The sequence below is a fragment of the Eucyclogobius newberryi genome, unplaced genomic scaffold (assembly GCF_026437365.1).
Source record: "Eucyclogobius newberryi isolate DKJ021-1_F unplaced genomic scaffold, fEucNew1.0.hap1 SCAF_16, whole genome shotgun sequence".
Taxonomy (NCBI): Eukaryota; Metazoa; Chordata; class Actinopteri; order Gobiiformes; family Gobiidae; genus Eucyclogobius; species Eucyclogobius newberryi.
Window position 1 is genome coordinate 13,206,728 of NW_027315790.1, and position 576,716 is coordinate 13,783,443.

Here is a 576,716-nt window from a genome sequence, read left to right on the forward strand (position 1 = left end):
ATTAACATCCATTTGCCATTCTTGGGTAAAAATATGCAGCTTTAGCAGGCCATTAGAGCATGTTCCTCTGTCTGCCCCTGTCTCTCCAAATAACAACTCCAACTCCTTAAGCACAAGTCCATTCTGAGATTAATCTTCAAAATAGATGTTGCTTGTTTTGGGAACAGTTTGGAAAATGTACTTGCTAATTACTAAACTGTAAATTGGTACGAGTAAGGATTTTAGTTTGTATATTAGTTAACTAGAAATGCTGACACTTTATTTTAAGCAATAATATGACTATAGTGAGCCCTTTATGGAACTTGAGTGAAATTTAAAGATGGAGTATTTTCTCGAGCTCAAAGAAAACAAAGTAACTAAAGTTAGTAAGACATGTGCTTTATGTAGGAACTCATGCACAAGGACAAGTTGAGATAATTGTAGAGTTCTCAGACTGAGAATGACTTATGGATGAAAATCGAAACGCCTTGCTTTTAAAAAAACAGTGTCCTGATGACTGCAACTAAACATTTTCTACAATGGAACACTCCTGGGTGAATGAGGGATTACACAGACAAATTGGTTGGCCAATATTTGCCATTTATAATTTAACCGCTATCGCCCTGAATTTGCCATTCTTCTGTTTGAACAGACCACCAAATACATGGACATAATACAATGACATGCATGGAAGCTTTGTTTGCAATATTAGCTTCAGTCCACATAAAGCGGCGCAACACTAATGGCCATACTGCTCTCTTATAGTTTTGTGCAGGGCCATGATTGTCTAAACTTTTTCCTTATTATACATGTAATGCAGAGCAGTTCAGGAATTGGACAGTGACTTTATTCATACCATATCATTAGGATAAAATTATAAATACTGGTCCTACATATCGGCCAGAGAATCTCGGCAGAGGTAGCCGGCTGCTCTGGAAGAACGTGTTTTGGTATTCTGTAGGGCTGTGTTCAAAATATTGATATATCGTCACGGGCTCCGTATCGATACGGAGTCGCCATATCGATACTTTTCAATAACGTTAATTTATTAAAAATTGTCCGGGCGGCCGTTTAGAAGCTCCATCCTGTAGAGGGCGGTAAACAGCGTGGAACTACTGAGACAGACACACAGCGTGCACCAGCGTGTACACAGGCCTGAAGAAGAGCTTTTGGCTCGAAACGTCGCTACTGTTACACGCCTCCCCTTTCCATTCTATTTGATTTCCTTTTTCATTGATTTCATTCCTTTCACCCCTTCATTTTATACAAATTCAATGCAGCCCCAGAGCTAACTTAGCCCCGAGACCGCCATTTTAGCCCCGGAGCTAACACAGCCCCGACGCCACCACAACAGCCGAACCGGAGGCAAAAAACCGGACACAAACCTGACACCAACATCACACACATCGTCCCTACTCTACACTACATAAACCGAACGGTTAAACAATAAAACCGAGGGGTTAAACAATACAACTATCCAACAGGGCCCCGCTGAGTGTCTGTTAGCTTAGCGTTAGCCGCGGCCACTTCCGCGCTAGCGCTACTTAGCTTAGTGCTGAGCCCGATCCGACCCGAAGAAACGGGATTTTAAGACCAAAACAACAACAAAAAGACACAAACAGAGTTTGTGTCTTTTTGTTTCAACTTTTTGTATCAACTTTGTTTGGCAACTTTACTTGAATGTGTTCTTTGCATAAGCTTTGTGGATAAACATGAAAATTCATGCATTTTCTTATCCGGAATAAAACAAATGCCCATTAGGTAAACTTTAAGACCCTTTTTTCAAAAAAGTATCGGGATACATATCGTAATGAGGGAATTGTATCGGGACATACAAGTATCGGGATACATATCGTATCGCGAGGGGCAATACCCAGCCCTAGTATTCTGGGAAATCAATGCAGTCAGGATCTATTATTAAAGGCGGTATGGACGATTTTTCGGAGTTTTGAGAACGCAGGTGGAAGTGCGCATGCGCACTCCCCCGTGCGGACCGATACAACACACACGTGCGTTTGTTTATTAGCGCAACGGAGCGCATCGCATCTCTCGTCTCCCGTAGATTTCTGTCCACTTCTGCGTCAGCTCGAACTGTCTTTCTCCGTCTTCATTTTGCCCCGTACACTAAGGGAACTATATTATGATAGATCCATGCGCTTAGGCACGCGGAAACGTGGGAACGAGCCTGACGCAGCTGCAGATGAGCGATAGGTGCGTTTTATAATTGATACGTGGCAGGACAAATGATTTATCCACGCCACGAGGAAATATGATAAAAAATTTGCTGAAAAAAATCGTCCATACCACCTTTAAGTTGTAAGTTGTGCACACATGTTAATAAGTTGTGCGCACATGTTAAGTGGTTGTGAGCACATCTGGGGAAAGGGCACGTGCATCACTGCCACTGTGTCAGGAGCGTCTGCTTTGAAGTGTGGCTAACTTTCTTCTCATCTACCTTAGTCAGAAATGGGCTGTATCCACTGTCATCATTGTTATAAAGGAATATGCAATGATTACTCCCACTGCCATTGGCCTCCTCCTCATTGTGTCATGTTGTCCCGGCTCACAATGGGCTGGAATAACTATTAAATTACATATAATAGGTACCGTATGCAGAATATTGTACAATCAAGTAATTATCTGCTTTTTGATCACTTTTCAAAATAATCAAAATGAACCATAACCTGAGAGACTTATCTTTCCTTCGGTAGTGGAGGGCACACTTAACAGCATTTCTCTTCACCGTGGCGACCACTGGCTCTGGAAAGTCCCAGGGGATGGCCAAATCCGCTAGAGTAAACAGCAACACTCGACACGAATTGCCTCTGCCCACAACTGACAGGTCCAACACAGCTCCCCGGTAAGGTCGCTATCATTAACAAGACCATGTGGGTGTGCTCAACCAAGAACTTAACACATACGCAAAGAATAGAAAACACATTTTATTTGACTCTACGCTGTAAAGTTTAAGGCTTTCCAGAACATTTGCAGACTATGCTGTAGTCCAATGTCTGGATACAAGGAAAGGTTTATGACACAAAGAACTTACGAAGCTACAATATACGGGGAGGAATTAGGGATCACTGCACTGCACGAATACCATTTTCAACACGAAATAGAAGTAGTTTCTTTGATATTTTCATGTTGTCTCGTACTAGTTCTGACAGAAAAAAAGATAAAGATAAAAGCATAAACAATTAATAAAAAATCCAATCAAGCTACTCATAAGGAGAAGAGAATATTAGCACCTTTGCACCTTGTCACACACCTGAAAGTTCACAATCGACTTTGTAAAAGCAATATGTAGCAGGCCCCCTGGTATGTGCCCCCTGGTATTGTGTCACAAGTCAGACAGAGGAATACCGCTCCTTCACTGCACTCCCTTAAGGTACAAGGTCCTCACCTAACACTTCTGAACACTATTTATGTATTAGTTATGAGCACGTTAACAAGCTGGGTCTTTAAGCTGGACACAGACCAGGGCTATTTATAAGATCATTGGTAACTCTATGCATCAACAACACAAAGGATATAATTACAAAACACATTTTGAAAGGATATTATTAAAAAAAATAACTAAATCATAAACGAGTTATGACCTGTTGTGCCTGGAAAGTCTGTAGCCGAAAGTCGTGAGCCATACTGTGCTAATCTGCGGCAGCAACCGCAGAATAGCACAGACAATTTACATTGTTTGTGTGAATTTCACCCACGAGGAAAACGCTACTAACTGGAAAGGACAGGGGGGCAATGGAGAGGGCATTCCCTGACCTTCTAACCCACTCAACTCCACAACAGCCACTGCCAGACAATGACACACAAACAGACTTCTGCAGTAATGGACGAATCAGGCTCAACTTTTAGGTTTTGTAGCAGAGCATGAAAGAAAATAATGAGACGAGATCCATATCTGAAAAAGGAACTGACAAGAGGATAATCAAAACTAGTGATAAAACACTATCATCATCTTTTATAGCTGATATTTGATTATTTGAGTGACAGTTTCAATTAGAACAGGGTTGCATAGAGAAATGTACAGCTAAAAAAACATTACAAATGTTTTTGAATCATTTAATGGTGGTGATTACATTTGCTTACTGATTAAATGAAGAAAATAAAGAAAGTAGGCATTAACAGTAATAGTACCAGTTGGATAGGTAATAAGAGCAGAAATAGACGCTTGAAGTGCAAACAGTAAAAGACGTACTGGCAATACAAAAAGCAATATAGTGGAAATATTCTTAGAAGCAGTACTTATAGTAAATAATACATAATAATAATAATAATAATAATAATAATAATAATAATAATAATATTAATTAAAAGAATAGACATTGTTATTTATTCCATGAACACTCTTTTTCTGTAGCCTTATCTGACTGTAGCCTTCACGCTGAGGGCTTCAGTTGCACAGCTGGCTGAAGCAGCAGTCTCAACCGGAAGGACACTCTATTCAGCACCAAGGACAGAGACTACGGCCGGTGTATGTGCGGATGTGCTCAAGTGGCTACTGGAAATGAGCATTTTCATCAATCTGAAACATGTTAAAGAAACCATATTATGTAGTAGTAATTTGATGGATTCATGAATGTTTGAATAATTCCACATTGTTCTGGATTGAAGGCTTGACATGTTGATAAAGTGTAAATACAAATCTGCTGCTTGCTTCTGTGAAATGCCAGTGTGAAAATATGGAGCAGAGAACAGGCTGGGACAGGAACAGGTTATTTCTAAATTCCAGAAGAAAACACAATCAAATTAAAACATAAAAGTACAAAATTAAAGCTGATTTATCAAAGCCATTTTGTTGTAGTTTTCATTTGCGTGAGCTTACTAGCCCATACAGTTTGCAGGTTGGTGGTTTTAAGTGTGTGGCTCCATTTACTACGCTAGCTCTTCAAGTGTCATGTGTACAATGTGTACAATGAAATCAAATGGTATTATTGGAAAAGTCTAATTTGAATTTTCTAAAATGGAGAAATCCTTTAACACATTTGCGAAGTTATACGTATGTGACAGCTAAACTAGCATTGAGGTATTTCAATTTAATAGTTTGTATGGCCATGTTGCTGTTTTTATTTCTTTGTTATACTGTTATGTTAAACCGTGTTATACCCAATAGCACACAAAATTCAGCAAATAATGAGTGCATATCCCTTCTTATGGGTACCTTTTTCTAATTATTTGATGCCCATTAGCGGATTGTTTGTATATTGTTTTTTACATTACTGGTAATGGAGACAGGCTTGCACCAATGCTCCAATGAGTCATCTAATAACATGGACACCTGTAGTGGATGGACAACAATGGCCTAGATTTGGTCAAGCACTGGGGACACTTGAAACGGTTAGAGGTTCCACATTTAGAAGCTAATTGACATACTACACCACATACTGTGGTCAGAGCACAAAACCAGCTCTCCATCTCTGCCTTGTGACTGATCTAATTGTGTGTATGGAAAAAGAAGTAAGCTAATTTAATTCTAAAATAGATATAGCAGATACGAAAATAGTTGTGTTGAATGATATAGAAGCCAATATGCGAGAGTTGTTTACCAAGTAAAATGTATTAGCTGTAGTAATTGTAAAAGAAAATAGAATTCTGTCAACTGGACAAACGTTTTTAAGAGTCAACATTTTGCCAATCATCCAAGTAGTTCATTCAGTTTGACAGGGTTCTGCTAAGACACTGCCTTAATTATCTCTCTGAAAGGAGGAACTAACTCAATAGACTTAACCCTAATGTGTGAACCTTCACCCGAGGCATATTTGCATATTGTTCATGCCCTAATGGCTTATGTATCTCCATTCTGATTAGCTGTCTGAGGATAGAGTTGTATATGGGCGACAGATTGTACCTTCGACCTCGATGGCAAAATGTATGTATAAATTCTATTAAAAAAAACTGTCCAGTTGGAAGGATTACAGACCGTTTTAATAATAATAGAAAATGAAAACCTGACATAGAGTTGATAATGAAGAAAATTGCAGTAATTGCAGTAATCGCAACAAATGAAGAAGTTTCTATTTTCATACAAGCAACAGTAGAAGTCACAGATACGTTAATTACTTAATGCACATCACAATAGCCCACATTCCAGGTAAAAACACCCACTCAGACAAAGAGAGTTAGTAAATGGATGCAGTGGTTGCTGTTGCTAAACAAGTTTAATATGACCTCCGCCATTCGACAGGTGATAGATCACACTGGGGCAGGCCACGGGTGAATCCATCAAAGGCGCTTTAATAAAGACCACTTGACTTGGCCTGCTGGCTGCACTGACGATGTGTTGAGGTCCACTGAAGAAGACCTCAGTCACCAGCACAGCCCTTTTTATTTAACAGCTTGTTTGTGTGTATGGAGGAAAGAAGAGAAGGGACTTTCAGTTTAAAGTTAATAGAGTAAATAAACTAGCATCACAATCAAATACACATAAGTCCTAAAGTTGGCACATTGGTCAATGTGATTGCTAAAATATAAATTAAATAATTGTATTAAAACGTATGTGGGGTGGTGATTGGGTAATAGGAAAGTCTGAATCTCGAGACAAAACCCAGGACAGCAACCACCTAACTATGAGGTGAATGGAGCTAATTAACGGTAAAAATCAACAAATTAAAACAACGGAAGAACGCTATTGCTGGATTCACCTTACAGTGTAGTGCAACTTACAGATTTCAAGGTATTTCAAGGCGAGTTACAGCCAAGTGGCCATGCGCACTCTCTCTGCTGTTCCAGTCTGTTTGATTCATAATAGCCTTGATGGCAGTTGGAGGCAGGGGCCAGGAGGGGCGTTGTTGGCAGGGATTGAAAAGAGGGAGTGAATAGCACTGATTTGTAATGCCCCTTATGCAGTGCAGGTTACTGTGTCAGCACTGGGTCAGTTTGACAATGGTCATCGACAAAACTATCAGCCTCTAGATCAGTCTGCCTCAAACCATATTTCAGCTATAATGTGACTATAGGTGTTCTGTGAAGAAAAAGAACAAGTTGGCGCCAGGTATTATGTCAGGTTTCAAAAGAGGCAAAAAGACATGTGTTTGACCACCACTTGGGGGCACTAGTGTTCTTAAGAATGACTTCTCTTTCTCATAGACTGCTATTTGGAGCTGGAAATGAATGTCTATAATGCTGCAGATTATACAATGGTATCCTTCTTTTTCATGCTACTTGTCGTTCTTTATTGTTTTGTCAGCATCACCACCTGGACAACACTAATAGAGAATCAGACACGAGGAAAAACGACATACTGAAGACCCTTACCAGTAGTTTGTTTGGGAGAAATTAAAAGACAAATACCAAGGTTTTGTTGCCATATGTTCTGCTGCTCTACCACTGAGCCACGAGATTTCTTAGAAACATGCTCTTTTCAGGTTCTGGCAGCTGTCACATAGAAGCATTCCCCTCAACAACACAGCCTCATCAAAAAGATGGATGTATACATTAAAAAGTCAGGTGTGTGCATAATTCAACACATCAAGAGAAGCAAGTGCTAAAAAGTAACACTTGCAATTCTCTTTCTTTTTTCTCCGAAACTCCCAAATCTGATGCTAAAATATTATTTTTTTTTTAATCCAATTTGACAATAAAACAATTCCTAAACTAGTAAATGCGTTCAAAGTTTGGGTCAAGCACTTGGTGGTTTTGTTCAAAGAATTGCATTTATTGTTTGCAATCAGGAAATGTATTAATGGTTTTAGTATTTACTCCATATGCATTAAGGAATACAGATTGTATATATTTCAGTTCAACCAAAAATAGTCAACTACTTTACAGTCAAAAGACAATCTTAAATTAAACAGCCAAAAATGTCAGCACTGTCCTGACCAGAATGTGTGTGGAGAATGTCATCAGTTCAGACAGCACCCAAAACTACTAATTAAGTTACATTTTAGTCAGATATTGCATAAATTATGCTTAAAATGTCAGGGCTCAGATGTGAACAGGTCAGAATTAGGTAAGTTCATGGTCACAGGTATATTCAGACATTATTCCAGAAACAGTAACACTTGACAACATGTTTATATAAAGAAAAAAAAGAATACATCTGAGTAAATGAAAAGCCATAACAACTTGGCAAGATGAATCACCATGGAAACTTTGCAGAAGGATATTTATAGAAAGATCTTATACAAAAAGGTTATATTCAGATTCAGATTCATCTATTTACCCCTCCAGGAGCAAATCCTTCAAGCAACATCAGTAAAAACAGCTTAACAAACAACGCAACCAAAAACATGGTAGAGCCCATTCATTAATACACAGTAAGATATAACTTGTAATAGCACACAATATAGAGAACGTCAAGAGTTACAACGAATTTAACAGCCTAATAGCTGTCAGAATTAAAGATTTTTAGTGACGGTACAGAATGATAAAGCCAGACCTCACAAGGAGAATTTATCTTTCAGAATATGGTCTGATGAGGCGAATATGACACTGACTTTCCTTATGATCTGCTGGTTACTGAACCAAGTTCCTTTGTCGAACTCCAATCATTTTAGAGTGAATTCTTACGATGTTTGTCTATAAGTGAAAGGTTGGGGAACACAGCAGATGAAGGAAACACACAAAAGATTCTCAATAAAGGCCTGATAGAACTGAGAGATAATGGTGGGACTGAATTATGTATTTTGTTTATTTATATTGTCACTACTTTATTTTAGACTAATTATTTTAGCATAAGAGCTGTATTAGGAAAAAGTTCAAACCTTCGTTTTCTACTATGGACCACTCCTGGACGAAGATTACACAGACTTGTAAGAGCTATATCTTTGGTAAATAGAAACTCCGCCTTAACTGCTTGACGTGCATGTGAAAGTGGCATAATAGCAGGCACAAATGCTGTTCAACTGTACAGACAAAACAATCACTTTTATTATAAAGCATGATGCACCCTAATGAATTCTCATTAAGGCATCACCTAATAGACCATCCTATAGCCACATCCAATTATCCAATGTATTGTAATTTACAGTACAAATTATGATGTAAAAGTATTTACTGTTCACATAAGTACCAGGCATGGATAGATAGACAGGGCTGTGCCAGGAAAAAAGATTTTGCCAATCACCAAATTGTTAGAAACAAAAGAGAATTTAGGAGTGGTAAACCTCCACTATGACATCGCAACAAAGTAACTTTTCCATTTGTGATAATAGCAGTTGACTGTTGTACAGACACTGTAGAAATGTTTCAAAAAAAGCCCGGATCACTGTTCTTAATAACTACAGACCTGTGAGCGCTGATGTCTGTAGTCATGAAGTCATTTGAGCGCTTGGTCCTGCCCTAGCTCAAGTCCTTCACCTCCCCCCTGCTGGACCCCCTGCAGTTCGCCTAGAGAGCCAGTCTGTAGACAATGCCATCAACCTGGCTCTCCACTTCATCAGCATCTGGATTCCCCGGGGAACATATGCCAGGATCCTGTTTGTGGACTTCAGCTCTGCATTCAACACCATCCTCCCCGCTCTGCTCCAGGACAAGCTCTCCCAGCTCAACGTGCATGACTCCACCTGCAGGGGGAGCACTGACTTCCTGACGGAGGCAGTGCGTGCGGCTGGGGAAGAATGTCTCAGACACTCGGACTATCAGCACAGGAACTCCACAGGGCTGTATACTTTCTCCTCTGTTCTTCTCCTGCACACAAACTGTTGCACCTCCAGACACGCCTCTGTAAAACTGATCAAGTTTGCGGACGACACCACCCTCATTGGGCTCATCTCGGACGGGGATGAGTTTGTCTACAGGAGGGAGGTGGACCGGCTGGTGTCCTGGTGCAACAGTAAAAACCTGGAGTTCAACGCCCAGAAGACAGTGGAGATGATTGTGGACTTCAGGAAAGCCATGGCCCCCCAGCCTCCCATCACAGACTCCCCCATCACCACCGTAGACTCCTTCCGCTTCCTCGGCACCACCATCACCCAGGACCTCAAGTGGGAGCCCACCATCAGCTCCCTCATCAAGAAGGTCCAGCAGAGGTTGTACTTCCTGCAGCAGCTGAGGAAAGCCGAGCTGCCAGCGCAGATGATGGTGCAGTTTTACATGGCCATCTTTGAGTCCATCCTCACCTCCTCCATCTCTGTGTGGCCACAGCCTGGGACAAACAGAGACTACAGCGCATTGTACGCTCTGTTGAGAAGGTGATCGGCTGCAGACTTCCATCTCTGCAGGACCTGGATGTCTCCAGGACTCTGGGACGACCAGGTTGGATCACTGCTGACCCTTTTCACCCAGGACACGGACTGTTTGAGCCACAGGCAGGAGGCTACGGACCATCGGGACCAGAAACTCCTGCCACAAGAACAATTACTTTCCCTCTGCCGTTGGACTCATGAACACTTAACACCTGCCACTTTAACAATTATTCAACCAACACTATTCATGCACTGTTCACTTTGTGTACTTTTTCCGACCATCTATACATGTTTGTGTACATATCTGTGTACATACTGAGACCAAGTTTATTTTCTACCTTATTTTATTTGCAAATTCTTAATTTATGCATGCCATATTTCACTCTATAGACATTGCTATTATTATTATTATTATTATTATTATTATTATTATTATTATTATTATTATTATTATTAATTGTTTTATGTTGCACCTAACGCAGAGACAAGTTCCAATGTTTGTGTTCAATGACAATGGCAAAAAACCTTTTCCGATTCTGGTTCTGATTCTGATTTGAAAATTGTTGAAGTAAAGCATGTATTCAACAGACAGAGCATAAACACAACATTGTCATCAAATTTCCCTAGAGTGGATTGTTTTGTACGATGCAGCCTTCAAGTGTGTTTTAGAAACATTATTATTTTATTTTTTAGGAATTTGCATGTCTTCCATACATCACAAGTACAACTATAAAATAAATTGCTTCAGAAAGACTAATAATGTAATAAGAATAATTCATGTTGTCAAGTGCTTTGCAAGTGCAGAATACCTGTATATTTTTAAAGAGAAAAGGAAGTTTAGGAAGTTGGCGGATCTGAAAATAAATCAATCAATAAAAATATCTGAAAAACATAGCCAACATGGGACAATGAAGCGCTTTGTGTATTTGAGAAAAGGGAAGAAGGATTTAACAACAGTTACATTTCTGCCACTGTTGTGACACTTTGACCAATCAGATTCAAATATTCATCATGACGTTACGCCTTTTCCCAACTGCTTTTGCCTGCCAGATTGATATTATGTAGAACTCATCTTGGAAATTAATGCCCTACTGTAGAACCTTCTAGGCAAAACAATAACATCTAGCTATGCAATGCATTCACACTTATTTATCTGCCTAAAATAATAGCACCACTAACATGTGTATTGTTGTTGGCTTTCCGATTCCTACGTCTCTCTCACATTCCACAAACCACACTGCACACAAATCCAGTAACTTTTTTTCACAGGACTTTGTAATGGCTTTGATCAATAATTGATCAAGGGAATCTTCTAACTGTTCAAAGCGTGCAAGGAGTCTGCGGAGGCAACCACTTTCTCCATTTCATGCACAGAGGCATCCCATAAACCCATTGCAGCTCTAACCACTTCTGAACAACCACCAAACAAACCATAGAAACTATTTGGTTGCAAAGACCAGCTTACTCCCACATTCATTCACAAGGGGCAATTTCTTATTAGATTATTTTAGTAGTCGACTGGTCAACAAATTTCAAATATGGCGAAAGGGAAGGGTTCCAGATTGAGAATAAAAAAAGTGTATTCTCATAGTTTTATATTATTCTATTATTATTTGGATTTAATAATGTAGCCATAGTTGTTAGAAAGGGTATTTTGTTTTAGTCTGTACAGTCAGACTGGTCATGATAACAATGATCAAAATGTGATTACAATTGTTTTTATAGTGGACTATTATTCAGATCCATTGTTGTAGCTCCATAAACAACAAACCCATCTCTAATCCACTTCTGATCCACTGTTGGTAATGCTTCAAAACAAAGCCATAACAACAATATCTTGACATTAACTAAAGCTCTAGGACCTGCCAAGTCGCATACGTCCGATGGCAGACAGCCCCGGCCAAGGTAACATGTCACCTACTGGGCTCTCAAATGTCTAGAGAGCTGAGATCTGAAAATGTCACGGCCTCCGGGTTCAAGCGCTTCCTGATGGGCAATTTTGCTTGAGAAATGTGTCCTGAGTCCAATGGCTTCGGCCCCAGTTGACGGCTTATTTTCTGGCCCATGAAAAGGACATGTCAGCCTGTCTTGTGTGGTGATTGTTTCTCTGTTGGATGTGCACAGATGCAGAAGTGATGCGTTGGTGGAAGAATAAGTGAAATGCCTATGATGATATATGACATGGCTGTTCTACCATACCCTCTTGATTGAAAAGCATTTGAGATATTTAATGGTGCATTCAAGCGCAGAAATGAACAGTGGAATTAGTTTTGGTGTCTTGATTCCAGACTGACAGTGGGTGCAATTTTTGGTCAAAGTACATTTGAATTTATTTTAATACTAAGTGGCCTATTTACAGAATATCTTAAAGCATATCTAAACAAAATTAGTGCAAACTATTGGCCAACTATTTAACCAAAATTTGAAAATTTGCATGGAAATGATCAGAAGTCTATGTGAATTGATGGAAATGTATGGTTATTAACAGGAATGATCACTGAAGATCATCTTCTAACAAGGACTGATGTACAGAACGTAACCAACTGAACCAACTAAACAGCAGAAAAAAAAAGAAAAAAAAAAGCAATCATTGCAAGATTTAATATCTAGGGCTCGATGAGAAAGACGTTTTAGGTATCCAGGCCAAAGTTTATCCCAGGCATTAAAGGGGATACACTTAAATATAATAATAATAATAATATAATATAAATAACCAACAAGTTAAGCAATTACCCTAAAGAGGAGTAAGATACTTGGGACTTAAGTCACTGTGAGTCACTGTACAGTGTTATATCAAGGCAAAGCAAGTTCATTTGTAGAGCACAATTAGTGCACAAGGCAATTCAAAGTGCTTCACACAACAGGGAAAAAATGCATTAAAATCACCAAACAGTATAAGACATAAAAGAGAAGAGTGCAAAGAATATAATAAACTCCCCATGTTTTGTCCTGACTCTGGCACCAGCAGGAGGCCGGTCCATGTTTAGTCCTGACTCTGGCACCAGCAGGAGGCCGGTCCATGTTTAGTCCTAACTCTGGCACCAGCAGGAGGCCGGTCCATGTTTAGTCCTAACTCTGGCACCAGCAGGAGGCCGGTCCATGTTTAGTCCTGACTCTGGCACCAGCAGGAGGCCGGTCCATGTTTAGTCCTGACTCTGGCACCAGCAGGAGGCCGGTCCATGTTTTGTCCTGACTCTGGCACCAGCAGGAGGCCGGTAATAATAATAATAATAATAATAATAATAACTTTTATTTATATAGCGCTTTTCAGTGACCCAAAGACGCTGAACATAATAAAAAAGGGGGGGGGTATTTACAGACAGGGGGGACAACACGTACAGAACACATTAATATACAGATAAAATGAACAAGACAGAAGAAGTAGAGAGAAAAAGATGGGGATGTAACAGGGGGTAGAAGAGTAGGCAATGGGGTAGAGGAGGCTAGGGGTAGGGGAGGTCATAGGCTTGGGTGAAGAGGTATGTTTTTAGGCGGGATTTGAATGTTGTGAGTGAGGGAGAGTGGCGGACAGGTTGGGGGAGGGAGTTCCAGAGTCGGGGTGCTGTTCGGGAGAATGCTCTGTCGCCAAAAGTTTTGAGTCGGGATGTTGGTGCAGTCAGGGTGAGAGAGGAGGAGGATCGGAGAGCTCGGGTGGGGCGGTGGGGGATGAGGAGGTCAGACAGGTAGGGGGGGGCAAGGTGGTGAAGAGCTTTGAAGGTGAGGAGGAGTATTTTAAAGTTTATGCGCTGCTTGATGGGGAGCCAGTGGAGAGAGCGGAGAACGGGAGTGATGTGATCACGGGACCGGGTGTGGGTGAGGAGGCGGGCAGCGGAATCTTGGACCATTTGGAGTCTGTGGAGGGAATGGGAGGAGATGCCAGTGAGGAGGGAGTTGCAGTAGTCGAGGCGGGAGGAGAGTAAGGCATGGATGAGGGATTCAGCAGCGGGGAGGGTGAGGCAGTGTCGGATTTTGGCGATGCGGCGGAGGTGGAAGTATGAGGTCTTGACAATGTGGCTGACATGGGGAGTGAAGGAGAGGGTGGGGTCCATGATGACACCGAGATTGCGTACCAGGGTAGAGGGGGTGATGGTCGAGGTGTCGATGCTGAGTGAAAAGGGACCAGTTTTATTGAGAGTGGATTTGGTGCCAATGAGGAGGAGCTCTGTTTTGTCACTGTTCAGTTTGAGGAAGTTGAGAGTGAGCCATGATTTTATTGTAGAGATGCAGGTTTCAATGTGGCTGAGGGGAGGGTTGTGGGTGGATTTGGTGGTGAGGTATATCTGGGTGTCGTCAGCGTAGCAGTGAAAGTCCAGGTTGAGTTGGCGGAGGATGTGACCAAGGGGGAAGATGTAGCAGATGAAGAGGAGGGGGCCGAGGACTGAGCCCTGGGGGACCCCCTGCGTTACTGGGGAGAGGGTGGATGAGTGACCGGAGAGGGAAATGAACTCTTGCCTGTTGGTGAGGTAGGATGTGAGCCAGTCAAGTGCAGAGCCCTCAACACCCAGTTGGCGCAGCCTTTGTAGGAGGATGGAATGGTTTATAGTGTCAAAGGCTGCGCTGAGGTCTAGTAGTAACAGGATGTTGAGGGCCCCGGAGTCTGCAGAGGTGAGGAGATCGTTGAGTACTTTGACCAGGGCTGTTTCAGTGCTGTGAAGTGGGCGGAAGCCAGATTGGAGGGGTTCATAGAGGTTGTTTGACTGGAGGTGGGTGTGAAGTTGGGCGGCGACGATGCGTTCCAGCGTTTTTGAGAGGAACGGCAGGTTGGAGATGGGGCGGTAGTTGGAGAGGTTGGCGGAGTCTAGGGTGGGTTTTTTGAGGATGGGGGTGATGGAGGCCAGTTTGTAGATGGAAGGAACATGGCCGAGGGATAAAGACTGGTTGAAGAGGGTGGTGAGATGGGGGATGAGAGCAGGGAGGCAGGCCTTGGTTAGATTCGTTGGGAGGGGGTCGAGAGAGCAGGTGGTGGTTTTGGAAGCGGTGATGAGGTCTATGATATGAGAGGAGTTAACAGAGGAGAAGGTGGTGAGGGCAGGGAAGGGTGGGTGGTCAGGGAGAGGAGGGGGGGCAGGGGTGGGGGTGGTGATGGAGTTAATGGAGACGGCAGTCATGGAGCTGTTGATTTTGGAAATTTTGTCATTGAAGGCAAGGAGGAAAGAGTTGCAGAGGTCAGGGGAGGAGGGTGGAGTGATGTCCGGTGGCTGGAGCAGCTTGTTGACGGTGGAGAACAGGGTGCGAGGGCTCCGGTGGGAGCTGTTGATGAGGGTGGAGAGGTGAGCAGATTTGGCGGCTTGGAGAGCGTCACGGTAGGAGGAGATGTGTAATTTGAAAGCTTCGGCGTGGACGGTGAGGCGGGTTCTTTTGAGGAGTCGTTCGAGTTGGCGGCCAGTCTGCTTCATGGTGCGGAGTTCAGGGGTGTACCAGGGGGCGGGGTTGATGTATGAGACGGAGGAGGTTTTCCAGGGGGCTAGGGAGTCAAGGGAGTCGGAGAGGGTGGTGTTGAGCATGACAGCATAGTCGTCGGGGGAAGAGGGGGGGGAGTCAGGGGGGAAAGCAGAGGATATGAGCTGGGAGAGCGTGAGGGGGTTGACTGACTTGATATTGCGGTAGGTGATGGTGCGTTTTTTGGGGTTGTGGGGCGAGGGTAGGGGGGCGGAGAAAAGGATGCAGAGATGATCAGAGAGTGGGAAGGGGAGGGGGTGGGGCTTAGATATGGGTAGGAGAGAGGAACAGACTAAGTCCAGAGTGTGGCCTTTGGTATGGGTGGGGAAGTCAATATGTTGGGTGAGATGGAAGCAGTCCAGGAGAGAGAGGAAGTCGGATGTCAGTGGGGCGTTGGGGCAGTCAATGTGGATGTTGAAGTCACCAGTGAGTAGGAGGCGGGCAGAGAGAGAGGATGCGATGGTGAGGAGTTCAGACAATTCAGTGAGGAAAGAGGGGTGGGGCTTTGGGGGACGATAGATCAGGATAGCGGTGATAGAGTTGGGGAGGGAGAAGGCGAGGTATTCAAATGATGAGATGGATGGAAGGTTGAGGTTCAGTTCAGTGATGGATGTAGATTTTTTATGAATAACAGCAAGACCCCCCCCCACGCCCGGAGAGGCGGGGTTTGGCAGTGTAAGTGTAGTTGGAGGGAGTGGCTTGGTTGAGAGCATAGAAGTCCAGGGGCTGTTGCCATGTTTCACAGAGGAGAAGCAGATCAATGTTATTGTCCAGTAGCAGTTCAGATATAACAGGTGATTTGTTGGCGAGGGAGCGGCAGTTCAGCAGTGCAAGGGAGATGGATGGGGGCGCGGAGATGGATGGGGGCGCAGGGGTGGGGGGGCGGAGGTTGCTGAGGTTGGCAGTGCGGCAGGTGGGGGTGACAGGGGGGCGAAAACTAGTCCAGAGTGAGGGGATAGGTGAGCCGTCGTTGGAGTGTTGGTTATGGGAGAGACCAGAGCCCCTGTGGATGTAGCGGGGCCGGCGAAGGATCCCAGCTGAGCTAGCTGCAGAGGCAGCAGCAGCTGGGAGACGGTGGTTATGGTTGAGGAGGTGAAGGTCAGCAGCGGTGTAGGTGAGTAGGCGAGAAGTTGGTGGAGCGGTGGCCTGGAGGCGTGGGAGTGATAGTCCGAGGAGGAGATGGAACGTAGCAGCAGATGAGAGTAATCCAGTTAGAATGTTGGCTAGAGGCTGGTTAACTAGAAGCTGGTGGGCAGAGAGTTGTGAAAAAGCAGCAGTGGACCGGGTGTTGAAGCTGGTGGAGTGAGTGGCGTTGGTGCCCCAGACCTTGTCTGCACGGCAGGGAGGCCCCGCGATACCATGACGGACCTCCGCAGGTGTTAAGCCAGCTGTTAGCTGGCGGCTAGGGCAGTAGATAGTCCAGGAGTGAGGGAAGAGATGAGCGATGGACGGTGCAGTAATGTCCGATGAAGTTAAGGAACAGGGATGTAGACAGAAGACAACACAGAGACGCGGGAACAAAACAAAACAATGGAAACGACTAACAAAACAAAACAAAGACGTTGGGACAGAAGCGGCAGTCCACATACCAGACGCCGGCGTTGCTCTAGCCCAATCAAGACGCATTTGAGTCCAGTTTTGTGACCAGATCGCCCCCGTCTGTGGAGCGGGGAAAGCAGAGAAACGGGGCTGTACCTTGGTTGTATGGGGCTGCTTTTCTCCTGGTGGAGCCGGTGCCCCGCTCTCCGTGTCTGCTCCTGTGGCGGGCTGGGGCCACACCTTCGCCCAGGTACAGACCTCCGGGGCGGCGGGTGCGGGAGCGCGGAGCCGGTGTTCGGGCGTGGAAACGCCGGTGCAGCGGAGGAGAAGCGGCGCCGCTCGCTCGTGGTGCGTGCGGCTCGTGGCGGTGCGTGCCGCTCGTGGTGGAGCCGGTGATCGGACACGGAAACGCCGGTGCAGCGGAGGAGAAGCGGCGCCGCTCGCTCGTGGTGCGTGCGGCTCGTGGTGGTGCGTGCCGCTCGTGGTGGAGCCATGTTTAGTCCTGACTCTGGGCACCAGCAGGAGGCCGGTACATGTTTAGTCCTGACTCTGGCACCAGCAGGAGGCCGGTCCATGTTTAGTCCTGACTCTGGCACCAGCAGGAGGCCGGTCCATGTTTAGTCCTGACTCTGGCACCAGCAGGTGGCCGGTCCATGTTTAGTCCTGACTCTGGCACCAGCAGAAGGCCGGTCCCTGAGAACAGGACTAATGTGATCATACTTCCTGGTTCTAGTCAGGACCCGAGCAGCAGCGTTCTGGATGTACTGCAGCTGTTTTACAGCTCGTTTGGAGAGGCCAGTGAGCAGGCCGTTAAAGTAGTCTAATCTACTCGATAAGTCTCTCCAAGTCTGGTTTAGACAATATACTTTTGATTTTGGCAATGTTTTGAGATGGTAAAAAGCTGTTGTTATTGATTTGATGTTAAAATTCAAGTTTACCTCCAGATTTCTAAATTGATTTGTAGGTTTTGGAGCGAGACTCTGGAGGTGAATGCTAACACTTTCTCTTTGTTTCTGTTGGGCAAAGATAATGATTTCAGTCTTGTCTGAGTTCAGCTGGAGAGAGTTGTTTTGCATCACCACACTGATTTGTTGGATCAAATAAATTATAATTAACTACTGGTAACTTAACTCCACACTGTCCATTAAGAAGGGCTGTTGGGAGCAGCTAATCTAGTGACAAATGTTAGCAATATAAAAGCATTTCTGATGCATTTTTGAATCACACATAGCCATTTTTGTATATTTAGCATAGACACGGATGTAGATACATCGCTTCGGACCATTCAGGCTTATTTTGGCCAGATGCAAGAAAGCCCAACTGAAATGTGGACTGAAATGTCCACATGTTTTCAAATAAACTGAATCATGTCATGCGTAAAAGGCAAAACCACTCTGCCAAAATACATTGAATTCCCCACTAAAGTGAGTTATATTTAGAGCCCGTTAAACCGTAATTGTGAATTTCTTCCTACTGTAAAGCAGGTGCCGGACGCACGCACCCGTGTCGGGATGTCCACATTTATTGTGTCAACTCCATGTAAACTCCATGTGTCAATCTTCATCAGGAATTAAATTCAATAAATACATAGAACAATAAACTAAATCATTAATGTGTAACCCTGAGTAAAAGTATACCTCAAAAAGAATGTGTTCAAAATGGTCCACTCACATGACCCTGCCACTATAGTCCTAGAACAGTTTGAGGGACTGAGCCACCAAGAAAGAAAAAAATAATACTTGGGTTAGTGAATAGCCAGTGAATAGAAATAAATATCTGAAAGCCACACAGGTCACTTTCTAACCTTCAACAGCTCTCTCAGTATTTCTCTGTCCTTCCTCTATTCTGGCTAAAACGCCATAAAACAAGTGAAAAAGTGAATGAGAAAAAAAGATTAGGAAGAAAAATAGAAAAGAAGAATAGTAAAGCTTCACAGTCTATGAGCAGTGTATTTTGTCTGCAGGCGACTGTGTGTTTGAACAAGTGTGAGTGTGTGGGCTTGTTAGTGTGGGGGGGTCATGCTTTTGTGTTTACTGCTGAGGCTTGTACGGGTCCAGGTGTGCTATCGCAACCAGAGCAAGAGACAATAGTTGAGTGAGTGGGACCTGAGAGAACAGCAGGGACTGAAGGAGAGAGGACGAGAGAGAGCGAGCGGGCCGAGGAGAGTGAATGAAAAATTCATATGGCTACAGATCCCAAAAGACCTTCTGTCTTTGCCAAGAGTCTTCAAGCTTCAAACCGCTGGGCAGTGGTGAGAGGGTTGTGCCAAGGAACGCAGCACAAACACAAGACATACAAGAAGCACAGAAATAGAGGAGGCTCTGTGATAGCTAGGAATCAGGACTGAGCTTAAAAAGTGTTACATAAAACAAAATGTTTTCACAAAGCTCTTGCTCAGATCAATCCATGCAACATGTATGTTACTGAGAAACATTTGTTTGGTATTGGCCCTCAATAAATGTTCCTGAAATCTTGATAATTATGTTAAAACATGTCAATAAACATATTAGTTGAGGTTTAATTACCGGACATATATGAAATGTTGGAAAGATTTATCACAATAGTACAGAAATATCACCTTATGCCCTTATTTGAAAGTTTACAACATAACTGTTTTTATTTTTAATCAGGTCTTTTTGTCTTTTACTATAAATGATATATTCAAATTGTGCATAGCTTCTAAACAACATTCACAAAATTATCTCAATTTCAACATATTGTCCATTTGTAATATATGCACAATATGTTTCCATAGAGAAGCCATTTGTGTCACATCCAGCTCTGTAAATCAACAAGTTTAGTTGCTGGTTTTCCTGTTTTATTTTAACACTCACCACCTTGTTTTTCAAGTCTCTTCTTTTGTCTGGTTTCCCGCCTATTTGATCATCTGACCTTCTTTGATGATTTCACCTGTGATCAATTGTCTCCACCCCTCCCTTAGTATTTAAACTCTCCTTCCCTTTGTTCGGAGCCAGTTCGTCTTTTCCCAACTGATGTCTTACCAGAAGAAGTATATTGCCGTTATTTGGAGACTACTTTCTGTTGCCTTTGAGTCCATTTCTACGTGTTTGTCAAACTTGTCAGAACCTATGAATGATGTTTATTTCGTTAACTGCGGTGAAATTTGATCTGTTTAACTGCATAAATATCCTACTTGGCACAAAACAATCATGTACCCGAGGTATATTCTATATCCAGTTATAAACAGTGTTGAAAAGTGATTTGATGCAAATGAGCCCAAACAAGAAGCCACTGACAAATGTACAAATGCAGCCTAAATAAATAAATGAAATGATAAGGATCTTTGTAATTAAAAGACAACATCTCAATGCATAACCACAACCTAGCTGACAGAATAAAGAGTCAATAAGAAGATGCCTTGTGTTACTCAGTACTGCAGTGTTGCCATAGCCACCGCTGCATCCTCTAGATCTTCAGAATGCGCACAGATACGGGGGAAGAAGTTTAACCACTCTACCTCTGCCTCCTCTCTGTGAAAGTGGGTCAGCCAAAAACACACACACAAACACACGCACACACGACTCGTCACACAAACGAGCATCACTTTCAGGGCTGGCTCCGGCTCTTCTGTGAACCGCGATCAAGGATTTGGTGAGACAGGGTCCTGAAATGGAGCTGCCTCCCGGGGACACCTGAGAAAGAGCACAAAGCCTAATATGGTGTGTTTGACATGGATTGCCTAATGCCTCAGAGCAGTACATCAGCAGCATTTAATCAGGCGAGTCAACACAGGCCGCAGAATATTCATTTGGAGGCAATAGATGACAGTAGATGGAAGAAGGCAAAGGATATTGTCAATAGGGTTTAAGAAAGTGTGTGTGTGTGTGTGTCACACATTTTCTTAAACATATGGGTTAGGGTTATAATTTTTATATATATTTTATATAATATTTATGACAGAACAGTGCAGCATGACATGGGGATAAGATTGGGGAAGGACATGCAGTACATTGCCGAGAGGATTCGAACACATGATGCTGTGGCCCGCTCCACATGACAATCATGTATGCTATCCACTCAACCAAGAGCACACAATTTAATCTATTTCATAATAGACAAGGTTTAGTCATGGTTCAAGGCCCTTCATTGCAGCTTGCGGGTGTAACTGGCTTTTATGATGACTGACAGATGTAAGCTGCTCCGGTTAGTCCAGTGTTTACCAGTGTCCTGGAATAGTTTGGTGGAATATTTGGCCCATATTGCTCATTTTAGCGCACACACACAAGCTTTATTTTACTCACCGTGTGCTCGGCGTTCAACTTGACATCTCTGCAGCGTCTCTGGTTTTTCTGCGGCGCAGAACAAAGCCATACCACTCTCCTTTTGCTCTGTGCTCATAAATATCAGGTGACGAGTGAACTGCTCACATCCATGTGAGGATGTGTTTATGTAACTGCATGATATCAGATCTGCCTCTGCTCCTGAACCTTCCTCCCTCTGTCAGGTAAGCCTCATGATATAAAAGAGCGTGTTTGGTCAGAACAGACTTTGTGATTAATCTGCTTCAATTCTCTATGATTAATCGTGTTAACAACCTCCTCCTATGACCGCAACAGTGACTTCCTAACCCCCATTTTAACTGCTGGTGTGGATGGCATGCAGTCACTTCATCACCAAAAGTGCACACATCCATCTGGTGTACCTAGCACTGGTTTATTGTCATGGTCAGAATGGTCATTTCCACCTGGGATAAGAATCAGGCCTTGGAGAGTGGAGAGAGTTAAAGGCGATTGTAAAACATATGGAACATAAACACATAACGACTGACTTGTGCACACACAAACACTCCAACCATTTACCTACATGCCAACATGAGTAATGGCAGGGGATCCAGATGTCATGGAATATTACCTATATATCATAGTAACTGGTTGGTTGTAGATGTAGTTTGCATGAATGTTAATCCAATTGTTCCACCCATACACACCCACCCAGCCAAAGACCGGTATGTTCTGTGTGTTCTTCCGGCGGTGTCCATGTGTCTCTGGTGATATGACGATCGTGTGACACGAGCAAAGGAGCGCCGATCTGAGTCATGTTCTCTTGAGAGCAAGCGCCATGATCAAGAGGCCCTCTGGGAGAGCAGCCGAGGCCTTAACTAAAAAGCCTCCCTCTAATTCTCACAGTCATCTTCTTTACCGCTCACTAACCGGGCGCAATAAATTCATGGACCTGTTCCCTATAGACCCATACTACTGAAGCATGTCAAAGAGTAAAAGTTATCAGGGACTGTTAGCCCATGCCACTGTGGAATATATGAGTGGATTTAGCACATGGTTATATACTGCACACAAGAAAAGGTTATCTGGATCATTTAGGGCAAGGCATTTTGTCTATCATGTGCAAACTGCAAATTTGAACCAGTCATTTTCTTTTAGCAGGATTTAGATTGCCCTTTTTGGTGTATGAACCTACACAAATGTAAAATATTGTAGGAGTAGCAGCATACTTCCCAACTTATCCAGCATCCCAGGGGGGAGATAACGCATAAAAAAGCGGGAGATTGCCCCCCTAAGAGGGAGATTTCAAATTTCATCAGAATTAAGAGATAACGAGCCACATGACTTGCAGAATGCATATCCGTCTCCCTTTTCACTCCTCAATATGTTTCTGTATTGAACAGACCATGCAGTGTTGAACCTACACCTGTATTTCTTTTTTTTCGTCGGTTTGTCATTGTTGGCACTAGTTTCGGCACCAATGTGATGAGGAGTGTAAGTACAGGTACACAACGCTATAAACAAACCTAAAATAGTTTAAAAGAATGCCTGCTACATGGAAAATGTAAAAAGTTCTTATCATCCTTCAATGTGTTTATTAGACCGGCATTTCCATAATAAAGTCCATAAAAACAAGTGAATTACTGACTTATCCCAGGTAAAACTAATCCCTTTCAAATAGGTCTTTAGTGTCACTAACTTGTGTCATGCCCAATTAAAATGTGAAAAAATGAATGTTAATTAGTGCTTAATACAATAAGTTAGACTATTCCACATTAGGATTGGGGAAGGACAATATTTGTTTCCATTCTAAGGGACTGAAATATGTTCTTCTTTCTTATTTTCTGTATCCCTGTGGCTATACTGATGGCCTTATAGCTTATGTGCTCTACCTTTTCTTCTTTTCTTCCCAAACTTTGCCCTTGTTTCCTCAGCTCACATCCCTCTCTTGACCCCCTTTGGACCACAGTGGTCATAATCAGTTCCAAAAGCCTGCAGCATCACTAGCTAGCACTGCCACAGCAGCTGGCCATGACACATGTTCACCCAAAACCCTCCTTGGTTCATTTCCTCGTCCTCAGCCTTTACCTGACTTTTGTCATTGCATTCACCACACTCCTTGGGCACATATTGTCCACTCCGAATAGGTGGTCCCCCATGGGCTCAGTTTTACACCCTTCACTTACTTTTCATGTGGTTTTCTCCTCCACCTCTGCAAAACCCTGTGGTGAAAGATAAGCCTTGACAGCTGTGGTGCCACAAAGATTTTCAAGATTTTAGAGGATAAAGTAAAATCTTAGGATGATACATAATGTGGTCATCATCACTATTGTATAACATTTATCAATCACTTGATAAGAACTTACATACGACACATTTGATCATTTCCCCCAGCAAATCCCGCCGGTACGTACTTGTGTAGTGATAGTGTCAGGTATTTTCTGACAAACAATAAAAATTATGTTATTCTCATAAGGTTTGTTTTGGTTGGAATAGGGTTATTCTTTGTGCTGACTATGACACTGTGTTTTGATTATTGTATAGTTTTACAAATCAGTCTACTTTACTGCATATTTTAGCAGCGAGACCTTTCCAACGTTCTCCACTTAAGTGAACGATGAAGTTCCCGCTCGACCAAAAGTGCAATTACAACTGAAGTGCTGATCTGTAGCAAAGAGATACAACTACAATACTACAATTTGTAGTATTGTATAACTGAATGTTTAATTGAGCATTTTAAGAAAGCATATATTTTATAAAACAAGATAAGATGATCCTTTAATGTCCACACAAGGGGAAATTTCGTTGTTACAACGCAGTAGAAACAGGAGGAAAGGACAGATTATAGGAAGTTTCAAAAAAACGCACTCTTAATAGAACTCTTAAAAAACTCTTATTAACAAAACAAAAAACTCTTATTAACAAAAACTCCTCACCTATCTTAATAGGGAATGGAGGGGGGGAATTAAAACAAAATGGATAAATAAAAAATAAAAAGATAAAGATAAAAAATAAGATAATAATGATAATAGAATAAAATAAAATAAAATAAAGTAAAAATAGCTAGCACAAGACTAGGTAATACTATTAGCAGGTTAGTAAACAGAATAAGAACAAAATAGAACACTCTTATTTACAGATATTGCACATGGTTACATCAGTATTGCACATGGTTAGGTCAGTATTGTGAGTGTTCAGTACTAACAGTGTTTGTTATAAAGTCTGACAGCAGCAGGAAGGAAAGACCTACGGAACCTTTCCTTCACACAGCGAGGGTGGATCAGTCTCTCACTGAAGCTGCTCTCCAGAGCGGACAGAGTGTCCTGCAGGGGGCGACACTCATGGTCCAGCATAGATGTCAATCTAGCCAGGACCCTCCTGTCCCCCACCTCCTGCACCGAGTCCAGAGCGCAGCCCAGGACGGAGCTGGACTTCTTGATGACTTTGTCCAGCTTATCCGAGAGATTGACCTGTCTGTGTTTTTATACCTTTTGATAAGTGCTGTTCATCGAGGGGGATAAAACAAAAACTTGTATCTTCAGGTTTTGAACTCAGGATCTCCTTCACATGAGTCTGTTAAAGAAGAGTCCAACGCCTGAAAATTCACACAAATTGTCCATCTGTGTTTGTAATTTATTGTTAGGGACCACATGCAGAAACTTTGAAACTCTGCATATACTAATCTTGAGACCAGTTATCTGATCATGAACAGGATACAGCAAATCAGTGACAGCCACGTTGGAGGGACATAACATAAGATTTCGAAACCTGGATTGGGATAAATGGGTACCCCCGTATACCCAAGAAAAAAAAACACACATGTTTTAAAAATTTAAAACATGTTTTAGTCTTTGTCCTTCTGCAACTATGTTTGGACTTAATATGTATTCCAAAAGCACAATCCAGAGCTGAGTCTCCAAATATCAATAGCTAAAACACCCTGAGGTGTGAAGAAATTAAATTCATCAAGCCTAAACCTCGCATCAATATCTCACAATGTATGTCCCAGACTCCAGCAGTTTGTTCCATTACTATTGCAGCGGCTTTGTCACTAATATGCCTTTTCCAGCACATTATGCCCACTTTAGAGTGGACACTAGGTCATTAATCCCAATCACAGTGTTCATTTTCACACATGCCAGACCACTATTCTACACGTGGCATATCTTTTTACCCCTACTATAATGCAATCTCAAGCGCAAACAAACTCTTCTACTTAGTCATTCTTTTTGTGTCTCCCTGTGTGCATTCAGACAAAAAATAGACAATAATAATCAGAAGACATTTCACCAAATATAGACTTATGCACTTGAAATCTATCCTTGATGACAGCCGACATCATTCGAGTGCTTCCAAGTAGGGTGAACATTTATTATTGTCGTTTTCTGGATGCAATCTACAATGGTGTTAGGTTTGGGCACATTTTAACCCTTTTGTTTGTATCCATATTTTTCTTTTTCTTAGATTAGCCTTTTTATATATTCCTAGTTTTGATAGGTATTGTGTGACGATCTTTTCAGTTTTTTCATAGATTGGCTCCGGTTCCGTTTTGCACACCCTGGAGCCTTTAAATGGAGCGCCCGGATGTGCGCTCCCTCTCTGCTCTCTCCTCTGCTCTCTCGCGTGTGGTCCTGTTTTTGTTTCCTTTAGCTAGGATTTTACTTTTTCCAACTAGAGGTTAGACAAACGTACCGACAAGTGACGAACAACAAGTGAAGACGATGACTGACGATGACAAGTGACAATGATGAATGACAATGTCCTAAAATGTACACCGTACTTACGGCCCTGTACGGGGCTGACCCGGTGTCGCTCCTGTTTTTTTCTGTTTGGCTGACCCACCAGGTCCCTCTTTCTGATGTCACTTTGTTTATATTTTTGGTGAAGTTGTTTATTTGTTTTACTCCTGAAATACACCTGAAATACTCAATAACATCTTTGAACTTGCATTTTTTTGTCTCCTGTGTCCTTTTTAGAAATATGTTTATCTATATGTCTATCTTTTTTGGGTCATAACAAATTGATACATGGTTTAATTAGGTAGCCTTACTATACTGTGTGTACTGAATTGAGTTCAACAAACCATAACATAGCAATACAAGTCCAGTGCAGGATAATGATTGTGCATTTTGTGGAGTGGTCCCAGGCAAAGCATGCTACTGCCAAGACAAAGGCACTGGTGATTGACCTCAGGAAGAGGAGGACGGAGGCGGAGGCTTCTCCAGGGCAAAGGAGTGGAAGGTGTGGATTGGTACAAGTAGCCTACTTGGGAGGCCACGTGAACAGCAGGCAGGATTGGAAAATAGCAACGCTGTGTAGAAGGGCAAACTTACTTAAAAGCTCAGAGCTTTCAAGTCTGTCGTTGCCAAGTCACTATACTTTGTTGTGGTCTGTGGGAGTTTGTGAAGAAGTACAAATCACAAACTGCTCTCCATCATGGGCACTCTATCAACCACCCATAATACTGGCTAATACTACTGTATTGGCTTCTAGTCAATATTAGCTGAAAAAAAAAAGAAAACTAGAGCACAACAGAGGAGAGAGCGGCGTATTTTAAACTCAAGAGTGTTGTGTGAAAGAAGAGAGAGGACGGCGTGTATGAAACAGAAAGTCCGCGATGATGGGGCGAAGACACGGAGCTAATGCAAACCCAGTCTTGTGACAAGCTCATTAGTCCTTTATTTTTTCTAACAAATCAATATGACTTGTATACAGTAAAAAGTTGCTGTTTTGTGGACATGTGAAAACCTTTATTTCAACCTCAACCTTTATTTATAGAGCCCTTTACGACACTCAAAGTGACCAAAGTGCTTCACAATAAAATCAGGCAATGCAAAACATAAAACTAAGTAAAACAAATTGTACAAAATAAATTGTCATTACATTACAGCAAGTTAAAATCCAGTTTGAATAAATATGTTTTAAGCCTGGATTTAAAAAGGTTAAAGTCTGTGATGTGATGCATGTCGAGGGGGCCAGTCTGGGACCAGCGACATAGAAGGCTCGATCCCCCCCAGTGTTTAAGTCTGGCTCTGGGGACGTCCAGTAGAAACTGTTTTGTTGACCTTAAAGTCCTGCTTGGGTTTCGAGCAGACAGAAGCTCGGCCAGATAAGGAGGTGCAGGGCCATTTAGAGCTTTAAAAACAAAAAGTAAAAATATATTAACCGATTACTCCAATTATTGATTATTATTATTGATAATGATAATTAATCAATACGTATTGATTAATAGCATTGACGATTATTATTTATTAATAATCATGAGAATCAGAAAAGGTTTATCAATTAAAGGTTTGTCAATTAACAAAATTCACAAACTTGTTATGGTGACTCGGTGCAACATGCAATGATGAACAATAAAAAAAAACATGTTGTAACAAGAGATGTTTACATGGTCTACTGTAGTGATGCACATGTGTCTTTTGCCCCGTGAGTCAGGTCTGGCCAACAAAGTCTCATTTCACTGCAGCAGGATCTAAACTGCAGACCGCCATATATCGCATGTCTGCGCTCTGCCTTTGCTGTTCCTTACAGTGACTGGAAGGAGATGTCTGACCTTTTAACCTAGGATCGGCTGTAGCCACTCCGCCAAAATGTGTTGAACAAATACGTAAACAGCAGGTTGTAGTAAGGGACTTGTTATGTACGTGTTAGAACACAGAAATGGTTCAACTTTACTTTGACAAAGAAGAAATTAACTTTTATGAAGCGATAACTTTTGCAGTTGTGTCAACTTATGTTTTGCTATGTTACTTTTAGTTGCAGTTGGCAGCCAACTGGAAATGTGCATTTACCGCCACCTATTGTACTTGTACGTCTTCAAAGTACCAACTTATGCCCACAGGCATCAGAAAGTTAATCAGGGAAATTCTGATGCCTGATGATATCAGAATGTTCCTGATGAAGTAGAGGACTCACTCTACTTTATGAGACAAAAACAAAATAAATTGGAACCTTTTAGGCAGTTACAGGTGTCACAGTGGGTTCATATGAATATGTATCAAATCAAAAGCTATCGTAAATATCAAAAGAAAAATATTCTTAATGCAACTGTGTGCAATGTGTGGTTCTTAGCAAGAGACACAATGAACCAGCAAACCTTTGGTCAGAGAGCAAATACTAGCAAAGATGTAGTGAGAAGCATAAGAGAGACGCATAATTAAATAGTCTTTATGTCAAATTAGACTCAAAGATCATGATCCTGTTTTTACCAAACACTCCCTGGTGTGTTCTCCAAAGCCTCAGTCAGGGGAATACTGCCTCTACGTCCACCTGGGGTCTTAACCTCCTTTTCTTTCTGCACCACGTGTTTCTGACTTCTGAGTTTTTAACAGGCTCCAGTTTAGCCCATTTTCTTTCATTTTGCCGAGGTCAGACAGGAAGAACACCTTTGGGATTCACCTTTTGTGGTAGTTTCTAATTCTTTACTTCCTTTTGTTCGCTTTCATCTCCTCGGCCAAGGACAAAGATCTTTTAGGCACCAATTTGTTCCCTTTACAGTATTCCTTCTGTGTCTTCAGGTCTCAAACTGAATTGACAAGCAGTAATTGACAGTATGGATATTCTGCACAAGTCCATTAGGATCCATTACTGCATTTGGGATGTGCCATACCTCGGCACTTCCTTCTGTTTCCCAAATGTCAGGTGGGACGTTGAATAAAACATCATCTGTCCCTCAGTCACGGAAGATTTACCTTAGCGTGAACTCTGCAACGTGAATTTCCGTTGACACATCAGCCTGAAGAGTGACTGACCCATCCACTGTCTTATGAATTACATTTAAACATGGTGGCACAGAAGGTGCTGAGCAACAATGCGGCAGAATATGTTTTTGAATTATTATGTGGCATTTTAGGTGATGCTCGGGGGCAGTTCAATGGTTCTTTATATTGTGGATCGTAATACCAATGATTAGGAACATGTGCATTACAGCCAACTTACCTTAGCGTCATGAGTTAATGACATTACCTTCCCAAGAGATTGTGAACTACTACTTCAGTATTAACCCTACCATTGAATAGGCCCCATCAGCACTAATCATTGATCATCAAAACAAGTGTCTTTACTAAATTCAATCTGCTACTTAAACTGCTGTTGTCATTCCAGTCCGTGACTCCCACTGACCCGGTCCGTGTTTTGCATCTCTGTGGCTCCGAAATCTTTCACAAGCAGCAGCAGTAGCACTGCTTCTCACAAATACAAGAGGAAGGTACAAACTGTCCCAGCTCAAGAGTAAGTCAAACTAGAGTGAATGGATGATGTTAAAATCAATAGTAATGCTTACTGGAAATTTGTGGTTGACAAAATGCAAGTGAAACCAAGCCGTTTATATTATTTATAAATGTCTTTGGGAGTACAACAAATATTTACTTTTTCATTTTTTGCTGATGACACTTAAGGAAAAAAACAGGAAGTGATTTAGATAAACTTATTTCAAATATGGAAAATGAAATGACCATTCTGAAAGAAAGAAAAAAAAATGTTTGATTAAAAAATATTATTTTTAAACTGGGAAAAAACTAAATACATGATTTTTGGAACAAGAAAATTAGGAGAATATAAAAAAAAAAATCACTGGGATAGGCTCCATTCACCAGTCAAGTGGTAGAGAATGAATAAGAAATGTAGACAATAGACAAGGTTTCAGAAATACTCACTGGAAAGTCACACATTGATTATATTAATCACATCATTTACAGAGTAAATGATGTGTTGGATGGAGACTGCACTATTTCAGGTTCAGGTTTCAGGAGCCGACACTAATGAATTCTTTGTTAAGAGGAAGATCCTAAAATCGGAGATCTCGTTGAGTTAAACATTGTTTTGATCATGTGGAAGATCAAGAATAAGTTGGTGCCAGAGCACATTTCTAACAAATTCACATTGATCAACGATGATGAAAGCAGGAGGAAGGGGAATTTTTGTGAAGCTTTTGTGCGGTTGTGTTGTTACATATGCAATTCCAATACATATGTGGAATTCCTTAGACAATTAATTATAAACATCACACACTTTTGAAAAGTATAAAACAATGATGACTGAAAATCATAAAAATGTAAATATGTAACCTTAATGGACATGTACACCAGCAATTAAATATCATTTTTGTAAGCAATATATCTTGAGATGTGGCAGATGTCCAATTGTTGCTCTTTTTCAGTCATGTGTCTCATGTAGTGGTTTTGTTCAGATTTTTGTTTTGTAACATTGTAATGACACATGGAAAAACTAAATATTGACTGAGTTTAAATAAAGCTGTCTCGGATGTTAGTTTCACGGATGAATTGAGTTGTGCATGGGTTAATGTAAAGCAGTGGATGAAAAGTGCATTTCATTCAGTGTTTAAGAAGATAATTTGTGCAGAAAATAATTAATCCATTAATTAATTTTCATTGAGTACTTGAGTTTCATTCATGTTTGGATATGAAATTATAATGACATTTGAAATTATAGAATTATAAGTACTTACAAATGCCCAGACCTCTAGTATATGTTTATAAGTTTGTTTATAAGACTTTTTAACAATGCAATTAATATTATCAACAACTATAAAGCAATAATCCTTTATATTTCCCCTACATCGCGTGTGAGGGTAAGTCCCTGTGATGGTTAAATATGTATTTAAGAGGTGTTTGATTCTCTTTTTATTAAAGTTTGTGATAAAGGGAAAATAAAGCAAAACCTTTTACATCCATGTAATGTCAACATGGAGTTGGAGCGGGAGCTTTTTCGCCAAAGTTACTTAATTCTGCTTTAACATTGAATGTGAAAAAACTGCAACAATGTTTTTTCTAATCAAAACAAAATCATAAAACCCACCCCTCAGTTAAGGTTAAGGGGGGAACACTGGCAATGTCAATGAGTTAAGATAGTAACATAATTTTTAATTCAACACTAACTTTTTAGAACCATTTAAAACATGTTTGTTATACACAATTATGCCAAATTGCAGGTTCATACAAAACATCTTTTGCAGATGCCAACAGGTTTTCTTGCAAGATAATAACCCTGCATTTGGCCCCATCAACTCTGAGCAGCTTCCCAGTCTCTGCTGAATTAGATTAGATTAGTGGTTGCATCTCTGATCATCGTATTAAGGCCTTGTTCGGCCTGTACACGATTTTGGTGGACAGACATGTCTTGGTAGGTTTGTAGGTGTGCCACACTCTTTCCATTTCCGGATGATGGACTGAAAAGTGCTCCATGAGATGTTCAGCTGTTTTTGTATATACAGTGTGGAAAATAAGTATTTGAACAAACACAATTTTGCAAGTTCTCCCATCGTAGGTGCATTTCCATGGGATAGAGAGCTTGTTTGTTATAATAATTTTTTATAATTATTATTTGGGTATAAAATGAAATAACATACTCTTAATATAGGTCTCTGTAAATTAGGCAAAATAAACTAGACCAAAACATGTATTGTATAATAATATGTATGCATCAGTAGCAATCTCTCATCTCTCACAAACTCCTCACCTAACTGGTCCGACTGACCTAATCATTAGGTTGAGTATAGATTGGATTTTTATATCTGGAGCTTGCAATTCAACAGTTAGTCAATGAGACTGGTTGATGCAGTTTCATACTGTTTTGCATCCTTGACACAATCTTTGATCCCCATTTTAATAGAAAATTGTATCGACAAGTCACAGTTTATGGACTTAATCAAGGAATAGAGCGTCATACCAATGAAAGGTAACTTAAGACTTGGGTAAAACCTAAGGCCAGTTGTGTTCCTAAAGCCCTGGGAGTCATGAGGCACCAACAAATATTAAATACAGCAACCCCCTTCAATTCTCCTCCCCCAAATCTCATTCCGAGTGCCTACACAGAGATGGCTCAAGCCTAAACTGATAAGACCAGACCTGGAGTGTCTTTTAGAAGGTGTTTCAGGGGAATTGAATTTCAATTGTGCAGGCAATAAATGAGGAGATTTATGTGGCTGTGCGTGGGAAAAGTGCATAAGAAGCCAGCAGCTGCAGCTGTTCACACCCGCATAAAGAAGGCATTAGAGCTTTGACCCACATCTAGACGGACTACAATATTTCCCTCATACTAATGCTAGTATAATGAGCATTGTCAACTTTATTCTCTGTCACACTCATTCCATTCACTCTTCTTAAGACCTCTTCCAGTGGATGTGTGCCTTTGTTGTCTTTAATTAATTTGACTGAACTACAGGAGAAGGTAATTATTTAGCTCTCCTTGTTTTATCCCCCTTGTCCATCTCTGCAACTCCTGCTCTAGCCTCTGATGCAGGGCCGGCCCAAGCCTTCAGGGGGCCCTAAGCGAAAAAAAATTTGGGGGCCCCTCACCACGTCATCAGAATCAGTTTTATTGCCATTGTCAGTAAACAATTCACATATGGGAACTTTCTTCAACGCAAACAAAGTTCACCAAAACTCCAGGGCATCCGTTTGCCAGTTAGTTTATTCTCAACACCTCAACAGCTCAAATATTGCTAACTTAAATCCCACAATGCAACTTGGTATTCCGCTGACATCACCTCTACTCCCTGTACAAATAACACACATCCCAGATATGTTTTTGGGCGTATTTGTGGGCGTTAAGGGTCGACAGCCACATTAGCACATTAGCAGTTTAAACTAATGAACAGGGGGGTCTGGGGGCCCTCCCCCAGAGATTTTCAGACCTTTTTCGTGTATTCTGTTGCATTTTAATGTGGTCCAGCCGGCTAAAGTAAGAGTAAAATGTTGAGGTTGTAATGCTATAAAATGATGATGTGATGAAACTGTGCCAGGAGAAAATGACTAAAGCCAGTTATTAATACATTAGTGTACTTAATTACTCAATACAATATTGGCTATGAAAATAATTATGATCAAATTGATTAATTTTAACTGAAAATGTAAAATTAATAGTTATCCTTACTAATTTATCTTTTACAGCTCCCAACTGTTCCTTCTTGCCAAAGTGACAAAACAAGTTATATTAAATTAAACAAATGGCATAAGCATTGCTTGATTAACAATTGACACTGATAAAACAGTGCAAACATGTTATTCCCAGAGAATGAACAGAACGAGAAGTGAAGGTCCAAACCTAGCTATAGTGAAGAGACTGCATTTCTGCAGCTTTGCCACTTTTGTATAAAAATATATAGTATTATTCTATAACAGACGTAATTATAATATGTCTGGTTATTTTTCACTATCAGTTTATTATAATTTATAACAAATAGTCTAATGATGCTTTTTAAATAAATTGAAATGTTTTATTGCTCTATTAAAAGTGAATTACAATATAAATGTTTGTTCTGATCAGAACATCACACACTGGACTCCTGCATGAAACAATGCTGCGATGTGATTGGCTGATGGACCTTACACGCATAAACCTTTACGTTCCTCTTATTGCACTTTAAGAAGTAAAACAGACATCACGAGTCACGATTGATCTCACACATGGTGATGTGAGAGAGAGGGACGCAAACTCAAACCGCTCATCTCTGACTGAGGCTGCACAGGGGCCCGGGACAGGGGCCCGGGACAGGGGCCGCACACTGTTCACTCCAAAGTCTCACGTCAGAGGTTCTGGACGAGACGGCGCTCGTCCGGACCGGATCTCCGCCTCTTAGTGACCGGGGCATAGACGCCCCTCCCCGGCCTCACCTGCAGCCAACACTACTGGGCTGGTGTCAATGTTAAGCTTATTATCTTTCATTCAGACATATTATTAAGCGCGGGGCAGAGCTCTCGTCGCCTCCAGCCTGAGCGAACTAACGTGACAGAATCGTGTTGTTTCAAACAGCAGCATTAACCGTCTCTTTGTAAGAGAAGTTCAATACCTGGAGAGTGTTGTTGAGTTTGCAGTTTCTTTACATCGTCAAGAAGTTTCTTCTTTCGTTTTTCGGCACCAGGAGATATATTCCTCTGGACATGAGGACCACGCAGGGACCACGTTCTGTTGTGTTTATGTTTTGCTCTCGTTCTGCTCGCGACCAATCAGCGCAGGTTTGGTGTCTCGGTTGCCAGATTGTCATTACAAATAAATGCAGTTTGTGTGTTATGTTACCGCAGTGTGCGCTGCCACGCCAGCAGCGCTACTACACTAGTGGCGCACGCTGCGCTTGCACTTCGCATAAAACGGGTTGCCAGATTGGGGGCCCTATTAACGCCTCGGGGCCCTACACGGCTGCTTAGTTCGCTTATAGGCTGGGCCGGCCCTGCTCTGATGTCAGACTGATAGAGCTTAGAGCACAGCCACTCACTGTCAAGACGTCGCTAATGGAATCAACATTATTGACGGATAAACCCAAAGAAAATAAGTTGTCAAAGAGCCGGGGGCCCTTCATCAAGCTCTGTCACGTGTACTCCAGCCTTAACCCTTCCACTCTGAGCATTGCAAGTCCTTTATTGTGCAATTGAATTATCAAACTTAAACTTACATTACGTTTCTATTTTTTACCTCATACAGGAAGACATCCATGTTGCAATATTGAAGTCCTCGGGCAGGGGAACAACACCTTACAGTGGTAGAAATATAAAAAAAAAAAAACACTTAAATCTAGGAAGGTATGTTGCATAATATTGTATATCAATAATAATGTATTATCAATGAGTAATGACTAATTTCTGAAAAAAGGTTTTTTTTTTGCCAGCATGGAAGGATAACAAAACTGATGTATTGTTGGTAAATTTGCCTCATTTGAGCCAAACAGAGAAAACATCGAGAAACATCGTCAAGATCGGAAAACATGGTCAGGGCACAAAGATGTAATATTAATAATAATACAAAATTAAAAAGCAATAATAATAATAATAATTTAAAAAAAAAATCATTCTCTGTTTCCCGATGGGGCCGGTCTGTGTGGAGTTTGCATGTTCTCCTCGTGTCTGCCTAGGTTTCTTCCAGTTACTCCATACCAATAAAAGCATGTACAATAGACTCCTCCCTTCAGTGGGACTTAATAATATCAGCCTGCCCAATGACTACAGAACTTGAGCTACAACCTGGTACAATGCATTTCCCCTGTTAATGTTAATGTATATTGTGCACTGTCCCTGTCTCTTAACTACTTTCAAGGGGAATAATATATCAATTATGTGCATGTTTGATGATTTAGGAGCTAACGCTACTAAATACATTAAAAATGAATGGGAAAGAGAGGGAAACTTTATTTTGACTGACAAAGAATGGGAAAAATGGGATGTACTTCTCAGTTGAGAACCACAAAATCACCATTATTCACAGGGAGGGGCTGAATGTTGGAGAAATTGTGTTTGCCCTGAGGTGAACCATTACCACGAATTTTGGGACTGTCCTGTTGCACTAAATATTGGACAGAAATTAACAAGGCAATGCAGACTATTTTCAACATCACCATCCCACTGAATTTTGAAACAATGTATTTGGAAACTCTAAATTGCCCCTAGTGAATGGCTCAGAGATTGAATGCTCTGTGTGTCTATGTCTCTGTGTTAACCCTACGATGAGCTTGCCCATCTCTAGGGTGTACTCGCCTAAGGCCCAAAGTCACTGGGATCAGATCCAGTCACCCACCACAGTGAGCGCTGGATGAATGAATTAATCCATTTTTGAATAAGGCTGTAACATAACGACATGTGGAAAAAGTGCACTGTATTTGAAATTAGAGTTGAGACTGTGATATATCCACTATAGCGTGTACATTTTCAATGCAGGTTAGTGTGTATTGTGAGTAATTATGGCACTAAAATGTGCATGTGTTGAATATAACATTTTCTATAATATGCAGGTGAAAGCTGCTTAAGTGTTTCCCAAACTGTGGATGCAGTATGGTATGGTATGTATGTATGTATGTATGTACTTTATTTATTTAGCTTATTTGACCATCTACACGAGCATTCATCAAATAAATCCTTAAATTGAACAATGAATGCATGCATACTATAAGGTGTTAGACAAGTCAACCATTCAGTCTGGAAACCAGTAGAAAATGTTGCATTGTGTGTTTTTTTCCAAAATATCCAACAACAACCAACATTAACTTTAACAGTCCTCTGGCCTCCATTTCTGTCCTGGTTGTGACTAGCATAGCTGTTACAGTAAAGATTAATGTGATTTAAAGGCACTTGGCAATTGAATTGTGAATGATCTCAGTTTAAGAATAAAACCAATGTTAACAAAAAAATGCATGTGACAGGTGTTAGTTCTTGTGCGAGTGTGCGGCGTCTCACTGAAACAGTGGGAAACACTGCACGAGTGTTTTAGATTAGTACTGTTAAGAAAAATGTCATGCCACCCTTGCGTTTCAAAATCCCAATGCCCACTTCCCGTTGTCATATGACAGGATGTGCTAAGATGCACATAGGGATACCTAATCTGTTATGAACCTAATCTATCGAGGCATTGTCTCCATTTACTAGTGTTACCTGGTTTCTTTAGTGTAAACTGGTTTCGTAAAAAATGTGTTTCCTGTTTGGACTGCACTTAGGGACAGATTGGACTCTGGGAGGGACAGACTTGTTTTTACTTGTGTGCACCTGCAAACTAAATACATTACAATCATGATTGGTCTAAAGACAACTCTGCTCAAGTTAACCTTTTTATTCTTAGATTCTTTCAATAGAAAATCCACCTCAGTACTAATTAGCAGACAGAAGCACAATATGTCTTGTTTAATGCCTATGGAAAGGGTATACTATGCAACACAGGGAGACATTTATTTCTTGAGAGCTTAAAAAGCATTCTACCAGAATTCACGACTCAGCATGTAAATTCACACACAGTGGTCAAAAGACATGCTCACATTTCTGCTGTAAATTGATTAACCCATTTATTAAGGCCATTTCATCAAACTTTGGTCAATTTCATCAAACTTTAAAGCCAACATATTTATTCATCAACTACTTAGGTGATTTTATAGACATGTGATTTCCAGCTTTTGTGGCACACACACAAAACAAAATCTAGGTCAAGGATTCCACATATAATAATGATACTCCCCTTACGCAGTACTTCAGAGGTTCACTAGGAGCCAGTGGTGATCCGTGCAGAAAGTGTGAAAAATAGTGTTTGGGGGGCATGCAAAGAAGTAAAACATGCTCAGTGTATTAGAGCAGCCACCCTATTGCTTTTGTACACCAACAACCGTGCTCTGTAACCTACTTGACAAGATTAAAACCCCAAGCGCATAAAGAAATACACAATATTTTGGGCTAGCTAGGGCCATTCGGTGCATAACCAGGTTTTAAGGTTTCCTTATTGTCAGCTGTGTGACCCATTTCGACTGCATCATCCAAATAATATTTACAGCATGTACTTGGAGTTAAGCGGTGGACAAAATAATCTTTTTTTGCTGGTGTTTACGGAGAGGAAAAAGGGGATGACTAGAGATGACTGATGACAGGTGCACAATACGAGGCAGCACATCTCTCACAGCCACAAAGCAAAGTTCTACATCCAAGTTCCAGCGCCTATTCATCCATGGCTGGGTCTTTTTGTTTGGTTTGTTTGTTCTGACATGTTAATAGGACAACTGATGGACGGGCAGGTGGATGCAGCGAGAGGGCCACCGGCTACTGGCTTGTTTTATTTTCTGACTCCGAGCAGGAAGGTCATCACGGCCATACCTCATCTGGCTGTACTCTGGCACTGTTAACGCAACACCCCAGCTCACTCTTTGGTCTCCACTTTCAGGGTGCATCATCGGAGGTAATGTCCATTCTGTCATGTCCTCAATGATTGAATTGTAAGTTAAACAGAATTGCCTTGTGATGGATACGCCAAAGTGTAACACAAAGTATGCTAGAACTAGTCTCGATTGGTCTACACCTTTACCAAAGCACTATCTCTGTCTTTCTATGTGACTAAGCAGTGACTGGACAATAACTTTAAGTAATCATTTTCTGGTTTTAAGAATTACTAAGCATTGCGTTGAACCATAACCATGTTCAGAACGGCAAAGTAATAATAGATAAAGTAGACCTTGAATTAAAGGGGAACTATGTAATTTTTTCGAATGGATGCTCCGACACCTTATTGTCTCCATTGTCATTGCCTTGTCTGGAATGTTCCACAGTATTAATGTTAAGGTAAGGTACACAGTATAGCCTTAAACCTTTTTCAGACCTGTAACTGAATAATGATATAAATAGGAGGACATAAAAAAGACAATAACAAGCCACAACCCAAAGTTAAATACTACCTTAACCTAAGAAAATCCTCAAAATCATCCAAACTTTGCACCAAAGTATATCAAAACTTTTAAAATATTAAAGGTAGTATCTGTAGCCTGAAGACAGCCAGAAGGAATGTTCTTTCAAAAGCCATCAGGATAAGAAAAAAGATAAGCATTGTATTTTTTTCTGCCATGACAGCCCGCAAAACAGAAACGTTGTGTCAAAGGGAATTCCAGATTGAGCCACCTGATTACCGGTAATCAGCAATGACAAATGAGCCAATGGTGTGATGGAGAGATAAAGTATTTTTTAAATGCTTTTTATGGCTTGTGCAGAAAGCGATGGAGCTCTGTTGACATTCAGACTTAAATACCATGTAAATAAGTGTATTTTTTTTCTAAATACAATTATGCTAAATAGTTGAAACTTAAAACAAACATCGATCTTTGACACTCAAAACAATTCCAGGCTTTCTTTTTTAAGAGCTTTTTTAGACGCAGCATCACCTTGTGCAGCGACAGATGTTTTATTTTCTTCATAACCACTACACAAAAGCAACGGCACACCAAATTGGATGAATCAGACTTAATTTGCCTATGGTTATGTCTCAATATTTGCATTTACTCTGCATCCATCCTATGCTACAGGCCGTTTACTCTCCTCACAAGCTCTTCAACCGGGTTTCTACTACATACTTCCTCGCCTACGTAATTGACTCTTCATGTTTGAGTGGCTATAAAAGTTTATAACTATTAACTGTAACAAGTGAGCCGTCTTCTTTTTTACCCAACTATTAGCTCGAGGAGGCCTGTTGTGAGCCCCCAATTAATTGCTTACTCTGGGATAGCTAATTGCCAATTGTTGCGGTTATTAGCTGATTAGAGGGTGGAATTGACAACCCTGAAAGGCTGAGCGAGGAGGGGACATGCTTTAGTTGATATAATTGGTTGGAGTGTGCAGTTTTGCACGCGGCTGTCAGGGTAGAGATTGGAAGCATGATGACATCCACAACCTTTTGCTGACTTGATATGAAACGGAATGAGAATAAACGGTTTAAGGTAACGTATACTGTAGCATTGGGTATTCCAATGAATTAAATGATGCAACCCATACTGTCATTTTATATTTGTCCATATTCTTCCTGACATTTTGCACTTTTGAGGAAAAAAGGAAATGTTTTGTCCCCCATTTGGCATAACTAAAATAATGTTTAAAGATTGGGATGGAATTGATATGGGAGGCAGGGCTGCTGCTTGGTGATCCATCCACTGGGGCCAGCCTTGATGGTTGAAGTGACAAATTTAGACATAGACTGTTCCCGTCCAACAAATTAGATCAAGCCAATGGGCCATGAAAAACTTGTCTCCATTGTCCCTGGAAACAAGTGGGAACCAAACGGCTGTAAGAACTGAACTTTAAAAGGTAAAGTTAGAGAAACTGTCAAGACCTTCACAGGCACAAGTTTAAACATATTACAATATAAATTCTACAATTGACATTATACAAACAATTATGAAACTCAATAAGGGAGTATACTTGTATATATTTGTATACAACTTTCTTAACAAGACATTACAAATTATATCACATTTATATAATATAAAAGTTTTTTTATTTCCCCCCTTTTTTTTTTTTCTTTTTCTTTTTAACAGACCCAACACAATCTGTTTGACCATAAACCTTTAGTGATGACTAAAAGAGAAAAATATTTGCTAACTAAGAGATATAACCGGTTTGAATTAATTGCAACAAAAGCCAGAAATATGTTTTTAAATATCATGTGTAGAATATTGAGACTATTCAAATGAATTTCCAAGCGAGGGGATTGTGCAAAAAAAACTGATTAATCTCATATTTATTTAGAAGATTAATACCATTTAAACCACACAAATGCATTTGCCCCCAAGATGCACCAATTTACATTCAATACCATATTAGATAACAGCAGACATGGAAGCTGCTGGGAAGAAAGAATTCAAGTGAACCTTTATGACTTGGTGATGATGGTGCTGCCTGAAGCAAACCCTTGAGGCAGAAAACAGAAAGGAACCAGCAAATAAAACTTTATTCCACAAGCATGCAAGATTCAATGATTCTTTCATAAATATTTTGTTGCCACAATAATAGGCCAGGGTAATGTGACCAGCACCCCCAATGAGCCAAAATACAGTAGGCGTATGGTAAAAAAAACAAGTCAATGTACCTGTCAAACTTTAAATATCAAATATTATTAATTAAATCAGAAAATCACTGAAAGCACCTTGATGGATAGGTACAAGTTCTTTATGTTGCTTTATGATAATAAGACTAGCGTTTTACAAGATGAAAGTTTGGATTTTCAGCTTTGCATTTACTTCCTTTGAAGGTCCTTTGAAGGTTGTCGGTTTAAAAAAAGATGCCACAGTATGCAGATTATCACAGATCAAAGATTTTAGTGGAAGGCGCAAGGGCCGCCTCCATCTCCGCATTTTCTTTGCCTGCACAACAGGTGGTCAAATAATTAGTGTGTTTAAGCATGGCCAGTTTAAAGACTCCATCATCAAGGTGAACCAGTCTGAAAAAAAATGTTTTCTTTGAATGCTACAGCTCTAGCCTGTAGGCAGGGTTAAAGACTTCAAAATACAGGTTGCTACATATCAGGGGCAAACGGGAGAAAAATATGCTTTAGGAGTTGATTGAGGCAAATGCTGAATAATTGTCATAACTCTTTAGCCGAAAATAATAGACTCCTGGGGTCATGTCTCTTCTTAACAACACTGAAATTACTTGTTCGATTACTGTTAACTTCCAATCAGTACATTGACCTACATCACATGAATGAAACTTGGCCACCTCCATTTTGAGAAAAAAGAAAATCCTCTTGCGCTATAGATTGTTCCCTTTGTCCTAAGGCTGGTTAATTACATCAATAACCCTCAACAACCCAAGAAAATAAGAGGAAGTAACTCCTCGCTGTGGAGGTTGTATTCTAGCTTTTTTCCTGATCCTATCAAAATCTTCATGCAATTTTGCAGCCGTCAGGAGCTCAGTTTTGCGGTTCACAGTGCGTCTCTCATCACAAGATGGAATCTGTGCCTAAAGTTTGGCAGCAGAGAGACTAAGCCTGTATGCTAATGGCGGCACGGGGGAACTCTACCACGAAGAGGAGCTGTAGTGCCAAGCCTGCAATGTCAGTATGAGTTACACGAAATACGTCTGCAGCCAAAGGTGGGAGGCCTCTGTGTAATCACCTGACTTTGTATTCAACAGACTTACTCCACAAACTTGTGCAAAATGTGAATTTTTAAGCAAGGGAAATTACTAATCCACCCAATGAAGGTTTATGTTCGTCTCCTCTTGAGCAATAAACAAATCCAAACAAGACATTAACATGCAATGTTTTAGTATTACATAAACATTGAGAATAGATCGTAGCCACATATTCAGTTGTAGACATCTTCAAAGTTTTTTGAAAATCAAGACACAAAAAAAACTGTGTCCATATGAACTGAATCTTTGTCTACAATGGAGCACCCCTGGAGGGATTACACCAAATTGAGAATTGATACGTTATGGTATGGTGGAATAGTTTTTGTTTAGTTTTTTGCTGCAGAAAAAATAAAAAAGGGCAACCTCAAAATCAAACATTAAAATGCCAGTTCATCATAGTATTGAAATGGTCCTGTTAGGTTTTAATATACTGAGAATAACAAGACAAGATATGGTCGTTAAAATAAACATAATTTATTCCCTACAACTACAAAACTAACGCACGCGCACTGGGGGCTTCTCACACACAGGACAAGGAATATGAATATTCATAAGGCAAGGCATGTTTATTTGTAGAGCACATTTCATACACAAGGCAATTCAAAGTGCTTCACACAGCAGGAAAAATGCATTCAAATCACAAAGAAATTACAGAAAAAGAAACTAAATTAAAAATTATCAATCCAACTGATTGTCTAAACTAATACAATCACAAACAAAAGAGAAGAGTGCAAAGAAAAAATCCTTTCAGTCATATGCGCAGCTAAACAAAACTGTTTTTAGCTTAGATTTGAACATTGTCAGAGTAGAAGCCTGTCTCACATCTTCAGATTTTAGCTGCATAAAACTGAAACGCAGATTCCCCATGTTTTGTCCTGACTCTGGGCACCAGCAGGAGGCCGGTCCCTGAGGTCCTCAGAGTCTGAGATGGTTCATATGGCACTAACATATCCAAGATGTACTTTGTGCTAGGCCATGGAGAGACTTGTACACAAGCAGAGCTGCTTTAAAGTCTATTCTCTGAGCCACAGGGAGCCAGTGCAGAGATCTGAGAACAGGACTAATGTGATCGTACTTCCTGGTTCTAGTCAGGACCCGAGCAGCAGCGTTCTGGATGAACTGCAGCTGTTTTACAACTTGTTTGGAGAGACCAGTGAGCAGGCCGTTACAGTAGTCTAATCTACTAGAGACAAACGCATGGATAAGTCTCTCTAAATCTGGTTTTGACAGTATATTTTTGATTTTGGCAATGTTTTTTAGATGGTAAAAAGCTGCTGATGTTATTGATTTGACGTGGCTATTAAAGTTCAAGTCTGAGTCCATTATTACCCCCAGATTTCTAATTTGGTTTGTAGGTTTTAGAGCGAGACTCTGGAGGTGACCGCTAACACTTTCTCTTTGTTTCTGTGGGCCAAAAACAATGATTTCAGTCTTGTCTGAGTTCAGCTGGAGAAAGTTGTTTTGCATCTACACACTGATCTGTTGGATGCAGTGACAGAGTGAATCCACTGGTCCATATTCACCTGCCGATAGTGAAACATAGATCTGAATGTCGTCTGCATAATTGTGATAGGACACATTTTCACTGCGTATCAACTGACCTAACGGCAGCATGTAGAGGTTGAACAGAAGGGGACCCAGGACTGACCCTTGGGGCACTCCACAGGTCAGGGTCATGTGGTCTGAGACACAGCTACCAATTTCAACAAAGTACTTCCTGTCTTCCAGATATGACCTTAGCCAGTTTAGGGCAGTGCCAGTGATGCCCACCCAGTCCTCTAGTCTCTGTAAGAGGATCCCATGATCGACAGTGTCAAAAGCAGCACTCAGATCTAACAGAATTAAGACTGAGGCTTTGCCCGTGTCAGTGTTCAGGCGGATGTCATTTGTCACCTTGACAAGAGCAGTCTCAGTGCTGTGCTGAAAAACATCAAATGAGTTGTTTATTAAGAGGAAATCTGTGAGCTGTTGGTAAACAACCTTTTCAAGGACTTTGCCCCAAAATGGCAGATTAGAGATGGGCCGGTAATGACTCAGTACTGTGGCATCAAGACTGCTCTTCTTTAGGAGAGGCTTTATGACCGCAGTTTTCAAAGACATTGGGAATGTTCCAGATTGAAGCTACATGTTAACTATGTGAGTGAATGGTGCTAACAAACTGTTCAGCACAGACTTTAGAAATCTGGTGGGTAACACATTGAGGCAGCATGTAGATGAACTCAGACTGGTGATAAAAAGGTGTATCTTCTAGGACCACCTCTCGGAGAAATCGCAGACATGCTCTTTCCTAATATGGTCGTGAGGTGCAACTCTTGACCCAGACGGAGAAGTTTGTTGGGGGAAGAAAAAACAGACACAAGCAGACAGAGCAAGAATTTGGAGTGTGTGTGTCCACTATGCAATAACAATGAAAGGTTTATTAATGCATTACAATATTAAATGTTTATTAATTGCAGTCCTGACCTTGAATTGACATAGCAATGCTTTCATTTTCTGTTTCAAATGTATTTCTGTGATACTGTACACATTAACATTAATGAAATACATGCAAGTAGATGTCACCAAGCACAATGAGAGGTTCCATTGCTATTACCCACATTTTAGGAATCCTTCAAACCATACCTCACTATTTGAATCAAACTCCTAAAATAGAAGCATTCTTATTCATCCTGTTCATTATCTCACCTGTGTGGCACATTTGGGGTGATTTGTGGTAAGCCTTCATGGAGGATCAGATTTGAAAAAAGGTTCTGTCGCGGGAGAAGTGCAGGCATACAAAAGAAATAAACAGAATGGAGCTGGATAAAAGGGACCGTTCTGGTCGTTTTACTACTCTTCAGAATCTTCAGAAGCCCAGGGACCCTCACTCCTCAGGGGTATTTGATGACGCAAGACCTTGAAACATACAGTTGTTGTTCTACAATAATATAATACTATAATATGTAATTTGAAGATGTCCATCATGAGCCTGTTCAACAGTTCCTTGCAATAGACAAGCTGCTCAGCTAGTGTTGGACAGCCAGTGTGGAGTGTGTAAATAAATGGGCATGCAAACCTAATTTTAAAGTTTAGGGACCTGCAGAATTCAGTCTCTCAAGTTTATTTCAAAATCCATACTATTTCTGATTTCAGATAACCCTGCGCAAAAATTTGTCATATAATCAGCATTAATGTTTCTTCCCCTAAACAGTGATCTACCAACCATAGAACAAAGACTGCTAGAAACACAAACATTTTTTATTAATAGTGAGAAGAGGACTTTGGCTTTACTGTAGATTGGGGCCCCTCGCGCCACAACTATGGATCTCTAACAAGAACTTGACACGCCATGTTGGGAAGTAACTGAATACATACACGGAAAATACATATCAGAATACAAATTTTCAGTAACTGAATTCCAGTATAGTTACTCCTTCATTTGGTGATGTTTTGAATTACAGCAGAGTACAGAGGAATACATTGTGGTAGGGAGGCAGCTTTTGATTATTTTAGTAATTGTGCAATCTATCGATTATTTACTTTGTTTGATTAATCGAGTAATCGTATGAGTACTGTATAGCTTTATTGGCCATTTCTTGAAAATATACTTTACTCAAATCACTTATCACATTTATTAAGAATTGCACAACTATCAACATTGCACTGGAACTTCCCATGAGGAGTTTTCAAATTATGACATATAACAAAAATATGAATAATAAAATATATCAGTATGATAAACTGACCATGAAACACTTTTCCCAAATGTCAAAGAAAAATCAGGTTCATCCAAAGATAAATGTTAAGGCTACAAGCAACAGCAGTCTTTGAAAGTGCATGTTGTGTTGTGAGTAAACATTTAAGAACAATTAAATTCTACTTTTCTGTTTTAATACAATCATGAGTTTAAGTGAGCATGTCAACATGCTTTGAACTCAAACCTGCCCTGTGCTTTGTCGCTATGTTACCTGCAGCAGAAAATAAGCGCTCTGATGGTGTGGACGTGGCTGGAATGCATAGAAAAGACTGCCAGTGTTGACAGAGTTGGACATCACGTTTCATTAGTTTTCCTCCATGCGAGTGGATTCTCCTTCTTGGATAGTGTGCTCACCAAAATACATTAGTGTTTCTCTTTGCAGTAAACTGAGTAACATGTTTGTCTGCATCTTCATCACTTACACTGGATTCAGAGGATGATCCCAGTACCTTGTCCAAGAGCATGTTTATTTCCATCTTTTTGTATTTCCTCAGTCATCTGAGTTTGAGAAGCTTGTAATAATGAACCCTCTATCTGCTCTTCCGCAAAAAAAACACAGAGTGACATTGTTGGCCACTTAGAAAAACAGTTGCACTCTCATATGGGGCAAGGGCATTGTTCAGCTCCTCCATCAAATTCCATTGTTGAGGCTTGGGGTCCAGGCGGTGTTTGTCTCTTGGGTCGGAGAGGGCAGCAGTTGCAGGAGCCTGGACAGCATGTAGAAGATACTGCTCCATCCAGTACTGACATCTTGGAACAGCATGTGTTGTGGTGTACCCATCTGAAACTGCTTCTGCTTGAGCTTGATGCAGGCAAGTTCACTTTTCATGAAGTAGGGATGTAAAGATTATAAATTAATCGATAATCGTAAGAACCAAAAATAAAAATTGTGAATTGCCGAGCTCGGGTCTAACTCTGTCAGACTTCGGTCCTATCGGGATTCAGGTCTGACCACCTGCACTTGCTCAAGACCATGTCAATCCCGCAAGATTCCGTAACATTTAGATCCGTGGGACTTGCTTGAAATCCCGCCCAGGTCTCTAGTCAAGGCCAACATGGCCAAGGCAGGGCCCATGGGCAGCACTGCTCCCCTCCTCTGTATGTTTTTATGTTTTTAAACTAAAAACGTTTGCACAGCCTTTCTTTGAATAAGATTGCACTGCCTTTTCCTCTAGTATATGCTAAAGCCAATGAAATAAAAAAGGGATATTAGCTGAGAAGAGGATGCAGGCTAGCTCACATCTGACACAATGGAATTATGTAGATGGCTGGCACGAGTAAAGAAAGAGTGTCAGATCTGTGTGCCAAATGATTGATGGTTATCCTCCAACACAGCAGTACACCAGTCTTCATTTGTATTATAAACAGCTGAAATGTAATCCAAAGCACTTGTCTTCAGTGCCTTTGTCATCCCTGCCAATTCAGCCCAGTTGTCACATTCTATACTATTCTAATCTGGCTCTCTCCTTACAGTGCCATGCCATCCACTTTATATAAGTGGGCTGACAAATTAACATAACTAACAGTAAATCATATATGTATCAGTCACAACAAAGGAAAACAATATTAGGAAGAGTCAAGAAACCTATCCTAACGAGGCCCCCTGATTACAGTGAGAAAAGAGTAACATGCTATTTTGTTCCCACAATATAGTATTTGCACCCATGATTTAGCCTAATTGCTCCCACAAATTAGCCAAAACTTTCCCACAAATTAGCTGATTTGTTCCCATAATACAGAAAAGCTACTCTTCATTTTGGGTCAATCCACCTGATAGAATTAATAGAATTATGAGCACAAACAGCTGATGATCGAATAGGTCTCTAGATTTAATATTGCAAATTACCGCAGCATATTTCTCTCCACATTTCTGTTGCATTATTTTAGAAGCAACATAGAACATTTCCTGAAAAAATGTCAGGCTTTTGTTTTTCTTCCCACACAGTCCAATGTCAGAATTGAAAGGACAGAGAGGCAGCAGAGGTGTGCGGTGTGAGGTGTGAGGGTGAGTGACCCAGACAGTTGGAAACTAGGTGTTAAAACTGTCGACAAGTAGGATCATATTTATTAGCAAAGCCACGCAATAATGTGTAAACTAGCCTTAGCCAGCTGCTAATTACATGACACAAGCAGCTCACCACTAAGTATGGAGTCCAGACCCTTCTGATTACAGGAGGGGACGTTACAGAAGATGAAAGTAGCAACGAGTGTGTGACGTTACTTCAGATCCATGGCTTTTCCGTCGCATTTTAACTTCGCAGGTGGTGCTGGAGAGTCATTTTTGAAGATAGAAGTATTTTCCAACATTTTGTTGAAAAATCCCCATGACCATGCCCAATGTTCTATTCAAAATGGAATTGATTATCTTTTATTGCACCATGGGTTTTCCCCGTTTTGACTATGTTTGAAGTATTTTTAATGAACACCGTTGTCAAAGATGATGATGTTTGACTTTTCAATTCCCACGTTTGATCCAATATGGTCGAATTCCTGTAGGATCTAGGGTGAGGCCATAATACACTTTTTTACGTGTCTTTTCATCGGCTGTTTGTTTACCAATTTTAATTTTTCTATGTTGAAATAATTTGTGTCCGACTCCCATAGGCGTGGTGCATTTTGATATTAAAGGGGTCGCAGTAAAGCCATTTCACAGCAAAACCCACATCATTGGATTCAGGTCATCATTGTGAACCCGTGGGAGGGCCCAAACATTGTATTTATATAGGGCTTTTAAGGACATTCAAAGACGCTTATAAAGTGTTGTGTCCCTCTTTGAGCTGCCACTCATGTCTCAATACGTTCTCAGCTATTACATGATGCCAGACATTTAGAACACCAAGAAATAACAGCCCTCATATTCACCACCGCAAATTAAGCAATTATTAAAATAATTAAAGAAAAACTATTCAATTTCTCTGGCAATTATGGGCACATTTTTCTTTTTATTCATTTCCGCTGACCTTTTATAGGCTCATATTTGTCTCAGCGATTGCAAATTGTTTTCTCCTGGCTTTCAAACAAGGAAGAAAAATGTGTCCCCAGCCACAGACTAAGCACAGCTAATGAATCACGACACTGACGTGGCAAGAAAAGTCACAAGAAACGTGAAGAAAGCTCCAGCTATGTTTAAAAGGAGCTTATATGGGTCGAAACGCATCAGACAAAATAAATGGTAAAAAAGTTGAATTTTGCATTTTGTGTTTATGTTTATGTTCATACCTTTTCACCCAAGCCTATGACCTCCCCCTCCCCTAGCCTCCTCTACCCCATTGCCTACTCTTCTACCCCCTGTTACATCCCCATCTTTTTCTCTCTACTTCTTCTGTCTTGTTCATTTTATCTGTATATTAATGTGTATTGTACGTGTTGTCCCCCCTGTCTGTAAATACCCCCCCCCCCCCTTTTTTATTATGTTCAACGTCTTTGGGTCACTGAAAAGCGCTATATAAATAAAAGTTATTATTATTATTATTATTATTACATTGTGTGCATACATGCTGCACTCGCTGTGGCTGGTGTTGACCGGTGAAATAATGAGGAACTTTCTTCTTGCATAACACCTTTGATATGATAAAGCAGTCACACACACCAACTGGAAAGAAGCACACAAATCGTTGTGCGTTTACCTTCTGGATAATAAAGGGGGTTGAAAAGAGAGAGATCAACAGAGATTGTAGGTTTGATAGTAGTCGGCTTGTCCTTTAGTGAATTTTCCGCCACAAGGAGTTTAGCAGAATATATTGAGTGAAGGATTTCTTGGCCCGTAGGCTTTATTAGACAGGAGAGTGCAGCGTGAAATGGGAATGAAAGAGGGAAGGACATGGGGCAAATTGTCAGAGCAGGAATCAAACTCACAATGCTGCGGCCGGCTGCTCGTGGAGGCTGGCATGCGTCCTATCTGCTCGGCTACAGAGAAGTTTTTGATACTAAGAAAAAGGCTTGATACTCAATACTGAATTGATACTGCAATGTTAATGAAAAACACAATTGCATGATGTTTTCAACATTATCATATGGTCTTAGCTTCCTGGGTTATGCAACACTTAAATATTTTCATTTAAAAGATGTATTATTTGATTTTAAACTATTAGTCACTATGGCAACAGTCCTAATTTTTCATCGTTCTGAAACCCATGGATAGGTCAAGACTAAAACTATTCAGTATTTTTTTTTCTCTCCACTAATGATGCCGGCTTTATTCCCACTAGTATGTGGGTGTCCATTTTGACAACCTTTACCCATGCCACCTAATCTAAACCATATCTGAACTTGAAACCATGTTGATGCTGATCTAATAATTAAGGATTTACATCATTTTTTTTTACATCTTTTTTTGTGCAATTGTTAATCCCCACAATGTGATAAATATGACAATAAAATAATGAATATGAGGCAGAGTACAGATGAACCAGTTGATAAAACACTAAAACCAGGAGCAGAAAGCCACTCGCAGCATCCACGGTGCGGAAAAATCCAATAATGTCACCATAATTATAAGCACAAACAGCTGAAACGCTGCCGACAGTATCGATTGACATTGGGATTAAAGCCGAGTAAGTATTTGAAGGACTACTTAAGCTTGAATGGTTTTCTCAGTGAATGAAGTCAAAAAGATGGTTTTCTGGTTGGTAAAATAGTTGATAGTTTTTAGTCGAACCATTAACGTACATTTTCTTTCATAAAAAGGTATGATTTCATGTGTCCTCTGCATTTGACCAATCCTTCAACTGCTCGTGGGCAACCTGTCAGTGTCAGATCTTAAACATAAATCCTGGTTAACCAACTGCATAATGGTGACCAGTATAGTAAGTGCGGTAATCACATCAAACTTTACATTTCGCTTCATTTTATTTTTAGGTCATGTTTATTGCTTACAAAAAGCCTCGTTGAAGTTAAATTTGCTGATTGAATGTACATTCATACGGTCATAGAGCTAGATAATTCCACTTCCACCAAACTTTTGGGCTCAAGAACAGAGACGACAGTGCACGACCCTGTGAAGAATAGACCTGAGTACCACATTGTGCATCTCTGTCACGCTGCCCAGCTTGTCTCCCTCTCTCACCTTTGTTTTCTAACACCTTGGAAGAGGAAATGATGAGGAAAGGCAACACATTATAGTGGGGACACCTATCTAGCTGCTAGCTGATTCAATATTCATCCCTGTAGCAATATCAGTATGTACTATTTAGATCCATGTACACTTGACCTTTGGAACTGCTTTATTTTTGGCAACATCTCCCAATAGAATACTATAGTCATGATGTTGAACATGAAATCAGGGGTTAATGCTCTCAACTTTTGTCAGGATTTTGGTTGATAGTCCTTTACAAGTTTTCAGGTAAAAAAATTTCATAATGCCCCAAATTTACTTTCTGGGTATATCTCTATCAGACAACGCAAAGGAATAAAGAAAAAAAAAATAGCTTGTAATGCCAAATAAATTCTTAAGCGGACGTGAGTGAAAGCTGTAAACAGCAGCCAGTTTTATCACAGAGAGAAGCCGTACCAGATGACGGCATTTGCCAGTCTTGCCCAGGGCAAATTAGAAGCTATATTAATTATAGTGAATACGTATCCACTCGACACTCAGAATGTGCACATCAGCCTGTCTGCTGCTAACAGATAACTTCATAAATACAAAATGGAGGACACACTCTCTCCTCAGGAAAAAAAAACTTTCAATATGTAGAGGCACAGTATGTGAGTGGCCTGTGTTAAAAGGCATGTGTTATGTCGCTGCTTATAAATTAACAGAAAGAGACGGAACAAGTTATGTCCTGTCATTTTCACAATTCAATATAAAAATTGTAATTTGTGTTGTAAAAGAATGCTTAGCAAAACTTTCTGCAATCCACAGAGCGGGTCAGCCCATGCACTCTGTGTGGGGGCCCTATCCACAGAGCGGGTCAGCCCATGCACTCTGTGTGGGGGCCCTATCCACAGAGCGGGTCAGCCCATGCACTCTGTGTGGGGGCCCTATCCACAGAGCGGGTCAGCCCATGCACTCTGTGTGGGGGCCCTATCCACAGAGCGGGTCAGCCCATGCACTCTGTGTGGGGGCCCTATCCACATAGCGGGTCAGCCCATGCACTCTGTGTGGGGGCCCTATCCACATAGCAGGTCAGCCCATGCACTCTGTGTGGGGGCCCTATCCACAGAGCGGGTCAGCCCATGCACTCTGTGTGGGGGCCCTATCCACATAGCAGGTCAGCCCATGCACTCTGTGTGGGGGCCCTATCCACATAGCAGGTCAGCCCATGCACTCTGTGTGGGGGCCCTATCCACATAGCAGGTCAGCCCATGCACTCTGTGTGGGGGCCCTATCCACAGAGCGGGTCAGCCCATGCACTCTGTGTGGGGGCCCTATCCACATAGCAGGTCAGCCCATGCACTCTGTGTGGGGGCCCTATCCACAGAGCGGGTCAGCCCCTACGCTGTGTGTGAATCGTGTCCACTGAGCTGTGCTCTGTATCAAGAACTTGCACCGTGGATAACCCACAACCCCCAAAGCATGCCACGCACATTTAAAAGAAGCGATGTACATGTATAAGCAACAGTCTTTTATTGGCAGAGTGGAACCGTCACTAGAGTTGGCACTGTAGCTTGCCTCATGACTCAGTTTTTAGAATAAGTACCGGTAGGTGTTTAATGTGTATGTGGAGGTACTGGATTACAGCAGGAGTCCTGCCCTGCGCTGCATGACTGGTCCACCAGCGTCACTTGACAACTTCAAGCAATCCATCAAACATCTCCAGCGCCCCTGTCCCTAAATTAGTGAACCAATGCTAGGTGCAGTCATGATTCCATCAGGTGTGCAGAAGTCGTTAGCTCTTGTCTAATTCTCTTGACTCACCTTTCTGGGAAATAGTAGTATGGAGGTTTACACCACCCCAGCCATTCAATTACACAGCTGAACACGATTCCCTGTGAATTGCAAACACACTTATAGAAACACAATCTCTCCCCTCCTCTTATAGATGTAATAGAACTCTGTAAATAGGGCCATTTTGAGTTGAACAAGCTTCAGGATAAATTACACCATAGGCTCTGTGTAGCATAATGGATTTTTCCCTTTCTTTCCAATTTTTCTCTTGTCCTGTCTCTCTGCAGCATTATGTGTCCTGCCAGTCCAGTACATGTAGTGGATAGTCGCAACGCAAAGATTAGATTTAGAAAAAAAAGAAAAAAAGAAATATGTGGGGGTTCTTCTATTGCCCCGAAGGCTAATAAACTCTGTGTTTCTGTTGAGCAGAGGAGAGATAACTTTGTCCTTGGCTTGCTCATAACCTCATCAGAATCACTCAATGATTCACGGAGGGCCATAACTCACGGTATAGGGGCAGCTGGGATACAGTTAAGAAATACCCTTGGTGGAGAAGAGGATTGGAGCTGCATTGTGGGAAAAGCAAACATGTCATGAGTTGCACATAAAACAAAAATGACCAGCAGCATTTGTATCTTTAATAAATAGTGCTTCTATCTCTTTGTGTCGGATTCAAACACAGTCACTTTACATGGCAATCGTTCCATACACGGTGGAATAGTAGACAAGATGGGCAATTAAGCGGGAGGCATTTCATCTGAGGTCAAACATGCTGCACAATAGTATTATTTTCTTATCAATTTAGATAAAAGCAACTTGACTACAAAACTGGCAATAACATTTTCATATAGAATTGTGGGTCCCAGATTTTCAAAACGTGAAAAATATGTATTCAGAACAATCCAACAAAAATCATAGCTCTCACAACACAATCTCCAAGGCACAATGTTAAATGAATAACAATTATTTATTTATTTATATATATATATATATATATATATATATAGAGAGAGAGAGAGAGAGAGAGAGAGAGAGAGAAACACCTGCAAGTGAATTTGTCGCACTTTTACTTACTTACTTTTACTCTACCATATTTTACTTTTCTAGAGCGTTTAAAAGTCTGTAACTGTCATTTCTGGGTTTACTGTTTGGAATATAGCAGCCTTACAAAAATAAATTGATTTGATTTAGGAGTTCACCACTAGAATGATGTCCCTATGCTAGAAATGCTTGCATCCGGTACAGCACATGCACACTTGCAGGATATTTTTTATTTTGTGACTACAAACTACTTGTAGCTTAACCCGTCTGACACAAACTCGAAGCGGCTGAGCTGCAGCAAACAGACTTACATTGTGAATTAACCGGATTATGTGTTTTAAGAGGCTTGTCAGGTAAACCTCCACCTGGCTGCCTAAAAAGACCGGAGCTGTCTGAGCGTCTCTTTGCACTTTGAAGTCCTGACTATCTGCTGCATGACTGGCATATCTGAGAACATGCTGCAGTGGTACAAAACAGGGCTTTTGGGGAGACACAGCTGAAAGGGTTGTCATGCACTGAGAGAAAAACACACAACATTAGAAGGGTTTTTGCATACTGAAAAACAAATCTAAGTTCCATATAATTAAATATGAACAGTTACACACATGAATGCATGGCCGACAACATGTAATGTACTCATTATGCAGCAGAAACGCTAAGGAAAACATTTAAATGTAGTAAAAGTGCCACTCAGTGGTTGAGTGAATAGCACTGTGCAGATGACCAAATCATCAAGAGTTTCATGCCAAGTCCAACAATTTGCTGAACGTCTTTCCCTCTCTCATCCCATCTATGCTACAGTGGTCTGTCAGATTTTTAACTGAAAATGTGTTAAACTTGAAGAAAAGCTAATGACTCTTTGGTGACACGTGAGGAAGCCCCAGGCTCCAATGAAGAATAAAACGCTAATATTTATATTTTAATATTTATTATGATGCAAACATTTGTATTCATTATCTTCATCATCACCGCCATCTTTATTATTATTATTACACAACAAAATGTCAAACTAAAATAATTGTTTTGTTTCATTATTATGTGGTCTTATACTCGTTTTGTAGATCAAAATTTGTGCTGCTTCCTGTCCTGTGTCTTCACCTTGGTTCATCTCTTCTTTTTGAACTAGCTAGCACCTTGCTCTCCGGTGACACCTGCACCACCATATAGTGGGTGTTGCACTGCACATCGCCCCAATGTTCTCAGAGTGACACATTTGTGTCATCACCACTTGGATTATATTTTGTATTATTAATACTCTAGAGAGGGAGATGCCTTCAGCTGCTTTCAGAAGACTTGTGCAGCAAACGCAGCTCATCCTGGTTTATTAACAAAACACGCCTCAGATCAAGAGTGCAAATGACTAAGAGAGTGCCAAGACCTTAGTCAGGATCAAAACTCTTTGACAGGAGCAGAATGTCTCGGTACCAAAACCAAAGTCAAAAACCTCTCTTCAGAAGAGAAGTTCAAAGCTAAAATGTGCATCCTCATCCGGCATTGAAAAAATACCCACACTTTAGGCCCAACTGGGATAAGCTCCAGTCACTCGAGGTCCCGAACGGGAACAAGTAGTAGAAAATTAATTAATACATTTAGGTTTCTTTCCATAAAATGTTTGTACTTTTTTAACAGACAATAATTTGGACAATCAGTGACTAACGATGCATTGGTTGGCGGGTTGATTGTTTCTATTGACAACCAGGAAGCTTCGCATTCATAGTTCCGAGTCCTTGTGATCTAACAGATCCAATCAACACACAAAACAAATGTCATTTATTCTCAAACTGACCTGTTTCTGCTGCCATTACCATACAAAATGTATCCAGTTCACAAGAATCCATCAATAAAGCTCTGACCATGCTGCAGAGGAAAAAGAGACTCTAAAATGACTGACTCTCAGATAATATTCAATTTTAGGAGATTATAAATTAGCAGTGCAATATGAAAGCACTTTGCAAAGTGACATAAAGAGTTTGAAGTGAGATAAAAGCAGGCTTGAAAGTGTGAATGCGCCAACTGATCCATCCACTGCATTTAACTTGATTAAGCTTGCAGTTACCTATTTAAGGTCAATGACAGCTTTTGGAACTATAAAAAAAATAAATAATGTATACTATTAAAATCTGCCTATTTATTAGCCTGGAATTTGTGAATACTAAATATAAATCACCACCACAAGCATTACGTACTGCCTATGTGTGTTTGTCATGAATATAATGTATACAGAAAACAATGCATTTCATCTTTATAGTTCCACTCTCTCAAACTTTTTTAGAGGTTAGAGCTTTGACTTTTTCAGCTTCCAGGCATGTTTAACTTTGACCTGTAACTTCAACAACTCAAGATCTGAAAACAGCAAAAGATCCTGGTCAGTTTGATGAAAAGCAGTCACTTGACGTTACTATCCCAAGACTTTTCTCCAAGTGCTACCATCTTGAACTTTGTAATGTTTCGCCCTGGGAGTAGCTGTTTCAAACAATTGGATAAAAAAAAAAAAAGTGATTTCCCCAGGACCTCCTGTCTGGCTTCTAAAACAGGACAAGAAAGAGAAAAAAATAAAAAAATAGCATCTGACCTACTAAAAACTGGACAAGGTGGGAAAGTCCAATTCTAAAATAATGATAGGATGTTTTATTGCTTATTGCTAAATGATTATGATGAGTTGGAAAAATAAATGGCAAATAAAATGTTAAAATAGAGAAACCAGCTCTTCACGATTGGTTTCAGAGCTCATATTCTACAATCACTGCTGTACAATCATAACTATACAGTCTTGATGGCTGTCAAGTGTACTACTTGTATATTGCACGCTATATTTTATGGTGTCTAAAAGTAGCACCCTCAAGTATCCTTATTACATTGCACGGCTCAAAGGAAGGTATAGAAGTAATTCCACTCTTCCACAGTCAAAAATTGATGCCTCTCGCTAGTCACAATAGAATATATTAAGTATTTTTTATTCCGGTGTAGGGAGCTTTTGTCAGGGAAATTCACTGTCAGTTCCCACGTCTGTCAAGAGATCAGCTACAGGCTAATGTACTTCTTGAAGACAGAACAAGCTTGCAGCAATCGAGAGCACACTATTTTACTGTTCTATCTTTGCAGTCAAGTACTTCTTATACCGCCATCTTAACCAAAGGAATTGTCACTGATGAGTTCTGGTCCCTTGATGTTGTAAGAGGTCAAGAGGAAGGGGCTGAGGGCTGCTATTAGAGAGAAGCTGCCGCACAAAACCTCTGACAGATGACATTATTGATCACTTCACATTTTATGGCATGTTGACAGAGTTGAAATGTGCTTTTATGAGTCCGGCTGCCGAGGAAATACTACCTCGTAAAGCAGCAGGAATACAATATGCCACCAGCGCAGGGACATAGTTGTATAAGAATGAACAAAGGATTAGGACCCGACTGATATGGATTTTGGGGCTCCAATATGATATCGATACAAAAGGAGGTTGGTGGTGCTGATAGCCGATATAATTACCGATACAAAATAAATATTTTATAGGCAGCTGATAATACAAAGTGTGTCAGGCAATATTCATTACAAATTGGGTTTATTAGGGTGAAATTTATTCTGACTCTTCAAAGTAAATTTTAGAGACTGAAAGTTGGTTTGCTCAACCTTCTTTTTGATAGACTTAAAACTATTGAAGTGAATTCATGAGCCTAAAGATGTGGTCATTAATATGTGTAAAGTCTGACCATTAATGCCCCATTTCCCTGCTCATTTACATGTCAGTGTGAGTCCAGTAAACACAAATACAGCCATGATAACTTTACAATGAGAGAACAGACAATGTTTACAATGTTGTGAAAGCATTTCTCGAGCAAGGCACAAACTAAAATGAACAAAAGAAACTCACCACTCAAAAAGGCAACCTCGGATCCCAACTATTCACAAATAAGATGTATTTTAATCCTGACACCAAACGATTGTCCGTAGTGAATATAATACAGCAGTAGCAGCGTGTGTGTGCCAATGTTAGCTGACCGGAATCTTCTCTACACTGACACTTTGACCAAAAATAAGTCCTATGTTGTCACTGGTGTGATCTGTGCTGAAGTTAATATAATACAGCAGTAGCAGCGTGTGTGTGCCAATGTTAGCTGACCGGAATCTTCTCTACACTGACACTTTGACCAAAAATAAGTCCTATGTTGTCACTGGTGTGATCTGTGCTGAAGTTAACTTTTATTCTGGAGTTAGTAGCTGAGTATTTAACTCCAGCGCTGCCTCAGTCTGAGCGCACACAGGCGCGTCCAGCATTGCCAGATCCTCAAAATCCTCTGTACAATAACATGGATCCTCAAACAATCCATGTTATTGTACAGAGAGCCACAAATGATTGGGGTTTTTTTTGGACCAAATTATCGTACAATGCCAAAACATTCACAATAATGCACTAAAATGTTTGCAATAATATAATAACATTTGGAGTCCCACACACCCCAGAATGAGTATGTGCCTGATAAGGGGAGGTTGTGACGTCTCTTAGCATCACACACACGTGTAGCCAAACTCAGACGCATGTTCTATCGGACAAAGACATTTTTCCAATACATTTTCTTAACAACATGGTCCCAAACATGCCAGACATACACTGAAAAATTAAGTGTCTGGGCCTGTGAGAGCTGCATCAGATACAACACAAGAGCACCAGAGTCTGCCCTGTCCCTGAACAACAACAGCCACATGTGGCACTGAGATCACACCATTTCCAAAAAACAGCATGAAATGAGTAACGTTCTTTGATAAATGGCTCACACCGCTAACATAATTAAACCATGGCACTTGTCAGAACACATAGGCAAGGCAAGTTTATTTGTAGAGCAGAATTAGTACACAAGGCTTCAAAGTGCTTCAAACAACAGGAAAAAAAATGCATTAAAATCACAAAGACACGACAGAAATCACAAAACCTTGATTTCTGTTCATTAAATTTAACAATTTTGCTGACATGAATCATGCATTTTGTCCGTGCTTAGTGATCCGATAGTCAGCAGCAGCAGCAGAGAGGATGTTAAGCAATAATGAACAAATTAGCCGGCGTTTTGAAATTATTGAACATTATATGGAGATTTATGGAGTTTTGAAATTATTGATAGTACAGGTCTAATTACAGTACAAGTACGATAATTATCGTATGTCTGGGAACGCTGGGAGCGTCATTCTGGAGCTGCATTCAGCTGCACTACGGTATCTCTGACATACTGCACAGAGCTGAGCTAAATATGCTTAATATTGGGCATTAATCTGTCAGTAAATTGTATACAATGGTTGTGTCCTTAGAGTCTAAGCTTTAAAACAAAGTATAACATGCCCAGGTGGAGTTTGGCTGATAGCCGAAAGTTCTCTCAAGTGCCAACTGCCCAAATTGGCCGATATATCAGTCGGGCCCTACAAAGTATTAACGTTTTGTCAGTGGGTCAATCCTTTAAAATAAATAATATTGATGCTACAATTGGGCTGGGCGATAAATCAAATTGAATTAAGTCTTTAATAATCAACAATGAGAAAAATGGCTAAATCGTGAAATCGAGGACACCTACTCTGCTCTTGGGACTTTTTTACACAATTTTGTACACAGTAACCTTTAACCAACATAAACAAATATGTGTTGAGAACAAGCCCTCTCACAATTATGAAGCCTGCATAAATTCACCTAGAAGACCTAACTTAAATCTGCGTCGGCCACCATGTAAGGACCCCTCTCCCCAGCTCCATCATCGCACTCAAGCGGGCGTGGCCTGTCCGTCTGTGAGAGTCAGATCCCTCACTTCACCATGGACTCTTCCAGGTTTCTGCGCTTATCCCAAAGAGGTCATGCAGTTTTTCCCGGCCAAGAAGGAGGGTGAAAGGACAGGGGACGTCTGCATCATGGCCCCGCACCCACTCCTCATCCCTAATCAACGCTCTCAAGTGACTCCTCCCCGCTCCCAATCAGCGCCCAGGCGGTCGCATTTAAGCCCTCAGGTAGATGGCTCGGCCGCTCAAACCGTACTGCGACCCACCACCTCCCCTGCTCCTCCTCTGCATTCCCCTCATCCTCTACCTTCTCTTCACATCTACCACCACCAGTCTCCAGGCTCCGGGGGGAGACATCTAATTCAATTAGATTATGGAGTGCCCATGATCACTATGTCTTCCGCCGGGTTCTGAGCGCCAAATAACCTCCGTAATAAAGCTTTATAATCAATCTTTTCTGTGTCCCGTGTCTGAGTCTCTCCAGGGTGAAATGGCATGTAGTAAGGGATCATCTCAAAATGGGTTGAAACTGAAAAGGCCTGTGCGCACGGTGCGTTGTGATCACGGTGCACAATGGCCCGTGCGCGGCCCGTGCGCACGGTGCGTTGTGATCACGGCGCGCAGTGGCCCGTGAGAGGGAGCACCCGCCAACAGGTGACATTATTTGGAGAATTCATAACTTCTACTGATAAACATACCAAAGGATGTTCAGGGACTAGAGGTGAGCAGGGTCTATCAAGCTACTATCGTTTTATCAACGCGTTAACATTTTATGTGAAGCCAGTCTTTCGTCTTTTGAGGGGGGGAGGGGGTTCGGAGAGAGACAAAACAAATTACGTCTTTTCAGCTTGAACCCATTTTGAGAAGATCCCCAAGAGCTAATGAACTCTCTGTATGAGCTAAAAAACAAAGTTTGCAAATGCTGTACTTTCTGGGCTCGTTCGCAAAGGGAATTTGAACACATGAATGCAGTTCAAGCAATGTTTTTATGAGGATCCAGTTACATAATCATAATGGCTAAAAGCTAAACACAAATAAATATGCATAAATTATCACTTAATTCAGGTTGTTGTTAGCTTACTTAAATTAAATGTGCCTTTATATAAAATTGTGGTTGCTGGCATAGAATCTAACATCTATGTTATCAACCTGGGGATTCATATTTTCCAATATTGTACGAACAGCCTCTCCCAATGGCTATGGTCGCATTTGTGTTCCGTTAACAATCAGTGTTTTGTTCATGCAGTAGGTGTGGTGAGTAATAGATGCAAATGTGATAAATTTGGGACTTGAAAAAATTTGAGCTTGACAAAACACGTTCCATTTAGCCTTTTATTTTACTACTCTTTGGGCAGTGTGTTTTTCATCTCTCTGTGTTTTTGAATCACAGGTAAACACAGCGAGTGCCAAAGAAAGAACAAATAGGTGGGAGATTATATTCCCATTAAAATCTTGGCTGCTTCCATTGTTATTGACATGGTAGAGATTGCTGCTGTGTCGAGGGCACAAAAGAGTAAACATGGCTCAAAGGGCTCTACTGGTCTCAGTGACTAATTTAAACAACCTTATATTCACCGTGTAAGTCGGTCGGCTGCTGGCTTTGGTTGAGTCTCCTGACAAGTTCACTCTCCCCCGTGTTGCAGCGAAAGCATATCAAAGCCACAGAGCTCCCCTGGATCAAACAGGGTTGGTCTGTGTTAAACAGGCACATATACATAGAGACATGGAGCTGGTAGTAATTTGCAGCAGGTGCACTGCAAGGACAACAGCACAAACTGTACATAAAGTACAAGTGCAGCCCCCACACGACAATGTGGCCGCTGTGGCCAGTGGAATACACCATGAAATGGATAACCTGCTGTTCTCCCTGATCACACAACTGAGTAACCGTACTGTCATGTTATTTTGTGCAGTTCTTAAAAAGTCTTAACAGAATTGCAAAACTGCAACTTTCACATTCCATCCATCCATCCATCTTCTGCCGCTTTATCCGGGGCCGGGTCGCGGGGGCAGCAGTCTGAGCAGGGACTCCCAGACTTCCTTCTCCCCAGACACTTCCTCTAACTCCTCCGGGGGGATCCCGAGGCGTTCCCAGGCCAGCCGAGAGACATAGTCTCTCCAGCGTGTCCTGGGTCTTCCCCGGGGCCTCTTCCCGGTGGGACATGCCTGAAACACCTCCCGAGGGAGGCGCCCAGGAGGCATCCGGAACAGATGCCCGAGCCACCTCAGCTGGCTCCTCTCGACGTGGAGGAGCAGCGGCTCTACTCCGAGCTCCCCCCGTGTGGCCGAGCTCCTCACCTTATCTCTAAGGGAGCGCCCAGCCACCCGGCGGAGGAAACTCATTTCGACCGCTTGTATCCGCGATCTTGTTCTTTCGGTCACTACCCAAAGCTCATGACCATAGGTGAGGGTAGGAACGTAGACCGACCGGTAAATAGAGAGCTTTGCCTTTCGGCTCAGCTCCCTCTTTACCACAACGGTCCGATGCAGCGACTGCATCACTGCAGCCGCTGCACCGATCCGCCTGTCGATCTCACGCTCCATCCTTCCCTCACTCGTGAACAAGACCCCGAGATACTTGAACTCCTCCACTTGGGGCAACTTTCACATTGTAAAATATAATTTATTTTTCACTGGTATTGAAGATTGATCCTGTGGATTTACCTACACCTGAATTTTTAATTTGGTCATAAGTTTATTTGCATTTCCACTGCTGCTCAAGCTCATAAGTGTTGGATTGGTCTACTGAATATACAAAATGCTTTTAAAGGACAAATATTAAAGGTGCAATGGACAATTTTTCGGCGATTTGAGAACGCAGGCGGAAGTGCGCATGCGCACTCCCCCGTGCGGACTGATACAACACACACGTGCGTTTTTTATTAGCGCGACGGATCGCATCGCATCTCTCGTCTCCAGTAGATTTCCGTCTTTTTCTGAGTCAGCTCGAACAGTCTTTCTCCGTCTTCATTTTGTCCCGTACACTGAGGGAACTATATTATGATAGATCAATGCTCTTTGACACGCGAAAACGTGGGGACGAACCGCACACGGCTGCAGGTGAGCGGTAGGTGCGTTTTATGATTGATACGTGGCAGGACTAACCACAAGGAAATAAAACTCAGATTTGGGCCAAAAAAATCGTCCATTCAACCCTTAAGCATTATTTGTATTGAAATGCAAAATGTCACTTTGACGTTTCTAACACAAGGAAATAACCTTTGGCTCCATCTACAGACAGCAGATGGGATTGGGAGATAGCTATCCTCCGACATGCTAATGGACCGCACTGTTGTAATGATGGTGATTTGATGGCAGAAATCTGGCGAAGATTTATGGACTTAAAAACAGCACAGAATATCTCAGAGCCTGACCTGGGACAGTACAGATACAGAATTGTTTCACTCTAAACAGGATTCATCAAACTAACGTGAATGAAACTAAATACAACTTGAGGTATGTTTTGGCGGAAACAATGTTATAAAATCTCTAAAATCTCAAAAAAGGTGATTTTACATAATGTGTAGTGGTGCACCTATATGGAAATTATTGATACTGATGTGATGGGAGTTGATGTTAAGTGATGTTAAGTTATTTTAAACATTACCCACTAGAAATAATGTATTTTTTACTTTTCCTTCGCCTCCAAAGTCACATTCTTTGCATGTTAAGTTGTGTGTGAAAATTAGATTATGAGGGCGTTAATTTAGATGCAACTAGATCAAAAGTGAACGTCCTGGGATGAGACCGAAGTCCACCTCTCGTAACCCAACCCATGGGACAACCCACGCATCATGCACAGCTGTCTGTCCTGCAGTGCACTCACGCAGGCCTTTCAATTCAACGACAAAGCCTGGGTATGAAGTCCTCCGATACCATGACACTTAATGTTCCTCTTTAACAAGAAGACCTCCAAACACTCGGAGCACACGGTCCTTACGCATGTTACATTTATGTTACACCAAATCTGTCTGCAGCATCACCCGTTTGTGCTTTGAGATGAACCGGGGCTCTCTGACCGGCCGTGACCAGCGGAGGAGCTGCCGCTAAGCATTATACACAGTATATATTTTTTTAATAATGGAAAACTGGGCCGCGGGCCAGACCAAATTGCTTGGGGGTGCGGACTTGGCCTGCGAGCTGCCTATTGGAGACCCGGGGTATAGGCAATAATATGGTTATTCTTTAGGAGTAAAATTATCCCACACACTTTTCCATTCAGTGAGTTTTGTTTTATTTAGATTTTTCTCAGACATGTCTCTCTGAACCTCTCCAGCCGTGTGTCATCATCGTGTCTGTGTCGCCTCCTCATGTAACAGCGGCAACAGTCTCTCCTCCTCAGACTCTGAAAACCACTCACACTGAAGTTAGAAGTTAAAACTAGTCAAATGATGTCTGAAAAAAACATTGTGTTTATGGTGGGTCGCACTTATGTTTAATGATAGGTTTTGTCTAAAAAAAAATCCAGAGCTTTTTAAAGTCTTTAACATTTCTGGGTCTTTTGCCTCAGAATAAAGACTGAATTAAAGTTTAACAGCCTGTTCTGATAGAATATAGCAGCAGAAAGACTCCATCTGTTCACAGAGCTGAGTTAGCAGAGTTAACTCTCAATACCGGAGCATAACCCTTGTGGACTGATATCAGTGTTTTTGGCTGAAACTGATATTACTCAATGACCTGATTATTGGCCAATACCAATACTGGGCCGATGCACCTGTAATAATATGTGTCCTTTAAGTTAAATGGTAAGATAAGATAAACTTTATTAGTCCCACAATGGGGAAATTCCAGTGTTATAACACAGATTAGGCACAGAAACAGTGTGAAAAGTGTAAAAATAGAAATTTTGAAATAACTTACACATTCTTATTTACAGTAAGTGGCAGAGGTAACTAAAGACAATTAGGTAACTAAAGATAATTATTTACAGCCATTAGCTGTAGTCTGCATAATGAATTGTATCAATGCAAAAACAACACTGGTCTATTATTGGGCTAATTGTTGTATGAATGTTTCATGCATATTTCAAAGCAAAAAAAATATTTGTATCATGTGAACAAAAACATGAATATATTAATGTTTGTCCTAAGATGTTTCTACATATACATGGCTGTCTTAAGGTAATTGTAATCTTCACAAATTGTGTTGGCAACTTTGGCAACTAAAGTACATCTGCACCATAAGGAAACAACATGATGACTATAATGCTTGATTTATGCATGTACGCCAAATAAAAAGGGTCATCTGTTGCCTGTTTTCCCCTGCAACTTTTATAATTACAATTAAGGCAGAATCACCATCTGCTGCTCATTATGGCTGTCTCAGTAAGCACTGACATTAAAAGGTTTATGATTTGAGGTTTTTTTCCCTGACTTCCGTTACATCAAGGATGAACTGGCAATTTGTTTTGTTTTGTTTTATTCAAGGGAAGCCATCAGATAAGACTTTCATATTGCTGTGTGTTTGTGTGCGACTAATCAGTAATACCCAGGCCAGACAGAGTGATATATTGATCGGAGGAGTTCCACGCTGAGGCACATTGGGAGTGTCCTGCCAGGCGGCCAGCTCACACGGAAAAGCAAAAAAACAGTGCATATCGCTCTTGTATCCCAGTCTCATTTAGCAGGTCCTCAAAGGGCCCATCAGCGCAGAGCTTTATCTGCCTTATCACACTGGCCTGGCTGCACACCCATTTGAGACAGGGACACTGCACAGTCTGGCTACCGCACCCTGTGTCTGGGCAAAGTAACTGAGTAATGCTGTGTGTTTTAATTCCTTTATAAATCAGAACATCAATGTGATTATATCAAACAACATGAGTGTGAATGTTTGTTAGAGCTTGTCTGTCTGGTTTCTCAAACAATTGTACATATACTACTGGAACTACACTACAACTACACTAGTTATTAATTATTTAGACCTTATTTTTACACTAAAAACAGTGCTGTTTAAGACCTTGTTTAAGACCTCATTTAGATCTGGTGGTGCTCTGAAAGCAAAATAGTTTGGCTGGTACTTTGTGTGAAAAGTTTGAGAACCACTGGTTTAGAATTTCAAATGAAACCTGCACAGTGATTAGTTGGCGTAATCCCTCGTTCAGTGGTCTGTTGTAGAAAACATTTCTGATTTAGTTCAGTCTCATCAGATTGAAAATGGTTGTCTCAATCTTTGAGGCGGAATTTGATTTCAGCGCTGATCATTTGTTGAATGTCCTTCCCTCGCTCATTCCCATGTCACACTAAATTCTCTTGTTCAATAAAGCCTGTAGGCCAAAAAGACGACTACCTTCAAAACAATTTCCACCAGAAATAGAACATGCAAATGTATTAAGCAGGACAAGTTTGCACAGTAGTCCAAGTGAAACATGGCGGAAGGTTTCACGTCTTGCACCTTCTTGGCTCTGACAGACTTCAAAGCGAGGAGAGTGTCCATCTGGCTGGGTGTACACTGGCTTCTAGCCTTGCAGAAAGATAAGCAGACGCAGCTCTAAACACCCCAGACAGACCCTTATCCCACTGGCTTAATGTCCTTGCGGCTAAGGGTAATGCAGAGAGATGGATGGCCCCAACCTATCCTCCACGCCGGGGTCCCTGGCTGTGAGATTGCATGCCTGATACTATCCTCCATCTCTCTGTCTGTGACAACCACCCCCCCCTTCCCTCCCCTCTGACATACCTCCCACCAAACCTCCCAGATCGATGTGACTCGCTGATGTGCCGTCCGTCAAATGCGTTGGGTAAGCAATCCACTGCCTCCCTGTGAGGAGTGATGACTGCGAGACAGTGCATGAAATGAAGTTTAGGGGGTGGCGCTCATACATTCATATATGTGCTGAACCACTTCCTGAAACGGATCATTCAATCTACTCCAAATGGCATGCATTTTTTCTGAATGTTGTGCCATCTTTCTCCGTAGAGCTCACAATCTCGCTCTACTCACATCCTTGACACTCCGTGATCAACTGGGTGCTTTTAGAGTTCAGCAGTTGACCTGGACTCCGTTAAGCCCACCATTTCATCAAGTCTACAACCTGCATTCCTCCATCACAATACATCTCTCCATCACTCCTTCGTCACACCATGCTTTTTTTTTCCTTCATCAACAAATTCAGCCATTTTTCTTCCACTTGAGCCAAACTCTTTCCAGATCGGTCACCTTCATATGGATAACCACTACCTCCTCTAAACCTTTAGGTGTGTCAGTGACTGGTTTGGATCTTAATGGTGGCATGGCAAGGCAATGTGCCAAACCAAAGAGGTATCTGAAAAAGCGAAGACTGCAATTTGGAACAAGAAAAAAAAAATATTATCAAAATAAGCACCATTATAGTCATGTGTTAATATAACCAGGGACCTACAATGCTGTTGAGAAAAATATAGAATAAGGGTTATTTTTTTGTAGACTATTCTTGAATACACTGGGTCATAGATGATTCCAGAGTGTTCCACCAAGATTCTAATTGCAAAATCATAATTATTTTAAGAATGTAGCTAGTTGCAGTGAGCATTACTACACTGTTATACAACATAGAAAATAAGGATGCAGACAGCATTTACAGGAGGGATGACATAACCATGTTGTAGTTGTTATTACTGTTCAATAATGCAAAACATTTAGGGATTATTCCTCATTATAAGAACAAAAACCTTTCAGATTATTATTAGATGTACCAACTAATTACTGTACATAACTGATATCAGCAGAATCATGTGTGGCCTCTATGAATACCATCTACTCACTGCTTGTGCAGATCTGTGGCATTTGTTTCTGGGACATTGGATTCTGCTGAGCACATGAGTAAAAAACAGGGCCAGTGGGAAAGAGGTCACAAATAGGTTACCTTGTTTGAATGCTGCTCCATATAAGAAAAGAGAGGTCATACTTACTCATGCCTAAACTGTATGAACTGTTGTAGGTGGAGGGTAAGGTGTGTATCGGGCACTGGAAGAACATCATTTTTTAAAATTGTGAATATTTAAATATCAAAAATGAAACCAACAGCGTTTCTTCTAGGGTTGTGTTCAAAATATCGATACGGCAAAATGTCCTCACGGACTCCGTATCGATACGCGCATTGATACTGAGTCACAGTATTAATATTTTTTCTTTATTTCTAAAAAAAAAGATTTTTGTGGCCCGTAGGCTTTAAACGTGGAATAGTACTTTTCCACCTTGGCCGAGGTGAGAAGGAGCTGTGGACCTGATCAGAAGCTCCTCTTGGCCGAGGTGAGAAGGAGCTTTGGACCTGATCAGAAGCTCCTCTTGGCCGAGGTGAGAAGGAGCTTTGGACCTGATCAGAAGCTCCTCTTGGCCGAGGTGAGAACGAGCTGTGGACCTGATCAGAAGCTCCTCTCGGCCGAGGTGAGAAGGAGCTGTGGACCTGATCAGAAGCTCGTCTTGGCCGAGGTGAGAAGGAGCTGTGGACCTGATCAGAAGCTCGTCTTGGCCGAGGTGAGAAGGAGCTTTGGACCTGATCAGAAGCTCCTCTTGGCCGAGGTGAGAAGGAGCTTTGGACCTGATCAGAAGCTCCTCTTGGCCGAGGTGAGAAGGAGCTTTGGACCTGATCAGAAGCTCCTCTTGGCCGAGGTGAGAAGGAGCTGTGGACCTGATCAGAAGCTCCTCTCGGCCGAGGTGAGAAGGAGCTGTGGACCTGATCAGAAGCTCGTCTTGGCCGAGGTGAGAAGGAGCTTTGGACCTGATCAGAAGCTCGTCTTGGCCGAGGTGAGAAGGAGCTGTGGACCTGATCAGAAGCTCCTCTTGGCCGAGGTGAGAAGGAGCTTTGGACCTGATCAGAAGCTCCTCTTGGCCGAGGTGAGAAGGAGCTTTGGACCTGATCAGAAGCTCCTCTTGGCCGAGGTGAGAAGGAGCTTTGGACCTGATCAGAAGCTCCTCTTGGCCGAGGTGAGAAGGAGCTTTGGACCTGATCAGAAGCTCCTCTTGGCCGAGGTGAGAAGGAGCTGTGGACCTGATCAGAAGCTGATCTGTGCAGAAGATGCTGCTGCAGCATGTTCAGACCATGAAACATGCAACACTTTACTAGAATGTGTTCCTTATGTTTCTATTTGGATCAGTTGGATGTATGAAGTTATTAGAGCAGAATGGATTTATAAATAAGTGCTTTGTGGATAAACATGACATTTCATACATTTTCTTATCCAGAGTAAAAACATTAGCCATTTGGTAAATTTTCAAAAACCTTTTTTCAAAAATTATTGGGATATGTATCGTAATAAGGGAATCGTTTCAAAATATACAAGTATTGGGATACGTATCGTATCGAGAGGGTCTTGGCAATACCCAGCCCTAGTTTCTTCATTGCTAAACAATAAGGCAATTCATATTCAGGAAATATGAATTTTGGAAAAAGAACAGCACTATTTTGCTGAACTTCCAGAATCACTGCATAGTTATACTCATGTTAGTCAGAATCTAATTACAGCAAGAACATTGGATACAGAACCACCACGTCTGCAGACAATTATGAAACTGACATTCACCGCCAAAGATGTGGGAGAAAAAATATTGTCATTGTCAGTGGTGGAACGCACAATCCATTGTACACTTTAGGCCCATAATTAATGATTATGCTAATATGAAGTTAGTGAATTTGTCAATCTAAAGTAATATATTATTATCAATACAGAAAATGAGTAAATAGGGCAATATTTCACCTTTCCAGAATAGTTTAAAGGCGTAATGGACAATTTTTTGGGCCCAAATCTGAGTCTCATTTCTTTTTGGCGTGGACTGCCGATTATTCTTGCCACGTATCAATCATAAAACGCACCTACTGCTCACCTGCAGCCTCGTCCGGCTCGTCCTCAGGAGAGCAGCACATTTCCCTGTCTCTAAGCGCATGGATCTATCATAATATAGTTCTCTCAGTGTACGGGACAAAATTAAGATGGAGAAAGACTGTTCGAGCTGCTCAGAAGAGACAGAAATCTACGGGAGACAAGAGATGCGATGCAATCCGTCGCGCTAGTAAACAAACGCACGTGTGTGTTGTATCAGTCCGCACGGGGGGAGTGCACATGCGTTCTTGAGTTCTCAAATCGCCGAAAAATCGTCCATTACGCCTTTAAGTAATGGTCTTGTTCATCAGTTCTCCAGTAGGAACCTACTGTATAAGTAGATGAAACTAAGTGGTGACTTTTTTGTCAGGCAGTGTATTATCATTGTGATATCAAAATGGGCAATGCAAACTTGCTACCTAGTATTAAAACACAGTTTAAAATATTAGTATCCTGACCACCATGCATTACAGTTTCCACCAATATCAAATCAGAGAAGAGTGGAGTGAAATGTAAAGGGGGTATTAGTGCCAGGGCAAGACAGACTGAGGGGGAACTTGATGAAGGTGAGATATTTGTGTGACTTTTGCAGTTTGTCAACCCACTGACATCTCTACCCAAGTATTTTCATAAAGTGGACTTCCACCGTAATTGCAACAACCTGGAAGAAATGCGTTACTCCAGCTACATAAAGTAATACAGTATTGAAATTGTTCCTAATTGATTCGAGGGTCACTGTCATGTATCTACACTACAGGCAATGTTATACCCCCAAAATATGTTGCTGAGGATAACCATGAGATGGACCTCAAGTGGTAGAAACTGACCCCAGCAGTCAAATCAGCGCCCTGCAATCACTGATAAACAACCCCCAAGGCAAAGAAGAGGAGCGCAGCCAGTGAGATCATATCAGAGCAAACCTGTCTCGGAAGGGTACAGAATTTTCTGTGTGGAGGTCCATTTACCACATACTGCAGAATGGAGAGCGAGATGTTAAGATAAGTGCATGCAGACTTGGCTGGGGATAGAAGAAGTAATCATAAAAATAAAATATAAAAGTTTGATACAAATAAAACAATGAAGGTCAATAAAGTTACCTAAAAACATGAAAATGTATGTTCTGAACGGTTATAGCCAGGAAAATCTGTTTATAGTTTGTTCTTTAGTTTTTCCTTTTTAAAGCCACAGCCAAAATAAGAGAAAAGCAAATCATTTGTCAGATTTTCCGTTTCAAACAAAATTACGCCAAAAATGTACTAAAAAGTTGTCAATTCTGATTTGTACATTTCATATTTTGTTTTTTGCCTAAAATGATGTGATCCACGTGTTCCCGGTTCAGAGCCCACTAAACCCACCTCTTTTCGTATACGCAACACACAATACAAACAACTTTTGGTCAAGTTTTTTGAAATTGTCACAGTGTGTGTGTGACAAAGAGCATGAAGGCACGCTTGTTAGAAGATGGCATTACGTACTCAGCAGCTCCACAGCGCACTCATCCCTGAATAGCCCAGTGAGAACAGACTGAGGTCACTTCAAGCACGGTCCAGCTCTGGACCACAGTGGCTCGCGAGTCAGTGCTGAGCATGGATTTATGAAATGACATACATGTTACTGAGCTGCAGTACCAGGAGAGGAAGAAGAGCTGATAGAGCGACCTGTCCATGGCTCATTCCCCTCTTCGTGAGCCTGTCTAATCTTACACCAGAAACACTTCTTTCCTTGCACCTTTTATGACTCACTCAGATGCGTAACGTCACACAGCGGCCAAGTGTTTGGACGTGATAGTGACCAAAGGGGTTAAAGCGCTTCTTGGCCACGTAGCATAGTTTATTACATTTCACTTTAAAACCAGACGGACTCTGGATCCACTCAGTGCTCGCGGTGCGCTCCACGTGACCCAGCCCGCGGTGGACTTCTCACTCTTATCAGCTCCTCTTCCTCCCCCAGTACCACAGCTCAACACTGACTCATGAGCCACTGTGGTCCAGAGATGGATCAGCATCACAAAATGTTTTCATGTAATGGACATTTTTTCTCTAAATCCCAATTTGGGGAAAGAAAACATTACATACTGCTCTGTGATTAAACCACAATTGAAATTACTCTTCCCAACTAAAATCAATTGCTTCCTCTTGTTAAAGTGAAATCAATAAATCAGCAACTTGATAGGCCATCCCAAATACAACTTTCTTCAAAAATCCATTTTGAAGAGGCTTTTAAAAATGCAGCATTATGGTCAGTGGGTACAAGATGGCGAGATCCTGCCTGGCCTGAGTGCATGTATTCCGTCTTCAAGGTTATTGCCAAGTCATTTGTTGTGCTTTAGATAATTGACTCTTTAGATGAGGGATAACCGTGATTTATCGAGAACGAGAATACATATTTCTCCATATCTCAGTGGTGATTTATGGAGCGATAGAGCCCAAGTGATGGCCATTTTATCTGATTGTATGTCATGCAAAGTAGTCGATCAAGTCTGAGACGATCAGTCACACCTCTCCTCGAACTAAAATGACAAAGAGGTGACATGCGGCTGAATTTCCTCAGCATACTTAACGCTCTTTAAGGAAAGTGATTATATGCAATGCTGTGTAAACTAGGACCGTCTAAATCATGTCTAGTCCAAACAGCCAGGAAGCTAGGATGATTGATGACCTTCTTGAATACACATACGGCCTTGGAGTGGAATTTGTCATATGTGGGGACACTGTGTGCCAAAGTCCCATCTAAACATATCTGACCTTTACCTACATATTTTATTCCTTACTCAAAAAAAAAAAAAAAAAAATGATTCCAATACTTATGTATCCTCTATGACTAAATTGTCAACTATATAATGAAGCCAGTGCCGAAAGGCCATCTTCAAAGCACTGTAAATGGCAATTCATTTAAAAAATTGCATGTACTGTACTAGAAGCAATTAAAATATATTAATTAAAAATATATATGTAGGTGTAAACATTGTAATTTATGTATTTTTTTTTTTTTGACAATTTTAAAAGTTTACAGAAAATCTTTGTGGATGGGGTGGAAAAAAAATCAGATCTTTAAAAAAAAATTGCAAAATTGCCCAGCCCCACGAAGGAGCCATCTTGAATATTCCAACACAGACATGCCTTTCATCAGACCCCAGGATTTGTAACTCACATTTGACTTCACATTCAACGTTCTGGATTTTTTCACCCCTCAAACTGATATGGATAATGTTTCAATATTTCCGTTGTCTGCAGCAAACAAACTTATAAATTATAAATCATAACATTCACATTATCTATGAATAAGTTTTTTTTGTTTCAACTCACTCTGCAACTCACTCTGCACTTTACACCAGGATGTAAAGTGCATGTTGTTTTAGTTCTTGCAATTAATTTATCTACAGTAAAATTAGAAAACCAACTTTTTTTATTAAAGAAAAAAAACACAAGGCAAACAAAAAGAAACAAGTGCAGGACAAGAGAAGAAACAGATTTAGTCCTTTTTAAAAATACTATTTTTAGAGATGAAAAACAAATATTAAAACAAACTGATAACATTCAACCACACATTGGTGATTATGACAAACTGAAGTCAATTTGATTCAAATTCTTGGAGGAAGTGTTGAAAGTACATGGATTCAGTAGGATTTTGTTTGCTATCAATATAACTGAGGTCCTGTAGGTTTTAGAGTGAGGCCATTATAAAAAAAAAATGTCTGGAATGTTCTATGTTTCTACCAAAACTTGGATATACTACAATAATTGTATCGTATTGTCATCCCGTCCACATTTCGTAAGGAGCACTGTAGAGCCATTTAATAAACACAGGGTCTCACTGTGCAATGATAATACTAACAACAACTCCCCTGACACAAATCCTTCTAGATGAAATACAGCATTTAGTCTGGCAACAGTTGTTCAAAAGAAGCCATCAAATAACATGCTTTAACTGGATACTGAATTGGTGCAATTTTGTCTATGAGCTACTTTCTCCATAAAAGCATTTGTAGTTTTTTAGACTCCTGTCAGCTCGTCTCTTCACTTGGGTGAGTGAAGTGCCAAGGGAGTCTCAGAGAATCTAAAAAACATCAGAGTGGGAGCAGTATGACCTCTGCCAGGCCCAAAAATGTCTTCACATATTGTCAAAGATAGTTTGAAGTTCAACTTTAATGTGAGGGAGATGTTGTGACTTTATGAAGCGCATTCATCTTTGTATTGTGGGAGAGGCAGAGCTTGATAGTGATTAACAGGTAAGACAGATGGTCTATTATTATGAGGCACCGCAGTGCCATGTGGTGGAAGCTGGCGAGCCGTTTGTGCGATTGCTGCAAATCACATAAGGAACACGTAACAGGTTTAGTGTGACCATAAGCCAAATGTGTCTTGTGGTTGATCCCCATGCCAACTGAATAAAATAGAAGAATCTTTTATTGGGCTAAAAACATTTGACAGCACAGCCACGAAAAAAGGATACAGGACAAAAACTTTTTTGCATTCATCCAAATGTTTTACCAGTTAGTGTTTTGTCACATTTGAGTGGGTACTGGCTACATTAACAGTATAAGTACTTACATTTTCAGATACAGCCACATTTGTACAAGAGCAGTACATAATTCTGCAGTGTTTCTCATGAGGGATGAAACAATTCATATATTTAGAGTGGCAACTATGGAAACTGTGGCACAGATATGGCAAGGAGCTAAACACATTAGTAACTTTGTAAACTTATGACTTTTTAGCATGTTTAGCATGAAAATATACATTCAAATAAGAACAAATAAAAGTATGTAGAGCGCAGTCATAACTTCAGTAAAAAGCAGTGGAACAGTGGAAAAATCAGAGTATCACAAAGTGACAGAGAGTCAGTCGCAGAAATGATTTTTCTTTGTACAGTGGAAATAGAATAGAATAGTAAAATAATCCCCCAAAAAACGCCTTGGTAAGTTTGAGTCTTTTTGAGAAATTAGCTGCTCCTGCCAAGTGTGTTTCTTTAGTTCGCACATGCTCAGTACAGCACTCATGTTGAGAAATCAGGATACTGCGTTTACATGCCACAATATTCTGGATATTATCAGAATATCCCAGTTTCTCATAACCAGGATATTGAAATTAGGACACACACAAATCCAGGTACCTGAAAAAGCTGATTATAACCGGGGTATTAAAGTTCATGTAAGCGCACTCATTGTGGAACATGGATGAACCCAGTGCATTTAGTCATTTTCCAGGCTGTCAGCTGCTCCCTCCTACTTTAAACAATCGACCAGTACATTGTTCTGATATGCATCACAGAAAGCTGCCTGAACGTCTTTTGTAGAAAGTCTACTTGCCAGATCGTTGTGTTCCTGATTCAATACAGAGCCATGGAGAGCACATTGCAAAGCAAGCCAATAGTGTGACACATAACTTCACACACAGGTCCCTCAAAAAGAAAGGCGTCTAGTCAGTGTTATTATTTCAGCTAATCAGAGGTGGGTAACATTTTGTACAATGCTTCAGTCTTTGGAAATATTGATCGGTTCTATCATTTTATTTACCATTTTTCCTTTCATAGTACATCAAGTCTCTGCACTGTATTAAATGCCATTTTACTTACAGATATATATTGTTGTTGTGGTTGCTGTAGGGTTTAAATTGGTGCAAAATGATTCACCAATTGAGCCCCTATGGTCACCAAATTGTTGAAGAACGCGACCTTGGTTTGGCAATGCCTACATTTACCCCTCTTTGAGTTAAGTTAAACTTAATTGTCCCTCAGAGGAAAATGTGTCTTGATAAAACACAATGCAATGCAATGCAATTAAGAATAGTAAAAACATTGATAAAAAAAAAACTATAAAATTGACATAATCCCGCAGACAGTAACAACAGTTGATAGAAAAAAAACAGTAGTGACATGTGAACCAGTTGCCTAGGTTTTAAATCTCTAACTACATGTGGGACAGAACCAGCAGATGAAGCTTATCAGGAGAGTTGAGGAGTAGAGAGGTAGGAATAGGGTGGGCAGAGCACACAGGAACCACAGCCTAACCCTCTCCACAGTGTGATCGGTCAGATCTCTCAGTGTTAATGTTCCATTGATTGACAACAGAACCATAAGAGACCACCTGGAACAGTACTTGTTCTTATAATCTGCCAATAGTAACACATAACCACCACACAATGACATAAGATCCAGGACTTTTGAGGTCAACAAGTAGGGCCCGTTAACAGGCTTTTAGATAGCGACCCGTCTTCCCGTATTTTGTACGGGGTATTTTAAAATGTGGACGGGCATTTTCGAGTGCAGGGACGGCAAGTTTATTAATACATCGTAGAAAAAAAGGGAATATTATCATTAAATCGGGCCGGGAAGAATTTGACAATAGTCCGCCATTACAGTTTACAAGTGAAAAGTTGCATGCTGCACGCTGATTGGTCGACGAAATTTGTGTGCTTGGTTCTGATTGGCTGCCGAGCCGTGGTCCGGAGAATGCCAAAGCTACTTGTTTTTTCGCCCTGTCCAAAATGATTTGGACAGGGTGTTTTCAAATCCTATCTAAAAGCCTGCCTGTTAAGCTGCTGCTACGCTTAAACAGAGCCAGAGCTGTAGACCTCACTGAACGGACCACCAACGTAACTTTAGCACACCACAAGCAAGTCAATGGTTACCTAACTGCTCAGTGGACAAGACAAAATGCAACTAAAAGGAAAAGAGGAGCAATGACGGAGCCAGGGAGCAGCACTAAAATAAGTCAATATTTTAGTAACATTTAAGAGCCCATGAACGGTGCTTAGACGCCCAGTTATTTGGTTTATGCTTATACTTTGAGTCAACGCTCCATACAAATGTTTGTAAAACATTTTGTCCAATTAAATCTTTTTAAGAATGACAATTGAATAAATAAGACACATTTTGTTATCATGTATTTTATAAAGGTCGCCATTTCCCCCTCAAATGCTTGTGATTTTGAATACATGTCCCCAACACATCAAACCAAACCAAATACACATCAAACCAAACCAAATATATTTGTATAAATTGGAGCAGCAAAGTTCCCACTTACAACCTGTGACAGATTGGATCAACTTACCTCAGCGAGACACTTCGACTGCTGCCTCTGCGCAGCCAGGTAAGCCTCGGTGCACCGCCAGCATGCATCATCTTCACTGTGATATTTCTGATGAAAGAAAAGACCTCAGGTATAGTGTAAACGCATAGCATCAGGGAACCAAACGTGTGTGCATCTGTGTTTATGCCGCTCTGAAGCCCGTTGTCATGGCTTATGGTGCGGAGCTTGCATTGCATGTGAACTAGGACCAACCCAAAAGCTAAGAAAATTGAAATTTGACTAGTGTGCACTAGGACTGCTCCAGGGAGCATCCTTGAGTGTGAAAAGTTAAAGGGCTAACAGCAGGCTCAGAACACGTAACAATTAATACAATATGTCTTAGTATGTCCAACATTTAGAAATATTTGCCCAGCTACACTGCTCATTATGTACCCTTCGATCAATCTTAATCACCAAAATCGAGAGGACAGCATATCAGCCTGCCGTGTGGGGTAGACCTCAGCGCCGTAAGATCAAATCCAACTCAGACAATTTGCTGTATGTCATTCCGAAGTCTTATCCCCAATTAATGCTGCACTGTCTAGTAAAGACAACGGGACTAAATAAATAAATAAACAAAGAAATATGCTGTATTCTATACCCAGCATACAGCACACAATCTATGAAAGAGTTATTTAAGATTTAACCCCTCCTACATCTTTCCACACCTACGTCCGTCCAGTCATCTCAAATTAGCTACAGAGACTTGAGAGGTTTAGGCACATTTCCAATGAACCCACGTTCCAATCCCCATCCTCTCCAGGGCCAAAGTTGACACAGAGCCATCAATTCCATTAAGCCTGTGCCTGATATAAGAATCTACACCTTCCCTGTAGGAAAAGGCCCAGGATCTGATTTGAGCTTGCACAAAAATACAGTGAGCTGTAGTTCACGATGTGTCTTTCAAGTTTCCATGACCACCTTCTCCTTCTAGATACCATCAGAAAGATCTCAAAATAAACTGTCTCCTCACAAATAGCTTGGTTTGAGTGCTGTTGCCATATAGAATGAATAAAATGACACTCAAGGTCATTATTTGAACAAAACACAAATGTAACTAACTCGACATCACCATCTATTTAGTTTAAATGTCCTTTGTTCTCTATTCAGCATTAGACGAAAGACAAAACACATTACCTTGAAATGGGAGCTGTGATATTCATTACCAGGCCAAGGAATATCAAAGTTATTAGGTTGTTCGCTAATAGTGACTGTTCAGGTCCAAACTATCATACTCAAAACTCACATTCTTTCAAATTAAATGAAGGATTTTGGTTTTGGGTGTCAATAATTGTGAATAATGGTTAAATGTAATATCGCAGTAATCGTGTGATATTGAGATGAGCCTACACTCTCCTTGGCATATGAAAAAGCATATTTAGACTTGTGATGGAACTGTACAAAACTCAAAACTGAACTTTTAAGATGAAAACCTGTACAAGAATATTGCTTAACATGCACTATAAACACTGGCCCACATTTCAAGCCAATTGAGATTGAAGAAACACCACATGAACCGCATGGACAAGGGTGTCGACAAGCTAAAACACACAAGCTTTAAGAGAGAGAGTGACGACGGGTACGACAAAAACCACACAAATCCACTTTCTAGAGGAAGATTGTCTGACTGATCCCGGTTCCAGTTGAGGTTTTCATAGTGCGGTGCAATAAACGCTGCAAATGCCTCCAGTGGTTTAAACCACAATCAGAGCATGCTCACTTCACTCGGGATCTCTTACACTCTCTCGGAAGGTCTTTGTGGATGTTTTATCTAGGGCGTTTCTTCACTTGATGATTCAAGGTGGAGTAAATCAAGCATTTTGAGCTACTTTACACAACAGACATGGTGACTGCTTTTTATTTATGTAATGGTCTGCATTATTGAGCACACAATAATAAAAAGCCTAAATAAAGAAAACCGTATGGATCAGAATAGCCCGAGCCACCTCAGCTGGCTCCTCTCGACGTGGAGGAGCAGCGGCTCTACTCCGAGCTCCCCCCGTGTGGCCGAGCTCCTCACCTTATCTCTAAGGGAGCGCCCAGCCACACGGTGGAGGAAACTCATTTCGACCACTTGTATCCGCGATCTTGTTCTTTCGGTCACTACCCAAAGCTCATGACCATAGGTGAGGTCAGAACGTAGACCGACCGGTAAATAGAGAGCTTTGCCTTTCGGCTCAGCTCCCTCTTTACCACAACGGTCCGATACAGCGACTGCATCACTGCAGCCGCTGCACCGATCCGCCTGTCGATCTCACGCTCCATCCTTCCCTCACTCGTGAACAAGACCCCGAGATACTTGAACTCCTCCACTTGGGGCAAGGACACCCCACCCACCTGGAGAGGGCAAGCCACCTTTTTCCGGTTGAGAACCATGGCCTCGGATTTGGAGGTGCTGATTCTCATCCCAGCCGCTTCACACTCGGCTGCAAACCGTCCCAGTGCATGTTGCAGGTCCGGGTTTGATGGAGCCATCAGGACAACATCGTCTGCAAACAGCAGAGATGAGATCCTGTGGTCCCCAAACCGGACACCCTCCGACCCCTGACTGCGCCTAGAAATTCTGTCCATAAAAATTATGAATAGAACCGGTGACAAAGGGCAGCCCTGGCGGAGTCCAACATGCACTGGGAACTTACTGCCGGCGATGCGAACACAGCTCCTGCTCCGGTCATACAGGGACCGGACAGCCCTGAGCAAAGGGCCCCGGACCCCGTACTCCCGGAGCACCCCCCAAAGGACACCCCGAGGGACACGGTCGAAAGCCTTCTCCAGATCCACAAAGCACATGTGGACTGGTTGGGCAAACTCCCATGAGCCCTCGAGCACCCGATGGAGGGTATAGAGCTGGTCCAGTGTTCCACGACCGGGACGAAAACCACTCTGCTCCTCCTGAATCCGAGGTTCGACTATCGGTCGGATTCTCCTCTCCAGTATTGTCTTGCATTTAAAGTTTTGGGTCAAATATAGTTTCCCCGTGCAGCCCCCCCTTTACAGATGGTGATTAAATCTTTAATTGTCAAGGGGAGGTGGGACTGCAGCGCGGGGAGCGGGAAAACTGGCAAACAGATTTTTAATTATGGCCCACTAAATTAAGATTCCCAGATTTGGTCCCATCTCTGCAGCTGATCTGTCTCCCTCCCCTTGCTGCTCGTCCCTGTCCTCAGGATGCCCCTTGGCTACAATTGTATTACCCATTCACAGAGACCATCAGTCATCTCTATAGTCAGGCTGTACACCGTGGCTACTAATTATGGCATTGCCCGAACACAGTGGGTGGAGCTTTAATGTATAGGAACACTAGGAACTATAGAATTACATTATTATAACATTTGATGTTAACGGTAGCATTACTTTTTATGATACAACTAATGCTATGATACTAGAATATATTGCCGACCCAAATATAGAATTGAACTGTTATTATAATAAATAATACATAATATAAATTAAATGAAACGGGTAAGGAAATCTAAATGCAATGTCTTCTTGTGATAGGTTGATCAAGGGAAAACCAAATCGATCAGAACAAGAGTGGAGAAGATGCATGGACTACAATAAAGGAGTGTCATGGGATAAGAGATTGTGTCATAAAGCAGTGAGAGGGAGGCATTTTGTTTTGAGACAAGCTGACTGCAGGATTACCAAAGAAGAAGAAGAAGAACAGTGCAAATTAAGCAAAAACTCCAGGGATACTCCAGATACGGACCCAAGCGTCATCGTCCCATCTGAACCTCTGACACAAAACATTGGACTGAACAAGCCCTCCCTTCCCATGTGTCACTCACAACACAGCTGTAGCTTTCACAGTGCAGGAGATCAGTAGTGATGGCTGTTGATTTGCTGATTTGATTTGATTTGATTTTCTGACTAAATAAGAAACGATCGGTGTACACACCGGTCACTCTGCAACATAGAGGTTTTCCACTTTCATTCCCATGAAAATGTATTTGACTCCTGCCTATTGGCCCTTTAAGGTAAGGACAGCTGCACACTTCAGCACTTGTGACAATAAGGGCTTCATTTATAGTGAAAAAAAAACATGTGCCATTTTTGGGCCTGTTGCACATGATTTACAACGGGAAAGTAAGCATATTATTTCTGCAAAACTGATATAATAAGATTTTAGCGAGCACAACCGTGAGCCATCTATAAAAAGTTAGAAAAGACAAAATGGCTGAAAATGTTATAATTTTTCAATTGTTGAAATACACTGTAAATTAACATTTGCCATTTTATCAAAATATTCTTTCTAATTTAAAATCCCTATTTGTAGGTTTTGGATAACCTGTCAGTAAGACATCAAACATTTTAAAGGTATAACAGGTTCATATAGCACGGATTGTGAAAGTATGGGCTCAAAATGCTGTTCGCTTCTCGGATGTGTATCCAGAGTCAAGTCTGTGCGCTTGGATCAAGGACCATATGATGGGGACCAAAGAAAACCAGTAGGTGAACCAGTGATGTTAAAGAGAGATAGTTTTTGCTTTGGTCTTTGATGCGTGATGACAGATCACGCCAATACACGCACAAAAACACACACACCTGCAGTTTAGAGATAGGTGATGTCCACCTCGCCTCACACAGTGATTGAACCCAGTCATCTCTGCTTTAGGACTTTAAAGGATGTGGGACAGACGCATCAAAGCCCACTTTGATGGACAGGTGCTATGGAACGCATTGGTTCAGTGGACGACTTGAGTCAGGGCAGGAGTATTTTATTATCTCTGCCTTGATAACACCAAATTATTAGAGGTGGGCTGTATAAAATGTTAAATATAATCATAAATGTTGTTGTGAATATAGGCAGATATGTTGGATAGACATAATATTGCCTGAATATTGTTCGTATTGTCTACCTCTACACATTCATTTACATGTGGGTCATTTTTTTAAATTTAAAATCACAATCAAATGCCCGAATGGCACACGAATTATAGCTGCTAAACTGAGCCAAATGTGTGCACCCGTCTCTGTAGTGTACTATATTATCACAGTTTTAGCTCTCGTTTGTGATAAATCAGGCAGAATCTGCTTAAGAACCTCATTTGCATGTCCTTCGTCTCAGATGCTTTGCATATTAAATCACGCTGATGAAATAAACTCTAATATGTAATTAATAATAAGCATTTAAAATAAATTTATAGTTAGAAGACTTCCTTTGTGCAACTCCCTGGACACACCCTGCGTGGGACAGCAGTGATCTGCCTGTGTTTCTCCCTCTCCGCTGTGAGGCCGCAGTTTCATGGGCAACAGCCTTTCTCATGACGCTGTGGGGCAGCAGAGTGACAAGGGTCAGCAGCCGTCTGAGTGAGAGGGCTAGCGACACAGGCAGACGCACAGAGGAGGTGTACCAATGAAGTAGAGATTGAGATATGGAATGATAACAGGCTTGTCTTGTTATTTAATGCCTTGAACTAAATATAAAGCGGCCTATAACGTAAGCATCAGTCTGTCAAAGTCCGCAAGCATCATTTGCTAATCAGTATAGTATTAGTGTGTTGACAGAGCTTGCAAAATACCATTCTGCTGGATTGTAATAGGCCTATCTCAAAGGCTAAATTATTAATAAAATAATAGGCCAAAAGTAGAAGAAAATGGTATATTAATATTACATTAGACCTACTTGTGGGCCTAAAAGCTGCTTGTAAAGGCCCACAGTGCTGAAAGCACCCAAACTCTGGATCATTTTCAAGTGATCTGTACATTGTGGACAGTGATCAGTACATTCTTGTACAACTGCTGTAGCACACACATGCACACACATCATCATCATCATCATCATTACATTGGTTGCAAACTGCCATTAAAAGTAACACCACCACCATTACTACTACAACAACAACAACAACAACAACATTTGTTTCCCTGCTCTGTTGTCGAGTCAGACTAGGTTTGGGTGAAGGGTTTTAAAGCTGCACTGCGCATCTCTGTTCCTCCACTGCTGCTCACACGCTCTCTGATTCAGCTGCCCCAAAGTGCAGAGCTGAGCACAGCCACCAATGTGTTCTTTTTAGGATAGGCTAAATAAGTCAGTACAGTAGAAAACTCTGTATTGGGAGGAGAGAAGACAAGTGAAGTAAAGTTATGCCCCGTTTTGGATTAGTTTCCTGGAGGGTCTGTCCACAAACCAGGCTGCGGGGTCACTCATCTAACGTCTCGCTTTTGATTTGCATACACAGAGCAACGAGCTACACGCATGGAAGTCCATGCGATGCAAATGGGACATGAGCAGCGTTTGTGTATTCAGCAGCAGCATTGTCTTTAACACAGCCGCGCACAGTACTGCAGACGGCACACCTTATGCTGCTAGTACAGTGCACTGCAGAAGGGAGAGGACGAGGAGGAAGAGGAGGGAGAGCAGGAGGAGGAGGAGAGGAGGAGGTAGAAGAAGAGTAGAAGAAAAGAGCAGGAGGAGACAGGTGAATACTCAGTTTGTCCCTCACAATGAAACATTGTTAGTCCAAACCCTAACCCAAGCTCCTGTTCATCACCAAATGTGACTAAAAGTAAAAGTATGCAGAGAAAGGATTAGTTTGCGACTGGATGATTTTCTATAGGCCCATTACAGCCATTATTCACCCCCTGTGCTGAGAAGCTTTTAAATAGCTCATGTTAAATAGGCCAGATTGGATCAAATTCAACAAAATCACCTATCCCTTTGCACATTTTCATATTGTAGATAGGCCACATTTTATTTCAACATGCTCTTTATAATGCTTATTTAATTATATTATATTATATTCCTTATTTGATCAACATTTAGTCCTATTACCATGATAAACACGCAGCTGTTGTGCCCACAGATCAATTCAAATCTTGCTGACTTAAAAAGGTTGCCCACTCCTGGCCTACATATACATAATGCAAGTCCTGTTAACTTCTGTGTGTAATGCTTATGAAAATCTGTTTTGTTCATTTTCTCCTGATGGAGCCCGAGCTTGTTAAAACACTACTTAAATAATCTATATCTACATCTCATATGTTCATATACTTGTAGATTAGGGTTCCAACAATTCACTTTTAACCTCTGGTCTTTAGAATAGTTTCTCCCCTGTTCACTATCCCTGTTTGCGGCACACACAGAAGAGTTTTCTGCCCCATTACCAGAGCTTTCCGTTTCTCAGGAGGAAATAAAGGCCCACGGGGCACTTTTTTGGTTTTGTTTGAAAGGTGCAGCCCAAGGATACTTGACCGGCTGTTGGTGCATAAGTGAGTGCGGTGTCAACAGGATTAGGTTGGCGAGCCCATATTTCAGATGGTGTCAATAGTACTAAAAATTAGTCGAGTCCCCTAGAACTAAAGAAAACATGGCCAAGCATGGCCCAGACTGAGATGAGACGTGTTCAAGTACATAAAATCTTAATAAAAATACATTAAAAAAGCAAGAAATATGCACATAAAGAAATGTCCCAACCATAAAACAGCTCAGCCCAGGTGACTGCTCATAGGTTAGCTCACCTTTTCAAGTGCACTTATGCAGTGGAGAATAAAACTGCCATGCTAAACCACAGAAAATATTATATCACGGTAATAATTTTGGATGAATGAAAATGAAAGCGGCCTTTCTCCATCAGGGCAAGAGGACTGGATTATCAAACAGCAGAGCCAACTGGGACAACTTGTCATTACTGTCAACATCTCACTGTTATCACTGAAAGTAATAGTGAATATATTTTTTACAGACTTTGGGAGTAACACAGCCAGATGTTGGCCAGATATTATTTATGAGAATTTAAGGGCTACGCAGGACCAGCTGGTTCCATCTCTGCATAGTGGCCATTTTCCAAGAAATCATGTACAAACACATGACATGAATCTTTTCTTCTGAGAAGAAATGTAAGCAGTGGAGAAGCAAAGCAGGAATGGTTTAATGATCATTAAATGGCCAAGGTGAGCGGACCTTCACACAGGGAGAGAAATGTTGTTTTAAACAGGCAGAATGAGGACAGCCTGACAGAGTTTGGGTCATCAATGTTGTCATTAAGCATGCCGTAATGGGCCATGAGAGATGTGGTTCTGCTCTGGCACCAGGCCTCTCGCCCTGTGGATCATACAGCCATTATCAGCCAACGGACTGCCCCATTATGCCCTTGATGGAGGGGAGACTCAGGCTATACGCAGTACGAACCTGAATGTTCAAGTTATTTTTGGGCTAATTTGCAAAAAGTGTTTAGCAGATGTAAGACAGAACAAACAACGTATGTACACGTACGACAGACGTTATCATGCACCTGTCATTGAAATGCAATCTTTTTCTGAAAACAAAACCAAATTCTCAGACATTTATGAAGCAACACATTATTGTAGACCTTGATTACATTGAGGAATTTGTATGTTCAGTTAATTAAAAAAAAGAATCACATGGTGTGCCAGAGCTCATAAACACTCTGCAGTTTGCCGTCTACCATATGGGAACAGCATGAGACAAAGCAGTGAGTGAAGGTGACAGGCATTCTCTATAACAACAAACACTAATCAAAGTAAATGTCAACCTAGCCATTCACAGCCACTACTTCCTTTTTGCAATTCATATTCTGCCTCAGAATGGTCATCTCAGACCAAACTTTCAAGTTGAATTAAAGATAAAATTGGCCATCTGGAAGCATGAACATAGACTTGAACTTATGAACCCATCTCACATTGCTCTACTATTGTTCCAATGATGAGTGGCTTACTTGTCATTTTGTATGGCTCAAATTGGCCCCATTGGTTGAAGTATGAATATTTTGTTCACCAGACTTAAAGGACAAATATTATGCATTGTGTTTTGGCCCGTAGTGTTTATTATTAGGCAGCAGAGACAAGACAAGTGATGTTTAGCACTGATCCTGGGTCAGTTTTTCTGTCCAACAGGAGAAACAAAGAGTACTGGGAGTGATGATGTTCAGTCTGAGTCCAGGTCAGTCAAAGAGCGAAATGCAGCAGAAACAGAAAGGACAGAAATGATTGAAGACAATGATAATGGTTAAGACTTTTTTGAATTATTGATCATACATTGCACATGGGGTCAAAATGATCATACAACTACATGAGACTGTTGTGCATCAGGCTCACTGAACGTTTACTTCTAAAAGGTCTAGTTTAATAATGGGGTAAAGTCATAAAAGTTCTGCTGGATTATTGGAAATCTTTGTCCGAGATGGAAAAGTATCAATCTTTTTACTGCTCCAAGCAAAGGTAAACGGCCAAACCATGCGACATTGCACCGTGACTCTTCATTTAAGCGTGGTTTGTCCTTGCTCTGCTCTGCTTTTGTAATGCAATGTGCTCTTTCCTGACCATAAAAAGCATTGCGTAAAGGGTTGGTTAATGGTGAATGGTTAAAGGAAAATGTGTAACCATAGTGCATACTTAATAAGTACAACTCACTTGCTATAATTACATTTCTCAAGACAAACCTGTAACTACATAATCTCTTAAATAAAACATGATTCCCTGTCGAGTCATCCTTCCAGCGGTCTGAGATTCAGATGGCCAGCATGTTGTTTGTAGACACTGCAAAACTCATTAATCTTACAGCACTTTGACTGGTGGAAGTTGGGGAATTGTAGCCTGTTATGTCTCGCCACACATCTACTGAGGGTTGATGGCACAGCAGTGGTCTGGAGAAGCAAAAAGAAGAGGCCTTTTCTCTGTGGACCGGCAGGTGGGCAGCAAAGCCCACACTGCAGCTCAAAGAAAAACAGCCAGACAAAGTGTTCTCGGAGTCAACTTGGCTTAATGCTATGAGATGGGCTTCACAATGGGTGGGGACTCGGACTATGTAGAGAGCTGCTTCTTTCAAAAATACTATATCAAAACATTTCACAGTCAGAAGTTGAGTCTGATAAAAAAATTCTCACGTTATCTGCTTCATCTGTTTTCTTTTTGTTTTTTCGTTAGCTTTTCTTGGCCCGTGCGCACAATGTTTCCTACCTGTCAGAGGAGAATGCCTGTACATGCTGCTAATTATGTTCTTTTGGCTAACTCTTTTATGGATTGCTGAGCTTGAATTGAATTAAAACGGTAACAAAGCCGCTCAAACAGCTTGAGAACTAGTAGGGAGCCCACAATACAATTAAAGGCGTTTTTAAGAGTGGAATTTGACCGTGTTACCTGGAGCTCTTGTAATGTTATTAAGAAAGCTGAAGAACATTATTGTGTTTTCTCCTGTATTCAGTCAGGATGATTGATTATGATGCCAACCGCAGTGACATTCTGAGGTGAAATGGTCTGTGTCCAGTGCCGTTGAGCCATTCTCCAGGGTCTGACCTTTTTGTTAAATACATCAATTACAACTTTACAACTCATTTAAAGTGACCACATTAAACCCCAGAGGACAGGTTATAAATCAGGGAGGGGGAGCATGTACAGTTAACTTATATACCAGTCATTTGCATAAAAGGTTATTCAAAATGATCAATGAGTGCATCCATGTTCATTTTAGGGATTGAAAATATGACTATTGTAGAGGAAAAGTAATTATATATATAATTATATACTTCAACCTGTCATATGATCACCACATGAATTCATGTTAATTTACATACTCTCCCCACCTCTTTTTGTAGAAAACACACCGTGTGTTAGAGGCTTACAGTCTGACAACTTGCAGCATGGAACTTTCAACAATAAAGACACTACAGCAAACCAAATACTGTGCAAGATTATGATAAATAAAAGCCAAATTGTCTACCAGTTAATTATCCTGTCATCTGGCTCCTAGGCTAAGTGTTACCTATATTATATGACAGTACTTACAGACATAGAATAAGCAAATGTAGATTTAATGTGAATGCAGACAGCCTCCTCAGACATGTCCGGAGTCTACAGCTAATCTTAGAAGTCTTCACTAGAAACCACTAATGCTGCAATTATGCTTGTCACCATGATGCATTTGATCAATGCCTGGGTTTTAAAGCCTCTTTGAAAATATCACCTCCACTTAATTTTACATTATACACAAGATAGAGTCTATGTCTTCATGATTTTAGGCCTTTAAAAATTTAATAAATTATTGTAAATATGCAGCCAAGTGCCACAGGAATGCAACTTGTACTGTAAACGTCAATGACTTGGTGCAATTTGTACGTGGCCAGTAAAAATTTGATTTAAATGTAATATAAATAAATATGGAGCAGTTTCCATTTGCCAACATTGTATTTCAAGTTTATTAAAATGGGACTTCACTCTCTCTCTCTCTCTGTGCCAATGGAGATGAAAAGTTGACCCACATTTAGCAATTTGTTCTGCCAAGTGTAAACGCTAAAGACACACAGACTGCACAGCTCATACAGCACTGAGCTTCAGCTGCTGTTTTTGATCTCCCTCGAAAGTGAAAATAGTCATCTTAACACTAGAGGGCTCACATGTATTGTTATACCGCGGCTCCCCTCATATTCAAGTATTCAGGAACCTCTCCAATATCCCAGAATGCATTGTTCTTTGTGTATTGTTGATTTGGCAACATGGTACAAACAAACATGTTTAATTTGTTTAGTAAATGTGAACTGCACAGATATTGACAGTTCAGTCTTGTAAAGGGTTAAATTGCCTTAGCCTCTTTTGACTTATCACAAGTGTCCCCTTCAGTTGTCATAATCTCCCTCTTTGTTGTAGGATGTCATGTCATTCTTGTGGTACTCTTAAAAAGTGCTGCATTTAATGTGTAGTGGACCTAAAGGTGGGAGTTGTATTGAAAAATGAATAATGTTATACTTGAAATCTGGAAATGTCGTCTATAATTAAAACAATTAAGAATTAGGTCAAAAAGAGACAGGACTATCTAGTAGTAACAGTAATATTCCTGCATTTTAGCACAGTGCTGATATATTGTGAAAATATCATCTGAATAATGCTATTGTGATATCGCACAAAGAATAAGAAATGTTGATTCATTTTTGTGAATACTTTCCACATACTATATGCAAAACTTTGTTAAAGCACAGATTTTAACCACAATGAGCTGCAATATGGCCAAGTGGTTTGGTCGCCCTATGATTTCAAAACAACACAATATTATTAGTTAAGTCTTTTAAATCCATGAGTTGCACACTTACATGTATATGTATGGACACAGAAAGATAGAAATATATACTACCATTTCTTGGTGCATTGTGACTATTGGTTCCCCTATAGTAAACATGCATAAATAACTATACACATAACTATAACTATAACAAACAAACAGAATAAAAAAGAGATGTACTTGACATATTTAAATTACGCCAGGACATGAAAGAAATCCATATCTCTGCCTGACTGGCATGATGCCCACAAAGAAATTACCAACCAGGAAGAGAATTGGAAAGACTATAGACAGCTCCCCTTGAAAATGTTAGAAAATAAGCCCCTCATCCTCTCCTACCTTGGGGTGTATCATATCAGAAAGACAGTCCAACGCAGTATTGCAGTGCATTTGTGAGTGTCTGTAAAGTGAGCATCTGGTGTCCCCTGTGGGAGTCATTAGCGCTGAAGCTCATTGTTTTGTCACATCCTTCAGTGTGGCGTCCCTCACCTCACAGCCCAACCCGAGGGCCCGTCACGAAGTACCTCTCTCACACCTGCCTGCACTTCCGCTGTCTTACCAACATCAAGGCACTCCCGAATGGCTGCTCCCACTGAAACTGAGCTAGATAAATAGTCAGAAAGAACACAGAAAGGCAAAGAATGAGGTCTGTCAGCTTTCTACAAGCCATTATCAGCGTCTTGGAGGACTGGTGCTCTCCTACACCTGTCTTTGTACCGTGGAAAACAAAAAGACTTCTCTAACTTTCCTTCTTTGAGCTATTCCCCATGCTATCTCCTTAATTCCCTGGCTACACCCATCCAACCATCTCGAGCAGCCCATCCACAGCAGCCGTATGCCTCGTGCCGGTTTGTCTGCTTGCCTTTGCTCAGTGGCTCTTCACAACGGGGCCACATGAGACTCAGTTCTATGAAAACCTCCTCTCGCCTAATCTCAGTGAGGCAGGGAGGGTGGTGTTGGCTGTGGTTCACATGCATAGCCCCTACACTCGCTTGCATTAGCCCAGGAATATCTCATTCCTCTCGTCTCGGAATCAGAATCAGAAAAGGTTTATTGCCATTTTCATTGAACACAGCTTGCAAACATAGGAACTTGTCTCGGCGTTGAGGTGCAACATAAAACAATGAATAATAAAATAGTAATAATTGCAACGTCTATAGAGTCAAATATGGCACGCATACATTAAGAATTTACTATTAAAATAAAGTAAAAAATAAACTTGGTCTCAGTATGTACACAGATATTTACACAAACATGAACAGATGGTCGGAAATAGTGCAGAAAGGGAACAGCACATGAATAGTATTGGTTGAGTGTGTGCGTGTGTATCATTATATTATACATTGTTATAGATTTTATCTATAATTTTGGTTTTATGGTGTTCTACCAATTTAATCAGAGTTCAATTAACTCAATCCACGTTTCCTCAGCACTGGCCTGCAAATGACCTCAAGGGCAAGAGGAGGGAACTAATTTTGTTTGTGCGTAATGCAGTATCCTCAAAATACAGCTGGCCTATGAATTGAGGGAAAAAATAACATCCATCCAATTCCTGTCACATACTATAACTGTTGCACTTCTTCGTTCGAAAGGTCCAGGAGTCTCTCCAGAGGATCTAGGCCATCCTTCATTGAATGTGAAAGGAGACAACCAGGATTGGGAATGAACTCCCTTTATGGATTTCCATTCCAAATAAAGTGGATCATTCCCACCAAATGGCCGTGACCCCAACACAATTAACCTGGCTATTCGTCACTTTCAAGGGCACCCACTGGGAGTTTAGGGAAACTGGCCAACTTGTCATCATCCTTCACCCTTCCCTGATCAGTAATGGAGGTTCAGGGAATGATTGACATGATTGATGTGGCTGAGTGACGTTCCCATGGGGTGGTGACAAGAAGAAGTCGCGGACACTGTTCTGTACTTTTCGAAGGTGTTTAATACAGATAACAGCATCAGATAACAGGACAGCAGAAAACAGCGCCCGGGTCGCCGATGATCAGGAAGACGAACCCCGTCTCTGGGCGTACCTCGCCTTATATACTGAAACCGCACAAAGACCGATAAACAATATCTGACAGGCATGATATCACACATGTAAAGGCCGGTTAGCCAATAAGAGATCAGATGTAAAGAATATCCATATTTGGGTAGGATGAGGACCGAAAAGCCCTCCTCTGTAAAACTGGAGAACTTACAGAAATGAGATCATAAGAAAATACAGATGTATATGAGGCATCTCAAGGCCTCGCAGCCAATAGAGACATCTCCCATTCGGTAGTTAATCAGATGTGGGCCCCTTACATTCCGTGGAATAGACATTTTGGTAGAAACACACATATTCCTAAAAGCCAGTCTCAGAATGAGGCCTAACTTTGCATGAACCTTGTTTTAATACACTTCATGATTTACCCTGTCTTCTCCAACATTACTGTATAATTTCTATTCTACTCTAATTTCTCTATTTTCTGTCACACACCTCCTCTAGGCTTACTTAGCGCAGCTGTGAAGCTTGAGGAGTCCTCAGGCATTTAATTAAGAATCACTGTACACTGCCCTAACTAGCTTGTTAATCACTGCTGCACCTTACAAAGCAACTTGGGTCCTCCAAACTTGATGAATGAAAATACAATTGATTTCCTTAGGAGGCACAGAGCCAGGCCTGAAGCCCAGTGTGATCAGGTGTTAATGAATACCAATGTTAACCTGATGGAGGATAGAGAAAGGTAGCTGGGAGTAGAATATGCTTTTATAACGATGCATGGTTTACCACTACAGATATAATCATTATGAGCATTACGAGAGCATTATGAGCGTGTGTTTTTAATTCCAGATCTGCTACTACTGATCCAGAAACACATTTTCACCAGCTTCAACAAAGTGAAGCTCTGGGTCCATTTTTTTTACATGTACATTAATCATTTATGCTTTATTTTATTTATGTATAGCTTTTTTGCTTTGTAATTGCTGAGGAGATGCATGCACTATGACTCATTATCCCCCAGGAAGAACTGTTGTGATCTCCTTTTATTTCTGTGATGTATTTTATCTGCATAATAGTGATATTTTATCTGCATCATTAGTCTAAGAGAAGAACATGTGTGTGACAAACTGCATTTGTTTGTGAAGGTATCATAAAGATGGGCCAAAGAATGTTGCCCCGGGGGGGGGAGTTGCACCCCCCTTGCAGGCTTTATCTCTACGGAAAAATACCAAGTGCCTTGATGTGAGGCTGACCAATGAGAAATGTGACCCGCCTATTCCAGAATATCTAATAAAACCAACCAGCATGGGAAAAAACGGGGTGAGACGCGGGGGTGAGACGCAGGAGGGTCAGCCAGGCTCCTTACAACAACCTGGCTGACACAGTCCCCGCGTTTTCTCCCATGCATGCCACACAAATGTCTGATGTTTCTGTGTCGTTTCATATTCTAGGTTGAATTGTGTTCTCGATGTGTTACGGAATAGCATCGGTGTATGTCTAATTTCATGACATTTTCTGGTCCTATCGAGCCGGACGACAAGCTGCCCTTCGCGGAGATTGACGGGTGAATCGGTGAAGTCTGTGCACAGCTAAAGGAAGTCCACTTTTCCCGTGGCCGCCCATCACACCTCAGTCTCCGCGAGGAGAGCGCGTCGTTTCGAAGCAGCAGGAGAACACAGGCGACGAAGAAGGTCAGACAAAAACTTTGTGTGTGAAAAAGAGTTAGCCATAAAACGTTTTATGCATTAGTTTGATATTTACTGGAAAAAATATTGTAGGCTTATGGACGAGATAAGTTTCTCACATAAAGCAAGGCAGTTAGGTATTACTGAGGAAATACCCAGTTTCATATTACTGAGGAAATACGCAGTTTAGGTATTACTGAGGAAATACCCAGTTTAGGTATTACTGAGGAAATACCCAGTTTAATATTACTGAGGACATATGTGTGAATGTAAGCGCTGTGCACGAGCGAAGTAAGTAAGAGAGAAGTGTGAATGTGTGAATGAGGATTAATAAGTGATTAACTAACAGGTGTGTGAATCACAATTAATCATACAAGGGTCACAAGGCGTTATTCTGAGAGATCTAAAATTTGCAGTCACGGGTGAATCTTTAAACACCTAGCATTATCTCCGGTGGAAAATCAATAAGAAATTCTACTAGAAGCTTGAGATATGACGTGTCTGTAAAGCAAGTAGCATTTCTCTCAGACGACCGAGACCACATAATGCCAGAATTATCACCCCAAACTGTAAAAAGACAAAGGAAAGTCATAAGAGGATTTTGGAGGGAGACTTCCAGTGTGCTCAGATGACGTGGCAGAGAGGGGGAGATAAGGGGGGTCAACAAGACAGGAGAGGGGAAAGCAGTTCAGAGGACGCTCTGAACTGATGAAATAAGTAAAACTAAACTCAGCTGGTTTTAAATTTTAGTATTTCAACAAATTTAGGGTTTTGTTTTGATTGACAACAATCAATTATAAAGATTGTATTAAACTTGATAAGAGATGAAGATTAATTCAGATTTTTATAGATGGCCAATTTTTTGGGGAATGTGATCACAGACAGACAGGACATTTCCTGTCCCCGACATAGAAGACAAAAGTTGTGTTTTTACGGTATTGTGTTTTTTTTTGAGTGCACAAAGCTACGTTTTGTTTTGTTTTATTTTTGGACTTGACGAAACTTATCTTTTTGGACTTAATGCATGACTAGATGAAAGTACAGGACGAAAAGACAGAAGTGTTTTTAAATTTAGAATCAAATGCAGGCACAGGCCTGGAAGTGATAATATGGGCAAATGAGTGACTACTGATGTTTTTGGACATAGGAGTAGAATGGGCAGTAAGTAAAGTGATAGTAAAAGGTATATCAGTAACTTATTTATTTGTATTATCATGAGGAAACCTCGTATTGCATGTAGACGTAAGTGAGGGAATAAGTTAAATAGTGACGTCCAATGCCCTCCTTGGAAAGACATGAATGGGTCATTAACTAAAGACAACAGGACACCAAGTCATAAAAGATAGTCAGAGATAACAGGGGCTATTGACTGGCAAATAATCTGGAGGACTCAGGATGGAGCAGATGTTGTTATCTGTGCGTATCAACAGCAACACCTCAGGGGGGGTTGATTGATGGGTAATAGGAAAAGTTAAAATTAACAGGGAAAGAATTTGACATTCTAAAGTAAATACCTGAAGGATTGTGGAGATTCAATCAAGAATTGAATAGATTTAAATAAGACAATATCATCTAAATTTAGACGCTATAGAAGTTATGAAAACCAGTGATAACAGGAACTTAACATTGCAGGACTCAAGACGGAGTCAGGACGGACCCGGGGGGAGGAGTGTAATGCAGAAGAATAAATTTTATGAGACCCGCAGATTACCTGAAGATAGTGAAAACTAAACAGGGGGATGGGTAATCAATGCATGAGTTTAGAAGCAGAATGACAGGGATATTTTAAAGATAACTAACTGGAATCCCAGGGGATGCAGCGTCTGATACTTATATCAGCAGCAAAGAGAAAGTAAAAGCAGGTTACAAGTGAGGGTAAGAGTAAGTGAAAAGAGAGAAAGAAAAAGCAGGTTTAGAAATTTGGAAATCGGTGTTTCCTCCGTTGCGAGAGGAAGACAGAGAGAGAGACAAGGGGAAAAAAGGGTTGATACAAAATGATGTGCCTTATAACCAAGGGGAAGGTTTAGGATCGTTTTGATTTGTTAATACACATATAGACTTGCTAGAACAAACTAATACACAATGTTTGTAAAGCACCACATGAGCAGGTGTGAGAGATTGAGTTTGAAACTCACCTGAAGCACATATAGAAGATTAGCACATATTACATTAGATGGGTGATTTTATTCAGGCCACACCAACAGAGGAGATGTGAAACATTTTAAGTTGTGAACTGACCCTTATGGCCAGCTCAACGGGGGAATTATTGAGACAATTATTATTGTTTGATGTATTTGTATTGCACACACACACACACATACGCGCGCACACGTGGAGACCAAACATTTAGAGTTTGAGACATTTAGAGTTTGAGACATTTAGAGTTTGAAACTTTTAGAGTTTGAAACTTTTAGAGTTTGAGACATTTAGAGTTTGAAACTTTTAGAGTTTGAAACATTTAGAGTTTGAAACATTTGGAGTTTGAAACAAATGGTGGTAAAACAGATAGGTTAGGGCAGTGTCGGATAACAGACACATAGACGGATTACAGACACACAGGGGGGGCCCAGCGCCGTGGAAGGGGGGCTCAGCCAGGGATGTGACCACTGAACTGTGAAAGGTCAAGAGGTGCCATTGCGGAGTGGAAGACAGACGCAATTCCATCTCTTCCTTGATTACATACTGGATTAGTGAACGTTGTAAGCCATCTGGATTATTTAATTTTGTTTAAATGTAGTAGTTTGAGAAATGGGCAAAGCCATATCGCAAAAAGGAGGCATATCTACGTGTAAACAAATATTCCGAATCAATAATTACTAAAAAAAAAATTGTAAACAAGAAAACTGTTTGAAATACACTGAACTGTCGAAAAGACTTTGTTTATCACCGCAGCAAGTTGGAGATGTGGTGTTTACAGAGACGAGCCAGGTGGACGAGCAAAGTGGACGGAGCCACACCGTGTCGTCCTCACGCCGACCATTGGAGGGACGAGAACATGGGTGCTCTCATGGGAAAGTGAGAGAAATGTCTGGACAACACAGCGACAGATCCATAACATCGCAGACGCAGGACTTTGTTTGTATGAGTTTTGTCCAGAGTCTACGGTAGAGTACGATACTCTGCTATGATGAACGAGAGACAGAGGCTACGGTGCGCAGAGTACCATACTCTGTGGAAAAATAATTAACAGTTATCATCATCACAGCGATGACGGTAATATGGGTGCTGAACACCTGTATTATGCACCGGACATTCGGGACAATCGGGACAATCGGGACAATCGATCAACATACACAACTGTGTATACCGGTAAAGGGAAAATAGAGGGAAGAAAATAAGTGATCAACTTGAAGAAAGGTTATGAAATGTGTAATGTAATAATGTACAATGTATAATTGACATGACAGAGGCTGAAGAAACACAATGGCATATTATACAGCCACTATTGTTTACACTAACTAAGAGTTTTTTTTATCTGCTAACAACATAACTACATGTAATGTTAATGAGATTATGAATTGAGATGGGAAATGTACCAGTTCATATGTGTCATAGGTGTGACCGAAGCGAGCAGCGGAAGAAGGTCTCTTAAGAAACCAAGAGAGGACGTATGGTGATATGGGGGACACTTGTGGGACGTTGTGCCTATGTATCCCTTTTGTGGCCAGCCATGGTCATAACAAAGACCAGCATCACCCAGAACCATACCACAGGGTCAAGGTCGAGAGGTTAGTGGACAGTCTGGTTCCAGTAGCACCTGATACTACGTATTTGATTCTATTGGGGTGTCCAGAGAGGTCCCTGACGAGAACTGACTGACCAGAGAGCAGCGGGTTTGAGGGCTTTCCGCTTGTACTTCTATATTTCCCATCACACCGCACAAATTATAGACAAGATGAATTGTCTGTTTGTCAAATTACAGAGATTAACCAATCTGACTCAAAATTTAGGACAGTAATGCTGTAGACATGTTGTGGGCCGAGAGAAAAGAAGTGTGTTCAATGTTGAGAACTGTGCATCACTTTTTGTGTGTAAAAGTGTCATTTTAACACCTATATGAAAGACATGTTGAAAACTGAAAAGAATAATATGTTTGGCATGTGAGACAGTGACTAATGCTTTGATAAACAGGAGGGAAATGTGATAAAATGTGAATATATGAGTATATTTCTGTGATGTATTTTATCTGCATAATAGTGATATTTTATCTGCATCATTAGTCTAAGAGAAGAACGGGTGTGTGACAAACTGCATTTGTTTGTGAAGGTATCACAAGGGGGGGGGGGGGGGGAGTTGCACCCCCCTTGCAGGCTTTATCTCTACGGAAAAATACCAAGTGCCTTGATGTGAGGCTGACCAATGAGAAATGTGACCCGCCTATTCCAGAATATCTAATAAAACCAACCAGCATGGTAAAAAACGGGGTGAGACGCGGGGGTGAGACGCAGGAGGGTCAGCCAGGCTCCTTACAACGGCCTGGCTGACACAGTCCCCGCGTTTTCTCCCATGCATGCCACACAAATGTCTGATGTTTCTGTGTCGTTTCATATTCTAGGTTGAATTGTGTTCTCGATGTGTTACGGAATAGCATCGGTGTATGTCTAATTCCATGACAATTATCCCCCAGGAAGAACTGTTGTGATCTCCTTTTTCACTAAACAATAAACCACCCGTGGCTCCTACAGGAAGAAACATGTGGGATAAATACATGTGGTGGTATTTGCATTTGTAGTCATTCGTGGCTGTTGAACAATGTGTTCCTTGAGCCAGACTCGCAGGGTATTTACTTTATCACAATCTGATTCTGCAGCAGTGGAGCGATTATTGGACGAGGGGCTTCACCCTGTCGCCTTAACACGCGTTAGATCAGGGCGTCTGTCCTCCCCTTACTCTGCCACCATTGTTAATTCACCTCTATTTTACACGATTGATCTCCTGCCTCACAGCCCAAACATGAAGGTCTTTGTGGGGCTGTTAAGCGGCTCCACAACCAAACTGTCTGGTCTCTTGTTGTGAGCATGATATCGATCTCCAACTCGCCATGAACTGTCGACTTAAGAAATGAAATGCAAGATACTTTCTTTGGAAGATGGATTCTAATGGAAACTCTTCTTGCAAAGATTAGTGTCATGTACTATTTTGCTGTGTATTTTGCTTTTTGCTTTCATAAAAAGTAATTTACTTTTGTACAAACTTTTAAAAGCTTTTGTGCATGTCATCTTACTCATTTTATCATACAGAAAAGTAGACAACAGTGCAGTGAACCACAGGTCAGGAACCTTTGTGCCAGCACATCTTGGACTTGTAGTAACGCTTGGGTCACAGCCAAATGTTTCTGGGTCAGCTGCAAGATGTCTCTTCCTAAAAACATCTCAAACATGCCCCCTTCCTCTCCTCACTCTGCTGGAAGTTTGGCTTCCCTCAAAACAAAAAGTACAATGGCTCAAAGTCAATTAGGTTTGGGAGGAACACACCAGAGCTAGAACCGTGAAGTAAGCGACAGTGCAAATGGAAGATTGAAGCAGAAGGCTCGCTCTTGTTTCGTTGGCATAAAAACACTATGGTGGATGCTTGATGTCTGTTTGCACACATGGCTTTTGATATAACATGGCACAGTGCGAGAAGATAAGAACGATCCTTCATTTTGGATCTACATTTAGGAAAGGGCTTGTGGATGAGTCTATTGCAGCGCTTCTGAGCTCGAGGGAGTAAAAGGGCATGTTTTTGAATGATTCAAATGTGTACATTTTTCTCAATCTCATCAAGTTTTGCTCAAATAACAATATATAATGTGGTCTGAATGGGACCCTCACAACACAAAACAGTTCTTCTCACGCTGAGGTAAAGTATGGCAGGCCCATAGTCAAAAGGTAGCACAGTTAAGTATTTGATTATTTGGTGCATTATAGATTCCAACATTCCCAGGCGAAAAAGAAATTGAAAGATATCAAATTGAAACTGTAGTTTACACACACATACGTGGTTGAAATGTAAATGTCTTGCTTGATTTTGTTGCCATATTAGATACAAAACAATTTAACTTCTTCTAAACTAGACCTGACTGAAGATTGGCATAACATTTATAATTTTGCCATTTTTTAAAACATTTAAACATTTAAATCTGGCTTGGAATTAGATCAACAAATCCTTCAGTACGTTCTGTCAAAATGTTGTTCATTACAGGATTAGATAGTTGTGTGTAGGTGTTATTTTAAGGGGTGAGCTTTATGTATGGGGGAAAAAATCAAGAAAACAGCCTTTGAAGTTAGGCGCAGATTGGACCATTCTGTCTATATAGTATCTTGCCTTAAATTGTCTAAATCAGGGCTTTTCAAAATTCTTCTGGCGCACCCTCCCTTTATTAAAGGGGATTATTAATAATATTATCATCACATATTAGCCTGAAATAACAGTAATAATTAGACTTTAAATGGGCTAAAAAAAACAATTTATTTTCAGTGTCATTCACAATGTCTTTCTTTGGTTTGTGCATTGAAAATATGAAATTGCACAACACAAAGCACATATTGCGCATGAGTCCAAAGCCGTGGGGGCACACGGCTCAGGGGGGGCACAGAGGCAGGCTGACCCACTCCTCCACTGCTCTCTCATATTTAGAGATTAACCCCGTGTTGGCATTAGCACGTCTGTCATGCATAATACGCGCACATTTCTCCAGATATCAGAGGCAGTCATTTTTTTCATCTTTTAAGCAGCTGTAAGGTCAACCAGAAATTGACCGCGTATTAATGGTTCATTTCATGTTTGTCGTGTCAATAAAATACTGACACAGCCTACATCGGATTTAATTTTTTCCGAATTTTATGCTGCTCTAAAACCAGATTAGAATTCCTCAAAGATAGTATGCTGACTCATAACAGAGCATAATTAGGCTGGGACATCTTCCTCTAAAGTCTAGCTGTAAAAATATCAGCCGGGCACGAGACAGGAGGTCAAAGCTACTGCCCCACAGAACCGCTACTTCCCTGATATGTTGGCAGAAAATGAACTTGCATCGTCAAAGGCTTCGGTGTGATAAATCAGCTCTAAATCCGAATGTTTTCTGCAAACACCGTCTTATTTATAGGGGGATTTTTGCAGGAATCGTCTCTACGCCAGTTATTGTTCGGCCGAGAGGACGGATCTTGTTTACAGTGTTCTCAGACGGTGCTATGAACAGCAAAACACCAAAAGCCTGCATTGTTTTTAGCACTGCAATAACTCAGTGTGTGGGAAGCTATTTAAATGTCAAACTTTGATATTTATGAGCTTGGACAGGGCAGTACAGGTAGGAGTTCTATTGTGAATATTTCACCTGCTCACCTTCACCTCCATAATTTAACTACCGGTAACTACAATAATTTGTGGAAAATGTAGAATTTAAACACTCTCCTTCTATCTTGGGTTCAGCGGACCCCTCCCAGCCCCGGTTTGTGCGCTGGCAGCATTAACCTAAGCCTAACCATTTGAGGTGTAGAAGGTAAGCCTCTGCAGTGCGCTTCATGTTTCATAAAGCGATAACGGCCACTAAATATACCGGAGGTGAGCAAAGAGATAGCCAGGCATTAGAAGAAGTATCTACAGTGAGCAGCCAGTAAAGCACCAGCTCGTTTCATTCCAACTACAGACATTAAAGAAGAAAAGGACGAAAAAGGGACATATATTAAAGGTCTTTAGGGTTGAAATTGAGTGTGGAGCAACGTGATTTTTATATCAAGTATACAAGATGGAGGAAACATATTTGGGGTTAATCATTTTATTATTATTATTTATTTATATGTACATTTTTTATATATAAATAAAAAGAACAGAACAAATCCAAATGACCAGAGAGTGTAATTTAAAAAATAATAATAATAATAATAATAATTATGAAATCAAAACAAAGGTGCCATTTAATCCAAAGTCTAATTAATTTGTCCATTTCCAAATTCAGCTCACATGTCATTTTTTTACAATTGTTTGTCTCCAGTCCTTGATCGTTGGTACGGTTTGTGTCATCTATTGGAATTCTGGATAAATTACATTATAAAGACCTTGATGAGCAAAAAATGTAAGCCAGTTATTCCCACATTCAGGTCAGGAATCTTCTGGAATCTTGAACGTGAAGTTGAATTGAACTTGGAGAATCTTTTTTGTAAATGGATAAAATATATTCTATAGTGCACCAGTACTACTACTACGGTTGTAACAAATGGTATTACATCAAAACCCTTTACTCTTGAAAGACGATGCTGCTGCCTTTCACTGCTTTTAATTGCACTAGCTATTGAGCCATTAGCAATAATAATAATCTGTAATTTAAAACCTCTTTGTATGCATGCAGATGATCTATTAATATGTACAGTATGAGTGACCCTGATGCGGCTCTTTGAAGGCAATAGTAAAGCTTCAGGTTATAAAATCAACTATGCAAAAAGTTAAATTATGCCACTGAACAAGTCTAAGCCGAACCGAAAAGTTTCCGCTCTTTGGGCATTTACATCTGCAATGATATGAATTCAGTTCATAAAATCTATTATTTACCCTTAATCTTTAGCTTAAAAAATAATATAATAAATTGAATGACTTGCCAATATCCATTAAAGGCAGAGTTCACCTAATAAAGATGTCTGTCCTCCCAAAGTTTCTCTTACTCTTCCAAACTATTCCTGTCAAATGCTTCACTTTTCACTGCCTAAACTAGATACATTGATATCTAAATGTATACAGATCTTTAAAAATTTTAGGATTAAACTATCTAAACTAAAAGCATCGGATCAAGGGAGGCATTGATATTCCTGAATTTAAATTGTACTTCAGTGTTCCACAAATACACAATATTTGAATGTGGTCCCACAGTGAGGGATGTACCCACTCTTGGTAAATATATGTGATTTACTTCCCCTAAAATATATCAAGTATTTTGATTGTATGGAAGACCAAGGAGGAATATTTAAAAACAATTACAACATTGCCATAAAAGAATAAGGTTAAATAATGAAATATACACTGTTCTCCCCTGTGGCATAACCCAGCTTTACCCGCTCACATGAATGGGATATACACAGTAGGAGATCTTTGTAAGGATGGTTTGTTCAAGGATTGTTCTATATCAAACAAAAATAGAAACTCACCCAAATGATCTTTATAAATGTATAAACAGGGTAAAAGAAAGATCCGACAAATACTTTCCAAAAATAAATAAAATCCCTTTAGGCTCAAACATAGATGTACTGAACCCTCCTAAAAAGCATATTTCAAAACGTTACTCATTTATAAATAAAAGGCAAAAGTATGAACATTTAATCAATATAAAGAAAAAAGTGAAAAAGATCTGAGGAAAACATTTTCAACTTAAAGACAAGAAGAAATTCTCAGTTGTATAAAATATCTATGAAATAATACAGAAGCAAAAAAAAAAAAACTATGAATGAATTCATGCATTTTAAAATGTTGATGTAAATGTAAATTGTAATGTATGATATTTTTCTGTATCAATCTTTGTATTTTTGTAACTTTGTAACTAAGAGAAACTAATCATTCATTGTCAACCAATAGTTCTGAATTTAGCTTTAGCTACAGGATCATGTTTTGAAATTTAGTTTCATTTTCCCTTGCTCTCATAGCTTAATTTTGTTACATTTTCAGTGAACTTTCAATAATTAAAAAGGCAGGATCTACTTTTGCCAAAGAATTAAACATGAGCATCGTTTTTTCTTCATGCACAACGTTGGTTTTATTTGGCCAATTAACAAACAATAACCTAAGATCTTTCTAAAAAAAAATAATAATCATTTTAATTAAAAGTCACCCCAAGTCTCCATTAGGGAAACCCACCGTGCCCTTTTCCTTCAGCTTGACTGGGCGTTCCTGACCATGATCCCGATGGAGTTTTTAGGCTGGAAAAAATACAGCACCCCAGAGACAACCCACTCAAGCATAAAATCAAACTTCTACCAAAGGTTCTGCACCACAGTTATTAAACTTTATTAAACGTGGATCACACTGATGCAAGGAGCACGTAAAAAAACAAAAATCAATGTCACAATCTGAGGCACAACTGAGTAACAGCACTTAAACAAATCCTGTGCCGTGCCACCTTTTCAGTTTGTAAGACCCAAACACCAAATCAATCATTAATGGCTGCCACAAACTAAATTTCAGCGCGAATGAGAAGTGATTACTGCTGCTGACGCACTCCACGCCGTCCTCCCACTCTTCACCGTGCGGACTTTTAGCTCGCTGAAGAGGATGTCGCGTCATTGGCTGCTCCTCATTTAAACGGTAGATGTATGAAGAGAAAAGGATTAGTGAGGCTTCTGTCACGCCAGCCGTCTCCTGCATTCCAGAGTTTCATCTCTCAGTGTGATTAAACAGAAGACATTCACCGCTCATTGCTCAGTTAATCAAAATGGTACCTTCCTTGTATGTAGAATAAAGGAGATTATATTCATCATGTCTGCACAAATGCGTGTCGACTTGCGCGTTAGTAATGAGAAACGCTCCTCAAGTCGAGCCGCCACGTGACCGAGTGGTACATTATATAACCACTAGATAGTTATTGGTTTTATTTTTATATTAGACTACATTAAAGTATTAGAATCCAAGTCAAAACTTAATGAATGTGACTGTTAGTTAAAGTTTCTCACTAATGAAAGTGCAGATAATAAATCCTGTTGTTAATTTTGGCAAAGACATTCTCTGTAGCGTTGAAAATATTTACAATGTTCAAGTTACCAGCTTTGGACTTTTATTAAGATGCATTTTAAAAGCTGTTCAGTTGAATCATGGTGCAATTCCAATTTTATTTCATAGTTACCGCTCTAAATTGCTTTACTTGCGATCTAGTGCCGCAAACGTTTTGGGCATTGGAAGTGAATTCTTAGTAGGAATGTCACAATATCCAATTTTAGAGTTATGATTATTGTGAGATAAAACATCACGATTCAACGATATTAACGATTACTGAGACTGTGAGCAGACAACAGTGAAAACTTTCATTTTCATTTATTTCCGTTGTCTAACGTGTTACAATTCCTCAAGCTTCTGACCATCTTTACAAAATGTAACTTTCTGAAAGATGTAACCAAAACAGTCTGATAAAAGATTTAACTAGGTCTATTTTTTGGGCTAGAGATTGAACTAAAAAGGCTTAATTTTGCTTTTCTAAAATTGTCACGATATTATATTTTAGTGGTACAATTATTGTGAGAAGAAACATCACCATTTAACAGTGAAATATTTAATTTTCTTTCATTCTTGTTGTCTGATATGTTACTGGTCCTCATGTTTGTGAATGATTTACTTTCTGAAAGACAAAATAAAGTTAAATGTGACAAAAACAGATAGATAAAATAAAGTTTGTTACATTTAGGTCTATTTTTACCAAAGAATGCCTAATTTTGCTGCTAAAATTTGTCACGATTATCATTTATTGGTTCTTACAATTATATTGTGACCTGAATAACCACTATTATAACCTAATGATCTTTATATCCCTAATGCTTAGTTCTAATGCAGATTTGAGAGCCTGTTTGCTTGTTTGTAACCCTCCTTAAGCCATGTAAATCCCTACAGAAATCCCAGCAGACTAAGTAAAGACTGTGCTCATGGGCCATGTTTCTCCCTTTGTCATCTTCTCCCGTCCCGTATGTACAAGGTTTTATAACAGTCATTAGAAAGTAAATCTCCTTGGCCTAACTTGGCCCTGTAAAACTCATGGCATTCGCTGCTTGATAAATGGACACTCAACACTAGTTATAATGATTAATGGGAATTTCTCAAAGGTAACGGTGCCAGGCATGAGGACAAAAAACACCTCAACAAAACTGCCCAAAAGTGCTGCCAATGGGAATACGGGATGTCGATGAAGTAGTGGACACTCACAGTTTCGGTCCTGCTTCTATTCGGCCCGGGTGGTGGCGTGACAAAAAGGCAAGAACTGTGCACAATAAACCCAGACGTTAGGGTGTCATGTTCAGAATAGTCGTGTATTGTGTGTGCAAGTTTGATTCCAAATTTGGCTTCCCCATCTTCCCCATTTCACAAAATACAAAATAATCCTGACTACGAGACAGAATGGAGCGCACAGTGTGATATAAACCTTCCATCACATTCATTTTAATAGAAAAGCAAAATAAAACCATTATGCGAACGTCAAAAAAACCAACCGTTAAGAGCTAAATCCATTTTGTTTTCGTCTATGGAGTAAAGTAGATTACGAGCAGTGCTATAGGACTAATAAACAATCTGTCCAAAACAATTATTATATGGATGGGTTATTGCGGTGCTTCTGTGATTGGGGATCGTGATTTGTTTTCAACCTGCAGGTCTAATAGGGTTGCACCAAAAGGTAAAAAAAAAAGAAAAAGAGTGGTTGTTTTATGACGAGTGAAATAACTTGAAAGAGATATTTGGAGATTGCACTGGGGTCTGATCAATGACCAACATCAAGCAACAGAGAAGAGGGATGAAGTAAAGAGCGTGGAGGCGAGGCAGGCCAATTTAATCCCAGCCATCTTGCCTGGTAATAAGAAAGGAGCTGTAGAGTATAAATAGTGAGCACGAGACTAATGGCTCTCATTTTAGGAGAGTCTTTAACCTACTTTACACCGAGTCCTGGCTAATTAATTAAACGTGCTTTTAAGCCAAGTCTTGACTTTAATTACTCCTCAAATGATTATTCTCTGCTATACTCCTTACACCTGGAAATAGATATGTTATCCATTGCACATTCAGCACATTTTACCTGGGTCTACATTTCATGGGTTTCATTTTATGGACTGGATGTCACAGTTATTAGGTCAATCGATAATTGTGATTATTCAGATCACAATTGTGAATAATCGCTACAACCAAAATATAATAATCGTGACCATTTTAAACGCAAAATAAATAAAAAAAAAAAAGTTCAATATACAGCCCAAAAAAATGGACCAAAATGTTAAAAGATGTTCAAAGAGTAACATGTCAGACCACTTGAATGAAATAAAATTAAAGATTTCACTTTTGCTTGGTCACAGTATCAATAATTGTTAATAATCGTTAAATCGTAATTAATTTATGTTTTCAATAGTTTTCCAACACTAACATTTGATATCATGACATCCCTACTTGGCCCGGCCGGGCACAGCCCGAAAAAGCGACGTGGGGCCGTCCTCCCGTGGGCCCACCACCCGCAGGAGGATCCATAAGGGGCCGGTGCAGAGAGATCTGGGCGGCAGTCGACAGCAGGGGCCTCGGCGACCAGATCTCCGGACACAGAGACTAACTCTGGGGACATGGAATGTCCCCAGAGTTAGGTTGAGCGATACCGACTAGATATAGTCGGCCTCACCTCCACGCACAGTTTGGGCTCTGGAACCCATCTCCTCGAGAGGGGCTGGACGCTCCACTTCTCTGGTGTTGCCCGCGGGGAGAGGCGGCGGGCTGGTGTGGGCTTGCTGATAGCCCCTCAGCTCAGCCGCCACGTGTTGGAGTTTACCCCGGTGAACGAGAGGGTCGCGTCCCTCCGCCTTCGGGTGGGGGACAGGTCTCTCACTGTTGTGGCGGCCTACGGGCCGAACAGCAGTGCAGAGTACCCGGCCTTCTTGGAGTCCTTGGGAGGGGTACTGGACAGTGCACCGACCGGGGACTCCGTTGTTCTACTGGGGGACTTCAACGCCCACGTGGGCAATGACAGTGACACCTGGAGAGGGGTGATCGGGAAGAACGGCTTCCCCGATCTAAACCCGAGCGGTGTTCAGTTATTGGACTTCTGTGCTAGCCACGGATTGTCCATAACGAACACCATGTTCAAGCACAAGGGTGTCCATCAGTGCACATGGCACCAGGACACCCTAGGCCGGAGGTCAATGATCGACTTTGTTGTCGTGTCATCAGACCTCCGGCCGCGTGTCTTGGACACTCGGGTGAAGAGAGGGGCAGAGTTGTCAACCGATCACCACCTGGTGGTGAGTTGGATCCGCTGGCGGAGGAGGAAGCCGGACAGACTTGGCAGACCCAAGCGCATTGTGAGGGTCTGTTGGGAACGTCTAGTGGAGCCCTCTGTCAGTAGGGTATTCAACTCGCACCTCCGGGAGAGCTTCTCCCATGTCCCGGGGGAGGCTGGGGACATTGAGTCCGAGTGGACCATGTTCTCCGCCTCCATTGTTGATGCGGCTGCTCGGAGCTGTGGTCGCAAGGTCTCCGGTGCCTGTCGTGGCGGCAACCCCCGAACCCGGTGGTGGACACCGGAAGTAAGGGATGCCGTCAGACTGAAGAAGGAGGCCTATCAGGCCACTCTGGCTTGTGGGTCTCCGGAGGTCATCGACGGGTATCGGCAGGCCAAGCGAGCCGCGGCTCGTGCTGTCGCAGAGGCAAAAACCCGGGCCTGGGAGGAGTTCGGGGAGGCCATGGAGGAGGACTATAGGTCGGCACCAAAGAAATTCTGGCAAACCGTCTGGCGCCTCAGGAGGGGAAAGCAGTGTCTCACCAACACCGTTTACGGTGCGGGTGGAGGCCTGCTGACCTCGACTGGGGATGTCGTCGGACGGTGGAAGGAATACTTTGAGGATCTCCTTAATCCCTCAGTCACGTCTTCCGAAGAGGAAGTAGAGACCGGGGACTCGGAGGCTGGCTCATCCATCACCCAAGCTGAAGTCACTGAGGTTGTTCGCAAACTCCTCGGTGGCAGGGCTCCAGGGGTGGATGAGATCCGCCCTGAGTACCTAAAGTATCTGGATGTTGTAGGACTGTCTTGGTTGACACGTCTCTGCAACATCGCGTGGCGTTCGGGGACCGTGCCTCTGGACTGGCAGACCGGGGTGGTGGTCCCTCTGTTCAAGAAGGGGGACCGGAGGGTGTGTTCCAACTACAGAGGGATCACACTCCTCAGCCTCCCGGGTAAGGTCTATTCCAAGGTACTGGAGAGGAGAATCCGACCGATAGTCGAACCTCGGATTCAGGAGGAGCAGAGTGGTTTTCGTCCCGGTCGTGGAACACTGGACCAGCTCTATACCCTCCATCGGGTGCTCGAGGGTTTATGGGAGTTTGCCCAACCAGTCCACATGTGCTTTGTGGATCTGGAGAAGGCTTTCGACCGTGTCCCTTTGGGGGGTGCTCCGGGAGTACGGGGTCCGGGGCCCTTTGCTCAGGGCTGTCCGGTCCCTGTATGACCGGAGCAGGAGCTGTGTTCGCATTGCCGGCAGTAAGTCAGACCTGTTCCCAGTGCATGTTGGACTCCGCCAGGGCTGCCCTGTGTCACCGGTTCTGTTCATAATTTTTATGGACAGAATTTCTAGGCGCAGTCAGGGGTCGGAGGGTGTCCGGTTTGGGGACCACAGGATCTCATCTCTGCTGTTTGCAGACGATGTTGTCCTGATGGCTCCATCAAACCCGGACCTGCAACATGCACTGGGACGGTTTGCAGCCGAGTGTGAAGAGGCTGGGATGAGAATCAGCACCTCCAAATCCGAGGCCATGGTTCTCGACCGGAAAAGGTGGCTTGCCCTCTCCAGGTGGGTGGGGAGTCCTTGCCCCAAGTGGAGGAGTTCAAGTACCTCGGGGTCTTGTTCACGAGTGAGGGAAGGATGGAGCGTGAGATCGACAGGCGGATCGGTGCAGCGGCTGCAGTGATGCAGTCGCTGCATCGGACCGTTGTGGTAAAGAGGGAGCTGAGCCGAAAGGCAAAGCTCTCTATTTACCGGTCGGTCTACGTTCCTACCCTCACCTATGGTCATGAGCTTTGGGTAGTGACCGAAAGAACAAGATCGCGGATACAAGCGGTCGAAATGAGTTTCCTCCGCCGTGTGGCTGGGCGCTCCCTTAGAGATAAGGTGAGGAGCTCGGCCACACGGGGGGAGCTCGGAGTAGAGCCGCTGCTCCTCCACGCCGAAAGGAGCCAGCTGAGGTGGCTCGGGCATCTGTTCCGGATGCCTCCTGGGCGCCTCCCTCGGGAGGTGTTTCAGGCATGTCCCACCGGGAAGAGGCCCCGGGGAAGACCCAGGACACGCTGGAGAGACTATGTCTCTCGGCTGGCCTGGGAACGCCTCGGGATCCCCCCCGGAGGAGTTAGAGGAAGTGTCTGGGGAGAAGGAAGTCTGGGAGTCCCTGCTCAGACTGCTGCCCCCGCGACCCGGCCCCGGATAAAGCGGCAGAAGATGGATGGATGGATGGATGGACATCCCTACTTGCATCCCCTATCTGCATATACAACAAAACAATATTATTATTTTCATGTTTTTGTCGGTTTATTTATTTTTTCATAAAGCAATTAAAATGTATCTTAGTTTACTTTTTTATAAATAGACAAAGATCCACATCAACACGAAATTCCTTGCCAACTGTTGTTTTTCTTTTTTACCATTTGAAGGAAAGTCTACAGAAAAAAATTTAAAGAAAATATCTAACCTACCGTCAAAGTGACTAGAGTGACAACATAACCTTGGCCAAAATAGCATTAAAGAACCTTGGCTGGAGCAGCAGTTAAAATGGTGGCGTAGTGACAGTCTCAAATCCTGTCTCTGCAGCTCGAGTGTCAGCACAAAGCCGGCTGGCCTACAGCTGTGGAGTCGATGAGCGCGCAGTCCCCACACGAGGCGAGCAGTCGTCCTGTTTATTCGACAGGCAACGCTGCTAATCCACTGCTCCACGTCGCGCTCAAAGAGGGACCGATAGAAAGGCTGCAGGCCACTCCTCTGAAGTGTGTAATGCTGGACTCACAGACAGCTCCATATAGACGTCTGCAGACATATTCAAACTAACACACACGCAACATGGAAAAGTCTGGGATGATTGAATAAAACAACATGCTTGCTTTGATGCTATCAGTGTTGCAAAGTACCCGTCATCTGTCGCATGTGACGAATGCAAGCATAAAGGAGCAGAGGAGCAGTTCGACCTGCCTTTTACAGCTTTTATGCAAAACCAGGCGGGACACGAATAGATGTCTCCACCAAGACGGCAAGTGAAAGGACTGTCAGCTTGACACATTTTCATGCTAACACGCTGGGGAAGGTGGTCCACTAATGGCCGAGAGACAAAGGCAGGAAATATCTCAAATGGGACGCGCCCTTTTTAGAGTGCATCAACAATTTATATCCCTCATTTTCACGTTTCAAGTTCAAAACAAACACAAATGAAACAGAATAAGGACTTGTTTACTCGTCTTTGGTACCTAAATTATACAGAATAGAAGACAGACCTTCTAAATGTTACCTTCAACTCAACCCTAAATTAGGCATGCATAGCTATTAGACTGTATTGTCATCTCTGGTTGAACAGAAAGATTTGCTGGGAACCCAAGAAATAAATCATCTTCATTTATGATCGATAATTCACCAGATTTATAACCATACTTCATACTTTACATTGACAAAAAGGACAAAATCATAAAAAATGTGCTCTTTGAAACCTATGCAAAAGAAACCATGCTTTAATATTAGGCAAGCAAAGTTCTTAAAAAGTTAGCCTCAAACTACAGCAGGTACATTTCAAGTGGACAAGAGTCAGCATTCCAGCGGATGCTCCGATCCCCCCGTCCACTGATGCACTGTGGCCCTTGCCTAACCCTGCTCTTCGAAAGCCTTCAATCCCTCTGGCTCTGACTTTAAAAAACCTCTCACTAACACTGATGCGGGAGAACAAGCGTAGCCGCACACTCACACCTATACCCGGTGGATAAGCGCTCTCTGACTCAGATATGGCTCGACAGATGGATTATATCCCTGTTGAGAGTGCCTTGCTACCGGCCGTGGGGCAGAGGCATTTGATGAAGCCATGTCAAAACAGTTGTCGACTTCTCGGGCTACGGGGTCCGCACAAGGGGGAGGGCCAAGAGCGTTCCGGACTTTATGCAAAGAAAACGTATTTTAGGTGGAGTTGGGAGACAAACAATTCATTGTCGTTCTTTTTATTTGGGATGCTGTGAGCCCTTGGGAAAGAAACTTGCTGACTAACAGTTCTGCCGCGACCTTGCATCTGGTTTAAGCGAGTTTGCGGGGGTAGCGATAAAGAAGAGGCGGGGGCTTCTATAGACGTGAGCAGCTTAAGTTTAATTGCTTGTGGTGGCAGTCAAAGTCAATATGCTGGTCAATGGCCCGTGTACCCCACAGGTTCATTTCCCCATAATTACTCGACATGCACCCGGCCAATGCATAAGTCTGTCATCATTAAAATAATAAGAATGGGTCGGGAAAAGGAGCAGGGCAGGAGAAATGAATGAATCGATAGAGAGCGACAAAAGAAGCGCTGGCCTGGCATAGAACAAAGTGATTTACAGATGTTTATGAAAGTGGCTCCACTCAAATGTACATAATAACTTCACATAAATCCATTACCGTCTTGGATTTCATACAAATGTGACAGCTGTTGCAATAGTAATGATACAAGCCAAAGATAAATGTTCCTGCAGCAATAAGGATGGGTCAAATGATAGGTCACAATATCAAATGCAATACCAAATGTCATGATTATTATTATGCTTCATTCGCTTACAGTATCACCATAACTACATGCAAAAGGCTGTATGAAATGATAAAGTTAATGCGACATAAACAACTAGATAAAAATGTACATTACATTAGTTTACTTATGTCAGTATAGCTTCACCCAATGATTATTTCTGTGAACTTGTGATCTAGGGCCTTGCAACTAACGATTATTTTAGTAGTCAGCAAGTCAAATGATCATTTCTATTGTACATTGAGACTTACACATACAATACAATCAAATTAAGTGTGCCTTGATACAATCCTGTTTCGGACGTCTACAGACAATTCCTTTGACTTCATGTCTTGGGTTTGTGCTCTGACATCACTCATTAACTGTGGGACCTTATATAGACAGGTGAGTGCTTTTCCAAATGTTCAATCAACTGAATTTACCACAAATGGACTCCAATCAAGTTGTAGAAGCAGCTCAAGGATGATCAGTGCAAAAACAATGTACCAGAGCTCAATTTTGAGTGACATGGCAAAACGCTGTGGATACTTTTATTTGGATGCTTTTATTGATTTTTGTTTGTTTTTTTATACATTTGCAAATAATTCTAACAACCTTCTTTCAAGTTGTCATTATGATGGATTGTTTGTAGAATATAGAGGCAAATAATGAATTAAATCCTTGTTGGAATAATGTAGAAAATGTAGAAAAGAGCCTTCATATGCTCGTATTTCCAAATACAACAATCAGTAAAAAGATACCCAAAAGAGCCTCTCGCATTTGTGGAAGTGGAACATCAGCTGATCGATACAACCACATGAAGCACAACAGCAGGAGACACATCAGTTTGTTGTTTTGTGTTTCTCATTAGGCTGATCTTAGTTTACCACTGCACACAGATGTATTATCACTCCCACCACGCTATTACACTTAGATCACACTATTATACTCAGATCACACTATTACACTCAGATCACACTATTACACTCAGATCACACTATTACACTCCCACCACGCTATTACACTCAGATCACACTATTATACTTCCATCAAACTATTACACTCAGATCACACTATTATACTCAGATCACACTATTACACTCAGATCACACTATTATACTTCCATCACACTATTACACTCAGATCACACTATTATACTTCCATCACACTATTACACTCAGATCACACTATTACACACATATCACACTATTATACTTCCATCACACTATTACACTCAGATCACACTATTACACTCAGATCACACTATTACACTCAGATCACACTATTACACTCCCACCACACTATTACACTCAGATCACACTTGTATTACACTCCCACCACACTATTACACTCAGATCACACTATTACACTCCCATCACACTATTAAACTCAGATCACACTATTACACTCAGATCAGACTATTACACTCTGATCACACTATTACACTCAGATCACACTATTACACTCCCATCACATTATTACACTCAGATCACACTATTACCCTCAGATCACACTTGTATTACACTCAGATCACACTTGTATTACACTCAGATCATACTTGTATTACACTCAGATCACACTTGTATTACACTCAGATCACACTATTACACTCAGATCACACTTGTATTACACTCAGATCACACTATTTCACTCAGATCACACTTGTATTACACTCAGATCACACTATTATACTCAGATCACACTTGTATTACACTCAGATCACACATGTATTACACTCAGATCACACTTGTATTACACTCAGATCACGCTTGTATTACACTCAGATCACACTATTACACTCAGATCACACTTGTATTACACTCAGATCACACTATTACACTCATATCACACTATTACACTCAGATCACACTTGTATTACACTCAGATCACACTTGTATTACACTCAGATCACACTAGTATTACACTCAGATCAAACTAGTATTACACTCAGATCACACTTGTATTACACTCAGATCACACTATTAGACTCAGATCACAATTGTATTACACTCAGATCACACTATTACACTCAGATCACACTTGTATTACACTCAGATCACACTAGTATTACACTCAGATCACACTATTACACTCAGATCACACTTGTATTACACTCAGATCACACTATTACACTCAGATCACAGTAGTATTACACTCAGATCACACTATTACACTCAGATCACACTTGTATTACACTCAGATCACACTTGTATTACACTCAGATCACACTTGTATTACACTCAGATCACACTTGTATTACACTCAGATCACACTAGTATTACACTCAGATCACACTTGTATTACACTCAGATCACACTAGTATTACACTCAGATCACACTTGTATTACACTCAGATCACACTATTACACTCAGATCACACTAGTATTACACTCAGATCACATTATTACACTCAGATCACACTTGTATTACACTCAGATCACACTTGTATTACACTCAGATCACACTATTAGACTCAGATCACAATTGTATTACACTCAGATCACACTATTACACTCAGATCACACTTGTATTACACTCAGATCACACTAGTATTACACTCAGATCACACTATTACACTCAGATCACACTTGTATTACACTCAGATCACACTATTACACTCAGATCACAGTAGTATTACACTCAGATCACACTATTACACTCAGATCACACTTGTATTACACTCAGATCACACTTGTATTACACTCAGATCACACTTGTATTACACTCAGATCACACTAGTATTACACTCAGATCAAACTAGTATTACACTCAGATCACACTTGTATTACACTCAGATCACACTATTAGACTCAGATCACAATTGTATTACACTCAGATCACACTATTACACTCAGATCACACTTGTATTACACTCAGATCACACTAGTATTACACTCAGATCACACTATTACACTCAGATCACACTTGTATTACACTCAGATCACACTATTACACTCAGATCACAGTAGTATTACACTCAGATCACACTATTACACTCAGATCACACTTGTATTACACTCAGATCACACTTGTATTACACTCAGATCACACTTGTATTACACTCAGATCACACTTGTATTACACTCAGATCACACTAGTATTACACTCAGATCACACTTGTATTACACTCAGATCACACTTGTATTACACTCAGATCACACTATTACACTCAGATCACACTAGTATTACACTCAGATCACATTATTACACTCAGATCACACTTGTATTACACTCAGATCACACTTGTATTACACTCAGATCACACTATTAGACTCAGATCACAATTGTATTACACTCAGATCACACTATTACACTCAGATCACACTTGTATTACACTCAGATCACACTAGTATTACACTCAGATCACACTATTACACTCAGATCACACTTGTATTACACTCAGATCACACTATTACACTCAGATCACAGTAGTATTACACTCAGATCACACTATTACACTCAGATCACACTTGTATTACACTCAGATCACACTTGTATTACACTCAGATCACACTTGTATTACACTCAGATCACACTTGTATTACACTCAGATCACACTAGTATTACACTCAGATCACACTTGTATTACACTCAGATCACACTAGTATTACACTCAGATCACACTTGTATTACACTCAGATCACACTATTACACTCAGATCACACTAGTATTACACTCAGATCACATTATTACACTCAGATCACACTTGTATTACACTCAGATCACACATGTATTACACTCAGATCACACTTGTATTACACTCAGATCACGCTTGTATTACACTCATATCACACTATTACACTCAGATCACACTTGTATTACACTCAGATCACACTATTACACTCATATCACACTATTACACTCAGATCACACTTGTATTACACTCAGATCACACTTTTATTACACTCAGATCACACTATTACACTCAAATCACACTTGTATTACACTCAGATCACACTTGTATTACACTCAGATCACACTTGTATTACACTCAGATCACACTAGTATTACACTCAGATCACACTAGTATTACACTCAGATCACACTTGTATTACACTCAGATCACACTATTAGACTCAGATCACAATTGTATTACACTCAGATCACACTATTACACTCAGATCACACTTGTATTACACTCAGATCACACTAGTATTACACTCAGATCACACTAGTAGTACACTCAGATCACACTATTACACTCAGATCACACTTGTATTACACTCAGATCACACTATTACACTCAGATCACACTAGTATTACACTCAGATCACACTATTACACTCAGATCACACTTGTATTACACTCAGATCACACTTGTATTACACTCAGATCACACTTGTATTACACTCAGATCACACTTGTATTACACTCAGATCACACTAGTATTACACTCAGATCACACTTGTATTACACTCAGATCACACTAGTATTACACTCAGATCACACTTGTATTACACTCAGATCACACTATTACACTCAGATCACACTAGTATTACACTCAGATCACATTATTACACTCAGATCACACTTGTATTACACTCAGATCACACTATTACACTCAGATCACACTTGTATTACACTCAGATCACACTATTACACTCAGATCACACTTGTATTACACTCAGATCACACTAGTATTACACTCAGATCACACTAGTAGTACACTCAGATCACACTATTACACTCAGATCACACTAGTATTACACTCAGATCACACTAGTATTACACTCAGATCACACTATTACACTCAGATCACACTTGTATTACACTCAGATCACACTTGTATTACACTCAGATCACACTTGTATTACACTCAGATCAGACTTGTATTACACTCAGATCACACTAGTATTACACTCAGATCACACTTGTATTACACTCAGATCACACTAGTATTACACTCAGATCACACTTGTATTACACTCAGATCACACTTGTATTACACTCAGATCACACTATTACACTCAGATCACACTAGTATTACACTCAGATCACACTATTACACTCAGATCACACTATTACACTCAGATCACACTTGTATTACACTCAGATCACACTAGTATTACACTCAGATCACACTATTACACTCAGATCACACTTGTATTACACTCAGATCACACTTGTATTACACTCAGATCACACTTGTATTACACTCAGATCACACTAGTATTACACTCAGATCACACTATTACACTCAGATCACACTTGTATTACACTCAGATCACACTATTAAACTCAGATCACACTTGTATTATACTCAGATCACACTTGTATTACACTCAGATCACACTTGTATTACACTCAGATCACACTAGTATTACACTCAGATCACACTATTACACTCAGATCACACTTGTATTACACTCAGATCACACTAGTATTACACTCAGATCACACTATTACACTCAGATCACACTTGTATTACACTCAGATCACACTAGTATTACACTCAGATCACACTATTACACTCAGATCACACTTGTCTTACACTCAGATCACACTAGTATTACACTCAGATCACACTATTACACTCGGATCACACTAGTATTACACTCAGATCACACTTGTATTGCACTCAGATCACTCTTGTATTACACTCAGATCACACTTGTATTACACTCAGATCACACTTGTATTACACTCAGATCACACTATTACACTCAGATCACGCTTGTATTACACTCAGATCACACTATTACACTCAGATCACACTTGTATTACACTCAGATCACACTATTACACTCAGATCACACTTGTATTACACTCAGATCACACTTGTATTACACTCAGATCACACTATTACACTCAGATCACACTTGTATTACACTCAGATCACACTTGTATTACACTCAGATCACACTAGTATTACACTCAGTTCACACTATTACACTCAGATCACACTTGTATTACACTCAGATCACACTAGTATTACACTCAGATCACACTATTACACTCAGATCACACTTGTATTACACTCAGATCACACTTGTATTACACTCAGATCACACTAGTATTACACTCAGATCACACTATTACACTCAGATCACACTTGTATTACACTCAGATCACACTATTACACTCAGATCACACTTGTCTTACACTCAGATCACACTATTACACTCAGATCACACTTGTATTACACTCAGATCACACTAGTATTACACTCAGATCACACTATTACACTCAGATTACACTTGTATTACATTCAGATCACACTTGTATTACACTCAGATCACACTATTACACTCAGATCACACTTGTCTTACACTCAGATCACACTAGTATTACACTCAGATCACACTATTACACTCGGATCACACTAGTATTACACTCAGATCACACTTGTATTGCACTCAGATCACACTTGTATTACACTCAGATCACACTTGTATTACACTCAGATCACACTTGTATTACACTCAGATCACACTATTACACTCAGATCACGCTTGTATTACACTCAGATCACACTATTACACTCAGATCACACTTGTATTACACTCAGATCACACTATTATACTCAGATCACACTTGTATTACACTCAGATCACACTTGTATTACACTCAGATCACACTATTACACTCAGATCACACTTGTATTACACTCAGATCACACTTGTATTACACTCAGATCACACTATTACACTCAGATCACACTCAGATCACACTATTACACTCACATCACACTTGTATTACACTCAGATCACACTATTACACTCAGATCACACTTGTATTACACTCAGATCACACTATTATACTCAGATCACACTTGTATTACACTCAGATCACACTTGTATTACACTCAGATCACACTTGTATTACACTCAGATCACACTATTACACTCAGATCACACTATTACACTCAGATCACACTAGTATTACACTCAGATCACACTATTACACTCAGATCACACTTGTATTACACTCAGATCACACTATTACACTCAGATCACACTTGTATTACACTAAGATCACACTATTACACTCAGATCACACTATTACACTCAGATCACACTATTACACTCAGATCACACTTGTATTACACTCAGATCACACTATTACACTCAGATCACACTTGTATTACACTCAGATCACACTTGTATTACACTCAGATCACACTATTAGACTCAGATTACACTTGTATTACACTCAGATCACACTATTACACTCAGATCACACTATTACACTCAGATTACACTTGTATTACACTCAGATCACACTATTACACTCAGATCACACTTGTATTACACTCAGATCACACTATTACACTCACATCACACTTGTATTACACTCAGACCACACTCACCGCTGGTGTCTTCACCACGTGTCCATGGTTCAGGACAACTTGCATTGCAAACACAAACTGCTTAGTCCCAATGAAAGCTTCAAACAAATCCATCTTCTCTTTATTTCTTGCTCTTAATCTTCGACAGAAGTGAAACAACTCATGTTAATAGCTTCATAAACTAGCCGTCAACAAACTTTCAACGCAAATACGGTGGTGCGCCCTCTAAAGGCCTTTCCAGTCTGTAATGTAGCTGTATGTACCATTACATAGGCTTAGGAAGAGTACAAGGAAACAAGTAGATGTTTAAAAGGATTTATTGAGAAGGTTGTGGTGTAAGTTGACCTGCAACAGAAAAGAGAATGTAACTGTTGGTTAATCAAAATTAAATTATACCTTACCTGATGTGTCAGCCATTTTAGGTGCGCCAGACAAGAGTCCCCAGGGAGACGGAGCACCTAAGTAGGTTCCGGGGCAGAACATTGGGGGAAAATAGGAGGGGTGTTTTAGGGAATTGACTGTTTTAGAATATATGTTGAGATTGAAATTGTGCACAGTAAATTAAATAAAGAATATATTTTTGTATTTAATTGAAGTATGTATAGTGACACTGTTTTTCTACAGTTAGCTTTTATCTGTGCGGTTTTAGGAAGATTGAAACTTACCTGGTCCTCGGAGTAGGAGGGTCCAGTTAACCCAGTGGCCTATAAAAGGCGCCTGGCGGCAGTTGCTCGTGTCTTGCTGCTGTGTGAACATGTTGCTGTATTTTAAACCAGTTTCTTGTTTGTAAATCACTGTAAAATAAATGCATGTGGATCTGCATCATCTAAACCGTCTCAGCTCTGCTCTGTCCTCGTCAATGCCGCTGAGGTTGCTATCCGGGCGTAACACAGTCATTACACCAAAGTCCTCCAGAAGTGGTGGGCGGGACTAGCCACTTCACTAGAGCCAATTTAATTTAAGCCTGTCAATCACTGTAAAGGGACAATCTGATTGTTCAGTGCTAACCACACAGAGACTTCTGTCTGAAGGTCAGTTCTGAACGTGTGACCTCCAAAACAACACAGAATCTGATTGGACACTGTAGTTTTCTGTACTAAGAATATGACTTCTTATTATTTCCAACATGTTTTATTATTAGTGCCTTAAAACTATGATTTTATTGACATACTTAATCCAAAGTAACAATAATTATAATAATAAAATGAAATGCCGACATGTTTAGGCGTTCTGCATAACACCTTGTCAAAGTGTATTCTCAGGGAAATACTAAATGGTGGAGGAATGGTGATAGCCAGGAGGCCCACTATTATCATGTATTCTGAGACTGCCCTGCTGCACAGCAATGTTTGACTGAAATTAACAAGACATTGCAGAATATTTTTGACACAAATAGTCAAATCCCTAGTCAAACGTTTAATTAAATACATATCGAATATTGCATACACTGTGAATAATAAATAAATCTTCAGCTCAACTCAAACTGTGGCCGTGTCAGTTTTTATGCAACACAAAGCAACAAACTGAATGTCCTCCAGCATCTGTGAGGTTTTCAAGCTTGTTTTCCCAGGTTTTGATTAAACTTTTATAGTCCAGCAAAGCACAATATAAAAGCTCTATGTAGACGTACTGCCTAGTTTGTTCTTGCTTTGATCTCCGCAAGTTCAATAAATGGACATCATCTCAACCCCAGTAGACACATAAAATGTTATTTTCTCACTGAATATGGTATAATCAACTATAAACTAGGCAATTGGAAAAACACATAATGCACATAAACCTCCATAGCCACATGCTAGCATCAAATTTAAGTTCTACACTGGAAAAATCCAAATGTTCCCTCTGTGATAATGAAGCAGTTCAAGCTAATAGTCTATTATAATTTGACTTCAAACCACGTCTGTGATTTAGACAGAAAGACAAAAATGGAACCGGAGTGGCCATGTGTTCTACAGTAGCTCATGCTAATCCTCCACAAATGCTCAAAGGCTTTTCACAAATGTCTCAAATGAAAAATAAACAGGCGGACTTGGTTTGAGGTGCTTGTTAAAACACCTGCTCCACAACCCATTTTCAGTGCAAGAAATCGATGGCCCGAAAGTTCAAACTTCTAAACTTCCAAATTGATTGATTTTGAGCTTTGGACAAAAACATTATTTTCACTTTGTTGTATGTATTAATAAATAATGAAAAAAGAAAATAAGTCTATCTTTTGAGGGCAATGTAAAAGAATAAAAGTGCTGAAAGATAGCGAGCGTTATGAGATCAATTCCCTAATAAATGTTCTTCTCACTTCTCGCTTTGCATCAACGTTCACGCTTATATATTTGTCGTGTTCAAAGCCACGTAAGCCAAAAAATCTTCAATGAAAAAATGTAAAAAAGAGGTCTTTCTGGGGCTCCATCTTCAGGCAGGAAATCACACAGATGGCATGTCACTGAAATGCGCCAGTTTTGTTTTGTTTTTTGTCCAAGTGTCTCCACTCTATTTCACACCAGTATTGACAAAACTCGATTAGGCAAGAATATATGTGTCTACTGCCATTGCAATATAAAAGAATAACAAAGACAGTCAGTATATGCCATAAAATAAGTCATTAATACGTTTGATATTTGAAAGGTATAATTGACACTTCCAAAGAGCTGTAAATTATAACAATACTGTAATGGATTGTAAATGTCTGCAGACACTTCCAACATTAGCCACTTTATAAAACATAATGACAAATAACATAGTGATTCAGCAAATATCACATACTTTTACCACATCTTTCCATGTCTCCACTGGATTAAAAGGCTCAAGGGATGTCTGCGGAAGAGCATTTAATGTTATTGCAGAAGGCTAATAGCTATATAAAAGCCCATTTAGTGAGCGTTACACCTTCTCAAACATTAAGCATAATGTGTCTATGCCAGCCTTTCCATCAGTGACCTCCGTGAAAATGTCTGCATGGATGTATTATACTGTGAGAGGTTGGTTTCAGAAATAAGCATTCGCCTGTCCCCATCACGGCATAAATGGTTTGATTTTTTATGGCTGGCTGGGGTTAGTACATTTTTGGCGGATATTCAAGTTTCATAAGTGATGCAGCTCGTGAACCGTTTTAGTCAGAAAATGCATTCCTCTGACAATTACAGTTGTGGTTATTATTACTAAACGTAGAAGAAGAAAAATCAGTTTTAGTCATTACTACATAATAATAGCATTTCTCAGCTAACCCTTGCATGCAGACATTTGAAATAGTCTCTGGAGCCAGACCATGTTCCAGATAGGGCTGTAGTCGACTAAAGGATTCCATGGTCAACTATAAAGACATTCTGTGCACGATTAGTTGACTAAAAGGGGAATGGCACTGGGAAAAGGTCTCAAAGCTATTAAAACTGCACACAAAAGATCACAAGCTAAAGGAAGGTTCACGAAAAAGCAAATATGTATAAAGAAAGTGTGACCAAACTACAAAACATCAAGTACAAAAAGAGAGAAACTCCAGCTGACTCACTTCTGCTTTCTGCTGTTTTGCATGTAATCCTTTATAATGCCATTAAATCAATTAGTTGACTAATACAAATGTTGGTTGATTAAAACACATCGAGCGATTGATCAACTAAACGACTGACGGCAAAAAGATTATTCAGTTCGAGATGATATGGTTTTATTTATTAGATTATTTTGCAAATGTGAGTCCATTGCACCAGTTGCTCGAATAAACAAACAAACTCATATTAGATAGGCTTTTACGGAATTAATGCAGTTGGCACATATAAACCTCCTCAGCCCACAACAAATGCCTCTTCAGCCACTATGAGCTGGGCCTATAAAACTCCTGCATATGAATATTTAATGGACAACTCATGTAATGTAAAATGTACTTGTTTTATTTTTCCCACTACGCCGTCCATTAAGTTGGCACACGCTTTGCTAAAGATCTTAGAGCTTTCTGCACAAATATGACACTGGTGTGTGAACATAAGCCGAAGAGCAGAGTTTATGCATGGGCAGTTTCATCTGACTGGTCAAATGGGAATGTGCAAAACATGTTATTAATTATACACTAGGACTGGAGGAACTGATTTCCTATAGTGTGTGGGAGGGTTAAAGCCATCTAGGTCACATTCTGCCATAATTATGCTCTTTAGATTGCATTAATTCCACTGCTTACAATGCACTGTATTAAAAATAATAGTGGTTCCAATGTATTGCCAACCTGTTGATGCATAGGTTTGTTTGCTTTTTCAATGATGGTGGAGAAAGCTTATAAGCACACTTGTTATAAAGGATTCAGAAATACTATGTGCCCTATTTTTCTTTGTATAAAATCACACTGAACATTCAACAACTTGCAATTAAAAGTAGCTGTAGATGCTAGCAATTATGAAAGTCCTCAAAACAACTCTCTATTAGACAAGACAGTCCAGCTTGAAATGTGATCAGACGCTTACGTGCTGCCGCCTTAACCACTCAGCCACCGGGCAGTACACTGTATAACCTTTTTTAAAGCATATTCATTTTTGTCTTGTGAAAAAAGAAACAAAATCAGATCCTGTCATTTTGCAGAGGCTGCTAGGTCCATTACTGTCGGTGTGGTCTTCTGTTATTCATGACAGCCAATAGAGATATGCAATTGCAAATGCACACATTAATGCAAGCCTGTTGTTCTGAAATTTTAAGCGACAGATGGGCAGAATGGAGGTCTCAGGTCTGTCCAGGTTTGCAGCGCTCGTACCTCCCTGTGTGCCAGTTTAGGTTTGCCAGGGCGTTTGTGCCAGCGAGCAAGGGCCCTGCTCAGCCACAGGGGCTTGGCACGCTCATCTGTGGAACTTCACTAGTGTCCTGATACAAGTCCCACCAGCACAACAAGCAGAAACTCGGTACAAAATGAAATCCCAATCTTTAACATGCTAAAGATTTTTCTACCTTTCCAATTAGGGCTAAAGCAGTGAATTCAGTACATTTATAAATAGTGAGTTGACTGATAATACAAAGCAAAAATACTAAATAATTCTATTGCCTCAATGAATTGTTTGATTTATGCTGCGTGAAACTGTAGTGCACTGAACTATTATGGCGCTTGTTTCACATAGAGCAGGTTTTCCCACGGCGTAGTGACTGCATAACAGTGAAGAGGGAGCGGTCTATTTTAGAGCCACGTCTATGGATTGTAAGATAGACGACGAGCGAGGAGTAAGTCGACTAAAAACGTGCGCTTGGCATCGATTCATTGACTCAAAATTGGACCTAGACTGGCAAAATATTTTAAATTACATAGAAATGTGTCAGAAAAGTAACTATTTAACCAGAGGAATTAAATTAAACAGCATATTCATAGTGAGAAGACAGATTAAACTACTCCATGCTTACTTCTTTCTGCAGTCGTCTATTGCCTTTTAATCACAACAAAACAATTATTGTAGTCAGACAATATTGAGCAGTTAATCAGATGAAATATTACATCCATAGCATAGTTTTGTGGTGTATTCTAACAGATAAATTGATACATTTATGTAATTTCTTTCCCCTTTAAAATGTACATGAGTTTCTGTGGAAATGTTCATCAAGTATCAACTTGCAAATGCTTTAGTTAAGACTCTGACTTACCTATTTGTTTAATCCGGAACCATCTAATATGTTAAAATACAATGCAGAACAGTGCAATTATATTTAAGAGACTGAAACGTGACAGATACACTCCTCATGGACATTTGGATTGGTGTGTCTATATGTGGCTAGCACCCATGCCTCACAGCAAGAAGGTTCCGGATTAGACTCTTGGATCAGATCAGGTTTTTCTGACAGTTTTCCCCAGTGGCATTGAAGGATGAGTCAAATACAGAGGACAAATTTCCCTACGGGGACATTAGCGTGTACCATAACCTTATATGTGGCAGTATAGTGGGCCCCAGGCTACTTAGGGGCAAAAACAAGAGCTTCTTTCCTTTCCAGCTGACCTAATACTCTTACTTCCTGTCGGCTGTTGTTGACACCGCTCGTTCACCACTCCGGTAGTATCTAAGATTTGACTTTTTGCGATATGTGTTTACATGATTTAGTGCTGCCAGGGGCTGGCACTGTTTGCCACGACGCTCTCGATGTGTACTACCTGCCATGCCAGATATCGGCCTGGCATCTGTGTCTGTCAAAGTGTGCTGTAACAAAGGCCTTCGAACAAACACTTAGCTGGACATTTAGGGTGACGTATATTTTAAGTTGTAGATCTGAGCCATAGAGCAAAAAGGTGAACTGTCAAACCCAATTTGAATTGAAATAATTCCTGAAAAAACTGAACAAATTCTTGTAAAATATGTATACTGAATTATGCCTCTGTTCATCAAATCAATTCAATTCAATATGTTATTGTCATTGTCATAGAAAACAATGACATTTTGTTCAGAGCGTCAAACAGTGCATAGTTTCGACGTAAAGTGCAATATTGTATGCACATACAAATAACCACTGTGTAAACATTAGCACAGAAAAGACAGACAGAATCAGTCTTAGCAGCAGCATAAAGGGCAAGGACATTACAGTCATATATGTGTGTGAGTTTTTACGGTATATATTATACACTGCCTGTCCCCCCCAAAAAGTCGGCAGAGAAAACAGACAAAAGCTCTAATATTTCATAGCCCACCTTTAGCTTTGAGCTTCTGCAATGTTAAAAGATTTATTTCCATCCAGTGTTGCATTATTGTTCACAGTTGATCTTGTATTGATGATGTCAGAGAGTGACCACTGCACAGTCGTCTTCAGCTTCAAACACTCTCACTGGGGTTCAGATCTGTTGTACATTAGCTTCTGCTTCTCATTAGATGTTTTCTCTGCTCGATGCCAATGATCTGACCCTTCTCAAACACACTCACATCTATTCCATGACCACAGGATTTGTCTTTCCACATGGTTGTTTCAGAAATGAGAAGCTACTGAGTTTAAATACCATGTTGCAGTTGAAAGATCACCACCTGCAGCAGTTATCCTGTAGCAGGAGAGGATCTACTGTATTTGTTTAGTTGATTTTTTGTTTTTTTGCACCGGCAGTGTACCTATTTACCTTATATTTAGTTGGTCCTGTTTTTTTTTGGTTAGCATGTTGTCTTATATGACAAGCACAAGCTAGGTAAGCCAAAAACCCTCAGAATGCCACATATGCAATAAGTGCTTCTCATTTCTTATAAATGTGAACAATAACATATACAACATTTGATTTAATATGCTCAATTACTAGTTAATAGTTTATTGCCGCAGCGCTTTTGCCAATATGGAAACTTAATCAAAAGTATGGGTTGAATGTTGTTTTCATTGTTGCTTTATACTTACTATATAACAACAGCACAGACAATAGATGCAACTCATGTCTTGTTTTATGAATTTAAAAAAAGACAACAAGAATGTAGCTCTCAATCAGCAGCCAACCATTTAGATCAAAATGCATAAAGTTCATTGAATGCTACTCAACACCTGGCGAGCTGTTTTTATGAAGGAAAATGTGCCAGTGTGTTGGTTACAAATTAAAATAACTGCCCAGAATCATGCATTTTATAAATGATGTGTACTGGTAACTGCATGGTATAGTTTTTTGCAGAAGACCAGTAAGAGCCTCACGAGGGAACATGGGATGGATGGGGAGGGTTGTTTCTGAGAGACAACTACTTTTAAACTCATTAATAATCTATATGGGCCCAGTCCAATTATTTCCTTTTTAGTGCAGTCATTTTTTTCAACAGCCAGTTCTGTTTTTACAATTCATGTTAAGATCCATTTTCTTAAAAAAAAGAAAAGAAGAAGCCAACTTAATTGTATAGAACAAAAAATCATGCAATAAATTACTTAGCAAGATGGATGCCATTTGAAGTCATTACTCTAATTATTTAATTATCTCTGGCTGCCTGCTTGCATAAGTAAACATGCCAAAAGCATTTGAGAGCTTTTTGAAACAAAATGTAAATTGTTACTTTGTTTTATATAGTAGAGTGTAAGAAACAGCTGGAAAACAGAATGTTGTCAGCTAATTTGTTTGAATTTGATTAAAAGAGGGCATTATATTTTGCATTGTTCCATTTTGGTTTCTTGCACTTTTAGTTTATTGTCAGTCTAATGCATTTGTACCTGTCAGCACATTCTTCCTCCCGCTGACTCTATACTAACTTCACCAAACTGTGCTTGTGCCACGGCGGAGTATTTTAGGGCAACAAACAGGAAAAGATGGCTTTCAGAAGCCGTAAGCCTCAGTGGAGTGAGTGAGTCAGAGCGATAGTCTTCAGTTAGAAGTGGAGACACCATTATGCCCTTTTGATACGACTTGTATAAATCACATCTGTTTGTATGCATTGTTTTCATAACCATTTTCATCTTGTTGTCAAGTGTGATGAATACTTTACCTGACAAGATGTTCCTCGCTCATCATTTCTGCATGGCACTCACCTGACCAGCCCTAACGTATCCTTAAAAAACTCAAAGGAAGAATGTACGGTACATGGATAAGCACCAATGAAGGACAAGTACCTTGAGAGGAAGAAACATGAAATATCCATCTTTATTTTGATGTGGATGAGTACCGGTACAACCATTTCCTCCATTATCACTGTTCTTTCTGATCTTCATAATGTGCAGCATAATTTGTACAGCCTGTGTAGCTTTTTTCCCCTTCCATATACGACAAGTCCTAAAAAGCCACCCAGGAGTAACTTTACAGTGAGTATCCAAAATAATCTAATGGTATGATGTCGGACTGTGGGAATGTGACGTGCTGGATCATGCTGGATCATGCTGGATCATGCTATGGAGACACCCACAAATTGAACATTGGGAATCTACCAGGACCACTTGATTAGAAGGGGGAGGGAAAGGTCAGGCCATTCATCACCAACACACCTGGTCATTACTACAACACCAGAGGAAAGTGTGACAAATGAACCCTTCTCACTTTAATGGACTTGGCATTCTGGTATTCTGAATGCACACTCCAGTGCGACTTGGAGTCAACAAGCCACATTCATTCACTGTAGAGCACTGGAACACTCGTCACCTCTTCAGCCAATACCTGGCAATTAACAAGCACCTACTCCAAAGGAGGGACACATAATGGATGGGGACGTGGGAGGAAATGGAAATGAATGAGAGAATAACCACTGTGGCAATAAGCATTTAGATAGAAAGGCTTTGGGAACAGGCCACCTGCATGGAAAGAATCGACTTTGTTCTGGTGTATTGGCAAGCAAATCCACAGTGCCTCTGCTCTGTGCATCTTTGTCTTTATTTCCATCTTCATGAGGTTGGACACATCTTGGTGTATTGGCAGTGTGTCCTGTTTGTGCATTGTCAAATGTTGTTGTGGCAATATTAGTTCCAAAAATAATACTTTGCCTGTATTGAAGGACTTTTGAGGTCAGGAGTAATCATTATCACATTATTATTACTCTTGAATGAATGGAAATATTTAACACAGGGGAAAAGACTGATTAATTATAACACAGGAAAATTATAGGGCTTAAAACTTGGTTAATTCACTGTGAAAGATATATTAACTACACAATATAACTGAGAAACCTATTTATGTCTTGTTTTCCCTTTACTATGTAATTGTAAATAAGGTAGTAGTCATTTTGTAGCATTACTTGTGAACGTAATGAACAAAAGTTGAAAAATATAACTTTTTCCATAAGTTTGAAATAAAAATGTTTTCTTCCTACTTGGAGCAGTAGGACAACAGTGCCATCTGTTGTCCAACTTCTTCAAAACTGTCTCACTGGTATGACAAAGTTGGTACGTCCCCTCATCTCGATTCACTGTCTGGTGGGCACATTTCCAGACCAGACTGGAAATCCGGATGCAAAATCTGTTCAGCTGACCAGACATGTCATAGAAGAAGGACACTAAAATACACAAATCCTAAACCTTTTAAAACTGAAAGACCTAATTGGAGATACTTTTTCTGATCATGTGAATGGCTACAACTACATGCGCAAGGAAATAAAAACTGCCACACTGTTGCAGGGCCATCGACTATAATTAATTATTTTCATTAAACCAATTTCACTGAAGTGGGATCAGCTTTTTCGGATGCTGTTTAGGGGAGGGCAATATGGGGAAAAAACATATGTTCCCCTTTTCTTGGGCAGGATTATGGTTTTGATTAGATCATGATTCAATCAACCCGTTTCCTTCCTCTAAAAGGTCATACTTCACTGTAATTGGTTGAGTCTAGCGTCACTCACTCTGAGCTTTACGGAGGCTTACAAATAGGAGGAGTGCGTGAGAAAAGGTGTTTTTACATTACATTTAAATTAAAGAGAATATAACAAATCAAAATTTGACAAGATCATCAAAAAAGAGATCATGATTTGATCACTATAACGCCCTAACACTTGTGTAAGTAGTGAGTGTCGGACACAATCCTCCAAAAGACACCTTACCTCTGGCGTACCGCAGTCTAAAATAGATTACCCATCTTTTCTGTCTTTGATACAGATTTTGCAACACCATTCACGCAAACACTGTTGACAATAAGTGGGCTGACTAATGCACTTCTCTCTGTGGAGCCTCTATTTTCCGAACACTTGACGTCACTTCTGCTCTTTGGCCAAGCCCCAAACACAACATTGGGCACCCAGAGGCTACAATTACTGTGGCACTCAAATGACAAATGAAGAACACTCTGTATATCACACTGATTCCATCCTCTTACACTATGCATTTAATAGTCCAAGGCACATACCGGTAGTTGGCTCTAAAATTAGTCACCATTTTTGAATATGGTATAAAATAAGGAGAGGCCGTTGAATAGCCTGTCAGGGAGCAAGCAGTCATGTCCAAGGCAGCAGGGTCTTGTGCCCGAACACTAATTACATTGATAAATTGCACTTGGCTTCGTGTCTCACAAGCAGCGATTTATGGCCTAGATGACCCTAACTACCCCCCCACACGTGAAGGACAAACCGTGCAGCGTGAAGTGTTTTTTTTTTAAAAGACAGGGATAAAATAGACTCCTTGAAATCTAAAGAAAACCTGTGACGTCTGGACGGTGGTGCTTGTTGACATTGGCCCTGGGTGTTTCAAGGCAGGCACAAAGCTAATTGAATGTGCACCTCCATCTCACACTGCTGCGGCTGCTCCCCAGACTTCTGTTAAAGAAACACTTCACATCTGACACACAATTCGCACACAGGCGCTGGAAAGAAGTTCATTTTTCAATGTGACTAACATGGACAAAAGCACCAAATGCATCGGCGTTCTCTTGTTAGGCGAAAGGTGAAAAACCCGGACAGCTATGAATTTAACAGTTGCAGAAAGTTGATTAGGTTTTGAGTTTTGGGAACATAGCGAACCGAAATAGAAAGAAAGTATTTGAGTCTTTTTAATCGAGTGAAAGCTTATGGTTTGAAGCAGGGTCTGAACTTTGCTCAAATTAGAGTATTTATTGGGTTAAATAGCATTGATTCAAAGTCTGTATTGTTTATGTTCCAAAATAATTGCATAGAAATACATTTTTGTTCGTTTTTACTGAGACAAAATAAATCTGAATCCAAAATTGTGATTGATCAATATGAGAATGATTTTTTATTTATTTCATATCCAAGGTTAATTGCGATACAATGAATACAAAACAATCTACCATGTCTTCTTAAGATGCGCAGGTAGAACAAAGTGGATTTAATTAGCTACAAAATTGCCTATTAGTGTTATGTTTTAGTTATACATATTCTTTTACTATAATTAAGGAACAAACCACAAACAGTTTGCCACTTACTTACAACTGAAGTACAAGCTTTTTTGCTCATACAAAGTTTCACAGGGACCTACCCGACAGAAGGTCGTCTCGATCGTTGTAATTCTTGGAGTCAGCGGAACGTTTTGGGGCAGTGGCCATTTTTATGAAGGGACAAACTACAATAGAAAGAACTCTTCAAATCCTCCAGGATCAATGCCACAAATGAGCCCAGACGGTTCGCTGTGACTGGCTGCAGCAACATACGGTGGCAACAAGTCCCACTTTGATGTCACGCATTGGCTAAAAATATACTTTCAGACGGGGTCAAGTTATGTTTACACTCCACCACACAGCGTTTGTTTTCCAATCTCCAAAGTTCAATATTTGGGCATCTACTGCAGTCATCGTGTCATGCTTTCCTTTGGACTACAGTCGAATGTTTTCCCCTTCGCGTGTGGTTACCAAGCAAAGCGTCACCATGTTCTGAGACCCGGACATTTGACCCCGAGAGTTTACGTGAGACTGTTGCGGGATTCTGAACCGGTCTGTCACATGGATCTATTATATTATCGGTCTGTCAGCCACGTCATGGATGATGGGGAATGAAATCCAAAAGTGTGCGTCTAATGATCTGCCGTGTACGTCTAATCCACATGATTGAAAATACAATTATTTGGGGTTCAGCAAAGAATTAAGCAGAGTCAAACTGTCTGGGGCCCACACAAAATATATTGAACCAGACGACTCCAACTTTGAGATTGAAATGTTCCAGCAAATCCATGTGATACGCATAAAAACATATTTTTTGCAGGCAAGACACTGTTTATCCGGGGCAAAATGACATGCACCTGTCACTTCCTGAAAAACAAGTAAGTAGGAATAGTACATAGGAATATGACTTCCTTTTGCTTTTCAAATTAAAACAAACTAAAACATCTTTCACAAACTTTCTCATGCCTTAGCATTTTAAAAATTGCAATTATATTTAGTTACTTTATTTGAACATAGGCCTATTACAAGATCATTTAAATCCTAATCTTTTAGCTCAATCAAAGTGTGATGGAATGTGTGCTCCCAGTATTTTCAAATCAATAGTCAAAGTTGTCATTAAAAACTTTTGGTGTGTGAGCTGAGTTGAAAAGAACCATCAGGCGATGCTCGGACATGAATCTATTCTCATTGATCAATTGTGTGTTGTCAGACTGGCCCAGGGATGTTAAGCCAATGAGATGCGAGTGCAGGATAACAGAAGAAGATATGCATGTATATTGTATGTCTCTTTTGTAGTTGTGGCATGCATGGTAGAGAGAGGCCGTTCCATTTTTTCTCTGCTTTCGATTCTACGCGTCATGAAAGTGAGACATGGCAATCTTGAATACAATTAAGCAGGCTCAGCCCCAACGCTGGCGTAATCAAACAGAAAATAGTAAGAAGAAATGAGGGTGACAAGCCAGGCTGCTGCATCTGCACTTTCATCTATTGCCCTTTCCCATCCCGTCACTGTTCTGCCAATGTGAGCGATGTGTGTACAAATTGAGGTGCATGACTAATTGCAGGTCTAATTTATCAGGCCTGAGTCACCCAGCCCTTTTATTAAAGCAATGCTTCTTTCCAATACCATAGTTAAATGCCAACTTCATCCTGCTTTAGACTGCACACAAGATACACATGCTTACGGAGAGCAAAAGAAGAAGCAACTACAAATACATATGAATAAACGTCTAATGTCTGGTGCTGATTCCTACTAAAACATGGATTTATTAACTGAAAATGTGTCTTTGACAGGGCTTCTGAGAGATGGAGACAAATCAGTATATTGAAATGATTTCTTATCTATTAATGTCTCAGAGTCAATACAGTTCATTTTAGAGCTAAGTAAAGTCAAACAGTGAAGCAATCAGAACTATGATAATTCATTGTTACTGAGGACTGTGAGTGGAATCCCTGTCTGTCAGTTTATCTCATTTAAAAGGGCGTTTTGCTAATTTGAGTGCTATAGCTGCTTTAAGCCACTTTAGGCAACACTATTTTCACAAGGCCAGACAAACATGAATTGGTATTTGCAATGGTTTGTTAATACATTTTACAGACAGATATGCATGTATTGAATATATAGAGGGTACATTTATAGTTTTAGTTTAGCGAGAAAGTAAACATATTGTCTCCATTCTTTAAAGTCTGTTTTAGAGCAGTTGGCTCCCTGCTGCTCTGCTCACTTCCCCTGCTCCTGTTGCGCTCGTCATCCTCCTCTCATCTCTGCTCCTCAGCCAACCCACAAGTTCAGCAAAGGAAGGCCTGTTGCCAGGCAACAGCCCTGAGTGTATGATTAAAACTTTGATTTCCAATCCATCACCTGAGAGTCGTGTGTGGCTCTCTCCTCTGATGCTCGGCAGAGCAGCTGGGATGGACTCATGCTTAGAAGCTCCACTCTCCCAAATGAATTCGGACTGTGAAATTTTAGTTCACATGGAGAAGGCTCGCTCATCTCCAACCAGCACTCTCCCAAAATGTCATTCTAAAATCCGACTTTAGTCAACTTTTTAGAGAAGGACACATTTGACTTATGTTTCCATTTCTGCAGCACACAATGGAGCTGTTTCATACATTGTACAAAAAATATTTATCTAGATAAGAAATTATCAGCAGCTCCAATATTTGGTCTTATGTCTGGCATTAATTAATACTTAAAAAAAAAATGCATGAATGGTCTATTGGCCAGAACGAAATAAAATGTACATGTTTTTGTTGTTGTTGAAAATCCTCTCTCTGTAGTTTCCTTTGAAACCTTTTTGTAATGGCTTTGTTCATTTTGTTGTAGCTCCAGATCAAAGTGAAGCTTGTTAAAGTGAAGACCCATAAAAGCATGCATCAATGACAACAGGCACTCAGACAGAGAAGTTACAGGCATATTCCATCATTATGATTGATCCTTATCACGCCAATGCTGAATTTGATTTAGGAATGGTCCCACTGCTTTTGTGTGTGTGTGTTCCAGGTTCAAAGATGATGAGCAATGTCAAGACTCCTCAACAATTTGGGCCACGGGCGTTTCTTGGTGACACATGAATGACACGTGTGAGTGCGTGTGTGGAGCTAGAATGTGAGCGAGATCCAAGACTCATCTCAATGGCCCCCTCTGGCATCCACCGCATCCCAATAGGAAGAAAATCTAATCTTGGGAAAGATGATAAGAAGCTGGCACTGGAGAGGAGAGAGGTGGGAGCTAAGAAGCAGAAAAAAAGATGAAGATTGGAGGTGAACGGTGACAAACATTTTGCAGCTGGAAGCGACAAGGAATGGAAAATACTGAGGGCCTAGATTGGATTGAGCAGAAAGACACAAGGGACTCGACACATTAGAAGAGAAAATGGGAGAAGTTAATGTAAAAGCTGCTTTTAGGTGTGAACTGCAAGCCACATGATGTGTTTTCAGAATTTGACCTGGGTGTTTGTGTTTTTAATTACCTATGTATTTAGATGACAGATGACACTCTCACCCTTTTAGTAATGTATATAATAACAATACATGTTTCGTTGGCTCAAATGTAGTATTAGTATTAGTTAAGCATTTCTAATATGAGGCCTGCTCTATTTGCTTTTAAACCTAGTATACAATTATAAAGAATTAATGGTACAGTGTGTATCTTCTCTGTAGGAGGGTTCGCCACCTGCTAGTTTCCATGGAAACGTTATTGCTTTGACTGTTCCACATTTTAGCATTAACCTGGCTGCTCCGTCTTGGTCAGGTCGCTTTTAAAAAGAGATTGTTAATCCCACCATGTTTTAGCCTGCTCCAACATTGTTATTTTTTCTTCTTAAAATTACCCACAAATGTAGACAATCAATTAGGAGATGTTTTTACCTTGTTGACATGTTTCGGCTGCTTAACTGTGAGCCATCTTCAGAACTGTCAATGGCGTTGGCTGATGTTACGTCCTGAGGCCCTTCCTGTCACCTGATGGATCAAATGCTAGATCAAGAAGCCAATTTAAATCAGAAAGCGAGACACTGACAGCATCAATCGTGACGACGGGGCCTTCCTCTTATCCCACATGGGACACGTTACTCCAGGAGACATGGTCAGCCCGACAGACCTGGTAGGTCGTCCGTTGCCTCGGGAAGTAACATGAGCTGATAAGTGACATGTCACCAAGGCCAGTGACAGTTCTGAAGATGGGTCGCAATTAAGCAGCCGACATTTAATTGTCTTAAAAAAATAACTAAAACATAAAAATATAATAATAAGTTGGTGGATGTTTTAGCCTAATTAAATAAAGGTTAAAACAAAATCTTTCAACAATTCTATAACAGGTGTTTTTTTTTTTTTAATCTTAAATTAAATGAATCATCAAAAAACATTCAAGGTATCAAATGAACGTTCAACTAAATGAACTTTATTGCCTTAAAGAAAGGCAGGGTACAAGGCCTTTTTCGGCTATGCCTATTTGTCTGATACTTGTTTGTGTAGAAAACTATGCACCACATAGAAAGAAAACCTGGAAACAAAAATAAGTGCAGATTGTATATTTCTCAAATATATAAAACGCAAGGCGAGGCAAGTTTATTTGCAGAGCACAATTCGTACAAAAGGCAATTCAAAGTGCTTCACAGAACAGGAAAAAAGAGTGAAAATAAAAGGCTTTCAGTCATATGCACAGCTAAACAAAACTGTTTTAGCTTAGATTTGAACATTGCTAGGACGACCATGTTTAGTCCTGACTCTGGGCACCAGCAGGAGGCCGGTCCCTGAGGTCTTCAGAGTCCGAGATGGTTCATATGGCACTAACATGTCCGAGATGTACTTTGGTGCTAGGCCATAGTACATCTCGGAAATGCGGACTAAAATGCACATTTGCACTGATCATACCTCTGCTGAGAAGGTGATCGGCTGCAGCCTTCCATCTCTGCAGGAGGTCAGATCACCCTTCTCACTTTGCCTCATAAATAGTGTTTTTCCAGTTGATGTGACAGTAAGGGCCCTGCTAGTGACACAACTGAACAAATAAACAATCCAACAGACAGGACAACACATTTCTTACAGAAAAAGATAGAAAGACAATGAGGATCGAAACGGTTGATTTGGACATGTTTGTGCATTATCCTGGATACTATTAGCATATCATGGCATACAGTTCTGACAGTTCCCCATTAGCAATTGTCCTATTGTTATGAGCGGTGGATGGCGGTAATTGGAGATTCACTGTTGACTGTTATCATGGAGATAGGATTTTCATTTTTCATTATTAAATATAATGAGCTGCTTTTCCTTGTTAGGAGGACATTATCAGACTCCTTGTTGCCCACTTTATTCATTAAAGACATACTTTATATGAAACAAAGTTGAACTAAGGATAATATTGCAGTTGGCCTTTTGTACAAGCGTAAATGTGCAACTTTTAATGGAAATGTAATTAACTTGTGGCTTGAAAAAGTGAAGTCATAAAAAGGCCAGGGCACTTGTTGGGATGGGCTTTCTAAAGTGTGATAAATTGGTTGGAGAGGAATTTCCTAATATATCAGATTCATTGGTGTCAATTGTGAGATGTTAAAAGACTAACTAATACTTACTGTGTTTCCCACGTCTAAAATTGGGTGTAAAGATTAAGATGCTAATGTGGAATTAGCATAGAATAGACAATAAATATAAGAAGATCCCTCATTTAAGTTCACATTTAGCTGTTATTGTAAATATAATATAAATATATCGTAAAACATATGGCTGTACTAAAGAAAAGAACACGAGGTAAAAGGTCTGCTTAAAAAAAGTAAATAACTTGCTTGACTCAAGCCAGAAAAGTTATTGGTTTGTCTGTCAATGTTTGTAAAATTGTAATAAAATGACCAGATATTATTATACTTATATAATCACATCTAGTATAAGGCTGTGGGTGGGGATAGCGTGAAGGTAAAAAATACATTTTTGAGCAATCAAGCCTCAAATGTGATACAATACAGTATTACTCAAACGTGCATGAATGAAAACTCAGATTATGCTCAATATAAGGGGAAACCATTAGAACAACCAAAAGCTCAGTTATATGTGTTAAATGTTAATGTAAATGTGTCCCCTTTTTTATTTACTAATCTATGCTGAGACATTGACACTTCCAAGGCTGGCCAGTTGTGCATATGTGCTCCAGCTTTACCACTGAGCCACGCAGCACCACAGAAGTCCAGTCTTAAAGGGGACATGTTATGCTAAATTAACTTGACCTTGTTTAACCTTGTTACAACAACATTTTCTCCTCATTAATTTCCTCAAAGTTGTATTTTGATCGATTGCTTGTTTGTTCCTGATTTGAATCCTCTACAATCCTGCATTTGAGGCTCAGAAAATTCCTATTCTCACCTACCCCCAATCCCCGCCCAAATCCCTGTGCTATGTTGTGATTATTTGAAAAATGTAGATGCCGAGTAATACACGTATGGTCATAAATATCACATAGCCACTTTTCAAAGATTATAACCTGTAAAACAAAATTAGCTGCATGTTACGAAGAGGCGGAGCTTCTCAGTCCTGCAGTTTTGAACAGGAAGTCAATGGACCTGTTTCTATCACAAAGCCGTTTTAGCTCAATGTTCTCAAAGATCTTATGTGATAGTTCAATACTAAGTACTTGAAAAAACACATACTATGTCACCTTTAAGTCCAAATTTGGGCCTACCAACGTCCCTGTGCCCATTACAGCTGTATATATATCTCTGTAATGCAAAGATTCCGTATAAATGAAGTCCGTAGGTCGTTGAGTCATCCATCATCTTCCGACCATCATTGTCAATCAGACGGAGACACTGCAGCACCAATCATGCTAGTGTCATGGCTGTCACCGCAGAGTCCAATACAACTCCCCCAATGCTTCCTATCGCACGTTTCAGCCTCATCCATTCATTACAGCCTTTTGAATACTATATTAACCATCTCCGCCCAAAGCAGCTGAAGTGAAGATAGACTGGCGTGATAATGAATGGCTTTTCTATTGCCCCCCCGCAGGCCCCGTGATCTGACAGGGCTGTTACTGTATACACTTCTCTCATCAGTCTATCCCTTCATCCTGGGTCTTACGGGACAGCAAAGGGGGATTGAGCTCGATATTAGCCAAGGCCCGGGCCAAACCACAAGGGAGTAAGGGGATTTAGTGGGGTAAACCTCTCACTTTGAAGTCCCCCTCAAACAGCCCAGCAGGACACTGTAAAACAAGGCATTGTGGGAAATTGAGTGGACGGTCCAAAGGAGAAGCAGCTTCAGATGTACAGTATAGTCATCAAACAAGAGGAAACGCAGTATTAACGGCATCATGTTGTGGTTGTTAATATGTAAGAAAAGGGAGGCACATTGCAGGAGATGAGGCGAGGCCAGTGGAGTTCTGTTTTCCTTGATCTTAGAAATAAAAAAAATAATTTGTAATAGGTAATGTAATCTTAAAATCAAAGCAACAAATCAGGTATTCAAACCAATATATTGTTAGATTGGTCAAAATAGTGTGGAGTGTGGAGTGATTTTGATTGCACAGGCTTTATGCCAGATGCCCTTCCTGTAGTGATGGCCCAATCAATACTAAATATCATAACATCGTTGCTGAGTCGGTGTAATTCCTCATTTGTCCAGGAGTGATCCATCATAGTTAAAGTTTCAGAGCTAGTCGTCTGTGTAATGTTTTAAAAAGCACCATGTTTTAACTTTCATCCGGGAGTCACTTTCAATCAAAGTCAGACCAACTCCTCAGTCTTTTTAAAACATTGTTCAGACGACTTGATTTTTTAAAATATTGTCCCGCTGACTAACTCTGAAACCTTTTCTATGATAACAATATATGCAAAAATATCAATAATTGGGAAAAAAAAATAAAAAAAATTCAAATATATAAATTAATGTTTAAGTTTTTCTGCACATATAGTACATTTTCATATGAGTTGAAGCTGGAGTGGAGTTCATGCTAAAGTACATATATGCTAAGGTAAAATACTTTATAGAGGAGTATTTTAATGATACTCATTGGTATCAATATCAGAATACTTGCCATAGTATTACTTGGTATTAGATTGCATATACCATCTTGAAGTAATTTTTAAATAGGAGGCTTGGGACTGGTGCAAAAGACCATTTTGGTAGAACCGTAGATAATAGACTGTAAAACACAGTTATCTGTCGAAATAAGTTGCAGTTCCAAATGATCCCATATTTAAAAAAAAATAACAGCTATATTTCTATCCACTATATTCTGGTATTGTCCACGATTAAGAATTTGCATTGTAAACATTGGGCACCGAAATCTTATCAGATTTCTGAACTTTGAGATTATTAAAATGAAATGGAAACAGCAAACTCTGATGCAAGTAATCAAAAAGTCCATGATCAGAAATAACTCAGATGATTTAGCTGTTTGCTGATCATTTTAATAATCTTTTAAAACAATAAACAGATTTTGAGTAACCGCAGCCAAATGTGTCAAACAAAAGCTTGCCACTCCCTGAAATATATTCTTCTTATTAAATTGAAGCAACCTTGTATCTCCCGCTCTTCACCTCGTCTCCCTCTTATTAGAATACAGGGAAGTGAACATGGGTAATTGGAGGCGACTGTCATGCACAGAGAGGAGTTCAGACCTGTCATGGTGAAGAGTGGCAGTCGGGGAGCTGATAAAAGTGACATAGCTAATTGTTGTTGTGGCGAATCTCGGAGCCTAACAAAACTCCAGAGACCTCGCAAATTCTGTCTCATTGTCTTCTTCTCATCTTCTTTCCTGAATATGTTGAAGAACGACAGAGTGTGGAAGTACTGTCAAAGATGGATGTTACAATACTGGAATATGAGTTAATGTGAGTTTAGATGGAACGTCCAAAGTAGAGTGACCTTGGATGGGAACAGGCCGTTTTGATGTCTTTATACAAACAGACAACAAAACATAATTGTGTAAGAAGGACATTTTGTTGAGTCAAATTACAAGAAAATAAAAATAAATACTACATATATTTTATTTATTACCGGCAGGGAATTAAGTATTAAATTGTCTGAATTTACACAGTGCAAAGAAGTTTAAATATATGTTGTACACAAAGTTATTCATGGAAAAAAATTGCATTGACCTGGACTTAAAGCCTCACAAAGAAATGTTCTGGTGAGGATCAACCACCTGCTTGTCTCCATGGAGATGTTATTGTTTGTCCAGAATGTTCAACAGTATGATATGGAACTTTAAAAACTACATTTATTGAATTACATGTGCGTTTATGCATTGAAAATACCCTTGAAAAAAAAAAGCATTCTTATTGTGAGCTGGGTCGTCTCTCCACAGATCTGGCCCATAACTTAGCCTGGTGGTGTCAGCGGTCACCTAACATGTTTAATGCCATATTGTGGGACATTACAATCAAAGAAATGACATATTCATTGAGGCAAACAAGTGACAAACCAGAAAAGTGCACCTTAAAATTATAGTCCCTGGTTTGTACAATTGTTTTAATTTGATTTTTGGTCTAAGACACTATCATTTCCAAAATCAGCAATTTAGTTCCAAATAAGCATGGTAAAACAGCTTGTGCAGACTCACTGTGTTCACCTGTGAATGTGTTAAGCCAAACTAACTTTGTTTTGCCGACATAAATCATTTACATACTCCATAAGTGAAAGTGAAGGAGGTCAGATTGTGCAGGACAATTATGGAAATCCAATCTTCGGGACAGGGCTAACTGCAGCTGGAGTGTGCACTACAGAGGAACGGCAATGGGACACTTGTGATTAATCACCGTGGAAACTGTGGTCAGAACAGGCCTGACTAATGTCCACCAGAGGCTGCTCATTCAATCAGGCAGAAAAGGGCTCCAACCAGGCCAAAACATGCAATTACACTCCAGACTATCATATGGGGAGCCCAGTTCTGCAGGTGTTGCACTGATTGGCAACACAAAGATGCTTTTAACACACCATTACCTTACCAACAAAATACAGCTGGGGAATAGCAAAGCAGGATACATTTTGTAACAATCAAGAACATATATATTGCAGTAAAGAAGTACATTATTTACCACTAAAATATGTCAATTAAAACTGAATTGTCGACAACAAACATAAACAATCCAATAAACAGCCTGGCAGGAAGTAGGTTTTATATTTTATTCAAAAAAATTTCAAAATAAGTTTCAAGTTCAAGAAAGTAGAATAAGCTTAGACACAATGCAAAGCATCATATACAGACGGATAAAATACATTTTATATATTGCAGACAAGCCATGGTGGGTCTTACGTATGTACAGTATGTATGTAAACTTTTATGTACAATCTTTTTTACACATACAAAAGCCTTTGTTTCTATTTTCTTTGTATATATTTATATAGAGATTTATTTATATATATATATTTTTATATACTCCCCACTAGCATTTTACTATAATGAAAAAAACCCAAAAAACAAAAACAAAACATTTACATATATGTCAATCCAATTTTCTTTTTATATTACAAATGTTTCCATAAAAATATATCTCTGTACAAAAAGATTTGATTATTTTAATAATACATTACATTACATACGTCACATGAACATATTCTCTTTTCTGCACTGGGCACGCGGCCTGCTCCGCTTTACAGGCCTTCTGCTGTTTTGTTTGTTTTGTTCTGACTTTGTTTGAGGGCTTTGCTCGTCTCACTGAGGGGCTGTGGGGTTTGTGACTGCGATATTTGAGAGAGCTACTGGACGGGCATGAAACAACCAAAAAAGAACAAAGAAGAGAAACAAGGGGATTTGTAATAACCTTGGTTGAAAAATGTACAGATGTGCAGGGAATATACTACAAATGCAAGGATTGTTGAAAAGTCAAACCTGGGTCAAATGTATACCACTTTACCACAAGCTGAAACTGCAAACTGTATATAAACCTGTGGCTGCATTATCACTGTACTATGCTGTTGGAGTTTTGAATTAACCACTAAAAGGATTTCATCTGGAAACAACGTTACAGTATTCATGTTTTTTTATGAACCTATACTTAAATAACCATCGACTTGCAGTTAATTACATTCAATAAGCTCTTCAGTGACTCTAAACCAACTAACCTGTATATGAGAATAGACGTATAATCGCAGCTAAAAGTACTACATATGTACGACTCTTGCACTCTTTGTTTCTACAGATTAGAACCTTGCTGGCCTGAAGCATGGATGAGCAGAGCCATTGGAGTACTTTCTGCTCCACACGCTCGGAGAGAAATATGCATGATGTTAGATGGAACTCACAGACCTCAGCGTTGGCCCAGTTCATTATGAAAAAGATGGTGAGAACACGGAGCTGGGTCGGGCTGATAACAGAAAATGAGTCGAGGATGAACGAGTTTCTCTCCTAAAATATGCAAAGTGAACCAAATGGCCAACTGCTCTCCAAAAAGACTCCTAACTTCGACTCTCAACTGATCATTTGGGAGAACGTTTGGGACTGTCACAGATGGGGGGAAAATACTGTTGGATAAAGCACCTAATTTAAAAACAACAATATCCTTCCTTTTATTAAAGTTGTGAGACTAGTTTAGCTTAACAAATGATGTGAAAATTACTTCATAATGCAAAGATAAAATCCAGTTTTAGAAAGGAGGTTATATCCCAAAGGGCACCTGGTTGAAAGCAAAAGAAAATATCCTAATCAATGACCCCAAAACACAAAAGCAAAAAGAGAAAAATGGAAATATGTAAGCTAGTTGTACACCTGCAGTAACGTCCCTTGTAATTTGGTAGTTTTCCAATCCTTTGGTTAAAAAAATCAAATTAAAATAGAAAAAAAAGTCAGGAAAATGCAAAATGAAAACGTACAGTACATATTAGCAGCATGTATGAATGAAAATGTGTGTACAAATGATCAGTTTATTTTCCCACAGAAGAACTTGGACTATACGGGGCATTTCAATCATTTAAAACATTGTGGAAAATTCTGCCTATTTCAGTAGGTAATGCGTTTACTGATCTACGAGATTCAGTATGGACACTGTGACGTATTTCAAACCGTTTTATTTGTGATAAAATGTACTTAGCAATTAATAAAACCAAAATTCAACATCTCATCCAAAATATTTTCCACATTTTATTTGTGAAAGTAATTGCACTTACCCACAACTTTCTCACGTATTGATGTACTTCTTACAGCCAGTTAATAAATACTTTTTGGGACCAAATGTAATCATATAAAGCATTTTAATAGACATTATTTCTCTTATTTAAAGGATTTTGAACACAAATGGAGCCACTATAGACGGTTCAGAATAGATGTCCGTATCATGAGGTTGTACCAAGGCACTAGAATGAATGTAAAGTGCATGTTGGGAGGCTGGGAAGGTCAACACATGTATGGAGAAGTCCACATATTCTGGCCCTTTCTCGCCGTCACTTCTGCACCAAGCCCATGCAACAACCCCTCCCGCAATCAAACATTTTATTCAACAGTGGATTGGCATGTCTTCTTTCAAAAAAATATGAAAAATAAAGCACCCGAAAGCACCATCTACAAGTCAACACGGCCGCTGTAATTCAATTGTTTCCGTCTCCACCAATTCACATCCTGAGCCGAGCAAAAAGGGCCATTTTTTCTATCTGCACTGTGGAGATAAGCGTGGAGCCTTAAAAAGTAATAAAATTGTAAAAGCAATTACTGCCCCGTAGTGAAACTGATTGAAAGAACAATACAGTGATTGGTTTCAAAAAGGCTGGTGGTTCAGAGGGAAAGCGATGAACTAGAGGTGAGCCTAAAGACTTCATTAAAAGAAAGAATGGTGAAGAGGCCAGAGGGATCTATGCGTGTGTGTCGTCGTTATAAATCCATAAATTGATGCTCTTTTGATAGTTTTACTTTTAAATCACGCAAAAAAGACAGAAAGAAAGTTTAAAACGTTTTGATTTGTGATTCTAGCCATGTTTTATCCCCATTTTTCTTCAAACAAAGTAATAGTTTGAGGGGTCATTTCTACAAGAATGCCAAGTAGAAAGCTAGATACACATAGGAGGTTGACAGTTTGGTCCCTGCTCTTTCCACTTCACACTTGTGTTGTGTCTTTGGGCAAGACACGGCCTCCTGTGACACGATTTAAGCTTGTGGGTTTCATTTGAACTCAAATAAATGACAAACGATGGTATGAATTTGGGTCTTATCGCCACAGATGAACCCTTGGGGCTCTGATGGAATCGTTGGATCAGGACATTTTTGAAGCGGATTCTGCATGCTCTTATGTGGTCAGATATCCGCACTTTTCCCTTACACCCACAAAACTCGCCGCTAAGTGCTTTTGAAGAAGACACAGCCACCTCATAACCTCCCCTGGACACAGCTGCCTCAGCAGAAAGACGCGCATTGCAGACTCAAGCCCAAAAAGAAAACGAAAAGTAACGATGGAGCGCAGTACATCCAACACGGCCTTCAAAACTCACATATTTTTAATTCATCCAAAAGCCGGGGGGATGAAAGATTCCGCCAGCCTCCGGAGCAGACGGTAGAGGAAAGGAAAGGTTTCCCAATAACTCACCACAGCAAAGAACGCTGCGTGAAGTAAATGAAATTGAAAACAGGCGCGGAATGGATGGAACTGTCTAGTCTGTCTCGACGTCCGTAAGCTACTGGTCAATTCTTCTGATATTGACTGTTTTACAAATCCCTTTGGGTTTAGGTGTCAGGCAGGGAGAAAAGTCATCACAGCTTGGCTATCAGCTTTCCTCGAGCTGCAGTAGTTTCAGGTAGCTTGTCCTCCAAACACGGAAAACGAAGATGAAACCATGTGAAGTGTGAAAAGCGTTGGCATTTATATCAGTCATGTCTTCAGGTGGTTTCTCTTTGATAGTATCCTGTGGGCATAGGGGCTTTTTAACACATATAGTGTCTTTCAGCAAATAAAATAATCTTAGTTTTGCCCTCTGCTCATGGATCCACAGGTGTCCTCTGTTGGCAGGCAGCCTCCTCCTTCTATGTGAATCAGGAATGAGTGCACTGATGAGGTGATGGAGAACAAGAAAGACAGAGGAAAGTTACATTTGTGGGCATTTTGATTCAACTGTGACCTATAATAATGATCAATCGCTTGTTATATATAATAAGTCAGCACACAGGTTATATCATAACAAAACCATACTTAACAGCAACAGTTTGAATTACAGAAACTCTTGTAAAACCATTACTCCTTCATTATGATAAATACTGAGCACTGCGAGAACGAAGCACAAGACCTTAAGCCATCCTCAAGTACTACAAGATAATTTTTGTGTAGGTAACCTTTTTTCTATTGTTCTGTTTGACAATATTGTAAATTTAACATAAAAATAATGAAGAAATAAATAAATAAATAAAGAGAGAAATCAATCAATCAATCAATCAATCAATCAATCAATCATAAAAAGACACAATTTTATGCTATGCTTCATCTGTATGAATGTGAAGTATTCCAAGCAGTATCAAGTTTGACGTTACCTTAAGAGGAAGCGGTTGCTATACAGCTGTGCACACTGTGCTGACTGTGAACTCGCTCTCGTTGGCCAGGATGTCTGTGGGCTGAATGTTGCGGTCGTACATGGGGTTCTCGAACGTAGCTCGGCCATTAGTGTTTTCATGTCCCACATAACCATTGAAGGGGACTTTGGGTCTTCTTCTGAAATATATCACAACAAGAAGGTGATTTTCAGGTGAGGAAATATTATTTGTATCACAAGTAAAAGTAGTAGTATTTCAGTATGCTGCTAAAACTATGTCGACAGTATAAAGAAATATCAAATTTAATGCATGGCTGTGGACCAGAAAATTACATATAAAAGATAAGTAAGGCTTGTACTTTTGGGTATTTACCTGTGTTTGTAGAGGTACAAAGCAAAGCCTGCAATGATCATGGCTATAAAAGGCACTAGGATGGCTGCAGCCACAGAACTGCTGTTGGAGGCGAAGTTGTATCCTGGGTTTTCTCTACTGGGATCCAAACTCTCTGCAAGAAACATGGAAACAAATAAAAGATTAAACATTAGTTTTCTAGGGCAAAAGCCGTACAAAGAACAAACACAAATATTGAGCTTTGTCTGTCAGCAGCTACAAATTCAGTGAACAATACCTTTCAACCAAATTATTATAATGCTTTTAAGACAACGGATTCAAGCCATATGTCTATTTGTCATTTCATTTTACAATTTACAAGTTTGAAATTGATTTTCATGGAGTAAAACAGATGCAAATGAAACAAATGAGCACAAGGTAAGTGAGATTATTATTCAGGTAGTTCAGCCTTGGCGTGTTGTTTTTGACAGGAGCTTGAGCACACATCTCCATAATGCCCTGGCACGCGCCCCAGTCTCCTTTTTAATAAGCGCTGTTTACTCCGTCAGAATGCTGGAGCTGGAGAAATGCCCCGCACCTGCTGCTAAGACATCTTCTCATGACAAGACATCCCCCCATCAGCGCTCAGCCTCTTTCGTTTCCTTTTATCATGCCAGCACATGCTTAATCTATGTTAACACCACATCTCCATGCTCCATTTCAAATGCCTGCTCCCGTGTGATTACTCTTTAGCACTCAAGTCTTATGTCTGTCAGCAGAACCAAAGAAGCTCACATGGCTTTGCTTCCAAAGGTCTTGAACATTTATCAGTATTACTGCAAAGAGCCAGGCAAATGCACCTAGACAAAATGATGTAAAGGACTGAACTGAACATCAAGGTGGACTTAAATGTAGATGAGAATGCACTGGTGTTCTAATTCGAATATGTGCTGCACAAATGCTTGTGTGTGAGCCAGATCTCGTAAACTATTTGGACTTTTATAAAACAATAACATCTTATTATCCAGCATATAATGTCTTTAAACAGATGTGGATCCTGAGAAATATTACTGTTCTTTTGTTTTTATTTTTTGGCTCGCACGCTTTATTGGATATGATAGTGAAGTGTGAAATGGGCATGAGAAAGAGAAGGACAATAAGCAAATTGTCAGAGCTGGAATCAGACTCATGGGCATGGAAGCTGGCCACTGAGCAGCCCAAGAGAAGTGTTTCTATCCTTGTCCATACTGAACATGTGCCGATCAAATATAATGCTTTTATTTAACTGAAAGGATTTTTTCTTTGCACTCTTCTCTTTTGTTTGTGATTTTTTTTAGTTTAGACAATCAGTTGGATTGATAATTCTTAATTTAGTTAATTTTATTGTATTTCTGTTTCTGTAATTTCTTTGTGATTTGAATGCATTTTTCCTGCTGTGTGAAGCACTTTGAATTACCTTGTGTATGAAATGTGCTCTACAAATAAACTTGCCTTGCCTTGCCTTAATTAAATTGCATTATTTCAATCCAATTCTCCAATCAGAAACCAGATTGGGATCCTTGCTTTTGGTTGGCAGATTCTACAACTGTTAACTTGTGTTAGTGTCCTCTGTATATGGCAGTTCCCAGGTTGTAATTATAGTAAAGTTTATAAATCCATTGGGGCACATACGACATACCACCTTTAAGATCACATCAATCATGAACTTGAAGTAGATTATTAACAATAAAACCTTAATTAGAATATACTGAATACATACATTGAGGGAACATTACATGTTGACAGCAAATTAAATAAGAGATGCTTGGTTCAAAACACCCTGAAAAGCCTACATCCATTAACACGTCACTCATACTTCTATAGACAATGATGTGCACAGCGTGTCCTTGAATAGAACTGATTTAGTGACGCCAAAGTGAGATGTGCCCCCTCGTGCTACATTACTGCTATACTTTGTTTAAAATGTTTTCCACTTTGCACTCTAATAAAGAATCCAAACAAGTTAAGTGCACGCTGTGAAAGCACGTCTAATTAAGTTCACTCGAGACATTCCCCCGATTGAAACAGTTCTTATCAATCTCACAGCGAGAGAGGAATCGGCAGACGGCTCACTCACCCAGCCTCTGGAGACCGAACTGGCCAAAGCCCTTCCCTTTGACAAAACCCTGGTACACAAAGGAGTTGGACGAGGAGATGTAGGACACCTAGAGAGAGGAGCAGAAGACAGTCACTTTATGTGTCACATCCAGGCCTCACAAAAGAGCCAATTGTGAAGTGTCAGTTGCTGGTGCGCACACAAAATGAAATATCGAGTCAAAGAGCTGAGAGGCACACTCTTGGATGACATTTAATACGGCGTTTTTCTGCTCAAGAGAACAAACAGCACTCTGCGGCCGGCTACAAGAGGAATACTGGAGTTTTTACAATGCCTGTACACCAGTGTCTGAGAGCGGGAACACAGTGAAGTAATAGGGGATGAAGGGACATAAGGAACTACTGTACATTTGATATATACTACAATATAAGTCAAATATGACAGTTATGCTAAGGTTGCTAACATCTACAGGGAGCTGGTGACAACAATAGCAGATATTTACTCTCAAACGTTGATTCATAACTTAATGAAGATAAGTTTGTTATCTTAAGTCCGGGAGCGGGACCACACCCATTTCACGCAGCTTCCTGTGGCTACACTATTCAAGCATCCAAGTCATACACACCGGTGTTTGTGATTTTCGTGCCCCTCCCTCCCACCCCCTTTTGATCATTGTAATTATTCTAATTTATCTCTGTATCGAGGCCCGGGAGCCGCCTACAGCCCTCATGGCCAGAAGCCCAAAAACAGCATTCATTTCTGTACACTTTGCATTGTGGTCCTTGCTAGTGAACAAATGTAACAACACTGTCCAGGTTGATGCATTAACTGAACTGTATCGACATGTTGGCTGATTTGAGCACTTTCCTGGTTTATATTACTTGATTTGAGTTGTTACAGTACATAAACTGTAAAGCACGGGATCATTGTTTTCCGACTTGAAGACTGGAACACAGAAACTCTCAAAGGTCCGACCTTGAACGCAGCATTAGCACCAAACATTTACCACAAAAGTGAATTCCTATAACTTTATGCCTCATTGTTTTAGTCATATACGTTTGTTTGTTTTTTGTCCGTCGTGTTTGCTATATGTACAAACTTACTAGAATCACATAAATATATTTACAAATGTGAAACTATGTGGAAATATTTGTGTAACTCTGTTAAGATGTCAATTTGAGACACAATAAGACCTGACAAGTAAATTGAATTGCAAATCTCTATTGCAAGAGAAACCTGGCCACGGCAGAAACCAACAGAAAATACATTAGAAAAAAACTCTCTCAAGAAAAATAATGCACAACAAAGTCATACTACAGCTTCCAATTTCAGGTCTTTATTGTAAATGACTCTGAGACCATGGTGTAGAGTAGGAAAGAGCACAGAGATCTACCTGAGCTAACCATGACTCAGAAGTAACATAGGGCTTTTGCAGACACCAGCTCATAACACACCACACCATCACAAAAGAGACCTACACAAGTAAAAATACATTTGAACATAAAAGGATTTAACCGCTCGTGCGTTGACCTGTTTTTCAACAAGGCCGTGTTCTCATTGCCCGAGGTGGACGAGAATATGAGCATACTGAGCGGAGCGAGGGGAGGGGCTGCGCTGCTGAATCCTGATTACCAGCCAATGATTTAACTGACGTTTTAATTAAAGAGAAAACTCTCGGCGGGCCCTATATCTCCCGGGAGTGACAAGGTTACTGTGCATGTGCGGCCTGTATATTTCATAGAATATCAGACAGCCTGTGTGTCTTGGAGTGATGAAATATGTGCGTAATTAAACTAGGGGGAGAAACTAAGCGGTCTGGTAGAGGAGCTGACCCGAGCGTGCACTTACATGTCCGTCCAGGGCCCAGTTGTCGATCTTGAACTTGTTGACGAAAATCTCCACAGGGCCACGGATCTGATGAACCTGCAGCAACAGGTGAGCCTCCTCCTTTTTATACGTGCCTGCAATACACAACGTTGGACTGTAATGTGGGTAGAGTGACTATTCTGACGTTTGCTTTTCATCAGCACAAACTTAAAATGGTTTTGCACATCATTTACAAGACACAACGGGCTCATTTTGACTGAAAAGATTAAGTCAAAATGTGCCGTATTCAGCTCTAAGTAAATGTTTTTTCATTGCTTAACTGCTTAAATGTTATGTGTTGATTGACTTCATGTTTTACTATTGGTGCTAATGGCCTTTATGTTGCACAGTAGAATTCTATGGTGGTTCTATACTCACTAAAACACAAGAAGAGCAGCATAGTTAAACCCAAATGTGATCTTTTATATTCACAGCTGCACCATAATTGTGCCAAGTGGTCCATATCAAAATGTCGGCTGCTTGGGGAAAACACCAGTCTAGTATATACTTATTTTAGTAATTATAGATTAAAGCAAAGTGGAAGATTGAAAAGCCTGTGTTTTTCTCACCAGCCAGTTTGAGCTCCACTCCGCTGTGGTCAATCAGTGTCCCATTAACTCGGTTGCTAAAGGGCTCAAAGGCAGTGATGCTGAGCATGGCCGGCTGCTTCTTCCCCAGGTACTCGTAAGAACCTCTCCACAGAGAGTTCTTTGCAAATACACCTCCAGGGACTAACAGGACACAGAGCACGAGACAAGAGAGATTTATGAGTAACCAGAAGTCTTTCAAGGAGCAATTTTAAAGGCAGGAAATAAGCATTAGACAGAACCACCTCACTGAGAAATTCAACAGTAGATTGATATATATCTATATATACAACTTTGCTTATCTGAAATTCAGCTCTAGTATGGACTTAATTTAATGTATTTGTCATCTGATAATTATTGGAACATGTATCACATTCATATTTTTTTCTAATTATATACTTTATTTTCCGGACTATACGTTGCACCTTTTTTTTCATAGTTTTGGCCGGGTGCGACTTATATGTGATATTATTTGTTATTTTCACGCCGCATTTCATACTCCAGTGTGACTTATATATGTTTTTTTCTTCTCTATTATGCATTTTTTGGCTGGTGCGACTTATACTCAGGTGCAACTTATAGTCCGGGAAATACGGTATATAAAAAGGGTCTATATTTAAAATGTAAAAGTATGGAATCTGTATTTTACAATAATAATCATACAAAAGCTGGAGTGAATTTCATGAATAATAATTTCACCTGGCAATTTTGAGGGTGGTTCCTGCACCGTCCCCACAGGGCTCTTCCCACTCGGCCGGTTATCAGCTGCAAGAAACGCAAGGAAGAGGACGTTTAAGACTGTGACATACAGCGACCTCACCGGGAGGCACCCAAACCCTTTTCCTGTGTTATACATGGGGGGTCCAGAGTCAATGTGAATAATCCCCCATTGTCCGGAGTGAGAGGCGGACAGCCAGGACATGACTCATGAGGAAGGGAGCAGCCGGGAGTCCCTTTCCTTAACTGTACAGGGCTTAACGCGAGACACTTTCACGGCTTCCGGGAAAGCACTTTAATAATGGCTTACTCACAGCGGGTTGAGGGGTTCACCACAATTGTAAACACACCCACGCCGGGGACCCAGAGGTAGAAGAGGGCTTTACATAGGACTACAAGCAAAGACAGGTATACTAGTGGTAAGTTATGAACGCACGCATCTCACACAGACTCTCCAACAGCCAAGTGCTTTATGAGCTGCCACTCTTTTGATTTGCCCTTCTATCACCGCGCCCAAAGGTGCAGTTAGTAATCTGTACGTGCTGAGGCCAGTTTTCTTTCTTCCTCTCCTCTTCCCTTCAGCTCCTTGAAAACACCAGACGCTTCGATATATATTTCCGCAACGATCTGACGCAGAATCCATCACCTGCGTGTTTCCCTGACTGGTTTTTAGTCCCATTAGCATTCGTCTTCACCAGATAATTGTGTGTCGATAGGCCTCCTTTTTGTCTGTATGTGTTTTAGGCTACCGCTATGAGGGGTGTTAACGGCAGTCCATTTGTCTGGGAGACCTTGTTAACACGGCCCCGACCATTTATAAGGAGTACTTGTGCTAACCAAATCAATGGGATGTATTGGCCTAATCAAGTTTTGCACCCCTGTTAATGCATCAGTGTGCGTGTAATTTCAGGCAGGGTAATTGTGTGATGGAGCTGTCGCATTCTGGCATGTGGTGCTGGAGAGACACAAGACTATCCATCATCATTAACTATTTCAACTCCTATTCTTATGTAAATGGTCATTCCGGATTACTGTACTTTTTGGACTTTAAGCTGCTACTTTTTTCCACACGATTTGAACCCTGCGGTCATTACAACGGTGCATCTAATTTATAGATTTTTACTGGCTAACGGACACCGGGGGGCACTCCAGCAGGGAGCTCAAGCATTTGACACACTGTAGAAGAAGACGTCAGTGGACAGGACACTTCGTGTTCTCTGTATTTTAAGCTTCAAAACGCTGTGTTTTATTACAGTCAGACTCATATTCACTGAGGAATTGGTCTAATGAGGAAGTGAATCTAGAGCGCGGAGCGCGGACATGCGATATATGGCGGTCTGCAGTTTAGAACCTGCCGCATTGAAATGAGCCTTTCTTGGACAGACCTGACCCGTGCATCACAACCGTGGACGATATTTTTGTGTAAATATCTCATGTTACAACCAACCAGATGTGAAGACACAGACACAGGTAAGTCAGCTCACACAGTCATCAAGGACAGTAGGGACAGTATAGACATCTGTGATATGTTTGTTAAGCTTCAAAATGCAGTGTGTTTTACTTCTATTCACTGAGAAATTAGTCTAATTAGGTCTGCTACACTGCGGGTGCGCCGCAAGACATATAGTACACAGTTGTACTACCGTGTACTATATGTTTCTCTGTAAATATCTCATGTTACAACGTGGGCACCTGCGGCTTATTGACAGGTGTACATATACAATTTATTTTTTCTTTGTAAATTGCAAAGTTAAATTAAATAAACTCATTAGTTTCATGGATGATCTCGTTGCGGATCGGTAACTGGCCAGAGACAAGAGCGAGCACGGGTAAGTCGCACGCACAAGCTTTTGAATGCACAGAACGTCATATGACCACATCCAGCTCCACCCACACACACAACAGTAATAATCATACAGAAATAGGACTGCAGCATACAGTACATATTGTCTCATAGCATGGAGACCTTATGGCTTTTTCCTCTAATGATATTCTACACAGAAGCGCTAAGTTCAGGGACAAATGCTTTATCAAATGTATCACAAGGTAACGTTGTTTTTCAATTAAAGAAATAAACTCACAATTAAAGTGGACAGAAATACTCAGCAAAAGTACAGTGGTGGTTATCGACTTTAAACAGTGCAGGAAAAACGCACCATTGTGATTTCTGAGTGCACAGAAAAGACACCCTCATAAACAGGACTAATACATTATGTGTGAAAGCAAAATATGACATCAAGTATGTTTTTGAGGAGGGAATAAAGTTATGACGTGGCTAAAAGGTCAAAAAAGTAAATTTGATTATAATGACTTGCGGCACTTTAGTAGCAAGTTGATTTAGCTTTCAGAAACAAAACGCGTGAAAACAAATGAATAAACTCTTGTGTAGTGTATTTGAAATGTCTGTGTATAGTTTCATGTGGACCCCAGTAAGAATAGTTATAGCTGCAGTAATAACTAATGGCGATCCAGAATAACTAAATACACCATGTTCTAAATAAGACTTTCTGGCATTTCATGAATACAGAAGATAATAATGAGCACCTGCACAGAGGGGTGGTTTCCCCGTCCAGCTCCCGTCAGATCTGCAGGTTCTGTGCTCTGATCCTCCGACCAAGTAGAAGCCCGACTGACATGTGTAGATCAGAGTGTAGCCCAGAGATGGCAGTTCAATGGCCCTTACGTCCGACTGGGCGGGCATCTCCGGCTGGCTGCAGTGGTGGGCTGTGACATCCAGACAAAACCAAAAAGGTGTGTGAATATCAATTGTTCATTACTGCTTAAAGGCGTTATGGACGATTTTTCAGCGATTTGAGAAAGAAGAAGAAGCTGCAGGTGAGCGGTAGGTGAGTTCTATGATTGATACGTGGCAGGATTAGATAAGATTTCAATTTACAGTCTGTTTCTATTCTTACCTATGCATTCAGGTTGAAAGCCACTCCATGTGAGGTTTGGTAGACAAGTTCGAGATATTGAGCCTTGCAGTAAGTAGCCCTTTCTGCAGTTGAAGAATACAGTACTGCTTATCTGAAAAGAAAAGAAAGAGAAAGGATGTAGGGCTTGTACAGAGAAAACAAACAAACAATCATAAATATCAGTTTTACAAGTGTAATTTAGCTTTGAACATGAAAGTGAAAACTAGGATGCATTTTAAATGTGTTGTATTACGCTGAGCACTTTGGGAATAATAGCTGAATCGAATATAGTCTGTGCCAGAGTTAAATAAAGAATCAAATAATGCTTTGATAGAAAAACAATCCCTTTATGTCTGCTTGCATCTAACAAATGTTATTTTTAAAAAGCACAATTGGATGTTTCTAAAAAGAATGTTCAGATTCAAGGCCTGTGTGGTCACAATAGTTCTAAAAAGTTTTAAAAAGTGACAGAATCCTTCAAGAATACTAGAGAAATTAAAGTGACTTTCACACCTGGTAGCCTTGAGTGTTGTTCTGATTGCCAAACAGTGGGGAACCTGGGTCTCCACAGGTAGTGTGAGTAGGGTCTGAAATGAATGAAAAGACATTTACAATCAATATAATGTAACTTAGTCCATTGAAAAGTAACACAATGCAGTAATTCAAAAGTAGCTGCACCAGGAGAGGTCTGTATAGCAATGGAAAGGATACAGCCTATTGATCACACCTGGGGTCTCATTTAAAAAGCTTGTTTGCGCATTCCACAGTGCATAGACCACCCTCTGTGCTATACGTTGTATTTATGAAACTTCTACTAGGCACTGGATTTTAATTTTAGAGTGATGGGTTGTCACAATCTCTTTTATCTGTCATAAAGCCTTTGATGTGATCTGAGTCGGTGAGTCGGTCAAACCCACAGATTAGCTCATGTTTCATGAGTCACTTTGCATGACCCTTTTTTGGCGTTATGTTGGTGTGGAGCGGACGTGAGATGATGTGGGTTCACATACGCAGATTCCACCTGCAGGTGGGATCTATAAAACACAAACTGTGTGGTGGCGAGTGTTTTATAAATCAGGAGTTTGCGCGGCATACCCCTCTACAGGCCACTCGGAGTATGCAATTGCACAGCAAAATTTCTTGGCAAACCTTTATAGACCTTTATAGATGAATAAATGCTTTAGTCTTTGAGTCACAAAGACATCATACACTGTAATGCTGAAGATGAAAACTATTCATCTGTAACTCTAACGCTGAACTGGAAGGGTAATGCGTTACTTTTGTCTAATCTAGTATTGGAAAATATTAGTAGTTAGATCCTTACAGTGTACATAATATCTCCTTTTTAAAATATTCCCTAAGCAGAGCTATTGAAAGTAAAACCAATATCTACAATCAACAGCACCTATGCAGGAAGGCTGTGTGCCGCTCCAGGTCCCGTCATACTGGCAGTAGCGTCTGGCAGAGCCCACCAAAACAAAAGGTGAGTAGCATGAAAATGACACAGAGGACAAGTAGGTGAATCCTCTGTCCTCTCTCCTTCCCTGGGCTGGTATACCGGGATCTCCACAGAACACAGCTTGAAAAACAAAATGAAAGGCATATGTCAATGATTCTCGTCAAATAGCTTATTAAGGCAAGACACCACTGGCTCTTTGTCTTTTTTGGCTCAGTTTTCTTTCTTTCTTAACATAATAAGCTATCTCCTGGAAACAACATAATTTAATATGTTTTATTATTTCATTAATGCATTTTTTTCATCCCTTAAATTTGCACTTACACACACCAAACTTCAAACTTTAAACAATCTTTTACTGAAGGATTTGTTGATATTTAATTATAATCCTGAATGATTAAAATCTGATTTTTGCTGCAAATTTTCAGTAAGATCAAGTTAAATCAAACACTACATAAGATATCTCAAATCCACTCCATACTTTTGTTTATGTCTAATATGTCAAAATGAAGCAAGACAAGGTTCAATTTAGGCCATTCTTACACATGAAATATATAAGATAAGATATATGCAACACTAATGAAATCATGAAACAAATATACGTAATCTTTACATTTACAGTACGTAAGTAAACAAAATAAGCATCTAATTTTAAGATGTATTACAATCCATGTGCTGTGTCTGCCTTTAAATATGAACCAAATACATTTTTAAAAATAGCTTACGAAAACACTGAGGCTTCTCTCCACTCCAGTTGCCAGTGCCTTGACATGTTAGCACAGTGGGCAGGGACAGCTGGTAGCCCTGGTTACAAGAATAGCTGATGCTCGAGCCCCAAACTAAATCCGTGCCGACAACTTGGCCATTAGGGATGTTGGGAGGTGGACCACACACAATAGCTAAACAAAAACAAAAAAACAGTAGCAAATGTTAACATTACTCTACAATATGCTAAAGCAATAATGTTATTTAAAAAATAAAAAAAAAACATGAAATAGACACAGGCACATACCTTTACAGTGCGGTTTGGTGCCGTTCCACGTGCGGTCTTTGGTGCAGAGTAGAGTGGAAGCCCGGTCAGCGTCCATAGTGAAACCAGGTGAACAATGAAAGCTCACCGTGTGGTTGTACGTAAAGTCATTTCCCAATCTGACACCATTGGCAGGTACTCCGGGGTCCCCACAAGTGATCACTAAAACCGACACAAACAATATTCGAAAAATGATGATTGAGGCTCATCACTATCACAAAATTGAGGCTTATTAAAGAATATCTTATATAGTACAGGTAGAAAGACGGCATGGACGTGCATCAAGAAGGGAAGCAGCATTAGGTAGTAGTACCTGCTTCCGAAGAGTGCACACGCTTTTTTGCTCGCTCCGCTTGCTATCGCTGCTTTCCTTATTTATTTTGCTTTTTAATCAGTTTTTGTCTTCCAAACATTTTTGCTTTAGACTTTTTCAAGTAAACCAAGGATTTTAAGAACATTTTTCCAGTTTTAACGACATATCTGACGCCAGCGACATGTCCGGGAGAAGAAGTGAGAAAGATTGTGAACGCTGTCGGAAATATCAACAAGAAATTAATGAGCTGAAAACACGGATATTTGTTTTGGAATCTGAAAAAGTTCTTCACGATACCATTCCTGTGTCAACCGACGGTAAGAAGAGCACACTTTTTACAAGAAAAACTGCTACTTTCAACCTAAACCGCAGTGACTCTGTGTCGTTTCCAAAACTGTCTAAAAACCAGAAAGACCAGGCTGTTTCTTGGAACAAACTTGGAGCAAAGCCTAAACGATACAAAGATAACGTGAAGTCACCTAAAATACAGCTCACCAACAGATTTTTACCACTTTCAGAGATGGAATTAAATGAAAAAAGGAACGATGACGTGGCCAAAATACAGCGAGGAAGAACTGTGCCAAAAGCCAAGGTCACACGGATTGTTTTGATAGGAGACGGGGCGATAAGTCACGTGACGCATGAAAAGATAAACACACATTCTTTTCCAAGCGCCACTGTTTCTGAGATAACGTCACTCCTTCCAAATATTATGGCTAAGCATGGAGGAGCTAAACAGCTGATTGTGCACGTGGGTGCAGTGGACATGCGGCGGGAACAGACTGAAGTTTTGAAAAAAGACTTCTTGAAGTTATTCGACGTGCTTGATAAAATGGAAATCAAAACTTTCATAAGTGGACCTCTTCCAAACATCGACAGGAGGATAAACAAGTTTAGCCGGCTTCTTCAGCTGAACACATGGCTGTCCAAAGAGTGTCCCCCGAGGGGACTACACTATATTGAGAACTTCTATCTATTCTGGAAACGAGAGGACCTGTTTAAGAGAAATGGCCCCCACCTATGCAGAGGTGGAGTGAGGGTGCTGACAGAGAACCTGCTCCACGCTCTGAGGCATTGGACTGGGCCTGGACAGGGTCCTGAGCAGATAGTTAGAGAAGAGAGGAATGAGAGAAGAATTCCTGCTCCATCAGCCAAAGACCGAGCCAATGTTTCAACATCAAAAGCACCACAACCTCAGCCTCCACCAAAGGATTCATCAGCAGCTGCTCCACCACCACCAGCAAAGGATTCAGCTCCAGCTGCTCCACATTCACCTCCACCGCCTCCAGCAAAGGAACAATCTTCAAAGGCCTTGGACCCATCTGTGACAAGCCCAACAACATCCCTGTCATCGCCCCTGCCTTCACACCAGCCCTGGGTTCCCCCTGCAACATCTACTCCCACTAAAGATTCATCATTCTCCTTCTCATCTCCACTCTCACCCATGGGCCTTCCCAGCCATTTTGAAAGTCTGATCAAATCAGGCATTAAGATGGCTCCACTCACGCCCAATATAGCAAGGGCTATGCCGACTACACCAACAAAAGCCCCACCACCCATCCCCCCTCGACCTGGTATCTCCCATAGCTAGGATGCACTGGGTCTCAGCGTTGCCGGGACTTATTGTCACATTAAAAATCAAACCAACCCGGGGCCCTATGTAAAAAGAGCCCCCCCTAGTGCTATTTCTGTAGTCACATCATCACACAGATGGAAAAACAAAATGCGAGTCAGGCCCAATCTGAGAAATGTGATTCATATTCCCTGTGAAAAGATAAAGCCCAGTCTCACTGAAACTAGTCTGAAACTTGCTGTGCTAAATGTCAGATCCTTATGTAACAAATCTCTCTTAATTAATAATTTTATTTCTTCTTATAATCTTGATTTTATGTTTTTAACTGAAACATCGCTTGACAAAAACACAGGAAATGTAGTTCTGATAGAATCTGCTCCACCCAACTTTAAGTTTGAATCTGAAACACGAGAAAACAAAAAAGGGGGTGGAGTCTGTGCTGTCTTTAGAGATGAAATAATTACCCGCAGGTTGTCTTTTGGGGTGTTTTCATCATTTGAGTATGTATCCTTTAAAATGGAGCTAAAACGGTCTCCATCCATTCTCTTCATTGTTTTATACAAGCCTCCCCAGCACTGCCAAAGTTTTATTGATGATTTTACTGAGATGTTTTCAGTCATATGCACAGACTTTGATGGTTTGGTCATTACAGGTGATTTCAACGTGCATGTTGATAATATTTGTGACAGAAACGCTAAAGAGCTTGATGCTGTCCTTGAAACCTTCAGTCTTACTCAGCATGTGAGAGGCCCCACCCACAGCAAAGGACACACTCTAGATCTCATAATTACAAAGGGGGTAAATATTTCAAATGTTAATGTGATCGATGTTGCTCTGTCTGATCATTTCTGTGTCTTCTTTGACCTGTCTGTTTCTCCCCAACCTCCGGTTGGTCCTGCAGTTGTTCAGCGGAGACACATAAGTGATGGCACAGGTGCACTGTTTATGGAAATGATAAACTTTGAAAATGTCTCATGTTCTAATGTAAATGATTTGTTGAACTCTGTTACATCTAGTGTTTTGAATGTTCTGGACACCATCGCCCCTATAAAGGCTAAAATGGTTAAAAATAAGCAGAAGGCGCCGTGGAGAAATGATGATTCGGTCAGGGCACAGAAAAGGGAGTGCCGCAGGGCCGAACGGAAATGGCGCAAGTCAAAGCTCCAGGTTCAAAAAGAGATTTACAAAGAAAAGCTGAACATGTACAACCTAATCTTATGTAGAACTAGGGAAAGATATTTTTCTGAAATAATTGGAAGCTGCAGTAACAACTCGCGTGTCCTGTTTGCCACAGTAAACAGATTAACAAACCCTCCAGCTCAGCTGCCGTTAGAACTCATTTCCACATCCAAGTGTAATGAGTTTGCATTATTCTTTAATGACAAAGTTCAGGGCATTAAAAATGCTATAAATCCCACAATGCAAAAAATTACCCTAAAACCACCAAGACACTTAGAGCTAACTCACTTTGCACCAGTAACTGACAAAACTGTCCATGAGATCATCACCAGTCTGAGTTCATCTACATGCTGCCTTGATGTGTTACCCACCAGATTTCTAAAGTCTGTGCTGAACAGTTTGTTAGCACCATTCACTCACATAATTAACATGTCGCTTCAATCTGGAACATTCCCAATGTCTTTGAAAACTGCGGTCATAAAGCCTCTCCTAAAGAAGAGCAGTCTTGATGCCGCAGTACTGAGTCATTACCGGCCCATCTCTAATCTGCCATTTTTGGGCAAAGTCCTTGAAAAGGTTGTTTACCAACAGCTCACAGATTTCCTCTTAATAAACAACTCATTTGATGTTTTTCAGTCAGGTTTTAGACCTCATCACAGCACTGAGACTGCTCTTGTCAAGGTGACAAATGACATCCGCCTGAACACTGACACGGGCAAAGCCTCAGTCTTAATTCTGTTAGATCTGAGTGCTGCTTTTGACACTGTCGATCATGGGATCCTCTTACAGAGACTAGAGGACTGGGTGGGCATCACTGGCACTGCCCTAAACTGGTTAAGGTCCTATCTGGAAGACAGGAAGTACTTTGTTGAAATTGGTAGCTGTGTCTCAGACCACATGACCCTGACCTGTGGAGTGCCCCAAGGGTCAGTCCTGGGTCCCCTTCTGTTCAACCTCTACATGCTGCCGTTGGGTCAGTTGATACGCAGTGAAAATGTGTCCTATCACAATTATGCAGACGACACTCAGATCTATGTTTCACTATCGGCAGGTGACTATGGACCAGTAGATTCACTCTGTCACTGCATCCAACAGATCAGTTTGTGGATGCAAAACAACTTTCTCCAGCTGAACTCAGACAAGACTGAAATAATCGTTTTTGGCCCACAGAAACAAAGAGAAAGTGTTAGCGGTCACCTCCAGAGTCTCGCTCTAAAACCTACAAACCAAATTAGAAATCTGGGGGTAATAATGGACTCAGACTTGAACTTTAATAGCCACGTCAAATCAATAACATCAGCAGCTTTTTACCATCTAAAAAACATTGCCAAAATCAAAAATATAGTGTCAAAACCAGATTTAGAGAGACTTATCCATGCGTTTGTCTCCAGTAGATTAGACTACTGTAACGGCCTGCTCACTGGTCTCTCCAAACGAGTTGTAAAACAGCTGCAGTACATCCAGAACGCTGCTGCTCGGGTCCTGACTAGAACCAGGAAGTATGATCACATTAGTCCTGTTCTCAGGTCTCTGCACTGGCTCCCTGTGGCTCAGAGAATAGACTTTAAAGCAGCTCTGCTTGTGTACAAGTCTCTCCATGGCCTAGCACCAAAGTACATCTTGGATATGTTAGTGCCATATGAACCATCTCGGACTCTGAGGACCTCAGGGACCGGCCTCTTGCTGGTGCCCAGAGTCAGGACAAAACATGGGGAATCTGCGTTTCAGTTTTATGCAGCTAAAATCTGGAACAGTCTTCCTGAAGATGTGAGACAGGCTTCTACTCTGACAATGTTCAAATCTAAGCTAAAAACAGTTTTGTTTAGCTGCGCATATGACTGAAAGGATTTTTTCTTTGCACTCTTCTCTTTTGTTTGTGATTTTATTAGTTTAGACAATCAGTTGGATTGATAATTTTTAATTTAGTTAATTTTATTGTATTTCTGTTTCTGTAATTTCTTTGTGATTTGAATGCATTTTTCCTGCTGTGAAGCACTTTGAATTGCCTTGTGTATGAAATGTGCTCTACAAATAAACTTGCCTTGCCATTAAACTGCCTGTATAATCCATCCATCCTAAAGAATAATATTATACTTTCTGCTCATTTATTCTCGCAAACACTACAAAATGAACTGGCTCTAGTCTGCATGCACATTATTACAGTGAGTCGATAAAACACTATTCGCCAAAACAAATGGTGCTCAGTAAATTGTAGCATATAGTATCAACAAACTCAAACTCAACACACTCATTTTGCTGTGCTGCTTGTGCAAATGTCATTTCAGGGTGAATCTAGTAGGTTGAGGTGTACAGGCAGCTTCACACACACTGTTCACTGCATGTGTGTGTGTGTGTGTGTGTGTGTGTGTGTGTGTGTGCGTGCGTGCGTGTGTGTTTGAACTCCCCAACATGTAACCTTTGGCTCGCTTGGATTACCGACTTCTGAAATCTGTAATGGCACTGCTTAGGCTTTATCCCGTCCATTCAGGAGAAAGTGCACCTGAATGACCCCTATTTGCCAGGGTCAGCCAGCTTTGTACAGCAGCAGCTCTTTTTTGTGTGAACACGGAGGAAAAGGCATTCATAGTGAGACTACCATTGAGGGGACTGTGACATGAGCGTGAAGAATGTCATGGACAAAAGGTGCACTATGTTCTTTTGTATTTTTGGTAGGAGGATATTTAACCATAAAGTTCCACAATAGATGTGTGTGTATTGCAAAAAAGCATTCAAATAAATCTGTGGATATCTTGTTGTGTATCTGTTGTGTTTCATTTCATAAAAACATGTAATCAAAGCTAAACTATTACATCTTCATAGCAGTTTTTCACTCTATGATTAAAGTCCATTGGTGTGAGGAAAATTGTGAAAATAGATTTGAAAATGAAAACAAGATTTGAAATGCATTAAAAAGGGCTTACATGAGCACTCAGGCATGTTCCCTGTCCACGTGCCGTTGACGGTGCAGTGCCGGGTGAGGAGACCAGTTGAGTAGTAGCCCTCCCTGCACGAGTACGTGATGGATTTCGAAAAAGTTAAGCCGTCATGGATCAGAATCTGAGAGTTCTTTGGAGTCCCTGGATTTCCACATGAAATTACTGAAAGAGAAAAGCGATATAAGTGAATAGGACGGCATTATGTAAAATCAAGTGTGACTTAAGGTTTTATAAATACTAATACAAGGATGTATTTTATTCCATGGGTGTAAGTGGTGTTCTGGTATATACCCCTTTATCCATACAGTTTGTATATTTCCACTTCTTACTTTTATTACAGTCAGAAAACATATCCTTACTTAACAGGCCTTTCCTAACCATAAATCCTCCAGTGCCTGCTCATTTCCCCGCCCCGCTGAGTTCATCACAGTCTGCCCCGAGTTCTCCTGAGCAGTGCCCTCGCGTTACCACCAGATGTGGTCTGGTCCTTGAAGTCACTGCCAACTGAGAACAGGTGGGCAACCTTGGCTGCTGGGCATAGTTCACAGCATGCTGAAATCATTAAACTAAGTGAAGCAAAGGCGGCACTGGAGTGAAAAGTGATTTGGGAAATGTGTCGGAAAACCAAAAAAAGTAGTGGTGCGATGTGCCAACCTACTTTAACTTAGCAGAATATTTGATAATACAAATAATAATGCCTTACATTTGTATTGTGCCTCACAGGCTCAACAAAGCCTCCCAAATTGCTCTACTGTAGGCAGTATTCATTCACTCAATACTCTGTGTTGGTAAGCTACTTCTGTAGCCACAGCTGCCCTGGGGTGGACTGAAAATCACTATCAATCACAATACATTCATAGGTGGAGGAATTGTCTTGCCTAAGGACACAACAACAGATAAAAATTGTAATACTGGGACAAATAAAACAAATCGGGTCTCTTTTATTATTTTTTACGCATACCAAGTGTGCTTTTGCCTTTGTGCGATAGTTGCAGTGTTTTGTTTTTTTAAAAGGAGAACGGGTAAAAAAGCAGCCGCTGTATTGTGTGTTAGAGGAGAAGAACACTAAATGTGGATTTATTTTGTCTCAAGGCTTTGGGAGTGCACATATCAGCACCTCCACACAGAAAGTCTTCTACAAACTCCTTTCTGTGGCAGTTCGGTGGCAGAGTGGCTAGCACACTCGTCTCACAGCAAGACATTTGCAGGTTTGACTCCCAGGCTGACCGGACCCTTCTGTGTGGGTCCCCTACAGGGACAATAATGTTAACTTAAAGGTCCCATATCATGCAAACTCGACTTTTCAGAGCCTTTAACCTTCTTGCAGTGCTATTGGTATCTCATATATGTGCTCAAAGTGGTTTTTTGATTGATTCCTGCAGTCTTTAGCTAAAGAAATGTCTCTATCCTTCCCCTCGGATGAGCAGACGAACGGGGGCTACCCGTGCGTAACTCACCCCGCGAGGGGAGGAGGTGCTGCGAGCTGCATGAAGGCTACGCAGGGAACAGGTTGTAGGTTGTAGGTCTGCACACTACACAGAGATGTGTGCGCCGCATGCTCTGGCTTCTGTTGCTGTCTGCACTTTGGAGACAGGAGCAGGGCTGCCTCTGACCAGCTGGTCTAAACTCACTAAACAAATTACGTTACTTGGTGTTACTCAAAAAAAGTAGAGAGAGAGTACTCTAGAGAGAGAGTACTCTATAAACCCGCCACACAGCTTTCATGGTAGATGTTGGTTGGAGAATATTCAAATTCAAAGCTTACCATGGCACTCAGGTTGCAAGCCCAGCCAGGAGCCATTAGCCAAGCAGGTTCTCTCTGGAGAGCCCTTCAGGCTGTAGCCAGGCTCACAGCTGAAACGAACTGCACTGGCCACTGTAAACTCCTCCCCGAGACGAATGCCATGGACAGGAACACCAGGATCGCCACAGAGTCCAGAGGAATCACCTAAACAAACAGAGCAAATGCAAATCACATTAGTAATGTTTATCATCTTCCTTTGCAGTTGAGTAACCCTAAGAAAACATTTCACATTTTACAATATACTGGTCCTCTTAAATACTGCGCTGAATAAAATGTCAGACAAATCTTGATAATAAAGTTATGTTTACTGCATGCCACAAGTGAAAACACTGCCTATTCCAGAGAAACAAAATCAAAGTCATGAATTGTAATATTGGCCTGACCGTTTTATTGTCAGCTCATGAGCCATTGTGTACGGCTTGTGTGAATGCTCATTTGGCATATTGGGGGCTAGGCATAATAGGGTCTGGGGTAAGAAAGAAGCATGGATGCAGGTGAATTTACTGTAATTCTGCCTAATATGAAAGATTACAATGTGGACATTGTCCTTGACCACTACCTATAATAGAACATGGTTCATCTCTAATTGAGGGAACTCTGCAATTACTATAACGGGCAATGATTTTGGAAAAAATAATATGCAATTAGTTTCACAATTTAAGTTTTGGTAGGATTCTGTTCAACATTTAAACATGCCAGGAGCTCATAATATTTTAGAGAAGCCTGAAATCTGAACAGCAGAACTAATATAAGAATCTCATGTTTTTCCAAACATGTTTGGAAAGAGCTAACCATTATCACAACCATTATTATTATTATTAATTATTATAATAATAATTAATATCATTGTTATTATTTTTACATAATAAGACAGTCTCTCAAAGAAAAGCATGTTAGCTCAGTAATTGCAGCCCTTATGATTGGCAAATAGGGATATTTTTTGCAGCCCATTCATAATAACAGTTGAAATTTTAGCACTAAGATTGAATTTGGTATTTTTGTCTTGAATTGCAAACAGCTTCACAATATTTGGAATGCACATGGAATTACATGAAATTAAATCAGCTATCATCATAAAAATGCCTGTTCAAATGATAAGTTCTAATATAATGGTTAGAGCCACCATTTCCATCAGTCTGGATGTAGCGTAGCATACCAGAGCAGTGTGGTGGGGAGCCGCTCCACTGGCCGTCCAGCTGGCACATGCGGGTTGTGTTGCCGATGACGGTGCGCTGGCCCATACAACTGTAGCGGGTGACCGAGCCCACAGTCCGACGGTCACCTGAGATCTGGGCGTAGGGAGGCATGCTGGGCCGGTCGCACAGCACCACTGTCCAAACCCAACAGAAATGAATTACATAATCAAACATTTGCTCAAATCAGAGAAGAGTGTATTAAAGTTTTATATTTCATATTTTAAGTTATGCAGTGTTTCTTTGCTTTTTTAAGTTTGACACTTTCTTTGTCCGTGGAGATATTGTTTCGCTCAAATTACATACTTCGTTGTTGCTCTGACTGTGCAGAGCTTAGCTAGCTTTTTTTTGCTAACGGGAGGGGGAAAAGGACACTACATCACTACTTGCGTCACTACAATGTGTTTCCTCAACAGACTCAGAAACATCTTATTTAGGGAGAGAAAGGAATATGATCATAAAGTTTATATCAGTAGTAATAGACAGTAGTAGTAATAGATGTACTAATAGATGTGAGCATTTTCGCTAAAATATGCTATAAAGTAGATTGATTTGTGTAAAATGTCCAACGTTCACATGACCAACAAGTCAACAATGCACTGATTCCCTGGGCGGCCCGAAAACTGTGTAGAACTTATTTTCTCTGGAGGTTGGCGGTCCTGAGTTAACTAATACAACCGGAAGAAGGATTACGTCGTATGGCGGCGCCCATGTGAATTGGAAATGAATATGCCATGCCAAATAAGATGTGTATTACTCACGCAAGCACTTGGGCAAAGAGCGGTCCCAGGTGCCGTCGCCCTGACAGGAGATGGCGCTGGTGCCCAGGAGGTAGTACCCAGGGTTACAGCGGTACGATACAGTGGTCTGGAAGCTGTAGCGATGTTGCCCGCTGGAGAGGACCTGCTTAATGCTGTTATCCACCTGGCCTGGCTCCGTGCAGTTCACAACTAGATACAAAAACAAGAAAACATGTATCAAATTGGACATATATATATATATATATATATATATATACCATAGCAAGAGATTTCAATTTTCTGTACAAAATGTTAAAATCACCATGCTCCGATATAAGGGGCAAATATGTTTCCTTTGTTTGCTGAAACCATCGTGTTTAGTCCTAATTGGTGTTTTGGGTAATTCAATCAGTGAAACTTTATTGCTCACAATTTACCCAATGGCAAAACATTGTGCATTTTATAGAAAATGGTAATGCACTTCAACAATAATATTTTTCCAACATTAATTATAATATTGACCCTACTTAGAGTTTCTTCCTCATCCACTGCTTCCCCCTCTTAATTCTGCTATTCATCCACCCAAATCCAAATGGGGAGGCAAACTCCGGAAATAAACATTTGCTTCATTAGAGTCAGTCTCCTGCTGCTGCCGAGATGCTGATGGATTGAGGAGTCGCAGGAGAAGAGGCACCAGATGGACAGAGTTAGAGAAGGAGAGGAGGAAGGACACATGAAGCGAGGATCAACAGGAAGGGCTACTGTTACACGGGGAGCGAAATATAGAGCACTACTTTTTGTTTCCTTTTACCACAGCTCATAAATATATTTACAAGATGGTTTTGGAGGTTTTTTTTTAGAACACAGGCAGTAAATTGTTTATGATGAAAACCAATTCACTTTTGTCTTGTGGGTGACACATTTGACCTGGCCTTGCGATGATAAAACACCTCCAAACATACAATACAATGTGTCCATACCTAAACAGACTTTACCACAGGGGTAAATGCCCAACTCAAGTCACAAAGCAAGTGCTACCAAAAGAACAGGCATTCATGGGACTACATACACAAAACGAAGAAAAGAGGGAAAATAGCAGATTTGGTAACACTTTAAAATAAGGTTCCTTAAGCAATAGTTATTTGTTTATAAGCACTTAGACAATAACTAGCATTTGTAGACTGTATAATAACGATAATAATACATCTAATATCTAATAAAAACATGTGTGTGTTAATAAATGTTGTAAGAGCCTTAATAAGCTGCTTATCAATAACTTTACAATAACCTAATGATAGTTAATGCCTTATAAGAGCTTATAAACAAATAATTTGTGCTTATTAATGTATTATACATTATTTAATATGGAACCTTATTTTAAAGTGTTTGTTGTTGCTGGTAACAAAATAACATTAACAAAATAATTTTACACACAAAATCAATTTTCTGAATTTTCTAGTGGGGGAAAAATATACAAATCAAATATGGCGACTAATATATTACACAGTAAGTGAAAATGTGTTGAACAAATACAAGCTCTAATAGCTTATAAGACACTGTGTAGGAGTGCTTGAGCAGCCATTATGCCCCAGTTTGCCTTGGCAGCCAAGCCCCCACGACAGAGCTGAAAATAAATTCATTGTATGCTAATGCGTGTTCAAGTTCTCTCATTTTCATTTTCTCATGCTGACCGCTGAAATAAGTCAAAACTTTGCTTTACTTAGCTGAGACATCTGTCACATTTCTTTTTTAATATATTTTGTTTTATTAATGTATTTGTTCCAAATCATTTAAAGCTCATAAGTCAATCCATCAATGTTACTGTCAGTGCCTTGTCACACAGGCCCAGACCTTACATGCACCTGCGCTCGACGCCCGTCACATGTGCCTCATATAATGAGACCCAGAGGCAGATGTGGGTTCCATTTGTCAAAAGAAAAAAAGCTCTGTACAATAAATCATTATAACCATAAGATTTTCCATTTCTTTTTCCTTTGATAAGCCAAATAATGTGTTATATCGCGGTTCAACATTAAAGTTTAATTTCAGGGGTGGATAAATCAGTAAGATTAGCTGATAATGTTAAGTGTTGAGAGAGTTGCAAGTCTTGACATTTATCTTTAAACGTGTGGTCACCACTGGCAATGAGTATGTGATAATACATCAACGTATGCACTCCCCAAACACTGAAGAACAGCAATTAATAATTTCAAACTAAATATTATGAGAATGGTAAAAAAAAACAACCCGGTCCTAACAATAAGCTGAAATCCATGAATACTTTCAGTGTAAAACTCTTTATGCATAAAAAAAAAAAGTATTGTGAAAATGACTTACTTCTGCACCGGGGCAGAGGGTTGCTCCATTGCCCATTTGACAGGCAGGTGGACTTTCCAGACCCTTGTGGAATGTATCCAGTATTACACACAAAGCGGACAACATCATTCAGGTTGAACTGGTTGCCCTGGGTTAGTCCATAGATGGGATTTCCTGGATGTCCACATGTGATAGCTGAAAGAAGCGACATTTGAGTTCCAGATGGAAAAAATCCTGTCAAAGATGGTTCAGATTAAAATTCACTTACGGACACAGACAGGGGTTCGTCCAGACCATCGGTGATCTTGTTCACAAATTCTGACTGACACCCCAATGAGGCGAAATCCTGGATTACACTGGTACACAACGCTGCCTCTGTAATTGTAGTTCTCTCCAGTGATCTGACCGTTCACTATGGGCTCGGGTGTGCCACAATGTCCAGCTTGTAATACAAACAAGAAATACAATTATGAGATGCATAAATGAAATGAATATAGTGATCAAGGAACCTACCTAAGCACTGGACTTGAGAGCCACTCCAAAGACCATTGGACATGCATTCACGAACCCGGGATCCCACCAGAGTGTACCCCGTGTTACAAGAAAAAATTGCCGTAGCTCCATAGACTGTTAATGTTCCAATTTTGTGTCCGTTCGGGGGCGTCCCAAGATCTCCACATGAGATGACTGAAAGGGAAAAGAATCAAATACTGTATGAACACTTATTACACATTATAAATAAGCATATTACATGTACTGACTCTAGCTCTGTGGTTCTTGCATTAGCAATACCAAACATATTGTGGTTTATCTCACAAAATCAACTTGGCACACACAGCAAAGAAAATGTGAAACATAATGTAATAAAATGTTATTTAGTCTTACTGTCACAGACAGGACGTGGATCAGGGTAGTTCCAGGAGCCATTTGCCTGGCAGCGAATGACTCTTTGACCTCTGTAGTAGTAGCCAGGATCACAAACTAGCATCAAAAGTGCATCATATTGGTTTTGGGTCCCATAAATTAGCCTCCATCTGCCATACTCTACAGCGTTGTGTCCAATATCTGGGCATGTTACAGCTGAAAAAAGGAAACAAGAAAAACAACAACACAATTTTAAATCAGAACAGTACTAAATGTTGTTATCCAGAACTATAGGTGCTTAAAAACACTGAGATTAAAATATTACAACATGACTACTACTAGCACTATTTTGTATTAAAGGCCTAATAATTGTATTGTATTTAAAGGAGACATATTATGCTTTCCAGGTACTTAATATTGAACTATAACATACCTAGATCATCATTTTACATTTTGATCAACGTAAACCGCAACTAGGTCCATTGATCTCATGTTTAAAACTGGAACTTCATACTGACAGATTATCATTTATATATTTTTATTTTTGAAAAGTGTCATTTTTGAACCCTACTTTTTCCAAATAATTGCATCTAAGTACAGGATGTGGGCAGAGATGGGGGTAGGTGGAAACATGATTTTTCTGAGCACTCAAGCCTCAGTCACAGGACAACACAGGATTAATCAAATGATGAGGAAACAGCATAGATACATAATACAGTTTGTCCCCTTTAAAAAAAAAAAAAAATCATTTCACACTTACGAATACATCTGGGAGGTGCTTCGATGGAGCTCCACCGCCCGGATTCCTGACAGGTCACAGAGGTGGTGAGAGGTCCTGCCAGTCTAAACCCAGGGCTGCATTGGTACGTGGCCCTGGCCCCCAGAGAGAAGTCCTGCCCTGCAATACTGCCATTGACAGGTGGCACGGGCATTCCACAGGACATGACTGGAAAGAGTGAGACATTAGAGTGAGAAACAAACTTGGCAGACAAAAACATAGGTTGCAAAGTGTATTTAATAGGGATATTTGTATGCAGTGAACCTATCCCACAATGGGCTTTTTGTTCAAACACCATCGCTGAGTCGGTATAGATGTGCAGTAAACATTAGCTCACGCAGCCATCTGCACAACAGTAAACAATCAAACCCAGGGAGAGCGCATAGTATTCATGTGGTGATTACACCTGGTGCAGAGTTGACCAAACAATAATGGCTTCTCTCCTGCTCATAGCACTTGAAATGATGCCTAAAGTACAACAGGATGTTAACTTTATGATGCAAGGCAAACTCAACTCAAGAAAAAATCCTTTACAAGTTAATAGCATTCGATAATCAACCTGACATTGTAACAGTTGTAAATCAGGCAAAGAAATAGCTCGGTTCCAAAGCAGATAATGCCAGTTTGGATCATTACCTTGACACAGTGGCACCGGTGCGTTCCACTGGTAGATGCCATATGCGGTCCGAGTACAGGTGGCGCTGCTCAGACCAATCAACCGAAAGCCCTGATCACAGCTGAAACGCAGGGTGCTGCCCAGCTTGGTGCCGGTCAGACTGTGGACGGTGCCATTCAGAGGGTTGTTGGGAGGACTGCAGTAAGCCGCTTAGAGGAAAGAACATTACATTACACATTAGTTCTGGGCGGTAGGGTGATAAACACTGTATTGTGTTCGCATTCCTGTGATAATTAGCACATTTGGCACAATAGTCTGATTATGATTCAGTGATTTTGTGTTTAATGCGGCTTTGAGCTCAAACTAGGGTTGAACAGGATAGATTAATCAACACAAAAACTGGATATTTCACATTCACAGGGCGAAATCAGGCCTTTTCTGAACAGTTTTAGAATAATCTTGAGCTTTATCAGAAATAGTACAAGATCACATTGTTTGATAAAGTAAAGTAGTAGTAGTAGTAGTAGTAGTAGTAGTAGTAGTAGTAGTAGTAGTAGTAGTAGTAGTAGTAATCTACTGCCCAAAACATTGACTTCAAAGTAAAAACTGGCTTCTTTAATTATCTTTGCTGTATCAGAATGTGTATCAAATCAAGTATACTCCTTAGTATCAGAATAAAGTTTGACATTTTAGTATCGTGACAAAACTAGCTCAGACACAGACACTTTTAACCCCAGTACTCCTATTGGTCAGAGTGAGTGATAGATGGATTCAACAAATCAAAGAAAAGTTTGAATTCTCAGAAGAAGCAGAAAGCTTGAATTGCATTCTAAAGTCATTATACAGATACAGTACATTACATTTATAAGAAACATGATAACAAAAAATATAATCTGGTTCTAGGAAAATTGTGATGTAAATTGTGACAGTTAGAAAGCTGAACATTATCCTGTAGATGGGTCTAAAGAGGGTAATCATAAGCAAGAATCTTTATAAGAATACCACGGTTTAAAGATCAGCCTAAAGCACATATTTTAGGTTGTGTTTAGGGGAAACTTGACAAACAAGTGAAAGAACTCGACATGGGTCAAAGCTTGAAGTTGTAACTACCATATCCTAAAAATACCTACAATTTGATACACTACTGAAGTAAGTTTCCTTAACACAGTCACCCAAAGTGACTAAAGTAAAGCATAGTACCGCAACTAGGATAGAGGTCCCAGATTATACCACAAACTTAAGTTGAAAAAATCAAACAGGTCAGTAATGAATCTTTTTATATCATAATTTGTTGTTTCTGTACAAAGAACTCCCTGCAGTAAACGGTGCGTGTTTCCTGGCAGAGCTGCTTTCTGTCTGTCACTGTGACTGGCAGCTGCTGAGACACCCTTGAGTTCAATTTTTCACTCTACCCTGTAGCTAACTCATTTCTGTGTTACTCGCTGTTTCTCCTGCCCCTCTGTCTGCTGCCGTATACAGCTTGTCTCACAGTAGTCTGCCCAACGGCCCGGATTGTGATCCAGACAGGCAGCTGACTTGATTGGAATAGATAAAGAGAGCGGAGGATGGAGAGGCACTGGTGACACGGACAGAGGGAGGGGTGTATAAAATAGCAAACAGTGAGCCAGGAGGATGGAGAACTACATCCTCTAAAAGATAATCACAGAATTCTCCACATCCCCTTGTGCCTTCCGAAAGTTTCCTCAGCGTATCAAGTTGTTCCTTCAGTTGTGCTTCAATATGCAAATACTGTAGCTTAGAGACCAACGCAAACTCCAACTCCGAGTACTTACATACACATAATGTATGCGGCAAACTGAACTGTGACCATGACAACATAGAAAAGACATCCAAGCCAAGTATGAAGGCCGGCATATCTGTCACAATTAGTCCAAAGTTTCCAGTCCAATTGAGCGCCAAAGTATTTTTTTCTATTGTTCAATTGTCCAGTCCTTGTTTGTTGATTCGGTTTGTGTTAGCTGATGGATAAGATCCAAAAGTCTGTCAAATGTGATTTATTTTCCATTTCACAAATGTCAGTTGGTCCAGTGCTTGATTTTGTCATAATGTTCTCAATAGAAGTATGCTTAAAAGAATAAAAGCATCCATTTATTGTGACCATGGCAGGCCAAAAAACATAGAGCTGACGTCAATGCTGAAAACAGTTCAGATTCTAGTTCAGATCCTTTCATTTCAAATTGTCAATATATTTTTAATCTGCTGTCAGTAAATGCATGTATTAAATGGCATTAGTGGATTAAAAGTCCTGTTTATGATGATATAATTAATATTGAAAGCCATTTTATTAGTTTTTTCATAAGATCAAATCAAAAAGAGTGATTGAGTGATTTGATGATGTCAAAGCCACTAACCACTTTGCAAATACTGTTTAGCCTCACTTCACACAAAAAGTGATGTGTTTTTCAGCTGTTTTTATATCCTACTCCAACATGGAGGTGACAAAGTCTAAATAAAGTAAAAATAGGCAGGTGAAGCGGGGCAGAGAAACCCCAGAACATCCGGCTGGGGAGACACAGCGCTCCACAAAGAAGATGAGGGAGACGATTAGTCAATACGGCTGAATGGTGTTGATACAGAACACGGGGAGCCCTTAAATATTTACACAGTCATAACTCATCGCCAGTTACGCAGGTGTCGTAGAGCACCAGATCTTTCACAGGAGCGCAACAAAAGCAAGCAATAATAAGCCGAAGAGAGAGGTTGTACTGATTCCCAGTCCCGTGGAGCACAATTTCACACAGGTTTGCCTCCCTCTGTAGGCTGTCAAAGCAATGGACCATATTTCTGCCCCGCTTCAGACTTAGTGGGCAGATAAAGTTTTATTGACACGGCTATAAAAAAGTTTAAATAATAATTGCTTAGCGTGGAGTTGTAAATACAGTTACATTCTTACCTGAGTAACGAATGCGGAAGCCTTTGTGGCTGGTGGTGTGATCAAAGGACCAGTGCAGGTAGACTTTGTTACTGGAGCTGGTTATACTCAGAGGGTTCGAGTAGTTTCCACTTAATGTAATTAGAAGAGGGCTCTGCCTGGATGGACCTGAGGAATGAAAGAACAATGCAAAAGGCAAGGGTTTGGAGTCAGACTGGGAATTTTCAATGTATTCTTTATCTATTAAAGGTTTTTCCTTTGAGGCAGTTGCGTCACTTAACAATGTTTTTTTGATAGAATGGAAAGACAATTTGCACAAATATTTTTTTTTTTTAACCAAGTTGAATTCACAGTTTTCCCCTCTTTTACCTGTAATTACAAAATCATGCTTGTAATTGCGTTCAAACATGAAGAGTGGCTGAAAGTCGGAATCTGTGTTTAGATGAACTAAGTGAGGGGAACTTTTTCTTTTTAACCCTTCACCCTTCCCATTTGAGCACTTTTTCAACACACATAAAATGGTGACAAACAAAACAGCTCAGACAAACAGAACAAAAGGAAAAAACTATTTTTAATCTACACCAAGTAATTTTTCTTTTGGACAAATAATACTACCGGTATACTATAAATAATGTTTCCAGATCAGGAGCTTAATCAGTCCATGTAAAAATAAATAAACAAACAAACAAATAGCAAATAAATGACTAAAAAAATCCCAGTCACAATATGGCAGTACTACAGAGCTTATGAAACATATTTTATACTTGCCATAAAATGAAGACATGGTCAGTTATTTGTGCTTATGACAACATTATCTATAAATATATTATGTATATATCTATTATTATAGCAGCGTTGGGGTTAGTTTAGATGGCTAATGATAAAAAGCACTAATCAGCAACACTAGACTAGTATATGACCACCATTTTCTCTGGAGTTGCTGACACTGCCTTTCGTCATATGCAAATGTACAGAGCTGCGGCAGATGTAAGAGAGGGTGAGGTTCCTTTACAACATGTCAAAAAGGTATTTGATACAATATATATGTCTGTTTAATATGTATTCTCTGATTTATTCTATTTCAAATCCTACAACTGTTTGTAATTTGTACTTACCATCAAATATTTCCAGCTCATCAAACTGTCTGCTAGTCTGAAAGTGTTCAATGGTGAAAGTTATATTGTAGCCGGGCTCCACTTTGACGACCCAGGAACAGGATTCGAAGTGGGGGAAACTACTTCCTGGAGACTGGCTCATGATGACCCCTGTGGAGGCGGTCAGGATTTCATTCATGGGACAGGTGACTGTTGCAAGAGACACAAAAACACAAATAATTGTTAAGACATGTAATATGCTTCTAGAAATGGCATTAGAGAAAACATAGCATTGTTTGTTCCGTTTATTGTGTGGCATAATGTTTGGAAGCAGATTATGACGGTGAAGCATGAGAGAAGTAAAGTGAGTAAATTGCAGGTTCAACTGGAGTTGAGCAAAATGTACTTTGAAAAGGCAACTAACAGAACTTCTAATTATGAACAGGTTTTGTAACATGTCACCTGTGCACTCTGCTCATTTCAGCAGTTAAATTCACATCAAAGTACAGATAACATTAGACCCACACTGTTGGAGGACACTTCAATGTGGCAATAAGCACTGCAGATCTAATTGTCATTCAGGTCCTGTTGCAGCAAAGAAATTTGTCCATCCTGGACAAGGCTATTAGGCTGTCATTTTAGTGACTTTCCCTGGGCATGTGTGGCAGATGTGGCACTAAACTGGCCAGAGACACATCTGCCTATAAGCCTCATTACAGTGACAGGCCCCGGCCTCATTCTGCTCCATCATTGTTATTCTTGGGGGACACCTCTGTGATATCCATTGACATTTCTCTGTTTTAGTCAGCATTATCACACATTACACCGCATTCCTGTCATGGGCACACAGCTGCAGCCTGGTGAGGACACCTAACTAATCCACACGGTCTATATAGAACAAACAGCAGCACTACACAATGCCAGTGCTGCCCGAGTCAAACAATGTATGTGCCTATCCAATAAGGATGAACAAAGCTTCCAATGAAGACAACGTCAATGTCTTTTTTCCTTTGTGTCATATTTTCAAAAGATGTTTCCACAAAAAAGAAACCAGAAGGTGAGAACACAGTACATATAATGATAAACAGTTCTACGAGAGTGCAGACTTTCACATATGTATTTTGTCTCACCTGTCACTCAACACCGAAAGCCTTTCATTATGTATGTTGGCACTTTCTTGTGCAATTGAATAGCAATATTGACAAATACACCAGATGTCACTTTTCAGTCCTTATGTTACCATTAAATAAATATAAAAGAGTAGATGTTCTGGAGTAGAACAAAGTGAAAAGTATATTAAACCCCAAAATGCTTTGTGGATAATTGAACCTTGTTACACGCTGCTGTATAGATATTCAAAGCATTTAATCAAAAAGCTGCTGAAATGCCACCGTTATGCAATATATTGGGTGACACAATCAAGTGTGTCCAACCTCGGGGTAAGGCTGAACTTGATACTTTGCAGGTCCTTCATTACAGTGAAAAGAGCACGGCGCCATTTGCCACAGCAGTATGTTATTAGTCCTGGTTTGTGCATTGTCGTCTTTTATTTAACAGCCATTTCCAATTATTTCACATTTATTTTTACCTTGCCCCCTTCCTAAATAATTTAATTTTGAAATAGCTTAACAGAGCAGTTCTTAGTTAAATGCTAATTCTTTGGTTTAGCAAATAGTGGGAAATGGCTACAAGACAAATATCTAAATCTAGAAAAAATCAGGTGCAAAAACACATACTATTACAATTTAAAGGCAACATACAACTATAATAAAGAAGAAAACGAGTTTGTAATATTTCAGGGTTAGGAAATGTTGGCGATGTACAGTGCATTGGGTCAGAAGCAAAATTGAAGCATTAATCTTCCTGTTTAAACAATATGTTATATATTTTTGCTCCACTCAAATACTTTATTGCAACACATACAAATATCTACGAAACATTTATTCAGTGATCTTAGGCTTCTTTATTATTGATGTTCTATGAAAGTGACTTCAAAAGTGCTTTCAGCTTGTCTTTTGAAAGGGCCAGAAAAAAGCTCTTCTCTACAGACTTATTAAACTAATCCACTTTGATATGCACCTCTATTTTGACAGTAACCAGATAGGCAATAGGCCAAAAAATATGGTTAAAAAAAGACCTCTCCAATACCCAGAGTGATGGCTGCTGATAAGAGCTCTATTGAAATTGCACTTTCGATTCGACAAATAGAATTCATGAGAAGAAGAAAGCAGGCCATGGCATATGCGGATTAATTGGTTAGGTCATGCAATGATTGAACAAGATGTGCAGACAAGCCTGGATGTACAAACCACTTGTCCATGTACAAACATTTAGCCACTTGTAGGACATATGCATAAATCCACAATATATCAAGCCTGGAGTCGTGTCGTGCTGTTGAGCCGCCCCACTCATCTTTAATTAGTATAAGCTCAGGAGTGACAACATGCTGACTAAAAAGATGGGCCCCTGCATTAATATGAGGCTTATTATAGAAGTGTACGGCGGTGCAAGGATAACAACAGTGATGTGAAAAGGAGATTTAAAACTTGAGAAAAATAAAATAGTAGGTGAGGTTTTGGTACTAACTTCAGACATTACAGTCGATATCTTTTTGTTTGAATGTGTATAAAGCAGTGGCGGGCAGTCAGGGCAAACAAGCCAAGCCGCGATTGACGAATAAAAGCTCAAATTACAGTGTGTCACAACTATATTTATATCCAAAAACAGCCTCAGACCACGCTGAATAAACCTGTGTGGGAATCTTGGATGTTTGCAGGTTGTGCTGTAATTGAGCATAATGCAGAGAAGTAAAGCAAAAGTAGCTTCAACAAGTGACTTAAAAACTAGCTTTTAGAGACAATTCTTTGTAGCTAAGGCTCTTTTCACGTTTACAATGATGATTAGACATTAGTTAGAAATAAAGGCAGTGTTTTAATAACATAGAGCGCTAATTTGTGGAATGAATTGATCCCTGAAGTGAGACTATTCAGTATTCCTGCAGCTAAAACAGGTAAGGTTGTGTGTGGCTCAGTGTGATAGGTGTTTGCCCTTCACGCGGGAGAGCATTTTTCAGTCGGATAGCTTTGTCGTTACCTGATTTAGTTGTTTCAAGTTCTTTTATCTAGTAATGTTTTCATATAAATTAGGCGTTTTGTAAAAATGGCAGAAATTATACATATAAATAGATTTAAATGTATTGCTTAACATTTACAGAGGGGATTTTAGATGTCCTTTTTAGTATTTGAATCAACTTTTTGTGAAATTTGAGTAAATTTGAGTAAAAAGATTGAACAATTTGGTGTGAGTAGGAGCAGATTGGACAATGTGGTTGCTTCCTGTTGAAAGCTCACGTATGTTAAGAAAGCAAACAGACCAAAAAAGTCGGGTCTTGCCTCAGTTATACCTTTACATTTTGAAATTCACAAACATATTAACTTGTCTTATAAAACAGCATGGTCTTGTACAAGAGTATAAGTTTAGTGAGTCAGAAGCAGGCAGTGGGGAGGGAGGGAGAGTTCAGATTATGCAGAAGACGACAGGCTACAGCTGAGGGCCAGGCATCACTGCAGACCCAGCTGTGCTGCACGACAAGAGCTTCTGCTGAGGAACCCACATGAAACATTACCATCCTGTGTGCACTGGCATTGTACGGAAACCGGTTCAACGTATGAATGAGCGTGTTGGAGGCAGAGAGAGGTGTCCCGGCGCAGGAGGGCCGTGCTTGTCAGGGCTCCGAGTGGTGATGCGATAGGTGCAGCTGCAGCCGGCATGTCCCCTGCATCTCAATGAGCTGCACCTCATGTGTACTGCCCTCAAACTCAGCGCGTGTCCTGTCCTGCCTCACTATCCCCCTCTCTCCACTGTCTGACTCGCTAATACATTGTACTTTCGCCTCATCTGGCATTCTCTCAGTGTTTCAGGGCGAGACCAAGTCGAAGAGTAAAAAGACTAAAGTGCCATCTGCATGCTTAAAAAGTGGGCACCCAATGAGTGCACTTAACAGATTGAGTATTTGTATGATAAATATTTTAGATTCAAATCCAAACAAATGGATTAAGAAGCTATGGATCAGCAACGGCAGTCAGTAAAAGTGTATATTACTGTTTTTCATGATTTTCTAGTTTTGACTTTATTTGGTGGGAGAAATATTTACCTATTGCAAATTTTAGCTTTACACCAATCAAGATGCAGTTTAAGAAACATTGAAACAATATGTTGAAATGTGTTTGTCCATAGTATTATGTCAAATTTTTTACTCTGCGCTACGTTTCTTTTATTTTCAACATATTTTCCACCTATTCTTCTAAACTGTGTCCTGGTGTTGTAATACTATAATTTATATTTACAACACGTATTATCTCACCAAATAAAGCAAAATTTAACTAGTGGTCTAACCTGTCATAGGCACTTAAAGTATTTTGTGTATCAACCCCTGGGCTGCTTGTTTGAATCCTTACATAAGCACATACAATGTAAATTAAATTAAATTAAGACCATTTATGCCTCCAATTCCCTGCATAAAGTAAAAGCCAATCATACATTTATATGGGGGTGTGGAAAACCCTCGAGAACAGAATATCATGAGAAGCAGAAGTCAGCCCCCGGAGAGCAAAGTATTCACACAAATATGAAATGCAACCCAAATGCAATGTGGTGCTGCGCTTTTCCACAGGCAGCAGCAGGCTCATGGGAAAAGCCACACATTAAATTTTTATCTTATGAGATAAAAATGACCCTTTGCCCTAGTGTAAACTGCTTCGCAAAGTACTTTTTTAAAGCCCTTTGAAATTGTGTTGAAATTCTGATATTACTCTTCATAACATCAGTACTGGGATGTTAGTAGTGAGATAGTTTGCTGTGACCCAGAACATTTGACCTTAAAACTAGAAGAATTCTGAAAAACTTCCCAAACTAATGTGCCTTTCATGGATGATATGCAAGGGCCAACTTTTACAATTATAACACATTTCTTAAACATGAATACCGGTATATTGATTGATTATTGTCTACATAACATTTGATCACACAGGAATTTAATACTATAACTCTTAGTCTGAACTCACCATCACATGAAGGTGGCGGCCCCTCAAACTCCAAGTGTGTTCCCAGTCTGCAGGTCATGATGCTGTTTCCACTCAACTGGTAACCCGGGAGACATCTATAACGCACTATATCACCTGAAAATGAATTCCAAAATACATTAATTTGTTTTTTTAGGAGCTACTGCGGCATTGAGTGAAAGACTATAATTTAGAATTGTAAGTGTCCTAAATAAATCAATTCCACATACCAATTTTGAACTCTTTGCTCGCCATTAGAATTTCTGCATTTGAAATGATGGGGGGAGGAAGGCAGAACTGCAGTCTATATGCTAAAGAAAAACATCAAAACACATCAGGTGAGCAGGTCGTTTTAATAGCTATGCAGTAGAAGGCACAAACAAGCAACATAATTTACATACCTTGATAGCTAATACGGAATAGGCCGCCTTTTTCGGTGTTGCTGCGAAATCGTATTAAGACCTGATTGGATGTGCTGCTGGGTGGTTCATTGGGTTCACCATCAGTGAAAATGCCAAGTTTTCTAACCGTTTCCTGTGGACCATCCCTAAAGAAAAACACCAAAGAAGGAAAATAACCCAATTCAATTTACGTCCCAATATTTAGACAGCTGATGATCCATGTAGACCCCTCAAGCTAAAACATATAGCTATACCAAAGGTGATTATGTAACTGGCATCAGTTTGTTTTCTTGCAGTGTGTGTAGCAAGAAAGCATGTATATGAAGAAGGTAACTCAAAGTGCTTCCCATACAAATCAAATCACATCTTACAACACAAAAATAAATAATCACGTCAAAATTGATTCAAAAAATACAGATACAAATGTCTTTCCTGGCATGGGCTAAACAGAACTGTCTTTAGCCTAGGCTTAAGCACTCCCAGTGCACGGGCCTGTCTCACGACCTCAGGGTTCCAGAGATCCTAGTTGCATGGAACTGAAACGCAGGCTCCACATGTTTACTCCGGCACCAGCAAGAGGCCGGACCCTGAGCTCCTCAAAGTACTAGCATATCAGAGAGACACAAGGAGGGCTGCTTTAAAGTAAATTGTGTAAATGTGGAATTGGTGGTGGTCGCAAGGTTGGAACAGGCTCACTTCCATCAGTCTACCCCAGGGCAGCCATTGCTTACCATGACACGTGTGTTGAGTGAATGGAAAATGAGTGCCGTTTTGAGAGGTTGAGCTTGTCAAGTGTAATACAAAACCATCATTATTCAGTTTAGTCCTTGTTCGGGCCTGGTTCAGTTCTGGTGCTATCTTGGTTTGGACCAGCTCATTGCTTACATGTGAGAAGTAAACATCTCAGTTTTCTGTTGTTGATATGTGCAGAAATCTCAGATTTTGCTGCTGACTGAAGACAAATTCTCTATGTGTATATTTAGATATTTATTTAGTATCACGAGCCATTTTCTGTGATACCATGGTCTTTCTGGATAATTTCATTCAACTCAGAGCTTAGACTCTTTCTCTATCATGTTTTCTGTGCAGCCAAGATCTCGTCTCAAGTAAGACATGAGGAACCGCCTCCTCTCTGTGTATCATGGGCTGAGTGGAGCAAGATGATGATAAAAGGGATGCACCGGCTGGTAGACAGAAGAAAGGCTTTGTTACACACACACACACACACACACACACACACTATGAATTTGCGATTATTGCATAAACTCGACAATAATGCATTAACATTCCCAGCCCTAAAAATTATAAATCAAAACGTTTTCTTTGGTCAGTAATGGTCCATAGAGACAAAAATCATAATAAACTAAGGACAATATTGCAGGTGGTAGAGGAGCAATTGTTTTTTTTTGTAATAAAGCACAATAAACATTTTCACAGCCATATTTAGTTGTTGGAGATTGCAAAAGCTAAAATCTTATCCAACTAAAATCAAGAGAAGACCATGGTGCAATAACGCGTAAATGACAGGACCAGGTTAGCGTTGTTCCTGCTGAGTGCCGTCCAATGGGAGGAGACCTTCTGGAAGCAGCGGCCTCCGTCTTGGCAGTTCCCCGGTGTGGGCATGGCCGATTAAGCCGGCTCCCAGGATTGTGGCACAACTATTCAGCTTAAAAACCATCTGTCTTTGGCTGTCAGACTGGGCATAGGAGATTACAAGCAGCTCTGGAAACGGCTGGCTGGGGAGTGCTGCCTGACAGCTCTCTGGCCAAGCCACCATTACGGGGCCTGTTTCCTTGGCTGGGTAGTTCAGTGGAGAGATGTGCAGCGGTGGTGACTTTGAACTGGGACACAAGATGGGGAGGACAAACAACGTCTGAAAGAACTTGCTGAATGTTGATGAAAAAAATGTGCTCATTAAGTTGAGATTGATTGAATCTTGAAACTATGTCTTTTCAAGTGCCTTTCACATCTGTATTAACGGTAAATAATCTATAGTTACTGCATTTATATTGTTCCTAAATGCAAATAACTAGGGCTTTCATAATCGATAAGTCCAGCAATTATTCTCTCCATTAGTTGATTAGTTAGACGACAAATACCTGTGAATTTTACAGTATTATTCTAAATTTGACCTAGATAAAGTTAATGTGATGCTGCTTGTGGACACTTGAAGTATATTTACCGACAAAATAGGTTTTTCATCAAAAGCGCCAAAAAGCCCTTCTCTATGCACATGGCATCTGTTGATCAACAATTATCTAAGCTAATTATTAGTTGTGATTAATGGATTAATTTGCTTCAGGCCTAAAAATACCTAGACATTACACAGCTCTGAATGGACTTTCATATGATTATCAGGTTGCCAGTTTGGTGGGCAGTTACATATCCTGTCTCACTGAGAACTCGGACCTTTAAAGCCGGTCTCAAGATGAAGGGATCAACTAGGACTGGCCGCCATCATGCATGTGAAATCCTGGCTTTGGTTACACATGCCGGATCTCCGTATGTATTATGGAGGCTTTGTTCTCTTGAAATGCACAGTTGCAAGAAGAAGACCTGAAGTATGAAAACAAATATCCCTGTGCAAATAGTACATGTAAACACAGCTCATGTTTAACCCGGACAAATCCTCTCATTCCTGTCGGATCAAAAGGGCAAAGAAGAGGGCCAATGCAGGACTCAATGTGTTGTGACGTTATGAATTCACTTAAACAATGCATTATGAGCTCTGAAAGAGTTCTACAGAGAGAAATTCTTAGACAAGAAATGATACAGATCTCTAAACCCTGTGGCCATATTGCCAGATGTAATGTTCTAGCCCACATGTATTAGCTACTTATATTGATTACCCTTCTGTAAGTCAAATTGAACTTGACTTAATTCAGTCACATTGTCAAAAAAAGATAAATCCATAAGAAAACATAAATAAATACAGTGAATGAATATCTAAAAATAGTACATTTTTGTCACAATTATTGTTTCGGAGATGGTATCAAGGACGGCTATTGTCTATAACTAACACAAATTTAAATTGCCTTAAAAAGAGACGTGTACTGTAATCTATAGTGATATTTTTGCCCTTTAGTTGTTCACATTTTGTGCTTGGCTTGAACGATCCAAGACTATTGTTAAAATATCATATGAATATTGTTATTGAAAATGCATTATGTCTTTTTTAATCAATATTGTCCACTCTCAGTATGAATAAATGACGGCAAAGCTTGAATGGCACAAGGTCATGCACATTCAGGGTAAGAAAACAAGTGTAACAATATTTGGAAATTTTCTTCTTTCCTTTTTTAAAAGCAGCAAGCAGCAAGGACCTGACAAAGGCGAAGGTCCAAATACCAAAACATGATGGATGAATAAGCATATAAATCTTAAGCAATATCTGTCTCAGAAGAAAAGCAGTTAAAATATCAAGCAGTCAAAGAGTATACCGGTAGTAATGAATTGGAATAAAAAAATATAGTTCTTTAAAACATGAATGATCTGCTCACCAGAGAGTGATGAAATCATGTGGCCCATGGACCTGGAGAAGTGTGAAGTTGACTTTGATGCCAAAGCCCAGGGCCACTGTGATGAGCCAGGAGCAGTCAGCCGAGTTGGGGTACTCTTCGGGGTAATTAGGGGAGAAGATGGTCCCATTGTCCGAGGTAATGTTCCCACCACAAGGCACTGAAGAAGCAAGTAAATGCAACAATTAGTTAAAGAAATATTAATAGCATATTAGATCTAAATATTTTCTAATCCCGTTCTCCCTTTCCTTGTATCTCTCATCCACTCATCCTTGCTCTGTGTCTGGTATCCAAGCACTTGTCTGCACTAAAGATTAGCCTGTAAAGCCTGTTAGCAAGTAGGGACTTGGAGTGAGTGTTTTCCTACGATAAGGCCCCAGCCCATTCCTATTGGGGGGTGAAAATACAGTGGGAGAAGATGATGCAAGAGGGTATGACTTGGCCAGTGCTCTAAACTGTACAGCATGCAGGAAACGAACACACCAAACATCATGAGGTTAAAAATAGATTGAAGAGAGTACACATTTCTGAATTCTGGGTTACAGGGGTATATCCGACTGCTGTGTAATATTTGGAAGCTTAAAAGATTCAAACCAACTCAACATTTAGAGAGTCTAACATTGCAGCTGGTACCCTGAGAGATGCCTCATATTCTCTGTTGTGGAGCATGGAGAATCAGCAAGGCGTGATAATCACCAAAGTGCAGGCGTTTCAAGTATAACCCCAAAAGGGAGTTGAGCTTAGCGGCACACCCTTGGATACCGGGCTATGGAATTATTCCCAAAGCAAAAGACGTGCCTGTTTTATTCCTATGTCTTTCTTAAGTTAGCGGTGAGCTTGTGCTGACTGCTTTAGTATCGCACTGGAGCGGGCTCTAATGCTGCATCACCTGTTAAATAAGCTATTGATCAGTGTGATTGATTAAACCCAGGACACTCTATGGAGTTGCACCTCTGGCTGCTGCCGTTGACAAACATGTCACCACAAGTGTAGGTGTGTGTGAATGCGTTTGCTTAGCGGGCTTGGGCAGAAAAAAGGCATGTTGCCGATTGCTGTTTAACATAGAGGTCACAACTGGCCTGGTCAAAAGTGAAGGTTTTTAATGATCTATTCCCGTGAGTGGTGACCAAAACATTGAACATTAATGGTCTTAACAACAAATTCTTTCAGTGATTTGTTGTTTTACTTTTATTGACCCCTCCTCCATACATAAAATACATATTATTTCATCATGCTGAACAGTAGCACTTCAGATAACAGTAATGTTATTTCCCAGACACAAAATGGTGTCATAATCTCGCTAGCATAACGGAGGATTTGGAAACCAATCAATTACAGATGTGTACTGTGTCAGCAAGCGGCATATTGAAGTAGAAAACGCATGCTATTCCTGTAAACAAAAGCTTAGAGTTTAGCTTTGGTTGAGTGTGGAGAAAAAGAGGTGGAGGATGGATTGTAAAAACTATTGAAGCATCTCTATTTTAACCATTTTAGCCATTAGTTATAAAGGGTATAGCTGATTAAAAATGGCTTGTGCCGAATCCAATTTATCTCTGCGTTGTGTTTATTGTCCCAGTGTCAAGGCTGTGCTCTCCCTGCGTAAATCTGCCTCTCTATTAAACAATCAATTAACAATACGGGTCAAAGGTCAAGGAAGACGATTAAACCTTTATGTTTTTTTTCAATTCAGCATTTCTTGTATTGGTTCTGAGTTAATGTTTTTTTTTTCATTAATTACTTGCTGTGTCCACAAATACTGTCAAGTATGTTTTACCTTCACATCGGGGGAAGGGGTGGTCCCAGTTTCGAGTGGTGCCGTGCTCGCAGGTGAGGATGGAGTGCCCCACGAGCTGATATCCAGGCAGGCACTCGAAGGAAATGGACTGGCCTACATTGAACCCGGCTCCAACCACAGCACCGTAGCGGAAAGGCTCAGGGTCAGGGCATTCTTGAAGCTCGTAGGCTAAATGTGGGGAAAAAGTGTGAAAAAATACAAATAGACAAAGACAAATAACAGTTACAACATCACATTTTCATGACTCATGCATTCTGTCCACTTGAAAATCATTTTGTAAAACAATTTCATGCTAACCAAAGCGTGGGTGGAGTGGGACGAGTGCTGCTCAATGGTCTGATTGTGGAATCCAATTTTATCCATTACCATTTAACAGTGACCCAGTTGTTACATAACCAGCTTTTTAGTATTATTCTACCCAGAGCTAAACTACAATGACACCATTAAAACTATATTATAGTTTTAAATAAGTTTGACATTGAAATTATGTTCAACCTTTCTGCAAATCATTATCATGTTTTAAAGTGCACATACTAGTCAATTAAATGAAAATCGTTTTTTTTTTTACTTCTTGTAATCACAGTTATAAGTTCACAGTTGAAGTTGAATGTTCCACAGTATGGCATTAAACTGTCTCTACAGCGCCTTGGCAAAGTTACAGTTCAGATATATGAAGAGATCCCCTCATAAGAATGCATGTTTTTACTATATATTCTTTTATTAAAATACTCCTTGAAGACATTTTAAGGACTTATTTGGAAACAATTGAACTGCTTTAAATCTATACATTATTACAGTATCCACCCGCTCATTGCTATGTATAGAACCGCGACGTGGAAAACATGGCTTCAACCAGCAAGTAAATGCAATGCCCACAGCCCACTTATTATGTAAAGTGAGCACCGTACATTTAGCCATCACAGTTGCGGAATTGGAAAATAAACTTGCCTATTGGATTTATATACAGGAGTAATTTATTTGACACTACTTCATACAAAGCACTGAAGCCTTTCACTCGCCCAGAAGTGAAGAAATAAGTTAAGTGATCTGCAGTTTTACATGGGGAATTTATAGACGCGTGGGATTTATTGGCTTCCCGTGCTGATTAGTTTGACACATTTCATTTAACTTTATAGTAATTTTATAGCTTTACAAGAATTCATCTCACTAAGTCACTTTATAGGGGGTTGGGTTACCTACCTTGGTATTCAAAACGAAACCCAGGCTTGTTCTGCGAGTGGTCACTGTGGAAATACACCGTGGTCTCGTGTGAGGTGGTGAGGAGAGAAGAGGGAACGTCTGACCCGCTGTATCGGCCAATCACAGCGCTCGTATCCAGTGGCCCGTTGCGAATCTCCAGGAAGTCGTGGTTGGCTTCAGTTGAGAAGTTTAGAAATTGAATGTGTGCACCTAAAACAATGAAAGACAGAGGGGTTTTTTGATGGTAAAATTTAAATTATATTGGGAAGAGTTTGTTTTTTTTCATATTAATGCATACCAAAACCAACAGGTAAGTAGATCCTCCATGTGCAGTCACTATTGCTGGGGTAGTTGCCATGGAAACCGGGACTAAGAATCATCCCTTCCATCTCCTCACGGATTCCACCACACTGAGCTTTGAGAGGATTGACAAGCATTTAATTTGCAACCAGACACCCGCAAACACAAAAACATTGCATCCATGAAAAGATTGGAAAGTAACATCTAAAACTAGCATTTGCTAATAATGGTTGCAGAATTAAAATTACTGAAAGATAATGGGCCAATGATGGTCATCACAATTATGGACACAAGTTTATCTTACTATGTGCTGAAATTAATAATAAGTGCAGTTTTCACTTAATAACTCCACCCCATGCACTACGCCTTCTTGTTCTGGTCTCCTCAAAGATAAAAAGAACAGCCATTTTTGGCAAACACTGAATCATACTGATCTTATTGTATACTGCAGGGCTTTTCAATTGGCGGCCCTCGGGCCAAATACAGCCCACTAAGCAAGATAGTCTAGTCCATCATGGTAAAATAGGCCATGGGCCTGACCATATTCCTTGGTGGGCCGAGTTTGTCCTTCAGGCGCTACATTCGCTTTGGTATTACCCTAGCCTACACAATGCCTTTAACATCAATCGAATCTGATGTCAATGTCGATGTGATCTGCTGCTCTAGTTCATGTCTGGTTATTGATTGACACAGGTTTATACTTTGCTTAGTCCGGGATTTTGAACAACATGGTTTTATTTCATTCAATTAAACAATAGATTTCTGTTAAATAGTACCATTGCAAGTTGTTTGTGGATATTGGATAAACATAGTAAAATTGTCATGCAGTAATAGTCCAGCCCCCAGACAAAAGCCCTCAGAAAAATCTGGCCTCATGGTAAATACAATTGAAAAGCCCTGGTTTACTGCGTTCCCTGAAATTTCAAAGCTTAATTGTAGTGAACTGTGATCTAGTAGTGCAATTTAGGAAGATCAGGGTAAATAATTTGCATTGTAGTTTGAAACTAAAGCTTTAATTGGATTTCACTGTACTAAGCAGAGAACAAATGGCCAAGAAAAAAATATACAAGTTTTACCTATGCAAAGAGGAGGGGGGTAGTTCCATCTTCGAACAGTCCCAGGCATACAAGTGATATGTGAATTCCCCTGCAAAACACAAAGCGGTGCAAATGAGGCACTGAATCAATTGTTGTCCTCAGTCTTTGTGCTAAGCCTGCTGTCTGTCTCCACATAACTCCATGTGTCAACCAAATTACTAAATCCATCTGAGGTGACAGAGGACAACAGAAAAACCACAAGCATATAAAGGTAATTATAGAGAGAAGGAATGAAAAATGTTTCCACTGCTGCTATTTGTTTAAATCCATTGTCGTACAACATACTTTTGAAAATGTTGGTTTGGATTGAGATTGGTTGCTTTACATTGTATAAACTACTTCAAAGGTGCAATATGGGTGTTATTAGCTCAAAAACACAGTGAGCATGGTCGCCTCTCTGCACATCTAACCTGAACTGAGCTGTCCTGCTTGTCTCAGTGGAGATGAATATGTTCAATGCCATGCTGCGGAACATTCTAGGCAAAGTGTAAACATGGAAACAAGCAGATGTCAGACCCACTACCAAATAACTTACATTGTGCACTGTCAGGCAACATAATTCAAATATCAGTAGAAACATAATTTTTTTAAGAGCACGATTCATGCACTTATACTCTTTCTATTTCATTCTTTCTATCTTTCTTACAAAATTTGATTGAGTATTTACCCATAAACTAAAACTAGTATAATACCAGAGAGTACAATGTCTCTATTATTCTCTTGCAAGACTGAATGCTAATGATGCCAAAAACGCTGTACACCAGGGGGATCTTACCTGCAGAGTGTATCCAGGCTCGCACTGAAAAGACACCACATTATTCATCTGAAGGCGCTCGCCGACCTTGATGCCATTCATAGGAACCACGGGCTCTGGACAGTTGGTCAGGGAGACAGCTGCGAGAATGATAAATAGGCAAATATTCAGGGATAGAGAAGTTTACTTGGCTCAATACAATATTTTCAGAACAATAGTAGAAAATACTTGACACCGTGAAGAGAAAAGAAAAACTGCTTGGCCACGTAACTGTCCTTGGAGCAGACACTCACTTTTGTATTCCAGTCTGAATCCAGCTGCAGATACACTGATGTCAGAGAAGAAGTGGAGGTAGAGCTGATTGGAGGTGCTGTTGAGTAGGGCTGGAACAGTGGTGCCTGTAGGGGAAAGGAGGAGGAGCTTGTAAATAACCTAATGCATCTTAGTAAAGAATAGTTCAGTGAATTAAATTATTATTATTAGTCGGGCAGTAGTCCTTTAGTTGTTTGATTGATTAAGTCTTTCATTAGGATTATGAACGACAGCGGAAATGAGAAGAGATGGAGTGTGTAAGATGGAGTTTAGGGAGTAAATGGACACTTTAATCTGCCTTTTCACTTGTCAATGTTTAGTTGTTTTTATACAAGCCAAGAATGTCTTTGGTCGTTTACAGCCCTACAGTCCAATCTATTGGTATTGATAACAAGTGACTAGTTAAAAGAACATATTCTCATTCACTAAGACATAAAACTTCTTAGGTGCAGAACAACACTTTGGAGAAGAATATTTATGGTTTTGTTTTTGTCCTTTAGTGAATAGAAATATCACATCTGAAAGGAAGACAAAACCACAGATACTGAATCATTCTAAGACACTTGATGTTCTGTTTATTAACACCAAAAGAAATGCCTTTGTGCACAGTATTCTCAAGAGTAAGTGCCCTACTTTAAGAGAAATGGAAATTAATACAAATACAAACCACATGTGTATAAATTTAAATATTTCTTAGTATACATATTCTAATTTCATCTTTATTTTATGCCAACTGTGTCGGCCTATAAATTATATGCAACCTTTAAACTAGATTTTGAAGTTGTCTAAAATGTAAAGTTACTACAGTACTTAGAGAACAGTGCAAATGAAATACCTGAAAAGCTGCCGAGCATGGTGTCTGTGTTGTCTCCTCCATCAAACACCTCGAGCGAGTCCCAGTTCTGCTCTGTGACGAAACTGATTACCTGAATCTGCGATAGAGATGAGAGAGAGGGGCATCAGCAGAAAATTAATTTAACATTTGGTCTGAGAGTGATAGGCAGGCACACATACATAAACCATGATTCATAAAAGAAAGATGTTTCCAATTGGTTAAATAAGACATAAAGCTCCATAATATTAAATGTATTTTTCAGAAAACTTTGAACCGAACTATTCATATACTTTCAACAGAGCTGTCCTTTAGACCTTTATTCTCGCCGTGTCAATATTAAGTTATCACGAAAAACTGTTTTTATCCACTTTTTCCTCCATGCCACTGTAAGTGTCCTTCACTCTTGATCCACCGCAGGACTCAGCTCAGCCTCTGATAGTTATAGATCGGATACAAGCCAATTAAAGGCAGTCGGGGCAGTGGCGCTTCCTGGGGAGACGTAGCAGATCACAGATTGATCTTTCATTAGAATTTCCACAGCAAATGTGCCAGCGAGGCACCTCACTCCTTTAAGTTCTCTACTGGATTGTGACACTCCATTTTAATGTGTGTCTGCTAGGTGGTAAAACTGGAACAGTTAGGAGAGGGGCGAACACGATGTGGGCTGAGACTGGGCCAAGAGGGTGCAGTACTTCGGAAGTATGAAAGCAACTTATATGTAATTGGCTATTTTGTCACATTAGTGGTGGTAGGAATAGCATAAAGAAAATACAAACTGAAATGGCACTTGGGGCAGAGTATCCACAGTAGTTTATTTTTTGTAGTGGTTGCACATCATGTACCATTTACCAGTTTATTAGTACTGACAATTTAAAGGGCTATGCAAAGATATGTTTGAATGTTTTCTTTCCAGATGTCTAGAGCAGAGACCAACATTATATATTTGACCTACAAGCACAGTCTGTCTGCCAGGGTGGAGGAACTAATAGCTGAGGGAGCGCTCTAAGGTCATTACAAAGTCTGAGGCATAAGCCTAAAAACTTTATATCAGTCGGCCCCAGAGGCTCTGCCAACAGATTCCTGGTGGAGTTCAATCACAAACGCATCCAAGAGTGAAAATACGTAAACTGCATGTTAATAATCAGATGAAAAGATGTAAAATGATTACAAATTAAATTAAAATGTAAAATGTACCATGTGTAATGGTTTATTCATTTTGTTCAAAGTACATAGTAACATAAAAAGATGGGCCATTTTAACCTGATGCTAGTACAGTTGGTCATTGTAGATTATATTAGATTCCTAGATCATAGTAAATAACCTGTGTCAGAGGGCAGAATATAAATATAATTATATATAATTTGATTTTGATTTGAGGTGGAATGTCTCTGAGATTGTCGTTTCCCTTGGCCCATCATTTAGTATTGTATTGTATATTATAAGACAATGATGTATGTAAAAAGACAATAACACAAGTGCAGTTGTGAATGATTTGGTTAATGAAGCGAAATATAATTAGTTACAACAATTTATACCTGAATTCCTGATCCCTCTGGAACAGTGATTTTCCAAACGCAATTGAGGCTGTTGAGATAAGGCTCTGGAAAGCCGGGAGATAAGATTGTTCCAGTTCGAGACGTCAGGTTGCCACCACAAGGAACTGTCAAGAAAATAAGCAGGAAATTAGTTGTGTCAGTCGCAGTATGCCAGAGGCAGCATCACGCTCCGCCCACTATTCAAGAAGTCCCAGTCATTCATTAGACTGCTCAATGCTCTATTGACTCCATCTGGTATCAGGGATGCTAATTTTTTTTGCAAGTACTCACAACACATCCAACCCCAGCAATTCAGGCAGCAGGTGTTATACATGAAATAATGCAACAGAAATAAATCATGTTTTCATATCAGAGACTTGACCTGGATGAGCTGCCACACACTCTATATGAAGACAGATAGCAGTTTCATCACACTTACCACTGCTCTGTGCATTTCACATCTTCTGACAGAATACACTATAAGCAGCAGCTGTGAGTCAAACTCTGAAAAGCATATGTGCGTTTGACCCTTCAGTAAATGGAAAATGGAACATTTATACAGCGCTTTTCTGCCTTCAAAGCACTTTACATCAACCACTCACCCATTCCCACACACATTCACAAACCAGTGTACGCAGGCACTGGGGCGAGGCAGGCTAAATGTCTTGCCCAACCTGTGGTGGCACCACCTCCCTGTGGGTCAGTTTATCTGATTACGCTACCAAGGATGTTTATGTCGAGAGTGGGATTCGTACCGCCAACGATTGGATCTACTGCCGCCCCAACACTTTGCTTCATTAAAGGTCCCATAACATGCAAAATCGACTTTTCAGAGCTTTTAACCTTCTTACATTGCTATTTGTGCTTCATATATGTACCCAGAGTATTTTTTGATTGATTCCCGCAGTTTTTAGCTATATTACAGACTATCTCCTTTCCGCGAATCTCCAAACTGACGGGCGGTGGCTGCAAGACCGCATCATAAGGGCAAGCACGCGCTCTGAGACTACGTCACGGGTTGGGCGAGCCAGATCGCTCTTCGCAAGGGTGGGGGCAAATATCAAACCAAGCCGTTTGCATTTCCGGGTTGGTGAGGAGGTCCAAGGTCTGGGTGATATTTCTTAACTATTATGTTAAGGGTGTTGCACAACCCTTATTATTATCAATTATACACTTAGGATAGACTACGAAACGTGGAAAAAAGCATGTTATGGCACCTTTAAGTGTAAAGAATATTATAAAAACAGCACTTTGGGTGGAAATCTGCCCAATGTGCCCTGCCCACATCTATATATTAAAACATTTGATCAATGTAAACTAGTAAGAAAGCATGTGAATCACTATAGTATGGTTGATTGGCTCCTCCACCTGAAAGCTATTTTAAAGCTGTTGGTGAATCCTTGTGAGAGCTTAGGCAGATTTGAATATCAGAATCAGTGTTATTAAATTAATTTTTTCACCCAGCTTTAACTGAAAGAATAGTAAGATAAGTAGATTTTTTTTCTTCAATAAAAATTTACATTTTCAATAACAAAGAGTTTCAATGTTGCTTATTTAAGGCAACCGTCTTACCTATACAGTTTGGTGTAGAACTGTTCCACTGAGCCAAAGCATTGGGGACAGTCAAACATTCAATGGCCCCAGATCCCTCAAGCACATAACCTGGACTACACTCAAAGCGAATGACTGCGCCCACAGCAAAGTTGTTCCCCATTCGACGACCATTACGGGGCTCAGGGACAGAGCTGCACTGGGTGGCACTAGTCCGTGGGACGGCTGTAGAGAAACAGATAAAAAAGAACATATTTAAGTGTATACAGTAGGCAAGGTTAAGGTTTTTTCATACTTTGTACTACTTTACTGTACGTACCCTGGTAGACCAAGTGAAATCCTTTTGCGATTGACTGGCCTTTGGACGTGAAGCGGATCAGGATCTGGTTAGATGTTGCTAATGGTAGAGATTCACCTAAAAGAAAATGGCAGACCTTTAATAATCATCAAGATAATATCCGTAATTGTCTCAGGTTTAAGGACTTGACCTGTTGTTTTGATTGAATTACTCTAACTTCAGAACTATTGATTTGAGAACAATTAAGAATTGTGTCAACCATGCCCAAAAACTTAACCCTTACTTAAAATCAAACATGGTCGGTCACATATTCACTCGCTCATGAGCTCTCCCCGCTTCTTTTTGGGTGCTTATGCCAAAAATAAGTAACTGTAAAACTGTACATTTTGTCTATTTTTTGACCAAGTTAGTTGCCTTTCAGTTTGTTGTGACTGTGCTAATCCACTGTATCTCATTATTTTGCCTTCTTGCTGCTACCCTGTAGGGAGGGCACACATGCGCTACCCTGGAGGAAACATCTGCTTCTGAAAACCTCTCCTGCTCTCATCTGGGATCATGAAACCAAGTGTGTTTACCCGCTGCACTTTAAAAGACATTTAAATAGAGGACCTCATCATTGTTCATATCTCACCATATGACCCTAGGGCATGCTGGGTAGTTTATGAAACGCACCTTTGCAGCACAGTGTCAAGACAGAGTTTCATAAGTCACTGTGTGGGCAGCTATTCATCTTAGCAGTTCAACTCATGTCAGCATGTAACTTATTAAGCCACTGGCCTCGCTCCAACTTCAAACCTGCTCTTAACATTCTCCACTGAGCCAGCACGTAAAAGTCAAGGACATATAAATCCTCCACGAAGGGTCAAGTGACGGGCTTCAAAAACTAAATTAAGAAAAGTTAATCTTACACTTAATAATTTTGCTTAGAAAAAGGTACAGCTGATATTATTTAACCTTTTTTTTTCCCGAAAGAGGTTGAACGAAAAATAATATAATATACAATTATTTGCATTTCAAATGAGTTTTTAAGCTGGTTACTTTCAAACTTTCATATTATTATATTTTAAATTCAAAACACATACTTTTGAAATTAAAACGTGTCAAATCCATATTGCCTTCTTGCAAGAGAAGCGGATTTAGCTTCAGTTCAATTGAAAGCGTGAGTTCAGTGGTTCCATTACCTGTGTGTGCACCAGATAAGGAGCTGAGAACACGGGAGTGCTGCGTTGCGCCATCATACACCTCCACAATGTCATTCAGAGCTGTCTGGAAGAAGGCGAACTGACTGAACACCACTGAAACACATTTGACAAAAGAGGGACAGAGTTAGACCGCCTGCACGACTTTGAAAAACACACTGGTTAATATGACTCACATTTAAACAAAGTAGATTAAAATAAATATTTGGCTGTTCAAATGACTAGTGTATATACTGTATCTCATCTATCGTGGTCGCTGAGGCATGTGGAGCAGTGCCCATTTAGTATCCTGCACTAAGAAAAATAGCCCTTCATTAGGCCTGGTGCATCAGCCTAATGGGAAGTGGCAAAAATGGAGGCAAAAGGCATTTGTGGCTGAGTTGCCTCGGGCTGTGTCATTTACAGGAAAATGCAAATGTGGGCTTTAATTATTTCAATTTCCTCCCTCACTTTAACTTAACTGGTTGAAATATTACGCCAACTGGGTCCAGCAAAGATAGGCACCCAGTAATTTAGCAAAACCGAGCTTATGATGAGAGAGAAAAAACAGATGCCTCAAAGCCAAACACTTTCTAACCAGCAATGTCACGGTTAATTTAATATTATGATAAGACTTTCAAATTGACAAATGGAGATTCAAGGCTTCAGAGAGAAGCTAGGTTTCCAAAAGATGTCCTTAATATCTCGAGCAAATCGTATTGGGAATAAGTGTAACTGTATCATACAATATCAATGTATAGATTAATATGATCACAGACAAGTGAATGAAGTATATTGTGTATGTTTTTGTCGAAAATGTATTAGAAATTAGTTTTGTAAAAGTTTGTGGAATTTAAAAAGACATAAACAAGTGGAATTTAACAAAACACAACCAGTGAAATATAGTACATGGTAAAAAAAAAATTGTGCATCTTAATTGTGTATGGGGCAGAAATGAAGTACTTAACACAATTACAACTGTGAGACCTGGGGGCCATAAGGTTTGCCCTGATGGTGTGCATAAAATGAAGAATACCTGGTGTAATCTTACCACAGTCTTCGGGTACGACCACAGAGTACAGACAGGTCCTTGTCCGGCTGTAATTCCCAGGGTAACCAGGAGACAGGACCACTCCTTCCTGTCCAGAGTACTGCCCACCACACGGAGCTGAGCAAACAACGCAGGACGTGAAGAGAAACAGGACAAAAAGGACAGAGTGAGAAAGATGGCTCACAGCCAATAAGGGACCAACCCATTTCCCCATCACTGCTGTCCCATTCCCTCCATTCCATCAATCCTAAATTACTTTTCTTGTCTGATTGGGCTACGGATGGAACATGTCCCTAGTGTTTGCCACAGTGAAATTGCAATGTTTTCCAAGTGTCCTTCTGGGTTAGTCTTAGTGAGATCGGCTTCAGCACTCTCTCCTCTGTTAGTTCCAGTAGAAAGGTAGGACGGAAGTGTTTTAATAGAGCAAGTCCAGACAGTGGTTTCCAAACTGTGGGACGAATGGACACATGCCATTAAAGGTATGTTGATTTATTCTGGAATTGAAAATGGCATGAAGACCAGTCCTCATTTTGTCCTTAGTTAGTTTGATTAAAGTCTTTGCTTTTTTTTTTATATAGTAAATATACTTTTAATTAATTAATTAGAGGATGATTCAGGATTAGTAACTACACAATTAATACACTCATCCTACATTCTAAACCCCTAAAGTAGTTACTAAACTTGAATTCTTAAACACAGATTTGTTGAAATAAGTTATGAAATAAGTATTTCTTTATGCTTTAAGGGTAAATAAGTAAGTACTTATTATAGTATTATAGTGGTAACAAGTTTGAGTGCCTAGTTGTCAGTAAAGGGACATTATACACAGATATACGCTAATAGGAAAGTAGCTTGCTTGTAATACATTAAATTGAACCATACCAATAACATATGTATATGTATACCTTTGGGATATTTTGCAAATCTATAAACCTGCTGGCATTTTACATGAGATAAAATCAAAGTATGGATCTTGTGTTGCTAACAACAGTCTCCAGATGTCAGTGTTTACCGATGCAGATGGGCTTGGGCTTGTTCCAGCTTGGCTTGCCGTCTCCTCCCATGATGCAAGTCAAGGTGGCATCTCCCTCCAGAGTGTAGCCGCTGTCGCAGTGGTACACCACCATGGCGCCCAGCTTGAGGTCTGTGCCTGCCCGCGTGCCGTTGCGCAGCAGTCCTGGTTCGAAGCATGACTCCCTAGGGTTCTCTGTGGAGAGGTAACATGGTAGAAAATAAGCAACAGAAGGGAATGTGCACATGCTTTCAAAAAATGATTTCACACCAAGCTGCAGTGACAGAACAAGACAGGAATCTCGATCTTCAGTGTTCTGGTTTAATCCAAACGGTTTAAAACAGATGTCACATGTAAAATATGTTAAAATTCTGTGCATTTAGACACTATAATGTCTAGTTTTGGCCCTATGTGATGAAGCCTTCTGCATTTAGCAAGTCAAACTTTCTGGAAGGAGGAATGAAAGGAGTTGATAGCGACAAGATATGCAGTTGTCAAGGTGACCCTTGCAGAAAGCAAGGAAAATTGTAGATTCTGAAAAAGCTTCGCCATTTTGGACATTTATATGAGTATTTTATAGATACAATTTTGCATTGTTCTAGTGGCATCTTGTATGAATTTGTTTATTTATTTACTTATACATTTAAATATGTTGTTGCCCATAGGGTTTATTAGACAGGTTCATTAGAAAGAAACGGGAGGACATACAGTAAATTGTCGGGATTCAAACTCACTGCGGCCGGCAGCACTTGGAGCCTGGCATATGTGTGCTGTGACTTAAAACCACTTGATCACCGGGCAGCACTTATTTATACATTTAAATGTAATATTCCACCTCTTCAAGTGAATATATCGCTTGCTCTGCTGTGAGACTGCTAAAGGGATGTATGGAAGTGGAGACAGACAGGCTGTTGATTGAGAGTGGCACAGCTCTGGATCAAGGTCTGCTGACTGCACAGAACGGCCTCTCACACCACTCTTCTGTGCACTCGACTGGAGAAGACAACCCACATACGCAAGCCTTCTCCTCTCACACTGCTATGACCTACACAAATACACTGCCACCAGCCCACACTCTGCATCAAAACACACATCACTCAGCGCTGCACATAGATCTGACGTCTTACTTAGTCTTCAAGTGCATTCTTCTACAACGCAAAAAGATTACCTAAAAGAACACCTGTCAATATTGATTCCTTTATAGTTCAAATAAATAGCTGTGTGATTGGGAAACTTGTAACAGGATTAGCACAAACATGGTGCTGTATGTACTGTAAATACTCATATGTATTGTTTTGGCAAGTCACAAGCTTAGTTAAATGAATTAAGATTTCACAAGGGAAGACAGAAAATGCCCCTGGCATCATCTACAAATATTGTTACAATTATCTGGAATTCAAACAAATATTAGTACAAATATGTATTTGAGTGTTATCTTTGGTACTATTTAATCCAATCACAGCATGTCTTAGTCTTAGCACATTTGTCTTGCTGTAAGTGGTAAGATGACCAATTATATGCAGTGCCAATGTGTGAGTTTGATGCACCCTGAGTGAACAGACAAACTCCTAGCCAAACATGCCTTCTTGCCATGTTGTCTGTAACAGAGGAAGTAATTTATGTTTTATTTGGTTATGGTTCATTAGTGTGGAGAATTAGAAGTGGGAAGAGGGACTTTTTTCTCTGAGCCACACACAGAGGCCATCTGCTGTACCAGATTGGCCATACAATATTATGCACTGTATCACACACTGCAGTAAATATTACTGGAAGTAAGTTAAAGGGCACTGTCTGTAAAACTGACCCACTCCATTTGCCATGAGTCCTCAATTTGTCAAGTATAGAGTATAGATCAAAGTCCATGTTTAGCCCCAACAGAGCCCAGAGTCAATCCAGAATTGGTTAAGGCTGCAAATTGGAGAAGGGAGATCTAAGGAGGTTTAACAATATAAAATTAACCTATGCTCTGTTTTGCATTTTCAATTTAAATTAGTCACTCCCTTTTAATTTACTCTAACAAAAAGGCAAAAAAGTAAGGTCTCTGATCCTTCTGTAACACAACTGTAAGAGTGGGGGCCTATTGTGAGCAAATAAATTTGACTTCCTCACTAAGATGCTGCACTCAGCAGAGCCTACTAGGAATCAAACAAGAAACACAGTGCTAATTTATGGAAAGCATTTTTGCAACTACAAAGTACTGATCAAAAAAGTAGGAGTGCACGGTGTCAGCTTTTTTTATTTGTATTAGTCTTTGTTGCTGAGTAGAGGCGATGCACCTCGCTAAGGCTGACCGTGGTACAAATGGGAATAACTGTCATCAGGGTGGAACAGCATTAAGTTTTTACTGTATAAGATTGCTGTCATTTTCAATTATTTTACATGTCTCCATGTAGTTGCGATAATCTCAGTAGGGCTTAGTTATGTGTCTCTATTAAGGAAATCAGAGCAATCTTTGAATCCATGTTGAAGACAAGGAGATACACAAACTATTTGCCATTGGTTATCATCTATGTTCAAACAGTAATAACTATCCCTACCTGTGTACTGTAGCACAAAACCATTGCTGCTGAGAGAGGCGTCACTACGAAAGGCCAGGAAGAGTGTGTTGGAGCTGCTCTCGATCCGCTCTGGTACATCTGTGCCATAGAAACTACCAAGTAGCGGGCCGAGGGAGTCTGGCCCGTCGTAGATATGTAGGAAGTCATAGCTTGGTTCTAAGCTAAACCTAAGGGAAAAAAAAAAAAACATAATATACATTACAGTTAGAAACACATACAGTACCAGTGATTCTGGGACATTCCCTGACTAGCTTTGTGGTCCAACCTAAATAACAAGTTTACAGAAAGCTACTAAAAGCAAACAGGAAATCGTGTACAGTGGCCTTTTGTACGATACTGTGTCTGCGTCTATTGAAAGGTGGTACAGAGGATTCCTATAAATAGTGTTCCATTTCTCCTTCGTGACACTCAAGCTGACTGAGCACTAAGCAGTGTGTCCTTTCTCCTCTTTTTTTATTCCACTCTATTTACTGCACAAAACAACCACAAGAAGGGGTTTACAACCTAAGATAAGTCATATAAAAGTGTGTACGCATGATTATAGTCGTACTGGTTGAAGCTGAGGGAGATGACGTAGTCCTGTTGAACGCTGACTTTCCAGTCGCACTCTCTTCCGTGCGGATAAGGTTCAGGGTAGTCTGGAGACAGGATCAGCCCACTGGGACCAGTCAGGTTTCCTCCACAAGGAGCTAGGGAAAATATATTCAAAAATCAAGTCACTATTGGTTTTATTTCTGAAATATATAATATTTTGTATTATGTAGTTGAAATATTATGCATGGTTGTCATAACAATTAACAATACAAAATAAAATATTTTATCTCTTGAACGATGAAAAGTACTCAGAATGGCGCCTGTAGCACCTTTTTTATGCATTACTACTTTTAGAAACTACCATAAGATAATGCAGACATGATCTGCAGCTAGGGATATTAAGACTATTTAGTTCATCACAATTTGTGACCCTCTTTAAGAGCTAAATAATTAATAATCATAAGAATTGTAGCCATTAAAAAAATAATTTCAGTTTAATCTATACTCCAAAAGAGTCAAAATATAAGTATTTTGTCATTCAGACAGTACGCTTTCATAGAGCTCGACTTGTGATTGACAGCATACTGAGGAGCTCACAGCTGTTAAGTCATCAATCGTGAGAGCCAGTCATTTGAAAATTGTGACGTTTCTTCTCAGTAAGACTAAAATGTTATACTGTGACATCTAAAGTATCTTCATAAAACATACAAAACAAGCTATTTGTTGGTTTAGTAATCTCTGTGTTTTTATTACCTGAGCATGTGGGAGGATCAGGCTGCCAGAAGTAGCGCCCATTGATCTCAGTGCAGGTTATCTTGTTAGCCCCCTGCAGGATATAACCAGGATCGCATTGGAATACAACATGGTCGCCTGGTTCCCTGCTGTCTCCACCTCGGGTACCATTCGTAGGCATCCCAGGATCATTGCAGGAGGTCGCCGTGGAAACTACAAGAGCAATAGAACATCCAGTTACATATAAACAAGTCTTGCCATTTTGATGTGACAGAAGTAAACTTGAGGACAAACTTGAAAACTGCAGAGCAAATCCCTGCTTGCTGGTGAAGAAGTCCGTGGTGAACTGCAGGCTGACGGTGTTAAATGTGCTGTGCGCATCTGGAGGCAGGACTGAGCCACTCAACTCCCTCAGCAGGACTCCTCCGTCCTGGGGTCCATCCCAGATCCTGAGCACGTCGTGGACCTCCTCAGTGTGGAAGACCAGAAAATGGAGACTAGAGAGAAATAACATCTTTGGTAAATTCCAGTGGCAAGGTCAATACTTCAAGCCAGGGTACAAATCATCATTCATAAACTACTATTGATTTAGCTGTAATTACAAAATCGAAAGTGAAGAACAGCAGGTGATTAAAAATGATTCAACACGTCAGTCCAATATTAGCCTTGTATTTATAATATTACAACAATTTGCATACTCAAAGACCTCTACCAAGACACTGGCCTTGCTTGCATATTGCCCAGGCTTCCATACATTGTAAAGTATGCGGTCCTGCCTGGCCCGGCAAATTCTTTCCACAAAACCATTTTTTATTTTCACAAAAATAGTTGGCAGTTCCCCGTCTAAATGTTTGAATGTCAAAGACTTCTACAACAAATATATGTTTTTCTATCCTTATACTGAAAACCAACAACAAACCAACAAGGTAGAGGTACAAAAAAAAAAAACGGTATTATCCAAGGGTAACTGCAAAGAAGACGGCACATTTCTTGCAAAGCGTCATACTCGGAGTCGGGGATGTTCCATAATGTCAATCAAACAAATACTTGCTGCCTGCCACCACATTTAATGATTTCAGTCTAGACATCAGAAAGTTGACACTGTCAAAATATCTTCTTTTCACTTTCAGTTTCACGCAGACAGCTGTCAGACAGCTGGTGGCCCGATAGTGCAAGATTGCACTGTGGATTTGTGTGTGCGCCTGTGCAAGATAATCACTGCTCAGTGCAACATATGTGGTATACAACAGCGATGCAAATGTATCTAAATTTTCAATCAAATGTATTGTTTCTTAAAAATAACAAATCAATAAGATTAAAAAACAAAGACAAGGCAGACTTTTCAATAAAACCTCTAGAGCCATTTAACGCACACAAAAAAAGAGTAATTTTATTTCCCACTTGAAAGCGACGAGTTCTGACTTCAGAGCAAACCAAGTGAATCAACGATTAGGCTAATGCTAATGCTAATCTGTAGGCTAAAGAAATGTAAACGTAATGTTAAATATCAGATAATTGTGGGATTTATCTTAACCACTCAAAAGCACTAATTATGGTTATCATTGTCATTGTTGTAACACGTCACAATTGATCTCGTATATGAAGTGGGAGTCCCTCGACCAGCTCCCAGTAGGGTTTACCAGTCCGAGCGGCGTTCCAGGGTTTTCAGAGGTGGGAAAAAAATCTGAGTTACCAGATGCCTGCAACGCAAGCTTGCACTCTGCTCCAAACCTCACGCTTTTACTGATTGGCAGTGAACCTCTTGATTAAATGGACCCAAGCGTATTATTGATGATTAGAAAAGACTGAATCTCAATCTCAACATAAAGCTAGCATGGTTATATTTATAGAGGAGCACAATATGAGCTTAATAGTAAATCTGTTCGCTAGTAATGATAATACTTGATGGGCTTTTGTTATTTTCATTCCCTTCACACTCTTTCATTGGCCTTGACGTACTGATGATGCCAAAGGAGACGCACATGCCAACGATGTGTTGAGTTTAGCAACAAGTCCTCACTGTTTCTGCATAATTGTGTCAGATTCGGATTCGTATAGCATGTGATGTGTGAGCAGCGCAGCCAGAGGGTACTAAACAATGTGCTGCCTGTGTGAAGACTGTACATAACCTACCGAGTCTTGTCACTGCGGCAGAACGGAAACGGATGCAGACAGGCATACCGCAGTTATGTATACTGTTAGCGGGGGTTAGAGAGGTGTTAGAAAGGCATATATACTGCAAGAATGTTTATGTGGAAAACAAACGTCATTAAACACTAGTCCTGCAATTAGCGGTTGGCAATATATAGACATTGGCTGCCATAGATTGTGAACCTTTCAGTATTTCAGTATATGAAACCATTGAACATCTGCAGATTGTACATTTTGTAAATATTGGATTAATTGTATGTTGGTAAACCTTCACAATTCAACTCCGACTAATGGATGGTAGAGATGTGATTTGTTAACGTGAAAATAACTTTCACATTCTTGGATTAATACATTTTTATTATGTACTGAATCACCTGTGAATTATGTTTATCAACAAATGGCAATGAACCCTATTTTCTGTTTCTGATTCTTTGATTCTATTCAGGGCCTTTTGTAATCCAAGTATTTCCATTTTAATACAGTAACTTCTAATTCTGATTCAAGTCCAGTTACCATCAATAACAACACTCCTCTTGAGTCTTCGGTGACAGCTGTAGGGGGAGGTGGTGTCAGTGTGACAGGGGGGATCCCCAGGCCCCCTGTGACTCTGGGCTCACTCACACATTCAAATGACCACAACTTACTCAAATATTATCAGATGTGCATGAGTGGGACATCATTGGAAAGCTTTGAATTCACACTTCCAGAATCTGTGAATAACTCAAAATGTCTACGGGTAGACTTGTAACACGGTCAGTCACATATATTTATATCAGGAAATTTTGAGGATAATATGTGTTTATTTTTTTAAATGTTACAAAAGAGCAGATTAAAAATAAAAATGAATATAATTATGTTGTACACTTTCAAATAACAGTATATGGTGGTATTTTTGCACTTAAGTTAGTGATGATTGTTACGGTCATTTCACATTTGTCTCATAATTAAATTTCTATTGGATCTGTATATTGTATTTTATTTATTTGTAAAAGGGACAACACATATTAATGAACATTATGCTCGTAAATATGTTGCTAATTTCCATTGTCAGTCCCTTGGCGGGTTGATGTCAAAGTAGCTGCAGGACAAAACAGTATTAGTCACACAAATGTCAGACATCAACACATTCAGTACATGTATCGAATAAAAGAACAGTTCATGTGGAGTTAAACCAACAACCCCATGAATACTAAAAGGTTACCCATGGTGACATATTTGACCCTCACACAGCCTTTTTTTCTTTTAGAGCCTTTGAAAATGCTGCCAGTGTTGACCGTTTTGTATATGCGGAGGGATTGAATCCAGCTGTCCAAAAGTAATTTTTCTGAACGACACAAAACAAACACCTCTACAACCTGTTCTTGCTGTTCAGATCGACATATTATTGCCTGACAATCAAAAAAATGTCAATATCACTCATTCCTATTTGCCCGCAAAGCAGAATGCAGAGCGTATTTTAAACGTTGTGACGTCTTACAGTTAATACAGTAGTACCACAGCCAATTAGCCTCGCTGTAGTAAGAAAACAGAGCCCAGACCTACCGATAAATTTAAGATTTGTTATTTTTTTTATTTGTCTTTTTCATTATATACACACACCAGCAAAACTGCTATAATTTAAATAAGTATATCTGGAATCCCTCAATATAAACGTTAAGCCTCCATGGAAGGTAAACATTAAATTTACCTCAATTGTAAAAAACAAAACAAAAAAAACAATTATCACCAAATGGCTCCTAAAACATCACTAACTTTTGAAGTTTGCTTGCAGCTATCATTTACAAGAACACGTTTTTTTTTTTTTCCAAGAACATCAAATCCTTCAGAAAGGCTCATGACGCAGGCAGAGAGGACGCCAACGAGAGGGTGAACGTCTCAGTCCTCCAGTTCTGCCTTAACTGTTTTGTATTCATATGAGAGAAATGGAGGAATAGGGAGTGCTAGATTCACCCGCATGCATACAAAACAGAAGAGCTGCAATCACGGGTCCTGTGGGGAGTCTTCACAGTGGCTAGCCTGCATCAAGATGATAAATAAGTAAGGAAGGAAGGCCAGGGCTGAATTTCTGAATGTGTGCATATCGGAGCGGGGTTGAGGCACCGTAGTGTAGCAGGAATTGGATAGGCTACTCAAAAGCTGCTGCATAAACTACCTCCTCCACAGGTGCACCCATTCAAAATTGTAACTGTAGTAGAGCCCGTCCGTTAGTGCACAATGTGTCGGAAAATGTGGCTTCAGTCATACTAAACTAAACTTGACAGATAAACCCCCAAACACCTGTTCAGAACATGCAAGTTAGACACCCGCAGTCACTTGGTTCAACTCTCTGTTTTAGTAGAGATTCAGAAGTGTGCCAGCTTCCGCCGCACTACTTGATATACACGGAGTCCCCGGACTACCCGCATTGCAAATCCGTCTCAATAATGAATCGCGTGGGTAGGATCAAAGGCATGGATGTGGAACATACCTTGCAAAGGAATGTGAGTGGAGCCCGAGGAGGTGAAGGCGCTAATGAATGTAAACTAATAGTTGTGAGGGCCCTGTGGGTGTCAGGTTTACCCGTGATGAGAGAGTATTTGCATGAAAATATGGAAATAAAGACGAGCCACAATCGCCTTCACTTAACTTTTAGAGGTTAGTTTGTTTCTGTTGACTCATTAAAGAGGTGCAAGACGGATGTAATGAATACTACTTCTAACACACCACGTACCAAAAACAACACCGCCACCTAATATTGGTGGGCCAGTCCCTCAGAAGACTGTCCAATTTGGGGACATATAATCACATCATTAGTTTAGTTCTTTCACGTAACTGCTCAACTGCTAAGACTGCTGTATTATTATTTCGTCTTCTTTTTTACTCATAAGCGGACATGTTTGCTCACGTTTTTTGAAAAGTATTGTATAAATGCTGGCCCAGCAAATTTGTTCAACAAAACAAACTGTTTTCACAGTTTACCTATTATATTATCCAAGGGTGACTGCAAAGAGGGGGAAATCCATCTCTCTACTGGTCTCCTAGCTTCTTGGCTCCTCTCATCTCATTTTCCTTTCTCCTCAATCCTTGTTTCCTTACTCCTCAGTCCTTGTTTCCTAGCCTCCTCTCTTCTCGTCTGTTCTTGTCTCCTTTCCTTTCCTCTTCTCATCATCTCCTCTCTTCTCATCCTCTCGTCTCCTCACACGTTGTCTCTTCCTTTCTCATGTTGTTTCCTCATATCTCATCTCCTCTCCTCTCATCCCTCGTCTCTACATCTTTCCAGCTCATCATCTTGACGTTTCTCGTCTCCTCCTCTCTTCGTCTCACCATCTCTTGTCTCATTTCCTCATCTCCTTATATCCTCCATCCCTATCTCCTTCTGTCCTTTCTTCTACTTTCCTCATCCCCTCGTCACTTCTTGCCTCATCTCCTCTCTCCTTATCTCCTCTATCCCCGTCTCCCCATCTCCTTCTGTCCTATGTTCTCATTTTAATTTTTTCTCATCCCCTCGTCACTTCTTTCCTCATCTCCTCTCCTCTCTCCTCACCTTACCTTCTCATCTCCTCTCTCCTCATCTTGCCGTCTCCTCTACCCTCTCTTCTCATCTACTCGTCCCTCCTCGTTCCCTGTCTCTTGTAAACTGTGTCTTCAATACTGTGCAAAGCAGGTACTACCACAATTGCAATATAAAACCCTCGGAATGAACAGGACTACATTCTGTTTAGCTGTTAAAAAATAACCAGACATTTTGACCAGCCACTACAGGCTATTGGCCCGCTCACAGCAGATTGATTACACAGCAGCTTGTGAAAGTGAACGCAAAAAAGGGGGGTCTCTATATTGGAAGTATATTGAGAAGTGGGAGAGAAACCTGGAAAAGTACAATGTAATCACAACTCCACAGTATCGAGAGTGGACTTGGCAAACCTAATAGTGCTTCCTGGAGCGGCCTCGATGGTCCAAATGCAGTGCAGGTTGTGCTCATAGGGCGCGGGGTATCCTGGAGACAGAATCCGACCAAAGGGCTCCTCTTTCATTGTTCCTCCACACTCGGCTGCAACAGATTTTTGAAGAGATTCGAAATGGTTAAAAAATAATCTATAACTACATGCGAGGAACCTGCTCAAATGTTTTCAAATGTTTTCAAATCTATTCAAGTTTTGTAGTAGTAAAGCATTTGCTGCAATTTTACAGAAAGATAACCCAAGTGATATCGCTAGAGCATTGAGAGAGTGAAATCACAATTGCAGCGACATTACTAGAAAGCCCAAAAACACAAAAAAAACATTCCAGATGACAACTCAACATATGCACATGTTTGATTGAATACCAAGTCAGATTTTCTCAAATGAAAATGATCTCTTAAAACCAATTCAATATTTCGTTTTCACCAATGTGAAGCAATTCCATTTGACAAGTAGAGGTTAAAATTGTTGTTTTCTCAGCTGCCACTGAGAGGGAAATTGCTTCTTTCACACGGGAGTAAGCAGTGATCAAAGGAATGGCCATTATTGGGCTTTGCAAAGCTACCGAATCGAAAACCGATTTGAGGCAGGTTAGTTACCATCTAAAATCATGTTGAAAATATTTTGACAGTTGTGAAAAAGAAGGTGTCTGAATAACCCTTTGTTGAGCGATGTACTAGCAAATAGCACTAAAGACCAGCTGTTTGTTGGGGACACACAAAAGGTACATACATCAAGACAAAGCCCCGAGAAAAAATATAAAGAAATCCTTTGTGTCCAAGCCAATGTCGATAACAGTTAGCAGTGAGCTTTAACATTATTTACACATTACAGCATACCACTGATTGCTGATACATTGCACACCCACGATTTTAAAGCAATTTGTAATATTATTCACAATTTCACCATGACACAATTTTAAACTACTAGAACTGTCTTTTAAATTAGCACACAGAACAGGTTTTCCATCAGATGGGGTTCCTTATCCTCTGTATGTATGACACACACACACACACACACACCACCAGTTATTAAACGGCAGTTGCAACTAAGTTTAAAGTGGAACACTTAGTCACATAAGGCAGTACATGGAGTTCAGCTTCCTGTTTTGAGGTAATATGAGGATTTTAGTTCAAAATATTTTGTTTGGAATTGTAAATTGCTTTCAGGTTTCACTATATCCTCAACTGAAACATCTATTTGGAGATTTTGTGATTAGAAAATAGCTAAGTCAAGCTCAGTCTGTTTCATAACAGCATAGCATAATTTCTTCAGGACATGAACTCCTCCTTTCCATCTGTGTCGTATAGCAGTTAAAAAGATCCACCATAATGAACACAAGTGGATCCATTCAGAGGCGATCATCAACAGGGAACGGGTTATGTGGGGGATTAACACGACTGCGGATATAGTGAGTGTGCCGAACACTGTTTAGATCCAGGCTTAAAATTACCTGTCAGCTCAGGATGAAAAGAGAGCAAGGCAATATTATTCTAATCACCTCTGCAACTGTCAAAAACACCATTCTGTCACTTTTCTTTACCTTACCTCACCTCTCTGAGCGTTTGGGGCCGGAAAGAAACTGTCAAAATGTCACCAGAGAAAAGCTCCCAAATATTACTCTGGAATTGTTACAATGACAGTGCTACAATGACACATGGGCCCCGACCAAAGAATCTCTGAATAACTAGGTTGAAAATAGTGTGGGCAATATTGTAGAATATTTAGTTACTTAAATAAGCATAATTTGCAAGCAAAAAGTAGTAAAGTGCCCTTTTATTGGACATTACATCATTACTGTCATTGTGTTTGGATGATGGTTACCATACAATTTTCAATCATGAATCTTGAACCACAGCGCACAGATGATGAGCTACCAATTCCAAATCCTTTTTACATTTCTTTACAGTAATAATGTATGTATTACTACACTTTAAAGGTGCACTATGTAACCTTTCTGGGGATAACACCAGGTTAGCTCTATGGAGAGGTGACCCCACTCATGATAAGAAGAATGCATGTTGTACAAGGTATTTCTTTTAGCAATGCAAATGAATAAATGCTTGAAAAGTTGGACATTCCAGGCAAAGCAATAACATTTCCAAAGAGATTGTTTTCTTTCTTTATAAATCTACCTAATCTTCCAATAAATCTTTTTCCTCATGGTGAAATGTATAACGTGCATGTGTTAAATGTTAGCACTAAATGCACTTGAGATAAGCATGTGACTTACCAACACAGAGTGGAAGGGCGCTGTCCCACGCTCTCCTCTCCCCCCTCAGGCAGGTGAGCACCTCGGGGCCTTTCAGAGTGTAACCGGGGTCACAGTTATATGACACGGTGCTCCCTGCAAAATGACCCTTGTCCTCACGCTTGTACCCGAACTGCGGGACACCTGGGTCCTCGCACTTCACCAGCTCAAAACCTACGAAGATAAGAACATAAAAAATATGTACGAAACAATACACAATACGAAACACATACATCTGACTGCTATCTAGAAATGTTTTATTATGTTTGAACAATGTCTTGACACTGTTTGGATTAGTTTTTTGGTTTGTTTTTATTCCACTGTGAGAATAATAGATCTCAATTGCTTATTGTTGAACCATGCTTCTTGTGACATGAAGCCTGGCTTTGAGCAACAAATATAGGTCAGCCACCTGCTAAATTATTTGTTGTTTGTGTTAATCTCTTGCGTTGTAAACACTTACATAGAAAGCCTGGCTGTTGTAGGGTGTAATAAATGAATGCAATAAGAGGAGGCTTCAAGTAACAAATGTGCTATGAAATCAGAATCCTGCCTTTCTCTCATACACAAGAATATTGACATCCTGAAGTGTGAGGGCATTTGATGCACTGCTCTATTGTTTTATATTCAATGACACATAGGGCTACAGCATAAAACACAAGTTTATAACTCACTTGTAAAGTGCAGTTCAAATCCTTTACTGGTGTTCTCGGCGTTACTGACAAACTCTAGCCACATGGAGCTGGAGGTGGAGTTGAGGGTTGTGTCTAGCAGCTCGTTGCTTGTAAACACCCCCAGCAGACGGGCCTCATTACTGCTGCCATCAAAGACCTGGTGGAGAAGAGCAGAGCGAGTGGGAGGAAGAATCAGAAGCTAACATATGCTAACAAGGTTCCCATGCAGCATCCACACGGGGAGGCAACTCCGAACACCTCCTCACTTTAAGTATGTCATCCTCCTCCAGTCGAAAGTCCCGGGCTCTGAGCTGGATGCCTTTACCCGGCTGCGTCTGGATGGAGTAGATGCACTCGTGGTAGTTGCCGTAGTAACCGGGGTAGTTTGGTGAGAGAAGCACTCCTTGCATGCCAGTCACGGATGAGCCGCATTCAGCTAGATAAAAACAGAAGTAGAGAGAGAGAGAGAGAGTTAGAGAGGTGGAGAGGTAGAGAGGGAGAGAGGGAGAGAGGGAGAGAGATAGAGAAAGAAACAAAAAAAACGAACGAGAGAGAGAAAATGTGCTATATGTTTGAAACTTAAATAATATTTTTCCATGCCGGTACACACAGAGCGTTGCTAACTGCACTTAAATGTTGAAAGGGACATCGCCATAATCACACTGCAATCTGAAGGTGATTAACTGCAATTTCAGCCCAATTTGGCATATTTCTTTGTGTGTGTCCGATCAAAAAAGCAGTGGCAGATGTTAAAAAATATGCTTTTTTTCCCCCACAAGAAATATGAGAGACTTCGAGGGTGAGCTATGTAAGTTTTATGGTGGGTGTTTGCTAACCGCTTATCCATGAAAATGTTATTTATTTGCCAAAAAGTACAGTATTTAACTCGATAGATAGATGACAGAAGTGTAAAGCTGCATTGGAACATTTTAAGCAAAGCAATAATACCTCCATGGACCCCTCACTAGGAGTAAGTAAGAAAAAGGGTGCATTCATCTTTTTAAACTACAACTTTTCCCAATTAAAACACACACAGGATAATGACCCTCGATAATGTTTGCATTTTCACATGAATGAATGCTTTGAGATGGACAGAATTATGACAAACCTTGAAGAAAAAAAATGGTTTGTAACTACTTACCCACACAGCGTGGCAGAGGGGAGCTCCACACTCTCCTTCTGCCTCCTAAACACACCACCCGCGCCGGCCCCTCCAGTCTGTAACCCGGGAAACAGGAGAAGATCAAGACATCTCCCACCCCGTACTGAAGGCCCTTCCTGGTGCTGTAGGGTGGGATTCCTGGGTCCTCACACGGCTCCAAATCATATTCTGCGAGAGAGAAAAAAAAGAGAAGGAAAATCATTGGTAATTGAATCATATTTTTTTTCGCACACATTGATATACTTCAGTAAACGTACAGTATGTCTATGCACATATCTTCCATTGATATTTTTCAGAAGGTTGATTTACCTTTAGAGTGTGACAGTCTTTAATAATGTTTAACCAGTAACTAACTAGCTTGTGGTTGCAAATAGGACACAAAGACAAACACAGAGGAGCACATAACAACCTTGAGTGTGAAAAGCTATGCGTAAAATAGCTTCTATGAGAATGTGCACTGCTAGAATATGCTCTTAGGAATTTAACTTTACAGTTCTGTCCCCTTGGATGCCCACTCAGGTTCTGAAAGTACATTTTCCATTTGTTAATAATTTTGAAGGAGGCTAAGCAGCTCTGTGGTAACTAATGTCCATGACACTTTCACTTTGACGACATGTTGTAGTTATAGAGTTTCAGAAACAAATTGTAATAGCTGATAAGCCCCCAGCAAACCTTCAAACTTATTATAGTGTATTTTTAATGGTGGAAATGAATGGGAAATGTACTTCAAAAACCCAACGTGTGAGTCACTTTTGAGTCCCATAAAACAGCATCAGAGTATTACAGTCTGGAGCGCAGATGTTGTCAAACTGTAGTACACAAACAGCAAATCCTCATATTAGGATCAGGATGTTCAACATGTGATTTTGGTCTTACCAGAGAAAGTGATGTTGAATCCCTCATAAGAAACAGAGAAGTCTGATAGAAACCGGATCTGTGCCGTGTAGTTCCCAAACAGCCCTGCACTTAGAGGCGAAGGAAGAGTGGATCCCGTCAGTCTCCAGAGGGGCTCAGAGAAGCTGCCATTCTCTGTGACCAACAAATGGTCATGGGGGCTCTCAAGATGGAACGTGTGGAAGGTAAACTGAACACCTGGATGACACACAAAACAAAGTGTATTACAATAAAAAGAAGACAACCTACTAATTAGAAAGTTGACAACCAAAATATTTTCAGTGGTTTCGGGCAATGTTCCAAGTTCCATATTTAATAAAGCGTGAGCAGCGAACAAATACTGCGCCTCGTCTTCCTCGCTTCTTGCTTGTTAATCAACAGACATTTAACACTGATGCAAGAAGAGCATCCGCAAGTCAAATCTTATCAATTTGATGTTAGCTTTTCCACCAAACGAAGACTTGACAGCAGTTGAAATCCCTGTACGCTCTCGCCGCAGGCAAGCCTCGGCATATTAGTCTTACGGAGACAGTTGTTATAATATAAAATATAAAAAAAGACCATCCGGTGGGGGAAATGACAAAGAAGAGGAAATTGGGTTTGACTGCTGCATGTGTTGACAGAGAATTTCGTGGCTAACCTTTGCCATGGGAGGTCTCGATTATCCACGTGCAGTTCAGGTTGTGAGGGTAGAAGTCTGGGAAACCTGGCGACAGGATGGTGCCCGAGTTGCCCTGGATGTAGCCGCCGCATAAAGCTGTGGAAAGAAGGAGGAAGATGATAGGAAACGAAAGATTGAAATATGAACCAAAAACACATCTTTGTATAGGATATGTTGCAATCGCATGACTTCACAAAATTCAACAATGTCTATAATTAAAAATGATATGGTACAGGTTTGTTCTTTAACTGTCAGTATAAATAAGCAAAAGAAACATTATATTTCTCACTATAGCAACACAAAGTGGTGCCATTATTCAACACAAAAGATTTGATTGTTGACAGTTTGAAAAGACTTTCATGCATTAGTTTATAATGATATGTCTGTGGAGCCAATCTCTTAAAATAACATAAAAAGATTTTTCTTCCAATACCTTTATGCTATTTCTAGAATGTATGTGATCAAATGAATGGTTTGTTGAATACAATATTGGATAAAGTACCAAAATAAGGAAGACAAAGAGGGCTAAAAGTGTCAAATTAAAATGCAAAACACTTAGACACCTGCTAGCCAAGTGTTTTTTTTTTTATAATTCCTTTTACAATGTGGTAAAAGTTTTCAATTACAAAATTAAATAGAATTGTCAAGCGCGTAAAAGCATTTATAATATGATGCAAAAATAGCGTAATATTCCACACATTTCCACTCTCAACAATGTCTTTGATTTAATCCAATTTGAGAGTAAATAGAAAACCAAGCAGGCTGTTAGTCATTTCTAGGTCAACCCTTTGGAACGTACCGTCACAGCTCGGCAGGGGGCGACTCCACTGAAAATTGGGTTCACACTCCAAAGGTTCTGCGTCGCTGAGTGTGTATCCGGCTTCGCAGCTAAACGTGACCAGAGCCCCCACATAAAAGTCGTTTCCGTGTCTCTGTCCGTTCACGGGGATCCCAGGGTCCACACAGTGATCGGACTGTAACTGAAGTGCTGTGCAAGGAGAGGCAACAAAGTAAGAACTCACAAACTACACAAAACACTGCTTGCATAAGTTCTGCAAACTTTCTCATTTCCGGGGAAAAACCCTTACTTTCATATCGTATGCGAAAACCGATGTCTGAGTGACTCTTGTCAGTGGAAAATTGCAGGTACAAAAAGTTGGAGGTGCTTATTAGGAACTGTGGAACCTGTGTCCCCTGGTAGCTCCCTATTAGAGGTGAGGAGGGGAACCGTCCATCACGCACTTCCAGGACATCGTAGTTCACTTCAGTGCGAAACCTAAAAAGTAAATAATAAAAACAAGGCTATAAGAAAATGTATTATACTATAGTCATGAATTTACATTTGCAAAACAACACCACATTTATGCAAGACATAATAAGGACTTTGAACACTTTATTATACATTTTATGAATGATTGGCAAAAGGCTACAAATCAGTGAGTGCCTCGGGCTCTTTAAAACCGCTGAACCAATTTGGTGAATGAGATTAACAAACATACACACAAAAAGTGAAGTATACCTACTGTTGGATTAAATATAATGAGATCTAAATAAACAGAAAAAGAGGAAACATGTAAATGGTAACTATATGGTAAAACTATACTAACTCTTGCACTTGGAGCCTGGCATATGTGTGCTGAGCCTTAACCACTCGACCACCGGGAAGAACTCTTGAACTTTCACATTCTGTTTTCTTTTGCTGCATACTTTTCGGTACAACATTTATATTGCGTTGCAGGATGACACCCCCACATACTTGGAGGCCTTGATAAAAGACGGAAACTTTCTCCAATCTCTCTCTCTCTCGCTCCATCTCACACATCATTAGCTCTTGTCCCGTTCCTCGGTTCACCTTGACAAGTCCTCTCCACTTTCTCTGTCCTAGCACCTGCCATTGTAGGCCTTCCTGTTTCCAATTTGCACACACATGAGCTTTAATCATATCTTCATATAATCCCCCGGGGAAAGGAGTATGAGGTGAAGAATGAGATGCAGGCAGGCCCTTTAAATAAAACATGATGTTACTCCGGTTGTTAATGTGCATTAGATGTACCGCATTAACCACAGTGCGACGAGACAAGAAGGAGTCAGCGACAGCGGTGCAGTGACTGTAGAATACGGCGCCGGACTTGTAACTCACTTGTCGAAGATGATCTTGATGGGGTAGCCTGGAGGAGCCTCAATGATCCATTCGCAGTTAAGAGCCTCCTTATAGAGCTCTGGCCAGCCCGGAGAGAGGATGATTCCATTGGGAGCTTTCAGATCACCTCCACAAGGGGCTAAGAGCAGAACAGGTAGAGCTTTGGGTTATGGACACTTTCAATCAACTGCCAAAAATGTGAGTTCAATTAAAGATCAATTAAAGTTACCACATGAAGGTGAAATATTTCAGAAACATTGAGACCATAAATGTGACGGTTCAAAAGTAGATTTTAAAGAAGATATTTTATGCATCTATGGGTATTATATTATTCTCTGTCCGTATAACAGCTGTAAATTACCGTGTTATTATTACTTTTATTAAGAGTATAAGAGTTGTTCTACAAGAGTAGTTATCTGTTTTTTAATTATTATACTTCTGTGCCTAAGCTGTGTTGCAATTCTGGAAATTCCCCATTGTGGGACAAATAAAGGTTATCTTATCTTATCTTATCTTATACAGCTCATGATAGCGAGCAGTGTTGTTGTTGACAATTTTAATAAAAAGAACAAAGTATGTATTGACCAGGTGCTGTGTATTGAGATAAGTGAAAACGGGAATTTTTGAAGCAATGGCGTCTGGAATACAAGACTTGGTTGTTCATGTTTATATTTGTTTGGTTTTATTATCCATTCAGAAGACTCCTTGTTTGAGTCACCAGATTCAATGACTACAATCAACCTCAAAATATGTCAGCAAAAGACACTTTAAGTTGAGATAGTTGTAATGTCTTTCTTTTGTAAATCAGAGGGTGCTACTTAGACTATTAAAATATGTCTATGTCTTTTTTTTTTTGGGTTGAAATAGAGTAGGTATAAATATAGGTTGAAATATGCATATTGTTCTTATTCATGCTAGCCCCCACAATGATTTTGTGTATTCAGATAGAGTTCTTTCCCTCTTTCTTTACTTCAAGGCTTTATCTCATGCAAATTGGTGACGGCTCACTTCAAGGTTAGCACTCTCCCTTAGGAACACCCATGTGATGAGCATTTCTGTTGTATTTGAATTCACAAGCCCCTACCTCCAAACTGCCGGCGTATTAACAATCACACGTCTGAAAAGGGGGGCAACCTGTTTGATTGATTACACCAAAGACACTCGGGCCTATCGACCCCCTGTTAGCGCTCACTTTGACGTGCATCCCTTTAACTGCCTATCCTTAACCAGAACAAGGAAAGGGCTTATGGCTGCTGTGCCAAGTGGCCCGACTGCCTTTGAAGTGGAATGATTTAATCAGCCAACTCAGCATATTGAAGGACATCTATAAAATGCATTACGCTACAAACGTACAGGGATGATAGATGGTCTCAGAGGAATACTGAGGGGTGGTGGCACACTGGGGGAAAATGACATACTTTAATAATGGGCTCCTTTTTGCCATATCATGAATAGGGAATAAGCGATTATATCTATTAGAATCCTAACACTGTCTGTCTTTAATGTAGGGCATGAAATGTAGCTACTTAACACTGAACATTGTCTTAGCCTCAGCACTTCTGTCAGCCTTTTCCAGCCAGATATGAATGGTCTTGGTTCCAGGGCAGCAGTATGTGTCACAAACGTTTAGAATGCAATAATGGAAGTAAATATGGTGTAATGACAACGAGGTCCTACATCTGATAGAAATGTATTGTTTTAAAATGTTGAAAAAGTCTGATTTATATTCATGATTAATATGTTACTCAGTAAAAATTAACCCAACCTTTTGACAGTTTCGGTTTTGAGCTTGACGGCATATACATATTTGTTTTGATATAACTGAAATTTTTCCTTTTGTAAATTGCAAATAATAATCATGATTCAAATGAGATGCTAGTGTATAGTCAGACTTCTGCTGTTATCGTCACATTCACACAGCTCACCTTCACAGCGGGGCACTGCATTGTCCCAGACCACGTTTCCATCTTTGAGAATACAGGAAACGGTCTGAGAGCCATGAGTCTTCACAAAGCCCTCTTCACACATGAATGAGATGGAGCTGCCCAGCTGAAGGCTCTCTCCAAAACGCTTCCCATTCACGGGCACTCCCGGGTCAGGACACTCATTGTGACGAAACGCTGTGGGAAAATGATGAAGATGATGAGAGAAAGTACAAAAAACAGACTTCATAGTTCATAAGCTCACAGAGTGATTTATTTTTTTAGCACAAAAAACTAATATTTAGAAGAATATGAAGAACATGTTGAGTAACACACATTTTTATTTATTTTGTTTATTTATTTATTATGTACATTTTACCAAACTTAATTTTAACCTAAGTAAAATAATTAATATTAGAGAAAATACCTTAGCAGATAGTATAGTTTAGTATAGAATAATACCCTCATTTCATTACATTTATCTCTGAGGAGATAAAGTAATATAAGGAGAGAGGTAAATTGCAAAAAAGGTAATGTGCTAAAGTTCTTCTCATGTATACATTTCCCGTCAGAGAAGTGAAGCATATGAAACAGGTTATGTAAACCTTATTATATCACCTACGCTCTCCTTCCCATCACTGCTTGCCCCGGTCCCACTGCTGCCACATGCTGTAGGTGTTGATGAATCCTTTTGTAATCATTGGACCAAATCAAAGTGTGAAACAACTCATCCATCAAAATCACAGAATTTGTAAAAAAAATACCCTAAATACAGCTTGGCGTGTCCTTAATTAACATGAGAGATGCTTGGTCTTGCACTACCTCAAAAATACATCCTTATCAAAGAACCGGTCTCCAAGAACCCATCAACTCCAATTAACTGCTTTTTGACATTCATTTACCATGCTGCATTGGCTATTTATTTATTTATTCATCCGAGTTGCTAATTGATGCATTAGTCACCATGTGTTCTCCACAATGTGGCTACAGCGCGGCACCTGGGTTGGGTTGACGACATGTCTGCAAATGAGCTCTGGAGCTGCTTTATCGCACGCCTAAGAGTGACTCACTGCATTCTATTTAGATTCAGACTTTAGCAAGACAAACATCCTAATGCCTGCTTAGGCCTTCCTCTGTGGTTTAACAATAAAAAAGTTCCCAAGATAATGACTGTGCTATTTTGTAATGTGTATAATTTAAGGATCTATGCGGAAGATACATCTTGGTGTGTTAATTTAGGCCTTTTGCTCATATAATACGGGAAAATATGGGAAGCAGAACTCAAAATCAAATAGTAAGCAAATCTCGAAATGTCTCCAACAAATATCATGAAATGTGATTATAATTTGCAACCACAAAACAATAAATCCTTTATTAAAATGTCAAAATTCCTAGTACTAATCTGAAGCTAAATGAAAAATAGTTCATACTTTGTACTGCTTCTCCAACTATTGAAAACAAAAAAGTAAAAATGGGCAAAAGCAGTATTTTGCTTTACAATAAAATGGTGCACAATAACATAAATCTGAGTAGCGTTTTTCTTTTTTTGCTACAGTTTGGCTTTAACAACAAATAGTATGTGGAAAAAATGCACAATAGAAAATGAATGCGGTAATATGGCTGCCAATTGCTCGCTATAGTATGTGCATGAAATGGCTTACCAGCAGCAGACTGTGCATCGTGTAACAGCCTCAAAAACCCATCCGCAGTCAGAACTGGCCCAGAATAGAACATAATGAGCAGCGCCGCAAATGTTTCTGCCAGGTAAGAACGCGCCGTCTTTGTTTGGCTTTTATTTAGATGTCAAAACTCGCTTTAGACTAAAAAGGACAGCTTTTGTCATTTATGTCGCGGGCTTTGCAGTGAGTGTGTAAAGAAAAGTGTCGCCCATGGGTGCTGGAGCCTGTGCAGCGAGCGGGTGACAAGCACATTGATATTGGGGATGATTCACGAGGCGGTATACACACAAATAGCAGACATACAGTACAGTTACAAACCCAAAAAATGTTGCCGTGACAATGTTTTGAGATGCATTTTGGATGGAACATTTCCTACGTACTGGTAAAGGTGATGTTGAATCCTCTGTCAGTGTAAGTGTGATCTGTCAGGAACTCCAGTCGTGCCACGTGACCGCTGGTTGTTATGGGAGGAGGGACTGCGTCGCCAGAGAAGGTGCCCAAGATGGGAGACTCAGCCTGCAGATCATAAAGATAATGTTTAATCCCTTTACTCCACTGGAAAAGTTCCAAGAAGTCTACTGCACAAATGCTGGAACTAGATTAGGATTAGGGTTGCAGACCTGCAGAGGAGGCTTCCACTGCTGCTGCCGCACGGCTTTGGAATAATGCTCCAGAATTAGATCAGTCCAAATTGTTCATTGTTTTAAATCTGCACTAAAAATACAACCCTTTACACTGCAAGTTTATACATTTTATCTTAATTTTTTATTTATTGTTTTTCAGCCAGCTTTTTTGTGTCTTTTATATTAAATGTATTTATCTACTAGTAATTTATGATCATTTGGACTTCACAAGTAAATGTGTGATATAAATAAAGTGGACTTTGACCATCGGTTAATTTCCCCCAATATTATGGAATACATTTTGCATTTAGACAACCAAAAAACTTTGTCTTTCACCAAGTTCCAACGCAAGCTGCATAAAGAATCCATTTTCGCCTGCTTTGTAATTTAGCCTTTGTGTGCAGAAAAAAGCAACTGCAACTGCTACATTTGTTTCAGTCTTTACATAACGGTTACATATCACATACATTAGGTAGTTGAACTAGTTTTTGAATACTCTTAAACCTATTTGTTGACACATGTATACCTTTGTGTGGTGGCTTACGCTAACTACAACCGGAAAACAACAAAAACAACATACAACCAGCAATCTACCTTTCCGCCATCTTTTATGGAGAGGAAGTCGAATTGTTTCTCCATGCTCAGGTCGTTGAAGGCCAGGTTGATGCGGCTCTCGGGATTGGCGATGATCAGCCACACACAGTGCATGTTGTTGCCGTACTCCTGAGGGTAGTTAGGGGACAATAGCGCCCCCGATGGAGTGGTGAAGTTGAAGAAACAGGAAACTGAACCGGAAGAAAACAACAAGGTAAATAATGTGAGCACAAGTACTGTTAGTTATGTTCTACAGCTTTGCTCTGACATTCTTTGCATAATTTGATGTTTGCTTGTTTGTTTTTTTAATGAATCAAGTTTTAATACCAAGAAGGTGACTGTTTTTAGCCAACATTTTACATGACTTAGTACATGCATGAAAGAGGACAATTAGTTGTGTCCTTGAGGTAAGTAGTTCCCATGATACCTAACTAATCTAATCACTTCCCACCTGTCAAGGATTTATGGTCCAATTTAAAAGACATCATTTCTTCACAGTAAACTAGCAGCTTACATAAAGTCTATTCATTCCCCTTTGATATCTCCTATTAGAGATTACAGTTGACTGGGGCCTGTTGCAATTAAGCCTCAATTAGGAAGTTACCAGTAGCTCGAGAGACACTCAGAAGAGTTAGAGATATTACATGCATTTTACTTTTCTTACCACATTTATTTTGGTTCTCAAGCTTGAAAATCCCTTTGTTTTTGACAACATTGAGAACAAAAAGCATGTGTAAAAGGTGTATAATGTCCGCTTAATAAACAAAGCCACTAATGACTTCCTGAGACGTCCCAGATCTCATTACAATAATTGCGCACAGTCGCAAAAACAAACGGGGGCCGGCATTGTGTCCACATTACCAAAAGAGTTTATACATGCAGTGAAAACCTCACTGTCGTTTAGCTTCCCAAAGTTTATCTATGCCCGCTATTGTCCATCCAATTATCTTATCAATCACACAGACGGAGAGGGTGATGTGCCTAGTCAGCAGGCTTTTGCGTTTACCATCAGCTTCTAAGACTGTGTTTGTCTTTCATGCCGTTAATTGGCTAATATGGCCTCCTATTGTTTTCAAATCCACAGCCTCTGCTCGGCAAACCGTAGGGATAATCTGACCATTTATTATGCAGCACGCCCGCCGCTCATCGGAGGCGGTGTGCGTGTATTCAGCCATACTGTAAATGCCCCTGTAATCGCAGAGAGAAAAGTGATATTTGCTTAATGTGGTATCATCTTTGTAGGCATAAAAGAACACAGTTAATTATCAAACTTTCAAAAACAGGATAAAATGAAGCTTCCAAATCTTTTGGATAGGTTTTTACTTAAGTTTGGTATATAATTTATACATGTAATTATGATATTTGCATATATCTGACAACTGAAAACATGACATGTATGAAACCTTCAAATCAAGTTAGAAAAGAAAATCTAAAGTTGAGTACCTAAACCAGACTTGGAGAGACGTTATCGATGCGTTTGTCTCCAGTACACTAGTCTACTGCTGAGCTTCTTAAAGTGTGAGCTGCGCCCGTTAGGGGGGCAGAGCTGTGCCAAGGGGGACACGAAATGTTTGAAGAAATGTGCGCACATTACGTGAGACAGATGTGTTTTAAGCCACAGAAAAATGCTCAGTGCCAACATGTGGTTAATCACTAAATACCAGAGAGTAGCGGAGGAGTGGGTCAGCCTGCCTCTGCGCCCCTCACACATGTTTGCCACGGATTTCGAACGAGTCACATCCGGCTTTGGCCTCTTGTGCAATATCCCTCCTCGGTCTCTCCACGGCACGCTTCTGTCCCAGTTCCCTTCACGCTTGTCTCCCTCCCCTTTTGGAGTCTTAGTTTGAAACTTTTTCCGCTCATTTGGTGATATAAAATATGTCTGAAGAATATGATGTGCATTTAGTTTCCTTTCCGCTTTGATCACACTTTTCGTGTTAAATGTGAAACATAAACGCAGAGGTACGAGTCAACTCGTAGTAAGCAGTCTGTGTGTGATGTCGTGGGTGATGTTGTGGACCCGCGCAGGAAAAAATTATAGAGTGACGAAAAATAAAGCAAAAGCGTCTTCTCAGTGAAGCGTCAATTCTGCGCTGTCCCACAGGAGACAGGTGTCTCTGGGTCTCTGGGGTGACCTGTCTGGGCAGGAAAAGAGCCAGAGGTAGAGGAGAGCACACATATAGAGTGTATAGAGAGTATAGAGAGGCTCATATATTTGTAGAGCAGGGAGGCTTTGTGTTGTGCACTTTTTTCATATCTTCAAAGCACTGAAAATAAACTGAGCCCATTTAAACTCTAATTATTACTTTTATTTCAGACTAATATTCGATTATATTATGATAATTATTATATTATATTCATATATTCATATTATAATTATATATATTTTAATTTGTATTGTTTTATTTGATCATACTTAATCATTTCTCGAGGCTGTGGAGGGGGGCGTGTAGACATTTTTATCTCCCAAGGGGGGAATGCCAGACAATGTTTGAGAAGCCCTAGACTACTGTACAAGTCTCTCCATGGCCTAGCACCAAAGTACATCTCAGACATGTTATGCCATATGAACCATCTCGGACTCTGAGGACCTCAGGGGCCGGCCTCCAGCTGGTGTCCAGAGTCAGGACTACATGCTACATGGGGACTACACTCTTCTCTTTTAACGTTTTTTTTTTATAATGATTATTAATGTTTTTATCTGTTTGCATTGGAATTTTAATGCACCCTTTCCTGTTATGTTAAGCACTGTTAAGCATTGCCTACAAAACCCAACACAATGATGTCCAGTCAATTACCTGGAAACAACAGTATTTTCCTGGTACTAATATAGAAACTGTAGTTACAATGTGCTGTCCATCCTACTGCCATACTATTACTCTATTACGCTGTTAAGTAAAGTGCAACCAAAAAGCAAAGCAATCATTTATCAGTGGTATTTTTATCTGAAAAAAGCAAAAAACTGTTTCCCCCTTATACATTTGTGGCGGCGCAGCCTAAATGCCGGTACATGTCGGCCTGGGTGAAACTGAGATAAACCCAAAAAAGTTTTTTTTTTTCAAATGTGTGATTTTCGTTTTTTTGCAGAATGTGCTAGTTGAAGTTATGAATAAGCCCCTGTGTGCTTCAGATAACACTATTGGTTGTCTTAAACGTATACATTAAGCTGTTAAAAAATGTGGAGTTTTCGGGTCTTTTTCCTGCTCTCCTGGGGGGCGTCACCTTTTTCTAGCCAACGTGTTGTTTACATTTTCCACCAATCAGCTGTGATCCGCATGGCAAGCTGCGTGTGCTCTCCGTGTTTTCCTCTCATTACTCCAGACCGTCTTCAGAGCACAGTCTTCAGAGCTTACATTTCCTGGACTACATTGCAACGGAACTGTTTACTCAGGTACACTTTTACTTTACTACTAAATTATTGCTTTAACGCTGTGTTTTAAGGCAGTCTCGTGATCACTTTAGAATCTTACTTGTCTGCTCCGGTGGAGCAATGCTAAGCTAACATGTTGCTTCAATGCACTCTGCAATACGGGCTTAATGTGACTACTTGCTGTTATCACCATGTTATCGGGTTATTTTTCGGCGTGGGTTGGCCCGTGGGTTGTGTGGGTCGTGCTTTGTGTCTGTTTTATGGTGGACTAAACCGGCTGTTAGCCCCACAGCCCGGAGCTAAACGCAGCTATTCGGAGCTAAGTTGTAAGCTAAACTTTGCTATGTTATCGGGTTATTTTTCGGCGTGGGAAGAGAAAAAAACTACAACTCCCGAGATATATATATATATATATATATATATATATATATATATATATATATATATATATATATATATATTGTAATGAATGTGTGTTCGAGCCCACTTACAGACACAGCTGGGTTTCTTGGCGGACCACTGGTTGTTCTTCTGACAGGTGATGTTCTTCTTCCCCACCAGCTCAAACGCCGACAGACACTCAAAGAACAGTTTTTCTCCATGCCTGAAGCCAGTGCCCTCCCTTTTGCCGTAAGCAGGTATCCCCGGGTCGCCACAGCTGCCTTGGTCGATCTCTGGCAAAAACATTAGCAGGATTTTATGCAGCAGCAAAACAAGCCACATCAAAACATTTGCAGCAATATCAAGCCGCCATAGCCTCTAGCAGATATTGACTCCTCCAAGTTAAATGGAGACGCGGTATCTAAACGTGAGACATTACAGGAACATGCATCAATTCCCTTAACCACTGAGTCGTACTGCAAATTCTTTTATGAACCAAATAGATTTTTATTTAATTACTTTATTGGTAAACTAAATCGACGGTTTGCTTTTTTGCAGTCTGCAGAAATCCTTATGAATTATGCGCCCATTTGGGCTCTTTTGAATTGGACTAATGCATTCCCCAATAACTATTAAGGCCTGAATAGAAAGAACATTTAGACAATCATAAATATAGCTATTGATTCCAACAAGCAATTGCAATTAACAAACTTTATGTACTGTATGCGAGTAGCAATAATGGGTTTATACTGCTGATGCACTATTAGCAAAGCGTCACAAAGTGAATTTGTTGAAATCCCTTAAAAATCCCATCATAGGAATCAAAAGGGTAATATTTTTGTTTGTGGAATTTGTATTAAAAATGATATGCAAAATATTTCATGAATGATATTGTTCTTCTTTCACCTGAAGAATTACACTGTACTCTTGTTTTCTTCTTCTTCTTCTCCTTCTTCTTCTTACTAATCTCCTAAACTGCTCAGATCTGCCTCTTTCTCGGTGCCTCCCTGTAATCGTGTGCCTTCTTCTACTTTGCGACAAATGTTCTCAGCCGCGTTAAAAGCTTACGTCCGCACTTTCACACACACACCCGCTTATGACCGTCCCTATTTCTTAAAACCACACAGGCCAATTGCATTAACAAAAGATTTATACAACGTTTAATATTCCAGTCACACGTCCTGCTGCTATACGGCGGTAACAGCTTGCAGATGGGAACGCAGAGGTTTCCCATGGAGGCATCCGGATAGGGGAACGCTGAGAGGGAATCAGATCATCCATCCAGGAAACGATGGCAGGTGCTAATACAGTTTTAAATCGCACCAGGGGTGATGCCGGGTGTAAATCCATACTCGGCTCTAATGATGATCATCAGTTAGGACACGTATTTAGAGCTCACCACTGCGGGATGTACGGCTTTCATGAGGCAGCCCTGCTCGCAATACAACTCATTGATCTTTCACAGGAGTCACCTTAAAGAAGAGTCAAGTTTTGTGAAGCTAAGAGGACATGTTGTACACTGAGATACTGTTAGTGCCAGTCATCGAGCTCTTCCTTTTTAATAATAAGGATATTTTTATCGAGCACTTCTATTGACAGTAACACAATTAAATCGACTCAAGATATTCATTTTCCAACCTTATGTTACCCTGATTAATGTCATTCAGACTGTGATTAGTTTTTTTAGTCAACTTAACTTATACCATGATCAGTGATGGTTCCCGTTTCTTCTTATTGTTTAACGCTTTGCTTCATGTTGTTTAATGCTTAGTGGTACTTAGATAATGGACCCATCTACAAAATACAAAATACACCTTGCAAAATCCCCCAAGGGCTGCTCCATTAAGGCAAAAATCATCCTGATTATTTGGCTTAACGATTACTACGCTCAGAATGAACCTGTAGAGAAAGTTTAGACTAATTGTATTTTATAAGTAATGCTTTAGTAGACATACCATTCTGACAGCGCAATAATTGAAATCACAGTTATAAATATGATGAATTGCAAAGCTCTATGCTGTACTACCTTCTATTTCATAATCAATAAAGTGTACATGTTCTTAGTTGTGTGTCGTAGTTGGTTGAAGTTGGTCACTGCAAACGATCAGGACATTTCTATCGATCACTTGGCTGGAGACACTGCCAGTAACATTACATTTGGTGTAATTTTGTCCTCTCTTGTTCGTCAGCCCTATTCAAATCTACAGAAGAATATTCATTTAGTTGCGATAAACAGACTATCACAATGTGTTGTCAACCTTAAGCATGGAGAAGGTCAGAGGGCACATGCTGAAAAGACTGTGCTGGTAATTGCACTTGATAACGGAGCTTAAAATACAAGTAACTGCGAATGCAAATGAGATTTTGGGAAGCTCCAATCTGGGAGGTGAAGAGGTTCAAAGCATTTTTTTCCTCCTTCATTAAGCCTGACTCATTGTTTTAATTACTCTTCGCTTCAGCGTGCTGCTCTACTTTCTCTGTTATTTTTACTGATGAAAAATAAGCATTTGCTAGCAGGGGAGACGATTCGCTGAGAGATGAGTAGTGCTCAGAATGTGCGACTCGCTGAACTCATAAACACTAAATAAATAGCACACCATCTCTATACAGGCTATATATACAATATGTATGTTATGTATATACAATATGTATGTTATGTTTACTGTAAGAGACAGTATATGTCAACATCCAGTATAGGATACATCTTTTCTGGTAGCATATATCTGAAAACTAACAAAGAAAACCGCAATGAAGGAAAAAATAATGTGTTCAAAGTTCAAGTGTGAAATACGTCCAGAAGAATTGACTAACGTTTTTCAGGCAGAATAAGAAAAACTGGATGGAGGAAATGATCGCACTTAAAACATCTATATCTACAGCGTCTATTCAAATTCTGATTTCTATTTGATCGCGATTAATCTTGCCTCTTAAAACTTAGCATGCGATTACAGTTAGCAATATTGGGGAATGTGGTGTGTTTTGTTTGTACTAAATGTATCACATGGAGGGATTGAAAACATATGACTGATTGACAAATACCTTTGACATGAAGGTTAAAAACATTTTTGTTGATGTTGACATGTAAGATTTTGCAAACAAATTAACATAAAAAATTCTGCGGTTAACAACAATCGAATGAGAATTTAACCGCTTAGGAAGGTAAATGAAAAATGAAGCCAAAATGTCTTACCCTCGAAAGAAACCTTGAAGCCCAGGGAGCCGCTGGTGTCGTCTGTTTTAAAGTTGAGCCACATCTGGTGACTGGTGCTCACTACAAGGTCTGGAGTGGTGGTCCCAGACAGGCTGAGGAGAGAGCCGAGTAAAAGGCTTGTTAAGGAGATAAGTCTTCAGAGTAAATTGGAATACATTTTATTTCTTCCATCTCATTATATCAGCTGCACAATTATTATGCAAAAGGTTTCGGCCTATTCCACTAAGTGTCACTTCATAGCCAAAGGGCCTGCGTCTGCAGCATCATCAAAGACATTATTACTATTCTCAGGCAACACCTGAATATATAAACTTTCTATTTTAGACAATGAGCCAGACTGAGCTTTTGGAGACAATTCTAGCGCTGAGGCAGAATGACAAAAAGTGGACACAAAGGATCATTGAATTCATAATCTTATAAGGTTTCTGTGAAAAGTAAAATGGCTTCACATGATTGTAGATTTGCAGTTTGATGTTGAAGTTGGGGACTGATTTTAAGTATTTATGATGTGGCTACAGGTGATGAACATTAAAATGTTGAGTTGATTAAACTGGGAAAGAACTGGCTTAATAAGAGTGGCCAAACCAATCTGTGCCATTAGCCCCTCAGACCACCACCAATCACTCACTGCTACCATTTTCACACAGGCAAGGAATGTGATTGGCCCAGTATGCACTGAGCTGGGATTGATCCTTAGGTTGTCGGGCAAACGCACAAACTTCTGAGTCACTTTCACCCCAAGATACTTAAGTATGATATAAACTCTTTGCTATAATCAAATCTAGCACTAAACTATAAGTGCATTAGTTCAGTGACCTTCCACTTCTTGCAAATTATATTATTGATAGCTACAATAATTGCAAAATTATGAAACTGAGATTGTTTGCAGTGTTTATGCCTTAGTCTATAGATACACATTAAAACCCATTCATCTTGCAACTCCTCTCCATTTTCCAAGCAGGCAACACAACCTTGCGTGAAAATGATTCTATAAAACTTTATTAAGGTGGTAAATTTACACACAATTAATATCAACAACTGTAACAGAGCCATCTGGAAGCGCAAACTCAATTAGGGGTATCAATGTTCAGTTATCCTTGCTACTCCACATGACAGCGGACTTGTTTTGAGCATTGAAGAGCGATGATTGACAATGTGGAGCCGCATCTATTTTTTATGCACCGCAGCATCAGTTGCTGATGAAATAAAAGAGAAAGAGCAGAGCTACAGTGGAAGGGAGGAGAACAGGCGGCTGCCAGGTGCAGGGGACGCAGAGAAAATGTTCTGTGGAGCATGAGAGGCAAAAATGAAAATGACTTCTAAAGACTGAGCTGGAATAAAGGGAGGGAGTAAATGCCAACTGAAGTTAGTGGAGATAAAAGTGACAGACTTCCTAAATGTGATGTCCATAATATTTTACAGGGAGCTTGGGTATTTTCAGATGGATTTTTGTGGTCGCAAATTCTGCCCTGTGCAATTTGGACACTGTGTGACCAGATTTTTTTTCACTGGGGTGGGCCAAGGGTCCAGGACACTCCCTATGATATAAACACCTTTGTTAAATCTCACATTAAATCTGGCCTGACCTCCTCCCAATATCCAATAATAATAAATCTTCAGTCATTAGGTATTCATTCTCCCTTTATCAGAGATGGTAAGATACTCTGCCATACCAGCTGCCCTGGAGTAGACTACAGCTCCTCAGACCACCACCAATCCCTTACACACATGGGAAAAGTGGGTCGAGGGCAGAACAACAACATGCACTGGTCAGAGCAGTGATCCTACTGTTGACCATTGGATTAGTGAGCGAATGCTTTAACCACAAATTAAATTACAATGGATTTCTAGGTGACACAGACAAATAGCAGAAGCCTACACTAACCAGATCATTGTGGAAGAGGTTAAACGTGACTTACACATGGAAGACGGTCTTCTGGTCTCCAATCACCTCACCGTCTCCCACTGTCAGGGTGTCATAGCCTCTCTCCAGGTCAAAGTCCTCAAAGTTCAGCTTGATGACCTGTGGACAGAAAGGAGACACAGAGGGACATGGTTAGGACAGGTGTAGAGGACAGATGCAGCAGAGTTCAAACTGCTGGTGCAGAGGAGAGGCTCTGTGGCATCTGCCAGGTCCCATTCCTCACTCCAACTATTCATCAATCAATCCTTTTGAACAAGGCATTGGCGCGTTTCCAGTCACAACCATTTACCTACATTGTAAGTTCAGTTTGGCATTGTTTCAAATTGATGAACGAACTAATATTACAAATATTATTTAGTTTTTTTTCTACAACCAGGTCCATTTAAAGATATAATAGGAAAAGTGCCATGGGCAAAATGATTGAGTATTTTACAATGTTACAATGTAAAAAAATAAAAACTAAGTTACAAATGGTGAATCCTCCAAAAGGTGTGAGAATCAATAAGATGTACAATTAGCTTTTGTGGATCGTTGACCATGGGATTTATGTTGAATATATATATTTTTAAATTATCAAATGTTTTATGCATGATGAAACAAATGTTGCATGCGGAAAGCAAGGAAAAATGAATGCAATCACTCATTTAAAGGCACAATGGACGACTTTCGGCGATTTGAGAACTCAGGTGGAAGTGCTCATGCCACTCCCCCGTGCGGACTGATACAACACACACGTGCGTTTGTTTATTAGCGCGACGGATCACATCGCATCTCTCGTCTCCCGTAGGTTTCCGTCTTCTTCTGAGTCAGCTCGAACAGTCTTTCTCCGTCTTAATTTTGTCCCGTACACTGAGGGAACTATATTATGATAAATCAATGCGCTTAGACACACGGAACCGTGCTGCTCTCGGAGGACGAGCCACACGTGGCTGCAGGTGAGCGGTAGATGCGTTTTATGATTGATACGTGGCAGGACTAATCGGCAGTCCACGCCACGAGGAAATAAGACTCAGATTTGGGCCCAAAAAATCTTCCATTCAACCTTTAAGCGAGAAAGAAAATAGGACAAGGCCAGTGCCATCAGGCAAATGAAAGCAACAAAGTAAATGTGGCCATCTTACATGAGTCCATTGACATACAATAAACAGACTTTGTCATCTAGTATTTCAAAAGGGGACCATGATTTCCGTCAAACCCTTAATGTTTTCATGGCGCTGAAAGAGCTAATGAAAAAGCTTATATAAATGCAAATTGCATTCTGTCCTATGTTAAACCCAGTGCCTAATGAAAATTGCCAAGGTGGAGGGAGAAGATGGATGGTGGTGGATTGGAAAATAGGTCAGATTGTTCGATAAAGAGTTCTAAAGCACAAACTCATCTCCTAGCTGCCAACAAGTGGAATTGGGGAGGGACACAAGATGAACAAAGGCGTAATGCTAATGGCAAGCTACATATTTTCCTTTCAACAAGTAAGACCCTGCATGATTTAGTTAACTAAGCTAAAATGAATTCGTCAGTATATATACTGATGACATACTGACATCAAAACAGAAACAAATTCTAGTTAAAAAAAAACTGTTAAAATTAGGTCAAAACCATTTCTCCAAAAATGTTACCAATATTAAAATACACGTTTTGAGTTGATGCTGCAACTTCATTGTTAATGAGTGCCAGTGAAAATGTGCATTCTTAATGAGTTGTTTATTTGCGTCGAGAACCCCCTAAGCTTTGTATCACACTCTGAGGACCCCTAACACAAAACAAATAAATATGTTTATTATAGACTGTTCGGGTCTAAGCAGCTCTGTCTCCTGTATGGAACATTTGGGACATTATGAACAAGTGTTGGAGCGCAGCATCCGTCATTGTGTCAAGAGGCAGAGAGGGCTGCGTCAGATTGGTTCTGACTGACCCGATGTGTCCTCTGTCTACACTTGCCCGAGTCGGCAGGAATAGAAGCACATTAACCCTTCTAAAACAGCAAGAACAGGGCCGCTTCATCTTCATCTGGGCTCGCAGTTGCAGTGGCAGTTCAGAGCACTTTTGTCTCTAGCCGAGTCTTGCCAAGGGTGTCAGAGAGTGGGAGAGAAGTGTGCGAGGGTGTATCCAGGACGGGAAAGAATAACAATCTAGTCTTACAAATATTGGCACAAATTTGATCTGAACTGAATGTGATAGAGCTGCACACGGACATATGCCTTGTCAGGAGGATGGTTTCAGTGGTCCAAAAATCTGTAGTGGTGAAATGTAAGAGCCAGTTTGTTGCACTCATGATTTTCAAGAACTTGATGACATAAGTTGGAAGAAATAACCAAGAGAAAATCTTCATTTGGAAATACTCTTGTGCAGTATGTGGACGGACCCAGTATTTATAAAGATTAACCAGAAACAAGATCAAAACAGCAACTTACAGCATCAGGTTAGTGTATATTAGGTGTGGTACTGATAGAGAAGGGCAGTTCACCTCAGAAAACCTCGCCTCCACAATAAATGAGCAGATTTGTAATTAAAAAAAAAGGAAAAACAGAGAGGAAGAGATTGCTTAGGTGGCCTTGAACACAACTCCAAAGTCAATGGCTGTGACACTTATGATCTCCTCTGAGCGCGCTCTCAAATCTCCCCATTACTCCACTCTCCACAGGTGTCTGCAGCGACTCCCTTTGTCTTGCTTTGGCTCGCTGCCAGACTTCTCTCACTTTTCTCAGCACTCACATTTTTCTAGGAGCAAGCTTGAGTCGGAGTTGGAGTGTACCGAACAACCCCCGGAAACTGTCCTGGAGCAATTATGAAACAAATTAAATAAGAGCCCCCTGGAGTTCCCACAGTAAAAGGTGCCAGTGTGCAAGTAATGTGTTTTAATTTGGAAATAGTAGGGGGGATTCAGAATAAAATTGGCACATCAAATATTTGTAAAAATTCAGTTTCACAATAAACTATTTCCACTATATTAATAAGTCCAGTCTAGTCCAAATTTTAAAATGGATGGCCTGATTTCCCTTTGCTCTTTATATCTCTTTACACATAATGAGACATTAAAGAATAATAACATGATCACAAGGTGGTGAAATCCCCTCTCAAGACATTTCGACTCTCATCCAAGAATCATTCTCATTCTGCAGATCTAGTCTGATGGGCTATCAAATCCTATTGTAAACTGGTTCTGACAAAAAACTGACAAAAATTGCTTCATTAATCTTCTTTCAAACCATTCCTTCTCCTGCTTGGAATCTTTACCTCACTATCTTAAAAAGAGTGTTTTTTAGATGAAAGATCTAAGACTTTAGTATTTGCGTGCCTTCTGTGCTGATAAAGCCTCTTGTGGAATGGCTATTTAGTCTCACCTATGTAGCGCTCTACTTTCTTTACTGCACTGGATAGAATAAACTACATTGCTCTGTTTTTGAGTGGTTTTCTTTTCCTGAGGATGAACCAGTTTTTGTCTTAAAATGTTGCTCAGTTTAAAATAAACAGGAATTCCGTGTTGTCTAAAAATTATTTGTAATTTTTCAGACAGGAACATAAGGGATAGAGACGCCATTTCTTCCTGGTTCTGTTGTTTCTTTTGTCCTGGAGTTTGGCTCTTTTAACTTTGTTGAGAGCCCAAGCAGGGTACCCACAGGCTGAGAGAGCATTCTCGACATGTTTTTCCTCTTTCCTCTTACCCTCTGTGGGCACTTCTTGTGCTCTGTGTTGTAATGTACTGATTGTGCTGTGGTGGGTGGTTAGAGTCAAAGAGCAGGTACTGATTTGTGTGTGTGGATTTCTTATACTTCGATCTGGAGTTTCCCGTCCTCTCCTCTGACAGTGGAACAATCTCCTTACAGTCTTCCCTTGTACAGGTCCACTGCATTGATACGCTTTGACAACGTTTCAGCTCTTGTTTCTTGTTTTCACAGTTAAAGCCCCACCGTGTGAGATTTTATACAACATAGTCTTAAATTAATGTAAATAGTTAGTTATGAGTGTCCACAGACCTGACTTTTTCTGGTGGAGGATCTGTTCTTACTTTGCCCCGAACATTCCACAGAAATTGAGAATGTTTGGTATTTTTAGCAATAATGTAAAATTAGAGATGTTCTTTTCACTCATTCATTAAATCATTTTTCAAATTTGAATTAAAATGGCACTGTGTGACTTTCCTGCTGGGGCATCCACTACCTGCATCTCCATAGAAATGCTATTACTTTCCCTTTAATGTCCCGCAGTAGGGCATTTAATTTAACTGTCTTGCATTTTATTATTATTTCGTTTCTTCCTAAAACACTTTGAAAGACATGTTTAATGCCACGCTGTGGAACTGTCCAGGCAAAACAATAACATCCCGATAGAGACAAGCTTTTGGTGGACCGTCCTCCCCTTGAAAATGTGCACCTTTAAGGATGTAGGATGCTACGTTACCTTTGATGTGTCTGCAGCTGTGATGACCCATGTGCAGTTTGCATTGTTGTCATACTGGACTGGGTAGTTTGGTGATGTGATCACACCTCCAGGTCCTTTCAGTTGTCCTCCACACATGGGCGCTGCGGACAAAGAAGAACGTAATATAGTTTGAGAAAATGTGCCTAAAACATAGAATACCACCAAACTGACCACATATATGCAAGCTGAGAAATATATTTTCAAAGTTAGGGGCCCCCCAGCAATTCCAGGGGCCCAAAAAGCGCGCGGGGCATCGCGGCGTCATAAGAACAAGATAAATGTGTTGTTTTAAACCTCGTTATTAGCATGTAAAACAATTTAAAGTACTTTTATCTTTTATTTGATATGAAGGAAGAGAACAAATACTGAATTCCTATAAACCAGAGATCATGATCTTTCAATACTGTTTAATTCAATATAATAATGTTTCTTAGATACAAAATAAATACTGTATACAGAATTTGACACAAGGAGATCTTGTGGAATATATAAAATCACAGCCTACAAAATAAACTACTAACATATATAAATTGCCCAGATGCTAACAACTCCAAAGGGGGCGGGGCCCTTGGATACTTCCACATTGACATACAGATTTTGTTGCAAACAACTTTAAAAGACTAAATTGAGGACTAGATGAGGAGTAGATTGACGCCCGCCAACCTAGATATCACTTTTGACCCAAAATTATACCGGGCATTTCCAAGTACACCCGAGCGCGACACAAACGCAGCGGCCAATCAGATACCCGCTTTCATCGAAATTAGATCGCGGATACCGCTCGGCCAATGAGAAGTCGATAATACTGCAAAGTGGCATATCTGTCAAAACAAAACTTAAGCGATGAAAATGCCCCAAATTTGGCCAAATTACTAGTTAAATCTTGATTTTTACAGGGGCACGGCGGGCCCCCTCCTAATTCAAACCCCGGGCCCCCAGGCGATTTGATGGCTTACGGGCCCCGGGCCCCCGTCTCTTTCGCAGCCTGATATGTCCATTTATTTGAGTGTTATTGCATATCACAGTATATAAACACATGTTAAATAACTTAAAAGGACAAAGTGACTTTCTTATCTGGACCTAAGGCTGTGTGCATGCGAAAAATGTTAAACACCCGACAAATTAAATCAGGTTGTTCCAGGGCCGTCGGTGCAGTCATGAGCTGGGATGACATATAAGTGCAGTCAAAAAGCCAAACCAACTTTCCTAATTCTAATGAGTTATGTCTGGGAGAAGTCCTTTGGGTGCCAGCCTCCTAATATAACCCCTAATACAACTTACGAAACAGTTTGAATAGGGTAATTAATATAGGTAGTGCTGTCAGGGGTGACTTTATGAGCAAAAAATACCCCCCTATATTTGCTATACAGGTTGAGAAAAGTCAAGTCTTCAAAGTAAAAGGTGTAAAAAGAGAGCCACAAAGTGCTGGTACACATTTGACGCCCATCATTTTTTTCCATGCAAACGACAGAGCTGCTTAATTTAATGAGGACTAATGTTAATTTATAATACAGATCTTCAATTATTTAAATGTGATGTTTAATCTTCATTGAAAGGGAATGAAGCAGAACAAAGGAGCGGCTCCAAAGGTTAAATGAGGAGGACGGAATACAATATTCTAAAAGGGCAATTTCACTCATTACCGTCAATGTGCCTGCTCCAGAACAGGGAAGGAAACAGGGATGGAAATGGGGCAGACATGAATGGATTTGAAATATTGCAATAGTAAGTACAAGGGGGTAAATGTTGTTTTTTCAGGCCCTGATTTCTATAGAAAACATGATACAGTAGATGCTGCGAATCAGGACCTGAATCAGAATACTTCTATAACTTCATCATTCTAAAGTCTAAGGCTACCAATATATGTCAAAGTGATAATAACTAGCAAGGTGGCAGGTCATTTGGAGTATTGGGAAATTACAATGTTTTACAGACCATTTTTATTCCCTTAAAGAAGACTTGTGTTGTTGGCTAGGTTTGAGGTGAAAAGACACTATCCACATCAGATCTCTCCCACGCCGCACCTCACGCTGTAATTGAATCTCAACACAATTGGATTGGTCCAAAGCGGAGCGGTATACACGATTTAGATATGGCTCAGTGTGACGTGAGGAGCGCACGCCTCAGAGTCTGTTAAAGGGATTAAATGCTCACATTTGGATGTATCTCTTGGTAGTAGGTGATGCCAAAAAGCTGACAACGGAACACATTTTCCTTTTAATCTTGTGTGTTGATGCTGTGTGCATCCTGCATCATGTGGAGCTCAGCAACAGTTATTTGCATATGTTTATCAAAACAATTTTAAAGCCTTGTATGCTTAATGCTGGGCTGTTAGTTGTATTAGTGTTGTCTACATCCCAATAAAATGAAGAAAAACAAAATGAAGACATAACATTTAAGTTTACAAATATACTTTATTAACAATCTTTTTTATACTTTAATATTCGGCAGCATATTTGGTTTTTGACAGTTTGGTTTAATAATGCCACTGCCTTTGTCTATACATTCCAAATAACAATTATCAAAATACAGCTAGTCACAATTACGGTAGTCCATTAATTGATGAAGAGTTTTTTTCCCTAAAGTACAGAAAAGTGGTTTCTTTGCACCAAGTCTTCTTTGTCAAGTCATATTGTTCGCAAAGTAAAAAGAATAACTGACAGCTAGTAATATTATTTTTTTATTTTCTTAAGCAGCGTACAGTGAGGTTACTCTGAATGAATACATTTATAGCCTTGCTCAAATTGATAGCTCGGCGACGGGTTAAAGCCAAAGCAATCATTATCACAGAAAAGCCTGAGGGGTTGGCATTTCCGCAGCATATAATCCCTCTGAATTTCATTTGGAACATTATACAGAGTGCTTGAAATAGACTGTCACTATTACAGAGCGGGCAGGGACGAGTGGCCGTACCTCTGCAGATGGGCCTCTCGTCGCTCCAGCCCACGTAGCTGTCGGTCACCCGGAGACAGCTGATGCTTTTGGAGCCCTGCAGTTCGTAGCCCTCGTCACAGGAGAAGTGCACTGTGGCCCCGCGTCTGTGTAGGAGAGCACGGGTCAGATCCACACAGGCTTACGGTCAGACAGCACAAACATGGAGCAGACATAAGGAGTGAGGGAGGTAAGGAGTCGACTACAGGTAAAGCCGTTTGTTTGGAGGATAGAAGACATGCAAGCAAATATTTTATGTCTACTTTCTACCATTTCATACTTTTAGCTTGGCAAACAATTAAATCTGATCTATTTAAAACATGTCATTTCTTTTTGTTCTTTTTTTCATTCATGCTTATGTGTAAATTATGTGTGATTTAGTTGAATTAGTTAAGTATATGAGAAGTGTAATATATTAAAACAAGAACTATTGATATACAAGTGTCCCATATTAACCAAATTCATCCTGCTGAACAGAAAATATTAATATGCTGGTAAAAAGGTGACATGGTACTATTATGTAGGGTCAACAGTTGCTTTTTTGAGTGAATGTGCAAAGTGCCAACTGTAATGAAACATACAATGAACCGCCTTACTCACTGATAATAAACCATGTCCTATAATATGTTAAGAGATTATGCTATCTTATATTTCAGAATCAGCCCAACATCTCAAAATATTTGGATCAAGGTAAGTTGAATTAAAATGTTCACACATATTGGGGCGACTGATCAAAAAAAAAAGAAAAAAAAATCTTCTTACTGAATAAGATTTGTCGACGAGAGCAGATCTTATAATAATTGTGTGTTCCAGTAATGCACCATGTAATGTGTATTTTCTGCCTTTGCAATCTTACAACGGCAGACAGGAAAAGCAGAGCAGAATGTGTTGTTCAGAGCACATTTAGGATTCATCCAAACCACTGCGCAATTAAAATGCCAATGAGCCATTAACCATGAATTATAAAGTAAAATGACACATTTATTACTGCAAGGGCAAAATGTTTGAATGAGCACAAGTCCTTGAACAATAAACAACAATTGAATTAATTAATAGTAAAGCCAGAAGAAGGGCCAATGTTACCTGAAGTCGGTGCCTTTTCTTTTGCCGCGATCTGGGATTCCTGGATCCGGGCACATGTTGTGCCCCTGTGCTACCCCCATTTGAGACACTAAGAAAGAGAAAAGAGGTGAATCATTATGGATGTGCTCTTACACTTTAGTTAGTGAAGTCAGTTAAGCCCCTGGTCCATTAGAAATCCACTAGTCCATAAAATGCAGGTTTGTTGACTGTAATTACCTGCCACTGTGGAAAGGTTAGAAGTGGATGGAGTAAAAGTGCAGCAAATTCCAAGTAAAAGCCTCCTATTTATGTGCAATTCCATTTCACATTTCAAAAGAGAACTATAGCAAGCCAAAAGGCAAGATTAAAGATGACATTTTGTCTTCACATGTGATACAGAGAAAGTACTTCCGGGACATTGGTCTTGAGCTTTGGATTACACAGTATTATTTCGAAAAATCCTACTCCATCGAGTGTTTTCAAATGTCATTTTAAAAATCCACTTGGGCTGAATATACCCATCAAAAGAGGCCATTGCCAACATGAGAATAAAAAACATCCCTTAGTAAATTCAATAGATTACACACTAGTCCAGTGTGCCACAGTCACTCCATTTCATGATTAGGAATATTAGAGAATATCAAATGGATATAGTAAATTGTGTACGAGAAAAACACCACTTACTGTAGTTTGAAAGACTTCAAGCAAGTTCATTAGTCTGAGTATGGATAAATCATATTGACTTGCAGTGTATTAAGTGATGATTGGTGCTTGAAAGAACATAGCATTTTTTAAAAATAGGATTGACTACATACATTATTGATAAGAGTAAAGGAGGGATTTACTGCTGTCGGAAAATAAGAACCAATCTTCCCGCGCAGTAATGCCCAGCGGCCTATAGAAGCCACTAAAAGACACTATGACTTCAGCCAAACTTCAGCATTTAGAAATGGGAGGGAAACTGGGGCTTATTTTAATATATTTTAGAAAAAATGTATTTAGTTGTGACACACGCCAATTTTAGATTTGATTGGTCAATCACTACTTGCCACTGTTATAAACAACAACAAAAATAAAACCTTATCATTTATATGCAACAATCTGTTGAAAGAGTTGAAGTTGAAAATGTATGTTACATGTTTTTTGTCAAACAAAAAACTATTTGATTTAATATTTTGATATTGATGCTAGCACTCATACCGAGACATGCTAAAGTTGCACTTGCACTTTTCAAGCGGTGCTCAGTTAAATCATGTCAATGAGGACACAGCAGCCAGAGGGGGTCAGGTAAACAGGACGTCCTGCTGAGGCCCGCTGACACGACCAGAGGGGTCAAATGTCTGCAGGGCCAAATCAATGTGACACCTGTTCATTACCGCTGCGACCAATGTGGAGCAAAGGCAGCCATGAATTTGCAAAGAGGGAGCTCAGCCTTAGCACGAGTAACAAGAGAACTACACGTGTAGGAGAATGGGATATGGGATAACTATATATATATATTTTTTTTTAAAAACATTACATTACATTTAAACTGCGAAGTGAGAACATATTTTTGTAATTATTAATTTGTTAGAAATTTGTGGAATAGTATCTGTGTTACAATATTTATTGTAGTTTTACATCAGTCAAGAGATGAAGTTCAGTTCCCTCTATGTAGTCAATACGCAATGAACAATTTCTGTGAAAGGGACACATTTATCTGACGATTGAAACAATACAAAACAAATATAAGCGTTGTCATATTTTTATTTAATTTAATTTTGTAAAATAACTGTTACGTAAATTAGATGCGTTTTGGCCCTTCTTTACACTAGTTGTGGACCTGTTGCCCATGTACAACCAGGAAGTAAAATGATAAACTTGTATTTATTAATTTATTTATTTACCTATGTTTCAATGACATGCAAGTGAAATTCATGTTGAATAGCCTTCGTTAATAGTATTTTAAATGCATTTGGGCAAAACTAGATTTTTACAACAATTACTAAAATATCTAAGAGAGGCAAAATGTCCTTATCCTTTGCTTTGTTTAGCTGTGCATAGGACTGAAATGATTTTCTTTGCACTCTTTTCTTTTATGTCTTAAACTGTTTTGTGTTTTCCTTCATGTCTTTGTGATTTTAATGCAATGTTATCCTGTTGTGTGAAGCACTTTGAATTGCTTTGTATACAAACTGTGCTCTACAAATAAACTTGCTTTGCCTTCCTTGCCTTCTTTGCCTTCAGCACCAAGGACAGCCCCTTTTCTATTAACTTTCCAATTCACCTTATTCCAGGAGTTGCAGTGAGAGCCGCCATCCGACGTCATCCTTTTTCCGGTTGTATTAGTCAACATAGGGTTGCCGACTTCGAGAGAAAATAAATTCTATACAGAGTAAAGTTTTCTGGCAGCTCAGGGAATCGGTGCAGTGTTGACATTTTACATAAATCAATGTACTTTAAAGCATATTTTAGAGGCAAGGCTTTGCCCTCGTTTGCCACTCGACCGGAAGTGCAATTACAATGGCAAAAAGAAGTAAAAGTGGGCGGAATAAGGTGAATACACAATGTAACAGGTATAAAATAACACATAAATAACTGTATCTTTTCACAGTGGTTTCTGAAAGTGGTGCCATAATTCAACACCAGAGTGGTTAGTTAGTTCTCAGTTTAAAGGATACAATTTGAGGAGCTAATCCCTGACAAATAATGATAAGACTCAAAAACAGGTGATCTCAAAGTTAGGCTCCTGCTTTTCCTCCTTTTCAATTACTCTCTACACAGCTCTAAATAACCTTTGTGATATACATGGTCACGGTGTAGACACATTATGTTTTGTACGCCATATTTCAGTCGTCCCATTTTCAGATTTTTTAGTGTCAAAAGTACTCACAAACTGATATCTTGTGCTGGTTGTCTTTGCTGGGCAGCATCTTCACACCTCTGGACTTTAGCTCCGTCATCTTTTTGACTGTGAAGAAATATAGAGATACACAATACAATAAGAAGACATTATTATTGCCCAGTTGCCCGTTCCAAATGGATTGGAACAATTGTTGCATTTCAAACCCAACAAGATAATTTCCCAAAAAACGGCAAACTTCCACATAATAAAAAATAAGCCCTGAATTATTAACTTTGATAAATATTGCAGAATAATGGTCTCTAAATAAAATGCTCATTAAAATGCATATTTATTCATCAGTTTCCAAACCACCATCAGCGTTATCTATGCTCCCTTTCACACTCAGTTGCTTTAATTACTCCGACTCTTCCCCACAATGGAACTTTACTTGTTTTGTACAAATGTGTTTTCATCCATATCCTTCTTTGGGCTGAATACTGAACGCAAATTAACGTCTCACTAATCGGCCACAACATTATGACCACATAAGTCAGATTAAAGGGGACATATTAAACAAAATCAACTTTACTGAGATTTTTTTTACAACTGTGTGACTTCATCATTATCTTACTCAATTTTTTTATGTTAATCTGCTGCTTTTAAAAATGTAAAATGTTACAATTAGCGCTGCAGTTTTAATTAGGAAGTCAATGGATCTGTTTTCCATTTTAGATCCAAAATGAATATAATCTCTTCATGTTATAAGGCAATACTAAGAACCTGAAAAAAAACAAAATATGTATGTTTTAATGGCAGTAAAGTCAACTATGAGCGTGAGTATTTCTCAAACGTGGAAAGCTCCAAAAATTTGAGTTAGAATATGAAGATATTGTGATTGACTATACAAAAAAGGAAAAAAAAATCCATGCATTCTCCTTAAAATGTGTTACTAGTAGATTAAACAAGTTCAGTCATGCATTAAACATGAAGCTTATTGTAAAAGGTATAATGACAAAAACAAAAGCTGATCAATATTTTAATTTTAAATAAGGTTTTTGTAGGCCACTCAACATGGAGAGCACTTGGGATGAAAAGGATAATCAGCCATATTCACTCAGCATCACTTCAGCCAATAAGCAGGAAAGATGAATCTTGCGAATTTCCATGAGCGAAGCCATATGGGGGCGGGACGAGTGGAAAGAGAGTGTCTGCGTAATCTAATTAAAGTATTAAAGCCCCATTTCTGTGTGATCCCCTAAACATATTTATCTAACATTCAACCTGTAATCCCGTAGACTCCTCCTCCTTTCCTCATGCTGTTCCTGCTCGCGTTTCCAGTCAATGATGAGGAGAAGTGCTCCTTGGAGATTGCTTCTACTGGGGAAACAGTAATCCATTTTTCCCGAGCTTATCCCTGACACCTGAACCTCCCAGAGTAATGGCCCAAAACACAACAGGCTGAAATTCAGAAAGTATTGTCTTTGATTTTGAATTGTTATATAATAATATGTTGTTTATTCAGTTAATAATTCGAGCAATTAATCAGGTTAATGTAATTGTAAGAATATTAAAACACATTTGAAAATTGTAGGCAGCAACATTGAGTAATTTCAGTTGAATTTATACTCCAAAAAAGTCACACTACATATAAAGTACTTTTTTATCGGGCTGTTTATGTGACAGTATCGTTACGTTTAATTCAGAAAGTTGTGATTTGTTTGGTCATAATCGTAATATTATGATGTTTTTTCTCACAATAATAGTAACACTATAATTTTCTTTTGTGACATCCTTAGTGGTTTATATGCTAAATAGCCGCATATTGGATTGACTTTACCTTGATATTGAGCAGTGAAGCCCCTCATCTTGTGGTTGCCGTCGGAGGTAAAGTGCAGTCGAAGCCAGTTCTTGCTGCTGATGATGGGTGACGGGAGGTTTGAGCCCGTAAACCTGCGCAACACAAAAACAAAGAGAATAGTGTTGTCACATTATGAATTAAAACAGCAACTGAAGCATAAAAGACTCAAAACATAGCCCCTTGTGTGTCTGTATCTCCTTTATACAGTACATCACGTCAAGAATTATGATTCTCCTGTTGACAAATCCCACTGTAAAAAACTAGAACTTTAACTATGCTGTATTTAAAGTATTAGACATTCCACAGGGCAGTAGTAAGACATATTGCTTTAGATCAGGCATGTCCAAACTACGGCCCGGGGGCCAAATGCGGCCCTCAGACCATTTTGTGTTGGCCCTTTGGCTTCCTGCTAAGTTGGTCCAAACAACAGACAAGTAGTACTTTTTACTGTGAAATTTGACAAATTTAAGCACTTTGATGATATACCAACCAATGTTTTAAGTCTTATTAAAGGTGGAGGCATCAAAACTATGTGAAATGCAAAATTTCAAATGATTTACTTTGACATTCGACAAATGCAATATTGTCGGGTTGTTTGTGGCCATGTACGTGTTTCAAAATGGGGCCCTCGGTGAAAAAAAGGTTTGGACACCCCTGGTTTAGATTGAACAAATGGACATGGTAAATAGTTTCTAAATAGGTGATTGATTACAACTGTATCGTTGTGGTTAAAATGCTGCTTTAATTTTTCACTTTATTATTATTTTCTTTCTCGTACTATTGTGCCTAGTCACAGAGCAAATGTTCAACTGCAGCACATTCACCGGCACATTTAGTTCAAGGACAAACTGTTGACTTCCGCTAATGCTATGCCTCATTAATGTATAAAATCAATGTAATGACTACCTTGTGGCTGGGAACGCTCTCTCTCTCTCTTTGGTTTGTGTGTGCAGTAACTAAAAGATTCTCCTTCCTTATTTGTCACCGGCTTTTGTTATTAAGTGACCATGCCTGCGCCTCTGGTTTGGTACAATGTAGTTATGTAATCCATCACTTAAAAAAGTCAGGGGCAATTACTAACGGTATAGACAATACAAAAACCTACTAAGTACTCTTTTAAGTGGCTGAGCAATGGCCATATTAGATACACTTTTCCCACTTTCCATCTCGCATTTCCTCTATTACAGGTGTTTTGTTGCAAATAAAACCTCGTCAAAACATGTATCCTGGTAACACTAATGTGAAGTTTGACCAAGATATTGTCATGCATCTGTTTATATCATGTATGAAGTTTATCATATGGGAGACTTTTTCATTATCTGTAAACTGGAACAAATAATCTTAACCCTTGGGGTCGACGCCCGCACCGGTGCGTTTTGAAACATGGTCGGCTTTAGGACCGCGCAGTATGAAAACTAAGTGACATATCCATCCATTAAAACCAAAGTTATGATCATTTCAATTCCATTAAAAATGTGCGGAAAAATATGCGCTCTTTTCTGCGCGCGTTGCATTTCTTATAATAACTTTGTCGTCTTTTGTGATAAAACGAAACAGAAAAAAACGTTAGCTTTTGCTAACCCGGATGTTCAGGATGCATACAAGGGATGTAAACATTAGTCACATGACAAATAGTCAAAGAAGAAGAACGAACGAGAGGAATCATGCTGTTTTTGAGTAGTTTTGGAGAGTTTTAGTATTTCAAGTATTTCATTGTCAGTAATATAGTTGTTGTGAAGCAAAATGAGGGGCACACTTCATGTTGATCAAGTTTAGACCTGGTTTAGACCTGGTTTAGACCTGGTTTAGACCTGGTTTAGACCTGGTTTAGTCCTGGTTTAGACCTGGTTTAGACCTGGTTTAGTCCTGGTTTAGACCTGGTTTAGTCCTGGTTTAGACCAGGTTTAGACCTGGTTTAGTCCTGGTTTAGACCTGGTTTAGACCTGGTTTAGTCCTGGTTTAGTCCTGGTTTAGACCTGGTTTAGACCTGGTTTAGTCCTAGTTTAGTCCTGGTTTAGACCTGGTTTAGTCCTGGTCTAGTCCTGGTTTAGACCTGGTTTAGACCTGGTTTAGTCCTGGGTTGGACCTGGTTTAGACCTGGTTTAGACCTGGTTTAGACCTGATTCAGACCTGGTTTAGACCTGGTTTAGTCCTGGTTTAGTCCTGGTTTAGACCTGGTTTAGACCTGGTTTAGTCCTGGTTTAGACCTGGTTTAGACCTGGTTTAGTCCTGGTTTAGACCTGGTTTAGTCCTGGTTTAGACCAGGTTTAGACCTGGTTTAGTCCTGGTTTAGACCTGGTTTAGACCTGGTTTAGACCTGGTTTAGTCCTGGTTTAGACCTGGTTTAGTCCTGGTTTAGACCTGGTTTAGACCTGGTTTAGTCCTAGTTTAGTCCTGGTTTAGACCTGGTTTAGTCCTGGTTTAGTCCTGGTTTAGACCTGGTTTAGACCTGGTTTAGTCCTGGGTTGGACCTGGTTTAGACCTGGTTTAGACCTGGTTTAGTCCTGGTTTAGACCTGGTTTAGACCTGGTTTAGTCCTGGTTTAGACCTGGTTTAGTCCTGGTTTAGACCTGGTTTAGTCCTGGTTTAGACCTGGTTTAAACCTGGTTTAGTCTGGTTTAGACCTGGTTTAGACCTGATTTAGACCTGGTTTAGTCCTGGTTTAGTCCTGGTTTAGACCTGGGTTGGACCTGGTTTAGTCCTGGGTTGGACCTGGTTTAGACCTGGGTTGGACCTGGTTTAGACCTGGGTTGGACCTGGTTTAGTCCTGGGTTGGACCTGGTTTAGTCCTGGGTTGGACCTGGTTTAGACCTGGGTTGGACCTGGTTTAGTCCTGGGTTGGACCTGGTTTAGACCTGGGTTGGACCTGGTTTAGTCCTGGGTTGGACCTGGTTTAGACCTGGGTTGGACCTGGTTTAGTCCTGGTTTAGACCTGGTTTAGTCCTGGTTTAGTCCTGGGTTAGACCTGGTTTAGAGTTCCTTCTGAACATCACTCACATGTCACAAGTGCAAGGCCTGTGATGTGGCTCTCTGTGTCATTTTGGACAGAAACTGTTTTGAGCAGTAGCACAAATAGAAAAACGCCTGAGGATTTACCTACTTTTTTATTGTAAATAGTGGTTTATTGCTTGTATATATAACAAGAATACTTTTATATGTTCATAATTGCACCCTGTGGTTCAGTTTGAACCTTTTTAAATGCTTGGTTGAGCATGTTTAAGGATTTTACAATGAAAAAAACATATTTTTTCTAGAGGGACTTTGTGTTTTCTGTGTGTGTTTAGGTCTAGTATGTTGAAATAGTATGTCTAAGTGAAAAACTAACTAACTGATCATATAGGTGAGGTTGTGCTGAAAAAAAAGATACCCAACATTGGTCTGGTAAACATTTCTTAATGTAGTATATCAGGGCAAAATTGAAGGTACCCAAAAACGGCCAAAAAAGCTCCGAACCCCGAAGGGTTAAAGGTGCCATAACGTGCTTTTTTTCACGTTTCGTAGTCTATCCTAAGTGTATAATTGATAATAATAATAAGGGTTGTGCAACACCCTTAACATAATAGTTAAGAAATATCACCCAGACCTTGGACCCCCACACCAACCCGGAAATGCAGACGGCTTGGTTTGATATTCGCCCCCACCCTTGCGAAGAGCGATCTGGCTCCCCCGCCCAACCCGTGACGTAGTCTCAGAGCGCGTGTGTGCCCCGCCCACCCGTGACATAGTCTCAGAGCGCGTGTGTGCCCCGCCCACCCGTGACGTAGTCTCAGAGCGCGTGTGTGCCCCGCCCACCCGTGACGTAGCCCCACAGCTGTCTGCTCCGCGCTGCGCTGCTCCTGCCGCGCGACAGAGTGAGAAACGATAGAACTTCAGATCAACACTACTTTGAGCCGAAATAAATCTGGTGTTTATTCTACAGCGTGCGCAGAACAGATATATGTCTGTCTGTGTATAGATGTATGTATAGATATTATGTCCATCGCGCTCTTATTTCCTGTTTTTTCGGTATCGGATAGAACTTTTCATCAACTGCCACATAAACCTTCACCATTGTGATAATAGTAAAAAGTTTTGGGCCTCTTTGAGCCGTGTTTCCTCGTAAATCGAAGCAGAAAAACTCCGGGGCTTGAATGAGGAGACGAGCCTGCAGCAGCGGAGTCGGGGGGAAGGGGGCGGGAGGCGCCAGGCGGGAGGGGGAGGCGGGTGGAGAGGGGGGAGGGGGAGGGGGGATGATGATGCGTGCCTGTGAACACCCCCCGTCAGTTTGGACATTCGAGGAAAGGAGATAGTCTGTAATATAGCTGAACACTGCGGGAATCAATCAAAAAAACACTCTGGGTACATATATGAAGCACGAATAGCAATGTAAGAAGGTTAAAAGCTCTGAAAAGTCGATTTTGCATGTTATGGGACCTTTAAGGCTGATGCAAATAACAGCTGTTTAAAATACAGTTAAAAGATGAACTCAGGATCAAGACAATACAACGAGCTACTGTTTTGCCTGTTTTCCCTGTATGCACTAAACATAGAGCTTGAGAACGATCCTCGCTGCCTCTTCGCTGACTATCATAGACAAAAACATTCAGCAGAAAATGGGGGAGAATGGGGGCCTCTCATTGCACTTAGAGGAAGAAACATACGAGTTGCGCTCTAAAAAGATTTCCTTCTGGATGTCGGATGACGGAGCAAAATGAATGAATGTTTAAAGAATCTAAAGGAAGGAAAAATACAAACTACACAGATGAAGGACCTCTTTAAAGAATATGCAGAGAAAAGACTTGTTCATCATGGTAAAGACGTAGTGGCTCCCACAGAACAACAATGGAATCTTATTATTGAACATCATGAGTCCTGCATTACAAAACAAATCCAGCTTGGACGGTGAAAAGAAAAAACGTCGACAAGAAGAAAAAGAAAAAAACATGAAGAAAAATGGCAAAAGACATTCTAATTGGAAGCGAGAGAGACAATTTCTGGCCAATTTGTTCAGGTATTGAAACCAAAAGAGCATCAAACAAGTATCAAATTTCCAATCAGGAAAAAAAGAAAAACATTGAAATAGAAGAACAGAGCCTATAAGCGAATCTCTTTTGGAGTGAAAAAACAAAGACCAGAGCTCAAGTACAGATGAAGAGAGCAGAACAAATCTACACAGAAAACAAGAAGTAAAGAAAAGAAACATGAACAAAAGTGGGACAAATTCCAGGAAACGGGACTGATGGAAGCTCAAAAATAAAGCAAGCACAGGAACAACTCCACATGCAAAGAGGAGTGGAACAACAGAAGAAGGTTTAAACCCATCTGTGTCAACAACAAAGTCCACAAATGTACCAAGGAACAAGAACACAGGTTGATGCTCCTCCCCTCGTTGCACCTCGCCAAATTACTGCAAATAATCAAGGAGTGTAACACTGTAAGATCTAGATGGGCTGATGTTAAAACTGACAAACATAACTCAACTCAGCCTTACTCAGACATTGACCACAAATACTGCTGGAGGAATTCTCTGTTGGGGAGATGTGTCTGCAGTTCTTGTAGGAGCAACAGAGGAGCTGTCTAACAATGACTACCCTTATAATAGCCTTAATAAAACATGGAAACAGCATAACTTAATTCCTGATGAACCAATAGTTTATTAAGAATTATTCAGGCTTAGTAACGTCTAACCTCACATGGAAATACATAACTTTAATTTTATACAGTGGAACATGCTGGGCAAAGCAATACCATCTGTAATAACGTAAGCAGAAAAGTTACAAAGAGCATATAATATTTACATCTCACAATCCTAAACCCACTATTGTCCTTCAAGACATGTTCTACTTAATGTCAATATTTTGTTTCTTTCTTTCTTACATAAACACAACTATAGTGAATTACTTTGCATTTTTATAATGACTCTTTGTTATGTTATAGTCATGCAGTGCAACTTTATAAATGCAAATGAGCTATAAACAACTTTTAATCAAAATACAATTGCGTGCATCCAAACTTAGTGCTTTAAACTGCTTTGGTGACTCACGGTTCCCAAACAGATAAACTGCTTTGTGATATGTATGCTAATGGAGCTTCTGCTTACCCCAGATTTCTTTAGTGGTTTAGACCAAAGTCATCGGGGGACACAAATGCCCAGATGCTAACGCACGCAGTTGTGTACTTTTGCTCTATGCTTGCAGTGCATCAATTCTCATTCCGGTTCTAAATGACATTTTCCCAAATAGGACCGCAGCTCATCTCCCCAGCTCACCCACCTGCTTCATCTACATACAAGTATTATTCATGCTATACTGATGATGATATGCAGCGGGAATAAGGAAAAAAACACATACAGGTTTTGGCTTAAGAAGAAACTCAAAATGTGGCAAAAGTGTTAAAAGGTACACAGGAAACATGTAAGCTAATAACTACTGTGTTCTGAATGAGAAATACTGTATGCCTCAGGGAAAAGTAATACAACTATTTTAATAGCTTCAACAAATCACTGCAGCTACAAAATGTAGATGTACTTAATGTTCCGATTCTGTTCGGGGTGACCTGTGCATAAATCAAGTTGAATTTGTGTTGGAGAACACACGTCTTCAGAATTTAAGGTCATTTTCACACTTCCACAAGTCGATGTAAAGGAACTTTCACTCTGAGAACGATGCAATTGTCCAGTGTGAACGCGCCAGCCGTGTTCTGGAGTGCAGTAAATGCACTTGAATTCTGGTATAGTGTGTGTGGTGTGAAAGCGGCCGACCTAAACATAACCACGCAGTCCGCATTAAAGATACAATTGCTTGGCTTTTATTGCTTAATTTGATAAAACATGCATTGGACAGTGTGTATTTGCATGAATGGGAGCTGCGGAGCTTCCCATTTGAAACCTGCATCTGACAAGGCCCTTTGGATGAACTTTGTATCACTTCTGCATCTGTGCAGCAGGTAAAACTGTGTGCAGCTCAGACAGCTTTAACTTGGTCTCTGGCACCACCAGCGTGCATCATTCTCACAGTGCATTTACCAAAAGACCGCCACTGTACAGCACTGGGGACGTGAGCGTGTGTGTGGCATTCTCATGGCTATGTTTGCTTGAAGACGGTTGTCATAGAGATATGTGCGGTCGTCAGCTGATTTGGGATTTGGGAGAATGAGGAGTGGCCCTATGTGAATACCACCTAACAAAAGGTGAAGTAGAAGGTGAAGAGCGCACAAAACAAAAAATGGCCTAGAACAAATCTATCTAGCATATTCATCCATTCATTTATTTTCTACCGCTTGATCCCATTAGGGATGGAGCCTATCCCAGTGACTTAGGATCTTAGGGGTAAATCCTGGACAGGGGTCGCAGGGTTAACACAGATACAACCATTGACTCTCACAATCATTCACTAGAGTTCTCAATGTACCTAACACATGCATGTCTTTGGGTGGTGGGAGGAAGCCGGACAACCCTGAGAGAACCCACGGTAACATGGAAAGGACATGCAGACAGAGAGATCATGGGTCTCCTTACAGGTGATTCAACACTTTTTTCCACCTCACTGAGGTGTACATTTTAGATTAGATTTGTCTCCCTCAACTTAGGAGATCTGCTGGTTTGGTGAAATTTGTCCAGCATTAGATTTATGTTGTCATTAGCATAATTGCTATTTTCAGCATTGATCACAACGTCAAAATTAACTAAGCTTAAATCTGCTGTACAATGTTATGTTTTCTAACAAGGCTCTGGCGTTACTCACGTGTGGTTGAGTGGTTATCAAAACAGCCCTGTTTTTTCTTATAGTTTGTACTGTTTGAATCCCTTATTGAAAAAGCATTAGAGCCAACATAAGGAATGTACAGTAATGTACGAGAGTAATGACTGCACGCGTTTGCAAATGCTGGAATATATTTCTATAAAGGTACACGGAGGTGGCACAAATTCTGAGCACTAGGTACAAAGTATCTTTGACAGGCCGATGTGGGGTGGAGATGTGCACCTTGTTGAGATGTGCGTCCCGCTCCAAGACATTGAAAGTGTTTAAAATCAATGCACTCTGCTACACTGAGCACTGAGCACCGTGGCTCGCGCGGGTCCTGAACCACTGTGTCAGTGTGTACACCAGTTGAAATATGTGCTCTTTATAAATTAATTGGCTATAAAAGATGGTATTAACGAGAGAGTATAACAGCCTTTCGAAACATACTTTATAAATGAATTATAATATAAGCTGGTTTTACAGTCAAGAAGTGCATAACTAGATGACGAGAATTGGTTGTCAAAGTATGCTAATAATAATAATAATAATATCAAGTTGTACGTTTTCAGATGGCTGATGTAAACTTTTTTTTCACCTGAGCCAAAGTGTTCTTGTACATTTGTTAAACACGAAGAGAGGGGCAAACTGTTGAATTACGCAAAGGCACACAGCTCAAAAGAACACTACATCACACTACATCGTCTCTTTATATCACAAATGCACATTACAGACCCTTAGAGAATAAAGTTATAGATATCTACAGGACACCCTTGATCTCACCAGGTTAAATAAAGGTTAAACATAAATACAAATTAAACATACCTACATAACCTATCTGATACAAAAAAAATATTCTTACAAAAAATGTTGTTTTAGTGTGATTTCTACCAATGCCACGGCGTTATAAGGCAAAAAAGGAAATACAATCAGACTTTCTGACAAGATCTCTTGTCAAATCCCCAAGGCAAACTTGTCCTTACAAGCAAAGTGAGGAGTATTCAGTATTTATGTAGCCACAGCACAGAGGTGCCCAGACAGCTATGTGATGTGTCTCATTTCATTCTCTGTGCCTTGGAGGGTTTTGAACTGGGGTCATCAGCATTAAGACATTCATTGCCTTCCCTGAGAAATTTAGGATACTTGTATTGTGGTATATCATCAAATGTACTGTAAAAGGCCTTGGGCTCAAATTTTCACTAGTGGGCGTAGTCTGTGGGTCATGGATCACTACAAGAGCAGCATGATTAAATGTTTTATAAAGTATTCAGGCCAAGCATACAATGTGAAGAGCACCCCAGTGATTAGCTCCAACTCAACAATCCTTAAGTGTTAGCAACGCAAAGTAAGACAATGCTGTTTGACTCTCTTTAACCAACTGAATCTCAAATACAGAACTTAATTATACTTTAAACTTATTCAACTTACAACTATTATTTGCATATGTACTTAACAACTAACACTTAATAGTCAAACTAAGATGTTGTTGCCTTCTATACCGCAGACTTTTTTTTTGCAAATAAACAGCTGGCAAAATGTGGATGAACTATTCATGCCATAACCTCTCTAAAATAAAACAGCATGGTCTGGGCATGAAATAAAGCTTCTGCTCTGACCTTCAGCTGTAACCAAGACCACTTTTGTAACAGGGTTTTTCAAATGAACTCTGGGGGCCCTGAAATAACATCGAAGCGCTCAGTGACTGCTTCAAACAAACAACTGCCCAGGCAGCAAAAGACCTGATACTATGAGGTGAGGCCAGAGGATTAAAAACAGCCTTTAGGGTGGCTTTATCTCCAGCTGCTCAAAAGAGAAAGTCTAGCCAGGAAAGAAAAAGAGATTTAAACTTTAGACCGGTTGAGCCACAAATTGCAGTGCTGAGCTAAGCTATATACTTCTACCGTATAGACAGACAACTAAGCCAAGAGTCTGTTCTACTTCCTGTCTTACATCGCATTTATTATTTATGTGAAGACCTCTGGCCCCATCAGAAAGCCTTGTTAAATCTTCAGAGAGATTCTTTTCATGTCGTTTTCCCTCATTGTAAAGTGGAAAATGGGCATAGGCTTCAGGAGTTTACTTTTGGGAGAGCACAACAACCGCAATCTATAGTATCTACGTTGGTTTCACTTTCATCTTAAAAACTTCCGGCACGTTTGTTTGTGAAAACTTAACAACAGAGAAAGGCATCTAAAAGTTTGAAAGGGAACAGGTGACAGTGAACTTCAGATGAAAATTTCCTCCACGGAAACATCAAAGAAACAGGGTTCTATAAGAATCATGGGGTGCAGACATCCACGCTACTGATGTGCTTGAGTTTAGGGCACATGTTGTCATGTCTTATGCTGTTTCACATAAGATTAAAGCCAAAGACATAGGACCAAGATTGGAGACAAGACTATATGCCAAATGTCTCTTTAGTACTTACTCATTGTTCCAAACAGGTCTCCTCCATGGCACTGAAGCAAAGGTCAAACGCAGAGGACACATTTCCCCTTAGTTGCTTTACCCCTTTTTCCAATACAAACATGTATTTCTCCAGAGTAGGTCTATTGATCGGTTTTAGTCAAATAACAAAGCTTTGTAAAATAAACTGGAGTCATGTTGTACTACAGTCCAATAAATCGTATGCTGAAACCCAAGGCTTGAAAATTGGGCCATATTAGCTAATGGAGTGAAAAAAGTCATCCAAAAGTTAAATTGTCCCAAAGCGAAAACGAGGGAAGTCAGACTGTGACCTTATTAATTCTTTTAGCCAAACCAATCGTGAGTATATGAGAAGTTAATGATGCTCTATAACCTTTTCCCTGGCTAAAAAGTGACTTTTGAAAGCGTTTTGATCAGGCACACACAGGCAAGCAAATTAAACCATGCAAAAACGACATAGAACCGTGGAACTCAATGCATGATAGTTAAGAATTTATTGCCACAATTGATCCCAGCGTCAGTGTGATTTATGACTCTTGCTCTAAAAAGTCAAGGTGGATGTAGGCAAAGTCACACGGAGCAGAGCAGTGGGGTTCGCTCAATGATTCTTGTGAATGGACTGGGCAAAGACACAAACAAGTGTAGATACGTACAGTCTAAGACAAGTGTTTCTCAAACTGTGTTATGTCTGTCGTAGGATATATGTACCGGTATATATGTATATCCATATATGAATGTAGCAATTATTCTTTCTATGAATCAATACGTTGTTCAGATCACAAAAGGCCTGTGCACTTGAGATTGACCATTTCCTCCAGTGAATAGACATAGCAGTTATAGACGTAGGAACCATGGACTACCATAATACCAGTGATTACCCCGTGTTTGCCTTCAGCACAAAGACCCTCACTCGCAAATGACTTGTTTGACTAAGTCAGGACCAAAGACGAGGATTTTCTCTCCATTTCTTCACATCTATTTAATTTGTTGCCCTCAGCTGGCAGAGGGCTTGACCGTCATCATTGGTGGAATTATACTCAAACACACACACACACACACATTTCCAACTTGAGGAAGATCCGCAAATGCTATTAGTTCTGTTGGTAAAGGGGGGAGAAAACCAAATGAGTTTCCAAGGTCAGTTTTAAACGCAGTGGTGATAATTGAGCCAACCGTCGTAGATCTATCAAAACCAACAATAAACAAATGCCAATAACATCCCTGAGGTCCATTACAGCTGCATCATCCTTCTCAGGGAGATAGAGGAAGATTTAGAGAGAATGAGGGAGAGCGGGAGGAAGCGAGAGAGGGAAAGACAGAATGACCTTCACGTACACGGCTTGTAAAAACAAACATTTGGACCACAAAAGGCATCAGTCAGCAGACTTCTGAGGCCCCTTTAATGTTGTATTCAAATCCCATTATGATGAAATATTTATTGTGAGTTTACATCACAACTTTAATTGTGTTTCTTTGAACAACTAGATTAAGAAATAAGTTCAGTTGTGGCATTTGTGGTCATGTGGGGTATATTCTTTGGTTTCTCTTGTTGTTTGAAAAAGTTTTATTTATGTTTTATAATGATCAATAATTTAAGTTTTCTATTTATTATCTTAGTAGGGATGCACTATTTAACATTTCTGATGTAGGGTTCATCACCTGCTTATCTCCATAGAGACGCTGTTGCTTTGCCGGAAATGTCCCAAAGTGTGGCATTAAACTTAAAATATATCTCCATGGTGATGAATCAAGTTACAGGTCAAATCTGTGGAGAAGTGAAACTGTTCACAGTAATAATGCATTTTGTTTGCATTACAACCTGTAATTGCTCAATGCCATAGTGTGGAACATTCCAGTTAAGACATACAATAACATCCCACCAGTTTTCTGTCTGGATTTGGAACAGGCAGAGTATGCAATTGGAGTTGGGATTTTCTTCAGCACACATTTGGAATATATATTTGTTCCATTCTAAATAATACACTGTAGATAAGATAAGATAAGATAATCCTTTATTGTCCCACATGGGGAAATTTCATAAATAAATGACATATGCTTTTATTAAATTTGTTTATTTTTTAAACGTTGGACTTTTTGGCTGAACCATTTTGTTGGTTTGCATACACTGTGCTTCTAATAGTCCTTTATAGTCCTTTGATATATTTTTATAGTCCTTTAATAGTCCTTTGTTTCCTTAATTCAGCTCAAATAATACACTCTCACACCATTACAACTGCATGTATAGAAGTACGTGTCATTTTTTTACCAACATATACTTGATTCAAATTGTCTGTGTACTTATTACACTGGCAAATATTCCTATAAAACTGACTGGTTTTACGATGGCCATTTTAAATTGGACTTTCCCCCACTCTCTCCCCTCAGACCACAAGGGGAGGGCATGGCTCTCGGGTTACGCTGAGTGTCAGTTGATACAGTATAAGAAGAGACAGGTGAAACCATGCTAATGATATTGAACCTGCCAACACTGTCAACCCTCCGCTCCCGCCCCCCTCGACACAGACAGCCCATTGTGCTCCCCTGACATCGGAGCATCCACAAATAACCACACGACTATTACTGGACTGTTTGTGGATTTGGCCTGCTCCGTTATGAGCATCTGTTTACTGTAAATGTGTCTGTAAGAATATGAACTACCTGAAAAGCCTGTCATTTTTCATTAACAATATAAAACGATGTGTATTTGGAAATAACTCCTTCAGAGATAATTGATTAGATTGAAATAGTAAATATGATTCTTGAAGTTGCACTGTGTCATTTTCTGGTGGGGGTAGACAATATGCTTGTTTCCAAGGACTTTTAATTTCTTCAGTCACATATGTAATTATATTTTGCTTCATTCTTGCTGGTTTGATTCATCCGATTGAGAAAGTAAAAACCACACACCGAGATCTGTGATGTCATAGGTGGAACTCCGAGATCTTTTGTCCTGTCAAAAAAACAGCACCAAAATAACCAAACTACTCAATTCCTTCAAAGCGAAGGTTCTCAAGAGCACATTTAAATGCCAATAATAATACAGATAATGCATAATATTTGTCCTTTAAAATACCCCGATAAGCTTTTGGTACAAATAAATAATCTCATATTGTTATATGCTATTTTGAGGATATGGATCACAATATATAGGCCATTGTTACATCCCTTGTTTTTTATTGCTAAAACGTACCTTGAAGAACAAACTCTCATGATTCACGTGAGCGAGATTGTCTCTCCACAGATCTGACCTGAAACTTGGAATGACGGCATCACCTGCTTATCTATATGAATATATGTATGTTTAATGACAAACTGTAACATTCCAGGCAATGCAATAAGAATTCTCTGGAGACAAGCAGGTGTCGGATCCTCAACCCAGAAGTTGCATAGTGCAGCTTAGATGATAATAGTTAAGTCAATAGTAGATAATATTTGAAAGAATTGGCAATTTTAGAGTCTTGGAATAGATTGCAATGTACAAAGGAAGAAACAGTTGAACAAAGTTTTAATGGTTTGCAAAGAGGCTATTATAAACCTGTCAAAAGACTAGGAAAATAACACTTTCACAGTGTTTAAAAGTTTTACTTAATTCCCATCAGGGTTTGCATACAAATTAAATAGCACAATGATGACTTAAGACAGCCATTCTATTGTGAAAATTGCATGAGTAAGTATAACATTTGAGCCATGTAATTTTACCATTACTTTATTTTTTCAAATCAATACACTTTAAATGAAAAAAAATCCCAATATACAGTATATTTTAGACTCTTTCTCAGTTGAAATGTGCAACAAGCATAGAAACAGTTGACTAATAGGCCTTCCCTTGTGTGTTGTATAGTTCTCTGTTGGGGCTTGCTGCACCTTGTAACTTGGCAATGCACAACATGAAGAGGCCCCTAGGCAGATTCAATTAAAAGTTTTCAATGAAGCCCCTTGTAATAAATTGTTAGACAAGAACAATATTGACAAGCTTGACAAACGTGGAATAAAGATCAATAGGACAAAGTAAAAATGTAGAATGATATATAATTTTTGCTTCGTGAAACGCCTGCTGCCTTAACATCTGAATCGTTTTTTATTATTTTTTGAGGTTTATGTGGCTATTAAATGCATGCATGATTTAACAGCAGCCCATTAGTAACACCAACTTACTGGCATTCATAAAGCTAAATGGCATATAAGGCTAGGTTGAAGCACAATTTGCTCCTGTGCACTTTTTATAATGAAGCCGGTGAATAGTGCAGAGTCAGAATTTTCTTTTAAAACAATGGGCCCCCAGGCCCCCACGTATAAAAGGCTACAGAGGTACAGAAAGGTCAATGTAAAGAGTACAGCAACTCAATTAGCTGTGTGTGCGTTGGACTAACAAAGCAATCTACATGAAGGTTGACTTCCGAACACATAGATCTTATATACTTGTAAAGGGGACCAGCAAGATTGATTATATTTGAATTAAAGGCACACAATAAACAGAGCCGTAGTGTGTGCTGACTTTTATGGATAGGCAAGCAGGTGTTCATTAATATTTAGTGGATAACATTTACAAGCAAAAGTGAAAATCCACACAAAGACCAGTTTCGAATCCCCCTCTCCCGCGTGAGGGGCCAATCTAAACTACCATGCCCATTGTACTTGCTGAATGGACTAAATAGGTCATTACACAAATTAGGTTATTTGATGTTATTAAATAACCTGTATTTCTACCAAACATTCAAGCATTAGAAATGTGAAAAGAGCCTTAAATGCAAACAAAGGCTTAAGTCAAAAAGCTAGTCACTTGATGCTGCTGTTGCTTCGCTTCTCTGCGCAAGCACAGTTAGGCACAACTTCCAACCATCCAAGATTCCCACACAGGTTTATTCAGCGTGGTTTGGGACTGTGTTGTCCTCAGAGCCCAAGTTCCACAAGCTCATGTAAGAGAATGGAGCAGGAACGGGGCTCTGAACAAGGAAGGGGAAGAACAAACAAGCTTCCCACAGCAGCTTGGACGCCACTAAAAGTAATTGTAAATTCCAACCAAGCTTCAGCAGCAGAAGTGATGGGAAAACAGGCTTATTTAGATAGATTTTGAAACAATTTAAATGTATTTGCGACACACGATCATTTTCAATTTTATTGGTCAATCATTGCTTCGTGCCTTAATTGCCCTGACCGTACGCCACTGAAAAAGAGTGAGGTTTTTTACTGGTTGGAGTGATACTGTGAACGTGTGTTGTCAGTAAACACAGTTTGTATAAAAGGCAAGTAGTCCTCAAGGAATAGTAGAAATAGGAAGGTGGTTTTAGTGAGGACTATGGCTGAAGTTGACTTCAGAATGACTAAAGATCCTCTGTGCATCAATCAGTCAACTAAAAAGTGGAATGGAGCAGGCAAAAAAAAAAAAGATATTGTAATGTACCAAAATGTACAAGAGTTCAAGCCGTTACACATATTCAGAAAACTAATAGTATTTAGAAGTGTATTTATCAGTAAACAGGCAGAAAAAAATCCTAATGTACTCCCAAATCTCAAGATACATCACTCCTTGCTTCTGTCATGAATACAACACTTTTCAAAATAAACCCAAAATAATCAGACAAAACATACAAATTCTGAAATGACTAAACAACGGTCTACGATTGTTACAGAAGATTTCTAGGGATGGATTATGGAAAAAACAAAAAAGAAACATTAGTACAGTAGCAGTATGTTTATTGTTCTTTCATCTACATTGTCACTGCACTTTTTGACCTCTTCATTTCACTCAGCCTTCAAACCATGCCTTAGGGCAAGCTGTCAGCAGCAGGTGGCAATTACAGAAGAGCCCCCGAAGGACCCATCTCCAAATCTTGAGCCAAGATCTTGGTCACAATTACCAAGCTGGAGGATTAGCTTGCTGGATGTATTGGGTTGATGGAGGAAACCGGAGTACCTGGAGGAAACCCATCCAAATTACTTCCAAATTCTGTCAGTCATTTATTTCGAAACTAATACCACTTGAGTATGTGTGATTGAGTTCATCCTCCTGTGGCTGTTTAGGTAAAGACATTTCACACTACAAAATTCTGTTTATTTCACCACTCTTTACATTTTTCGTTCCTGCAGTGATCTTTTACTACTGTTATCGCCGAATCTGGGACTACTATTGACACGTCTTCAGCTGAAATGTGTGGAGATTTTTTTAAAGCCAATAAACAACGGTCGAACTGTGCCAATCCTGTACAGAGAGCTGCATTTGCCCATTTCCATCCTCGGATCCTGAATGTTACACTGTGTCGTGAAGTGGATGCAGTCAGGCTATCGAGGTGGAAATTATGCAGATCGGATGGTACAGCGCTGTTTTATCAATTTTGGCAAGAGATTGTGCACCCACTCTCGCTCCATTTACAATCCAAACAGCTTTTGCATATTTGAATATTGGTTAAAAAAACAACCAACTGAATGATTATCGGGGCTTTCGAAATAGAGTTGAGAAACATCGCTGTGTATTTGGTGCCATTGCAATTTTCCTCTACTGGCTTATCGGATTGTCATGATGGAGCCAACTAAGTGAGAATCATAGAGAAAAATGCATTAACCTTGTATCCACACATTTTTTTTCAAACAAAGTTCCAACTACATTGCACAAGAAATGCACCATTCATTTTAGCGTTACAACAAATAAAATAGTTCTCAACAAACGACAACACATTAGGAAATTCATAAAAGTTAAATAAACAGATTTGGCTTAGTTGTACATTAAGTAAGTATTTTTTTTTTGTTTATTTATTTATCTATTTTTTTCGAGTCTTCTCTCTCAACCTTGATGCCTCTGCTTCTTCAGGTTCTGCATTGGCTTCATCCTCCTGCTTGGTTATATGTTTTAACTTGTTGACTTCCCCCCCAAGTAAAGCTTGAAGAATTACACTTTTGGCAAAGATCTCGTCCCATCTACAGTAGTTGCTCCTCTAGGGCTCTTATGTTCCAGCATTAGCATTAGAATTCCATGCAGAAGACACATGAGGAGCACTAATGATTACCTCCAGTGATCATGGGCTAATTAACTTAATTCAAGAAACACAAGGATAATATTGCAGAGAAGTGCTCATCGAAGCCACGTCACGAAACACACTTCAAATACTTAGCTCTAATTCCACATCATTACATTTCTAAAAAGAGATTACAGGATAAAGTCTGTGATTGAAGGCATTGACAGCATGGATGGCAAGATTTTTTTTTTGCATACATTGCGTTTATTTATTCATGTATGTAGCGATGGGCCGTTAAATGTCTGGAAATAATCTGATCACCGCCTAAATCCAGTACGTAATTGGTCGATTAAAATGCGTGAAGATGTTTTAATCCAAAAGGGATGACTTGGATAAATTTGAATATCTCCAAGCCAATCTAACATGTTAATGTGATGCATGTTTCATTCTTCTGCCTATGTATATGTCTCTATGTATATTGTTGGAGAGGTATTCAGTGCAGTCGGGAAGCAACCTTTTTCATAGTTTTCTTATACTCCAGAACGAATAATAATGTGATATTATTCGTTATTTTCACATTGGCAACCGCATGTCACATGTGGATTATTTTCACACTGAGAACCACAAGAGGGCGCTCTGGGCTCTAAGCAACACAGAAGAAGAATCGGCACTTCCTCTAGCTCCGGAGTTGGCGGAGTTGTTTATAAGTGACACAGAGGAAGAAGAATTGAAAGGATTAAGTGATTTGGGATAATACTGATGCTTTGGTAAACTTGTTAGCATGTTCTTTATGCTATAGTTATCTGAATAACTGTTAATATGTTACGATAACATACCAGACACTTACGACAGTTCGTTGTCTGTGCGTCATGTAGCTGAAGGTGTTAGCGTTAGCATACATACACCTATTCACCATGTTCTCTCATCTGTTATTATTTTAAATTGCATTTCAAGATGAAATGTCTGTTCTTGGTCTTGGATTTTATCAAATACATTTCCCCAAAAAAATGCAACTTATGCTCCAGTGCGACATATATCAAATATTTTTCTTCTCTATTATCCATTTTTTAGATTCACTTTTTCCACATTTGGAATTGCCAAAATTGTACAAATAATACCCCATGATGATATACTTGAAAGAAAGTATATGCAGTAACAAACCTCTGGAGACATCGATGAAGGTGGACAGAGGAGTGAGGGACATCTGCTGCCCCACACACCCTGCTCTCTCATCTCCCCCTCAACCTGCTTCATCCCTGGAGACACCCAGCTCCTCTATGTGTGACCACACTTCTGTCTCCTATACCTCTTTGTTGCTTTAGTAAAGTTTGCTTAGCACAACTTACAATAGCTCCCTGAGGTTGTGAAAAAAAGAAAGGTAAAGATTGGCAAGTTGTGTGAGAGAAGACGAGGTGAGATGGGAGGAACTGTTGCAGCTTCTTGGAAATGTGCTGAATGAGTCATGGGGAAACGCAGAACTGCCAACACTCTTGCTTAACTTCTACTTTCGCTGTGAGCTTGTACACCGGGCCTCCTGTCCACCCACGTAACTTCAGGTACTGTTTTAATTAGTTTGTGGAGATGCAGAAAAAAAATAAGTGCACAAGAATTCAATCGTAGCAGAAGGGAGAGCATTGTGTTGTTTTCTTAAACACAACTATTTCAACTATGAGTCAATTATTATTACTACCAAAATTTACAACATCCCCAGATACCAGAGTAAACATGTTTGCTTATTTTTGTGATGGAAAAGAGGGCTGACCTGGCAGGGGGCTGGATATGTAAGGCAGGGGAATTTATTAAGTGTAAATATAGTAATAATGAAAGCAAAAGAAAATGGAATTCTGTCAATTGGGCGTTTTAAGAGTGAATTCAGTTCCTCTGATAGGGATCTGGTATGTATGATTGAAGCTAAAACACCCTATTGTTGTTCAGAGTATCGATTGTTAGTTAAGTCAATAGAACTAACCTAAGATGTGAATTGTCACACGAGTCATAGTTATCATAATCGTTGTTAATCCCTATTAGCATACTTTGATTAGCCACATTGTTTTGATTGTTTTGGTTTAGGCCTAAAATAAAGATAAGAGTACCTTTATTTGTCCTACAATGGGGAAATTCCACTGTTGTAACACAGTTTTAGAACACTAGGAGAATAGAAACATGCTTTTAAAACTTTTAAAATAGACTTAGATCAAAGCTCTACAGTATACACTAAGTGGCTATGACCACAGTTGTGTGCATTACAGCATATGGACGGAATAAAAAGCAGGTAAATTGACTTCAGTAAGGATTGCACCGGAGATGATTGACATTATGTTACTTCACAGCGTTTCTGCTAATTCGCCACTTTTATATTATGATTTATATTATTATATTATAACATACATAAGGAGTATTATTATAGGCCTATTTTTCACAATCCCCAATTCATTACATTTTATATCAAATAGTCTAATGATGGTTTTAAAATGAATTGAAATGTTTTACTGCTAGTAGAACTCTGCTTTTGTTCTGATCAGAACATCCCACACTGGACCTTTTGGACTGGACCTTTGCGTTGCTCTCGTTGCTTTAAAGAGCAGGAAAGTGAGTGTTGTTTGGAGCGAGAGGGAGGGATAGGGAACACGAAGAAAAGACACGAGGGGAGGCTGCACTGTTTGTTCTTTGTTCTGTTTGTAAATGAGGGGCTTATGCTGTTCACTCCAATGTTTCGTATTAGAGGTTGGGATCTGGACGGGACTGCGCTTGGCTCCTGATCCGGACCGGAGTCCACCTATTAGTGACATGGATTCATTTACACAAATATAGTCAAATATTTCAATTGACACCACAATTAGTCACATTAGCTCAGTTTTGATAACTCTTCCTTAGCTCCGTCTTCAAAGTCTCCTTCCATATCTCTGGTGCATGGGCCTACTCACTTCAAACACAGCTCAGGTATAAAGTTAAAGAGTTTAAGCTGCATGGAAGTGGGCCAAGACTCTCCTCCCTCCATTACCGCGCCAAGACTGCAGATATCACTGATCCCCGCTTCCATTAGCCTTTATTGGTCTTCCAGTCTCAAACCACTTTGAGAAGATACGCCCATATAGGCTTTTTATGGCATCTAAACTCTTCTATCTTTTTGCAGTGTTTCTGATGTATTTTGTTTTATGATGATGAAAGTAAATACGAGGAGTTCCATCAGAAGGGAAGCCATTTTTTATCCATCACTCACGACCACGCTTGAGTTCTCATAAAACCGCCATCCAATTAAGACGAGGCTTTCCATCTGCTCCTTTCTGAGTCAGCGGTGACCTTTGACCCAGCACCTCCAGCGTGATATATCCTCTATGCAGGTGTGCTACAATGCGGATGATTGAAGGCAGCTATTACAGACTTGACTTTATATGAGGAAAGCAAAGAGTGGATCACTTAACTCTGTGTCTGCTACCATATATGTGACACTCATCTATACAGTAAAAATCCTCTATTTACTTTAAGGCCTTTTTAAGGCTTTCAGGATAGGCACTGAACAAGGAAAAAAAAAAACACAAGCATAGCAGCCTATAAAGGTTAATGTGCATGGCGTGTGTGGCTAATTAACTTTACAGCGGAATCACTGGAGGTCGCAATGCCCTTTCAGCCAACTTCCAAAAAGTATTATCGTCCAAACATTTTAGCGGAATGGGGAGCTCAAACTCGGACCGGAATGAAGTGGTTGATGATGGTGAGATATGTAAGCTTTTACCACCAGGCCGTAGAGGAATGAGGCAGGTTAGATGGGATAAACAGCCTGGAACATCATAAACACTAGTTCCAGATAATTTCGATTGGACTGTGGGACCCATATTGTCACAGCATTTTATGACTTTATTGTGGTGCTACTCACTTAACACATTCAAATTACATTAACATTGTAAATCATTTTGTATTCAAACTTGGGGAGACCAGAAAGGAATGACCAAGTAATGGAGTAATGCTAATTTAAATCTTTTTACAGTTTATTTTGAGAAACAATTTGACTTCCATAGCAGAGAGAGAAGTTGAATTTACTATTCAGTCGGATTTTGTAAATACTCAGTAGAATCGACTACTTGTGTGCATTCACCACATCAAAATTGGGACTAAACCTGGAATAGATCAGGACTAAACCAGGACAAGAACCGTACTAAACCCCAACAGGACTGAAATCACGACCAAATTGTGAAAGTGTGAAATTACCCTAGATTTTCAACAAATTGCCTTCTGAATGCCATCAAGAACAAGACAGAAAAACAACTTCAAAATACAAATTTCATCAGCACCAACCAGACCTACACTTAACGCCCCTGCTACCGTTTATCGCTTCACAAACATTAGTAATAACTAGTTGCCAGAATGCTAAGACATTTGACAACCTGGCCTGAATCCATCAGCTTCTTGTTGTTTAGTGCGTTAGTGCACTGCAAAATTAATGCCGAAGGTTTGCTAAAAAGGTCGGCTTTAGAAATAATTTTAAAAACTCCAGTGTTTCGACACTTTCCAGTCATCAGAACACATATAACAAGTATTGTTTTTAACTACATATACTTTTGAATTGTCTCACGGTCTTGATATTCTAAATTTGCTGCAGATCACAGAGTGTCTGCTCCTCTAATGTCTGCTCTTGCTGACTCTGTCCCCTCTTGCATGTCTCTAAGGGAATTATGATGCTTGTTCACTATCACAAAGTTACAAGTCTCGCTCCCTCGATATTCAACACGTAGGTCTATCCAGGACACTGCAGTGATAGCATTCTCCCTCCCCCTGTGGATTAATGAGGCCTTAACAGGCTCTGTCATTAGGCTGGGTGGTCACTGAGTAGACTGCAAAGCTCTGGAGATTACATCATTATAATGTATATGTGCTGATGTACAGGCACATGAGACTGGCATGGGTTTATGATGTGTGGATTTTGAATCAGTCAGTTGAGAACATACAGTACTAACAGAGCATGAAAAAATACAATTAACATGTTCATTAAATTATGTCGCACAGGTAGGCACACTATTATGTACTACTACTGCTACTAGCTCTTCTTGCGATACATTTTATGGTCGATTCCCTTCCCTCCCAATAACCAGTTGAGGGAACCACACAACTATCTTTACAAACGCACCAAAAATATGATCATTATCTGATTTCTGGAGTTATGACGTAATTGAATTGTCATGTAAACAGTTAAATCTGATGTGATTAATCTGATTTCTTTCACACTTGTGCAGGATTGGACAAGGAAAATTATGAACAAAGAGCTAAATAATGTGGCAAAGACAGAAATAAGATTGGTTATATTATTATTATTATAGTTATGTTATAAAGGTCCTCCTCCTCCTGCTTAAGGCTTGAACATAATGTAAACTGTATATGACCCCCCAGTAGTCTCTATATTCAGTAATCCTTTGACACAATAATAAATGCAGAGAGCGACAGTGAGAGAAACACTCTCAGTGGAAGCTCTAAGCATGTTAAATGACTGGTATTAATCACCTTTGTCTGCCACTGTGGTGATTATGAACACATTTATCAGCAGCAGTCTGCCAGCTGGAAGCCTCAGTACCATCAGGAACAATGAATGAGCCAGGATGAGCCAGGATGAGCAAGGAGGAGGTGAAAATGTGAGCAGACCACTACAGAGACAAAGAGGCGTCGTACAAGTCAAACAAGTTCATGTGGTGTTGTGTGGATGGTGAAGAGGGAGACAGAGCCATTCATTTCATTTTTCAACAGGTGAGCGAAACATTTACAGCAACAGTCTATAAATGCATGTTTTTTCTTTGAGTGGAACAGGAACATTGTCTGAATTACTTTAGCTAGATTGACTCTCTGTGTATTCTGAATTTTTTTTAAATACATTTTCCAAACTGAGTCCAGATGACTACAACTGAAGCTTTTTCTACTATTTTCCAAAAAAAAGCAAATTCCTGGCTAGTAGGCCTGTAACAATTAACAAGTTTTGAAGTGCGATATATTGCAACAGAAAAACATGAAACACATACAAATAAACATTAAAACAGTAAAAAACAATAACATATTCTGTACAATAAAGTTTAAAAGCATGAGCTGCATTAAATAATCAGAATAATGGAACTCTAATAGTAAGTTAATATCTAAAATGTGTCATAGAAGTTACTTAACCCCTCATGACCTTCAACCACAAAAAACAAACAAACAAGCAAAAACATAAAAACAAGAATAAAAGCATAAAAAATGCTGTGGCTTAATTAATGATGTGACAAACCCAACAATATATTTAAAGTATGTTCATTAATTGCTTTAAAGAAGACATTCCAGCATCAGATACTGGTATATTTTATATTTCTTTACAAAATATACTAAAAATTTCTTTTTTCATCATAGTTGTGCTGGAGGAATCCAACAAAAACTTGGACCATATATAAAGCTGACAATACAATGCCTTTTCAAGGACACAAACAACAAAGTCAGAGATGTGTTCACAATGACTCTACTTCTGCGACAGCTGCACTGCAGACTTCTGTTGTCTCTTTTTACATTTCCTTACATAAACTTTCCACGCAATAAATAACTTCCAAACTAGGCCTGATCACTTCGCCGAGTGTCTTTCAAAAATATTGGGTATTCTAATGAGTATGCTAAACATCAGAAAATTCCGACAGAGGATCATAACAGCAGCACAATGATGGCTCTGTCATTAATTCTCTTCCCATTAATTGAAGAGCCCCAAGCAAAAATCACTTAGGAAGAAATATAGAGCTGGTAATCAGTGTGTGTGTGTGTGTGTGCGTGTGCGTGTGCGTGTGCGCGTGCGCGTGTGCGTGTGCGTGTGCGGTATTTGAAGGAAAATATATAAAAATGGTTCAGCATCCAATATAAATTCCAACTATAGACATTATTATTAATATATGTATTTCCTTTTTCTTATTTCCAAACAGTGGTAGAAAAGGTTTCAAAGGTAGTAATCTGGACAATGTTTTTGAAATCGAGACATTCAAACTGTTTTGACAAGAGGGCGTGGAGCTCAGACGTAGCTACAAAAATGGTTTATCAAAAGCGCGAATCAACCACATGAAGCTGCTGTTTTGGTGCTCTGAAAATGACACTTTTGAGAGTGCAAAGATGTCTAAATGCTGTTAAGGCGTTTCCAATGAGGGATAACACATCAAAACATTCTAAAATAATTTGAAGTTGTTTGTGTGTCATGGGCCTAATAGCTCCATGTTATCAGGGGGATCAGAGGCAGAGTAATCGCTGGCCTTAGTTTAGCTGGTAAATGTGATTACAGTAGCAGTGACACAGACCTTGTGTTGAGTGTCAATCAACATCAGTCTCCCCCTGACAGAGCGAACGGGCGAGCCTGCCGAGCCATACACACTGGGGAAAAGTGGTGAAGGTTGCTCTTGACTTAAAGGGACAGGGCCCAGGTAGAGACATGTCTGGCTTAGCTGCGCCAGGCCTAGGGGAGGTCAATGTCACCCACAGTAACATGTAATGAGATGTGATTTGAGTGGGCCGTAATATGGGCGAGAGTTGTAGCTATAATACCACAAGGGCTGTAATTATCTAATGCTTATTGCAGACGAGATTTATTCAAAATTAAAGCATCAAGAACTTGAAATGGCAAGGTTTTGGCCTTCATCTAGGAGTCATGGAAGGGGGCGAAGTACCGGTACATACCATCTTTTATAATGCGTAATGGTAGATCCACAATATCTAGTGGCTCTTGTTCACAGAGGTAACATTGAAAAAATGATACCCAAATCCATACATTTGGGTTTAAAAGATCTATCATCAGAATATATTTTACGACAAAAAATCAATGCATTGATAGATAACAATGTTCTATTCAATTGTATTTCGTCTTATTAAAAACAATTAGAAATGGGCTATCAATATTAAATTCCTGAACATAAATTAGAAAGACTTTTAATCACTGGCATTTAACACAAAAAGTATTATTTTTCTTCCCTACTATGTCTAAACTCAGTAAAAGCGGAAACAGGATTTGGAGTAGGAGATTGGCAGTAGACCTCTTGACTAAAAGATCGAAACAGATCATTGATAATCAGAAATGACTGTATCTTGATTAAAATCAGACTTATTGCACTGGACGATCCAGGCTGTAATGTGGATCTCTATAAGTAATGGACTGTGCCTGGCTGGTCCCTCATGCACATTTTCCCACAAATCGAAATTACTGTTCATTTTCAACGTATCAAGTTATGATTATCTAGTTATATTGAAAGTAAATTCTGCTGTTGTCTCTCTACAAATGTGCATTCAACTTTAAGTAATACAGCCAGTGTTTGAACAAAACGAATCAAAAGCCACTTGAGCAGTCACAGAGGGAGAAACGACTGGCTGCGCTTTCTTAAACAATGTGAAATATGACGAGTGAGAAGATACGACATCCCTTGAGTAATTCCCGGCAAGCATCATTACCCACTGCTGCCAACATCTGCATGCTACACTTGTGTTTGCATTCACAGGTTGACAAAACAAATGGCTGGTATTTACTTGCTGGCGTGGCTTTCCGAAATTCAAATTAGTTATATACAGCACGCTACGTATATTGCATATTGTCTGTGGTAGAAAAAGAAAAATGAATTGTGTGAAAAATAGGCGTAAAATGATTAGACAACATTATAACAACACCATTAAATAAGAAATACACAGGGAATCCTTCATCGTGTTACTATAAATAAGTACTTTTGTCAATAACACCAATCAGAACAAATTATCTCAGTGGACTTCATTAGCTGACATGAAATGAATGTGTGAGTTTATTGGTCTTCCTGTGGGTGCTGAATCGCCCACACGCCAAAAATATACATCGATGGAGTCAGGTGTGAATAGGCACTTTTACATAAGTGTATATGGAAGATATGTCTCTGTATGTCGCACCGTTGTCGTCGGGGGAACCGCCACAGTGCATGCAGCGGTAAGAATGTGGTAATCAGGTTCAGCGCTTCTGCAGACATGTGGCTAGTGCAAAGCAGTTAGCCTGGGGGAAGGGTAAAACACTGTCCAGTACACGCATCGATGAGTTTCTGCAAACAACCGAGTGACTATTACATAAACATACTGGGTAGAGATCCTGCAGGAGACGAGAAACAATGAAGGTGGAATTCTAGCTTTAACAAGATGACACAAAATGTTTTTAAGTGTGGAAAAAAAACTGAAAAAAACCTGCGCTGGGACTGCGAATACAGCGCACATAGACTAAACCAAGTGAAGGAAAAGGGGGAGGATTTAATCTACTATTTAGATGCACATTTCAAAATAACTTGATTGCATGGCAAGTCAGTGAAAGGATAAGGGAGGGACACTGACAGCAAAACCTGGGACACTGTCATTTTCCAGTAATTTTTTGCCTATGAGTCAATACTGCCCTTGGTTTAGACTGACGGAGGAGAGAGAGATTGAAAGTGTCCTGCCCAACAACAACATGCACAGCTGTTCTTCTGATAAAAAAAAAAAAAAAAAGTTTGAATGACTAACAATTATAGTCAACAAAGAAGGCCATGGCGTGGAGCTGGCAAAGTCTCTAAGATCTGACCAAATATCTGATTCAAACTGCACTTGCAAGCACAGGATTTTATGCAAAAACAACAATTTATACACTATATACAGAAATCACAATCAACTCCCCCATACTTATAATCAAATAATTAGTCAACTAACCCATATTTTGGTTGACTAAGATACTAGATAATTTGACTAAGCAGCTATGGACCTTTAGCCTCGGCGATTGGATTGAACCGCTGACCATTAGTTCTCTAACCCCTAAGCCACAGCTCAAGAGTTTTTTCAGTCAAAGCAATTGTGTCATTTCAACACCCTGTATGATACGTTCTCATTTGTGACCCAGAAAATCCAAAAGATCTTACACTTGGCAAAAGGGTAAGGAGTGATGATTGAACAGTATTTGATTCTTCAGTGTGATTACTAAAACACTGTGCTTTTTTCTCCCTCTGTGGATTACGCCCAACTCCTTTGTTTTGTTTTTTTGCTGAATTGCTTCTAGCTCAGCTCCTTGTCCTCTCTTGACACCAGTACTACCTGGTGCCAGTTGTTCCTGCACTTGCACTCCCCGTCTCTTTGTTTCCGGGCACCTTTGATGTCCGACCACAGCTAAACCATAAACTAATCTGCCGCAGTGCATCCTGGGCTCTTAGACACCACAATCCAGAAGGTGGCACAGGGGCCAAAGAAAGCAATGGTGCAAGAAGAGATGTGTGAAGCATGATTTTGGAAGCATCAACAGCCAATTATTAACGAGAAAGGGTTTTGTAAGGGTCATGTATATTAAAATGCAAGCTCAACAATTTATTTAGCCTTTTATACTCTTGAATGACTTGATATGATTTAAGTACATTCATTTTCAGTGAAAGAGAATCAGCCCAGTGAAGGGATACATCCAATATTATTTATTATATTGAACTTTTAAAAGTAAGGAAAACTACTAATTGTGCAAAAAAGGGTTGGCAGTAGAACAGTATAGGTCAGGAGGTTATAAACAGTAATGAATTTGAGGAGAAAATAATAATAAGTAGAAAGTTGGAGGAATGAAAGGAGCTGAATGTACCATGGGCCATGAATGTAAATAAAGAATAGGTTTATAGGTCTCACTGGAAGCTACAAATATTAGTTTCCCTGAGCCATATTGCTCCCTCTCATATTAAATCCCGGAGAAGCACTGTTTACCCAATGGTCTTAAAAGGCTTCATAGCTCTGTAAAAATGACTGCCTCATACTTTCATAAAACTAGTAAAAATATAACAAAAACAGCATTCAAAGCAAAAAAGTGATCTCACAAGATGTTTGCACAAAGACAAAAGGGAGCTTAGTTAAAAGCCTTATCAGGAAACATTCTTCAGACAAAACATTGCTTTTGTTGCCTTATCAGAACACGCACATTTAAGTTCAGAGCGCCATTTCATTTATACTTAAAAGAATATCATTTTCCACAACAAGAAATGTGGCTTTTTTCTCATAGGTGATTTGCCTGCTGCTAATTGTACTGACATATTGGGTAAAAATATACAGCAATCTATATTATATTGACAAAGAAATACCAAAAAAATCAGATAGCACATTATGTTCATGACACTTCAGTGCAATAGTGAGCTAAACGATTGTGGTAAAAATAGTATGTTTGCCTTCATTATTACTTTAGTAATATTAACGTAACAGTTTTGAGGAAGCTATAAGCTACTTTCCTAAATGTTGAGGGAGGTATTTGTTAAAGACTGACTTTAGAGAGCAATTATCCAAAAACATGCACAACCACTAGTCCTTAACTCTTCTAAATTGACAGAGCCAAGCAAGGATATTTTAATATGATAAAATGGAACTGTTAAAATGTTCCATGAACTCCATAAACACTATTTACATCAGCAAAGCTGGTAATTTGGATTTATCTTTTCATTTTAATGCCGTCTCAGGACCAACCAGGCAAAACGATTTAGTTTTTTATGGTTGCCACCGCAAGTTGGTCAGTAGTCAAACAGTACTCACATACAAAAGAGATTATAAAGATTAAAACATAATCACACCAATACAGAGTGCAATAACACAGTTACTAACTCAATTACTTTTGGGTAAAAGTAGCGGCTAGCTGTAACAAATTACTTTTTTAAGGAACTTTCCACAATTTTGTGGACTGAACCTCTACGGCTTGCCTTCATTCAAAGAATCATCTCTACCCCTGATCCATATCTTCCATGCAAGCGGTGCTGTAATTATCACACAGACACGTCACCTTTTTATGGTTCACTGGCCACAGCACCTTGCGTAATCCTCCCCTTATCACACAGCTGGGGAGGCTGCACACTCACTCTAATAACACTGATAATACAATGATTTGCCAATGATATGCCATGGCTTGCCCTAGTGTGGGGAGTGGGAACAGACAAATCCGTTTCTTAATTATTTCCTTGTCTTATGCCCCCACCTATGTCATTGTGGACCAGTCAGACCATCTAATTACGAACATGAAGGTGGTGAGCTGCTGAACAAGATGGAAGTCTTTAAAATGTGTACATTGATTAGTGATTGTGCAGTATAAGCTATACCTTTAAAGCAAGTGTAGTGGAGTCAATACCTCAATCAAGGTGGTAGTCTCTTTTACTAACAAGAACAATGCAAAAATATAAGTTTATAATGATTTTGGTCCCTGCTAGTGTCTTGTTATGGCAGAGCGTGAGTAAGATTAAGAAAGATTGCAGAGCTGTTGGGTCAATATTGTGCTGACACCTCGCTGGCGTATTCCCGAAATTCTCTACAAAGCAAAAAACCCACTTACACAAAGGGGGTCTAATGGATCGCATAACCACTATATCTCTTGGACTTAACCCACGGAGAAGAAGGCAGCAGCCACTTCAGCACTAAAACCACATTTGGTTATTGAGAAAGTTTTGCAATTACATAAGCCAATCAAACTGATGCTCTTGCAAACACAAGTGCATTGTCCTGAAATCAATAAGCCATCATAAGAACATGAAAAGAAGGTAGTTATTTAAGAGTGGGATATCTTTGCAGTTTACATTGACGTTAACTGATATTATAGTTTTCAACTTTTTTCAAGAGGATTTTCACAAAAGAAGTTCAAGGGTCAAGTATCTTCTTCAGAAGTGTGGAATAATGACTGACAGAGAGTGAAGAGTAGAGTGACAAGCATTATAATGATGTGGATAGCGTTCCAGTGAAGGCACTCATTAAAAAACAACCCACTCTCACGTGTCACCATGGGGGAGGACCACCATCACAAGATCACTTGTGCTTCACATGATTGAAATGTCATTCATGGAGAGGAAACAGGACTTATGGGATCTCTGAGTGGCTTCAAAGAACATGGACCATACATTTGTGCATTTTATATCTAGTTAGCGTAGATAATCTCCAAGCTACACCATTCATATTTCAACAAATAGACTGAACACAGCATGCATTTAATGCTTGGAATGGGAAACTTACTTGGTTCAAAGTTTGCAACCTTCAGGCCTACACTGGCTGCTCAGCTGATCCTCTCTCAGCACCAGCCTCTCAGTGCTCAGTGCCACCTGCTCATGCATGCACATCTTAGTTCAGCAACAGCCAATCAGCCAACATGTTTTAAACTCTCCTCTGGTCAGCTGCTAAGATCCCGCTTGTTATTTATCTCCTTTAGAGTTCGTCCAGATTGAACTGTGTCTGTGTGGGTTTCCTATAAAATAGATGATAATATTCTGAGACAACAAAGCCAAACATTTAGATGTATGCCACATAGTCTTAGCTCAGAGCAAGGACTGTGAAGGCTGACACCTCCTATCACCTTTTACCTTGCTTATTTATTGATGCTGTTTAAAGCATTTTTATGGAGGCCCATTGCTGCATGGTCTGTGATTACCGGTCAAGGCACGTTCACCAGAGTTCATAAAGGTGCCTGTGTAAATATATTCTGCCTGGCCTAGTGTCCCCTCACCAAAATATTAAAAAATAAAATAGACAGCCACCAACTGATGAATGAGGGGAGAAAGAGGTTTCACAGAGGTGGACACACACAGACAGTACAAGCACGCAAGCTGCTGTCCCTCTGCCCCAGAGAAGATTAAGTTATATTACTGTCCAAATCAACCTACATGTCCTTGCTTTATGTCACCTTGTAAGTCCCGTCCTCTTTCCATAATCCCGCAATTCTGCTTTCATTGCTCACAAACGTGCTGGCTTTTAAGCCTGAGTACTTTAATAAATGTTAATGGGAATCATCTGCATCAAGTCTCTGCTTCCATTCATTCATTATGATTAAGGCAAAAAGGCACATGTGAGAAACTGGACTGGATACTGGCTTAAAATGCAAGACAAATGTGATACCTATGAGGGGGAAACTACTAGTAGTAGTACCACTGCTACTACTACGACTAATACTACTAACAGTGTAAGACGTAACATCTGATTCATAATTTGAAGTGAATGTAATTGGAGGGCCAAAACATTAAATAATGCCGTAATTCTGCTGTTATCAATTATAAAACGCTAAATCCTGTCTGATAGAATAGTGCAGGAAACACATATTTTCAAATCATTTAATGTCGTCAACATAAAAATATTCACTTGTGTACGCATAAAGTACAGAGTAACTTCAATACATGTTCACACTCCTTCTTCCACTCTCCTCGAGGAGTGGTACTGTTTCAGACACTGCTTCTGCTGTTTCAGTGATGCATGTACCTTAGATGCCCCCATCTCACTACCCTGACCTGCTCCTCAACTATCTGGAGGCACTCTCTCTATACTAAATTAATTGCTCCTCATCTGCTTGGATGAGCTCTCTCAATACTAGACGAGCCACCCTCTCTCCTCCTAAGTATTTCCGGCTCCATAGTCCATCTTCAAAGGATGTGCATCTGTTCCTTGTCAAGAAGGAAGGTCTAAGGACGTTGTATTCTAGTGTCTATGTCATACTCTATGTCTGTCTTATGTGTGGAAGCCTGTGTGCCTGAAAGAAATTTCCTTTGGTACAAATAAAGTAATCTTGAATCTTTGAGTAAATTTATCTGAGTGCAACCAACCTGTGATGCAAACCAGAGCACACTTGTTCTGGGGACATTGAAGTGCCACAGATGTATATTGTTGAGGTCATGAGACTAAGTTTGATCAGTAACATATGGAGAATGGGTGTGTTGCTGTGTCTGCAATTCAGTGTGAGTAAACATTTGCTGGCTATAGATAGAGTTTGTGCAAGGTTGTGCTTGAGCAGTGACCCACATCAGGCAGACACATCTCTGTCCACACCAGGGATGTTCAGGGACACGTCCTGCTACTGCTGGGGCATAGGCCAGACTGCAAGATAAGACAACACCATGGACTCTTCTGTATTCTCTTCTGATTATAGGATTTACAATCCCACTGTTAGCAACAACTTCAACTTTTAACTATGTGACGGTTTGGCAGTATTTAATAAGTCTCATGGTGATGTTCTACTTTGAGCTCTTTGGTTGCCAGTCAGGTCTCCCTCCTAACATATTGTTTTGTTTTGAAATGTATGACCTCACACAAGGACATACGCCATTGGGTCCATACCCTCTCAGTAAAGGAAAAACAAAGACATTCAGTTTTATAAGAAACTAAAGGATAACAGAACATTCTCCAGATTCCAGAAGTCCATAGTGAGTCACCTGATGTAATGATGTGAACCTCCGTGTTTAGAGATGGAGATGGAGGAGCCGAGCATGGACAGAAGATAAATGGATGTGCTCTTTTTGGCATAATGACGGGATGACAGCTAGCAGAAGAAGGATTGAATGGCCTCTTAGAATCTGGCGGCAGGTGCATGTCATGCTCCAATGTGGCTGCTCTCGCTGCACTGAGGTTCAGATTTTTTTTTTATGTTACGAAAGAGGTTGGATTGAATAATCTGTGAATGGCTGGCAAATTGCCAAGAAGCCAGGGAGACGGACATGACTGTATAATGCAGTGAGGGAGTGGTGATGGGATGAACTGTATTTTCCCATGGGCAGTGCAGACCAGGTTGTTACAACTACTTATGACTGGTTATGTATTCAGTAATATTTCATCGGTCATCCGTGAAAACCCCTACCAGGGCCGTTTGATTATTTGCAAAGCTATAGTATTACCCAACTTGGGGACCTTGTTTATTATTTTTGACCTTTATTTAACCAGGAAAGTCCCACAGAGATTTAGCATCTCTTTTTCTTCACTTCTTTCTACCACTGTACCCTTTGCTGCCCTCTGCTCTAGACTACTCTTTACAGCTCCGGCCAGATTGATTTCATATTCAACGCAACCCGCCTCGCCTCCAGCTCTAGCTTGGCTAATTACTGCGATTGATTAATTGACTGGCGAGACATATTGCATAATCTTGTGACGCGTAACCCCAATCACACCCCCAAAGCGAGCAGCTTGAGGAAAGTGTCTACTATAGGTGAGGATTGTGAGAACGCAGTGATGTTTACTCAATGTCCAAATCAATTGTTATTGAGCTTCAATTCTCTTTGATCACACCACAACACATATCATGCTAGTATGTTTTTTTTAGGTTAGTCTCACTTGACCCAGGATGTGGCTTAAAACATCAAAGCTGCCCAGATCAGTGTGCTACGCTAAACTAAAACAAGTTATTGTTTTTTGAATGCAATGAGAGAACAGCGAACTGGATGGCTTTGTCTTCTTTCAACATATTCAAAGATAACTTCTAAGATGATATGAGCGACACAAAGCTAAAGTGTCAGCGGGTCCATATGGAAGTATCTGGAGAAGATCAAAAAAGATTTACAGAATTCACCTGGGTAATGGAGATATTCTTGTCTATTTTTTTCATTGTCATGGCTGAAGTTGCTTAAGATGTGGACATTATTTCTGTTTTAAAAGCTCTCCCATAGGAATGGAATAAAAATGCAACTGTTCTTTTTTTTAATCTCAGGGATGGAAAATAATACATATTAATTTGCAAGCCCTAGGCATTGATGCACAGAACTTCAAATACATGAGGGTGTACGGATCATAAGGCATTAGTGCTTCTGAGAGGCAGCTAAAAGTAACAGACTGCGTCCCAGTGGTGCAATGCTTAGTAAACACGAGAGAAGAGAGGACTAGGCAGGGCACAGTCCTCTGGCCCATTAACCTCTGTGTGTCTACCAGGATACTTACATCTATAGGAGTGCTTTTGAAGGATGTATTAAAGACTTCCATAATTCATTTCAAAGAGAACAGAAAGAATCAGTCAGTAGCTTGTTCATTCATTTTTAACTCTGTGTGGTTAGCATTAGTTCTGTAGCAATTTGTGGAGGGCGTCTACTTATCAGATAAACCAAAACAGCTATGATGATTTTTAACATAAAAACAGTCTGTAATTAAAAATAAGAAGTAGCTTGTGTAGCAATATATTTTTTGATGTCATTATGATGACATCCCAAGAAGCAGATCATAGATTCGATTCCCGGGCCAGACCAACATCACATGATCTCTCTGGGTGGAGTCTGCATGTTCTCCCCGTGTTACCGTGGGTTCTCTCCGGGTTCTCCGGCTCCTCCCACCGTCCAAACACATACATGTGTTAGGCAAAATTGGCAACTGTAAATTGTCCCTAGTGAATGAATGTGAGAGTGAATGTTTGTCTGTAATGGCTATGGTGTTAACCCTGTGATGAGCTGGCCCCTGTCCAGGGTGAATCTCGCCTAAGGCCCAAAGTCATCATGATGCTCCAGTCACCCGCGACCCCTAAAGGGAACAAGCGGTAGAAAATGAATTAATTATGATTTTGTTGTTGTTATTTGTGTTTAAATTAAAACTCAAACTGCCTTCCAGTTTGAACAATTAGTAACTCTTCAACTACTTCAGTTATTTTACAGTAAAGTATCAGCTGTTGCTCTCTGTTCCGTTGGCCTTTGTCTACTTGGATCCTTAGGCTTGGAACATGTTGCAGAAAGACTGGAAGTCGGCTCATTCCTATCCTTGGATGCCTTTAAAACCAAACTGAAAGCATTTGAAACTGCCTTATTAATGGGCAATTGTTCTTTTCATAACCTTGATCATGTTATTTTATTGTTGTTTGTTTGTATATTTGTTGTAATTGTGTGTGGAACTTTGCTGCTTTGGCCAAGACTCCCTTAAAAAGAGGTTTTTAATCACAGTGGGACTCTCCTGGTTAAACAATGGATCAATAAATAATAGTGCAGTGTTGCCATTCTTTGTTGAGAAGTAACCACTCTTGTGTCCTTGAAGTGGGTGGAAGCCAGCGCACCTTGTGAAACCCAACTGAAAGATGGATATACCAACGTCTGTAATTTTCTCTCTTCACTCCAGTTGCCCTCTTGGTCACAGGGACAAGTCAGAGTGAAGCGCTGGGGCAGAGGGACTACAGCTCAGTACCAGGTGTGGGATGTGGAGCTATTTGAGGTTTTTTTGGCAGCAGGTGCAGAGTGCCTCTTACCTGCAGCTTTGATCGATGGCAGGTTGTAGATTGTGTTCTCAACCAAGAGTTTGTGTTAATGAATCCTGACTCAGACAAACGGATGATGAGAAGCAGGGGCGGGGAGTCCAGTAAAAACACATATTGATCCGTGGGTTGAGCATTGGCCGATAAATAACAGTTTTTAAATGACTAAAGAGTGGGTTGTCCAAGAAAGTAGTGCAAGATTGATAGGTGTTCCCTGAATGTTAAACATATATTTATCAAAGAATTGATCAAATGGACTGTACAAAGTAAATATGGAATAAGTATAAGAGTATAAACATTCTTAGCCATACGTTTTTGGGTGATTTGGTGTGGATCATCATTCCTAATTGAACACTATCCAAATTATCACAATTGGGTTTAATAATCAAATACAGAATAAAACAGTGGTTTTAAGTACTTCTCCTAAGCCGTGGTACCCCATATTTTACGTTACATTATACACTCCCCTTGTTGAGGTTTGTGTGATAAAATACATATTATAAAGCAGGCATGAAGGTTATTGAGTTATGTAGAAAAAGCTTCAGTTGTAGTCATCTGGACTCAGTTAGAAAAAATAGATGTTTCGACTCTCATCCAAGAGTCATTGTCAATCAACCTTGACAATTTAGTTGTTTCCTAAATAGAAACAACTAAATTGTCAAGGAAAACTAATTACAAGAAATATCCAAATGGTCAATAAAAAGACAAGGATAGTTAAATAAACTCAAAAAGCGTGGGTGAGGTGGCCTTTTCAGTATATGGGGCTATTTACAACTCGGCAAGCCATTTCATCACTACAAACCTTCAGATCCTTACTGCAATATTCATGCAAAGTAATTACTAGTAAGCATGAATGCACAAAGAAAACCGTCTCGCTTGCACAAATTAGCTCCACCTCAAACTTGCCACAAAACATTCCAGAACATAATAAAATCTCACTCATCTCCTTACAGAAAATGACAATAGGCAGTATAATGAAAAGAGGCTTTAATTGGACAATCAGGATAATAACACACACAGAAGCGAGTCAGAGGCAATACCAAAATCTCCCAAAATGAGACAAGACTAATACTGTTATTCTGGATTACTGGTTGAAACGCTTATTGCAGAAAATAGAAGACTAGACCATAAGAAATGAAAAAATATATATCTATTTGCCCACCCACTCAACTCCAGCATTGTATCCATTTAAAAACACATCCATGCAAATAGTCCTCGCCTACGCTTGGCAGTTGTGTACCCAAAATAACAGACCATGAACACATTATGTTTATTTTACATACAAGCAGGGGACTTCAGGGAGTGGGCAGGTTCCCGTTGTCAAAATGCCAAAGGAGCCATGGTTAGAAAAGAATTTGAAGTTATTTCTTAAATATATGATCTTGCTTTGTTAGAGAGGGTTTCTGGCCTGCTGTGATGGACGTGGACCAGTGAAGTCCTGCTAAAGATGTGTGGGAGGAGCAGCATGGGAAAATCTCACATTTTCTGCAGTTTTAGAGACAATACACATTAAGCATTTACTAATATTCCATTAACGTTTGAATATTTTAAAGGTGCAGTGCATAACTTCTATGTCCACCTGCTCATCTCCATGCAGATGCTAATAATTTACTTGGAGTGTTCCAAAGTTATGGAAAATATGGAAGAATATGTTCAGATAAAAGAGGACAAACCATAAGAGAAATTATAACATATTCTCTTTTGGCCTTATTTCATTTGTTTACAATCAGATCCAGTTAAACATGCTTGGGAGCTGCACAAATGACACTTGTGCTAGCTATTGCCACATGACTGGGACTTTGTAAACCTTAAGCTATCTTTCCTCACTTCAGTTCAGTTTATGTGACATTTATAAAAATATTTAAAAAAAAACGGGGCATCCACATTAAATGAATGAACACATAAGTCGAAGGTCATCAATCCTTTTTTGACACTTATAAAGATAGATTACAGTTAGAGTTGGATGAAGTAGATTCTTCTACAGTGCATTCCAGCAACCTCTTGTCTCTTGTATTTTTTTGTACTACCAGGCGGGACATGCTGACACAGAGGAGCACGGCAGGGATAATCCTTCTGCTATCCAAACGTTACTGTCTCAAGTCCATAAGGTATTGGCTCAAAAGAGAGCGGCGCTGGGCTGGGGGGCTACCACGGCGTATCAAAACACTTAGATCTGCTTTAAAGGAAGAGAGTTGTATTTAACCAGGGAACGTTGTGTTCTCAAAGATAGACAAATAAAAAAGAAACAAAAAAAAAACTGTCTTGGGGGAAAAGAGTTTGAAAAAGTTACCAGACCATAAGATTGTTTGGGAACACTACGCAATAGCGCAGTGGTGGGTAGGTAGTGGTGGGACTAGCTCACAGTATCTCAGCGGAATCCTGCCAGAAGATTAAAATATATGATGGTACTTTGCAAAACAATTGTGTGCCAAAGAAAATTACAAGTCAAATAGCTGTGAGTTCCACTTAGTAAAGCACGGGCAAGAATGAGGATCCAGCAATTTGTGAGTGTCAGGCGTTATTTACATTGCCTCAAAGTGGATAGTGATGAGGAGGAAAATCAATGTGGATGCAAACAGTGTAATGGCGTAGTAATGCATTCCCCCGGCAGCAGGCGGCACAAACAAAGCCCTGATCGGGTAAGACCAAGAGAGGCGAGGTTCTGGCACCAACTCTTCAGGATCAATCAGGATGTATGTTGGCCAAATGTATCCCCTCTGAAAGATAGGGTTCAGTCTACACTGTGGGTATTTTTGAGTTTTGAACACTCATATTTATGGGTCCGAAGTGGCGTGAGACATGTTGGTAATGTGCCATTTTGAGAACAGAAGCCACTAGACCACCTGCCTCCTGAGCTTTGGGCTGTACCAACCATAAGTCTCAAAAGAATGGATTATTCTTCTAAAATAGGGGCTGTTTAACATCTCCAAAGGCCCTGTTTGTAGTCAAAAATTGATTACTTCCGATTCCTGAAATCGCTCCAGACTGTGGAGTGAGCACTTTGTTTCAGGTAGCTTATTCACACAATAAACTATCGAATTTACAAGGTGGCTTAGTGGCTATGCTATTAAACCTATTAGTCTACTTACAGACTTAACGCTAGCCTTATTTCCTACTGTCCAGGTGGTTGATTTGAAGTCTGAGTAATTGAATGCTTTGAGGGCTTGTCCGTACGAAGAGCGGCTGTGAACGGAGTGGCTTAGACGTAAAGTCTGCAAAAGTTAATTGCAGTAAGTTTTCGCTGCTCGCCTAGAAGTAGATGATGATCAAAAAAACAAACTTCTGTCTTCTTGAAGTATCACTGCTGTTCATTCCCAGTGATTTTTTGATGTAGCATCATGATAGCTAACAGCAGAGGTAGGCAACACACAGTGACGTCCTCAAAATTGCACAAGGACGAGTGATTCAAAAATGCAGTAAAATCTCGATACAGTGAGATTTGTTCCTCAATACAAGATATTGAGGAACAAAATAAATAACAAAATTTACGATTGAACAGAAACAACTTTAAACAATGATCTTTGTCAATGTGTTCAATACATCTAAATGGCCTCTGACTCAGAAGGAAAATCTGTGTGAAGTGAGTAGCTTCTGTTGTGGATCAATCAGGGAAGTGTTGTTTTGACCCTGATCCTTGGCCTTTTTTCTCTGACTAGACCAATGAACCTGTCCATCACATATCAATCAATACAACTCTCCAGTGGCAGTGGTGGTGGGAAGTAAGCCTTGTATTCTGTATACAGCCCCACTCTTACTTGTATCCCATAACACAAGACACATCCAGACGGGTGGCACACAAAGTATTGAATATTTTAGAAGTTTGAAATTCACCACTAATAACAGTGGTTTGCTGTTTGCTCTGAGCAACATTCGGAACAGAGTATATGGGACTATATGAGCGAGTAGTCATCATTACATTACAGGGCAGTGCTCATACTATAATGCCTGATCTGTGTTCAGTAGTGGTTAGTTTACAAAACAAGAAGGCACTGAGGAACACTAAAGCGACAGCCACAGGCAGTTGGCAGAGAGGGCCAAAGCAGCACCAGCTGAGCCAATAAACATTGAAATACAGAGCGCTTTACAGGGAAAGACGGATAGAGAAGTGTTGATAGAGGAAGCAGGTTCAGAAGGAATATCTAACCAGCCACCGCAGAGTGAGAGAGACCCTGGATGCATGTCACTTTCACTCATTCACTCACTAGCAAAACATTCAAAGGAACTCTTGATTGACTGTGAGCAGACTGAGAATTGGGCCTTGTAGCTTGATATTGAAGTCTCTTTGAATCTGTGCTTGGCTATCTGGGATTTGATCACCTCCCAGACTCCCCAAGACACCAGCCTGACTCTTCTGCAGCCATCTGCCAGTTGTGGCAGACTTAGCAGCTCTCATTGTTGATGTGTGTGGGCCTAAATATTCCTCTGGCAGCTCTTTGTGGTTATGGATGCCTGCGGTGGTGCACCTTTGAACTCAGTACGAGGAAATACTAGACAAGCAATACAGGGAACACTGGTGCAAGAGTCATTAAAATGTGCAGGGAGTCATTGCAATTAATACAGCATAAAACTAAATTAATGACATAATTTAGGTGCAAGAGCCAACCGAACAAATTAAACAGCTGCTTCTAATGCTGCTTTGACGGCAATTAAACTATATCAATGTTGTTAATGTAAGAATCTAAAAGAAGAAAATCTGTCGAAACATTACAGCTCATGACAATAAATTATATGATTGTGAAATTGGTTTCCACTGAGAAATGACACAACGAGTTATCAAAAACTGTTGCAGCCTGACTACATTGTGTAGCAGTTTCAGAGCAAATAAGTAACTTTAAATTGTTTTTGGAGCCCATTTTGGAGCACGAAGAGAATACAATGACCCTAATTCATTATGGATGCTGTACTACATTACAAGGTCAAGAGCTGCATTGTAAAATTTGGCACGCCATTACTGTGTCCAGGGCATACAAAGAGTTTAACCTCCTGCAGATGGCCAGAGTCCATTTTAGATCTCTGTGTAGAAGAGAATGGTTACAGTAGATGGATTAAGGGCAAGTCTCAAGTTGACATCTAATGTCTTTGGTTTTGTGATCCATATTTCAACAGTGAAAGGCAATTTTAGTGGTGAGTGGGTTGGTCAGTGAGATGTCCATGGGAGCAGTAGAGAGCAATAGAGAAGACCTGTCCTCTGCAGGGAAGTACACATGGAAGTGTGAAAGTACGGAGCAGAGCTGAGGGATTGAGACCTCCGACTGGTGGCCAATTAGAGAGGTCACTCGGAGCGATCACTGTCGAGAGGCTGACCTCAAACTCTCGCAGTGTATGGTTTGGTGAACAAAACCCATTGGAAACCCTGCTCGCCCACTCCACCGGACAATAGAGGGTCGAGGAGGGCATTCTCGAACAGGATTCTACAGCTCCACTCCCACAGTAAACGATACAGGACGACATTCTCATTAACTACAACTACTTACCCTTTTTAAAATAAGATAACCATATCCGATAACTCTACACTCTATCTCCTTGTCTAAATGTATATTTATATGCATTATATGTACTTGTACCATTAATTATACAAACACTCACAAATACATTTCACTTCAGTAAAAGTTAAAAACATTTTTTTTTTTAAATTTGATATTATTAATTGTCAAGCTTGAACTTAAATCATTTTTAAAGAATTTATGTTTTAAAAGTGTTAGAATAACATAGAATCGACAAAACCCTGTAACAGGCAACTGGCACTTCATATTGATACTTTATCAAAGTACCACACTTAATACACCGCAAACAATTCTTTTTCAGGGTTTTTATACTTTGGCACTGTATACATTGTTTTTGGGTGACAGTAAACAGGACATTTTTAGAGGTTTATTGATCCATTAGGTAGAATACTCGTCATCACACCTTTACAAATGTTTTAATGTAATAGGGTAAACGGTCACCAGGACCAGGACAAGAGTATTGACTATAAGTCGTGTCCATGTGTCCGTCATGTTGTTCTTGATAGGTGAAATAACAGCAAATAGACACAGGCTGTTGGTGGTAATGAAGCTCACTAATTACTTTCTGGTCTGAGAGAGTTGTCAGGCAGAGGAGGAGCCGCCGCCGCAGATGGTGAGAGACCTGCACAGACGCCAGGATAGCCTACCTCTTCATCATTAGAGCTGAGTACTGTGTTTATATGAGGAGCGCAGTGACTGGATATGGTCAAAGAGAGAGTTTAAATTACACTTGAAAGGCACAACCGGCTGATAAAATAATACACCCACTACGGAAACTTATTAGATTCAATAGGCTCATTATGTGTTGGTATCAGTGGGCCTTGATGGTGTTTAAATCCAGCACTTAGCCACTCTCTTATCACACTTCCAAGCGGACAGCATTTAGGTCGCATTTACGGAGACACCGCAATTACGTTTAAACAAGCCAACTTTTAAAAGCGGTCTTAATCTGAGGGCGCTTTCTAAAGACCTTAATGCTGGTAAGATTTCTATGTATGGCCATTAGTTTGAAATAAGGTTAACGCTGTAAATCTGCAACCCATATGTAAGGTTTGGAGTTCAGCTGTGTTGGTTTGGCCAGAGATGTAATAATACTCGTAGTATTTGGGCCAGGAAAGGTCCCTGATGGGATAATGATCTTTTGCTCCCATTTTTCCTGAGCTGGACTCAAAGACATACGTGTTTTTCTATACACACAAAAGACCAATTTCTCTGAGAAATTTTTCACAAACAATCATGTCCAGTGTTGTGCCATTTATCCACAACCATCATCTCCATTGCAGCATGATAATGTATGGCCCCATGTTGAAAGGATCTGTACACAATTCCTGGAAGCTGAAAACATCCCAGTTTTTGCAGCATCCACACCAGACATGTCACCCATTGAGCATGTTTGGGATGTTCTAAATCACCTGTGCAATATTCATGCATCTTGCACACTTGTGAGGTGGGATGGATTATTAAATACCAATATAAATAGCTCAGTAAAACGAACGTTGAACAATGTGTGAACAATATTTGAGAGATAATATGTGTATTTCGTGTATATAGAAAAAGTTGAATATATTTCAGTTTAGTCGCGTTTTCTATTTTTGTTCTGTGTTGATGCAAGTAGTTTGAAATTAATCCTGTAACAGTGCAAGGCGCTTACAAATATGCTTGCGGGAAAATTGTGAGAATCTGGCAAAAAATCTAAACATGATATGGAGTGTTCTTTAGAGTTCACATACTTATTGTCATTCCCAAATCAGCCTTCCTGGTTCTTTGTTGGCCCAAGAGTGTTGTGCCCTGAGCGCGCATGGAGCACTCACCGGGCGCCCTCTTTGTTTCTGCAGAGTCGACTTCTGACGAACCCTTTCTCCACGGCCCTGCACTTTCCCGCACACTTAGCCTGCTACTGTCTCCGGTTCAGTGGGCTAAACCGAGGCACTACCTGGTCCACTACCTGGTCCACTACCTGGTCCACTACTACCTGGTCCACTACTACCTGGTCCACTACTACCTGGTCCACTACCTGGTCCACTACTACCTGGTCCACTACCTGGTCCACTACTACCTGGTCCACTAACTGGTCCACTACCTGGTCCACTACTACCTGGTCGTCCCATATGGAGCGTGAGATGGTGGTTCGTGTCAGGGAACAGGGAATCATTTTAATTATTTGTGTATTTTGTGATTTATGACTGCTTCCCATGCATTAATGTCATGGCCGTATGGAGGGCTGTTATGTTAAAGGTGTATTATGGATTTGTTCATTTGTTTTAATTCTCTAGACCTTAAAACTCTATAATTTGTCATTTGGTTTGGGAGAGGCTAAGATATTTAAGGGAAGCTTGAGAGTGTGTCCTTGGCTACACCGTGGGTTACTGGCTGCTGCTGTAAGTTCTGCCTGTACTGAATTTGTATTATTTTTGTGGCTGCTTTTCTGCACTTTAAATATTTACATTTACCTTTGAAAGTGAACCTGCGACAAACGCACAAACTATATAGATTTTTGAACTATTTGCATGATCAAACTGTAGTACTTACACCACATTTGCATTAGAAAGTATACATGTTATCTCACATGGTGCCAATGAGACTAAGACTAATTCACTATAATATATATATATATATATATATATATATATATATATATATAATTCACAAGAGTTTTTTTGTTTTGTTTATAAGAGTTCTTCTATTAAGAGTGTTTTTTTGAAACTTCCTATAAATTATCCCCCTGTATCTACTGCGTTGTAACACCGACATTTCCCCATGTGTGGACAATAAAGGATTATCTTATCTTATCTTATGTACCAGTATTTGTATTAGTAAGTGCTTTACTGTGACATTCAAAGAGCTGTTAACTATGTTATGCTGGTTTCCCAACACCAGGGCAGTGTTTCGTTGAGCAGTTATAGATCAATATTGTGATTTATTGATACATACATATAACTATATAGCAGATAAAATCACAAAATGTCTTCTTCAATGTGATTTGAAAAGACAGTTAGTAGAGAAACTTCCTTCAAATTTCAAAACCACATAAATTGTCACACTGAGCAACAGGGGAATAGCTTTTATAAACTACAGTTTTACTAGTGCTATTGTGCAAAATTGCTTGTTTGGAACCCTCAACTCATTGTTAAAAAAGCACAACATAACAATCCACCAGCTCTGTGTCTCCCCTGTGTCTGTGTCCCAGCACTATCCTACTCTAGTTCCATCATGCGTACAAGCGCTAGTAGGCAGGTGGCTCTCTAGTAGGCAGGTGGCTCTCTGCTGGACTTCTCGACCCTCTGTGTTCCGTCCCCACCCCTGACCAGAACGCAGTGGGCCCCGAGCACTCACCATTGAGAGGAGCCGTCGGTGCCGCTAACCTCCAACAGGTCGTAATCGTCCTCCAGCTGAAAGTCAGAGAAAACCAGGGCGATGGTGTCCCCGGGCTCGGCCAGTATAGTCCAGGTGCAGTCAGCGTTGTTGTTGTACTCGCCGGGGTAATTAGGAGTGGTGATCACCCCACTCTGGCCCCTCAGAGTCCCACCACACCCATCGTCAGCTGTAAGGGAGGAAGAAGTACAGAACAGAATGATTAACACATCTCTGAATAATAAATGTAACCAAGATGGAAACAAATAAAACCTGAAGACGTACAAGTTCAATTCAAATGTGTCAGCAAACAACAAACTTAAAGCTCCATTACCAGTTTTCAAACTGTGAAAAGAGGAAGTATCATTTAGCACATTGCTAGTATCCCTATGCATGATTTTTTGGGTGCATATACAGCTTTAGAACAGCATTTTTTCAGATGAAATGAAGCAGGGGTGGAACGCCATCACACAGCCAATCAGCTCTCAGCAATTTGTTGTCTTTTGGGTTTGCAATCAATAAAATAAGTGTTTATATTTTGACCCATCCTTAAGCCAGTGTCACTGAGCAGCCAGTTTGGAGCCGTGGGAAATCTACTCCCAGACACTGGTACAGATCGTATTGTATAATTAGCATTCATATTTTATATAAACCCAGACACAAGAATAACATGTAAACTTCCCATAAAAAAGACCCCAAACGGCATAAAATCTGTGACATTGTGTTGTTACTGATGCTGTTTAACTTTATGACTCTTGCACTCTTCTCTTGTAAAACACATTTTGAAAATGATTATTCATGTTTTTATTTTCCTGTTCTGCTCAACAGATAAACTTAGTATGCCGTCGTGCTACTGTGTCCTAACAAATTTGTGGTTTATCCATTTTATAGATGACTGATTATGAACACCTACATTAAGAGCTAGCTTTTCAACAGTAAGCGTGTGATCTCAATGGACTATGATCACAGCATGTAAAGTGGCAGAGCGATAACAGGTGAGGAAATATGTAAACAGAAGAGGAGTGAGGGTAATGGATGCTGAAGGTCGCTATGATCCATGAGGCCGACAGAGCCTTGAGTCGCACAGAAACCTTATGCCAGCACTAAAGTTGATAAAGGAGAGTATTAGGACGAGGATATCAGCTCACAGCTCAGGGCGAAGGGAAGGACATGAGTGCTGTAAAGTGTAATTGTATTGTGCAGTCTGTAGCCGCAATACTAGAAAGGCTGTTTATATTAAGATGCTACTGCGTGCTGTAACAGGTAATCGCAACTTACAATAACAACGCCATCCACATAAAGATGACGCAAAGTTACATTTGTTTGTGGTGAAGTAGCCCTTGCAAGTTGATGGTCCGTGTTATGCGCAGGCATATGCGGTCTATTTATTTAGGCTTGGGACGGGACAACCAGACAACTACAACCAGACCGCAGTTCTCAGATTTTCTTGAAACAATCGTCCTCAAACGCCAATTGCAACTTTGCAGCAATTCTCGAAAGGACATAAACACTATTAATAATGAAAGATTTTTGACTGCAATTTCTCGTTTGCCTGCGGACATTTTTAGCAAATACAAAATTCAGAGGCATAATAGAAAGGCATGTCTTTTTCTGTTCCTTTTGCCATAGGCCAAATAGACAGGCATAGCATCGGAGCGCTACGGTGAGCAGGAGGAGGCATGGGCGACTGATGCAACCCACAGCAACATGGGGAGAGTGATTAAATTGTGATTAATGCAGATTTGTGTTAATCAAAGAACCTCTTCCCTTTTAAGACTCGGAGCATTTAATAATAAAGCAAGCTGCTAATATGATAATTCCCATGCCCGGATTCTGATATCTTCATTATACAGCTTTAGACAATGCATTCAGATAAAAGCGTCAAACAAGTAGAACAAATCTAATAAATCAGATATCCGATCCCATAGCGATTTGGTACGGTCACACCTACATTGACTAACTTGGACCCAATTGTATTCAAATAACATTCAGTCTGGACCAGAGAGATTAGATACACATTCAATGTCCGTTTGACAAGACAATCATTAATATGCATTTACAATATATATCATTGCTCAACATAATATTTGTCTAAAACCACAAAACAACAATAGAAACAGGTCCATTGACTTCTTGTTCTTAGCTACTTTCACAGTAGCAAAGTTATTTTAAGTTGTTGAAAAATTAGCAACATTGTTTTAACCTACGTGTATCAAGAGTTAATAATAATTACATGCAAGTTCTAAACTGTGGGCGGAGATAGTGGGTAGGTGGAGACAGACATTTGAGCACTCAAGCCTCAAATGAAAGACAATATGCAATATGATGTATTGAAAATGTTTTAAGTATGTCTATGATGATATGGGTAAAAGCTCATTAAAGTTGATTTCATAAAATATTTAGCCTTTCATAAAATGTTTTCTTTGAACCTGACATGAGATTCTTTTAATGATATAAGCCTGTCTACATTTGTACTATACCTATAGCTATTCGTCACAACAGGAGTACAGCTTTGTTAGAGTCTTCTCACTCCTTAGGCCAGTAAGTAAGCGAACCAGGCCCTGTCTATCATCCATCCTAGCTGTCACCGCGGCAACCCCCCAGAGGGAGGGCAAGCGAGTGTACGGACGGACGGGCGGGAACCTGTGAGGTGTGAACTTGAATCGGAGGGAAACCACGACAGAAGGGCTAGTGCGGGGGGCTATGGAGGATGACAGGAGCAGGAGGGGGGGCAGGAGTAGCAGGGGGGGGCAGGAGTAGCAGGGGGGGGCAGGAGTAGGAGGGGGGGGGGGGCGCGCTGGACAGAACAGAGACAGAGAAAGAGATGGCGAGTGAGGTGACAGGTGATTGTTGCATTGGGAGTGACAGGGAGGAGACGGCCCACAGAAAAAAGGATGAAGAAGTAAATTGATATTCTACACAGGACAATCCCTTCACACTTGAGGAGAAGTCTGGGCGTCCATCCTCTCCCCCTCAGCTCTTCCACCAAGACGCTCCCTCTGTTTCGTGCCTGCTTCAGCCCAGGACTTCCATGCCAATAAGAAACTAAAGAGGATGTCTTTTTGGAGCAACGTCTCCAGTGTTTTTATTTTATTTCTTGCTTTTGAATTCTTGAAATCTTACTTGTATTTGAACTGCTAATAGGGCATGGCAATTAATAGAATGTAAATTGTCCAATTGTGAATTAATATGTATATGCTTAGGTTTTTTTAATCGAGAAGTGGACAGTTTTGACTTTGTAGAAACAATATTTTTTTAAGGTTAAATAGTAGTGCAGAAAGTAGTAGTAAGAAAAGTATTTAAATTGGTATGTTTTATTTTTTTTCTCTGGATGTCATGTGCCAAGTTGAGCTCCTTGGATAAACATCCTCTCCATGTTCTCAGTAAACATTTCATGTCGCTTCATAAAACAGTCTCAGTCACCTCAATTTTGCAGATTGAATTGGCATCTGATACACAAGATGTGTATAAGATGTGCATTGATGAGAAATAGTGGAATGGTAAAAAGGACCAGCACACATCACATTTTCTATGTTCAGAAGTGTAAACATTGGAATCATTTACCCAACAGCCTTGTTGTGAAAAATCAAAGAAGCTGCAATCACAGTTTAGAAATAAGACTAGCTTTTTGCCGATACATTTTTACAAGACGCTTGATAAAACTTTTTCTTTCTGATAGCAGTAATGGGCGATACCAGAGACACTTTATTTTCTTTCAACCTCTGCTTGAACTAACATGACTTTGTCTCAATATATCAATATTTTGTAATCGATCTGCCCCTCACTAGCTGACAGTCATTAGAATCGTTGTGATAGTTTTGATAATAAGATTTATTAGTTAGTAGCAGCGGAGCTAAATACGTTCTGCTGTTTTATATCAAACAATACATTTATATAATTAGGTGGTTAAAAAAACTAAAGATTATACAAAACTAATTGTCCCTTAAGGTGTATACTATAACACAAGTCCATGTTGTTTAAAACGCTCAAAGAGTCTATATTAACACAAATGGCGGTTTGAAGTTCAGAGACGTATTTCTAAAGTGAAAAGCGACAGTGACAAATGCAAATCAGATTTTTGTTCCCTCACGTTGGTCTATAATTGGAGTGACATTACCAACACACTTGTGTGCCATGAAGAAACACAGATGTACGCAGTCACTTTTATTTGGCTCTGGGAAACCTCAATTGATCTCTGAGGAAATTGCTAGTTTCTAAAAACTTGTTAGTGTGTAATTTCTTCTGAAGAAGTAGTATAATAGCATACTTAAGTGCCCAAAAAAGGAAAGTGAAACAGGACTGGCCTGAGGGAAAGAAAAATAGTTAAGATTCAGCACGTCATGATACAATAAACATGTGGGTTAAGCTAAACTATCTTAACTTAAGAGACCTAAACTATAAACTTTAAAAAATGTTCCAAGATCGCTCATAAAATAAAAATAATTTGCCAGTATTGTGTCAGTATCAAGTTGTAGGCGTGTACAGGTAGAAGATATGTATAACTTTGACACAGTAATGTTTTATATCTGTAAATACAGGATGTTCATTGCATTCAGACTGTAAGATTTAAATAAAAATACATTAAAGGTGCTATAAGGGGGGATGATGACGCGTGCTTGCCCTTATGACGCGGTCTTGCATCCACCCCCCATCAGTTTGTAGATTCGCGGAAAGGAGATAGTCTGTAATATTGCTAAAAACTGCGGGAATCAATCAAAAAAACACTCTGGGTACATATATGAAGCACAAATAGCAATGTAAGAAGGTTAAAAGCTCTGAAAAGTCGATTTTGCATGTTATGGGACCTTTAAATATTATGTTAAATCAATTTTAATAGCCTATAGTTTACATAAAGTAACAACATGTAAAATATCTGTCTTATGTTACAGTTCAATTCTAATAAATACCTGAAAAATAGCACAATAAAACTACCTTAAAATGAGTTTGTCGTTTACAGTCAATATATATACAGGGGAAAAAACAATTGTAAAATGATTCTCTTTGTTTGATGACCCCTATGCCCAAATAAGGTTGTTGAAAATGAATCAAACTGACACCAGATCGCGCATCTCAGGCTGGACATGCATGAGAGTGAGTGAGTGAGTGAGTGAGTGGGTGGGTGGGTGGAAACGGTTGGCCATGTGTGTTTCTACGTGGGCTTCCTGACTCCCGGCCTGGTTACAGATGGCACCATGTCTCGCTGATCTTCACAGTGGGGACTTTGACACAAACTCTAGTCCACATGGCCACACAGACAACACACACTACAGTCTAAATTGAGTATTGAATTAACTGGAGTACAAATCTGTTTAAAATCCTGCATGCCGTATCAGCATAATAGTGTTTTGCTATCTAATTTAGTAAGTGTGTCATGTTGCGTTGGAGAAGTCACTCTGGCAGGTGTCGCTGCCGCAGGGTGCTTGCTCACTGAGAGAAGGGAAGGACAACTGGCACAAGTACCTGACTGGGAGCCCACACATGAGGTCCTGTCAGTGTAAATAAGATATCAGGATAACCACAGAGAGCATGTTCGCCTGTGTGTGGGGGTCAACCTTTTTATCAGTGTGGAACAGGCAAGATGCAGATTCTAGACCACGGGCATACGATGGCACGGTATAGTTTTCTTTAAAAATACAAACAAATAAAACCATATTTATACAGAAAATAATATAATCATCTTTGTGATTTTAATGCATTTCTTTCCTGTTGTGTGAAGCACTTTGAATTGCCTTGTGTCGAATTGTGCTCTACAAATAAACTTGCCTTGCCTGATTATTTATCTGCTTCAGTTCAGAGTAAAATGCAAGTAAATGATTTCAAGTACAGTATATGATATTCAAATGTGCACTAATGCTACTAATAGTCTAACCCTTTTTAGGAGGGATCGCTATTTTTCTTTATGTTAATGCCTTGCCTGTAATGTTCCACCACAGTATGAGAATAAACAAATCTTTGGTGACATCACTCGACTAAGTAACCGGTCAATCTGTGGAGAAACAGCCCCGCTCAATGTTTCATAATGTTTTTTTTATGTTTTTTGCCATAAAAAACACCTACAATTTAGTAAATACTGTAAATGCAATAAAGATTGATGAGGTTAATACCATACTGTGAAACCTCCCAGGCAAAGCAATAACATCAGGATGGAGAGAAGCAGGTGGTGTATCTCCCTAACAGAAACGTTGCATAGTTCCCCTTTAATTCGACACTACCCCGGGTCTAAACCTGGTATAATAAAGGAGCACATTATTGTCGCAGTAGCTCTCAACAAGAAAGAACCAAGAAAGTACAAGAGCAGAAGACCTTGCATTCACAACAGAATCCAATTATTTTATTTTTTCATATGTATTTCATATGTATTGCTTAAATGTATCCATACAATACTCAAATTTGCAGATAATTAAATCCTTGATATATTTAATTGGGCCATATTAACAAATACGTACTATACAGTAAGAAAAAAGAAAAAGAAACACTGACGTTCAATCCAAATTCATAAGTAAACTCACCTTCTTATGGCATTGTGTGAATTGTGACACTGAATTGGGTGTGTTTTGTGCCTACCTCTGCAGTAGGGCAGGGGGAAGTCCCAGGCTGCGTTGCCGGCGGAGGTGGCCAGGCAGGAGAGAGTGGTGTGGCCCTCCAGCACGTAACCCGGGCTGCAGCTGTAGCGGATTTTGTCCCCGATGTTGAACGTGGACCCCTGCTGGTGCCCGTTCAGCAGCTGTCCGGGATTTCCACAAGTGTAACTGGGCAGTGCTACAAGGACAGAAAACACACACAGATTAGAACAGTGGCTCTAGCAACAGAAGAAGAATTACAAAAAGTGCTGCTACTTTGATCGCCAGCTGTCTTTTTATTGTATACTCTTTAACATGTTTGAACAAAACAAGACCCAACAATGGGAAATACATTGTAAAAGCTTTGTTTCTGGATATAATTTCTATAGTTACATGCAAAACGTTCAAGCCAATTTTCTACAAATCTGCACACATGTGGCAGTCTTCCCGAGCACAATGGCACAATCCCACACAGGGAGGGTCTGGACATGAACAGGAGCTGGACTCTGGATGGAAATCAAGTGTCTCCACAGGACCTGGACCAGGCTCTGAAGAGGACATAAGACCTCCTACACACTAACACCGCTCACTCTGTGCACACACAGCCTCTCTGCCAGCTGTTTAACTTCTGCAACGTTTCACTAATAAGTCAGGACCAGATGGGGAAAGCAACTAAATAGCCATTATAAGGAAGACATTGTGTGCTGTCTAATGGTCATTTACTGAGTTTTACAATGTGGGGGAGTGAGTAATAATTACTTGCAGTAGCAGTGATAGGACTGTTGCTTTTCATGAAATGACCAATGGCTGACTGTACTGCAATGCAACATCCCTGTTGGTACAAATCCACTTCAATGGTTGCTTGGTCTAAGAATTTTATCCCTATAGCATCAACTAGTAGAGGGTGGTTTCAAACAAGACTTCAACGTGCATTGAGTAGAAAATCTTAAGAACTTTTTAAAAATGTTATCCTATCTAATCTTGAAACCCTTCAGCAAAACATGGTTGTCACTGTCGCAGGGTAAAACAGGCCAGGAGTCTTTAAAACAGGTACATTTGTTACTATGAACTACACTTACTAGGTACATGTGCTATAATGACTAGAGTGTGTTCTGGTAATATGCAAACTGACTTTATTGGTCATAATGGGGCTGGGAAAATAGTCAAATTTGAATCTCAATCTCGATTCAGTCATGTCTAAGGGTCAATTATATTATTTTTTCAATCGAGAGGTCCACAAACAAATCTGTCAGTAAAAAGTATATCGATGTAGTAGACTTTGGATGAAGAAATAGTGTTAAATGGAACTGATTTTCTTGTTAACTGGCTGTTAAACTGAATTCAACTACCGTAAATATACTTATACACTCAACTAAAGGAAATGTCACTGCAAAATTCTTCATCTCTGATTTCATCACACCTGCTCACACCTTCAAACATTCCCTCAATTACACATTTGGCTTTTGCTTGAGCTCTAGGTCTCTTCTTTTAAATCCATTAAAGACAGACTAACTTGTCACTTTCAGCTCCACTGTGCTGCAACCTTTATTTGGATCGGCCAAGGCTGCCTTATTCCATCAAACCGGGCTTAGCATCCACACAAGGACTCGGCTGCGTTAGCATATGAGCTGCTAGGATGGCTCTAGTCATGGTGAACAGAGTCAACCATTTCACCTCTGCAGCTTGAACATGAGAATAATCCTCTAAAAAGGAAATTATGATCCAAATGTAAAATGTTATCTACTCATGTTGCAAGGTAATACATTATGAAATAGACATGAAAATGTTAATGTATTCATTTCAATAAGTAAAGTTTGGAAATGAGATAAGATAACATTACAATTACTCATTTGAATGGCTGCAGCGCAGTTCAATAATTGTTATATAGTAATAGTAATGTGTCACACACATACAGTGGCTCAGGCAGTGGCTCTACATTAATACCTCACCTGCTCACTTGAAGTTTGATGATACTGCTGCTGACATTTCTTGCACTGAAGCAATGTAAATTTAAATGTATACTTTCCAGGAATGCACTTAACATTGAAACAGCATAAGAATTTTCAATAGTAGAAATACTTAAGTGCAGTGAGTCACAGAGGAGCACAAGGTTTGTACAGTACTTTTTAGTAGAAATTGGCCATGTGCACTTCCTGTAAACCGGAGGGGGTCAACATAAGTGCCCATTTTGCAGAGGCCTTAACCCTATGATGTGGCTTTCACAATGGGGCCCTATTAGTCAAAGTCACTCAAATCAATAGGCTTTTCAGCTTTCTCCACATTCAAAGACTAGGACAGCATCATCTCCTTCCTGGAAATGTATTCAGCCTTTAGACAGCTGCCATGGTAACCAGATCATCAGTGTTGATTCAGTGACTTGTCAGATGAACACTCTTGTAGAACATAAGGTAACCCATCTAAACTGATTTCAAGGTTTAAAAGAAACTGTGAATGACTTTACACGTTAAAAAAGATGCTGTACATAACCTCTGTCATAACCTGCCTGAGCATGTTGCTTTCCAATTGATAATGTATATTCCGAATATTTTACAGTATTCTAACGCAGAAGGTGGATTTGTTGTATCTGTGTTGTGATGTTTCATACACCTCGTTCCTGGCAATGACTTCTAGCACACTTCAATGGAGGCTGGCTGGCATAAATTAATACTATTAGTGACAGATGTGATTACCACCGGGGCAAGTCAAAACGTGTGGGGTAGAAACAATGTTAAAAGAAGAAGGATCCTTGATAGTGGGAGAAGAGGTGAGCAGGATGACTGATTCCACTGCATTAAATGTGATAGGGGGCACTGCACCGTCAGAGTGTGAGGCATGTATGCTGTGCAAGGTGTGTATGTGGGGAGAATATTCAGCCTGCTCTCTCCATTTCTGGATATTAGTTTGGGCAGTAAATTAAGTCTAATAGTACCATAACTGGCAAAATTCCTCGAACACGGATCTGCCTGAAGCACTGAACTGACAAATACCTTTTTAAACTCCACTGAGGATCAGCCATTTGGATGTTTTATGACTTTGATGTAAAAATCACCACTAATAAACTCTGAAAGACAAAAATGTAATATGTGCAGTTGATTTTAAGAGATGGCGCCTTCTTCAGGTATATCTTGTTACTTTGTAGGCCAAACTGTACGTAAAACATGTAAACATGTTCAAAACAAACTGATGACTGTTCTAACGCTGATGTATTTTCTAACTTTGAGTTGGACACGGTTCAATGAACATTTTTAAAACATAGTGCACTGTTTATTTTGTATTCTTTATTTATTTGATTTTGTCCACCATCTGATAAAAGGGAACTCTCTCGTGGCTTGATATGTTGTACTTAAATAAATAAAGATGTAACCCACTTCAAATCAAACATTCTGGGAAAAACAGTTTGTTCTCCAAAGCCACAAATAAAAAATACCCTAAAAAAAAAATGACTTTTTTGTTTTATTTCAAGACCTTAAACCTATTTTTTAGTTAATATACCTTACATTTTTTAAGAAAGAATTGTCAAAACCCAACAAAAGCTCAAACTAGTGTCAATCAGACCATCCCGCCAGACCTCCTTTACTTATTCATATATTTAACTTAGGCAGAATTTAAAATCTTAGATCCTCTGAGCAGAGCTTGTTTCTTCTCATAATTAGAGTAAATCCGCCATCAGATTACAAAACCACAGCATGTCCGATTGAAACGGTTCAGGAACAGCTTCCGTTTGAATTGGGGCTCATTTTAGTCAGGCGTTTTAGGAAAGAAATTGGAGAAACCCATGTTAAAAACAAGACTAACAATGACGGGTTGCATACTATAATAAGCCTATCACTATCGTCAGCGTCAAAGTGTCATTAGTTTCAGGGTGGTCTGGCCAAGTTCTCTGCTCGGGTGGAACTAAAAGATCCCCCAGTCCCCTTCTATTCTCCCCCCTGGCCCGTACAGGAGCCCTTGGGTGTTTTTCATGGCAGGTCCATAAGTCAGGAGGAAGGCGGGATGTGACACGACTCGTCCCTGGGGCCTAGATGCTTTAAGCACTTCCACTGCTGAAACGGCAAACTGCAACCCTCGTCCATCAATGCATCACCAGACTGCCACACACACGCACACGCGCGCACACACACACACACACACACACGCACACACACGCGCACACACGCACACACACACACGCGCGCGCACACACACACACACGTGCACGCGCACACGCACACGCACACGCACACGCACACGCACACGCACACGCACACACACACACACACACACTGAAACGCTCCCCATATCCTATACATGAGCTCTGTCTGCAAATATTCAGACCATCTATCACGTCACTAAACTGTTACATCACCTACTTATATACCTATTTTTAACACTTTTATCATCCCTTGTCATTTCTGGTGACCGAAACAGAGGACAGTGGAGGAGATGAAACGGAATGACTGTCCCATGAACTTTGACCTCCACAAGACGGATGTCCTTGGTTTTCTGTTGTTTTTAGATTTGCTTCTCCATTTGTCATTCCTGCGCTTTTAGCTTTGGGGCAAAAGGAGTTCAAAAGAAGCCTCAAAAATGTCAAAAAAGAAAAGAAAAAAGATTGCAGCCTGCACTGTGAGAACATTCTATATTTTTGTATACACATTTGTCAACAGAACAAACAAAAAAAAAGGATTTCGAACATTGTTAGATGTTTATACAGTATTTAATACAATTGATTACGGTAGTTTACTCAACAAATATAGATGAATTACTCTGCAACATTCTACTTGTCCAGGGATTATGGAAATAAATGCTTGTTCCACTTGATAAATGTGTTACAGCTTTACAGTCAGAGTCCCACATTATGCAAATTGCCAAATCTTGATTATGAATGATTTAGTTAGTCATTTTTGTTTAGTAAATATTTTACCAGGTAGGTCAGGTGAGAACACAACCAATGATGACCCTACATTCACAAGCATGTCATGGTCATGTCAATCATGTGCAGTAAAGAAATAGTGTGCATGTGCACTGATCATGTAAAATACTATGAATTAAGTTTTTGAATAAAAACTGAGAAAAAAAGTTTGTTGCAGATGTTCCATGCAGAGAATCAAGTGACCAAAACATGTGAAAGGGAGGGACCAATACACGGGGGAATAAAATTGTATTTGCTGTCTTTTTCATATAGAAAACATACCCACTGAGATTAGTTTGTGCTACATTCGTTAGTGAGTGTGTCTGTGCATGTATAGAGAAGGAATGGAATGTGTAACAAATGGTTCTACATCTGGACAATTTGATACTGATAGTTTATTTCAGTATCCTTGGAAAACATCAGCACTGCAGAGACATTATATTGGGAGGTTCAATCAGTATTGAGTTCTAATCATACCAGAACAACAGTGTTTTTGATTCCCCTCTTATTGTGCCTGCTCCCTTTGCTGTATGCTAGTGACATTGTGAGATCGACCCAAACACGCAGGTGCATTAGCTCAATAAGCAGTTTCTGCTTTGTCAAGCAGCAATTCAATCAATGCCTCCTGCTCCCTACACATGGGCCGGACTAAAGCTGACAACAGCTATCACTTCTGCTTAAGGAGATGGAGAAATGTGCACACTAACCTCGCTCAATCCAAGAAAGAGATTCAAGACTAAATGTATATCTTGTATCAATTTAATCAATCTACCACTTTAGTGGTAAGTTAAATTGATCCAAATTACAGGACAGTACCAGAGTACAATTTCACAATACATCCCTATGATTTTGGGCTCACTCACTTTTTGAACCTCAGGCTAAAATGTTCAGTGTCTTTCTGGCGTTTGCATTTTTAAAAGTAAATTTGAATTGTTGTTGAAACAATGTTAAAGAATAAACCTATTAAAGTTACCCAAATCATGCAGATAGGTTGTGAATAATTATTTTCTAAAGTAGTAAACAGTGTAGCCGGATACTGCAGAATATACATGTATTTGCTTTTTTTTCAATTCTGCAATGTATATAATAAAAATCCAACATCCAACGAAAAAGGTCAACATATAAGTCCCAATTTAGTTAATCAAATTTGTCAATTTTCAAATTAAGTCCAAAAGTCAGTTTGTCCATTTGTCTAATATATCTTATCAATGTTAGTCCAGTCCACGACCGTGGTGTGGTTTGAGTCATCCATCTCTTTGTGACGGCTTTCTTTCCTGTGGCCAAAAGTATGGTCCAAATTGTTGTATCCATGGCAGGACTTTTGAGGCCCAAGTACATAATTCTGAAATTGAGTGGGATGACAATGTCAAAAACAGTCTGCAGTGCATTGTTCATTTTAGTCCAATAATTGAGCAACAGGACAGTCCCAAGACACATGATAGAGGTTTGCCTCCAGGCTGCCACAGTTTTCTCCAGCAGTTTGCATTTCCTTGTGAATAATGGGCACTTTGATATGGTGCCATCAAAAAAGTAACACTTTTTCAACAATATTTTTTTGTTTATACAGTAGTTTGTTGTCCTCCACTGGGATGTATAAACACTTTCCCACTTTTTGACTGACACAAAAAGTTCTCTTCTGTTTCCCATTTGTGTTTAATATATTTACGTAGTAATGACGTACGTAATGATTAAAGCAATTATATAATTTTGATATTAATCCCCTCAAATGTTATAAATTATAAGCTTTAATAAATATCTAAGTCAAAAGGTTATAGTGACCGTTGCTTTGTTTAATTTATTAGAAAAGTTATAGTAACTTCTTATTTGTAAATACCGGTAAAGAGAATACCCTGCAAAATAAATGCATAAAGTGTCCCCTTTGCCATGTATTTATTGTATGTATCATGGCAAACAATTTTATATCATATACCTATATATACTCAGGCAATATATTCCCCATGTGCATCAAATAGGACCACTTAAGTTTCCAATGTGATAGAATATTGTTGTTTTTCTCACATATACATTTGCTCGTAATTTCACACTGAAATGTGCAATGACTATCCATTACCAACGCACAATAGTGACCAAAACCAGTTCTACCCTGGTGTAGAAGTATGTGCGCCTTTGAAATAGTCCAGACAATATATTATACTATGATATATACTACTATCAGCTCACACCCAGCGCCTACACATGTTGTAAACCCAACAATGAGCTGCACCCATTTCCACAAACACAGCGGAAGCAGTGGGAATGTGGAGTGGCGAGCACTGGGGTGTGAAGGAGAGCTCATACAAAATAGATGGCTGCCGACAATGTCTGCAAAATGGAATAATGTGCCGTTCAGTAACAATTCAGTATATTTGGGACTAAACAAAGAGGGATCGCAGCAGCACCGATTCTTCAAGGAAAGCCAGGAGACGGATAAGAGAGCACGGGACGGGCGATCAACACTTGTAGCCTTGACTGTGCCTGTCTAGCAAGCATCAACAACAAAGTCTCAAGCCAGTTCAAAGATAGATTAGTATTCTATTGCATGCTGAATTATTCCATGGACAAATTGTAAAAGGATAAAAGCAAGGCAACAAGAATGACTCCATGCGCAAAAAATACGCAGCATGTATTTATTTGTGGATTTGTGGACTCTTTGACAGCAACTAATTGGTGAAAAAGTGGCAGCAAAACTCAGAGGGGCCAATTGTGGTTGGTCGGAACAAGAATGGATTATTTTTTAATTCTATTGATTTGACGGTCTCGACAAATGTCTTCATCAGTGACTTTATGTGACTGACCAGCACACACAAGACTACACACTTCTTAAACACTTAACAAAGATGTAAGTCTGGATACCAACTTCATGACATGATTGACAGGTGGATTATCAAAACACTAATGGCTGCTTATGAAGAAAAAAGAAAGGAGCAAAATACCACAGGGAACTGAAAAACGCACGCTGTCCGCAGAATCAATAAGCTGAAACAACAAAATGCGATCAGTCTGAGGTGATAGAAGTTTGATTTTGTTGTTGTAAATGTTAGATGACCAATTAGCTCCTCAGTTTCCCATGCGTCGCTGAAATAAAAAAAAACTTGATTGCACTGTTCTGTTTGAGTTTGGCTGCAGAGGAGGAGGTGATGACCAGACTGAGATCTTCTGAATTGAATATACAGTGAGTCAGTCTGGATCCCGGTCCGTTCCAAATCCAGCCATTAAGGAATGAGTCAAGAAGACAAAAAGCAGTCCACTGAACCTGGTGCGAGTCCAGGCAATGGTCTGCGCTTCCTTCTTCTCAAAGGATTTACCAGTATAATACATATCATCTTAGGTTCAAACCAATTCTGCGCTAAAACGCATCATACAATTGGATTTGTGTGGTCCCTTATATTTTGCTTCGCCGTATCAACCCGTCCTCTGTCTCCCACTTTGCAGGTTGCCTTGGAAACAGTAAAGGCCCTGTTGAACGGAGTCAGTGAATAGTGAAGCAGAAACGTGCAGCAGGTTTGTGTGGAATATGAGCAAAACAATGCAGCGCAATACAATACAGTTTTCTTGGAACCTGTGATACGGCACAAGTCTGTAACCACAGCCATTCAATTGTAAAGAGGGGATTGTTTTAACGAGAAAGAAATACATCCACAAGGGTTCATTAAAGGAACAATGCTATGTTTTGTTTTGTGATATATTTGTGTTATAGATGAGAACCTAAATTGACCTTGTATCTTAGATGGAGATGGAGTGTTGATGACAGAGGAGGAGGGAATACTTTTTAGAACCCACCGCTACTTCTTGGAATTTGTTACTCCGTCCATCCATCCATCGATCTTCTGCCGCTTTATCCGGGGCCGGGTCGCGGGGGCAGCAGTCTGAGCAGGGACTCCCAGACTTCCTTCTCCCCAGACACTTCCTCTAACTCCTCCGGGGGGATCCCGAGGCGTTCCCAGGCCAGCCGAGAGACATAGTCTCTCCAGCGTGTCCTGGGTCTTCCCCGGGGCCTCTTCCCGGTGGGACATGCCTGAAACACCTCCCCAGGGAGGCACCCAGGAGGCATCCGGAACAGATGCCCGAGCCACCTCAGCTGGCTCCTCTCGACGTGGAGGAGCAGCGGCTCTACTCCGAGCTCCCCCCGTGTGGCCGAGCTCCTCACCTTATCTCTAAGGGAGCGCCCAGCCACACGGCGGAGGAAACTCATTTAGACCACTTGTATCCGCGATCTTGTTCTTTCGGTCACTACCCAAAGCTCATGACCATAGGTGAGGGTAGGAACGTAGACCGACCGGTAAATAGAGAGCTTTGCCTTTCGGCTCAGCTCCCTCTTTACCACAACGGTCCGATACAGCGACTGCATCACTGCAGCCGCTGCACCGATCCACCTGTCGATCTCACGCTCCATCCTTCCCTCACTCGTGAACAAGACCCCGAGATACTTGAACTCCTCCACTTGGGGCAAGGACTCCCCACCCCAATTTGTTACTCCAATCCAGTCCTATCCCAACCACATCTGTTAATGAGTAGTACATTTTTAGTCCATGGTAAATGATTGAACATGGATATTTTACCTACCTGTATAAGGAATACAAAGTACAAAATATTTCTGTCTTTGGCTCATTAGTTAGCCATTTTTAGCAATCTGAAGAACATCTGATTACACATGAACTAATAATCTGATAACTCCAGAAAATGAAATCATGATCAGATAGTTGGTGTGCATGTAAACATTAGGCACTAACAGATCCAGGTTGTTGAATATTTACAATTGACAGGAAACTTGATGGATAAAGCAATTACGCCTTAACTAGAACCCATTTAGAAACATAATTATATACATTGTGAACATATTATGCCTTTGTCTGTGCAATTATACAATCACCTCCTATGTACTTAACCTCCATTTCAACTGTCCCTTTTCGTTAGCCATCGAGTTCCGCGCGCATGTCTCCGCTAATTCTCTCCTTTGGTTAGCTGTTTGAATGATGCCTTAGTAGCAAATGCACATGGTAAAGATTAATCAATATGTTTATTTAACCTTGCCTTTCCCTCCCAATACGTCACTCTGGCTCTGCCTGTCTCCCCTGCCACCTCACAGGCGAAGGGCACTGGATCTCATTTCCACACGCTTATGTTGTGCGATGCTTTGATTCATGGGTCGTCATTGAATGTGACTTCTGATTACTGCCACCATGTTCATTCACTTATTCATTCATTTATTATAGTCCATTGGTGGCAAGATGCTGAGGGACCTATTGTGCATGCATTGAAAGGACTAACATATTAACATGGTTCATATGTCTCTCCTGCATAATACAAATGATGACAATTGTTTGTGGCATGGTTCTGGAAAATGCAAATGCGAAGTAATGGCATGTTGTGGTATAAAATAAAAGAACTATGATCATGTCACCCAGGCTTGTTTGTCAAAAACGATCATAGTTACAAGCATGAGTATTATTCAATAACAACTCATATAATTCCAACACGGAGCGGATTTTTCTATTTCACTCAGTGATACTACAATGTATTTGTATTAATATATTGATTGTGTATGTTTTGCATACACACGTTTTTTTCTTTAAACAAGCAACTAAATTGTAGTGCAGTCACACAATTCCGTGCTCACCGTCTGTGGTCTCGGCCCTTTTTCTAAGCTTGGGTCCAAGGAGCTTGAGAAAAAAGAACTATCACTATTACATAATGTTTCTGACATTGTGCAGCTCTAGTCTAACTTGATGCGATGATCTCTGCACAGTTGACCTTGAATAAAGACACCCTTCTCAAAGTTATCCTTCTAAATGTATATCTTACCCTCATTTAAAGAAAAACTAAAAACTTTCGTACCACACAAACTCTTTTCCAACAGATCTTGCCTCGAGCACTTAAAAAGGCAGCTCATTCAGGCTGAACTCTCCACTCAGGTGAGCAGTGAAGTGAATAAAACGCTTCTCCATTTGACTCCAAGCCACACGATATCATTGGAAGACTCTTGAAGGATATGTTGTTCTTTTCAAAACTCAAAACTCTGCTGCAAATCAAAAAACAATGTACAGTCCAGGGTAAGGAACCAAGAACTACAAAACACTGGTCGATTAAATACTTTACCATTGTATGAGTATGTTTGTGTTCATATAGTTTCTGCTGTTTCCAAAGAAAGGAAAAGTCTGATCTTTCTTTATGCACATTAACTCATAGATCTATTTATTTATACTTCATCCGGTTTCCACATCCAAGGTTATTCTTAAAAACCCATTTTTGCAGTGCTGTTTCAATAATGTCTCCTGCTTTAGCCTTGCCATCAACAAATTAATCACATTACCCCCAATGCAACGACAAGAAGCATTTGGCCAATTTACTGAACAGTAGTTATGCTGGGATGAGTCATGCTGTCCTAAAATCCATTATATCGGCTGGTTCCAGAACTCTGCTAATCCTGCGCTATAGATTCCCACCCCCCACTCACTCACTCACTCACTATTATCTCTATGAAGTAATCCATTCCAAACAGCTTCTTTACTAGTTCTATATAAAACATACACATAATCACCTTACACAGAACAGTGTGTCTTTTCTTCTGCACCCTCAAGTACTTTGAATCGAGGAGACAAGAAGATTTTTTTTTTGTGGATTACTATTTCATATCAGTTCAAATCCTGTACAGCGTTCCTCAAGCTAGAGATGTCTTTTGATTCCAGACCAATAGGGTAGCTTGGTTCCCTGAAGAGATTGACATTCTATAGACTTACTTCACTGCAGTTGGAAAAAACGGAAAACATTTAGTCAAGAAGGGAAAACGATTATGTTGATATGCACTATTTAAACGCACCAATCGGCAAAGGAAATGTCAGAGTTGCATGCATCCACTGGGGGAGTGGGTGAGAAAAAGGCACAGTGGCCCGAGGCGGTGACATCATGTGTTATTTCAAAGTAATCCTACTAAAGCTCATAAATAAGTCATGTCATTGTTGCTTTCGCACTCAACACGCGCGCATATGTGAGGATGGGGCAGAAGGGTGACGAAGAGGCACGATGCAAGCGGAGCCCACTCATAGAGGCAGGGGCAGATGTCTGTTATTATCCATGCTACGCACAGTCTAAGACACTACAGATATTCACCACAATATATGTGAGGTCACGGACAACTATAAAGAGAGTGTAAAGAGTAAAAAGATACACAAATAGCCCTAAGACACTGTTAAGACATTACTTCCCACATTCCCAGTTTTGTGATGCCCAACATCTTGTGCGCTGTTTTTAAAATCACTGTCAGACTTTTTCTGAGCATTCCTGCCATCAAATTATGTTCAATACAACTGCACGTGAGCACGTCAAGGGCAAGCTAGATTTAGCTCCTCTATGTAATCCCCTCTGCAGCCAGTAGATGGCACTCTACCCAATTATTTCAGTAAAAAATAAGAACGTTGGCTTGAAGTAATGTATTATGTCACAACTTGTGTTTATCTTATACACTAAGTCAGACATGTTCCGGGTTCGCTGAGTGTAAATGAGTTGCCAAAAAATACTGACTTACAGGATGTGGTAACTTTGACAGTTTTGTAAAGAGCAATTATATTACTAAACTGACTTCCAGTTAAAAGCCCCAAACATGAATTTCACTTTTGAAAAGATAAACTGAAGGCAAACATGATATTGTCTAACACTCCACGCCATTGTAATTTTGTGTTTGTAATAAAACCCATTGTGCGTTCCAGATATAAAAATGTCTCAGAAAATCGCTTTGTTGATAAACTGAGGAAAACTGCACGACATTGCAGATAATCCTTTCGTGTATTTCCTCTACTGAAATTTACCTTACAATGTGGCCATTACTGCATAGATGGAAATCAGATTTTTCTGTTGATGTTCCCTCGATGGTCACTTTTCTGTTCTGCTCGTTTGCATGGAGACGTTATCGCTTTTACCTGCTTTGTTCTGCAGTATGTCATTAAACTTATCGATCATTCATTTTTTCCATCAAAAGCATTTTTATTGCTAAAATGTGTCCCCTGCTTGTCTCAGTGAAAATAAACCAGACTAATGTCAAACAGTGGAACATGTAGCAAAAATAATAACATCTCCATAGAGACAAGCAGATGGGTGATACACCAAAAACGTGCACCTTTGATATTGGTCAGACCCAGAACAAAACTCTCTTGGAAAAGGCCATTGGTTTTACTCTCTTGGAAAAGGCCATTGGTTTTCATAAATACCGACTAGCTTCTCTATTTGACACTAAACCTTCAGGCTTGTGTGTTCGCCTCATTACACTAAATTGCAAGCTGACAATTAAGGTATCAAACAGAGCACACGACATTGCCAAGCCAGGGGTGAGAGACGAACACAAAAACAAACAGGTGTGCCTTCTCCTTCCGCTCCGATGGCAAAAAGGCAACGCGAGCGAGAAGGGACACAAATCAAAACAAGGAAAAACACAAATCAGCTAAAAGCCCCACTCCGCAGAAGAAGAGATTCGTCCACTTCCACGTAGTATGGGCACGGAGGTTTATTCCTCAATGACACCTCCCTGTTGTTTCAGGCTCCATACTAAATCAAACTGAAATGGCCGCCTCCGCCTCCTCCTCTGCTCCCGATGCTAGTGCACAGCAAACATTGATTCTGTACGAGAAGAGCAGACCTGCGCAAACACAACTGACCCGTGTGATGGAGTTGTGCAGATATTGCCTGTGGGTTTATTCTTGTGTGTGTGCACGCAGGGCATTAGATTTATTCAACAGTGTCACTCCTGTTGAATGCATGTGGTGTAGAACAATACTTTTAAAGATTGAATAAGGTTGCACTCATGTATGTTGGTCTCTTAGGCAGGTGGTTGAAGCCCATCCTTGCATGTGACTTTGAACCATGTAGATAACACTCTATTTGTCACATAACTAGTTTTATATATGCTTAGTACAATCATATTTTAAAATGTAGGTATGAAAGTTACATTTTTGTTAAGTTCTATTGCACAGATTCCTATTGCATTGATTATTTTTTCAGCCACAGTTTCAAAAGTTTCTTAAGTTTATAGGGAGAAGGATTTTCGCCTGAATGAAAGTTATCAGTCACATCTGACAGTGGGTCAACTTACTCAGGATCCGAAAACACTGACAGAGTTTTGTCCTCTTTTCACCCTCCATGGGTGGTCTCATCCACTCAACATCCATCATTGTTCTTGAAGATTTTGCACAGGATCTTTGCTGTTCCCAGCACTTCACTTTTCCGGGCTGAGATGTCTGATCTTTTTCCAGCAATCTGCTGTAGACAATTTGGGGGTCACTGCCCTGAGTGCTTCGATGACCACGGGCACCACTTTCACCTTCACCTTTCACGCCTTCTCCACCTCTTCCCTGAGCCATTGGCTTCTCTAGTTTTGTGTGTTCTTTTTTTTTTCTGATGATGCCATCACATGGTATTGCCACATCAACCACAACAGCTCTGCTGTTTATCCACCACCACAATGTCCGGTTGGTTCGCCATTACCATTCTGTCTGTCTGTATCTGGAAGTCCCACAGGACCTTGGCTCAGTCGTTCTCCACCACCTTTTGGAGGTGTTTCACACTTTGACCTTGGGGTTCCCAGTGCATACTCTGCACTGATGTTTCTGTACACTATGCCAGCTACTTGGCTATGGCGCCCCATGTATGTTTTCCCTGCCAATACAATTATTTTAAGTTAAAGTTAAAATGAAGCACAAACAGAAATTTTGGTTTGCTCCACTTTACACCATGTCGTACCACATATTGAGCTATGATTGACATTCAAGCGCTAAACCACAACTCCTCCCTAAAGCAAATAAATGTACAGTGACCTCTGACCTGGAAGTGGCCAACATGTAAATATTCTTAGTCGATACAGTCTGACAGGGATGATTGGAAGGAATCGCCCATGTCTGATCGATGAGATGGCTCTGATGAATGGTGTAGAATTAGCGCAGCCCGGTAACAGGAGCTTGATTAAAACAGAGAGCATTTAGATGACGCTTGGTTCATATCAATTAGGACAATGAGATAAAAAGCAGTTGTTACTGTTCATAAAAGCCACTGGGCATCTATTATGGATGAGAACATGCATGCTCGGCAATCTATGTGATAAATGAGAGCCCACAACGTGGTAATGATGAATGTGTTATTGCAGCTGAGTATTCAAAATAGAATTAAGTCAAGAACTTATGGAAGATTGGATAGAAGGGTTGTTTTGAAATAAACAAATAAAAAGAAAAGGAAATGAAATGAGGAGAGATTTGCTACCTGCTTGTGTCTATGTAATTACTAAATATATCTATCTCAATGGAGAAAAACAGATAACACCACCAGGTCAAGTTACAGGTCAGGCCTGTGGACAGATGAACTGCACACAGTAAAATGGTTTTCAATGTATTTTAGAGCAAAAAAACAACAACCTGTAATTGAATAAATGCAAGAACAATACGTAAGCTGGGTAAACTGATTTTCAGAAAGGTTTAGAACAAGTTTTTTTTTTTTTTTTTCAGTTTTACTCTTTGGGGCAAAACACAAAATTGCCAAGGCCCAATGTTGTCACCTTCTGGTAATGATATTATTTTGTGCGCGGGTTGTGTGTGGTGCACAACTGGTAAATTTGTTTGTGTTACTTTGTGTTTGTATGTTAATAATTCTGACATAACCTCAGAAAAAGGTCATGACAAAAAATAAAATAAAAACACATTTGGTGACACAGCTTCAATGCCATACTATGGAATATTCCAGGCAAGTGCATCTATATGCCAAAGTTTATCATTGCAACACAGAATCAAATGCCAAGTGAAGCCACAAGGGGGCAGAATGTTGAGCACTTTCCTTGGATCAATAGAAGGAAAATGTGCCCTTCCTCAGCGTCAGTCCGGATACCATGATGCCATTACATTTTTAAAACATAAGGACCAACTAAAATACCAACTATATTGTAATAAAACTGGTATGGAATATGCCGTAGAATACCTCAAAACTCATGACAGTGGCAGCGGCTCACCCACAGACCTGCCAATGCTCTCTCCCCTGCTGAGTGCTCGTCACCATGCCACACAAACATTGCTGAGCCCCACCATGCAATCAATAATGATAGGCCTTTTAAACAGCGCAACCGTTTCTTTGATGGGGCGAGCTACTGAAGAACTGACGACTACCTTCACCGCTCTCTACCGCTCATCTTCGTCACCTCTTAAAAGGCTCTGATCCCCCGCTATCAATTACCAAAATGTAAGTGGACTAATTCTACCACGCGCCTCGGGTACTGTGTGAATTTTGAGTGCTAAATTCTTACAGCTTTGAAGTGGACCTGCCAATTATAGAGATGCCCGAACGCCATCAAGAAACCCCTCAAAGCCCAGTGCGTATTGTGCGTTTTATGTTCCAAACACTATGTACAGGCACAAAGTGTTCACAAAGATCCCCGCCTCTTTCCAACCAGAAACAATGTGACGTTAATCCTTGTACAAAACAGACACTAATCCACATGAAACAGGGATTGCGTGTGCACAAAACATAAATAGAGGAATAAAAGAAACTAGCAAACTCCTAAGTGTGGGGTACAATTGTACTTTTTATTTGAATTTACTTTTTGTGGTATCAAAGTATCAAGCCTATTCCAGAATAAGAAAAAAGTCTCTTTCTCTTTCTGTCTTATGTAACTGTCTACTTCTGTGTAGAACATTTATTTCTGGACTAAACCCTTTAAAAGCCTCCTGTGGTGTTGAAAATGAACACTTAACGCTTGCACTTAAAACAATGCATCTGGAACAATGTCATGTTCCATGTCGAAGTATTTGTCCACACATTTTCCGAACACTTCAAATCCAAAAACTGATTGCATAAAATTTAAAAGGAAGCCCAGTAATGAACCATGGAAACGATTATACGGAGCTTGTTTGCCTTCATTCATAAACTACAGAATAAATCGACAGTGCCACAGTCACTTATCACTTTTTGATGGAAAATGCATCAGCGGTAATATAAGAGATGTGGAAAATAAATCTTTTGTTGACAATGCAATATGGATTTCACTGAGTAATGAGTAAATGGTTAGATGACTCCAAAAGTAAATAGTTTTGGTTGATTTTTTTTCCAGAAAAGTTTGGTTCTGACATAAATAAGAGATGTGTGAGTTTCTAATTAGGAAGTTTGAGAAGATTTTGTGCAATTACTTAAAATTTAATCAATAGATAAGGTTGAAAATAGCAAAACACCTTCAATCAAGGCAAAGATAAACCTAATACTTCATGTTCATTTTTGGTTCTTTGTTTAAAAAAATAAAAGAAATGAATGAGACTATTATGGGACCATTTTACTACCTTTCCAAAGTTTAGAAAATAAACTAATTACTATTTTCTTGTTGTTTTACATAGTTCTACATAGCCTTTCTGGAAACCTTGAACAATAAAGAATATAGAGTCTATCTAAATGGAGATGTGTATTGTCCCGTGCAGCTGTGATTGAACACAAACACACTTTCTATAGGCGACCTCTCACCTTTGCTAACCCAACGGCAGCTGATGAGGGTTATCCGAGAAAGGACTTAATTACATCAAAGTCTCCAATCCAGAAGGCGGTGCAGATGATATTTGCAAGAGGCCAACCAAGGCACTTAATTACACAGTTTGATAAAGAGGCAGGATCGCGGTGCCAGCCTGGTCCACCTCACGAAAAAACGGCCAAGAATAGCAGCTACGCCAACCTTTCGGACCAGTCAAACTCAATGTGTTCCTGCTGACATTTTCCGTAGCCGCCACCTAATAACCAAGTGCCTATGCCAAACGAGAGGAGTGAACAAGGCCGCTCCCAGTTACTTATTGAGCAGATGAGCTCACAGGCTTAAAAATGCATGAAGGTTGCAGAGGAATGACTTTGGTGCGCAGGAGGTTTGTGTTATTTGCTTCCAGGAGGATTCTGCAATAAAACCTGGGTTAGTCGACTCTCCTTTGCAATTCTTTATAAAAGCTTAACTAAAAAACACATCCTTGAAGGGCTGAGAAATCTCTGTGAAAAGCTTCTGGTGCTTCTGTGCTACTAACAAATCCAACTCGACATAAAAGGATTGCTGTGGTTTCTACAAAGTATCCCAATAAATAAAAGTTCTTTCATAATCAACCAAAAAACTGAATGTGGGCAAGAAGAGCATAAAGACTGTTACATTTGTCCAATTTCAAATTTCCAGTTCTTGTTTGTTGGTTCAGTTTGTGTCATCATTTTCTTCGTAATGCATTCTTTCCTGTCGCCAAAAGTACGTTCCAAAGGTATTTATTTATTGTATCCATGGCAGTTATGAAGCCCAAATACATAGTTCAGTCCAAAACATGGTAATGGTCGGCCACTTGGGAACCACTTCTCCAGCAACTAGTATTTCCCTGTGAGTAGTGTGCGCTTTGACAGAAAGTCATTTTAACATCCACCAAAAAGCACTTTCCGAGTCGTGATTTTTTCAATTTCACAATTTGTTTCTGTGTTTGGGTTGGATGTGGCTAGGCTATAAAGAATATCATAAATAATTGAACACTGGACATATAATCACAAGTGGGAGATCTATTGGAAAACCTTTCGATATTTATTGACATGCTACAGAAATTGAGTTGAGTTTGACTTTTCTATCGTTTTTTCCATCGCACAGTGGACTGTCTTCTTATGCTGATGTCTTCCTTGGCTGTCTGGGTTTGTGCCCTTGTTTTTGTTGGGATGCTGAGAGGGAAGGTATTGTCAGTGGGCTACTGCCTGTCAGTTTGGGGAGCAGCGGGAGCTTACAGAGCCTTTCAGCGAAGACAAGACATGTAAGAAGAGCTCTGACTCCATGGACCTTATGGAAAACGCATACACACACACACACACATACATACACATACATACACAACATGGCGGCACGCTGTTGGTGGCTTTGTCTGTCATATTCTGCCATTGTCACACCACTGCCACCTCATTTGTTTTGACATAAAGTTAGACGGATCATACATGTGGGCTTTAAGCAGCCGCTGAGTCAGACATAAGATTAACATACAGACGTCTAGCATTGGAAAGTGTGTTTGTAGGTGGTATCAGGCTTTTTAACATAGAAAGTGTGTAAGTTACAAGTACATTTTATTATAATAGTGTGTGAGCTCCTTTAAGCTTGTTGTCTTATCTGGGCAGTTTTGGTTGGTTTATCAGGACTATAACACTGTTCCCTGAGCCACATATGTACGGTATGTACATTTATATATGTACACACAAATAAACATTAGTCTGAAGTCTGAATATGAGATTGGCCCATTTTTAAAATGTATTTTAAACTATAAATAGATAGACAATCTTTTTTTTTAATCTAATGAAGAGCTTCCTAAACCTTTCAGACCATCTAAATGACCCAGAACCTCAACTGCTAAATTAAATTGATATTTGCAAAATATTTCAATTCGTGTTTAATTTAAGTTGAGTAATAAATTGTGTTATTTGACCTAATTTCACAAAAAATATGTGGTTAGCGTCATTATGTATGTGTGTATGTGTGTGTGTGTGTGTGTGTGTGTGTGCGTGCGTGTGTGTGTGTGTGTGTGTATGTGCGTGTGTGTGTATGTGCGTGTGTGTGTGTGTGTGTGTGCGTGCACGCGTGTGTGTGTGTGTATGTGCGTGTGTGTGTGTGTGTGTGTGTGTGCGTGCGTGTGTGTGTGTGTGTGTGTGTGTATGTGCGTGTGTGTGTATGTGCGTGTGTGTGTGTGTGTGTGTGCGTGCACGCGTGTGTGTGTGTGTATGTGCGTGTGTGTGTGTGTGTGTGTATGTGCGTGCGTGTGTGTGTATGTGCGTGCGTGTGTGTGTATGTGCGTGCGTGCGTGCGTGTGTGTGTGTGTGTGTGTGTGTGCGTGCGCGTGTGTGTGTGTGTGCGTGTGTGTGCATGTTTTAAGTTTATCTACTTAAAATATATGCATTCAATTAACCTGAAATAATAATGGATACAACTTTTTTACTTTAAAGTCAACAGTTATCGGTTTTGAGTGGTTTGGTCTGTTCAATATTTCAAGCACAGCCTGAGTACAAACTGAATCAGATTTTGTATCTCATGTATGTTCTTGGAGTATAATGAAAAACGCCTTTCAATAAAACCGTGGTATCTCTGCATTCTTATTCCATTATGCGTCCTGACCTTGTCTTCTATATGCGTAACCACTTTTATCCATCAAGTGCATTTGAGGCGGTAAAGCAGGATGTTTTACATCACCACTAGGGAACCTTTCTGACCGCAGCCATAGCCTTTTCTTTTCTCACCCAGTATTCACCCAGACACCAAATAGACCTGAAAATCCGCTCATTGGAGACCTGTCCAGTGATGCAGGAAAGCTTGAAATGTCAAAAATATTCAACATCTGTGCAAAAACAGAAACATTATACACACCACTGAAAATACCTGCAATCCAAGGCATCAATCCTTAAACAGAAGTATTACACATGATTAATCATACATTTAGTGCTAAAAGGTTTTACTTAACTTGCTCTCCCAAATTGTGTCCCAACTATTTATATTGATCTGAAGGTACTTTTACAGTTTATGGCCAATATGAGATGGCAATGTGCAAGGTCCTTCATCCAGAACCATTTGAACACAAAAGTAGAAATACAGTAAATGCCTTATGCAATTGGAGTTGTATCAAATGAAAAATCTCATCTGGATTCTACCCTTGGATTGCCTTAGATGGAATTGGAAATGGATGTGTTGGAAGAGCAAAATGCTTCTGGTGAAAAATATTTACGTGAAAGCAAATAATTAATCAATAAAAGTTCCTAAACATTGCAACTTTTTTATCTTTCTTAAGTACTAACAACACAGCAATCAATGCAAAAACTATAAAAGTGGGAATTACATTACAAATTAATGTGTGAAGAAAAGTAAAATGTGCACTATTGACTAAAATAAATATCTGAATATATAATAAATGAAAAATATATATTTGTTTGGAGTATCTTGATAAGGATAGTCAGACATTGTCTTTAAACACAATAGCTGAGGATTAATTATCAGGCCAATGAGAATTTGAAAGTGTTTGTAGCTTTTCTTAAAAACAAAAAGCAAACAAAATGGTAAGTAATGATATAATGATTCATAATAATTCATATATGATTCATCTACTGTACATGTCTGTGCATAACATTAGCTTTGGGCCATGCCTATTATTATAGTGGAATCAGAAAGGGGGTTCATTGCTAGTGTCAGCAAAATATTTCATAAAGGGAATGCATACAATTAAGAATTTACAAATAAATGTAAATAGACTTAATCTGAATATATACACCATTTACAGTTGGTCAGAATAGTGCAAATGAGCAGTGCAATGAATGGATATAGGTTTGAATAATTGTGGCAGACAAACTTTAAGTTAGACAAAGCTCTGCCAGTTCATAAACTAAATATATTCAACACACAATACAACAGTTGTAGTAGTGCTATTATTATTCCAAGGAGCAATAGTACGATGCTAGTCTGAAAACATGAACTGACAGCATGGAGATTATTTGTATGCAATCTTAAATTTGGTGAGCGTGACTGGCAACATGAAGAGAGAAATCCAGCAGGCTTTTTGCTCCCAGTCAAAAAATGATAATTCTTTTCATGCCCCATCGAAATACTGTTCTGGCTTCAGCTCCTCTGACCCAGATCTGTCCAGTTGAAATGGATGACTGGTCTATTACTGTTTGTATAGGGTTCAGATGCAAAAGTGTGTGAGATGACATATGCATTACAAACAGACCTTTTCATAGGGATGGTACATATTGGGCATGCAGCATGTGGTCCTGACTGTCAGAAAATAAAGAAAACTGTAGCTGTCAAGAGTAAAGCTTGTGTGTATGGGATAAACTAATCATACTATTCATAATCAAGATGAGAGAAAATCTGCATTAAAACGTTTTTTTTTTGTTTTTTTTTGTAATTATCCAGTTATGGGCAGACAAGGGGGAGAGTATTGTAAAATATCTGTGTTTCTCAGGTCTCATTTCCTAACAAAAAAAAACCTAAACCACAAATGGGTTTAATACATGTGACATGATAGTTTTAAAAACATGTTTGCTTTTAATGTGTTTTAACCTATCCTAGAGTGTTGCCATTGCACCTGCAGAGGGGCACATAACATGACGGAAGAACGGACTTGGAGACGAAAGAGTGGGAGCCAGGATGAGCGGGGAAGGATCAGACCAGGGGACCGGGGGAGGGGGTCACATGTAGTGGTGTGGCTGGGTGCAACATGGTGGAAGGTTGGCCATGAGAGGACTACACGGCAGGGGGACTTGCTCATCCTGCACTAGACCAGGGAGGAGACTAACGTGAATGCGAGGAAGACCCCCGTTACACCTTCAGGCCCAGCCAAAGTCGCTCTGGACACGGATCGGCTCCTAGAGCTATGAATACTTTTCCTTTTCTAATTAGCTCAACACTTTTTAAAATACTTCACTGATATTAGTTATTTGAATTGTTATATGTAATGAATAATATTTTAAATGGAACGTGTTCTTGCATTAATCACACCTACGTTATCGCTCTCATCCGCAACTTTATTCCATAACGTCCATTTGGCCACCTATTACCAAAAGTTCCAATAAAAACTCAGCCTGTGACACATAGACAAGTAAATTGTCTGTTAAATTGAATGGAGAGCTACACACTAGAAAACATTGAAGAGAATCAATTCAAACTGATGCATTTGGTGCAGGTTTAACTGAGCGACTATATCTTTAAAAAGGCTTGGACCGCCTACATATGTATCAAATGTGTCCAACGCTACAAAATTATGAGCAAAAGTTTAAACATATTGAAAACCCATTAGTGCCACCACAATTAATACTCAAAGATGTATAATGCAAACAAACAAAAATAAATTATCCAATACCTGCAAAAGTATCTTGTTGCAACACTAGCTGTCACATCTGCTCGAGAAGTGAAGGCTGTTCTCCCCACTGCTCTGCCCAGTGCTCTGCCCACTGCTCTGCCCAGTGCTCTGCCCACTGCTCTGCCCAGTGCTCTGCCCACTGCTCTGCCCAGTGCTCTGCCCACTGCTCTGCCCAGTGCTCTGCCCACTGCTCTGCCCAGTGCTCTGCCCAGTGCTCTGCCCACTGCTCTGCCCAGTGCTCTGCCCACTGCTCTGCCCAGTGCTCTGCTCAGTGCTCTCCCCACTGCTCTGCCCAGTGCTCTCCCCGGTGCTCTCCCCGGTGCTCTGCCCGGTGCTCTGCCCGGTGCTCTGCCCGGTGCTCTGCCCACTGCTCACAGCACTGCTCCACCCACTGCTCTGCCCAGTGCTCTGCCCAGTGCTCTGCTCAGTGCTCTGCCCACTGCTCACAGCACTGCTCCACCCACTGCTCTGCCCAGTGCTCTGCCCAGTGCTCTGCTCAGTGCTCTTCCCACTGCTCTGCCCGGTGCTCTGCCCACTGCTCTTCCCAGTGTTCTCCCCAGTGCTCTCCCCAGTGCTCTCCCCGGTGCTCTGCCCAGTGCTCTGCCCACTGCTCTGCCCAGTGCTCTGCCCACTGCTCTGCCCAGTGCTCTGCCCACTGCTCTGCCCAGTGCTCTGCTCAGTGCTCTCCCCACTGCTCTGCCCAGTGTTCTCCCCAGTGCTCTCCCCGGTGCTCTGCCCAGTGCTCTGCCCACTGCTCTGCCCAGTGCTCTGCCCACTGCTCTGCCCAGTGCTCTGCTCAGTGCTCTCCCCACTGCTCTGCCCAGTGTTCTCCCCAGTGCTCTCCCCGGTGCTCTGCCCGGTGCTCTGCCCACTGCTCACAGCACTGCTCTCCCCACTGCTCTGCCCAGTGTTCTCCCCGGTGCTCTGCCCGGTGCTCTGCCCACTGCTCACAGCACTGCTCCACCCACTGCTCTGCCCAGTGCTCACCCCACTGCTCTGCCGACTGCTCTGTGCTCATGTCCAAACACACTAACTTAGAACTCTTAAAAGCCACTTTTGTCTCTTCCACCTCACGTAGCTTTAATCAGCCCACATCTTAAAGGGATGGGTCTCATTTTTCAATTAGGCCATATACTTCCTCATGCTCCACTGCCTTCCATCGCTCTTGTGGCCCCCGCCTTCCCCGCTCATGCTAATGGGAACCAGCCAGTGGGTTCGCTGTGGTGCAGGGCTGGATAGAGACGCCATTGTAGGAGATAAGCTCTGATGGATGAAGTAAAGTTGCACTGGTAGAAAGAACCACACATTCATCCATTTTCTCTTCTACTTTTTATTTCACACAGCCCAATCAAGATGAATTTATAATACCCCAGAGATTTATTTTTAATTGGAAACAGGAATATACAGATATGCTAAATGAAATGGCTGGATTATGCGTGCATGTTTTATTTCCGACACCTGCAGTGGCTTAATGCTGCAGAGGCAGGCGTACTCCGAATCGTGTCGGTAAAGTTGGCTGCGGATGTGGGTTTTTTCTTGAGGTGACCCAGTTGGGATGCACACTGACTATGCCAGTAAATGAGCAAAGCAGAGGAGAAAGTTAGCGAGACATGACAAGGACTATTGTGGTATTATTCAGCAGACCGAGAAGAAGAGATAACATTCGAAATAAAGGGAAAATAAATAAAAAGAAGCTCTGATTTGAGGTTAAGTACATTACTTAAATTAAACCGTTGTTTTTTTTTTTATAGCTGATGTTGCTGTTTTCGTTTTGCTTAATTCCATCAAAAACATTTCATATAAAATGCAGCTCAGTGCAGCGCTCCCTTCTGATGGGCTGAAACGGCATATACTTGATGGATATAGGTCCATGATCACTAATAAAATGTATTAGTGATCATGGACCTATATCCATCATTAATATGCCAGTGATCTTTATAGACTAGCGTTAGGCTGCATGTGAATATTTTGGCCACCATCTTGATGTGGGGAATTTGTCAAATTAGGATTAAATACAAGCCAAATGAATACATTCCAAAATTGTTCCAAGCATCCCCAAAATGGCAGGTTGCAAAGAAAAGATCCAAGGGAACATTTGTCAAGTCAGTGTTATTTTCCTCAACATTTTATTTGAGGAAGTGTGTATTGGTCTAGGACCGGGGGGCCCAATACGTCGATCGCAATCTACCGGTCAATATCAGAGGCAGTGAGGGTCGATCCTGCCGAAGCGCCGAAAAGCGCCGAAGCTCGAGGAAGGAGGAGAGAGGAAGTTCTGGTTAAGCTCAACCTTCTATCATTTAGCGTAGTTGTGGTCAGTTTTATTTTTAAAATTATTTTCTCCCTCCTTTTTATATTGCACATTTGTATATGATACACAACAGTAGGCTATTAATGAAAGCCTACATTGTGTTTTGATGGCCTAATTATGGTTAAACAAAAATAAAACCTGTTTAATACTGACAATAAAAATAATACTAAATTATACAATAATTTAGATCTATAGGTAGATCTTCGGACTTTGTTGAATATAAAAGTAGCTCGTGAGCCGAAAATGTGTGGGCACCCCTGGTCTAGGATATACAAGAAAGGATCTCAAGACTGAAACTTCCTCACAATTTCCCTCAGATTTATTACAATTCAAATATTGTGTACAATCGATTAATATAGCTGAATATTAATAAATATGAAAATAATTTGCAAAGAAAACGAAGAAAACACGAAGAAAAAAAATAGGCTGGTTGCCATGGCGACAGGCGAGAAGAGCGTTCTATGCAGGGTGTTGGGGAGATGGACTGCGCAGCACTTAGGCTTATTGCAGTGTGGATAAAACAGATATTTAATATAGGCGAGATGGGTCTGGGCAGCAAAATGGTGGACAGAGAGCTCAATGCTAATCACAAAAAGCCCCTAAAATGCTATAGGGCCTCACTACAACTGTAACTTAATAGACAGGCCATTTGATATAAAGCCCATGAAAAGTGGCATGCAGCTCAAAGAGAAGACGGCCGTCAGTGTTATGTCCTGGGCAGTGTGCGTAAAAATTGCACAGCAAGTGTTAGTTTCAAGACAATAGCCCAACAATTTTTGATAACGTTTTTTTAATAAAGAAATTATACTGATTTTGTTAACCGCTGTATTTCACAATCGTTTTTGCACAAACGAGGAAGCTTAATAGCCTTTTTTACATCAAGCAATAGTTTGAACATCACTTTGTATCTAATCTGGTTATCCGTCTCAATAAATAAAGTATATTGAGTTGAAATAATAAACAATAATAATATTAATATTTTATGTTTTACTAAAATGCATTGCTGCCTTAACATGAGACTTAAGCCCTTGGTTCCATTTAATTATGTACAGTACAGTGCCAAGCTATGACTGTAAACCATTCAGAGTTCAGACCATATAAGAGCTTCTTCCCTGTACATAACAGCAAGCCGAAGCATCTTGTCTATTTCCTATTTTCATTTTAGTAATCAAGAAAACACTGAACCTCTCATGATGATGTATAGAACCGGCGCAGGAGTAATTGAACAAGATTAAAACAATAAATCTTCTGCAAGATTTGTTTTCACCCACAAATATATATAACAAATCCCTTTTACTAACTATGTTGAAAATATAAAATACGAAAAATTGGAGCCCATCCAGAATGTGTTTCCTTGTGTACTCAGGGCATATCATTGTGTTGATTTCAGGCCCAGTGCTAATTTGAATGAGTAAGCGAGGGGAACAGGTCTCGCCGAGGGCTGTGGATCATTATCTCCAGCCTTTGTGGCAGGAAGCCTAGCACTTCAGAGACAGAACAGGCAAAGAACTCATATGAGCCAAGAGGAAATTGCAGCAGTAGTTCAAAGAAGAAGTAGTTCACACAAAAGAAAATAATAAAACAGGGTCTATTATATGAATAAGAGTATGTGAGGTGTTCTATATGGGCAAACACATACTGATAAATGTATGGGAGTGTCAATCAACCCTTGACAACCTCGGGAAATATCTAGCTCTATATCATGAGTCATAGTTTATAGTTTATAGAAAGTCTCCACAATGTAACACGTGTCTTTCTAAAATGCCTTAGAACAGGACAAAAAGTCAGAACAAAAAGGACAAAAAAAATAGTATCAACTTAGACTAATTATGTCTAAAACTGTATTGAAACAGCTCAAAATTGGTGTCAAGAGAGTAAAACGCTAGGCCTAAGCAAGAGAGGTGAGAGATATATTAAAAAAAATTGACTGATATGCACAATCGTGTAGATTATCAAGTTTACTGTCTAAAATTAATTTGTGTAATCTCCAAATGGTATACTGTACAGTGATATTTCTGCCCTTTTCTGATAAATTGTAACGTTAATTCATGTTTGGTACAATATTGAACCAAGACATTTACAAGCCCATTCCAGAATATATTTGACATATTTGGCTTTGATGATTAAATTGGGTGTATTTCATATTAGGTTTATGCAGGTTGTGGTTTAACAAAGATATATTTTCTTAAAATCTATTTGGTTCTTTAAATAAAGTGACATATTGCAGAATATCCTGTGCAATATATAGACTATCGCATGTATCGCAACATCATGATATTATCGATAGCAATACCCAGCCCATGAAAACATCTGTCTGAATATTGTGTGACGAAACTGCAAAACCAGGAAGGTAATTTATCATAGACAATAACCAGGACTAAACGAGCAACATATGAGATTAAGCGAGAGCTAGATTCACTGATGCCAAATGTATGTTATAACTGAGAAATAAAGTGCACAAGACTGCTAAGAAACACCATAAGAACCAATGATCTATGTGACCTTTGTGTGTGTCGTTATGACATGACTTACATTCTCCACATTCTGCACCTTCTGTTTACCTCTCTTTCCAATTACAATTCTTTCTAAGCCAGGTTCCTCATGCATATTACGTGTGCACATGCCAGAGGTCAGAGCTGTGGGTATTTCCAGCGCCACGTGAACGAGGTGACAGGTAATTACTGGGATTGCACTCTCATTCGTAGGAGCTCTCCATGGTGCTAAGGGCAGCAGCCCATAGGATTGATATTACTCATACAGCCAGATTGATTTACAATACACAAAATAGTGCTCTGTTAATACATTTAAGCCAACACTCAATACAGCAGAGTAGACATCGTCCCAATAGCTGGATTTTTCTACTTTATGCCTCCAGAATTTGAAATATAGAGGAAGTATTAAATTGTATATACTTCTATCACTAATTGTCTTCATACAGACAATACTCAGAAACATTTCTCATGGTTCTTTCCCTGTTTGGGGAACCTACAGTGGTGCAACCTGAAAACTTTGTGCAACAAACTATGACTGGAGTCATTATTTTTTCAGTTTTTAATCTTATTTGTTAATTTTTTATTCTAATTTCTTTAAAATGTATTTCATTCCTTGGGCTGGTTAGAATATTAAGAGAATGCTACATAACTAAAACGTGCTGGAGCTAATGTTATTTAGTGCTTCAAAGCCCTAGTGGCTTTGAATGGCATTTGATTTTAGTTAATTACATAGGATCTGGTTTCCAACCCTCTGACAGTGTTGTTCTCACTTGTGGCAACAGCAAACAAAATGGCCCTGCTGCTTCCCTGTGGAGCGCCCAAAACAGTCTCATTGCTCATTGTCTTGTTTTTATCTAGTCATGGTGTGTGGTCCTAAACCTCGCGGGCCATTTAATGTCTCTCCGCTGAGGCACATCTCCAACATTCACAATATCTCAAAAAGACTGAGAAAGTGCTGTCAGGTAATTAGCCTAATTAGCCGTTTGCTTGTATTTCCATTGCCTCCTGAGGGCTCCCACTCCCCACTCATGTGAGCCAGAGGAGTGCCATCATTAATATCGTTCTTCCATGGGCCATAAAGCATTTCACGTTACCATGACAAAGGTCTCAGAGGCAGCCCGCAAATGAGGTAATCAGAACTTCGGGGTGAAAATGCCTTTATATAAAACCAGCCCGTCATACCTCAATTGTATGTTGCAAAAAAACGGTTTGAAGTAATGTCACCTAAAATGTGTGAAATTGTTATTATTTTGATTGACAATGGTCAGAGAGATTGTTCCGTGAAATCATTCATCCAGGAGTCATCCATTGTAGATAAGGTTTCAAAGGTAGTCATCTGGACAATGTTTTTGGTTAGGTGTTTTCGACTTCCATCCAAAAGTCATTTTAATTCACAGGAGCTGGTCTGAGAAACTAGACATTATACTCGGCTGAGCTGACTAAGTCCTGCCCTCGGGGAGGTGTTTCCCCTGAAACTAACCTCCTTTTCTTTATTTGTTAGACCTGTTATGAGCCATTACAGTCCTATTGTGATTGGATTGACACTCCCTCACCACAGTTAAGGACTCGATTAGCCTTTAATTCGTCGGAGATCCACGAGTGTGACTGCCACCTGTGGGTCAATGTACAGACAACGGTATCACCTCAATGCTGTACTCGGAATTCATAATAACCAGAGTTGACCAGTAGTTTTATGTTGTTTTATGTTGACAATATTAAATTATTTGAACATTGTGTTAGTTGAAGCGCTCCTTCAGATATGCTTTGTTTTTTCTGGTTTTAGTTTTAGATTTTGTGCATTTTAAAATGTTGTTTGTCCTTCAAATTACTTTAAGTTAAAATTGTAATATAATTCATAAGTAGTATCATCACTTTTGTTACAGTTGTGCTAATCATAGTGATACCAGGCCAAGGGCAGTGGCTACTAATCTGCCCCGAGTAAATGAATAATGAACTACTGTATGCACTTTAAGAATTCATAATGTACAATGAAACACAAGGTAAATCTATAAGCAATTATTATGAAGAGCACTCAGAAAACACAAAGCTCTGCCAAGTCTTTAGATGTCACCCTACCCAGGTACTGCCCTGGGTCTCATCCAATAGAACAATTTAACAATACATTTTAAGACTATTTTTAGACAAGCCTACGCCAAATCGTGCCAAATGAACATATATGCAGAGCGTACCATACAACATGGATTACTTACCTTCATAGGCCGCCTTAAATCCCTGGCCGCTGACCGCATAGTCTGACAGCAACCATAGCGTGAGCCTTGATCCTGTGCTCACTATGGGGGCAGGCAGCTGGAACCCCGTTAACCTGAGAACAAATGGGAAGAAGGACAAAAATGGTCAGTTGCACACACACTAAACTGATCCAATCAACACAACAGGCGGTCGCAAGGTCAGATATGAAAACCTGCTTCCATCAAAGCTGCTGTCCCCCCAGGCTTTCCACGAGAACTTGTGGTCTAATGAGCCTTTGCATCACACGCGAATTATGAAAATGCCAAAGCCGCAACAGGATACAAAACCATTGTGGCATGTCTCTCCATCAAATGCAGAGTCCGTCCATTGCATGCATAAACAGTCAATTCAAACATAGCAGCCACACACACTGCATTATCACAAGATAACGCTGTCAGAATCAAGCCACAACAGTTCCGGCCATACATCACCTTTATTTCTTTATTTCCCCAGATTGATCTTGCCCTATCTTTTCACCAGGCCTTCATTGTGCACCACCATTGTATATTTCCAGCAGGACTTGCTTTATTAATGCTGGGGCACTTGATTTTCAAACCGGGAAAGGAGGAAGTATGTGTTGATATCTATCCAACTTCCTAGCTCTCACAAACTATTTGCTTTTGTCAGACTGCAAAGTGAAACTGGGGCAGTCCGCCAAAGTGGCCAATCAGAGTGCTGCTTTTGGCACTTACTTCCGGGCCTTGAAATGATAAATTACTTTATAACTACATGCAGACTGTCGTGAGTTTGAATCCCGACTCAGACTATTTACTGCATGCCCTCCCGTCTCTCTAATCCCCCTTTCGCTCTGATCTGTCCTGCCCAATAAAGCATACAGGTAAAGAATCATTTAAAAAACAAACAAACACACAAGTAGGAAGACCGAATCTGCAGTGCACTGGTCTTATGGTAATGAAGACCTAAACTATACCTTTATCATTATAGATTAACCCACAGAACCTTAATTCTGGGTTTTTGTAAACTACAAAAACCCAGAATTTGTTGGCTAGGAATAAACTGCAAAATATTCCATACATTAACAACGTACATAAAACCTAAAGACTCAAGCCCCTGCAATACCGCTAATTCTTCTTTATGTCTGCGATTGATCATGTGTTTAGTGTTTACCACACCTTTATGGACTACTTATGTGGAGGGGTTATTTAAGAATACAAGCATGAATCTTAGAAAACATATCCAATTCCATCTGGGTCAAGAACAATGACCTTTGTGATTAACAGTTGACATTTTAATGCTATTCCCACCTGAAGTTGACTGGCGAAGATGAATTATCCATACCCCAGGTTGATTATGCATGCATAGTCTTTGAAGTTGTGGCCAAAAGGACCAGGTGCTTGGTGACGCACACACTTCCGCCTCACACATGATAAGATGAGAGACACACGCCCTCAGCCACAAGCAGAGGCAAGATTTAAGACATGATAACATTACGATATTTCATGGACGTGTGATGTATAAGCATAAATCCAACTAACTCATAGTGAAAGTTAATTAAACATAACAATGTGACGAGACGACTAAGTGTCATAACTCATCCTAGTACTTGTAACCGATAATTAACTTAATTATATTCCTGGTGATAGGAATGTTTAACAAAATGTTGCGTCAATTAAAAGGCGAACTATGTAACTTCCTATTCCATCTGGGTTGCATCATTCTATTATAAAATTATCAGTCCTTGGGTACTGCAAGGTTCAGAGCTGGGAATAGGGAAATTTCAAATGTAATGGTCATTTTCTTTTCATTGAATTCATTGAATTTCCAATTTTTTTTCAAATTGACTTACCAATTTCCAAAAAAGTGAAAAGTATTTTTATTTTCAGCTGCGTCCTTATCACTATTCCATCCAATCCAAACGTTGTGAGGCTGAATGAAGCAAACACATTAAGTGCTTTGTTATTGGGTAGTTTATGCAGTTTATTGAACGTTTTAGTTTCTGAGTTGTACTTTGCAACCCTTAGTCTTTAAATTTAATTTCTTCTGCACCCTTGAAAAACTCTTCGGTGCACTATAAAGCAGACTGTGAAAACAGACTTCATCATCACTATCATAAAAGAAATAAATAGGCTTTTTGGATGTTACAATATTCTGCGATGCTCACTAAAAACTTTAATAAACCATATTATGGTTTTACATCTTCAAGTAATTAATAATTATTAACTAATTCCCTCAATGAAATAACAAAGCTTGTATTGGACATGCTCATTGTTATGAGCATGTGTAGCTCTAAAGAGAGGTCGACACCAGCAGTAAACAGTGATCTCATACATGTGCACCATGGTAACCAAGGTCTAGGACCATCATGCTTGATCAAGGGGCTTGACTATGGCAGGCCCATGGGAGCAATTGGGTTGTAGATCTCTTGCATATCTGAATTCATATTAGATAATAAGACTTACCATACCTTTATTATACTTTAGGATGTTGTTTTGGACTATTTTATACATCATTTACAGTCCTAGTATAGAATTTCTTAGCTATATCTATGTGTCCATTATTTAGACTACAGTTTCAAAACAATTTGACAACGCAGTCCTTGGCATCATGACTTGTCATCTTTGGCAGATCCAACCACAGTTTAGCTTTTTTTTTGCATCGTGTGAAATGTCTTTCCCATGCCATTTAACAGTTTTAGCAGAATGAGTTGAGCACTGCCAAGCTATTTAACGCAGAGATCATATATAGCACAGCGCATAGTGACTACCTTTAAACGTATTAAAGTGTAATGTTTAGCAAGTGTGACAAATAAACTCCACAATGTATAATAAACAGGAACTAATTAAACTGATAATGCACTTGAAGAGAAGGGTATCTTTTTAGCAGTGTTTGGCTATTACACAGATATATCATTTGCCAGTCTCGTACTAATAGTGCTACATGGTACACTAACACACAGGTTTGTCTCTGCTTTTATGGAAGATTTACAGATAGTAATAAAAGGCTGGCTGCGTATCCTTATAGTCCCTTATCTAATTCATTATGGAAACCCCACTTCCCAAATGGCACTTGAATTTATACTTCTCCTTCACAGATACAGTTATAGGCACGCACTGCACAATATATCTTTCTTTTATCTTTGTGTTGTGACAAGAGGCCTTAGATCTTCACTTAATCCTTACGGCAAAATATAGTGTTTTCTCACCTGGTCGTCATACAATATGCACTTTCTTTTTAGTCAGATATTTTCGTCAAGCTCAAGATGATTATTTTTTTTACTCTACTTTGGATTTTATTGATTTTAACAACATGATTTGCTTGTATTCCTTATGGTTCTGGTTCTTGAAGCCATATCCTCTTTGCAGTTGTTTGGGTTACCACTTATTTTGTTTTTTGCCAGATGACCACAGATATGTTTCATGAAGCTTGCTCAGACGTTATGCAGACTTTCTGCATAACGTCTCTCTTGACCAAGCATAAACACAGGAGCTCAAGCTTTGCCACACTCAGGACTTTCCCAGCCAAAATCAGCCCAGTCTCACTTAATAAGAGCAGCTTAGACACTCCACGAGGCTGGAGCAAAGATACTGAAAACTGACCTCTCAATCCCCTCACTCCAAAGAAGGACACGCCCACCTCCCCCAAAACCCCTTTAAGACATAATGGCACACACCAGTGTTTGGTGAGACACAACCAGACAAGAAGGAAAAAGAAAAAAGAGAGAAGGAAGAGAGGAATTAAATGAGTGAAAAGGCAAACTATTACTAACACTTACTACAGCACATGATGAGTATTTTACCGTCACAAAGACACAGGCTCAAGAATAAAACCCAGTCACACTTTGAGTCAATCTTAGAAAATAAAAGACTTTTATGAAACAGGCCTCAGGTACTCAACATTTTACTCCTTTATTGTGATTGTTTTCTTTACACATTTGAGTTCACTATGTAACTTGTTCTGGTGGTGGGTCCTTTACCTTAAGTGTTATTGCTTTGCCTGAAATGTTCCAAATGTGATCAAGTGTTTAAATAATATGTTTAAAAGTTGCACATGTCTAACAAAATCTCCTGATTAAAATGCAATGCAAAAATAAATACATTCATCTATTAAACCTACATCAATATTGCATTACGGCACTTGTTTTGTTTATGGGTATGACTTCTATAAACAATGACATTGCAGGGAGACTAACATCTGGCAAACCCTCAACCAAAAAAGTGACATAGCACACATTAAACTTTATTGACCATGAAGGGAAATGAGTCCTATTCATCTGAACCTTTCTTGAATGCCGCTGGGCCAATGCAGTGCCTGAATCTCATCGTGAGACTAGTCAGGACAACTTCCTTGTTGGAGGATTAGCCTATTGTTGATTATCAGGTTGATGGTTGGTACTTGGACAAAAGTCACCTCTCTTCTCTTCTTCCCCTCTTCTTTATGCACCGTACTCGGGCTGCACGATATTGGGGGAAAAATGGATATTCGATAGCCTTATGTAGGCAATGTATTTAACAGTTTGGTAAAAGGTAGGGCACTTTATTAGTGCCGCAGGCTTTATTAGACAGGAAATACAGCGTGAAATGGGGATGAGAGAGGGGAGGACATGCAGTAAATAGTCCGAGTCGGGATTTGCATTCATGACACTGCGGCCGGCAGCATTGTCATGCCTGGCATACATGTGCTGTGCCTTAACCACTCGACCACCGGGAAGCACAGCAGGCCACTTGTAAAATAATTTGTATTATCATAAATATTTTTTACTGTGGCCTGTGCATCATATGAGGAAAGCATTACAAGATGAGATGAGGGAAGCTTGTCTGTTTTGAGCTGTATTAATTCAGTGATATTCATTACTGTTTGCATACCCTCACATTATATATTTAAGGCTCTTTTATGCTCTTCGCCCGAAACACAAACAGAGGCTTTTGTCCATCCTCTGCATTGTTTTGTTCGTCAATTGGTCCGTATGTGATTTCTCTGGTCATGTGATCTTTAAACTGTTGGGGGTTTAAAGCTTTTTTTATTTTAAATGTTTTCCTTTTTCATGTTTCGGTCCATTCTCTAACTCACTTTTAGTGCCCTCTAGTGGTTATTTACCAGAAGACAGCTTTGACATTAGAAGTAGTTGGAAGTATAAATTGAAGCGACGGTAACCAAGTTTGAAACCCACAGAGCTGTTTACGAATAAAAAAGGAGCATAAATGAGCCTTAAATCTCCATGTGTAATTGGAAGGTAAACATTTTGCAGCACTGTGATGGCTGAGCTTAGCGTGCTTGGACAGCTGTCAATCATTCACAGAGAGGTTATCCGGCAATGAAGGAATTTAACTGTAACCCAGACACAGGAAAAGCATGCAAACACCACACAAACAGGCCCCTTGCACATTGTCTGAGAAGGTGAGGTCAGAGTACACTGGCAGCCACAGTGCCGAGGATGTGGTGAGCCAGCACTGCTACACAACAGCCGAAGGAAGATAAATGGAACCACGGACAGAGGAGGACTTTAAAATATGCATGATTCGACTGCTCACTGTCAGATTGTCACAGTAGGATATCAGCTAAATGGTGGGACACATGTTCATGCAAATAGCCCGTCCACTGACCGCAAATTGAGTTGGAAGGTAGCCATCTTGGACTTGGCACACATAAGAAAAAAACTGATTAAAAAAGATTGCTTGGTGTACAATTTGCAAAGGGATTCATGCTTCATCCAATCTCTGATCACCTGGTATAAGCAAAGGTATGTCCCTGAATGTGATATGGGTTGGGGCAATCTAAAGCGTGGTGAGCGCATTGTGCAGGAAGCCAACAGAGGGATTGGTTTTTATCAAGGCAAAAGATGCAAGATATGATTTGAACAAAAGAACGGATTTGCAGCACAGGTGCCGGGAGTAAATGGTAAAGAGATAGATAAATGACAAAGAAAGGAGAACACCTGAGAATAGGAGTATGGAGAAATATTCAGTTGATTTGACAATTCAGAATCGAGTGTTCTATTTTAAATCACAACCAAATTGATAATCTGCAGGTGGTTATTTGTCTTTGTCTTGGCCATACATCTGTGGGCACTATTGAAAATGTAAAAAAAAATAAAAAATCAACAACATATTACTGTGGACTGTCCCTTGGTAAAATATTTACACACCGCCAACTTCATCAATTTTAATGGTTGATTGCTACTGGTCGGGCATCTAGCATAATCATCATGTCAGTATGTTTTTTTTAAAAAGAGTGCCTTGAAAAATGTTGTCCAACCATGTGATGTATTGCATTTAGGGTGTTAAGAGAATAGTATAAATAAATATGTAATTTGTATTCAATTTATGATACAAAAAGTCTATATGTCAATTGCTTTTCTATCTATTATAACGTAACAGCTCTTATTTAAACATATTTAGCTTGAGTTTTAAAATACTGTACTATATTGCATATTCATATTGTCTTCTTTAGTAGAATAGTTGTATTATATTTTTGAATAATTACCTTGACATGTTTCGACGACATCTTCCATCTTCGTCAGACACAGTACACGATGATGGCTATTAAGACATGTCACACCAACCACTGTGCGGCGCTTCTGACAGAGATGGAAGTTGCCGTCAATGTAATTACATCATCTCTCAATCTGCCTATTGCCTGATACAGAAGAAAGAAAACTCCTCTCCAAAGCCACACTGACTCTCAGATTTTAAATTCTCAGACCAGCTCCTGAGACATGGGTTCACTTTTACAACGGAATAGAACAGGAGCATGTTACACCCCGAAAAACACAAGATATAGCTGCAACCACACTGTCGGAAACTTTGCCAGCCAACTGAGATTGAAAGTGGGAGAGTGCAACAGAGTGCAGGTAAAGGTATAGAGTGTGTTTGCATGAGGGCTTTTGAGTGTACGCGACAGGAGCAGAAGTCCATTAAGAGGGGTTCCACTTGACTGGCCTCAGCATAATCTCAATGAAGAACCTCTGCTTCCAATTATCTCTGCAGTACCCACGGGAGGGACAGTGAGGCATTTGCAAAGCCAGGCACTCAATGCAGCATAAATATATAGGGTTATTCAATGAGGATGACTAAGTATTGTAGTGCTTTTGAATGGAACTAATTGCAAGAATTTGACAGGTGTTGCAGATATGCAGAAGCAAAGTACTTTTTTCCTCTCAATCTGTTGAGAAACCTATGCAGCTTTTCTGGTGGCATGTCGATCACCATGGAGATGTTATTAGTTTACGTTGAATCTTTCACTGTATCATCAAACTAGCATAAAACTTCAGCAACAAACATATCTGTCTCCATGGAGAAGAGCAGTGAGGAAACCAGGTTGATTTAAAGGTCAGATCTGTGGAGAAATGACCACAGTGACAGTGAAAATATATGCTTTGTAATTTGTAATTGAACAAAATGCATAATCAAAATGTTTAATGCCATATTGTGAGACATTCTAGTCCTAGCAATAAAAGCAGACAAGCAGAAAGCGGAGCCCTAAGCTCCAGGTTTTGTAATGGCCATTTCTCACAATATTTATTGAATTTACTGAACGTTGAATCTTCAAATGTTTTTCAAATGGAATTCCCAATTACCAAAATTGTCAAGTGAAAAGTACTTTTATTTTCAGCCGCGTCCTTATCACTATTCCATCTTATTCAAAAAGTTGTGAGGCGGAATGAAGCAAACACATTAAGTGCTTGGTTATTGGATAGTTTATACAGTTATTGAACTTTTTAGTTTCAAAGTTGCACTTTGCAACCCTTAGTCTTTAAATTACATTTATTCTGCACCCTTGAAAAACTCTACAGTGCACTGTGAAACAGACTGTGAAAATAGATTTTATCATCACTATCATAAAAGAAATAAATAGGCTTTTTGGATGTTACAATAATATTGTTACAATATTCTGCGATGCTCACAAAAAACTTAAATAAACCATATTATGGTTTTACATCTTCAAACTGTCAGTAATTCCCTCAACGAAACAATATACCGGTAGCTTGTATTGGACAAAGGTTATGAGCATGTGTAGCTCTAAAGAGAGGTCGACACCAGCAGTAAACAGGGATCTCATACATGTGCACCATGGTAACCAAGGTCTAGGACCATCATGCTTGATCAAGGGGCTTGACTATGGCAGGCCCATGGGAGCAATCGGGTTGTAGATCTCTTGCATATCTGAATTCATATTAGATAATAAGACTTGCCATACCTTTATGATGCTTTAGGATGTTGTTGATTTCCGATGTATTTTTGAGCAACAAAAATGTGTAATTGAACAAAATACACACCGGTAATCAAAATGTTTAATGTCATATTGTGAGACATTCAAGTCCAAGCAATAAAAGCAGACAAGCAGAAAGCAGAACCTCAACCAGAAAGGTTTCCTAGTGCAGCTTTAACTAAAGCCGAGGCTTCACGAAGTGAAAGGCATTGAGCACGATATTCTCCATAAACAATGACGCTGCGACGACAAAACAGTAATAACATTTTACTGTTTTGCATCTTGGAAGTGTGAAATAAATGTTTAATGTTGCAAGTTGTTTGTGTATTGCATTTTGTAGGTCACATCTCTCTTGGTCATATCTACTGTATAGCAATAGATTACATGTTTAAGGGGCACTACGTAACTTTTAATGCTACATGCTGGTCTCTATGGAGATGTTTTACCTGCAAAGTTCCACAGTATGCCATAAAAACTCCATTTTGCATTATTTTTATAGCTAAAAACTACCTTGAAAAAAATTTACACTGTGAGCAAGGTTGTCTCTCCACAGATCTGATCTGTAACTTCGCCTAGTAGTACCAAATGCTTGTCTCCATGGTGATGGATGCCATACTGTGAAATACTCCAGATAAGTAAAAACAACTCCATGAAGAAAAGCAGGTGGCGGACCCACCGTTGTCCCGCATTCGCTCTCACAAACACACTTTTTCATGCACCCGCATATAGTATATGTTTCTAGTGGTAGGGAAAACTGGTGTACATGGAGGAAACCTAAGCAGACACAGAGAGAACATGCAAACTCCACACAGAAAGGCCCTAACGCTCTAAAGCAAGAGCGCTAACCACTGCGCTACCTCATTGAATGTCACAGTGTACCTTTAAATAGAGACAGCTCCTGCATGAGGCAACTTTCAGTGTATTATAGGAAGTCAACAGTAATAAAAAAACAAAAAAAACATCTGCCATCAACCTTTGCAGCTTTTCGTCACACTCGTCTACACTCTTCACACATGGTCCTCGCTGAAGCCGTCCTAACATTCTCCTCCATGCACTTGTGTCTTTGTGATTCCCTCCAAATATATGCATGTTTACAGTTGTAAACAGTCACAGACTAAATCAGGTCATTCGTCTTTTAATCTCATTCAGTGTGCGCTGTCAGACGATGGAAGGTACACAGAGTGCTGAGGCGGACAATTTTCACCCCTAGAAGGAAGGAGGAAGGGAGTGAAAGTGAAAAATAGTTACTACAGCAAGATTTTGATGGCTGGAGTGGAGGTAGACATTAGCCAATAAATGATGGGTGGTAAAGAGGAGCAGGGGAGAGGAGACAGTGCATGTGCAAGCTTTATGGCCTGGCTCTGGAAAAGTGTGTGTACATATAACTCGTCAGTGGTCAAGGCCAAAGCAGTGCTCTATAAGCTCTTTGCAATGGCAGGAATACAATACAAAGGTCCATTCATTTTTATGATAAACCTTATCTTTCCACCTTTATGTATATAAAAGCCATTTTAACCACAGTTATTTTGACAACAATTTCAACATAAGATCATCAAGAATCTAATGTTGAGGAGGAGGAGCTGGACTCTCTCACTGTCGGGTCGCAGTGGAGGACTATAAAATCAGGACTATTCTGAACTTTCCCTCCCACACGCGCCACAATGTGCTGGTCAGCTACAAGAGCTTGTTCAGCAATAGACAGTTACTGCCACACTGCACCACTGAGAGACACAGGAAATCATTCTTGCTGTTGCCATCAAACTGTTCACGTCTGTAACAAAACTCCCCTTTTATTCTTAAGACGACCATTTTAACCATTTTAATTTGTCATATCTGATTAATTCCTAGACCGTACAAGTGTCTAAAGGGGCAGAAGCTTGTGTCCACAATGGAGTGAAGTGTTATGTTATTTTTTATTATTCGTTTTGTCACCAATTATCATGAAGTACTTTTCCATTTGAAGTTTGAATTATGTAACTGATTGCTATTTTGAAGTTAAAATATTTGAGGCGAGGCAAGTTATAAACAACATGTATTCTGCCTATAATACCAATATATAACCTCACTTTAAAACAGAAATTCTAACCCTAAAATTATACCATTATACAAAATCTTCAGATATTTTGTGAAGTGAAAAGAGATTGCCAAACCCTCTCTGCATAGTCTGAAAAAACAATGTATTTATAACAGGACATGGCACACATTCTACTCTTCACACTGCGACTGTGAAATGTTGCAGCGCCGACAGGACAATGAGCTGCTATTATTAGGCCAACCCAAATGCTCTTGATCCAGGCAGCTGTACAATGCCTGTGTCTGCAGATGACTCATCGCTGGTAGGAGAAGGTGGGCGCCCAGTGGTGTTTAAAATGGAGTCACATTCCCAGCCAACATAATGTGCCCCTCCAACTAATAGGAAGACCCTTCACAAGCTATTAAGCTGCGTTTCTATCAGCCTTAGTCGTGGTCTCTGATTGGGGGAGCCATAATGAATCAACATCACGCCGGCAGGAACGATCTGGTTTTGTAAGGGTTTAACACGTAGCCCTGGAAGCGCTTTTAATTTCACAGAAAATGTATCTATTTAATCTGTGTGACACCGTGTCATTATGGATGTGATGGGAATGGAAATGCAAGACCTTGGAACAGTAATTACACTGTATATTGACAATATCTCTTCATACAATTTGTTATACATTGTGTTTGATATAAAAATTGGCACTTTTTTTTCTTCAAAACAACAAAGGAAAAGAATTTTAGGAAACATATTCAGTTCACATATTCCAAAGAAAACTAACTAATACACATCATCTATAATGTAATGTAATTTTCATCATTTTGTGATTTTCCTCCAGTCGCCCCCAAAGGTTCATGTAATATAAATATTCCAAATATGACTGCAATGTACAAATGAAAGTGATGTATGTGTGCTAATAAAGCCTACGGGCCCAAAAATATTCAAAGAAAAAAAGAAAGAAAGTGATTTACATTAAATGACTGTATAATAACACTATCCATAAATAAACACAAATCAATATTCAAAATGTACAGCTAATGCGTTGGTTATTATAATTTGCACTTTGGTTACAAAAGGGCAAGGGAAACATTCTCCACATTGTATTTTTAGAGCACATATCCCAGTAAAAAAAATAAAAATAATAATATTTGTACCACCAGATCCAAACAGTGACTATAACAGGCTTAAATTATGACCTGGCATCTAAAATGAGACTAACCAATTGTTAGGGTTGTTCTATACAATGATTAAAGCCAAATCAGGTCAAAAACACACAATAGTTCTTTTGGTGCCAACTTTTGGTTCTTTGGCTTTAAACATCCGCATCAATGAGCAAACACAGCACAAACAAACCAAGACCATCCGCACGACTGCGCTTTAAACAAACAAGTGGCATAAACAGTATGTTTCTGTCATGTTCAAGTGCATCACCATACCTGTAAACAAGAGCTGAAGAAACAGCAAGTCCAGAGTTGCTCCTGTCCACTAGAAAATACAATCTGAAAAGCCTTGTGTGTTGTGCTCCTTAGTAAATCCACATCCAGTCACAGTCCATTGATCCAAATGGTACCCAGCCCTGCAGATGTACCGTATCATCAAAGGCAGTGAAAAACATGGATCTAGTTAAATTTTCCCATTGTTGCTACACATACAACTATTTTTGTATTTTTTCTCTACATATCACCACAAAAGTTGATGGAGCATCTTGCAAAACCTCAACACTGAAATGTCCAAACAACTCACAACACAAGCCATCAATATTTTACAGTTTGGGGAAAAAGGACAGGATCTCGGTAGTGTTTTTGAACAGAAAAATGATGTCGCTATGAGCTCAACAACACATGGTATACTTGTGCACGGTGGCTCTGATGTCTGCCTGTGAATACTGATGCAGGGATAATCAACCAGACAGCAGCGAGCATGAGAGAGAGAGGCAGACCACAGAGAAGTCATTAACAAACCAGAGTCTCCAGAGAACGAGGGAACGAGAGAAGGAGAGGAGAGAGGGAAGGGGAGAGGGATGAAGATGAGAGGACAGAAACAGAGGAGGCCAAGGAGAGTGAGAGAGGGGAGGGATATACGTGAGGATTAATGATGAATATCTGACAGCTGAATGTTTGTGACGAGGTACCGTGAAATGCAAGGAGAGTACAACCAACTCATCTAAAAATTGTGATTTAAAAGTGATTCAAATGTGATTATGTTATAAATGACATAACTATTGCATTGGATAAGCATAAAGAATGTCCTGCTGTTTTTGTTGCTCTATCAAAGGCCTGAATTCTCTTGGATCTAGGGCTGTCGTGGTAACCGCAATATTGCCATACCGTGCTATGATCACTAAAAGGACTCAAGCGAACTGCATTTACCTTTTAATGAAGTTTTGTGTACATTTCTGGCATAATTTAACTGTTTACTCATAAATTGTTTCATGTTTTCACATCATATGTCTTTTAAGAAAACTTTCCCTGTGTGCTGCCATGAGACTTGGCTTGAATCTCGATAAACTGCAAATGCAAATATTCTTATTTCCAATGAATGCTGCAGCAAACCAGAAAAAGTAAAATCAATACATCTGAAAAATGTTGCAGCTGAACAATCAAAGAATATAATGTCAATTGATATTTTGGAACGAATTATGTTAACTTCACAGTGCATGGTGGCAGAGTAGTTAGAGCTCTCACCTCCCATTAAGGAGTATGCATGTCCTTCCTGTTTTACTGCGAGTTCTCTCCATCCAAAGACATGCATTCAATTCAATTCAATTCATTTTTGTAATGTCCAACATCTCAATAGCAGTTGCCTCAAAGGGAGACAGTGAAAAACGGATTATACAATTTTCACAGGAAATGAGCAAATGTCCCAGCCTCCCCTGTCCTTAGACAAATGTCCCAGCCTCCCCTGTTCTTAGACCCTCAAACTCAGCAAGGAAAAACTACCAAACCTCCAGGAGTGCCACAGTAAAGGAAAGTTCCAACCACCTCGGACAGATAGGCGCACGTCCCTCAATTTGCAGATAGACTGTGTGTGTTACTGTAGGTAAATTAACAACTGTAAATTGTCCTTACTGAATTAATGAGGGAGTGAATGATTGTCTGTGTGTCTATGTCTCGGTGTCAAGCTGGCTCCTGTGCCAGTTGTACCGCACCCAAAGTCACTCCAGTCAATGAATGGATGTTAACTTATATTAAATAAATGAAATGAGACTTGATGTTAGCTGTTAGCAAGAAAAAATACTGTTGGTATTGAGCACACAAATACGCTATGAACCGCTTGTGTAAATGCTACAGTAAATATTATAAAAAGCATGAACATGAAACTAGCCCTTTAACATTTAAAGTTTTGACATTGACCATGAAGAAATGTCACAGTATTTTTCTCTTTTAGTTTGGATTACGTACAATCTATGGCTGAAAACGTCATGTGAAAGCCAATGGCATAAACAAACAGCAATAGAATGTCTTACTCATCAGCTGCACTCACTCGGGCCATAAAATGTCATGCTTGGCAACACAGGAGTGATTAGATGTCATTGGCTGTGCAGAACAGCCTAAGTCATTACAGGCTAAATGAATGGAAGAGTGTCAGATAACACAGCCTTATCTCACTTAAGTGCTCTTCTTTAAATCTTATCGGACCTTGGACCTGCAGGAAGTATAACCTTACAGGGAACATGTGGCTCCTGTTAACGTCTGATAGTCAGTGAGTGAATGGACTGGACTGCTAAATCAGCTAATTTCTTTCCGTGTGTTAGCAGCCTGTGCTGATGAATTAGCAACAGAATGGATACTCGAAGCATTGTGGATGACACTGTATAAAACTGCAGTACAGAAAGTAAGTCAAATGTTGGCCTATAGATTATAAAGTGATGTGTGATGCTGTCAATCATTTTTCTCAGCCAGAGTGACAACGCTGGAGTCGGAGAACAATAATATGAAAAAAAAGCTCCTGGATGTGGAGTTTAGATCACATTTTCGACCAGAGAGATTACGGTAACAACATTCAAAGTTATCAATGGTTAGATCAATACAATCAACCCAATGGCATCAGAAGTGTTACAAGTAGCATCCTTCAATGTGGATGGCATACTGAATCCAATCAAACAAACATACATTTGAACACAAATTAAAAAAGATAGAACAGGCATTGTATATTTACTTTTATTTATTATTAAGAGACACATTTGAATGAAATTCCGATCCTATTACCGGTATTAAAAGGGCAATCATGGAAGGGGAATTGCAATTTTGATTTCTAACTAAATTGTTTTTTGAATGTAAGGAAAAGGAGGGCAGAATACTGGTTAAGCAGACTAATTATGGAAAGATGTCGGTGTAATCCCTCATTCGTCCAGGCGTGTTCCATTGTAGAAAAAGCTTCAGTTGTAGTCATCTGGACTTGGTTAGAAAAAAATATTATTATTATTATTCATATTATTATTAATATTATTATTTTTTTCAAACCGAGTCCAGATGACTACAACTGAAGCTTTTTCTATAATTATGGAAAGGTTTTCTCTCTAGGGAGAAATATTGCTTTCTATGTTGATTGGAGTCAGCATAAAGCATCAATGACAAAGGTGTGATAAACAAATACAAAGCATATCTATGATTCAAAGCTAAAATGATACATAGTCTGATTTTCATGCTGACAAGTGTGATCATTAGGAAGCCAGTTTCTCAGGTGTATTTTAAATGTGTTGCATCATGTGGCCATTTCCCTGGTGACCGCAGGTAATGAGGTAATGAGGTCCTGCTCTCACTGAGAAAGTTGCCTGTCTGAATGCACTTTTACTCAGTGGGACAGCACAGTCACCTTTGACTGCACCCCTGGTGTTTGTAAATGTTAGATCTGCTGCTGTTCCAAACAGTTTGAGGAGAGGAAGAGCCATGGACCGCTTTAAACACAAGTTACTACTTTATCATGTTTTGCCTATTCAAAAGCTTACAGTATATTTTTGTAAGATAGCACAATGGTGGTATCGCTGTGTCGGTCAAGTACCTTTATTATTTGCCAATAGTGAGACTCTAACGGTATGGGACCAAATAGTTTGATCAGATATGGCATGCATAAAGACTTTGAAAAGATAGTTGTGGGCTCATAAAGCAAAACATTTGCAAGGCTCAGTTTTACTTTGTGACACTGTCTTTATCTGAGTTATAAATGTAAATGTGTTGGATACACAAACTTCTAGATATTTATACTCGGGCACGACTTTTATCCCTTCTGGCACGACTTTTATCCCTTCTCCTGCCACAAGGATATTAGGTTTTTTGACTATGAGAAAAAACATTACAGTTTTAGATATGTTATGTGTAAGTGTGTCACAAACCTGCTGCAAGTTGTTTCTGTAAATGTAAATTTCCGTATCATCTGTATACATTTGTGTAGAAATATTTGAACAGACCAGAGGAAGTTAATTCATATAAAACATATATAATAAAGGCCCCACTGTTGATCCCTGAAGGGCTACTGTAGCAAGACTGAGAAGAGTTGAATAATGACTCCCAATTTTTATAGATTGCGGCCTATATGTCAAGTACAACTCGACCTATTTTACGACTCCAGGGGAAAAAATGTAATTGCACAGTTTCTTCAATAAAATTTCGTGATTTACGATGTCAAAGGCCTTTATAAAATCAAGAAAAATAACTCCAAGAACTCCATCTCTGTCGAGCAATGATTTTATGTTTTTATTCTGGAAGCAAGTTGTGGTTTCCAGTCGAGAGTTTAGCTCTAAAGCCAAACTGCATCGAAAGAGGAGTAAATGATGATTAGTTAAGATGGTGCATTATTTGTTCAGCTTCAATTTCCTCAATGACCTTTGACACAATACACAATACTGTTAAACTAATTGGCCTTCAATGCATAAGGGAATGTTGCCTGTGCAATGGATTGATATATATATATTATATATATATATATATATATATATATATATATATATATATATATATATATATATATATATATATAGAATAGAATCAACAGACTGAAAATATTGAAGGCAACAGCAACATCTTGCACATTACATTAGTCTATCTTTTATTTCGATTTACAACAATGAGATTGATTTGGTTTTTTTTCCAGTCAATTTATTAAGTTGGTCCCACAGTGATTTAGTATTGCCATTTGATTTTTAAATTATGGTAAAAAAGAAATCAGCTTTAACTCTTCTTATACGTTTGACATGTTTTCTAGGTTAGGTCCCTTTCCTTCATTAAACTTATTATTTCTGGAGTGATCCATAAAACTAAGTTTTTATTACCTCTATATTTAATCCTTACACTAAAATCTTTACTTATCTTTTCAAGATTTGATGTGAAAATGTCACTTCATTTGTCATTAGTTGATTCCAGTCAGTGTTTTCTACAACACTTTTAAGGTTGTTCTTTTGATTCATTGGAATTCCCACAAACTCATTTGAATTTGCATTTAAATTGAATCTCTTTTTGGAAAGTTTCCTGGCCACGAGTGTCAAATGATGGCCTGAAAGACAAGTTAACATATTAGAGGGATTTCCAAATTCTCTCTGGTCTATTGATGAATTTGTGTTTTACTTGAAGCAGTGATTCATGTAGGTCCATCAATTGGTGCAAATGTATCAGTAATAATTTGAGATTTTTCCTGGCTTTTGAAAAATCCCTCTGAATATTACATTCGCGCCAGAGCGACTAACGCAGAAGTCGAACAAAGCTTATTTTTAATTGACCGATGTCGCAACCAATCAGAGATTATCTACTCATTTCATTATTAAGAAGAAAAACCAAAGCAAACCCTGCGCCGGTAAAAATCATCATGATATTCACGAAACAAGGATCCCCTCTGAAGACAACCCGTCGAGCCGATCACCGGACCAAGAGGAAACACAACAACTCTTCCACCGCACATGTGTGACAAAAGTATTTGCCTTCAAATGTACAGGCGTCCAACTGGGGCATCCGGCCACAATTTGAATGCCGTGGTCTGAACACAGCGTAATAGTCAGATTCCCTGTCCACCTGAGTTGTGGATCTCTGCAGCTCCTCCACAGTTACCATGGGCCTTTTTGCTGCATCTCTGATCAGTGCGATCTATTTAAGTCTGTGGTCGTGACGGAACAAAAATGTGGAACATTAAACAATGAACACTTTTACAAGCCACTACAAATGGCGTTCTGAAAGCAAAACTCTCAGCCCATTACAAGCCTTGAAAATGTAATCAAAATTGTCAATTAGATTTTCCACAGCTTTAAATCAAACAACCCTGAAAACCGCTGCCAACAAAAACATACAATTGGAGTCCAGTAAAAGTGGGGAAGCCTGGCGACTACAGTAGCTATACATTGGGAGCATTTTAATTTGGCCATCGTGTTCAATATTCATCCCACATTGCAAGTGCAGCAGCCCATGCATCAGGCCTGAATAATCATCTCAAATGTGTAATCCTTCAAAGGTGTTTGTTATGTATTTACAGTCAAGTGCTTTCCCAAATACAAAGAAGGAAATAAGGAGCAAGCTTATGGTTAAATAAAAAACACTAATCGCAAACCTCCAAAGACGCCACGGACAGGAGTGGCAAAAGACTTAAGCCCCATGCAGTCTTGTGTGTTTGTCCCTCCTTGTAGAGACAGAAGTCAATTACACTTATAGCAAACAAATCAAGGCTGACAAATGAAACAAGGTGGCGTCTGTGCGTCCACTGTGATTTCCCCACGCTCGGCACAAATCGCTTTGCAATAATCCTCGGGCAGAAAACAATTAGGGATGAAATAAAACTAATTCAATGTCGTGCCACTCTCACCCTCAGCGTAGTGACAGGGCTAAGTGCTGGTTGTGAGATATGCCGTTGTTTACTCGCCTGATGCAGTCTCGTGCGTTGTTTACAGTGAAAAAACAATCAACAAGTTCAAGTATGTTTTGGTGGTGATTTTTGTTCACGGGATGTTGGGAACAGTATTGTTAACTGTAAATACACATTGATGTAAAAAAAAAAGCAACAAACAATATTTTCTATACAAATTATAATTTTCAATACTAAATGATAGTTTTTCCTTTTGAATGAGTATCTGGTTTAGAGATTAGATTTAGTATTGATTAATATCTGGGTACCTAAAGTGAATCTACAAGAAATGTCAATTGTGAAACGTTCACACAAAGTGGTTTGAGAACGGAGCGACTGAACTGGGATGTAAATGATTTTAGGCACCAATTTTCCATGATAACTTAATGTGTTCTAGCTAGTTATATATAAAAACTTATATTCATAAAAACTTGCTAAATGAATCCCTCATTTGACCAGAAAAATAAAGAGAGACAAACAATATGTTATAAAAGTGTGCTGGCCAAGTGGCAGCATCAGATAGAGCACTTTAGACATATTCATGTTTCAACTGCAGTCATTGCTTTGATATATGAGTTTTTTGACATTTTTTTTTCCAAACATTAAGCATATCCACCTTTTTTTTTATTTTGCAGTCTTTTCAAACTTTGAATTTCCTTCGGGATCAATAAAGTGTCTGTTAGAATTTGCAAACTTCAGAAATGTGTTTCTTAATACTTCTACTCCAAGATGCAGAACTTCTTTTTGTCATTCCTAATTTTCCTACAGAACCATAACCCTCTGGAACACCCTCCCATATGAAATCATATAATTTAGAAATTATGAAATGTTTAAACGCCTGACAAAACAATGACTTCCAACAAAACAAACATGTACACACTGAACTCTTATGAATGCAGCAACATAAATTGTATATATGTAAATATTGTATGGATGTGTGATAGTGCTTTGGAGTGGGACTGGTTTTACTGCAGTCATTGTATTAATACTTGACATGTATATATTTATTGTATTTTATTTGCATGTACTCTGTTTTTTACATCAGCCCGTCAAGGGACTGCGAGTGGAAAACATTGCTATAATCTGGCACAGCTATCATTCCTGTAGGCGAATATTTTTTTATGTGCATCGTCCCCGATAAACAAATAAACAAAAAATAATTCCATCCAAACTTACAGTGCCACAACATCTCAGCTGAGTGGTGAGGGTTGGAACATGGCAGATGGTATCCAACTAAAGTGTGCGGCGTGACATGTACTGCCATGTCTACACAACATGACATTTGATCAAAAAACAAAACCTCAATCAATCTCTAAACACATTTGCAAACAGAGCTGTGAATTCATATTCCAGAGTTGCATGGTTTTGGTCATGTGATCTTTGCCTAAGATGGTCTCCACAGAGGGCTGCCACTAATAAACAAGAACAAAGCAGAAGAGGCAATCTGATTAACCAGCGGGGCTGAGAGGGACACAGTGACCGATGGGGCTCCAGAACAATGCTATTTACTTTCACACCATCACTATTCTGTTGCTCCACACGGCTCCGATGATCAAAGAGAGGCAGAGGAACAGAGCGAGGGGAGTTGTAAATGTCCTGAACAAAGTAATAGGAGGTGGAAGAAGATGCTACAAGTACTGTTTTATTACTAAGATTATTACTTTGTGCAAAATCACTATTCAGAGCTAAATGTGGATTAAACTAAAGAAATCATGTGTTTTTGTACAACATCATGTTCCAGATGTTCACAGTCTCCATTGCATCTCCTCATAGTGGTGGTAAGTTACTTGTCATCAGCACCTGTGTATTTTTCAGTGTGTTTAGTAATTAGTAAAAAAGTCCTGCATTGTGACGCACATTTGTAGAAAAATAATTCTCAATACGTCTATAGTGTTAAATAACAGTCTGAGGATATTTTTGGGGTAGTGTTCTTCTTAGGAAATGCAGCGGTTACACCACAGGACATCAAATTGTGTTCCATTGTGTTCCATCCAGACGTATACATTTCTGCTTTTGTAGTTTCAGTGATGAAAATGTAAGCAATTTATGACCTTGTTACAGCACGCAAAAAAAACCACCTAAACACAATGTAAATGCCAGATGTGTTATTAACAAAGCCTTATGCTGCTTCTTTATATTCCTTGCATCATTGTTATGTTAATGCATTTTATTGCAAATCACCAAGAAAGACAAATGAAAGGTAAAGACGGGATTTCTACTACAATTGACATCATTTATATAGGCTGAGCACATGTCATTCTGCCAGCTCAGGAGGGCTCAAAGGACCACACTCTTGTGTAATCACTTACAACTGAATTAAGCCCTCACCTTCAGAATCAAAGCCAGCAAAAATGTGCTCAAGAGCAACTGGTCACATGCAACAAGTGTCTAATTACATGCCAGACCAATCCTTTTGACACAGCCTTGCACTCACGTTTGGATGTGCACACAATGCTTTATCCATTATCACATTTCGCAAGGTGTTTGGGTAACTAATTAGACCGCTATGCTCAGTGTCTCTCCGGGACAAACACCAGGAAACAAAGGCAAGGGTGAAATGAAGAAAGAGAAATGTGATTACAAGGGGAAAAAAGAGAAATCTTCATATGCCAAAATGCAGCAGGCTTTTTCCAATGAACACAAATGTACATGGATGGAGACACTTTACAGTCCCTTGGCTCACAGCTTATAGACTGTGGATTTGCTCTGGGTCTGGCATGTGCTGCATGTGCTCATAGAGGACCAAACATAAAAGCTGCCTTTGTCTTTGAGGCTGTTTTGCTTGTTCTTTGCCAACATCTCGGCCAAGGGCTTCTTATTCCCAACACGCAATCCATTTACAAGTTCTCTTTTTCTCTTTAAATGCTCAATATTAACTTAAATTGACATTTTTTAGCTTTTTTTTTTTACCACAACTTAAAACGCCCTGTCCCACAATGTCATTCACTTGTAACCCTCTGGTGTTTTGTGAGGGTTTTTTTTCAACTACAAAGAGCTTAGACTCGTGTCATGTGTTAAAGGTAATTTATGCTCCTAAAGAAAATGTATTATTTAGTTTAATTAACTTGCATACATAGATTTATATGGGGCATTGTAACCTCAAAAGTCGTTAGGTCAAAAGGCATTTTACTCTCATAAGGACATAAAGATCACCCTTATAGAAGCTCTTATAGAATTATTTGTTGATATCTGCTTCCATGCCTGATTTGTAGAATGAAAAGTTAGATTCTGTATGCCAATTTTTTTTTAATATCTAGCTTATTTAGATACTACATAAGATATCCAACATCTCTTTTATATATTTCTTTGTATCCAATATGTCAACAAAAATGTAAGATTTTTTCCTTTTCACATGCCGTTTCCTTAGAACTTAATCCCTAGAGGAGGGTATTTGGTTTCCTTGCATAGACTGGTACGGTGGAATGGAAGTGTAAATGGTCCTTGGTAAGACCTGCAGTAGCCAATTGCATTACCCTTTTTTTTGTGGTGAAACGGTCCTCGTTGTTGGCCTTCATTTGTGCTCACCAACACCATGCTTCAGACAAAATGGGATGCCAGCGCACGTCGGGGGTCCTTGGCAGTAAAGTGTTGTCTCTGATGAAATACAGGCTTTATTGACACGGAATACGTTGTGCATGTGTCACGGGCACTAGCACAGACGGATCAGTCGGAGTGCCTTTGAATTACATATTCACGTCCTCCCCGCCGATCTCCCACTAGATTCATGTCACTTATTTTCTCCTCTTTGGCAGTGACAAATTTGGCAGCAGTGGCAGCCTCGGCAGGTGGGTCCCGCGCTTTTACCGTTCAGGAGTGATGCGGCGCAGCAGGTGAACAGGGCCTGGGTGAAGCAGCGCGAGATTGGAGTTCTACTTTGTTTCCCAGCCCTCAGTTCTATATTAAATTTAGATGGGAAAAGAAAGAATATATACATCACTGCATTGGTTATTCATAGTATTCATGTTCCCTCATCATTATCAACATTTTACCTGTGAAGGTAATCTCAAGCTAAGGTAGGCCGCTAACACTAGCAACTTTGCGGTGTAAAAGGTGTGTTTTGTTCATATTATCGAGTCAACAGTGCGTTTTAACAGCTTTTCTCTCTGCTTTTATTCAGTCGTGGCGTCCAGTTAAAGCCCTGTTGCTGTTCCTGGATGTTTTTCCCAGAATTTTGACACTACTTTTCAAGGTGGGAAATTTTGAGTGCACAAGTTTTTCACCTGCTGGACATTCGGACAGGACTAAAAATGGTGAGAGCCCTAAACAGTGCCCTATGTAGGGAACAGTGTGGACATTTATACACATAGGGTTCTAAAAACAAACAAAAAATCATAAAAGTCACAATGACAAGATTTATCAAGTCAATATTTTACGAAGCCTTTTTAGATCAATATTGCCCTTAACAATGTAAAAGTATGGTCTAATTATGCTATATGTATGTACTGTATACAATTTACCAGAAAAAGCTAAATATGTTGAACTATTGAAACACTTAAAAAGTCTATATGATGTCATATTTGGACCTTTTGAACTTTCTGGAAAACGTATTTGGTATTTTGACTTGGCAACTTAAAAATGTGTATTTATGGAAAACATTGTCCATATTTTAGAGTAGAAAATGGTTGTCAGAGCTCACAATACACAATAACAAGGATTTCATTAAATATTCTTATTTCTTAATATATCCAAGGACTTTTCAACAGTTCCACAAAACTTACAAAACAATAGAAATAATCTGAGGTGAAACTAAACCAAGCTTGAATAAATACCAATAAAAATACTCCATCTGCCATATTGAGTTTACATTACAAAAAAAGGCATGGTTTCTGTAACATCTGCTGTTCTGTGTGTCAAAACTACAAGCAAACACAAAAAACAAACATGCAAACTCCTGCTCCAGCTCTTCTTTGAATCGATAAACAAAGACAGGATTTTGCACAGTGGCTCTGTGGCCTTCATCTTTAACATTGCTTTCTCTTGTTTCCTCTTCCTCATTTTTCTCTCTTTAAATTGGCTCAGAGAGAAGATGTAACACATTATTTGTATTATTTTTTCATATCTAATTATTTTATATCTAATTCTTTTGAAGGGTTTTGCTCTTCATTCTTCATTCCAGACCGTAAACATTGCTGTGTCATCTTTAACAATGACGTCTTCTTGATTGATTTTTATGACCCACAAAGACCGAACATTCACAAGAGCATTATAAAAGCATGCTTCAGAGCCCACAGTAACAGCCTTATACTCCACCTGCATGCAGAAAACAAGCACAAATGAGTACTGGAGACTGCAAGGAGCCTATGGTGCAGTGAGTGGCAAATTGTGACTGACATGATTTGCATAAGTTGTAATGCAAATCAGCCGAAGAATTCCCTGCAGCGCAAAAAAAAGCAGAACATCCACCTCCCACCATCCCTTTGTAAGGTGTGTTTATCAATTTGGATCATGAAATCTGCTGCCTTTGTCAAACCTACTGGTACATTATGGAAAGATCCTGTTAAATTCACGTGGTTATGTAAGAAGACGTCAAAAACAATGTCTTATTATGGTGGTACATGGAAAAGTTAGAGATATTGGAAATGGTTTGGAAGGGTAGAGAAGGGTTAATTAATACATTTGTGCATGCCAAACCATTACTGTGACTGGAATAAATGATGGGGGCTAAGACGTTCATCCAAGCACAAAAAGTCCATATGTGCATTGTGTCAAACCTTCTGCAGTTTATAGGTTAACAGACTTATTTATTTGTTTTATCAGTGGCTAGACATGAAGACAGAGCTGCCAAGCACAAGTCCTCCAGGGAGACCAATGACTTGATTCATCACCCAATTTAATTTGCATCTTGATTTTGCACTAGGCTGTAAGCACCTAGAGCCATACATACTTTTACATACATGCCAGGAAAACTGGGCACAGGTCCAAGTCCAATTTGAACCAATTTTCATGCATGCAATGTAGGGATGTAATTGTTAACCCTTTTTTTTTCAATTACCGCAAATTATTTATAGTTGCGTCAGGTTCTTCGTGGAGTTTTTGGAACTTACTAAATAACGCAGAAATGTCTCCAGGTGAAACGCAAGTCACGGGCGGCATGTGCTTGTGTGTGTGTGTATCTGCCCGGCGTGGCAACAAGCCCGATCTGTAATAATAATTCCCTGGCGTACACGTGACTGTGGATAAGCGTGCTGAACGACCAGACCGCTACAACCGGTGGTCCACACCAGTGCGAATCAACTGTGCAAGCGATATCATGGAGCTCCTCTAACTTCTAACTGTTATAATACTTAAAAGAGCTACAATGAGGTGCCATTAAACTTGTAACTTGTAATCCATTTGTGGAAATTATAAGGTATTTTCAAAATAATGTATTAAATTGTAAGCGGCTTGGTTAACTGTGAAAATCCAATGCTCAGCGTTAACGAGTTGTCGCTAATATGTTTGCCAAAAGGGTAATTATATGATACCCATTTTTAGCACATTTTTTAAGTTGTAGTGCTGACGCTAAATAAATAGACACCTGGTTATTTTGTTTTTTTGTTTTGTTTTTGCTCTCTGTTGTCTTGGAAAGAGTGTTGTTTAGCGGTCTCTGAGTTCTCTGCATATACAGGCTTTGAGACTAGCACAAAATGTTCAGCTTGTCTCATTTCGGCGTTTCGGTTTTCTGATTCTTATCTTTATCTTTCTTTTCAAAAATGCACAACTGGCTTGTTTGGGGGTGAACACAACTGACTATTACGTCATCTAGTGTGTTTTGTCCGTATTTTGATAAGAAAAGTCAGACAATACTAAAATGACTGTGACTGATGGACAGGATGCAGCGTATAAATCCTTGGCCATCTAGTTGATTATTTCTCTAATCTGAGGTTACAGGGCCTAATAATTCTGCCTCTCAGGTGAACGTGTGTCATAAATTTCCCCATCGTTTCACTTTTCGCAGCGTGAGATGATGAAAAACAAACTATCACTCTTCCCTGTGTTTCCAGCGTTCAGTCGTTATGCCTGGCACTGATAAGTGGCGGTTTCTCCATTAACAGCCTGGACTCAAAGGAACAATAAATCCAACGATGTGTGAGCTGACCTGGTCTCTGTGCACGCCACACTTTGTCTGCAGACACAGCAATTTACATATTTGTACACAAGACCATGAAATGTGAATAAGCCATTGCTAGCAACAATGTAGCAAACATTTAGAATTATTAGACACATTTTCAAGACTTGTGAAGCCCATTGTCACTCTATGGAAATGGGAATGATAATCAAGTCAACACTATGGAAAAATAAATAAACAAATTCATAAACAAAGAAATGTATAAAAAGTTGGAGCCAAAACATATTAAATGCAACATACAGCATTTGGACTGAGATCAATGAAATATTTCAGACCATCTTCAATTCCATGCCATTTGACTTTAAAACAACGTATCTCAGATGTAAAACTCGATGATAGATGATAGATGGATACCTGGGGAGTGTACTTTTAACAAGCAGATGGAAAGCAGGGACACAGTCAGCACTGTCTCTGAACTGGACTGAAATAACATAAAATTTATAAAAATTGAAAAACAAACTTTTTGAAAATCTGATGATCATTGTGACAAATGCGGCTGGTACAAAAGGTATACCAGACTGACTCTTTGTTTCTGATTTTGTCATATCACTGTCTGTCTTCTGTTTATTTTGTTTTATATATATAAAAAAAAACAATACAATGAATAAAGATTCTTTTAAAATTCAACATAAAAGATTTTCTTGGTTTTATATTGTTGCTGTGCTGACAGACCAACCCAAAACCCATTTGCATGACCTTCCTTTAACAAAGGACTTCCTGTTTTATTAAGTGGATTTATAAGACATTCAGAACAGGGCAAGTGAGTGTTCTTCCATAATTTTTAAAACAAACAATGTCTGTAATTACTCCAGACGTGGCTTTGGCCCGACAATGCTCTCCTCTAACATAGGTATCTGCAGTGCGCTAACATATGGCGCGAGCATGTGTACATCAGGACGAATAGATGCTAACGCTCAGTGAGCATGTGTGCACGGCGTGTTGCCATACTGCAGTCATTTTCCAAAGTATGCATCCGAGGAGATTGATGGCAAAAGCCTTCAAGCAGGAAGACTTACGGCTCAAGCGAGTGATTAGGAAGGAGGCACTAGCGTAAGGCAACAGCTCCTGCCCTGACACCAAACCTCCGACTACAGCGACACTATGCTCCAGCTTAACAGCATGCTTTCTCAATGGGAGATATTTTAATGTGTGCAGTATTTTAGCGTCACTTAAGAACCAACAGCAGACTTCTAGTCAGCAAAAAATAAACTAAATAGACATACAAAGCATGTCTCTTTACTATTGGTGGTTTTTTAATGTTTTTTTTTTGTGTGTGTCAGTTGTGTTGTTTCCATGGTTTGTGTTGAATTGTTCTCATTTGTGTTGTGCATGCACCTAAGCACAATGTGCCTGAGACAAATTTCCTTCTTTGGGACAATAAAGGTGAACTTAAACCTTTTATTTGGTTGTATTGCCTATTTGTATTACCCTTTGAAACAGTCTACAATACAATAAAAGCCAGACTGAAATCTGTTCTACCATTTCGCCTCAATTATATTTGATGTATTATGTATTACGTATTATGCAAAATAACATAATAAGTAGTGAGAGAAATTGTGAGAATACTATGCAAAAGGAACAAAATAATCCCTCCCTTCGTGTACACTGCAAAGAAATATCTATTGTTACTAACAAAACTACAATTAAACATGAAAACATACATTCATTTCAATAAACTCCAATAGCGCTTTCCACCACTGGTCACTACTTGAAGCTCCACGCCTTTAATCATGTCATAGTGTAGTGGCTTGTGGCTGTGCTGTCAAGGGCCGTCTCATGCACTAGTGCTCCTTATTTAGGTCTTATTGAGGCTTTGGGCAAAAATCTGTCCCATCCACGCCTCCTCCTGCCTGCTTCTTCACCATGAGTGTGATGCCAGACAGCCCAGCCCCCATCAATGAGATCTGGGCGTATATTCACACCCTGCTCCCTGCGCTACAGTGTGCACAGACTGGCACTTACAATGTGAGATATGACACAAATGTGACAACCAGAGCTTTGCCCAGGGAATATGCGGCTGTCAACAATTAGCACAATAACTAAAGAATACAGAAGAGCCTTCTGAGACACATTGGAAAGATAAGCCTTTTAGCTGAATAGGCCGCAATGTCATTTTTCATATTTTTCATGAAATGTCTGGTTGGCTATAGTCACATTACAAATATAGAAATATTTTGCGACATGAATATAAAGCTTCACTATACTATACTCATTTCATTGGTTATTACAATATAGAAAAGATTCCACTTGAATTTGTGGAAAAAACATACATAAATGTTCTGAATACCGAGGGTCAAGTATAGTAAGGCTTACACATACAAATGCCATTCATAATAAGTGCATTTCTTTCACATCTTTCACATTTGTTTACCACTATCCAGGTTGTAAAGTACATTGATTACAACATTTGTAAGTCCCATCTTCCCAGGAGGCTTTTAAGGTTAACACTCAAATGAAGTGTAGCGGCAACACAGTGATATTTCTAGGCTGCTTTGAGACATTTTGCGGCATTGCTAAGTAGCTCTGACTCATAAGGCATCTGCTACAGGCGAGCACACACTTAACACTGGAGTCAGTCATTTCCCTTTCACTTTAACTCACCGCGGCTCCTACCCCACAAGTTAAAACAAAGGGAAGCCTACAGAAACATGGCATGACTTAAATGAAATCAATACTGGGGAAAAAAAGAAAAGAGAAAAAAACATTCCAAGATGTTTTTTAAAGACAAAATAAACACTTGTATGACCTCGGTGGCATTTGCAAAAAGAAAGGAATAATATTGATAATAGCAAAATGGGTTCTGTAACGTAATATAAAGTACAATATAAAAACACAACCAGACAAAAAAACATATTTGAGCAATTTGTGTACATATTTTGTCTACCGCTGATCTTATTACACAAATATGAGTGTTTATAATAGTTTTTCTACATTTTTAGGGGAAAAAATATACTTCCACATACCAAAATTCTCCGCCAATGGTCGTAGAAATTTGACAGTAGGCGCTCAGCTTTAGCAGCAGCCCTTGCCGACATGACAGCGATAAATGAATTATGAGACAAATAAACAAAGATGATGGCTTTGAAAAACAGAAATCAAAGGCAACCGCTCCAATGTGAAGTGAGGCAAAACGTTTGTGTTTGAAAACTGCAGGAGCTTAAAGGAGCAGAGTGAAAGGTGTGCATAACGTAAAGTGTCATTTACAAGAAAGAGTGATCGAATTCAACACAGCCAGCTTGAAGAAAGGAGGAAGGAGAAGAGCCAGTGGAGATAAGGTCAGGTAAAGAGGGAGAGAGGGAAATGACGGAAAAATTGGAGGAAGTGGACCAAGAGAGAGATGGGAAAAAAATTACTTCTGACACAAGCGGGAGATGAGAAAGCTGCGTTATAAGATGTACATCACAATACAACTGTGTGCGTGTGCGTGTGCGTGTGCGTGTGCGTGTGCGTGTGCGTGTGCGTGTGCGTGTGTGTGTGTGTGTGTGTGTGTGTGTGTGTGTGTGTGTGTGTGCGTGCGTGCGTGTGTGTGTGTGTGTGTGTGTGCGTGCGTGTGTGTGTGTCTGACAGCAAACAGGATGCTGTGAACAGCTCACAGCCTATTGTCAAGCTCCACCCAAGATAAAACTTTAATTCTTACCTCAAATCCATTATGGAAAAGGCCCAAAACGGAGCACAATCATAAAACTAGTGTCCCATATAAATCCATCAGTAAAACTAGAAATGTTCACTGCTGTGGATCAAGCGCATTTTCCCCCTAATTATAGATTCTATTCTTAATATAATAAATATTTCATTAGAAAGTGGTTATGTTCCACAGTCCTTCAAACATGCAGTCATTAAACCGGTTTTGAAAAAGCCTAATCTAGATCATGACCTATTGGTAGACTACAGACCTATTTCAAATCTTCCCACCACAGCACTGAAACTGCACTAGTTAAAGTCATAAATGATTTGTCATTATCTGCTGACGATGGACTGGTCTCAATCCTGGTTATGTTGTACCTCAGCAATGTACCTCACAACATTCTACTGCAGAGGTTAGAATGTGATGTAGGTGTCGGAGGGACAGCCCTCAGCTGGTTTAAAGGTACCAGTGTGTTAATGTACACCAGAGCTCCTCACCTTGTTCTAAAGTAACTTACGATGAGCCGCAGGGATAGGTACTGGGTCCCATTCTGTTTACTCTTTATACTCAATATCAGAAAGCATGGCATTAACTCCCACTGCTATGCACACAGATGTATTTATTAATGAAACCTGATCAGACTGATTAAGCAGATAGACTTAGTGCTTGTGTGAAGGAAATAAAAACCTGGATGACACTTTGTCACCTTGGTTTATTATTTGACCAGGAGCTCTCATTCAAGGCGGAAAAAAAATCTTTCCATCTGCGCAATACAGCTAATATCAGAAGAATCTTGCCTAAAAGCGATGCTGAAAAACGTATCCACGCATTTGTAACTTCTAGGTTAGATTACTTTGACTCCCTGCTCGCAGCATGTCCTAAAAGCTCCATAAAAAGCTTTCAACTGGTTCAAAACGCAGCAGCAGCTTGAACACAGTCCTCTGCTTCTGACTACTCTTTCTATCAAACAATATTTAATATTTAATTTCACTTGCAATCTGTTCATTGCTTTTCCTTCTTCTTCTCCCACTTCCCCGCCGAGAGTGGAACACATCGATGACCTGTGGATCCAGATGCTCCTCAACTCCCAGGAGAAACAGCCTCTTCTCCATATGTACATATGGATGGTTCTTCATCTGCCTGGAAGAACTGGCTCCAGCTCCACTGTCTATCTCGCGTCCGTCTGAGGGAGTCGGATCTCTCCTTCACTGTGATTTTCTATAAGATGTCAAGCCTTTTGAGTCTAGTGGTTAAGTATGTCGGTGTAATCCCTCATTCGTCCAGGCGTGTTCCATAGTAGAAAAAGCTTCAGTTGTAGTCATCTGGACTCAGTTTGAAAAAATAGACGTTTCGACTCTCATCCAAGAGTCATTGTCAATAACAGAATTTAGGTCGAGAACTCCGATATTAATACTGTTCTGTGGTAAGACCCGCCCATTGGGAGGAGCCTTCCTGAAGTAGAAAGAGTTGTTTGTTTCAACAGAAACTCCCCCTTGTATCTACCGAGCTAGCCTATTCAGAATCTTAATGGGCTATTAGAAACCTCTTTGTCTTTGTGAGACCCTGGCTCAACCACCCTGAGTACCTGATTAGCATCTGAATGTCCTTTACCTTTCCAGGGGTTCAGAATCCCATTATAAATAACAGGAAGATGAAACCTAAGCCCTCCATTTCTGTTTAAAGAAGGTCTTTCTTTTTTAACAAAAATAGCTTCCTTGACTCCTCTTTCAAACCATCTTTTCTCCCTGCTTAAAACCTTCACCTCACCGTCTTCAAACGAGTGATTAGAGGCTTCAAGATGGAGATGCACGGCGCTCTGTGGTCCTGAACTTGTATTTCTTCTGTGTTGATAAAGCCTCTTGTGTAAAGGCTGTTTCGTCTCACCTATGTAACGTTCTTTACAACTTTCTTCACTGCATTGGATCGAATAAACTACATTGCTCTGTTTTTGAGTCGGCAACTTGTCCTTTGGGTGAACCAGTTTTTGTCTTAAAGTGTTTCCTGGTTTAAAATAAACAGGGACTTTGTGTTGTCTAAAGATTCTCTGCAGTTTTTCCGACAGGCCAGACACATAAGGGATAGAAAAGGACAAAAGGGAAACTGAACAGAGAAGGAAGGGTGTTACAAAAGGGAAACTGAACAGAGAAGGAAGGGTGTTTCTATCCCTTATGTGTCTGGCCTGTCGGAAAAACTGCAGAGAATCTTTAGACAACACAAAGTCCCTGTTTATTTTAAACCAGGAAACACTTTAAGACAAAAACTGGTTCACCCAAAGGACAAGTTGCCGACTCAAAAACAGAGCAATGTAGTTTATTCGATCCAATGCAGTGAAGAAAGTTGTAAAGAACGTTACGTAGGTGAGACGAAACAGCCTTTACACAAGAGGCTTTATCAACACAGAAGAAATACAAGTTCAGGACCACAGAGCGCCGTGCATCTCCATCTTGAAGCCTCTAATCACTCGTTTGAAGACGGTGAGGTGAAGGTTTTAAGCAGGGAGAAAAGATGGTTTGAAAGAGGAGTCAAGGAAGCTATTTTTGTTAAAAAAGAAAGACCTTCTTTAAACAGAAATGGAGGGCTTAGGTTTCATCTTCCTGTTATTTATAATGGGATTCTGAACCCCTGGAAAGGTAAAGGACATTCAGATGCTAATCAGGTACTCAGGGTGGTTGAGCCAGGGTCTCACAAAGACAAAGAGGTTTCTAATAGCCCATTAAGATTCTGAATAGGCTAGCTCGGTAGATACAAGGGGGAGTTTCTGTTGAAACAAACAACTCTTTCTACTTCAGGAAGGCTCCTCCCAATGGGCGGGTCTCACCACAGAACAGTATTAATATCGGAGTTCTCGACCTAAATTCTGTTATTGACAATGACTCTTGGATGAGAGTCGAAAAGTCTATTTTTTCAAACTGAGTCCAGATGACTACAACTGAAGCTTTTTCTACTCTAGTGGTTAAGGCGACAGCACACATGCCAGGCTCCATGTGCCGTCGGCCGCAATGAGTTTGAATCCCGGCCCTGACACTTCCCCACTTCACACTGAACTATTCTGTCTAATGAAGCCTACTGGACAAAAAATATTTTAAAATAAAAACAAGACTGTAATTACTCTTATCAATTATTTTTTATAACTTCCATCAAAAAGGTTATTGACAGGGCTGTTAATAATTATTGCTTCAAACACTTAAAGTCCAACATGGACCACATTCTCCCCCCAGTCCCACTGACACATCAATATACAACAGTGCCCTAAAGTCCAAACAGGAGAAAAGGCTGAGGCGAACACCGATCTATAATGGATTTTCTTCTCCCTTTCATTGACTTTCTGCAGGGAGACGCGGAATAGCACCAGCAGCACCAAAAAAAGAGACAGAATATTTCGACCACTACAAATACATTGTTAAAAGTGACAATAACAAAGCTCTTATAAGGCTACGACTCTCATTGGTCTCTTAGGAGCGATCAGTTGTGCATTAGCAAGGTAATGCTAATAGCGCAGGGTGAGTTGGATTAAAAGCAGCCACTTGTGTAATTTGAAGTGATCTGATAAAAATATGTAGATAATGAGACCAGCGTGAGATCATACATAATCAGTGGTGAAAGGTTTGCTATCAAGTTTCCCATACAATAATGTGGAAAAAAAAATATTTAAGATTTCACTGTATGACCGTTAAAGATGCACTATGTAACTTTTCTGGTAAGGAGTCCGCTTACTTGTCTCCTTGGAGATAATATTGATTTGCCTGGAATGTTCACAGTATGGGATTAAACATATCTATCTTGCATTTATTCAATTTATTCAAACATCTTTATTGCTAAAAAACCCAACATGAGACAAATATGAATGAAAATATATTTTTGCTGGACTTTTCCATACATCTTATATTATTAAATGATGTCTCCTGTATAATATTATATTTTTGATCATTCCTGACACTTTTTAATACAAATCGGTGCAGATCTGAAGAATCTGAAGTGAACAAATGAGTTGTGAAGGAGACAAAACTGAGAGATTAACCAGTGTAAATATAGTAAAAGTTGGTAAAATGAGGAGTCAGATCTCAAACATTGCACGCATTGATTCCAGAAGGTGTTAGAGAGAACCCGTTTGGTGCCTCAGAAGGAGGTTGCTAAACATTATAACCTCCAATAAGTGAGTCATTCAGTAATAGTATAGTCGACTAATACATTTGTTTTGGCTGTCCAAGGTCGTTGCATTAAATCCCGTACCTCCATTTACCCCAATATGTTTTTTAATTTACATGTCTGACCTCTAATTATCTTGACTTGAAACAGGAAACTACCTCCTTAAGTCACATTTAGTCCAACAACACTGCCACATAAACATTGCAGTCAGGCTCTACCACCACTATGCACACTTTTTGTGGTTTTAACAGTGCACTCTTGAATAAACTGGACTCTTGCAGAAGTTAGTGAGCATGAAATGTTGCAAAGCAGCGAGCCAATAAGCGCTGTACTCTTTGAGGTTGTTACAGTGCAGACGAATGAGACTGTTGGTTCAGAAAATGTTTGTTTGAGTCTTCACACTCAAGTAATTTTCATTTCGCTTTCTTCGTAGTGTCTGTGTGTCTGTGTGTGTGCTCTGAACGCGAGTATCCCCACGAAGTCAACAGGGCAGAAGGCACTGTTTTATTCCGTTTTATTCAGTAGGCCACCACACATTATAATTATGCCCACTGGTGGTCCCTTTAGGTACAGATATCCAAAAGGATTAGAAACATATTTAATTGGGTAAACAATAGCAGAAGGATTTAATTGAGTGGTATGTAATATATGACTGGTATTAACAAAAGGTCTCAAAAAGACAGTCTTAATGACAAAGGTGTAAATGAGTGAGTGGTTCATTGATGTAAAGAGCTTTGAGAGCCTTGACGGTAGAAAGGCACCATTTTAACCCTGTACTGAGCCTCAGATTCATAGTTGCTGAGATGCTAACTGCTCTACCAATGATGCCAATGTCAGGAGCGGGGTTTGAACTGCCGACACTGAGCTCAGAGGGCGAGCGCTTTACCAGCTGAGCTTAAACCAAGCATTCCATAATTAATTTCTCTTTACAGCAAAACACTAGTGCTTTTGAACACCAACCATATTTACCTTGTGCGCAGGTTTCCAGGACTGGGAGGTCCATCGTAAACCGACAAGAGGTCAAAGTCCTCCTCCAGGGCGAAGCCTTGAAACACCAGCTGTATCCTGTTGTGTTCTGCTGCCACGATCACCCATGTGCAGTTGGCATAGTTTGGATAGCCATAAGGATAACCCGGGCTCTCTATCGTCCCATTGGGACTGTGCAATGTGTAGCTGCAGTTCTGAGCTGTGGAGAGAACAGAAGAGAAACTGGGATCAGAATGTGTTAGAGTTTACTGCAATGATGTAAAATACAGTCTCAGAGCAAAGACATAAAACATTGAGCCTTTCTGCAATGATGAAGATACAGTACAATACAATTGACAGTGACAGTGTGAATATGATTTTAAGGAAAGTTTTAAGGAAAGTTAACAAAGCCTAGAGCCCAGTGTTTCAACCATTCCATTTGACTTTAATACTGATGAACTTTCCTGATTATTATCACAATCACAACAAAGCCATTCATAGTTTATGTCCCTGATTTAGAGATGTGCAATTAATCAAATGTATAATCTTGATTTTAATTATTAGTCTATTCAATTACAAACATGTTGTAATTGAAAATACTTGTTCTTGTTTTCCCCCTCAAAACATGGAGCAAAGCCACTTTTCTAATACACATTTGGATTAAACAAAAGTGTCACATTGCCTGCAAGCCTCGAAATAACGGGCCGGACACGGTCAATGACCGGCACAAAAATCAGTTTTGACCGACTCCAAAATCGAGGCTCCGGACACAATGACCGACGCAAATTTTTCGCCGTAATATACATTTTTAATAGGCAAAAACAACGCGGTGAACATGCCCAAAGCGATTCCTATGCACAAACTCGGGCGCGCTGTACTACAGACCACGGTTATTGCTGTAGTTATACAGCGGAGGAAGGCAGCGGAGCGCATGTGCGCGGGCATTTCCATCGCTTAAGTTTCGTTTTGACAGACATGCCACTTCACAGTCTTCTCGCTTCTCATTGGCCGAGCGGTGTCTGTGATCTAATGTTGATGAAAGCGGGCATCTGATTGGCCGCTGCGTTCGGTTGTACTCGGAAATGCCCGGTCTAATTTTGCGCCACAAGTGATATCGAGGTTGGCGGGCGTCAATCTCCTCAGTTCGCAATTCAGTCTTTTTAAAGTTGTTTGCAACAAAAGCTGTAATTTTGCACATTAGGGACAATGTCAATGTGGAAGTATTCAAGGGCCCCGATGTTAGCATCGGGGCAATGTATGTATGTTAGTAGTTTATTTTGTAGGCTGTGATTTTATATATTCCACAAGATCTCCTTGTGTCAAATGCTGTAAACAGTATTTATTTTGTATCTAAGAAACATTATTATAATAAATTAAACAGTATTAAACATCATGATCTCTGGTTTATAGGAATTCAGTATTTGTGCTCTTCATATCAAATAACAGATAAAAGTACTTTAAATTGATTTACATGCTAATAACCAGGTTTAAAACAACACATTTATCTTATGACGCTGCAATGCCGCGCACACTTGTGGGCCCCTGAAATTGCTGGGGGGCCCCTAACTTTTTCAGGTAGGGGCCCCCCTGGCCCCTAACTTTGAAAATCTATTTCTCAGCTTGTAAAATGATAAAGAGACATGTTAATAAAAGTTAATTTTTCATTAATTATGTTATTCTGTTTTCCTTTCCTTGTGACCGATTCAGAATTAGCCATGACAGGTACCAAATGATCGGTACCTGCCATGTTGACAGAGACGTAAAAATAATTATTTCAAGGCTTGGCCTGTATGTAACATTACCAATAATGCCTTTTTTACAAGTTAATTTTGACAGTTTAGAAAGTAATTGATAGAAATAACCCTGCAACGAGCTGAACCTTGTCCAGGGTGTACCCCGCCTAAGACCCTAAGTCACTGGGATAGGCTCCTGTGGTAGAAAAAGAATGAATGAACGATTGAAATAATCATGATTTCAATTATGATCAAAATAATCATGATTAAAGGCAAGTTTTGTATTGCACACATCATGTAGGCAACACATTGCTTTACATTGCGAATAATGAATGTTCTTCTTGGCACTACAGTATGGCAATCATCAATGTGTTTCCATATGTATTTGAATAGAGTGTGTTGCGATGTGAATAGAGAGCTTGCACTGCCAAATGCTTCTGTTCTAAATCTCTAGACAGAATGACTTGTAAATGCAGCCAAGACTTTTAATCAATGAGCTTTAATCACAAATGTAAACTCATGTGTGATTAAACGTGTATTTGGTGTGCTATCTGACTAATTCTCACTGTGTATATACAAATGAAAAATGGATCAGAGTATTACACAGCATGAATTATTTTCTATGCACGGAAATATGAAATATATTTTGGTGGCAACATAAAATTATTGCATGGTTCAGTTAAGCATAATATCCACATTTTTTGTCGGCTAGCAATATCGAGCTGGAAAATTGTCACGGACAGACTCGGCTAAATCTCAAAGTGATACGACTAAAGCTACACTAACTTTTTTTGGTGAAGCATATGCCACTTGCTTGTCTCCACGGATATGCTATTGCTTTGCCTTGAATGTTAAACTTAACTTAAACGTAATTATCTCCATGGAGACAAGCCAAATCACAGGTAAAATCTGTGAAAAGGTGACCACCCTCACAGCATTTTCTTGTAATTTAATACATGCATACATACATTTAAAGTAATTTAATGAACATTTCAGGGCAAAGCAGTAACATCTCCATGGAGACAAATCAGGGCACAGACACCACCCCCCCCACCAGGAAAGTTACATACTCCAGCTTTACGTATGTTTTGTAAATGAAGAAAGATGCAAAAATGTAATCAAGATTATCATGTCTGTCATCGTCAACCAATCACGTTCTGTTGCCTTTGCCTTTCGACCAATCACATCCCCAGCCATCTCTCTCCTCGGTCACCCTGCAGTTTCATCCACAGCAACATGAAAACACAGCCTTGTTAAACCTGCACTTTCAAACATAGTGACTTATCAACTATGTCATTTACGGCTGGAACTCTAAACACCCTGTTGTACATTACGTTTGTTTACTATAACAGGATATGATTCGATTAGTGTGATATTTCTTTGACATTCTCATTAATAGTGTATAATTATAATGGTCTTTGAATTGTGCTAACCTTATTGCCGTTTAATTATCTTGTGGGTGCCGTTTAATTATCTAGTGATAAGCCTTTGAATTCTAGATAAAGAAGGTACTGAATACAGTCGAGATAAAACAAGAAAGGTCAGTGCACGGTGTCCAGAATACACGCTGTTAATATAGGTGACATTTCCTCTTTGTTTGCATCAACTTGAATGACAATGCAGCCTGATTTCAATTTAATTACAGGCAGCTAATTAGGGGACACTTAAGTAACACACGTACAACTAAATAGACAATAAGGTTTCATGTTTGTCGCTAATTTATTTTATGTCTGCCATGTGCAAATAGGATAAATTGATCTGTAGAAATAAGCAGCGCCTACGGCTGTTGGCTCAGGCAGAATCTCAATAAAACATGTTGCGGCGCCGAAGTATGTGTTAAAAACTGTTTAGTGAGAAGCCTTCAGGGTGAAAGGTACAGAGAGTTTTTCCAGGTAGACGCTTTACATTTGAATTTTTCTCTTTTCCATTGGACAGAACAATGTCTAAAATATCCCTCTGGCACATTTGATTGAGCAGAATTGGCGAATCACAAATTAAATAGTCAACTTCAGGGCCATCTGAGCGGCACACCACCTGGATGAGGTAGTCATACTTAAAATTAAATTATTATTTTCTTAGAGCCTAGATTATGCATTTGAATCAGTTTGTGTCTTTTTAATCCAGAGTTCTAATTCTGTCAGTCGAAACATGTTTGTAGCAGATTTCACACTTTGGAGGAAGAAATGTGGAGGGGTTAAATGGGAATGACTACACGTCTGTATCGTTTATGTTTAGGAAATAAATATTAAAAGCCATTTTTACTTCAAATCATTCTTCAAAAAATCATTATTCATTAATATGCAGGGGAAAAGCATATTTATATTCTCACAAGTGAAAAGAACCAAAATATCAATATATTAATACTGACTCAAATCGATTTTCCTTCGAACATATCAATCCTGTTTTTTTTTTTTAAATTAACATTGTTTATATTTTAGCTTATCTGCACATATATTTGATTGTCAGATCCGTTCATACAACTTCAGATTCTTTAAAGTAGAGGAGTTTTAATGCATTTCAATACAGAACTTATTGTCAACCGTATCAGATCGACATCACCATACTTGTCATAGTATTACTTGGAATTGCACTGAAACAGATATTAACAAAAATCAGAACACACAGCTTCTACACTGCAAGCAAACCACTCTGCCAGCGCACATTCAACCTTCAGCTTTCACTGTTCATGATTGGATGGTTTAAAGTCAATTACAGCAAACCAATGCAGTCTCCCGACACCTCAATTGACAATCCTCCTGTGTATCCACTCCGCCGGGGAAACGCAGCATCACAATGCCTCTCAACCTCGCACGGGCTCACCAAAACAAAAGCAAACCAGCCTTTTGTTGCCTGTGTGCGGGGGAGAGTTACAGCCACGTACAGCGCAAAAGATCTCTACGCAGTCTGGACAGCATAAGCAGCAACCGGATAATAGCACTTCCAGTCACAACGGATCCATCACAGCTCTGTTGACCCCCCGGGGCCCGTCCCATCGCTAAATACATGGAGGCCCCTTAGCCGTCACTTTGCAGCTCCTCACACATGCTTGACCTCTCTTACAAGAAGCTAACATGTGACGACCCACTGAAGCTAGCGCACACTTTAGGCAGGTTCGACGGGCTGGTTGAGAGGCTGAGCAAATGTGTGAACGTGGAAGGTACAGTGAGAAGAGAGTAATGAAAAGTGACCTATATGTGCTGCGTAATGCTTAAAATAACTTCGACATAATGTGCTTTGTTCGTCTATCCTCAGTAGCTTAAGAGGAAACAACAAAGAAGAGTACAGCAGATCAAAACGGCAGCGATGTGTTTTGAATAGCGCTATGGAGGAAGGGTAAGCGTCAACTTTAACACCAGGTCTAACATTGCATTTTTTATGTTCACAACTGAATGTTTATTATTTGTAACAGCATGCTGGCACAACTGCCTCCCAGCAAGAAGGTGTTGGGTTTGATTGCTGGGCCCGTGCGACCAGTCTCGCAGAGTGGGCGCTTTAAGAAGTCTTTTTAGAGGTAATTAAAAATCTGCAGTTTTGTCCACCAAGTTATGAGTTGGCTTATGTTATTGAGGTAGTAAATATCCACATTGAGGTAGTAAATAGCCACATTATTCCAGAAGTTGCCTTGGGTGCCGCCATCTGTTGTAATCCAGTTATTTTACGTAGAGCTGCCAATCTCAATTCACCTTATTCTGAGAAACCGTCTGGGCGCCGCCGCCATGCGACATAATCCTTCTTCCGGTTAAATTCTACACGAACAAAAAGCTGCTTTCGTTATTTTATCAATTTTCTTAAGCAAATACTTACTTAAACTTAAATATTAATTTTACTGAGCTACTTTTACTTTGCTTGAACACTTTACTGTATATATTGAGTCATATTTGACCAGCTGTATCTGTAGGCTACTTTTACACCAACATAAAACGAGCAGTTGAGGAAAATTAGACCAAAGACAAGCAAACAGTTTTGAAAAATGTCATAACGGTGCATAAACATATCAAACAAAGTTACTTGCCGATTTTAATTCTATCAATTTCTTTATTCTCGGTCAAAGTTGCTGCTCTAAACTTCAGACTTAATTTAATATTTACCAAATCTGCCGTCATTTCTTCTTGTTTCCCAACGTGCTGACACAGTGCTCCCCACAGGACGCACTGCCCTCTCCTGGTGAGGGGTGGTACTGTGCTCTCAGACAGTTGAGTTCGGGACTCAAATGTAGCCAGCAAGATGAATTCTTTCAATTTTCGTGAGTTCACAAACCCTTAAGAATTTTGTTGGGTTTTGTTTTCAGTCCACACCAGTGGTTTAACATGGGATTTAGGGCCCGCAGGTGGGACTGGACCAATCACAGAGCAGCATTGTGTTTTGGGTGGAAGTCAAAACAAACATGGCTGCCTATTTTAGAACCAACTAGTTTGTTTTTTGAAAGCTGTGAACATAATGGCGAATTGTACATTTGTGGAAGAGAAGGATGACTGGGCTTTTCTGAACACTGGATTGTCTTCTTCTTCTTCTTCCGCTGTAGTGATGCTTCAGACCAGTGTGAAGCATGTTATTAAAGTCCCAACGGCTTTTGGCCAGAGACTTTCCAGACCTGGCATGAGCCAGGTTACACATGTGAACCTGAACTAGACCAAAACATCACGTGCACTTGTGTGAATTCACTCCTGAAGAGCCACAGGTTCCACTTTAGTGACAATGCATGATGGGTAAATATAAGAAAACAATTCCCAATTGTATCATCTGCTTTAAAGGTGCACTATGCAACTTTTCTGGAGTGTGGTCTGCAAACAGCTTTGGAAAGCATGACATTAAATGAATCAATAAAGACAACAAATGATGCCACCAGGCCAAGTTACTGGTCAGATCTGTGGAGAGGTGATATCTTCCCCCACCAGAAGTACCAATAGTTGCACTGCATACTTGAAAGTCCACTCACACACTTTCACACACTGAAGTGTGTGAGTGCACAAGGGCGCAGGGGTGGTAAACATAAGAATTGAGTCAGTCCGCACAGAAAACAACTGTCAGCTGTGTTGTTAAACCGCATTTAATAAAATCACAAAGCCACAGTCCAGTTTAGTTTGCTGGATGGGCCTGGATTATAGAACAGTGCTTAACGTTTTTACTGTGTAATTACGGGACTGTTCGCATATTTATTTAGAATCAGATTAACTGTTAAAGCATTTCTTTCCATTGTCCAGTTAGCAATCGGTGCTAAGTTGCTGAGGTACAAGCGCTGCGCCGATTGAAAACTTTACAGTGAAATGCATTGTGGGAATGTTACCTGCCTGAAGTCTGCATCACTCCACACTTGCTGGAAGTGTAGAGAGAAGTGTGTAGTGAAGTGGTAACACCCTGTACACTTCAAGAGCTCATTGTGAACACATTTTAAACACTCAAGTGCAAGTGGGGCAGTTGCATTTCTGGTGGGGGGAGGTAATGTATTATGTACATGTAATTGTGTATTTATTTTGAATTAGAACTTTAATTTAAAGCCAAACAAAACATGTCATGTTCAAATGATAATAAATGACTGCACTCCAAAGAGTAACTGTCCTGGATAACCAATGGCCTGCAACATTAAATAACACACTTCAGGGACTGTCTGGCTTTCTCATTAAAGAATTGTTCATTTGAGCGAGCTCCACTCCAGTTCTGTTATCTCACGGACATCCACCTCTCCTCCCTCATTTTCCTATAAACAGTGAAGTCAATAATCCCATCATCCCCTTCATTATAAAGGCTGCAGCCGACAAATGCCAATCAATGGTCCAGGCAGCGGTGTGACGGGAGAGGCTGATGGGGGTCAAAGTGGACCAAAGACCTCTGTACATTACTATGAGACCAGATAAGAGGAGGAATTAGAATTAGAATTAGAATGTCAGGAAAATGGCTCTGAATACAATTAATGTGTTAAGAGGAGGAGACATTTTTAAATGTTTCTTTTTTTTAGTCCAATGGGGAATACTCTACTAAAAATGACAAGGACAATGAAGAGACAACCAAACCTGTATTCTTTTTTTCTTAAGGATTTGTGACTGGAAGGCTTTATTTGAGTGGACAGTGAGGGGTGAAATGGGACAAAATCGTAAGGTTAATAAAACCAAGATTAAATCAAAGCCAAATCTTACTTTTTCTTTTAGAAACACACATTATCCCAAAAAACTACAACAAAAAACCTCTGCTAATTTATTTTGGATTGATTTTTGCTATGCATTTTGTTTTTTGCTGTATTGATTACTACATTGGCCAATTATGCAATATCATGAACTGTTGTGATACTGTATATTGTGCAGCCCTTTTGCCCACCTCTGAACTGTAAACATGAAAACCAACATGTAAAAGAAACAGACAAATACAATCCTTTCCTGTGACAGTCCATAATTAGAAGATAGAGTGGTTATGATGGTTGCTGTGGCAACGTTAGTGATTGATGCCAACAAATTACTGACAAGAAATTAAAATATTTTCAGTGGAAGCCGTCAAGCTTCAAGTACAACAGTCATTTTTGGAAGAATGTCTAAACTTTTACTGATGAAGACATAACGTATTTTTTAAAAGTTTTTTTAATCACAGACGCAGCTTTTCATTTTGGCATCTGGCGAGGGGGATTTAGGAAGCAAAAGAACACATTCTCAAAAACTGTTGTTTTAGAAGTACAGAAAGTGTGTTTGAATAAGTTTGACAGGTTTGCAATTCAGATGTCAACTTGCTCAGAGCATTTCCAAAACTGAAGCTCTTGTAAAGGTTTCAAAGATGGAAGATCGGTGAACGGGCTTAACGAACATTATTACCATCAATACAAGACAGTGCTCATTATGCTGTACTTTTTCTGAGCAGGAATGTAAAAGTTTCCCAGTCATTTCACTTCAAATTCACTAGAGTTTTTTGATGGCTAAAAGCAAGTTTAGTTTTGGTTGTTTTTGGCCCTGAAAGCTTTTGATAAAGTGGATTTTGGAGCTGAAATATTTAAGCCTGCCTCGAGTGCATTATGAAATTAACTACGACGCATTGGTGACCCTCTCCGCCACTTTCCAGTGTAAATCTAGGGAGGAAAAGCCCATCTTGCAGTTGACCCGGGTGACTCTCCTTAAAGAGCCCATAAACAGAGTGCTGGCTGCGCTGTTTTGGTTTGGCCACAGCAGCGTCTAAAGTGGAAGGTCATGTTTTCTTAAGCTGCATAGGTTTAGGTCAATTAAGTTGCTTATGAATATGGAAGAGCTGGAAATTGCCTGGTTCAGCAAGTCAATGCTAAGAGAGGAGTGAGGAGCCAATATTTGCAACATTGAGGGAAAACATTTTATTAAAATCTCCTTGTGCTTGCAACATTTTTATTATGGTGATTAATATGTAAATATATTTTTAATCTCACCAGTGGGAGTACAACTGTCAGCATGAATAGTTGTTTTTCCAAAATCAAAACAAAAAATTACAGCAGTCATTTTATTTTACTTGAAATTTTACAAAACACCTTGCAAAGTTATTGTCATCCCTGTAACCCCCTAACGCCTTTTACCCGTTAATAAATGCTGCGACAAATAACAGCAATCTAATTTTGATTAGGCAAAGCATTGCATTGCATGCATTATAATAAATCACTGTGTGTGCATAGGCTGCAATGATTCATTGACAAATTGTGACTCGTGATCTATGAAAATAACTGCGGGGGGAAAGGGGGAGACATTCAGCAAATGTTGAGGCCAGGACTAGAATCAGTGCCACCGCGGTGGTAGACACCACACATGTGCAACACCCTTATCCACTGTACCACTGGCGAACACCATATTTTGACAAACCTCATAGTTATCTGGGCTGTATTGACTGGGAAAAAACATAGGAAAATAATAAACACATATTCCATAGCCACAAAGATTCAATCATCAAATGTATTTTTTGATAATGCATTTAAAAGGTGTATAATCATTTGACTAGTCACCTAATTATAAATGAATTGGTGACAAGTTAACTACTAAAATATAAATCCACATTTACAGCTTTCTCCCATAAACTGCTCTTTTATAATTACTCTGTCATCACATATCACAAATGGAAATGCTAACAAATATTGAAGTATATATCGCACCGTGTCGCCTAAACTGTGTTATAAGAATCGTACTTTGCTTATTGATTGATTTATGGAAAGTGTGCTAACTAGCCTTCTGCATGTTCAACAGCTTTCCTCCTCTGTCTAGCCATTTGGCTCTCTCAATCTCCAGGTTGCCCCTGCTGCCAAATGAGTGTTCAGGGAGTGGAGCGACCTTTCCGGGGGCAGCCCTCCCACTGCCTGTATGCTTGTGCCTGTGAACTATTGTTTCCTTTGCTGGGGCAGTTGTTTGGGAGCAGCCACATAAAGCTGCCGCAGTGTGTTCTGACACTTTGACGAATGGATGGTCATTGGGTCTGGCTCTGGTAGAGTAGCAACCCCGAGCGAAAAGAAGAGGAGAGCAGAAAACCTAAAGGGCCCAGTGGAAAGAGGAAGGGATAGGTAGGCAGATAGATAAATAGATATATAGATATATGGATTGAATGGAATGGAACCAACTACCAGCTGAAGTAGTTCTAAGGCCAACTTGGGATGCCTTTGAAATTCGGCTGACAGAACAGTATCACCAAGCTCTCTCTCTTCTCTCATCGGCGTGATATCTATTTGGAGTTTACCAATTAATTAATTGAGACCGGATTTACCATAATCTCTCAACACATTGTTGCAGCAGTGCCCATCATCTGCCTGACATGAGGAGGTTTCAATAGTCCGAGTACTCATCATATTGTGGTGTATTGAAATTGTAAATGTGCCTAAAGTGTAATTTCCGTGAGACGAGTTGAAGACATTTTTTTAGAGAAGGACATAAACTAAGTTCATGCTGCTGGGCACAGGTAGAGTTAATTACATAGACTTTTCAACAATGACAGAACCAGAGGTAGAACTGGAGGTGTCCTTGGTACGACTATGTGTGGTGGAAATATTTGCAGTTTGTACAAACTAACTGTGAGAAGGAAATAAGAGGTCTTGTGTCAGTCCACTGTCTTTGTGTAGTTTATTCTCTTGCAGAAAGAGTAAAGCTGAGAAGAAAAGAAAACTGGGTTGGATAGAGATACTGACAGAGCCTTGTACCACAGAGAGGTCATCATAACATAAGTAACAGAAAGGGGGGTACTGGAGAGTGAAGGGATGCTTCAGGGAGACGGGGGTCGGTTTCTGTGAAAAAGTACTGGAAGAAACTAGGAGCAAGATCAATATGACAGTAAACATGTTATATGTTACAATATACACAATGCAGGTAATTCCACTTGAATTTCTAGTAATACATTTTGTGTCTAAATATGTCTTGTTGCTTGGCATTGAGTACTATACGTGGTCAAGTAGTAGTACGTAAGTAAGAATAGTGAAACAAAGTGGCAATAGTATTCTTAACAAGCAGTACCACCTGTAAGAGTGTAGATAGTAATATTTTGAATAGTAGTAGTAGCGTGCTGGATTTAGTTACTGGGGCACAACTCTTAAACCCTTGATAAAACATTCACATCACAATGTCAGCTTAGTAACGTTGAACTGTTGTGGTTTGTAGTTGGAGTGGGCAATAATAACAAAAATTAATATGTCGATTTTAGTTGCATTAACTGATAACGATAAAACATTTGCTTTGGAAATGTCTTAAAAAGGTTCAAGTAGGGCATAAAAACGTGAATGGGCCATAAAATGAACAACAAAACTGCAGAAATATCCCCTTAAACCTTTGTTTGGGAGATTACACTGTGAATGTTAGTTCTTTTTATTTTAGATGATATATATTTTAGATGATATACACAATAGTCTAACCTGCATATCTCTAGATCTCTAGCAAGTGCAATATTAGCCATTTTTGATATATCTCCCAGTTGTAGTTTGTAGTAAAGTAAGTGTATATTTGAAGATAAGAATAGAACACATTGCAGCAGGTCAAAAGTTAAAATGAGGCAGTGGCTAGGGGAATAAATGGGTTTGAAAGAGGAAGCCTAGTACATCACAGGGATGGCTTCTGGGCTATTTTCTGCCCCTGTACGCCCTCCTGCACCGAGGACACAGACGGAGTGACATTCTCAGCAAGATAGTGCCTAATGTGCACTGTTAGCAAAAGCTGCAGTGCTATTTGTGGCCAGGAAGCACTGTTTTTATGGATTAGGGCTATTTAACGTACTCAGCCTCCTTTCTAGGACAATGGGGTGCTGCGTGGTCCTGCCATATGGGGACGTCCAACCCTGTGCAGCCTGGGTTTGCAAAGCAGCAGTACAATTTAGATTTTTCAGAGTTTAAGACCAAAAGGGACACATTTTGTTGTTTGGAATGAGTGAAGTGTAAAATAAGGTTATAAAAGACTGGACTAAAAGTTAATAATGTACGATTCTAATGGCTCTTTAACACAAATCAGACTCAACATTGTAACCATTGTAAACATAGATAAGCATTAATATCCCACAATACAGTGCTTGAGCTCTATAGACTTTTTGAAAGTTTGGAAACAAATACATTTTAAATTACGCATCGGAGGCAACTGGAGGCAAGTGAAGAGGAGCCGCTTGTAACTTGAATGGAGAAATTGGTATAAAAAAATAAAAGTAAAGATTTTTGCAATTGTTTAAATTATTTGTTTATTTAATAAGAGATTATGATAGACACTACGGATTTTTGATGAATGCAAAATCAAATTATCAAATTTAGGTTTTTGCATGTTTTTATATTAAAAGTACAAATAAAAAAAAAACATATATATTACAGTTTATATGTATTATTTCATAATCCCAAATATAGTTAATAATAGATCATAAAAATATATATTATACAAAGATTTCAGTGGTGTGATGTAACTAACTCTCCGTCATGTTACTAACTGTGGATGGGTCACGACGTAAACAAACTTTAGGTCTTTGATTGTGGATTTCGAACCACATTTGTGAGTAGACCAAATCTGCCAGAAGCTAGCAATTTTGCGAGAAAAACATGCAAATGTAAGAGCTTTTAAACATACAATTTACCAGTAAAAAGTAGCACATTTGTGGAAAAAAACCCTTCAAATCTGCCAGATTGGAGCTCAGTTTGAGCTGTTCTTTGGACTTTGATGAAAAGTTTGATGGTAGGCACTGCTGTGTGGGAGATCTACCTAAAATGGACAAAATCTGACCAAGTTGAAAGTATGCAGATCATTATGGGCCAGTTCCAACATGTGACCTCTGTTGTGTGGATATTTGTCAGTAAATGCACTGTATTATAGCCACAATATTAAGACAATCTTACATTCTAGACCAGGGCTAATCAATATGGCCCACAGGCCTTCCAAGGCCTTCCATGATTTAATCCAGCCCACGACCCATTTTTCAACTTCATTTTGCTTCAAGCTGTGAACATTTTGATAACATAGAATTTGAAATGATCTATATGACACAAGTGTAACGTAAAGACCTTTAAGTTTAATTAAAATATCACTGCAACAAGTATCTTTCATCAAACTGTTTTCCTCCAGAGTGCCACCAACCTCTCATCTCATAAAACCACCTCCCTTAAGAGTGTTTAGAGATAATTTCCCTCTAAACATGCTCGATGCTCGTCCCATAGGCATGAGCGTGTAACAGCGCTGTCAACCATCACATAGCCTGCTCCTCGAGTCAGCAACAACAACAGCTAGCAGTGTTTATACTACGTCTGTGTGTGCTATCCCAGGAGATAGACCCTTTCTTCCGCCCACTAGCTTCTCGACACTACTATCCGTCTCCCAGTATGTGTCAGCGTTCGCATGGCTCCCTTGACCGCATCATATCTGAATTAACCTCGGGATGGCCAGCATTAAAATGGAAATAGGCGAGCTCAGCGATCTCTCTCTGTCCCTCCATACATTAAGCTAATGTATGAGCCAGGGCATCAGCATCTGCCATTAGAGCCAAGCCAAATGCACTGAAAGGCACTTGTGATGGGGTTGTTATTGCGAAGTCCTCTAAACAAAGGGTCAGCACAGTGAGAAGTTATTGAAAGAGCAATTGTGCATTGAAATCAGTACTGAGGCCCGACACAAGCGGGTTTGCTGCTGGTGTTTTCAGTTTGCATAAACCAACAAGAAATGTCATGTAAACAAGAAATGTTTCTGTAAAATATGCAAACAATATCATAAGTAGAAGAGATAATACATTATATAGAATATATATTTAAAATTTTCAGAGATTTGCTGAAAAAAAAAAATGAAAAAATTAAGTTGAGGTTTTAACGCTTTGAAGTCCACGTGAGGTACAACTGCTTCTTTAAGTTTTGTTTTTGCATAGAAAACAACCCATTTAAACACCTTTATTTAATTAAATTTTTTGTGTATAAACATTCATGCATTTTGTTGAAAATGTCTGTTTTATTAAGTAAATTAACTGAAAAAGTTGCACAAGTTTTGTGCTCTGCCAAAAATCTAAATTTAATTGAAATGATCATGATCCATGTATAAATAATAATAATAATAATAATAACTTTTATTTATATAGCGCTTTTCAGTGACCCAAAGACGCTGTGTATAAAGACAAGAATCAAATGTAACACAACGGTATTGTTTGGTCCCTAATTTTAACCTCAGTTATCAATGAAATTGAGGCTTGAATTTACAGGGATTTTTTATGTTTATTGTAGAGCGTCCTTAAGATATGTTGATATCATATATTTGTACAATGTAACATACATGTTCTTTGTTCATACATATATTTCAAATATATACCATTATGATTTAATCTACCTTTTTTACAGCATGTCATTAAGTTAAAAAACAAAGTTAAGGACTTATCTGCAGGACAGGTTTGTAGAAGGTAACATCCTGCATCATTACATTTTAGGTTTTATCTGCAGCCAACTGTTCAGCTCCTTGTTTCTGGCACTACTTTGAGAGATCTGTTGACGCCTTCAGCAGCACGCAGCTATTGCAGACTCAAACCCTACATGTACAAAGTAAACGCCATTGTCACAGAAATATTGCTTGGGGGCCAAATTTTAAAGGGTAGAAAAACAACATCAACCACAATGATTAAGGCAGCAGAGACGCAGGGCACTGCATGTTAATAGACGGAGACAGATATGGGGAAGTGCACACATTGTGGCTGTTATCGACCGCAGCATAGCAGTCACAATGGTTCATGTGTCCCGGCAGACAGGGAGGAGGAGAAGAGGAGGAGAAGAAGAAGAGGAGAGCGCAATTCCTTCCAGCTGGGTCATATTTAACCAGCAGAGACATCGAGCCAGCCTAAAAAAACCTGCAAACTCAACCGCCCACTGCAAGAATCCCACACCATAAATATTCAGCAAAAGAGAGGATATTCAAAGTAAATTCAGGTTAATGCACCGAAAACCATCCTCCCACAAGTAAGAAATTCAGATAAATATGGTTCAATTTAATGACATTTTCTCATTTCTAATTGTATAATAAAATATGCAAAGAAGGAAGCGGTAACCAAAACCAAACCATTCAAATGTATGTGATTTTTAACATGTTTTTGTCTCATATATCAGCTTTTTTTTTTCTTTCATTCTGGATCCCATAACCAAGTGCAGCTGAGGCTTATGGTTAGAGAAGGATTGTTATTAGATGACACAAACTAACATTGGTCTGTTAAGATTGTGTGTGTGGACCATGTCTTGTTATTGTGGAAATACAGGGCAGTATATTTACAGTCAAATGTCCACAAAACGTAGAAAGGACCCATCTCCATGAGCTATTTTCAGCTTATTAGTCACATTTTAGGTCGAAGTGTAGTTATTGCCTACCATCAACCCTCTCATCAAAGTTCATCAAATAGCACAAACAGGCCAAATACCAGTTTTGTATTGGTCTACCTTGTTATGCAAATGTGAACCATTTTATGCAAATCTAAGTGTTTGAACTCAAAAATATGATATACTAATTTTCCCCTTCATCTAAAAGTGGCCAAGTACGGAAGCTACAACAATTCTTAATTATAAATCAAACCAGGCTCCAGATTAATTTAATTGGGACCAAATTTATTTTTTGCCGGCCCTTTTCCTACATACATGGTTAATTTCATAACCTTTGACCACAAAAACACATCCGTGCTTCATGTGAGCTGCACTCCACAAAAACACCAGTTCAACACACTTGTAATGTTGTTAGCCATAATTTAGAACATCAGTTATCCAAAAAATTACACTATTTGTTCAAAGATATGATGTAAACACTGTGATGACATGTAGCCTGGACGTCACACGCTATGTACCAACTTAGATTAACATGTAATTTGCATTGTAGTGTTTGGTTTGGGTGATTATTACATATAGTAACACTGTATTGAGTTGCCAAAAAATATACTTGGGCCGACTTTCTTGTGTTCCACTCCACCCACAGTGGTAGTGTATTTTGTATTTTATTTTTACAGTTTTTTTACATACAAGAAAAATTAAACTGAGAACAAGGAATAAAACAAGACACAGAGAGCATTCAAACGCTTTACAAAGTCTTCAACGAGTCTGGCATATTCTGATATCTCTATAATTTTGAACAAATATGTATTTTTGAACTTTTTCATCTGTCACTCATTCCTCACATTTGTCAAGAAGGCATTTTTGGTACTGATCACCCAGAGGGAATCTGTCTCACTCTGAATAAACTGTCATGTTTAATTCCCTTCATTCATTTGGATAAAACTTTGAGCTTGCTACGGTCTATTTGGGGCTTATACTGTCGACATTAGAAAGCTGCCACTCAAAGAAGTTGCCTGTGTCTGAAGACAAATCAAGAGATGATAATGAGAAAATGAGTTTATTTGATCATAAAGCCAATTCAATTAAAATATAATAGTTGTAATAGTTTTAGTTTATGTTCAGAACAACTGTGTCTCTGTCTGCTCTGAACCCTGAGGTCATTGAGTTCACCCCAAGTTGGATGAAGAGTGAAAACTTCAAAGGGAACTGAAGGTTTTTGTGGTTAAGAGCTGAACATAATGGCACAAATATGTCTCAGTGTCTCTCAGTGAACGGATGCAGAGTCATGGGCTATTGTTTCTCTAAATGGAAATTAGTTGAAAGTGGACGTACATCCTGAGGCAGAAGAAGGGACAAGACTTCGAACGTGGGTTCACAGTTGTCCATGGTTAGGTGATTGTCTTGTATGACTTTTCTGTGCCTGTTAACCTGTTGGTTTCTTCTTAAAGGATGATATTGATTCCCTATTCCTGTATGCAACTGATGCATTTCTGAATAGTTGCTTTTCTCTTTCTTGATAAAGGATGATAGGATTCCCAATTCCTTTATCCATGTGTGACCTTTCTGTTTGTCTTGTTAGGGAGTCTCTACTCCTTTGTTTGAGTGTGTCCTTTATTTAATACTTGTATACATGTTTATGTTCCATGTTTTTAGTGCAATAAAGCGTTGGGCAGTCTTTGAAGGCTATGTATAACCTACTTACTGTAATCAAAATATTGTAAACTAAGCAAAAGCAAAAGCAAAAACTTGATATATCAAGTATAGCACTGACTCACTCTCCTTCTTTCATGTGATAAACAGTTAATCGTGACCACATCACAGGTAAAACTGATTTGAAAACTCATCCAAAATTGTATCACTCTAAGGTTTGTGCTTAGTCGCTGGGTAAATGCTCCAAACACCCAAAAAAAATATATTTAATTATCACAAGGACTTACAGTGGTGCATCTTTAATATCAGTATATATATGAAGTGCTCACGTAGTATTATATAGTCTGTTTATTCTGTCCCACTGCACCTCTGACTAAGGGTGCGTTCACACTTGCACACTGACCACATCATAATTGTGACTAAACCAGGACTAAACTCAGATCTAAACCTGGATTTAACAAGGACTGCAACAAGACAAAAAGTCCACATCAAGACTAAATAACGCAAAACGTAGGATCAAACAATGACAAGAGTGACTGAACCTTAACTTAAAAGCGCACTTAAAAGAGCAACTAAGTGGCACTAAAGGTGGAATGGTGTTACTGCTTAGCCTATCCACAGTATGGCATTAAACATATTTTTTCTGTGTATTTTTGTGGCAATTAAAAAACACCTAAATTTGAACGGCGCTCAATATATTTAATTCCAGGCAAAACAACAAAATCTCCTTGCTGAAAAGTTACATACATTAACAACTACAGCTACAAACTTTCTCTTAGTCAAGTTACATGTACAGATGTAGAACATGTAGAACTCTACTCTGAGTCCTCATTTTACAAAGTACAGGGACGTACAGGGATAGGGGATAGGTAAAAACAGACATTTTCTTAGCACTCGAGCCAGGAAAATACAAGGTTACTCATACATGCATGAATTAATCAAAAACTTTGAGTAAAATAATGATGATGAAACACTGTTGTAACAAGGTTAACAGCTCATTAGCTCAAGTTGATTTTGCATTATATGTCTCCTTTAATTAACAGTATTGTCCATTTTTAGCCCACTTTATCCAGCTCTTGGATCAGGTTCATCAGGATAGACATTGCACAATTTAATGTGGCGTAGCTAAATAGACATAGTGTCATCGCCCATTGTATAAATAAGACAAACTCCTGTTAGATTTTTTTAAGATTAAACCTACAACACAAAAATAAATAGAACACACGGCCAGGGAGCAGATTTTGAAATAGAAATACAGGGCATAAACTATAAAACAAAAGAAAAGCAGTTATGACACAGTTAAATTAAAACATTTAAAAACATGTGTGATGTTTTCTGGTTTGTGTCATTCATTTCTGCATGATTTATTCATTATTTTATGATTGATTTTTAACCAGATTATTGCTTGTGTGCCCCATTTGTCCTCTTCCCATTGATTCCTTCAGTTTTTAACAATACATTGGAGAAAAAAAAAACTGGAGTGGGCGTTGTGTCGGTTCCCACTCTTCCGCAGGCTGATCAATAGAGAAACCCTATTCAGAGTCCAAAGCAGCACTTGATATTCTTCCCTTTCAGAAAGACCCTGCCATTGTGGAGGCGTTGCTAGAACATGCCTCCCACCAGAAAACTGTGCATGCCTGTGGATCTGTGTGCTTTTTTCTGTTTGTTTGCCTCATAATAAAGAGTAAAGAAGATAAAGGATGAACATGGATGAGGAGCGCGGCTCAGAGAGGTTCGTTAGCTGCTTTTGTCAGCAGGGAAGGAATCGAAAGATAGATGCTATACTTAGTCAATTATTTCTGACAGTTACGGGAGCATCTTGGACACATGGCAAGATCTCAGCTTTCTGCAGTCTCCATGCTGCTTGCGAGGAAAAGCATAACTATGTGTGACACTAATGTGCGAAAGACAATTACCACCTAATTTTCATTTGCACCCTCAAAAGTGACAGCCAAGATCTGGAGGTGTTTTTGTGTTATTATTTGTGTGGGTTTTACGGTATGTGTTGGTGATATAGGGTGATATTATTTGTATTGATTGATTTGGGAAAAGAAAATGCTTGCAATGTTCATTTTCTGAACATAAACAAGACAAATGTTTAACCCAAGAAATAGTCAAATTTCATTCTCCAAAGTCTAGACTCAGCTTCAAACCACATGTTAACTGATGACTAATGACTAATAAAATGACTAAACCTCTCAATTAAAAGAACACAAGCTAATTTAGGAACAACTGACTTCTAATTTCTTAAAATAACACTGTGTTAAAGTGTGCACTATTCACAGAGAAGTACTAGCTGCTGGAGAAACTCTGGTTGCCAAGTGGCCCACTGTCATTATGTGTTTTGGGATTGTCCGACTGTTTATACTGTATACTGTATGTGATATGTGGTTCCCTTGAAAACAAGATGCTATATCTCAAGGGGTTTTCTAAATAAAGCATTTTGGTGGCAGGAAAGAAGATCACGACAAAAACTGAATGACACAAACTGAACCAACAATCAGGACTGGACCAAAAATTATAACTCACATTCCAAAATATGGAATAAAATTAATTTGGGGACTTAAAATTTAGCTTTTTGACTATATACACTGATTATACTTTCCTTGTTGTTTGTTTTGTTTTTGCTCTTTCATGGTCATTAAAAAAAAAAAAAACGAAACAAAAAAGCCCCAAGTGTGATCATTTATAAGTGATCACACAGTGTTTTTGTGTCACCTTATGATAGACATGACATGAAATCACAAGCCATGCTATCCATGCTTTGGTGAACTATACAATTGTACATGGACATCATCTGACGCATGAAAATAAATAACTCAAAAGTAACAGCAAAAAAACAACGCATTGCAAGAAAACGTGTCAGGCTCCTCCAACTTAACAGATGGGGCCCGTGCACTACTTTGGGATTCATTTGGGATGCATTACCATTCACAGTCCAGAGAATTTCAATATATTACATGTTTTAGCCTCAAAAGTTCACATTACGATGCATTTATGGGTATTGAATTTTGTAAGGGGCCCAGCCAGCAAAACACTGTAACACGGACATGCCTGGATCTTGAAATGAAAGTTCTGCTCCACATACTCAATTTTAAGCCCTTCAGAGGCATTCAAGTGAAAATAAATAGGATTAGCTGCATGTGAAAGTGAAAAAAATAAATAGTAGGTTTTCCATTTGATTTTTCCTATCCCTCCTGTAAAAAGACAGGCAATAGAAAGAGATGAGGAAAGGGAATGAAAAGGAGAATTTGTAGTGGTCTGCCAAGATCCACTCCTCTGGTAAGGGTTTTGGTCATAGTAATTCTTATGATTCAACATCAAGAACACAGCGCACTTTAGTCTTGTAGACGTTTCTATATTCCGATGGGAAAAATGCAATTTTCAGATCTGCATCTTATTCCAATGATTCTTAGCTTTACAATGGGGGCAAAACCTCGCTTTGGCCTCAGAGAGTTGTATAAAGCTCTTATAAACCTCAATAATTCATTTTATGAGTGAGTATATGAATTCAATTGAGTTTATTTTTGAATAGCGAAGCGTCACTAGAAAATTTAAGAATTAAAAAGGTATGTTTTAGTGATGGTGCTCAACGAATGTCCCAAAATAAAAAACATGAACAAATATTAGCAAAATATGTTTTATAAGGCTTTTGAATAGTTTACATTTTTCTAAAGTACCAGGCATTTCTGTGGACATTTCTGGAAATTAGCGTGAATCGTCATCACTTTGCAACTGTAACTACTTTCAATAGGTGTAGCTCTTTTTTTTTACAATTCTAACCGGACAGTAATTTCCCCTGACATATTGTACATCACTGACAGATTTCCCATACGCCAGATAAAGGAAGAGGAGGTAAAGTGAAGGGAAAAGACAAGGACAAGGCAGCGATAGCTCCTGCCCAGATCTAATCTTCCATCTTTAGGATCAGCGATATCTGATAAGAACTGTGCCAATCAGGAGGCAAGAGAACCCTCAGAGTGGAATTTTCTGACTAAAGGAGACAGCCAGAAGATGGGCCATTCATTTTAGAGATTTATGATTGCATTTTTATCCAGATAATAGCAGAAAGTCAGTGCTGGTATAATAGATGCACAGCAGCTCAAAGGAGAAGCCCGATACAACCCAAACGTCCACCATTTGTAGGTGGTAAATGTTCAAATGAATTCAATTGTTCTCATTCTCTATACAAAAAAACACAACAAAAACCAAGGCACGTAATAATAATGTTGTCAGGAGCAGTGAGGCTGTTTCTGTGTTAAGTGCCAATCAGAAAAATCCTGACATAAAAATGGATAAAGCTAGTTAATAGTAGAGTAATAGATGTAAAAAAGTTTTCAAAGGCATGAGGAAAGAAAGTATGTATCCAATCTGGGAGAGCCTGGTCATGTTTTCTACCACCAATGGACACACACACAGCACTTATACCACTTTTACATACAGTTGAGCCATTGTTCTCAGTAGCATAATGATTCTGTTTCATTCATTCATTTCTTGAAAAGAATAATTTGCTCTGAAATGGCTGAGAAAAAGAAGAAGAATGTATTGGCCCGATGTAAGGCAGCAACCACTGGAATACTTGTGACTAATTGATTAATAATCATGAATAGTTATTTGAACTGAACAAATTCTAAAGCACATTTTTAACAATAGAACACTTTTTATTCTCATAAGTATTCTCTATCAAGAAGCTTTCAGTCAGCTTGTTTATACCTTAGTAGTAGGAGGTGTTATGGAATTAGCTCCTGTCCATGTTAAATATGGCGACACAGTCTCTTCATTTAAGTCCAGGCTTAAAACGTTCCTCTTTGAAATCGTTTATGGTCAGGCCAGTTAGGAACAGAAATATAAACCCACAGTTTCCCAGCTACGCTGCCCTAGGAGCAACTCTGCTGGGGTAACTATGGCAGTTTCAGCACTATCCTCTGCTTCTGACTACTTTTTCTATCAAACTAAATTTAATTTCACTTGCAATCTGTTCATTGCTTTTCTTTCTTTTCCCACTTTCCCGCTGAGAGTCGAACACATCGATGACTTGTGGATCCAAATGCTCCTCAACTCCCTGGAGAAACAGTCTCTACACCATATGGACAGTTCTTTATCTCCCTCGAAGAACTGGTTCTCCTCCTGAGTGGGTCCAGCTCCAGGGATCTCTCCTTCACTGTGGAACTCCTCCAGGTTTCTACTTTTTCCCAAAGAGGTTTTGAAGTTTTTTCTGACCGAGAAGGAGGGTCTAAGGACAGGGGAGCTTGGGACATTTGTCAAAGGACACGGGATGCTGGGACATTGCCAAGAACATTGTTTAATCTGTTTTTCACTGTCGCCCCTCGAGGCAACTACTATTGTGATTTTGGGTGTAACAAAAATAAATTGAATTGAATTGAACCGTAAGCTGGTTAAAGATGTAACATTTTTGCTGAGGATCCGCTACCTGCTCGTCTCCATTGCTTTGACTGGAATGTTCCACACTATGGCACAGTAAGAATGCATGGTATTCAAAGTATTTTGTTGCAATAAAGCACCTGTAAATGGATCAATGCAAGATGCAGAATACTTCAGGGTGTACCTTTAAGTGTACTTTCAATGTTTCATTTCAAAAATCTAAATTTACTAAATAAATAATTATTGACCTCTACACAAGTCGGTTATCAAATATTGCCCTAGCTCACTGTGACCTTGACGACACTGTACTTAGTGTATAATGTTAATTTGTCAGGTAATTAACAGTAATAATAGCATATTAAATTTGACAGACACACTTGAAACCTGAGAATAGCTTCAAAGCAATATCTCTAAATAGCCCAAATTTACGAAAAATGAATCATTAAAAACTACAGAACGAGATTGGTGTTTTTAGGTTGAAGGAAAGAGTCGTAATGATACGTTTAGAAGGAATGAGGCCATGTGCCCACCAGCATTTGCACTTATCACAGTGAGCCATGACTCTGCTATAATCTTATGATAATTTCCCTCAGTGTCACCTCCAAATTTGAGTTTTGGACCACCATGCAAGGGAATTTGTAGCTCTTTTGTAGTTCTCTTTCTTTTTGGGAGTTTGAACCCTATGTATTATATTTTACATTTTCTTACATTTTAAATAGTGGCTATTAAGTACAGGGATGTGGGGGTAGGTGATAACAGTAACTTTCTGAGTTCAAGGACTCCTCTTGTGTGAATCAATGCCAATGACACTTTGAGTAAGTCAATGATGAGTGAAGACCGTTGTTATAACATGGTTAAAAGCTCATAAAAGTACTTTCATTTTGTATTTATATATTGTATAATATATCTACTTTAACATACAATTCTTGTCCTCTCTATTTATGAATCTATTTATTACACTCTAAAATAAAAAAACAGAAGCGTGGCCGTGATTTGCAATTCGTGCATGACTTGTATGTGTGTGATGAGTGTAACAAAGCCCAGTGACAGAGCAGTGGCCATCTGGAAACACATGACAGTATGAATCAGCACAGAGGAGGACAAGGCTTAGAGGGAGGACCACGACACACAAGGGGCGGGTGGGCAGAGGACCAAACGGTGCTCAAAAGGACCAAGAATCAGGATCAGACGGCTGCTCGTACAAATCTACTCAGTAAGCTCGTAGCTGTCTAATGATCTGCTGGGACTGTTTGTTTAAGAATGCCGGACAGACATCTTGTCAAATAAAATAGTGGTTAAAAGTGAAGTCCAAATGACTGGTTAGCTCAAATGTATTAGAGATTAGTCAAGTAAATTCAATTGGAACACAAAACCAGCAAGTTCATAAGCCACTGGCCCAGTCAAGTTTCAAATGAATTTAATAATAATAGGTGAAACAATTAGATAAAAATAATACAACAAACTGATAACAGATAACATATTGAAAGGGCAAATGACTGGTTTGACTACTCATTTTACAAACTGCTGTGACGATAATTAGAATTTTGAAAAAGACTATTTTAAAAAATATATATATACATTTTATTATATATAATATTATAAAAAAATGATAATAAATGCTATTTTCGGTTAATAATTTGACTTCTTAACATAAGACTTGAAAATTGTACACTAGACCCAAAATCTATGAATTTACACATAAATTATCATTTGACAAATAATAATGATTGAAAACACCTTTATTTTGTTGAACTCCAGTTTAAAGGGTCAGAAAATGTGTTTCTTGTGTAAATTATGTGTGGAATTCCGAGTAAGTGTGATTTTGTCATGGAATTAGACATACACCCGATGCTATTCCTTAACACATTGAGAACACAATTCAACTTAGAATATGAAACGACACAGAAACATCAGACATTTGTGTGGCATGCATGGGAGAAAACGCGGGGACTGTGTCAGCCAGGCCGTTGTAAGGAGCCTGGCTGACCCTCCTGCGTCTCACCCCCGCGTCTCACCCCGTTTTTTCCCATGCTGGTTGGTTTTATTAGATATTCTGGAATAGGCGGGTCACATTTCTCATTGGTCAGCCTCACATCAAGGCACTTGGTATTTTTCCGTAGAGATCAAGCCTGCAAGGGGGGGTGCAACTCCCCCCCTGGGGCAACATTCTTTGGCCCATCTTTACGACCCTTCACAAACAAATGCTGTCACACACCCGTTCTTCTCTTAGACTAATGATGCAGATAAAATATCACTATTATGCAGATAAAATACATCACAGAAATATAATCATATATTCACATTTTATCACATTTCCCTCCTGTTTATCAAAGCATTAGTCTACTGTCTCATATGCCAAACATAACACACTTCTTTTCTCTCGGCCCACAAACTTTCACTAATCCAAGATGTAATCAAGGAAGAGATGGAATTGCGTCTGTCTTCCACTCCGCAATGTCACCTCTTGACCTTTCACAGTTCAGTGGTCACATCCCTGGCTGAGCCCCTCCTTCCACGGCGCTGGGCTCCCACCCTGTGTGTCTGTAATCCGTCTATGTGTCTGTTATCCGACACTGCCCTAACCTATCTGTTTTACCACCATTTGTTTCAAACTCCAAATGTTTCAAACTCTAAATGTTTCAAACTCTAAATGTTTCAAACTCTAAAAGTTTCAAACTCTAAATGTTTGGTCTCCACGTGTGCGCGCGTATGTATGTATGTATGTATGTATGTGCAATACAAATACATCAAACAATAATAATTATCTCAATAATTCCCCCGTTGAGCTGGCCATAAGGGTCAGTTCACAACTTAGAATTTTTAACATCAAATTTCACATCTCCTCTGTGCGTGTGGCCTGAATAATGTCACCCATCTAATGTAATATGTGCTAATCTTCTATATGTGCTTCAGGTGAGTTTCAAACTCAATCTCTCACACCTGCTCATGTGGTGCTTTACAAACATTGTGTATTAGTTTGTTCTAGCAAGTCTATATGTGTATTAAAAATCAAAATGATCCTAAACCTTCCCCTTGTACATAAGGCACATCATTTTATCAGTCTAACCATCTCTTGCCTCCGTCCTGAGTCCTATAATGTTTAAGTCCTGTTATCACTGGTTTTCATAACTTCTATAGCGTCTAAATTTAGATGATATTGTCTTATTTAAATCTATTCAATTCTTGATGAATCTCCACAATCCTTCAGGTATTTACTTTAGAATGTCAAATTCTTTCGCTGTTAATTTTAACTTTTCCCTATTACTCATCAATCAACCCCCCCTGAGGTGTTGCCGTTGATACTCAAAGATAACAACATCTGCTCCATCCTGAGTCCTCCAGATTCTTTGCCAGTCAATAGCCCCTTATCTCTGACTATCTTTTATGACTTGGTGTCGTTTGCCTTTAGTTAATGACCCATTCATGTCTTTCCAAGGAGGACATCGGACGTCACTATTTAACTTATTCCCTCACTTACGTCTACATGCAATGCGAGGTTTCCTCATGATAATACAAATAAATAAGTTACTGATATAACTTTTACTATCACTTTACTTACTACCCATTCTATGTCCAAAAACTTCAGTAGTCACTCATTTACCCACATTATCACTCCCAGGCCCGTGCCTGCATTTTATTCTAAATTTAAAAACACTTCTGTCTTTTTGTCCTGTACTTTCATCTAGTCATGCATTAAGTCCAAAAAGATAATTTTCCGTCAAGTCCAATAATAAAACAAAACAAAACAAAACGTAGCTTTGTTCTGTGCACTCAAAAAACACGATACCATAAAAACACAACTTTTGTCTTCTATGTCGGGGACAGGAAGTGTCCTGTCTGTGATCACATTCCCCCAAAATATTGGCCATCTATAAAAATCTGAATTCATCTTCATCTCTTATCAAATTTAGTGAAATCTTTATAATTGATTGTTGTCAATCAAACAAAACCCTTAAATTTGTTCTACAGAGCTCTCAAATACTAATATTTAAAACCAGCTGGGTTTAGTTTTACTTATTTCATCAGTTCAGAGCGTTCTCTGAACTGCTTTCCATTCTCCTGTCTTGTTGACCCCCCTTATCTCCCCCTCTCTGCCACGTCATCTGAACATGCTGGAAGTCTCCCTCCAAAATCCTCTTATGACTTTTCCTTTGTCTTTTTACAGTTTGGGGTGATAATTTTGGCATTATGTGGTCTCGGTCGTCTGAGAGAAATGCTACTTGCTTTACAGTCACGGTCAATGTCAAGCTTCTAGAGAAAATTCCTTATTAGATTCCTCCGGACATAAACGTGGTGTTTAAGATTCACCCGTTACTGCAAATTTTAGATCTCTCAGAATAACGCCTTGTGACCCTTGTATGATTAATTGTGATTCACACTTGTTAGTTAATCACTATTAATCCTCATTCACACATTCATACTTCTCTCTTACTTAACTCGCTCGTGCACAGCGCTTACATTCACACATATTTCCTCAGTAATATGAAACTGGGTATTTCCTCAGTAATACCTAACTGCGCATAAAAGCATACAATATTTTTCCAGTAAATATCAAACTAATGCATAAAAACGTTTTATGGCTAACTCTTTTTCACACACAAAATTTTGTCTGACCTTCTTCGTCGCCTGTGTTCTCCTGCTGCTTCGAAACGACGCGCTCTCCTCGCGGAGACTGAGGTGCGATGGGCGGCCACGGGAAAAGTGGACTTCTTTCAGCTGTGCACAGACTTCACCGATTCACCCGTCAATCTCCGCGAAGGGGCTGCTTGTCATCCGGCTCGAAGGACCAGAAAATGTCATGGAATTAGACATACACCCGATGCTATTCCTTAACACATTGAGAACACAATTCAACTTAGAATATGAAACGACACAGAAACATCAGACATTTGTGTGGCATGCATGGGAGAAAACGCGGGGACTGTGTCAGCCAGGCCCTCCTGCGTCTCACCCCCGCGTCTCACACCGTTTTTTCCCATGCTGGTTGGTTTTATTAGATATTCTGGAATAGGCGGGTCACATTTCTCATTGGTCAGCCTCACATCAAGGCACTTGGTATTTTTCCGTAGAGATCAAGCCTGCAAGGGGGGGTGCAACTCCCCCCCTGGGGCAACATTCTTTGGCCCATCTTTACGACCCTTCACAAACAAATGCTGTCACACACCCGTTCTTCTCTTAGACTAATGATGCAGATAAAATATCACTATTATGCAGATAAAATACATCACAGAAATATAATCATATATTCACATTTTATCACAGATTTCAACACACTTTTCTTCACAAACTGCTAATTGATTGGTAAAACTATATTTACAACAGGTGTCATCCCATCAAAGAAAACCAAGAAGAGAACCTTAAGAAAAATCACACCAAACAGCCGCTCAAAAGCCGGATCTCAGAGACTTTTGCTCCTTTATAGGCAAGATGTCATCCTGCCTTACGCATGTATATCTTCCATCATCCTCTTTCTAAACTCGCTAATGACGGTCTTGTCGCACATTTAATCTAAAGCGACTGAGGGTGGCAAGTTTGTGAAATCGCAGACACCCAGCACATGCCCACCAGCTTTTTCCTTACACGCTGTTAGTTGTTGAAAGCCACGTCTGCATGATGCTTGATAAGAAAATTAGCCCTCCAAATAGAGCATTTAACATTGGAGAAGGGAAATCAACCGGCACTCACAAGTCGACCCAAAACACAGGGCTCCGATTATCACACAGCTGTGTGGGTCTTATCAGTTCTCCAGCCCAACACTGAGTTCCTATTCGCTACAACGGTCACGTCCGGCCGGCACATGTACGCTTTCATCCTCATAGTCAGTCATTTTAATACGAGTTTATGTCTGACAATACACCAAGGGACAAAGTAATACCAGCGGCAAAGGTAAATTAGAATTGGTGCAAATACACAAATGTCATAGTTTAATACAACACAAAATCAAAGTTATTTCATTTGTGATGTTAAGGTTAGCAATTTACATACTTCTAAGATTCAGATTGTATTATATATAATTCCATTCCCATTTTCTCAGAGCAAAACGTTTGATTACATTTTATCATCCTATCCAACTTCATTTGTATAGCACATTTTATAAACTAAATCTGCATATAATAGCATCTTATTTCTGGGTTTTTGGAAGGTAAAATCTATTTAATTTTTTAGTAAGAAGAAAAAGAGAACAAATCTCAACTAAAAGTTATATTTCAACATACAAAAAAAAGTCACCATCAAACATCAAGGCGATTATCTGTACCATTAAACAGATTACAACACTGTGGATATATTGAAATTAATAAATGCCTTGACCTTGGTAAATGACGCAAGATATTTGAAACAATTTGTGCTTTTGTCCGGACATTGCTCATGCATAAGTAATAATTTTAAGATTTTTTTTTTCTTGGAAGTGGCAGCAGTATTTATCTATATTCCTTGACACACTTGGGAATGTTTCCAGTTCTGTAAAAAAGTATTTTTTTCTTCTTTACTTTAATACCATCAAATGCTGTGCTTCACGATTCATTTTAAAGTGAAGAAGCTCGATTGCTGTTGCTTGGCAATTCTGGACACTGTGTATTATAGAATAAATTGATTTTGTCAAGAGCTCCTCTATGCATATGGTAATAACTGAATCAAGCAAGGCAGAGGATGTGGATTTTCTAACATTATCATCATAAACACTGCAGAAAACAGTTCACTATGTGTTTCTAGCATTCACCCACAAAGTTCAAATCAACCATTTAGTGAGAAAAGTATATATTAATATACATTATATTATAGTAGTAACATAACTAGGTTACATCATCTTATGCCACTTCGAGACAAATCCTGTTGTGATTTTGGGCGTTACAAAAATAAATTAAATTGAACTGAACTGTGTATTGTAACTAGAAAATGATTGATTTTTAGAATAAAAACGGTGTTATAACAAACAAATATAGTGTGTATAATATCCCCAATTGTTGCTCTAGTGCAATATTTAGGCAGAGAAACAACAAAGGCAGAATCAAAAGATTTTCTGCCACTGCGCCAAACAGAACTATCCATGGTGCTGAAAAGGACTTCAGCTCATGAACGTTCAGCTGCATCGGTCTCTGTCCTTCGTGCTGTAATGTCAAAACACGATTTCTATTGTGATCATAATAATGCTCTGATTCTCAATTTGAACGTTCGGATTTGGTTTGGAAATAAACAACAAGATAGCACGTTTGCTACACAAACATAGTAAGTATTTATGACATAAAATCATATGTGCGTCTTTGAGTGACATTCATTAATTTAAGTTGTTTTAGTCGAAAGGTTGTTCCTTTGAATTGCATTGCCTCAGCCTCCTACACTCTGGCTTATGAGTGAAAAAGTCGGAGAAAATGTCATAAAGAAGAAAAGATAAAAGGGACAGGCCCTCAAGTCCTTATAACATTACTGATCATTTCATCATCAGCACAACACGGCGGCTCATAAAAGAGTGCGCTCTTGAGAGCAGAGGCCGGTGTGGGAGTAAAACGGACGAGCACTGCGTCCACTCCTAACTCTAGCTTCGTTGTGCCAAAACACACTCACACAGACGTCACACGAGAGAGACATGTCAATCACAGCGTGCGTCAGCTCCTCCTCCGCGGCCTCTCGCTTTGTTCCCCGCGGACGTTTAAATGAATAGAGGTTGATTACCACTTATTGAGCCACGAATCCATTGGGGGCAGCTATAGTATCTTACCGATGTTCTGGAGACGGCCCACTGCTCTCTTTGTATTCACACAACTCTATCTCCGCGTATGTGTCCGCCGGGAGCAACAATAAGCCCTATAGACCGCGGGTATTGACGGGATACAGAATAAGAACGTGAAACAGATAGGATAACGTGTACAATTTGACGAAAAAATCTGTGGAACTTTGGGACTGGTGTTCCCCGTAGCTGAGCGTGAGGCTTTGGTGCCGCTCAATGGGAGGATGGGGCAACTGCTGGTGGCTGCAGCTGCACCGCGGGGACACTGCTGGTGGCTGCAGCTGCACCGCGGGGACACAGGCGCGCGCGCGCGCACGCACGCACGCACGCACGCACACACACACACACACACACACACACACACACACACACTCTCTCTCTCTCTCTCTCTCTCTCTCTCTCTCTCTCTCTCTCTCTCTCTCTCTCTCTCTCTCTCTCTCTCTCTCTCTCTCTCTCTCTCTCTCTCTATCTCTCACTCCACGTTCCAGTACTGCGCGATAATATATATATTTAAAACATACTGTACACGGCGCGCATTCAGGTTTGTAAGTGATCCAAGACGAACAGCCTCAACTATCCCAGTGTCCCGTTAATACGCGCAGTAAGTTCAGTGTTGGCACCAAAGCGGTAGCTGTAAAAAGCTCCCAGGACGCAAATAAAAACTCGACACAAGTGAGATTTACTCCGGAGAGGGTTGGCAGTAGTATCAATGGGACCAAAGCTGCCTAGAATAAACCCACACCTGAAAAGGATAACGATCTAAGGGAGTAAAGCGTGACTGCGTGGCTGCTTTAGTGGGAGTTTGACAAGAGGGACTTTTGTGCAATGCTGAGCGCACATTAGTAGTTTTTTTCTGGTGGTGCTGATCGTGGGTTAGGTGCTGTCCAAGCCGCGTGGGCGAACGCGCAACAATGAGTCACTGTCAGATTCTTAATTCTTATCCGTGGCAGTATTCTCAGTTTTGGCTAAAAATAGGGAAATAGCTCGTTCTGGAATGTGAAGAGGCAAAGCAGTGGTAAAACACGGGAATCTCAACGTTAGAAAGAGCCACCGTTAAGGCCTCGCAACAGTAAAAGTCCCACTGTATGCACACGGTTGTGCGAAAAGAATGCAAAGGGTTCTCTGGTGAATGGCTGCGCGACTTTCATTTGCAATTAATCATGGGCAGACAGGCATAGAAGTCACTTAATTGGAGCTATCAGACGTGTTCATGAAGCAAGTTTTTTTTTTTTTTTCAACGCCAAAAAAAAGGACTCGAACTCGGATCATATGTCGAGGTTATTAATATTTAATAAAGGCTTACTGTAGGAGAGGAGATACTAGTGATAGATAAGGGGTATGTACCGAATGAATTATTTATTGTGTTGGTAAACTCAGTCTTTAGAAGTCAATACGAACCTGTAGTTTACGTTTTAATAAGGAAAAACACATTTGTCACGCATGTAAAGGATAACTAAGCAACAAACGTGTCAGAGAAGTGAAATTGCACCTGTATTTGAAGTGTTTTAACTATTTCCATAGCATGTGTATACGACGTCTGTTGGGCCATTTCTTATCCCATGGCATTAAGGCAACGACATTGGCTAATGCTGTCCAAAGATTTTATGTATGGAAAAGTTATAACACACAAATCTACCAAGCAACACTCTGGACTTCACCCACAACGTCACGCGCTTCCCTCTACTCATCCCCTCTGGCATCCTTTTCTATCATCCACTTGAAGAATATTCTCCCAATTCAATGCTCAGTACCACCAACACCATCACGCACGTACGTCAATCGTGCTTCCCCTCACGCATATCCACACATCTGCGAACACAGAAGCCCCTTATACCGCCACGCGAACGTCACCAGCATCCACAGCCACCATCACCATCTTCCTCAGCCCCTTCTTCTGAATAACTTTGGGATGCAACAGCGGCGACTGCGAGCGAGCGTCATCTCCTCAAATGCGCCTTTAGGACGCGAGGAGATTTGCATTCACAGACCAGGGGAAGAAGGAGAGAAAAGAGAGGAGGAGGGAGGGAGGGAGGGAGGGAGTGGTGCATTTGTGGTCGCTCTCAGTTGGTAGGGATGAGGACTTACCCTTTACTGAGGCACCTAGAAGCCCCATGTACAAGAACAGTAACCGGCTCCAGTGATGTGCGTGCAAAAGACGTATTCCATCCCGTTTTCTGTATGCGCATTCCGCTCTCGCTACGTCCTGGTTAGACATGGCACGGCTTTTCTTTTTTTTTTTCTTGTTTGTTTGAATTTACTGGCACGGCAGTTCTCAGATGGTCAGAAAAGGGAGATTCACTCGTTGTAGGCGCTGAGCAAAATCCCAATGCATGGAGAAGGAGGCTCGGTTCTCGCAACTGGACTGAACCATGTCATGTACAGGGACCGGCGTCTTCTGCTGTCTTATGTCTCTAAGGGTTTTACGCGTTCAGAGCTTTTTTCAGGGGTAAAGGAAAAGAGGAAGCAAAGCCCTGTCAGGCGAGATGTGATTAGAGTGGTCCCCTGTTTGGTCTACGACGCGCAAAAATCCCCACTCCTTCGCTCCAAATGTATCATTGATGAGAGGGAGAGCAAAACAAAAAAACAGCGTTCAGTTTGTCCCACTGTACTTGTATGTCCTTTTTTTCTTCTTCTTCAATTTACCTCCATTGAACATGAGAATAATCCACCTAAAAGAACTGGATCAAAGAACGGACGATGGAAAAGCCAAAGGTATCCGCATCCGGGGGGAAATAAATAAAATCAAAATCAAACCACGGGCGTGTAGAAGTTCTCCATCAGCGCCGGAGGATGACACAAGCGCGCATAAGTGGAATATGTAGGATGTTGGTATGTAATTCCCAGTATTCGCAGCGCGTGGCTCTACAGCGTCGTCTCGGGTCTGCTCGACGCTAAAGATTCAGACTGCAGACCTGCTCTCCAGTCTGCGCGCCTCTCTGCCTCTCTCTACGTGCCGCTCCCCCGCCCTCCGCTGTTCTCTGCTCTCCCCGTCTTTCCCTACAGCCAAGAACACTTTAGGGGCATTTGGAAATAAACTCAAGGGTACTACAGAAGGATACGTACAACCCCGGGACACTGGATGAAACCCCGAGTTGGCCCACAATCAAATGAAATATTCTAATTTTCTGTGCGCTGTTCACAACACGTCTTAATGACAAATGTCCATCACTTGTCATGCCCTGACAGGGTCTAACCATGTTTATCTAGTTTTGAGTCTGTCCAGATGGAATCACCTGTGCTGAGTAAATTCAATCAATACATTTTGGGCACTTTATACTAAGAAAATGTGTGCTTTTATTAGTTAGTTAGGTAAAGAAAACATGAAAAGTGAATCATAATTAAAATTGTTTCAAAAAGGACAGTTACAGTGCATCCAGATAATGTTCTTTTTTTGTATCTTTAATACATTTACAGATAATTCAAACCTTCTATCATGTTGTCCTTATTGGGTATTGTTTGTAGAATTCTGAGGCAAATAATGAATTTAATCCATTTTGAAATAAAGCTATGAAAAATAGTGGATGCATTATGTTGTAAATGCAGTTCTTAACAGTCTAGCTTAGCACAAACAAAACTCATCCCGATGACCCCTTGATCCACCTTTAGTGAGACAATGCTATCTGAGACAAAAGCAAAAGAAAGCTCAAAGCTAGTGCAATGCATACTTCTTCATGTAGTGTGTAGTACCACTCCCAATGGCAACGTACATAACCTCCAATAACAAATAATGCAAAACATATGACTTTTATAAAGCCAATAACTCTACTTGCATGGTTTAATGGACTTTCTATAGCTTATCTCCATTATCATCAAAAGTTAGCCCAGCGCTTTAATGCAGATGTCTACTTCCTGCTCAGCACACTTGAAATTGATGGCTAACCGTCCGGAACCCACGGCCTGTAAATGCGAATGTCACTCCCACTTTTGCATACGACCGCTGTAATTAGCTGCATTTCTATTCAGGAGGCACAAGGGAGAAGAGAAGTCAGGAAGCATTGGCCTTATATGTATCTCCAGCTTATGCGGGGAATCTTAAACGGGCTGTGGTCAGACACTGCTTATTTATTCAGGGTTATAGTTGGTACATATAGTGAATAATTTACACCCGCAGTATGCAACAACATTCAACAGCCCAAACTCACTCTATGTCAGTTCACTGTTTGTGCTGAGTGATGTTTTAACCGTATGTGCTATGGAGATAAGCACGCGACTTCACCAAACTAGGTATTTAAGGCCATAAACGTGCATGTAATTGAATAATGAAAGATAGAGTGGTATCATGTTTTTTGTTAAATATTCCAGGCAAAGAAAATACATTACAAAGACAAGCTTTTGGACCAAGGCAGCTCGATGTGCTCTACGTCCGCACAGAACAAACGTAAATTGGATGCATGCCATGTTATCCTGGGTAAAGGTAAAAAAGAGATTTAAAGCCTTATTGCTTAATCTGACAAGAAGTGAAAGTACCTAAATTACCAAGTATGTTTTATCAAGATCTACGTATGTTTTAGTTCTGATAAGTACAATTGTTAAACCAGAAATGCCACAGAGGTGACAGTATTATTGCTAACGGTAAACATCAATATAAAGTGCTCTTGAAAATATATCTTCTTTCCCTAAAGTAGTATCCAAGAAACCTGAAAATTGTACTGTGGAATATGTCTATTAACTACAATGAGTAACGTTATCCCTCTATTCCCAGTGTAATGATATCAACATAAACTAGGCCCATAAACTAGTTCTGTGTTTGTTGTTATGTATTTGTATTCATTATTTGTAGTATTAGCATTAGTTTTGCTATAACAGTAAATTCTACGTAATTGATACTGATCAATTAGTAATTAATTCAATTATTGTAGCTGAGTTTGGGTTTAAACTTGGGTTCAGTTGTGATTGTATTGCTGTTACTGCTCAGATGCTTTCAGACTTATGCCATTAATTAAAACAGATAAATTGAAATAAAACACCACCATACACATGTTCCAGGAGTTTTACAGAATGTCTATTTATTTATTTAAGGAAATAGCATTTACATTGGACGAACCAGATGCAATTTTTTAAATGTACGTAGCAGAATTTGCTAATTTTCAACACCTGTCCATTAGGCCAATTTAGAGTTGCCAATTTGCCTAATACATACATGTCTCTGCCTCCTTCTTGGGAGGCAAGAGCACAAACCACCTTTGCCACCGTGCACCCCAATATAGTCCATTGCTACAGTTATATTTCCTGTTCTTATTAAATTGCTTTTCATTATAACTAACCAGCACACGCTTAGAAGTAAAAGATGTTCACTCAGAACTCAAAAGGGGCGGCATCTTGTTGTGTCTAACGCCTCTACCTCGCTCCATCTGGAACCACCCTTATGCACCAGTGGACGCATATGACCATGTGACATGGTGTGCAAGAGCATCTGGCCGAAGGCAAAGAAGACCAAAGAGGCCTTAGACATGTGGCAGAAAGTTCATGCTACCAATGTCCAAAAGCACAGTAGTAACAACATGCCTGGGGAGAGGTAGGGACCCAGCACATATAGGCTAGTAAACTTAACTTAATTCAACTTAACTTAACTTAAGAATAACATCCAGTTAGTTGCAGTGTAAAAACACTGGGTTTGTGACATTATTTCTGGCAAGAGTGGATATGACAGGTCAGACTACAAAGATCACAAACATGAACATGATAATATTTAAGATTTTACAACAGTTTGACCATTTTGGTGGAGTTTACAATATTACTTCCTGGTTGGACATGAACAGCAGATGTGACAGAGATAAACGGTTATCTAACTTATAGCACTCATACTGTAAATAAGAGCCAAAATTCATATAAATTAAAACAGTTATGATTTGACAAATATGTTTAAGCTGCCATAAAATTGTGTCAGTTACATGTAAATTGTCCCAGCATTTTCGATGTAATGTTGCTTATTGGTGACATAGACAGAGGAACATAGACAGAGGGACTGTTTTATGATTTATATATATATGTAGTATAGGTTCTATCAAGATAAAGTAATAATGAGAAAAACACAAGAAGAGAGGCATATGCACTTGTGAAGCTCCAAGTCTGTAGGAACACATTCCTGCAGTCTTTAGCTAGAGAACAGTCTCTAACAAACGGGGGCTGTCCTTCGTAGCTCACCCCGCGTGAACCGCGGCTATTTAGGCACAGTTAGCTTCAAACGTTACTTCTTTTGATCCAACGCTGTGCCGCTGTGTCCACGCTAGGCTACGTCACGGGGTGGGCAGGGGATGCACGCTCACGCTGAGACTCATCACAAGGTGGGTGGGGGAGGCAGATCTTCGCCAGGGTGGGGGCGAATCTCAAACTAAGCCCTCTGCATTTCCGGGTTTGTGATCCAAGATAAGGGTGATATTTTATAACTATTATGTTATGGGTGTCGCTTGTTATTATCAAACATACCCTTAAGATGGACTACGAAACGGGAAAATAGCATAATATGGGACCTTTACGAAGGATGTAAAAATAACTAATTAAAGTTTCTAAACAAGCAGCAGATTTAGCATTCAAATGGTTTAAAATTCACTGGCAAGTCGCTAGCTATCCATTTAATCTCAGGAATAACTAAGGTTTATGATCCATGAAGTAACATGTGCTGTTTTATCAACCCTTTAATTAACCTGAAGTCATTCTCAAGCACACGGCATATCTGTGGGGGTTTGCATCCACACCATAGCTCTTATTAGAGTACATTTCAATCCAGACCAAACCCCGGACCATAGATCAAGTGTGTTGCTGTGTGGCCGTTGGCCTACTGTACAATGTTAATTCACACCATCTGTTGAGCGGGTGCCTGAAGTCACTGTGACGTCTTGGTTATCATAGGCGTCCCAGCTCTCTTTGGGCCGTCTGTTCTGCATCGCGGCATCTCCGTCCACAGGCTGCTGCTGCGCCTGACTAAATAGTAGGCTCATTAAAAAGTCATGAATTGAAGGGGTGCTATGCATACAGTGGAGTCATGCTCTTTCTGACTCATCCTCATGTCGTAGTCACGTCTTCATAACCACAAGCAAGTCTTCTGATAAGGAATATAGCTCCTTCCACGCGTTGTGCACTATAAAAATAGTATTTTTTTGTGTGTTACATTAAAAGAGAGAACCGACACAGGGAGAGAACAAAACAAATAATAAAACAAATATTTCACATTTATATAATAGTCTGTTAAATACGTTTTTTCCATTTTATGAATGTCAAAGCAGCCTTTTAAACAAACAAACAAACAAACAAACACACACACACACACAGAGAGAGAGACACACAACAAGAAAAAACATTCCAAATCAAATAGTTACTTTCATTTGCAAGGATTTGCTCCACCATAAAATGTAATATTGGTTTACATTGTGGCAAATACATGATACAGGAAAAAAAAAAAAATATATATATATCTCATGACCATTATCAACAGATACATTTTCGGACATTTTAAACAATAATGTAGCAAAATAAAGGTGTTATTTGGAATTTCTACTTGTTAAATGATTATGTAATGTAGTAATTCATGGATTTTGGCCATTGTATACAGTATACAGGAATTATCTCACATGAATTTCTCACACCAATGTCACATCTGCTCCTCATGTCCAACCGGGACCGGGAATTGTAAACCTCAAACAAATTGTCTTTGAAAAAAAATACATGTTAAATAATGTTTTGTATAATGTAGTGTCTAACCCAGGGGTGTCAAACATACGGCCCGAGGGCCGCATCCGGCTCGCCAAACGTTTTAATCCGGCCCGCCGAACATTTAAAATTAATATTTTAATTTTTTTTAATAAAATTTCTCACCCGGCAGTACTCACTGCGTTGTGTATTGCCGAGGAAAAAGTGCTGAGGGAAGTAAGATGCGCGTTTGCTCACTTTACAGCACTTACGCACCTCAGAACAGAGGTCTGAGCGAGGACAGAGACGTGTGGTTTGGGAAACACCTGGAAGAAAGAAAGGAGACGGTTTTGTGGACGTTAGAGCTGTGCTAAAAGTGGAGCTAATGTGGAGCTAACAAGAAAACTAACTTCTGTGATGATGCTCTGTTCTGTGAGGAAAACATCCAAACCTCTACAAACCTGGACAGATCCGAAGCCACAGGGAAAAACACAGGTCAAAGTGTGATAAATTCTGAACATGACTGTGTCCACACTAACGTGACTGTGAATACAAACACAATGCACTCATTTGAGTCACTACATGAATCATTTTGTTAAACTATGCTTAACTATGAAAATAGTGAGCTCATATTGAGTTTGAGCAGAAACATGTCTGTGATATGAACATTTAATATCATAAATCACATCAAAAGTCCATGTTCCTGTTCCTGCTGCTGCATGAATATGGACTTTCACCTGCTGCAGTCTCCACAACTATTACTAGGCTGTAAAAAGCTATTTATTTCTTATATTTTTTATTGTTTTATTTTGTACATAATATTTGGCCCACGATTTGACAAAAGAGTTTGGTTTGATGGAACACTGTGGCTCATGCACTTATTCTATATTTTCAAGGCATCCCGCTTGTCTCCAGGGATATCCAGGGACTATTCACTGTCACAAAACAGTTCAGAATGGTTGAACAATCCAACTTTGTGAAAATGTAGAATTTGTGGTTAAAACATAAAAACAATCCTCAGATTTGTAAATGTACCCAACCATCAAGACACAGCCCAGAGACAGCTACAACACTTGATTATACAAATAAAAAAATGTACACAGATTGTGTTAGAGACGTAGAGAGCTTGTAAAGTATTACTTCCATTGGTTGGTTTGAGAGTGATGTACTGTATATGCTGCAAATATGTATAAAGTAACACAACTTATTTTGTTAGCATTGGATATCAGAACTCTTTCAAACTTGGACAATGGAGTGTTTTCACCAAAGAAATCTTTACGTTGTGCTTGCTACTACTTCTATATTTGGACTATAAAATGTTTCTTATTGTGGCTGTTTTGTTCTGTTGGTTTCCCTGTGTCTTTGGTCGGACATGAACACGTTTTGTTGTTTTAAGTTGAGATATAAAGCATGTCAACAAGAGTGTTTACTCCCTGAGCAGCATCGTTTGGACTTTTGGACATTATTGTAAAGCAATTGAAAAAAAAAATCAAATATTATCTATATACTGTTATATAAAGACAATCAGGTCAGATCTGTGGAGAGGTGCTCACTGCAAAAATGCATGTTGTTTTAGATACTAGATAATACAAATATGTGAAAATAGATTAGTTTAATGCCGGAACATTCCAGGTGATGCAATAATATATTGTAAGAGACAATTAGGTAACAGGCCTTCCACCAAAAAAAGTCACACAGCAAACCTTTAATGAACACCATCTGAAATTCTTTTCTTTCTAGAGTTTAGTTACATTAGTTAGATACAAACATCTTCCCAAAAGCCATCTAAACCCACGTGTCCACAAGACAAACTTTGCCAGCAACGATGAAAGAGTTTAAATTGTGGGGACAATCTTGAGTCATGGCTCAAAATCGTGGGTTGCAGGTTTCACAGTGGGACAGGGACAAAGATTACACTAGAGCCTGATAGTCGCTCGGACAAACTGTGATTGTAGCCGCGACTGATTGTGTGAACCATTGCACATGTTCTATCTTACAACTCTAAATTACCCACGTCATGTAGTGAGAAAAAACATAAATCTTATAAGACAAAAAATGTGGAGTGGACACCCGGCTTAAAACAAATCATTTTAAGATACTGGAAATGTGTTGACTGTTTAAGCTTTGCATACTGCCATTGTGTACTAGGGCAATACACTACACTTTTTTACATGGTTCCTTAGAAGTAGAAACGTGACAGTTTTTTCCATCTTATTTTCATTGAACAGGTTGCTCAAAATCAGCGCACGACTTATCACAACCAGTTCCTGTTGACATGGACGGAAATACAACAGACAAAGCAAAAGCCTCGCCTGAAGTTTCCAAGACAGAGGGCGCTGCTGCACACTCGCGCCTCTCTCCCGCTTGTCCCAGACTGCTCAGGTAAAAATGTGAGAGCGAAGGTGAGCCTGAAGCCAGCAGCAGCAGCAGCAGCAGCAGCAGCAGCAGCAGCAGCAGCAGCAGCAGCAGTGAGGAGTGGGAGAGAGAAGCAGTTCAAGGGACAGTGTATGTTTACCTTCTATCCGGAGCGGCGGGTCGGAGAGTGATGGCGACGATAAGCTTGTGAGTGATATGGAGGAAAACATACCAGAGGAAAATAAGGTACATCTCCACCAAGCTTTGATGTGTTCCAAATTTGCAACACTGTGGACATCAGACAGAAGGAGCACACAGAAAATCCAAAAAGCAGATTCAGGTTCCAAGGGAGATACCGTCGTGGGCTGAGACAGAGCAGGACCAGAAGAACAAACTTGCTGACTCGTCGGCTCATTTGAAAATGCGCAAAGAGCTAAAAGGTAATTTATTTTTAAGTTTTGTTTGTTAGCTTGGTAGTACCGAGTAAATATATGTTCTATGTTCTACTCCTATGTTCTATATATCTTATCTATTTACACGCCGCTCTAACTGAGAATGCAAATGCAAACTGTCGAGAAAAAACAAATGGGAAAAAGGTAGATAGATGACATTATGACAGTGTGATGTCAGTTATAAATAACAAATATCTTCTGCTTATTTTACTCTGATGGTCTTGACAACAAAGACTGAAAATATGCCACATAAGGGTTCTTCCATCTGCCCTGAATCTCAGACCCTCAGAGCCTCAACCATATCCGCCAGCTCCAGACCCCTCCACAGTTGTTCTGAGCGAGAAGAAGAAAGGTAAACTTAAGAAGGAGAGTTCATCTGAAAACATGTCCCCTGCATCGAGCGTTTCCTCGACTTTGTAACACGGTGGATGCCAAATAAAAGGCTGCGATGAAAAGCCCTCCCAACAAGCAGATTCAGGGCCAGGGGGAGATTCCATTGTTGAAAAAGCCAAAGCAGGACCAGATGAAGAAACTGGCTGGCCACCCTGCTCACTGGCAAATACAAGCTGAACAGACAAAAGCAAGAAAACAAATGGTAATTTAGTTTTTCCCCCCTAGTATTGTGAGTTTGATAGTTACTTACAAGATTCCACGTACCAGATACTGTATGTGATAAATGTTTTTACAGAAGAACAGCCTTCGGACAAAATTCTCTCTCTGTGAGGGCTGGTCAGAAGGAAAAGTCTTTCTCTTCAAATAAGGGAGTGCCAAAAATAAATAGAAAATACTGTCCATTTAAAGTGACACCGTGTCATTTTCTGGAGGTGGAAAATCACCTGCATGATTCCAAGGAAATTTGGAACATTCTTCATGGCGAAAGATATGCTTGATGCCAAACTATGGAATATTATAGTCAAAGGAACAATACTTTTATGGAAACAAGCAGGAGCAGACCCACCTCCAGGTCAAATAAGAGTCATGTTTGTGAAGATGAAACCTAGCTGAAAAGTTACACGGTGAGGCTTTAAACAAAAATATTATTGTGTTCAATGGCTAGTGAAACGATTGCATATATAATGGCAGATAAATATGCACTCATCCTAAACTGATTCAGGATTTATTCCAAATGATTCTCAAGCAGAGACAGCATGGAGTTGAACTGCTCACAGAGGTCGAGGAACATTGAGCACAGGAGGCGTGTTTGCTGTGGACACTCTTCTGTCCCACTAGCTTCTTCTTAAATAACTCCAAAACATAAGCAAATATTTTCAATGTTGCATTTTTGATTTCATGCCCTATTTCCACAAAAAAACATTTTTTTAAATCTGTGAATATTTTATCAAAGAGAAACATTTTGTTGGCCCAGTTCACCTTTAGCCAATACTTTCTGCTCATAGCTTTGTCCACTGCTTCCTGTTTGTTGCTGTTCTTAATGTGATGTGGCAAATATTGCACATCCAAGTCAAATTTCCTCCAGGGGACAATAAGGTTTATTCTTACCTTATTGCCTGTGTTTCACTGTTTGCATTGTTGGCAGTCTGCAAGTGAAAAATGAATGTTCTTCCAAAAACATAAACACCCTAAATCTTTAAAGGAAATTACATGCAGTGACAGCGTGGCATAAATTGCTTCGGGTTACCTACTGTATAGCTCTTCTTTCTCTACTCAGACAGTCACGGGGACTGTCTGAGAGACAAGAGACAAAAAGAACAGAACACATATCACGAGTGAGTGGGACTGAAGCTCAGAAGTCTGCACCACACAAGGTTGTTCTGACTTTGATGAAGGAAGTTAGACCTAAAGAATAGAGATGTACATTTAATTTAATAATACATTGACCTCAGAGTTTGCTCGACTTTGTAACACAATGGATGCTAAATGGAAGGTTGCAATAGAAAACCCACCCAAAAAGAATATTCAAGCTCCTTGGGGAATTCCATTGTTGGAAGAGTCAGAACAGGACAAGGACAAGACTAACTAATTTAAAACATTCATATTATTTTATTTTATTCTACTTAAATACCTTGGAAAACATGTATTTCTTTGAGTGGGCTTAACTGGTGTTGCTTTAATATTCCTTTGATCGTAGGCAAAGTGATAAATGTGAATGTTCAGTTACAAAACTTGGGCAATTTAATCTCAAAATTAACCAAATAGGACTTTTTTTAAACAGCTTTACAGATTTTAGATGGAACGTTTTGTCAAAGGCCAGATCTGCTGAAAATCACACATTTACACAGGTTCTGAGGGATCTTAACGTAATGGTCATTTCAACTGGTGTCAAGAAGGTTAACAGGAAAAATAAACCCCTAAAAATGAAAATTTCATATGAATACTTATAATATTAATTAAACAAAACCAACCAAAAATCCCCTAAAAACAAGACAAGTTGGGAATGATACTAAATAATTTATAATAAAACACTAGGGGGAAACAACACGAGTTATGGCAATTAATGCACTAGTTATCCAACGACAGGAAGTAAAAGAAAGACATTAGTAGACAAATAAAATTTAAAAATAAAATGCTAAGAACAAACAGGATTATGGTGCATTTCAGATTTTTTTTTTCTTCATAAAAACAAAATCACATTTAACACAACTTTCTCAGAAAAAAAGGGTTCATGAAAAGGGTTAAAAGGGCCCATATTGCTGTAGAATGCGTACGTCAACACTCTAGCAGCTATAAAGATCAAATGTGGACTGAAATAGAGAAAAAATAGCCTATATAATTATCCCCCTGTAATCTTCCACCTTATCGTTCATGTTTTGTAACAAATTATATTAGAAAATGTTCACTGGTAAAACAAAAATCATGCATGACTCACAATTTAGAGCCGACCTGGACATTTACAGATCATGCCCTCAATCCGTTTTAAACCGGGCCCCCTCAAGTTTTAAAAATAATTGTTTCTCTTTCCCTTTGTTTTATTATTATATTATAGTGTCTGTACATGTCCTTGATAAAAAAATAGATTAAATGAATGAAATAATTGATCAAATAGCTTATATTTGACAGAAAAGTGATTATAATGATAATAATTTGATCGCGGCCTGGCCCTTTGCCACATGCCTGGAGTCGAATAAAATAATTACCCACCCACGATTTAGAGGCACTAGAGAAAAAAACATCAAGTGAACCTGGTTTCAAATCCAGAAGCAGACATACATGTTTTTCTCTGCGCCCACACATGGACACGTACTTTTGCCAACTGTGCCACGGACTCTGAAGGATTCTGCGGAGAGTCAAAGGCATGTGGCCAAAACGTTAAAATTTATAAACCTATAGCAAAACATGGTCGTCAGGATAAATTAAGAGTGTGCGTGATAACAATTTGCAGTATGTCTCTGTCCCATGAACAAAAAGAGAATCAACTTCAGGGCCGTGAATGTTGCAGTGTCCAGCGTGTGTGCAGCAGAATCACGTGCCGTCATTAAAGTGCGACCAACGCGTGAATTAGTGCAATTTATGTAGCTTTGTAGCTGTTGTTGTTGTTGTTGTTGTTGTTATTGTTGCTAACAAATTAACCAACCCGAACCATATTCCTAACCTTGTCAAAATCCTGTTTCTAAACTAAACAAACTATTTTCCTTCCCTAAACCTTGATTCATTTCCTAACCTAAATTACAAGCTTGTTCCTAAAAATGAATCACTTTTGAATGACCAATCACAGCTGGCCGTCCCTCCGGAGCTTACTATCAAGCATTAACCAACAAAAAAGGGGCTTGGAAAATAAAGATAGGATAATAACATGACATTTTTTTTTTTTTTTTTAATACGGTTTACTTACATGCTAATAGTATTACCTAGTCTTGTGCTAGATATTTTTACTTTATTTATTTTTTATTTTATTCTATTATCATTATTTTATTATTATTATCTGACTTTTATCTTTATTTTGTATTTTTATTATCGATTTTATTTTATTTTATTTCCCCCCCTCCATTCCCTATTAAGATAGGAGAGGAGTTTTGTTAATAAGAGTTTTTTTTGTTTCGTTCATAAGAGTTCTATTAAGAGTCTGTTTTCAAACTTCCTATAATCCGTCCTTTCCTCCTGTTCTACTGCGTTGTAACAACGGAATTTCCCCTTGTGTGGATATTAAAGGTTTATCTTATCTTATCTTATCTTAACAAGCTTACTTTACTTAGAAGACCCCATCAAGAAAATGTGACAAAGTGGACCCTCAAACCCTGGACCAACCAGCTCCTCTCCGCTCCCGTCAGCAGCTGTGAGTCTCCTGCAGGGACCAACCAGCTGGCTCCTGGAGGCGAGAGAACTGCCAAGTCCTTCTCTCCAGCTTGTTCTGCTTTTGTTATTTTCACTGCCATCATACAGTGGATTAGACAGTACAAAACAGGGGCATAATAAGAGAATGTTATCTTAAATAACAAGGTATAGGTTCGCTTTAGCTTTGGTCAATGACACATGATTTCTTTTTAATAAAGTTGTTTGAATAAAAAGCCTGTAAATCTAGCTTAACATGATGAATTGTAACATAATAGTGTTGTAGAATATATTGGTTGGTGATTAATTGATAGAAAATGAAAATTGTACTTCCATTGTTCGCTTCAGGCGGACCAGAGTTGAGGTTTAAACAATGAAACGCATTTGGTATTCAAGCCACATTGTCAATATGTATTTCTTTTTATTCTGTTTTATTCATGCAACAGCCCATAAGTCAACAGTCATTTTTCTTCTCTATGAATATAAAGGTAAACATCTACTACATCAGTGTCTTTTTTCACTTAATGTTATTGTTATGAGCGGATCTGGAAAGATCTGGAAAGAGGTGCTCCATTATTGACACCACTGTACATAAGAGGAAATCATTCAAGGAAGGAGGATATATATATATATATATATATATATATATATATATATATATATATAACTGCAGGGTGCAAGATGCTGGCAGGGACAGCATACATGGAGCACCATAAACATCTGTGCAGAGTACGGGCTGGAGACGAAGGACAAAGTGGGAAACACCTCGGAAGGTGGTGGAGAACGACCGAGCCAAGGTCCTCTGGGACTTCCAGATACAGACAGACAGAATGGTAATGGCGAACCAACCGGACATAGTGGTGGTTGACAAGGTGCAGAGGAAAGCTGTGGTGGTGGACATTGCAGTACATGGGATGGTAACATCCGGAAAAAGGAACATGAGGAACTAGAGAAATACCAAGGCCTCAGAGAAGAGCTGGAGAAGGCCTGGAGCATGAAGGTATCGGTGGTGCCCGTAGTGATCGGAGCACTTGGGGCAGTGACCCCCAAACTGGAGCAATGGCTTGAGCAGATCCCAGGAAAGACATCGGACATCTCGGTCCAGAAAAGTGCAGTGCTAGGAACAGCAAAGATACTGCACAGAACCCTCAAGCTCCCAGGCCTCTGGTAGAGGACCCGAGGATGAAGGGGGACCACCCGCGGAGGGTGAGGTGACAGTTATAGATACAGTACATAGAAAGAGAGATAGAGATAGAGATAGAGATAGAGATAGAGATAGAGATAGAGAGAGAGAGAGAGAGAGAGAGAGAGAGAGAAAGAGAGAGTGCACAGGAATGCTCCGTTGGGAATAGATCCCAGGACCTTCTTGCCCTTTTTGAACTGCTGTGTTACTGTGATACTGTTACCGTCATTGTTCAATGTTTGATGTTTGTGCTGCACCGAACCGCCAAGACAAGTGATTCTGATTCATACTGAAGTGTCTACAATGGTTCAAAGATGAAGAGTCCTTCTGCTCTTGCAGGTTTTGGCCAGGAGCTCCAACAGTATGATAAATCCAATGGTTATTATATTCTAACAGCTCGAGTATCAAACAATACACTTTATTACAATAAAACATAACATTTTTGAGCTGTTGGTCGTTGTTAAATTTTATTTACTTTACTTTTAATTATTCAATCACTTTTCTACATAGATCTGTAGATATTTGTAGATTTTCATGACACATATTTTGCCATTTTACCAACTTATTAAATTATTTTGAATTGTAATATTTTATTTATACTGGATATAATATATGTGAGCTACTGCTGCTTGGATCAGGGGCCTCAAATTGCAGCTCTGGTTCTGTGGAAAAGTCAGAAAGGAAGCCTCGTATGTGGGGCTTGAGTGCCTCGGTGAAATAGCGGTCCTTCTACCTTTAAAATAAATAAATACCCTAAGTAAACACCTTGCCTGTTTTAATGAACAATGCTTTTATGTGTGTTTGATGTGCTTTACCTGGGATTGATTACTGTAGCCATGGCATAAAGACGCTGAGTTTCAATGTCACAGAATCTTCTCCTGACGGCTTCCAGCAGTGGGTTTGCACGTTCTCACCCCGTGGTCACTTTTAACAGATTTATCCAGGAAACGCGTCAGCATTTTATTGATGGAATCACATCAAATGACAGGGCAGTGGACGAGCTGATCTGCTGGATGAGCTCCTCGAATGGACCGAGCCAAGTTCTGAGGTTTTCCACCAGCTTCGACTGACTGCTGCTCAGCATACACGGCAAATCAGAGTCTGTGACATAAGCAGAAAGGGGAGGAGCTTCTGCCGTCTGAAAACTCCAGACAATTGAGGATGACTTTGTGCAGTTTAAAGTCTGGGTCAATAAACTGTGGCGATAAGCTTAACATAGTCATAAGAGATACACTCGAAGAGCAAATGTCACTCGTGAAGTCATTTTTCAAAAGCACTTCAGTATGCGAGTACACCATTGGCATACATCTGTGGTATATTTATGTCCTGGCATGTTATAATCCAGAAATGACCGGCGTTTGAAGCCGACATTGTCCACAATAGAAAAAGGTTGGTCACTGTGATAAAATGTGAATATATGATTATATTTCTGTGATATATTTTATCTGCATAATAGTGATATTTTATCTGCATCATTAGTCTAAGAGAAGAACGTGTGTGACAAACTCAAATCAAATCAAATCAATTTATTTTTGTAAGGCCCAAAATCACAACAACAGTTGCCTCTGAGGGCCACAGGGAGAAATGAATCAACAATGTCTGTGGTGGCGAGGGAGTCAGACAATGTCTGTGGTGGCGAGGGACGATGTCCCAGGGTCCTCTGTCCTTAGACTCTCCTTCTCGGCCAGGAAAAACTACAAAAAAAACCTCTTTGGGAAAAAAGCGTAGAAACCTGGAGGAGTTCCAGTGAAGGAGAGATCCGACTCTCACAGACGGACAGACGGACACGAGGGAGACTGGAGCTGGACCCACTCTTCAGGCAGATGAGGGACCGACTGAGGCGAACTGGACCCACTCTTCAGGCAGATGAGGGACCGTCGGAGGCGAACTGGACCCACTCTTCAGGCAGATGAGGGACCGACTGAGTCGAGCTGGACCCACTCTTCAGGCAGATGAGGGACCGTCGGAGGCGAGCTGGACCCACTCTTCAGGTAGATGAGGCACCGTCGGAGGCGAGCTGGACCCACTCTTCAGGCAGATGAGGGACCGACTGAGGCGAACTGGAGCCACTCTTCAGGCAGATGAGGGACCGTTCACATGGGGCAGGGACCACTTCACCAGGAGAGGGACATCTGGGTCCACAGGTCCTCAGGAGTGAGAGAAAGAAAAAGAAGGCGGTGAACAGTTTGCAAGTGGAATTAAAAAATAAATATTGTTTGATAGCATAAGTAGTCAGAAGAAGAGGATAGTGCTCAAGCTGTCATACTTCCCCCAGCACAGTTACTCCTAGGGCAGCGTAGCTGAAGCTGTGGGTTTATCTTTCTGTTCCTAACTACTCTGACCATAAGCGATTTCAAAGAGGAACGTTTTAAGCCTGGACTTAAATGAAGAGACTGTGTCAGCATATTTAACATGGGTCGGGAGCTGATTCCATAACACAGGGGCTTGGTAGCTAAACGCTCTACCTCCTACAGTACTTTTAGAGACTCTTGGCACCACCAGAAGGCCGGCATTCTGAGAGCGAAGAGCTCTGTTTGGATGATATGGTTCTATAGCATCTTTGAGGTAGGATGGGGCCATGTCATTTATGGCTTTGTAGGTCAAGAGTAGAATTTTGAATTTGATTCTGGACTCGACGGGGAGCCAGTGAAGAGACTTCAGCACTGGCGTAATGTGCTCTCTTCTTTTTGTTCCTGTTAGTAATCTTGCTGCTGCATTTTGAACCAGTTGAAAGCTTTTTATGGAGCTTTTAGGACACGCTGCAAGCAGGGAGTTACAGTAGTCTAATCTAGTCGTTACAAATGCATGGATAAGTTTTTCGGCATCACTTTTAGGCAGGATTCTTCTGATTTTGGCGATGTTGCGCAAATGGAAATAGGCTGTTTTACAAGCTTGATTTATATGAGCTTTAAATGAGAGCTCCTGGTCAAATAAGACTCCAAGGTTTCTTACAGTAGAACTGGAGGCTACACTGACATTGTCCAGTGTGACTATCTGCTCAGATAGAGCGTCTCGTAGATGCTTAGGGCCAAGCACAATGACCTCGGTTTTTTCAGGGTTAAGAAGCAGGTAGTTTAGTGTCATCCAGGTTTTTATCTCCTTCACACAAGTACTAAGTCTGTCTACTTGATCGCTCTGATCAGGTTTCATTGATAAATACAGCTGAGTGTCGTCTGCATAGCAGTGGAAGTTAATGTCATGCTTTCTGATAATGTTGCCTAATGGTAGCATATAAAGAGTAAACAGAATTGGACCGAGTACCGAACCCTGTGGCACACCGTGAATTACTTTAGAGCTTGGTGAGGAGCTCTGGTTTACATTAACAAATTGGAACCTATCAGATAGATAGGATTTAAACCAGCTGAGGGCTGTTCCTCCAACACCTACATCACATTCTAACCTCTGCAGTAGAATGTTGTGGTCAATGGTGTCAAACGCTGCGCTGAGGTCCAACAGAACCAGGATTGAGACCAGTCCATCGTCAGCGGCTAATAACAAATCATTTGTGACTTTAACTAGTGCAGTTTCAGTGCTGTGGTGGGCTCTGAACCCTGACTGGAAAACTTCAAATAAGTTATTGTCCTGCAGGTGGCGACAAAGCTGTTTTACTACAACTTTTTCAAGGATTTTAGAGACGAAGGGAAGATTTGAAATAGGTCTGTAGTTTACCAATAGGTCGGGATCTAGATTAGGCTTTTTCAGAAGAGGTTTAATGACTGCATGTTTGAAGGACTGTGGAACATAGCCACTTTCGAGTGAAGTATTTATTATATTAAGAATAGGGTCTATAATTAGGGGAAGAATGTCTTTGAGGAGTCTGCTTGGAATGGGGTCTAGGACACAAGTTGAGCTTTTAGAGGACATAATGGCTGAAGTTATCTCTGCTTGATCAACAGCTGTGAACCTTTCTAGGTTTACAGGTGGATTTATATGGGACGTTAGATTTACAGCTTGGGCTAGTTCAGGGCTAATAGCGGGGGTAATTTCATCTAATTTATCTCTGATTGTTTTTATTTTATTATTAAAAAATAGGAGGAAATCATCAGAGCTAAGTGTAGCTGGGATTGAGGGCTCTACTGCACTCTGACAGTTTGTTAGCCTAGCTACAGTGCTGAAAAGGAATTTAGTGTTACTTTTGTTGACTTCTATTAGATTTGAATAATATCTGGTTTGGGCCTTACGCAGAGCCTGCTTATAGGACAGCAGGCAACTTTTCCATGCTTTTAGGGATTCTTCGGTGTGAGAGCGACGAAATAATCCCTCTAACTTTCTAACTCTTTGTTTATGTGAACGCAGTTCTTGGTTGTACCATGGGGAGGCGCGCTTTGGCCTAATGACCTTCAAACTGCATTTGTTTGTGAAGGTATCATAAAGATGGGCCAAAGAATGTTGCCCCGGGGGGGGAGTTGCACCCCCCTTGCAGGCTTTATCTCTACGGACAAATACCAAGTGCCTTGATGTGAAACTGACCAATGAGAAATGTGACCCGCCTATTCCAGAATATCTAATAAAACCAACCAGCATGGGAAAAAACGGGGTGAGACGCGGGGGTGAGACGCAGGAGGGTCAGCCAGGCTCCTTACAACGGCCTGGCTGACACAGTCCCCGCGTTTTCTCCCATGCATGCCACACAAATGTCTGATGTTTCTGTGTCGTTTCATATTCTAAGTTGAATTGTGTTCTCTATGTGTTACGGAATAGCATCGGTGTTTGTCTAATTCCATGACAGTCACACAAGCTGATAAAACGCCATTATTTAGGAATATTTCTTGCTGTCTTTGGCGTATGGTAGCTTAAGTGTCTGCTTCACTGAAAGCTGCGTTAGTTGTTTATCTGACCATCTACATTTTTTGTGTAATTATCTATGTACATACTGAGACCAAGTTTATATTTTACCTTATCTTTTTGCAATTTATGTGTGCCATTTATGGACGTTACTATTGTTATTCATTGTTTTATGTTGAGCCTTAACGCCGATATATATATACTGCTTATACTGCTGCTGTGATTGGATAAGCACAAATTACAGTAGGCAGGCACAAAATGACGCTTTGCCTCATCAGCTTGAACTTAATTCAGAGAGTCACACATATCAATCTGGTGTGGGCTGGGTTAGCTCTATTTCACACCTGGATGCAATACAATGTTAGAATTCAGTCGTCATACAGCTGTTGATTCAATAACACTTCTGCTGATCTCTGAGGACCCGCTGCAGCAGAGGGTTAAAGAAAACACCTCGATTCAGCGCCGTCTCTGCCTCTTAGACCATGACACTGAGTCGACAACACTATTCGTGACGTGTCTCAGTGTTTAGCCCAGTGCCGGCTTGCTGTACCCATCGAAGGTACAGATGGTGTGGGTGTAGCTGCCAGGACCCAGGCCAGTTCTGCCAAAGCGGACACTCACCAATAAGTAGAGACCCCCAGGGGGAAAGCAAGACCTTGTACACTGACCACTAACAGCACCAAGTGTAGCTCTTGATGGCATCGTTATTCAGTGTGTGTTTTAGAGCGACGGAGAATATAGTGTTTCACATAAAGAATTCATCATGAACATTACAGGTTGACCAGTTATTTTACAACGCTCTAAAAGGCTGAAGGCTATGGTAAGTGCATTTTACCCTTGCCCTTTCTACATTGAAGAAAACTGTTTTTTTAGCCCATACCATTTAGATGTCTGTAAACAAGTCAGATGAAAACATAAATATGTGTATTCAGGCTATGAACTGCCTAAGGCACTCCTTCCCAGGCTGTGTTTAAATGTGGCGTGTGATGGGTGGTGGTCAAAGGGGCCGATGACACAGATTGGCAGTCTCAGACAAAGGCATCAAAGGTGTCATGTTGACTTGCAAAGTCTATAATGGGTGCACTTGTAGGCCACCTAGTTCTACAGTGCGTTTCAAGTGTTTGGTGCGATGCATCTTAAGGGTTCACGTGCCCCACGTGAGATGACAGAGTTGGAAAAGCTGAACTTTTGACAACATTTGCAGCACATGAACCAATTAGGAGCTTCCTCCAGAGTAGAAATTCTTCCAAACAGCAGTCATTGCACAAGGCAGCGAGACTCGGATTTGCAGTTCAGGGCATCAATGAAGCTGCCGTCTGAGAGTAGCACTAGACTGCCCCAGGGCAGCTGTGGTTTCAATAATACCTTAATACATGTGTGTGTGTGTGTGTGTGTGTGTGTGTGTGTGTGTGTGTGTGTGTGTGTGTGTGTGAAAAGAACTAACCATCACCCTACTTTATCTTGCCTCATCTTATTTGTCACGTAGAAATCTATACATCATTGTGGCTTAATTCTGATATTATATTTATGTCATGAAAATGAGCATGTGCTTGACATGCCTGTGGCGCTCAACACATCCCAGCAGGGTTTGTGACATCAATTAATCCTTGTTTTCTCCACCCAGAGCTCTGACAGATTACTGAAGAGCACTGGCATAAACAATATAGTGACATTTTAACAACAAAAGGCAAGGGAACAAGTCTGTTTTGGAAAAGGGATCTAAAAGTAACATGTTGAAAAGGTTAGACTCCTCCAAAAATGACAAGCTATTAACACAGCGCTTGTCGCAAGTTAAATACTTTTTGACTAAGCATTTTTTCTCCTTGTTCTTGCAAAAATCCTAGTCTGCCCGTCACCTGTGCCTCATCTATTGATCTAAAGAAAAGAGTTAACTTGTCTTTCCTATTGTCACAGTGTAAAGTACATTTTTACTTTGCCTGGGTTAGCTGCAATTATGCTTTAATTGTTTAAGGGAATTTGATGTACTATTAATTAGCAGAAGCAATGAAGTCAGAGTTAAAATGGTAAATTTAGAATAAATCTGCATATTAATTAAATATATAAATCACTTTGATAGTGGCTATATGGCAACACTGACTCTTCTTGGCACAATCTTAATGTTATTTAATTTGAATTTAATTTTCAACCTTTGGTCACCATTGCGTTTAATTTATGTACAATTAGCATTGAAGATAACGGTGATCATTTGTTAAAGAAATGTAACTAGATGATTTTGTCAGTGTGTGTGCTGGATTAACACAAAACATTTCATTTTTTTAAATTTAAATAATAAAAATAATGTGTTTTGTTTTTTTGTGACACAAAATCCCAACGTCAAATCAAGAAAAAGAGTTGGAAAACCTGAAAGGCAGGCGTGTCCAAAACTATAAGTTGGGTGTTTAATTTCATACAGTATATATACAACATTCATATGCGACATGATATAACGTATATAATGTGCTTGTATCCTACAGACTATATGATCACTAATACACCCTATATGTAATCCCATTGATTATGCTACACTGCTCTAAGAGGTTGTCAAAGAAGAAGACATGTCTGTAATTGCTCTTAAAACATACTCAAAAGCTTCTATTAATGTTTGAGTTTTCGATGCCATTTACTAACCTTGAAAGAAGGGCTTACCGTCCTGCACATTGCTAATACAGGAACTCTTAGTACTCAAGGAGCCAATTAGAATACAAAGAATACATTGCTACTGCTGTATTTGATTAAAGTTGTCAAACATAGAGTGAGCAGAAATTAATTTTCACTTCTAACGTACCATATCTCTGGCCTTAGAGCGTGTTGAGTGAAAATACTGTGGGTGTCCTCTGAGGTCTGCCCCGTTGGCCTTGGCTCCTCTGTGCAACCCATATAATTATTATTCTCCAATGCACAGGGCTGCTGGATGAGAGCTGCTTTACATGGGTCTCAGGGTGTCACCGAGAGAGCGAGAGCGAGTCGAAAAAACGGAGGAATGAGGCAGGAAGATGGCTTTATAAAAGTCAGATTTTTGGCACTAAAACAGCTGATGCAGGTAAAGGAAAAGGTTTGTGAGATTAGTCTGAAAATGAAAGGTGCATTATGCAAGTTTTCTTGTGGAGGGTCCGTGACCTGCTTGTCTCGTGAAAATGTTTCTTCTTGCTTCATCTGGAATGTTCCACAGTATGGTATGAACTTATATTAAATGTATTCAATACCAGCCGTGTTTATAGCCAAAGGATACTTTGTTTGGTAGAGTGACCTGTCTCTATGGACAGTGCTGAATTGTATGCTATTCCAGGCCAAACCACAACATCTCCAATCAGAAAAGAGGGATTTATGCTCCTATATAATGCACCTTGATGGAAACTTAAAGTACATGCTCTTTTCTTCTCTTGATGATAATCAAGAAAAAAAAAAAAAAGGAATTATATCAAGTTAAATATTAAATAATTGCACAAAATAATGGGGTAAAGAGCCAAACAATTATTATTACATAGGGAGTATGACAGATACAACTTCCCGAGACCGGAGAGTCCCTGTAACTATACAATTGTGAGATAGGGCCATTGCTGAGGTCTACTTCATCCAAGTACAGGTTTAGTTAGATTTTTTTTATGTTGTAAATATCAAATATTTTTTTGGGAGTTAAGTCTTGACTTACTTTTGCTTTATCATTTTTCACAATAATTGCTTTTGCGATAATACGTTTTTACATTGTAGGCAACCAACATTAGACTCCTTTTGTCTTCGGCTTGCCATATTTCACTTAACCACCTTGAGAATAGATTCAAATTGATTTAAACCTCCCTTCACGCTAATCAAATCCAATGTATTAGATATTGCCTAAGAGATTGGGCAATTAAGAGAAGCCTCTGTTATTCCGGCGGGGAGTTGGTTGGCAGTCCGCATTGCCACACCATTCCGAAACAAAAAAGTAACAGTAACAAAATGACTATTAAAAATGTTGGGTTCCTGGCAGACGGGGGAAGAATAAAAAAAAAAGAAAGAAAGAAAGATTAACGCAGCAGCCAAATGGTTGTGGTTTTAGTGACGTGATAGATGGGCTGTTGCTAATGCGGTCTAGAACAAGGAGGCACATTGCGTTGGGGCGTGAGGAGGCTGGAGAGGTTGCTGCGGGTGGCATGAGCAAAGGCCAGGCCGCTGGAGTTGACGTGAATGGCAGAAACATGGATAAAAGTTTCCCCTGCTGAATTCCTCCCCGTTCCCCCGGCTAATAAGCCTGTCTTGGAGCTGTTGCTAGGCTACACTGGCCTGTTGTTCTTCCCTGGCAGGTGGCCTTGGAGTGTGCGAGCCTGAGCGAGTGTGTCAGTGTTGGTTTTTCTGCCAGAGGACTGAGAGGAGGTTGATGGAGGTAGGAAGGTGAAGATCAGCCGGTGCGATGACAGCTTGACACTCAGATCTATGATGAAACAAGGACTATGCTCTGTTTTTAGCTGTCTGATAGGGAGACAGGAAGCTTGAGACCTACAGTGGACATTTAACATCACTTCTTTTCTACACTGTATTTATTTTCAGCGTGTGTAGGCTATAGAGCATGCCCAGTCACCAGAGAGGAGTACTTTTTTTTTCTCCTAGACTGATGAAAAAGTATAAAACCAACCCATCTCTGGCATTTGAAATAGAAATCAAAGGGTAGCTTTTGAAAAGCTAAAACTTGGAAGTGAAAAAAAAAAAAAACTTGGAAGTTAAGCTACACGTTCTCAATGTTCTTCAAATGATCGCGCTTGTAAGAACCAAGAATTTAACCTTAAAACATTGTGGATCACTGTTTCACGGTTTCATTGTCCTTTATTTGCCATTATTAACTATTATTTATATACGTAAGAATGGTAGACATAATTGTAATACAAATATATAAATCAGCAGTAGTTTAGACTTCTGCAAACATGTTCTGAAATGCATGGGATTGTATTAAAAACAGTAGTTTATACAGTCTGTCTTGTCCCTAAAATGAATGCTCTGGAATATGCTTGAAATTGCAAATTGAGCCAAAACAATGGTTGTCGGAAAAATCACAATAAGGTATTTTCCAAAAGTCCTAATTTCATCCTTAATTGGAAGCTCATTCTCTGTGAACTTTTAAGCAGCATTAAAACTGCTCTACCTCCAAATAACCCCAACAATAAGCCTGAATTCAACCAGGACCTTTCCAAATTGACTTTATGGTTTGCAGAGAAATGATCTTTAGTTGAGTATAATGTGTCACTGTTGCGTTTCTAAAGGAAACAGCGTTCTCAAATTCCTTTATTTTAGCCTTTAAAAGCCCAGAACTCACACAAGCATTTCTCCCTGTGGACTGAGCGCTGGTTATTGGTGCGGGGAGGGCAATAGCCCAGATGCCTCATAGTCTCTGAGAGAGGTCTATAGATTGGTTTAAAGGTGGACGGGAGACGCAGAGGTCGTTACGGATCCGATCAATGTGTTTGTTCATAATTAGGAAATCTGATTCCTCCTACCGCCCCCTTTTTACGCCCCCACCTTATCCCTTAGAGCCTTGGAGTAGATGCTTTAAAATAGAAGCTCGCTCAAATGAGTTAAAAAAAAAAGGCATTTTAATGTAACCAGGAAAGGAGGATGTAGTTGTTAAATGACTCAAAAGGTAACTTGCCAAATAACTTGCCAAATGTTGTTTTTGTTTTTTGAAGTTTTTGGACTATGCTCTGTGCTTTTTGGATCAAACTACCGCCCACTATTTGGCATTTTCAAAGATGGAGGATGGTGCGATGAGTGAGCAGCACCTGGCACCATACAGGCAGCTCTCTGCAGTCCCAGATGACAAAGTAGTGGCACTATTATTAGTCTTATTACGGCACTCATTTGCATCATGATAAACTGCCTCCTCGCTTTCATTGTCAATTGGATCTTTGCTCCTAATTAGCTCGTTTGCACGTCTCTGCTGTGACTTTATGATTAATATATCGCACAGACGAATCAAAACATAGACCCAAACTTGATTAATGGTAATTATCATTTAATCAGAAGGGACTGAACTTTGAATAGTTCTCTTTAACAACATGGGGTGCCCGAGCATGTCAAATGAAAAACTACATTAATGAGCTGTGGAAAAATGCAATTGGCTTAACACATTAAACTGCATTGTCTTAATGCCAAAGAGGACCACGTAAAAGTTTTTTTTTTTAAACAAAATTTCATGCCTACAATATGATTAGAGTTTTTTTCTTTCTTTTTACATTGACATTGAAATCAAAAAGGTTTTTGGGTTATTAACATGAATGAGTGAATTATTCAATCACACTTGAGGTGAGTTAATAACAATAATTCTGGGAAAATAAAAGTACCGACATTAGGTATTTAAAACAACAGTCTTAAAACCTCTGAACTCAGTTTCTCATTCAGCATTAAGGTTTATACCAAAGATTTTGTTTTTAATTTTGTCGCAACTCATGTTTTTTAAGTGGCATGAAGTAGTTTTAATATGATTGTTGTTATATTTTGAAGTCGTTGAACATTGTTTATTGTAACAGGCCTACACATGAGCATGAAATTGAATGGTACAACTGTTTGAAAATGTCTTCAAAATGGAACACACTAAAGATTATTATTATTCTTGGTCATTGCTGGTGGTTAAATTACATTTTCACAACAGTCCACAACAGCATTTTCACATTTCAGTATCCAAATACAATGCCAAATCTGAGCATCATTACACACTAGGCGGCCGCTGATTGTCTGCAGCATCTTTATTTAATAGATTAACAGCATCTAAATTACACGACAGCCAAGAAGAAAACAAATAAAACAAATATAAAAGCACAACTTTTGCATTTGGAAAATTCTATTATTTATGATTGATGCAAAACTGATGGGATAAAAAATAACTTGAATTCTCATCATTATAACATGTTTTGCCTTCACTCAAACAAATAAATCCAACCCCCTGTAAACCCAAATACACCCAGTGGAAATAGGGAATATGTTGTTATTGGCCAATTAAATTTTGGGGCCAGGGTACTGAGCCACAATGGTTTAAATGCTCATTTCTTTCCAGTGGACTGGCAAGGAACTTTGCATAAATAAAGCAGTTGCCTGAAATGGTCTTGACAGTCTGAAAATCGGCTTTCTAACAGCTCCAGGCACCAGTTCCCAGCATCACAGTGAGGGAGCTCTCACCTTTATGTTATGGAGACTTCCCAATATCAATTTCCCAGATTGTTTTCTTCAAAGTACCTCAGCTTCCATAGCTGAGTTCTATTGTATTTTATATATATGAGTTATTGTCCATTGACAGTCCATTGAAGCCGTCTCTTAAAGTATTTATCCTAGCTCGACCTGGCCAACCACACTATTTATTTATCTGGAGGGATGTACCTCTATAATGTGCCCAGGCGACACTTTCTTGGCTTTAAAGAAACACATTTGGCCAATCTCTGATGCTAGTTCCAGGCCTGGATAATAATGTTGTTAAAAGGCAATCTTAGGCAAATCATTTGTCCTTATTTATCATTAACAGTGAGGTTGGTCATGGTAAATTCCACTGTGACGTGTTATTCACTGTTCACCCAAAACAGAACAAAAGATAAAAAACAAAAACAGTTCAACGCAATGTACCTCATATTTTGTGTATTGGTTTAAATAAAGATTACCTGTATCACAAACCATTGCGCTTTCTGTTCCAATTCCACGGATCAATAGAGAGGGTTATGTCATGAAGGGCATCTTGGGTAAATCTAATCTATACTGTATGTGAGAAGATAATCAACTCAAGCTACCCCAGAAAGGAGCAGCCTTAAATGAAAAATATACATACATTTGCTTCCTCTGAGCTACGGCTTATGTTAAAAATCTTTACACATAGATTTTCTTTTTTTTTTATTAAACTACTGGTTTGTAATTAAAGGAAGTTTCATAGTGCATACTCAGTTCCACTTTCATTCATTCAATAACAGGTATAATAAACACAAAAACAGCAGTTGTTACAAGCAGTTGTCACCTGCTTGTCTAAATGGAAATAGATAAGACTCACTTCCTGTTTTTAGATCTTGCTTTCATGTTTTAATTTTTTCTTTTTCTTTGGCGTTTAACTCTGCTTTTTCCTTTCCATTTTCTCTTCTGTTACTGATTTGTCAAATGTTTTAATTTGTATACAGCGCTTGTATTGTTTCTAAAATGCTTTATAGCTAAAGTTGAATTGGATATGATCGTCAGCATCTCCACGGAGAAAAGAAGGCTTGGGATCCTCCACTTAAAATATGTACATAGTCCCCCTTTAATCAATATTTGAAAAAGTGAACCGTGATCATCTTCCTTTCTTCTGAGGTATTCAAAGCATTAAAAGTGAATCGGAAATCAGTTTGCTATATTTCTCTATATAGACACAACTTGAATCTATGTTTTTACTTCCTTTAGAATAATAAACTGACTCACAACAATAAGAACCACATCATTATAGAACATAAACGGTATTTCCTTCCCACAATGCTTCTTGCAGGGGCCCATGTACACCCTATGGAAGTGAATGTTGGAGCGAGGGCTTTTATTTGTCCTCCTGTCACCCCTGATGGATGCCTCTCATAAGACGGCCTCAATCAGGGATCATTCCTCATCCCTCCGCCCACTCCTCTCCTGCCTCTTCTGCATTCAGCGTCTTTGCTCTTAGTCCAACTCAACACTTTTCCTCGCTACTTCTTTGGGTCTGGCACAGGGAGCGGTGGTGTCACACTGAATTTCATGCCTCCACATGCTGTGTCTCTTCTGTCCTAATTGAGAGGGAGGCAGCCTGTCATTAATAATAAATCCTATGATCAGCCTGAGTTATGCTCCAGATGCATATTTACATAGTACTTTATGTAATTTCACTCTGAAGTCTCCAATTATTATATCAAACTGTTTTATCTACTTCTAAAGCTGAATCTAATTTCAGTCTGTAATGAGTTAATGTGTGTTATAATGACAAAAATAGGGTTTTGAGTTTAAAAAAAGAGGAAAATATGATAACAAAAATTATGAGCTTAATCTTATAATTCTAGTAAACCTTTCCAATTGTACCATGATGTGATATATCCATTAAATGCACAACTAAATTAATATCTGAAAATATATCTGTATAACGGTAGAATTTTTTTTTTTTTAATTGCATTTCCGTCATTGCAAATATAGCAATATTTTTTGGGATGTAGTGCCACAGCCGCAGCACCTATCATCTCTTAATGATTAGCCATAATTAGTGTTCATTACTCCTGTCCATCTTGGCGGCTTTGCCTCTCCAGTTTATACAAGAGTCTATGAGACTGTAGCTTCAATATTTCACCTCCTATTGAGCCCTCATTACCATCACTTGAGAGTTGTTTCAAAGAAGAGACTGTTGCACTCATCATGTGTAAGTGTAATTCATATTTGCTCCATTAGACCTGGCAGACAGATGGTGATGAACAAGCACACTGCACATTTATTGCCAAGGTAACAATCCTATTACACTAAATACTTGGGCATCAAGTGTAATTGACTATCACACAAGAAAAGTGATAGCATATGTCCCCATCAATTATTACATGGTAGTAATAATAACAGATATGACTGAGATTTTCACTTTAATATTTCAGTTTAAACAGGTGATTTGACAGCAGTTTAATTCTTGAGATGCATTATGTTGATGGACAAAGATTTCCAAATACTCTTTTCTTTGACCTTGAAAATATATGATTATACATAAACGATTTCACCATTACCTCGTAGTTTTGCGTTAGGAAATATTTTGCTATTGCTATCATTTAAATTGTGTATTTAATGTTGTTTAAGATGTCTTGTTATGGGCACAATGTTGTGTTGTATAAGTAAGATAAGTAAGATGAGAAACATCAAGAGCTCAGAGCAGAGCTGGAAGGAAGGTGAAGGTGAAAGTGGTGCCTGTGGTCAAAAAACATCTCAGTCCAGAAAAGTGCAGCGCTAGTAACAGCAAAGATACTGCACAGAAACTTTGAGCTCCGTGGCGTCTGGTAGAGGACACACACTCACCAACCGCAGAAGGTGAGAAGGGAATTGTTTATATCAACATGATCTCAACCAATTCCTATACAGAGACTAAATATATGTAATTATTTATTTAGAAAATATATACAGTATGTTATGTAACAAATATTTATTCTTTAAGTAAGAATCGAACGATATTGATTTTTCAAATTCACACATGTTCTAGTCCAACATATTATTTCATTTTGATAGAATACTTGATAAATGTTTCTGGATCAAAGTCAATACTTGATCCCTGTATCAGCTTTTCCAGACTAGACCACAAAGTGGATTTCTATTTCTTCAGCTCATATCTCATCTGTGTTTTAAAGGTGAGAAGAGGAGGAGGATGCCTCGCCTTGTGCAGTGAACAGCCCTTTGCTGCAGGGACCCACTTTGCATGCTTCCAACAGAAGCTATTAGTGACTCAAAGGATAAGACATGTCGACTCCTCTCGCCTCCCCAGCCTCTTCAGCAAGCCTTAAGTATTTCCTTGTTGTTTGGGAATGAGTAAAGATTTGACTGCTTCTAAGAATTCAATTAGTACATAACAAAGTCCTTTAAACTTACACGGCACAATTGAACCAGAAATAGAGAGAAACTAAACTTACACGGCACAATTGAACCAGAAATAGAGAGAAACTAAACCACAAAGACATTAATAATAGATTTTTACCCTTTAGGTTTTCTGGCATCAAAAGTACCCCCAAAAAGTTCTCAAACACTGGAAGTTGGCATTTGAAGAATGAACAGGAAATCTGTTTTGAAGTATAGCAGAGATTACATATAATGCAGGTGAGAAGCTGACAGTTTACCTCCTCTCGTGGTGCATGAGGAACATGAGGCCTCAAAATATGTGGTGTGCAAAAAAACTCTACCAAACTTTCATTAAAAACTGCAATAGGTTTTAAACTTTTTACTTTATTTTGAAAGACAAATGATAATGTTATTTTGACAGTAACAAAAAATAGGAAACCACATGTGAATGCCTAATTGATTTAAATTATCCCAACTCCGGCCACGATGAGCCAGTTGAAACAATTAAATATTACATTGAGTCAGAATAAAAGCGGACCTGCACATCTCCATGGCAAATGCATGAGTGATTGATGGTCAAAGGGGCCATTGGTGCAGATCAGCAGCCTCGTTTTCCTCAGTGAATAATTACTGTCATGTTGAAGGGCTTGTCAAGTCTGTAAAGCAACATTCATAAGGCATTATACCATATTTTCCGGACTATAAGTCATTTATTCGTTATTTTCACACTGGCACCCGCTTTTCACATGTTGATTATTTTCACACTGACAACCGCAAGAGGGTGCTCTAGGCTCTAAGCGTTACAGAAGGATCAGCACTCCATCTTCCTCCGGAGTTTGTGGAGTTGTTTAGAAGTGACACAGAGGAAAAATAATTCAATGGATTTAGTGATTTGGGATAATACTGATGCTTTGGTAAACTTGTTAGCATGTTCTTTATGCTATAGTTATCTGAATAACTGTTCATATGTTACGTTAACATACCAGACACTTAGGACAGTTCTGTCTGTGCGTCATGTAGCTGAAGGTGTTAGCGTTAGCATACATACACCTATTCACCATGTTCTCTCATCTGTTATTATTTTAAATTGCATTTAAAGATTAAATTTCTGTTCTTGGTCTCTGATTTTATCAAATACATTTCCCCAAAAAATGCAACTGATACTCCAGTGCGACATATATATGTTTTTTTTTTCTTCTCTATTATGCATTTTTTGGTCGGATTTATAGTCCGGAAAATATGCTCATCATGTTTTCTTCTTTTCAAGTTTTTCTTTTTACAGACACACAAAACACAACAGCTGGGGACAAAGCCTAAGAAGCAAAGGAAAGTAGCAACAAGTAATGACAAATGATAATAATGGCACCATATGGTTAAATATCAATGAAGTTACGGCGTACCAAGTCCAACATAAACATCCCATCTCGCCCAAAGTTGTTCAAATTAGTCCATTTCCAGGTCAAGTCTGAAATTGATTTTCATCACATGTCTAATGTCTGTTATAACATCAGTCCAGTTCTTGATCGTTGGGGAGGCTTGTGTCATCCATTTCATTGTGTTGGCCTTTTTCCTGCTGCCAAAATTATATTCCAAAGGTATACATCTATTGTGTCCTCGGCAGGGGTTCTGAGGCCCAAGTACCTGAAATCTAATGGGATGGTAACGTCAAGTACAATTTGAATCTCCTTGTTGATTTCAATCCAATATTTTTGAGCAACAGGACTGTTCCAAAACACGTGGTTTGCCTCCGGGCTGTCAAATGTGATTTGGTGGTCCTTCACTGGGATGTACAAACAGCTTCCCACTCCTCGTCCGTCAAAAGAAAATTACCTTCTCTTTCCCATTTGTTTTTGATAATTGTAGTACTTGTCCAGGTTATTAATCACTGATATAGTTTAGGTATTATTCCCCTTGCAAGTTCTGATTTATAGGCCTTAAAATAAATTTCAGAGGGTTATAATGGTCATTACTTTTTTGGTTATAATAACTCCTTATTTGTAAATACCTATAGAAGTCCTATTTCTCCAAGGATTCTTTTAACATATCAAAGTTTTTCATATGATTATATTTTATTTATATTTTAGACTGTTATACCTTTTGTAATCCAGACCTTAAATCTCAGTCTCAATCTAGAAAACCTTGGTTTTAAGACAACCACTTTAATGTTAACATCTTTCTTCAGTTTGTATTTTTGATTAGCTCATTCCATATTGTAAGAACAGATTTCACCCAGGGATTCTCAACTCCAAATAACTCTGTACAGGAACCCCCGGCACAACATTATTAGCTTCATAATCTGGGTCACACCAGTACAACACTCTAATTTGAGCTGAAATAAAGTAGCTTTACAGACAAGGCAAACCCCAGCCTCCTTTTTCTTTTGATAATTGTAGAGTTTTAAATTGGATTCAAGGTTTCTTGCCTTGCCGTACAAATCTTGAGATTGCTTTATTCCGCTCATAAAACAACTGGCTGGGGATAGTAATCTGGAGAGTCTGAAATAAACAAAACATTTTTTATAGTTTCAATCCTTTGACTTAGACTTAAGTATGGGATGAGATTCCTTTTTTCAAGATCTTTCTTCATAGTGGAGAAAAGAGGAGTATAGTCTTTCTCTAAAATTGTTGATAGTTCTTCATGGAGGACCACTCCTAATTGCCAAAAGTCCTACTATAAGTGCATATTATAGTAACCAATAGAGGACCTGGGTTGCACTACCCCAGGAGTTCAGCCCATCATTCCTACTGTCTTGCCCATAATAACACCCCCACTACATTATACAGTCATGCTGGTCCCCTGTCTGCTCATATATTTGCCAGCCATTCACGCCATATTCAATCCAACCTCTTCCAACACAGAAAAAAAAAAGTCAGAATCTCGGTGCGGAGAGAGCAGCACGACACACACTTGTCACCTCAGTTCCAAAGGCTCTTCAATCCTTCTTCAGCCTTGGCAGCAGTCATCATAATGCCGCTTCACAAAAAGACCATTCTTTCATCTCTTGGGTCGCCGCACATGGTCTGTGTTTGCAAACACGGAATTTGGCTGATCGGTCACCTACAGCCTTCATAAAGATCGGATTTTGTTGAGATTTTAGCCTTTTTTTAGATCATCAACCTTTTCTTGGTTAAAAATCCTAAACTGGCAACATGCGCCAATGAATGCAACTATTGGCTCAAAATAGTAGCCATGGTGGGGCTTGGTTGTTAGGTAAGTTTGGGATACGCAAACTTCACAAGTTGAAAGCTTAAAATCCAAATAGGATCAAACTGGAGCAGCTGCACCAAATCTTGTGCACCAATAATAGTAATAATAATTGTGTATTAAGACTGATTGATTGATTGATTATTTCTATGTATGTATGAATGTATTTATGTATTCATTCATTCATTTATCTACTTATCTATTCATTCATTCATTCAGCAATGGTTTGATCCTTTTTCACTCAGGGTTAGTTATTGAACAGTCTGAAACTACGCTATGTTTTTTACATTTTTGTTTTTCCGTGGCTCAAATACTTTACCCTCAATGCTCTAAAGCTTCATTAAATTGCCAGTTGACTATTTTGTCGAGGTCGATGTCATTGATGAGTGCATACACAAACGTGATTCCAACTATTTTGAAGTTGTTGTTCATCTTTACAGCAGACTTTAAACTTCGCCTTCATTGCAGCCGTCAACTCTCGTCGATCATTCAGACGAGGCGTAGCTAATCACAAACGCACCTATTTATTTATGCCATTTATTTCTTATTTATAGGTTGTTGGGAGCATCTTTAAAGAGCTATTGGCCTTGCCCTGAACTCTGATGGGCTTTGAATTTTATGCTCCAGTGCCATTGTTTTATTTTGTTTATGGACATTGTCTGGACACCTAATGTTGTGTTTTATTATTATGTAATACATGTTGAAACCTCTTGTTTATTCATTTGTTGAGGGCATGCATATTGTAGTGTATGTCCTTGTGTGAGTGTGGCAAACAGCAACAACTGACTTTTGACCCCGAGAACATTTAAAACACCAAACGCCAAACGGTCATATAGTTACAGTGAACCACAATCCATTTTTACATACAATTATAACACTTTAAGCACATGTTATACTAATTGTTTTACAAATCAATCCCTTTTTTCGATCTTTGATGCTGTTTATTTTATTATTGCAAATTTTGACTAAATATTTTGACACCATTTATTGAGTGTGCTAAACTGCCTTCCTCTTTGTATTGTGGAAAACAAAATACAGGAAATGTCATGTATAAAAAAACAAAATTGTACACACAAGCAGCAGGGAAGTCTTGCGTCACAGCAGCATATTGTATTACACACATCAATAAATCTTGCTTTGCAGAGAGTAAAAAGATCCGGATTCACAGAGATACAAACTATTTCCTCTGCAATAGATGTTGTATTTACCATAAAAGCTCTACAAAACATCGAAAGTACTCAGTGCATAATGCTGCTCCAAAAAGGAAATTGATTTCTCACCAAAAAACTTAAACACAACACAACAAAGCCATCTGGATCACTGCCACGTCTGTAAGTACCATTCTGAGGAGCATTCTTCCACACTGAATCCTCCTCTCTCCTCTGCCAGTTTTTGCATTTGTTATTTTCCAAGTTTGGACTCATTTGTATTTGCTCATTTATCAGCGGTCGTCATTGGAAACGGTGTCTAGAAGTCTGCTCCAAAAAGGGATGAGGTCAGACAATGGTGATGCTGCCAATTTGGTGTGATTTATCAAAGTTTTGGACCAACCTCAGAAGTTTGGAGGAATTAAGTATCTTGTTCCGAAGTAATTCCTTTTGTCAGAACAAAGCACGTGACCTTAGTTGTTTTCGCTCTAATTATCCAGACATGCGGATGCGTTCTAAAACATTGCTAGTATCTAGTGTCTACACCGTACTTGAAGAGACTTATCCACACATTTGCCTCCAGTAGAAACGCAAGCACATGACACTGACAGTACGCTAACTGCGAGTTGGGTACGGTTTGGGGAGTGAGGTGCGAGTCTGTGGTAAGAAATTGTAAGATGTCTGTTTTCGTGGACATCACAACAGTTTGGAGAGGTTTACAGGCAATAGGTAAATACACAAGAAAGAAAAACAGAAAGTTCAACGTCCATTCGTAAGCATAAAAAATTCTATAGCCCCAGAAAGACGTGCCATTATTCAACCCCAAATATGTGATTGTTGTCAGTTGAAATCATTTTAAAGACGTGAGATAAATATGACAAAGTTGTGGAGTCAATCTCCAACAAATAATGATAGGGAGAAACATTTGTGGATTTCTTTTTTGGATATTTCTTTCCAAAAGGGATGCATTCCCATAGAGTTACATTGACCCTTGTCTACCATCTGAGATTATGACATCACGACATTTTAGGGAAATCATTTCCTGTGTGAACCCACATGTACTTGAGCTGCTTCGGTCAAATACGCACCACAGTAAACCATAGTTGATGTAATGGGCAGGTTGCAAGTACCCCGAAAATGTATGATTTTTACGCTAAAATCCTCGTGCCAATCTTTTTAAAACTTTGACATTTTAGGAAACTTGGAGACCATTCTTTAATTTTCTCTATTATTATTATTAGCGCTGCCACAATAAAGTGCTCAGTTTGTGAATAAAACATTAATCAGTGTTGAGTGCTCTCAATGCAATGTGCTGTGGTACTTTTCACCAGTCCTTTATCGACAGGTGCTCACGCTCTTGTCCCTCTTTGGTTTCCACTTTTGTAGAAAAAAAGGGTCCCACTATAAAAAGGCTATTTAAAATGTGTCTTTTTTTTTCGTTCTTGTACATGTCAAGAGCTTGGGGAAACCGGTTTTCCTTGAAGTAACAATCAAAAGGTGTCTCCCACACTTTACTGTGCGCACTAGAAATCTCCCACCTATCTCATCCAAAATAGCGCTCGACTGTACACTAAACCAGGCTATAAACTACAAAGCCCCTTTTGTTTTGGTGATGAGTGCTTGGTTCCCTCCGTAGCTGCTTCCTCTTTCCCCAAGACTTGTGCGATTATCCGACTGGGATGCGCTTCATTGACATTCATGTATGCACTTGATGTCAAACAGTCTAAATATTTAAGACACTAGAGGGCAAATGGAAAAGATGTGTGGTGAGATGGTGCATGCCTGTCTGACGGATGGCACTTGTCTATGCCGTTTTATGCTGTGGTACATTGTGGTGCGTTCACACGTCGGCGGGAGCGATTACTGCGCGTCACCCTATGTATGTGACAGATGGAGAAGCGCAATAACCATCAATGTATACGCCAAGGATCTCTACAATGCAATGCGTGATTTGCCGACATCTACAAACAGTCAGTGATGAAATAAATGTATCGGGGGAAGGGAGAGCATCTACCGTCTAGTTTCATTTCCTCCAAAAATGAGTTTTCCTTCAAGTTTTCAAATCGTGCTGACAAATGAATCATAAATACACTGAAAATCCAATGCTGCATGCTGTTTCAGAAGTGTAATACATAGACTACTCAGACTACTCAGATGGAGTAAGGTAAGGAATATGGTCAGAAAAAACACCCGACAGACTCCCAAAACGTCATCTGCCAAATACCAAGTACAATTTTATTACCTGAACCTACAAACCATGTTTAAGTATAATCAGAATAAGAAAAGGTTTATTGTCATTGTCAATGAACAGAATTCACAAACATAGGAATTTGCTTTGGTGATTTTGTGCAACATAAAACAATTAACAATGATAAAATAACCTATAGAATCAAAATGAAAAACTATTTAAATCTGCTATAGGATAAAAATAGGCTTGAACCCAAAATTTACAGTTGAATTTACAGATGTATAGCAGAACGTGAACAGTGCTGTGAGTGATTGATTTAATTATAGTTAAAGTGTTAAGAAGTGTTCATGAGTCCAACGGCCGAGGGAAAGAAACCTACAGTAGAAGGAGCTGAGTTGCTGAGCTAGTTTCCAGTCATGTGCAGCATGGGGGGCTCTAGGCTTGTAGTTGGTTAGAAGTTGGCGCTCACTCCGCAAAGAGGCGGTGTTGTTGTCAGGGAACTGCTGCTTCAGACGCGTATTGAACTGAGATCTAGCTCTCGACACCTCCCTGCTAAATCCATACTTAGCGTCTTTGTAGCCCTCTCTGTCACCGGCCCTGTGCACTGCCTCCTTCTGCTGCCTTCACTGGTTTTGGTGTGAACCAGGGTTTGTCATTATTGAAAGTGACTTTAGTGTGTGATGGTACAATGCTGTCCTCAGTGTTGGGAAAGTTCACTTTCTACATTAACTAGTTCAGTTCATAGTTCACACATTTTAAAATGGACTAGTTCAGTTCATAGTTCATAATTCAACATTTTGAACCAAGTTCACAGCTCCAAAAAATGAACAAGTTCAGTTATTTCTTTCAATTATTATGCCATAATTTTTCCACAGCCCATATACAACCACAGGCAGCAATTATTTTATTAGTTTACTGCTGAAAATATGTGACTGACCGTGGCTAAACCAGTTACATGTCTACCCGGAGACATTGAGTTATTCACAGATTCTGAAAGTGTGAATTCAAAGCTTTCCAATGATGTCTCACTCATGTAGATCTGATAATATCTGAGTAAGTTGTGGTCATTTGAATGTATACAACTCTCAAACCCATTCACTGAGAAAACGGGGCTCAAAGTTTCTCACCTGAGAGAGCCCAGAGTCACAGGGGGGCTCATTTGCATCTCATTGAGATAAGCCCTCCCCCCTGTCACACTGACACCACCTTTCCCTACAGCTGTCACTGAAGACTCAAGAGGAGTGTTGTTATTGATGGTAACTGGACTTGAATCAGAATATATTAAAATGGAAATACTTGGATTACAAAAGGCCATGAATAGAATCAAAGAATCAGAATGAGAATAGGGTTCATTGCATTTGTCGATAACATAATTCACAGGTGATTCAGTGCACCAACAATGGTGCACTGAATGATTCAACACAAACAACAAAAGATAAGATAAGATAGCCTTTAATGTTACAACGCAGTAGATACAGGGGGAAAGGACAGTAACTTATAGGAAGTTTAAAAAACACTCTTAATAGAAGAACTCTTATAAACAGATGCCAGGGCCAGGTATACGAACTGCAACGGGCCCATGGCTTTGAATATATGAGATATGAGATAATAGATATGATATGTACACCACCAGAGTCCAATTACATCAGAGATCACATCCTCATCCTCTTCTTCATTTGTGCACTGTTCTGTGCTGTGACTCTCGGCTCTTGGCATCAGAGCTGTAAACAAATAACAGGACATTTAAGAAATGGCTAACTATTTCACATAAAACACTCATTAACTTTTTTTTTTTTTTTTAACACAATGTGAGAGTTTCAATATAAATACCTGATGATAACTCTTGATCTTTGGAAGCCGTCTGAAGAAGGGACTCAGATGCTTCTGCCAGTCGAAGTTCTTGACAAACACTTTGCCATCCGCCGTTCCAACAAGCTGTGGGATACTGAGGTGAGACTCAGGAGAGCTGTTTTCCACTACCTGATGACAAGGGCGACAATGTAAAAAAAATGAGAACAGAAGAAACATATCTTAAGCAGAGAGCAGCACTGAAGTTTTGCCAGGCTAATGTTTACACATTACAGTAGTCAAATAACATAAACTAACCTCAGCGATGTCTTCCAAAGTGTCAACCCTGGTCTTCATGTATGCTTGCTTGATAAGTCCAAAGCCGCAATCAGGGGAGAATTTGGTGTGGCCAGCAATGAGGAAGTGGATGTCCATTGTGTAGTGAAGCTTGGCCCCGGCTGCAGAGGGTTGGACGGAAAGTGTATCTGTAGTAGACAGAGAGAGAGAGAGAAAGGAGATTAGATTAATAAATATGACATTTGATTAAGACGTATATGTCTCTATAATTGCTATTCTGCATTTGCACTATTATTAGTACCTGCTGTGCAAAGTCAAAGCTGTAATGCATCCTGATGTCTTTGCTTGCTGGCGGTGAGGGTCCGAAAGACAGCACATTAGATTCTGTTGTAGAGATCTGTGCGTGGCCTGCAGCTTCTGATGTGTGGGAGAAGCTGTTTCCACAGTGATCTGTAGCTTGATGTACAAACTGCAGGCTCACCTGAAAAACATATGTTGCTTATGGTTAATTATACTCTAATCATTAAAACATGAAAATCACCAAAATAATGTTTTACACTTACCACGCTCCTTAGCAGACTTCACGTAGAGACAGGTCATGTCAGTCAGGGTGTCTTTGCCAATTCTGAAAAGGGGAAAAAAAGGATTAGGGTTAACAGTAATATGGGAATAACACGCTTCACAGATAACAGTTCACATTGTGACGTTAACGGTGTATTTAAGATGAAAAACGCGGAGATATTGGGACATCTGCCCTCGGCTAGCTATGCTAGCTAGCTCACTTGAGATAACACGGCTCGTAAAAGCAAAACACTTGCAGAACAGCACACCAAAACATAAACATACACTCGAGTTTAAAACCGGCGCACATTAAAGTGATTAAAAGCGGGTGTTTTAGTCGCAAAGCTTACCTGGTTCAGCCGTCCTGTTGTCTCTCCCAACACCGTGCACAGAGAGACACACAGGAAGCTGATAATGGCCAGGCAAGCGCGTGATTGGTTCGAGTGACACAGTGCGTGCGTCACGTGCAACGTACGTAAGCCACGTGACCAGAAGTGGTATCGGGAGTTGTAGTTTTTTTCTCTTCCCACGCCGAAAAATAACCCGATAACATAGCAAAGTTTAGCTTACAACTTAGCTCCGAATAGCTGCGTTTAGCTCCGGGCTGTGGGGCTAACAGCCGGTTTAGTCCACCATAAAACACACACAAAGCACGACCCACACAACCCACGGGCCAACCCACGCCGAAAAATAACCCGATAACATGGTGATAACAGCAAGTAGTCACATTAAGCCCGTATTGCAGAGTGCACTGAAGCAACATGTTAGCTTAGCATTAGCTCCACCGGAGCAGACAAGTAAGATTCTAAAGTGATCACGAGACCGCCTTAAAACACAGCGTTAAAGCAATAATTTAGTAGTAAAGTAAAAGTGTACCTGAGTAAACAGTTCCGTTGCAATGTAGTCCAGGAAATGTAAGCTCTGAAGACTGTGCTCTGCAGACGGTCTGGAGTAATGAGAGGAAAACACGGAGAGCACACGCAGCTTGCCATGCGGATCACAGCTGATTGGTGGAAAATGTAAACAATACGTTGGCTAGAAAAAGGTGACGCCCCCCAGGAGAGCAGGAAAAAGACCCGAAAACTCCACATTTTTAACAGCTTAATGTATACGTTCAAGACAACCAATAGTGTTATCTGAAGCACACAGGGGCTTATTCATAACTTCAACTACCACATTCTGCAAGAAAATGAAAATCACACATTTGAAGAAAAAAATCTTTTTTTGGGTTTATCTCAGTTTCACCGAGGCCGGAGGCCGACATGGTCCGGCATGGTCCGGCATTTTGTAAACGCTCTCTCTTCTTTCTCACACGTATTGTGCTTTATCTCCTATATTTTGTAAATATAATTAGTATATTTTTTTCTATTTTACTGTACAATAGGGACACGCGCTGGAATAGTTTTTTAATTCAACTGTTTTTGACTTTTTTCGGCTGGATTTGAGCGTTTTTCGTTGCGTTCGTTGTGTTGTTGTGACGTGAGCTAGCTCCGAGTGAGCCCACCAGCCCCCCCCCGCGCCCTCCGGCCGCGCTAAAGTACGGCGTGTCGTCGGTACACGTTTATGTACACGTTTACATGAAAGAGGAACTTCACGAACGATCAGGACACGTACTGGAATCGCTTTAAATTAACTTGTTTTGACTTTATTCGGCTGGATTGAGTGTTTTCGTCGTGTCGTTGCGATGTGTCTTTGCTCTGAGTCCCCCGGCTCCGGCCCCGCCCCCCGGCCGGCGCCGTACCGCGTTTACACAAAGGAGGAACTAATGAAACTGCGGAGAACAGTCGTCTTACCCGGAGATCGTCACGTTATCCCGGCGGACATCCTAAGGAAAACGCAACGAGGCAGACGGGCTGGACGTAAACTCCGAGAGAAGAGAGGGACAAACAGGAAGTCGGTTCCCGCCGTAGTCATGGGTAACGTGAGGTCCCTTCAAAATAAAATGACGGAAATAGCGAGCCTCATGCGGTCCCTGAGGATTTATAGGGACAGCAGCGTCTTGATTTTCACAGAGACCTGGTTAACAGCAGAAATGCCAGACTCTATTGTAGGTTTGGACAATATTCATCTGCTGCGGGCGGCCTATGTAACAAGGATATTGAACTATTGGCTATTGGCATGAGGCCATATTATCTGCCCCGGGAGTTCTCACATGTGATTTTGATCGCAGTCTATGTGGCCCCGTCTGCCAATGCTGAAAATGCTTGTGAAGCACTGCTCTCCTGCACTTGTAGGCTGCAAACACAGCATCCACAGGCTCTCTTCCTCATCTCTGGTGACTTTAACCACGCTTCTCCCTCTTCTGTTCTACCAACATACACCCAGTATGTTACCTGCCCCACCAGAGAGAATAGAACATTGGACTTGTTTTTTTGCCAACACCAAGGAGGCTTATTCTTCTTCCCCCCTCCCTCCCCTGGGCAGCTCGGACCACAACCTTGTACATCTGAGGCCTGTGTATGAACCCATCGTGCGCAGGCAGCCTGTGGTGTCCCGTGAGGTGAGGATGTGGTCTGCTGAGAGCGAGGAGGCTCTGAGGGACTGCTTCAGTCATCACGGACTACATCAACTTCTGTTTTGAGAACATTGTTCCCTCCCGGACGGTGCGGTGTTTTCCAAACAACAAGCCATGGATTAACCGTGAACTGAAGGCTCTGCTGAAGGAGAAGAAGAGCCTTCAGGTCAGGGAACAAGGAGGAGCTGAGGACTGTGCAGAAGGAGCTGAGGAGGAAGATCAGGCAGGCTGAGGCCGGCTACAAGAGGAGGATGGAGGAGCAGCTGCAGCAAAAGAACATTCAGGGAGTGTGGAGGAGCCTGAAAACCATCTCGGGCTTCAAAATCCCCCCTGCCCAGACAGAGGGGGATCTACAGTGGGTGAATGATTTAAATGCTCACTTCTTGAGGTTTGATCGGTCACCCGCCCCTCCCCCTGCACAGCTGCATGCTCCCTCTTCCACAGCTGGACAATGCCCTGCATCTGTTCCTCTTCGCTTATCTGCCCCGGACCATCAGCTCCCCACTTCGCCTGGACTCACCCATCCCCCCAGCACACGGCCCCCCTGCCAACCACTGACTGTCACAGCAGCACAGGTGAGGAGTGAGCTGAAGAGGATTAAAGTGAGGAAGGCAGCAGGACCTGACGGCATCAGCCCCAGGCTCCTTAAGTCCTGCGCAGATGAACTGTGTGGAGTTATGGAGCATGTCTTCAACATGAGCCTGAAGCTGAGGGTGGTACCACAGGTCTGGAAGACCTCCTGTCTGGTACCTGTGCCTAAGACACCGCGCCCCAAAGACCTCAACAGCTTCAGGTCAGTGGCTCTCACGTCCCACCTGATGAAGACACTGGAGCGGCTAGTCCTGGACCACCTCCGCTCCACCGTGAGCTCAGCCATGGACCCGCTGCAGTTTGCATATCTGTCTGGCATCGGAGTGGAGGACGCCGTCAACTCCCTGCTGCACCGCTCTCTCTCTCACCTGGAAAAGCCTGGCAGCTCTGTGAGGATTCTGTTCTTCGATCTTTCCAGCGCCTTCAACACCATCCAGCCGCTGCTCCTGAGGGACAAGCTGGAGACGGCTGGTGTGGAGTATGACCTGGCAGAGTGGATCCTGGACTACCTCACAGACCAACCCCAGTTTGTGAGAGCCCGGAACTGTGTGTCTGACACTCGGACCTGCAGTGTGGGGGCGCCCCAGGGCACTGTTCTCGCGCCCTTTCTCTTCACCCTTTACACTGCAGACTTCAGACATGACACGGACAGCTGTGTCCTGCAGAAGTTCTCTGACGACTCTGCCATCATCGGACTCATCACGGACGACGATGACGCGGAGTACAGAGGACTGGCGCAGGACTTTGTGGACTGGTGTCAGCGGAACCACCTCCTCATCAACGCGGGGAAGACCAAGGAGATGGTGGTGGATTTCCGCAGACGCCACCCCACTGCCCCCTCACCAGTGAACATCCAGGGACGGGACATTGAGAGAGTGGACTCATACAAGTACCTGGGTGTTCATCTGAACCACAAACTGGACTGGACTCATAACACAGACACACTGTACAGGAAGAGCCAGAGTCGGCTCTACCTCCTGAGGAGACTCAGGTCTTTTGGAGTGACAGGGCCACTCCTGAAGACCTTCTACGACTCTGTGGTGGCATCAGCCCTCCTGTATGGTGTGGCCTGCTGGAGCAGCAGCATCACAGAGAGGGAGAGGAGGAAGCTGGACAGAGTCATCAAGAAGTCCAGCTCCGTCCTGGGCTGTGCTCTGGACTCGGTGCAGGAGGTGGGGGACAGGAGGGTCCTGGCTAGATTCACATCTATGCTGGACCATGAGTGTCACCCCCTGCAGGACACTCTCTCCGCTCTGGAGAGCAGCTTCAGTGAGAGACTGATCCACCCTCGCTGTGTGAAGGAGAGGTTTCGCAGGTGTTTTCTTCTTGCTGCTGTCAGACTTTATAACAAAAACTGTTAGTACTGAACACTCGCAATACTGACCTAACCTAATACTGATGTGCAATTCTGTCATATGTGCAATTGCTGTTGGAATTCATGTGCAATTCATGTGCAATTACTGTGAAATTCATGTGCAATCTATGTGCTGTCGTGACACATATTCATGTGCAATTACTGTCGTGATCAAATGCAATGGTATTTATGTATTTATTTATTTATTTGTCTATGGGAGTTTTTATTTATTTATAGGAGATCTTCTACTGAAAGTGTTTTTCAGACTTCCTATAAGTGATCTGTTCTTCTGTATCTACCTCTGTATCTACCTGCGTTGCACCAATGAAATTTCCCCATGTGGGACAATAAAGGAATATCTTATCTTATCTTATTTACGGCGCTCAGTCACATATGTGTCAGATTTCACCTTCATATCCAATTTGGAATCCTTACTCAACCAGGATTTACATTCACAATGAAGGAACAGACTTCCCCCATTTGTTGCTGTCCATTCAGCCCACACTAGCAGCAGTAGCAGCTTTCAACCCCACAGTATAGTCTCAAAAACATGAGGGAAAACTTGCTGGGCAAGGTTTGCACAGAAATGTTAGATTGTTCCCATCCTCACCGACCTTATCATAAAACTCACGTAACTGGTCGTAGCAGGGCGAATGATTGCTGCTCTGTTGACTACACGTTGCGGTCGTGTCCATGCTGCTTTCTGTTTTGATGCGCCATGCCGCCCTGGTCTCCCCGGGCTGGCTGACGAAGCTACTTCGTCACAGCCAGACATAGGCTCTTTTTGGGCAACTTAACGGTGTGTTTTTCGCCTGGAAGTCTCTAGAAATCTGACACCTCATTGAACAAAAATAAAAAGAACGAACGTGCCGTTCACAGACACCAGAAAGAACGCGTTCACATTATTGTTTGTCAGTAGTAATACCGTTCGTTTAGTTCACGTTCACCAAAATTATGAACGCGTTCATTGAACAAAAGTTCATGAACGCGTTCACAACACTGCTGTCCTCACAGAATCGAATGTATAAAGTCACAGTGTCCGTGTACTACATCAACTATCTGTGGCAGCTCTGCCACTACTTTTATGCTAGTTTTGTGTTGAATGTTGAATTCTAACAGGCCGTGGCTGCAGAGCCGCGGCGCGGTCAAATGGCCCAGCAGTTTCAGGAGCCGTGGCACTGCCTATAGTAGCGGTCCCCAAACTACGGCCCTCGGGCCACATCCGGCCCATCGGGCCTTTCAATCCGGCCCGCCAAGCTTGTCCAAATTATATTTAAAAAAAAAAAAAACATTTTTATTCTTTTTTGCCGCAGGCTATGGAATGAGAAATAAAGGAAGGGTAATGATGAGAGAGAAAGGAGGACATGCAGCAAATGTCGGAGTCGGGATTCAAACTCACAATACTTAATTTTACCTTTCGCCTGTAATGCCCACATTTCCCCAAGAGATGGCCACTGTTCTCAGAGGCGACTGTTGTTGTGATTTTGGGCCTTACAAAAAATAAATTGATTTGATTTGCTGCACTGGCGCACTGCTCGCACATAGTGCACTGCTCGCACATAGTGCACTGCTCGCACATAGTGCACTGCTCGCACTTAGTGCACTGCTCGCACTTAGTGCACTGCTCTCGCACTTAGTGCACTGCTCTCGCACTTAGTGCACTGCTCTCGCACTTAGTGCACTGCTCGCACTTAGTGCACTGCTCGCACCACAAACGGCCACCGGGGCCAATTAAGCAGGAAGCGCAAGTGTTTGACACACTGAAGAAGACTCTTGTGGACAGTAGAAGACAGTAGATAATTAATCATTATTTAATGCATTTGGAAAACAATTTGTACATTGAGCCTTGCATTTGTTGCTATTGTCGTGGCTACGATAGGGATATGATGTTTAGGTGGATGTCTTCCACATGAATTCCAATTTATGGGTTAAATGAATAATTATTGACTGTATTAGTTTCCAACAACGCCACCCTGGATTGGTGCCAGGGACACATACACAGGTAAGGCAAGCGCAAATTCTTTGATTGAGTGGACCAGGAGACTCAGATATAGGAAAACAAGTTCACAATTTATTAAATTTAAAGACAGAATAAATAAAACATTTGTATTTTTAATAATAAAACTACTACTCTCATTCAAATCAAATCAAATCAAATCAATTTATTTTTGTAAGGCCCAAAATCACAACAACAGTCGCCTCTGAGGGCCACAGGGAGAAATGAATCAACAATGTCTGTGGTGGCGATGAAGTCAGACAATGTCTGTGGTGGCGAGGGACGATGTCCCAGGGTCCTCTGTCCTTAGACTCTCCTTCTCAGCCAGGAAAAACTACAAAAAAAACCTCTTTGGGAAAAAAGCGTAGAAACCTGGAGGAGTTCCAGTGAAGGAGAGATCCGACTCTCACAGACGGACAGACGGACACGAGGGAGACTGGAGCTGGAGCCACTCTTCAGGCAGATGAGGGACCGACTGAGGCGAACTGGACCCACTCTTCAGGCAGATGAGGGACCGACTGAGGCAAACTGGACCCACTCTTCAGGCAGATGAGGGACCGACTGAGGCGAACTGAAGCCACTCTTCAGGCAGATGAGGGACCGACTGAGGCGAACTGGACCCACTCTTCAGGCAGATGAGGGACCGACTGAGGCGAACTGGACCCACTCTTCAGGCAGATGAGGGACCGACTGAGGCGAACTGGACCCACTCTTCAGGCAGATGAGGGACCGACTGAGGCGAACTGGACCCACTCTTCAGGCAGATGAGGGACCGACTGAGGCGAACTGGACCCACTCTTCAGGCAGATGAGGGACCGTCGGAGTCGAGCTGGACCCACTCTTCAGGCAGATGAGGGACCGTCGGGGGCGAGCTGGACCCACTCCTCAGGCAGATGAGGGACCGTCGGGGGCGAGCTGGACCCACTCCTCAGGCAGATGAGGGACCGTCCACACAGGGCAGGGACCACTTCACCAGGGGAGGGGCATCTGGGTCCACAGGTCCTCAGGAGTGAAAGAAAGAAAAAGAAGGCGGTGAACAGTTTGCAAGTGGAATTAAAAAATAAATATTGTTTGATAGCATAAGTAGTCAGAAGAAGAGGATAGTGCTCAAGCTGTCATACTTCCCCCAGCATAATTACTCCTAGGGCAGCGTAGCTAAAGCTGTGGGTTTATGTTTCTGTTCCTAACTACTCTGACCATAAGCGATTTCGAAGAGGAACGTTTTAAGCCTGGACTTAAATGAAGAGACTGTCAGCATATTTAACATGGGTCGGGAGCTGATTCCATAACACAGGAGCTTGGTAGCTAAACGCTCTACCTCCTACAGTACTTTTAGAGACTCTTGGCACCACCAGAAGGCCGGCATTCTGAGAGCGAAGAGCTCTGTTTGGATGATATGGTTCTATAGCATCTTTGAGGTAGGATGGGGCCATGTCATTTATGGCTTTGTAGGTCAAGAGTAGAATTTTGAATTTGATTCTAAACTCGACGGGGAGCCAGTGAAGAGACTTCAGCACTGGCGTAATGTGCTCTCTTCTTTTTGTTCCTGTTAGTAATCTTGCTGCTGCATTTTGAACCAGTTGAAAGCTTTTTATGGAGCTTTTAGGACACGCTGCAAGCAGGGAGTTACAGTAGTCTAATCTAGTCGTTACAAATGCATGGATAAGTTTTTCGGCATCACTTTTAGGCAGGATTCTTCTGATTTTAGCTATGTTGCGCAAATGGAAATAGGCTGTTTTACAAGCTTGATTTATATGAGCTTTAAATGAGAGCTCCTGGTCAAATAAGACTCCAAGGTTTCTTACAGTAGAACTGGAGGCTACACTGACATTGTCCAGTGTGACTATCTGCTCAGATAGATTGTCTCGTAGATGCTTAGGGCCAAGCACAATGACCTCGTTTTTTTCAGGGTTAAGAAGCAGGTAGTTTAGTGTCATCCAGGTTTTTATCTCCTTCACACAAGTACTAAGTCTGTCTACTTGATCGCTCTGATCAGGTTTGATTGATAAATACAGCTGAGTGTCGTCTGCATAGCAGTGGAAGTTAATGTCATGCTTTCTGATAATGTTGCCTAATGGTAGCATATAAAGAGTAAACAGAATTGGACCGAGTACCGAACCCTGTGGCACACCGTAAATTACTTTAGAGCAAGGTGAGGAGCTCTGGTTTATATTAACAAATTGGTACCTATCAGATAGATAGGATTTAAACCAGCTGAGGGCTGTTCCTCCAACACCTACATCACATTCTAAACTCTGCAGTAGAATGTTGTGGTCGATGGTGTCAAACGCTGCGCTGAGGTCCAACAGAACCAGGATTGAGACCAGTCCATCGTCAGCGGCTAATAACAAATCATTTGTGACTTTAACTAGTGCAGTTTCAGTGCTGTGGTGGGCTCTGAACCCTGACTGGAAAACTTCAAATAAGTTATTGTCCTGCAGGTGGCGACAAAGCTGTTTTACTACAACTTTTTCAAGGATTTTAGAGACGAAGGGAAGATTTGAAATAGGTCTGTAGTTTACCAATAGGTCGGGATCTAGATTAGGATTTTTCAGAAGAGGTTTAATGACTGCATGTTTGAAGGACTGTGGAACATAGCCACTTTCGAGTGAAGTATTTATTATATTAAGAATAGGGTCTATAATTAGGGGGAGAATGTCTTTGAGGAGTCTGCTTGGAATGGGGTCTAGGACACAAGTTGAGCTTTTAGAGGACATAATGGCTGAAGTTATCTCTGCTTGATCAACAGCTGTGAACCTTTCTAAGTTTACAGGTGGATTTATATGGGACGTTAGATTTACAGCTTGGGCTAGTTCAGGGCTAATAGCGGGGGTAATTTCATCTAATTTATCTCTGATTGTTTTTATTTTATTGTTAAAAAATAGGAGGAAATCATCAGAGCTAAGTGTAGCTGGGATTGAGGGCTCTACTGCACTGTGACAGTTTGTTAGCCTAGCTACAGTGCTGAAAAGGAATTTAGTGTTACTTTTGTTGACTTCTATTAGATTTGAATAATATCTGGTTTGGGCCTTACGCAGAGCCTGCTTATAGGACAGCAGGCAACTTTTCCATGCTTTTAGGGATTCTTCGGTGTGAGAGCGACAAAATAATCCCTCTAACTTTCTAACTCTTTGTTTATGTGAACGCAGTTCTTGGTTGTACCATGGGGAGGCGCGCTTTGGCCTAATGACCTTCTGTTTTAACGGCGCGACAACGTCAAGAGCAGACTTCAGAGAATTCATGGTCAAGTCGACACATTGATCACTTAAACTGGGACTAAAGCTGTTCTCAGCAGGATCACATGACATGTCACTGAATATTGGCTCTATTATTTCTTTGAATTTTGAGATAGATTTTTCAGATATTGTCCTTTTCATTATAACTTTATTTTGTGGGACTGGATGATCTTTAAGAATAAACTGAAAGGTAATTAGGAAATGATCTGACAATATAGGGGTTTGAGGGAGGACAATGAGGTCACTAATCTCTGTTCCATACGTTAGGAAAAGATCCAGAGTGTTCTTGTGAGTGTGAGTCGGCTTATTTACATTCTGAGTGAAATAGTAGAAAAAAAAAGCTTCAGTTGTAGTCATCTGGACTCAGTTTGAAAAAATAGACGTTTCGACTCTCATCCAAGAGTCATTGTCAAGAATTTAGATCGAGAACTCCGATATTAATACTGTTCTGTGGTAAGACCCGCCCATTGGGAGGAGCCTTCCTGAAGTAGAAAGAGTTGTTTGTTTCAACAGAAACTCCCCCCTTGTATCTACCGAGCTAGGCTATTCAGAATCTTAATGGGCTATTAGAATCCTCTTTGTCTTTGTGAGACCCTGGCTCAACCACCCTGAGTACCTGATTAGCATCTAAATGTCCTGGTCCTGGTCCTCTACCTTTCCAGGGGTTCAGTATACCATTATAGATACCAGGCAGATTGAATCTTAGCCCTCCATTTCTGTTTAAAGAAGGTCTTTCTTTTTTAACAAAAATAGCTTCCTTGACTCCTCTTTCAAACCATCTTTTCTCCCTGCTTAAAACCTTCACCTCACCGTCTTCAAACGAGTGATTAGAGGCTTCAAGGTGGAGATGCACGGCACTCTGTGGTCCTGAACTTGTATTTCTTCTGTGCTGATAGAGCCTCTTGTGTAGAGGCTGTTTCGTCTCACCAATATACCGTTCTTTACAGCTTTCTTCACTGCATTGGATCGAATAAACTACATTGCTCTGTTTTTGAGTCGGCAACTTGTCCTTAGGGTGAATCAGTTTTTGTCTTAAAGTGTTTCCTGGTTTAAAATAAACAGGGACTTCGTGTTGTCTAAAAATTCTCTGCAGTTTTTCCGACAGGCCAGACACATAAGGGATAGAAACACCCTTCCTTCTCTGTTCAGTTTCCCTTTTGTCCTGCTTCTTGGTTCTCTTCACTCTTCACTCTCCGACCTCTGATGCAGTAGCAGCAGTGAGGATCAGACTGCAGGAAGACACCACCCTACAGGAAAGGACCAAACTGACACCTGAACACATATGTAAACTGTTGGACATCTGTCTGAACACCACTTACTTTCAATTCCGGGGACAATTTTTCAGACAGATTCATGGCTGTGCCATGGGCTCGCCCGTCTCTCCCATAGTGGCCAACCTGTACATGGAGCACTTTGAGAAGAAGGCACTGTCCTCATTCTCAGGCATAGCCCCAAAACTGTGGCTCCGCTATGTCGATGATACTTTTGTAACAATCAAGAAACAAGAGCTGGAAACCTTCTCTGATCACATCAATGCTGTGGACCCACATATTAGGTTTACAAGAGAAGACACTAAGGAGAATCGCTTGGCCTTTCTTGATTGTTCCACGATCAGAGGAGAGGATGGGGAAACTCCAAATAGAAGTATATAGGAAACTTACACACACGGACCAGTATCTGCTCTTTGGTTCCAACCACCCACTACAGCACAAGCTGGGTGTGATCAGAACCTTACAACACAGAGCTCAAGGTGTGCCCACCAGCTCAGAGGGCAAGAAGAAAGAGGAAAAACATGTCCGAAATGCCCTCTCAGCCTGTGGTTACCCCGCTTGGGCTCTCAACAGAGTGAAGAGAACCAAGAAGCAGGACAAAAGGGAAACTGAACAGAGAAGGAAGGGTGTTTCTATCCCTTATGTGTCTGGCCTGTCGGAAAAACTGCAGAGATTTTTTAGACAACACGAAGTCCCTGTTTATTTTAAACCAGGAAACACTTTAAGACAAAAACTGGTTCACCCTAAGGACAAGTTGCCGACTCAAAAACAGAGCAATGTAGTTTATTCGATCCAATGCAGTGAAGAAAGCTGTAAAGAACGGTACATAGGTGAGACGAAACAGCCTCTACACAAGAGGCTCTATCAGCACAGAAGAAATACAAGTTCAGGACCACAGAGCGCCGTGCATCTCCACCTTGAAGCCTCTAATCACTCGTTTGAAGACGGTGAGGTGAAGGTTTTAAGCAGGGAGAAAAGATAGTTTGAAAGAGGAGTCAAGGAAGCTATTTTTGTTAAAAAAGAAAGACCTTCTTTAAACAGAAATGGAGGGCTAAGGTTTAATCTTCCTGTTATTTATAATGGGTTACTGAACCCCTGGAAAGGTAGAGGACCAGGACCAGGACATTTAGATGCTAATCAGGTACTCAGGGTGGTTGAGCCAGGGTCTCACAAAGACAAAGAGGATTCTAATAGCCCATTAAGATTCTGAATAGGCTAGCTCGGTAGATACAAGGGGGGAGTTTCTGTTGAAACAAACAACTCTTTCTACTTCAGGAAGGCTCCTCCCAATGGGCGGGTCTTACCACAGAATAGTATTAATATCGGAGTTCTCGATCTAAATTCTTTTATTGACAATGACTCTTGGATGAGAGTCGAAACGTCTATTTTTTCAAACTGAGTCCAGATGACTACAACTGAAGCTTTTTTTCTACTATGGAACACGCCTGGACGAATGAGGGATTACACCGACATTCTGAGTGAAACCAATGCTGTCTAACAAGGCGCTGAAGGCATTACTGAGAGCGTCATCACTCATGTTCTCGTGGATATTAAAGTCTCCAGCTATAACTATTTTATCCCAGGCTAACACTAAGTTATAAAGTCAGAAAACTCTGTTAAAAACTCTGAATAGGGACCAGGAGGTCGGTAGATAACTATGAACAAAACTCCTTTTTGGTTTTTCATATTTGGACATGTGATCGACAGCATAAGGCTTTCAAATGAGTGAAATGCATTGTTAGTTTTAGGGCTCATGAGTAGGCTTGAGTGTGAGATCACTGCCACACCACCACCTCGGCCTGTGCTCCTGGCGGTCTGAAAGTTAACATGGGTGGGTGGGGTGGACTCATTTAGTCTGACGTAGTCGTCTTGTTGAAGCCACGTTTCAGTCAGAGCTAGAAGATCTATGTTATAGTCACTAATTAATTCATTAACTAAGAGCGATTTGGAGGAAATTGCTCTAATGTTTAGCAGTCCACATTTTACGTGTTTATTCATTTGTATATTTGTGTCATTTGTGATTGTTATTTTCCTTAAGTTATTTGGTCTGACACCTGAAATATTTTTTCTGAGATGTGACTTTTTGGCATTATTTGTACGAGGGACACGAGGGACACACACAGTCTCTATCTGTCTTGAATTTGAACACTTCACATGTAACAGAACGAGCGAGAGTTCAGCGACAGAGGAGCGTCTTAAACTGCTGCTCTGCGCCCAGGGCTCATCCCTAGATGGTCACTTAACACGACTAAGACTATCGGTCAAATTCCGAACTAATAGGGATGTACCCTCCGAAGTCGGATGGATGCCATCCCTGCGTATGAGCCCGGGCTTTCCCCAAAACGCACTCCAGTTAGCAATAAAGACAACGTTGTTTTGAGGGCACCATCTGGATAACCAGTTGTTGAATGCTGAGAGACGGCTGTACAATTCAGCATTGATCCGATTGGGCAGGGGACCAGAAAATATTACAGTGTCTGACATCGACTTCGCTAGGTCACACACCGCGGCTACTTGAACTTTGAGCACCTCTGATTCACACATTCACACCTCTAAAACAGTAGACACATTTAAACAATTCACCGAAATAACAAAAGTAAAATAAAACAGCAGCCCAGATTGTCCCTTAAGGCACTTAGCCCAATTACCCTACCAGGAGGTGGCGCTGGTCCTTAGCAGCAGGCCTGGGACCCGGTACAGTCCCACAGTCCAGCTGGGTGCCAGAGCCGACACTCAAAAACTCCAAACGTTGATATGTTACAGTCTGTCAGTGTAGAAAGGGGCCGGTGCGAACGTGCCCAAACCCACCAAGGGCACTTGGAGGGAAGTTCTGGGTTTAGGGTCGGAGGAGAGACCCGCGGGGTTACCAATCCTATAATGTACAATAGTTCGGGAAATTAACTCTCAGATGGATGTCCAGAACCGTGCGCAACAAGCGAGGGAGAGAGGAAAAGAGATACATACCGGTGCTCAAATCTGTGCACTATGCGCGCCGTGGCTGGGAGGAATCCCGGCGCACAAAGCCTGCACGTAACGTCACGCACTACAAACAGTGCTAAATTAGAGCGAGTTTGATTACAATATAAATCTATGGAAGAGAGGCAGCTTACCGGGGCGTTAAACCTGGGGAGCGTGCGGCACGAGTAATACAGCAAGGTTTGAGCAGGGTTTGGTGAGCGCACGATGTGCAAACCAACCTGGTTAACACGCTGGTGTGATCGCTGGCTTTAAGCCTAAACTTTGGGGTGTTTTTGGGGCGATCAGAACGAATGCTCCGGTCCTCGTGCCGCTTGCACTGCTCCCAGGTGGCAGGTGACGTCAGAGGCGAGAAGGGCCAGCGCAGGTGAGGAAGCCTCCTTTTAAAGGCCCAGGTCACAGGCCATAGGCTGTCAGGGGTTATGAGGGCCTACTGCCACACTATGTTACAAGTTACAGGTCAAATCTTGCATGTAATTTATAGTAATTCATTAGTTCACACAAACACACCATATTTTCCTGGCCCGGCCCCTCGGCCAAATTTTAGAACCCAATGTGGCCCTCGAGTCAAAAAGTTTGGGGACCACTGGCCTATAGCCTCATGGCTAACCCAAACCCTAACCTTAACCCTAAGGTAGACATTCCCTTTCTAACAAGGCTCTGATGTTACTAACATCTAGTCAAGTGGGTGTCTGTCACCTAAAACAGGCCTGGGTTTTCATAGTTTTTGCTGTTTTGCGGCAAATGCTAACTCTCCCATTGAAGATGCATGGATGGAATATTAACAGCCTTTAGAATGCAAATGTTCTGTTAATAAACACCAGAAATGTTTATAGTTTTGAAATGCAGAACTCCGATTACAAAATTGGAGTGTTGGGGTTATATGACGTTGTAGAAATAATGTTCAAATAAGAGGCAGTAGTCCTGGTATTTCTCTATAAACATGCAAAGTAATGGGTTTTTAGCCTTTAAAAATATGAAAGAAAAAAAAGAAATGACAATATAAAAGTGCTTTGTCAACAATCAGCAGCACAATTGAGGGAGTTGACACAAAAAGCCTAGAATTGTGTCTTGTCCCTTCTCCATTCTGGCTCTTCCTGTGCAGTTACAAGCACTCAGGCGTAGAATGGTGCAGGCTTCACCTCTCACCTCTCCAGTGTCTAACAAACAGCAGGCCAAGACACTCTGTCCCCATCCATTTGTGCTCAAGTCTCCATTATCCAGCCCTGACTCCATGGATGAAATGACATTCTAAATAATGTGTGCACAAAGTTGCTGACTGCAGATAATGCATCAAGCGCTTTTTGGGGTTTATTATTATTATTAAGAACGTTTTTACTTTTCTTCACCTGTTCAGGAAGTTTTAATTAAAATAATATGCCGTACTTTACCATCACACATTCTTTGTTGGAAAGTGTCTAAGGAGTTTTATGTTATCAGTTAAAAAAACGCGGATTTGCATACCATTTCTCACCATTTAACACTTTAGTTTAATTATATACAACAGAGCAACACTAAATCATGCAAAGTATGGTTTTGTCATACAGTAAGTATGTGTTTGATATTAGGTGTGCAATTCTTCATTTAGTTTTACACAAAAACTACCATGACCCAACAAAATACTCTAAATACTTTCTTTGAATGGTCAAAAGTCCTCAAAAAGTCACCTATACCAGAAAACTGTTACGCCATGTGAGCTCTATGTACCCACAGTACATTTTTGATAACACGTTTTGATAAAAAGAGCTTAATGTTACAAAAAATGCTGCTACAATGGTGAATTATTATTTTCATGCTATTTTTCAACTCTGGCGTATGAAAACTGGGACGCATTTTTGGGTGCTTGTGAACGCACAATCGAACTTGGCGTGATTTGTCTGAATTGTGAACCCAAACCATGTAGTCAACCGCGCCGAGACGCACGTGAGGCTTATGGTACGTACAGACCGCAGACGCCTAAATACGCCCGACGCAGAATTTGAGTGCGTGTACATTTGAAAGGTTTACGCACCCGATGCGCGCTCTCGACGCCCCGGCCATTGTACACAGGCGCGCGTACAGAGCGCTTGAGTTGTCTGCGCACATGCGCAGTAGAGGTGTTGTCGCATGAGCAGTGGAGTTGTTGTCGTGGCCTTTCATTGTGTAAAATGGCGGATATCGAGAGTGTTGTTTTTGCGTTTTTGGTTTTCAAAACTCTCACACGGAGGCGCCGGGCTTATTTCTGTCTCTGTATTCCACCGTGAAGACATCGTACAGCTCCTTTCTCCCACGAACAGCCACAATCAATCGTTCGTCTGCCATTGTTGACGAGCAAGGAAAAAGTGGCGCTTCTTGGGGAATTCCACGGGGAATACCGGAAATGCGAGGGGAAATACGTACGTACATACGTCACTGGAGCGTCAGCTCTGATTGGCTGCTGCGGCGGCTGCTACGCTTCAGCTGCAGAGACCTCAACATATCTGAACGCGTCGCGTAAGCCGCTTTCGTCGCCTCGGCCGGCTCATACGCGCGCTCAAAGGGTCGAGAGCGTAAAAAAACGCACCAATCGCGCCGCAAAAAATGAAGAAATCGCGCTGCGGATAACGCACTACGTGCTCGACGCGCGTTTACCATAGACTTTGAATGTAAACTGGACGCTTCGGCCGCGGCGGTGTGGAAGCCCCTTTAAAATCAAACTCCAGTGAGATCAATGACAGGACAAATATCATGCAGAAAGATGTGAAAGTAACAGAACAGGACAAAGTCATGTCTAATTATAATTACTCATGATCAAACAAAAATACATCACAGTTTCCTGTGATTATACTTTCTCTCAAAAATAACAATATTTTAAAGCTAAACATAACAAAATATCACTTACACTGGCTATTATGTGAAAAGTGGCCTATATTCAGCCAGTAAAAAACTGTGAAATCACATTTTCCCTTTTAGCTTATTTTCATAAAAACACAGACCTGTTAGTTTGTGTGACGTGGATCAGGCAGAGCTACGGCTGATATCTTTAAATAGCACCTCTAGTGGCGAAGGGGAGATGCGTCTTTCTGCATATTCAACCTTTTATGGGCTTTTTAAAAATCAACCAATTGCACAATTTGTAGAATTTAGGTTAATGCACTTCATCTTCGGCTGGCAGAAAACTGATTGGATTGGCACTCTGATGATTAAAGTTAAAATTACCAACGGTCTGTGCTGAGGCATTGATGACTTAAATCGTCTCTTAACTGAAAAATAGGTCAAGTCAACAGGCAGAATTATGCTGAGATACAATATTCAAAGTGAGAGAAGGCCTGTCGCTTTTCCTTGGGTCGTATTCTTCACTGCATTAAGACTGCAAGACACAAAGTCCTGCAGTACTCTATTTGTATTTGTACTTTGTCGCACAATTAAAATGGCATCCTCAAAGCAGGGGCCATTTTGCCGTTTGTATTGGCTTGTTTTGTTGGTACGCTATTGTCTGCCAACCCTTTCACTTGCAAATTGGATTGGATTGAACAGTTAAGTGTTTGATGCAGGTGTGAAAGTGCCAAATAAAGCATTCATTGAAAATATAACTTTTTGTTCAAACCAAAACAGAGCCACTTTGACTGTTAAAAGGTTACATGAATCCAATTCATAGATGCCTCTTTTTGAAGGGGGAAACAAAATAATCTACTAACGATTTATTTGTTACCTGCTCTCTTGTGGTGGAGTTGGTATATTTTTGTGGTTGCTGAAAATTAAGATGCCATTATTGACCAGACCAAAAATAATAAAATTGAATGAGGCTACCCCAAATAAATTGTCTGTTTGCTGTAACCCGAGTCAACATTTTTCAAGTGGCTCAGTCGGTAGGCAAATTCTTATTTTTTTTACTTTGAAGGCAAAAAAAAGATCAAAATTTTGCCATTTTTGCCAGGGGTCAGGCTTCAACAGTCAATGACGGAAAACGTCTCGATCAACCCGATCAGGAGACTAAATCTCATGATTTTAAGACATTTCAATCAACCTTTTGTACGCCGCTATCCTTTACTTTTGGTAGCGAAGGCGAGGGGGGGAACATGCGGGGGACACGGCCGCCGCCATGTTTGTTGTGATGACGCTACTGGGCGTGTGTCAATCCCAGAGCCTGGCATGTCCTCTGGACACATGAGTGGCGCCGACAGAGGCGTAACATCTTGTTAAAGGCAAAGTGTCGTCACTAACTCGTGGTCTGTTTCGTTACAGACACATGGGTGGGGGACTGACTATAAAGACGCACATGCGTTGCGCAGTGCATTATCTTTTGTGTTAAGGATAACAAGCGTGATAAAAAATATTCAACACGGTGGTTAAGGGAAGTCCGGTCGGTGAGTCGGCGAAATACTTGAAAAATAAAAGAATTCAACGTTTTTTTCTACAAAATACTGATACAATTTTTTTTGTCGGCTAGTTTCACGCCGGGTCGGTCGGGTTACGGCAAACATACATATTATTTTGCTCAGCCTGATTGTTTAATATTTTGTGACTGAAAAGAAAGCCTTTATTTTCAAATCCAACCCATCCCAAAGGCCCGAAATCGACCCTAACCCGAGTACATTAAACTGTGTGTTTTGTGTGGCGCAGCACTTGACGTCATCTCTGCGGGCGCATGCTTCGTGTTTTCATTTTACAGTTTACACCCAAATGCAGGTTTAGGACCTGTTTGAAATTGGTAAGGCACTGAAGGCAAACAGAGCAGAAGCTTTAAGAAGTGTTCAGGGCAAAAGCAGCGTGGATCATGCAGGAGCGACCTGACGCAGTGTGAGGAATAACTCTTTGCTCTCGTAGTCCATGATGTATGACTTGCTTTGTTCACACTGGCATCATTTGTGGTGTTAAGATATGTTTAAAACTGTTAAAACTGTATTGATAGCGTGGCTTTCCCATGCGTACAGAAAACCACACACATTTTTCAGTGTCTGTTAGACTTGAAGTTGCTCTCTGCGCATACATGCAAATACAAGTTATTTGCCAATAGTTTGTTAAAGAGAATCTCAAAAACAAACTGTGTTTTTTTAAATGTAGATTTGTTCCTTTCTAAATGTGTAATGTATTAGTATTTGTGTGCTGTTTTGATCTAATTGGGTTCTTACCTGGTTAAATAAATACATAGTTATGATATACTGAATGTATTAGGTGACCACGTTCGCTCCCATTTTTGTTTGAATTATAATTAAATATAAATATTAATGGTCCACATTGTTATCTACATTGTAACTCTTATAGCAAAATTGTATTACTGGGTATCTAAAGCATCCCCTACAAACTATTCATATTTATTTTTTTATATTTAGTATAATATCTCCAACCTCAACAGTTTGAGATTATTCTAATTTAAAAAGTCTTCTTATTTGTCTGTAATTCCCTAAATTCTGAGCAGTTTCCTTGTTGAATTGGGCCTGTAGCACAATGTGAAAGTCCATGCCAGGCAGTCAGAGTCATCTCGCTCTTGTAATGTGTCTCACCTCAGTCTGAACTCTTACAGTTGAGGAGGTGCAGAGTTGAAGCGCGCTGTAAAGGAGCGATGCTTGTGCAGCACTGAGCACTTTGAGGGTGGCCTGTAAAGAGCAGCTCTGGATAGACACAGCTTTATCAAATTACACTGCTCCCTGTATGCCGGCCTGATAGGAAAGTTTATTTAAGCCTACAGCGTTTTATTGTTTTTGAACAAGGTTTACCCAAGACCAGAGCAGACACTAGAGCTGCCCTCTGGATGGTGTAATTACCTAAACGTTTCTCTCAAAGGCATTGGAGCTTTCTATAGACAAACAATTGCAGAATTTTGCTGATTTGATTTTCACCTTATTAGTTATTAGTTATTCATCACCAATATTTATTCAGCTTCATCCATTTGGTTTCTTGGGACAGAAATAATGATGATTTGACCACATTTTTACCACTATTTTAGTTGATTCAAAATGTGAATACTGCTTTTAGCTCAACTAAACTAAAGCTATTAAGCATTATTTGTATTCTAATTAACCTTTAAACACCCACTTAGCTTTGCTAAGGCATCTCATGTTTTATAATAATGTATCTACTGAAAGCATACATTACTTTATACTTGTGAGGCGTTCTCCCCTCCCACAGGCAAACGCATTTCCAGTGCGGTTTGTCACCCAGCTTTTTTACATTGCAGCAAACTGTCGAGAGCTCACAAAGCTGCAGCTTGCTCACATGGAGCTATCCACTCAAACACCAAGCGGCACATGACAGGTTTTTCAAGATGCTCCCGATACCTTTCCAAAAGTTAGAATCAACGATATTTCCTGCAGTTTAAAAGTCCAGAAATTGTATGTCTTACTTAGTAACATTGTGGCTTCGCGAAAGCTAATGAGCTGGTAACAAGTAGAAAGATGAGATGAGCAGCGGTGTGAATTGCTGTCCAGATTGTGTTGGTAAAGACTTTTGTGTGCTAAAGTGCACCGCCGATTTAGTCTCACCTACTGTTTATGTGCCCATTACAGCCTTAGTGTCATTATTCTGTTTTCAAGGAGGCATCTTGCCCTTGGGATGAACCAGTTTCTGTCGAATGGTGTTGCCCAGTTACTCTCTACGTCTGTTTGGGGTTTTGAAGGTCAAAGACAAACCGACTCGAAGATGAACCTGGAACCATGTGAAAGTCCATGTCACTACATATCATAAACTGACTAGAAAAATGGTACATCTCTGTGCTTTTTGCTGCCATATTGTGTGCACCATCAACTGTGTGTTTTGCGTCATTAGCAAGGCCTGGATACCAAACTGAACGAACAAATGAACTGAGCGTTTCGCCGTAATCACAGAATCTCATTGTGCTGCTGCTGATAGCGAAACGCCGATTATTCACCAGGACTTGTCATTTTTGCCAGCGGACCCTCTCATACATAATGCATCCAAATCATTGCATTTTCCTCCATTCTGAGCTACAATGCATATTTCATCAAGTCAGTGAAATATTAAGCACTCTTATGATTCCATATTCTCTTCCAAAAGGAGAATTTCCAGTTGATATATCCTTTCTTTTCACGCCATCTGCATCGGGAGTCAAACTTTCAGAGGTGCCTGGATATTTGGAGTGTTTGTTTACTGAGAGGGAGATGTTTGATTGGTTAATGCTGAAGTAATGATAAATGAGGCCACCAATCAATGCGAGAGATTATCAAGGCTCAAAGGGCATTGATCTATAACGGGGTTTGTGGATGAATGGCAGCTTTCTCTCCTGCTGTGGGAGAGTGATTGAAATGAGTAAAGAGTTCAGACAGTCTGTTTTTTGCTTCTCCCGGCCCGTCCGCTTCCCAAAATGTCAAGTGTTATTCAGGTGGACGAGATGGATGGGAAATTAGAAGAGGGGCAGCTCTGTGTGATGAAGGCATTAGGGCCAATCTACCGAGACAAAGGTCCGTCTCCAAATGCATATTGAATGAGAACAAAAGGAGAGAACAAATAACTGGCAGCATCACCAAGTCTTCTACAACCTAACATAGAATATTAATGTCCCCAATGTTAACATCTAGCACTTCTCGAGCAGTGTTTCTTCACCATTCTAAATTGGTGATGATGATGGAGCCATGCTTGCTTCATGCTTGATTGTCTCTGTTTTTTGGACTCTAAATGGAACCAAACATAAACAAATAAGGCTTAAACTGGCTTTAATGGGGGGAAAGTAGCCTATTTTCAGCCAGTATTAAGCTGTATGTGTAAATGATATACCTTTCAGTGCTTATGTTTATAAAACAACTGAGATTTCTATAATTTTCTTTATCCCTGGCATCCAGGGTATCTCGTCCGCATCATACTCACTTGTCCTCCTGACGTGGAAACACATGTCCGTGCTCCGCCTCGGCTGCCACTCACAATGAGGGGACATGTGGGGCAGGTTGTGGGGTAAATCCGCAAAAGCCAAATCATGAATTTATCTACACAGCGCTTCTACAGGCACATCTGCACATTTAGTTTGTGTTCGATCGTATTGTGAACGTGAACAATACCAGCTCAGAGAAAGAGACAATGTTGCACCTTTGGTCCCCAATCGAACCGAGTCTGCTTCAGTTTGTAATGTGAATGTGACCTAGAGTGAATGTTTGTCTGAAACTAGTTCTACACTTATTTGTTTGAAGATTGACCTCGGCCACTGGCATGATTCAATTTTATTCAATTTTATAATCTTTAATCTTTATAATTATTAAATGGATATGTTTTAGTCGTATAAACTATTCATATTTGAACGAATCACTGTTTTCTATGTTATCAAAAGGAGCATAACAATGTCGGAGTTTTTAACTTGTAAATTGAAAATCCTGGGACCATACTAACCACAGTACTTTATGCAAGTGATGGTCAACATGAGAAGCATAAAACTATTTAGATGATGGCAACTGTAATGTTTTTGCACAATTACTGCCCTGCATCAGTGCGTTGGTGCCAGCCTCATCTTGCTGTGATTGAGCCCACAGTGCCAGCGCACAAACCAATCACCACAGGAAAATCTGGACTTCTGGAGTCAAGTGCCTGACAAATAGCCTGGCATCTTGGCAATAGGCATTTCATTACAATGACAATCAGATGGGAATCCCAGCAACAAGTGAGCTGCAGCAATACATTCCCAGTGTGGCAGGTGTTCCCATTGAGAATATTGGCCCAGGTGCTGACAGTTTGGATCACTACCACAGCTCTGTTTTCCACAGTTTCTCAGAGTTTAACCACATGTCTTGATTTATTTCCAAACCATTTAATTATCCCCTACTAGGTGCATATTAGTTTAGCTGATTGTGTTTTTTTTAAAGAAGAAAGAAACTTAAAAAATACTTAACTTAGAATATCCCCCCCCCCCCTCCTCTTTTTTCAGTTTACTCAGTCAACATATATCCTACACTTTCAAATGGATGCCCCTTACCCCCCCCCCCCCTTATTCATTTAGCCATAGATCTATGGAACACTGTTTCACCTACACACACCAACTGTCACAATTCTGAACTTCGACTGATTTTACAGAAGGATTTGTTGATTTCTAAATCTTATAATTTTTAACTAAAAAAATTGGGTGAAGATTTAATTTTCTAGTTTTCTCAAATACTAAATTAGATATAAACTTTGTAACTCATTTGTAAACCAAATGATGCAAGAAATTTGAAGATTTCTTTCTTACTTTTGTAGGTAAACTGCAGAAAAAGTTTCTCTAAATTGTTATTATTATTTTTTACTATTCAGTGTCTCACCTTAAAAGAAATATGAAATTGTGGTGGTAATTGGATTTTTTCTCTTTTCAGAATACAAATTACAAAGTTGTCAAGGAATCTTGATTGGTTTAAGCATAACGTTTTTTTAGAAGAATAAAATCATTTGTCTCTCGATCTTGGACAACAGCACAGTTTACAGCTCAAATAAAAATCTAGTCCCGGATCCAATACCAGAGAAAAGGAATCCACTAAAAGCCCCAAACACAGCTATAGCTACATGAATCAGAATATCCTCTATTACTCTCCATGAGCCTGTCATTTCTACATGATCTGATCTGGGTATTTTTCTTAACATTATGTTTGCCCGCCACATTTTTCTAGGTCAGCTGCTGTCCCATCTGATGTCGCTCCTGCTGTGACAACGTCTCATTACTTTTGTTTACCAGTGCATATGTCTATCTTTGAGCCCCAAGAAAGAGCAAGGATTGGAAATTGATGTCATTGTGCAAGTCAACAATTTTTTATCCTGGTGAAAATCAATACACAGCCTCATTTTTGTAATACCTGACGGTATCATAACAGTCATGTGGCGTTTTAAAACCAAATGGGATTTCACTGCATGAAAGTTATACAATGGCATTCATTTTAGTGATAAATGTGAAAATACACTCTCAAAGGAAATGCCCACAGCGATAACCTGCTCTGAATACAATTTACTTATCGACAAATGCAGTAAAAGGGTAAAATATAACATTGTAACAAAAGAGCAAAAGTCAAATAGAAATCTGGAAGAACAATAAGACTGCAGCACAGAGTGTGTGTCTGTGTGTGTGTAGGGGTGTGTGTAGAGGTGTGTGTGCGTGTGCGTGTGTTTGTGTGCGTGCGTGTGTGTGTAGGGATGTGTGCAAATCACAACGAGAACTGGATTCTATAGATGACTTAATGAGGGCTGTGCTGCAGAAGCCTTGACATTTCAAGCACCAGCTTCCCACCATGCGTGAATATTGGTTTCACCAACTTAGCGCACACAAACACATACAGACAGACACACACAGACACAGACACAGACACAGACACAGACACACACACACACACACACACACACACACACACACACAGATGCACACACACACGTCAGAATTCAATAATCATATTTGAAGATCAGCTAAGAGGGAATGTCCATAAAACACACTTTTCAAATTCAAGTGTGTCCAATATAATATTGTATCTGTAACAGTTTTGTCCAGATGGGGCCACCCATTGTCACGTGATGTTTTAGACTAAATTATGATTAAAAACAGCTGACAGTGTTGGTTCTACTGAATCTAAGCGCTGCTTTTTTATACATTAGACTATACTATTCTTCTGTCTACAGCTGTTCAGCCTCTCTGGTACTGTGCACAAATGGTTTACTTCCTACCTAACAGACAGAACATTGATGAGAAGTCTAAATACCTGCTCTTCCCACAGAATCACTTTTAGGACCTGTGTTTTTTAACCTGTACATCATGCTCCCTCTTGGTGGTGTCATCAGGAGACATGGATGATACAAATCTGTATTCACTATGTTCACTATATAATCTTGGATGGCAGAAAACTTTCTCCTGCTTGACCAGGACAAAAAGGTTTAAATCATTGGTCCTAGGGGCCAGAGAGATAAACTTTTACCCAAACTGCAAGTATGATCTTTTAAGTAAGAAACATGGGCGTTATACTATTATACTATAACTATATATGTTTTACTCTGAGCTGACCTCACATCAAGAACATCACAAAAATCACTTAAAAAACCTAGTCAGAGCACACCCCTTTCTCTCTCGGGGCAACACGGAGACACTGATGCATGCTTTTATCACCAGTCGATGCCTTGCCCTCTGGTATTCCATCTTTTTTGTTTTAAATTCAGGTTTACAATTACGACATAATTCAGCAGCTTGTGCGCTGACTAAAACAGAATCCTTGTATTGAAGGTTCTTTTTCTTGGTCTTAATTGATCTTGGGCCTTCTTATCTTTCAGAACTGCTTTTACCGCACAGACCCCTGTGGCCCCTGTGCCCCTCCGGCAGCAAGATCCAATTCATCCCCAAAGTCAGGACACGCACTCACTCTTTCCAGTTCTACGGCCCTCATCTATGGAACAGTCTGCCTCAGGGCCACAGAGAACGCTCTGCTATTAAGAGCAGGTTCAAGACCATCTTTTTAGTTTAGCTTTTGATAAACATGTACTTTTAAATCTGTATTTTATTCATCTATCGATATATGTATTATTTTAGGCCTATTATTTTATATTGTTTAGGTTATTGACTATGTTTTTAGTATATGTACACTATAGTTTTTATGTATTTTAAACCTTTTATCCATTTTAGGATCACCAGTGCATTTGCTTGATTGATTGATTGATTGATTGATTGATTGTTGATTGATTGATTAATTGATTGATTGAAGAACATCATAGTTTGTCCCAAGCACACAAACATCAGAAATAGGGACTTCGTCTGACCCTACAGACTACTTTAATTGGCTGCACAAATAGCTTTCTAAATAATATAAGTGGGTCCATCTAGTTTTCCAATAAAATCATGAGGAAAACCAGAGTACACTTTGTGCAGCAGATGAAACTATAAGAAATCCAGGGGCAATCTGCCATAACCAATTTGAATGTGGCTGGATTTCTATTAAGATAAGATAAGATAAGATATTCCTTTATTGTCCCACATGGGGAAATTTCATTGGTGCAACGCAGGAAGATACAGAGGTAGATACAGAAGAAAAGAACAGATCACTTATAGGAAGTCTGAAAAACACTTTCAGTAGAAGATCTCCTATAAATAAAAACTCCCATAGACAAATACATAAATACATAAATACAATTGCATGTGAATTTATGCCTAAAACTAGACAAAGTTCATCATTCTTTAACTGTTCTTTAGTGGCATATATATACAGAACAGACCAAAAGTTTGGACACACCTTCTCATTCAAAGAGTTTTCTTTACATTACTCAGCTTTTGACAAAGCTGAGTAATGTCCAGAGCGATTGGCAGGAGTAGATCATCAGATAAAAGTATCTGTCATGGCAAATTCAGATAGATTTTAACTCGCAATGATCTGGCATAAAACAACATTGTTTTTCACTGTCGCCCTCCAAGGCAACTGCTGTTGTTATTTTTGGCGTTACAAAGATACATTGAATTGAAAATCAAAAACTATCTGGATTGTTTGAAAGTAGTTGACATAGAGCTCATGCTTGTGTCTTCACGTCTCATCTTAAAGAGCCTGTGCTCCCCTGCCTTTGCTGTATCCAAGCCGACACAGGAAGAGAAGGATGTATAGAGGAAACCTGAACAGAACTGTTGACAGGGGCCAACATGAAAGCATAAAAAGCATTGAATTAAGACATAAACTGCAGGCTTCATTAGGCATGAAAATGACCATCACTCATCATCGAGTGTTGCAGCCCCGTAAGGCAAGACATGCACACAAAGGCCTCGTTCAGCCCGCCTTCAATTAGAATAATTACTAGCACCTTGCTCTAAGTATCATATTTTAGTATAAGTATTTAGTATAAGTATTTATATGCAGGAAATAGTGTTTTCAATTTCAGACTAAATCAAGGCATTTTCTGAATGGCTAATCTTTTAACTAATTAGAACATGCCATCGTTGGGATAATGGCAACTTTACTTTTACTCATGTACTTACCTTTTCAGAATCAGAATGTTGTTTGTTTACACATATAAAGTACCTTCAAGAGTAAGTATTTCATATGTTTTGAGCTCAGATTCCTCCTCTCAAATGTACATGTAAATGTAAACGTAAAGAGTATGCACATTATTCAACACCATCCTCCCTGCTCTGCTCCAGGACAAGTTCTCCCAGCTCAACGTGCATGACTCCACCTGCAGGGGGAGCACTGACTTCCTGACGGAGGCAGTGTGTGCGGCTGGGGAAGAATGTCTCAGACACTCGGACTATCAGCACAGAGTGTACTTTCTCCTCTGCTCTTCTCCCTGTACACAAACTGCTGCATCTCCAGCCACAACTCCGTAAAACTGATCAAGTTTGCAGATGACACCACCTCATTGGGTGGTCATATTTAACCACCTGTACCACCGACAGAATTAGGGTTTAATTTGTTTGCAATCACAAGTGAATTCAGACTAATTCAAAGGTTACTATCGATAATACACTACGGAGTCATGTTTTTAAAAGTAGTAGAATAGTAGAGCACCATCCCAAGAACACCATCCTTACTGAGAAGCATGAGGGTGGAAACGTCATGATTTCGGGGCGCTTTTCTGCACAGGGGACAGGATAACTGCACTCTATTAAGGAGAGAATGAATGGGGCCATGTATTGTGAGATTCAGAGCACTAAAGATGGTTCGTGGCTGGGTCTTCCAACATGACAATGACCTGAAACACAGAGCCAGGGGAGCAAAGGCGTGGCTCCGTAAGAAGCATATCAATATTCTGGAGTGGCTGAGCCAGTCTCAGAACCTAAATCTAATAGGCTTCTGTCCCAAATATCAACAATTATGTTCTCAGGTGCAGCAATAAGAAACAAATAGTTGAAAAATCATACAATGTGATTTTTTTTTTTGAGATTCTGTCTCACCTACGATGAACATTTCAGATCCCTCCATAATTTTTAAGTGGGAAAAGTTGCAAAATCGCAGGGTGTTACTTACTTTTCCAAAGTTTGGTTTTAACTTTCTATTCCCAGTGAGTCATTAGGAATAAGAATTTTGAATCCATTATATATCAACTGAATGTTCGGCAGTGTGACTATAGTGTTGTTTTGTCCTGTAGATACTTCCACATCAACCTGCCAAGGGACTGAAGATGGAAATTTGGCACATTGGCTATAATCTTTACATATTCACATACAGCATGTTCAGTGTTGTCCCTTTACAAATAAATAAAATACAAATCGTATGCAGTGCTGCTTTAATGACTGCATTTATTTCACAGCTATAGCATGTGTAATAAAAGAACTGTAAAAGTCTATCCTTCCTCTCCACACATCAGTTTGCCTCATGCGCTTACCATGCAGACATGTACGCCCCAGGACATGTGCTGGAGAATACGCACTGCTGCGAAAAAGAACATGAAATACATCCAATCCTGTCAGAATAAATGCCGGTTACAGCCACCACTGTGCAAGTAGAAGCAGGGGATTGTATGGGAGATATATGCCCCTGTAAGGCCTCCTGTCAACATCTGTGTCCCTGAGACTCGCACCAGCACCGAGTGGAGCAAACACATTTCTAAGATGAGCTCTCTGCCCTTTAGAATCTATTCAAGAACCTATTTACTTTGCCCTGGGCCGGTTGTGGAGCATATAGAGGGTGCTGGTATGTACAGGCAAATGACAAAAACTGTAGACGGTGAGCATTACTAAGTAAAATACACACAATCACTTCCGCTTTCCGTATTGTATCCGTAGCCTTGGTTAAGAACGCACTATAGAACGCACAATATTGTTTTTTTCCAACCACTCTTTATCAAAAGACTAGAAAACTAAACATTTCAGTAATTCTATCGGTAAAGTTGCTATGTGGGACTTTTTTTTTGTCCTGCAGGCTTTATTGGACAGGACAGCGCAGCATGACATAGGGATGAAACGGGGGAAGGACGAGGGATGTAGCAAATTGTCAGAGCTGGACTGGAACTCACAAATGACAGGCATGTGAGCTATTCATATGCAGATCATTGTAAATCGTAATGCTGGTTATGTGTTCTACGTACTGTTGAACACTCTGAAGACCTTATGCATAACACCCTGGCACCACACCTACAGTATGTTCAAATTCAGCCAAATCCACACCTGGTTTAATTTACTGATGATGAAGGTTCACCATGGCAACAGGGTTTTTAATCATTAACATAGTATATTTGATTGGCTTACAGCGCTCGGGATCAAACTCCAGAGTAAACAGTAAACGTGTTTCTGCTATTAAGTACTTTTCTCATTTACTATAACATAACACAGCTATTTGGGGGAAATTAAAGCCATTCAACCCCCCTTTTTGTTCTTAAATGTGAACTGAAATTAAATATAACATGTATCGTCTATTGTCAGGGATACGCTAACTGCCCTTACTGTCCCTGTGAGGTTCAGTTACGCCGTAAGTTTTCCTTTGGGTTCAGTGCTCTTTGGAGTGGTCTCTGCTGCAATGATCACGCTTCAATTCAAACCCACAGCCCGTAAAGTGTACTATATTTCCTCTGACTTAAATATACCGCGAGGGACAGTGAACAGTGCGCACACTTGTCACTTCTCTGGGCTCGGCAGGTTGGGTTTTGCACTACACATAACCACCATTAACTAAAAAAAAAAAAGTCCTGTGCAAAATGGCGCTCATGCATTAACTGTCTGCAAAAACATCATTACTAATGTAAGAGTAAACAAGTTTTAAGACACCCTGTGAAGGATTCTCTTCTCTTATTGAAGTGGTGATGTGGGATGATTTTCCCTGACACATTCAAATGCTTAGGGAAATGAATCACAAAGTATTAAGAACATTTGAAATCTTGGTGTCAGCGAAATAAACAACGTGAGCAGAGAATATCCTTGGGTGATTTGATATTGTTAGTCTTTCTCCCACTTGCTTGTTGATAAATGGACAATGACAGCTGGTAGAGAAAGGAGAGTGTTCTTAGTGAGCCAAAATAGTCAATATCCTTACCAAAAATGTATTACTCCAGCCCTGGACAATGACTCAAAATGTAAAAGTTATCAAATGTTATTGAATTTGAAAAGTTAGAGTATTTTCTACGTGCGGCAGTGTGAATGGTTGAAGAGGCCAGCTCAAAAAGGCAACCATGCGTCTGTCGGTGTGTCCCAGGGCTGCCGTGGCAACTATTAGGTCTTGGCTATGTTCTTGCCTCACAGGAAGAAGGTCCTGGGTTCAGTTCCCAAACTGGCTGGGTTTTTCTGTGTGGAGTTTTTTGTTGTCTTGTAAGTGGGAAAATATATGGGAAAATAGGTGGGATAGTCAAGTTTAATCCTTTATATTTAAAAAAGAAAAACATGCACGTCACTTTATAATTAACCCTAAAATAACCAATGACCAGTGCAGAATAAAACATCATGTGGATATGAGATTTTTTTGAACATGACAAATAATTATATGAAAGCCAACAGTGAAAAAGTATACGCAAGCCCACTGACATATGCTGAAACAAAAGTTGTTAAGGATATAACGCTAAAAAGATACTTCAATTTTAGTATAGTATGTATTAATAAAACGTCAAATAAGAAAAATAACATGCAAATTAATGTCATGGAATGAGACATACACCAATGCTATTCCTTAACACACAGAGAACACAATTCAACTTAGAATATGAAACGACATAGAAATATCAGACATTTGTGTGGCAAGCTTGGGAGAAAACGCCGGGACGGGTTCACGCAGGCTGTTGTAAGCAGCCTGTGTGATCCTCCTGCGTCTCACCCCGTTTTTTCTCATGCAGGTTGGTTTTATTAGATATTCTGGAATAGGCGGGTCACATTTCTCATTGGTCAGCTTCACATCAAGGCACTTGTCTTTTACAACAGTTGGTATTTTTCCGTAGAGATAAAGCCTGGGTAATGTTTACCCAAACCCCCTGGGCCATTACACCCCCCCTGGGGCAATATTCTTTACGCACCCTTCACAAACAAATGCTGTCACACACCCGTTTTTCTCTTAGACTAATGATGCAGATAATATATCACTATTATGCAGATAAAATACATCACAGAAATATAATCATATATTCACATTTTATCACAATTAATTTTTTTAACCGTCCCACTTTGTCCCACTGGCATGTGTTTGAAAAGAAATACCAACTTCTGTGTGTACTATTTCTGATATTTTCTTCCTCTGATGTAGAATAAAAATAAAAGATGAATGAAAAAAAATCAAAGAAAAGTCTCCCACTTCAACCATCATCGTTAGTATAGTAAGCACTCATACATTCTTTCTGCAATAAGAACATCTATATGTCTAAACGTAAAATACAACAATTCAAGGCCAAGTATCTCAGGCTAATAACATTCACTTAAAGTATATCAATCAAATCCAATATCACTACTCTTTGAAGAGGAGCGATCCAAAATGGCTACGCCTTGAGACATTCTTGCTTTTCTTGTTCTTGATGTATTCTGTTGGTAAAATAAGATCAAACTGTTAATGCTAACGAAATAAAGTAATAAAATAGAGACATTTCTCTGCTGCCTGGGTCAACTGCATGTTTCTTTTGGTGTTTAAGTTCTATTATCAGCTTATTTACTGAGGTGATAACCCAGATCAAGAATGTCAAGAGAAGATACAGTATAACACTCCCCAAAGGCAATTACGCGGAGGTCAATGAGCGGAAAATCACCCCAAAAAAAGAATAGCCATAAGCAATCAATACTTCACGCATACAAGCACACACACTTGCATTTCTATAGCTTATCCCAACACCCCCTAGTCTGCTCAATTACAACACCAGGCCCAAATGACATTTTAATAGCCGCTCTATTAGCATGGCTCTACTCCGAACACGAAAAGATACTTTGAACTTTCTCCTTCGAGGTGATCGAGGCCTCCCACTGAGACGAGACGCTTTGATCACAACACAATGTGGAGAGTTAAGAAACTGGCTCATTTAGTTCACTTGATAGCAAAACTGTGGCTGAAAAATACACTTAAAAGTAAACAGGACTTAAAAGCGGAGTCCTGGTGGGATTTAAACTTGTCACTTTGAAAATGTTTATTCTGAGTTTGGCTGATGCTTATCAAAATCATGAAACATAATCAGATGTTCAAAGACTATGGCCAGGCTTTTATTTCAATCATTTTTACAGATATGATCAATTCAGATCATTTTGGTTCATTGGTTCCAAATATGCAATGCAAATGTATCAAGCTTAGCCTCAAAAACAACATTATTCTAGCAAAATATGCGCTTTAAAACGAACCATTTTGAAAAACAACATTCCCCAAATAAATAAAAGCAGTCTCCTGAACATTAATTCACATTTTCATATTGTCTTGATCAACTCGGTGCTTGTGTTAGAAACTGTTTGAAAGCTATAGCCCACAACATGAGAAATTATTCATATATCAAATGTTTTAATTTGAAAACAAATAAGATATTATTTTATTCTTGGAGTTTTTACTTTTTAAATCTGACAGAGACTAATTTAATCAAAGGGCCTGAATATTTTACCTTGCCAGTTCAATCACAGGGAAGCAAGTGCCCAAACAGATAAAAATGTATTTATTATTTTTTTTAATTAAACGCAGAATAAAAGAGAACAAAGTAAATAGAACATAGTTTGCTAAAAACAAATCACAGCACAGACAAATATCACAGTCTGTCAAAATGTGCTTTTTTTAAAATGTTCTTTTATTTTTATGGGTGTGTGTTTTTTCCAATTAACTGGATTCCGGGGAAAACATTCCTCTGCTTATGTTGCTTCCTTTACTTAGCATGAGGGATTTGATTAGATATTCTTTTCCCGAATGTTTGCAGCAAGAGAGATCCCAGCTCTATAATACAGAACTGGAGTGCAATCTGGCTTCTGTTACTGAATAAATACAATCACCAACATGTTATAATACCGTTGGCATGCTGTTTTGACATATTTTCAGCTCGCCTAACATGCTATTTGTAACACTTTTACCCCATGTATTTTGTGACGGGGTTAAATCTTTGCTGTCGAGAGCTTTACGCACAGTCACACTCTGATACTCCGGAGCCACTTGTTGTTCCAGTCGCCCGCTAAGCTCCTGAGGCCCCACTGTGCCAGATATTACCTCAGCGTGAGCTTTGGGATAAACATGATCACACATTTCTGCTGGGACCAGGAGTCAGCCATAGTTTAAAGTTAAAAGGTACTTTTCCATTTCAGTCAGATACATGGAGATGGAGGTTTTGAGGGTGGTTTGGCGAAGACGGTGTGTCCAATCTGCTCCAGTTAATTGGGACCGCGAAACCTCTGACATAGATCACTTAAATCGCTAACCTTTGACCCCTGGCACATGGGGCAAAAATAAATCTTTGTTCTAGTTGGATTTGAATATTATGTTGCAAAGTCAATGTTCTTTTTGTAGAGTTTGAGCTGTGTTGTTTGTTATGCAGAAACCATATGCAGAATAATCCCTTTTGGGATTGGTTTGTTTGATTGTCTTTATACAATTATGATAATATATGAGAAGCAAAAATATCAGTAAAGATAAAAAAAAAATGTGGCATGTCTTCTAAGGGCTTGATAATAATTACAATTATTGAACGTCTTCTGCGAACAACAAAATAACAAAATATATAGTGGAAAAAAACTGGCTAAATCTATTGACCGCAACAAATGTTATGAAATGCATCTGATTTGTGTTTTTGTGTAATTTATTCATAATTCAAATCATATGTAAAATAAATCAAAATAGTAACACATAAAAGACAAATCTAGTCACAATGTACTTTCCAAAACAGTGAAGCGTGAGGAGTTCAAGCTTTTCAAATGCTAAGGCAAAACTATGAAAGTCTATCAAAAAAAATTATATATTTCCCCAAAATGTGCTCAATAAATGTGAAATACAGAGGAAGGTTGTATCACTTTCTATCATGTTTATGTTGCACCTGGATTTGCTGAGTTTGCCTTTGTGGTGACATGTGTGTTGTTAATGACACAATTAATGGCTGGATATGACAGCAGTTGTTCATCAGCCACTTTTGTCTTCAACAATGAGAGGAGAGAGAGAACGAAAGAGAGAGAAAGGGGGGTGTACGCTCGAGACCTCCTTCTCACAGACCATTCTCTAATGATGCAACACATTTCACAACCAGGTGAGAACAATGGTTAACTATAGAAAAATGTGTCATTGAAGAAAGCCATACCAACTGTGCAGGTAACGTTGTCCTTTTTTGTGCCCTTGTAAACCACACTTTTGTTAGTTTTGATCCCAAATTCCCCGTCCAGACATAAAACTATACAAATCTTCATAGCTTAATATACTAAATCTTGCAACAAACTTTATTGTGAGATTCTGACCGCTGGTTGCAACGCTCACTCTTATTTTCCAACAATGTTACTGGAATATCCCCATTGTGGGATAAATATGTGACTCGCCACCGGAATTGTCGGACCATGTCGGCCTCGGTGAAACTGAGAAAAACAGCATTTTACTTTTTTTTCCCCAAATTTGTGATTTTCGTTTTTTGCAGAATGTGCTAGTTGAAGATATGGACCAGCCATTCGATGTATCAGATAACAGTATTTGCAGCATTAAAAGCATAAATAAAGCCGTTTAAAATGTGGTGTTTTCGGGCGCTCTCTGGACGTGCAGAATGGGTGTGACCGCATTTCCATATGAACAGCTGAGCTATTGTAGTCAGCCAATGGGCTGAGCCGCCAGCCGCATGGCTACTTGATAAGCAGCAATACAGGGAGCAACACGCGCTGTGTAACATCAGTTGAAAAATGGATCCTTCTGCTATCGCTTCGGAGCTTAACAGAGGTTGTTACAGCTCCACGCTTTTGGATTATTTCTGCGAAAAGTCCGCTTATCCAGATGACTATCTAAGTTCTGAATCTGAAGATGAGGTCACAGATGAAGAGTGCGATTTCATCCAGCTGGAAAATATCCCTAGTCTACGGCTGACCTTAGATGAGGAGGAAGATGGGTTTTGGACAGAGGAAGGAGCGCCCGGTCACGCCGAAGAGCTGGAGCGTGAAATAACAGACGCTATAGCCACGGTTACTTTTGCAGGAGAGAACGAAGAGTTGGAAAAGATCCGTAACTTTGACTGCAAATGTTACTCAAGAAGAAAAGAAAATTCTCTACTCTCAAGCAAATCGTGTAGCGGGAAACTCACTCCAGAACTCATGTACAAGCTACGGAGCGACTCATTAGCAGCAGAAAGAGAGTGGCAGGATATGAGGATTATCGGACATATGGAAACAAACAGACGTTCTGTCGTCACTTCTGAGCTGACGACGTCCACGAAAAAGCCCCAGAAGAAGCGCAAGTTTGCCCGGACAAGCTTTTTCATAGGAGGCACGGAAGTCTGCAGAAGTACTTTCCTGTTCCTCATGGCGTAAGTAATGATTAATATTAAATACGCCTGTTTTGGTGTGCTGTTGTGGTCGTGTTTGTGTTGTGAGTGCCTGTTTTGTTGAGCCATCACAAGCTAGCTAGCCACGTAGCGCCGCTAGCCCCGGCCGTGTCCCGCTCCTCCGCATTTTAAGTCTTAAATACGACGTAAACGTCAGAATGTGAATAATGCAGAAGCAGGTCAATTTCCTGATTGACGAAGGCATGTCGTCAAGTAAGGGAAGCAATGAAGTCATAAGCTACATGCATCATTTCTTCAACAACTTCGGGGTTGGAGAAAAATACGTGGATCTTCATTGTGACAACTGCAGTGGCCAAAACAAAAACAATTTCATGTTATGGTATGCTGCCTGGCGTGTTGGACACAAGCTTCACCACACAATGGACATCCACTTCCTCATTGCTGGCCACACGAAATTCTCCCCTGATTGCGGCTTTGGACTTATCAAGCAAGCATACATGAAGACCAGGGTTGACACTTTGGAAGACATCGCTGAGGTTAGTTTATGTTATTTGACTACTGTAATGTGTAAACATTAGCCTGGCAAAACTTCAGTGCAGATATTTTTCTTCTGTTCTAATTTTTTTTTACATTGTCGCCCTTGTCATCAGGTAGTGGAAAACAGCTCTCCTGAGAGTCACCTCAATATCCCACAGCTTGTTGGAACGGCGGATGGCAAAGTGTTCGTCAAGAACTTCGACTGGCAGAAGCATCTGAGTCCCTTCTTCAGACGGCTTCCAAAGATCAAGAGCTTTCAGCACTTCAGGTATTTATATTCAAACAAAAAAAAATAGTTTGAGTGTTTCATGTGAAATAGTTAGCCATTTCTTAAATGTCCTGTTATTTGCTTACAGCTTTGATGCCAAGAGACCAGGTGTGGTGCTTGCGAAAAGTCACTGTGGAGCAGAACCAGTGGAATTTCAGCTACTACGCACTACAGCTGTTCTGCCTCCGGTTGACAATCTCCATGTCCTGGTCCCACCTGGATTGAACATTGACAGGCAGACCTACCTGCATGAAAAAATCAGGCCTTTCTGTGCTGACGAGGCAAAAGACATCACATGCCCAGCGCCGAGAGTCACAGCACAGAAGACGAATGTGCAAAAGAGGCTGCGGACGTAATTGGACTCTGATGGTGTACCTATGATGTCTATTATCTCATATGTTGCAGTTCGTATACCTGGCCCTGGCATCTGTTTATAAGAGTTCTTCTATTGAGGGTGTTTTTTAAACTTCCTATAAATTATCTGTCCTTTCCCCCTGTATCTACTGCGTTGTAACATTAAAGGCTATCTTATCTTATCTTTTGTTGTTTGTGTTGAATCATTCAGTGCACCATTGTTGGTGCACTGAATCACCTGTGAATTATGTTATCGACAAATGCAATGAACCCTATTCTCATTCTGATTCTTTGATTCTATTCAGCGCCTTTTGTAATCCAAGTATTTCCATTTTAATATAGTAACTTCTAATTCTGATTCAAGTCCAGTTACCATCAATAACAACACTCCTCTTGAGTCTTCAGTGACAGCTGTAGGGGGAGGTGGTGTCAGTGTGACAGGGGGGAGGGCTTATCTCAATGAGATGCAAATGAGCCCCCCTGTGACTCTGGGCTCTCTCAGGTGAGAAACTTTGGAAGCCGTTTTCTCAGTGAATGGGTTTGAGAGTTGTATACATTCAAATGACCACAACTTACTCAAATATTATCAGATCTACATGAGTGAGACATCATTGGAAAGCTTTGAATTCACACTTTCAGAATCTGTGAATAACTCAAAATGTCTCCGGGTAGACATGTAACTGGATTGGCCACGTTCAGTCACATATGGGTTCTCTTATCTTAATTTACTAGGGATGTAACAACAACCGAAATATCCTGATATACTATCACAAGTCTCACAATAATATTGTGGAGCTGTTACAACATATACAATTACAAGCTGCTTAAATGTATGGTTTTGTTGCAACGCTATAAAAACATAGATCATGATCCTTCGCTCAATTTCGGAACAGACAATATGACGATATATTTGTTTTAAGCACTTTTACACTATACTTGTTTGGAATATGTCTTTTCCCTGTGTTTCCAGACTATGAGTTGAGTTTGTGAGTTTATTGGAGAGTGTAAGTTTATGCAACGATAAGCAAAGTCCTGCGCCTAATGTAAGTATTATAAATACCACGTATGACGCAGAACTGCGAAGTGCGCAAGCAGGCTTTATAAATGAGTCTCCAGATCTGTCACAGTAGAACATGTGCTTTCCAATGTGTCTTTTCCAATGTGTGTTTTATTGGTTCAATTCTTCAATGTATTATCATCTCCATGGAAACAAGCTAGTGGTGGACATCTCTATTAACTAGTGGTGTTTGCAATTCCTGGTGGTGTTTGATCTGGTGGTGGTTGATTTGACATAAATATCACAAAAAACTCTTCACCCAGAGTCGTGGCTGTCAAATGTGCAGTTTGCCTAAGGACAGCAGGGAGGTTGTTCTTAAGCTAATACAATGGTTTGATTAAGGAAGGCTGAGTGTGTGGACATTTTTGAAGAGGCACACAGAGCAAACGGGAAATGTTGCCTTCTTCAGAGCATTATTCCATTTCACAGCCATTTATTTAAAAGAATAGAATAATACAAATCTATTTCAAAGACAGTGCTCCAATTTTCAAGTGTCTGTGGGGACGGAAATCACGTGTAACATAGAACAAGGCGAATTAAGACTTTTTATTGCCTTTTATATCTTGTGATACTCATAGACCAGTGGTTCTCAACTGGTGGATCAGAATCCATAAGTGAAAAAAAGTTTATAGTCTGCCTTATAATCTGGTATACCTGAATCAGCAGACATACAGTGATAAAAATGTCAAACTGAATATGTTAAATGAGGATAACTTTGTTCAGCGGCTAATCTATTTAAACCTTCGGGCCACACACTTCTTTGTTCATCATCTTTGTGCCCCTCCCTCTCTTAAAGGAGAACTAAATAACTGTATCAAATGTTTTCGTAAGTCCCTCCATCTGCAGAGACCGCTTTGCAACATGGCCGACTCCGACCCGAGCACAATCATCCTGGCAAACTTTATCAATATATATTTGGCAACAGTCAATGTTTTTATGTGATTATAGCGACTAATTTGAATTTTTAAAAAAAGCTTTTGGGTGCATTTTCACAAGGGAGCTGAAGGGGGAGTTACTTAGTTCTGCTTTAACATTATTCATTGTCTAATCTTTCAGCCAAATTAGGCCCAGGAACCATCAAAGCCCAAATTCAGCATTCAACTTTTGAGTCCTGAGGTTGTGGTCCTATTGAATTGCAATAAATCATATACAGTATCATACTTTTTCTAGCATCTATGTAATTACAATTTCTTCTTACAATAAGTAATGTAGGTCATTACAAATACCTTTTACAACATCAAATAACTGTAATTACATTGTAGTTTAGGGGTTGGGATTAGACTGCACTCGAGTTATTTACATGATATCAAGTGCAGTATAAAATATAAATATATTTTTTTGTTTTGTTGGTTGTTGTTTTTTTCTTTTTTCCTTTACAATTCAGAAGCTTTTTTGACTGCCAGCACTGTATTACAATGCACATTATATTGGTTAAAACCAAATGCATAATCAAGCACACTGGAACAGCTAGCACAATATATACAGACACTAAAAACTGTGATGCTTGGTGCATTGTCTCTCAGTCAATGCGGACCCGATCAATACAGTAATAAAGTCGTTGAGCGATTTTATTACAAGAATAATCTGGACCCCATGATGAGGGTGATCTCCCTCTCATTCCTTCACAAAACCGCTGTTGCATTCCAGTGATTACACATATGTATTCTGCCTTGCGCATGTTGACCCCTGAAGCCTCTCCTCCGCCTCCTCCCGCCTCCGCCTTGTACTCCTCCTAATCGATGGCGGAGGCTTTGCAGTCATTTAACATGCCTGCTCCTTCTCCTCTCGAGTGTGCAGCAGGTGACACATCACATTAATAAATGAATAGGCGAGCCGGAGAGGGGGGGGGGCAATGATGAGACAATTATCTCATTGCAAACAACGCTTTGGCATCACCTGCTACAATCGAAAGGATCAATAAGACTCGGAGGACAGATGAAGAAAGTGGAGCGATGGAGGTTGGAGTAGGTGCTATTGAAAAGCTTTATTATTCACACTAAGCAGTTAATGATCTGTTTTTAGTCCGGAGTCGTATGTTTCCAAACTCTAACCAATACGGGAACACATTCAATTTGGAGCAAGTTATTGATTTTAAATTTCAGATTGCCAGACACCCCGATTGTTCAATCCTACACTCAAGGTCTGCAGAGCTAAATCAGAAGGACATCCAATCATGTTTTGCTTGCAGTGGTATTTGTCAGTAACAACAGTTGGTGTCAAAAGGTGACATGACAGAAACGGCGTTTAATTTATAGCAAACCATGGATTTCGAGGCATTGATCTGAGGGAAAGGTCATGATACTCTTACTAAATGAAAGTATTCAGGTGCGGGTCAGGATGCGGTTAAGGTCGTACGTATAGTAGTAGTAGCAGTAAGTTTGTGTGCAGATGATCGCTGTGTGCTCTGAGAAGGGTGTTATCATGGCACAGAACCATAATCATAAAAAAGAAATACACGTTCTCCTTTTCACCCTATAGCAAAAAAAGGATTTTCAATTAGTGAGTTTAGAGAAGTGAAAGCTCTTTATAAAACATAAACAGAATAAAGATTGTATTGTGATGAGCGGGGAAATTATACTAAATTAAAACTAACAACGCCACTGGGAAAGAAATGAAATAAAACAAATTAACGAAACATAAAAGAGTAAGGGAAGTACATCATACAGGAGCTATAGTTCCATTAACTATCAATTTATTTAGTAATTGATCTGTTTGGTTTCAATAATATAATTTGTTTGTAGTTCATAGTTCTACTTCATTTCTGCTGTTCGCCAGATCAGTTTCTCAGTTGTATTTCACATAGTTCCAGCGGACACAGTTCCGGTCGTGTAGTTTAAGGAAAAAGACAAATCAGGAAGGTCAGGAGTAAAACAAAGCCGTGGAAAAAGGCCAGTGCTGGAAAAAGAGCCTGGAGAGAGATGTTTTGGTTAAATGTCCAACATTTAAGAGAGTCTGGGGAGAGGACCCATGACTAGGCACCCTGAAAGCACTATGTTCTGCACCCACAACAAGCCATTACTCTGTGCTCGGCTCGCCCTGAAACAGCTGCGACGAAGGACCCCATGAGAGGAGATGACCAACCCAAGCACCGCCACATCGAGGGACCCCAGGACTGACCCAGATAAATCACATTAGTAAACAGAAATCTAAATGAATTAAGGACAACCTGGCCTTTCCAAGAACAAAACATGACCTGGGTCCAGCCGAACAGGCAGGTGGAGGTATAGACACAGAGGAAGTACGGCAATTCTTTTTTTAAAGGCTTTTTGGCCCGTAGGCTTTATTAGATTGGACAGCTTTAGCGTGAAATGGGAATGGGAGAGAAGGGAGGACATGCAATACATTGTCAGAGCCGGGAGTCGAACTCACAACACTGCAGCCGGCTGCATTTGGAGCCTGGCATGTGTGCTGCATTTTTATAGTACGGGATGGCGCCATCTGGCAAATAAGAAGTGTTGCATCCTGCACTGCTAGATTTACATTCCCTTTACAACAGCATATACCACATCTTGTTTTAGATGTGGTATTTTTATTATCAAATATATTGCTTGAGCATTTATTCTTTGCATATAATATTAAGGATTTGACCATGATCAATATTTTATAACAAAAAAATATAAGAAACTACGACAGACAATACAACAAAATGTCAGACAGACACATGTCAGAAATGCAGTTGTACTGATCGTGACTAGACGGCAAACATTTTTGATGATTTATGGACTTAAAAACAACAGAGAAGATTCTCAGAGGCACATCACAGATCGATAAAACATCAGTTATCAAGAGGATTCAGAACACGTTTTTAACACTCGGAGGGGAGAGGACTGTCTAACCAGGAGTCATCAAACTAGTGTGAATGAACCCAAATGCTACTCCAAGGATGTTTTTGAAGAGAGAACAATGTTAGAACATGATTAAAAGTTCAAAAAGTGAATTTTGCATAATGTGTGCCCTTCAAAAAGAAAAAGTTACACCTCTAAAATTACTGCAATAATAAAGGGGGGGGGGGGGAGGATTGGGAAACCTGGGAAAAAACCCTTGAATATCAATGAAATAATTGTATATATCTCTACAAGTCAATATCTTTGCAATGTCCGCAGTACATTTGAGATCTCCCCCTTTATGTGTGCACAATTAAAGTGTATTAATAATAATAACTTTTATTTATATAGCGCTTTTCAGTGACCCAAAGACGCTGAACATAATAAAAAAAAGGGGGGGGGGTATTTACAGACAGGGGGGACAACACGTACAATACACATTAATATACAGATAAAATGAACAAGACAGAAGAAGTAGAGAGAAAAAGATGGGGATGTAACAGGGGGTAGAAGAGTAGGCAATGGGGTAGAGGAGGCTAGGGGTAGGGGAGGTCATAGGCTTGGGTGAAGAGGTATGTTTTTAGGCGGGATTTGAATGTTGTGAGTGAGGGAGAGTGGCGGACAGGTTGGGGGAGGGAGTTCCAGAGTCGGGATGCTGTTCGGGAGAATGCTCTGTCGCCAAAAGTTTTGAGTCGGGATGTTGGTGCAGTCAGGGTGAGAGAGGAGGAGGATCGGAGAGCTCGGGAGGGGCGGTGGGGGATGAGGAGGTCAGACAGGTAGGGGGGGGCAAGGTGGTGGAGAGCTTTGAAGGTGAGGAGGAGTATTTTAAAGTTTATGCGCTGCTTGATGGGGAGCCAGTGGAGAGAGCGGAGAACGGGAGTGATGTGATCACGGGACCGGGTGTGGGTGAGGAGGCGGGCAGCGGAGTTTTGGACCATTTGGAGTCTGTGGAGGGAATGGGAGGAGATGCCAGTGAGGAGGGAGTTGCAGTAGTCGAGGCGGGAGGAGAGTAAGGCATGGATGAGGGATTCAGCAGCGGGGAGGGTGAGGCAGTGTCGGATTTTGGCGATGCGGCGGAGGTGGAAGTATGAGGTCTTGACAATGTGGCTGACATGGGGAGTGAAGGAGAGGGTGGGGTCCATGATGACACCGAGATTGCGTACCAGGGTAGAGGGGGTGATGGTCGAGGTGTCGATGCTGAGTGAAAAGGGACCAGTTTTATTGAGAGTGGATTTGGTGCCAATGAGGAGGAGCTCTGTTTTGTCACTGTTCAGTTTGAGGAAGTTGAGAGTGAGCCATGATTTTATTGTAGAGATGCAGGTTTCAATGTGGCTGAGGGGAGGGTTTTGGGTGGATTTGGTGGTGACATATATCTGGGTGTCGTCAGCGTAGCAGTGAAAGTCCAGGTTGAGTTGGCGGAGGATGTGACCAAGGGGGAAGATGTAGCAGATGAAGAGGAGGGGGCCGAGGACTGAGCCCTGGGGGACCCCCTGCGTTACTGGGGAGAGGGTGGATGAGTGACCGGAGAGGGAAATGAACTCTTGCCTGTTGGTGAGGTAGGATGTGAGCCAGTCAAGTGCAGAGCCCTCAACACCCAGTTGGCGCAGCCTTTGTAGGAGGATGGAATGGTTTATAGTGTCAAAGGCTGCGCTGAGGTCTAGTAGTAACAGGATGTTGAGGGCCCCGGAGTTTGCAGAGGTGAGGAGATCGTTGAGTATTCTCACATTGCACTAGTCTAATCTAAATATTACTATATTTTTATACTGACATCCACCCACGCTGCAGCACAGCTTTATTAGCTATGTGTTTTCTGTCTCCATTAGAAAATAAACTGTTATTTACACTGTTCACAGAATCGTCTGATGTGGTTGCTATGTGACTGAACTGTAAAGTTTTTTTTTTGACAGATAGGCATCATATGCATACTTATTTGAAGCATGAGAGGCGAGAAGACGATGATGGAAAAAGAAGATCAAAAAAGAAGGTCAAAAGATTTAAGGCATGCGACAAGAGTGGAGTTAGAAATGTTTTAATATAGTAACCATATGCATAATCTTCTCTGCAGGTGACCACTGCTTCTGTGCACAGTTAATCCAATTTTGATGAAGACTGGAGGGCTCTTTGGTGTGATTAAATGAATCCAACTTGTGAAAAACACTTAAACATAGCCAATGGAATGTCTTTGCTTGTAAAAAACACAGAAGAATGCAAGACTGCAAGTATTTATTCTTGAAAGAGGTGTTAAGGATTATTAAAATGGTGGGCATTTTCTGGGGTACTGACAGGACAATGTTGTACTGAGATACGTACAGTACTAAATTTAAGTTGGTAAGTTGCTTTTGTTGGCAGTGCGATGACCAAATGAGTAGAACGTTGAAAATGTTATATATAAATCTATGCATGAATAATTACTGCTCTATATCCATGCCAGTGCTTATGTCAAAGGGAATGGCAGTATGTGCACCTATTGGTTTGGTAAATGACAATCTAGCAACAAGGGATGGCATAACCTCATAAATGAACTGCATACAGTACAGACCAAAAGTTTGGACACACCTTCTCATTCAAAGAGTTTTCTTTTTTTTTATGAAAATTGTCGATTCATACTGAAGGCATCAAAACTATGAATTAACACATGTGGAATGATATACTTAAAAAAAAGTGCGAAAAAACTGCAATTATGTCTTTTATTCTAGGTTCTTCAAAGTAGCCACCTTTAGCTTTGATTACTGCTTCGCACACTCTTGATGAGCTTTAAGAGTAAGTCACCTGAAATTCTCTTCCAACAGTCTTGAAGGAGTTCCCAGAGATGCTTAGCACTTATTGGCCCTTTTGCCTTGTGTCCAAACTTTTGGTCTGTACTGTACATTACAAACCTCAATCAAAACTCATAACCAGAAGTCATGTGTTATTTCCATGTGCTGTTCAGAGATAGTAAATATTCGCTAAAACAAAAACAAACGTAAAAAACACTTGAAAGTATGTGTGTCACCGACTCCGCTCTTCAACATATTGTAATGCCCTGCTTCTTTAATTGCACAATTTCTTGTACTCACCTGTCCTCTTTGCTTTCATTCCGATGACAGCTAAAAGATGGGGGTTTTAAATTATTGTGCTGGTGTGGGCTGACGAATCACTGTGGTGAGCCCGGTTAGAGCTCAAATGAAGAGTCGCTCTTTACTTGAGGGTGGTTTATTGATATCTTCAATTATTCTTTACAGTTTGATTGCACAGGTGGTATGTGTGTGGTCCTAAACAAACAGACCAATGAAATATTAATATATATAATATATAAATCCACAAACACTGCTATTACTACTATAAACTGACAGGATTACGCTGTAACAGTAGCACATTTACACATATAAACAGTGCACCAACATTAGCGTCACTTTAAGATGTACACGTGATGGAGGCATGCATCAATTAAGCAGCAAACAACTCTAAAACACTAAACTTAATACACATATGCATTGCAAACTTTACTTACTTCTGTCACGCACACAATACTGAACTTGGGATGCAAACAAACTACTACATTCAACTAAAAACTCTGATAAACCGCGATGGCAAACTCCGTCTCCAAACTCTTTTCCTCTCTCTCTCTCTCTCTCCTCACGCAGCTTGCTCCTTTCGGTTTCGGTGGTCTAGGCTCCGCCCCTTAAAGGGCCAGCATGACAGTCTCTTTCAATAGGGCCTTTTTAACAACAGCTACATTTTCAGGTGGCACTGTATTCAACAGAGGCTGCTATTACAGCACTTATTGGAATCAAACTTAATAAAGAAACCCAGTCTGACTCACTTCTGTGTTAAATCGCCTCACCAAAAGCAATAATAGACTTCTCAATCAATACTGCCACCGTGGGATTGGTATATCAATATTTGTCACTCAACAAGTGCAAGACAAAAGCTGCCAGACAGCCTGTATTGTTTGTTCGACATAAGCTTATGTAAATACGGCATATACTTTGCTCGACTCCTCAAAGTCAATCTGATGAGCCGTGAGGACTTGTCATTGTAATGGGCGAGCCTCATTATGAACCAAATCACCCAGTTCTCTCAGGAATTACGCTTGAAAAACGCTCTTTTAGGTAATTAAACCACTACAATGGTTCATATAGCATGTTGCTGTGCAATCAGTTAACACACAAATGGATGCACATTGGCCTGAATTGACTTATAAAGCTGAGAATAGCCATCAAAACTGTTAGTGATTCTAATACAATAAAATGCTGTGTTGTAAATTTCTGTAGGCAATATAACATTGTTAAACATCAGACAGATTAGGAAAAAAAAATGTTTTCTAATCTGTATTTATTAACCTTTATTTAACCACTTAGAAAAAACAACAACATCGGGATCAAAATGTCTTTTTTAAGAACAACCTGGAGCCAAAGTGAACTGCTCCACACTTAACAACATTTAGACATTTGCATTAAAAACATAGTAAGATATTTAAACAGAACAGAATTTATAATCACAGGCAATGTTCTATGGTACCTCAATGGATAGACTATATACCCACAAATGCTACTTGTCTGGTTGTTTCCATTACTCGGGTACTATATCCGCGGAAACTACAAAAAACAAATCCATAGACACCAGTGACCATGGGTTCCGCCAACACTGACCAAACAGTGACCAGTTTATTTTGGCCTGGTTAGAACTCAGCAAATAATAAAAACATACCTGGAATTGGACAAGAAGGGCTGGTAGAAACGCTTCAAACGTGAGTGGAAACCTGGTGGAAACAGGGCTATTGTGTTAAGTGAGGTCGGGCCAGTGGGTTCTGCCAAATAAGTTAATTTATAACAAGAGGACAGATTCTGGTAAAACACCTCCCTGAGGGCAGAGCCAATTCAGCTCAGAGCGGTACAAATTCTAGCTCCTTCAGATTGAAAATTACTTTCAGGTGGAAGTTCACTCCTGCACCATTGAGAGATTTCCCCGACTAGGTTTGTTTTTCCTCCTTCAGTCCATTGTATTCTGATAATTATTATCCTAGAGCCACTACTTTTAATAGTATTACTTGTTTTGTAATTAGAGCCATCTTTTCATGACTAAAATATTTTGTTTTCCTACAGATTCCAAGAACCCCCTGACAGTGTTTATTGTCTATTTCCTAAAACTAAAATTCAAACGCCACATGTTACATATTCAAAGGCAAATTCTAATCCTTCTTAATCTTTCACTCTTGCTGCGCATTCAAAGTTGTGTGAATTCATTAGAAATATGTGAAGATTTGGGGAGCCATTTGGTTTTAGTTTGACCAAAGTATGCAATATTTTTATGAAACAAGTTAATAGCTCAGACGTTTAATGACGAAGCAGACCATCAAAGATATTTTAACTAGATGTAATGTGTAGTTATCTGAGCTTGACAAGTAATTCAAAATTATAATTGTTTTAGTTGAAAGGGTAATTTCACCACTTCCCAAAGTCTTCACTAAACCTTAGGATGATAAACATATACATGGATGTAGTTCCCACTGCATGTTAGCATGGTCAGAGTATTTAGGTGTGACTGGTGACTGTAGTCAATGTGGTGGCATCTCCACACCTGTTCACCATCTGTGTCCCATACCCCAAGTGACCACCGCTGCTCATCTGTACAAGGCTCGCATACAAAACACATCTCATTCCTCAGCCCTTTACAAGGTATGCAAAGACATCATTATAAAGATAAACTCACCTGGGCAAAATTACTGGAATGCATTCAAAGTGACAAATAATACAGCGGCGAAAAGCACAATTAATATATATATATATATATATATATATATATATATATATATATATATATATATAGGTACATCAAGACGTGCTCAGTGAATGTCTCAGACACTGGGGAATAGAGGATGATGAGGTGCTGGAGGGACCATCATGGGAGGATAAGCCCCTACATGGGATGTACCACCGTAACATAACTGAAGTGGCTGATATCACAAAATCCTACCAATGGCTAGAAAGAGCTGGTCTGAAGGACACCGGCCCTGATCACGGCAGCACAGGAGCAGGCCCTGAACACCAGATCAATAGAGGCCTCGATCTATCACACCAAACAAGACCCAAGGTGTAGACTGTGCAAAGGGGGCCCTGAGACCATCCCGCACATAACTGCAGGGTGCAAGATGCTGGCAGGGACAGCATACGTGGAGCGCAATAAACATCTGTGCAGAGTACGGGCTGGAGACCCCAAGGACAAAGTGGGAAACACCTCCCTGGAGAACGACCGAGCCAAAGTCCTCTGGGACTTCCAGATACAGACAGACCGAATGGTAATGGCGAACCAACCGGACATAGTGGTGGTTGACAAGGTGCAGAGGAAAGCTGTGGTGGTGGACATTGCAGTACATGGGATGGTAACATCCGGAAAAAGGAACATGAGGAACTAGAGAAATACCAAGGCCTCAGAGAAGAGCTGGAGAAGGCCTGGAGCATGAAGGTATCGGTGGTGCCCGTAGTGATCGGAGCACTTGGGGCAGTGACCCCCAAACTGGAGCAATGGCTTGAGCAGATCCCAGGAAAGACATCAGACATCTCGGTGCAGTGCTAGGAACAGCAAAGATACTGCACAGAACCCTCAAGCTCCCAGGCCTCTGGTAGAGGACCCGAGGATGAGGTGAGAGTACCTGAATGCGTTCATTGAACGAAAGTTCATGAACGCGTTCATAATTTTGGTGAACGTGAACTGAACGAACGGTATTACTGCTGACGAACGATAATATGAACGCGTTCATTCTGGTGTCTGTGAACGGCACCTTCGTTCTTTTTAATTTTGTTCAATAAGGTGTCAGATTTCTAGAGACTTCCAGGCGAAAAACACCGTTATGTTGCCCAAAAAGAGCCTCTGCCTGGCAAGTGTGAGAGCTCCAAAGTTGTAGAGGCCGCTAGATAGCGCAGACAAGAGAGAGATTTTGCGTGTCGCACCGCGCTGCGCATGCGCATCAAAACTGAAAGCAGCGACAGCAACAGAGCAGCAAAGAGTCGCCCTACGACCAGTTACGTGAGTTTTGTGTCGTTAATGTGTGAGAATGGGAACAATCTGCATTTCTGTGCAAACTTTGCCTCTGGGGAAGGCTTTCCCTTCAATGTGACTGTAAATCCTGGGTAAGGATTCGAAATTGGATATGAAGATGAAATCTGACACACATTTTCAGCATTAAACTAATAAAATAATTGCTGCCTGTGGTTGTATTTGGGCTGTTGAAATAATTTAGAAACATTATAGCATAATATTGGAAAAAAAGAACTGAACAAATTCATTTTTTTGGAGCTGTGAACTTAGTTCAAATTTTAAAATGTGTGAACTATGAACTGAACTAACTCATGTAGAAAGTGAACTTTCCCAACACTGTATATTTATATCCTCACCTATGGTCATGAGCTTTGGGTAATGACCGAAAGGACAAGACAAGGACATTATTTCCAGATCACCTCCCTTGGGAGGTGTTTCGGGCATGTCCCACCGGGAAGAGGCCCCGGGGAAGACCCAGGACACGCTGGAGGGACTATGTCTCTCGGCTGGCCTGGGAACGCCTCAGGATCCCCCCAGAGGAGTCGGAGGAAGAGTCTGGGGAGGAGGAAGTCTGGGAGTCCCTGCTTAAGACTGCTAAGCTGAAGCATTTTACCCATTTCACAGTCCAATACACACACTGTTTATGAATGTAATAGTTTATGCTACACTTGTCATATAAAAACTACATATATAAATTACTGCCACAGGTTTGAGTTGTGCTTAATAACATCAAACCTGTTCATGATACATCAGTCATCAAAAAACATCATCGTGTAGAACAATTGAGAAATCTTAACATGTGAGCCAGGCCTATACTTCTTAAACCGTACACATTTATGCACATATCCTACAATGGACTATTCACATCTGTTCCAGTCTCCAAAGTCTGTTTTACTCCAACTTTAGAAACAAACATTCATCATCAAGGGAGTACTGTCTCTTTTCATGCAGCTTATACCCATCTGGTCATTAAGGGACTAAAGTCATAAAACATCAAAATCTCTTCCCCATCTTACAGCTCATTTAATGTTCTTTTTAACTGCTCTGACTGTGAAAAGATGATGGACTGGGTGGAAAATATGTGAATACATTTTGCAAGTGTGAAAAAGCCCTTTGGGTGTGTGGCAAAAAGCAAACATTCATTTGCAGAGTAGACAAAAGGTTAGCACTGTCGACCACAAAGGGGATGCACGGAAGAGTGTTTCACGTGGTGTGCAGGGGGCGAAACACAAGGATGTGAACGTTTAGAGCCAGAGCCTACGATCTTTGCACCGAAACATGTAAAGAAAGTGTGTTCATGCGCATGCAGTGCAGACAAACGGACGCGTCATACTTGGAAGTGCAACAACCTCAAGTCAGAAGAAAGGTCTTTTGAGGGGACTTGTGAGCATTAATTAGGACATAATAACGAGCCCATAAGAGCTCCTTGAGTGGTGTCCAACATACAGGCAGGACATGAATGGACGTGGCTGAATCGTTTAGGAGCAGCACTCCCGTCTTTGCACAATAACATGTCGAGAGCTGGAGCGCTTGAGGGCCACAGTGCACCTTCTAAGTGGATCACTCTGCATTGTCACAGCACGCAGTGGGACGGGGGCAGCGCAGTTCTTTCATCACCTAAATGAGCTGTGTCAGGCTTGCTAATGCGCACTGGTGGCTGGAAAATGTTTGTGTATGTAAAAGTCAAACAACACAGAAGAGAGGGCTCACTCTGGTTTGTTTGCGAGACAGGTAGAAGCTGGACAAGGGCAGAGTTGGAAGCTAAAACAGCAGGACAGCAGCTTTAATTGCCAGCGGACCGTGGTTTAATGTGGTCCCCGGTTGGATGTCTCGTGCAGCGCTGGATGTTAATGTGATCAGAGTCGGAGACGCAGAGGGAGTGAGGTTCGGTGCCGGTTGGACAACAGGGAGGTTAATCAGGCACAGTTTAAGACAGAAGAACTCGAAAGTAAAGCTGTTTAGTTGTAGCAGTGGTGCAGTGGCCTAATCATTCCATTCCAACGCTTAAAATCTCAATAATCAAAGCTTCAGGAGTGTATGTAAAAGTTGTGTATCAAATTCCATAAACATGACCTATCTCTGTCCCAAGATACGAGTTCAAAGCAAATATAGCTTTTACTGATAGCAATTGTAATGTTGATTTATTCTTTATTACATAGGACATGATGGTGGAGTTGGTATCGTGTTTCGTGTTATGGTTCACAAATTCAATTACAATTTCTTTGTTGCAATGATCTTACATAATATAACACACTTTTGGTTGATGAACATTAAGAGAAAAGGTTAAGTAATAGCCTAAAAATACTTTTACCTCATCATCACCTAAGAATGGAAACTAATGAGCCACAAAAAACAATTACCATTAAAAAGAATTTATGTTAGCCTTCTGACCAAAATTGAATTACCCAATACTGCGACAATAAGTGATATCAGAATTCAATATGAAGAAAAAAAACATTGTTAAATCGCCAGCAGCCCTACAACAATCATAAATATATGAATAACACAGTTAAATATGTATTAGTCAGAAACTGCTCTTTTTACTAATGTAGCCACTTAAAGTAAAGGAAAAGGAGCCAACTATGTTTAATAAAACTTGATATAGTACACGGCGTGCCCCGGCCCTAATAAAGCAGATAAATCTACATTACGCAGCACAAAAGACCATGCCACAGAGAGGAGGAAATGAATCTACAATGACCAAAGTCTGGTCATTTGGATGATACATTGTGAGGACTTAAGAGGCAGGTTTGGCTGTGATGGCGTGTGGTGTTGAGCTCAGAGTAGGGCAGAGGTATTGTTGTGTTTGTAAAGTATCAGCATGTAGAAGGCAACTGTACGTTTTCTGCTATGAAAAAAGCTAGTTGAGTGGAAAAGCGGGTTGTAAGTGCAGGGGGAGGTTATTCATGTGCAGTGGAGGGCTCAGACAGACACAAGAGGGATTATCATCTCACCACCATCACCTGCCAGGCAGGAGCAGACAGGGGTCGACTGAAGGAATGAAAGTGAGTGTTGTTAGAAATGCACATGAATCTAATCCAGGCCAGTGAAACGTATTTAAATCTGTAGTTTGGGAACTAGGTAAATTACGCAATCCAGTTTTGAGATGTATTTGCAAGGTTTGAAATCAATTCTCCAGTTTATAAATTAATTTTCAAAAATGTAACTCTTCAAAATATGTGATAGTTTGTTAGGTATACAATACACCATTCAAAAAATTATAAAAATAAAAAGTATCATATATATATATATATATATTACATATATATATATATATATATATATATATATATATATATAGAACATATTATATATATGCATATAATATTATATATAATATTTATATATTATATTATGTTATATATAAATATATGATTTACCTGCTACATAATAGCTCTTTAATAGTCTTCTAACGAAATAAACCCTTATAATAACATTTTTAATCGCATTGAACTGTACTAACGTTTGAATTTTTCAATTTTGTCCATAATCATGACTTTTAAAACTAAGTGTCAACCTAAGTCTGCTTCGAAAAGTATTTTTAGAGAAGCTAAAACAGTGACATTGATCATGCAAATCTGTGCAGTGGAGTGAGTACAGATCTGATCAAAACAAGTCTGATAAAGACACATGGATTAAAAATACAGAAGAGCTTCATACAGCTGAGGAACAGTGGGTGGGTCATTTTGAGCTGGACTAAAATATACAATTGGGTAAAAGCTCTATAAATAGGCCCTCAAATACACATGTACAAAGCTCCATTCTGATCCTAAATGATCCCAATGATTTGCACTGCCCAAAATCTGCATATCTCCGACACCTTTTCTGCATCAGCCTCTATTGTACTAATTTCGAAGCACCTGGACTTCCTTATCACATTCACATTGTAATACGGATTATAGACCAGAATATAAACCTGTCCTGAGTTTAATGCGGGAGGATATGCTCTCAATCAGCCTGGCTCGCATGTGTTAACCTGAAGATGTGACAGGACCCAATAGTGAGCGCTTCAAAGTGGAGGCATCCGAGCAGATCGCTGTAATTACTCGCAGTATTTTCAGACAACCTGTCATATCCCTCGCTATCAGGCAGCGTCAGTTGCCATTGTAACCTATATCTTCGTTCTTGTGCCAGGCCCGTGATTATACATTATACACATGTTTAATGGGAGCAGGCTAAACAGTCAAATGTTGTTTTTAGTTTTGTGTACGATGATGGCGTAATGTGTGTCCGTGTAGGTTTGTGTCTTATTATGAGATGATTACAGACTTTTACTAATGTCACAATTATGCAGTTTTTAGACGTGGTTTTTGCCATTTAAAAAAATAAATAAAAATATGTTAAATGGTTGGCATGTCGACCTGGGTGTCGACAACACTGCCTGTCCCCAAAAAAAAAAAGTCACCACAGGAAAAAAAATTCTGTGCTTGATGCCAATGATTTGACCCTTCTCAAACATACTGATCTTTTTCATGACCATGGGATTTGTCTTTCCACATGACCCTAACCCTAACAAAATAGTCGGTATTTCTCCAATAAATAAGTCGAAACACGGCCGTCGGCACTGCCCTTTATTTTTTTTTTGGTTCGGGTTGTTTTGACTCCACCCAAACCACAATGCTGCTCTGTGATTGGTTCCTGTCCCGTCTGCGGGCCCTAATTAATCTTGCTGGCAAAATTACAGTCACTACGCAACACACCCTGGCGCTGTCCGGCTCTTCTCATTGGCTGTGTTAAAGCGGTCATAATCGATACTCGTGAAATTCTTCTTAACATTGGAACTTTACAATGTTTTGGAGCTGCGACAAATCATTGTAACACAATGACGTTGACCCCACAGAGTGTTGTACCAAATCACTTACGAGAAGCGCTACACGAGCCACACCTTCTCGTACTCGTGGAGAGACAAATCTGCCTTAAAATCAAGTAAAACATTCTCTAGTGTCCAGAAGGCTTACGGGAAGCAACTGCCATCACCACAAAATGTCTCTTCAGGAATTATTTACCAATCAGCAAATCCTTCACATCCAGCCTGCTTCCATTCCTTGATAAAAAATAAAATTGTGTACAACCAATTCCTCACGCAGCATTTTTAGTAAGTAACAACTTAAACAGTTTGAGAGGGTTAACTACTGCTACATGTATTCAGTACAGGATATACAAGTATACAGTACACAGTTTACCTCCTAATATGTACACCGACAGGCAGGAACCTGTATTTTGGGGTAACTTTAGCAGACAAAAGCAGCAAACTGTGCATCAACTGATCCGTTAATGTGCTTTGACACAAACAAGTGCTTCTGACACAATGCCTTTTCATCACAAAGCGTTTATGCTTGCTCTGCCACTTCACGGAGCGCCACTTTGACAGGATTTTAGCTCATCTCACACTCATAAAAAGTTATAAATAATACAAAATATTGAGTGGGGCTATAGGGAAATAAGCTCTGCAACATCCAACTTTGAAATGTTAAGATAATTCAGACAGGAGGACTGAATGTGCATTGCAATTGTGTCAGGTTGATGTTATGGTTTTCTTTTCTTTTGTTAAAATGATTCTAGCATGTTCACCCCTCAAACCTAACAGCATATTATAATTTCCAGTGTTAGGAATAACGCCATTTGATTACTAACGGCATTATTTTTGTTGAGTAATGAGTTACTTTTTCCTCTGCTCTATAGTTAATGTTAATGTAACGTGGCTCATTATTTTCACATGAGAAAATGTGCAGAATACAGTGGATTTTAAGTATTTCATTATTCTGTAATATTTTGTGATAGAAGTAAAAACAAATCACAAAAGAGGGAGTGCCATGTGCGTTCAGAGTTTAAAGATTGCTAAAAAGACGTGATCCAGGCAAGTGCATATAAAGCCATCTACTTAGCCCGGACTCACACCGCATGCCGTCCAGCTACAGTGACCGCAGTCTTTCCGAAGAAATTAAAAGTGCAAGAGGAGCTCAGACCGCACACCGTACTGTGCGGTGGAGCCGGCGGAGGTGCTCACCGGACTGCTGCAGCCCAGCGCATTTTCATTTTTTGGTTCCTTGAACTCAAAACCTTTAGGCATGATGTCACATGAACAAACCTAACAGAAAGTACTGTCTACTCTAGTCCAGTAAAAAGTACAAATATCTGTTTTCAGGTGGAGTGGAGTGAGTGTAAAATGTACTAAAGTAAAGTAACTGTAACTATGGATGCGTCCAAATGTCCACACTCGTCCCCTGACTCCTCATTCACTACGTAGTCCTGCACTATATAGGAGACTAGATAGTGCACTCAATTACAGAGCGATTTGGACACTCAGCTCACTACTTTCTCTGGCATACGAGTGAAAAAAGTCAGCAAAACGTTAATAAAAATCCATCTGCCGTGCAAATATTCATGGACTAATAATCACCATACAAGTCATGGATCTGACATTAAACAAGAAAGGGATTTATTGCCTGCGATGGTGACTCAAGCTCAAAAGCTTAACGCCACCTTTAAGGCGTAACGGTTGATTATTTAGTGTTTAGTTCATATTCTCGAGTCAACAGTGGGTTTAAACAACTCAACTTCATTCAGTCTGTTTGTCCAGTTATAGCCGCTGTTGTTTTTCAGACTCTCGCAATGCATTATGGTCTATATTGACCGGCCATCGCTGTACACTACTTTTCAAAGTGTACTTTTTAACCTGCTGGACATTTGGACACCACTACAAAATGGCGCGAGCCTTAAATAGTGCCCTATGTAGGGAATAGTGTATTTTATAACCACTTACATTTCATTTTTTTGAAGGAACTTACCCAATACTGATCATTGTATCATTCCTAAAATGTGTTTCCCCTCTGTAACAGCTAAACAAATGAACAACACAGCCCTGAGGAGCCACTTAATCCGCTCCCCACACAACATTACATGATGGACAACACCTGACGACTTTAGCGGATTTTACCTCCCGACAAACTGCTTACACACCTCTCCTGGAGCCAAAGCCACGAGTCAAATTATCTAACCATTCTCACGCAGGGAGCGCTTACACCAAAGTCTGCCCACGGGGGGCTCTTGTGAAGGTGTCCTTTTGCTAACAACACTATCATAGACACACACTTGTACTGTACAGTCCTGTCCACACATGTCGAACACATGACACACACACACACACACACACACAAACTGCAGTGCACACCAGTGGAGTAATTACAGATGGTTTAATCACTGAACTGTGGTCGCATGGGGCGCAGGAGACACGGAGGAGGCCAGGAGCGCAGGCCCTTGACTGATTTCAACCTTGACTTAATGATTGCTGTCTCAGGCCTGAATGCCTCTGAGCACCAATGTTGGGTTTTCATTCATTTAGGTTCATTTTCGTGGAGATGGTGAATAATAACAATAATAATAGGAGATAAAACACAGGTATCACAATATCATAAACTGTTAGTGTTATGATTATTGTGGTGAAAAACATCACAATTTTATTCACAATTACTGAGGCTGTGACTAAACAATGGTGAAATATTTTTCTTTCATTCCCATTGTCTAAAAGAGTGGTTCTCAAACTGTGGGAAGGTTCTTTAGATGGTTTGCGTACATCTCTTCAGTTCTTTTTGTAATTTTTAGTCAAATCTTTTTCATATTTTTGCTCTTCCTTACTCTTCTCGTACTGTGGCAGTGGTGTATTCCTAATTAGCCCAATTTTGATCCTGAAACAGTCCTGTTATTGTCCTGATTTAGATCTGGTAGTACTCGGAAAGCCAAATATTTTCTTTAGGGCTACTTGGTGTAAAAAGTTTGAGAATCACTGGTCTAACACGTAATTCCTGAAGTTTGTGAGCAACTTTACAAAATCAAACTTTCTGACAAACTTTCTGTCAAAATTAAGTCAATATATGACAAATACAGCCAGATATAAACATACTTTGAATTTAGAAGTACTTTTTGAACTGTACAAATTACATACTGAGAGCAATGGGATCTAAAATGCAATGGTAATGCACAGAATACATGCAATACAATACAATACAATATGTGATGACAACCATTGCCTGCTTATGAATCACAATTTTTGAATCAATTTTAGCTTATTTTCAAGCCCAAGTTGTTTTGTCAAAATTGAGTTAAAAAAAGAACAAAATGTCCTGACTAGTATGCTAATCAGCCCCATATTTTTGCTGTTAGCCATTGTAAGATTTGTATTGTTTACCTCTAATCCCAGATTTGTCTGTGAAACAAGGGGCGCCTAATCCAGCCAACATGTTTTAGCTGAAAAGAAAAGCTCCCAATTGAATAGACTATAGAGAAAGCCAGAAACAGTGGGTCAAATAAGACAATACGTAGTCACAAAATACTGTGTGTGTTTATCCAGACTGTCACAGGAAGAAACATATATGTAAACGTCAGGAGACACAGGGACAGACTGACAGACATACAGCCTCCATAATCAAATGCACAGGATCACACTTTGAGAAACAAGGTGATTGACGTGTCTTGCCCAAGGTCACAACAGCAAATAATATGGCAAGGAGATTTGAACTGTTTAATGAGCAACAAAGGATCAGTTCCAAAACATACCAATGATGGTATTCTTCGAGCCTGAAAGGAAGCAAATCGCAAAGACTGCAATTTTTGAAGTACCATCATTTCATCCACAAATGACAAATTATATTTAATTATCCTGCTTGAAATCTGCCTCCCCTTTTGTTGGGATCTGTACAAAGATCTTCTGAAATACATGTGATCCCAGGCCTATGCAATGTTCATCTTGGCAGCACGGTGACGGATGAAGTCTCTGAAGTCTCTGAAGTGCAAGGTACCATCTGGTTATTCGACTATTGTGATCCTTCATGGTGTTGATCCACGTCAGAGCATGATGATTAGTTTCCAGATCAAACTCTCGTCTTTGCAGGTAATAGCGCAAGCTCTCCAAAGCCTATTTGATGGCAAGGCCCTCTTTCTCGTCAGCAGAGTAGTCTTACACGACTGGAGTTTGGCACAATAAATCCACCTGAGCGCATGGAATCCGACTTGGCCTGTGTTTTAAAGAGAGCCCCGCTACATTTTTGTCAATTCTCCTGGACGCTGTTTAAACTTTGAATTACTTAAGTCGCAAATCTAGATATTCTTTCCCAAATCGTGTAGCTCTAATCAAGGGTTTACACTTGTTATTGGTTGAAAGTGGGTTGAAAGCTGCCTTAAACAGTGAATCAATAACAAGATCACAAGATCACAATACCAAAATATAATTCCAAGGCTCGGATCACATTTGTATCGTCATATTGTCCAGCCCCAGTTCCATTTTTATCAAATGTAGAGAGAAAGCCACCCTGTGAAAAAGGCCGCGTGTGTGGGGCGTGTGTTTTAAATTTGCTGCGTCTGAGCTTCGGAGAGGACGAGACCTCTCCTTGACCTCTCCACACCTTACAGTAAAGCAACAGTGGCCAGTGCGATAAGCCGCTAGCAGCATTCTGCACCCAGTGTCCACACATGTGCAGAACCATGTCGCCCACACGCACATCTGTGGCCACTATGCCTCTGCCACGGTGCCTGAAGGTTGATTAGTGATAGTGAGGCCACCTCAATGGGACAGAGACACGTGAATTAAGATGGACACGCTGTACTTGGTCCAGAAAGTGGCATCGCCTCAGTCTCAGAGATCTCAAAGTTTGTAAAGGAAAATAGTCAAAATTCCAGAATGGATCATAATGTGATTTCAATAGAGACTCTGTGATTTATGTCAGATTATCACAAAATATGAAAAATCTAGGTAGTTTTGTCAAACAAAAAACACTCAGACACATGTGAGAGATATCAGAGCCTGGTTTAAACACATTTATTATTGCATTTTATGTCATTTGTTTATTTAATAGGAGAATAGTATACAATACACTTACCATTTTTGATTAAAGTAAAATCCTGATCTTTGTTTTGTTTAATTAGACAAAGAAATAATCATATCTACAGACAAATTATACTTTTTGTGAAGCTGAAATACACTTTTTTACTCATTTGTGATAGAAAAGTCAACTGAAGATCTGATGTAAGTTAATCATTAAAAGTAAGAAGTGGTTTACTTCATTTAGCCTCCATTCTGGAAATTTTAACATTGTGCTGATGGTATTTTAAAAGGGCCTATACCACGTGTAATGCGGTGGGAGTAAAAGATATAGCAGTTTCATCTCACATCCCATACGTGACAGTCGCCATGCATTTAGACTGTCCGTTAATCAGCAAAACTATCTAATTACTTCAAGGTCAATTATAGCAGCACCGCGCTTTGAAGCTCGGCATGGGAACATCAAAGGTGTTTTTTCCCCTTTTTTTCAGAATTTCAAAGTAGCGAGATGTCACGGAGTAATGTGAAAGAGAACATGTAAAAATGAGGGCGGACTTTGGGTTACGCGATTCATATGCAAGGCAGGGAAAATGAAGCAAAAGGAACATTTGTCATATTTCTTTTAAGATAATGCATAGGGCTCCTCGTACATCATGCATACATACTTCTGATATTACCGCCGCAGAACAAAAGCAAGGGAAGTCGTTCACATCCGAGGGGAAAAAGCGTGTCGAAATTATGCCAAAACATTTATGCAGGGAAGCATCATTGAAACACCTTGCCAAGACTATATTAAGCACATGTTCTCTAATTACTATTTTCACAAATGCGTGCAGTGTTTTGGCATATTTGTCATTTTCTAATAATGTCTTGCAGCTGACTTTGAAAAGTACACCCAGAACCTCAAAATTTGGAATCATTTGAATAAACTTCCCATTACTGAACCGTGTAAATTACTGCAATTTGGGATGAGAAATTACTGCCAAAAATGATGCCAATGGATTTGTTCAACAGCTTGACTTTGTGTTTGGGGGTCATTATTGTTTTAATTGGTCAAATCATGTGACTGAAGAGGCTGAAATATGCCATCACCCACTACTTCAGAACCATATTAATTTTCTTCACCCCATCACCACTCAAATTGCTCTCTGCTGCCTTGCTTTCCTTCTCCATTTCACCACTACTGTCTACATAGGATCTGTTAGAAGGTATTCTGTAACGCATCATTCATTTGTACACTTCAACCCCGCCCCTGATTGGACTTTAGCGGCCTCTAATTGGCTACTGTCACGTAAATGTCCACAACGCCGTGTGACAGAGAATACTCTTAAATCCATACGGTTGGAGTAAATCTGCAAAACTGGATTTGAGTGCAGGATTAGGATTGCGAGACTGTCTAGCCGGGTGTGCCAAATGTAAATGTGTCGAATGTGCAAAGGACCGAGTGTAATTGGTGACATCTGTGTGCAAGTGACATTTTATGTGACGTTTCTAAAGGACTCCTCTGCCAGACGCTATGAGTCAGATCCTTATTACTGCTGCTTTTTCAACAGAATAAAGTATGTATTGTTGTCGTCATGCATTATTTATGTCTTCTCCCTGCTTAAATGACACATGTTTCAATACATCTTATACAATGTTTAAAGCAACTATTATACAAGTGACGTGTGTATGTGTGAATAAGACTGTGCCAAGACACTTATTAAGATAAGATAAGATAAGATATTCCTTTATTGTCCCACTTGGGGAAATTTCATTGGTGCAACGCAGGGAGATACAGAGGTAGATACAGAAGAACAGATCACTTATAGCAAGTTTGAAAAACACTTTCAGTAGAAGATCTCCTATAAACAAAAACTCCCATAGACAAATAAATAAATACATAAATACCATTGCATGTGATCACGACAGTAATTGCACATGAACATGTGTCACGACAGCACATAGATTGCACATGAATTTCACAGTAATTGCACATGAATCACAACAGTAATTGCATGATTAGCAGTAAACTAGCAAACATTTAATCATTAATAAGGCATTTTCTTGAATAAATGTTTTCTCTTTTGTCCAAAGTCCAAAGCATTCAAAAACAAACTAATATCTGGAAAGAACATTTATTTTACCCTGCAGTTTCTACTTACAGTGTACTTAGCAACCTCACTGAACACCTTTATGTTAGGCTTAAAGGTTAGTGTTGGATTTACAGTGTTTAAAGTATGATTGAGAGTGTTTGTGAGAGTGAATGGGCACAACTATATATCATCTACTACGTATATCATGTACTGTGTAAACATTGACATGCACTGTCCCATGCAAAGTTAAACTAATATGTATACGTAAATAATCACAATACAGTGTACTTACAGGTTAGGGTGGATCAATGTGTGGCGTGCAATGTTTTTGGTTTTGTTTTACAAGACGTGAAATATGCTCGAGCTCAAACGCAGCAACAGTCGAGACCTTTTTGTGACATTTGAACGCGCCACGGCAGGGAAAGCACAGCTGTTGCTAAGAACTTTAATGAGGCCCCTGTTCCATTTAGGTGAGTCGGAAGCCATTTTGTCCAGCCAGCATGCAGCCAATGTTATTTTCCGCAGTTTCACCTGTTCCTTTCAGCCTCCGGTGAAAACGTCTGCTGTGATAGGAGCCTATTCTTTGAGTGCTTTTGTGTGTAGCACAAGGATAAATATACAGAGTTATTTTCAGCAAAAAACAATGGCAGAGGCCTCTAGCAATTTAACCAACAAACAAATACTGAAACAACATGTGGTAGACTGGTAAAAGTTTGCTTTGTTTTAAAGCACTTGTTCTCTAAAAAAGCTTCTTTATGCAACACTTTATTCAATAATTTAACCCTCATAATCATGATTTGGCACGTATTTAAAGCCAGTCACTTGAAATCTCAGTTTTGTCCTGGTTTAAGGTGAGAGAAAATTAGTTTTTAACTGGTATTTTACGCCATAGAAACAAAACAGGCCTACTTTATTTTCCTAATAATAACACTTTATTAAGGTGTATAAACCCGCAATATAAACCTGGGATGGGAAAAGGTGTTAATTATAAAAAATCACTTGCCATCATATAGTGGCCAACAGTTTTGGAAATAAAATGTAGTGGCCACAACTAAATAGGCTTATAGAAATGTAAGCTTATCATCACCTCACTTGTAGTTCTTCAAACTATTATATCAGTTACTCACGATAACCAGGGGAGGGGCTTGAGACTTTGAGAAAATCAACTTTACTTTTTTGTTCATGACAACAAACTACTTTGAGAGGACAAAACAGTGTGAACAGGTAGAATTGTGCTATGGCGTCACCTGCCTCCTCCCCTCTCCTCCTCAGTCCTCTCCTCCCCTCTCCTCCTCAGTCCTCTCCTCCCCTCTCCTCCTCTCTCCTCCCCTCTCCTCCTCCACTCTCCTCCTCTCTCCTCCCCTCTCCTCCTCTCTCCTCCCCTCTCCTCCCCTCTCCTCCTCTCTCCTCCTCCACTCTCCTCCTCTCTCCTCCTCTCTCCTCCCCTTTCCTCCTCTCTCCTCCTCTCTCCTCCTCTCTCCTCCCCTCCCCTCTCCTCCCCTCTCCTCCTCTCTCCTCCTCTCTCCTCCCCTCCCCTCTCCTCCTCTCTCCTCCCCTCCCCTCTCCTCCACTCTCCTCCTCTCTCCTCCTCTCTCCTCCCCTCTCTTCCTCTCTCCTCCCCTCTCCTCCTCTCTCCTCCTCTCGCCTCCTCTTTCCTCCCTCTTTGGAGTGCGTGCGTTCCTCGGCTCTACTTTCGGCTCTACTTTCGGCTCTAGCACTGGCGCTGATTGAAGCTTGTGGTTCACTTGGCTATTGTCGACCTCCATGAGTTGAGCATTTGTTCACAGGCACTTGCACACCAGACATTAAACTTAATAGAAATAGGGCTTCGGACTCCACCCTTTCTGATCACTATCACTGGGTTGGTGGCAACTGCTCTAAATCCAGTCCAAGTCACTCATTTGGGTGATATCAAGTTAAGTCTTTATTGTGGAAAGAGATGCTGATACTATTCGACCACCAGACTGGTCTTCTTCAGAGCATAAAAGGGCAACAAAAACAATACCTCTGTTAATTGCCATGTTACGTTCGCGCAAACAAACAAATTACAGCAATTGGAGGCACAAATTTACCTTTAGTCTTTATGCACCCCTATCTGGCTCAGTGCCAGTGAAGAGCAAGAGAATTTGGCTCATTGTCATGTTTTAGCAGCATTGTTTCACCAGGGTAGTTTGGTTGCATGTGTGTATCAGGGATAACATAGTCCTGAACATCTGGTGCTGTTTTCACCAGTGCTACATCAGGTGAACAGTGCTGAGCTGCTACTGTCCTTCAGTACAAGTGCTCTGTGCCCTCTCGCCATGTTTCCCCATGCCCTTGCCATCTCAGAGCAAGAGCACCGGAAAGCCCAGATTGTCGCTTCAGCTTTCGAGTTTCCCAACATCTATTTCCCCTGCCCCCCACGGTCACTGCACAGGAGTCCCCACAGTGCAGCGAGGCAAGACAAATGCACTGTGTCATACGGCTCTATAGGTGTGGGAGAGTCATCACACGTCACACCTTTGGCGACATTTGGATTGATGTGGTTGGCAAATGATACAAATAATGAACCGAGGTCTAGGTTAACAGGGTTCATATGACTATTAAAGGACAAATATTATGGATTCAGATCTCATGTTTTAGGACAAAAAGCAGATATTTATCCAGGAATTGACATTTGGCTTCACCTATAGGCCGCAGAGGGAATTACATAGCAGAGGGAATTACATAGGTGACTTAAACAAATGGTATCTTTCATTGGACATGCTAATGCTAATGCAGCCACGCAGTTTTAATGATTGTGATTTGATGGTAGAATTGTATGGACTTAAAAACAGTGCAGAAGACATATCACATATCTGAGAAATTCATAATGTTGTGTTTTTGATGCTTTTGACGAGCCTGAATGAAGCTAAATGCAATTCCAGGTATGTTTGTGACAAGGGAACAATATTATAACATGGTTAAAAGCTAAAAAAGAATAATTTTGCACAATATGTGTCCTTAAACCCACAACACCTCAAAAATATTTTGAACAATAATTTTTCAATTTTACAATTCAAATGTGGCAAAGCACTTCATGCACAAAAACAATTTTAAACACTCCAGTGTGGGAGCTGTTCTGACATGATGTGGCAGAGCACTCCAGCGTTTGGGACCGACCACCGACCCTGTCCCTCCTGGTTTTCAGTCTCGTAAATACAAAGCTTTTAAAACAAACTGTGAAATCTTACACCACTTTGTCAGAAACTTTATTTCTACGCGTTGAAATCTTCCTCTTCTGAGTGCGAGAGGCAAGCTCTGAGCGAGAGGCCAGAAAGGACCACATCATGTTTTTCTCACACTAGGCCTGACTAGATTTACATGTATGCTACAACTTGCATCGACCTTCTCTCAGCATCCACTATGTAAGTACAAGTGATTGCAAGATACCATGGCAAAGCTGTCAAAAAAAAAGGCGCAGAGGTCACCATGCGCATGCATTATTTAACAGGGGGGGCCAGAGATGCAGACAGAGGGTCAGGACCCACTCAAGCACAGCATAGCTCCAGCAGTCGCCCTCCGATGGTCAGGTTCAGCAGTGAAGGAGGAGGAGAAACCGCAATCAATGGCTGTGTGCGAGAATTGAATTTAAGAAAATCCCAAGCGCAGCACTTTTCTGAATGTATGCTAGTGATACTATTCTGGAGCACCACTACTTACCCATAATCATTATTTGTAACTCTGCAAGTCAATATGTATTTCCTTTAAGCTCTTACTCATGTCTTTTTATCCTTCTGAGCTTTTACCTTCACAGAATATGATTTATTTAGTTAGGATCTTGATTGTACTTCATGTTCCTTGTAAACCCCATTTTTGATTAAATAATACAAAATAAAACATCAAAAAAACTCCAACATAATAGAAACTGTTCCTTTGATCCACTGATGTTCAGCCTCATTTCCCTGTAATATGCAGCAGATAATATTTACAGTGTTTTTATGTTTGAATAGTAGCTATGCAACTCTTTATTTTATTTTATTTTACTACATTTACATCAGTAAATGACAGAGTGTAGGAGAAAATGTCTTAAAGCCTCAAAAGCAGGATAACACAGGTTTACTCCAACGGCATGAATCAATCAAATTACAACTTCAAGTCGAGTACGCTAATGATGAGGGAAGACAATCTTGACATGGTTAAAAGTCGATTAAAGTCCCATGTGCTACATTTTAAAACAGTGACAGGATGTACTCTATGAAGTGGGTGATCTCATTCATCACGCTGCTGTATGGTATTGTCCCCGGGGAGCATGTGCCTGTAATATCCTGTTTGTTTTCTCGCTGACAGTGGATCATCAGACCAAACAGCCATGTGTAATTACAATAGGCTCATAACTGATTAAAAGGATGGCACAATGTGTTGTGGGACTCATTAACATTGAATATGAAAGAATGTGAAAAGATTTATGATGTCCCGCAATGGCACCAACAACATTTTCTAAGTTACTGGTAATACTGGGTACCGGGGTATTTTTTCCCTCTCAAATATGTTTTTTGCTTTTGAGTGATGTTTCATGTGCTTGCATATTTATAGCTTATGAACAGGCTACGACAATAAACAACGGTGACATTGATTTTACCTGTCTTTTTGTAGAAGGTGTAATGTAATTTAGCAAAGGTTTTGTCAATTGAAGCATATTTCAGAACTAAAATGGCGGTACAGCAGAATGTTCAAGTACATCACAACACATTGACAACGACGTGGATGGATGGGAAATTGGCCCAAAAACCATTCCGGATGAAAGACAAGTGAGCATTAGAGGCGAATTCAAGACAATCGGGTCAAAAAGGTGTGCCATGTTAGGAGCAGGCACAGCAGATGGAGAAATAATGGAGCGGATCTGAATGGGCAGAGGAGGTGGGTGAGATCCAGAGAGGACTGCAGGGCCTTAGGGTTGTTAGTTTTAATTGGGCCTCTGGCTTTGGGACACACAGCGACAGCATCAAAGGTCAGATATACATCAACTACTGCAGGGCAAGCCGAACCGAGGAAAGGGAATAAAGAGCACAGCACTCAACAATATTGTGGTGCCAAGAGATTGTCTAAAATGTGAAAAACAAATGTGACTAGAATACCTTCACCGTGATGGTATTTGTTGGTTCTATGATTAAAAGCATTATTTATGAAGAAAATATTTGGCTTTCTGAGTATCGCCAGGTCTGAAGCAGGTCTACTTAAGGTCTAATTTAGGGCTAATTTAGGGCTAGACCAGATCAAACGAGGGCTAAACTAGATGCAAATTAGGGCTAAACTAGGGCTTAACAAGTTTTAAACTAGGTCTAAACTAGGGCTAAGCAAGGTTTGAACTAGGGCTAAACCAGGTCTAAACTAGGGCTAAACCACATCTAAACTAGGGCTATGCAAGGTTTAAACTAGGTCTAAACTAGGGCTAAGCAAGGTTTAAACTAGGGCTAAACCAGGTCTAAACTAGGGCTAAACCAGGTCTAAACTAGGGCTAAACCCGGTCTAAACTAGGGCTAAACCCGGTCTAAACTAGGGCTAAACCCGGTCTAAATTAGGGCTAAACCACGCCTAAACTAGGGCTAAACCACGTCTAAACTAGGGCTAAACCACGTCTAAACTAGGGCTAAACCACGTCTAAACTAGGGCTAAAACATGTCTAAACTAGGGCTAAAACATGTCTAAACTAGGGCTAAACCACGTCTGAACTAGGGCTAAAACATGTCTAAACTAGGGCTAAAACATGTCTAAACTAGGGCTAAACCACGTCTGAACTAGGGCTAAAACATGTCTAAACTAGGGCTAAAACATGTCTAAACTAGGGCTAAACCCGGTCTAAATTAGGGCTAAACCACGCCTAAACTAGGGCTAAACCACGTCTAAACTAGGGCTAAACCACGTCTAAACTAGGGCTAAACCACGTCTAAACTAGGGCTAAAACATGTCTAAACTAGGGCTAAAACATGTCTAAACTAGGGCTAAACCACGTCTGAACTAGGGCTAAAACATGTCTAAACTAGGGCTAAAACATGTCTAAACTAGGGCTAAACCACGTCTGAACTAGGGCTAGAGGAGTCAGCTTACCACCAATGGTACACGTACCATAATTTGAGAACCGTCTATATAATACAATTTATGATGTAATTGAACAATTCTTGAAGTCTGTAAATTGGAAGTAAATGTCAGCATGTTAGTTTTATGCTGGAATATTTTTTTTCCGCTCCCCTGCTCACTTTAATCATTGCAACCAAAACATGTTCACGCAACTCTGTGTTTTTTCAAAAAATACGACACATCATTACTAAAACGAGCCTTCATACTATGTTTGCTACATTGTTTAACTGTCTTCATCTTCCCCTAGTTACAATATACTAATGGACTTCGGCTGGTTTCCACAGTAACACTTCAATGTTGTATGTTGTCTCTTTGAACAGGGCAGATTTTGCTTCATGGTAATGTCATTTTATCAAAACACCAGCACTAACACTACAGCCAATACCACCACTACTACTACTACTACTACTACTAATCCTCAAAGCAAAATTACTATTACTGCAACTATTAATATCACTTCTAGTTGATAGTCCAATTGAGGTTCATTCACAGTCACTTTCTTTGGATTCTGGTTGGATATTGGTTTTAGTATGACACAATCAGGTTAAGCTATGTGAATCCAAAACATACTACTACTGCCATGACTACTAGTACTACTGTCAACAGCCACATAAAAGACCGAGACACCATATGCACTGAAATAGAACCGCAATTACAACGATGTTAGTTGGATGGGGCAATGACAGGTTATAGCATATAGAAATGCAAGTGAATAGTCTTAATTGACAATGGCCTGCTCAATTATTCCTGTGTCAGTCTTAATATAACTTGTGTGTGTAGGTATGGCACTTATACGCTTGATGTGCTCACATTATGAGGCGCAAACAGACAGGGTAACAACAAGATTAACCTAAAGTGACACCCTCTGATAGACTTCATGTCAGCTCCATCTTCTACTTCATTACACCCACTAACATAGAAATGCACAAGCACACGCAGGCTCGTTCAGTGCCGCTGTTGACGGTGTAGCGTTTGGAGACAGGGGGGAAATAGTGAATAAGGGAAAAATCCAGGCATGTCACATTTTCGAACAGCAATGAAATCAATCACGGCTCCCAGATGGGCCCAGGATTTACGATTAGAGCATGGGAGTTTGTGTTGTGCTCATGAAAAACTGCGTGTGTGACGTAAGCTGACAATGACATATTGTTGCACTATAACTCAACGTTGGTAAATGTTGTGATGTTTTTGCAGACGTTTTAGAAATAACACAAATTAGTTAGTCATACAGTATGCTTAGGGTGCGAGAGTAGTTCAGTCCTTTTTTGCCGGGTTGGTCACACTTGAAAGTAGAAATATTATGCATTCTTGTGACTTTAATTGGCTTTTAATTGGCTCAGTTTGAATTAAGATTGCAGTTTATATTGTGCATTTCGTGATAATCACCTTAAATTGCATTTTTCATTACTCTCAGAGGTGTTAAGCAATTTCTGTATCCATAGTTACCTTGGGGGCTGGCTGTTAGCACTTCCGCCTCAAAGTATACGGTCCTGGGTATGACAGCAGAGCGGGGTCTTTCTGTGTGGAGTTTGCATGTTCTCCTCTTGTCTGTGGGTCTCCTCCAGGCAGGCTACAAAGGCACCACTAAACACATGTACAATCCCCTGAGACTGCCATATTTTTCAATGCTTTGGCACTAGTAAAACATGTGTACACAGTATCACAACCTTTAGAAGATTATATTAACCTGCATCTCAGGTGACTGAACTAAATGAGACACTGACCTTCATTTCTACTCAGTTTCTGTTTACTGCTTTTATTAGCCTTTTACTCAAACATTAAGAGACAATGGTCGTCACCGCTTTGACCTGATGCTGATACGATCAGCGGCGTAACTGCTGAGACAACACATGCACCATTTGCCGTGCAGTTAACAGTGGGTAAATATTTAACAACATCGTGTGCTTATCAAACAATACACATTCAATTTTGCCATTGACCTTTTTTGTCCTGGGACACCATCAGAGCGATAACACTGACTTTGGAAATATTGAGCAGTACAACGCATTGCTGGTAGTGTGTTATTAGTAGTCATTGTAGTAATAGTAGTATTAGCAGTAGCAATACTTTTACTTTGGAAGAGATCGTGTACTTGACTACTGCCTAACATTCTGCATTGTTTTCTAAAATCAAGTCTTATTATTCCTCAGGCAGAAATGTCACAAATGTATTATATAGAGATTCATGCTGTTGCCAAGTTGGAAAGTTACTGGGTTTGCAGAACAAATTCTTGCAATTGTTTGTACCATTAATCAGGAAGACACATTCAAGTTTTATTATCGCAAATAATCTAGAATTATCATGAAGTATTAAGACTCAGATCAAGATCATAGTCTCGGATTAGAACAGGTATACATTTCAGATTTGTTTTTATCTTAGGTCACATTCACAATACAAACTGAAGTGGACTGGCACTGCCTGATCCTCATGTCCCATAAACAAACTTGGAGCGGCTCCACATGTGGGCTCTCGGCGTAAGCGGCAGCCAATGAGTTGGGGCACAGACAATGTTTTTTCCCATCAGGAGAACGGGTGAGGATGAGCCGGGCAGCATGCCCAAGGCCTGCTCGGAATGCAAAAAGTAAAAAAGTATTCGATGAATATAGGCTCCTTATTTCACATTAAAGCGTGCTTAAACATTTTTTTAATGTTTGGTTCCATTTAGCTTGTTATTTAAGTAATCACTGGAAACTGTGATATACTTTTGCATGATAATCCATCCATCCATCCATTTTCTACCGCTTGTTCCCTTTCGGGGTCGCGGGTGACTGGAGCCTATTCCCAGTGACTTCGGGCCTTAGGCGGGGTACATCCTGGACAGTGGCCAACTCGTCACAGAGCCAACACAGAGACATAGACATACATTACAGACAGTTCACTCTCACATTCACTCTCCAGGGCCGATTTAGAGTTACCAATTTTACCTAACACATGCATGTCTTTGGACGGTGGGAGGAGCCGGAGAACCCGGAGAGAACCCACGATAACACGGGGAGAACATGCAGACTCCACCCAGAGAGATCATGTGATGTTGGTCTGGTCCGGGAATCAAACCCATTATCTCCTTCTTGGGAGGCAAGAGCACTTTGCCACCGTGCACCCTGCTGCATGATAATCAGTAATTATAATGAAAATCAGTCTTTGACCTGCCCCTGATATTTTCACGTCTTTCTGCATGTCATTTGTCCCGTTATCAATCGACGGCAGAGAAGTTTGTGTTGATTCTGAGCCTCATGTGCATCTCAGTCGCGGGTCACTTCCTGGTTTTGTTCTGCTCTCTGGTTTGTTTGTGGTCACAATTCAGAGACCAACATTTCCAACCGGACCAGAGTTCACTCCTTTAGTCCGGATCAGAGGTCAATTGCGCATTCACAATTACCCAATCCAGTGCCAATGCTTCCATTACACATAATGTGTAGTGCATAGGGCACCAAGTGCTCCAAGGGGCACCAGTCTGGCCAGTCAGTTTGAATTGAATGACATAATAGGCAGCAGTATTTGTGAAGCAACTGCACTGTTCATTTTGCAGTTAAACAGAGAGCCAATAGCAGACCTACTCTCTCTTTAGTTCTTTATCAATTCAAAACTATATATAATGTAAATGTATGTTTTGTATTTTGCTGGCATTTTACACCTTGCCTGGGACTACAGTTGGAAACTAGCTGAACTATAGCTAATACTGGCACATTTACAGAAATGTTGATTTATGTGCACTGTCCCAGTTAAAATAAACTAATGATACATAAATAACACTTAAACTAGTACTGAAGTGTCACCACTCTCTCTCGAGTTTGAGATGCCTTGGGGCAGCTAAAAGCCACAGTTTAAACAGACACAGACAGATCAGCGTCATAACTGGTAACAGTTTGATCCACCAACATATTTTACAAACCACAAGGAGCAAAATTGTCTTTAGATGATGAAAATTGGCTTCATTTTAAATTATAAACCATGAAAAGAGAGAATGAAACAAACTGCCGCAGTGAACCGCGGAGCCAAAGTAGTTCACCTTCTTAGAAATGTCTAAAGCATGTTTTCATAATTGCAACAGAAAGCTAGCGCCTTGATCTGTTTTGCAGAAGAGCAAGAGAAGGGCCTCAGGTGACGCTGGAGCAGGGCCGGGGCAGGAACACTTAGGGACTGTGGGGGTCCCTCATAATAAACTAATATATAATATAATAAAGTTACTATAATAAAGTAATGAGTTGCTAATAATGTTCTATATTCTGGTGCATTTTAGATATAATATGTTATGATTTCTGTTGAAAGCTTCTTGGTTGAGGGCCTCCTTGATGCCACATAGGATCCCACACAGTGTTTTATACAAAATGTACTTTTTTTTTTCTTCTTTAACTTCAGGAAATAATCACATTAAGGTTGTATTATAGACATCAAACCCCTACATATTTTTTACATAATCAAAGTGGGTTTGGGGATTGGGGGCACCACTTAGCATTTCTGCTTAGGGCACCCAAATGGCTAGCAGCGGCCCTGACACAAACAAACTGAACTATCCAGGCAAACAAACCCTGTTTGTGTATTGTGAATGCACATTGAGCGGGCTTTTTTTCTCTTTTCTTTTGGATAAAATAATGAATAACTTCTTATTGATTCTTTAAAGAAAGCGTTTGTATGATTTTGATTTTAAATTCCATTTTGTGGACCATTTCCCCTACGAGATAAACGCGTGGGTGCCATGCGGTGCCTTTAAACTATTGTGAATCTGTGACTCAGCTTGGTCAAACTGGGACAGCAGGCCTGGATTCTTCTCAGCAATTCCAGTTTTAGTAGCGCTGTTTTACCCATCACTGATAATAGAATGCGGTAAAAATGTTATATAGGGTAAAACATGGGCCTGAAATATTACAGAAATGTTTGACAAATGATGCTGTAATTTGACAAGACAGTACTGCAAACCTGTACGCAGCAGCAAGTCTGAGAGTGTCCATTTTTAACTGTCTGTCCAGCACAAGGTGACCTCTGTCACACATTTAGGCAGAGACAGAATGGATATAGATGGATAATTTCATGGCCTCTGTTGCAGCCAACTTTTTCCTTGGTTCGGGTGGGACAAGGACAAGACTGATGTGCTGTTCTGGGAACAACCAGGGTCAAATACAACAGAACACAACAACAGTGCAAAACACCATTCATTATGTGACACCGAGAGCACATCAACATTCAAATGGTTTGTTACGTCAAAATACTTTTTAGTTACTGTTTTATTTTATTCATTTATATGGCATTTCATCTATCATCAGTACTGCTAGGGGACTTTTAGATCTAATTTTCTATATAGCATGTAATGATAATAATGGCATGTGTCGTACAGTAAGTATCTTTTGTATTGTACAGTTTATTGTGTTCAACCCACAGCTATTGACATTGAAGCTCGTTGGAAAGGACCTGGGATGCGCTCGTTGATTGCATGCACATACGGTACCTAAAGAATAAAGAGAAAAGACGTATTAAACAGAAAATGATTAACATAATTGCCTTAAACTTCCCAGGGTTGCTACAGACTCATCTAATCTTGTTATCTATGATTGAGACGAGCATGAGTGACAAAAGATCAGAAAACGTACAATGGTAAAAGAGTGGTCGAGACTGTAATGATTTAACCCAACTGATCTGATGTGTGTCTTCTTTTTCTCCAGCTTACAGTTTACACAGTCTTTCTAATGCATCAGTGCCCCTGGCTTTCCACAGCTCAGTAAGGTGCTTGCCCTTAAACATATGAAAATCTGCTCCCTTGAAGCGTGCAAATCAGCATTTTTTGGGATGCACGCTCACTGCCAGGAGGCGCACGGGCACACACACACGCATACACACACACACACACGAGCGCGCACACACACACACGCACATACATACACGCACACACACACACACTGAGCGTGTCTTAAGGAGCAACAGACACACACCTGTGTATTCTCACTCTGCCTGGGAAAGTGACATTGATATGGACAGAAATGCCTCTTATGCTGATTGAGTACAAGCTCTTGTCTTGATCACAATCTAGCCCTGTGTTTGAGGTGGGACTGAGGAAGCAAAGTCACTGCAGCAGGACCCACTGGCACACTCATCCATGCAGTCTGGAGAAACACCCTTGAAAACTTCATTGTCAAACTTTAAATTAAAATGAATGCTAAAAGAAGCTGTTTTGTATTTGTATTGTATGTAACGTATCAGTCAATTTCACTGCATCTCTAACAAGGACTGTGCTTTAGTGGAGTTGGATGCAAAATTAAAAACATTGATTTTATCAACTGAATCAATATTAAAACAACTGGCTGCACAGATAGAGTCTAATCCATTTCACAAAGTGGGTGTTTGTTTCAATTAATTATGTTAAGTTATGTAGCCCTTGAGTCATCGCCTGACACATATTTAGAAACAGATTCAACTTCTGGTCATTCTGCGCATAAAGAAATATAAATAGTAACAGTATGTAACTTTCACATATTGTGGAATATTATAGCCAAAATGAAAAAAATAATAATAAAAAAATCAGGAAAACCTGAAAGTGGAGGCCACGTATGAGTCAGGTTTGTGCACTGTAAGAATGCATGTTTTTCAAAATGTTTGTGTGCAATAAAATTAAAAAATAATAATAATTAATTAAATACATTTTATTTTAGCTCTATACTCGGCATCATGTGCTCGAGGGTTCATGGGAGTCCCCCCAACCAGTCCATATGTGCTTTGAGGATCGGGAGAAGGCGTGGTGTCCTATGCGGGGTGCCGCTGGAGTATGGGGTCCGGGGCCCTTTCCCCAGGGCTATCCGGACCCTGTATGACCGGAGCAGGAGCTGTGTTCGCATTGCCGGCAGTAAGACGGACCTGTTCCCAGTGCACGCTGGACTCCGCCAGGTTTACCCTTTGTCACCGGTTCTGTTCATTATTTTTATGGACAGAATTTCTAGGCGCGGTCAGGGGTCAAAGGGTGTCCGGTTTGGGGACCACAGGATCTCATCTCTGCTGTTTGGAGATGATTATATCCTCATGGCTCCATTAAAAGTTTAATAGTTAGCATATTGTTTGATTATGTATTTATTGATATACCTTTGATGAGATAAGCATATATATATTAAATGATCATGATTGAAATAAATCAATAAATCAATGAGTCTTATTTTGGTTTGAGGATATGAGTGACGCCTGCAGCAAAAGACCTGAAATAATGACTATGTGAGCTAAGATGCGACAGTACATATTTTAACCTGTATATTGGGACATAGTAATATATGCATTACTCTTGTGCGTGTATATGTGAGCCTCTTTCATATGTTGTACATGGCTGCTGACAAAGACTAACCAGCAGATCACATCTATTACCTTGTTAATTCTGCAGCTTGGCCTTTGCATAATAAGATGCATTTTCTTTCCCACAGTGATTGAAGGAGAGGGGGAGAACACAAGGTAAGTATCAAAACAATTTGCCAATGACTTAATGACTGTACTATATTAATTGGAACTGGGTTAATGAAAATGTTTTCCAGTTGTGTCCCTGTCTGATGGCAAATGTAACGCTTCCACTCATTTGTCCCCTCACTCTCTCACATTAGCTCATCCTCCATGTGCCAAACATGATTACATCCATAACCACGAGGCGCCTTTTTATGGCTGTAATGAATTTAATTGCAAGCATATTTGCCCTGTTTTTACCAAATTGACTTTTCTCACTTTTTTTTTCAAAGTAGGAATGATGAGCGTATTTTAATTAGGACAGGCAAATGCATATAACAGTTACATAAGTTGAACAGAAAATGTGTATCCAAAATGTTTACTTCTATAAGAGAACAAAACTCTGCCTTAACAAAAGCGGTGGAGATTCTCATTATCTCCTTGTATGGAAAAAAAGTAGCTTGGAGTCTACCACAAGAAAGGAATATAATGTGAATGTCAAAAAATAGTTGCGATTACTGTGAACCAAAGTAAAAAACATGTATTTTCATAAGGCTGAATATTTCACTGTATATGAACAGTGGTCAAATGGAACAAATGAATGTGAAATGCAAATACATAATACACGTAAGTACTCACTAATCCTTCACAATCACACATTCCACAGGTCACAACAAAATGGTCAAATTCATTCATTGAAATTAAGTTAAAAAAGGACTGCATTATGGATTCAAAGTCAAGCTAAACTATAACAAATATAGTTTAAAGACAACAATAAGATTACTCATGTGTAAAATCAAAAACACAAAAACAAATGTAATTGAATTGTTGAAAAGATTTTTATTCTGGAGCTAGTGATAGTATATAACAAATAGTTCTGGATTTGTGCTATTGGACACTGTTGTTTGTTAATTGTTCTATTATTTTTTACCATTATAGTCATATTATATCGATCTAACCATTAATAAAATCAAATCCAAAGGACATACTTTGTTGAGATGTCGTCCCTGCTACCGTAAGATGTGAAGGGAAAACAGAAACTCTAAATGTCTGTTCTTTGTCAAAAATGTCAACACATTACAACATTTTCCTGTCATTCCTTTTGCAACATGATTAGGCTGTATTGGTGTGATATGACTAAGAATCCGCCCTGAATATTGAATATCTTTGTGTTATCGTCGCTACATATTTCAAGAGTAAGTATTTGCACCAGCAAAACTTACTGACACTGTTATACTTCCTAAGAGGTAATGCTGTCCCTGAGTTCACATGCATAGGTGCCAATACTATGCATCAGAAGGTCGAGGATCCAATTCTGATAGCATACATTACATTATAAGTCCTTCTGATCCAATCATGTGGGGAATGTTGTATCTTTTTCTAATAGCAACACATTTTGTCATAAATATACATGGCCTCCAAATAGTTGACCAGTTCTACAGTTTCTTTGAGTGGTCCACACAAAGGCAAGGCAAGTTTATTTGTAGAGCACAATTCATACACAAGGCAAGTGTTGTGCTTCACAGAACAAGAAAAATGCATTCAAATCAAATGCTACTCGGCAAGAAAAAAATATGGATATGAATGGAAACACTTTTGAGATCAAATTCATATTCATTCATGCAACTGGATGTAAAAGAGTTGTACAAAAAAAATGTTCAAAGTAAAATCTATCTATCAGTACAGATGTATTATACATTGAAAGGTATTATTTTGCATTGAAACAGCAGCTCAATCCCATGAACACAACCCACACATTTCACACAGGCACATACATAAGACATCTAACAAAACTGTCTTCTCCCATTGAGACATCTTTGATTTTTAATGTGTGTTTAGTGGACTAAACTCCTCATTTTGCTTTACATTGGACAGATGTATGAAGTCTGATGATGTGGATATGTCAGTTTGAGCTATATTTGAAACGTCACGGTAATGTAAAATGCACACAGACAGTGAGACGCCGTCGCTGTGGCTCTCATCCATTCCCTTTTCTCCTCACCTGTCAATCTTTAAAGTGAAAGTGCAAGGCTCTCCGTCTGAGAGAAAATGCCCACCACTTCGCAAATCGTGAAATCCATGGAAATAAGTGTCCAATAACATTAACTGAAGAGGCAAGGTTGCATTATTTTGGGGCGCAGAATGAAAGGGAAAGATGTGAGAGAGCCTGACATTTCAGCCTATATGTGGAACAGTTTGCCCTGCTGCAGTGAGAGCGGGGAACCTTTAGTGCTGCTGGGAAAGAGCCATTACACAGACCTGAATGAACACTGCATGCATAAAACACCTCGCACTTTTTCAGCGTGATTAACTAGGATTTTAAATGGTCTAACATTCAGGTATAGAGTGTTCTGACAGCACAATCAATGAAGGTTTTTATAATCAAAGTCAATGGAGCACTAACAGCACACAATGGAGAAAAAGGATTTTGGGCAAAAAATTGAATCTAATCAAAATCAATGAAAAACTAGACTAGATTTTCAGCAGGTTGTTTCTGAACGGGAACATCTTGCCATGTTTTTGCAAGTTTTTAAAGACATAGTTATTATCATTCTTATTTTTTTAATATATTTTGAGGGCTTGTAGACCTTGGAGAAGCAATATCAGAGAGTCTTTAGCAAAAAAACAAACTAATGAAGAAACAAACAGGGTCAAAAGTGCATTCGTGTCAGAGGTGTTTTCCTTTAACAGCTGGTGTCATTAAACTCCTCAAGACCTGAGCGTTACGAGTGTTATGGAGACACAGGCGTAAAGAAGAAACGAGCAAACAGCCAAAGCGCACATAAATTCTCTGTAGTGGAAGGACTTTAAGCATATAGCCAGATGGATGCTCACTGATCAACAAGGGCTCGAATGGGCTTTGTTGGCATTTGCCACGAATTATTATAGACTGCGAAAATGAGCAGAGAAAATTAGTGAAAAGAAGCTGGACAAAGGCGCCATGTCAAATACGTGACCCAAAGCAAATGTGCTGCTGCTTAATCCACAGCTTTGCAGATGTGGGCAGAAAAAGGCTCTCATTTATGGTGTGACAAACAAAGACCGAAACAGGTCAGCGTCTACATTCGTCCTTACCTTAACTAGCAATGCCCTGCAATTTAGAGATACCATTGGTCCCTTTTGATTAAATTGATCCAACCCAGAAAGCAGAATGAGCCTCAGTCGAGTCTCTCATTTGGCTTGCCAGTTTCTATGACTAAGACAGTTGGTTCAAACCGTAAAGTCCTCTGGAGCGTTCACATACTTCGCCTGTCCATATACTGAGGATAAGAAAAAAACATGTGTGTCATCTTTACTCAGGTTAAAACGCTAGTGGCAACCATGGTTCAGTTGTGATTATAGCTCCTTTTTTTAAACCAATCATAACGCAGGCAACATATTGTAGCTTAAATTTGTTTTTTTGATCAGTTTATGTCTGATTCTATGATGGCCTTCGACTTACTTGCTCACACGGATTCCAATCTAGTGTACGGCAGTAATTATGCCAGCTCAGAACAACAAGGTCCTTCAATTAGACCCTTTTTGGCACAATTTATTCCAAATCTTCGGCTTCAAAAGAAGACAAGAAAACAACAAAGGATGACTGAAGAGTAGATGAAAAACTGAGACAAGAAGACAGACTGTTAGGACAAGTCAATTCGCCGAAGCAGTTCAAATTTTCTTCAGCAGGGGAAACGAGCGAGGGACATCAGTGAGATGGAGAAAGGGCTGTGCTGGGGCTGGAGCAGTGGCTGCCCTGACAGAATCTCTCAGATGAAAGAACAAAGAGTCAACATGGGCCAAAAGATGAGTGACAAAGGAAAGCACAAAATATTTTAAAAAATGCAGCTTGTTTGTCATTTGTCATACATTTTTACTCAGCTGTTGGGAAAACTCATACATACACAGCACTCTCAACTAAGCAAAAGGGGTGCTAATCTTTGTTTTATGGAAATATTGCTCTTGCATCATCTTATAACGATGTGCGGTGGGAAATCAACAAAAATGACAACGTGATTGTTTTTTTTTTTTTCCCACAAAGCTATTATTTATTGCTTGTTGGAGTCAAATACAATGCTTTCTCCTGTAATGACTTGTATGCTTTTTAATAAGATATTCCAAAATAGTAAAACGTTTACCATACATAAAACAATGTGAACTGTTATACCAAGCCTGGTATTGGAATTCATTGGAATTAAGAAAATCACTATATGACCATAGGCACAGGGTCAACAGCAGGGGTGTTAAACATGCAGGCCGCAGGCATCCGGCCCCCCAGACGTCTTAATCCAGCCTGCTGAACATTTCTAATTTATATTTGTTCATTTCCGATAGATTTATAGCGTTTTTATTCCTAGAACTACTAGTCCCACAATCCCATGCAGCTGTCGCCCCTCCCCCGCGCTGCCCAGCGATGCTCTGTGTGCTGCTGGCGCAGATGCCGACACGCCTCCTTATCATTAATCCTTATTTTAGAATTTAAAAATGTTTACAGCGAGTATATTATTTCTTTATAAAAATATATTTTTTTAAAAACCACCTTTTAAAACATGTTTTAAATAACTATAACAATATTTAAAAAATATTGGCCTAATATCAGTTATCGGCCAAGATCTTCCCATTGGTATCGGCCCAAAATTTCCATATCGGTGCACCACTAATGGCCAAGCTTGAAAATCTTTAAACTAGAAGCTAAAGACTTGCCAAAGACAAAGACTTTGAGTTGAAAAAGTCCATGTTACTCTCCAAAAGAAAGAAAACCAGCTGGATTTGCTGATGAAGGCACAAGGATATCCCCGATCTTTATAACGCTGCAGTGCAGGACAATGTGCAGCTCAAACATAAACTAAAATAGTTATCAAGTAAGATTTATTGAATATGTTTTAAAATATTTGATTGTTTTATTTGTCAAAGCTTCATTTCACATGAAAACTATTGGTAAAATCATATATCTTGTTTTAACATACCAACATTTTGGATATCTTTTGATGTTTGCAACCATTTGTGTGGTGGCTGCAAATCATCTTTTGAAGACTTGAATTGCAACTTAAGTATGTTAAAGACCTTGGACTGGGCATCGTTCCAAATTTAAAAGAAAGTCAGAAAGAGTCAGAAAGAGAACAATTATTTCATCTTCTAACTGACAGTTTAAATTTATATTTGTTCTGTTAGTTTGAGCAAATGTTGCATTCTTTATGTGAAATGTATGTTAAATGGTTTGAAGTTTAAGGTACAGTTTATTGTACTCGTGGGTTAATTTGTCCTCTCCATTTGCCCCATATTTCAATGCCCCTGGGGAAACCGGTCATGAGCAGTTGGAAACCCATCTCCAGATCTTGAGCTCAGCTTGATCTGGACTGTTGATGGATTTGTACCTATGGTACATGTTTTATGTACATGGGTAAAACTGGTGTGCCTGAAGAAAATCCACCCGGACAACGAGAAGAACAGGCAAACTACACACATAAAAGCCCAGGCAGTCAACGAATCCAACCCGCGACCTTGGAGTCCCGAGTCCAAATTAGAAATGATTTGAAAATAATAAAGACAAACTTTGGTATGCCACATACAGTGCACTGTAAGAATGAAAATGAAATATGTCATACAAAAAATAACTAATATATATATCCAACAGCAAAGCACTAGAGGCCTTAAAAAGCCGCATGCATCTCTTGAGATTTGAGTTACTGACTCCTGTCTCCAGCAATTTTGTGAGTTGCATTGGTTGCTGCATAAATAAAAGTAATGTTAAAAGGTCAACTGAAGGTCATAAGCTGCTTCCACATCCCTCCATAGTTTGGCAAAAGATAGACTGACTTGATTACCTTATTTTGTACGATATGCATTTTCCTATCATGTCCTTCATAAATATTACTTGTGTGCATGTGTCGAGGTGTTACTTTAGCAGCGGACTACATATAATTAGGTAAAAAACATTAAGCTATACACTGGGGTAGTCTTGAATGCATGATGTGTAAACCCATGTCATTTGCTCAGATAAACTTAAGCAATTGCTAATTGTTGGTTCTATATTTACAACAATAACTAAACATTATGGCTGATGTAAGTGTTATAGTAAAAATGTATTCAATCAATGCAGCCAAATACTAGACTGTTGCAAGTTTGTGGCTGAATTGTGTCTCCCTCTGTGAAGCTGAATAACAAGCCGTCCCAAATCTGAAGGCTTGGCATGTGCTGTATTTCCATTAGCAGCAAACAAACACTGTATCGCTGCTGCATGAAGGCACAGGCTTGTTAAAGGTTGCCGGCTGCTCCATAGCCCACTAGCGCTCATGCTTTTTAATCCCTCCTGCTGGGCCACTAAATTCGTCTTTAATTAGAATGCAAATACCACTAATAAGGTTAATATACCAGAACTTGTTTTGCTGTAACCAAGAATGAAAAAGGAAATTAAATAACCCCAGTAAAAGACACTTGCAGAATATAATAGTGTACTGGATAAATCAGGGGTGTTTTACTCTGATATTACAAATGTCACAAAATATGTAGTTTTATAATGACATCAATCTCAATATTTAGAGATTCTATTAGATCAGGGACTCCTCCCCAGTGTGCAGGTTTGAGGTTGATGAGAAAACTGAAGTTCTCACAAAATACAAATATAAAAGGTGAACATACAACTCTACAAAGAAAACAAGAAAAGGGCTATAATATAAGTTAAAAACAAATGCACATGTATACTTGAGACTGCTTATTTTAAAGGTGCACCATGTATCAGAAGCAGCTGCTTGTCTTGTTTTGGAATGTCCCATACCAATGCCATGGTGTCGTAATCTACATTTCCACTCTTACAAAATTTGAATATTTTCCAAATTAGCATAAGTAAAGCGCATAACGAATGCATGTTTAGCCATGTTTCCGTCAAAGCGTTCCAGCGCATATGTTTCCATGTTTGTTTAGCTCTGCTTTTCTGGAGGATTTGGGGCAAACGACCAACCTGATAGGATCATGTGGATCATTTTGGCTTTTTTAATCTCCTGTGTCCACTCCAGTGCAGGTATGTAGTCTGACGGTCACGTGGGTTTTAAAATTTACCTCATTCATGTATGTAACTAAAAGCATTCTGAATGCGATATTTGGCACAACTCATGACTAATTAAAATAAGGGGACCTTGTCTATCTCCAGGGAGACGAGCAGGTGACATCACATAAGACAGATCTGTAGAGACGAACCTCTATATGAAAGTAATAGAAACACCTGCAATTGAATAAAAGCAATGTAATCTCGTTACTGCTAACTTTACTTATACTCTTAATTGGGCAGGGATTTAGTCTTGCACATACAGGCGCACTTTGTAGTTTTGTCTACGATTAGAATGATTGAGTGCAAATTGGAAAAATAATGATAATAGTGAGAAGAAAGAAGAAGAAGACAAAAATACAAAGGCAATATGAAGGAAGATGAAAAGCGCAGTGAGCGTAATCATCATTCATGATTACAGTCAATAAAACCAACAGTGGTCTATCAGCAGTAAAATACGGCCCAAAGCAAGGTGAGCCTCATTCTCCTTTTTGGTTTAGCATCTCCACGCTGAGCCACCTTCTGCCATGTCTCCAAGTCACATCTCTCAGAGAGAATCAAGTCTGAGAGCATATCGTCTGAGGAGGTCCAGAGCAGATGCTGTGGGCTCGGGAGAGCACGGCAAGCAGCAGTGGCTTTGTATGGGCCCGGAAGGAACAAGCAGACATTCTAGAAAACAGTGATGCATTGTGGGAAAGACATCCTCTAAAATGAATATCAACAAATAAATGACTGTATAATAAATTACTATTACAAGATCTGGACAACAACAGTGAGCGTCCACCATGAGGTTCCATAAGTACATTTGCCATTCATCTTTCCCATAGACTATTGGACGTTTGAAAGCTTGTAACGAATCACTGCATGACCTGTAATTGTAGTTAAAACCTGTATCTGAATCTTTATTAACCGCCAAGTTAACAAAACATGAAGAACACATTCTTATTTACAATCTTGGCCTGAGAGTGCTAGAGAGTACCCAATAGAAGGGAGTGAACACAGAGTTTTAACTAAAATACATCATTCATGATTAGAAAATATACAATAATCCCTAAAAATGTCCTTTAGTTTACATTTAAAAACAGAAGGGGAAAACGTTGGACTCCAGTTTTAGCATGTTCAGAGCTAAATTCAAATCATTAGCAGCAGCAGCAAATCGAAATAACTTGAGGCCGAAAGAGGACCTGGCCTTGGGAATTTTGTGCTTAATTAGCCTCTGTCGTGCCTTTAAATTTACATTTTCCGAAAGGCTATGGGGAAAATGAAAGGGAACTTTACATCAATAAGAAACAGTTTGTGGCAGCAGAGACCGCAGGACTGCATCTGCTGGCAGACTGAGAGTTTTGTATCAAATTCAAACGTTTGCAGGATTACATTTATGCATGAATGAAACGAGTCACAACTCCAGGTGTGCATTTGATCATGTTATATTCCAACATTGTAAAAAATTAAAAAGCTCAAAATAGTGCATAGAAACTGTTTGGGAACGTACTATAACAAATTGGTATAATCTTAACGGCATTTACACCTTAATAATGAGTTTTAGTATTCTTTCTTCTGTCTCAATCTCTTGCTTTTTCTTCTATGTTAAATCCCAGTATTGAATGTGAACAAAATGCTGAATCAACACAAAATTATGCCACAACGTTACCTTAACCTTCATAAAACTTTAAAACGACATCAATGTTTTGAACGCAGTTAATGTCAAGCAAAGGCGCCTAAAGAAAGACAGTGCTTTTCCAGCCAATATTCCATGCTAATGTGCTACAGTTTGATGCTTGTTTGAAAGCCCTTGTCTGACACTTTTATGAGATGGATGTGCACGTCGCAATATCTTTTAATCGTTGCTCGGATGTATAAGCCAACCATTTTTTCGCTTTGATATCCTCGTCCGTGATTGATAGATATGGTCAAAATTACAGGCTCAACTTTGAGGTCAGGGAGAGTGATGTGCTGTCAGCTGCCACAGTCTCTTTGAGGACAGTGAGGAGGAGAAGGAAAAGAGGAGAGGAGGGAAGAGACAGAGAGTGAGGAGAGCATCTTATGAGGTTATTAGGTTCTAATCAATACGCTATATGGCCAGAAGATGATTGGAAAACAAACCTAATCTAGGAAGAAATGTGTTGTTCATTCATCTCTGCCGCCGTCTCTCCAGTGAACGAGTCAGACGGCTCTCGCCACCTTTTGCTCTTCCAAATACACCTCCCCATGAATGCATATAACACGCATTTACACCAGACAAACACCAGAATGCAGGTCAAGAGGAAATGGGAAAACAACTGTGTGCCATTTATTTTCTGATGGCTGTGAAAGTTTAATACAGATGAGGCGAGAACATTTTCACTGCCGGCCCATCAATGATTATCGTAATGTAATATGTCCTGTTTAATGTGTAAAAGCTTCTCTGGAATGATGTCAGCGAAGATGTGTCAAAACCCAAGTATGCCAGAACAATATTAGATCATAATTATAGAGGCTCACCTTTTTCTTTGAAATGCACATGAGAAACAATGTATCTCGGATGCAAAAGTCCAACAATGGAGATGATTGATGGATACCTGTGGACTGTAATTTTGGGTGCAGCAATAAAATTATGAAAATGGTAAAGTGGATGATTGGGATGGAGCCACCTATCAAGGACTTGACTGAAATTTTTGACATTTACAAAAAGGAAAATGTACTTGTACATTTAACTTAACCTGTTACCATCCACCTTTCTCGCCCTGTGCACAATCGTTGGACAAACCCAAATGGCATTGCTTATTAAAAGAGGATCTTACAGTCCACATGCAAGTGTGATGCATCATTTGAAAGCTTAGGCCTTCTAGTTTCTGCAGATGTGCACATGAACACTGTCAGGGCTTCAGAACTTACACTACAGAGGCCCAAACATAAACAAAACATCCTTTTTTTAGTCTCTCCTGAATATTGTCAATATGTAATGGTCCTAAGCAAGACATACTTCATTGTGTGCATATGCTATTCACTGTACATGATGTTTATCTTGTTGAACAACAACAGTGTAAAGTTTCAGATCTCTAGGAACAGGCATTTTGGTGCAGTTGACTTTTTTGTATCAAAAAGTAGTATATAGTAGTAAGTATATTCAGAACAAGTTATCCAAATATAAACTAATACCCATGATAACTGCTAAAAACAATGTATGTGAAAATGTGTAAATATGAGTTTACCCATGAATTTCCCATAATAGAGGTGAAAAAAAAAAAAAATTGAATATTTTTATTTGATTTTTGCATTGGTATAATAATACATACATCTAACAAAATGCACATCCAAAAGGCTAATAAAATCAGAAAACGTGATGCGTAAAATCTAGTTGCCTCCTGCCGAAAAATCTGGCTCTTGACTGCTTTACTCATCTGAATAGAGACGATTCTGTGTGAGGGAGCCCTAAGTCCCACTCAGCGTTCGTAAGCTATGTTTATTGGCTAGAATAATTTGTCAATCAAAGTGTTCTACGTCATCTCAAGCACGCACTATCTCGATGTCAACAGAGAAACTGTGTGCGTCGGAAGCGGCGCATTTTTTTTTGCGGAGGCTATCAAAAACAAACCTGTGGACAGAAACACCATCTGCCAAACACCATCTTCTAACTCAAACAGGTCATTTGTTATTGACAGAGAAATGCACTGGACGAGCGTTCATCGTGAATATTTTCACAGAAGAAAACTTTGTTTACTTGACAATATCTCAAACTAACTTCAGGAAAAATACAAGTGGATATTGTTTTTCTATGGATTCTTAAGGACAGACTGAGCACAAGGATGTACAGATTGAAAGCTGATTCGTCCGTCATAAACAGCAAACAGGTAGGACATGCGTTTGTAAAAGTTGAGACTTTCTCACAAACTATTGGCAATTGCTTATTGGGGCATATAATTCAATCAATGACATATTCATTTTGTTGAGAAAATAATCTTTAAAATGATGTATAACTTGCTGGTATTGACCACGAAAATAAAAGTGATGATGTAATATGTAGGATATGCAGATGTCCTCCCCCTGTTGCCATGGTGACAGAAATGCGGGCTAGGTGTTATCTACTGCCCGTGTGGAGTTTTACACCCCTCAGAAGAAAGAGGATGTAATAGTGACAACAGAGACGCTCTGAACTTTGAAAATAACTTTTCATCAAATGACTCCTTTTGGATTACAGAGAGTAACGATCTCTCCAAGACAAACGCTAAAACGCTGAAAGACTATGCGGTTTTAGTGGTTTTAATAGACAATCATCAGATTGCAAAAATGTGTCCACCAGATGACTTTACATGTACATATTGTGATATTGTGTTTAACATGTAATTTTAACTGTTTCATAACTTGTTTTGTGGACAATTTTACCTTTTGTGTAACTCTTGTGGCCTAAAGCCAGATCTCGTCTCCTTATCAGCTCTGACCCCAGCGTGCATGCTGATTGGCTGAAGCCACGGCGCCAAAACCCCCGTGGGGTAAGACAAAAGGAAAGAGCAGGGAGTTACAGAGCAGTACCATCCGAGCTCCAGAGCGAGTTCCATCCAGGGTCCCACCAGCAAGGTCCATGAGGCTTTAGGAGCAGGCCTCGGGCCTAGTTAGCGTGAGCGATGCTACGCTACGGGACAAAGACTTTTCCAAGAGAAGCTAATGTTCCCTCCCGGAACTAAGAAACCTGTGCCCGTTTTTAAAAACGTGATTGATGCTGCATCACGCAAAATCAAGCAAGGACCTTTTGCAACTTTTTCAAGTCCACAGCCTTTTAGACCAGCCACATCGGTGGAGCAGCACGACGGCCTTTTCGTTTGGAACGCCTCAGAGCCAAGGAGAACGCAGATCGCAGAACCGATCCAGTCCTTCTTTGGCCAGACAACGTCAGAGCCGAGCTCCCAAGCAGGCCCTTGGACCCCAAGCAGGCCCTTGGACCACACGCAGGCCCGTCTCCTCAGGATCACAGCTTCTGGTTCCGTTCGTATGAATGCACTTCACAGGCTGAATTTCATCTTAGAATTAACTCTAACACACACCTAGATAGATCTAGAGCCATCATGTCTAGTGTATTCCATCTGTTATCGACTCATTTGCATATTCCTGATTCATATTTATCTGTTTAATTCTTTGGTCATTAAATCTTCATAACCCACATTTGGTTAAGTGTTCCTTCATTTCCAGAAAAGGGATCAATGTCACGGTTACGTTCTCAAACCTTTAGATCAACGAGCAAATTCATTTCTAATTAATTAATTAATCTAGATATCTGATTTTAGAGTTGTTAAATTGCAGATTATCCGGCTGGTGCCCCATTCTTCTCTTAAAAATACAATTCAAACTTACCCACAATTAGGCAGTGTGTCATGTTTGAATTCTTGAGCAATTCTTTAATCAATATCAAACCTGAATGCCCCGCCCCCTTCACAAGTGGGTGGACATTCATAACCTTACAGTACTTGTACTAGTATGTTACCCTACAAATAGAACTTTTGAAATATGGTAACCGCGCGCCAGCGGGCGGGTGGATGTAAATAGGTTTTAAACATGGACAAATTTACCAGACATTGGGACGGATGGGACAGATACGTACACTTTGATTGATATTTTATTTTCAGGTGTATCACTTGAGTAACTCTTTTTGCGTTTACTCGCTAATCTTGTTTAGCTTGTTTGTATTTATCCCCAAAAAAATTTAAATGCGCAAAGTTTTAGCAGTATCATTCTGTATCAACTGCTTTTTTGCCTATTTTTTCTTTTCGTGAAACCTTTGTCTTGCTCAAATGTACATTCAGTTTCCATTCCACTGGATAAAGTTATTTCTCCATTGTGGGTTTGAAAATGCAGAGCTAATTTGTTGGCTAACAGCAGAGGGAGACACTTTCCCTCTGCCTACAACATACGTTCAACACAATGAGTAAGAAACGTATCTAAAAAAAGAAAGTTCATACAGAAAGAAAGATCTCAATGTTCGTATCAGTGATAAATGTGTGCATAGCCTGCCTTGTTCCTGTTCTTTCTCTGGTTTCATTCTTTACTTTTGTTTCTTCTTATAGATAAACTAATTGTTGTAAGCAAGGTTATAGACATTTATATTATTTATTAGACTGTCAAATTTTAGATGTGTTTTGAGCTAAGGAGAACGTTGCATAACTCACTATTGACACGGATACATAATATGCCAGATCAGCATAATCTCTACTGCAAAAGATTATGAGCCTCATGTTTTCAAGCATTGGTAGTTAAAAATGGGGCAAATGACCATGGTAGTTGAATAGTAGAGTGAATCTAGGCGAAGGAGCTTGTAATGAAATGTAACAGTCCAACATTAGAGCATTGGCCCACCAACCCGATGGTCAGCGGTTTGATTCCTGCTCTGAGAAGTACATACAATATACAGTTGTTGTGTCCTTGGTATGAAAGTAGCTTGGGTGAAAGAGGCCGATGGCACAAGTAGCTTCACTTCGTTCAGTCTACCTCACTTACATGTGGAACGCAATGATGCCCTTTTTTCTGTGTTTTTTTTTTTAATCAAAAAAAGCATTTACAAGTCAATTATTATCTAGTCTGCTTATATGTGACAATATCATGGTTCTCGTCACATCCCAGATAACTCGCAATAATTGTAACTCTTCATAAGTGGGCGGAGATTGATGGATGCACGCGTATTGGTCTCTGGCAGAGCCACCAAGTGACAATCAACTCTGAGGGTATGCTTTGGCGCATAGATGAGATGAATAATAAAATCCTAGTTTACATAGTGTTGAAGCGGTTTAAGAGAGTGAGAAGTATGATAGTTATCGTGAGTGAACCCCATGGACACTTTGAGTAAATATTTATTGGGCCCCAGCAGCTGGGGATCGTGCTCAGGGCAGTTCCAGGTCATGTTAACGGTACTACATTTCCCATCTGTCCCAGGAGCAGTGCCCAGTTGGAGGTGGAGGTAATTGCTCAGGAAAGTACTGTCTATGGTGTTCACCTTTGTGTAACTGTGGCCCTTAATGACTATTCCGAATGGATAATCAAGCGTAAGCACAAATGGCTAACTACTGCCTGTAAAAACTGTGATTATACCTTCAAAATGATAATTAATCCACACTTATCGTAATTAGCAAATTTGTAAAGCCTTGCATTTATGCAAGTGTGACGGAGTGTGTACAAAGACTCTAAAACTTACTTTTCGTTTGTAGATAATAAACAGAGCCTTTAAAAGAATGAATTTATTTAGGTGGAAACATTTAAATATGCTCATTCATAATGGATAGCTGCAAAATATAATCCTCTAGGGTCCGATGAATCCAAATTATAGGATGCCGCTTGAAAGCCTGTATAAAATCAAGTAAAAAAATATGTACCATTCTTTTCAAAATATGAGTATATTTCACACACATTTTAGATTTATACAGACCAACTAAATGACGAAATGTACACATAGAGCAGGAAACCCAATTTCTGACCTATAGTTCAATTGGATCAGGATTTCTTCAAATGTAAACATAAACATGGAATTTAAATTAGGGGGGAATTTTCCAGAATTGCATAAATATCTGGAGAATTCTGATTGCTGCATTTGGTACATCACGCTCTGATCATGATATAACATGCAAGAAAATGTAAGAACAATATTATTTGTCTGCATGTGTCTTCACAGAACAAATAACTTGTGAGCAATACCATTCTAGCATATCTAAAAATGAAATACTTAAAGTGAATGAGTTGTTGCTTTATCTATGTTTGTAATGGTGTGGTTTTGTTAGCATTTACAATATAGTTATTTTTTTTAGCTAGAATTAATTACTAGATGCCCCTGAATGTTTCTAAGCCCCCGTTTGACCTGCATGCAAACTAGGACAAGAGTAGTTAGACCAGATCTATGGAGAAATGAGACAACATTTGGATCAAGAGCGCATTCAGAGTTGTCTGTGCATGTATATGAGGTCACTTACAGGGAAGAATCAGTCATAGCAGTGGCATTTATGAAAATACCATGGCATTTGCATTACTTTTTTGTGCCAAATGTAAAGTGTAATCTTTTTCAGCTGATTGCCTGAGTTTAATTTCCATATGGTATCAGAACATTAATTTAATGCAGATAATTTGCAGTGACCCATGTCAAATTACACATATAAAACATACATGATAAATAATGTAATAATGTTATTGAGAACCTGTGGAAGGAAAAATAGAGATGGCTCGACCCAATTTATTTACAATTATGTTTTATTTTTTTATTGTTGAACCAATACATGTGCCAAAATTAGATTTTTAATGAAATATGACCATACAGGAGACTTATTAAGTTAATAATTAATAATAAATCCATTTAGTGTTCATAATACTTTTTCAGGTTTGATTTTGATAACTGTGTTATCAAACATTGTTTGTTGTTAACATTGTTTAGTTCATAGATTTAAAAACATGATTGCTCACAATTAAAACTCTGTATTCAGTGCATTATCGTTTGTCTTTTTTATGGCTCCTACTGCATCCGGTGCTGGAAGTGATGGAGCTTGAAAACGGACTTTGGAGGAGTACCAGCTCATTACTGTGATTGTCTGAGCGGCGGCTTTGACCAGCAATCATAAGCACAATTGGCCCCAAATTCTCAGAATGAAAAGGTGTGCGTCCACTCTCCCTGGTTGTCCAACAATCAATCCACATGGTGCACGTCTGAGGTCAGAGAAGACTTCCAGCATGTTACTTAACCTCAGTTTTACCTACAACTTAATACAAGTGTAGATCTACTTTTTAGCCATTTATAGTTGCTAATTTTGCAATGGCACAAAGCTCAAAACCTGAACGCGAAGGCTGATTCCCATCTTCAAGTTCTTACCTAATAATTATTACTAGATAATTTGCAACGGCTGAAGCCATTGCTAGAGTCTCTCTCTCTCTCTCTCTCTCTCTCTCTCTCTCTCTCTCTCTCTCTCTCTCTCTCTCTCTCTCTCTCTCTCTCTCTCTCTCTCTCTCTCTCTCTCTCCGTCACAAAAGCCTAAAGAATAAGGCCTAAAGAATTACGCAGACACTCATAATGCCCCATTTATTTCACTGGGGAAAAAGTACTAATACTTTTGAAAATTCTGCAAAAAGTGAAAGTTGTTCAAATGTCAAAAGTAATAGCACACGTACTACTGTGAAAGCAATCGTAATGAGGTATAACTTGTTGAAATCGGTTAAAGCGTTGGAGTTGAAACTGGCTAAATGGAAAATCATGGAAAATATAATAAATTGTAGAACATATAGTGTCAATAAGAACACAAAGGCAGTATTCACTGGTGCAAGCACGGATCGATCGGCTGACTATAGATTTGTCATGGGTGAGCACTTTTTCTCTATTGGTCTGTTCCTAACATTTCCTAAAAGTTTCATTCAAACCAACTTAAATCTGGAGAATTCATTCGCTTCAGACGCCTTATCTTAACCTTACTTAAAAAGAAGGCAATTGTAGAATTCATTGTACGAGAAAGAAAACGTGGAACTATTTTTTTAAATGTAATTATTCAGCTTTCTCTTTAAGGAGGCAGTTATGCAATGCAACATCTATACATGACAATAAATTACTTAAAAAAAACACACAATTCGAATGCTAATGAAAGAACACTTGTCTCTGTTCAAGGTTGAGCAAAAGAGTCCATTCCAACATCAATGGCCAACGCACACTATGGTGGAGAAAAAAACTGTCAGCAAGCAGGGAAAAAGCCTTAGGAGAATCGAGAGTAAAAAGCAGCCTAAATCAAACAACCTCTTGCTGAGTGGCAGAACGTACCTCTCTTCCACCACATCTTCTGTCTGATCTCTTGTCTAGTACTAAAATGCGCACACTCTTTTCTAATACCGCCATTTTTACACATTTAATAATGACAGTGGGGAAGAAGTCGTAAGAGTTTATGTAGCAGGACAACGAGACATACAGGTTGCCTGATAGAGGTGGCTGAGCACTGAACAAAATGGACCCGGCGCAATAGAGATGGGAGTTAATAAAAGTGCATTAACTCTGGTGTAATGCTGCTCCGCACCGCAATAGGCGTCTCCGTACCTTGATACATTTATGATCTAATTATCTGCATCATTGAGGTTGATCGATTTGCCTAACATTGTTCGCGTGGCACCAATTTAGCAAAGAAACCAATTGGTGATAGGTTTTCCTGGTATTCTCTTTTTATCTGCTTTGCCTACAGTTATGACTTGTGCTGGTTGTTACAACTGTCAATCAAAAGAACATTTTGTGTCATGCCCTTCAGGTTTCTCACAGGGCATTCAAGACTTTGAGAAAGTTAACCATCTGAGGAACGAGTTCACACTGCAGCCAGAGAATGTATCGAGTATCCAGCACACAGAAAAGGAGCTAGTTTGAATTGATGGAAACAAACCCAATATAACCATCCATGCACACATAGGACCTGCTAACAGTTGAGGGTTAGTTCCATGTATGTAGACCTGTAAAAATGTAATACTTGTCAGACGATCAGGGCTTCCAGTTTTTCACTGAGATTCAGCCCATCCAACAGCAATCCAATTCCAAACTAAAACATGACATTATCAATGAAGTTGCTGTTCATAAATATTGGACTGAGATAAAGATTGGACTGAGAGAATAGCAGATTTTGACACTAGCATTCAACTTGACTACAGAAATATGTAATTGGGCCTCAAAACTCCTGCCATGGACACAATCAATGGATACCTTTGGAGAAGAATGGCAGGAGGAAAGAAGACCATAACTAAGAAATCCAAAAAATCACAAACTGAATCAATGATCAAGGACGGGACACTTATTTATTGTAAAGTTTGCTTACCACCACCACAACATGACAACCATAGAAAATAACCTAACATTTCCTTGGTACCATCACAGCACTGAGGCCAGCACTATCAAGGGCAGAAAGGTCACTAATCCATCTCCAGCAAGAAACCAATGAATTGTATAACAACATCTCAAGCCAATCAGTTTTCCCTATTGAACACAGAGCGTTAAAGACTTCAACTCTGCCCAGCTAAGATTGACGACAAACATGAAAATGTGTTTGCCCAGATTTTGTAGGCCATAAAACGCTTTGAGGAAACGTCTCAAAATGCTTGTCCAGCAGTTCCTCATGTTTGCGTACAGAGACGTTGACTGGAGCCGACATGTGGTCATGCATGGAAGACAGCCAATCTCAGAAGATCGTCGAGCCAGGAGTAAATCATTGGACAAATGTAGACATGCATGCTCCAGCACTTTCAAGTGGACCCAGTGGAACAACAGCGGGAATGTAGAGGAGGTGTAGAGGAGGAGAAGAGTTTCTTGGTTTGAAAAATATGGTGTGAATTGGTCCTTTAAACCAATTTTGTGTACCTGAAATTAAAGTCCACCTCTCAATTTATAAAACTCAAATTGAATGTGATTTCCTTAAATAAACTGACAGTATAGATACACAGATCAATGCCACGCCAGAGCTGCCTGGTGGTTGAGTGGTTAAGGTGCAGCACATATGCCAGGCTCCAAGTGCAGCCGGCCGCAATGTCAGGAGTTCGACTCCTAGCTCCGACAATGTACTGCATGTCCTTCCCTGTCCCTGATCCCCATTTCATGCTAAAAGCATAAAAGCTATCTAATAAAGAAGATGGATATTTCATAGATTAATTTACAGTCATACAATGTATCTTCGAATTCAGAACTGACTATGAATATGACATTGCTCTATACCACACATAAACAAAAAGAAAGAAAATACTTTACTCAAACTTGACCATGATTTGCTTTGGTAGTGTTGCTAAATCAAACACAAAAAATAAAGGAAATACATAAAGAACTGCCATAAGGGCCTCTGTAAAAGAAGTTCAGAACCAAAGCATTTTTTAAAAACACCTTGTTATCTTAATATACAGCAGATCCAATAAGCTTGTAAGTCCACATGCATGCATCCCTAGTCCATAACGACAACACATGAGCTCCATAGAGATATGATAAGCCACTCTATAATCTTGACATATGTAATCACTAAAAACAGCAAATGTCTTTTTATGTAACTCTAATATGTGAATTATCATTTTAGTCAGAAGCACGGGGTGGGAACAGCTGCAATGAGCAAGAACAAAGGGATTTGCCAGAAAAATAACAGTTGGCTGAATTTGGAAAAATACCATCACATTGCTTTTTTATTAAACTGGAGTGAATTGCATGGGTAGAAGATGTAGGCAGCTGTAGAAAAGAAAAATAAAGCAAAAATGTGTATGTCAAAAACTACTCCCACACCATCAAGTTATCTTTGTAAATAAGAACAAAAACTCTAAATGGACAGTGTGCTATAGGGATCTGTTTTGCAGCAATACTTGCATAACTCTAAGAACTATACATTAGGGCTTTGTTAAATGGATACCACATTGTCTGCACTAAGTGGCCTCACCCACGCTCAAAGTATTGGAAAGAGCAAAGGTTGCAGAGTGCAGCACATTAGTGTAGAGTTTATGCCATTTTCAGAAGTCACTAAAATTGCAAGCAGTGTTTGGAGGTAAATACATAAAACACAATTATTCTTCTCTAGGAAATGCTTACAGGTGCAAGTGTGATACATTACTGACATTTTTTGAAAACTATATCAGGACCTGGTTGGTTATGTATGCCATGATAGGATTCAAAATATTTGTCCAGTGCTTTTGTTTACATGAGCTCTAAATAATGTTGCAATTTAATGTGAGACTTACAGTCAAATGTAAAATGGCACCTACGTTCATAGATTTTCAAATAAATTTGATGTTCTTTCTAAAATATAGTCACGAAGGTTGTAAAAGATCAAAACACCAAAACATGTTGGTTGACAATTGTACAATAAATGTAAAGATGAACTTGACCCGGCAACGAGTTGGCCACTGTCCAGGGAGTACCCCGCCTAAGGCCCAAAGTCACTGAGATAGGCTCCAGTCACCCGCGACCACTAATGAGAAAAAGCGGTAGAAAATGAATGAATGAATGTAAAGATGAAGGTCTGAAACAGAAAAACATTTGACTTTTTTGGTTTATTTAATTTTTTATTTATTTACAACATGGTTTCTGCTCCGAGCTATATTTCTCACCCCACCCCCCAGCATAGATCCAGGCCAATGACTACTGTACTTAAGTATACACCTATGAACCATGACATGATGCTCTTCAAGAACGTAATGGCTGTTTTATTGTTACCATCACAAATGTTTGCCATGCAACAACCAGCATTCTAATGCATTTCCCAACGCCTCATTATACAGCGCTGTTTCTGATTGGACCGTGAGGGAACGACTGTCTGCCCCTGGATGATAAGGTATTGATCAGTGTTACGCCAGTGTTGCGGGGGCCGTTGGACCCGTGATGGACGACCCAATAGATAACAGGAAGGGATTATTATGACAGCCTGTGAAGCTTTATTAACAATTAATCTTTGGCCATGTTCTGACTTTAATGGAAAACTTTACAAGACCACGCGTAAAAGTAACAGGGAATGGTGTTTACAGTGTGGGGCTATAGGTTGATGGGATATAAAGTTAAAAAGCACCATGGCGGTTAACGTCCGTAACATCAGCAAGGGCAAGAGCTCCGGGACTGTTTCCTCTGCGTTTCATTCTGGCTTGTTAAAGGCTTGCCCCATGTAAGCACCCTGCCAGCCTGTTAGGGGATGGATAATGAAGTAATCCATAGTCATTACTCAACCATCACCCTTGGTTGCCGAAGACCACTTAGCGGTGTGTTCATGTGGGAGAAGATGGAAGTCCAAGAAAGGAATAGCTATAAAAGGGAAGATGGAGGTACAGGAAGTCCAAGAAGTTCAAGAAGTTCACTGGTGCTGCTAGGCAAATAAAGTATGTCAAACCATCCTATCCATATAGCTATGTTATCTTATATCAAAAAAGTTGGTTGGCCCTCTCTTGTGTTTCAGAATAAGAAAAGGTTTATTGTCATTGCCAATGAACAGAATTCACAAACATAGGAACTTGCTTTGGTGATTTGGAGCAACATAAAACAATGAACAATGATTAAACAACCTATATAGAAATCAAAAAGGGCATGCATTGAAGTTTTTTTTTTTAATCTGCTATAGGATAAAAAATAAAATAGGCTTGGGGGGGCCATGGCTTTCCTGAAGTCCGCTGCACCAGACATGTCAAATCTGGGAATCTAAGTCCAAGTTCAATCAGAGACATGCACCTTTTACGAGTCCATGGTTCATGCAACTAGTGGCAAGTTGAAGTCTTAAACAAATAGATGTGTATTGAATAACAGAACAAGTGCTTTGTGAATACATGTGGAGTGAAAGAAGAGCTGTTTGCTATACTTAATAACAGCAGCATTAAATAGTAGTCGCAGGCCCAAGTGAAAAGCATGGGGGTGCATGAGGTGAGCTGGACAGTATGGACATAACATGTCCGTGTATTAGACTTTATGTGCTATAAAGTTCAGTGATATCACCCTGACCACCTGCCCGGGGAATAGACTTGTAAATAAGCAGGACCACACATGCTGTATCCTATCAGAGGCTGATTTAAGACTATTTGTTTGTCCCGCCATTTGTTTAGCATGGTGGCACAATTTACACGAGGTAAAGAGAGTGAACCATGATACAACAGCAAAGATAACGGCATTACTCAAGCCGATTCACAGGTATTAGAGTGCTTTAGGTTTTATGATTCCCCTATCGGCAAACCTAATATAATTACTCCACAAGGGCACACCGTCTTTCAGGACTGTGGCTCAAATGTGATGCCTGGGGAGTGAGAGGATCTACTTAAAGGGTAAAGGAATATCCTCTGTCTCGTGTTTCGTATTAGCTTCTATGCAAAATGATGTGTAGTTCCACTGCCAGCTACACAAATACATTATTTTATTATTATTATTTTGCACACACACATACACACCCACACACACACACACACGTACATATACATATATATATATATATATATATATATATATATACATATATATATATATATATATATATGTATATATATATATATATATACACATATATATATATATATATATATATATATATATATATATATATATATATATATATATATATATATATATATATATATATGTATGTACACACACACACAGGGACAGCACACATGGAGCGCCATAACCAGGTGGCTCGCATATTGTACAGAAACATCTGTGCAGAGTACGGGCTGGAGACGAAGGACAAAGTGGGAAACACCTCGGAAGGTGGTGGAGAACGACCGAGCCAAGGTCCTCTGGGACTTCCAGATACAGACAGACCGAATGGTAATGGCGAACCAACCGGACATAGTGGTGGTTGACAAGGTGCAGAGGAAAGCTGTGGTGGTGGACATTGCAGTACATGGGATGGTAACATCCGGAAAAACGAACATGAGGAACTAGAGAAATACCAAGGCCTCAGAGAAGAGCTGGAGAAGGCCTGGAGCATGAAGGTATCGGTGGTGCCCGTAGTGATCGGAGCACTTGGGGCAGTGACCCCCAAACTGGAGCAATGGCTTGAGCAGATCCCAGGAAAGACATCAGACATCTCGGTCCAGAAAAGTGCAGTGCTAGGAACAGCAAAGATACTGCACAGAACCCTCAAGCTCCCAGGCCTCTGGTAGAGGACCCGAGGATGAAGGGGGAAAGTGGAATAGAAAGGGGAATAAATAGAGACCACCCGGGGTGGTCTCTATTTATGAGGGTGAGGAAGAATAATATATATATATATATATATATATATATATATATATATATATATATATATATATATATATATATACATACATATGTATGTGCGAGGTGTGCGCCGTGCGAGCGAGTGCCTACGTGCCGTGATCTTAATACCTGGCGGTATCTTTTGAGCATGGCGGGTCACAGCCGCAGCAGGCGGGCCGCTATACACGTACGTACGTGTATATGTACATGTACATATGTACATATACATATGTACATGTACATATATACAAACATACGTACGTATGTATGTACATATGTACATGTACATGTACATTATGTACATGTATGTATGTACATACGTGTGTATGTATGTATGTGTATATACAGTGTGACCATAAATTGTGTCAGAAGTGGTGGTATGTTGTGCACCTCCAGACCAGAGGTCACGGACCTCTGAAAAGTCTGACCCTCTGGAAGATTTAGTTGAATAGCCCTGTCTTTGGTGTATAGCATTCTATATTTTGATGTTAAAAATCAAATTAAGATAGCATGTGTGTGGTGTTAACCCTGCGACTAGCTGGTCCGTGTCCAAGGTGTACCATGCCTAAGGCCCAAAGTCACTGGGATAGGCTTCAGTCACCCGTGACCCCTAACAGGAACAAGCGGTAGATGATGAATGAATGCATGAATAACAAGCAACCTATGCTTGCCCATTTCCTTGGCCCACATGTATAGCCCTCTCCCCTCATATGCTGTTAAGTCCTACCCGTTTTGTATGACCAGTGACCTCGTCATGTTGTTATTAAGTGGCATATTATTTTAATTAAAGACTACACCCTGATGTGAAGTGGAATTGGCGAGGCCATATACGAGATTGGGGAATTAATAGGGCTTCCTGAAGGTCAAGTCCTAGTCCGTCCAAACTGTGCTGTGCTGTGGTTGTCCCCCCTCTCCCCCATTTTATCATAGTGCATGTTGTTGTATGAGGCCCGTATGATTAGCTGCTGTCACACTAATCGTAAGTCATCCCTTTCCCTGACGCTTCAATCTCTGCTCACGCCTGCCCAAATGTGAAATATGTCACCACGGCTGGCGGTGATATACGCTGCCATTATGAATAAAATAACCATTGTTAAGATGTCCAATACCGCATCATCTGTGTCCCTGTGTCCATGCAAGCGTTTTAGAGCTCGCCGCCACAGCTGGAAGGTCAGGCGAAAAGTTCAGAGATGATGGTTTGACTGTAGAGGTTAAGCAGCCATTGTGGAGATTACTGTATTACACCAGGCTGTCGTTGCAGTCAAGTAGGAAGCGTCACAGTGAATTTGGCTCCGCTTCAAAAGAGGTTTGGGGCTTACATGAGAGGGGCACATCAAATATGTCACAGAGAGAAGAGCATGGAAGCCATCACTGTGGTAGAGAGTGAAGTAAGACAAGAGAATGGCAGACAATTCTTGAATTGCTCTGGTGACAAAGGATCTGGTTCCTATTGTTCAAGCAGTACGGTTAACGGGAATGCAAATTAGGCAAGTTTTGGAGCTCAACATGCTATATAAAATTGTCCCACAGACAAATTTGGGCTATGAATATTTATTTAAAACGGTATGACTGCACATTTAAACATAACAGAAAAAAATTGTGCTTAAGTCCTGCTGACTTCTCCAACTGCATGTATAAAATGAGCAAAAGGGAGATGTAGCACAGTGTCTGAAAAGGGCTTATGTCAGCTGAAGGGCTGATTGTCCATTGTCCAACATGTAGCCTGGGGTGCTTTATGAGCCCCCATGGGAATATGTAGCACAAGATGAACACATGAAATTCACAATGTTGGCACATATTATCATATCTGGTTTGATACATAGTGGCACATGGATTGTAACAGGAGGTTCGGGGTATGGTGATTTGCTGACAACACTGTCTTTGTCTGAAAGTGGTTTACTACCCAACATCTGGATACTGGTGGTGGTGTAAATAGTTAATGTCCCCTATGCATTCTTCTTTTCAAAAGGTTAATCGCATCTAATTACCTCTGTGTTCATGTACAGAGAGAAATAGAGCCATCAATAAGACATGACGGGACAAGGAGCAGTTGGGGCACAGTCTGGAGATCCGAGACTATAACATCAACTTAGAAAGACCCATCTGGAGCTTTTTAGGTATTGGTTTATTGGCTATGCAGTACAGTACATAAGTCAGTGATCTTGTAATTGATGATTGTGACCATAAGCACCAATCCCGTGGGTCCTGGGGGGCTAGCGCACCCACCCAAATCTCACCCCGATCTCATATTAAGGCCTAGCAGTCATGTGATGTGTTTAGCTGCGTGCGGAAAAGACCAAAATAATGTCAAAACATGTATAAATTATTCATTCTTGACAAAAGGCCAAATAGCTGTGTGAGAGCACATTTGAACAATGTCGATCCTGGGAACGGCTCAGCTTGAGTTCTGTCGGGTTTGGTTCTGTCTGGTCTAACTTTTAAGAGCCGATTACAGCTCTAATCTGGAACCACTATGACTGTGCTGGTGCTGCCCCTGTTCCGTGAGATAATGGTTTAATCCATGATGAATAGACGACATGACAACTTTAGGGCTCCTGTTTTTACCTCTACAAAGTGTGTTAAATGAGAGTCGTTGTCAACTAAAGCCCTGTGACTCAGGTGAGAGACGGGCAGAGAGAGAGCAGGAGACACCTGAGGGGGGGAGGAGAGGGGCAGCATAAATTACAGTCTGCTGCTGCGGGAGGAGAGCGCAGAAGCAGGGGTCAGATGTTTTGTTGAGGGAGGGAAACGAAGGAAAAAGACCAAAACATAAACTGCTGCCTATCATTGTGACAAAATCTAACCTAAAACATGTTATCAATTGCCGGGAATAAAGAGTCTGGACCCCCAAGATAACATGTGGATATGATGTACCAAAGGGTGAGAGCAGATACATTTCAATACCTGCTTCTTTCATGGCAATCAATTAGTATAGCTTTAATTGGGTGAATAGTAAAAGATTGAATCCTTCTTTCGTCCAGGATTGCTTCATGCAGACGAGGTTTCAAAGGGTGTCTTCTGGATACTGTTTTAGAAATCAAGATGAACGTAATTTTCAATCTGATGTAAAAGGTTTGAGCAGCTAGCATTTCTTGAGCTCAAATTGGTACTTCACGAGGGGAGGAGTTATAACTGAAACTTGCCTTTCCCTTGTTTACAAATCAGCCAATTTCACTTGATTAGCATTTGATTTGTTCGATTTCTGCCAATGTGTTATGAGGTGATTGTAGACTGAGGGGAGGTTGTGTCTTAGACCCCCATTCCCATTTCAACAATGCACAGCAGACTGTAAACGGGAATGTGCGTGACTTCTGTATTGATTGATGCATTGGTTGTTTGGTCTCAACATGAAAAAGTCATTTTCATCGCATCTTTCCTCAATGCAATGGATAGAATAAACTCTATAATGCGTTTTTTAAAGTCCTTTGTAGATTTTCTGAAAGTTCAGACACAGAAAGGATAGAAAGGCCATTTCGCCTTGGTACGGTTTTTCTGTTGTCCCCTTTTTGGCACTAACTTTGTTAAAAGCCCATTTAGGGTATCCACAGACTGAGAGGGCGTTCAGAACGTCTTGTGCTTCCTTGTAATGTAACTTTTTCAAACGTTTCACGCTTTTCTCTGCACCACTGCAGCAGAGACAGTCATCCAATAATGTTACATCCATTCGGGCTAAAATACCGCTAGAAAAATATCAAAGCAGATGGGGATTTCATACAAAACAGTAACATTTTATTTTCTGCTAAGCTAACCCCAAAACTTAGTTGAGTTGCAGGAATATTAAAAGAACAGTCAGTGCTTGTTCTGTCAGTGTCATGAAGTAAGACCTGTATCAAAGACATCTACATCTTGTCTGGGCCTGTGACTTTGTTCTGTAGCTGAGACGCACTGAGACAAGCGTATGCGGAGGAGCCTGAAGATGTCTTATCTAACACACAGAAGCACACGAGTACACTACAGGAGGCTTTGGGTTGTGTGGGAGGCAGCTCATTAGTTTAGTTTAGTTTAGTTTAGTCCGTTTTGATGGTTAAATCAGACAATGTATAACAATAAGGAGGTGAAAAGGAAGTTAAGAATATTACAGAAGTGTGATGTTCCTGTAGTTGTAATTCGGCCTCTATGCAACAAATTATTTAAAAACTCCTAAACCGTAAGTCTAGCTATCCCATACTTCTATCTGTTTTGGCATTTTAGATGAACTTTGCATGAACTTTTGTGTCCGTCCAAAGCTTCTATAGTCTAATAAAGTGGTAACATTGCTAAGACATAATCAACTTTAATGAGCTTTTGACCTCGTTACAACTGTGTTTCCTCATCATTATCTTATTAAGAGTTGTATTTTGATCAATTTTCTGCATGTTTGAGTTGAGGCTTTGGGGGCTTATTAGTTTTGCAGTTTTGAAGAGGAAGTTAATGGATTTGTATTATTAAACCGGTTTAGATCGACGTCGAGCTCCTGCAGTTGTGGTCATTGCACCTCCAAACTCCTCACTGACAGGGATGGTGGCAGGGAATTCACATTGAAACTATACACTCGGCTGCAAATAACAAACGTTAGCGGAGTTTCAGAGATTATGGATCATTTTTGCATCCCGCAACGACACATGATCAAGGGCAGGAGAAAGCCAGAGCATTTGACCAGATTTATAAAGCTCCTGATTAACAACCAAGGTACATTTCTCCAACCAAACTGACTAGTAATGAGTCAAGCCTCACATTATTTAAACTACTAATGTATTTCTGCATTCATTTGGGGAATGATTTTATCATTGTCTCAACAACTGAAAATCTTTATAAAAATAAATGTATTATTTAGTAAATGACTAATTAAGTGAGAGATAGTGGTTTGAAGAGAAAAACAATGACAACATATTTTCAAATTCTTCTGCACAATTGACTGTTTAATAAAATCACAAACTAAAGTTAAATGAATGAGTTTTCAATGTTTATTCCATTACATAACATAATTAGCCTGCTGCCATGTACAACATTTTCTTTTTACAATTGAATCACATAAATTGTCAACATCAGTAAATGCTATCAGTAAATGTACATTTCTCACAAACATCTCCAGAGACACTTTTTGATTAGAATCGCATCGCGACTCTTTAGGTGAGGGAGGCTAATGTTTAATCTGATTTGTTTTAAGATATATTGTTATATAGCCTAATTTAATGACAAATATATTCTCCACAAGCTAAATTACCGGCTTGTTGGCCACCATCTTATTCAGGGTGATTTTTTTCCACTATCAAATGAGTATATATTTTTGATACTATAGTTTTATTGTCAATTAGTATCTGGGTATTGATATTTTGACAAATCTTTTCTCTAATAGTGGTGTGATATGTATAAAAATGCTCTTTAAAAAAAGCCACCATTGGCAACGACTGTATTGCTTTCTATTTAATCTGCATAAATGAGGGATAGGATTATATCTCAGACTTTTTTTTTTTCATGAAAGCAAGTGAAAATATCTGCGTTCAGCAATTTGTATATCAATGGGCAGTTGTCAATGGGGACACAGTGAAGTGGCAGTTTGAGATAAGAATTGTAATTAGGTCCTTACTTTGAGTAGGTAAACTCAGCAGGTACAGCGAGGCCCATAGTGTCACATGTCTACGCATACCGCCCCCTTTGAAAGGATGGAAATGACAACGCAGTGGGTGGAGAAGTCAATCGGCGGCAAAAAAAACTTTCGGTAAATGTGGTGTGACTACGGTGAATGCATTTTCTCTCTCTCTGTGATGCATTGTTGTACGCTGGCAGCTCACCCCTGGGTCTCCTGCGGATGTCGCGGACAAATTCATTGCTCATCAGTCCGTCATATGGCTTTTATTTGTTTTTTTATGATGGAGGAGATTCAAGGGACAGGAGGGGGCCGTGTTTTCTACTGTTATTCTTCCCAACTGCAGAGGAGAGGCTAGAGGGAAAAGGGATATGTTTTGTGAATCCTGTCTGCCAAGACACATCCAGGGGCATAATGAAATAGCAAAGAAAAAGTGGAAAAAATGACATTCATTGAAAATGTGAAAGCTATTTGTGGTTCAGCACATTCAGAATTAAATTTTTCTTTCCTTAAAATCCTTCAGAAAATATGAAAATATAAAATACACATCTAAGTGGAAATAAAATACAATATTCTAAGTGGAGTATAAGTGGACCTGGAGCTCTTATGGACCTATTTACAATCATGCACTATTGGGTACTTTGTGCATTCTTTAGCAAGAATCTTGCTAAAGAATACAGCATTAGCGACAGAAGAAGCCGAAGTATACCAGACCTCTTTAATGATAAACATTAATATAGTTTATACAGAACATTATTATACTATTATACACTATTACTCCTTTAGCATGTAGGGATGTCACAACAAATCAAATGATCAAAATATTCAAATTTTAGTCACAATTATCCTGTGGAAAAATCTTGATTTTACAATCAATCACTATTATCAGCAAAAAGAAAGGAAACATTGATATTGTTTTTTTTTTGTTCAAATTGCAAAAAATCCTAAAGAAGGAAAATGTTGCAACAATTGAGCGGTCCGCCATTTAATGCAGTAGATTATTTTGAAAATAAACTATAATGGCCACAAATGGATTAAATGATATATGCTTATTGGTACCTGATTGTAGCTCTTTTAAGTATTATATCAGTTATAAGCAAGATGAGCCGACACTTTTCTCCTCGCTCTGCCCCGTGTACACTCATGACGCATCGGCATAAAACATCTGAACTCGAGGTGACTGTAGCTTGCATGGTTGACTCGCTCTAGTGTGGACCTCCGTGTGTAATGGACCGGCATTATAGCATGCACGTGTACAACAAACAATCATTATAAACATATCGGGCTTGTTGCTGGGCTCCGATAAACAAACACACACGCGTGCACGCCGCCCTGGACTTGCGTTGCACCTGGGGACATTTCTGTGGCATACCATAGGTTCCAAACCCCCCACGAATAACCTACCATGGCCATACATATTTGTGGTTATTGAAAAAACTGTTAATCCCTAGCCCCAAGATTGTACAGCTCCCCATCCGACAATATGTGATCTACACAAGAAGGTTTTCCAGTTGTTGTTACCTACATTGTTACCTGGGTAACCAGGCCAAACGTACCACTTTACTGACGCACTACTTTCAATCCACAGTCTTTACCCCAGACAGCCGGGGCAAATGACAGCAGTGTATATATTGTGCTCTACAGATAAACTTGCCTTGGTCTAACTGGTTTTACACACAAAAGATGCAGGGACAATTTATGCACAAGCAGCACTTTTAAAAAAATGTTGTTTAAACATTAATTTAGCAAATTAGATATGACATATTAAGTATAGAGTTATAGAGTTGTCAAAAAAGATTCCCAAATATGGATCAATACTAAAACTAGTATTGAAGAAAGATATGTATTTGTTGTTGTATGTTACTACAGAATATATACATACATAGGACAAAGTTGAACATTTCCTGAATAGTTTAGATCTCAAGTTTAGATTTCATTGGTTTAGATATCAAAACTTTACTCTGTGGTAATATTGAAGTCAAAAATGACATTCCATTGTTTTCAATGTAATTTCTAATTTGGTATTGAGCAATTATTTATTATCAAAATGGAATTTGAAATGTTAGTACTGTGATAACACTGCAAATAAACCACCCAGGTGACTTATAAAGCAGCGTTCACATCCCAGAGTAAAAATCTGCGCCGGATGCCCCAGCCTGTACATTTGAAGGCAGACACCGACTAGATGAATAAACTGACCAGCAGACCAAGGCGTTGAGCGCACTTGCTTTGCTGTGTTTCCGGGTGTGGCCGCTCTCCTGGTGCATTGGCAGACCAGGTTGAGAGCGTATCTTTGGTGTATTTACTTTACAAAATCCAACAATGGAGGTGATCGGCTCCGGGGCTGGTCTGAGTCCACCAGATACCTCACTTTATTGAATATCATCATTTGTTCCAAGAGCTGCGTCCACAGGATTTAGTTTGTTTTGGTCCTTCTTCCAGAAAATGAAATGTCACTGGAGTGTAATCTCTGATTTGATGCAGCGCCGCGTCAAACACCCAAAACGCTGGATTCACGCCGCTAGGACGCTCAAAACACGCCGCAAAAACGCTGGACGCCATGGATGTAACCACATAGACTTTGAATCTAAACTGGATGCTTTGATGCTGCAGAGAATTTCAGTTCATTTGTTTTATTTAGGAATATCAATACATTATACATACATTATCTGTACCAATGGAAATTATCCCCCTTTTTTCTTTTTTCCTTCAGAAGTGAATGAATGGTGGTTAATAGTGATGGTCTTCTTAGGTGTTTGTGGCCTATTTAGGAGGACTTTTCTGGTCTGTTTTGGGTCAAATCAAGCCTGACATGGAGCACTTTGTTTTTGGCTAAATGACAAAGACCCCATTTGCTGAATGTAAATGAGGAACATTGTCAGCGCTTCCAACTCTGCCGCCCCTTCTCTTAATAATTTACTTGCTGTACTGTGGATCAGATATACTTAACAGTTTTTTTATTGTTTTGGTGTTATGTCTGGTACTTTTTGTACACAGTCTATACAGAAAAGGCTAGATTCAGGAGCAAAGAACAAGAAAGAAATGTAAATTCACAACCACATTGGCACAAGAAATATACTTATTTCTGTACTAATTGCCTTATTAATTCACACTGCAACTCATCTTTAGTAGGCTTAGTCATATTACTCTTAATTCAGCAGCATCTTTGGAAGTTTGGAGTTTTTACTTGAAATGTATTTACAGTGGATACAATGTAACCAGGCTACTTTTTAAAAAGAAGCTTCCTGGTTGAAAAAGGGTGTGTACCTTTATTCCCCGGGACCTATGATCCCCTTTTCTATGAACGGGGGAACTATGGCAATACTCGCATAGGCTACTGGTTCAGGTTCTACATTCTCATTAATTGTGCATAAATGTATGGTTTTACAGCATAAAATATAGCAGCATATAACTCTAACCCAAACCCTAACAAAGGTCTCGGGGAACAAAGGGCTGATCCCGTTGCAAAACTGTTGGCTGTTAATACAAAGTAAATCCAGCTGTGTATGATTCATATTTTAAGTATCGTTTTTTGAGAATAGGTGGTTTCTCAGTTATTTTAGGATTAGAGTTTGGTTTAGGAACAGGTATTATGCTTTAGGTTAGGGCTTAGAATCAGAATCAGAATAAGGTTTATTGCCATTTGTCAACATTTACAGACATAGGAACTTGTCCCAGTGTTTAGGAACAGGGTCTTGGCAGATCTCCATAGGGAAAAAATGCTTTGTCCATGAGTGTATAATGCGTTTGCTGCCTTAAGAAAGTGATGTTGGGATATTGGGCCATAGAGCGAGGGCAGAAGAAAACCAGAGAAACTTACCAGATTTACAAAGCTCCAGATTGATGGGAGAGGCTGATGAAGTAAACGGACAAGTAGTGTGTCAAGCCTCACATTAATTACGCTACAAATGTTTTTTTTCTGTATTGGGTTTACATTTGGATAATGATTTCGACATCGTCTCATAACAATTCAAAATGTTTTAGAATCAGAATCAGTAAAATGTGTACTGCCATTGTGAGTTGACAAAATGTACAAACTAGGAACTTGCTTTGGCATTAAGGTGCAACATACAACAATTAATAATAATATGCATAGTATTAAGAATTCACTAATAAAATAAAAATAGATAAAAAATTAAAACAGATAAAAATTTAAATTATGCGATGAGCTGGCCCCTGTCCAGGGTGTATCCTGCTTAAGGCCCAAAGTCACTGGGACAGGCTAGTATAGGCTAGTCACCAGGAACCCAGAAAAGGAACAAGAGATAGAAAGTGAATTAATGAATGGACTTGGACACTAAATATACAGATAGTCAGAAATAGTGCAAGTGAACAATGCAATGAATAGTTATTGGGAAGTGGATTAAAAGTCCATGTCCAGGGTGAGACGGGTCAGCTGTGATCCGACCAGCCAGAGCCCTCTCCACACAGAGGCGGGGAGAACTGCTGCTCCAGACGTGTATTGTATTGTGATGTAGCTCTCCCTGCTGAATCCATACATAGTCAATTAGCCCACTTTCATGTGCAGCACTTTCACATTAGAGTACAACATTTTTCACAACAAGATCTCATTTTAAGTGTCATATCAATAAATGTTAGGTACATGAGTGTATAATAATTGTATTTCTCACAAACAACAGTTTCTGATTATATTAGAAGGTGTAATCATATGGAAGGTGGAATCAGATGTACAGAATTAGCAGATTTAGGGCACAATCTATACAATGGATTCCTTTTTAAAGCACACTCATGGCAGGTAAAGGTCGGTAATGTTTAATGTTGCGTTACTGATTAGTTTTTAAGATGTATTGTTGTATATGGCTTCATTTAATGACAAAGATAAACTCCAAAAGCTACATTTCAGGCTTGTTTTTACCGCTATTTCTTCTCTGCTGCAATGGCATCCTAAACATATTTAGTCACGTAGGTGTGGGGGCTCTTTATTCGGCAAAATGAAATAGATTTTACAATAATTCAATATAAGTCACAGTCATAATTTAGTCAGTGATTCAACTACAATGTGGCAATTAGAGGAAGTTAAAGTGCCTGGACATAGATTGTTGTAATAAGTACAGGGAGACTCAAATCACCATGCATGTTTTGTCTCTCAACACTAAAATATGCAACATGCTAAACACATTTAACCAAAAGCAGTTGTCATCAAAAGATTAGAAAATGTTTATTCTTATGGAGGAAAAAAGGTTCAACCCAAAATGAGCACATGGCCCTTTTATACCAAATCGGGAATATTGCACACTACACGCACTCATTTTGGGGTTGTAACTTAAAAACAGCAGAACGATGCAGATCTCAGGTGATTTGTTGTAAAAATAAACGGCAGAGACGGTGCCGCATCAGTAAGAAACAAGCACACATTTATTTGCAAGTCAAATGTCTTCTCCAGAGAAAAAGCCAATTCTGTACACCACACAGTTCACTTACACATAGGACTTTGCTCAAAAAATAAATAAAATAGATAAATGATAAAAAATCATTCCACTGATAACCTCTGTCGGCAGCAAGATGTCCACGCCAATCCAAGGTATTTGTTTTTCTTTTCTAATTCCACTGTGTTTTCCCTCGTCCAACAGTGAGTCTGACACAAAAAAGGCCGTATTGTTCTTAACGTTAACTTTGGCGCTGTGGAGCTCATTTCCTGACATATTGCGTTGGCGCAATTGCTGACAGCGCAGAGTGTGGAATTCTAAACAAGAGGTGTGATCATCAAAATATGAGGTGGAGTGAAGAAAGTTGAGGGCGTGGTCTGGTGCATTCTGTGAAAGGCCAGAATCGTAACTACAGTAATAAACTTCAAAACATTAGTGCACTGGAGTCGTGTTACTATCCTCATATGAAGATAATGATAATAGAACGACCTTCATAGGCACAAATAACACCCATTATATCTCTTAGAAAAACCCTGCACAATTGTCCGCCTATGGAATGAGACAGGCATGGGTTTGTTATCTTGACCAATATGAACTTAAGAGGGATATGAAATATGTAGGTGGACTTTTACATTGTTATGGCTATTTAAAAGAACATCCTTGCTTTTCTTTAATCATCGGTTTCAAGCTATGCCAATGGTCCTCAGTCACTGTGACAATTACACAATTCATATTTTCTTTTGAATGGGAAAAAGCACAAGTATACATTATTAGACTTATGCTATTGCTCACTTAGCAACATGGCCACTACGGTAAGCTCTAAAGGAGTCTGGAGTCAGTCCCCTGGATTTATTCCTATCTGTTAGCGCTGACTTGCAAAAAAACACATTTAGGTGAGGTCAAAAATGTTCATCCAAGCTAAAGGCTAAAATAAGTTGAGATTTCTGACGCCGTGTGCTTCTTGTACGAATCTAGTGATCACTAAACATTCTCTTTTACGTGTTATTGATGATGAGAGTAGATACATGACATAAACATGTTATATACTTATACTATTTACTATAGGGATTAGCTTCACTATTAATTTGTATGTGGATTTACATAAGCGATCGAGTCTGAGCCATGGGCAGAGATAGAGACTTTTATGTCTGTGTCGAACGCCTCACTAAATCCTTCATAACAGGAAGGAATCATTGGCCTGAAACTCATGAATATTTCAGTTCGCTATACCACTCTGCTCTAAGGTATACTGTGTATGTGTTCATGTTCTGTATTCTTCTTCACCACATCGGTCCAAACATTGACCACATAACAACGGGCACTGCGGCAATTTGTCATTCAATCTCACCCACTCTATGTTTCTTTCTGGAACTGGATCAAATTACTCAGGCAGGGACATTCCACCAACCTGAAGATATTACCGGTACTTGTGGTTACCGTATTTTCATCGTTTTGGCCGGGGTAAGACTTATATTTATACTTATATACTTATACTTATACTCCAGAGCAACTTATATGTGATATTATTTGTTATTTTCATACTTGCAAGCTTATTTCATACTTCAGTGCCACTTAAACACGTCTTTTTCATCTCTATTATTCATTTTTGGCTGGTGCAACTTATACTCCTTACTCCTACTTATAGTCCGGAAAATAGAGTAATTTTTAGTTGCATTTATTCTTTTCTATTCTAGTCTAATCTATTCTCTTTATCTAAGACAAAATTAAGTATCTGACCACCACTTTGTCTTATTTGTTTGCAAAATGGGGAAGCAAAACAAAGATGAATTGAAAATATCAGTATTTATTGAGTGTCTTCATTTCAGAGTGGTTTATCTTTCGAGACGAACCACGTGCAGTCTGTCATGCAGCGCAGACAAAGCTCCTGATTGACTGTTTAATACAGTGGGAATGATTAGATTGTTTATCAAGCACCAGGACTCCATTCGTGTAACAAGTTCTCTGCAAATAACATTTTCATAAGCACCCATTGTTGCTTTTCTGTCGTTGTTTTCACATGATCATTTTCTATCACAAAAATGCTGGTAATTTATTGTGCATAGATCTACATTGTGTGAATCATACTTAAAAAATGAATGCATAGTTTTGTTGGATCTTATTTATCATTTCAGTTTAATGTGATAAAGATGGCTTCTGTTGTGTGTGTGATTAGGTTCCATTCATTCTATTGTTTTAATTTTTCAACCATTTGTCTCCTTTGTGATTCTTCTAGCGCCTGTTTATTGATGGTTGTGTTTAGAGCAATTACTGTACCTGCTTGCATTTAAGAGGAATGATGATGATATATACCGGTAGTTCAAATATGTATTTGCTATTTAATCACATTAATATAACTGATGCTCAACTGGAAATCTACACTGTATATCTCAGCTGTTTCAGAAGAGCCTATTACTTGTTCATTGGTGGTGTAGTGATTTAAAAGGAGATTTTATGTACCTGAAAGGATATTTTTTTTTTCCTTTCAGGTACATAGTATGGAATAACAACATAAGCAGATCATAATCAAAATATTGAGCTAAAACAGCTAAATATTACAGTAGAAACAGGTCCATTGACTTAAAACTGCAGCAGTGATACGTCCTACCTCTTTCTCTATATCTATATATATTCTCTAAGTTGCGGTCATTAACATATTTGAATTGTTGTGCTATGGGACATTTTAGAACCATACATGTCGTACTTTTCGGATAAAAGGCCAGTTAAATTTACAAAGAAAAAATATTTTTGTTTGTCTTTGCGTTTAGCTGTGTCTATATTCACTTCCTCATTAGACTAATTTCTCCGTAAATATGAGTCTGATCATAATAAAACACAGTGTTTTGAAGCTCAAAATACAGAGAACACAACGTGTCCCCCCACTGATGTCTTCTTCTACAGTGTGTCAAACGCTTGCGCTTCCTGAAAAAGTAGCGGCTTAAAGTTGCGTCGTCTTGCAACTCATTTTCTGTGCACTCGAGCCTCAGTTGTAGTACTGGATTACTCAAAGATCCATGAATCAAGCAAAAATACAACTTTGAGTGAGGTAATGATGAAGAAACACTGATAAACAACAAGGGTAAAAGCTCATTAAAGTTGACTTTGCATAATGTGTCCCCTTTAAGGCATTGCATATACTGTATGTGGTCGTTATCGCTTCTGTGTCATGTGTCAAGTAACCTGCTAACAGCAATACTTTCGAGTATGTGATCAATAAGAACATCTTTTAAATCATTTTTTTATCATTACCGGTAGGAAGCGTTTAGAGCTGCTTTTATGTAGTGTACTGGGTAAGGAATTTTCTAAAGTAACGGACTGTTCTATCTACTGTACAATTCTCTTGTCACAACCCACCTTGAAACCATATCTGTGCATTAGTTTCAAAGCCTCAGCCCACCTGTCCCTCCTCTCTTTAGGGAGTAAGATGGGGTGACATGAAGAAAGCCTGCCTCGTTCCCCAAAGGCTGCACTTGTCACCTGTCTGCCTTGTCAGCCGCCAAAAGGTTTTAATTATATCGTGGTTGGGAATTTGTGCATGTTTCTAGTTGTGGCAGCTACGAGATAATACTAAGTTACCGTACTTTTCGGACTATAAGCCGCGACTTTTTTCCCACGCTTTGAACCCTGCGGCTCATAAAACGGTGCGGTTAATTTATAGATTTTTACTGGCTAACCGGGGGGCACCCTAGCATGAAGCGCAAGCATTTGATATTTTATTTTAAGCGTTAAAACGCAGCGTTTTATTACAATCAGACTCATATTCATGGAGAAATTAGTTTAATGAGGAAGTGAATCGATACGCGGCGAAATGCAAAGACACATGCAGAGCGCAGACATGCTATATACGGAGTCTGCAGTTTAGAACCTGCTGCACCGAAATTAAACTTTCTTGGCCAAACCTGACCCATGGGTCAAAAGACAACATGTGCATCACTATCGTAGAACATATTTCTGTGTAAATATCTCATGTTACAACGTAACACTCACTAAGCACCAGTGGTGGGCCAGGACCAGCAAGGCCTTCTCTGCTGGTGGAAAACGCGCAGAGAACGAGCGGACAACGGCAGGTCACGGAGAACGGCACACAGAACACGCAAAGAACGAGTGCGGACAAGGTAAAGCAACGCCTGTTTAAACATCTAGAGCCATGGCATCATAATGATATGATGGTAATAAGAGGTGGATTTATTCGGTTGGGACTGTGTATGACCTCACTGAAGGCCCAAGCCCCAGACCCACGGCCCGCAACTGCTAAGCACCATCTCAGGAGCAGATGAACCAGATGTGAAGACACAGACCTGGGTAAATCAGCTCACACAGAGTGATCAAGGACAAAGGGGACAGTATGGACAGCTGTGATGTGTTCTTTGTTTGTTAAACTTCAAAATGCTTACAATCTAACTTATATTCACTGAGAAATGAGTCTAATTAGACCCGCGCCACAGCAGCGGACTGAGGATGCGCCGTGGACCTGGGGTGCGCCGCGAGGTCCCCGGTTTCAAAAGAAAACCGCGGTGTGTAAATATCTCATGTTACAACGTGGGCACCTGTGGCTTATTGACAGGTGCAGCCCATATATGTACAATTTCTTGTTTCTTTGTAATTTTTGTTGGAGTGCCTTTATTCAGGAGCGCTGTATAACAGTATTAAAATGCTATTTTAATTAACTTAACAATTGCTATAAGAGTTAAAATGTTCGATCAAACTTGCAACAAGCCAGGCAGCGGAGGGGCCAAAATGCCACACAGAGCAGAGTGGATAGAAGACAAACGGAGCAAGACAAGCGAAGCAGCAACACAGTAGAACAACAGAACAGCAAAACAGCAACAGCAAGCGCAGCTGTAACAGCGACGAGCCCGGTGAAGCTCCTGACCACTGCTGACACCTAGAAAAATTGTTTGTTAAAGATTGCCTAAAAATAAGCTAGTTATTGCAAAAGCTTAATACCATAAGATAAATAGCCTTACAATTTAGAGGAAGTTATGTATTGGCCAAACAAAAGGCGGTGTTCAGGCAGACTACCTGTAAATGGACCAGGAGGGACAACCAACCTGCACAGCTCAGGCTGCACGGGTCAGCGGAGAGCAAGCTACAATAAAATAATCTTTGCTTAACGGTTGCTTTGGAACTGGAATTTACAATAATTTGAAATTTGAAATGTACCTTTTCTACTTAATATGAACAGACCACTGTGTATAAGGCTTGCTGGAGGCAGCGTATTACCCAAGCAGCGCAACTACAAAATAACACAGACCGGCAAATTTATCAATGAAGCAGATGCCACACACAAGGCGTTACCTGAGACAGCAGAGAGACCCGCCAGCCGAGGCCATAATAGATCCATGGCTGAGGCGCACAAGTAAGCGCTGAACGGATCAGCAAATTAACTGGTTGTGGAGCAGAGCAGGTGGCCAGACAACGGCTCTGTAAGGAACAACGTTCTGTAAGATTTTGAATACTGAAGGATTAAATTTGGAACACGAGCTCTTCTTGGAGCATGAGGATGTGTGGCCAACACCAGGACCCGGAAATGTGTGTGGGCAAAAGGGGGAGCAAAGAGAAAGGACACCAGTCCACCAGTCTGCGCCGCCAGGGGCCGGGCAAACACACCTTCGGCACGGGCCCCAATCACCGTCTTACCACATTTAAAAGACTAAATGTGTAGAAAAGGGGTTAGAGAGCTCTGAGTGTGCTTAAAGATGACTTGGGATATACAGATAAAGGAGAATCTTACTAAGATGAAAAAGTCAGACTACTTACAGAAATGGAAGCGATGTTTCCAGCTATTTTGAAAGTTGGAAAATTTCCTAGATGCTGATTGAACTACTGTGAATGTTACTTTTACCAGAAATCTTCATTAAGTTTGACAAAGCACCTGCTGTGATAGGAAGACAATTTGATTTTTCATGTTCGCTTTCATGCTGCTATTTTCAGAGTGGCAGCTTGTACTAGTTTAGATGTTAGTAGTCAGTATTAGGGTTGAAAAAAAGTTTATCTTTCTTCATCTTTCAGTATTTATGAGCTTGGGCAAGGTTAATCAAATAGACATGTTTTTCCCTGAGAGAACTATAACTGACTTCATCTTAAAATAAAATCATATTCTATTTTATAACATTTTAATCAAGAACAAAACACCTTTATGTAAGGCAATCATACCAATGCAGTTCATGTATACTGTTACATTTAATATCACAAATGAATTCTCTCTAATTCCCCAGCTAAATTTGATTTGGCATTTTGCTCGAGAAATAATGTAAAAGCATAACATTGTGTCCAATACTATAGAAAAAAAGGAGTTAAATTTCAACTTGCACTCGAAATGAGCACAAAAGTCGAATTTTCTTCAAGCTTTTATATAGGGATGAGTTTTTTGTTTATTTTTGTTTTGTAGTACAGACAATATGGATAATTAAAACAGTGGGTAATGTAACATTACAAAGGAGTAGTAACATGTATATAATTATTTACAGTGAACCAATAAATTGCTAAGTGCTACAGTCGTTTTTAAATAAACAATCAGTATTTCTTTATGGAGCTTTCATTAGCCATTAGTCACCAGCAGTACACCAGTCAACATTTGTCCAAGCTTTGTGAGAGAAGTCCTCCAAGTTGCACTTTATAATCTTCACGTTCACGTCATAATCTCTAGCCTTTCCTCAGATCTGCATCATCACTGCCTCAGCTTCCCCCACAGAGAGGACGCTCCACCGTGCCGCCTCATCAAGTCTACTTATCACCATCATCGTTAAAAGCATGCTCTTCCCTCCCCATCGGCCTACTTAGGAACATGTCTCATTGGGCTTCCACTTCCACATCACTCTACTTTTTCTCTCATTATAGCCAGTGTAAGCCATGGACCCACACTTCACTTGGGATTAATAACACCAGAGGCTTTGTCAACACGTATGAAGATCTACAGGACAAACTTGAAGGCATTTATGTAACTTTAAGCACTGCTTTTGTGTGTGTCTTGTTTTGAAATGTTTGATCATCCATTAACTGATGGGTCTCAGTCCGAGATTAGTTGGAATGCTAAGACTTCAATCATTTGCTGCACACTCGACTTGCTCCCCTTACAATGTCTACAAATTCCTTCCATTAGTGGCAGAAAAGCATGGTTGATAAATGGAAAGAATAAAAAAAAAGTGTCTGGTTCATTTGAGGACTAAAAATAATTAGTGGGTTTAGTCAAAAAAAGATTGTGGAAATATGTTTAGGAATGCCGGGGTTCACAAAATAACTGAGGAAACTCTTTAATCAAATAAGTTGTAAACCAATTTAAACTAGGTTTATTTGTATGTATTTTAGTAGTTTGTGTTATCTGTCCCAATTTGACAAAAAATATATATATATATTCAACTCATAACATAATTTTAAATTTACATCTTGAAAACATATCGCAACCCCCTGCTCATGCTTTGCTAAATGTAACAAATATTATTGTAACAAAAAAACAAAACATTTAAATCACATTTAGCCGTTTGAAGTGAAATGCCTATGCAAACATCTGAATGTGTAGTTTCAAGAGATATTCTCCTGGATTCCAACCTCCATGAGAGTATAAGTATTAAAAATTCTGCTCAAAGGTCAGAGAATACTCCAGGCTTGTGTGAAGAGAAAAGGCTTTGTACTGGTCTAATAGACAATCAACTCTCCCTGTGTTTCTACCTCTCATGGGCTTCAAAGCATACAACTTTCTCAATCCAACAATGTTGATCCCTATAAGTGGAAAGAAATCTGTGTGCTGTCTGCTTGTATGATGAGGCACACGTGGGGCTGGTTTCAATTGCTGTCATTGTGTGTTCTACTGTTGCATCATGGTTTGTAGAGTTTGTTTTTATTGCATTATAGCTTCCCACCTCCCCAACTTGCTCACTAATCTCCATAACCAATCAAAGGAGTGCAATCACGTACTGCTCCTCGGTGGCGCGGCGGATGACGGACAAAGTTGGAATCGACATTGGCACGATTGTTAATGAACGAAATTCACAAACATAGGAATTTGCTTGTGATTATTGAGGAAGGAAGGGGGTCTGCGCAGGGACATGGGGTGCACGGACCACAGCCGACACAAGAACCCAGAATGAAAGGTAAGATGCAGGGGGGAGCTGGATACACGAGTGGACGAGGCACCGCCAACAATGGACTGGGTAAAGCAAGGGCGAAATCCTGCATGTGGGTAACTACTTGAATTGCATTGAAGAATGGGTCAAAGGCAGAGGACAAATTACCCTACGGGGACAATAAAGTCTAATCTGAATATTTGCATTCTTTGAAAAGTCTATGAGGAAATGAATTTACTCCAGGAACCAAGGCAAGTGGACAGAACTGTCGAGCTCCGTGGTAAGGACTGAAATATGATCACATTTTCTGCCACTTCAATATTCCTTTAATTAAGCACTGATGCACAACTAGAAAAAGACAGTATTTTAGTGGTGAATTTTTGACACGCTGTCTTTTTTAGCAGTTATTCCCCTGAACTTCTTTGTGCCTCAACTTTTGGTCTAAATTGCTTCAAGTTGATTTGCACTTGAATGGTGTGATTTACTGGCGCCTCTCCAATCAGCCAGATTTACAGCTTCTGAAATGACACCAGCTCTGAGAGTCAAGTCTTCTGCGTGTCTGCTCCATTTAACACACTACTGATGCTGTCCGCTTCGGCTGTCACACATATATCTGAGCATCGTCAAAAAATCTTCGTAACAATTCTGAATACAGCTGAAAAGTCTGTCAAAGTAAGATCATTTATTTACAGCAGAACACTTCAACACAGTATAAGATTAGTATTATTGGTGGGGCGGTGGGAGAGGGTATAGCACTCACAGCAAAATGTTCACCTTTCTGTGAGGCAAGAGTGCTCTGTCCCCGTTTCACCAATAATAATATGCTATTTTTATTATTTTTGGAGGAACCGTGGCAGAGGGCCTAGCACTCTTGCCTGGTGACCTTTTTGAGTGTGCGTTTTCATGTTTCTCCCCGTGTCTTAGTAGGTTTCTGGTGGGCTCTACCGTTTCAACCCAAAACATGAACCATGAGAGATAAAATCCTACAGCAATGCAAGGGACAAATTTCCCTACGGGGACAATAAAATGCACCTTAACCTTAACCATAGCCTATTGTCATAATGTTCAGTAGTTTATCATCTCTGCTGATCTAAAATGAGTGAATTCACGTCCAAATACGTGTAATATTTTCCTGTCTGTTTCTTATCTTGTGCAGTTGAATGTCATTATCAGACTGTTACATGCAGCACCAGCACGACGACACACGGCCTTCTCCAGACGTGTTATTGGAATCTTAAAAATTCAAATCAATATGCCTCATGCGTTCTTCCCGGGTTTACATGCATTTTGAAATATCAGACTATCCAGTTTTCAAGCGAACACAGTGAATATTGTTCCAGTGGCGTTGGTTGAAGGATGGGTAGCGCAAACATGTCTATTATAGCATCAGTAAAATTGGTTGGATTCTATTTTCTGAAATCTATGTGCGCATGACGTGCTGCTCCCTATGTGTGTCTTGGCAGGACAGAGTGGCCCATGTCAAACACTTTTAATGGTGGCTTAAAAAAACGCATCCAAAACATGCTTATTTTACGCGTGCTTAGGGTGAAATACGCGTGCAGTGTGGCCAGGGCTTAACATGCATCTATTTCCACTTATAGCCTATTCATAGATTGGTGTCTAGAGTCCAACCCACCCGTGAGTGACGAACAACCTGGAAATCATTGAGCTGGCTTGAGCTGGATGCCAGTCTTTAAGTTCATGGATTTACTTTCTTCCATTCGGTTCAGACAACAGACTAATTATCAAACAAGCCAAAACCTCAGGGTGGAAAAGCTATTTTGAAAACAAAAACAGCATACAGGCAGACAAAAATGCCCACTGACTCCATCCCCCATGCCCCTGTGTACAGATATGCAGTAATACAGTATGAGGGTCACACCTGCCCAGCTAATCAGCCTCTCTGAGACTAAGGGAGAGCAGGGGTCAGAGGTCACGTACTCAGGAGCCAAAATGGACTGCCACCTTTACCCCTCCGGTCCATTTCCCTCCATCCCTCATCTCTGCACTGCGGATTTGGCTGTAGAATACATAAAATGACTGTGTTTTTTACACATCTCCCTGGTTTCACTGAGCCAGCATGTGCCTTGTTTATTCTTTCTGCATCACATTCTGACATATTGAGGATACATTGAAGCAGATGCTATGTTTTCTTGTTACAAAATGTCAAAGCATTTTTGGATAAATGCAGAAGTGACAAGTAACTTAGTATTTGTAATTTGCTACTGTACTTATCCATGTACAAAATCTATGTGAATATTAACATTTCTGGCGACTTTACTTCTACTGCTTAATTTCTGTACTTTTTTGGTAATTAATTAACTTAAAACCCATAATTCAATAGATTATTTTTTTTAATTTTACATACATTTCCAATGGTGTACTTTTATTAAGGAGTTCCAGCTGTACTTTTAACAGAATATATTTTAGATCAGTAATTGTACTTTAAATTGAGTAGTGATCTTCCGTACTTTTGCCTCTTCTGACTAAACGTGAACCAAACATTATTTCCCTGCCCCATCACACACAGTATTTCTGAAGTTAGGGTAACACAAATAAAAACACTTTGGCAAACACAGAGAAATTTGGCCCAAATTGTATCTTGACCTTTACATTTTGTTGACAGTTCAAAGGTCAAGCTGATGCCTCTTGCCAACACCTTTCAACATCAAATGAGCTTTTAGAGGGACAGTAAGAGTGCTTGCTGTTGTACTTGTGCTGTTGTGCCAAAACTCAATAAGGATATTTCACTATATTGAAAACAGAGATGCACAAACATATACAAAATTAGGCAAAAAATAAAAAAAGTTCTGCTGGCGAGTTCATGGATCACAAATACACCTACAGTGGGCAACATTCTGAGCACCTACAGTACCTAGCAACTATTCATTGATGGATGGACAAGGTCTGGAACATAAATATGTCTTCTATTTAAGGTCTTAAAGTGCACACTAGACAGGATTTAAGTAGTCAGAGGAAAATAGAAAATGGAAGCGCAAATACAGAGGCGGTGAATTATTAAAACGAAGAAAGAAGACAGGTAGTTTTGGTTGGTGAAAGCGCACACGTTTTGCAGCTTACACAAAGAAGCAACATGTGTGTAGTGAGCCGTCAAAACCCTCCTGAGGGTTTTAAAAGCTAATATCCTGCAGGGAGACAAGGGTTCACAATGAAATAAGGGGCTGTTAAACTAGTCTGCAAATTCACACCCGCTGTGCAGCATTATTATTATGCAGCATGCTAAAACTATGTCTATGTATTGAAATGCGTTAATGGTATTCAGTATTCAAACTAATTAATGAAATACTGTCCATGGACCATAAATACATACAATGTGATACCATAAGGTTATGTAGTGCACCTTTAATTGTGCAACAATACTAAGTAATAGTACAACAAATACTAGTTCTCAGTTCTCAGTACATTTGAGTAAACATATAAATATATTTGACAAAGAAGCCACAGTGTAGTTGTGATTTATGAAGGGGTTGAATGGGATTGAAGAATGGCCGTTGCACTGAGCTTCATTGACTGACTACATAAATGCTAGATACATAAATGCTATATAAATATCAATTAGCTGAACTCAGGGGACCAGCGCCGCTTTATTGGATATCAGTGTAATAAAACAGCTTCCTGTATTTCTCGATCCTGTATAAGCTCAGCAATTTCCTCCGAATACAAATATTGGCTTTCTGAATGTCATGGTAAAATGCCACGCAGTCAATGCAAATGTACAGCCCATATTCCTTCATGGATAACAGTTAGGTGTGTGGCATGTGCGCTGGCAGTGTTTCATGCGTTTAACTCCTTCAAATTATTTTATAATGCGGTGGAGAGGAGGGGAAATGTCACGGTGCATCCAAACGGTTTAGTGGCCTCGAGGGTATCTTCAAATGACCACGAACTGCACTGGATTATTGCACGTGAACGGAGACATACATCGTCAAGAGTGGAATGATCTTGTTGATATTGCAGAATGCAGGAAAACTGAGCCGCACTGATGGTCCATGAGGGGCTGACATTTAAAAACGGTCCTCTCAGAGCACCGGTTTCCTCTCTCCATGGGGAATCTTGTAGACATCCTCGGCGGCAATAATGAAGCTTATTTATCTTTCTCTCGACGCAGGCCATGTCACAGATAAATGCGTACAGTGGAGTGGGGAAGATGGGGTGGAGAGAGATGGCACACTCTAGTTTGACTCAGAATTAAAGGTGCAGAAGAAAAGTGGCACTCTCATTTTCCCACTTGACCGGTCTTACATTATGCTGTACTTAGAATAGACAATGACAAACAGTGCAGGGTTCAACTAGGACTTGGCTTTGAATGTAACAAACAAAACATAACTAAATAAAGTCCAGTGTGTAACATCAAATTTCTTACTGGGCTTTTTAACCACTATAAACAGTGTCGACCTAATGTCAAAACAACAAAAGAGTCTCTGACGATTTTATTTTCATACCTCATCGTTATCGTCTAAATGCAGATTAAATTGGCCGTGAATAGTCAGAATTTCTGACCACATTTGCTGTGAAAACAGGGTCTAAGTATGTGTATCCTTATGAGATATGGGAGTGATTGGTAATGGTCAGAATGTGTGATGGTTTAGCTGCTTCCACCGGCCCCAAGGCAGCTGTGACTATAGAATAACATGCCACCACCAAGTGTGAATACAATCTCGACTACTGGCTTTATATTTCTGAAGGAATGTTTTCTTTTTAGTAAAACTAAAAATATTCACAGTTCAGTCATGCATATTTTATTCAAATCAAATAAAGTTTAAATCTAGATAAATCTCATCTCAGATGACCTGCCAGCCTGTCATCCCTTCTGCTTCATTTTCTCCACAATGAGGCCAAATGAACCGCCAAAACTCCATCCTTGCCATGCCGTCTCTCCATTTATCCCACTTTGTCACTTTGTACAAACTGCAGAAAATAAGGTTTAGACATTTTAAATCTGTGTATTCAGGTAACCTACTCTGATTTCTAAACATTGGCAGAAACCAGTAAATTTACAAGATGTGCTCCTCCTAAGTACCGTAACATGCTCAACTTCCCTGTCAACAGCGTGTGTTCAGGCAGAGAATCCAAATGCAAAAGTTGGGAGAAGCGTAGGTGGTGGCTTATTACGACTCCCACTGGACGAGGTTCAAAAGACGAGAGCGCAAACAGCATAACACGCTGGGTTTGTGGTCTCTCCTTTAATCTACAGTCGTAAAATGCCTAAGTGTATTTTCTCAGCCTGTTTCCATGGTACAGCACCAGCATCATAGTGTCGCCCTCAAAGTCCTGTAGTTTGTGAGGCTCCGTTTAAGAAAATTCCTAAAAATACTACTACTACAGGTACCTACTTTTTTAACCAACATCATCATTACTTAACTTTGAGACAAGAGCATATGTTTTGAGTATTTAATCTCTAACACACGTCATGTTTATCCCATTATCGAACCAGACAGGCTTCATCAGAGGGTCCATTCTATCTTTCTGTTCAATTAACATCAAATCAAGCAAGCGAGATTCCTCACTGATGATACTCAAAAACAGAAGAGTCTTGCAACATTCTATCAAATGCCACTATTCTAAGAAATATAATGCTTTGCGTTCTGAGATTTACTAATTTGTTAGGTTTAAATCCATACAAAGGTTCAATATAAAGTTTTTTCTCAGGCTGCAAAGATACTATGGTGTGTTACACTAAGAAAAAAGTGGCTCGTCCATTGTTGGCTGCGTAACAGTCGCCCACAGTCCTGACCTACGAGGACGTCTGGAACACAGGAGTAATGTTTTCTAAGAGTTTCAATGTTACAGTCATCAAGTCAGAAAAACAATGACCAGTATACTACAATAACTACTCCAGTAGCTAAACCAAGAAAAGGGGGCCAAATCAGCCCAAAGGAAAGTCCATTTAAGTTAATGTATTGACCCAAACATTGTCATCACATTGTCAGTTTATAAACCATGTTTGAGGGGTGAATTCTTGCTTTTGTTTAAATTAGCTCTGTGTAGATGTTAGAACATTAGCATCACTGTGAATTAATAACTGCTCAGGCTTAGCGGCAGCGCAGCAGCAGGTTCACAGACAGCAGGGGGCAGTAGAGAGCAAATACAGATTAAAAAAACTGCCAGCTTTAAATCTTGAAATCTTTTGTCAAATACAATATATGAATGCATCCAACCATTTCGATTATATCAATCCGCCATGCGCTTATAGAATGCACCAGCTGTTATTGTAAACAGGCCCTGCGCACTATACTGGCACTGGCGTCGGAAGCAGGCGTTCTGTGTTCCTTTCATGTGACAGGACACGATTCCATCATGACATTTTTTTAAAATAAATAATAGAAATATTTTCTGAGCTTTGCATATTGAGTGATTGCAGATTATTGTCCAATTTACCGTCTTGTTAAGAAATAAACCAACCATTGAATATGCTTGACTGTCCTTGATGGCTCTCTGTGGGCAACGCTGTGGGGAAGCAGCTGCATTCTCAAAGAAACAGTTGGAGAAGCTGCACTCTGTATTTGCCATCTCGGCACAGTGAAAAGAGATGGAAAAAGATATGAACAATATTTGTATCTTTGACCTTTTGCGCTGGCCTTAAGATACTCAACACATGTACAAGTGAATGAGCCTTGGCTTCAGGCTGGCGACAGTCACTGGAACACATTCTGCATACTTCATTTCCTCTGTGTGCTGCATTGAACATAACCTTTTCTCCACTATATCCTAAGCACAAGAAGTGACTCCTAGAGATCTTGTTGCTCTTGGTACTACTTTATAGAAATATGTCAGAAAGTTTTCTGAGGCTGGACAATAATATCAATATTACTAATGCAAAATGTCGGTGTAATCCCTCATTCATCCATTACATTGTAGAAAAAGATTCCGTTGTAGTCATCTGGACATAACAAAACGTTTTGACTCTCATCCAAGAGTCATTCTCAATGATAGCCCATTGCAGGGCTGTTAGGATACAAAGAAGAGTAGTTTCAAGTGAAACTGTGAACACCCATCATCAGGAGGTCCTCTCAGAGTAGGATAAATCTGAGTTCCCAGACTCGATCTGCAGATTGAGAATGACACTAGGAGAAGAAAACCAGATGTCCAGATGACTGCAACTGAATATATTTCTACAATAATGCAACATGTATATCCTTGTTTAGCACTTAAAATTCACCAAAAAAAATCACTAAATTTCAAGGATTTTTTGGCCAGTAGGCTTTATTGGACAGAATAGTTTAGCGTGAAATAGGGAAAAGAGAGAGAAGGACATTGAAACAAATTGTCGAAAGGCGGATTCAAACTCCAGACAGTGAGTTGCTCACATGGAGTGCCCTATGCTTCCCACTCAACCATGGTTCGGCAAGTTTCACTAAATTTGAATTGATGTTTGATTTCTAAACTATTATGGTATAGTCAGAAAATTCATGGGAAAGGCTCTGACCGCCACCACGGCGTTAGCCCAGTGTTGCAATAGTAAATAACCGTTTTCTAATCATTTGATCAACATAATGATTCTCCTGTTCAGGGGTTACAACTGACCCACAAGGTTTTTTGATGGTCTTGAAAAGTCAGCTTTTTTTAAGTGGTTCACAGTAAGTAAGTAAGTCAACTATTGTATAGCACAGACATATAAACTAAGATAAGATTTCATTTAATTTCATGTATTTATTTATACAGGGAAAACCCAATGAGAAAAGTTATCTTTTTCATGGTCCCTGTTAAAACACAGCACAAAATAAACAACAAACAGGATACTAAAACACTAATAAAACAATCAATAAAATTAATCAATACATTAAAACACATTTAAACATACAACCTGAGATACAATTATATAAAACAAGTGCATTGGTACTGTGAATAGTCCTTGACCAGTGCTTTAAACTCATCAAAAGGCATTTAATTTAAAAAGTCTCTGTGTTTTGTTCCACAGGAGGGAGCAAAGTTCATGAAGGCCTTTTTTTCCTGTCTCTGTGTTAACACGATGGGATTGTAAGATAAAAATGTCCTGAGACCTCAAACAGCCAATAATTGGACTAATGTGCAATAAACTGGATAAATTCAAGACAAAATGCCAAGTGGAGCCTTATACATAAACAAAAGGCAGTGCTGTTCTCGTCTTGCATCCAATGATTGCCATTCTACTTTAGAATATAAATCACAGTGAGATATTGCTTTATTAATCCCGAAAGAATATGTGCAAAAATAATTTATTGTGCTACTGCATAAAAACACATTATCAGATGAGACTTGCATGTATGAGGAAAAGCACTACTATTCTGTCTCCACTAGTGTTTAGGAACTAGCTTCACAGAATGTTAACAGTTGCTCCAATAAACACCAGGAAGCCTCTTGCCGTTTTGGTTATTTACTGAAGCTTTGACTGTAAAACTGTAACATACAAAAATAGCAGCATATTACAATCATGTTACAAAATTTTAATGAACACAACACATGCATAGCTAGATAAAGATATACATTTTAGGTAAATATGATGTAGAAAAGAACAACATTGGCTTAAATACCCCAATAAAAACATGTGTCAAATTAGCGCTTGGCTTGATGCTAACATGTATTGAAAATGCCATAGACATGCTAATGCTAATCGCGTCATGTATTTTATCGCAAATTTCAACAATATTCACAACTTTTAGATGATATACAGCCAATAGGTCTACTCCTAACAGTACAATACTTACAGACAGATATTTCGAAAAGCCAAATGACAGTTTAGAGTGAGAGAGAGAGAGAGTTTAGAGTGAGAGTAAACAATATAGCATGTGACTGTAGAAAAGTCAAAGAAGAAACTACGGAAGCTCTGAGCAGACAAAAACACATGAACTCTAAACGGAAATCTTTTACCACTGGGGGCAGCACAACTACTAAGACATACAGTATAAGACATAAGACTGCATCACTGTCCCTCCTTGCTAAACAGGGAGGAGTTGAAATGTTTGATTGCCACAGGGAAAAAGACCTCCTATTGTGCTCTGTACTGCTCTGGAGTAGCCCCAGTCTCCCAGTCTCCTGCTGAAGGTGACTCTGTAGGAGATCAGGGTGTCATGTACGCCGGGTGACACGGGGTTCCTGATACTGAGCAGTTTCTTCAGTATCCCCCTCTCAGTCACCTCTTCGACAGGCTCCTGCTCCACATCCAGGACAGATCCAGCCTTCCTGACTAGCTTGTTGAGTCTGTTGATGTCCGCTACCTTCACTCCACCACCCCAGCACACCACATCATAAAAAATGGTACTGGCAATTACAGAGAACAATTTCAACATGTTCTTAGAGACATTAAATGACCGGCTTCGTCTCAACAAGCGCAAATTGTATTTAATACAGTTTGCGCTGACTTTTTTTTAAACAAGGCATTGGTATTTTTGGTCCAGTCCAGTTTATTGTCTAAATTGTAGGTGTCCATAATGTCCTATGGCTAGAAGAGGTCCTTTCCCTTCTAATATCCACAAAAACCTCAACCATACAAGCCCACAAGATATCCAGAACGTTCCTGTATTCTGCATACAAGGATGGTTTTGTGCATGTGACACCTAGTAATATAAAGTATGCCTATACAACAAAAATACAAACAATTTTAGCGGCTGAGTCACCTAAGTCAGTAATGTATGGTCTTCTACATTGTAAAACGTAGTGAGACAAATTGACACTGACTCTTTCCTTAAAGGTGCACTATGTACCTTTTCTGATGGCAGGATTGACACCCGCTTTTCACTTGTCTTGCATTTATTCAATTACAGGTTTTTCTAAAGTGTAGGGGACCCATATGTCCCAAAAGACCTTTGAAAGACAATAAACGAAATGTTGGATGACTAAAGGAATGTTACCCACCCCCCCATGGACCAGAACACTGTCTTCACCAGAGCCCTTCCCCCTTTGGGTCAACACCTCTGATTAAGGACAGGATGAAAAAAAAGTCCTCAATTACTATATTTCACATCCAAACTGACTTAATGCTTACTGTGTGATCTAAACTTGAACTAAATCATGTTTTAGTTTAGTTTGCCATAAGAACTGTGTTTGAAATGTGTTTATGTCGTACTTAATGTACTTCCTCATTACCTGCTAATGATATGTGTTCACGATGTTGCAGTATTTTGTTATAGTTACATGACATTTTTAATGGGTTAAGTCAAATTTAGAGAATAAGTTTGAGTTAGCCACTCCCACTCTAGGCCACACCTCCGAGGTCAGATAAAATACCAGGAGAGCCTCCGCTCTCCCTCTCTTCACTTCGGCTCTTGATCTGAACTTCTGCCAGGACACACTGGGTCGTGGACCCCGGGGGCCCCTCTCCCACCAGGGAGGCTCCATTGTGTTCAAAACTTGTCAAGGACACAAGAGACAAGTCAATGGACCTTGGACTCATCAAACTCTTCGAACGCTAAACCTGCACAAGGATCAGCGCCACAGACAGCTCTGGGGACCCAAAGAGCTTTGAGGATGCAAAGACGTGAAAAGGCCTTGATCCACATCACATTATTCTACTAGAATTAATCCAAACTAATTCTTAATACCAGCAATTTGTTTAACTAAGTTGAGCCCAGGCACAGCCTGTGTAACCAAATGTGTAATTAATTGCTTTTATATCTTTGTTTATTAAACCACACAAAATCATCCTGGTTTATAGATCCTTTGTATTGATCTTTATAGAATTATAATTGTCAGTCAATGAATCGTGTACTCCCTTTCAGAGAATGAGATTGAGGAGATGTTAATGTTTTGCTGAACAAGCTTCAGATGGTGCCCCTTTTAAATATAAATATGAACATTAGCTACCTAAAATCCTACAATATTGTCCACAATGTAATGGCTAGTCCCAGAGAATATACATTACATCTTGGTATAAATATGTGAGGAGGAAACGAGTAAGAATACCCTACAAAAGCTTAAAAACTACTCCACGGATCTGATCTGTAACTGCTTATATTTGTCACCTTGCTTATATCCAATAATACATAATACTACCGTACTGTTCAGACTTTAAGTCGCTACTTTTTTCACACACTTTAAACCCTGCGGTCATTATAACAGTGTGTCTAATTTATAGATTTATACTGGCTAAAGGCCACCGGGAGGCAATCTAGCAGGAAGCGCAAGCGTTTGACTAGACGTCAGTGGACAGTGAAAGCACTGTCCACTGACGTCTATATTTTAAGCTTCAAAACGCAGTGGAAATGGCAGCACTGCATGTGACGACGGCGGGTATAAGCCGTAAATACACACAACTGCTTTTTATGATTCTTTTGGCTGCGATGATGTTGCTGCATGAGTTTCAAAAATAACTTGTGAGAAAAAAGGACCACATTTACAAGATACTTTCCAACCAATGTATGTGTAGTTCCTCAAGAGTTCCAGAGTAAAGATTTCAGAAATATCTGGACAAGGTTTTGAGTTCCAATCAAGGACATGATAAAGCCTGGTGCTCTGATCCACTCGTCAAACAGCTTCAAATATGTTTTTTTCCTTGCTTCTTGTATTGATGAGAAACTGTATTGGATTTATTATCATGTGTTGGATTTATTATCAAGCTCACTTCTTCCTACATGTCCCTACACTACTTCTACCACACTCTCTTATTTTCAGTCTCGTTTCTGTGCCCCTTCCACCCTTGCTTCTTTTCGACATCTGGAGATATGAAGAGGATACAAAATGACCTTCCGTCGCCGCATCTGCCACTAACATCATCTCCATACAACAAATAATGCATATAGACTCACAAACTTAAACTTATATCATACTTCTCGCATGTAAATTCTGCACGGAAATGAGACGCGGGGAGGTCAGCGGAGAAGATGTCGGCAGTGTTTATGGTCTGCGCGCAGTTCATGCAGTGTCATCATTAGAAATCCGAGCCATCTGCTAGGAAATCCTGCTCCTTTACCTCCTCATAGTTAAAAAATTGTGCCTGACGCCAACACGGAAAATCAGGTCCGCGCAAAGAGGCGTGTCGGAAAAAAATTATGAAATTTTGCTTTGCCAAACGTGTCAAGCATAAACCTATCCTCATTCATATGCCAGTGTATCTAGAGATTGGACGTATAAGGCAGGTGGAATGTCTTGTCCAAGGATAAGCCGCTTGTGAGCTCCAACCAGAGCTGGGATTAAAATGACAGAGTTCAGATCCATCTATGAGCAACAGTTCAACCTCTAAACTATTGCTGTATCAGAATCAATGAGTTACCTTGCATTTACACAACCCCTGCATCCCTTTCTTACCTTAGCTTAGATTACGAGTAATGCACTCCTGTCATGAAGGTCTATTCTGTCTTCAAAAATACCCAAATGATTCAGAAGACCGTATATACATTTCTTGCAAGAACTACAAGAGCAACAGGCAGATTCTATTCCGAAGTGAGAAGGAATGCAGTAGCAAAATTGAACTCATCAATGACCGTTGGCCCGAGCGAGGAGGCAAGCGAGGGAGTGTGGCAATAGGGGCCTTATCCACACATCTGCCGCACACACATCAGACACTGAAAGCACTCCCAGACCCTGTAAGTGAGAAAGTCTGAAAAACGGCAAGCTGCAAAACAAGCCACTAATCCATTATCGCGACCACTTCCTCACCAAATAGACTCCCCTTCTAAGTCTAAAAGGCATGCAACCAAATGACATGGAAGACTAGTTTAGCATCAATTTGTATACTATAAGGAAATCATTCAAATTTGCGAGAAAAAACAAATGACACAAAATTGCAGGACAAAAAAAACAAAACCAATTTGAAGTACCTCAAATATACACCCAAACACAAACTAATTGCTATGATGTAAAATCAGCAAATGTGTTTCTGATTAACAATAGCAACAGGACTGTACAGAGTCAATGGGAAGTGTTCCCACAATCAATCCGGTTTTGTGCAAAGATTTTCATGCCACAATACACCACAATGTTCATTACAAGGGACAGATGTCGAAAGATTGATTCAAAAAGAGCAGGCAGGCTGATGTCTCATTGACTAACACAGAAGCAAGTCATGTTTCAGGATGGATCAAACATAAAGGACGATTTAATTGGTTCCACATGTAGAGATGCAAGGCACAACATCAGCAAAACAGTTAAGCAGTATGTGACCTCAAGCTGTTATGTTTGATTCTCTGAGATGTCCATCCTGCCAGAAACTGTAGATTGTTCAATAATCGTTCAATAACATTCAATGCAAGTGAAGTTTCAACATCTATACAGCGATTTATAGAGGCTTGAGTAGGATGTTGCTAGTGACGTCCCAATAAATGTTTTAGCTTGGATACCAATCGTTTAATGTTAGTTATTTCCAATGCCGTTTTGATACCAATCCCAATCAGATACCAAACTTCTTATTTGATTGTGTTTATGAACATTGTTTTGGTCATATTATAGTTGTATCAGATAAAGCCAGGATCCCGTTGTGTTCAAATAAAAATGGCGGCTTTCGGGTAAAAAAGAGAAGGAGAAAAACTAACACTGAAGACTGAAACAGCTTAATCAAAGACCGAAGCTCTAAACTGTAAATCTGAGATAAGCCCCAGTATGTAACCTTTTAGCACAAACATTTAAAGGTGCCATAACATGCTTTTTTCACGTTTCGTAGTCTATCCTAAGTGTATAATTGATAATAATAATAAGGGTTGTGCAACACCCTTAACATAATAGTTACGAAATATCACCCAGACCTTGGACCCCCACACCAACCCGGAAATGCAGACGGCTTGGTTTGATATTCGCCCCCACCCTTGCGAAGAGCGATCTGGCTCCCCCGCCCAACCCGTGACATAGTCTCAGAGAGCGTGTGTGCCCCGCCCACCCGTGACGTAGTCTCAGAGCGCGTGTGTGCCCCACAGCTGTGTGCTGTAAGCTCCGGTGCAGTGAGTGAGAAGAGTCTACTTTGAGACTAAATAAAAGGGGGTGATGACGCGTGCCTGTGGGTATGACGCGGTCTTGCATCCACCCCCCGTCAGTTTGGAGATTCGAGGAAAGGAGATAGTCTGTAACATAGCTAAACACTGCAGGAATCAATCAAAAAAAAAAAACTCTGGGTACATATATGAAGCACAAATAGCAATGTAAGAAGGTTAAAAGCTCTGAAAAGTCGATTTTGCATGTTATGGGACCTTTAAAGAATGTAGTTTTTTCCCCTTTTAGACGTATTAATTCCACTGAAAGACAAAGAAATCACAAATCGTACTGGGGGCGGGCTGCATCTCCACAAACCCGACTCATACTTGGGGCCTCCTACTGCTTGTTTCTGTGACAATTATGTTCTTTTGGCTATAATATTACACAGTATGTCATAAAACGTATCTATCTTCATGGGGAAAGTGTGAAACGTATGGTTTTAACTTTCCTTTATGGAGCTATGCATGCTACGTGCCACCTCCAGGACGTTACATACATTGTTGCTTCAGGGACTACTTTTATTTTATATTAAAGAAAAAGGTTTAATTATTACTCTCAACAGAAAGCAATTGAAACGTGTATATATTAAAAAAAATAGACACAGAAAAAAAGAAAGTGTACCTAAATGCAATTAATTACAAAACGTTGCCCAAGGAGATAATGTCCTTTTCTCAAATCAAATTAATTGATTTGAAATGTTGATCTAATGTTACACAAAACTGTATTTCTGCTTGTGTGAGGAGAATATACTTTACTATCTAGTGACCAACGCTGAGCTGCTTCATAAATCTCCCCAGCAGCTTTACAAAGATGGAGGCTGTTGTGCAGATGTAGTAAAGGTAAGTACAGTCTTGTGAAAATGCCAAACATGTATCAAACATGAGATGTGGCCAAGCACCCGGTGTTATCCGCCACATCTGCTCCTCCATGTGAATACTTTGATGTTTTATTTACTGTCCCTCGAGCCTCAACATGGAATCCCATCATACAACCATTTGACAGAGTGAGATACCGTCACTCTCAATAAAGCTCTGTTTATTCAGTTTGATCTGTGCTGTTTCTAAACGGAGCAAATTGAGTCAGGTTTTAGTAACTTAGCAACTCCAAAATACCATGTTAACTAAGAATATGAAACAGTGAAGTGGCTTCAGTACATTTTCTGATCATTTTAATTCCTTCATCTTTATTGTGCCAGATACTAAATCTGGTAAAATGTAGTTTTAATTGAGTCTTAAGCAAAAGTATAAAAAATCATCTGATTTAGTTGAGAAAAGCATTCAGAACTTACACATCAACTCAAATAAATGTAGAGTTTCATTTTATTTCTTTCAATCATGGCGGTGATGATTCTGCACCTTCAGTCCAAAAATGCACTGATTGATCTTGATATGGGGAGGTGCAGCCACAACATGAAAGCCTTCCATTCACCCTTGGAACAAACCTGAAAACATAAGCCATACGCTTTTCCTCCAACCAAAGTGATCCATCAGAGAAGAATGTGCGAGTCCTGTGGCTCAGGCTCCATGTGTGCAGAAGGGACTCAAACAAACATCATAGCAGCCTTACACTGTTTCTGACCAGATTGGCTTTAAGGTTCAGAAATAGGTTCATGAAGTTTGAGCTTGCCAAACCTTGCAGTGGGACATTTAGTTTGGGATTTGAGGATAAGGTAAAGCTGCAGTGACGTTTGCCCTTCTGTAACTGAGTCCCATCTGCACACAGGCTCAGTGAGCAGATCAGTCAGTGTCACCATTGCACTCTGTTCTCTCACTGAGGCCATTCTGGCTCTTGGTTAGGTTAGTTAAGTTATACTGGGGAATCAAAGGCTTGGAGACGCTGTAACTTTACAAATCAGGACATATCAGTGGAATCTACCACAGATTGGGAGAAATCTGCAGTAAATATCTCAAAGTTCTGTGCAGGGATCACGCCACAACAGTGCGCCATGAAGATATTTATAGATGGATGAAATGGATAGATGAAATAGAGTTGACTGGGCAGAGAGATTCAGGATGGAGGGTCTGCCTCAGGTGGTCTAGAAAGCAGTGTTGTTGTAGTTAGACATGTATAAACAGGGCTCCTGGGTAATTAAAGGTGCGGTCGAGGAGGTGAGGTGGGGTTTACTAGAGAGGAGGAGTAAGAGGTTGAGGTGTGGTCCTGCTTCTGAACCTCAGTTTATTATGTTAACTCTTTTGCAAAACTTCCTAAAATGTAGTTCAAATTTTCCAATGTGGATTATTGAGTGTAGAACCATAATCAAATTGAAGGAATTAAAAAGGGTCTGACAACGTACAGAATCCATTGTAAGTAATATTAGGAAATGAAAGGAAGAAAGAAAGAAATATAACATAAACAAACTAAGTAACAATTGTTGTATTCTAGTTGATGACACACTCATGGAAACTTGGACACAAAATATAAGTTCAAATTGAAAAGGAAGAGCCTTTAAAAAAAAAAAAAAAACATTTGTTTTTCTAAAGATATTCTATTGTAAATAACAAGCCAGGGTTTTATGTGACCAATACATTGTGTTATTTATATTTTTTATATTAGTGTCTCAACTTTTTCCACTTGATTCAGCATTTGCACAGGCGAGACAGCTATGACATATTTTGGGCTTTCCAAAGATATATTGGACTCATGAATGCTAAATCTAGTGCACTAAATATAGAAGCTGCAGAGCTAGTCAAAATAAGTGTGCGCAGGCTCGCTGTGTTGGAGTCACTTCTCGGCTCGTTCACATTCGCGGTGCTCATGGAAATAGATGTTTGGCTGTCTGCTGATGAGCATGGCACTGAGCGGTAATTAGAGATCCATGTTTAGCATATTCACAAAGGAAGAGAGTGGGCAAAAAGGACATGCAGTTAAACATGGGGAGAGTAAGTATAGACTGGAGCGAATAGGAGTCCATTTGAAGGATGTGAAAGGTGAAGGAGGAGACAGAGCATGCTGGTTTGAAAGATGGGTGCAGGGTGAGAGGCGATGCTGATGGCCTGTCTGGAAGAATGAGGAGTGTGGTGTGAGGACTGTGGAGCTATTAATGAAAAGATCAGCAGCAGCCATCATTAGCCAACATTAAGCTCCTGTTTGTGGGGCCGGACAAAGGGAGAGGCAGTGTTTATTTAGAAAACAGAAAGAGCCCAAACAAATACAATGTAAGAAACTTATTATACTTTGTTTAAGTGTAAAAGAAAAAAATATATATATGTATATATACCTGTATATTGTTTAAAATGATAAATACACTTTTAAAGTAGACACGTTAAGTGTGTTAAGTTGAGAAGTGTGGTTTTCGTCCTGGTCGTGGAACACTGGACCAGCTCTTTACTCTCCATCGGGTGCTTGATGGTTCATGGGAGTTTGCCCAACGGTCCACATGTGTTTTCTGGATCTGGAGAAGGCGTTCGACCGTGTCTCTCGGGGTGTCCTTTGGGGGGTGCTCCAGGAGTATTTGGTCCGGGGCCCTTTGCTCAGGGCTGTCCGGTTCCCGTATGACCAGAGCAGGAGGTGGCTTGCCCCCTCCAGGTGGGTGGAGAGTCCTTGCCCCAAGTGAAGGAGTTCAAGGATCTCCGGGTCTTGTTCACGAGTGAGGAGCTGAGTGGGAAGGCAAAGCTATCGATTTACCGGTCAATCTACTGTCCTAACCTCACCTATGGTAATGAGCTTTAGGTAATGGTGGAAAGGATAAAAGCTTGGATACAAGCTGTGACTGGGTCCTTAGACATAGGGTGAGGACTTCAGTCACGCAGGGGGAGCTTGAAGTAGAGCCTCTGCTCCTCCACGAGCGGAGCCAGCTGAGGTGGCTCGGGCATTTGTTCCGGATGCCTCTCTGGGCAGGTGTTCCACGCATGTTCCCTGGGGATAGGCCCCAGGGAAGACCCAGGATACACTGGAGGGACTAAGTCTCTCGGCTGGCCTGGGAACGCCTCGGGATCCCCCCAAAGGAGTTGGAGGAAGTGTAAATTTAGTAGACCCTCATTTGTCCTGGGGTGATCTATTGTGACAAAGTCCCATAAGCAGGCATCTGGTCCAATTGAAAAAATGACTTTCGTCTTGATTTTTAAAACCTAGTCCACATGAAGCCCTTGAAACTCCTCCTAAAATGTATGTATGAAAAATGATTGAGGGATGTGAAGAACACACATATATGTCTGACCGTGGATAAAGCACGTACATGTCTACCCGGAGACATTTTGAGTCACAGATTCTGAAAGTGTGAATTCAAAGCTTTCCAATGATGTCTCACTCATGTAGATCTGATAATATTTGAGTAAGTTGTGGTCATTTGAATGTATACAACTCTCAAACCCATTCACTGAGAAAACGGGGCTCAAAGTTTCTCACCTGAGAGAGCCCAGAGTCACAGGGGGGCTCATTTGCATCTCATTGAGATAAGCCCTCCCCCCTGTCACACTGACACCACCTCCCCCTACAGCTGTCACTGAAGACTCAAGAGGAGTGTTGTTATTGATGGTAACTGGACTTGAATCAGAATTAGAAGTTACTATATTAAAATGGAAATACTTGGATTACAAAAGGCCCTGAATAGAATCAAAGAATCAGAATAGGGTTCATTGCATTTGTCGATAAACATAATTCACAGGTGATTCAGTGCAACACAAACAACAAAAGATAAGATAAGATAAGATAACCTTTAATGTTACAATGCAGTAGATTTAGGGGGAAAGGACAGTAACTTATAGGAAGTTTAAAAAACACTCTTAATAGAAGAACTCTTATAAACAGATGCCAGGGCCAGGTATACGAACTGCAACGGGCCCATGGCTTTGAATATATGAGATATGAGATAATAGATATTTTCTAGACATTTTCGTGGAGTCAGGAAATACATTGGCCCCGGCTGCAGAGGGTTGGACAGAAAGTGTATCTGTAGTAGACAGAGAGAGAGGGAAAGGAGATTAGATTAATACATATGACATTTGATTAAGACGTATATGTCTCTATAATTGCTATTCTGCATTTGCACTATTATTAGTACCTGCTGTGCAAAGTCGAAGCTGTAATGCATCCTGATGTCTTTGCTTGCTGGCGGTGAGGGTCCGAAAGACAGCACATTAGATTCTGTTGTAGAGATCTGTGCGTGGCCTGCAGCTTCTGATGTGTGGGAGAAGCTGTTTCCACAGTGATCTGAAGCTTGATTTACAAACTGCAGGCTCACCTGAAAAACATATGTTGCTTATGGTTAATTATACTCTAATCATTAAAACATGAAAATCACCAAAATAATGTTTTACACTTACCACGCTCCTTAGCAGACTTCACGTAGAGACAGGTCATGTCAGTCAGGGTGTCTTTGCCAATTCTGAAAAGGGGAAAAAAAGGATTAGGGTTAACAGTAATATGGGAATAACACGCTTCACAGATAACAGTTCACATTGTGACGTTAACGGTGTATTTAAGATGAAAAACGCGGAGATACTGGGACATCTGCCCTCAGCTAGCGGGGCTAGCTAGCTCACTTGAGATAACACTGCTCGTAAAAGCAGAACACTTGCAGAACAGCACACCAAAACATAAACATACACTCGAGTTTAAAACCGGCGCACATTAAAGTGATTAAAAGCGGGTGTTTTAGTCGCAAAGCTTACCTGGTTCAGCCGTCCTCTCCTCTCCCAACACCGTGCACAGAGAGACACACAGGAAGCTGATAATGGCCAGGCAAGAGCGTGATTGGTTCGAGTGACGCAGTGCGTGCGTGACGTGCAACGTACGTAAGCCACGTGACCAGAAGTGGTATCGGGAGTTGTAGTTTTTTTTCTATTTCTAGTTTTTTTATTTTCTAAAACTAACGCAAAACACCATAAAACACACACAAAGCACAACCCACACATCCTACGAGTCAAGAAATACTACATAAGTATATAATTTGTACAGACAAAACGCTGAAAAATAACCCAATAACATAGCAAAGTTTAGCCTACAACTTAGCTCCGAATAGCTGCGTTTAGCTCCGGGCTGTGGGGCTAACAGCCGGTTTAATCCACCATAAAACACACACAAAGCACGACCCACACAACCCACGGGCCAACCCACGCCGAAAAATAACCCGATAACATGGTGATAACAGCAAGTAGTCACATTAAGCCCGTATTGCAGAGTGCACTGAAGCAACATGTTAGCTTAGCATTAGCTCCACCGGAGCAGACAAGTAAGATTCTAAAGTGATCCCAAGTTGGTTGTATACCGTAGTTATTTTGGGGGTCCCGGCCAGTTCAATATAACAATAACTTAAGTTAACTAAAGCTTATAGTGAGAATCAAAGTTTGGTACAATTTGGTAAATATTTTAAATAAAACATTTGATGAGATACTAAACCTGACCTTTATTCACTGTACGATGATAAATGGTTCCACGATTTAATGTGTTTATCTTTATACAGGTTTCACATTAAATCCATTACGTGGCTAAAAGGCTCCTGAGCCCTGACTGCAGCATATGGCTGGCTCTCCGTGCACACTTTAAGAGTACATAAATAAAGTCTATGAGACACCCTACAGTAGTGTGACTAATTATCTGCTGAAACACTGTATTAGTTGCATGATTACCAAGCTCCTCTATAGCTAATTACATAGGCTGCTCTTGGCTGACCTCTGCCAGCATGATGCATTGGCTCCGGTCCTCCATCCTCTCCTTTGTCCCTACTCCCAAACCAGATTTTAAAATCTTTTTAAAAAGTTCACTTCCATTCTCTTTGGGGAGAGTGACCTTTTTTTATACCTTATCTTAACTACACATAAAATATGGCCATAAAACATGCTATAAGAGGACATTTTAGCCTTGATGTCAAAATCAGCATAACCCGCTGGTCAGGGTAATTAAATGAACTGCGTATCACAGGGAGCAGTGGCGACCTTGCTGTCTCATAACTGTATTTTAGCTGCATTACACACAATATGGCACAGTGGCAGATTGGCTAGCACTCTCGCCTCAACCTTTCTGTGTGGAGTTTGCATGTTTCTCCCCATGTCTGGGTGGGTAGCCTCTGGACTCTCCGGTTTCCCCCATCAACCTAAAACACAGGTCAATTCCTCCAGCGAAGGTAGTCCTGACCAAGTCAAACAAAAAGATCTGGATCTGGCCTCCGAGCGCTGCACTGGGGCGCCCACTGCTCCTGAGATAATGTCCCAGCGGCATTATAGGATGGGTCAAATGCAAATTTCCCTATGAGGAAAATGAAGTGTATATTAACAGTTGTTATTTCTGTGGCTCTACACAAAAAAAAAATGTTGACCATTATTTTAATACCTTACTTTTTGGACTTAAAGAAGCTACTTTTTTCCCACGCTCAGCGCACAAAACGGTGCATTTAATTTAACGGCCACCAAGGGGCACTCTATCAGGAAGTGCAAGCGTTTGACACACTGTAGAAGAAGACTTCAGTGAAGAGTGGTCACTTTATTTTAAGCTTCAAAACGCTGTGTGTTTTATTACAATAAGACTCATACTCATTGAGAAATTAGTCTAATGAGAAAGTGAATCTAGACGCGGCAAAAGGCAAAGACACACGTGGAGCGTGGCCATGCAATATACGCGCTCTGCAGTTTAGAACCTGCCGCATTGAAATGAGATTTTCTTGGCCAGACCTGACCATCTTTCTGTGTAAATATCTCATGTTAGTATGTTCCATTTTTCATTTAAATAGTTTTGTTAAATGTAAAATCAATAAAGGTCAGTCATTCTGTCTATCTATCTATCTATATGTCTGTTTGCTAATTGAAAAAGGGCAACATACTGTATTTAATTAAAGTCAACTTGTTTTTTTTTATTACTGTTAAATCTGTTAGTGCTGGTTTGTTCAAGATAACACAAATTATGAATAGTATATTGATGATTCCAATTTTCAAAACAAATAAATTTCTCACAAGCAAAACAATCATTCTAACATGATTATAAGCTGTATTTTGTTCTGACTATATTTCCCAGGGAGATAAATCTCTCTTTATTTCTTTGGGACCATTTCCTTTGTGCTAATTGGTTTGCTTGGCTCACAATTAGCAATACAACACAAAAAATAATACTTTTAATTTTTGTTAATTGAAATTGCAAAATTTGAAGGACATTTCTTAGAATTTGTTTCGAGTGTGTTTAATGAATCTTTAGTATAATAGAAAAATGTAAAAACATGAAAAAGAAATGCATAATTTTTGGGCTTTGTGGGACTGAAAGCTCAGCTCAGGCTCATGTTCCATACTGAACACATGAAGAGTAAATCACTGTTATATGCCCAGTATATTCCAAAGAAAACCTCATCTGTGGTAAGTGGTCCGGTTTTGGCCGACTTCCATGAGTATATGGCATTCTGGGAGCAGGATCATACTTTGCATTCTGGGGGATTTCAGCAGAATATATATAAGGTTTTAAAAGTGCAGCATTGTGTATAGTTTAGAGTAGACTGTCATGAACATTGATAAACAGTAAAGGTTTAAACAATGTAAAAATCTTACATACTTTATTGGAAACGTTTTTAACACTTTGCTGGCAACAATATGCTGTACCAAGGAGCCAACAGAACATTTAAGTATTTTTTATAACTTTATAGACTCTTTTTCATCTTTTCTCTGTGAATATGAGGTGGATTGTGATCAGATTGAGTACATTATAACAAGGCTGTGAAGTCAGGCAGATTCCCAGTGCCCTTGATTTACCAGTATGTTTTACTAGTGCTTGTGTTACGGGCCCCAAGCTCCGGGGCTGTCGTAGCGGTAAATGTGCAATCTGAAAATATAATAAATAACAAAAGCTATGAAGAACCGAAGCGTTGCCTTTCATGTCCATATTGCGCCTGACAAAAACAAGAAGTTTCACCCCAAAAACAAGGTTCTGCTTTACTTTTACAATCTACCAAAACTCAGGAAGGTACTTAATGATGACACATGCTATGTCTAAAAAGAAGTCTCAGTATTATTTTAGCAAAATAACATGTATATTTAGTTACTGTAAAATACCACATTACCAAATGATAAAATAACTAACTATTTAAGTTCCACCACACCTGTTTCTAAACCCAGACGGGCGCCTCCTACACAGGCAAGGCAAGGCAAGGCAGGTTTATTTGTAGAGCACGTTTCATACACAAGGTAATTCAAAGTGCTTCACACAGCAGGAAAAATGCATTCAAATCACAAATAAATTACAGAAACAGAAATACAATAAAATTAACTAAATTAAAAATTATCAATCCAACTGATTGTCAAAACTAATAAAAAGGCCTCCGTGTGCACAAATACATTGTCTCACTAGAACTCGGCTAGAACTTAAGCTTACAATTATACTAGTCCAATGTAGCAGTACAATGTCGCTCAAACATACAGACGTCTCTCTGTAGATTTCCCTGTTTGTCTGCTGCTCGGGTCAGATAGACAGGGCTCAAAACTCAAAAGGCCTAATCCAATAAGACAGCCTGGACAATGAGAAGCAAAGTCATTATTCTGAATAATATAATAATAATATAAGAAACTACACTTTTTATTATGATACAAAATATCTGTTAGATATAATAAAAAGACAGGATTTCATGATTAAACAGTTGATAATTGTGATTATTTAGGTCACAATATGATCAATCTAAAAAATAATAATCGTGACAATTTTAGAAGCAACATTTTAAATCTAAAGTACATTTTTATCGGGCTGATTTTGTTGCATTTACTTTATTTTATAATTCAATAGTTCAATTTCATAAAGCGGGTAACAAACATGAGAAGCATTTCACACAGTCTCAGTAGTAATCGTGAAGAATCGTTAGATAGTGATGTTTTTTCTCACAATAATCGTAACATTGACATTGTGACATCCCACGGGTAGAAACGTGCCGTCCCACTCATAACAATTTGATCATCAGTACCAAATATGTACTAATTAATCAAATGCTTGACTCAACATTCCAAATAATTACTGTAGACTGCTCTGTTCTGACCGCTTGATCATTAGAGATCATCAGAATGCTCTGTGCCAAACAGCCGGAAACCAAATATTAGTATTTTTTATTTTTTTTTAGATTCTACAAGGAAAGAGCAACACTGGTCGATAACATCTTTGATCAAATGAACAGATTTGAAAGACTCTTGTGGTCTGGGAGATGGTGGTAAATATGTGAAGATGTAAAAACAGTTAAGAATGTGCAGTTCAGAATAAACATCAAATATGGCCCAAAACAGAAACTAATTATTTGAAGGCAAAACATTTACTACAATTTTGGCCTGCAAATGATTGACTGATTGGAAATATCCTCCACACAACGCGAAACAGGCAAGAATTTTTTTGATGTTTCGGAGAAGAAGAAAAAAACAATCTCTATGTGGTTTTTATGAGTTATATTTTTAATTGATGTGTTTGCCTTTTTTATTCAGTCAACTTTTTATTTCCCATGGTTCTTCCTGTTTGTCCAATAATAAAGAATGAAAGAGACCATTTAGTTTATGTTTTGGACATTTTAAATCACAATACTTACCTCAAACAAGCTAATAAAAGAAAGAAGTCTGTTAACTGCAGAACCATGCCGACAGCACCGCCTGGACACCGCTACAGACCAGCAGGTGATTACTTGTATTTAGTTTTGTTCAATTTGTGCCAAAAATAGCTATACAATGCTGCCAAATTATATGCGCACCGTAATTTTTTTTTTTTAAATGCAGCAAAAAATTGTTGGCAAGTACAGGGGGTCCGGGAAAACGATAATTTTCAGAGCAATGGTGTCTTGATTGCAGGAGAATGAAGATTACTCAAACATGCTTGAATCACTCTATATACAACGTTGATTAGACACATGAGGGAAAAAAAAACAATAATAACATGTTTAAAAGCTCTTAAAAGTCAATTGTACATAATATGTCCCCTTTAACCTGTGCTTTATCCAGGACTCTATTCGAAGGAGAAACTGAACTGGACTATTCCAACATCTTTGCCAGAGTTTTATCTGTATTATGGCCATGTCAGCACGCCGCTGGTGAGAACTGATGTGATTGGCTGTGCTTTATGCCAGCCACTAACATATTCATTGGCCCTTAGTTAAACCTTCTCTCAAGCCAAATCTGCATAGGTATTTTATATATTGCCAGTTTCATGAAAAAAAAATCTGATATAAGACGCCAGATTTCTGTTTCGCAAACTACAACCAATACTTTTTGAAAATCTCTACTTCCTTCGATATGCTTCATGTCCTTGAATTAACTTTGAAGCCAAATATTGTAATACAACCGTTTTGTAAGTGCATTTGGTAAAACAAGCTGGGCTGAAGACTGAAAAGCTTTTTTGAGCCATTTTTTAAAGAAGAAAAAAGTATTAATTTCCCATTGACATTATTGGTGAAACGATGCAGTAGAAACCGTTTTTACAGTATTCAACCACAACGGTGCTTGCATGTCTTTCCACATCTTAAGCACAATATAAAGCCTAATTGGACTAGTTCTTCTGGACAGTAAATGATGGCTCATTACTCTCGAGTGCTAATACAATTGCTCCTCACTTAAACTGGGGCTTCATTTGTTCCATCGCCCATTACTGTGGCAGGCGACTTCTAAGACACTGCTTTTTATTTACTCCTTCCTGCCAATCTTCCTCTGTCCTAAAGCTCCTATTTCCTGAGAGAGCTTAGCGGTTTCCTGTGCAGTCACAAGTGTGTACGATTGTATCTCAAGACGACTCGCTTTTTCTAGCGTTAGAATTGTAGAGTGGCCTTCACAACAGGCATCTAACGTTGATACACAGGCAAACAATTAGAAATATATCAATCAATATGTATTTTATTGCCTCAATATCATATTTTATTTGTACTTTGAGAGTGTATGAATGATTTTGAAAGCAAGTTATTGCCATGGGTAAAAGGCAATGTTCTAATGTGAAAAGGAAGGAGCATTTTTAAGGGTTACATAAATTAACAATGTGTCCCTTATATAAGTTCTGCTTTACTTTACTATACTTTTAAGCATGTCACCCATTAACCACATAAATGGCCTCCGCTTGATTGAGAACATAGAGCAAGACACTCCCTCTAGCCCTGTAGTTGTGACAAGAAGAGCTTCTGCCATAATAATTGTGCTATTGATATACTGTGGAGACCATTAAAACTGCCAATATCAAATAGCTTTTATTCCAATGTAACATAAAACGACAGCTACACGTTCACTACAGTAAGGCGAGGCAAGAGAGTAGAAAGCATGTACACGGACACGATTCAGAAGAGGAAAAGGAATGCAAATGGTAAGCAGGGATCCGACATGGTGTCAACTGGGAAAAGCGGGGGAAAAATGCTTCTAAAAAGACAATTGAGAAAATAGACTTGGGAACGCCTGATACACTAACTTGTGGAGCATAATTAGCATTGTGTGTAGTGTAATTGGTCACGGACGGCAAGCCCTAAGACCAAACGTGGGGAGGAAATTGCAAATCCCTCCAGGTGTGCATAAAGCCACCTGGGAGAGTAGCCTGAAGGAGAAGGGATAAAACACAGGGTGATTGGCATTCACTTTAAGCCACGACTCACCGCATGCCATCCAATTTTTACACCTGAAATGCAAGGGGGAAAAAACGTTGGAACATCTTAGCAGGCGCAGGGATGAAAGTCGGCAACGGGGAGCAGAGCAGAAATGACAAAGACTCACTTATTGCTTCCAACTGGATCAAGGTAGTTCTGAAACAAAATAGAGAAGAAACAAGCAACTGTTAAATGTGTATCAGTGTTTGGATGGTGAGAGATCTGAGGCTGGAACAGCATCACGCAGCCAGCGGATATATAAAAGGTACAAAAAGAGAGGTCTCAAAGAAGGGACTGAAAAACGGCTTGTTAGCGTGGAGCCAAGCATACAAGGCCAGTTAATCGTGCACAGTAATTACAATCTGTTGAATTCATAGTTTCGTTTAGAACAAGCTTGCGTTCATTCGGTAAATACAGTCTTGGTCATGTATGTTCTTAAGAATAGAAACGTACTGATGTGTTATAACAAATAGTTGATGATTCTAACAACATGCCAAAGCCAGCTAATTTAGGACAAAGGCTAGACACAGTTTGCGAAACAGCCAGCTGCCCCGTTGACTTTTTCAGAGAACCCCTCCCTATTGTTTTGCAAATCCATATGCAGATTTTACTTTCGTCAGGCAATTGACAAAACATCCATGGTACAATTGGAAAGATCGGGAGTTCTCTGCCCCCAGGATTAGTATTTTTGGCCAATTTGTTCTGTTGAAGGATAGTTACGTCAATGATCGAACACCCACTGGCAAGAGAGCATGCTGGGTTCAACAAGCTGTCATTGTACATGCCAATTTTCAGGTTACAGATTGTTTTCCTTCATTCGTTATGGTGTGATCCCTCATTTATCCAGCAGTGGTCCATGATGGAAATCCATCAAACCATTGCACCTTAAATGCTAATGGGATAGATGACTGCACAAAGGATGAGGCAGTAAGAGAACAGAAGAGTCCCAGAAAACAATACACAGGAAAAATAGATTATAATGCAAATATAAAGATCAATCGTCTTTTTCTTTTTTTTCAAAAGCAATGGCTTGAAATGCTTTAATCATGTAAAATGGCTCGAGTAATGGCAGTAGTAATATATTATTATAATCCTGCTTTTGGCTGGTTGAGATTTGGCTCTGCACCACTACTTCCGGCTGACTCGCCTGTGTGAGAATCCTCTTCCTCCTTAGTTCTATATTCTTATGCGGTTTTGTCCAGAGCCATGCTAAAATAATCAATACGCAACAGAAAACGTGTTACGGGTGGATAATCACAGACATCCTGTTAAAGGTCTAATTTACAGCACTCACTGGAGGAAACGTCTTTGTAAAGGCCGGTGTTTGTGTCTCAATGACAGAAGAACTTCACTCAAACACACATTTCAGTGAGTATTATAGAGCTGTAGGTGTTCTTACTAGTGTGGACATGTTTACAGGTTTACAGGTTAAGTGACAGCAAGATTATAAGACTACAACATCTTCTAATATAACTATTTGAAACAAAAATGCCTTATGGTCTACTTTAGTAATGTTATAATATTTACAGTGACGGTGCGGTAAACTGCTAACATTGGGTAAGTATTTTTGAATAAAAGCTTAGAATTAATCTGGTGTGGGTGTGAGTCTGCCCCAGGACAGCTGTGGCCACAGAAGTACCTTATAGCCACTGTGGAGTGTGAACTGGACGAAAAATGCAGTGAAAAGTAACTTTGATTGTCTGAAAAAGCTCTATTTAAGACGACAGAGCTAATATTGTTCTATAGTTCCAAATTATTTTCCTCAAAGTAGTAAGTAATTGTACTATTAGCAAGAGTATAACTGTCTGAGCATAACATCGGATTGATTATTTGAAGTTAATGTAATGGGAAAAACAAAACATCAAATAATACTCTGGTATTTATTATATTCAGAAGAATAACAATGAGATTTTTTTTTGAAGCAGCAGTGCAAGAAACCCAAATGTTCAAATAAAGTTATATTGTGACCATAAAGCTTTTGTCTAAACGCATGATGAGAAGAGAAACCAAAACTTTTATTCAAGTAAGAATATTGTTTTATTGTAAAATCTTGAAACAGGAGCAGTACGAACGTTTATAAAAACTCACTCAAGTGCTTAAGACTTGTGCCTCATTATTGAAAGTGCATTATGATAATGTTGATTATCATTAGTAATGTTGAATTGATTATTAAATATGAACTACATATTCACAGAGCCTTTCATCAGGTGTGAAGCTCTGGACTCTTCTGTCCACATTGGCATTTCGTGGTGTCGTATTTTTGAAAAAATCTATTATGTATGATATGAGTAAATATTAGTAAAAATAATTGAAAAATAGAAATAAAAAAATACATACCCATTCACAAATGTAGACACTGGAGCGAGGCAGGTTAAGTGTCTCGCCCAAGGATAAGACACTCTACAACTGATCTACCGCTGCCCCAGATAAAAGATATTTAAACATAAGAATAATGTAGGCGGGAAAAAAATGATTATTCATTTTGGATTGATTAACATTACTTAATGTTGTTTGAGATAAAACAATGCTGCAAATAACTTAAATCAGAATAAATCTTACTCAATAAACATGAAAGAAGTTTATAACAACAACAACATTTTACAAGCACTGCCCAGATACTTTTGAAAACCTTTCTACTTTCATTCATTATCAAGTTAATCATAGGATTTAATATTTAATATTAAATGAATACATTTTAATTTTGAAATGCGTTCATCTTAAGAGATTTTGATTACTTGGCATAAACCACTCGGTGCATTCAGTAAACAGAAAGTACCATCCAACTTTGTGGTTTTGAATATTTAATTCTAAAAATGGGCAACAACACAAATATTACTTTTGCAAGGCATGAGTGGAACAAAGTGCACTCTGGCATCGCACTGTCTCCTACATTCTACCTGATTGATAAATTGCCGATGCGCTGCACTTCACAAGTTTCCGGGCTTTTGACTTCAGTTATTATGTAGAAAAACAACACAGGCGACTACGCTAGACAGGCAATATCACTAATGGTAGCCTCAGGTACGCCATGAATGTTTTAGCTTAAGTTCAACCTCTACACTTTCACATACACTTTCACATACAGCGGATATGGGAAGCTCTTGTCTCCACTCCAATACTTTGTCTATCTTTTATTTAAGAGCGGAAAGTTTGAAGCATAACCTGTAAAGTAATATGGGTCTATACGCTTTAAAGGGGTCAGGGGTCAACTTGGGCTCAATGACTTCCTGTTTGTCAGGAAGTCATTGAGGCTTTTAGTCGCCTCTAATTAGCAAAACAGCAACATTGAAGAATTCTTGTATCCCCTTGAGCATTTTACAGCAAGAACACGTCTGCTTTTATCACAGCCTCACTCCTCCTGCTGTGACCCTTGTTGCAGATGCTTTTTCTCTAATTAAAAAAAGAACTGGAGCTGCCAAGCAACTGTGGTGGAGTCTGCAGACCAATGAGTCCTCGTTCTCTTCAACTACGCTGGCTGTATCGAGCAGTGACAACTACAATCAACTAGGGATGTCAAGATGAACCGTTTTTTTAATTACCGCGATTATTTATAGCCACAGTTGGTTATTTGTGGGAGAGAGAGCACGAGAGAGAGAGAAAGCGAGAGAGAGAGCACAAGAGAGAGAGAGAGAGAGAGAGAAAGCGAGAGAGAGAGAGAGAGAGAGAGAGAGCATGAGAGAGAGAGAGAGAGAGAGAGAGAGAGAGAAAGCGAGAGAGAGAGAGAGACGGAGAAGAAGAGTAGGAGGCAGATAGTGCCAGAGCCTAATCTCACCTCTAAGCTCTGTGTTATTTTTCACAAAGCTGTTTGTTGTTGACGTGAGCCAAAGCAATGTGACTTTCGCAAAGTCTCAAGCCCCGCCCCTGAGTGTTACCATGGAGCTCATCTCACTAATAACTGATATAATGCTTGAAAGAGCTACAATGATGTGTCAACAAGCATACATTTATATTATCTAATCCATTTGTGGCCATATATATGTATATATATATATATATATATATATATATATATATATATATATATATATATATATATATATATATATTATATATAACTTGATATTTCATATCGTGACATCCCAACCGTCAACACCCTGAAAAATCACCTCACCCAGCAGGTCCCATACTCCATGCACTGCAGGATGGCAGAGATAAGATTTGAATTCAATCTCTCCCTCGCCTCAGGCCACGTATCCATGGTGAAGTGTGCTCAAGTTCAAAATTTGCTGCGGTAGTTCTATTCAAACAGAATACAAAATGCAAGATCTGGGGGGAAAAAATGTTGGACATGTACATAGATGTTCATTTAGGACCCTTACCCAATTAAAAGATTTGGAATATGCAAAGAATATGCTAAAACGTCACTGAAATTGCTTACATTTTCCTGTCATTCCCAAAAAGCATGACTGAGGCTGACCAATAGGAAGAGCAGGTGCAGATCACATGGTAATTTCATCCAACCCAATATTTAGGCATTAGTACCAACATGTGTATCGTCTATATACATAAATTAGACTATGAGGGAACGCCCACCAACAGAGAGTTTAAAAACTTCAATAAACCATTCATTTTATAACAGAAAAGCTTCTCAATCATCCACTGTTCAACAATTACAGCAAACCAAACGTTAGGATATTGTGCCCAATATACAGATATAAAGAAAAGTAGACGAATCAAGTGCCCACATTTGTTTCTTTGCTGCACGCCATATGCTAGCGCCGCCTCTTGTATTGTAACATCAATAGAACAATCCGTTGGCTTTTTTTTTGAGACAATCGTGTCAACAACATCTGTCAAGGCTCAATTATGACTCGACTTCAATTCAAGTGCAGCTTGATATACCCATAATCCAACCGGAAACAACTTAAAAGAGGAAAAAAGTGGCGTTTCCTATTGAAAGTGTTTTGATCACTCGAGACTACGACGCCCGCTACGACATGTTTCTGACTGTATTTGCTACTGTACGGAGGCAGTGGTGGCGTCAGAACCGCATTGCTGGATAAGATTGCAGCCTCTTGATATGGATGATTATGATAATGTGCTAAGCTCCCGTCAGAGTGGGAACCAAGTGATATGTGATTAAAGTGTCCTGGTTTGGAGTTGAATTATTTAAGTGATACACTGATGGTGAGGAGAGAAAGTATGAAAAATGAACCAACAAGAAAAATAGAAATACTTAATACATTTAAGAGACAAGTACATGTTTACTCTTGACTCCCCTTCAGAAACTACATGGATGATCTACATATGTTCTAAACTTTACCATGGTAAACAACGATATAAAACAGTCTGCATCATTGAGAGATTAATTGTCATTCACAATTACCCTTGTTATATGAAATATGAAATCAATATTTATATGCTAATGATCTGAAATTGGTCTAAACCACAATGGCCTTACCCAAGAGTCTAAACTATTAGTTTATATATTACAGTAAATTAAATCCCCACCACATAACATTTCAGCCAAGAAATAAAAGTAACGTGTTTTTATTGCTTGAAAGACTTCCTGGTGGTGTGGACCCTTAACCAGAAAAGTTACAACCACAAGTACAGTAGAATCATGCAGACCTCATTGTTACCAAAATGTATGAACCACCGGACACAACAGATTTATTTGTTCTCATTTAATTATAATTCATTAATTTGATTATTAATTTGATGTATAGGGTGCCTTACATGACACCCAAAACGCTTTACAGTGAAATATTCATTCACTCCTCTCTGATTGACAGAAGCGAGGCTGATAATCTGCCCCTCCAACCACCACCAATAATTCACTCACACACCAGATTCATACGAGACAATGTGGGAGAAGTGTCTTGCCTAAGGACACAACGCCGTCCCACTGTGTCTCCAATGGTGTCCCATCCAAGTAATAACTGGGCCCTGACTTGCTTATCTTTAGAGATCTGACACGATTGTGCTTTGAGAAGTAGGTATGGCCACAAGCAAAAGTTAAATGCAAGAGTGAAAGTACAAAGAAAGAAGTCTTCTTTGAGGATTCAGACTGGGAAGAGAATTAGCAAGCCTCGGAGCAGAACAACTGTACATCAAGGAGGTCATTCATGAGAAGGACTCGTAGAGCTACAAGCCACTGTGAAGCAGGTGGGGCAGAACGTGCAGGAGATCAGAGTGATGGGGGACAAAGTAGCAGATCTGGAGATTAGGATGGATTGGATAAAGGCAGAGGAAGCCCAGAAGTTCACTGCCTGGGACACAGAGGTGGCTCCGACAAAGGAGAAAAGAGCAGAAGAACATGCAACTAGTGGAGAAGGCCTGTGCTGTGGAGCAGATAAGAGCAGAAAAAGCAGAGATGTGCACAGCTCGAGATAAGGAGAGCAGCTGGTATAGAAGGTTGAACTCCTGGCTTCAGCAGAAGAAGAACAAGTGGTACAGGAGGCTGTTCTCACGCTTTACACCACTTCCCAGGCAAAAACAAAACGCGTAAATGTTAAGGTGTATTTTGTATAGTATTATAGTATAGTTACCACAAACTCGAGGATTAGACAATGTATTTGTATAACCACAAACATTGGAGTCACAGAGAGTACAACAAATATTTTGTACAGTCCCACAAAACATTATGTGAAAAATGTATATGACAAAATGTAAAAATGTAAACCTCTACTACAATTACTAATCTTACATTATACTACGTCCTCTTCAGTTAGTCTTTCCCCAAAAAATATGAGACAGATCCTACATAATGTGTTAAAGGTTGAATGGACGATTTTTTGGCGCCAAATCTGAGTCCTATTTCCTCGTGGCGTGGACTGCCGATTAGTCCTGCCACGTATCAATCATAAAACGCACCTACTGCTCACCTGCAGCCTCGTCTGACTCGTCCACAGGAGAGAAACACGTTTCCCTGTGGCTAAGCGCATTGATCCATCATAATATAGTTCCCTCAGTGTACGGGACAAAATTAAGACGGAGAAAGACAGTTCAAGCTGACTCAGAGGAGACGGAAACCTACAGAGACGAGAGATGCGATGCGATCCGTTGCATGCGCACTTCCGCTTGAGTTCTCAAATCGCCAAAAAATCGTCCATTACGCCTTTAATGCCGGGGTATCTGACTTTATTTATTTTTGGGTAAATTAGTAAATGCTGTGTTTTCCTGGTTGCTGGGTTTAAAGCAGTGCTCTGGTTGGCTGCCGTTTCAAGTCACCGTCTGAAGAAAAAAACAATTATAAAAAAGGGGTTGTGAGAGCTAGGAACTAGTTAGAGTTAAAAACATACTTCCTCCTTTCGCAAAATGCAAAAATCAGGTACCAACGGCAGAGGTAGTGTGCAGGCCAGTGCTTCAGAAATAGCTTTCAAAACATAAAGCCAAACACAAAGCCAGCAAAGGCCAAAATAATGCATGACATCCACTTTAACAAACCAAATGAAATGGTATGACTTGACAAGCATTTGGCCGCTATGTCAACAGTGGCATTTGTTTAAAAAAAAACACAACAACCCCCAGACGGCCACTTTCACAGCCTTTCACACCACACACTCTAATCCCAATAAATCTTATCAAGGCCATGTGAGAAACTCAACCATATGTGCTGGAGATTAGCCAGTGAGTTTTGGCCCTTTCTTGATTTTCTCCCCTCAGATAACCGAGGTGCCTTGACACGCAGACAGAAGCACAATCACTATCCGCATTGGATTTTCCGAGTTTTAACTTTGAAGGGTGGTACCCCAAAATCCTTATCAATCCGAAAGGCATTGAACAGGGCCGAAATTCGATGCATTCACAGGCACTGATACTCACGCCTCCCGACAGTCAGCCAATCTTTTCCGGTTCCCCGTACAAGCCTCCGTTTGGATACGTCCTCCCGGTTTATATGTGTCATCCTCTTTTACCTCCAAATGCCAAAACAGAATCCAATCTACTGAAGTCTTTTGAAGTATAGAAATGGGAACTGGGCCTTCATACAAAGAGACAGGGCAAAGAATGAAAAGTAGAAGAATGGAATCTAAAAGTGCGAGAAAATAGTGGAGATGCATGGACTCTGCAACAAATGAGACAAAAAGCATAGAGGATTACGGATGCCCAGGATTGGGTTATTCCATCGCCAGCTTTACTGCGGTTCAGTTTTCTATTCATCTTTTTGGCACAGTGGGAGAGCACCAGGCAAATCAGGTTTTAGGATGTGGCCAGTGGGCAATGAAGATGGCTATTAAAGGATCATTACCATCTCCTGCTATTATGGCACCGGCACCGTTTGGGAGGAATTACCACTGTAATGAGGCAAACCTGCAAGTGCCTGCTAACGGTGGATCCGACATATATTAGCGGCTAACACAGAGCACAAAAGGCAGGGGTGGGGAGGAAGAAAGTTTGTGTGGTTTTAGTTTGATCTATGTTACCAGCAGTTGGCCATAGTGTCCTGTCACTGACCTGGCGTGTGGGAGGTGTGTGGGAACAGCGAAACGTCTACTCAAGTAGCTGTCTGCAAAGAAAACTGACCTATTAAATGTATATACTTTGTTAAGCAATAGTCATTTCGTCAATGTGAGCCAATAAACTTCAATCTTAGCCGTGTAAGAGCCAAACTAATACTATTAAGTATTAGTTTGGCTCTTACTTTACATTGTTTTATTCTATTATCATTATTTTATTATTATTATCTTATTTTTATCTTTTTATTTTTTATTTATCTATTTTATTTTATTTCCCCCCCTCCAGGAGTTTTTGTTAATAAGAGTTTTTTTTAAACTTCCTATAATCTGTCCTTTCCTCCTGTTCTACTGCGTTGTAACAATGAAATTTCCCCTTGTGTGGATATTAAAGGATTATCTTATCTTATCTTATCTTATCTTTCTACTTGTGTCACTTCTGACTGACAAGAGCTATGGCCATGACCATCCACGCCCTCAAATACAGCTACGCTATATGCGTAGGTGTCCCAATTAATCCTTGTGACAGTAATGTGTGTGTTTGCTCCTCATCTGTGGAAGACACCTCTGCACTTGCCCCCTCTCAGAGCTCAGGCTGTGCTTCTTGCATTGCTTTAAACAACTTGAAATGAAACCTCGTGGGAACATAATAACAATCATTAAGCATCATTTAAAAAAAAAAACTAAAAGAAGAAGGACAAAAGAACGTTATGCCAATTTAAAAAGAGACAACTTTCTCCGGATCAAAAGGAGCATGATGACAGCAACATATTTCCCCTGAAAATAGTAGCAGAAGGGAGGATGTACCAGCAGTTTGGGGTGTGTGACGAAGTGCAGTGCGGGGTTGAAATACTGTCATTGCCAGTTTTGCAGAGCGTTTTATTTACATATATATACATATTTATTCACCTTTGAGGAATTGATGACCTTCAACATTCAATCTTATAGAGTCCTCTTTGCAAACTCTGGACGGGTATTTAGAGTGAAAATCTGCCAATCTCTAAATGATACTGGGTGATGAAGATGTTAAAAAAAAATAAGATTAAAGATGATTGAAGAGTTTTTACTGGTTTAGTGCGTCTGCGAGTATCATGGAGATGCAAGGACGTACATTATACTGGACAAACATGGGCGTGAAAAGCTATACCTACTGTATACAACTGATCCTGAGAGGTCAAATCATCAGGAACCCAGTCAAAGAGGTAGTATGCTAGCAGGTATATATGGCAGCATATGTTTAACCAGGAACTATAGAAAGCTGGTCATAATTTTGCCATTTACACCGGTAAAAAGATAAATGCAGCAAAAAAACACTGGCTTTCAACACTTCCTGAGTTGTGATTCTCTGTGTTTTCATTCATTTTTTATTGCCATTTATAGTTTTATGATTTTACTCTGAGTGGATTTGACCGTTTTTATTGTTTTTAGGACCAGTAAGCTTGAGCATGTCTGTTTTGTGTCTGTGCAGCACTGAATATGCTACATAAATAAAATGGTTTTGGATTTGACCAACTCAACACGGAACAAATTGCAAAATAATAAAAAACTATCTGTATTGAAGTCCACAGCTCCATTGCTGCACACTCGCTGCACCCTTGCAAGGGCACAGCCTATTCCCTCTTTACGATGGACCTAAAGGCAGCATGAGCAGCGAGGGCTCCGGCCAAAAAGACTTTATAGCACCATAAACACAGTTATACCCCATCTCACCAGCATAACTATGAGCTGGAGACAGCCCAAGAGCACAGCGCTAAGCAGCCTGGCCGTAAGGATACAGTCTTATGAGCAAATTAATTTTTTTAAAAAGCTAAAAACCAAATGTGCTTATTGGATGACGTCTCTTCTGTGCGTTTTACGAGTGCCCCGACATGCACACCACATCTTTATGACTGATTATTCTGTGGCTTGTTTGGAGGCTGACAATATTAATCCCTTTTCAGAATCTCATTGTCATTACTTTTCTCATCTCAAACCGGATATGATTCTGCCACAACAAAACAATTGTCCCAACATCTAAGGTCACTCTCTAAGAATGTTATATTATTTTGTTTTTGTTTTGTTAATGGTGCTTTCAGTTTATCTATCTCCATGACAACAAGTGGTACCACCAAGTGACCACCCTCCTCTGATGAAGAAAATGCATGTATTTTTGAGCAATAATGTGTAATTGAAAACTTTGTAACTGTATAAATACATGCTTACAGTAAATACAGTAATGTTTTACGGTAAAACATTCCTGGCGAAGCAATACATCTCCATGGAAACAAGTAGGTGGCTAACCCTCCACCAGAAAAGCTACATGGTGCTGCTTTAAATATACAATATACTTTGCCGATCTTATAACTGGAGTTCATTGGCTCCATTTTCTTTTATTTCCGTTTCTTGTAAATATTGATTGTAATTTTATATCAGATAATCTTTCAAACACAAACCTACAGATTTATCCAGGACTGGGACAGGCAGAAACTATTCCCAGCACTGTTTAATGCACACTTTATTCCATTACAATTGGCTTAACTTGCATTAGCCTGGTGAGTATTCAAAGTTTTGGTGGCACAAAGTTCATTTTCTCTGTCTTCTATGTGTCTTGAATTGGAGTCAATCCGTCACATTTGCCTTCTCCAAGTCAACGTACACAAAGCAGGAGCAGACACAGCGGAGAATGTCACGTCTGACCTGGATTTGGCTTCTTTTACATAAGCAGTTCTCATTTCCTCTCTCTCTTGCTCCAACATTTCCATCCGTCTGCCTTGCTCTGCCTCTCTTCCCCCCCAGTCGTCGCCACAGATTCACATAGGAATATTTAGAGGGAAAAAAACACAAATGGTGGATGGGGCTAAGAAAGGCCGGAAGGAGGTTCTGTCGGTGTGAAACCAGTCTGAGAGTCTGAGGGGCAGCGAGAGCCGTAATGCGTGAGGAGAAAAGGGTTGTGTGCGTGTAAGCAATG

The 576,716-nt window shown here is 40.0% G+C and overlaps 1 protein-coding gene across 1 annotated transcript; it reads right to left on the reverse strand.

Annotated features, from left to right (window-relative positions):
• Positions 1–140,978: 140,978 nt before the first annotated feature.
• Positions 140,979–386,269, reverse strand: csmd2 (CUB and Sushi multiple domains 2). Its single transcript, XM_072447628.1, has 72 exons — positions 385,460–386,269; positions 353,176–353,392; positions 319,284–319,396; positions 289,544–289,738; positions 282,962–283,169; positions 239,089–239,201; positions 237,300–237,377; positions 234,449–234,536; positions 233,348–233,472; positions 230,414–230,535; positions 226,011–226,114; positions 224,071–224,183; positions 220,991–221,173; positions 217,130–217,320; positions 216,293–216,428; positions 214,237–214,431; positions 212,312–212,450; positions 211,260–211,447; positions 210,971–211,159; positions 210,151–210,267; positions 209,493–209,708; positions 208,596–208,784; positions 207,721–207,890; positions 207,455–207,611; positions 206,763–206,954; positions 204,492–204,618; positions 198,732–198,934; positions 198,459–198,650; positions 197,722–197,860; positions 197,151–197,338; positions 194,614–194,808; positions 193,602–193,718; positions 192,554–192,667; positions 191,394–191,489; positions 191,096–191,299; positions 189,524–189,648; positions 187,989–188,085; positions 187,135–187,239; positions 186,863–186,981; positions 186,067–186,136; positions 184,989–185,105; positions 184,691–184,900; positions 183,470–183,658; positions 181,678–181,855; positions 178,178–178,323; positions 178,007–178,087; positions 177,780–177,893; positions 172,738–172,926; positions 171,644–171,790; positions 168,750–168,938; positions 168,096–168,281; positions 167,357–167,551; positions 166,985–167,158; positions 166,740–166,913; positions 166,493–166,666; positions 164,177–164,365; positions 163,379–163,552; positions 162,184–162,366; positions 160,404–160,580; positions 154,400–154,579; positions 154,113–154,286; positions 153,337–153,510; positions 152,445–152,518; positions 151,932–152,043; positions 151,561–151,740; positions 148,999–149,064; positions 148,282–148,443; positions 147,695–147,807; positions 145,868–145,955; positions 143,794–143,926; positions 143,422–143,599; positions 140,979–142,944 (listed from the first exon to the last, which is right to left on the reverse strand). The coding sequence occupies exons 1-71, from the start codon at positions 385,587–385,589 to the stop codon at positions 143,440–143,442; spliced, it is 10,761 nt and encodes a 3,586-aa protein (XP_072303729.1). The 5' UTR covers positions 385,590–386,269; the 3' UTR covers positions 140,979–142,944; positions 143,422–143,439.
• Positions 386,270–576,716: the final 190,447 nt, after the last annotated feature.

Bases quoted from the DNA above. Each gene is read 5' to 3' on its own strand.
- csmd2 (XM_072447628.1), bottom strand. From the start codon at position 385,589: ATGTCTAACCAGGACGTAGCGAGAGCGGAATGCGCATACAGAAAACGG. The intron at 198,935-204,491 runs GTTTGCCAAGTC...ATTTCTCTCTAG, and splicing joins GCTCCAGGAAGCACTATTAG to TCTCCATTTTCTGGTCTTCC. The intron at 154,287-154,399 runs GTATGTGCCTGT...GTTTTTGTTTAG, and splicing joins CACCAAACCGCACTGTAAAG to CTATTGTGTGTGGTCCACCT.